The sequence below is a fragment of the Schistocerca gregaria genome, chromosome 5 (assembly GCF_023897955.1).
Source record: "Schistocerca gregaria isolate iqSchGreg1 chromosome 5, iqSchGreg1.2, whole genome shotgun sequence".
Classification (NCBI taxonomy): domain Eukaryota; kingdom Metazoa; phylum Arthropoda; class Insecta; order Orthoptera; family Acrididae; genus Schistocerca; species Schistocerca gregaria.
The window spans coordinates 119037513-119577192 of NC_064924.1; the positions used below are offsets into that span (position 1 = coordinate 119037513).

Sequence of the window (539680 nt, forward strand, 5' to 3'; positions counted from 1 at the left end):
GTTGTTTTCCGCATTCGTGAGGCGAGTGGCAGTTGACGTTTGCTCGGGCTACCTGCTGAGACGCCGCGAGGTATGAGGTGGAAGCAACCAGGTATATGCGGAGTTGGTTGTACGCGGTCTGCCAGTTCAGGATGGAGGATATGTGTTGGCTCCCTGCCTGTCTGCTCTCCTGACTTTGCTCGCTGTGCCTTGCGACCGCCTAGCTTGGGTAGCTGCCCGGTGTATCCTACACGAGCCATACTGGACGTCCAGCAGACTTCAAGCAGCCTTGTGTGTGTTTTAAAGAAAAGGAGCGAATGCATAACACTTTTTGTAACCAGTTTTGGTGGCCTCTTAAGGTTGGACTTAGCGTTTACACTGCCTTTGCGGAGAGCGAATTCTTTTAAATTTATATAGTTGGGGTACCCTGTCGTTTATAATCTTTTGGGGGTTCTATTTGAATTTTCTCTTTGGGTTTCCTTCCTTAAGGTTGGTTAAATGTTTACTTGTATAGCGGTAAGTGACACCTGGTTAAAACTCGGAGAAGGTGTTTAATATTACTGCCGCCTCCGGCATTCGTCTTTTCAGTGAAGTGTTGTCATCCCGTCGACAACCCGGGTGTCACTCCTTGTCAATTAATGCTGGTTTATGTGTACTTAATTTTGAATTTGCCATTTGAATTAATATTTTGGAGCGCAGTATAGCACTAAGGCAACCTAATTGTATACCACCTTGTGCCCCGGTCTAGTACGAATGTACCGTGAATATCAGAAATCCGGAAAAACATCAAATCTCCTATATAGCTGCGGCCGGAAAAAGATCCTTCAAGAACGGGGCCAAAAACGACTGAAGAGCATCGTTCAACATGACAGAAGTGCAACGCTTCCGCAAATGACCGTGGGTTTCAATGCTGGGCCATCAACAAGTGTCAGCGATCGAAGCATTCAACGAAACATCATCGACATGGGCTTCGGAAGCCGTGCATCCTTGATGACTGCAACAGCTCTAAGCCCTACGTTTCACCTGGCCCCGTCAACACCGTCATTGGACTGTTGATGACTAGAAACATGTTGCCTGGTCGGACGAGTCTCGTTTCAAATTGTATCGAGCGGATGGACGTATAACGGTATGGAGACAACCTCACAAATCTGTTTATCCTGAATATCAGCAGAGGACTGTTTAAGCTGGTGGATGCCCTATAAACGTGTGGGGCGTGTACCGTCGGAGTGTTATGGGACCCCTGATACATGTAGATACGACTCTGAGAGGTGAGACGTACGTACGTATCCTGTCCGACCACCTGCATCCACTCATGTCCATTGTTCATTACGACGATTTTGGCAACACAAGCAGGACAATGCGACACCCCACACGTTCAGAATTGCTACAGAGTGGCTCCAGAAACATTCTTCTGAATTGAAACACTTCCGCCGGCCACCAAACACACCAGACATGAACATTATTGACCATATCTGTGGTGCCTTACAACGGGCTTTTCACAAGAGCAGCATTACTTCAGACATTAGTTGAGTCCACGCCACGTCGTGCTGCGCTCAGGAGACTGCAGGATATTAATTGTACGAGAGGAGGCAAAAAGTGGAGAAGCAACATGGAGAACAAGAATACCAAAATGACAACAGTCAGCTCCAGAATACCACTCACGATTAATGTAATTATATCCTCAGGTGTTACAGATTACAGCAATGGAATGAAATGTATCACGGAAAACCTTTGTATCACTGTACTTCAAATATCTTTAAAAATGAATGTTTTAAGTACAAAATTCGTCACTCAAATACGCGTACTGTAGCGCTAAACTGTGCGTCGTGTTGTAAGATAATCTCTGTGGAAGTGTCGTAGTTGTCGTCCTCCAAAAGCTAAGTTCTGCAGAAGTCAATGTACTTACCTCATCATAAACAAAAGTGAAATGCTTTGCATATAGATATCGTAGTTACTACGCTTATTGCCGTGATAACGTAAGTGCTGTACTGTAACGTATTGTTGTACTACAGAAAGGGCTGTCTCATTGTAGCTATGCCACAAAGTTCCTACTGAAACATGTTTTCCGTTCCAGAAGAATTCAGAAAAACTGTGCAGATATAAAATAGATACACCGCATAAGCACAATGTAAATTGTGTCACATATTAGTAGCGTCGTGATATAATCGTGTAGCTATCAAAGAAACCAAATGCTAAGTCATCTTTAATCTCACAGAAAGTACTTCAAATAAGGAATGTCTTTTCAACTAAACCAAAATGTTGCATTAAATACTCATTAACAGTACATGTTCTAAGTATGTAAGCCTTATAGTCGTTATGTAATCGTGCAACTAACAAGCAACAATGTACAAATAACAACACTGTGTCACCAGTTCACTATAACAATGCATTCGTAATTTCTGTTTAAAAATGTTCCCTAGGTTCTAGACTGGATAGTTAACTTCAAAACATTGTTGCATGTTAACAGTTTCTCAGTGTGACAAAGCATACTAGAAATGTGAAGTGAAATGTTTTATGGCAAAGACAAAGTTAAAAAGCAGATTATATTTCAATAAACGGTTTTGCATGTGAAATGTGGTGTAAACCTTTACTCTTCCTAGTACGCAGACTTTCAACTTCAACGCAATTATCATGTGGTATACGTCGGTAAAGAATACTAGAATTTTTCTCAAGGTTAGCGTCTATGTTATTTTTCTCTGAGCCAGCCCGCGCACGCGGCTGCCTGCGGTGTGAGTCATTGTCTGTCTCTTTGTTGGCGCGCGTCGTTATTGGGATTAGGAGACCTAACTTCTACAAATTCACCTTGCCGAGAAGGCCCTGCCCTGTTTGAAGCTCGCCAGTTCTGATGCAATTCAGGTCTGTCGTTACGATCATATCGTCTGTCGTCATGTCGGTAATTTCTGTAATTAATTTCTTGTCTGTCACGTGGTGGAGAATTTCTCCCTGAATTATCACTGCACGGTAGACCGTTGCGTCTGAAGTTATTCTGTCTCCCGTAATAATAATTTTTTTGGTTCCCATATTGTCTGTTTCTATGGCAGTCTCTGTGATAGTCTTTACCGCGGAGAGGTACTCTGCCAACGGTTGTCATACGGTTGGTGTCTGTTATGGTCACGATTTACGTTGTACGAATAGCCTTGTCGTGTATTATTTCTGTCATCACGGAATTGTGACAGGTGTGACCTGTAATTGTTGTGCTCCTGTTTTCGCGTTCCGCGATTGTCAGTGTCAATTTCCAGTTCTTGTAACAGTCCCTGAAAAGCTTCAATGTCGTCTTTGCATCGTCCTGCTAAAATAAACTGTCCTAAATGTTCAGGTAATTTGATTAAGCAAATGCAGATGAGTTCCGAGGGGCTGTATGGGTTTGAAAGATACTGATTCTTATGTAACATTTCTTAGAAATATTTGACAAGACTGGAAAACTCAGATTGTTCGAAACGTTTCATCTTTATGATGCTACGTTTTACTCGGCCTTGTGTGGCTTGAGACCAATACGCTGAGAGGAAGACATAATAAAATTCTTCGTCACTGTGACAACCGTGAATGACCGAACGCATTCTTACAGCTGGTTCATTCTCCAAGTAGCCACACAAATTCTAATCTGTGCTCTTATGGCCAGTTAGGAGGAAAACAATGAGAGAATTGTGGACCAACGCTTGTGGATGAATGTTGTCAGAATTCTTAAATGTTTTGAATTTACGTGCAGTAATGAGCAGCTTATAGTCAAAATCATCGTGTCGGCGAGTAGCGTATCGGTCATTGTTACGTCGTGTCGGCGGTTCCATCTCAAAATTCTGTGTACCTTGCCAATTTCTTTCATGATTTCCGAAATGTCCTGTGTTATTATTTTGTGGTTGCTCTGTATTTCTATGTCCCTCTTCCCGTACTGGGGCGCAAGTGACCTCTGAAACATGTAATTCTTGTATTACTTGAGCCAACTGATCTTGTACTTTCCACATTTCTCTTTTGTACTGTGTGTTGATTTGATTTTGATTCTGTTTGAATTTTCTAATTTGTTCATACTCTTCAGTGTCAGTGAAGGCTACAGGTTTTGTGTCATTCAGATCATCATCTACCTTTGTTGCAAGGTGTCATGATTTTCATGAACAATAGTTTGCACCTCTTTTATGGCTACTTCGTGATTCAGTAATGCATTTTCATGCCGAGAAAAAATAGGTTGAAAATGCTGACGAATTTGTGTTTTACGTCGTTAGAGACTTTTTGACATTTCGATTCAGTGTTATGTAACTCATTAGTTAAATCTTCACGTGTTTCTTCAAGCGTGGTGTCTAATTTCCGAAGATTTCGCTCCATTGTGTCTAACTTTTGAAGATTTTGCTGTGTTTGTCTCTGATTTTGTTTCATTTGTTACATTAATTGCAATAATAATGTATTAGTGTATGGAATCTGTTGCTGTATGCTTTTCGGTAGTGCATTTGCACCGGCAACATTCACATTTTGACAAGCAAAAAATGTGTCTTGACTTATTTGAGAAAACGGTGAGGACGCAAAACCTGAATGTACAGTATTTCCTAGATTGTGTCCTGTCATTTCGGATTCCTGAAACGAGCTGTTGCCGACCGATCGATCGATAATGCTTCCCTGTTCACTAATTGTTTCACTGCCTACACCATTATTTGAAGCCCGCTCCATTTCTCTATGCACTATTACCAAATTACTACTTTGAACATTAGTTAATTCATTACATGGTGGCGCTAACACACTGCTTTCGTCTTCACTATCATTTCTCAATTTACTTTGGAGCCTAGTGTTACGTTTTTCACACGCCATTATAGTCACAATATTTCACACGATAACACAGAAAGGCACAATTTGAAGAGCAAAAATAAGAGAAATACTTGGTGCAAATCTACATGCATGCCACAACTGTTTTACTGTACAAGAATGAAAGACTATAACTACAAAGGAAATTCTCACTACAATTACGCGCTAGCAATAAACAAAATCTACACTAATTACATAAACTACAAGAAAAAAATCAGAAGATTCCAGTAAGGTATCCTAGCAGGGTCGCCATATGAAACGTCTCCTTATAACAATTATACAACACTGTGTGCTTAAACTGACACACAATATTTTTAGCGCAACGCAATCTGACTTTCAAGAATCCCTACAAAAGAATGTCCCTGACTAACATTAACCTATACCTTTCACAAATCACTTACCTCACCAAAAATCTTCGTTACTCGAACTACTGCAATACAGCGAGCACCACTACTGCCAGCTAAATAAAAGATTTAAACTACGGAAGGCACTAATGCTGATAGGAACAGTTAGCAAATGAAAGATTTTAATAGAGAACAAACAATGTATTTACCTTAATAGTCATAATATATATAGCAGTTCACGACATCCAGTCTTACAAATTTCAAAACTCCGCCATCTCTCTCCCCACATCCACCATCGCTGGCGGCTCACCTCCAACTGCGCAATGCTACGCGCTGTTAACAGCCAACTGCCCAACGCTACAATGGCCAGTATTACAACAATGCCAACCAGCCACAGACTGCACATAGCACAGCCCGTGATTTTCATACAGAGCGCTAAGTGGCGGCGGCGTTACCAATATAAGAACCTAAACAGCCTTCTTACACTGCTACAAGGCTGTTGAGTATTTCGGGGGAATTTTTAGCCGCGACCCAACTCATCGAAACCAAACGAATCACGTCGGTTGGCAGAGACTTCCTGTCAGAGGCAACATGCTGGTGGGGCGTGACGATCGGTTTCTGCCGGACATTCAGTGCGCTCCCTTCTCAATTCCTATATCGTTTCTGGGGCAGTGCCTAACAGCATTATCGGAAGCTCGGGTTTACAACAGGATCCCGGTACCACGTGAAAATTGGAATACTTCGGGAACTTCTCCTTGCAGAAGTGAGTGCTACACGGTATCTGGGCCTGAAACAACTGGTTCACGTACTACATCACAGAGTCCCTGACTGATCACACCACCAGTTAATGGTTGCACCTTTCAGAGGGACCGATTAGGCTATGGAACTGCTAACGGACATGGAAGGATGTCAGACGGTTCATAACGTAGCAAAAAGCCAGTCTTACTGCAAGTCCACAGTGGCAGCAGAGGCAGGACAAAAGCGACAGTGAACCGCAGCGTGCGCGCTCAGCAAAAACTTAAGCCCCTTGCACACGGCGCCAGCGCTCCCGGGATGTGGCGTGCCCTGGCTAGAGCTATTAAGTCACGTTATCGATACAGTGCTGTGTGGATGTTGTTAATAACCCCTAGGGAAGTCTGATCTGGCGAGATGAAGTAAGGTAGGGTCGGTTGTAGACGGTTTGCTAATAGTCTGGTGTATATCTTCATGTCGCAGTTGACGAGCGTTAGCGGACGGTAATCTTGTATTCGAGCCCCACCTTTAGGTTTGTGAACCGGTATAATTATTCCTTCTACGAAGGTCACAGGGAGTGGCACCGCGGGGGACATAAGCTCCCGAGAGACGTCTGTCAACTTGGGAGCCAGTAAATACTGGAAAGTTCTATAAAACTCCACAGGGAGCCCGTCGGGGCCAGGAGACTTATTCGCCGCTCCTTTACCGATGGCATCGATAACTTCGTCTTCCGTAATGTCGTTCAATAATTCAGTTTGTAAATCACGTGGGACAATGCCATAAACCGGTTGTGCGACTTCTGTCACCATCGTCGGGTCGGAACATTGAGCAGAATAAAGTCGTGCGTAATGGTCGAAGAAGGCTGCAGCAATATCGCGTTGTGTGGTGTGATGACGGCCGTCCTCAGTGGTGATGGCATGTATCAGCGCCCGTCTTCGCAGTGTACGTTCTCGGATGGCGTGTATACATGATGGGTCGTTCCGTTGCGAGTTTGTCTTGTGTTCGCGCTCGGACGATTGTCCCTTCGAGGTGTCGGCGCATATGAGCTACGATCTGTGCTTTCGCACGCTGAACTGTCAACTGTCGTTCCGGTGTGGGTGGCAAGGAGGCGCGTCACTCACCGTTGCTGCGAGAGAACGGGAGACGTAAATCCTATCGATGCGACTAGACGAGTGACTCGTGAAACGGGTGTATCCCGGTCTATTTCCTCGGGCATGTTCCCATGTATCTACCAGCTGGAGATCGCCGATGAGTGTCACAAGTTCGGGACACGGTGAAAGACGTGGCAGCTGATCTTTAGGTGCTTGGGTGCAATTGAAATCGCCCCCTAATATCAAGTCATCGTGCCTGCCCTGAAAAAGCGGTGCTATTCCTTCTGCGAAGAAGAGCGATCGGTCACGACGGCGATTCTTTCCGGAAGGGGCGTACACATTGATAAATCTGACGCCTTGCACCGTTACGGTCATTCCTCTAGCGTCGGGGAGATATCGGACTTCGTCCGCCTCGAGGCCGAGGAGAATTGCGACTCCACTGTTAGTTGGCGAGGCGTGGGACACATGAGCCGTATAACCATACATACCCGGGAAATCGGCAACGAAGACTTCTTGGAGAAAGACAATGTCAACGTCTGCTGCATTGAGAATGACTTGGAGCAGCGACAACTTCGTACGTGTCCGAATGGTGTTAATGTTGATGGTCGTTAAGCGATAGGTCTGTAGATCGTCTCCTGTGGTGGGGGCCGCCGTCATTGTCGCCGTAAAAGGTGGGGCCCGTAATCTGCAGGCCTCGTCCGCGCCGTCATCTGTTGCTACTCGGGAGGGGCCGAGGTGTGGGAGGAGAGACCCCTCTCCTCATCCACCACAGCGGACGTAGAATCGTCTTCAATGTCATCCGCCGAAGGTCCGTAAGTTAACGGTGGCTGCGGTAGAACACTTGTGAGCTGAGTGACTAAGGGTGAATTCTCAGTTGTTTCCGGTTGTGTACCAACGGCGGGCGCTGTTCTGGCCATCCGTTTGCCCAAGAGAGCGAAATCGGGTTTGTCAAAATCAGACAAAGTGACAGGTGAAGGCGATCTTCTGTCATCCATTTTCCTCGTCGTTTCGTCGGGCGTCCGGTCGTCAACTGGAGAAGACGTCCGCTGGAGGCAATCGTCCGAGGGTGTGCGACGTCGCTTTTTATGTTTTCTCGATGACCTTTGTTTGCGGACGTGGGTTTCTGTGTCCGAAAGAGTTTGTGGTTACCGTATAGCAGCCCCTCAGGTAGAAAGGCAGAGGTCGGTACAATCGTAGCGTCGAGTTCCATTCTCTTGTCCGAATCTTCATGTGGAGTCGATGTGCGGCGTTCTTCAACCTCTGCAGACTCCGTAATGGTGTTGGTCAATCCAGGACCGGCGACAGGTGCGCATTCTAACGCTTCCTGTCTTCCCTGTCTTCCGGGAAGGGGGGGGGGGGGGGTTGTCGTCAGTCATGACGGTCGATCGTTCACCTCTGCGTAATTGAGGGGGAGGGCCGTGAGCGTAGGAGGTGGTGTCGTGTCATGTAATGGAAGTTGTGTGACCCGACGTTGAATACACACCGAGCGCACATGACCCTCCTGGCCGCAACCAGAACAAGTACGAGGTTCTCCGTCGTACATTACTATTGCTCGACAGCCACCTATGACTAAGTAGGACGGCACATGTTTCTTTAATTCAATTTTCACTTGTCGGACGCCGTTGAGGACCTGGTACGTCTCGAAGGTGTTCCATTTTTCGGCCACGTGGCTAATTACCGTCCCATAAGGGCGGAAAGCTGAGGTAACGACGTCCGGTGGTACTTCGAAAGGGAGATCGAAGACTCTTAGTGTGCGTAATCCTAGTCCAGCATGGTCAACAGTAACCTCTCCGATGTGACCATCGGAGTGTTTGAACTTGAGGGTGTTCGCGCGTCTCTTCACAACTGCGTGATATAACTCGTCATCGACCATCTTGAAGTAAACGACGCTACTTGTGATGGATAGGTGGATACCGATGATGTGCTGTGTTGGTATTTGAACTTCGTCACGGATGAATCGTTGGACTTCAAAAGCTCATGGTCGTGTGTAGTCGGGCTGGAAGCTGATCTTGATGGTAGCTTTTCTGTACGAATGAGCCATGGCGACTTAGTGTTAACGGACGCGAGTATTAGTTGCGGCGAAGAAGTAAACAAACTACGCGCGCTCGCGACGGGACGTAAACAAGACGTCCTCGCCGCTCACCGACCGAAAGCAGACTGACCTCTCGATCAACAGCTGCTCACGCTAACCACGGGACCACGGCGTTCCTGAGCACATTCTTTCCTTGATGTTACCTATCTTGCACATGGACTATTCAGTATTTATATTTTGCTTATTTTTTCATAGTTCCACACAACTTCTTCCTGTTTTCTCGATAGCTCTGTGTTCCGTTTTTCAAGGCCTATCCACTGTGCCAACTTATAACTAAATCTGAGGGGGGTGCGACGGGGAGGTTCCCTTGTAAGACCACTGACGTGGGACGTGTATACAGGCAACAGTCCAATGAATATCACGTGAACAAACTCGTTGCGCTAGCGCTGACATCTCGTGGTGATTGCGAGAACTTTCCAAACCATCCTCGTAGTAAGTTGTGATGTGGTCTCTCTCTTCACTCGTTTCCTTTTGTAAGGTGGTCATATTATTTTGGCTTTTGTACGTTATAGATGTGCGTGTCAAAGAGAGAGCAAGCTACGTTATTGTTAAACCATCTTTGGTCTCATCGTGGCACAGTCTTTGTCTCTGCACAGTCTGATACATTCTTGGTAGTGTGGTAGTGCTATGTTGACTTGTGATGGTGTGTATTAGATGAAGAAAGACTAATTGTAAAGGACATCAAGGACGAATGTGACGTATGTATTGGAATGCGAAAGGAATATAAGACTTGAATCATGTCATTATCTTTGAAGAGAAGGTGAGTGAGGTAAGACTGCAGCACTGCGCCCCTAATTTGTAACAATAATTATTGTTAACTAGTTAACTTGCTCGGAGCTGGGAGAAAGACCACTCCACTTCCCTGAGTCATGCGTTAACACTTTAATTGATTAATAATTTTTATAGAAATTCTCTTTTAATAATGTACCCTTTTTAAGTCGCTGTTTACTTTGTTAACCATAGTACTGTTCAGTCCTATGTCGTGTGTGTGTGTGAAGATCACTCGAAAGTTTTACTCTCTTTTTTAATCCATACTTCATTCTAAAATCGTTTTCTTGGCATATCGTTTCAATGGAATAGTTATTCTCCCCAACCCACTGTTGAGCATTGCGCATTACCACATTGTACCATGTGGTATGAAACAATTTGAGTATAGTTTGGAAATTTTATACAGTAATAGAAATCTAACTTAGCCGCTGCCTGTTTGCTGTTGTGCTATCGAGAAATCTGCAACAATGTTGTGAAGAAGCGAGGAAAGTGAAAATTTTTTATTAGGGCCAGATAACTGTTTTACTTTAGTTGCGCATTTAATATAAAGACAAGCCTCATTTAGATCAGTTACAGTTCAGCTTAATCAGAGGTATAAACGTAAATATCGTGTGACTCGGGCCTCCCGTCGGGTAGACCGTTCGCCGGGTGCAAATCTTTCAATTTGACGCCACTTCGGCGATTAACGCGTCGAAGTCAGAGGTTAGGATACGTGTTTAAGCTTTATAATAGTTCGTGAGTACATTGTTTTGGTAATACGTCGATTTTTACAGAGTGGAAGGTTAAACGAGGCTAAATTTGAGACAGAAAGGAATATAATTGCGAGGTTACATCCTGTCTGATTCGTTACGGTTCATTGAGGTTGTGCTTCGTGCTGAATTGACCAATCTGTTTCGAAATATGTTCACTTTCACTTACCCTTTTTTCAATGACCAGCACTACGGGCAGACAGATGAAGTTACGATGGAGAGTCCGTTGTCACCTATCATTGCCAGCCTTCTTATTGAACATTTCAAAGAACGTGCCTTGTGGTTGGCGGTCTTCAAATTTGCGTGGTTTTTTTCAATATGTAGAAGATACTTTACTTGTTCGGCCTCATGGCAGCTAGAATTTGAACGACTTTTTAGATCTCCTGAATACGAGACACCTGAATATTCGATTCACGATGGAGGTGGGAAAGGATGGCCGTTTTACCGTCCTTGCTGTGTTGATCAGGAGGAAGGTTGGTTGTATCTTGGGATCTGCCGTTTATAGGAAGTCTACTCACACTGACATATCTGCAGTCTGATAGTTATCACCTTTGGCTCAGCTAGCGGTACCGAACAGCTGTGCACCGTGGTGACAAGAAAATATTCGCAAGGAGAATTTCGAACAGGATTGGTCATATTTTGCGTAAATGTTATGTGAAGTGAGTCTCTTGACTACCTTCTATGATCAGGGTGCTTCTAGGTTCCGTAAAGGATGATCTCAGTTTGCGAAAGTTGGGTGTCGACCGTATTCCACGCAATTATGTCATGTCATATATTGGTCACATTATGAGGATTGCAGAAGGGCGATGTAATGAGCAGAAGTGACACACACGCTTACAACAGCAGTGCAAATCTACCATTACAGAATATTGTCTTGACACCAGTCATCCTAGCGAATGTAACAACACGTTGATTCTGACATGCACTTCGGCTATTGGACTAGTGTTTTTGGCGCTGTCGAAATTAGTTTAGCAAGCAACCTTATAAATAGAGATATTGGTGTTTGTTGTAATTCTGTGTGAATCCTGCTGTGTCACTTACCAACAAATAGAGCAACTGCGTTTATGCTACATCACCTGCTGATTACTAATTTCACTATCGACAACTTATAAGGTCGATCATCTTCGGTTTGTGATGACTTTAGGTGTTTATAGCGTGTGTGTTTGTGTGTGTGTGTGTGTGTGTGTGTGTGTGTGTGTGTGTGTGTGTGTGTGTGTTATCGTTATGGAGTTGCTCTGAAAGCCGAGATTTTAAATTCTCTTGCTGCAGATTTGACTTGAAAATGGCAGGGTGTGCTCCTGTCTAAATATCAGTGTTTTCTACGATGTCACTCGGCTTCATTCCCGTTAAGTTATTTCACTATACAGGAGTTGGGATGAGAAGTTATTCCTCATTTACCTCATTCAACTGACCTTGTGCCCTCAGATTCTCACCTTTTCCACTCTCTATGCAACAGCTTTCAAGGAACCTCCTTTCCGGATGAAAATGCGCTACGAAAATAGCTCGACGAGTTCTGCGTCTCAAAACGTAGTGATTTTTCCTGTCGCGGAATCGGACAGCGACCATAGCGATGGAAAACTATTGTAAACATTGAAGGAGACTATATTATTGATAACTAATGTCTGTATTATGTGTATCTGTTGCATTTATTAAACGCGCAGAAAAACACCACGAACTTAGGCACCATCTGAGAGCTTCGCTGTTGAAACAATTTTGTAAAAATGTTTGTGTATTTTCGTTCTAATTTTTTGCACAGTGAAGAATTATCATTGCCCCGGTATAGTAAAACTTAAATACTTTATTGCTTTCAAATAGATCGCCTCTCAAGGAGACGTAAGACACCTGGCCCTCGAGGAACTTTCACAAAGCGTCACAAGAACAAAGGAAGCAACAAAATGTGGAGTAAAAAGACAAAAAATCCATTTTTATGATAGGGGTGAGTTTGGAGATAGCAGAAAAACTTCCTGTGTTAGCAGACGCCTACGCAAGCTCCTGGTTCTGTGTATAAGCAAGCCGGCAACACGCTCATGTATCTAGAACGTCACAGTCGGCAGTTAGCTCATCACTGACGTCACTCATTCACTCGCGACACAGTTGGCGGCCGATTTTCACGCAAGAGCTTGACTTCCATCCACAACTAGCAGTCAGCTTTGGCCAGAGATTCGCTCTTGCGAAAAGGCCTTGTCACTCTGTGTAGGTCAATTGAAGAAAAGATCCGTAATGACTATTAGTAGCTTGATCGTAATCACAATGTCTAAGCATGAACATAGGAGGGGAGCCGACAACTAGGTAGCAGTTGGACATCTTTCTTTATTTAACTAAGGCGTTTGATTGTGTTGATCACAAAATTTCGCTCCAGAAGTAGGATCATTATGGAATACAGGGATAGCTCACAATTGGTTCACCTCTTACTTTAATAACTGTTTGCTCATGATACCAGCTTGCAGTTGTGTGCAACGTTTGCACTGTTTCCAATACTGCACTTCAAGGCATAAATTCATGGCGTGTAGAAAATAAGCTAACGATATGTCACAGTTAGACTCAGTTTTTACAATTCGTTACAGACAATTCAACAAAATCCGACGTTTTAATTTGGCAGAATGGGTATATACTTAATGAAACTGAACAGTTCAAATTTATACGTGTTGTGCTAAACAGTAAACTGTCACGGAAAGCCCACGTTTTGGGACCGGCCGAAGGGGCCGAGCGGTTCTAGGCGCTACAATCCGGAACCTCGCGACCGCTACGGTCGCAGGTTCGAATCCTGCCTCGGGCATGGATGTGTGTGATGTCCTTAGGTAAGTTAGGTTTAAGTAGTTCTAAGTTCTAGGGAACGGATGACGTCAGGAGGTAAGTCCCATAGTGCTCAGAGCCATTTGAACCATTTGAACCCACGTTCTGGTCCTTGTTCAAAGATTTAATGCAACCATTTTTAATTTTCGAACAGTATCCGAAGTTACCGTTAGACGCGAAAAGTAGTCTGCTTTCCTTAACTTCATTCGCTCATGGAATATGGTATTATATTTTGCGATAACTTTTCCCACTCTCACTGGGTATTTTTGGCTAAGAAACGGGCGGTTCCGGCAATAAGTGGTGTAAGTTCGCGAACGTCTTGTCGACCTCTGTTAAAAGCTGGCTACACTGGGTCGCAGCACCAGAGATTGCGCCAAAGAGTATCATTCAGCCGCCTCCACTGGCAGTTGCAGCTGAGAAGTTGCTGAGGGCAGTAGTAGTTCTGAGGTAGCCGTAGTTAGAGTACTAATTGTGACCATGTAGTGTGCAGTTGTTCTGTTGGGCAAGACACCAGATGTTGTTGTATTGGGGATGTTGTAATGATCAGAGTGTATTTTTTGTCAAAATATATGAAGGTAAAGAAATTTTTTTATTTCAAATGTCTTATGCCTCTTGTTCACAGGTTCATTCAACAAAGCATCTGGCTCGTGGTCTTGTGTTAGACTGTAATTCTGGTTTCTATATGCCATTATAGTATTTGTAGTTGTTTAATTACTTCAGTGTAAATGGTGTTTAAAATATCTTGTCTTATTGTGGACGAACCGTGCCAGATGTGTACGTTGAATCAGACTTCCACACACAGAACAGTTACATTTGTACTTTGTTGTTTCGTAGCTTTTATAGTCGCTGGGGACTTAATTAACTAATTTTGTTAACGGAAATTTCCTTTCATTCTTTGTTGTTATTCTATGCAGTCAGATTGCGTACTAATATTATTCAGGGTCAAACGGTTACGAGACTGCGTAACCGGACAAACAACGACTAAAACTAAAATTATTTGCATTGTATTTAATTCAGCCCCCATGCACGTGGCGACCGCTGCTTCGGATCGTCCCTTGGCATTCTTTTGATAGTAAAAAAATAGCAGACAGTAGTGGTGTTGTAGTAATTTGTAGTTTTGTGATTGTAGTCTATATTGCCCCCCCTCCCCCCCCCCCCCATGAACCATGGACCTTTTCGTTGGTGGGGAGGCTTGCGTGCCTCAGCGATACAGATAGCCGTACCGTAGGTACAACCACAACGGAGGGGTATCTGTTGAGAGGCCATACAAACGTGTGGTTCCTGAAGAGGGGCAGCAGCCTTTTCAGTAGTTGCAGGGGAAACAGTCTGGATGACTGACTGATCTGGCCTTGTAACAATAACCAAAACGGCCTTGCTGTGCTGGTACTGCAAACGGCTGAAAACTAGGGGATACTACGGCCGTAATTTTTCCCGAGGGCATGCAGCTTTACTGTATGATTAAATGATGATGGCGTCCTCTTGGGTAAAATATTCCAAAGGTAAAATAGTCCCCCATCAGGATCTCCGGGCGGGAACTACTCAAAAGGATGCCGTTATCAGGAGAAAGAAAACTGGCGTTCTACGGATCGGAGCGTGGAATGTCAGATCCCTTAATCGGGCAGATAGGTTAGAAAATTTAAAAAGGGAAATGGATAGGTTAAAGTTAGATATAGTGGTAATTAGTGAAGTTCGGTGGCAGGAGGAACAAGACTTCTGGTCAGGTGACTACAGGGTTATAAAAACAAAATCAAATAGGGGTAATGCAGGAGTAGGTTTAATAATGAATAGGAAAATCGGAATGCGGGTAAGCTACTACAAACAGCATAGTAAACGCATTATTGTGGCTAAGATAGATACGAAGCCCACACCTACTACAGTAGCACAAGTTTATATGCCAACTAGCTCTGCAGATGACGAAGAAATTGAAGAAATGCATGATGAAATAAAAGAAATTATTCAGATAGTGAAGGGAGACGAAAATTTAGTAGTCATGGGTGATTGGAATTCGAGTGTAGGAAAAGGGAGAGAAGGAAACGTAGTAGGGGAATATGGGTTAGGGCAAAGAAATGAAAGAGGAAGCCGCCTGGTAGAATTTTGCACAGAGCACAACTTTATCATAGCTAACACTTGGTTTCAGAATCATGAAAGGAGGTTGTATACATGGAAGAACCGTGGAGATACTAAAAGGTATCAGATAGATTATATAATGGTAAGACAGAGATTTAGGAACCAGTTCTAAATTGTAAGACATTTCCAGGGGCAGATGTGGACTCTGACCACAATCTATTGGTTATGAAATGTAGATTAAAACTGAAGAAACTGCAAAAAGGAGGAAATTTAATGAGATGGGACGTGGATAAACTGAAAGGACCAGAGGTTGTACAGAGTGTCAGGGAGAGCATAAGGGAATAATTGACAGTAGTGGGGGAAAGAAGTACAGTAGAAGAAGAATGGTTAGCTCTGAGGGATGAAGTAGTGAAGGCAGCAGATGATCAAGTAGGTAAAAAGACGAGGGCTAGTAGAAATCCTTGGGTAACAGAAGAAATATTGAATTTAATTGATGAAATGAGAAAATATAAAAATGCAGTAAATGAAGCAGGCAAAAAGAAATGAGATCGACAGTAAGTGAAAAATGGCTAAGCAGGGATGGCTAGAGGACAAATGTAAGGATGTAGAGGCCTATCTCACTAGGGGTAAGATAGATACTGCCTACAGGAAAATTAAAGAGACCTGATAGAACTAACTGTTGATGTTGGAGAAAAAAATTAGAAGATGGAAAATTGTTGACTGGACAGGGTCGGTTAACTAAAACTGAAATATAAAACTTGCAGGTATACTATGGGCAGCCAATGAGGAGAAATACAGAAAATCTGGACGCAATGAAGAGAGATGTTTGGGACATATTCTTCCATAAGTCCTCTACTGATGATAAGCCACATCATGGATTGTGTCGAGCTGGAGAAAATTCGTGGTGCAAACACAATAGGGCTCAGGCAACTGGAGTATCTTATTCTCACCAGTATTCTCTTCCTGATTTTGTTATTGCAGCAATTAAATCTATTTTTAGAGACTTGGTTCATCCTGACCTTCTAAGGAAATGACTGCATTGGCAGACACAGAACCCAAATGAATATGTCAACAGCATAATTTGGAACCGCCTTCCTAGAACTGTTTTTGTAGGCATGCATACAATAAAACTAGGAGTTTATGGTGCTGTTATTACATTCAATTGTGGTAATATTGGAAACTGTTGGGTACTGAAAAAGCTGGGAATTAATTCTGGTGAAAATATGATCACTGGGATGCAGCATTGTGATAAAATGAGGATAGCCGATGCAGACAGGTCTCCATCTAAAATGGCCAAGAAAGCAAGAAAAACTGCAAGTAAAAAATTTCAAATGTTTTTTCTTGAAAGTCAATTTACTGCAGACTAAATTTTTCAGTACATATGCCTCATTATATTAGAAAGTATCATAGATAAATGATTGAAATTTGAGAGACTCTGCATAACATAAAAAGCCACCTCTGATACTACATTCATTAATATTCCCCCATTAGGAAGTACACAGAAAATATTTTCTGAAGTATATTTTAATATTTTTTTGATAAATTTAAAAAGTATTTCTTGAAAACTATAAAATGGATAAAGTAGTTTTTATTACAGTTCGCTATTAGCATCATGTAACATACAGTAAAAATTTAAGGTGCTGCATCAAATAGTTTTTTTCAGAAATGGGTCAAATACTTGCCTAAATTGACATGGGTTAGATAGGCAGAGTGGGGTCCGCTAGTAGCTAAAGTCAAATGACGAGGTGCCTTCTTTCAAAGACGGCCACCAGTTTCCTTCCCCACCCTTTCCCTGTTACAGCTTCTGATCTATCTCTAGTGTTCTCGTCGTCGACGGGCGTTAAACACTAATCTCTCATTTATCTTGCCGCACATGTCACTAAACGCTAAAAAACTGTTATGCAGAAGCTAGACTCGCAGCGCGCCATCTGAGACTCCTTGTGGACTCTACACGGCAGAAATGCGAGCGCCCTTGCCGTAGGCCATTGGCACCTTGAGGCCGTCAGCGTTCCCAGGTTTCGCAGCTGAGGCAACTCCATCTGCCTGAGCTACAGGATATCCCTCAGGTGGCGCGGCCATTCGAAATCTGCGTCTTTGTAACCCGACTGCTTGCTACCTCTGGGTCATTAATCCAGCACCTCCTGCCACAGATGACACAAGACAGAGGTGAACACACACGTGTAATAACACGAGCTCCAGCGCACACGTTCAAGAGGAGCGTTGCTGGCTTGACGAGATGATCTGTAATGGTTTAAGCAGTACCAGAACTACTTCTCGCTTCTGCCTCAACCATTCGCTTAAACACCGTCTTTACGGTTTTACTACAACCACTATGTTGCCATCGTTCTGGGCTTCCACGTATTTACCCCAGTGATGCGGTGCGTTTTGTTCAAGTATACATGCTAATGCGTATATTAACGAATTCTACACTTAGCTGGCTTAGAGTTTCCGTCTAAGAAGGATTATTTTCTGGGAAGGGAGAGGATGTTTCAGTAACAAACTACCTTAACGTGTTTAGCTCACAAATTTACATAAAAACTGAATGTTTAATTTCAAAAGGAATTTCCTACGACAGTCCCTGGCTTCCACTCAGAATGCCAACAGTGTCTCATAAAGTGACAAACAGAGTCCCAAATGAGAAATAGACTGCGAAAATGACTGTAAGGGATATTCTTTCAGAGCCTGAAATGACAATGAAGAGCCATGGTCGATGAAAATGCAGTCACATATCACTTATAAACACGATTAGTCGACCAACTTTCTTACCCAAATTTCGTTTGACTGCTTAAAATTATTAAATAGGATCGTGAGGAAAACCATGTATTGTATGGTTCTGTATGTTAACCGGGGACCTAGAAACGACGGAGAGGCTCCGTCCCCGCCGCTGCCGTAGTGGTCCACAACCCCACGACGACTACCGCAGTGGCCTTTGTGGCCGAGCGGTTCTAGGCGCTTCAGTCCGGAACCGCGGTACTGCTACGGTCGCAGGTTCGAATCCTCCCTCAGGCATGGATGTGTGTGACGTCCTTAGGTTTAAGTTGTTCTAAGTTCTAGGAGACTGATGACCTCAGAGCCATTTCAACTTTTTTTTTTTTTTTTTTTTTTTTTTTTTCCGCAGTCCACTTCACATCTCCGCCGCTCCACACCGAACCATTCTTCAAGGGCTATTGGGCGGTTCGGCCCCCGGTGAACCCCTCCAGGGAACGTCTCACACCAGACGAATGTAACCCCCATGTTTACGTGGTAGAGTAATGGCGGTGTAAGCGTACGCGGAGAACTTGTTTGCGCAGCAGTCGCCGACATAGTGTAGCTGAGGCGGAGTAAGGGGAACCAGCCCTCATTCGCCGAGGTAGATGGAAGACCGCCTAAAAACCGTCCACCCGTAGGACGGATTCATGCCGGGGACCGGGCGCTCCTTCTCACTCCAGCACTCCGGAAAACCGTGCGTTAGACGGCACGGCTAAACGGGTGGGCCAAAACCAGGTAAGTAACTTTTTTTCGGAATTGAGTTATTACTACAGTTATTACTGTTCCGACTCATCACACGCAGTTGCAGAAAGCCTAAAACTGGAAAAGAAACCAAATGACTGCAGGGATATTACCATTTAAAACTTCGCTATAAGGGGAAAAGACCAGTTGAGTCGGTTTTCCAGGGAAAAGAAGTGGTCAAGTCAGTGGTGACTCATATGAAAACGAGAGGACAGAACAAACAGAATTCCGCTGCAGTCTCTTGCCATAGTAAACTGGAGACAAGGAAACTCAAAAGAAAGAGATGTATGCATAGACTTTGCAAAACATGTCACCCTGCCAAATGTAGCAGCCAATGACGTTCACTTCAAGACTCAGCTTTTCGTGTATTTCTTCAATATCCATATTCTTTTTCGTGTTTATCCTGAATGCATTGCAAAAAGGGGTACAAATGCCGTGACGTCGTTCCTATTTCATTTCCTTATGCTTTGGGCGAGTGAGCTGCCACTCACGGAAGAGACGGTTTTTGGCGGTTATAGTCTCCAAAATGTGCGGCGGAAGCTGCAGGGACATCTCGCGTGGCCGCCTCAGCTGATGGGGAGACGCAGCGGCAGCTGCGCTTAGAGTATGCCGCGTAAAAAAGGCCAGCGCATCGGCTCCCTCCAGGGCAGGATCTGGGGCACCGACGAAGCGACCGAGAAGTTCTTCCCGAAATCGGGCCTCTTCAATGCCGCGGAAGGTGCGGCGGTCAGGCGGAAGGGAGGCGCCGACGATGTCCATGTCGTAGACAACCGGAAGGTGGTCGGAGGACAGGCCACAGCGGACGGTAGCCGACGTAAAGTGCCCGACGCCCTACAGGACGGCGACGTCGAGCACGTCGGACTGGCCTCTGTTGGAGAAGAAAGTGTGGTCAAATGGACCCAGGACGACAGCGCCATGACGTTGAGTGATGCGAAGAAGGCGCCGCCCACTGACGTTGGTGACTCGAGAGTTCCATTTCGGGCTCTTGGCGTTCAAGTCACCCGCAATGAACAGTTTCCCACGCAACGTCAGCAGGGCATCAAGGTCGGCCTCCAGGAGATGGCCCCTCGGCGGCCTGTAGACGGCAATGAACGTGATGACTCCCGCCGTGGTGGTGACAGCCACCCCAGTGGCTTCCACCGCAGCAAGAGGCGGCATCAGGACTTCATGGTGCTTCAGCGAAGTCTTCACATAGATAGCGCTGCCTCCGTCATGGGTGGGCCGGTCGGTGAGATGGCAGTGATAGTTCGCCACCCCGACGGGTACACCAGGTTTCAGAAACGTCTCGCAGACGAGACAAACGTCGATCGCCTCATCGCGGAGGAATTGGCGGAATTCCTCTTGTTGGGGACCAAGCTGCGTGCGTTGAAACCGCACACCGTGAGTCCATGTACATGCTCATTATCCATGGCGGTCAGCAGGAACAACGCCGGCCTGGAGGGCGGACGTGACGGCAGTGACGAGCACTGGTAGCTGCTCGAGCAGCCGACTCAACGAACGCAGGAGCGGCCTCCAAGGCAGGAACAGCAGGCGGCGGTGAAACCGCAGGAGGCGGTGGCTGCGGGGGCACAGCCCGAGGGTCAGGCCGCCGCCGCCCCAGTGGGGCATCAGTGGCCGGACGTTTCGTCGCGGGGGCGTTACGCCGCGGCCGTCGGCGGCGCCGGCGGGGGGCGGCAGCTCGTGCGGCACGCAAGGGTGCAGGGGCAGCAGCCGCTGCGGATGAGGCAGACCGCTGCGGCGCAGCACCATCGGAGGCAGCAGGCCGCTGAGGGGAAGGGGCGGGCGCCCCCCCCCCCCCCCCCCAGCTTGGCGGCATCGAAGCTGGTGCCAGGCTATACCTTGCGGGAAGGGGCATCCCGACCACGGTGCTGATGGCGGCCACGCTGGATGGCCGGACATCCACGGTAGCTCGCGACGTGTGCGCCACTACAGTTGCAGCGCGTCGATGTATCCTCTCGTTTGAGCGAGCATTCCTTGCTCTGACGCTGGGCCCCGCACTTGACGCAGCGGGGCGGCATCGAACAGTAGCGAGGCACATGGTCGAGCCGTTGGCAAGAGAAGCATTGGGCCCTCCTGCCTTTTGCCCGCAGTGGCTCCACTTTGACATCGACATGCCCAACCCGCCGCACCTGAAAGATCTTGCGATTTTCCAGGTTGTCGACAATAACGACCTGGTACAGCGGCATGGGGCGCTGGGTGCGTGGGGAGTTCATCAGCCCCGTGTGGCGGATACCGAAGCCCATGTCCTCCAGTTCTTCACGTAGGTAATCTGCCCGAAACTGTAGTGGGAGGCGGCGGTACACCACCTTCAACAGCTTGAGCGGCTCTGACAGGTGTGTGTAGCAATGGAGGCCATGTTTGCAGATGACATCCATGACTGCATGGTAGTCCTCGACACTGGTCATGGAGAGCCGGTAAAGATCATTGCCGGCACTCCTGACACTGGCAGTGGGCGCCGCCTGAGCGATCTTCTGCTCGAACGGCTTACAAGGGCCGTCCCATTGGACCACAGTCGTTGGGGGGCGCGGCGCCGCTTTCCGGGGCGGAACCCCAGCGTCATCCGCGATGTCAGCAGACGCGTCCTGGAAGGCGCTGGCGGTCGGCAGTGGCTGCGCAGTGTGCCGCCCGGCAGGGGTGATGAACCCGTCCTCATCAGGGTGGCGCACGGCAGGAGGCCCCGTGGAAGGCTGCTGCTCCCTCGTGCGCATCGTCGTCGCGACCGTCTGGGCCGCGGAGGCAGCGGCGGTTCGGGAGGCCTTAGGGGCCTTCTTCCGCGGCCCAGCAGTGTCGGAGGCTTGGGAGCGGACATCGGAGTCGTCAGCCGCGTCTGCACGGCGCTTTCGGAGCGCACGAGCATCGTCAGCGTCACGTCTGTCTGCGTCAGCAATGGCCTCCGCAAGATTTGCGTCTGGCAATTCGTCGTCGCCGGCAATCACGGCGGCCTCTTGAGATGGCTTTGCACCCGCCCAGACCGCCGTAGTGCCCTTCGCGCAGGGCGAGGCAGTAACTGGCGTGGCTACGGGTTCTTGCTGTTGGAGGGCCGTAGGAGCAGCCACGAGAGAACCGACCTCTTGCATGGCCGGGCCCCGTGGCGCACCCAATGAGACCGCCGTCGCCAGGGGCGCAGACGATGCGCCTGGCGAGGCCCCCACCGGCTCACCTGCCTCCTATCGCCCCGTGCCCGGCAGTGCAGCAGCCTTCCGGATCCTGCAGCTACGTCGTTCTCAAGACCGGACCTCCCCAGCAGAGCGCACGCGCTGCCGTTAAATCCGCAACGCCAAAGATGAGCAGAAGACAAATAAGCATCGAAGTCGATTCAGCGATCAAAATGACGATCGAAGGAAACTGGTGTCAGAAACGCACCAGCTCGCAGGTGCTCTCTTGGGTTTCTTCAGTATGTATACGGTAATTTTTTGGGACAGAGTAGCTGATCAGAATGTATCAAAATCAATTATGTGGTCCGCAGCTCGTGGTCTTGCGGTAGCGTTCTCGCTTCCTGCGCATGGGGTCCCGGGTTCGATTCCTGGCGGGGTCAGGGATTTTCACTGCTTCGTGATGACTGACTGGGTGTTGTGATTCTATCATCATTGACTCGCAAGTCGCCGAAGTGGCGTCAACCAAAAAGGACTTACAAGACGGCGGCCGAACTTCCCCGCATGAGGCCTCCCGGCCAACTATACCATATGATATTTCCATTTCAATAATATTTCTCTTTTGTGGATCTAACAATAAAGTGCAGTGTAAAAGCGTACTGAATGTGACACTGCTTCCGCTGTGGTTGCCACCGATTCATTGACGGACCGGGCGAGAGTCACCGTTCTGTTCCTACCACGGTGGGCGTAACAGTACGTATTGCTTGTCTCGGCCTAGCTAGTTTTTGCGGAGAATGATGTGAACATACGGGTGTATTACAATAGAAACCAGTAAATAAAAGCCAGCAAGTTGAGTGTTCATGTGGCGGAAAGCAATTGAATAGCACACAATACGACAAGCGTTTCCATTGTTTTGACAGGAATGCGCTCCAAATGGAAAACATTGTCCGTTTAATGAGGACGGCGAGTCACTCTTGCGTGGACGTGTCGTTTACATCGTGAGACTCAAGCAGTGCACCTGGAGACCATGATATGTCTCATGGACATATGACGAGGTCTGTTCATTCATACTCGCACAGTTTCAGTATTACTTTCTTTGAGTTTCACAACGTTGTTGCAGACTGATGTCTGTGTTCGATTAACGGAGCCCCTCATCGACCGTTATGCTTAACCAAAGTAATCATTATTATTCACTGCCATATTGGCCGGAATTTGAGCCCACAAATACTGTGCAATTAGAATGTCACTGATGCAGTGTCCGTGTGATTTCAGTACCTGTCTTTCTTCTCTTATAGTTATGGAAATATGGTTCTGTCTAGAGCAAACAGAAATGTTAAAATACCCAAATAAGAACAGTGAAGTTCCACCATCGTCCGTGGGTTCAATTATTTTCTGTCAAATAACAGATAAAGAAATTTTGCACGATAATACCCAAAGTTTTCAGATGCGGCAGTCATTATTATCATAAGAAATATATGACTTAATATCATAAACTGATGATTATGTGGCTGTCTGGCATCTTCCGTACAACTGATATGTTGTTCTTATTGGTCGTTTCCAACTGATAAGGATTTTTCAGTATCATTCTATGTACATTTCACAAAATGTACCCCTAAAATGAAACTATTCGATTTCCCTGATTCAGTAACGTTACCTTATAGTACTGTCAATATCTCACATTATGTTGTCAAGAGGATTTCTTGTTTTATTCTTTAACAGTTGTTTGTTCGTTCAAAGTCATCGTTTTAGAATGTTTTGTGGCAATACATTAATTATGAATGAGCTTTCTAAATTGGTGAATAGGGTGGAGAGGCTACAGGGTATATAAACTGTGCTTTCTAACAAGCCCTGTGTATCTTGTAAGTAGGCTGCTTAGGTATTTATATTGGTAACGCCACATAGCGCTCTGTATGAAAATCACTGGCTGTGCTGTGTGCAGTGTGTGACTGGTTGGCATTGTTGGAATATTCGCTATTGTAGTGTTGGGCAGCTGCATGTGAACAGCGCCTATCGTTGCGCAGTTGGAGGTGAGCCGCCAGCAGTGGTGGATGTGGAGAGAGAGATGGCAGAGTTTTGAGAGCGGGCGATCTGGACGTGTGTCCGTCAGAGAGAGTAAATTTGTAAGACTGGATGTCATGAACTGATCTATTTTATGACTTTTTGAACACTATTAAGGTAAATGCATTGTTTGTTCTCTATAAAAATCTTTCATTTGCTAGTTATGCCTATCAGTAGTTAGTGCCTTCAGTAGTTAGAATCATTTATTTAGCTGGCAGTATTGGCACTCCCTATATTGCAGTAGTTTCAGTAACGAAGATTTTTATGAGGTAAGTCATTCATGAAAGGTATAGGTTATTGTTAATCAGGGCCATTCTTTTGTAGAGATTATTGAAAGTCAGATTGCGTCGCGCTAAAAATATTGTGCGACAGTTTAGTGATGATCAGAATAAGTAAAAAGGGAATGTCAGAGTACGTTCAGTTTTGCTCAGCTGTTTGAAAATCAAATAACGTAAGGGGTTTGCTAGCACAGTAATTCATTAATTTTTCAAAGGGGACGATTCACTCTGTTTATACGATAATCAGCTGTTCTGTAATCTTTTTTTATGTGTCCTTGGCGAAAATTTCGAATTTTGTAATGCCAGCAATTACAATACCTTCTACTGTACCACAGGTGTGCTCCAGGGTTCTGTCCTTTCTCCTATATCTGCTGTACACTGCTGATATGCCCAAACCACCTCCACCCGTCCATCTCCTTCCATATGCTGATGACACCGGCTTCCTTGCTCTCTTGGTGCAAGCAGTGGCTCCTTTGAATCTATTCCTCAAAACCCTGGCAATCATTATAGGACATACCAGCCCCTCCTTCTGGCTTCATGATTTCTTCCTCACCATCTGTGACCACCCTGTCCCAATTACCCCCACATGAAATACCTTGCCCTCACCCTTGACCACCACCTCACATGGATGCCCTATCTCCTTACCATCCAGTGCATAACCCACAGTACACTCCACATCCTGAATCTCCTGTCCAGACGTACATGGGGATTGTACCTTCCACCATCCTTCATATCTACAAATCCTTTATCCATCCCATCCTTTGTTACAGCAGTGTTGCATGGATCTGCGCCCCTCCTAAATTCTATAAAGCCCTCCAAATCCTTGAACGCCTTGTGCTCCCCCTCATTTTCTGTACCTATCTCCTGTCCCCCATGAGGATCGTCTACGACGTCATCCCCTTCCCACATTTCCTCCTTTTCCTTGAACACATCTGTATCGTCTACACCTCTCAAAAACTGGTGTCTTCATCCTTCTACACTCCCCACCTGCTCCTGCATCTTTACTCTGTGTCCCTCCATTGTTCCAACTCCATTCCCTCCACCACCTATCCCAAAGGAACTTCCAACATCTCCCTGTAGGATACAGGCTTCGCCCTGATATTGGTCCTTCCTTCGTACTCTAACCCTCCTCTTCCCATTCCCCTCCTCCCTTGGGTTTCCTCTCTTTCTCTCCGCCCTTTGGTGTTTCCTCCCTTCTCACCCTTCTCCTCCTCAAATCTTCTTTCCCAGTCCTTACGCTCCCTCCACATCTCCTACGCCGTGGTGTGCTACTGATTCCACCACTTTCCCCCCTTCCTTCCCCTGCCTCCTCCTTCAACTCCCCCCACCCCCCATTTCTCTTTCCTCTCTCTCTCTCACTTCTCCAACCTCCCCTCCCTTGATAGGCCTTTCAAATTTTACTTCAGTTACTTTCTCATTTTTTCGTGCTGGTTGTACATGTAACGTCAGTGCAGAGTGTGTTCATTGTCTTTGTCCCATACCGTGAACGCCAGTTTTAACTGTGCTATTCGTGCCGCCAGTGTGTTGGTGCTCCGTCTTCATCGAGTGCCATTTTAACTATGTGGAATCCATGTAAATGTGCCATGTCCTACTACCCCTTTTTTATATAACTCCAATTGCTTCCTCCTTCTGATGTGTACATTTTACTTTTTGTCCCCATATTCGTATATGTAATGTTTCCCAGTGGTATTTTATGTAATCTCTTTGCTGAAGAGCGGACAATTGTGTCGCTGCCAGCCCAAACCTGTCGCATGGGGAATGACGCGACGCCCGTGAAACAAAGAAACAATATTCATCACCTTTTCGATTCATCACATGCATGCATGTGATGGAATTCACAGATGATGAAACATCTGTTAGACAATTAATATGTAACATAAAGCCAAACATGTCTAATAAATCCATCAAAAACCTTAAACAACCAGAGTTGTTATTGACTTGACAAAGTTACCAGTAATAAAGGAAAATGAATTAACAGTTAAATTTACAGGAAGAGAATTATGAAACAGAAAAGTATATAGCCGACAAAGACAATCAGAAAAAAAATATTCCCTCTACGATAAATCACAAACTAAACAACACCAACGCAATTCTGATAAGAGCAATAAATACATAGAGCGCACGAGAAAAGCTTTAAAAATAGTCACACTACACAAACAGACAATGAAAAAAATCAAATATCATCATGAGACCAAGAACACTAACGCTGTAAGTACAACCTAAGATACACTTAATGGTGAACTGCATCAATAGCCTAAATTTGCTAAAAGCAAAAATTTCAACACATTACTGACGATAATATACACGCACAATAAAAAATTCGGAATAAACTAATGTAGAACATTTGTTTTGTAAATAAAACTGCCCTTTAGTGCTGCTAATTAATTTATTTATCCCATATTCATAGCGCCTTATCTTGTTCTAAGGAATCGTCAGTGGGATCTATAACGATACAGTTTTGTTAGTTTTAGATTATTAAAGAGTTCACGTCACGATTTTTTGCAAAAAAGGAATTACTTACGATTTGCTGATCTGCGTATCCTCACATCTGATTTCGTGTTCGCACTACCACTTTTATTACTGACATATAAGCACAACTTTGCGTTTTGACCTTCTTCACTCTGTTCACCATGTTTCACATTTTTTTGTGGTGTATTATTGTTCTTTTGCCACTCGATATAACTATTTCGCTGGATATTGCTTTCCACAACGTAAATTGGCGACTCCATTGGTGTTTCCTCCTCTTTGGCATGTTTACCTACTTGTTGCCAACCTAACGAAGTACCAAGTATATGTTCAAGACGAACTTCTGTGTGTGTGTGTGTGTGTGTGTGTGTGTGTGTGTGTGTGTGTGTGTGTAGGTGTGTATGAGAGAGAGAGACAGGGAGAGAGAGAGAGAGACAGAGAGAGAGAGGACGAAGGCTTTGTTTGTGTGTAGTTTTGTATATAATTGTCTGTTGTGTATGCAATGTTTATTCCCCGTCTTTTGAAAAACCGACAAAAAACAGACATATACCAGAAAGCAGGTATATATCAAGCACAGTGTAACCCTTGTAAAGGCAAATACATGGACAAACAGGTAGAACATTTGATGTCCGGTACAAAGAACGCATGAGAACCTGGAAGTATGGGAGAAACCACTCCATAATTGCACAACACCTAAGAGAACATGACCATAAACTAACCACTACAGAAGATAAAAAACACCTCCTAACGCTGCAAGAAAATTAGCACATACAGAAAACCAAAGCAGAAAGAAAAAACCCTGTTGAATGATCAAATATAGATGCCAAGCAATTCATTATTCACGTTAATAGATAAAATAACAGAATGTCGCTACCAGAGAGGACTAATATACTACTACTGTCCTATATAATAATAATATTACCATCCAGCGTATTTAAACTCACTTATCCAGGAACCCCTCCATACAATATTTAAACGAAAAGTCAAATCAGCTGCCACCAAGGCTTTCAAACACTCGCTAACAGCTTAACAGCTAGTACAACCCCATAGAATTCAAACTACCAACCTCCCCCCCCCCCCCCCCAAAGAAGAGCCTTCGTCGGCTCTCTCTCTCTCTCTCTCTCTCTCTCTCTCTCTCTCATACACACACACACACACACACACGACATAAACATCATGAATAGAAATCAGTCTTGAACATATACTTCGTTAGGTTGGCATCAGGTAGGTAAACGTGCCAAAGAGGAGGAAACACGTAATGGAGTCGCAATATTTACGTTGTGAAAAGCAGTGTCCGACGGAATAATTATGTCTGGTGGCAAAAAAACAATAATCCACCACAAAAAAGAATGAGAAACATGGTGAACGGTGGGAAGAAGGTCAGAACTCAAAGTTGTGCTTATATGGCAGTAATGAAAGTGGTAGTGCGACCTCCAGATCAGATGAGAGGAAACGCAGATCAGCAAATCGTAAGTAATTCCTTTTTGCAAAAAATCGCGAGGTGAACTGTTTAATAATCTAAATCTAACAAAACTGTATCGTTATAGATCCCACTGATGATGCCTTGGAACATGATAAGGCGAAACGCGTATGGGCTAAATAAATTAAGTAGCAACATGAAAAGGCAGTTTTATTAACAGAACAAGTATTTATATCCTTGCTGTGGAGGATGGCCACATAAACAAATCTTTTAATGTAGAAAATTCGCAAATACCACAAAAAACCGCAAAATTCGTTCTTTTTTATATCACAAATTTATAAACAAACCTCCTAAAATACAAAAAAAGGTTAGCGCAGGAATTTGCAATGCAATAGCTCTCCTCAAACAAATTCTGTCCCAAAACTATTACGAACTTATGCTCAGTTCAGTGGTGTGGCGATGGGCGACAGCATTAGTTGGCACAATTGCAGACATCTTCCTTAATACACTGTAAGAAAAAGTTTTCAATTCTCAATCGTCACTCTTAAGCAAAATCATATACTATTGTAAATACGTCGACAACTAGCTAGACCTCCAACTGATCCTTCAAGCACTGAATAACTTGCAGTCAAAAATGGCATTTTCCCAGGGAAACAGAAACAAATAAGCAAATAGATTTATAAACTTCCTAGACTTGAAAATTAACAACAGTAGCAACAAAGAGACGTTTCAAATTTATAGAAAACCAACCACAACAGACACCATAATCAGCGGCAACGCTCGTAATCCAAAATCCCAAAAAATACACCTACTTCCACTCAATGCTTAATAGGATTGCAAATTTCCCGTTGGAAAAACCAACCTTACAGAAAGAAATAACTGTACTTCAGTCCATAGCCTAGAACAACAATGGAACCCAAACACAGTGTAAAAATTACATAAAGTAAAAGCAGAACAACTAATATACGGTATTGTAGCACTAATAAGACAAACCCCAAGCAAACAAGAAATCACATACGAACTAGGAGTCTATACAGGAAAATTGTAAAGGAAAGTGAAAAATATACTAAAAAATAGCTGTAAAACTAGCATTCAGGACTAGCTACAACCTAAAGACGAAACTTCACTGTGAAAGAACCGAAACATCAGAAAACATTAATCCAGGCATACGCAAAATTACATGTGACGAGCCCGCATCTCGTGGCCGTGCGGTAGAGTTCTCGCTTCTTATGCCCGGGTTCCTGGGTTCTATTCCCGGCGGGGTCAGGCATTTTTTCTGCCTTGTGATGGCTGGGTGTTGTGTGATGTCCTTAGGTTAGTTAGGCTTAAGTAGTTCTAAGTTCTAGGGGACTGATGACCATAGATGTTAAGTCCCATAGTGCTCAGAGCCATTTTTTGAACATGTGACGAAATTTTAACTTCATATTTAGAGAACACGACATAGACAGTGATAGCAATCGATCGAGTCTTTTAATGCATTTAAAAACCAAGACCATAAAGTCGACAATCTCGACACTGCACTTCAAATCTTACATAGAATAGGAATAGGACTTGCCATGAACGTACCGGAGGAAATGGAAATTTATACGTGATATGTTACATGAATTGACCGACTTCAAATAGAAGTATTACATAGAGAATTTTATTGCCATTCTGTGACATGACGACAGATAAAATATAAACAGTGACAGATTACGCAAACATTTCAATTATCTACAAAATAAACAATACCGCTGACTATCTATAACCGCTTTGTAAACACACAGCATCATTCAAAACTGTCAACTAGCTGTCAGTTTACTACGTGATTTTATTTTACCATCATAAAAACACCGACAGTTGACAAAAGGATTCATCAGTGATGTATTATGCAAATCCCGGACAGCTAGACGTAAGTGTTTACGTGCAAGTAACACCATATACAAGTATCGTAAAAATAAATGAAATTTACCAACTCTAATATTCGCAGGTGTACTTGACAATGGCAGTACATCCGAAACAGACCTATTGTACGAAATATAATAAAGTTATTAGCAGCTAACTTTGAAGGTTGAATTTAAATCTCACTTTCTGTTATTACATCTTCAACTGTCCTGTGTGAATCTTGTGTGTTGGCATTGTACATAGGTCCTCTCTCGAGCAGGTTTAGTTGTTTTTGAATGAATGTGTGCAAGTAAAGTTGGTTAATAATTTAGGGACGTTTGTTTGCTACTGTTTCTATCAGTAACTAGTTTGTCTCTTTCCAAACGACTGCATAGTTTTTTGTTTTTGTTTTTGCTGTTTCTCCCCATTTTTTTCGCTTAGTTTTGTATGTTGTTATACATCATTCTCAGTTTCCTGTATCCAGTATACCAAAAACCCCCATTATGCAGACTGCCATCCGTTAGCTGTCTGCCTCCCATGGCACGCCTTCCCCAATCTTCTCGTTCACGTTCTTCGACTTCTGCTAATTCATGTTGCTGTTATTGCCGTATAGCTGTCAACTGTTTTTGTTTGCCTTGGTTCCTATACGGAGGAGCGTTAATATGTCTCTTACGTCTTTGACTTTAGCATCTTTGTGTAAGTGGCTACAAAATGCTGCTCAACTCTGCTTATTCTTCAAAACATACTTGTAAAGGGACTGGTTTGCACGATATGATCTTAATTCGTTTTTTCTTGCCCCAAATGCTGCTGAACATTCTACACCACGCTAGCTGATAGGATTTATCTTTGGTTTCTTCAGTATTACAGGATTTGTCTTCGGTTTCTTCAGTATGCCAGGATTTGTCTTTGGTTTCTTCAGTATCATCTTCACGGAGATTGTTTAGAGCACACTTTTGATTATTAGTTTCATAAACCGTATCTAACCATTCTTTGCGTTGTGACATATTCGTATGTCAGAAAGTGGATGCTTAGTCTATGTCACTTCTTCTAACTGTACTTCTCTAATCTTCCATTTCTCCCTTACCTCTGCTTCACTGTCTGACAGTGCAGTTACACCTACATTAATTTCAAACTGGAAGGTGATACATGTTTCTTTGGTATGAGTCAAATGCCTTTCGGAAGTCAGAAAATGCTGCATCTTCTTGATTCTATAGATTCATGGCTTCCAGGATGTCATGCGACAGAAGCGCAAACATTTTCGGAATCAGTGCTGGCTGATACGGAGCAGAAATATCTTTAAAATATTTTCTCCTACTCAACTAAAGATCGATGTCAATAAGACTGTATGGTAGATTTGTGCTTTATTTCCGCTTTACTTTCTTTACACAGCTGTGACCTGCGCTTATTTCCTATAACTGGGCACAGATTTTGTTCCTTCGATCTGCGATGTATTGTGGTTAAAACGGGAGGTAACTCAGCTGCACATATCTTATATAATGTAACAGGGATCACACTGGGATAAGATTGTGAAGTTACATGTCATTATGTGCAAAACTCGCCGTGTGAATTTCGAATTGAACAATTTGTTCGAGTTCAATATATAATACTGAGATTATTTATTTGCAATATAGGGGAGTTAGCTGTATAATCGTAAAAATCGAAACCAAAAACGTAAACTAATGGTTTAAAAATGGCTCCGATACGGTAGCTAATTTACACAAAAATAGAAGACTGAATACCTCTAGTGAGATTTGCATGTAGCCAAAAGACAATAATGGAAAGAGTATTTCAGCAACGAAAGAGATAGATGTCTTTATATCTCCATAAGTTCAGTATTAGTATTCGTCCTATTACGCAACTTACGTTCGAATTATAGCTTCGAGAAAATGTTCGGTAACAAAAATGTGGTGTGTAAAAACTAAATCGTTGTAAAGGTGGACACCATGAAACATACCATCAAAAATTCATGCAGAAAACCATAATAAATCACAACTATAAAGTGTAGGTTAAGTCTGACTTACCCTTTCCAGTGAGAAGATACAAATTTACATAAGCACTGCGTCTGCATAAATCTGCTTTCCCCTTAGTCATTGCATACTTTTCACTTTACATATGCGTACGTTTCTCCCTTCATGGCACTGAAGTTGCGTTTCGGTATTCAGAAAGGATTTACACACCTCCCTCGGCGGCCCATCACCGGCAACGGCGAGGCCGTGGCCCATAATTCATGCCGCCTGGCCGTTTCGCCGAGAGCAGGAGCACGAGCAGAGCAGGAGATCACAGGTGTACTGCGTCTGGTGCATGATTCATCATCATCACACGCAAACACACACACACACACACACACACACAGCCAGAAATTTTAACTTGTGTACTTTTTAGTATACGGCCTTTTGGTTGCCGAAAACTAATACAAGAGGTTACAGAATATATTCACTCTCGCACTTAGTGCTTGCGATTACTCAAGCAAATATATTAAGAAAAAACAGAAGGAAAAAAAATTAATTGTAATTAGTTGACAGGTCTGACTGTTCTGCTCCAAAATAAAAAACCTGCGATGCACTACAGTAAGAAGCTAGTAGCCCCACAACATATGTACTACTGTGTAGTGCGACATTATGTGGCTTGAAGATGTAGAACAACAGCTTGAAAGCTGTGGGGACGTTTGGACTAATGCGGCGACACAGAAACATTATATTTTAATATGAGAAGCACACATCAGGGAGCATCAGTTCCATATAGATGAACTGTAGGCCTGATTTGTTCAGTTAGCTACAGTAGACTTCTCGCTGATGCCAATAAAACTGTGAGTCCTACTAGCAAATATTGAACCGTAAAACTATAATATTTTGATGTAACTGATTGCCAGGCTTACCATTATCTACTATAGTTTTCACGATAACAATTAGGTTTGTCTTTACAAATGATTATCGTGGCCTAGAGACGTTTTGCAGTGTTATAGAACACCAGCACTGTATCTTCTCATTGATTAATATGAACAGATTTTGCCAAGTAACGACAAAAGACTCCACATACCTGCAATTATAAATATCAGAGCTGATAAATGCAACAGAATCAACTGCGGGGACTATAATAATACAGTAATTACAAATCCGTCCAATTACTCGAACACTGAGCTATTCTGTGCAATCATCGCCGATAGGTAACGTCTGTGGAAAGTTCAAGAAACATGTGGAATGGTTTTCCGTATCGTAATAAACGACCTGACTCCCTGTTTTAGCATTAAATTCCTGCACACCAGAGTCACTCTAATCACTTAAATAATAGTTCTGTGCATAGTCCCTAATATCGTGTTAATCATGATTACATTAGATTTATCTTTTTTTTCACCTACGTTCTCTCTCCTCTATACATCCCTTCAATTTGCTTCAATATTGTTCCTTCACATTATTTTCCTGTCTTACTGATACTCTTTCACAGCATCATACGTCTTTGGCGATTCAGATATAAACTTATCTACAGTACTGGCCATTAAAATTGCTACACCAAGAAGAAATGCAGATGTTGTTGTTGTTGTGGTTTTCAGTCCTGAGACTGGTTTGATGCAGCTCACCATGCTACTCTATCCTGTGCAAGCTTCTTCATCTCCCAGTACCTACTGCAACCTACGTCCTTCTGAATCTGCTTACTGTATTCATCTCTTGGTCTCCCTCTACGATTTTTACCCTCCACGGTGCCCTCCAATACTAAATTGGTGATCCCTTGATGCCTCAGAACATGTCCTACCAACCGATCCCTTCTTCTAGACAAGTTGTGCCACAAATTTCTCTTCTCCCCAATCCTATTCAATACTTCCTCATTAGTTATGTGATCTACCCATTTAATCTTCAGCATTCTTCTGTAGCACCACATTTCGAAAGCTTCTATTCTCTTCTTGTCCAAACTATTTATCGTCCATGTTTCACTTCCATACGTGGCTACACTCCATACAAATACTTTCAGAAATGACTTCCTGACACTTAAATTCTATACTCGATGTTAACAAATTTCTCTTCTTCAGAAACGCCTTCCTTGCCATTCTGCCTCTCTACTTCGACCATCATCAGTTATTTTGCTCCCCAAATAGCCAAACTCCTTTACTACTTTAAGTGTCTCATTTTTCTAATCTAATACCCTAAAAATCACCCGACTTAATTCGACTACATTCCATTATCCTCGTTTCGCTTTTGTTGATGTTCATTTTATATCCTCCTTTCAAGACACTATCCATTCCGTTCAACTACTCTTCCCAGTCCTTTGCTGTCTCTGACAGAATTACGATGTCATCGGCGAACCTAAAAGTTTTTATTTCTTCTCCATGGATTTTAATACCTACTCCAAATTTTTCCTTTGTTTCCTTTACTGCTTGCTCAATATACAGATTGAATAACATCGGGGAGAGACTACAACCCTGTCTCACTCCCTTCCCAACCACTGCTTCCCTTTCATGCCCCTTGACTCTTATAACTACCATCTGGTTTTTGTACCAATTGTAAATAGCCTTTCGCTCCCTGTATTTTACCCCTGCCACCTTCAGAATTTGAAAGAGAGTATTCCAGTCAACATTGTCAAAAGCTTTCTCTAAGTCTACAAATGTTAGAAACGTAGGTTTGCCTTTCCTTAATCTTTCTTCTTACATAAGTCGTAAGGTCAGTATTGCCTCACGTGTTCCAACATTTCTACGAAAGCCAAACTGATTCTCCCCGAGGTCAGCTTCTACTAGTTTCTCCATTCGTCTGTAAAGAATTCGTGTTAGTATTTTGCAGCTGTGACTTATTAAACTGATAGTTCAGTAATTTTCACATCTGTCAACACCTGTTTTCTTTGGGACTGGAATTATTATATTCTTCTTGAAGTCTGAGGGTATTTCACCTGTCTCATACATCTTGCTCACCAGATGGTAGAGTTTTGTCAGGACTGGCTCTCCCAAGGCCGTCAGTAGTTCCAATGGAATGTTGTTGACTACGGGGGCCTTGTTTCCACTCAGGTCTTTCAGTGCTCTGTCAAACTCTACACGCAGTATCGTATCTCCCATTTCATCTTCATCTACATCCTCTTCCAATTCCATAATATTGTCCTCGAGTATATCGCCCTTATATAGACCCTCTATATACTCCTTCCACCTTTCTGCTTTATCTTCTTTGCTTAGAACTGGGTTTCAATGGGAGCTCTTGATGTTCATAAAAGTGGTTCTCCTATCTCCAAAGGTCTCTTTAATTTTCCTGTAGACAGTATCTATCTTACCCCTAGTGAGATAAGCCTCTACATCCTTAAATTTGTCATCTAGCCATCCCTGCTTAGCCATTTTGCACTTTCTGTCGATCTCATTTTTGAGACGTCTGTATTCCTTTTTGCCTGCTTCATTTACTGCATTTTTATATTTTCTCTAGCCCTCGTCTTTTTACCTACTTGATCCTCTGCTGCCTTCACTACTTCATCCCTCAAAGCTACCCATTCCTCTTCTACTGTATTTCTTTCCCCCATTCCTGTCAATTGCTCCCCATAGTATACCTGCAAGTTTTCTATTTCAGTTTTAGTTAACCGACCCTGTCCAGTCAACAATTTTCCATCTTCTAATTTTTTCCTCCAATATCAACAGTTAGTTTTATCAGGTCTCTTTAATTTTCCTGTAGGCAGTATGTATCTTACCCCTAGTGAGATAAGCCTCTACATCCTTACATTTGTCCTCTAGCCATACCTGCTTAGCCATTTTTCACTTCCTGTCGATCTCATTTGTGAGACGTTTGTATTCCTTTTTGCCTGCTTCATTTACTGGATTTTTATATTTTCTCCTTTCATCAATTAAATTCAATATTTCCTCTGTTACCCAAGGATTTCTACTAGCCCTCGTCTTTTTACCTACTTGATCTTCTGCTGCCTTCACTACTTCATCCCTCAGAGCTAACCATTCTTCTTCTACTGTACTTCTTTCCCCCACTACTGTCAATAGTTCCCTTATGCTCTCCCTGAAACTCTGTACAACCTCAGGTTCTTTCAGTTTATCCAGGACCCATTTCCTTAAATTCCCACCTTTTTGCAGTTTCTTCAGTTTTAATCTACAGGTCATAACCAATAGATTGTGGTCAGAGTCCAAATCTGCCTCTGGAAATGACTTACAATTTAAAACCTGGTTCCTAAATCTCTGTCTTACCATTATATAATCTATCTCATACCTTTTAGTATCTCCAGGGTTCTTCCATGTATACAGCCTTCTTTTATGATTCTTGAACCAAGTGTTACCTATGATTAAGTTGTGCTATGTGCAAAATTCTACCAGACGGCTTCCTCTTTCATTTCTTTGCCGCAGTCCATATTCACCTACTACGTTTCCTTCTCTCCCTTTCCCTACTACCGAATTCCAGTCACCAATGACTATTAAATTTTCATCTCCCTTCACTATCTGAATAATTTCTTTTATTTGGTCATACATTTCTTCAATTTCTTCGTCATCTGCAGAGCTAGTTGGCATATAAACTTGTACTACTGTAGTAGGCGTGGGTTTCGTATCTATCTTTGCCACAATAATGCGTTCACTATGCTGTTTGTAGTAGCTTACCCGCATTCCTATTTTCCTATTCATTATTGAAGCTACTCCTGCATTACCCCTATTTGAGTTTGTGTTTATAACCCTGTAGTCACCTGACCAGAAGTCTTGTTCCTCCTGCCACCGCACTTCACTAATTCCCACTATATCTAACTTTAACCTATCCATTTCCCTTTTTAAATTTTCTAACCTACCTGCCCGATTAAGGAACCTGACATTACACGCTCCGATCCGTAGAACTCCAGTTTTCTTTCTGCTGATAACGACATCCTCTTGAGTAGTCCCAGCCCGGAGATCCTAATGGGGGACTATCTTACCTCCGGAATATTTTACCCAAGATTACGCCATCATCATTTAATCATACAGTAAAGCTGCATGCCCCCGGGAAAGATTACGGCCGTAGTTTCCCCTTGATTTCAACCGTTCGCAGTACCAGCCAGCAAGGCCGTTTTGGTTAGTGTTACAAGGCCAGGCAGTCAATCATCCAGACTTTTTCCCCTGCAACTACTGAAAAGGCTGCTGCCCGTCTTCAGGAACCACACGTTTGTCTGGCCTCTCAAAAGATACCCCTCAGTTGTGGTTGTACCTACGGTACGGCTATCTGTATCGCTGAGGCACGCATGCCTCCCCACCAACGGCAAGGTCCATGGTTCATGGGGGCAGGAAATGCAGATGATGAATATATTTGTCCACGGAATATCCTTTTAAATGCAGATGATAAAACGATATTCCGTGGACAAATATATTATACTAGAACTGACATGTGAATACATTTGACGCAATTTGGGTGTATAGATCCCGAGAATCAGTACCCAGAACAACCACCTCTGGCCTTAATAACGGCCTTGATACGACTGACCATTGAGTCAGACGGAGCTTGGATGGCGTGTACAGGTACAGCTGCCCATGCAGCTTCAACACGATACCACAGTTAATCAAGAGTAGTCATCGGCGTATTGTGACGAGCCAGTAGCTCGGCCACCATTGACCAGACGTTTTCAATTGGTGAAAGATCTGGAGAATGTGCTGGCCAGGGCAGCAGTCGAACATTTTCTGTATCCAGAAAGGCTCGTACGGAACCTGCAACATGCTAAAATACAGGGTTTCGCAGGGATCGAATGAAGGGTAGAGCCACGGATTGTAACACATCTGAAATCCAACGTCCCCTGTTCAAAGTGCCATCGATGCGAACACGAGGTGACCGAGACATGTAACCAATGGCACCCCATACCATCACGCCGGGTGATACGCCAGTATGGCGATGACGAATACACGCCAAACACGGACGCTACCATCATGATGCTGTAAAAAGAATCTGGATTCATCCGAAAAAATTACGTTTTGCCATTCGTGCACCCAGGTTTGACGTTGAGTATACCATCAGAGGCGCTCCTGTGTGTGATGCTGCGTAAAGGGTAACCGCAGCCATAGTCTCCTAGCTGATATTCCATGCTGCTGCAAACGTCGTTGAACTGTCCGTGCAGATGGTTGTTGTCTTGCAAACGTCCCCATGTGTTGACTCAGAGATCGAGACGTGGCTACACGATCCGTTACAGCCATGCGGATAAGATGCCTGTCATCTCAACTGCTAGCGATACGAGGCCGTTGGGATCCAGCACGGCGTTCCGTATTACCCTCCTGAACCCACCAATTCCATATTCTGCTAACAGTCACTGGATCTCGACCAACGCGAGTAGCAATGTCGGAATACGATAAACCGCAATCGCGATAGGCTACTATGCGACCTTTATCAAAGTCGGAAACGTGATGGTACGCATTTCTCCTCCTTACAAGAGGAATCACAACAACGTTTCACCAGGAAACGCCGGTCAAGTGCTGTTTGTGTTTGAGAAATCGGTTGGTAACTTTCCTCATGTGAACACGTTGTAGGTGATGCCACCGGCACCAACCTTGTGTGAATGCTGTAAAGCTAATCATTTGCATATAGCAACATCTTCTTCCTGTTGATTCAATTTCACGCCTGTAGCACGTCACCTTCGTGGTGTAGCAATTTTAATGGCCAGTAGTGTATTTCCACCTCCCCATTAACTTTGTTATTAATTTATGCATTCTACCTTCACCTCTTCTGTTCGTACATCACATTTCTATCCTAAAGGATGTACTTCTTAATTTGGATGTGCTTGTATCTTCTCACACGTGGGACCAGACGTTTCATTTCTGGAAATCGATATGGACACCGAGTGTATGAGCCGATGCGTTGCTTAGGACGGAGCCGATAGCGCCGGCCTCGGGGTTTCAAGTAGGTCCCGCCCTCGCATCAAGAGGGCAGAGTGGCATGGTAGACACTTCCACACCGATATTGTTGCTCGGACTGTTCCCCTTATAACGAACAATTTACCTTTTTTAACATTACTTTCACGCTGTTGTGACTGCTGAAGATGGTGCCACTTATGACGTCTTGCGACACCAATGGACTATCTCACTGCTCTGTACCTCACCGTGGCAGTATCCACATAACTTTGTATACAAGCTGGGAACATTGAGTCTGCCTTTATTTTGTGCCTCATGATAGGAACTACAGTAATTATTAAACAACTATTTCCACTGTCAGATAACCTCACTGATAAAGTATCTCATTTTTTATTTCCTAGGTCTCGCCTCCTTGATGTTTATCGATGTGTAATAACGAAAGACCTCCTCCCTACCCCTCCTGTCTGTTCTACCTATCCCATACGTTTGTTCGCTGTTTCCTTGTCGGAGCCTTTTATTCTACAATTACAGCTCATACTATTAACATAACATCTATCTACTTCTCCTACCTTTTCAATAATTCTTCGAATCCTTAACTATTCTGTAAAATACGCCACGTTTTTCAGCCATTTATGTTCCATATCTTCCAACCTATATCAGTCTGGTCGTAAGTGTTTTAATTTCTTTGTTGGCTCCATACAATCACGCTACATATTTCAGTGAGGGCTTACCAACATGAGCTGCAACATTCATCACATCAGACTGCCTTGTTTCTGAGGACTAGGTCTTCAATAACCATCAACTACATACCAGATTATTCCTCTACATTACCTCCTGGCAACACACAGGCTGTATCATCGTTCTTTCATTTGTTTCTCTGTCAATTAGTCCACCAAACCTATTCATCAATCCCTTAGTGAAAGGCGGACTTCCTTCCGAGGCAATACTCAGACTATTTAAATTATTTGCTCTGACTTCTGTTTTCTACTCTCTTACTATAACCTTATATTTGTGTTTCGTGTTTGCTACGTCTCTGCTACATAGTTTTCTCACAATCGTGTATTATGTGACTCTAATATTACGGTGGTCCTTCAGTAAGTAATGCAACACATCAGTTTCTTGGCCATTTTCGGATGAAAACAATATGCAGTTTGTTATTGGATATCGTAGAACATTCGTGCTTCAACCCCCATAGTTTCATGTAGTTCCGATAGCTGGTGGCGCTACATGTAGCATTAAAAAGCCGTCTGTGACGGTGTTGCGTTCGAAGCAGAGATTTGTCATTGAGTTTCTCTTTCCGGAAGACAAAAGTGTCGCAGATATTCGTAGGCGTTTGCAGAATTTGTATACAGATTATGTAAAAGTGAATGAAATGATGTACAAAGTGGCCATTCAACTGGAAGCAGACATATGGTCATTAACGGAAAAAAGCCGCCCATTCTGTCGCAGGCCAGCACCCAGCAGTATGCTAGAAATAGTGATGTAACTTCCTGAAAACCATCTGAAGATGAACCTGAAAAGTTTCGAAAACCGGTTCATGGAATAATAGGAAACTATTCGAAAAGTGACCGCTGGCAGTTTTATGTACTTACATTGAGATAACATTCACAGGCTTTAAAATGTCCGTAATGGATAAGCATAACAGGCATGGAATATCGTCCCAGAAAGGGTGTCCAGCATCTGCACAACACAATGCATGCACATTTGCATGCTTGTATTCAACAGTCTGCCGTCTGATTAATGTACCAGCATTTCGCATTTGCAGTGAAATGTATTTTTCTTTTCTTTTTGAGTCCAGCCTTCGGATTGGATTGATGCAGCCTGCCACGAACTTCTCTCGTGCACCAGCCTCTTCATTTCAGAGTAGCACTTGGAACCTCTATAGTTTTTGCCCTCTACAGCTCCCTCTAGTAACATGGAAGTCAGTCCCTGATGTCTTAACAGATGTCCTATCATTCTGTCCCTTTTCCTTGCAGGCGTATTCCACATATTCCTTTCATCTCCGATTATTCACAGAGCCTCCTCTTTCCTCACCTTATCACCCCATTTAATTTTCAACACTCGTCTGTAGCACCTCTTCTCAGACGCTTCGATTCTCTTCTGTTCCGATTTTCCCACAGTCCATGTTTCACTACCATACAGTGCTAGTAGTGGGGCAAGGCATTTCTGCCCCAAAGTACCGTTATCCAAGATGGCGGAAGGGTCGCGTCACACCAGGGGCGGCGTCATCTCAGGGCTGGTGCCTACCCAAAGTACCGTTATCCAAGATGGCGACCGTTACATCAGCTGATGACGCAATTGACGTCATTCAAGATGGCTGCTGTGACATCAGCTGATGACGCCAATACCGTCATCCAAGATGGCGGGAAAGAGCCACGCACCACTTCTGGGATGTTTGGATTCTGTACGGAAGATAGGTCAATTGGGCAATCTCTACTAACATAAGAAAATGGCGTTAAAGAAAGGCCAGTTGGGGTGCCTCCACTAACCTTAGTCACCCGACTGCCACTTCCTCCTAGGAACTGGTGGGAAAGGGACTGGCTAAATAAATTGTTCAAAAAGTAGGTAAAGTACACTCCCTCCTCACTCCAGCAGCCCAGAATAGGCTGATTACTTTTTCACACCAATTTCCCTCCCCTCCAGACTGCCGACGGAGTGAGTGTTTTCTATCAGCGTAATAAATAAATAAACATCTGTCCCTAAACAAATTGTTAAAGACATAAATAAAGTACACTTATTCCTCTCTCCAGCATCCCAGATCACTCTGATTCCATTTGCTGGCAGCTTTCCCCCTCCAGACAGCCGCGGGGATGAGGAGGCTGGGGGGGGGGGGGACATGCCGCTATGGAAAACACCTGATGTCATCATGCTCCTATGAAGTGAGCTGCACAATCACATGACCTATCGAGGCACCCTGTAGCGGTGAACTCATGAACTATGTGAGTCCTTTGGTCTGGTGGATTGGAGGTTGTTGACTCTTGTGTGGTGAGACTTTATACGTAGGTTTTACAAATGACTGACATTCCAGCAGAGACATTTTAATTCCACTCATCAACCTTTCTTTTATTTCCATCATTGCTTCTTCGACGAAGATATTGAGAAGCAGAGGGGAAAGACTACATACATGTCTTACATCCTTTTAAATGCATTTCGTTCTTGGTCGTCCACTCTTATATTTCTCTCTTGGTTCTTGTACATATTGCATATGACCCGTCTGTCCCTATAACTTTCCCGTACTGTTCTCAGAATTTCGAACATCTTGCACCATTTTACATTGTCAAACACTTTTTCTATGTCGACAAAACCCATGAACGTCTTTTCTTTAGTCTTGCTTCCATTATCAGCCGCAAGGTCAGAATTGCCTCTCGAGTGCCTTTACCTTTCCTAAAACCAAACTTATCGTTTTCGTCATCTAACACATCCTCAATTTTCTTTTTCCATTCTTCTGTATATCATTCTTGTCAGCAACTTGGACGCATGAGCTGTTAAACTGATTGTGCGATAATTCTCGCACTTGTCAGCTCTTAAAGTCTTCAGAATTGTGTGGATGATATTTTTCTGAAAGTTAGACATACATTCTATACACCATTGTGAACAGTCGTTTTGTTGCAACTTCCCCTAATGATTTTAGAAATTCTGATGGAATTTTATCGATCCCTTCTTCTTTATTTGCTCTTAAGCCCTCCAAAGCTCTCTTAAATTCTGATTCTAATACTGGATCCCAAATCACTTCTAAATCGTCTCCTGTTTCTTCTTCTATCACATCAGACAAATTTTCCCCCTCATAGAGGCCTTCAATGTACTCTTTCCACCTATTCGCTCTCTCCTTTGCATTTAACATTGGAATTCCGGTAGCACTCTTAATGTTAGAACCGTTGCTTTTAATTTCACCGAAGGTTCTTTTGACTTCCCTATATACTGAGTCAGTCCTTCAGACTATTATTTCTTTTTCTATTTCTTCACATTTTTCATGCAGCCATTTCGTCTTAGCTTCCCTGCACTTCCTATTTATTTGATTCCTCAGCGACTTGTATTTCTGAATTTCTGAATTTCAATCAACATTTTTGTACTTCCCCCTTTCACCGATCACCTAAGTTTTCCTTCTGTTCTCCATGGTTTCTTTGCAGTTACCTGCTTTGAAGCTATTTTTTTTTCTTTCTATCTTCTGTGACTGCTCTTTCTAGAGATGTCCACTCGTCTTCAACTGTACTGCCAACTGGGCTATTCTTTTCTTTATCGCTCTATCTACCGCCCTAGAGTACTTCAAGTGCATCTCGTCATTCCTTAGTACTTCTATATCCCACTTCTTTTCGTATCGACTCTTGCGGACTATTCTCTTAATCTTCAGTCTATTCTTCATCACTACTACATTATGATCTGAGTCTATATCCGCTCCTCGGTAAGCCTTGCATTCCAGCATCTGATTTCCGTCTGACCATGATGTAATGTAACTGAAATCTTCCCCTATCACCTGGCCTTTTCCAAGTATACCTCCTCCTCTTGGGACTCTTGAACAAAGTATTCAGTGTTAATAGCTGAAATTTATCACAGAACTGAATTAGTCTTTCTCCTCTCTCATTCCTTGTGCCAAGCCCATTTTCTCCTGTAACCTTTTCTTCTAATCCTTTCCTTACAACTGTTATCCAGTCCCCCATGACTATTAGATTTTCATCTCCCTTTGCCTACTATGTTACCCTTTCATTATTGTCGTATACTTTCTCTACCTCTTCATCTTCAGCCTGCAGCGTCGGCATGTATACCTGACCTATCGTTGTCGGTGTTGATTTGCTGTCGATTTGCTGTCGATTCAGATAAGAATACCCCTATCACTGAACTGTTACAGTAACGCGCTTTCTGCCCTATCTTCCTATTCATAACGAATCCTACTCCCGTTATATCATGTTCTGCTGCTGTGATATTACTCTATACGTATCTGACCAGAAATTCTTTCCATTTCATTTCAATGACCCCTACTATATAGAATGAACCTTTGCATTTGCCTTTTCAGATTTCTTAGCTTCCCTACCACATTCAAGGTTCTGAGATTCCAATCCCCGACTCAAAGAATATTATCCTTTCGTTGATTATTTAGTCTTTTTCTCATGGTCACCTCCCCCTTGGCAGTCCCCTCCCGGAGATCCGAAAGGGGGTGTATTCAGGAATATTTTGCCAATGGGTATATCATTATGGCCCTTGTCAATTATAGGCCACTTGTCCTGTGAATACATGTTATGTTCTTTAATGTAGTGACTTCCATTGCCTTCTGCATCCTCATGCCATTAATCATTGCTGAATCTTCTGCCTTTAGGGGCTGTTTCCAACCCCTAGGACAAGACACTGCCCTGAATCTCTGTCCGCTCCTCCACTCTCTTTGAAAAGGCCGTTGGCAGAATGAAGGTGACATCTTCGTTTTAAGCTAGTCTTAACCTCTCAACGTTGTAAGGAGTTGCCAGAGACATCACATGGTTCGGATGCCACGTCATGGGTAAACAGTAGTGTCCCTTTTCACGTTTGGATAACTGATGGACGTGGCAATAGAAAGAACTAGAACATGTCGCTGAACCACACGAAGCTGTTATTGTTGTCCATATACGAGAGTCGTCCACAGTTCCGTTTCTATTTCTATCCGCTGTAGCGCTACGATCGCAGTTCCGAGCATGCACAGCAGTTACTCTGACTCAAGGAGAAGTCATATACGCCATTTTCAGATCGCTGCTGCCGACGTGTGCTTTGTAGTGCTTCATTATAATGTTAGCCGTAATTGCAAATGCCACCGTGTGTGAAATCAGATCTGTAATACATAAACCAAAGGAAATTCACCGTCATATCTGCGAGGTTTACGGACAAAATGCTATGAGTGGTGCCGTAATTGCAAATGCCGCCGTGTGTGAAATCAGATCTGTGATACATAAACCAAAGGAATTCATCGTCATATCTGCGAGGTTTACGGACAAAATGCTATGAGTGGTGCGAAGACAGGTCGAAGGACATGATCAAGTGCACGTCTGTGGTTACCGATGAAGTGGTTCACACAATTGAAGAGAAGATTAAGCACAACCGCAAGTTTACACTTAGTGCCCTTGCTGTGGAAGTTCCACAAATCTCACAATCACTAATTCACGAAATTGTTACTGAAAAACTGAAATTTCGAAAACTTTGCTGACGTTGTGTACCCAAAATTCTTACTGAAGAACACACAAAACTACGGATGGGTAGCTTGACACGCTACAGTGAAGAAGGTGGTGGTTTTCTTTCTCGGATAGTCACGGGGGATGAAACTTGGATATCGTACGACACCCCTGAAAGAAAATGGAAGTCAGTGGAATGGAGGCACGCTTCATTCCCTACGATGGTTAAGCCTAAGCAAATTTTGACACCTCGAAAACTCATGTGCACCGTTTTTGGGACTGAAAAGGCATTTGGCTGATTGATTTCTTACCACGAGGCCAAGCAATCACTGCACATGGTTACGGCGAGACCATTAAGAAATTTCGCCGCAATTACTGTCAAAAGCTGCTGTTTTTTCCAACGATAATACCTGACATTACACGGCGAATGTGGTCAAACAACTCTTACGAGAATTTCACTGGGACGCGTTTGATCACCCTCCGTACAGCCCGGACCCGCTCCTAGCGACTTTTATCTCTCCTTACACCTAAAATCTGTCCTTGGCGGTCAACGCTTCAACGATGACGACGAGCTGAAATAACATGTTACCACAGGGTTGAATAGATAGACGGCCACCTTCTATGAAGAAGGCATACAAAAGGTTGTGCCACGCTATGACAAGTGCCTACAAAATTTCGGAACCTATGCACAAAAGTTGTTTAGCAGTTGCAGATTTTTGTATAATAAATATTTTTTCTGTATCTGTACACGTTAGTTTTATATAACCAAACGGAACTTAAACGGAACTTAATCCGTTGGAATTCGATTACTCGATAAATAGTACAATTCTCAAGGCTGTCAATTCAACTAAGTACCTGGGTGTTAAAATTACGAACAACTTCAGTTGGAAGGACCAAATAGATAATATTGTCGGGAAGGCGAGCCAAAGGTTGTGTTTCATTGGCAGGACACTTAGAAGATGCAACAAGTCCACTAAAGAGACAGCTTACGCTACACTCGTTCGTCCTCTGTTAGAATATTGCTGCGCGGTGTGGGATCCTTACCAGGTGGGATTGACGGAGGATATCGAAAGGGTGCAAAAAAGGGCAGCTCGTTTTGTATTATCGCGTTATAGGGGAGAGAGTGTGGCAGATATGATACACTAGTTGCGATGGAAGTCATTACAGCATAGACGTTTTTCGTCGCGGCGAGACCTTTTTACGAAATTTCAGTCACCAACTTTCTCTTCCGAATGCGAAAATATTTTGTTGAGCTCAACCTACATAGGTAGGAATGATCATCAAAATAAAATAAGAGAAATCAGAGCTCGAACAGAAAGGTTTAGGTGTTCGTTTTTCCCGCTCGCTGTTCGGGAGTGGAATAGTAGAGAGATAGTATGATTGTGGTTCGATGAACCCTCTGCCAAGCACTTAAATGTGAATTGCAGAGTAGTCATGTAGACTTCACACTCGTCCTCTTTTTAAACTGTAACCAGTGACTACTGTAGATGTTTCATTTTTCAATGAGACCTTTCCTTTATTTTACAGTTACATGTAAGGTCACCCGTTTGCAGTTATTCTCTCCAGCACCATTACTGAATTGACAGATAACGACGTATAGCCTTTGATTAGTTCAATATCTTCTACTGATGGGTCGTATGTCCCATGTAATCAATAGAAACACAAAAATGTCCATAATGTGTTCTAAACGAATTTAAAAATGAAATCTAGATGTATGAACATCGTTTACAAAGATTCTACACAACATCTAATTGCCTTTTATCTAAGAAACAGCATTAACAATGGACAAGGAAAAGGGGAAAGAAGCGGATAAATGTAAATACCATTAATGTGATGTTAGCTGCCGTGGTAGGAAAGGTCAGTCAGATGACTTGAGAGACTCTGGTGAGCATAAATTTAATGTGAAAACAGGGGATAAGGTCGTTTAATATGAAACAGGAAAGCATTCAACATCAACAATGGCTCTTTCTATACAGAATTTAAATGTCATTCCTGACCGCTTGACAGACCACCACAAAGTGTTTTGAAGGACCATCTGTACGGAATTGCTTGCGAATGACAATTTTTTGACGAAATCGTCAGGAGCGACGAAACATTGGTTCATCACATTGAACAGGAAACAAAACCATAATCAATGGAGTGAAGTCAAACCACATCTCCTCAGAAGAAAAAGTTCAAAACCGCACCTTCTTGCGATGAAATCGCGGCGACGTTCTTCTGAGAGTCTGAAAGCGTTATTCTGTTTGATGTCGTCTGTCGTGGTGCGATGATTAACTCTAAAGTATATTACGTTGCCCACAGGAAACTGAAGAAACGACATCAGCATGTTCGTCGCCACAAAAAGGAAAACGAACTTCTCCTACTCAATGTCAATGCAAGGTCTCATACAAGCCTGCACATCCGAGAGGATCTCTCTTTGGTACGGAGAAAAGAAGATGACACATTAGGTCACGCAGTATACCGTAAACCAACACACACCGACTTATACTTACAGTCCACCAGTTGTCACCATCCTTCGCAACGAAGTGGCGTACTGAGGACTTTGGTTCACAGAGCACGAGCCATATAAGACTCCGACAGCTTATCTGCTTATCTAATGAGCTACTACATCAGCGTACCACTTTCCAACAAAATGGATATTCCCAACGGGATATTCGCCGTGACCTACATCCGAAGCGGGTTACTCAATGTGAGGAACTGGAAGAAGGCTAAGAACAAAGGGGAATGGTCATCTTGTCATACATCAGCGGTGTCTCTTCAAAAATAGAAAGATTGTTGAAGAGGCATAAAGTTAAATTCGTCCGCCGTCTAAACTCAGAGCTCTCTTGGGCTCATCGAAGGACAGCCTTGGCCTAAGAAGACCGGTGTTTGTGAGATTCCTTGTAGATGCGGTATGTCGTACATAGGACAAACCTGTCGCACTGTAGAAGAGAGATGCACTGAACACCGACGCTACACTCGTCTGAAGCAACTAGAAAAGTCCGCAGTGGCCGAGTTTTGTCTCAGTACAGGCCATTCTATGAATTATCAAAATTCTCGCGTTGACGAGTTCGTACTGGGACAGTGTTATTAAGGAAGCAGTGGAAATACGTAGCTCGACGAACCTTGTAAACAGAGACACGGGCATTCAGCTCAGTTCAGCTTGGGATCCAGCAGTGGCCATACTGAACTCGCATCGAGCAGAGAGGAGTACATACGACGGATGAAGATTCGCCATCAACATAAATATTCTGTTGACAACGGGAGGATAGTCACCAGCCTACACGGACGCGCACCTTTGCTTGCGGCTTCCGACAGAGGTCGCTGGGGCGGCCGATGGCAGCGCACAGCAGAGGCGGCAGCCTCCGCGCGTGCGCCGAAGTCTTTGGTTCTTCATCTTTTAGGTGGCGTAGCTGACCTTCCATCTATCGGTTGATATCGTCGCTATTGGGCATTGCATTTGGCGTCTTCCACGCATGCGCACTTCCTGCCTAAGATTGACATAAATAGGGGGCTCTAGTCATGCCTCAGCATCCGCCTCGCCTTCCGTATACGCCTCCCGTCCCCCACACGGATCCTCTATGACCTCATCCCTTTCCCCTAGCTGCTCCTATTCCTCGAACATATCCGCATCCTATACACCTCCCGCCGCCTTGAACCCCCTCACCCCCTGGTTGCTCCTCTCCTCTCCCATCCCCGCCCCCTGCCACGTCTTCACTGTTGTATCCCCCCTACCTTCCATCTCTACACCCTACATCTCCTTTTCCAAGGTGGCTTCCATCAACTCCCCCTCCCAGATGATGCCCTCTCTCCCTCCATTTATCCCTCATATCAACTCTGACCCTCACCCCCTCCTTTCCTCCGTCCTTTCCCTGTGCCCCCTCTTCCTCCCCCCTTTCATCCTGTGTTTTCTCCCCGCCTAATCTCTTCCTATCTCCTTTCACCCCCCCCCCCCCCCCCTGCCCGAGTCCTTTTGTATTCCTATCCTATGCCTTCCCCACTCCCTGGCACGTCTGCTCAGCACCCCCCACCCCTCTTACAGATCTTCATCTTCCATTAGCTTCTTTCCCCCTTCCCCCTTTCACTTTTCCTCTTCTTCCTCCCCTTTTTTCCCGTCATCTGTCCAGTTTGCCCCCACCTGCCCTCGGCTGTGGTATGTCATATTTGTGTCAACTTTTTTGTGCAGTGTTTAAGTGAGTGTTCAGTGTTGTATGTCTTACCACAGTGTTGCGAACAGAAATCATGCTGTCGCTAGGTGCGCATTTTATATCTCTTCCAAACAGAAACCAGAATGTCGCTGTGTTTTTTAATTGTCTGTCTATTATTTTTCTACTTCCTGTGTATTTTATTAACATCATCAACCCTGTGTTTTATGCTTTAAGTTCCAGAATTTTTTGCATTGTACCTTTAAGTCGCCGATTTCATCGCCAACTGTTATTTTTTATTATCTTCATCTTTTTAAAACAAAATCTGTAGGCTGAAGAGCGGCGTAATAAGCTGCTGCCAGCCCGCCCCCCTTCAGGGGGAATCGAAATTCAATAAAGGAAAAAAAAGCATGCCTTAGCAGTGTGTTCGTCGAACCTGAAGCAGTCGGCCAGTTGCGCTGATCAAATATTGTGGGGGTTTTCACTATGACATCCGACGTCTCACCCGAGAACCATGTGTGCAACATGTCCTTCGGGAAAGCCTCAAGCAATACAACTTCAAACTTTTACGAATTTTTTTCTCGCTGACAACCCCTACAAAATGGTAAACGACTTTTCCGCCGTTCATGCAGTAAAAGAACCTCATGAGTCATTACGTTATAGTTTATTACTTCTTTACTACTAACTGTATTCCGGGCATCTTTTACAGACAGTAGGCAAATATTGCACTGAATGTAAATGCAAGATTATATCATCGCACAGCACATAGTTCCGGAGATATGACGTCATAATACAATGAGACATATTGACTCTACTTGCAACAAATTTCGCAGACAGCATCCACATGTGTTCCTCAATATACCTACCCAAATAAAGATTCTCATCTCGCTTTAAGGTGTATGTGTACCAGATTTGGTTCAAATCGGTCCAGTGGTTTAGGGAGGGACGTGGAACGTACAGACATACACACACGCATATATACATACACTCATTTTTATAATATATATGGATTCTGAAGTTACGTTAATATCTATTGCGAAATCAACGATCGTACACGCCCCAATAGGCAATGAGTGATACAGGAGAATTTGATGCCATATTCCTCACCTCTGGAAGATGTCGTGTACAACTGCACAATGCCGTCTCATGAAGAAACCACGAGTGTACAGAATAAAGTACTTGTTTTGTGATTGGACTGAAGAGTTACAAAGGAACGGAAAACATGATATCATTGTTAAAGGAGATGATCTTTCGACGTAGCTTCAGGTACACCTCAAGAGAGTTTTGTAGAAACGTCAGTATTCTCAATATACACTCCTGGAAATTGAAATAAGAACACTGTGAATTCATTGTCCCAGGAAGGGGAAACTTTATTGACACATTCCTGGGGTTAGATACATCACATGATCACACTGACAGAACCACAGGCACATAGACACAGGCAACAGAGCATGCACAATGTCGGCACTAGTACAGTGTATATCCACCTTTTGCAGCAATGCAGGCTGCCATTCTCACATGGAGACGATCGTAGAGATGCTGGATGTAGTCCTGTGGAACGGTTTGCCATGCCATTTCCACCTGGCGCCTCAGCTGGACCAGCGTTCGTGCTGGACGTGCAGACCGCGTGAGACGACGCTTCATCCAGTCCCAAACATGCTCAATGGGGACAGATCCGGAGATCTTGCTGGCCAGGGTAGTTGACTTACACTTTCTAGAGCACGTTGGGTGGCACGGGATACACGCGGACGTGCATTTTCCTGTTGGAACAGCAAGTTCCCTTGCCGGTCTAGGAATGGTAGAACGATGGTTTCTATGACAGTTTGGATGTACCGTGCACTATTCAGTGTCCCATCGACGATCACCAGAGGTGTACGGCCAGTGTAGGAGATCGCTCCCCAAACCATGATGCCGGGTGTTGGCCCTGTCTGCCTCGGTCGTATGCAGTCCTGATTGTGGCGCTCACCTGCTCGGCGCCAAACACGCATACGACTGTTATTGGCACCAAGGCAGAAGCGACTCTCATCGCTGAAGACGACACGTCTCAATTCGTCGCTCCATTCACGCCTGTCGCGACACCACTGGAGGCGGGCTGCACGATGTTGGTGCGTGAGCGGTAGACGGCCTAACGGTGTGCGGGACCGTAGCCCAGCTTCATGGAGACGGTTGCGAATGGTCCTCGCCGATACCCCAGGAGCAACAGTGTCCCTAATTTGCTGGGAAGTGGCGGTGCGGTCCCTTACGGCACTGCGTAGGATCATACGGTCTTGGCGTGCATCCGTGCGTCGCTGCGGTCCGGTCCCAGGTCGACGGGCACGTGCATCTTCCGCCGACCACTGGCGACAACATCGATGTACTGTGGAGACCTCACGCCCCTCGTGTTGAGCAATTCGGCGGTACCTCCACCCGGCCTCCCGCATGCCCAATATACGCCCTCGCTCAAAGTCCGTCAACTGCACATACGGTTCACGTCCACGCTGTCGCGGCATGCTACCAGTGTTAAAGACTGCGATGGAGCTCCGTATGCCACGGCAAACTGGCTGACACTGACGGCGACGGTGCACAAATGCTGCGCAGCTAGAGCCATTCGATGGCCAACACCGCGGTTCCTGGTGTATCCGCTGTGCCGTGCGTGTGATCATTGCTTGTACAGTCCTCTCGCAGTGTCCGGAGAAAGTATGGTGGGTCTGACACACCGATGTCAATGTGTTATTTTTTCCATTTCCAGGAGTGTATATTAGCGGATGGATATATAACTTCGAAAGGCTGTTCGCAATTGTAAACAGAAAGTTTACTAACGTAGGAAAATTGTAGGGAAATGCAGAAACAGCTGTAGAGAATCGACACTTGATGTAGGTATTGGCTGTTGCCTTTCACCATATACAAATGTGACGTATTGCACATAAATATGGTTTTTATTACAATACCGACGAACAATCACAGGAAACAGTAACACCCGTTAGATATCGGGGACTTCGCGTATGGAGTAGAGATGGGTGGTTCCCGAACTAACGGGTCCAAAGGAACGGTTCACCAACATGAACGAATTCTAAGGAACGGCCTTTCATAGTTCATTTCGGTCGAAGCTTTCTACTTATATCTCCCGGGAACGGGGAACGGTCGGCCTCGATCCCGCAACGGCACGTCGGTCGGCCTCGCTCAGCTTCGGTCCCGTTCCCGTCTGTCTCGGTCTCGGTCTCACTCGGGCGGACTCGTCCTTCTTCGCGTGGCCACTCGTCGCAGTTCCACTGCCAACGCTCATAGTTCACACTGTGGTTCAGTATCGAGTTGTTCGTTTCCTTCACTTCACACGCCAGTTCTAGATCTCTTTCAAACCTTTCTTGAACTCTGAACTTTTGGTTCTTTTCGTATTCTATTCAGCGTCCACGACCGGTAATAAAAACGTATTTTATAATTACGAAAATTACGTGGTACGTAATACATACATCTTTTCAGATAACAAAACAGCACATCAGCATACTTCACTATTTAGAAAAACAGCAGAAGAAATACTTGTAAATAGGTAACATTTTTTGTTATCACACATGCAAAGGACGTCGGCACGGCACACACAAATGGCCATTTTCCGTCTTTTTTAGTATCCAAGGTAAAAGAGCATGTTCATTGTTATGGAAGCCAGACCGACTTACAACTGAATGAAGCCCGCGCTTCGCATTCGATTCTATGGTGTCACATTTTGTGAAGAAAATATGATGACTCCTACAATATAATTTTAGTGGTACACGGTGGCGCACGATAAATCGGTCCCGATTACTAGACTGTTCATTGTAGCTTACCAGTCGCAATCTATTGTTTCGAAGTTGTTTGCATTAGCTTATTTGTTATTTCTTCACTGCCTAATTATTACATGTTTATCTATTCTGTTTGTCGCGGTTGATAAATCGTGGGTAACTGGCGATGAGTCTGTACTTCGGGGCCGGTTTTTCTTTCGCCACCTTATATTATTGCACTGCGACCAGCCACATAACGCTACAGTTGGCTAAACGAGATGTTTTGCAGAATCACGAAAATTACAAGTGTGTGAGAATTCTGTTATGAATAAAAACTCTGTACTCAAGAGGGAGGTATGTGCTCCCTTTTGGCGCCTTCCATCTTCTGTCACCTACGCTACTAATTTTCAGTTTTTTAAAGAACCATATACCAAGCACAATGAACGGTGAACGAGTAAAAATGAACGGTTCCCAAAAAACAGCGATCACCAGTGAACTAGTTCCCAACGATGAACGACTTTGCCCATCTCTAGTATGGAGTAGATAACAGTCGAACGGCCGCATTTACTGGAAGATTAACTCGAAGAATCTTCTGGAAGTTTGGTTCAGTCCACGATGAAGACAAATTATTGAAGTGACTAGTTTTTGAGTGTTGCTTCTCAGGTTAGGACCATTACCAGGCAGATACGGGAATGAAGGAAAAGAGAAATGAGAGCAACATTTTTCATCACGAGTAAGAGTAGTAACAGGGAAAATGTCCCGAAGATGGTCCTGCACCGCAAGCGGAAGACGCAACAACGAAGACATTGTGAGCCATGAGACGTTTCCTGTTATACTTCCGAAATGCTACGTTTATCTCGCGATAAGACCATACGGTTAGATCAAAGAGCTTTGAGCTCGCTCCAGGGTTTATGACGAGTCGACCTTTTTGCACTCCATTCGCAACTGGATCAGGAACTGGCAGAAGTAATCGTGCACCGTGTGGAACCGTGAGGTGCGTTGCGGACCATAGCTGTAGATTTATTTCAGTGTTATATTTTATATTACCCCTGGAGTGAAACACTAGGTAAATACTTGTTGTAGTCTATACCACATACTGAATATATTCTCCGCCCAAATATATTTATATTCTACAATTCTCGTACCACAAGAAATGTGATATTTTTTGCGTAGGAATGTGCGACAAATATTTCCAAAGTACTTTAAAGTAATATTTCAATCTACATTCGGAATGACAAATTCCAAAATACATGTATATACTCTATAAAACTCCATTTGCTATTTAAATAAGATAACTGATTCAAGGAACATTTCTTGCTTTGACATTCTAAATGCAAATTTTATTTAGAAAAAAAAATAGACATTACAAGCAAATATGTATCAACAGCCATTGCTACTTCCGTTCTAACAACAGCGTATTTTCATTATTGCATTGTTACACTTTTTGTGTGTACACATTTCGCGCGCTTTGTTACATCTTTTAGAAATTAAGTTTTAGTTCGGGGTGACAATACTTACGACGATTTCATAAGAGATGAACCACGATATGTGATCGGACAAAGATGTTGCAGGAAATCGATCGTGTCCTTTCCACGGAAAACGCCCTATCATTTCTCTCAACGAAAATCATGGTAAAGATACAGCTTAACTGCCGGATACAGTGCGAGTCCAGTGCCTTAACTGCTGTACCACTGGTCGGTGTTAATTTCAGTGCCCCTACCATTCCCTCGGCGATTAGTTCTGACTTGCTGTTTAGCTGCCAACAACTCTGTTAGGAAGAGATGCGTGTACGCAGTCCGGTTTGCGCCAATGACTGGTTGGTCAGTTGATCAGCTGAGCTCTCTGTACTACTAACCGCCTAACGGTCACGGCTAACATCAACAAAAATGTAATCATTGACAGAATTTCAAAAGTTAAAATTCTGTTGTAACCTACTCATAAACAGGTATAGTTTACTACAAACGTCTAACACAGTAAGGCATCTGTTACAGTCAGAAATTATGTATGTGCTTGAGGGAGCGTGAAAATCACACATACGATGTTTATTCAATATTTCAATATGAGAGGAGTTACCAAAAACTATGTCCATGATTTCAAGCCTTTCAGAAACTCGCTAACACCCCGTACAGAATAATGAAAGGAAAATAGGCTTTAAAGCTTAATACATGTTCGCAGTTTACACAGTGAAAGTTCAGCATCAGGAATGACGGTTTAATTTATTATTTCTTTACTACTAACTTTCTTCACAACTGTTTTTTTGGAAGTATCCACTGAATGGAACTACAATATTATACAACTGTACGACACGTAATTGATAAATTATGACACAATAAACACTGATATGTGTGAGAAACTAGCTTTCCGTAAAACGGAGCGCAATTCTTTGAACTGTCGGGTTTTAAGTTACTGCTAGCTATTGAAGTCTACCTCCTCTCCCTAATTACTGTTTCGCTGGTGAAAAAGTATTCGTTTCGGTGTCTTTTAATCTACAGAGTTTCGATTTGTAAGAGTTAATTGTAACTACCTTTACTGCAGTAACGAGAGACACTATTAATATTGGTACATGCTGCAAACGTAATCATCAAGCTGCGTAAAAACTCAATGCATACATTTTCTGCTCTGTATGAAACAATGGTTCATTGTTTCTTCTGATGGCAAACTATATCTACAGTCTCAGTGAAAGGAAAATGGAATTATTGTACTACAGCTCTAACAATCTGATGATATATTACCAAATAAAAATTAAATAACGACAATAAGTCTTTAGTTTCAGAAATCCATTTTTAGTATGAACATGACAACACATTTATGCGTTACTCATATATGAAGATTAATATGACGAGAACGTATTAGTGAATTTACAGACATTAGCACTGTTGACTGAATAGCTCTGAAGATTATATATCACTGAAGTTTATGTTTCCGTCATCGTAAAGAAAATCTTTGCTTGACCTGGAACAGTAAATACTCTTCCTCACACCGAAAGAAGCGGGAATAAAAGCGTTGTTTAGCGTTACGTTAGTGTCATTACTGATAAATTCGTCGTAGGAAATCATCTGTGTTTTAACAATGGCCTCCGAGGTATGTATTATTTTATTAGAGTTCTAATATAGACATTTAACGAGCGAATAATCCGTCATAGTTAAAAATACTCTTTAAAAAGGTATTCGTTGTTCTACTTATCTGTATGTCATTTTACCACACAATGTGCGAAGGCATGTTATATTGTTATTTATCCAATGTTTGCTTCGCTGACTGTTGAATTTATTGTGAGATTTATTAGGGCAGACAAGCTACGAATAAGCAGCTACCTCTGTACTAGTCCATAAGGAGTTAGTAATAATCGGAAAAACGAAATGCATCTCAAGAATTCGCTTTCGTAAAATGGTTTTACTTTAAAGCAGTTAACATGGAAGTAGAATAGAGAGTAATTCCAGATTAATGCCCGTAAATACAATTCTGAAACACACGGCATGGTGTCTAGCGTAACCCACATTATATTTAACCGTTAGTTTTGTTACGCAGTGATGTTTTTATTGCTTTCTCTGACAGTTGTCCTCAATATAAATATTGAATGAAGAGTATACTACACGGTTGCTTGCTTCCGAATAATTTTCGAAGCAGCAGGTGTAACAGACAGCCCGCGAGTGCTAGTTAGTGGAAGTTTTCAACTAACCCATCTTCCTCAGAAGGATAGGAAACAAACTTCACATCAGCAATCAGTCAGTGAAGCTATCTCCACATGAAATGTGTAGGCAACGTTCTGCGCTTTCGTATGTAAAGTTAATGCCCGCAGAATCAAGGGCTTGTCACATCAGTAAAAGCAATCTCATAAAACACCAGACCACATTAAGAGCTACATGCCGACTCATATGGATGCCGTACATTTCATGTGGAGCTAGTTTAACTACTGATTGCTAATGTGAAGTTTGTTTCTTGTCCTCTGAGGAAGACGGATTTAAATCTCTTGAAACCATGGAAAAGGTTAATTGAAAACCACCATTCATTGCCACTGGTTGGTTGTCTATTACACCTGCTGTTATGCAATCGTTGTTGTAGTGCAGCCATGTTCAACGTATTATTTTCAAAGCTGTAATTTCCTACACTTCGCATAACAGTCACCTTTGTGACAGCTACTTCCTATGTGTTTTAAACTGATTTCTGACGTATTAGCCAGAAATTAATGTGCTACAATGCCAATATTGCTACCGGATAAAACAGTATCTTCCATTACAGTTGGTAAGAGTCTTGTTTGACTAAATGTCAAAAATATGGGAATAATAAAACTGAAGTTGTTTTGTTCTTTTGTAACAGTCCTTGGTGGGTAAGGATGATCGATATTGTAAGGGGAGTTGTTAAACAAAATTTCGGCTGCTTGTTAATATTCTACTCAAAGTTTAGATTTTATGCTAATCAACATCATTAATTTTGAACTGTTTAAAACAATATATTCTTTTTACACCACCTTCGCCTTACAGATTATTCACGTTTAATCTCACTAGAGGTCAAGTACACCGAAATATTGTCATACACCTTTCTGGTGATTCATACACTTGGTCCACACGGTAATCCATTGTTCCACGAGGTTTACATAAACACTGGTAATTTCCATTATGTATTACGATATTTACATTTAGTGAAAGAAACTGTATTTCCCACTACTCAGCACAATTATAGAGAAATGCGGCGATAGCGGCACACATTGCCGCTACTTCGATCATACACACTCGTTTACTTACGCAATTTCCATTACGGCTACCTTCTTATTGCGTAACAGTGTCACTCACCCAACAAACTCGACCCTCCAACCTCGCTAATCAATTTTAATACCTACACGTGTCAGTGCGTAACGAATAACACTGTCTCAGGGATCGAAGATGTCCTACAAATTCAATTTCTGTGCCCTTCTTCTTCCATAACTTAAGCCTAAAAATCTATTATAAAAATGATCCCAACTGATATTTCTTCTCATCTTAGAAACATTAGACTCAATATTATTAGCACTATATTAGCCGTTTGGAAGGTTTCCAAATCGAAATCCATCACACATTTTATAATTACTAAGCTGGAGCTGTATGAAAACTATGCTGGGATTAGGAACTTAGAGAAAGCTGCAAAATGTAACACTTACATCAACTGACGTCGGAGTGAATTGTAGTAAGTGGTAGAAATAATTACTTTTCACAAATATTGTGAGTACGAGTCAACGATTAACGAAATATAAATTTTGTAATTTTTTGTAGTGTCATAAAGTAGGCCCAACTTCGTAGTACAAGTTATTGAAAATATAATTATACAGGGTGAAAAGTATTAAACCGACAAACTCTTGGAGTTTGTAGGGGACATCAAAACAAATATTTTTCCCTAATGTCATTTTTTCGTATGAGGATTATTTAAACTGGTGGAGGCCGTATTACGCTCTTCAGTTGTTAGAGGGTGTATTACGATCTTCATTTGTAGGCAAGTGCTGTCCACCAGTGTAGTAGTGCATTGTCTCTGTTTACTAATGGAGCGATACACCTGGAGGGAGTACACTGATATGGTTGGTGCGTAATACGTAGCGCACCACAACGGACGAGCTGCACAGCGGGTTTATCAACAATATCCTAATTGCTGCTGTGTACCAAAGTCTGCGTGTGACCGGGTCATTTAGCAGATTACCTGGACAGGGACGCCGTTGCACGGTAGCAGGTGGAGCGGGATGCTTCAACCAGCACTCGTGCAATAGCACGTAACTTGGGGACGAATCAGACGAATGTATGAACAGCCCTTCGAGAGCAATTGTTGCTTCCATTTGACTGGCAGCGTGTGTAAAACCTGAAACCAGTTTATTGTCCACCCAGAGCAGGGTAAAATGCATCCTACATTTCCATCCTCTGTGTTGTTTACCGATGAAGCAACGTTCGGGCTTGATGGAGTCTTCAACATGCACAATTCGCATGTTTGGAGTGTGGATAGCCCATATGCCACAGTTACCAGTGATCATCAAGTGCGGTTCTTCGTTAATTTGTGGGTCGGTGTCATTGGGGACTGTTTATTTGGACCGTATCTGCTACCTAGGCCATTAAATGGCAGGCACTATTACAATTTTCTCGCCAGAGCATTGCCAGAATTGCTGGGAGACGTCCCGCTCCCTACAAGACAACGCATGTCGTTCCAACATGACGGGGCGCTGCCACATTTCAGTCGTCGTGTGCGTCGATTGCTGGACCGAAGGTTCCCAGAAACGTGGATTGGCAGTGGTGGTCCTGTACCATGGCCTGCCAGATCCCCAGATATGTACCCTCTGGACTTTTTTGTGTGGGGAGAGATGTGCACCCTTGTTCACGCAACTCCTGTTTTATCCGAAGAGGATGTGGTTGCCCGTATAGTAGCAGCAGCAGGAACAATTCAGAATACACCTGGGGTTTCTGCCGGTCTCAGACAGAACATGATCCGACGGTGTAAACTTTGTTTACGTATCAGTGGAGGCATTTTTGAAAATCTACTGTAACTGAAATTTGGTTGTGTTAATGTGTTGTCTCTTGGTCATAAAAAAATTGAAAAGTGTTTGTTGGTGTAATTAATTTTCCACCAAAGAAATCTTCATCTACTGGTTTAAATACTCCTCGTAGGAAAAAATGACATTAGGGAAAAATATTTGTTTTGATGTCTCCTACATCCTCCCAGAGTTTGTCGGTTTAAGTACTTTTCATCCTGTGTAGCTAACAGTGTGCCATTAGATCTTTTCAGGTTATGGACACTACTTATAAACAAGTGCCTCTTGAAAGGTATGTTTTGAGTGGAAGTCAACAACAATTAAATGATTTATTATTGCTGTAGTTAGTAGTACCTCAAATTGGACGGTTCTGTGTATTCACTGCACCCTGTAGTGTAAAATACGCCTCGTCACTCCATAGAATATAGCCCGTCTACATGTCACCAACTTCTATCCGTGCCAGAAACCGAAGAGCAAATTTGGAACGTTGTTGCATATCATAAGGTCTCCGTTGCTGCACCGTCTGGATATTTACAGATAACTGTGGAAAAAAGGACAATACTTTCTGTACTATTGACCATGGAATAGACAATTTTTGCGACATTGCACGAGCTTCAACACTACCTGGGGCACGTTTTGCATGGTCAGTTACAGCAACATTCTGTTCCAGGTGCCACACCAAGCTCATCCGTGTTTTCGAATATCATTATGATATTCTATAAACTACTTCGTTGATCTCTGGGGAGGCGGGGGGTGGGGGGGGGGGGGTGACAGCTGAAAGACTTCACATTCTCATTGTCGTAACAACTTGCAGAGCTGCAACAGATCGAGTCTCCTTCATCGTAAAATAAATTCATACTGTATCAGTAAATACATCATAGCTTCGTGCATTGAGTTGAACATTTGCAAACAACTATTACTTATGAAAGACAAAAGTCATGCAAAGATAAAAGTATATGATGGCAAGACAGAATGTAGAGAGACGCAGAACGAAGAACAGGGAAGGCGGAGGAAGAAAAAACAAAAGAAACAGAGTAGAGTTTTCTTGTTTGGGAAAGCAAATAAAAGTGTTATTAATGAATATCTTCATAGTTAGCTCCTAACAATCACCGCGGGACACAAAGATATTGAGCATCTTTGGTCGGAATTTAAAGGTATTGTCCACCATGTGCTAGAGAAGTATGTGTCTAGCAAAAATATAGGGGAGGGATGGGATCCACCTTGGTACAACAAACATATTAGTAAGTTACTGAAAAAGCAGTGAATTTTGCACAGTCGTTTTAAACGTAGTCACTGCCCAGCTGACAAACAGAAATTATGGGAAGTGAAAGCAGCTGTCAGAACTACAATGAGAGATTCTTTTCACGAATATGAAAGCAATATTTTGTCTGTAGATTCTAAAAAAACCAACAAATTTTGGTCGTACGTAAAATCTATGAGCGCTACAAATAATTCAATACCTTCTCTTGGTCGGCCGCGGTGGTCTCGCGGTTCTAAGCGCGCAGTCCGAAACCGTGGGACTGCTACGGTCGCAGGTTCGAATCCTGCCTCGGGCATGGATGTGTGTGACGTCCTTAGGTTAGTTAGGTATCAGTAGTTCTAAGTTCTAGGGGACTGATGACCACAGCAGTTGAGTCCCATAGTGCTCAGAGCCATTTGAACCATTTTTGAACCTTCTCTTGCTGAGAGTAGTGGTAACGTAACTGATGATGAAAACAGAAGGCCGAAATTCTGAACCTAGCTTTCAAAAACTCGTTTACGGTAGAGGACTGCAGCACCATTCCCCCTTTCAATTATAGAACAAACGAAAGGATGGCTGATATAGTGTTTAGTGGATCCGAGATTGTAAAGCAGTTAAGATTCTTAGACTCCAGGAAGGTATCTGGCCCACACGGTATCCCCGATGTTGACTATGCAACAAATATAGCACCATTCTTATCCATCATCTATCAGACATCATTGGAACAGCGAAAAGTTCCACGGGACTGGAAGAAGACCCAGGTCATAGCCATATATAAAAAAGGGTAGGAAATCGGTTACGCATCATTACCGGCCAATTTCACTGACATCGATTTGTTGTAGAATCATGGAACATATTTTTTGTTCAGACATAATGACCTTTCAAGACTCTGAGAAGCTCATCTGCAGAAACCAGCACGGTTTTAGGAAACAGCGGTCATGCGAGACGCAGTTGGCCCTCTTTGTGCATGATATACAACAGGCCCTAGATACCGGCTCCTAGGTTGATGCCATATTTCTCGACTTTCGAAAGGCGTTCGACTCAGTTCCGCACTGTCGCTTGCTGCAAAAAGTGCGCGCTTACAGTCTATCCGATGACATATGCGGTTGGATAGAAAGTTTTCTAACAGATCTGGTTGATGGTATTGACAGCGGCCTTAGATTGTTTGCCGATGATGCTGTAGTCTACAGGAAAGTAGTATCACACGAAAGTTGTGAACAAATGAATGAGGATTTGCATAAAATAAATGCGTGGTGTAATGACTGGCCGTTATCTCTCAATATTAGTAAGTGTAACCTTTTGCGTATAACGAGAAGAAGATCCCCATGAATGTTCGAGTACAAAATAAATGCCCAGTCTTTGGAAGCGGTAACATCAATCAAGTATCTGGGTGTGACTATTCAAAGTGATCTCAAATGGAATGATCAGATTACGGAAGTAACGGGTTAGGCGAACTCTAAATTGCGTTTATTGGTAGAATCCTGAGGCCATGGCGTCCTTCAACAAATGAAATAGCTTATAATACGTTAGTTCTTCCAGTCTTGGAGTATTGTTCGTCTGTATGGGATCTTTACCAGTTGGGTGTGATTCAAGAGATGAAGAGGGTCCAAAGAATAGCGGCATGATTCGTGACTGGTACGTTCAGCCATCGCCAGAGCATTACAAATCTCATAGAAAGTTTGAAGTGGGACACACTTGCAGATAGGCGGCGAGCTAAACAGAAGGGGCTGCACACTAAATTCCGAAATCCGATCTTCACCGAGGATGTAGAGTATATATTATTACCACCAACTTTCAAATCGCGCAATGATCGCCATTCAAAGATAAGGAAAATAAGAGCTTGTACTGAGACATTCAGATCCGTGCGTGGAACAGAGGGGGGGGGGGATATGATTTTGGAGCGAATTGTGCCCTCCGCCACACGCCGCTGGGTGGCTGGCGGAGTATACACTGCTTGTTCGACTGCGCAGATGAATTCGGTGATAGGCACATTTTTGACAGCGATATCTCGATTTCGCCTCTTTCCATCACTGGCGGCGGGGTATGTCTACTGCGCTAGAGGGCGTTACGGCACCTTCTCGCGCACGCGTTGTGGGTCTTCTGCGGCCTATATAGGGGCCGCCGCTTGCGCTGGGAAGTCACCACTCTCATCTGAAGATGGCAACCAGTTGGACCGCGGAAATATTGTGTCATGAAGACGTTATGATCCGGCTGCATACCCGAGAAGAATATTATCAATTATTACGCCGGGAAAGCCTTCGTAGTCACATCAGAAACCTCTACGGGGAGGAGATGGTGGAACTTTTGAGGAAGTTTGATAAACTTCGTAAGAAATAAGGCAGGTTTCTGAGTGCCTCGACTTTTTGCTGAGATGCCGTGATGGAAGAGTAATACCTAAGTTTGCTAGATTTGTGCATTTTATTGATACGAAAACGGCCAACAACATCAAGAAGCGTGCCAGTTTCACCTTGGTCAAGGAGCGCATTCGCTTCACTCGAAGACAACTGGATCTCACATCCAAGGATTTGCTTTTCTTGCACTTGGAGTTATCGTCGCTGCTGTCGGATGCATCTTGGGAATGGGTGGATAGTTCTTCTTGGGCACTATCAGATTGGACGCATAGGAGCACCGTCAAGAAACAGTCTTCGAAGTTTCAACGGCTTTGTTCTCAACCCATGATATCTGATGACGACACCCGTCGACGGACAGTGATTAACCTCACGAGTAAAGAATTGGACGACGCCACGCTGTCAGTGTTGGAGAAAGTCCTGAATTTTGCCCCTACACCGGGGAATGTGCCCATCACTGAATTCATCTGCGCAGTCGAACAAGCAGTGTCCAGCTTTTCGCAGGATCAAGCTGAAGAGATTAGGCAAGAGGTCTCACATACATTGCGGCGGGCGCCGCCTCCACGGAGTAACATCTCCTCTGTCGAAAGGGCAGCCGTCCGGTCCATTAGAGAAGACGAAGATCTGATAGTTCTACCAGCGGACAAAGGCAACGCAACTGTTCTTCTGTCACGTGATGACTATCTGGGAAAGATGGATCTCTTACTTGAAGACTCAGCATACACAACATTGCAGGACGACCCAACTGAACGGATAAAACGGAAGACGCTTTCACTGTTGAAGAAGAGTTCTTTACCTGACGACGTTCTCAAAAAACTTCGTCCTGGTGCTGCCGTGCCACCGAGATTTTACGGTCTACCCAAGGTTCATAAGTAAGGGGTCCCGCTTCGTCCAATCGTGAGTAATTTGGGTGCTCCTACCTACAATCTAGCCAAGTATTTGGCATCTGTTCTTGGCCCTCACGTCGGTAAATGCGAACATCACATTTCCAATTCTATGGTGTTTATTCAGAGATTTAAGTCCTTGTCTCTTAGTCCCTGGGATTTGCTTGTGAGCTTTGATGTCGTGTCGCTTTTTACCCGGGTTCCTCTGGAAGAATCCTTGCAATTAATTGGTGAGAAACTGGATGAGGAAACAACCAGGCTTTGTCGCCACGTGTTAACGTCGACGTACTTTTTATTCAATGACAAATATTTTGAACAGACTGACGGAGTGGCTATGGGGAGCCCTTTGTCCCCAATAGTCGCCAATCTTTTTATGGAAGATTTTGAGGACATGGCGCTGAAGACGGCGTCCTTAAAACCAACCTGTTTTTGGAGGTACGTTGACGATACGTTTATGGTGTGGCCTCATGGGAAAGAAGCTCTGGACCGCCTCCTAGATCATTTCAATTCCCTGCATCCTAGCATCAAATTTACCATGGAGGTGAAAATGATGGAAAGCTTCCGTTTCTGGATGTTCTGGTGTACAGAAAGGATGATGGGACACTGGGACACAGCGTTTATCGAAAGCCTACGCACACGGACCGTTACTTACGTGCTTCTAGCTGTCATCCATCGTTCCAGCGTACGGGGGTCCTGCGGACGTTGGCGAGAAGAGCTTATACCATTTCAGATGGAGAAAGCTTGACACAAGAATTGGACCATCTTAAGATTGTGTTCAAGCAAAATGGCTATACAGATAAAGAGATCCGTCGTGCTTTCCAATTTGGACCTTCGCCTGAACCACCAGAAGATACCTGCAAATCAGTAGCTTTTCTGCCTTTTGCTGGGAGCATTTCCTCGAAGATAGGAAGGATTCTGAAAAGATATCACATCAAAAGTATTTTTCGTCCACCAGCCAAGATTAGAGCGCTCCTTGGCTCTGTTAAGGATGACTTGGGTTTGAGGAAGCCCGGTGTGTACAAGATCCCTTGCCACTGTGGAAAGACTTATATTGGTCAGACAATCCGGACCATTCAGGAGCGATGTGTTGAGCATCAGCGGCACACAAGGCTGCTTCAACCTGAGAAGTCTGCAGTGGCGGTACACTGTCTCACCGAGGGACACAGAATACTATATGACGAGACACAAATGGTTGCCCCTGCATCTCGCTATTGGGACTGTATTTTAAAAGAATCCATAGAGATTCGGTTATCTGACAATCTTATTAAGAGAGACAAGGGTTTTCTTTTAAGTAAGACTTGGGACCCAGTGTTATCTGACATTAAGAAACAACGGTCTGTGGTTCTATCGTCGGAATAAAATTTTTATTTATTTTTATTTTTTAATTTTTGACAGCGATATCTCGATATCGCCTCTTTCCATCACTGGCGGCGGGGTATGTCTACTGCGCTAGAGGGCGGTTACGGCACCTTCTCGCGCACGCGTTGTGGGTCTTCTGCGGCCTATATAGGGGCCGCCGCTTGCGCTGTGAAGTCAGTTCCGGCGAGATCGTGCACCAGCACTCTCACCTGAAGATGGCGGCCAGTTGGACGGCGGAAATATTGTGTCATGAAGACGTTATAATCCGGCTGCATACCCGAGAAGAATATTATCAGATTGTCTGTACCTTTATTAGGCAATCAGAATTTCCGCTTTGAGAAAAGAGCAAAATTTCACTCAGTTGCTATTGTCGAGTAATAAACTGCAGGGCAGTGTCACTGCCAACCACATCAGGGTCTGGGGCGTCGACCAAGAGAGAGAGAGAGAGAGAGAGAGGACCTCCGTTTGGTAAAGTTCACTGTCCAGGCGTTTAAAGTTCGGGTGACGTGGCGGAAGAGCAGCACCAACAATGTCCACATCGTAGATCACTGTCACTTGATCTGGCGACAGTGCACAACTTTTGAGGGTAGAGATGTGCTGCCTGATACCCTTAATGAGGGCAATGTCCCACACATCAGATAAGTGGTGCACAGAAAAGATCGTGTGATAAAATGGTCCAAGTGCAATGACGCCATTTCTCTGAACAGCCCGGAGTAGGCGTCGGCTCGTCTCTGCTCCATGTCATGTGACCGCGACGGCACCGACCGGCTTCTAGTCACAGGTGTCACAGCGCTTTGGCCCGCCAGTGAGTGCGCTTTCGAGACCAACAGCGAAGATTGTGGTTCTCAAAGTAACTAGATGAGCTTCGTATTTCATCGTGAAAGCCAAGTCATCTGTCATCACTTGTAGTACTTGTTCTGAAATTGATACCTCTAGTCTTGGGCATTTAGGCGTCAAACTACAGTGATTTTATAATGATGAAAGTTTAAATTATACTAAGGTATTCACGTTACCCTGCGATCATTGCAGCAGTATGATCACGATGTGGCCAGTGCGGACTACTCGCTCTCCGTACCACTTCTTACTTCGATTTTCATTATGTTGTGAATGACAGTTAACAACCCGTTGAGATTCATTTCACAGTAGAACCTACTTCTCTGCACTTTTTCACCCACGTCAAAATTGTATTTCGGGTTGGAAAACAGCCTTCTCGATTCACGTTGAAGTGCCGCGGGAATAGTCGTTGAGCAGCAACTTAGGAATCATGGGTTCTGAAATAAGTTTCTAGACAGATGCACGACGGAATTGCTTAGCTAATACTGCTTTACTATGGAGCAAAGAATATGATGTGTAATATGTAGGGTACTGTAAATTAAAAACTATCTAACTCGCAGTCGTTCATAATATCAACTGCATTATATTTTAGCAGCAGCTGTGGTACTGTGTAATGCGACGAGTTCAATTCAAGTAATAGAGTCCAACACAGTCAACGTATGTGAAGAAATGTGTGAAACAGTATAACAAGCTATCCTGAACGTTTTACAGGACGCATAACACAACGTGGATATTACCAAACAGAATCTTTAAGCAGGCCTTTACACAACAGGGCCATTAGCAGATAACATTTCGAAACAGGTGGCTATCGTTAAGTAAGATAAAATGGAAAACATTTAACGCAAAACTCTGTGGAACGATTGTGAAAATAAGTATTTTATTTTCGATCAAGTCAGATTTTATTTCACTGCAGTAATCCAATTTCCTGCTAAGATTCATTGTAACAATCGCATTCTGTACAATGAACGTAGATATAAGGTCTGTTATTGTTTTTTTCGGATAAAAATTTGTTATTGGCTATCTAAACTGAGAATCGAATCGATGAACATAGTGATCATCATCTAGTCTTTTCAGTGTTGTTACAGGCTATTCAATAGATAATGTCGCTACATATTTTAACACAACCCGGTTTTTATCTTGCCCGATAGCAAATAGGTAGTGGCAGTTTTTACGGTTCATCCAAATTACATCCTAACAGTACTGTGATTCTTCCTTTAGTAATTCGCTCCATCCCCACCCCAACGAACGAAATTATTCCTTTAATGTTTTGTTGGGTATTACTACAAAAATGTATGTAAGAATCAATGCATGTTATACATATTCTCATAAGTCGCTGGAGCGATTTCAACCAAACTTGTACACCTATCACTTTATGTCTGGAAAGAGTTGCTGTGGGGGTAAGAATCATGTACCTAGCAAAGGGATGGGGTAAAAAAACAGTGTAACGCATGACGCGCAGCAACCCCTATTTTATATAGGAAGTTTCTCAGAATGACATTACATAATGACTTTCAATAAACTTTACACATTATTTCAAAATTTTATGAAACTTTCTCTCGCTGACAACCCCTACAAAATGGTGAAAGTAGAATAGTTTGTCGCTTACTACATTTTCGCTCTTCGTGTTCTAATTTGTTCATGTTTTTATTTATTACTTCCTTACTACTAACTGTGTTCGGGACACATGTTGCAGACAGTATTCACATATATCACCGACAGTACCAACAAAGTTGTGTCATTGTGCGACACACTTCAGGAGATATGACGTCCTAGACACTGAGAAGAGCAAGAAACTGCCACTTCATGACTGACCTTTTAATTTACTGCTAACCCTATTTGCAAGACATTTCGCATACTGTATCCGCGTATGTCACTGAATGACCAGCCAAAGTTAATATCGTTGTACGGCACATATTTCAGGAGGTAGGACCTCATAAACGTTGCGCTCCGTGAAAATTAAACTGCAGGGCTAAATCCGCTAGAGATACAACTGAAATATATGCAAAAATACGCGTGAAATATGTTAAATATACGGGCAAAAAGGTTATCCTAACCAGCTGGAACGATTAAATGGTCGAAATTTGATACACACAATAGTTACCAACCGCAAAGAAATAGTGTTGGGGTAAGAACCACCAGCCTCCAAATGAGCTTTTGGGCGATAACTTGAAAGAGAGTGTGAGGAAGAGGTGGACAGACTGAGAGGGGGAGAAGGACATGGATGGAGAGGGGGAGGGGAAATGGACAGAGTAAAGAAAGGGGAGGAGATGGACAGAGAGAGGGGCGTGAGGAGATGAACAGAGAGGGTTAGAGGAGGTGGACAGGAGGGGTTGAAAGAGGAGATGAATAGGGTTAGAGGAAAGGAGGACTAATAGAACACTGGAATAAACAAATACCTGTGAAACGGCGTAGACGTAGCTAGTCAGCGATACACTAAGCCAGATTCGTAGCTTCGAACTGTTCATGTTAAGAAGGCAAAGTAGCAGATTCTTCAGATAACTCAGTACCTACTTGTACTGTTTTTGAGTTATTTCCCACAAGCTAAGTCTTTATATGGCAGCATTCTGAGGTCTACCTTGTCTGAAATAACAAAAAAGCTCTTTTTTGGCGTTTCTTATACGTTTCCTCTGTGTCTGCAGCCTTCTATCATATTGTCATAATTTGATCTCTGTTTTCAGTTACCGTTGGCACTTTGGCGTTACGAATGGCTAACTCTTTGCAGATTTTAATTTTTGTTCTCTATATTCTACTAACTACGTGCAATTTCACATGCGTTATAAAAGGAATGATGTTTTATTTTCGTCTTTTCGTCCCTATTTCTTTGTCATTTGAAGTAAGAATGTATGTTACATTACCTTCATTTATGAATTAAACATAGGAAACGATTGGAAGATTGGACAGACGAAATAGACGTAGGCAGAATATGATACGGGAATTAATAGACTTTTATGATGGATTCGATACATCTAGCTGAAAATCGTTTGAGAAGAGCCACTGGAGAATAAGAATACGGAATTTGCATCATTTAAGATATACTACTAACACAGCAGCTGAAAATTACATGCTGTGCCGCGCGTTGTGGCCGCACGGTTAGAGGCGCAATGTCAGAGATTGAGCGGCCTCTCTCACTGGAGGTTCAAGTCGTTCCTCAGGCACGAGTGTATGAGTTGTTCTTAGTATAAGTTTAGTAGTAAGTAGTGGTTTAGTAGTAAGTAGTGTGTAAGTCTGGGGAGCGATGACTTTAGCAGTTTGGTCCCTTTGGAATTCACACACATTTGAACATTTTACATGCTGTATAGCTAGCAAAGTCCATGGTTCAGCACTCTCATATCACAATTTTATTTGGTGTGGTTTCACAGCCTCGTAGAATTGTTTTAAGAGTTTTCATGTTCGCCATTGGCCGCACGTTTATTAAAATTCCACAACGGCAATTTCTACCTTTCGGTCATTTTCAGGTGGGCAACGTCCGCAGGCAATACATACACAAGGCTAAATATTCCACTAACATCAGTAGTGTGCAAATTAATTGGGACAATACGATTATACTTTAACAGTGCATGGTTATTATCAGTATGTGTGTAATACAGTTAGTAACTTACCGAATATTAATACGTGATGTGTTCTTTCGTTTCAATGAGCTTCTGAACATGTGGCATAGATTCAACCATTTCAGAGCAAAAGTGTTTGGTAGTTCAACGTCACGAAATATTACTTTTACCACATGTGTTAACATTCATTCTTTCATTGAACAGTGCATTTTACCAAGACGACTTATGACACTACCACACAAATTCTTCGTGGGATTTAAGTATGGCGAATTACCGGGCTTCTGAAGTACATTAATGTTGTTTTGTTCTACGAAAATCTCAACTGCTTGAGAAGTGTGAAACGGAGCCACATCAGGTTGAAATGTTCCTCCACCATCTCCTAAGATGTGTCGGCATGGCACAAACCTGCACCTAAGGATTTACATGTATTTGGGTGAATTCAACATGCTGTTAACTGGAACTAGCGCCCCACGGCCACTTGTAGTGGAGATATCCCAAAACGATTTTGGGAGGGTGTTTTACTGTCTGTTTAAGATGCACAGCTTTCATTGCCTGATGGGTGCTTCGACTTACATCTCTTGACCTGTAACTCTGAACAATAAAATGTAGTTCATCAATGAATATTACGAATTTCTTGTTATTGGTGGTTCAAGATTCAGAAAATAGGGCTTCTACGTCATTTCTTACAGCATTTCTTACAGCATTGCCAGTTTTCTATAGTGATAATTTCAAAAGTTGGCAAAAATTTAAAAAACTATATTGGACAACTCTATTTTTAGTATAGAATACTATGGAGTACTTTCCAAAATACATTTCTCACCAGCTGCTAGGAAAAAAGATGAAAACTAGCGTTACAAGAAATTTTGGAGGAAAACAATGTTTTACTTCAACCTGTTGTAACAGAATCACTAATGTAATTGGACTGAAGAAAATTGTTGACGACCTCAAAGCTTACAGATACATATGCTGCGTCTTTTATTTCAGAAACGTAAGAGTATTCTGAGATAAGAAATAAAATATTATAAGAGGTGTGAAACTTTGCCGACTGCGTAGCGAAAAATGAAGTTGCTGATGAACTTTCGTTCTGTAGGACTGCGAAGAAACTTCCCGCGAAAAAGTTGTTACGAAAACTACAAAATTGTTTTTGGTGACATTTCAGACATCATTATTGTATCGTATCCCGTACTGAGGCAAATTACTTCCGCGATATTCCGTGCGCAGCAGCGCGCGAGTCGTTGTAGGCCGTCGCCAAGAGTTTTGTTCGGACGGCACGCCTTAACATGGCCGAGAATATTCCCCGTAAATATTTTACTGGCTTTACATATTCTTTGTCATTGCATCCACCACTCAAAACACCAATACATTCTAAGCAAAAGTAATTGTAGTTATGTTGGTTTCAATATTTTCACTGAAGTCGAGCAAAATATTTGTTCGTAAGGTTTTGTGAAACGCAAGTTTTATCTAAATTTGCTGTAAGCCTATTACTCTCAGCACGCAATACGTACTTGGTACAAAAAAAACCTCGGTCTTACTACAGCAGCGTTCCTGTCTTGTGTTACAAATTTCGTCCATGATTACAGTTTCTGAATTAAAAATCAAGTGGAGAAGACAGTGCACTGAAGTAACTGGCCAGAATAATCAGTTTTATCATGGACACTACCCTGTATTTCTCTAGCCATCGGATACTGTCCTCTGCCGTACTGAAGTAATACAATTCTACGTTCTAGCTTTTTGTATAACTCGTCAATAATCATGGATTTCAATGCTCTTTTCAGAGAATCAGAAGAGGTGCTGGGACTATTCTGATGTTACTGCACTGTTTATATATACAGTCGCTACAGAAGCACCACAATGTTTTGTCATTTTATGAACTGCATTACCCTTACTACGAAACAGCCAGTAAATCCTTCCACGAAAAAAGGAGTTAAATTTAGAATGTACAAGTAAACCCAATGTAGTAATATTATATCCGAATGTAAAGACATTCGATACAGGGTCTTAGGAAAAACTGTTGTAAATTAATGCAGAACTGACAGTTTTACTTTAATTGACAATTACGCTCAAGTAAACTAATCGCCACCACTTGCGATAAATTTATCACACATCTACTGTAAGGGAAAAACGTTCGCAGTATGTCCTCTATAACTGAAATGAATAGACAAACATTTAAATCAAGTCAGCTTTTTACATAGACGGCACTTACCTAAACTAAAGGATGTTCCGGCTCCATGTTTTCAGATTTACTCTCGCTTGTTTCAGCCAGGTGTATGATAACAGATTCCACTATAGTGTCTCGTAAATCCTTCTTCAAGAAATCAGTTTCTGGCAATGCTTGTGCGTGCTTTACGTACCTCTCCCAGTCCTGCTGAGTAAAACTGTCAAGAGCTTCGTGTGTTAGCTTCTCAACATCAGCAAGTTTGCAAGTAGTATTTTTTTTTTTCGCTACTTCTCGCTTTACTTGGTCCCATATCAATTCAGTGGGATTATTACTGCCAGTCATACAGTGGTAGACGTACCATTTGGTGTCCCTTTTCGTTTGCCATTTGATCTAATTCCTAAGTGTTTTTCACACCCACGATTTCATCCTTAGAGAGGATTTCAGCCCTCGTTTCATCGACTGAAAATGAAACATTCTTTCTCTTTAACCATTCCATGATATCTGCCTTGCGCCAATTTGTCCATGGCAGCTTTTCTATCTGAGTGGAGTGGTAGCTGGCGTTATCCATCATGATAATTGACCCTTCTTCCAGTGCAGACAACAGTCAAATAAACCAATTGTTAAAAACTTCTTTATTCATTTCTGAGTGGTAATTGGATTGGCAAGAACTTTTCCAACCACGAAAAACAAGTTTGTCGTCTGGTATGAAGCCTATCGTTAATTATCCAGAGTGGGGAATGGTTAATCGGGCACCTTGAATGAGGACAAGTTACTCTCTCACCTATTTTTCGTATACAGAAAATTATTAAATATTTTGTTAGAACCTTACGCACCTTGACCAAGACTCTAGGAAGTTACTGACCTGCGCAGACGTTGATGGAGCCTGGTAGGGCGCTAAAAGCATGAGGTATTTTTATGGTTCTTAGCTCGCAGAAACGGCATGTTGGAAGTCGAAAGCAATTGGCGGCGAGCTCATCCCTCAGTAAATCTTTCCGGAGAGGCCGACAGCCATACAGGGCAGACAGAGCAGTACCTAGTAGAGACATGTCTCCAGAAGAACAGTGCTGAGCCACCTGCAGTGGCAACAGCAGAAGGCTGGACTGGAGGCGACGGACTGAAGGCATACATTTACACAGTGGAGTCGTAAACCGGGCATTGTGTGCACAGCCGCACGTAATAAAAATTCTCAAGTTTTCGTGTTCGCCAACACTGCAAATAGGCCAGTGACCCACTTCCATCGGCCACCTTGGTTGTATAAGAAACTCTGGAGCCTGAGAAATGTTTAGAGATAGAATCTTTATCACACCTCATAGCTAGGACTCTCCAGCTCCAAGGCACAGGCGATTCAGATAAAGATTTTTAAGATTGTATCTGTTCGCTTGTTGCCATGGGAAGTGACGCGACTTCAGAGGAAAACATCTTCCACCTCTATGAAAAATTAAAAAAAGGCAGTAATCGGTAGTTCATGTTTTTTCCAGAGACGTAGGTTTCTTAACTCTTGCACTGGTCTGACATGAGTTTGTGTTGTCGTGCAGGAGGGGAGATTTAGCGCCTCTAAAGCCCTGTCATTGGCTCAAGACGGCGTGAAGGCACAGTCGTTCATACACTTTGCAGGAGAGGTGCGAAGTACTCGGGCTCTGGACTACGGTTTGGAAGCATCTTCTAGTCGAAGCTCTGGCATGTGTAGTTGATACTTGGGACCTGTCCTGAGACTGATTTCACTTTCAAGTAAGCTAGTCTGGAGAGACTGTGGTGAAGTTCTTACTGTACCAACAGTGCCATTTCAAGTGTTTCAGACTACTCGTTTGCCGAGGGCACAGTTATTCGTTTTTGGTTTACCAGTCTCGACGTTTGGTATCTTTGTGCGTTCTGTCGTATAAGTGAGCCAAATTGGTACTTTGTACGACCAGCGAACGGGTGTGTCACACACTGAAATCTACCATGATTTCAGGGCTCTCGTAGACAGTGAATTGCGATCTGTATGCCTGATGGCTAGACTGTGAGATTTTTGCATTTTTTTCGTGGCCGCGGTCGATTCACAGTTGCTGCCTCCTCGTCGCGACACCGCCGCGCACTTCTCCTCTGCTGCAATTTACATGGCTGCACGAAGCAAACAGGGTAACATACTGCTGCACCGGCCTTGTCAGGGCGTACAGATCTCAATCGGCTGCATCTACAGTGAGATGTAGATTACCAATCAAAGTCTGCTCAGCGTCAGATCAATTCAGACTGCGTTATCCACATTTTTGGGGCCAGAGTACTTGACCCACCTCTGCCACCCAGGATCCCTTGTCCATTGTTCTCTTAACCATACTGTTAGTTGTTTACAGTATTCAATCAATAACTATAATTTATGACTGTTTTTTCTTTTTAAAAAATAAATTTTCTTAGTAAATTTTATTACATCTTCCATCATTTTATATAGTCAGCATCACGGGTAAATTTCATTGTGGCGTCTCATGCCAGGATAACTTTCATTGTGGCGTCCCATGCCAAGATAACTTTCAACCTCTGTCAGTAGGCACTTTCAAACCGCCGTTTCAAATGGTTCAAATGGCTCTGAGCACTATGGGACTTAACTGCTGTGGTCATCAGTCCCCTACAACTTAGAACTACGTAAATCCAACTAACCTAAGGACATCACAAACATTTATGCCCGAGACTGGATTCGAACCTGCGACAGCAGCGGTCGCACGGTTCCAGACTGTAGTGCCTAGAAGCGCTCGGCCGCTCCGCCGGCCCGCCGTTTCATTTGGAGTCGTGCTATATGCACTAATTGATGTGGTTCAGTGAAACGCAAGTTTCATCCACGTACACTACAGGCCTGGTGTCTTCAGCATGCAAGAAGTGCTTTGTACGCAAAAACTATGCTCTTGCTGCTGCAATGTCTCTGTGTTCCATTAATAAATTTCCGTTCGTCATTACACTTCTTGAAACAGAAACCAAGGGAGCGGAGAAGACGAAGAACTGAGGTCTCTGACCCGGAGTAATTAATTTTTTCACGGAGGTCAGCCTGCATTTATTTAGCCGTTTAATATTCTCCCTGTCGTAATATCCAAGTACAGTTCTGCGCACGAGCTCTATGTTAAAATCGTGAAAATCGGTTAATTTCCGTTCACGTTCGTATTCCTTTCTTGGAGAATCGAAACACTCATTCATGTCTGGAGAGTCTGCCAATGACACAGATTTGCTAATATGGCCGAAGGTGACTTGGAGACACCACACGCTTTAGTAGTAATTTTATGAATTTGGGCAAAATTTAAATTATTCCTCGCTTCTTCGTTGTAGACCGGATCAGTAAGAAAAACTGAGTATATTTAATACGATAATTTTCGATTGTTTACGAATGTCTTTCCGCCCTTCACGCACACCGACCGGAGGAATACTGCAAGTAGGCCGTTGCTCCTGCATTGTATGAGACAGGCGAAATATCCTCAGACTTCAAGAAGAATATAATAATTCCAATCCCAAAGAAAGCAGGTGCTGACAGATGTGAAAATTACCGAACTATCAGTTTAATAAGTCACAGCTGCAAAATACTAACGCGAATTCTTTACAGACGAATGGAAAAACTGGTAGAAGCGGACCTCGGGGAGGATCAGTTTGGATTCCGTAGATATGTTGGAACACGTGAGGCAATACTGACCTTACGACTAATCTTAGAAGAAAGACTAAGAAAAGGCAAACCTACGTTTCTAGCATTTGTAGACTTGGAGAAAGCTTTTGACAATGTTGAATGGAATACTCTCTTTCAAATTCTGAAGGAAAATTCTCAAGAGTATAATGTACATCTCACGTTCTATGCAATACCTCGATTTCACGAGTTACCGTCTCTTTACCACAGCTCAAAACAACACCAGATACAGGGTCCTCCTAATGTTTCATCATAGTGGAAAAATGTCTAATATGTTCTATCGGAATGGCTCATTCCAAAATTTTTACATAGGCGCTTCCTCCTATAACAATTTTTATGACATTTACACTGATAAGCCCAAACATAATGAACAATGTGCACTGCGACGTTGGATGCCGCCTGGTGTTGTTAATGGTACGTAACGCGTTAACAGAAGAATGTAAGCGGAGCAGACACGAACGTGGTATCACCCGTGCGAAGATACCTAATACAAATGGTGAAATCCATTGAGATAAAAGACTTTGACAAAGGGCAGATCATTATTACGCAGAGCCTGTAAATGAGTATTTCGAAAATGGCGAAGAGGGTGGAATATTCCTCTGCTCTGTCGTGAGCATCTACGAAAAGAGGTAGATGGACAGTGATGCTACCACTTGGCGCTGAGTGGTTGGACACCACGGCTCTCCACAGAATGTCGTGTTCGAAGGCTTCTCTGCTCTGTAAAGTAGGATACATGGTCACATGTGACATCTCTGCCGAAAGAGCACAATTCTGACACACGCAGAAGTGTTTGGGGCAAACCGTTCATCGTACGTTGCTGAACATGGAGATCCGCAGCATACCGCTTCCACCTATTCATATGTTTACACAACGGCAATTATGAGTGCAGTGGGCACGAGGCCATCGGGATTCGATCGTTAGTCAATGGAAACGTGTCGGCTGTTCGGGTGAATGACTTGTTTGCTACACTAGATCGATGGTCGTCGCCACAAACTCTGTCATCGAGGTGAGCAGTGGCTCGAAAAACATGCAGCGCGCCAAGAACGCAGGCTGGTGGGAGCGGTATTATGCTAAGGGAGACATTCTCCTGCGCTTGCATCGGACCTTTGGTAGTAATCGAGGATACTCTGACAGCTGCGAACCACCTGCATCCCTTCATGTTTAATGTCTTCCACGACGGTGGTCTCATCTTTCAGCAGTATAATTGTCCGTGACTCCGAGCCAGAACCGTCCTACAGTGATTTGAATAGCATTATAGAGAACTCATGTTGATGTCTCAGCGACCGATTTCGCCTGATGAATATCCTATGTAACCCATCTTGGTCGCTATCGCGTGGCATCACCACATACGGAAATTAGCGTCCCGTTATTTACCCGGATTACATGACTTGTACGTTGATATCTCATGCACATACCTGCACAAAGTCACCAACAAACTGTTGGATACCTGATGCGTGATATTTTCGTTCTAAAAACGAACTAACAAGGTACTAAGCTGGGAGTAATAATTCTTTGCCTCGTCAGTGTATATTTTCATCTTGAATAGTAACCGCTTAGCAGCTCTTGTGAATAATTTACACTGACATGAAGATACTCATAGGAGAGCATTATATACATTTATAGATGGCGGTAGTATCTCGTACACAAGGTATGAAAGGATAGAGCATTGGCGGAAGTGTCAGCTGTACTCAGGTGATTCATGTGGAAAGATTTCCGACGTAATTATAGCCGCACTACGGGAATCAACAGACGGCGAACGCCAAATGACGGTTGGAGCTAGACGCATGGGACATTGCACTTCGGAAATTGTTAGTGAAATCAATACTCCGACATCCACAGCCTTAAGAATACGCCGGAATACGAAATTTCAGGTGTTACCTCTCACCACGGACAACGCAGTGGCAGACGATCGAGAGCAGCGGCGCCTGCGTAGAGTAATCTCTGATAACAAAAAGTAACACTGCGTAAAATTACGCTGAAATCAATGAAAGACGTGTGACAAACGTATCCGATAGGACAGAGTTACGAAATTTGGCGGTAATGGGCTGTGGCAGTAGACGACCGACGTGGGTGGTTTTGCTAACAGCACGACATCACGTTCAGTGCCTCTCCTGGGCTCGTGACCGTATCGGTAGGATCCTAGACAACTGGAACTCCGTGGGCTAGTTGGATGAGTTGTGCTTACAGCAGATAGGAGCTGACTGTAGCGTTCGAGTCTGGCACAGACCCCAAGAAACCATGGACCCAAGTTATCGACAAGGCACTGTGCAAAGTGGTCCTGACGTGGGCTGTGTTTAAGTGGAATTTACTGGGTCTTCTGTTCAGATTGAACCGCTCACCGTCTGGAAATGGCTATTTTCGGCTATTGGAAACCATCTGCAGCCCATGTTCCAAGACAACGATGGATTTTTTTATGGATGACAGTGTGCCATGTCATCGGCCGAAATGGTTCGCGATAGGTTAGAACACGATTCTGGACAGTTCGAGAGAATGATTTGGCCACACAGATGGTCCGACATGAATCCCATCGAATGTTTATGGGACATAATCGAGAGGCGAGTTCGCTCACAAAATCCTGCACCGGCAACACTTTCGCGGTTTCTGATGGTTCTGGAGGCAGCATGGCTCAGTATTTCGGCAGGAGACTTCCAACGACTTGTTGAATCCATGCCACACCGAGTTGCTGCAAGAGACGGGCAAATCGAGGTGTGACACGATATTAGGAGGTACCCCATGACTTGTGTTACCTAAGTGTATTTAATGACCGGTTTCGTCACCTAGGAGTCACATAATCAGATCAGATCAGTTACATAAGAAAAAGCGTTCGCTAGAATTATGATCCAGTTATAGTTACAATCAATAAATGCAACATGGGGCAGAATAATCCTTGTCTACGAATAAATGACGTATGTTGTGGGTAGTCAGGTAAGTGGAAAGTATGGTTACATGATTCCTCAAGCGTATCCAAAAAACATTTATTAAAAGCTTTTAAAAATTGGAATAAAGTTCAAGAAATACTTTTCCAAGTTAATGCGATAAAAGACCAATAACTGGTTAGAACACACAGTAAAAAAGTAAAAATTAAAGACACCAACTATGAATCCAGACGGATGACAGATGACCGAACGAAACTGATTAACCATCAGATATAGGGGCAAAATCCATCCATGGTACCAAAAATTTAGAGAAAATCTGGGAAGAACTGACTTAGTGATAAAATACTATAACGGCGACAATTGATGTGGAAATTTTCGTGTATATGACATACCATAAATACCGGCGGGCTGCTATGAACTGAGCGATAAGCTGTGTCGGTGTCGGAAATCGGGTGTACGCATACGCACTGGTACAGTGTGACCTATAGAAATTCGCGTGGCGTGCTCACATTCGTAGACAAAAAATTTTGGGTTCTATACCTTATAGAACAGTACAACACTTACAAGTGTCAAATAATCATGAGCGCAAAATAATACAATTTGTCATTTGTTAATTAGGCACCTTCTTAGAACAGGACTGGTAGAAATCGTTATCAGAATATAAACGTATAAATTACTATTTTAGGCGAGCGTACTTGAGCATAATGTAAGAAATAAATGATAAGTAAACAAAGCATGTTACTGAACGTTTCACTGAACAGCGCTAACATAGTGCTTAAATAGTACAGACATGGCTAAATCTACTTTTATTTGTTCAAATGGCTCTGAGCACTATGGGACTCAACTGCTGTGGTCATTAGTCCCCTAGAACTTAGAACTACTTAAACCTAACTAACCTAAGGACATCACACACATCCATGCCTGAGGCAGGATTCGAACCTGCGACCGTAGCAGTCGCACGGTTCCGGACTGCGCGCCTAGAACCGCGAGACCACCGCGGCCGGCCTTTTATTTGTGTTATAAATTCTATGTATACGGAAATTCGAACCAAGAGCAATAACGAAAGGTAAGGTGAAGCCGTAAAAATAGGGAGTCATAGGTCCATTACTAAAGAAACCGTCAAGTATAGGTAAAGACAATCTTAAATGACATTTTTATTTTAAAAAAAAATCAAAGTTATCTAGAATGCTACGATGATTTAGCTCCAATTGTCCGTTTAGTGTCTCCTCGAGGTCGGGAAACTGCTTAATGGGGAAACTGCTTAATGGCCTTCATAATCTCCATTCACCCAAGGATGTTAAGTGTGTTCCTATTGTTTTCTCGATATAAAATGGACAAGTTTATTAGTCCGACCTTTACTGGTACTTCAATGGCGTAAAAGCTTCTCCGAGCTTCACTGGCACATTTGAAACCGCTCATCCACATCTCACAGAAATTATTCAAGTCGTGTTACGGAAAAGGTTGACGTTGTTGATTAGAAAAGGAATAAAACAATAGTGCTCCGTTGCACCCTTTTCCCAACCATTCATCATATGCTAGACTATCAGCGGAAACAACATCTGTGAGACTTTCAGCAGGAGATAACATAGTATGAAACTACAAATAATATGAAAAGTAGTACAAACAGAACCCTTTCATTATTTTGTGGTTGTGTGGTTGCACTACACAACATTACAGGCTTTTTCTACTATGCTTGTGTATGACGAAGCGGAGACTAGCGGATTTTTGTTTTTATGTGGTACTTTTGATCTGTCACCTTCTTAACAACATTTCTAGATGATTTCGGTCCACGTACGAGAGAAAGAAGTGGCCGTGATGGTCCAGTGTGTAGAGCGCTAGGTTCCGACACTGCATGTGTCGCCTTCACTGCCCCGTGGGAGCGTGGGTTTTTCCTTGTGTCAATCCTTCCCGCATGGCCCAGCTCCCTTCGGCCTGCTATGAAACTAAGTCACGTGGAAAAGGCGGACGGGTGATGGACTCGTCAGCCTCCCACTCCTAGTGCCGCAGTGAACGAAAGGTCCCATTCTTCCCACAGTAAGTCCAGAAGATGCCTCACAGGTTGAGCGCCACAGATTTCTTATGGCATAAAATACGTCTGGGAAGCCGACTAGCTGTTGACTCGAACTAAGCTTGCATCACAAACTCTGCTATAACTCTGTGCAGAAGCTGACCAGTCGCGGTAGCTGATGAGTGGCAGTGCGCCATTCTCTCCGCACTGAATTGAAGCTTGTTATGAGTTAGCTGGAGAGCTGGAGAACATGTTGCTTTTGGCGCACCGCCTGTACTGAGGCAGGTCGAGACGACACGGGCAGCAAGCAGTATTGTGTTATCTCACTGAAAAGTAACATTACGTGTACCTTGAATGTAGGGCGCAAACACCGACCGTAACACATTATAAACGTTACGCCTGCTGTCCAAATTATTGACTACGCGAAGCAGAGGTGATGGCATTGTGTATCCAAAGGCACCCCTGCTCAGGGTACAGGATGATAAGGAAACCTGTCGGGCAACGTTCGCTCTCCTCGAAACTTCCACTCAAGATCACGTCCAGCGTGATGTTGTACAAGGAACTGGAACTTCTCTGAGTATATCATGTGGTGCCTGACACGGAGATAGGAGGGGGAGGGTGCCAGGCCCATCACCCGTCCGCCTTCTGCACTTGACTTAGTTTCATAGCAGAACGAAATGGAGCTGAGCCATATTAGGACTCCCACGTGGCAGGAGCCTAGCGCTCTACACACTGGACCACCACGGCTCCTTGTTGCTCCATACGGCGTACTAAATTTCTGCATCCATCGTTGTCGTTGGGCTCACCACTCTTAACGTTGCCCTTTCTCTAGGCCCATCAATAGAGGTCTTAATAGAGTTGGTCGTCATGACTCTCCATGGTGCTCCAGACGTCGTCCTACTATTCATATCGATTTTTCTCTTGCAGCAAACGAGCCTATTTCTTGACTCAAGGTAGGGACATAGTGTATGATCCCGCAAAACTAAGTGAACAGCATGTCTGTTCTCTTCGGCTCTAAATCCGTAGGGCGAGTGAGATCCAATATGGCGTGGAGTATGGATGTCCTGAACTCGTCCATTCCGTGTTCACATCACAGTCGTAGGATCCCAAACAGCGCGAGCAGCAGCATCGCAAAACGATAACTGCTCTCTGCTAGCCAGAAACCAGCCGCTGTCGAAGTCTGACGGGTGCTGACAGACGTTTCTCCTTTTTACACGTGGCATAAAACGACATTTTCAGAAATACACATCATTCAAATACGATTTCTGAATGGGAAACTCGGTAAGTCATTCTTCTTTCTGCACAAAATGTGGAAGCGTCAGTTATGGTACCAGGCTGCGCTCAAATTCTACTCAATTGTTTGACCAACAATATAGCAGATCTCACGTCAGTGTGACTTGTTAAATGTCGACGTCATTTGTCAAGGCCAACAATGAAGACCGATATACTATCTGGAAATTTTCTTCCTTCCACTTAATAAAAACCAACGTACTGCATTTTTCTCCAATCTTATCCATTACTACCGACATTTGCTGTTATCTGCCGTTGATTGCTATGCATTATTTGGCAAAAATGGTTCAAATGACTCTGAACACTATGGGACTTATCTTCTGAGGTCATCAGTCCCCTAGAACTTAGAACTACTTAAACCTAACTAACCTAAGGAGATCACACACATCCATACCCGAGGCAGGATTCGAACCTGCGACCGTAGCGGTCACGCGGTTCTCGACTGTAGCGCCTAGAACCGCTCGGCCACCCCGGCCGGCTACATTACTTGACTGCCGAGCACTTTTACTCCCTCGGTTGTTAATATCAAGCAATAGAATACCTGATTTACTCCACAACATTTATGTGAGATAGTGAGTGAAATTTATCGAATTGAATCATATAGAACATGTGTCGTGACCATCAGTTCCCTTCTGTACGAGACGATAAGATTTGTTATGAAAATTATTTACGGAATTAACGTAATGAGTGTAATAAGCAACGAATTACGGTAGTAAGCAGCCAACTGCTAGCAAGACGTAACCCCACACAGTGAACAGTTTAGCTCGTGTCTCCAACCGGTTCGTCTTGTCAGCGACTACAGCATCGTCTTGGGGACTTCCACAAGACAGACAATACTACAAGTACTTTCAGAGCAGAACTCATTTTGCACGTCGACAGCAGATTAAATGAAATAAAAATTAGCGTCACTGACTGAGTCATATTCAGCCACAAGTGGAGTACTTTCTAACGTAGCAGTCTGTTATAACAATTATTGTTTGATAATTTTCATATCAAGTTTCTGATAACCTAGAGGCCTCACCAGTACTTAACAGTCAGGAACTAAATGTAACTTAAACATCGCCAATTCCGAAGTGCTGCTTAGAAACTTCATTCCGCGCTCGGCTTGATGGACCTCTTACTGATGTTATAATTTCTCTCTAGGTTGATACAGCCATTTATCAGGCCCAGTTCGTTTGCACTGACAAAGAAAAATCAGAGATTACATATCGTCATAACGAGTAAATGATACTATTTGTTATTTTCATTATTGCAGACTGAAAGGCTGTTTCGCTTCTTTACGACCCATTTCAGGCAATACACCCAAGACTCTCAGCGTTTTCTGTTCCTTTTTATATGGCTGATTACAGCTGTTTCTCCCTTCATGACAGCGGAGGTAGGAATCGAATTTGCGTTGCACACAGTCGCTGGGTCTATTTCTTTGCGACTTTTTGAGTCAACTGCACTTTCTGAATTCGGTACATTATGTCATTAATACCTTTCTGGGTAGTTCCATTGAAAGTATTCGTAATAAAAATTGTTCTTAAGTTCATAATGGTAAAGAGAATAAAAGGTATTATCTACTCCTAAAGTTTACAGTATAACCAGAGATGATGCTGGAAAAAAAAGTGAACCGTGACTGGCAACTGAGTTTACCATTTTCACAGAAAAAACAGTCATGGCGGCTACCGAAGATGAGGGCTATCCAAATAACTCCTCCTGATAGTGACCGGGCAAATATCTCACGAAATAAGCATCAAACGAAAAAACTACAATGAACGAAACTCGTGTAGCTTGAAGGGGAAAACCAGACGGCACTATGGTTGGCCCGATAGATGGGGCTGCCACAGGTCAACGGATATCAACTGCGTTTTTTTAAAAATAGGAACCCCTATTTTTTTTACATATTCGTGTAGTACGTTAAGAAATGACCACTTTTTTCGCTTTGTGATAGATGGCGCTGTAATGGTCACAAACATATGGCTCACAATTTTAGACGAACAGTTGGTAACAGGTAGGTTTTTTAAATTAAAATACAGAACGTAGGTACGTTTGAACATTTTATTTCGGTTGTTCCAATGTGATACATGTACCTTTGTGAACTTACCATTTCTGAGAACGCATGCTGTTACACCGTGATTACAGCGTGTTACAGCGCTTCGTCGACGTCGAGGTCCTTGGAGACAGACGTTATCAACCTTATTTATATACAGGATGAACCAGAACGCCAGCGACTTAATTCAGAAGTGGTGATCTGACCCCGAAGAAGGAAAAAAATTAGTCAGCATGGTCTCTGAAATGCACACCTGAAGAGCTATGAGCACTTGTCGATCGTCGCTATTGTGAAACGCGTCTCTTCTACTGAACATTACTGGCCATTATTTCTCAAGATGGTTCATACTAGCTCCTCCCAGAAAGCAAACAGATTGCATGAGAAGATATTTGTCTCACAATAGTGAACATGTTCAAGTACCTATAGCATTTAATGCATTCATTTTGGAGCCCACTATTACTCGACAGTTTTTTTTCTTGATTAGAACCCTACTACCACCTATGAAAGTTTGTCAGTGGAGTTGTGATTCGTCTTGTACATATTGTAAACGGTAACGGTGCATATGTTGTTGGTGGACTCCCTAAAATTCTTTTCAATCTGTGGATTTAATTTCATTAAAAGCGAGGTGTTGAGTTCTGTCTGCAAGGAAGTTCCGAATACGGTCACAAATCTGGTCAGATACTTGGTAAAACAGAATTTTGTTCACTGAACGACATTGTGGAACTACAATGAAGAGCGAAAGAAACTGATAGATCTACCTAATATCGTGTAGAGCCCCCACGAGGACGAAGAGCTGTCGCAACACGACGTTGCATGGAATCGACTAATGTTTCAAGTAGTGCTGGCGGAAATTGATACCATGAATCCAGCATGGCTGTCCACAAATCCGTAATAGTACGAAGGTGTGGAGATATCTTTTGGACAGGACATTACAAGGCATGCCAGATATGCTCAATAATGTTCTTGTGTGGCGAGTTGGTGGCCAGCGGAAGTGTTTAAACTCAGAAGAGTGTTCCTGGAGCCACTATGTAGCAGTTATGAACGTCTGGGCTGTAGCATTGTCTTGCTGTAATTGTCCAAGTTCGTCAGAATGCTCAATGGACATAAATGGCTGCTGGTGATCAGACAGGATGCTTACGAACGAGACACTTGCCAGAGTCGTATCTAGAAATGTCAGGAGGCCCATATCACTCCAACTACACACACCGCACACCATTACAGAGCCTCCACCAGCTTGAACAGTCCTCTGCTGACATGCAGGGTCCATGGATTCATGAGGTTGTCTCCACACCCGTACACGTCCATCCACTCGATACAATTTGTAACGAGACTCTTCTGACAAGACAAATGTTTCCAGTCATCAACTGTCCAATGTCGGTACTGATGGGACCAGATGAGGCATAAAGCTTTGTGTCGTGAAGTCATGAAGGGTACACAAGTGGGCCTTCGGCTGCCAACGCCGATATCGATGCTGTTTCGTTGAATGGTTTGCATGCTGACACTTGTTGATGGCCTAGCACTGAAATCTGCAGTATTTTGCGGAAGGGTTGCACTTCTGTCACGTTGAACGATTCTCTTCAGTCGTCGTTGATCCCGTTCTTGCAGGATCTTTTTCCGGCCGCAGCGATGTCGTAGGTTTGATGTTTTACCGGATTCCTGCTATATACGGTACATTCGTGAAATTGTGGTAAGGGAAAATCCCCACTTAGTTGCTACCTCGGAGATGCTGTGTCCCATCGCTCGTGCGCCGACGTTCGAACACAGTTAAATCTTGATAACTTGTCATTGCAGCAGCAGGAATCGAACTAACAACTGCTCCAGATACGTGTTGTCTTATATAGGCGCTACCGATCGCAGCGCGCATTATACCATTTTACATATCTCTGTATTTGAATATGCATATATATACCAGTTTCTTTGGCTCTTCGGTGTATGTCAGGGTACACTACTGGCCATTAAAATTGCTACACCACGAACATGACGTGCTACAGCCGCGAAATATAACCGACAGGAAGAAGATGCTGTGATATGCAGATGATTAGCTTTTCAGAGCATTCGCGCATGGTTGGCGCCGGTGTGGACACTTATAACGTGCTGACATGAGGAAAGTTTCCAACCGATTTCTCATACACAAACAGCATTTGACCGGCGTTGCCTGGTGAAACGTTGTTCTAATGCCTCGTGTAAGAAGTAAAATTGTGTAACATCACGTTTCCGACTCTGATAAAGGTCGGATTGTAGCCTGTCGCGATTGCGGTTTTTTGTATCGCGACATTGCGGCTCGCGTTGGTCGAGATCCAATGACTGTTAGCAGAATATGGAATCGGTGGGATCAGGAAGGTAATATGGAACGCCGCGCTGGATCCAAACTGCTCAGAGCCATTTGAACCAGTTGAGATGACAGGCATCTTATCCGCATGGCTGTAAGGGATCGTACAGCGACGTCTCGATCCCTGAGTCAACAGATGGGGATGTTTGCAAGACAACAACCATCTGCACGAACAGTTCGACGACGTTTGCAGCAGCATAGACCATCAGGTCGGAGACCATGGCTACGGTTACCCTCGACGCTGCATCACAGACAGGAGCGCCTGCGATGGTGTACTCGACGACGACGAACCTGGGTGCGCGAATGGCAAAACCTCATCATGAGGATGGTCGCATCCGTGTTTGGCGACATCGCAGTGAACACACATTGGAAGCGTGTATTCGTCATCGCCATACTGGCGTATCACCCGGCGTGATGGTATGGGGTGCCATTGGTTACACGTCTCGGTCACCTCCTGTTCGCATTGACGGAACTTTGAATGGTGGACGTTACATTTCAGATGTGTTACGACCCGCGGCTCTACCCTTCATTCGATCCCTGCAAAACCCTACATTTCAGCAGGATAACGCACGACCGCTTGTTGCAGGTCCTTTACGGGCCTTTCTGGATACAGAAAATGTTCGACTGCTGCCCTGGCCAGCACATTCTCCAGTTCTCTCACCAATTGAAAAAGTGTGGTCAATGGTGGCCAAGCAACTAGCTCGTCACAATACGCCAGTCACTACTCTTGATGAACGGTGTTATCTTGTTGAAGCTGCATGGGCAGCTGTACCTGTACACGCTATCCAAGCTCTGTTTGACTCAATACCCAGGCGTATCAAGCCGTTATTACGGCCGGAGCTGGTTGTTCTGGGTACCGATTTCTTAAGAACTATGCGCCCAAATAGCGTGAATAGTAAACACATGTCAGTTCTAGTATAATATATTTGTCCAATGAGTACCCGTTTATCATCTGCATTTCTTCTTGGTGTACCAATTTTAATGGCCTATAGCGTCATAGGACAGTGTGGGCCTTAGCCGGCCTCAGTGGTCTAGCGGTTGTAGGCGCTCAGTCCGGAACGGCGCGACTGCTACGGCCGCAGGTTCGAATCCTGCCTCGGGCATGGATGCGTGTGATGTCATTAGGTTAGTTAGGTTTAAGTAGTTCTAAGTGATAGGGGACTGACGACCACAGATGTTAAGTCCCATAGTGCTCAGAGCCATTTGAACCATTTGATCAGTGTGGGCCTCTCGGGCACTTAGAGCTGTGAGAGCTTCGCCAGAGCGCTCTTTGCAGCACCTGTGACGGGGGCGTGGACGGTGGTCTGTGTGCGCAGGACTCGGAGCCGCGGCGGGTGCTGTCTGGAGAGTCGGTGGAGAGCTGGGACATGAAGCGGCACGCGTCGAGCGCGTTCAAGCAGCAGCGGCTGCCCGCCTGGAGCCCCGTGCTGTCGCCGGCCACCGTGCTGCCCGTCTTCCTCGTCACCGGCGCCATCCTCATACCTGCCGGCGTCGCGCTGCTCTTCCTCAGCGAGACGGTCAGCTACGCAGCAGGCAGCAAATTATTTGCTTGCCACACTGTCCACCGTTTCTTAACTGGTTCAGTGCCATGTATTCCCTTCCATAAAGCGACAACAGTCTATCCTTTCAAATGAAATTTTCTCTCGCGGCCGTGTAACCCTCCCACTGGCATGTCGACGTCTCATTAATCATCTTCTCTTCCCCTGTTCTGGCCGTATCTTGTATCCAGGGCGTGTTTTTTTTAAATAAGTACCTTTTCGAAATAAAAAAAAGACGTGCTTAGATATCTCAATAATTCTAAATAAGTTATACAAAACTGCAACCAGTCACTTGGTTTATTCCATGCACCGGTTTTCCAACCTTTTTAGGTTCATCTTCAGATGGTTTCAGCTAGCATAATGCTGAACGCGTGACTATTCCGCTCGGCCAATAATTTTTGAGGTAATCAAGGAGAACGGAGGTTGGACGAAGGGCTAATCTTTGGCAGTGAAATACTAGTGACTGTTGGGAACAAACGAAATATGTTTTATCAAGGGTCTCTTATAGTCTTTTGTTTGGCTTGCTAGGAGCAAGAACTGTTTTGACAACGGTTATTAAAACCAAAAGAGACTGTAATGATATATGTTAGGTTCTAAGTTATTCTAGACGGTGTTCCCACAGTCCCCACCATGACTCAACTGGTTCAGTGCCATGTATTCCCTTCCATAAAGCGACAACAGCCTATCCTTTCAAATGAAGTTTTTTCTCACGGCCGTGTAACCCTCCCACTGCCATGACGACGTCACATTAATCCTCTTGTCTTCTCCTTTTCTGACCGTATCTTGTATACGAGGCGTGTTTTTTAAGCAACTACCGTTTCGAAATTTAAAAAAAATCGTGCTAAGACATCTCAGTAATTGTAAACGAGTTATACAAAACTGCAACCAGTCACTTTTTTTGAATAATTACGGTTTATTCCATGAACCGGTTTTCCAACCTTTTCAGGTTCATCTTCAGGTGGTTTCAGGAAGTTACATCATTATTGCTAGCATAATGCTGGGTGCTGGCCCTATGACAAAAAGGTGGAACGCACTTTAACTTATCGCCATGACTATAGTTTATCTGTCGATGTGGATCTAAATTTAGTTTCTTTAGTTTTTTAGTGTTATGAAAGGAGGGTATAAGATGAACATCAACAAAAGCAAAACGAAGATAATGGAATGTAGCCGAACTAAATCGGGTGATGCTGAGGGAATTAGTTTAGGAAATGATACACTTAAAGTAGTAAAGGAGTTTTCCTATTTGGGGAGCAAAATAACGGATGATGGTCGAAGTAGAGAGGATAACAAATGTAGACTGGCAATGGTAAGAAAAGCGTTTCTGAAGAAGATAAATTTGTTAACATCGAGTATAGATTTAAGTATCAGGAAGTCGTATCAGAAAGTATGTGTATGGAGTGTAGCCACGTAAGGAAGTGAAACAAACACGATGAATAGTTTAGACAAGAAGAGAATAGAAGCTTTCGAAATGTAGTGCTGCAGAAGAATGCTGAAGATTAGATGGGTAGATCACATAACTAATGAGGAAGTATTGAATAGGATTGGGAAGAAGAGAAGTTTGTGGCACAACTTGACTAGAAGAAGGGATCGGTTGGTAGGACATGTTCTGAGGCATCAAGGGATCACCAATTTAATATTGGAGGGCAGCGTGGAGGGCAAAAATCGTAGAGGGAGACCAAGAGATGAATACACTAAACTGATTCAGAAGGATGTAGGTTGCAGTAGCTACTGGGAGATAAAGAAGCTTGCACAGGAGAGAGTAGCATGGAGAGCTGCATCAAACCAGTCTCAGGACTGAAGACCACAACAACAACTAACTGCGACAGTGTAGGCTGCTTTTTTCGGTTAGCGTCCATCTGTCTGCCTCCATTTTGATGTCCAGTTGTTGTATCACCGCACACACTTCCACACAAATTATATTAATTACACTCTGACAGCGAGACTTTTCCAGCATCCAGCATGTGCTTTACAACTGTTTCTTGTAACAAAGATCTTGACAGAAAGATGTGACATAGACTTACTTTGCACAGAGATGTAATTTGTTCTTCTTTACATGTATTAAGGTCGATATAAGGGCAAATATTTTAATCAGGCTGGCGATAACATGGGAGTACAAAATAAAATAATAAATAAATAATAAATAAACTACTACAAGAACAAACTTCAGGTGATCTGATATCTTATTTCTATTTGTATATTACGTATAATACAGGCAGTCTACAACATTTTTTTTATCTGATTGGCATTAACATGGATATCTATGAATCAATGTTACAGAGTTATTGTATCTGCAGTGAGATGCAGTTGTCTGTTAGACTAGGATATTTATATTTAAATTTAAATAATAACTAACCTTCAGATGAACTGTTGACTTATTTCTGTTGTTATTTTAACGTAATCTGGAGTATTAACAAGAGTAGTTTCTGTTTATTGTAGCTACAGGTATATGTATAAAAGGTATAGTGATTCTAATAGACTAAAGCTGTTTGTATGGCTGTACACTTTATATTTAAGAACCATGAACAAAAGTTCTTTAACTGTTGACTTATTTTTATTCTAACATTAAAGTGATCTGGAATGTTGGTAAAGGCAGCTTCTCAATAATTTTATTTTCACATGAAAGCCTGTACCTTAATCTACTTTTCTACATAATTTCCGTCAATACTCAGGCACTTGTCATAACATTGTACCTGTTTTTGAATACCCTCCTCATAGAAGTATGCCGCCTGACTTGTTAACCACTGCATCACCACTGTTTTGGTTTCGTCATCGTCTTGAAGACGCTGACCGCCCAGGTGTTTACTCAAGTGCAGGAACAAATGGTAGTCACTGGTGCAAGATCGGGGCTGTACGGAGGATGATCCAGAGTTTCCTGTCGAAAAGGTGTGATGCGGACGGGCATTGTCTTGCAGCAAAACGAACCCCTTGCTCAACTTCCATGGAGTGTTGCTTTGATTCTGGTGTGGCGTAGGCCACTCATGTTTCATCGCCCGTAACAATTTGGCTGAAGAAATCATCACCGTCGATGTGGTACCGCTCAAGGAAAGTCAATGCACTGCCTGAACGTATGGTCTTCTGCACATTGGTCATCATTTTCGGTGCCCAATGTGCGCACAATTTTCGGTAATTCACTAACTTTCACTAAAGACAAAAGGACGTCCACTCCGTTGTTCATTATACACATTTGTGCGGCCATCCTTAAATGCTCTCACACACTTTTTTAAATGTTTTCTCCGTAAATTGCACAGACCTCACGATGAATATCGAATACTTCTAGGCCTTTAGCACTAATAAATCTTATAACAGCCCGTACTTTATAGTCGGCGGGACTCACTATTATCGGAGGCATCTTAAACATCAGTGCACTACGTAAACAAGGAAGAATCAGACTGTAATGGCGTCAGTGCGCAGATTAAGGTACAGGCTTTCTTTTTTTGGACATCAGTCTTCTGACTGGTTTCATGCGGCCCGCCCCGAATTCCTTTCCTGTGCTAACGTCTTCATCTCAGAGTAGCACTTACAACCTACATCCTCAATTATTTGCTTGACGTTTTCCTCTACAGTTTTTGCCTTCTACAGCTCCCTCTAGTACCATGGAAATCATTCCCTCATGTCTTAGCAGATGTCCTATCATCCTGTCCCTTCTCCTTATCAGTGTTTTCCACATATTCCTTGCCTCTCCGATTCTGCGTAGAACCTCCTCATTCCTTGCCTTATCAGTCCACCTAATTTTCAACATTCGTCTATAGCACCACATCTCAAATGCTTCGATTCTCTTCTGTTCCGGTTTTCCCACAGTCCATGTTTCACTACCATACAATGCTGTACTCCAGACGTACATCCTCAGAAATTTCTTCCTCAAATGAAGGCCGGTATTTGATATTAGTAGACTTCTCTTGGCCAAAAATGACCTTTTGCCCATAGCGAGTCTGCTTTTGATCGCCTCCTTGCTCCGTCCGTCATTGGTTATTTTACTGCCTAGGTAGCAGAATTCCTTAACTTCATTGACTTCGTGACCATCAATCCTGATGTTAAGTTTCTCGCTGTTCTCATTTCTACTACTTCTCATTACCTTCGTCCTTCTCCGATTTACTCTCAAACCATACTGTGTACTCACTAGACTGTTCATTCCGTTCAGCAGATCATTTAATTCTTCTTCACTTTCACTCAGGATAGCAATGTCATCAGCGAATCGTATCATTGATATCCTTTCACCTTGTATTTTAATTCCACTCCTGAACCTTTCTTTTATTTCCGCCATTGCTTCCTCTTGCAGATTGAATAGTAGGGGCGAAAGGCTACAGCCTTGCCTTACACCGTTCTTAATACGAGCACTTCGTTCTTGATCGTCCACTCTTATTATTCCCTCTTGGTTGTTGTACATATTGTATATGACCCGTCTCTCCCTATAGCTGACCCCTACTTTTTTCAGAATCTCGAACAGCTTGCACCATTTTATATTGTCGAGCGCTTTTTCCAGGTCAACAAATCCTATGAACGTGTCTTGATTTTTCTTCAGTAACGTCAGAATTGCCTCTTTCGTGCCTTTACATTTCTAAAGCCAAACTGATCGTCACCTAGCACATTCTCAATTTTCTTTTCCATTCTTCTGTATATTATTCTTGTAAGCAGCTTCGATGCATGAGCTGTTAAGCTGATTGTGCGATAATTCTCGCACTTGTCAGCTCTTGCCGTCTTCGGAATTGCGTGGATGATGCTTTTCCGAAAGTTAGATGGTATGTCGCCAGACTCATATATTCTAAACACCAACGTGAATAGTCGTTTTGTTGCCACTTCCCCTAATGATTTTAGAAATTCTGATGGAATGTTATCTATCCCTTCTGCCTTATTTGACCGTAAGTCCTCCAAAGCTCTTTTACATTCCGATTCTAATACTGGATCCCCTATCTCTTCTAAATCGACTGATTCTTCTTCTATCACATTAGACAAATCTTCACCCTCATAGAGGCTTTCAGTGTATTCTTTCCACCTATCTGCTCTCTCCTTTGCATTTAACAGTGGAATTCCCGTTGCACTCTTAATGTTACAACCGTTGCTTTTAATGTCACCAAAGGTTGTTTTGACTTTCCTGTATGCTGAATCTGTCCTTCCGACAACATATCTTTTTCGCTGTCTTCACATTTTTCCTGCAGCCATTTCGTCTTAGCTTCCTTGCACTTCCTATTTATTTCATTCCTCAGCGACTTGTATTTCTGTATTCCTGATTTTCTCGGAACATGTTTGTACTTCCTCCTTTCATCAATCAACTGAAGTATTTCTTCTGTTACCCATGGTTTCTTTGCAGCTAGCTTCTTTGTACCTATGTTCTCCTTCCGAACTTCTGTGATGGCCCTTTTTATAGATGTCCATTCCTCTTCAACTGTGTTGCCTATTGCGCTATTCCTTATAGCTGTATCTATAGCGTCAGAGAACTTCAAACGTATCTCGTCATTCCTTAGAACTCCCATATCCCACTTCTTAGCGTATTGATTATTCATGTCTAATGTCTTGAACTTCAGCCTACTCTTCATCACTACTATATTGTGGTCTGAGTCTATATCTGCTCTTGGGTACGCCTTACAATCCAGTATCTGATTTCGGAATCTCTGTCTGACCATGATGTAATCTAATTGAAATCTTCCCGTATCTCCCGGCCATTTCCAAGTATACCTCCTCCTCTTGTGATTCTTGAACAGAGTATTCACTATTACTAGCTGAAACTTGTCACAGAACTCAATTAGTCTTTCTCATCTTTCATTCCTTGTCCCAAGCCCATATTCTCCTGTAACATTTTCTTCTACACCTTCCCCTACAACGGCATTCCAGTCGCCCATGACTATTAGATTTTCGTCCCCCTTTACTGCATTACCCTTTCAATATCCTCATACACTTTCTCTATCTGTTCATCTTCAGATTGCGACGTCGGCATGTATACCTGAACTATCATTGTCGGTGTTGCTCTGCTGTCGATTCTGATTAGAACAACCCGGTCACTGAACTGTTCACAATAACACACCCTTTGCCCTACCTTCCTATTCATAACGAATCCTACACCTGTTATACCATTTTCTGCTGCTGTTGATATTACCCGATACTCATCTGACCAGAAATCCTTGTCTTCCTTCCACTTCGCTTCACTGACCCCTACTGTATCTAGATTGAGCCTTTGCATTTCCCTTTTCAGATTTTCTAGTTTCCCTACTACGTTCAAGCTTATGACATTCCCTGCCCCGACTCGTGGAACATTTTCCTTTCGTTGATTATTAAATTTTTTTCTCGTGGTAACCTCCCCCTTGGCAGTCCCTTCCCGGAGATCCGAATGGGGGACTATTCCGGAATCTTTTTGCCAATGGAGAGATCATCATGACACTTCTTCAACTACAGGCCACATGTCCTGCGGATACACGTTACGTGTCTTTAATGCAGTGGTTTCCATTGCCTTCTGCATCCTCATGTCGTTGATCATTGCTGATTCTTCCGCCTTTAGGGACAATTTCCCACCCCTGGGGCAAGAGAGTGCCCTGAACCTCTATCCGCTCCTCCGCGCTCTTTGACAAGGCCGTTGGCAGAATGAGGCTGACTTCTTATGCCGGAAGTCTTCGGCGGCCAATGCTGATAATTTATCAAAATTAGGCAGTGGCGGGGATCGAACCCGGGACCGAATACGTTATGATTACGAATCAAAGACGCTACCCCCTTTTTTTTCACCAGGAACAGGGTAAATGAACAAAAGTTCTTTATTGGTACAAACTTAAATACAAGAAAAATGCCATCCTTCCGGCGAAAATAACACAAGACATGATACTCGTATAAGGTGAGCAAGTTTTTTTTTTTTTAGTATGAACAAGATGTAGGAAAAAAAACTAATAATACTGTTGGAAGCTAAGAGGTGTAAAGCAATTTACAGTGGAGTGAGGGAAAAACCAGTGTTTATCTAGTGTAGTGCATAAAAGGAAGGAGGCGTGTGTCCATGCGCCTACTCCACTATGGGTTACAATGTAGAAAGCAGCGCGAGGGGTCTCAGATGTCAGCAGGGGGGGCGGGAGTGCTGTCGGCGTGTGGTACCATCCAACTGAGCGGCGGTGACGTAAAGATCGCGTGTAGGTAATTTGCGAAGAAGGCGCGGTAGCGCGGTCGCTGTTCGACTTCGCTGTGGGCGGTTTGTAAGTACTGCCAGAAATCAAGGCGTGATTTGTCGCCATCATTATACATGTAGGTGATGGTCCATCCCTTGACCCATACAATCGCATGATTTTTGGTGGCGGGGAAATAAGTATTCTCAGGATGGATAAAAGTCCATGGGTCAATCGAGTCCGGCGGAACACGGAGGTAACAGGCAACGAACTGTCGGGCAAGTTTCCAGACGTCACTGGTGGCAGCACAAGTCAGTTGATGGACATCGTCATCCATGAGGTGGCACATGGAGCAGAGTGGAGAGTCCTTTAGTCCTATGGCGTGAAGACGATGATTTGTGGCGAATTTTTCATTTGCGACCTGGTACCATGTTGTCCGGACTTTGGAGGGAAGAAAAGGCTGGTGGATGTGACGCCAAACCGTGGGCCACCGCGTGGACGGATGTCGCAGTTCGATATTGTTGCTGGATATGGAACGAAGGAGTGGGGTGTAAAAATCTTTAGGTCGAGGAGAACGCGTGGTCGGTAAGTGTGTGTGATCATAACTGAAGTCGACGATGAAATCAGAAATGTGCGTCAGATGGTGCTTGATGTGTCCGACTGGTACTGGTGGTGTTATGGTCGCGGGCACAAGAATTTCCAGCAAGCTGCGCGTAAGGGAGGTGCCCCCGTGCCACTGCTTGTGCATGGTGAACATGTACAAGGACGCCGCGCGGAGTCGCACATTGACAAGACCGAGGCCACCCGCTCGCGGGGGAAGGGTGAGCGTGTCGTAGCGGACCTTAAAGAGCGTACCAGCCGTAAGGAAGTATCCGAATGCAGCCTGGAGGCTACGTCCAATAGTTGATGGCAGCGGGAGGACCTGTGCAATGTGGACCATTCTGGACGCCACATGTTGATTGAGGTATTGGACACGTTGTAAAGAATCGAGTCGTCGGAGAAGATTTTGTCGCACCGTCGTGCGGATGGTTTGAAGAGCACGCCGAAAATTGATGGCAGCGGAGCGGCGCACGGTGGAGGTGAAAATGATACCAAGGTATCGTAGTTTCTGTACACACGAGAGAGGTGCTAAGTCGTCGTGTGAGAGGCCGCGTCCAATGGGCATCGCCGCGGATTTAGTCACATTCATGTTACTGCCCGCTGCACTGCCGTACGTTGATATCAAATCAAGTACCGTGCGTGTTTCACTCCGTGAGCGGATCAAGAGGAGGAGGTCGTCCGCATACGCACGACATCGAAAACTGTACTGTCGCAAAGTGAGACCAGAAAGGTGGCTCGTCAGACTCCCGATGAGTGGCTCCAAGCTGATGGCATAGAGTAGGGTCGAAAGTGGGCAGCCTTGCCGTACGGAACGTCGGATCGCCACTGGTCCCGCCACACGGCCATTAACCTGAATCAGCGATTCGGCGGTGCCGTACAGGCGCCGGATTACGTCGATAAAGGCTGGTGGAAAACCCATGCGGTTCATCACGGAGAACAGAAAAGGATGCCGCACTTTGTCGAATGCGCTGTCAAAATCAATGGCAACCACTGCGGCGCGGAGTCTGCACGCCGCTGCCAGTGCGATTAAATCGCGACATTCTCCTGTGGCCGTTTGTATATTAACTGAGCCGCCCGGAGTTGTCTGTTCCGGGGATAGAATGCTAGGCAGGACCTTGCGGCATCGCGTTGCCAGGAGGCGTGTAAAAATTTTACAGTCTGCGTTAAGCAGAGTCAGGGGACGGTAATGTGCTGTCGTCACACCTGGTGTCGGTTTGTGGATGGGTATAATAATTCCCGTGACGAAGGACGGCGGTACGGCGTTCCCCATCGTCAGCAGTTCATGAAACATCGTTGTCCACCGTGACGCCATTAGTGTGAAGAAAGCACGATAAAATTCAATCGGCAATCCGTCGACACCAGGTGACTTATTCAGAGCACCTTTTTTGATTGCATCGTGGATTTCGTCACGCGTAATGGGTTCCATCAGCTCATCCGCTTCGTTGCTGGTGAGGGTGCGAGTTACGTGTGGTAACACAGACTCCTCAGCGTGGTTGTCGGTAGTCTCCTCCTGGTACATTGTGCGGTAGTGGTCGACAAAGGCACTGACGATTTCGGCCTGGCAAGTGACGTGCTTGCCGCGACAGGTTGTGATCTCGGTGATGAGTTGTTGTCGCCGATGTTTCCTATCGGAGGCGATATGATGCATGGTCGGATGTTCCTGTTCCGCCGAATCTTGATATCGGGTTCGCACCATAGCCCCCTGCAGTCGACGGCGTGTCAAAGTTACAATTTGGGCCTTAATCCTGCTGCGTTCCCTCTGGGTGTCGGGTGTGGGCGGTTGGGCGTCCAGGTCGCGGAGAACGGCGTAGAAATAGTCGGTAGTGTGCCGGCGCCACATAGAAACTTCTTTTCCATACTGAATCAAAGTACGTCGAATGGCAGGTTTGGCACGTTCCAGCCACCAGGTCAAGGTCGTGCAGTATTTAGGTAAGCGACGTTCACAGGTGGTCCATGTCTCGGTAACACGTTGAAGACATTCGGGATCATGAAGATGGGAGGTGTTTAGCTTCCACGGTGCACGACTACGCCAGACCACTTGCTTGGGGAAGAGAATGTTGCAGATGTAGGCACAGTGGTCCGAAAAGGCCAAGGACCAAAGTTCTGCACCTTGGACTGCAGGTGTGAGTTCCCGAGAGACGTAAATTCTGTCCAGGCGGCTCGCGGAGTGACTCGTCTGGTAAGTATGTCCAGGGGCGTCGCCGTGCTGAACTTTCCAAGTGTCGCGGAGCAACAGATCTCGGACGACAAGACGCAGTTCTTGAAAGGTGTTGTAGTGGGGCACTTGATCTTTAGGGTGCAAGACACAATTAAAATCACCCCCAAACAAGTAATGGTCGCAGCGTCCAAGAAACAAAGGAGCGATTTCTTCTGAATAGAAGAGGGCCCTGTCGCGTCTGCGGGTGGAGCCTGACGGAGCGTAAATGTTGACGATACGCGTCCCCATGATGGTGACGGCCATGCCTCTGGCAGATGGAAGGTATGTGATATCGGTCACTGGAATGCCTTCTCTGGCGTAGATGGCTACGCCGCGTCCCAGGTGGTCACCAGGAGAAGGATAAGTGTTATATCCCGCGACGTCTGGAAGTGTGGCCAAGTGTACTTCCTGTAGTAGTGCTATATCGACGTCCGACGCCCATATCATCTCTCGCAGCAGTTGAAGTTTCACGGGTGAGCTGATGGTGTTAGTGTTTATCGTTGCTATGCGGTAGGTTTGGAGCCGTCCCCCGCCATGAAGGGAAACTCCATCGGCGGAGGATGAAGAGGGGCGAGGCAACGGCGAGTCGTGCCGTGCGCCACCTGACGGCGTTATCAGCGGCGTAACGATGCTTCCGTCTGGGGTAACTCTGTCCCCAGCGTGTGGTCCGGGTCCTCATCGACGTCCTCACTCCACACCATTGAGGGCGCTGTCGTTGTGATGGTCGTACGTTCCACTTCGGTCGTAGGGGCGGAGGACGTCTCGGCGGCAGTCGCATCGGTGGAGTCCATTGGTTCAGGAGCACCTGAGCGAGCCCGTAGAGTTGTTGGCATCGAAACATCCACAGTCGGCGTGATGTTGTCGTCATTCGTATCGTCGTGTAGGTTCTCTGAGGCCTCGTCGTGTCGGGCGGCCTCTGGAGCATCAGGGGGAGGTGATCCGTCTCGTTCCGAGACCGTACGACGCCTCCTCTTGCGCCTCTTAGGTGAACGTTGTTTGCGGGTTCGTCCCTCTGTGTAGGAAGACGGAAGGGAGTCGCGTCGCTCTGAGAGGAAGGCCGTCGCGCGAACGTCAAATGAAGGGGTGTCGATATGTTCAGGCTGGTGGGTGTCGGAAGTCGTCGCTGTTGGTAGTGGCGCCGTAGTAGCGTCTGGCTTTGAGCGCGACGTGTCGGCCCCGGCGGTATCCATAGCAGCTGGAAGGGTCACCGGTACGTGGTCCGATGAGCGGCGGCCGGTGGGAGGAGAAGAGAGTGCCGATGCGTAGGTGATCGGTAAAATGGTCGTCGGAGCCGTAGGTGCCACGGTAGCGCCTGGCAATTGGGTGATCCGTCGCTGAAGACACTCAGATCTGAGGTGGCCTTCTTTTCCGCACCCGGAACAGGTCTAGGGTTGGCCGTCGTATATGACAACCGCTCGGCACCCGCTAATTTGCATGTAAGATGGCACGTGGCGATGGAGGTCGATAGTGATCTGCCGTACACCGTTAAGAACGGGGTACGTTTGGAATTGCGCCCAGCGTTCGGCAGTGTGGCCATGTACAGTGCCATTGGGGCGGAAAGCCGCCATAACGTCTTCCGCCGGTAGCTCGAACGGGAGTTCGAAAACTCGTATGGTGCGCATTCCTAAGCCGGCATGGTCGACAGTGACCGCTCCGACATTGCCGTCGGCGTGGCAAAGGCGTAATCCATGGTTGGTGTCACGAAGTATTCTTTCACACACCGCGTCGTTGACAACTTTCACGTACACAGTACTGCTTAATATGGACAAATGGATGCCCAAGATGTCGGAAGATGGGATCTTAGCAACGTCGCGTAGGAAGCGTTCCACTTCCAAGGCCTTTGGTCGTGCGTATTCGTTGCAGAAGTTGAATCGTAAAGCTGATTTTCGAAAACGATTGGCCATTGCTCTATTGCACGTAAGCGTCACGTAAGTGACGGCCGCTGAAATGTAAACAACAGCGAGCGCGCGCGCTCCGCAGGCGGAAACAAACAACACGTCCGCACTGCACGGCGGCGAAAGCCGGACTTGTGACTGATATAGATTTGTAATGTTGCTTTCCAGCTGTTAACTTTAAATCATTATTGTAAGTGATGCTGGGCGATATGCTATTGAATTTAGCAAGTTTACTGTACAACATTTTCGTTAAACATTCGAGCATTGATATTAACTGACACAATCAAAGAACATTTCCAACAAACTGTGTTCCGTTACGGAATAATCGAATGCATGATTGATACCCAGCTATGCCTGTACGGTCTGCTTCCAAGGAGCGACTGTCAGTTCTGCTTGAACGGTACTGCCTCCAAGATCGGTCGCTCCACAACGGTTATAACTGTATTATGTGTTGCTCGCGCACAGTCGATCCAGAATTCGTATATGAAGGGTATTGTATCCTTTCACACGGTCTCGTCATGCTGTTGCTTTGGCACAGCATTCATCATAGGACATTTTAAACATAAAGAAGGAAAGATAACAGCTAAAGAAATATAGGTGTCCTACTGTACAATGTTCAAATTCAAAACGAAATTAGAAGTCTAATGTCCTTTCTACGTCGTCGGATTCAGAAGCACACCTACTGGTTAGTGAAGGAACGGAGTGACTGTTGTGTACATAGTTCCGCATAGTCAACGCGTACACAACTTACCCACTAGAGCGCGCCCTACTAAGCACAACAGCGCAGGCGCAGAGCTCGTCCATCTCCGCACTACGAGGTGGTGCTGCCATAGAGACGGACCAAATTCTGCTTCTGCAGATTCGCGTATTAATATGTAATGAAGCCAATGAGATTGTTGCTAACGTAGAACCTTTTCTCCTCGCGGATCACACTCGCGCAGTGATACATGAACACGCAGGGTATTATAACGAGTGTACTGACTACCGATTAGTCAGTCTGCATTTGTCTGCACCAGTCTTTACCAGTCAGCATTAGTCTGTACCAGTATATAGTCAAGTTTCAGTCTGCACCTAATACGATTACCATATTCTTGTACATAGCCATGAAGATAAATGTATAGGCACTTTTGTCAAGTATAAGAGATATATGTGAGAATAGGATTAACGTACCAATACCAAAGGAACTTTAGATTGTCAAATGTAAATAGCATCCAGAACCAAAGTGAACTAATTTTTAATGCTTGATATTATTTTAATAAAATGTGTGTGGAAATTAATCGAGTTCTGTTTAAAAGTTGGTCACCCTCAATCTGCTACTCTAAGTGTGCTAGTGGCATTTCTATTGTCTGACCTAACGGCAGAAGATAAACACGCCACGATAAGACCACGAGACTTATTGCTGATACTCGCCTTCTCCGTTAGAGCGACAAGTCAAATAATCTGATGGTGTGTGTACTGAAGGTCTTACAGTACGCACACCACAGTGACAATATTTTTTGTTTGTGTGGCAGAATCACCATGCGTTTAATTTGAATTTGTTTATGTACCGAACCAACACCAGTTTCAAAGACGCTCTGCTACAAAGTGAATCCAGGGCCTTGATGTCAGCGGCACCCATTGCGGTTCCTGTTACTGAGTTGCTAACAAGCACATCATAAACTTCTCTTTTCCTCTGGTTTTAGTTGGTGACTCTTAAAATATTTGGCCCTTTGTTGCGCATATATATTTCTTACTTTGTGGTTAACAACAGCTATTTCTTTTCTACATAGGTTGGAGAGCACCGGATAGCCTACACTTACTGTCCTCAGTACTTTCAAGAAAACAGGACTTTCGGCGAAAGGAACTGTGCTGTAGTCATAGCAGAAACCAACGAGACATGCCACTGCGCTTATAACTTCAGTCTGAAACGATCATACAAAGGTAAGTGAAGAATAAATAACCTAAGAGCCAGCTCCGTCCGATGAACCTTCTCGTGCACCAACAACGTCATCGTCATATAATAATGTCAAATATTTAAAGAAAACACTGGTAGCTACTAAGGTGATTCACTTAATGCTGCTGTCAGTTTCGGTTGCATAGACCACCCACTGACGCAGACTAAATCATCTTAGAGTCTGAGTACATCAGTGGTCATGTTATCGGAAATTACAGTTCACTTTCGGATTAGTTACTACTAGGTCAAACCTGGATTCAGTATTTTTATCCTCAATAACAAATATTATTTCTCAAAGCCTTACGACACATCGAACGCCAGCTCACATCATAAACGCATCCAGTCCCAATGGCAAATCTGCACACTAACATGAAACCCAGCCAGAACCCACCTTTGTGCTTGCTGCGTCGTGAAGGACTGGAGGTCGCTAGTTCTGCCATTATGACTCCAGTACTGGCTGAGGTACGCTCTGGTGGCCAGGGGTAGGTGGGGGAGGGGGGAGGGAAGTCCGTTGATGTCCAGTGCCCAGCTCCAACAACAAAATGTTTAAATGTGTGTGAAATCTTATGGGACTCAACTGCTAAGGTCATCAGTCCATAAGCTTACACACTACATAACCTAAATTATCCTAAGGACAAGCACACACCTCCATGCTCGAGGGAGGACTCGAACCTCCACCGGGACCAGCCGCACACTCCATGACTGCAGCAGCTTAGCTGTAGATTCCCTTATGAAAGTTTTGTCTACTCAGACATGGTCTAGCTCACACTCCCTCTTCCTCCAGCCTGGAACTTTCCATTATCTCTTTTTTCTCACCATCAACTCACCTTGAGCATGCCTGGTTTCAAGTTTTGATTTGTCAAAACACAGTCCAATTTGTTTTCAGTCCACTGATTTAATCCTGGAGCAGGCCCAACCCCACTTACATTAATAAGTATTTCTTCATCACAATTCTTCTGATCTATAATTTTCAATACGATAGGGTCCACAGTTTTTTTCCAAAAAATCATACGTAAAACACTTGCAAATGGCCTCAGGCCCAAATTGTGTAATCGTACAGGAAATAATGAAAATGGCAGCTGAAAGCTTCAAGGAATCATTCAAAAAATTCTTTTGATCATCACACTACAAGTTTAATTCTTTCACTTTTTTTTGGTCACCAGTCTACTGACTGGTTCGATGCGGCCCGCCACGAATTCCTTTCCTCTGCTAACCTCTTCATCTCAGAGTAGCACTTGCAACCTACGTCCTTAATTATTTTCTTGACGTATTCCAATCTCTGTCTTCCTCTACAGTTTTTGCCCTCTACAGCTCCCCTAGTACAATGGAAGTCATTCCCTCATGTCTTAGCAGATGTCCTATCATCCTGTCCCTTCTCCTTATCAGTGTTTTCCACATATTCCTTTCCTCTCCGATTCTACGTAGAACCTCCTCATTCCTTACCTTATCAGTCCACCTAATTTTCAACAATCGTCTATAGCACCATATCTCAAATGCTTCGATTCTCTTCTGTTCCGGTTTTCCCACAGTCCATGTTTCACTACCATACAATGCTGTACTCCACACGTACATCCTCAGAAATTTCTTCCTCAGATTAACGCCGGTATTTGATATTAGTAGACTTCACTTGGCCAGAAATGCCTTTTTTGCCATAGCGAGTCTGCTTTTGCTCCGTCCGTCATTGGTTATTTTACTGCCTAGGTAGCAGAATTCCTTATCTTCATTGACTTCGTGACCATCAATTCTGATGTTAAGCTTCTCGCTGTTCTCATCTCTACTACTTCTCATTACCTTCGTCTTTGTTCGATTTACTCTCAAACCATACTGTGTTCTCATTAGACTGTTCATTCCGTTCAGCAGATCATTTAATTCTTCTTCACTTTCACTCAGGATAGCAATGTCATCAGCGAATCGTATCATTGATATCCTTTCACCTTGTATTTTAATTCCACTCCTGAACCTTTCTTTTATTTCCACCATTGCTTCCTCGATGTACAGATTGAAGAGTAGGGGAGAAAGGCTACAGCCTTGTCTTACTCCCTTCTTAATACGAGCACTTCGTTCTTGATCGTCCAGTCTTATTATTCCCTCTTGGTTGTTGTACATATTGTATATGACCCGTCTCTCCGTATAGCTTACCCCTACTTTTTTCAGAATCTTGAACAGCTTGCACCATTTTATATTGTCGAACGGTTTTTCTAGGTCGACATAACCTATGAACGTGTTTTGATTTTTCTTCGGCCTTGCTTCCATTATTAGCCGTAACGTCAGAATTGCCTCTCTCGTGCCTTTACTTTTCCTAAAGCCAAACTGATCGTCGCCTAGCGCATTCTCAATTTTCTTTTCCATTCTTCTGTACATTATTCTTCTAAGCAGCTTCGATGCATGAGCTGTTAAGCTGATTGTGCGATAATTCTCGCACTTGTCAGCTCTTGCCGTCTTCGGAATTGTGTGGATGATGTTTTTCCGAAAGTCAGATGGTATGTCGCCAGACTCATATATTCTACACACCAACGTGAATAGTCGTTTTGTTGCCACTTCCCTTATGATTTTAGAAATTCCGATGGAATGTTATCTCTCCCTTCTGCCTTATTTGACGAGTAAGTCCTCCAAAGCTCTTTTAAATTCCGATTCTAATACTGGATCCCCTATCTCTTCTAAATCGACTCCTGTTTCTTCTTCTATCACATCAGACAAATCTTCACCCTCATAGAGGCTTCTAATGTATTCTTTCCACCTATCTGCTCTCTCCTCTGCATTTAACAGCGCAATTCCCGTTGCACTCTTAATGTTAATTTCGTCTTAGCTTCCCTGCACTTCCTATTTACACTCCTGGAAATTGAAATAAGAACACCGTGAATTCATTGTCCCAGGAAGGGGAAACTTTATTGACACATTCCTGGGGTCACATACATCACATGATCACACTGACAGAACCACAGGCACATAGACACAGGCAACAGAGCATGCACAATGTCGGCACTAGTACAGTGTATATCCACCTTTCGCAGCAATGCAGGCTGCTATTCTCCCATGGAGACGATCGTAGAGATGCTGGATGTAGTCCTGTGGATCGGCTTGCCATGCCATTTCCACCTGGCGCCTCAGTTGGACCAGCGTTCGTGCAGGACGTGCAGACCGCGTGAGACGACGCTTCATCCAGTCCCAAACATGCTCAATGTGGGACAGATCCGGAGATCTTGCTGGCCAGGGTAGTTGACTTACACCTTCTAGAGCACGTTGGGTGGCACAGGATACATGCGGACGTGCATTGTCCTGTTGGAACAGCAAGTTCCCTTGCCGGTCTAGGAATGGTAGAACGATGGGTTCGATGACGGTTTGGATGTACCGTGCACTATTCAGTGTCCCCTCGACGATCACCAGAGATGTACAGCCAGTGTAGGTGATCGCTCCCCACACAATGATGCCGGGTGTTGGCCCTGTGTGCCTCGGTCGTATGCAGTCCTGAGTGTGGCGCTCACCTGCACGACGCCAAACACGCATACGACCATCATTGGCACCAAGGCAGAAGCGACTCTCATCGCTGAAGACGACACGTCTCCATTCGTCCCTCCATTCACGCCTGTCGCGACACCACTGGAGGCGGGCTGCACGATGTTGGGGCGTGAGCGGAAGACGGCCTAACGGTGTGCGGGACCGTAGCCCAACTTCATGGAGACGGTTGCGAATGGTCCTCGCCGTTACCCCAGGAGCAACAGTGTCCCTAATTTGCTGGGAAGTGGTGGTGCGGTCCCCTACGGCACTGCGTAGGATCCTACGGTCTTGGCGTGCATCCGTGCGTCGCTGCGGTCCGGTCCCAGGTCGACAGGCACGTGCACCTTCCGCCGACCACTGGCGACAACATCGATGTACTGTGGAGACCTCACGCCCTACGTGTTGAGCAATTCGGCGGTACGTCCACCCGGCCTCCCGCATTCCCACTATACGCCCTCGCTGAAAGTCCGTCAACAGCACATACGGTTCACGTCCACGCTGTCGCAGCATGCTACCAGTGTTAAAGACTGCGATGGAGCTCCGTATGCCACGGCAAACTGGCTGACACTGACGGCGGCGGTGCACAAATGCTGCGCAGCTAGCGCCATTCAACGGCCAACACCGCGGTTCCTGGTGTGTCCGCTGTGCCGTGCGTGTGATCATTGCTTGTACAGCCCTCTCGCAGTGTCCGGTCTGACACACCGGTGTCAATGTGTTCTTTTTCCATTTCCAGGAGTGTATTTCATTCCTTAGCGACTTGTATTTCTGTATTCCTGATTTTCCCGGAACATGTTTGTGCTTCCTCCTTTCATCAATCAACTGAAGTATTTCTTCTGTTACCCATGGTTTCATCGCAGCTAGCTTCTTTGTACCTATGTTTTCCTTCCTAACTTCTGTGATGGCCCTTTTTAGAGTCGTCCATTCCTCTTCAACTGTGTTGCCTACTGCGCTATTCCTTATTGCTGTATCTATAGCGTTAGAGAACTTCAAACGTATCTCATCATTCCTTAGAACTTCCGTATCCCACTTCTTAGCGTATTGATTCTTCCTGACCAATGTCTTGAACTTCAGCCTACTCTTCATCACTACTATATTGTGGTCTGAGTCTATATCTGCTCCTGGGTACGCCTTACAATCCAGTATCTGATTTCGGAATCTCTGTCTGACCATGATGTAATCTAATTGAAATCTTCCCGTATCTCTCTGCCCTTTCCAAGTATACCTCCTCCTCTTATGATTCTTGAACAGGGTATTCGCTATTACTAGCTGAAACTTGTTACAGAACTCAATTAGTCTTTCTCCTCTTTCTTTCCTTGTCCCAAGCCCATATTCTCCTGTAACCTTTTCTTCTACTCCTTCCCCTACAACTGCATTCCAGTCGCCCATGACTATTAGATTTTCTTCCCCCTTTACATACTGCATTACCCTTTCAATATCCTCATACACTTTCTCTATCTGTTCATCTTCAGCTTGCGACGTCGGCATGTATACCTGAGTAATTTAACATCAACTACATCCAATAACTCTTGGTTGACCTGTACCATGTGGCCATCAGGTAAAGGCATATTCTCCTTCTGAACAGCTGTGACCTCTAATTCACAAGCACAGCCTTTCACTATACCATCTGAGCTTTGTCAGCACTTTCGGTGAGGTCTACAGCAGTAACAAGTCCAACTTCTGGAATAACCACGTTCGCCTTATAAAGCCTCAGACTTCGAAGTATAGCTAAGCTGTGGGTTAAACCTTAGTTCAGGTTCGTTGTTGGTGTACGAGAGGGAGAAAAATGTGCATTTATAATGCAGGGAATGCCGGCGGAATACAAAAAAACTCTTCGTATTCTCGTTTAACGTCATTTCTCTCTCTGTACTTAAGCAGTCCTCTTGCTGGCATCGAGAGAGCTGTTTGGTTACCAGAGAGACTCCCCATCGTACCACCCTCAGATTTAGTGGTAGAGTGGCCCACTGGATAGCCCGCCAAAAACTGAGCACAGACCAAGCATAAAAACAGGAAGAAGGATGTACTGAACTGTGAAACAAGCAGAAACAGTGAGCGGCCCAAGCTCAGGACGTGCAAGATCGAGCGACTTCCACGAACCTTGGCGTCGTGGTTGTGCGGTCACGGTGTTGAGCTTTAAAGTGGGGGATCTGTGTTCAGACATCCCTCAAGCCCCATTTTTACCAAATTTGTGGACTCTCTGTCTGGTCATTGACGAGTCTGTACTACTTCTGTGGTCCTTGTAATTGTCCTACTGTACGTTGGATATACAGGATAGGCAAAATAATGGGATCAGAGGTCAGCAACACAGGTTAGCACGTGTCGTGTTGGACTGTCCGTGTTCAGTTCAGACTAGACATCAGAGCAGGTTGTTTACGAGTAGTGCACACTTCGCATTTGCATTCAGAGGCCGAGGTCGACGTGCAATTAAAGACCTAACAGAGTTCCAAAGAGGGCAGATTTGGCGGGTCCGATTAGCTACAGTATCAGTAATCAAGAAAGCCATCTTATCGAAACTGTTTCAACAGTCACGACAGCCTACACAAAACATGGAAAGACATCATCGTGTAAACGTAATAGTGGGTGCAAATCAAAACTAAATGACAGAGATCGTCGTACGATAGCATGAATTATGTGAAAACAATACAAATCTACGGCGACTAAAGTGAATGCAGAGCTCAATAGCCATCTTAGAATCCCTGTATCTATCGACACTGTCCGCCGAGAACGGCATAAAGCGAATATTCATGGACGAGCTACTACACTGAAATCATTAGTGACGATAACCAACGCTAATATGCCTAAAACATTGTGTCACGAGGATAAAACCTGGACGGTTGATCAGTGGAAACACATCATATGGCCCGAAGAGTCAACGTTTTCGCTATTTCCAACATCGGGCCTGGTCTACGTCTGGGGAACGCCAAAAGAACCATTCGATCCTGACTGCTTGATTCCAACGGTTAATCATGGAGGTGGAAGTGTGATGGTGTGGACAGCCATATCATAGTATTCTGCTGGTCCCATCATTGCTCTCAAACCCCGTGTTACACCCAACGATGATGTGAACATTTTAGGTGACCAGCTGCATCCCATGATTGAAATGTTGTTCCCCAACAATGGTGCCATATTTTAAGACGATACATGCATCCATTCACACCGCCAGGACAGTACAATCGTATGAGGTGCATGCAACTGCACTGCAGCGTTTTCCCTGTCCAGCACAGTCCCTGGACTTAAATATTATCAAACCCTTGTAGGTGGTACTGGAGAGCGGACTCCGGAACAGATCCGCCTCCTTCGTCACTACAGGAGGTGGAAGAAATTGTGATCGAAGAGAAGCATGCCATTCCTCTGGAGACTATATAGTCATTATATGCAAGTATTCCAAGAAGAATCGCAAGCTCTATTGCGGGCAAATGAGGTCAGACCCCTTATTGATAAACCATTCCCTAGTAAGTACTGGTGTTCACATTAATTTGCGTATACACTGTAGAATATGTCGCGTGGTAAGAAGATATTACCGTCGTACGTAAATGTGATGCATAGTGAAAGCAGGCGAGATATCGCATTAACCTTTCACAGAAATAAAAAAAAAAGAAATAAGCGGATGTCAACCACGTTACAACAAAAGAAGTCAAAAGTCAAAACTTTCACAACGCTAGAGTCATAATGTGTGACACTTGTGTAGAACAAATAGGCCCCTTTCTTTCACGTCGCTGTTGCCAACCAACGTTACACCACGACACAGGCACAAATATGAATATAGAGAACAGACACCTCAATAACCGAACGGACAGTTCACAATTTTGTGAAAAACAAATTAGGGCACATTCGCAACCCATCTGCGTGACCACGTATCCACTACGCCGTAGCTACCCGACTACGCTCGGTGCTACACATCTTGAGATTGGACCGCTGACTGTTTTTATTTTTTGTATTTTGCTTCTTTTTTCCACAGTTCACTACACTTTCTTCCTATGTGCATTCTTGAGCTGTGTTCAGTATTTGACGAGCTCTCCACCGAGCCATCTTACGACTATACCCGACGGTAGCGCCATGGGAAGTTTTCCTTGACAGTAATTTCTATCCTATCAATTCCCTTGTGACTTTCTATACAAGAATTCAGCATTCATCAGTTTAATCTGGAAAGGAAATTTATTTTAATATCGTACCTAACTTAAAAGCTCAGAAAATGATCAATAATTCTCTTCGTCACACTGCACACTGCACTGCGGTCAGATGGCAGCAGCTAGACCTCGTACAACCTGTTATTTAAGGACAGCATCAACATTGAATAAGTTCAGAACGTTTCATATAAAGAGTCAGGTACACAGTAACAAATCGACCCGCCTCCATCAGTGGCCAGACACTCGCGGTCCATTTCCCTTAAGCGACGCGACACTCCTTGTCCCCGCACTCTCGTAACATGTAACGAAAACGTCAATGCGCTTAATCGGTTTGACGCAAAACCAACAACATAAAAAACAAATTCTCTACTCGTCCGCAAAATCCACTCTTAACTTTGATACTATGGAAAACAATAACACAGGGTTCCAATATCAGTTTTGGTTCACTGCAACCTCAGAGTGCCCCAGCATTCGGGTTACTACTTTCTGAACAACTGTGACCTATCTCCTACACCAGTCTGTTCTGATTAACAAACAGTAGTTTTCTGTTCTTTGACTTCTTTTGATCTAGTTTCTAGTACTTCCCAATTATCTTATTAAACTAGCTTTTCTGTTTGTACTGACGATACAGTACCATAGCCATTTTCAATCAAACTGAAAAGAACAATTTTAAACAAACTGTTACCGAGGGAAACCTTAGAGGGATGAGCAATAAACGTTTCATCATACTTAGTGGTAGTCATCTTTACACACTAAAGTAACGATTATCTATCATTCTTACCACAGCATCCAAGTCCACTTAACGTATTTTACAGTTGGTTTTTCTGAAACTGATTAGTTCCGAATTGTGCGAGAAGATAGCTGAATGCTGTCTGTGACAGAATGATGATCTTCAAATGCTGTGATGGGAATATTCGAGACGTTTCCCTTTCTCATGATGGTCTTGGCATAAGAATATTCGAATGTTTGAGCTTAACGTGTCTCTCACACTTGACTTTCAACAGAAATTCAAATTAATCACTTGAAACAAAACTGTGAAAATTGACTGGAGCAGACGAATATTGTTGTCGGCGGATGCATCATTGTTAGTGGCTAACTTACTGCTAGAAAAATGGCATAAAATTTAGAAATACCACCATCACTTTTGCGGGGCCTGTACCTGTTATTTAGCCGGCCGCTGTGGCCGAGCGGTCCTAGCCGCTTCAGTCCGGAACCGAACCGTTGCAACGGCCGCAGGTTCGAATCCTGCCTCGGGCATGGATGTGTGTGATGTCCTTAGGTTAGTTATGGTTCAGTAGTTCTAAGTGTAGGGGATTGATGACCTCAGATGTTAAGTCACATAGTGCTTAGAGCCATTTGAATCATTTGAATCTGTTATTTTATGGCGAAACGGAATCATATCTTTGAGACCATGGCCAGATGATTTAAGGTTCCGCGCTTGCATTCAAGTTTGCAAACCGCTTCGTGGTAATCAGCAATTAATCTCAGGGACGCTGTAGGCCAGTTGCAAATGAAGAAATAGCAGAATACTAATTGTATGCGACCATTGCGTCCCCACGTCACGACCCCTAAAGCTCCATTAGTCGTTGGCTGTAACAATATAGCTCTAAAATATTTCATTTATCTATTAGGAGAACTATTAAAGAGAGACTTAACTAATTTTGACTAACTTAATAGCAAATAGTTCTAAGGCTAATAAAAGACACTTACATCACATTTGTCTACACAAAAGTATTAATTAATAATGCGCAAGGAATGAAGCTATAGTGCCTTCTATATGTATCAAGACTAACAGGCGAGAAAGGGAGAGAGAGAGAAAGAGGGAGAGATCCGAGCTCTCACTTTCTAAAACAAAAAACCGTATTACAATCGATCGCAATCAGCCACAGTCTGACTGCCGCTATAACTTTGAAATATTATTTATGAAATAATAATGGCATTTCACAAATTTAATTTACATATATTATTTAGGTTTGAAGTTATTTACAGCAATGCTTGAAGGTTTGAAGCTATCTCATTTATAAGTTGCCTTCATGCCTGCGGCAAATAACTTAAGAAATGTGTACATTCTTTTTATCACATTTAAAAGTGACATTACTTTGTTGTAGAGTTGTTTATACAATATATCTGAGCATTTAAAATTGTTTGAACACATAAACTATTGCTTCAGTACATTCACATTACGTTAGTTAAAAAAATATTTACGTAAGCGCATATACAGGTAAGTAAAACATTGTATAAGTTGTATAACTCGGAATGCAGTAAATCAGAGTACACACAATATATGGCAGAATGATAAAGGTCTTATATAAACTGATATACTTCATAGATTTTCGTTGTTTGATTATAATCTCTTTTTTGTTTATTTCTGTATTTTCCGATGATTTTGATTTTATAGGGTGTTACGTAGACTCGTTGTCCTCATGGGATGGATTTACAAAGTTATGGTGATGTCTTGAACATCGATGGTTGTAGATGTGGAGCTGCAGAATTTCGACGATATGAATTTATACAATGCTATGTAGACTCTTTCTGATGATAGGTAGAATTACATAGGTTAGTTTTGGTCTTCATGTTCGGCTGTTGTAGATGTGGAGCAGTAGAATTTCAACGACATGAATTTGTACAACACTACACAGACACGTTATTCTGCTGGGAGATTAAATTACAAAGGGTTGTAGTTGTCTTGACGTTCGGCGGTTGTAGGTGCGAAACAACAGAATTTCGACATTATCAATGTATATAATGCTATAGGGATTTCGTTGTTATGTTTGGCGCTCCGCGTTTACGTCTGTATCTCGGCAGCACGTGACTGGTTAGGCTGTCAGCTTTCTGTGACATCTCATATCGCGACAGCATAGGCGAGAAACTAACAGGTCAGTGTCGCCAAATCATTCACCAGCGTTTTAGATTGTTTATGATAAATAATCAGCATTGGTGGCCGAAGATTTCTGGCATAAGAAGTCAGCCTCATTCTGCCAACAGCCTTGTCAAAGAGGCCGTAGGAGCGGATAGAGGTTCAGGGGTGGTAAATTGCACCTAAAGGCGGAAGAATCAGCAATCATCAACGACATGAGGATGCAGAAGGCAATGGAAACCACTGCATTAAAGACACGTAATGTGTATCCACAGGACATGTGGCCTGTAGTTGAAGAAGTGTCATGATGATCTCTCCATTGGCAAAAGATTCCGGAATAGTCCCCCATTCGGATCTCCGGGAAGGGACTGCCAAGGGGGAGGTTACCATGAGAAAAAGATTGAATAATCAACGAAAGGATAATGTTCTACGAGACGGGGCGTGGAATTGCAGAAGCTTGAACGTGGTAGGGAAACTAGAAAATCTGAAAAGGGGAATGCAAAGGCTCAATCTAGATATAGTAGGGGTCAGTGAAGTGAAGTGGAAGGAAGACAAGTATTTCTGGTCAGATGAGTATCGGGTAATATCAACAGCAGCAGAAAATGGTATAACAGGTGTAGGATTCGTTATGAATAGGAAGGTAGGGCAGAGGGTGTGTTACTGTGAACAGTTCAGTGACCGGGTTGTTCTAATCAGAATCGACGGCAGACCAACACCGACAACGATAGTTCAGGTATACATGCCGACGTCGCAAGCTGAATATGAACAGATAGAGAAAGTGTATGAGGATATTGAAAGGGTAATGCACTAAAGGGGGACGAAAATCTAATAGTCATGGGCGACTGGAATGCAGTTGTAGGGGAAGGTGTAGAAGAAAAGGTTACAGGAGAATATGGGCTTGGGACAAGGAATGAAAGAGGAGAAAGCTTAATTGAATTCTGTGACAAGTTTCAGCTAGTAATAGCGAATACCCTGTTCAAGAATCACAAGAGGAAGAGGTATACTTGGAAAAGGCCGGGAGATACGGGAAGATTTCAATTACAGTACATCATGGTCAGACAGAGATTCCGAAATCAGATACTGGATTGTAAGGCGTACCCAGGAGCAGATATAGACTCAGGTCACAATATAGTAGTGATGAAGAGTAGGCTGAAGTTCAAGACATTAGACATGAAGAATCAATACGCTAAGAAGTGGGATATGGGAGTTCTAAGGAATGACGAGATACGTTTGAAGTTCTCTGACGCTATAGATGCAGCTATAAGGAATAGCGCAGTAGGCAACACAGTTGAAGAGGAATGAACATCTCTAAAAAGGGCCATCACAGAAGTTGGGAAGGAAAACATAGGTACAAAGAAAGTAGTTGCGAAGAAACCATGGGTAACAGAAGAAATACTTCAGTTGATTGATGAAAGGAGGAAGTACAAACATGTTCCGGGAAAATCAGGAATACAGAAATACAAGTCGCTTAGGAATGAAATAAATGGGAAGTGCAGGGAAGCTAAGACGAAATGGCTGCAGGAAAAATGGGAAGACATCGAAAAAGATATGATTGTCGGAAGGACAGAGTCAGCATACAGGAAAGTCAAAACAACCTTTGGTGACATTAAAAGCAACGGTGGTAACATTAAGAGTGCAGCGGGAAATCCACTGTTAAATGCAAAGGAGAGTGCAGATAGGTGGAAACAATACATTGAAAGCCTCTATGAGGGTGAAGATTTAACTGATGTGATAGAAGAAGAAGCAGGAGTCGATTTAGAAGAGATAGGGGATCCAGTATTAGAATCGGAATGTAAAAGAGCTTTGGAGGACTTACTCGTCAAATAAGGCAGAAGGGAGAGATAACATTCCATCAGAATTTCTAAAATCATTAGGGAAGTGGCAACAAAACGACTATTCACGTTGGTGTGTAGAATATATGAGTCTGGCGACATACCATCTGACTTTCGGAAAAGCATCATCTACACAATTCCGAAGACGGCAAGAGCTGACAAGTGCGAGAATTATCGCACAATCAGCTTAACAGCTTATCCATCGAAGCTGCTTACAAGAATAATATACAGAAGAATGGAAAAGAAAATTGAGAACGCGCTAGGTGACGATCAGTTTGGGTTTAGGAAAAGTAAAGGCACGAGAGAGGCAATTCTGACGTTACGTCTAATAATGGAAGCAAGGCTAAAGGAAAATCAAGGCACGTTCATAGGATTTGTCGACCTGGAAAAAGCGCTCGACAATATAAAATGGTGTAAGCTGTTCAAGATTCTGAAAAAAGTAGGGGTAAGCTATAGGGAGAGACGGGTCATATACAGTATGTATAACAAACAAGAGGGAATAATAAGAGTGGACGATCAAGAACGAAGTGCTCGTATTAAGAAGGGTGTAATACAAGGCTGTAGCCTTTCGCCCCTACTCTTCAATCTGTACATCGAGGAAGCAATGATGGAAATAAAAGAAAGGTTCAGGAGTGGAATCAAAATACAAGGTGAAAGGATATCAATGATACGATTCGCTGACATTGCTATCCTGAATGAAAGTGAAGAAGAATTAAATGATCTGCTGAACGGAATGAACAGTCTAATGAGTACACAGTATGGTTTGAGAGTAAATTGGAGAAAGACGAAGGTAATGAGAAGTAGTAGAAATGAGAACAGCGATAAACTTAACATCAGGATTGATGGTCACGAAGTCAATGAAGTTAAGGAATTCTGCTACCTAGGCTGTAAAATAACCAATGACGGACGGAGCAAGGAAAACATCAAAAGCAGACTCGCTATGGCAAAAAAGGCACTTCTGGCCAAGAGAAGTCTACTAATATCAAATACCGGCCTTAATTTGAGGAAGAAATTGCGGAGGATGTACGTCTGGAGTACAGTATTGTATGGTAGTGAAACATGGACTGTGGGAAAACCGGAACAGAAGAGAATCGAAGCATTTGAGATGTGGTGCTATAGACGAATGTTGAAAATTAGGTGGACTGATAAGGTGAGGAATGAGGAGGTTCTACGCAGAATCGGAGAGGAAAGGAATATGTGGAAAACACGGATACGGAGAAGGGACAGGATGATAGGACATCTGCTAAGACATGAGGGAATGACTTCCATGGTATTAGAGAGAGCTGTAGAGGGCAAAAACTGTAGAGGAAGACAGAGATTGGAATACGTCAAGCAAATAATTGAGGACGTAGGTTGCAAGTGGTACTCTGAGATGAAGAGGTTAGCACAGGAAAGGTATTCGTGGCGGGCCGCATCAAACCAGTCAGTAGACTGATGATCCAAAAAAAAAAAAAAATGTGCCGTGGTAAAAATTGATGTTTTGAAGAGCGCGCCGCAGCACGTAGTGTGAAGCAGTTGCCCTCCGCTTGTGGCGGTGGCGCCGCTGTGGCAATCACAGCTTTGGTATCTCCCTCTGGTGGGAAAGGGGAAAGGTTGCCTGTTCACGTGCATTTAAGGGGCGCTATGAGTTCGCCATAGAGTCAGTCTAGGGTCAGTCTCTCGTCCGCATTTGTAAGGCAGTTAGTGCCTGTCTGTCGTTCAGAGTGCCAGTATGTCTATCTTCGGATCAACCTTTAAAGCCGGTTGGATCGATCGGTTGGACGGTCGCGTACTGAGACACAAGATAACTAGTCCGTTCTGAGTGTCGGCGCATGTGAGGTCGCCACGTGAATCCAGCGGGCCGCGCCGTATAGCGAGGGGTAGTGACTTCGCGGTCGATACGAAAGAAACAGAAGTCAACCAACTGCACCGGACTGACCGGTGCGAGCTGCGACGCCGTGAGGCGGGAGATCGGCGCGCCTTACTGCGTCCGTTGAAGCGGCTGGCAGCGGACGGTTCGGGAGAGCGATTTGGGGGTGCTGCGCCAGGTCTTCTCGAGAAATCGCAGTTTATTAGAAGTTAAGTGATTGGTGGTATGTTGTTTGATTTATTCTTGTTAAATTGAAGGTGGTTGTTTATAAATTGGGTGGTCCGTTTTTCCCTTGAGGAGTAGGAGCGGGTTAGAGCAACCTGCGGTTCGGATTGTTCGGTAATCTCCCTATCAATCTACCGTACGTTAGTTGCTGCCTCTATCATGTGTGTCAGGTTTGATGTATAAGCGAATTTTTGCTTGGAGTGTAACGGCCTAATATCTGAAATGTGTTTTAATATTTGTAAACTTTGATATTATTGCCTATGATCTTGAGAGGCGTTATCTGTGTACTGTAGAGCATCTTAACTATTGTTTGGCCAACCTTGTAGAATTTTATATAAGATTGCATTTCATGGGCTTTTATTTGAATGATCATTTTAGTACATAACGTTGCCACACTTTCACCGTGAGACTTTTCTTAGAAGTTAAAATCAAGTTTCTCCTTCGGTGGCAAGGTTAATATTTTAATTATTATTGTTTTGTACCATTTCCATCCCTAGTACAGGGGGTGCATAGTTTGTGTGCTTGTGTAAATGGTTAAAACTCTTAGTTTAAAGTAATCTGGTGCGTTGCAGATCTACACCAGCGTAGCCTTCCAGAGGCGGTTGTTATCGCTCGTAACTACAGCCGTGTCAAAAGGGAACAGCAAGGTTCTCTGCTCAAAAGCTCATACAGTCAAAACTTGTTTCTTTCTGCCTCTGAATAAATTTTAACTTTGATATTTATAGGGTGCTTTCTGATTACAATTTTAAATCTCTTTCTTTTAAAAAATGCTTTTAGGCACTATCAAAGGGAATACAATTCTCATTTTTTAAAAGGAATTTGGTTATGATTTCATCAGTTACTCCCTGGCAACTACTTTCATTTTCATCAGTTACTGCCTGGCAACTACTTCCATGCTTACATAGTGTGATTAAATGTGTTAATGTTCTTGATGAATCGCTAGTAAATAAAATGAATTCTTAAGAATATTCTTTGAAAATAAATAACGGTTCATTACGGAATAGATAAAATACAGTATCCGGACACCTGGCTGAAAATGATAAGTTCGTGGCGCCCTCCATCGGTCGTGCTGGAATTCAACATGGTGTTGGCCCACCCTTAGCCTTTATAATAGCTTCCACTCTCGCAGGCATACGTTCAGTCGGGTGCTGGAAGGTTTGTTGAGGAATGGCAGCCCATTCTTCAAGGAGTGCTCCACCGGGGAGAGGTATTGATGTTAGTCGGTGAGGCCTGGCACAACGTCGGCATTCCAAAACATCCAAAAGGTGTTCTGTAGGATTCAGGTCAGGACTTTGTGCTGGCCAGTCCATTACAGGGATGTTTTTGTTGTGTAACCATTCCGCCACAGGCAGTGCATAATGAATAGGTACTCTATCGTATTGGGAGATGTAATCGCCATCTCCCAATTGCTCTTCAACAGTGGGAAGCAAGAAGGTGCTTAAAACATCAATGCAAGCCTGTGCTGTGTTACTGCCACGCAAAACAATAAAGGGGTGCAAACTCACTCCAAGAAAAACACAACCACACTATAACACCTCCGCCTCCGAAATATACTGTTGGCACTACACATGCTGGCAGATGACGTTCACTGGGCATTCGCCATACCCACACCCTACCATCGGATCGCTACGTTGTGTACCGTGATTCGTCACTCCACAAAACGTTTTTCCATTGTTCGATCGGCCAACATTTACGATTCTTACACCAAGCGAGGCGTTATTTCGCATTTACCGACGTGATGTGTGGTTTATGAGCAGCCGCACGTCTTAGCAATCCAATTTTTCTCACCTCCCGCTTAACTGCCATAGTACCTGCAGTGGGTCCTGGTGCAGTGTGGTATTCCTGTGTGATGGTCTGGATAGATGTCTGCCAATTACACATTACGACCGTCTTCAACTGTCGGCGATCTCTGTCAGTCAACAGACGAGGCCGGCCTGTGCACTTTTGTGTTGTATGTGTCCCTTCACCTTCCCACTTCACTATCACATCGGGATGTTTAGCTGTGTGGAAATTTCGCGTACAGATGTATGGCACGAGTGACACCCAATCACCTGACCACGTTCGAAGCCGTGAGTTCCGCAGGCACCCATTCTGCTCTCTCACAATATCTAATGACTACTGAGCTCGCTGGTATGGAGTACCTGGCAGCACAATGCACCTAATATGAAAAGCCTATGCTTTTGGGAGTGTCCGGATACTGTTGATCACATAGTGTAGCTGTTTTAGTTGTCTGATAGTTGCTGCAAAACGCTAAGCTGCACAAACTGTAATTGCTGACTTACTGTTTAGCTGCTTCAAGTACATTTGAAGTTAGTTTATGCATCACTATTCAGAAGTTTGTATAAACTTCCGTTGTTCAGTTGTCTAAAGTTGGTGAAGCATGTGAGCGTGACCAGTTAGACCACATAGCACGAACCAACGTTTCTTAGCTCACTGCCGTAGCAGTTTGTTTTTTACAATTCATACATTGCACTCCCCTCCCCCATGCACCACTTGCCACTGGTGAGGAGGCTTGCATGCCTCAGCTATACAGCAATACAGATAGCCGCGTAGGTGCAACCACAACGGATTTGTATCTGTTGAGAGGCTAGACAAACATGTGGTTTCTGAAGGGAGGCAGCACCCTTTTCAGTAGTTGCAGGGGCAACAGTCTGGATGACTGACTGATCTAGACTTTTAACATTAATCGAAACAGCCTTGCTGTGCTGGCACTGCGAACGGCTGAAAGAAAGGGGAAACTACAGCCATAATTTTTCCCGAGGACATGCAGCTTTACTTGTAGGGTGTCAGGCAAATCCAACACCTTCCATGAAAACCCTGACATGATATGCAAATCCAGTAGTATGTCACATAGCTCCGAATAAATCGTGACATTAAATTAACCAAAGTAATATGAGTAACGAGTGAGCAAATGGAATACCACAGACTAACACAAGAATGCCTAAATGCATGTCATACCTTCCCACCGTGAGACAGACGTAGTTCCGAGTGGAGGAACGAGAACAGAATCCGAGAGCAGAACCATGTTAAGCTAGAAGGCCCTAGGATAAGGGACGGACTGGACACCCACGTCGGCTGCTAACCACTAGGACAACGCCAGCTGCAATTTTTAGCGTGAGATTTTTTCGCGTCTTTGTTACGTCAAGGACCACCCCCCAGCCAATATTAAAAGTTAGAGCCCTCCAGAAAAGCAGTATAGATCTTACGATAACACAAAAAGGGCCACACCACCCGCAAGTTTTAGCGTGAGACTTTTTCGCGTCTCTGTTACGTTAGGACCACCCCTCAGCTCATGTTAAAAGATAGAGCCCTCCAGAAGAACACTATAGATCTTACGATAACGCTAAAAGGACCACACCAGCTTCAAGTTTTAGCGTGAGACTTTTTCACGTCTCTGTTACGTTGCGAACTTTAAATAAAAACATTGCCCCACCACGAAAAGTATAACGTTTCTCATTGGATAGACAGAATTTTTGTAGGCGGAGCTTAAGGTTAACATTGAGACCCTGATCGGTCAGATGAAAACACAGCCAGATAGTTTTTTTTTTTTTAAACCAGTCAGTAGCGATGAATTTTGTCTCAATTCCCAACGTTTCGTCTCCGACTGCGGGAGACATCTTCAAGGGGGTCCGTAGGTCGATAGAAGGTCCAACACTGACTGTCAGTAGCGAGCCAGTGGGTGTGTTGGGCCTTCTATCGACCTACGGACCCCCTTGAAGATGTCTCCCGCAGTCGGAGACGAAACGTTGGGAATTGAGACAAAATTCATCAACCGACCACGGCATAACAGCCCGGACAAGTATAATGGACATGATATTTCCGACCGTGAAAGTCTACATTTTAGTATCAACTTCGGTAAACTGTAGTAAGGAGAAGTCAGAAGTTAGTTAGTTCCGAGACGGCGAGCTGGATGGCTGCTGCGCCGGCCTCTGCCCCCTTGAAGCTGCCTAACCAACGACAAGGTAATGAACGCACGCGATGCCGCTTAACAGCGCATAAAGCTTCACTCAGAACTGCAGAAGTCTCATCTGTTACACCCCCTTTTTGCCTAATACTAGTGTCGATCGTCAATTAAAGCTCATGGTGTTCACATTTGCCACTTGAAGTAAAAATCTGAAACGCGATGATTTCTCTGTTATATAATTATTGAGAAGCCACATCAGCCACTGTAATTTACGACAAGTTAGATAAGTAATTAAAGATAATTGAGGGTTACTTTAGACTATTTTGATAGTTTTCTCTCTTGTGAAACTTAATTTAAATCTAGATTATAGATGTGAAATGGCATACGACATCCTTCGATCCATTGTACAACTTGGAAACCCATTCAGGGAGTATTCGTTCACATTTTTGTTGAACGCAGTTGGTTTTTACCATCCTGTATTACAACAGTTCCTTTTATCAATAGTGCAATTTATAAACAATGCTTTGTGAGTAGAATAAAATTTCCAATGGTAAACGTAACTGCTTTTTCGACGTTATTTTACCAGCTAACTAAAAATAGGAAAGCCTTGAATCCCTTCCCCTAAATTTAGTTAGTAGTAAGATTCTTGTACAGGGAGTGCTGTGGAACTGACGCTGAAATCATTAAGTATTTGGTTATATCATTGCTAGTCTCACTGAACTCTTCTGAATTCTACATGTCATGTGTGGTCTGGCGTCTCCTTACCAGCAACAGGTCCCATGTTCAAACTAGTCAATTCCCTAAAAAAACACGCTCAGAACGTCGTTGCGCGAAAGTGATAGGGAGACACGATACAGAACAATCAGACACCACCATGAATGTTAGATACTGTATGGTTAATGATGATGGCGTCCTCTTGGGAGGAGGAAACATAGTGCCACATTCAGATCTGGAGGTGGGGGCTAATCAGTGGGATGCCGTTATCAGGAGAAAGAAAAACTACAGATTGAACTGTAGAATGTCAGCTCCCTTAATTGGGCAGGTAGGTTAAAATTTTAAAGCGAACTTGCATACGTTAAAGTTAGATATAGTGGGAATTAGTGAAGTTCGGTGGCAGGAGGAACAAGAGTTCTGGTCAGGTAAATACACGGTTATAAATACTGAATCAAATAGGAGTTATGCAGGAGTAGGTTTAGTAATGAATAAAAAGATAGGAGCGCTGGTAAGCTACTACAAACAGAATAGTGAACGCATTATTGTGGCCAAGATAGACACGAAGCCCACGCCTACCACATTAGTACAAGTTTATATGCCAAATAGCTCCTCATACGACGAAGAGATTGAAGAAATGTATGATGAGACAAAAGAAATTATTCAGATAGTGAAGGGAGACGAAACTTTAATAGTCATGTGGGACTAGAATTTGATAGTAGCATAAGGAAGAGAAGGAAAAGTTGTTGGCGAATAAGTAATTGGGGGGAATGAAAGAGGAAGCTGCCTGGTAGAATTTTGCGCAGAGCAAAACTTAGTCATAGCTAACACTTGGTTTAAAAATCATGAAAGAAGGTTGTATACGTGAAAGAGGCCTGGAGATGCTGGAAGGTTCGATATGGTAAGACAGTGATTTAGGAACGAGGTTTTAAATTGTAAGACATTTCCAGGGGCAGATAGCTCTGACCACAATTTATTGATTATGATCTATAGATTAAAACTGTAGAAGTTGTGAAAAGGTGGAAATTTAAGAAGATGGGATCTGGATAAACTGAAAGAAGCAGAGGTTGTACACAGTTTCAGAGAGAGAATTAGGGAATAATTGTCACGGATGGGGAAAAGAAATAAAGTAGAAGAAGAATGGGTAGCTCTGAGGGATGAAGTAGTGAAGACAGCAGAGGATCAAGTAGGTAAAAAGACGAGGGCTAGTAGAAATCCTTGGGTAAGAGAAGAAATTGAATTTAACTGATGAAAGGAGAAAATATAAAAATGCAGTAAATAGAGCAGAAAAAAGGAATACAAACGTCTCAAAAATAGGAGCGACAGGAAGTGCAAAATGGCTTAGCAGGTGGCTAGAGGACAAATGTAAGGATGTAGAGGCTTATCTCACTAGGGGTAAGACAGATACTGTCTATAGGAAAACAATTAAAGAGACCTTTGGAGAAAAGAGAACCACTTGCATGAATATCAAGAGCTCAGATGGAAACCCAGTTCTAAGCCAAGAAGGGGAAGCAGAAAGATGGAAGGAGTATATAGAGAGTCTATACAAGGGCGATGTACTTGAGAGCGATATTATTGAAATCGAAGAGGACATAGATGAAGAAGAAATGGGGGATACGACACTGGGTAAAGAATTAGACAGAACACTGCTACACCTATGTGGCAAAAATGCTCCAGGAGCAGACAATTTTCCATTACAGCTACTGAAAACCTTGGGAGAGCCAGCCCTGACAAAAGTCTATCATCTGGTGAGGAAGGTGTATGAGACAGGCGAAATACCCTGAGACTTCAAGAAGAATATAATAATTTCAGTACCAAGAAAGCAGGTGTTGACAGATGGGAAAATTATAGAAGTATCAGTTTAATAAGTCACGGGAAGCAGTGGTTAGGAAGGGAGTGAGACAGGGTTGTAGCCTATCCCCAATGTCATTCAATCTGTATATTAAGCAAGCAGTAAAGAAAACAAAAGAAAAATTTGTAATAGGAATTAAAATCCAGGAGAAGAAATAAAAACTTTCATATTTGCCGATGACATTGTAACTCTGTCAGAGACAGCAAAGGACCTAAAGGAGTAGATGAACAGAATAGACAGTGTCTTGAAAGGAGGATATGAGATGAACATCAATAAAATCAAAAGGAAGATAATGGAATGTAGTCTAATTAAATCAGGTGATGCTGAGGGAATTAGATTAGGAAATGAGACACTTAAAGCAATAGATGACTTTTGCTATTTGGGGAGTAAAATAACTGATGATGGTCGAAGTATAGAGGATATAAAATGTAGACTGGCAATGGAAAGGAAAGCGTGTTTGAAGAAGAGAAATTTGTTAACATCGAGTATGGATTCAAGTGTCAGTAAGTCTTTTCTGAAAGTATTTGTATGGAGTGTAGCCACGTATCGAAGTGAAACTTGGATGATAGCTGGTGTAGACAATAGCAGAATAGAAGCCTTCGAAATGTGGTGATACAGAAGAATGCTGAAAGGTAGATCACATAACTAATGAGGAGGTACTGAATAGAACTGAGGAGAAGAGAAATTTGTGGTACAACTTGACTGGAAGAAGCGATCGGTTGGTAGGACCTGTTCTGAGGCATCAGGGGATCCCCAAAATAGTGTTTTAGGGCAGCGTGGACGGTAAAAATCGGAAAGGGACACCTCGAGATGAATACACTAAGTAGATTCAGAAGCATGTGGGTTGCAGTAGGTACTGGGTGATGAAGAGGCTTGCACACGATAGAGTAGCATGGAGAGCTGCATCAAACCAGTCTCAGGACAGAAGACCACAACACACAACGCACACTTTGCACTAACCTAATATTTACACTGCGCACACGAGTGTCTTGTTATGTGTTCATTGAGTCACTCGCAGACGGTAATGGTTTTACATTCAAAACACGAACGCAACAACGCACGCTATCAATTAGTCCCTGCAGCAATCCACAGTGTTGTCGGCGGCAAATTGACCGGCGAACTTTAACGGAAGCACTACTTTTGCATACGTACTAGTGTTTTATGAATTGTGTCCGTGTTTTCTAGCATTCCGTCGATACCACGACACTATGTTTAGTGTTTCCTCATGTCTCTCTTCGCGTCAGAGCTTCACGAAGTTGAGTAATGCACTGTTTGCACCATCGTCGTTTGTTTTACTTCGATAACAGATAGGCACATTCAAGTGTCTATGACAGTCTGTTTTTGTCCCGAAGGTGCCATTTTATCGGTTATCTGGTCCTTGCGGTTTCACTTTCTACAGTTGTTTGCAGAGAATTTGTTCTCGTCTTTCCATTACTTGGTGTCGTGAAAGTTCGGTATTTAGAATTTACAAAACTAACAATTTGTTTTTCTCTTTCTGACATATTGATGTACTCCTCTGTATGATCTAACGGTCAGGTCCTTTTCTTGCCCCCATATCTTACACACTTAGCTATACTGTCTCTCACGAACGGCCCGGGCAAAGTGCTCGTCGCGCGGCGCGTTTGCCGGCTGCTGCCACTGCGCCTGCCGATTGTCGCGATGCGTAGTCCTCGGACACCACAACTTTGCGCTTGTCCACTACTCTGTGCGAGTGTGTACTGGTGTTTTCTTTTGGGTTCTTTTTGTCAAATTTTATAGCTTCAAATACTGTTGCTAGACGTTATTATTGCAACAGCACCGCATCAGTGCCTTTCCCCGCCCGTATGTCTCTGGGTCCAGTTCTCAGACAGAAACACAATGCGCCTGTCTTCTACACTACTGCCCATTAAAATTGCTACACCAAGAAGAGATGCAGATGATAAACGGGTATTCATTGGACAAATACACTCCTGGAAATGGAAAAAAGAACACATTGACACCGGTGTGTCAGACCCACCATACTTGCTCCGGACACTGCGAGAGGGCTGTACAAGCAATGATCACACGCACGGCACAGCGGACACACCAGGAACCGCGGTGTTGGCCGTCGAATGGCGCTAACTGCACAGCATTTGTGCACCGCCGCCGTCAGTGTCAGCCAGTTTGCCGTGGCATACGGAGCTCTATCGCAGTCTTTAACACTGGTAGCATGCCGCGACAACGTGGATGTGAACCGTATGTGCAGTTGACGGACTTTGAGAGAGGGCGTATAGTGGGCATGCGGGAGGCCGGGTGGACGTACCGCCGAATTGCTCAACACGTGGGGCGTGAGGTCTCCACAGTACATCGATGTTGTCGCCAGTGGTCGGCGGAAGGTGCACGTGCCCGTCGACCTGGGACCGGACCGCAGCGACGCACGGATGCACGCCAAGACCGTAGGATCCTACGCAGTGCCGTAGGGGACCGCACCGCCACTTCCCAGCAAATTAGGGACACTGTTGCTCCTGGGGTATCGGCGAGGACCATTCGCAACCGTCTCCATGAAGCTGGGCTACGGTCCCGCACACCGTTAGGCCGTCTTCCGCTCACGCCCCAACATCGTGCAGCCCGCCTCCAGTGGTGTCGCGACAGGCGTGAATGGAGGGACGAATGGAGACGTGCCGTCTTCAGCGATGAGAGTCGCTTCTTCCTTGGTGCCAATGATGGTCGTATGCGTGTTTGGCGCCGTGCAGGTGGGCGCCACAATCAGGACTGTATACGACCGAGGCACACAGGGCCAACACCCGGCATCATGGTGTGGGGAGCGATCTCCTACACTGGCCGTACACCTCTGGTGATCGTCGAGGGGACACTGAATAGTGCACGGTACATCCAAACCGTTATCGAACCTATCGTTCTACCATTCCTAGACCGGCAAGGGAACTTGCTATTACAACAGGAGAATGCACGTCCGCATGTATCCCGTGCCACCCAACGTGCTCTAGAAGGTGTAAGTCAACTACCCTGGCCAGCAAGATCTCCGGATCTGTCCCCCATTGAGCATGTTTGGGACTGGATGAAGCGTCGTCTCACGCGGTCTGCACGTCCAGCACGAACGCTGGTCCAGCTGAGGCGCCAGGTGGAAATGGCATGGCAAGCCGTTCCACAGGACTACATCCAGCATCTCTACGATCGTCTCCATGGGAGAATAGCAGCCTGCATTGCTGCGAAAGGTGGATATACACTGTACTAGTGCCGACATTGTGCATGCTCTGTTGCCTGTGTCTATGTGCCTGTGGTTCTGTCAGTGTGATCATGTGATGTATCTGACCTCAGGAATGTGTCAATAAAGTTTCCCCTTCCTGGGACAATGAATTCACGGTGTTCTGATTTCAATTTCCAGGAGTGTATATTATACTAGAAGTGACATGTGATTACATTTTCACGCAATTTGGGTGCATAGATCCTGAGAAATCAGTACCCAGAACAACAACCTCTGGGCATTGAATCAAACAGAGCTTGGCTGGCGTGTACAGGTACAGCTGCCCATGTAGCGTCAACATGATACCACAGTTAAGAGTAGTGACTGGCGTATTGTGACCAGCCAGTTGCTCAGCCACCATTGACCAAACGTCTTCAGTTGGTGAGAGATCTGGAGAATGTGTTGGCCAGGGGAGCAGTTGAACATTTTCTGTATCCAGAATAGCCCGTACAGGACCTGCAACACGCGGTCTTGCATTATCCTGCTGAAATGTAGGGTTTCGTATGGATCGAATGAAGGGTAGAGCCGCGGGTAATAACACATCTAAAATGGAATGTACACTGTTCAAAGTGCCGTCAATGCGAACAAGAGGTGACCGAGACATTTAACCAATGGCACGCCATACCATCACGCCTCGTGGTACTCCAGTATGACGATGACGAATACACGCCTCCAATGTGTGTTCACCGCGATGTCGCCAAACACAGATGCGACCATCATGATACTGTAGAGAGAACCTGGATTCATCCGAAAAATGACGTTTTGCCATTCGTGCGCCCAGGCGCTCCATTCTGTGATGCAGCGTCAAGGGTAACCGCAGCCATGGTCTCCGAGCTGATAGTCCATGCTGCTGCAAACGTCGTCGAATTGTTCGTACAGATGGTTGCTGTCTTGCAAACGTCCCTATCTGTTGGCCCAGGGATCGAGACGTGGCTGCACGATCCGTTACTGCGATGCGGATAAGATGCCTGTCATCTCGACTGCTAGTGATACGAGGCAGTTGAGATCGAGCACGGCGTTTCGTATTACCCTCTTGAACCCACCGATTCCACATTCTGCTAACAATCACTGGATCTCGACAAACGCGAGCAGCTATGTCGCGATACGATAAACTGCCATCGCGGTAGGCTACAATCCGACATTTATCAAATTCGGAAACGTGGTGGTACGTATTTCTCCTCCTTACACGAGGCATCACAACAATGTTTCACCAATAAACGCCTGTCAACTGCTGTTTGTGTATGAGAAATCGGTTTGAAACTTTCCTCTTTCCAGCACGTTGTAGGTGTCACCACCGGCACCAACATTGTGTGAATGCTCTGAAAAGCTAATCATTTGCATATCACAGCATCTTCCTCCTGTCGATTACATTTGGCATCTGTAGCAGGTTATCTTTGCGGCGCAGCAATTTTAATGGCCAGTAGTGTATACTGTGCGATTGAGTTTTAGGGTCTTTTGTTTTTACTTTCCCTTCGAGTTTCTATTCGATGTTGTATAAACGAAGGACTAACGTGTCTTTCTTGTGTTGAAGTATGCAAAAACAAAATCGTACGTCGAATGTCGGCTTTTTTTCATACGAAAAATCTCTGGTGTTCATGAACCCAATGATTCGACGATACGCAGATTAGTGAAGAAATATTAAGATAATGGAGATGCGTTACACAAACGAAGACGTAGGGAACCTAGCTTTTTAACCGAAAATAAATGAGATGAGATAGGGGAGGCCATGGAAAGAGGTCCGACAAACTCTCCTCGCCGTTTGGAGCCTCTGACTGGTGTGTCAAGACCATCTGCTTACAGAGCTGTGCACAAACTGTAATTGAAACCATATAATATATTGATAATGCACCAACTGACCAACTCAGAGTCTTTTACTGGACGTCATTGTTGCAACTGGCTGCAATAGTCTGCGCTCGATGGTGGAGTTGGTGGAGTTGAGATGCTTTTCTTCCTGATGAAGTATGGCTGCTTTTGTCAGGGTACGCGAATTCTCAGAACAGTCATCGCAGGAGCTCCTAAAATCCTCATGAATTACAGCAACAACCTGTGCATGATATGAAAACAGCAGTGTGGCGCGTAATTAGTGCAATACGAATCACTGGACCAGTCTTTTACCTCAAAATAATGTTTTGGTTCAAATGGCTCTGAGCACTATGGGACTTAACGGCTGAGGTCATCAGTCCCCTACAACTTACAACTACTAAACCCTAACTAACCTAAGGACATCAAACACATCCATGCCCGAGGCAGAATTCGAACCTGCGACAGTAGCGTTCGCGAGGTTCGAGACTGTAGCGCCTAGAAACGCTCGGTCACTCCGGCTGGCAATATGTTTTGACAGGTACGTGAATAATAGAGTGAATCTTTTCATTTTTTCGAGAACTAACACCTAACGAACAGATGCACGGTTATTTCATGCAGATCAGTGCAAGATCACGCATCACCAGTGCTTCTATGACAGCAATAGGAAGTGATGTAGATAATGGAGTAATTGACTGGCCTCCTGATTCTCCATATCTAAATCCGCGTGATTTTTATCTTTGGGAAATGTTAAAAGACAAGTGTATGCGAACAGTCCCCACAGGATTGAAGTGTTGCAAGAGAGGGTTCGGTTAGTGACTTCCCAGATTTCGGCAGCGAAAACTCGTCGAGTGTTTGCTAATGTGTTGAGGAGTTGTCAGGCTATTCTTACCACAGAGAGACATCATTTTGAGCACCTGCTACAAATAAGGGCAGACTTCAGTTTATCACATGACAACGTTGTTTATGCTTAACTCAGGGGAGGCGACTACTGGCAGATCAGTGACCGATAGCTGGGCGCGGCGGTGATCGGCGGATGCGGTGGCGGTGCAGGCGGCCGTGCGTTCAAGCCCCGGACCCCACCCGGGTGTCTTGCGTGAGACATCCTGTAGTTCGAGAGCAAAAGACTAAGTCCCAGCTTTGTGCAGTGCGCGACAAAACGCACCTAATTTAATTTTACAAGACGGATATTTAAGCGATAAAGCGTCAGCAAAATGCGAATGACACAAACGGTCGTGGCAAAAAGTCAAATCCTAATCTTGAAAGTCTCTTCGTGTTTGCTGCCCGATCCTAAAATCAAATTTACAAAAAACAGATGGTAGTTTGGGACACAATGGCCACCGAACGCCAACACCCACAGATTTGTATCGGCAGAGTTGTCATCCGCTACACCAACACAGTGGCGTCCTTAGGACTTTGGTACGGAGAGCATATGCCATTTCCGACGCAGATAGCTTAACCCAAAAACTTGAGCATTTGATGGCTGTTTTTAAGGAAAATGGATACACCGAGCAGCAGATTCGCTGGACTATGGAGTCTGTACCATTTCCGGAAGTGTATGAAGAGGAACATAGATCTGTGTCCTTTCTTCCTTATGCTGGAGGCTTATCGTTTGCGATTGGACGAATTTTAAGGAATTTCAACATTAGAGTGTGTTCCGTCCACCTTCTAAGATTAGGGCTCTGCTCGGCTCTGTGAAAGATGATTTGGGGCTTAGGCAACCCGGTGTGTACAAATTCCGTGTCAGTGTGGGAAAGCTTATATTGGCCTTTCGATTCGCACAGTGCATGGCAGGTGTGTGGAACATCGCCGTCATACGAGGCTACAACAGTCGGAAAAATGGGCAGTAGCAGAATACTGCCTAAATGAGGGACACAGTATGAAATTTTATGAAACTGTGGTAGTTGCCAACATTTCCGGTTTTTGGAACAGTGTCTATAAATAGGCGATTGAAATTAGGTTGGCTGATGATTTAATCAACAGAGACAATGGGTTTCCTCTTAACAAGACGTGGAATCCTGTATTATCTCGCATCAAAACCGAACGTTCTTCGGTGCGGCCTTGATTGCGACTTATCGGTGCCAGCAGTGTTTCACTAAGGGCGGCGCCACCTCCCTGTCATGGAAGGCAGAAACTGAGATGGGCGACGCATGCACCATGTACTGAACGGTGGCCTATGTTGGACGTGTGTCAGTTCTCAGCGGGACTCATCAGAAGAAGCAGCATTTTCCTGAAGGTGGCGACCAGTTGCATCGCCGACATATCGAGTCAAGTTGATTTTAGGATCCGGCAGCAAACCCGAAGAGACGTTCAAGACTTATTACTCCGGGAAAGCCTACGTAATCACATCAAATCCTAATCGCTATTTCATCCTTCACGTAAATAAGGCTTGGCTCATTCCTATGTAAATACCGTGGCATACATACACATAAGAAAAAATGCAATAAGTGCACAAAGAAAAATACGATGACATCTTATTTATAACACAAATCATAAAAGTCGGAAACAAGTAATAGATTTTGTATTCTAAACATAATATTTGCTTGCTACCTTCTAAAGCTAACCGCGGAATTACAAGCATTCTTTGCGCTTTCATGTAAACATGCTGTTATTTGGAATCTGCTTTATACAGAAGTTTTTGGCTTTGTTTCGTGCATAGCAATCGTTTTTGTGCACTGACAGAATTGTCAGTATTTGACATGTACAGGGTTTCTCCCGTTAATACCAGTTTGTTTGAAACTCTTTCATCTGATAAGAATAAGACACTTACATCTATGTAATTGTTGATGACACGAATAAATTCCTTTGTCGTGATACTTCATACTCAAGATTTTCAGATTTCTGCTAAGGAGATACATGTCGTGAATGTGGCATAGCCTTGCAATCTCTTACACAATACAAATAATATTATCTTGTTAATTTATCACAACACGAAATAGTGTAAGACAAAAAAACAATGAAATATGCACACATCTACATACACGAGAATATAATTATAAAATACCACATTACTGACAAAGTTTCCAAAATGCATAAACATATGTAGATCTTTTGAGATCGCGGTGATGGTACAATCCTTTGATCTGGTTTGTGTGTGCACGTGCCAGCAAATATGATCCTTCACGAGGTATTTTGGCAATTTTAAATAGACCGTTATACATTGTATGCCATTTCTCGTTTTTGCGTTTAAGCAAAGATGGTTTTGTGTGGCTTCTGTAATATCCCAGGCAATTATCTTTTGTATTTCCCATTTAATTGCTTCCCTCTTCGGCCAAGGAATGGCATAAGTTTGACGTAAAAATGTTCCATTTCGAACAACATTCATCTTGTAACCATATCCTTTTACGACTCCAGGTTTACAAGAAAGCACGTTTACAAAAGATGATAACAAATCAGACAGCTCATGTTTCTGCTATTCGCTAAAGTATTCTGATTTGCGTACAGTAGGGAATATCATGTTAGCATCAGATAATTCGTCATTTACGTGATTAGATATGGTCTTGCCATGCTCATAGTCTACAAGATGATTGTCTGCCCTCAATATCTTGTTGCCTATAATCTTCAATTAAGATTTTAGCAAAATGCTTTACAAATACTAAGCTGGTATCTGTTTTTTCGGACATGTAGGTGACCATGCACCTCGTTAGAGTGAAATTACAATGAAATTAAAACCCTTAGCTGCTTACAGGCGTTGACATACATCAAAGGGGACAGATGAAAATGTATGCCTCAACCGGGACTCGAACCTGCGATCCCCTTCTTACGTGGTTAGACGCTCTATCCATCAATTCTTTCATATTTTATAAAAACATTCATTAAAAAAAAACATTGTTACACATTACAAATACATACTAAGTTCATGTACTTAGCATATACACATGCTATACATGAAGTGATTTAAACAAAAACAGTTTGATCATTTCAGTTATGCTGACGTTAAAGAAAGGCAAGAGAAGATTATGTTACTGACTAAATTACCAGAAGTAAGTAAGTGAAACATCAACAAAAGTTTTTTTTAACACTTTCGAACTTCAACATGAAGAAATAAAAATTTGCACTTTGAATTATATGTGATCCAATAATTACAGAAGCATAAATAGCTCTTTATCAAGGATATAAGCAAGTTGGTGGGATAGTTTTAAATTTAAAATAATTTAATAATCGTTTTAGACAATTTCAGAAAACTTGAGAATGGCGGAAAGCAGATAATATAAAATTGGCTAGCCTTCGAACTACAGTTTTTGGACATTAATTGAATGTTAGTATTTGAAGTGATCAGACTATATAATAAGTTTTTCACTGCAAAACTAACTTACACATCACAGTGCAAAAATGAACAGTGCAATGTGCCAGCCATTGAATATTACATTATATCAGATAGAAACTTATGGTTTTAAGCAATCGATAAGGACATTTCCACAAAAACTGTCAGTTTCCAGATTTCTAATATAAGCCAATAACACATCTTTAATGTTTTGTGTTTTGACACTATTAGACACACAATCTCAATGTCACATAAGTTCTGTACATTAGCTTACAAATTTCAGAACTACTCTCTGAAGTAGAAAAAGCACACATCATAAATATACTGTAAAATCTTAAATAATATCCTTAAAGTAACTACAATACATCACTGTCCACACAGTCTTCTTCTTTATATTAACCAATGCCAATTCTTTCAAATACAACTTTTAACATATTACAGAATTTTCCTTGTGATTCGAATACCTTCTAATTTTGTGGAATTCACACAGCATGTGTAACTTGAACTCTGTGATGCTATCGGTTCCTAATTTGTTAAGGACATAATTAACAAAATTTCCCAGCAACCAGTACACAGCGCTATTTTTTGCTTCTGGGAAATAGCGTGCTTCAGGCCCGTGTATCAATGACAGCGATACGTACTCAGGAGATGTTCTTGTAATCAGAGCTATTTGCTCCTGGATCCACTTGCAACTCTTCATGTGATATTGCGTTGTTGACATAAATATGTTTCACAGAGTCCCATTGTGTGCAGTCATTCATTGGTGCTAACTATGTCGTTAACCGTCGTGTACCATGACGTTGTTCTATTAGACGTGAGCACTTTAGTACAAGTGTTTTTACAAATCTCAGCCCACTCAATGTTTGGAAACTGTCGCTTTTCTTTCGTTCCCGCGTTATGGTTCTTGATGCTAAGTGTCGTGACTGCCTCAATTCGTCACTTCATAACTAAACTCAACATCGAAAATCCTCACATGCTGTAAACGACTGTTGATATTCTGGGAAAGCAGGCTTGGAGGTTTAATGATTTCGAAACGTTGACTGGTTATGTCTTCTCGCGAGTCTCTTATTAAATTAACTTGCCTTTTGATAAAAAGAGGAGAGTCTATCCATTATATCAGTTAATCCTAGTCCACCATTTTTAGGATCTAAAGTGGCTACTTCAGCAGGTACTCTGAACACTTCACCTCTCCGCAAAAAGCTGGTGATTTAGGACATTGTTCTCCTCGCTATCATTCTCGGTATTGGAAACAGCTGGGCAGTATAATAAGCTTTAGCAAGGATGCATGAGTTGATATCCTGTGTTCTTTGATCTTGCTGCATATATCGAGTTAAATCCTGTATAATAGCTGCTTGCACTTTATCCTCTGCAACTTTTCAATTTAAAGCCGTCATTTTCATGGGGCATGCTGTCAGGGTGACCCTAAGTGTTTTATATCGTCGGACTAATTTTGCCCACGTGACGTTGACATTATGAAAACCTCTGAGATTTAACATCTTACTTTTTTTGCGTTTGCATTGGCTCCAGATGCTCTACAATACGAATCAGTCACTGTTGCTAGCGTGGTTGCCTCGTCATTATTCATTATAATGACCCCTATATCGTCAGCATAGGCTCTTGTAACTGTTTTATTTCCTGATAATGTTAAGCCTTTTAATCTAGCATGGAAATGTCGGAGGAAAGGTTCCAGCGAAATGGCGGAGAGCGACATGGACAGAGGACTGCCTTGAGGAACACTTCATTCTATTTGTATCGGCCTGGATTGCCCACAATTCACCGCTATTTTAGCATTTATTCCAGTTGCTATGTTCTTAATCAACTGTATGACCGTATCGCTGAATCCTATTTCCTTCAATGTCTGTAGCAGATATTCATGATTTACTACATCAAACGCTTTATAAAAATCTAAAAACAATAAAGCACACAATATGTTTGTTATAGAAATTATTGCAATGCTATCCCTGAATTCTGCTAGATTTTGAAAAATGGTTCTGCCTTGGGCGCAGTTCTGATGTTGACTAATATTTTATCTGCTAGGCATGAAATTCTCTTGTTTACTATTTTAGCTATTAATTTATAATCAGAATTCAGCAGTAAAATTGGACGAAAATTATTTAAATCTTTGTTTCCATTACTTTTTTGCACCAGAACAATTTTACTCTCCTGAAACTCAGCGGGAATCATTTTACCTTGAATAATCTCATTTACAATGTACGTGATTTTCGGCCAATAACGGATGTAAAACTCTGTTGGCAGACCATCCAGTCTACTTTGATGTACAGAATATAGCTCTCAATGATAGCGATAAATATCGTCCATGATGCCCTGCTGGGTTCTGAGAATCGTATCGTCATTTGTTGGAATTTCATCAATAAAAGTCCTTCTCTCGTTTTTCGTATGCTTCACTAAATGATATAGGGAAGTAGTTTCGTCTTCTGACTCCGAATTTTCCTGAGATTTATTTTTCAACCCTTCCATTTGACTTCTCTTCGTATTAAGTAACTTGACTTCGACATTTTTGATGTCTGCTATCCGAAGTGAGGAACCCGCTGAGACTTGACCATATAGATCTCTCAAAACGGAATAGTAATATTCTATAGTGCATTTCATTTCTCTTGCGCTCTGGGCATTGTATTGAAAAAGAACCTTCCTCAACTTTGGCTTTGCCATTTTAACCCACCAGTCAATAGCAGTGGCATATCTACTACGAGCACGCCGCAGGCATATTGCCCGTGTTTCTTTTACCAGGTTTTCTAAATTATGATTTATTAACAAGGTTAACAAGGAAGTTTTTAAATTCCACTGGCTCTTGAATTGGCGCACCGGCCTTCTTGTTAGATTTGTGCAAACTAAGACACTTGAATGGTCTGAAAAATACGGAGGAATGGTTCCTACCTTTGTCACGAAAGTTTCAAGATTTTAGAAATATATAATCTATCAATCCTGCTACGTGGGTAACGGCCTTGACACAGTGGATACACCGGTTCCCGTGAGATCACCGACGATACGCACTGTCTGGCGTGGTCGGCACTTGGATGAGTGACCATCCGGGCCGCCACGCGCTGTTGCCATTTTACGGGTGCACTCAGCCTCGTCATAACAATTGAGGAGCTACTCGACCGAATAGTAGCGGTTTCGGTCAAGAATACCATCATAACGACTGGGAGAGCGGTGTGCTGACCCCACGCCCCTCCACTGTGGATGACGCGGCGGTCGGATGGTCCGGGTAGGCCAGTCGTGGTCTGAAGACGGAATACTAAAATCCTGGTACGTGATGTCGTGACTTAAGTGAACTCAGAAATGGAGGCAGTTTTGATTTCCCATATATCCTTTAATTCTAAGCCAGTAACTGTTTCTTTCACTTGTTAATTAAAATTAGGTAGCTAATCTTTTCGATTTAGAACACAATTAAAATCACCTCCAAGTAATAACTGTCTTGGAGTTTTCCTTTACAAGTATATCAGGTCATCTTTGAAGAAACGTGCCCTGTCAGCTCGCTGAGAACTTCTTGAAGGGGCGTACAATTGATGATACTCACATCATCGATATTTAGTCCTGTTCCCCTTCCGGATTCCAGTCGTTCCACCTCGCTTACTGTAGTCCCTTTCCTCACCAAAAGACCTGTTCCAACGCTTGCTTTGGGAGACTGACAAAACGAGGAATTGCTGAATCCGATATTAGAACTTACTGTTACAGGGCAATATCAGTTGCGGATTCGTACAAAAATTCGTTAAGGCAGATAATTTCAAACCGGTCGTAATTTTATCTATGTATATAGTGGTGACACAATAACATTGTCTCGTTGTGCTGTCACTATGTAGTTGTTTTGATGAACTAATTTAGTTTCCTGTGGTTCAGGGTTAAGTTAAGCTGTAACAGTTTTCTCAGAAGGCTGAACATGGAATAGCACTTCAATCGGTTTATTAGTTACTGTACCGTTTTTTCCTACTTCTGATGTTTTCTCTTGTACTGCAAGCAGACTGATTTCCTGGTGAATTTCATAATTTTTCCTCCAGTGATTCGTGTAGGACCGTTTCGGACCGAACATTCTTGGGGCTTGGGTCGGCCCTACCGGATTTTCCCTTCCCTTGGTTACGAGCTACATTCTCATTTGGTTGCGTCAGTATTTTACTTCGCGGCTTATCTGGAGCAGCAGCAGACGCTTTCGCAGTTTCCGTTTCCTGCGCCTGCCCTGAGGTGTTGGCCGAGATTTCTGTTTGGCCACCACTTCCTCGTTCTTTCTTAATTTCACTTACTTCCTGTGCGAGGGAAACAAATGGAGACTGCAGTTTTGCAACCTCTCCCTGAATTAGTTTATTAACAGATAGCTGCTGATCTTTACAATCGGCTATTGCACCTGTTGTTTCTTGCAAATTAATGCTCATTACACTTCTTCATTTTCTGGTACCGTATGTGTACTACCTTTCTGTTCATCAGTTTCCATTCGCATTTTGCCTTCCGGTTCCTCTGCCTCCTCTTCGCACTGTTTTTACTTGCGAAGTGGGGGTGGGACAGCTCGTCCTCTGAACAACTATAAGTTGTTTCCAGAGGTTCTTTTTTCGGTTGCATTTCAGTTCCACGAGTAGTGGTAACAGGATTTCCCTTTTTTGTTAATCGTGAAGGGAGACATTAGCTTGGCCCGCTGTGTTAACATCCTCAACCAGTTGATCCGGGCTATTCTTTGGTAACAGATCACTTAAGGTAAGCTTCTGACGCTGTATCAAATCACTTTTAAGAACAACAGTTCGCCGCGGACATTCCTGTCTGAAGTGGCCAGTTTCGTTACATATATGACATGTAACTTCCTGACCTGTATAAGCAATTTGTGCCTTATACCCACAGTTATATGAGAGGGAACATTTGTCTTAACGTCCATCTCTACACAGCGAACCCAATTGAAACACTGCAGTTTAAAGCGAGGCGACCATCTTTCATTTGCAATAGATTTAACGTGCCCGTAGTTTGAAAGATCTTCCTTAATCTTATCATTTTCAATTTCAATGGGAATATTAAAGACACGAACGGTTTTGTAAGGAATGTCCGCTCTATAGATGGAAACCTTACTTTTAGAACCATTTCTATGCACAAAATCGACTTCGTAGCTCCACTTTCGTAACACATTATCAACAATCGCAAGCACTGATTAACTTGACAAAAACACGGTATTTTTCCTGATCCATTTGCCAGGTATGGACTGTTTCAGAATTGAGACCAATTACCTATGTAATCCAGTCATCTATTTCCAGGGATGTCTGCTGAACCAGACGGGATTCCTTGTCAAAAGCAAATACCAGAGTATTCTTCCTGAGGTTTGTAGCCATGGTTAATCTAGCGACGCAGTTTCGATTAAACAACCGAAATTCCAATTAACAGCAGCAAGACCAGAAATAGCGATCAGATCACAAGGAACAGGAACGAACACGGAGGTAAACGGACGGACAGCACTCGGCGAAACACAAGTACAGCGATGGGAACACCGAAGTGCCGCGCAGCAGCCTCTCGCTAGCCCGGCTGAAACTTAACTGACCCCTCAGCTGTATGCTAAGATGGTATCTGTTCTTTCGGACATGTCTGCCCGAGAGACAACTTATTATACCCCCCCTTCCTAGTGAGGTTCGCGACTTAAGTTTCTAATTCGGATTCTTAGTGTTTCATTTTTTGTTACATCATCTGTTAATTTATTGCCGATACTGAATATCTCGCTGTACTCTCAAACTTGAAATTTCTGTTTTACTTCCTCCAATGTCGTAGTGGTTCGTGTATTTATATCTCCCACTACGACATCGAATTTTGTATCAAATCTTATGCACTGAAGTTACGTGATGGCGGTATTTTACTGTTTTAAATTTTCAGATTCTTCTCTGAATTTATTTTCAATGATTTCAGATTGATTCGTGCAATGAAATCGTCCATGGGGAAGCTGACTCTACTGGAGGCATGACGGTTTCCCAAATTTACGACTTTATATCCACATCCTCAAACAAGGCATTTCAGTTTTCTACTCCAGATTCTGATATTTTTGTATCAGAATCTCCTTCTGCTCAGTCGGCTCAACTGCACTGTTGTCATCGACTGGAATCTGGCTCTGTCTTTAGTGGTTTGCATCCATACTTTCAGGCTCTCCGGTTTTTATCATACTCTCTCACTATAAACCACAGAAGTTAAAATTATTTACACAAATCGAAATAATTACACACTTATAGGAACAACGATCAAATACATAAGCACAGCGCAAAAATAGTTTAGAACTGCGTAACACAAATGGATGCCCAATTGTAGAGAAAGAACAATGCTTATCTCTCCATCTTGCCGACACACTGTGCAAAAGCACCCATTTTGGCAACGTGTGATATAACAGTCCTTTGTAAGGAAATCTTGTCCATGAACGGTAATGAAAGTAATTCTTTACGCGACTTATATTTAATGAGAAAGAAGTTGCCGAAATGCAAAGGAGGGCTAGCATTACTGGCGTCCCTTACCGTTTTTACCGCACGTGGTGTGAGGACTGGAATGATTTTCTGGTATCTCGGATATACCCTGGTTAGCATTCAACTTCCATCCGTACGCTGTATCTCCACATTTATAGATTAGTTGTCCTCCCACAGACTGGACACATGAAAAAGAGAACAAACATATTTAATTCATGTACAACGGTTTTTCAGCGCCCCACGTTGGGGGCCAAACTCACTCGTATGCTTACGCAAGATTACGAAAAGTATGATAATTTGAATTCAAACAGAAATTCAAATTAATCACTGGAACCAAAACTGTTAAAATTAACTGGAGCAGACGACCATCGTTGATGGTCGATGCATCTTTCTTAGTGTCCAAGTTGACTTTAAGAAATATTTATTTATTTATTTATTTAACCTGGCAAGATTAGGGCCATCAGGCCCTCTCTTACATCTAACCAGGCATTCTACTTATTTTACAGTCATATGTTTTAGTAGGCATGTTAAACTACATCTAATACAAAAAGTGAGATAAACAATTAGAAAGGTACACCTCGAAAAATACATTATTGAAGAGAAAGATTTTAGATAGGAGTGCTGGCAGCAGGGAGTATGAGGGAGACTCATGGTGAAGGGAGGAGAAGAATAGAGAGACATGATGAAACATAAAGTAGGGCATAAAGTTTTCAAATACCACCATCAGATTCGCGGGGCCTGTATCTGTTATTTCCGGGCGAAATGGAATAATAGCTTGGAAATTGTGGCATATCATTTAAGGCACCGTGCTTGCATTCAAGTTTGCAAAACGCTTCGTGATGTTCGGCAGTTAATCTCAGGCACGTTATAGCCCGTTTCAAATGACCTGACGGCAAAATACTAATTGTATTCGTCCATTGTGCCTCCATGCCACAATACATCAAACTCTGTTGGTAATTGTCTGTAACAATAAACCTTTAAAACGTTGGATGTATCACAATTCTATTAGATACACATTACGAGAACTGTTAAAATGATAATTAAGTAATTTACATTATTTTAATTGCAAACAGTTCTAAAGCTAATACGAGAAAGTTACATCATATTTTTCCACACATAAGGGTTAATTAATAATGCGCAACGAAGTAGCTATAGTGCGGCCTATCGGTATGAAGACTAACAGGCACGAGAAAGAGAAAAATAGAGAGAGAGAGAGAGATCCGAGCACTTAGTTTCTAAAACAAATAAACGTATTACAATCGGTCGCAATCAGCCACAGGCTAACTGCCGCTACACCTTTGAAATATTACTTATGAAATAATAATGACATTTCACGAAATTAGTTTATATAAGTTATTTACAGTAAGGCTTGAAGCTATTTCATTTATAAATTGCCTTCAAGGCTTCGGCACATAAATTCAGAAATGTTTATATTCTTTTTAGTTCAGTTAAACTCACATATTTTTGCCTGTGCAGTTGTTTATACAACATGTTTGATATTTAAAATCGTTTGTACACAAAAACTACCGTTTCAGAGCATTCACATAACGTCAATTAAAAAATATTTATACAAGCACAAACATAGGTAAATAAAACATTATATTAGTTACACGAATCGAAAAAAATACCGTTATATCCCCGTACGTTCAAGTCTTGAGTAATATCTCCGAACGATGGTCTAATGCACATGTTTCCTGTACAGAACGGGTTGCGGCATCCGAAAGTCGAATTGCAGAAGTGCATTCCGTCATATATTACAGTTTGCAGATATCGTGCTGTTGTAATGTATGACGATTAGCGTAGAACGTGTGCCACGTGTAACGCTCCTAGGAGTGCGAGCTGGCGCCTCCGCCATTTTGTTTCACAGAGCGTTCTGCGGTGCTATAGGATTTGCGCCAAGGCACTTCAGCACGAAGTTATGGGTGGTTGTGCCACCATAAACTGTTCTAACCATTCTAGAAGTGGATGTAGAATGGTTCGTTTGGAATTTTTTTGAAATTTGTGGTAAGATCTTATGGGACCAAACTGCTGGGGTCATCGATCCATAAGCTTACACACTACTTAGTCTAACTTAAACTATCTTACACACACACCCATGCCCGAGGGAGAGCTTACACCTCCGACGGAGGAAGCCGCGCGGACCGTTACAAGGCGCTCGAGACCGCGCGGTTACCACGCGCGGCTCCGGTTCGTTACCCAGAAGATTCGGACAGAAGGAGAAGAATGGGTTGTTAACTGTCGTCACGAAAACTGGGAACCCGGAAGGAGCGCATAGTTATGTACTATTAGTAAATAATATTTATTATGACTTGAAACAATATTTAACAGTAAAAATCGTACGTGATATTCGAATGTAGTTTTTGTGTAGCTGTTTTGAGAGTACTGCCCCTTATCAGGAGTTATAGAAACTGAAAAAAAATGTGTAGAGCAACGTATGGCAGCATGTGTGTGAGCGTAAGCTAAATAATGGTACATTTGTCATTGATCTCGGTAATAGTCCCCACTGGGAAATTATCAGCTATTTCTAAAAAAAAAATTGGATTCTTTGTCAGATAGAGGGAAGCAAATTGTTTGTGGAGATTTCAATGTAGATTTTTTGAAAGAGTCTCATAGAAACAATGACTTTGACTTATTACTTGGTTCTTTCTGCTTCATTTTCCTACGCAGGTAGTACAGGACAGCATCATACTGATAGATAATGTTTTCATAGACCAAGATAAATTTAATCAACTAAAAACTTTTTCTCGTAAGAATGGTCTTTGTGATCACGATGCACAGCTAGTTACAGTATATTACGTAGCTCCATACAGTAATGCAAAACAGTCCTCCAAAATAGTGCATTCAATTAATGATTTAACAGTTGCAAGTTTTAGGGAAAATTTGCAAGTTAGCCTGGGATGAGGTGCACAGGGAACATAACGCTAATTTAAAATTTAACCTGTTTCGTAATAGCTTTGTGAGTATATTTGAAAACAGTTTCCGTAAGAAAACAGTGAAACACAATTATAAGAAAGCATCTAACAAGTCTTGGCTTACTAAATCAATGATAATATCTTTCCAAGAGAAAAGGGAAACTCATCTTTTTGCTGGGAGGAGTAATCATCCAGAAACAGTCAAACATTGTAAAAGCTACTACACTGTATTAAGAAAAGTTATTAAAAAATCGAGAAGTATGTGCATTGTGCCTGAGATACGCAACTACATAAAAAAATTAAAACACTCTGGAATATTGTTAAAAGGGAACCAGAGCAACCGAGAGCACAGGAAGACTATGTTTCTGTCAAACTCAATGAAAAGTTTGGTAACGACATTTTTAAAAATCATTTTTAACTGTCGTAGAGAAAATAGGATCCAGCTATGCATTATAAAATGCAAGGCTATATTTGGAGGAGGCAGTACCTACGCAGTTTGATAAAACTGAAATTCAACCGAACTCTCCTAATGAAATTAGGAAAATAATAAATTCACTCCAAAGTAAAAGCTTACATGTAATTGATGGCATTTCTAACAGAGTACTAAAAGTTTGTTCAAAGGAGATGTAGTATTCTCAGCCACATATGTGGTAGCTCACAGAAACAGGGCATTTTTTCAGAATATGCTACTGTTAAATCATTGCATGAAAATTGGGATATGTCTGATGCTTCCAACTACCATCCAATCACACTTCTAACATCTTTATCCAAAATTCTTAAAAAAAAACAACAATGTATTCAAGAGTAGCTTCGTATATTTGCAAAAATGAACTACTAACAAAATGTCAGTTTGGTTTTCAAAAAAGCTTCTCAAGAGCAAATACTATATATGGTTTCACTGATCAAATGTTAAATGCTCTGAATAACCGAACACCACCCACTGGGATTTTTTGTGATCTCTCAAAAGCTTTTAACTGCGTAAATCATGAAATTCTTCCAGATAAACTTAAGTACTGTGGTACGAGTAGGGCAGTGCACAAATTGTTTACTTCATGTTTAACTAGAAAGGCCGGCCGGTGTGGCCGTGCGGTTCTAGGCACTTCAGTCTGGAATCGCGTGACCGCTACAGTCGCAGGCTCGAATCCTGTCTCGGGCATTGATGTGTGTGATGTCCTACGGTTAGTTAGGTTTAAGTAGTTCTAAGTTCTAAGGGACTGATGACTTCAGGAGTGCTCAGAGCCATTTGAACCATTTTTAACTATAAAAATGCAGAAGGTTGAAATTAACACTACAGTAGTGAGCCCTTTGTCAACCTTAGCCATTTTCCATATTTACACATAACTTGTGCTTTGCCTTGAAGAAGGAATTGTGTAGTGTTAAGTATGTTTTTGTGTGTTCTGGAAATGTAACGAAGCAAGCCTTCATTCTATTAGAAGTGCCGTGTTTGGTGAGTTTCGTATGTATACTTGGTTACTCCGCTAATATGCACTTTAGATGCAGCTGCGCCAACTCATACTAACAGGAGCCTGGTACATGATTTAATAAACGTCAGTATTCATTACTTAATTTGAATTCCGTGAAGAAAATAAAACATAAACATAGTACTCCATTCTGTCACAGAAATATACATGTTTGTGGCACCTTTCTTCTTCGTTTGGACAGAAAATAAAAGCAGGAATTAGCAAAAGAAACGCGAGATTTTTGTGTCTAATCCACATATCTATGTAAACATGAGCGAAATGAACGCTGAAAATAGTACTGTTTAAGGCTCTATGCATGATACTTCTAAAATATTTCAGAAAACTTGAACGAAACAACACAGTTCTCATAAGCTACGTGCTGTGTTGAGCATTCGTTGAGAAACAAAATGGCGGATGCGCCAGGCTATATTTTTAGGAGCTCCAGCCGCATGCAGCTCGACAGGTCAGCAGCAGAAAGAGAGTATGGTTGTGTTGCGTATCGTACCATACTCTAAAGTTTCACCTCAGCCCCCATCGCTGTGATACATACGTGGTTCTTACCCAAAAGAAACATTTTCTGTACTGTAAGTAACATGTGTCCCAAATTTGGTTGAAATCAGTCCCGTTATTTAGTGAAAGATGTGGAACATACATAAATACGTTAATATGCACATCCATCCATTTTCATGATATGTATGGATTAGACATGCTGCCTATCTTTTTTTCTATGTTTTGAAGCTAAATGTTGAACTGTTTATCTGGAATAATCACATCTGTCTGTAAGAAATAATGTTGTCTGTATTGCTTGTTTCTCAGCAGCTGACATTAATCACACGGCCTTTAATCGCATTTCTGGTATTGTCTCAAATGAAATTATCTGCTAAAGCAAGTTAGCCTGGCAGGGCCGATATACCTACAACAGTAAACGTTTGCGCACCGGACACACTATTGTCTCACAAGGGAATGGTGGAATCTGACATGTCGAAACCAACCATGAAATTTTTTATGCAGACAGAATGCAACGAAGGAAATATAGTTTCAAAATTTTAGCTGCTAAGGTGCACTATAAGTTTTTTTTAAACCTGTTGGACGTATTTCTTTTCGTCACACGAAGAACCGCGAACGACAGCGACTTGTACAGCCCTTCCTGCCTAGTGCGCTAACGGTCATTGGAAGAGATCAAACACCATTAGTGCTAACTCCGGAGTGAGACGAGCGAAAGTGAAACACCAAGGCCACACAAAAAGTCACGTTTCATTGTTGGTTTGAATAAGAGGCAGCTCTCATCGACAGATAAACTGTTGCATACGAAGTTCTTACAAGTATGATTAGCGGAAGGAAGTAAATTAGGCCAGTTTCTGATATTACATGACTTTAATTTATTGAAATGAAATATTTCTTACAAACAGGTAATTTCGTAACAATTTCTGTAGCATATTTCCTATGATAAGTTTTGAATAATCTATATTTTAGTGACAATGAAACGATTCTTTGTTTACTCTCCATAGTCGTCACAGTAAAGCAAACTGTCGTTTGAATGACGAATATAACCATTATCCTTATATCAGGCACACCTCATGAAAGATAAGTTAATGCTTTCAGGCACGTCAGACTAATTACTAGTTTTATTTACACAGAATTACACTGGATTTAGAAATGTTCCTCGTCATTGCTCTACTAATTTTGCTGCATATCGAGCATACTTAGGCAATTCATAAAATTTGCCGATGTAAACTGGTAATGCACAAAATGACTGCATTATAATAATACACTACTGGCCATTGAAATTGCTACACCACGAAGATGACGTGTTACAGACGCGGAATTTAAACGACAGAAAGAAGATGCTGTGATATGCAAATGATTAGCTTTTCAGAGCATTCACACTATGTTGGCGCCGGTTACGACACCTACAACGTGCTAACATGAGGGAAGTTTCCAACCGATTTCTCATACACAAACAGTAATTGACCGGCGTTGTCTGGTGAAACGTTATTGTGATGCCTCGTGTAAGGGATAAACGCGAAGCAACACGTTTCCGACTTTGATAAAGGTCGGATTGTATAGCAATTGCGACTTATCGTACCGCAACATTGCTGCTCGCGTTGGTCGAGATCCAGTGACTGTTAGGAGAGTATGGAATCGGTGGGTTCAGGAGGGTAATACGGAACGCCGTGCTGGATCCCAACGGCCTCGTATCACTAGCAGTCGAGATGATAGACATCTTATCCTCATAGCTGTAACGGATTGTGCAGCCACCAGTCAACAGATGGGGCCGAATGCAAGACAACAACCATCTGCACGAACAGTTCGATGACGTTTGCAACAGCATGGACTATCAGCTCGGACCACCATGTCTGCGGTTCCCCTTGACGCTGCATCATAGACAGGAGCGACTGCGATGGTGTACTCAACGACGAACCTTGGTGCACGAATGGCAAAACGTCATTTTTTCGGATTAATCCAGGTTCTGTTTACAGCATCATGATGGTCGCATCCGTGTTTGGCGACATTGCGATGAACGCACATTGGCTCAAAATGGTTCACTGTAGGACTTAAATTCTGAGGTCCTCAGTCCCCTAGAACGTAGAGCTACTGAAACGTAACTAACCTAAGGATATCACACACATCCATGCCCGAGGCAGGAATCGAACCACCGACTGGAGCGGTAGCGCGGTTCCAGACTGTAGCGCCTAGAACCGCTCGTCCACTCTAGCCGGCCAACAGATGGCGTCTGAGTAATGTTTATATCTGGATATTTGCTGTGCTGGCGTGACACTATCTATAACACCATCGTACGACAGTGTAGCACTCTTGGTGAGATCTGGAGGTCGGCTGGCAACGCACATTGGAAACGTGTATTCGTCATCGCCATACTGGCGTATCACCCGGTGTGATGGTATGGGGTGCCATTGGCTACACGTCTCAGTCACCTCTTTTTCGCAATGACGGCACTTTGAACAGTGGACGTTACATTACGATGTGTTACGATCCGTGGCTCTACCCTTCATTCGATCCCTGTGAAACCCTACATTTCAGCAGGATAATGCACTACCGCATGTTGCAGGTCCTGTACGGGCCTTTCTGGATACAGAAAATGTTCTACTGCTGCCCTGGCCAGCACGTTCTCCAGATCTCTCACCAACTGAAAACGTCTGGTCAGTGGTGGCCGAGCAACTGGCTCGTCACAATACGCCAGTCACTACTCTTGATGAACTGTGGTATCGTGTTGAAGCTGCATGGGCAGCTGTACCGGTACACACCATCCAATCTCTGTTTGACTCAATGCCCAGGCGTATCAAGGCCGTTATTACGGCCAGATGTGGTTGTTCTGGGTACTGATTTCTCAGAATCTATGCACCCAAATTGCATGAAAATGTAATCACATGTCAGTTTTAGTAAAATATATTTGTCCAATGATAACCCGTGTATCATCTGCATTTCTTCTTGGTGTAGCAATTTTAATGGCCAGTAGTGTACTATTTTCCTAATAAACCTCAAGTGACACACACCTGTCGGAATTTATACTGTCCGAGAACTTCCTTAAAAATATTGATAACTTTAATACAAATTATTAGCGTTTCACAATACTCTGGAAAATTAATACTTTGTATTCAAGTTATGACTATGTTCCTCCAAGTATCGACAGAATATTACATAAATATTATCCTTAATTGCACAATCGAAAAAATTCTGTTTCGGGAGTCACACCGGTTCTTCCAGGTGGAATCGAAAATGTCGGCCATTCTTTCGTCGTCATCCTGAACGACAGAGGTGTAGTTATGTCCTCGCCAAGGCTCCAAGAAAAGCAGTGCATAAATCCCGGCTTGTGGTTAGAAATCGTTTCGAATTATTCTTCACTATATTTCCAGATTTTGATAGGTAGATTACAAATTTTTTCCCACTAAATACTCCTTTATTTTTTTTGATCCTAATGTGCATCGAGGTCCCTGAAGTCAGATATGAAGCTGTGGAAACGGTAATCCACTCATGATTACACTGTCATTGATGTAGATGTATGTGTCGTAGCAGTAATCGATTGCACAGCATGATCTGTATTTTTTGGGCACGAAATGATGAATTGCGATTTGCTAGCATTGCTTTCACTGATCAACATTAGACAACAGATGCGAGGATAACTGCAAGCTTCATCTTCACGTCAGCTACGAATTAGTGACACCTCCTGTACACTTTTACGTGGAGTAAACTTCGTAATTTCGTGACTTTCTTTACTGTCTGATTTCTTGGATATGCTTAACAATGTCTAAGAAGAGTTGAAATCAAGAATGTTCGTCTCAGATTCGATTCGGAGGGCCTAGTCTTGTAGATATTCACCGGTAGGGGTGCATTGCCTCTCACGAGCAGCTCTACATGGTTCATATCTCCAGAAAAGTCCTCTAAAGAACTATTGTTTATATTATTTATTCACGTTTATGAGTTTATGTTTGTTATTTATGGGGTTTAATGGGACATTGAGGCCACCCTGTACAGTAAATCTTCCAGGTAGTTTTATTTTCACAGTTTTGCGGGTTTCGTTGTGACGTGTATTTATTACTTAACGAAAGAGTCTCTTCCATTTATGCAGTTCATGGTCATTTTACGAAGCGAAACCGGGTTTGCACGCTACTTAACATCAATTAAACACAACGAATATTAATTCATTTGTATATGCATCGTTAACACTTAGGCTAACACAACAGAAACTGGTAATTATTGTGGACATTAAATGAGTTCCAAATACGAGTGAACAATAACTTTGGCCGATTGTTTCAGAGAAATTTTCAACGAAATCTGAAATTCGCTTTACTACTTACGATCTCTCAGATTCGTACTATCTGTTTACCGAGGCACTGTCTTTCTCCAGCTGGCAATTTTGAACATTTTAAAAATACTTCGAGTGCGGCTTAGGCGCTAAAATTGTGACAGAGTCTTTCTTTCTGTTTATTTACCCTGTATAAAAAATTTCGGAACACATTTTGACATTTTGACATTTTGGAATTGCCCGTCCCCTTGCAAGCTGTGAGCACAGCAACACCTATTATTTTTCATCACATTTTGCGAAAGGACTTTTATTTTAGCTGTGTGTCATAACTGAAGCCATATTTGCGACGTATGTTTTGGTTTTCTCGAATCGCAATGGGAAAAAGCGGCCAATCTGCAACTCGATATATGTTCTGGCCGAATTGAACGTTCTTGCTTCCCATATTCCTTCTTTATATTCTCTTATGCCCTTTGTCAGTGTGTTTCTCAACGCCTTTTTAAAAAATTACAATTATTATAAGAGTTTATGAGGTAAGACTTGGTCATGCAGTGCGTGCTTTTGGGGTCTGGCAAATGTGTACGCTCACATTGTGGCTGAAACCGCCACTTGTTATGGTGTATTCTTCTCAATATATATGTACTGGAAGTGGTAGTTAATGACGTCAGCACTGTGGTGCCTTAGGAATTCACACACATTTGAACATTTGAAGCGGTAGTTACTGATGACACGCACCCTCCGGACAGTCTTCTGTAACCTTCGTCCTGCCTTTCCAGTGGTCACAAATTTTTGTTTCTTTGTAAAGACTGAGATATGTTCCACTCACTCCTAGGAACACAAATATTTTAAATTTCAACGTAATGATGTCGGGTGTCAGTCCTGAGAAATCCCGTTACGCGTAATTGTGGACATTTGGTTCATGTCACGGCATTTATCAGTAAGATCGATTGTTAGCCCATATTAGCTATGGCTCTCACCCACTGGTACAGATACTGTCTGTTTTCAGGAAGATGAACTGATAAATATCCGTAAGAAACTAAGCGTAGGCGCGTGCAACTGTGACTGTGACTGTGACTGTAATTATTTTGCCACAGCCAGACACTCTTTAGCGACGCAACGCCATGTTGAATACACACAGACCAATAAGATGTGTAAAGACTAAAAGTAGTGCCAACTGCGTTAAAAGGTAGCCAACACCTGGCGGTTACGTTACAGTCCTAACGAATGGTAGCAAAGTGACGTGCGGAGCAGCGTGGACCAGTGTTACTAAAGAATGGGAAATTCAGAAGAATTCCTGTGTTCAGCTGTTCACAATGACCTCCTACATGGCAAAGTGAACTAAATAGTGATAATTAAGTTCAGTCGTAAAAATGTCCATCCTTGTGATTGGAGGTCTAGGGGACAACGGCCATTCATTTATCTAAGAAAATAAAACACCTGCTGCCGTCCTTACGATGTCCTTTATTGTATGGCTATCAGTTTCGGCGCTTCAGTGCACCATCTTCAGGCCTTTTCTAATGCTGAAGGGCTTAACAAAATCCGTATACACGATGTATCAGTGGTCAACATAACTAGTTTACACAGACGAGCTGTAACTGTGATGTTGTTTCTCCAATCATCAACTGTCAACTCATACGCGGTGCATCACTGGCCAACCTACACTACTGGCCATTAAAGTTGCTACACCAAGAAGAAATGCAGATGATAAACTGGTATTCATTGGACAAATATATTATACTAGAACTGACATGTGATTACATTTTCACGCAATTTGGGTGCATAGATCCTGAGAAATCAGTACCCAGAACCACCTCCTCTGGCGGTAATAACGACCTTGATACGCCTGGGAATTGAACCAAACAGGGCTTGGGTGGCGAGTACAGGTACAGCCGCCCATGCAGCTTCAACACGATACCACAGTTCATCAAGAGAAGTTACTGGCGTATTGTGACGAGCCAGTTGCTCGGCCACAGACGTTTTCAATTGGTGAGAGATCTGGAGAATGTGCTGGGCAGAGCAGCAGCCGAATATTTTCTGTATCCAGAAAGGCCAGTACAGGACCTGCAACATTATCCTGCAGAGATGTAGGGTTTCTCAGGGATCGAATGGAGGGTAGAGCCTCGGGTCGTAAGACATTTTAAATGTAACGTCCACTGTTCAAAGTGGTGTCAATGCGACCAAGAGGAGACCGAAACGTGTAAACAATGGCACCCCATACCATCACGCCGAGTGCCACGCCAGTATGGCGATGAGGAATAAACGCTTCCAATGTGCGTTCACTACGACGTCGTCAAACACGGATGCTATTAGTGCACCCAGGTTCGTCGTTGAGTACACCATCGCAGGAGCTTCTGTCTGTGATGCAGCGTCAAGGGTAACCGCAGCCATGGTGGTCTCGCGGTTCTAGGCGCTCAGTCCGGAACCGCGCGACTGCTACGGTGGCAGGTTCGAAACCTGCCTCGGGCATGGAAGTGTGTGAAGTCCTTAGGTTAGTTACGTTTAAGTAGTTCTAAGTTGTAGGGGACTGATGACCTAAGATGTTAAGTCCCATAGTGCTTAGAGCCATTTGAACTGTTCGTGCAGATGGTTGTTGTCTTGCAAACGTCCCCATCTGATGACTCAGGGATCGACACGTGGCTGCACGATTCGTTACAACCATGCGGACAAGATAAGATGTCTGTCATCTCGACTGCTAGTGATTCGAGGCCGTTGGGATCCATCACGGTGTTCCGTATTATCCTCCTGAACCCACCGATTCCATATTCTGCTAACAGTCATTGGATCTCGACCAACGCGAGCAGCAATGGCGCGATGCGATAAACCGCAAACGCGATAGGCTACAATCCGACCTTTATCAAAGTCGGAAACGTGATGGTACGCATTTCTCCTCCTTACACGAGGCATCACAACAACGTTTCATCAGGCAACGCCGGTCAACTGCTGTTTGTGTATGAGAAACTTTCCTCATGTCAGCATGTTGTAGGTGTCGCCACCGGCGCGAACCTTGTGCAAACGCTCTGAAAGCTTATCATTTGCATATCACAGAATCTTCTTCCTGTCGGTTAATTTTCGCGTCTGTAGCACGTCATCTTCGTGGTGTAGCAATTTTAATGGCCAGTAGTGTAAGTCGTATACGCAGACTACGTGTAAAAAGCTGTGATGTAGGTCTCAAACTATCAACTGCATACCGACGACGTTCACCCCTTCAGTGTCAGGTAAGGCGTGAAGATGCTGTATAGAAGCGCCGAAACTGGTAGCCATAAAATAAATGAGATCGTAAGGACGGCTATAGGCGTTTCATTTTATTAGGAAAAAGAACTGGGGTCGGAATCTTTTCTCTGTATTAAGCTGCATATTAAAATTCACTTAACATGCCTACCTGCACAGGGAGTGGGCATACTTTGTCTGTTTAAATCGAAGTTTAGCCTCACCACTCTCAACATTACGTAAAAACGTAAACAGCTGACGGATCCATTGCGTTCAGGGGAAACGCTTGAGGTAAGCACTTCGGCTGAACATAACTTTCGCCTGCCGAGTCATTGCTCTGAGGCGGAAATAATCTGTGCCCTTGTGACAATTTCAACAACTTTTTTTTATTTATTTGAGTCATTTCGAGGCATCTTTCAGGACTTTGTATGAGAATAGTTTTCATGGACTCTAGGTACAATAATTTGTCTAGATAGTTACATTTTTCCCCATTTTCTCCGCGTATCTACGTGGACCTTGGCGTCCTGTCAAACTAACTTGTGTAAGTAGGCTGTTTAGGTTTTTATATTGGTAACGCCACGTAGCGCTCTGTATGAAAATCAATGGCTGTACTGTGTGCAGTCTGTGGCTGCTTGGCATTGTTCTAATATTCGCTATTGTAGTGCCGCCAGCAGTGGTAGTAGTAGTAGAGGGGTTTTGGGCGCACGACAGCAAGGTCTTCAGCGCCCGTTCAGTAACGTAGTGAGACGGGTGTCAAGAAAAATCCCAGAACAGGAATATAAAACGAAACAGAAAACATGGGTAATAATCGATGAAAAACATGTGCTCACCGACACCAAAGCGTCGGGTGAAGCAGAGCGTCAGCAGTAAAACATGGACAACACAGGAAGGAAATGATAGATGGAGCTAAAACAATGTAGCAGATGGAAGTGGCTGGCTGACCGCAAGGAAAAAACGGGAGGAGTCAGCCACTCTGCAATACACTAAAACCTCCAGCCTAAAAGTTTAGGCCAGAGTCCAGACACATCACAAAACTTAAAAACCCTAGACACACACGTCTCATCATTAGCGAAAACAGAAGGCAGATCCCCACCAACTTGGGCTTCTGCCCGTGCATCACGGTATAAAATGCAGTCTGTTAAAATGTGCCGGACCAAAATGGGCACACCACAAGCATCACAAAACGGAGGATCCTCCCGCCGTAATAAAAAGATTTGTGTGAGAGGACAGTGCCCGATCCGAAGACGTGTGAGGGCCACCTCCTCCCGCCTGAGCAACCGGCAGGAGGTACGCCACGGCCGGGTGGTTGACTTTATCAAACGCAGTTTATTGGCCGTCACCGCCAGACATTCGTCCTCCCACAACTCCATGCACTTCCTGTGGAGTGCAGCGATGACTGACGACAAGGGAATAGGACACTGGACCACATCCTGCTCTCTGCAGGCCTCCTTGGCAGCCCGATCGGCCTGTTCATTGCCCCATATGCCGACATGACCAGGCACCCAGCAGAAGGGTATTTCTGTACCCCGCCGTTGGAGCAAGTACAGTTGGTTGTGTATCAGCTGGACCATCTCCTCAGTAGGGTACAGGTTCTGCAGTGATTGTAAGGCACTAAGAGAATGGGAGCAGAGAAGAAATCGATCGCCCCGAACACGATTCATCTGCTCCAGTGTCTTCAGGATCGCGTGGAGCTCCGCTGCAGAGAGACCAATCCGGGTAACTTGATCAGGGAACACTAGAACAGCCAAGGAAGGATGTGGGGAGAGAGATGGTGGAGTTTTGAGAGCAGAAGATCTGGACGTGTGTCCATCAGCGACAGTAAATTTGTATGACTTTTGAATACTATTAAGGTAAATACATTGTTTTTTCTCTATAAAAATCTTTCATTTGCTAACTATGCCTATCAGTAGTTAGTGCCTTCAGAATTTTGCATCTTTTATTTAGCTGGCAGTATTGGTGCTCGCTCTATTGCAGTAGTTCGAGTAATGAAGATTTTTGTGAGGCAAGTGATTCATGAAAGGTATAAGTTATTGTAAGTCAGGGCCATTGTTTTGTAGGGATTATTAAAAGTCAGATTGCGTTGAGCTAACAATATTGTGTGTCAATTTAGTGATGATCAGAATAAGTACAGAGAGAAATGTCTGAGTACGTTCAGTTGTGCTCAGCTGTTTGAAAATCTAATAATGTAAGAGGTTTACCAGCACAGTAATTCATTAATTTTTTCTAAGAGGACGTTTCATATTTGCTATGCAGATTAATGTTACCTGGCTGTTGTTGTTTTGCGGATGAATTTCAGGGCGTAATCATTAGTTTCAGGCTCGCCCGTAAGTGCACATAAACCGACCTCAGTTCAAGATGTGCGCTTCCCACCTTATTTCCTCGTTTCCTCTTGTTGCAGCTCCCGTATTCATCTACTACCAGCTGAGTAACTACTACCAGAACCACCGGCGCTACGTGAACTCGCGTGACGACTACCAGCTGCGGGGAAAACTCTACGACCGCGTTAACAGCTACTGTGCGCCCTATGACTACGACGATGAGGGCCGACCTATAGGTGAGTGAGCGCGAGCGTCAAGGGGAGGGAGGCAGGCTACTATAAAACATCGGGCGGATCCGTTTTGTTTTGTTTTCCTTTCCCCCCAGACACTGTGTGAAACTGAATTCTGTTGACACTATTTTGCGGTGTTGGAATTTGTTAACTATACACTTCGATCTCGACAGTCTTCTGTCATCTCATTTTAATGATTTCTTGAAAAGCAAATATTGTGGACGTTTGTTAGGGATATCAACTCATGACTCTTCCGTCTGAGAGCAGCGATCTTACAGCCACAGAGTAGCATGAACAAAGTTTACAATGAAATATAAGAGTGATAAAAGGATGAAATTCACCCAATCAGTCAACGGAGATCAGCCTAATGCAGTAACTAAATAGCCAAACACCACCATGAATAATCCGTACGAGAAGTTTGTTGCTATAGTTCGCTTCCCCTTTTATACAACGCTAAGGATTCAAAATGCAGTCGCTGTTGTCAAAATCCCATGTTATATATTACCTTCTAAGTTGCCAGTATCACAAAATTTTAACTACCTTTATTTCATTTAACGTTTACCATACACCACTTACCACATTTTCAGGCCTAATCACGCTGCATGAAGTCGAATGTTGCATTTTTAGGGTGATGTACCAATCGAAACAAAACCACAATATCCATCTTTCTACAATGAGCCGCTCCTTACATGCTCAGAGTTTGTCGAAGCCTAAGGCGCAAGTTAACAGTAGGCGATTTTCTTAGACCCATTGGAGAAAATTGCCGTGGCTTTATTACTGATACCTTCTTTCATTACTGGACGCCTATAATTCGTACACATTATTACTCAGAGTCGAGAGGCATGAAAGAGAAGCAATGGTTGGGAAGGGAGTGAGACAGGGTTATAACCTCTCCCCGATGTTATTCAATTTGTATATTGAGCAAGCTGTAAAGGAAACAAAAGAAAAATTCGGGGTAGGTATTAAAATCCATGGAGAAGATATAAAAACTTTGAGGTTCGCCGTCGACATTGTGATTTTGTCAGAGACAGCAAAGGACTTGGAAGAGCAGTTGAACGGAATGGACAGTGTGTTGAAAGGAGGATATGAGATGAACATCAACAGAAGGAAAACAAGAATAATGGAATGTAGTCGAATTAAGTCTGGTGATGCTGAGGGAATTAGATTAGGAAATGAGACGCATAAAGTAGTAGTTTTGCTATTTGGGGACCAAATAACTGATGATGGTCGAAGTAGAGAAGATATAAAATGTAGGCTGGCAATGGCAAGGAAAGCGTTTCTGAAGAAGAGAAATTTGTTAACATCGAGTATAGATTTAAGTATCAGGAAGTCGTTTCTGAAAGTATTTGTATGGAGTGTAGCCATGTATGGAAGTGAAACGTGGACGATAAATAGTTTGGACAAGTAGACAACAGAAGCTTTCAAAATGTGGTGCTACAGAAGAATGCTGAAGATTAGATGAGTAGATCACATAACTAATGATGAGGTATTGAATATGATTGGGGAGAAGAGGAGTTTGTGGCACAACTTGAGAAGAAGAAGAGATCGGTTGGAAGAACGTCTTGTGAGGCATCAAGGGATCACCAATTTAGCGTTGGAGGGCAGCGTGGAGGGTAAAAATCGTAGAGGGAGACCAAGAGATGAATACACTAAGCAGATTCAGAAGGATGTAGGTTGCAGTAGGTACTGGGAAATGAAGAAGCTTGCACAGGATAGAGCAGCATGAAGAGCTGCATGAAACCAGTCCCAGGACTGAAGACCGCAACAATAACAACAAATCCCTCTGCTTACATGGTGTTCAGAGAGGCACAGAATATATATCATTTCAGAATTTTACTCATCTTCTAGACATGCAAGAAGCTCATCTGTCTGATTTTTCACTCACCTAATGTTCTGGTGAAATAAACTACTTCTACTAAGAGGGCCGCTTGCTTCTTCGAAGTCAGTGCTTCCGGAATGTCTTCGAATAATTACTCAGTAATTTTTTTCCAGCTATTTTCCTACAATAATATAATGAGCTACTGGGACTATGCTGACCAAGGCATTTTACACATAAGATCACACTATTAAGGTGACATCCAACTTGAAACGATTACTTTATACCCAGCGATAAGTTTTCTAGTCCCTACTCTGAGGATGGCCGGACAGTACGCGGCCGAAATGTCGGAAGGAATTTTATTTGCCTGGCTACATTTCCAAAATTTATTGGACTGTTCATTACGCCGCGAAAAGTTGAAAATGCACGATAAGTTTTCAGTTCATCCCTTCAATTGTTATGGGTATAAAGCGTGGAAATGAAAGCACGAAAAAGTGAAATGGATTGTAACACCAACCACCCGAATAGAAATGCACTCGTAAGCACTGCAGCGGCATACTTGTATTGTAATTAGACGCACTTGGCACGAACTTCCCAGTCAGAGAGAAGGTAACTGCTATGTGTTGTACCTGAACATGAGACGGATAAGGCACATATTTTTAAGGTGTCCTTAATGTCGTTCTGTGGTTATAGGATACAGACGCGAATGTTGGTCGCATTCCCACATGTACGTAATAGTCGATTTTTAATCTAATGCTTGGGAATGAATAGGCAGCAACATGTGACTTCACTGTAACTAGGACATTCATATACTAACTTATTCTTTCTGTGTGGGTTAAATACAGAGGCAGATTTGACGATCTGGGAACGATATTGCGTGTCAGGCCGCGACTCGAGTTCTGACCTTTGCCGGTTGTAGGTAAAAAACACCAACTGAACCATCTGACCCCTCATTAGACCGAGAGTCTCTTAAATTAATTTCATTGCGGAGTAGCGGTATTGACACGTCTGGGTGAACTGGTGGAGAATTGCTCATCTGATGACACGGTTTGTGCGTAGATTTAATGAAATCCATTCACAGTCACGCCTCTGATAAGAAGAGCTTGTATCGCAATAGACTCATTACGAATAGTCTGGAGACGTAAGTCAGTCTTATCGTATTCGACAAGCCTCCACATAATGCCTCATCATATATTTAACATTAGCCGTGTATCATGAACACCACCGTCATGTGGAAAGTATTGTCGTTTGGAAATCGACAGCACAGCTAAACACTTGAAAAATTGCCTTATCTCCGTTGAATTTACTTATTGGCATACCGAAGAACGCTCAAATCAGTGAAAATAAATATTACTATCCCAAAAATTTGTTGTATGTCGTTCCTCATCTAGATCAAGGTTTTACTTTAAGGTCAGTATGCCTTTTTACTTAGAGTGTAAATTTCTTCCAATTTTAGGACGATAACTCCACTACTGGACATTAAAATTGCTACATCACGAATATGACTTGCTACAAACGCAAAATTTAACCGACAAAAAAAAGATCCTCTGATATGCAAATGATTAGCTTTTCAGAGCATTCACAGGAGGTTGGCGCCGGTGGCGACACCGACAACGTGCTGACATGAGGAAAGTTTCTCATACACAAACAGCAGTTGACCGGCGTTGCCTGATGAAACATTGTTGTGATGCCTCGTGTAAGGAGGAGAAATGCGTACCATCACGTTTCCGACTTTGATAAAGGACGGATTCTAGCCTACCGCGTTTGCGGTTTACCGTATCGCGCCATTGCTCCTCGCGTTGGTCGAGATCCAATGCCTGTTAGCGAAATATGGAATTGGTGGGTTCAGGAGGGTAATACGGAACGCCGTGCTGGATCCCAATGGCCTCGAATCACTAGCAGTCCAGATGACAGGCATCTTATCTTGTCCGCATGGCTGTGACTGATCGTGCAACCACGTCTCGATCCCTGAGTCAATAAGATGTGGACGTTTGCAAGACAAAAAAACATTTGTACGAACAATTCGATGACATTTGCAGCAGCATATACTATCAGCTTGGAGGCCATGGCTGCGGTTACCCTTGACGCTGCATCACAGACGGAAACGCCTGTGATGTTGTACTCAACGTCGAACATGGGTGCACGAATGCCAAAACGTCATTTTTTCGGATGAATCTAGGTTCTCTTTACAGCATCATGATAGTTGCATCCGTGTTTGAAGACAGCGCGGTGAACGCAAGTTGGAAGCGTGTATTCGTCATCACCATAATGGCGTATCACCTGGCGTGACGATATAGGGTGCCAATGGTTACACGTCTCAGTCATCTCTTGTTCGTATTGACGGCACTTTGAACAGTGGACGTTACATTTCAGATGCGTTACGACCCGTGTCTCTTCCCGTCATTCGATCCCTGCGAAACCCTACTTTTCAGCAGGTTAATGCACGACCGCATGTTGCAGATCCTGTACTGGCCTTTCTGGATACAGAAAATGTTCGATTGTGGCCCTGGCCAGTATATTCTCCAGATCTCTCTCGAATTGAAAAGTCTGGTCAATGGTGGGCGAGCAACTGGCTCGTCACAATACGCCAGTCACTACTCTTGATGAACTGTGATATCGTGTTGAAGCTGAATGGGCAGCTGTACCTGTACACGTCATCTAAGCTCTATTTGACTCAATGCCCAGGCGTATCAAGGCCGTTATTACGGCCAGAGGTGGTTGTTCTGGGTACTGATTTCTCAGGATCTATGCACCCAAATTGCGTGAAAATGTAATCACATATCAGTTCTAGTGTGGTTTCTGCGCCAGACACCACACTTGCTAGGTGGTAGCCTTTAAACCGGCCGCGGTCCGTTAGTATACGTCGGACCCGCGTGTCGCCACTATCAGTGATTGCAGAACGAGCGCCGCCACACGTCAGGTCTAGTCTGTAGAGACTCCCTGGCACTCGGCCCAGTTGTACAGCCGACTTTGCTAGCGATGGTTCACTGACTTATACACTCTCATTTGCCGAGACGACAGTTTGCACAGTCTTCAGCTACGTCAATCGCTACGACCTAGCAAGGCGCCGTATTCAGTTACTATCATTATTAATGTAGTCTGAACAGATGATATTGTGACTCATGTACTGTCAAGAGCAACGTTCACCATTAATGGATTAAAGTTAAGTACCACACTAATTACGTCCGCTTTCTGAATTCTGATTCTTTGTCATGTTCCGGACCTCACGTCAGTATAGTCCTTCCCTCCTCACGCCAGCCTGCGTGAGCTAAAGCACGTGCATTTCGGCCCCCACTAGAAACACTATGTTGGCTCTTCTGCCAACCCAACATCTAGTAAAATATATTTGTCCAATGAATACCCGTTTATCATCTGCATTTTTTCTTTGTGTAGCAATTTTAATGGCCAGTAGTGCCAGTATTGCAGTTTCTTGCATGTAGAGATCATAAAGACTTGGAGACTCTAATAAAAATTTTATCATCTGCTGAGGGACAGTGTGTTTTTCGGCTGTAATATATTGCAGTAACGTTGCTTATTTGTAACTTACACAAACATTTCAGTCACAACAAGGAAACCTTCACATGTTTTATTTTGCCTTCTCCACATTACTCTTCGTTGAGCTCAACAACAGTCCGTCCAGAAAATATGTATTTTTAAATGTGAATATTTCGATAGAATGAATGAAGGGAAAATTCTGTAAGTCATTGGTCTCGGCTTGGACTTTAACAAGTGCCCGTGTATTCCACCCACATTACTCGACAAAGACAGAGGACGCTTTTACTCTGAATAACTGGTGCATTCCATTAAAACCGAGCTCGTTTCGTAGAGCCGGAGGGCACATTTGTGACATAAATTACTTTTCTCTCAGGAAGAAATATTTCTTTACTTGAAGAGGCGTAGCGCCACGAGCTTCATATCGCGGAGAGAGGGCTGTTGTTAATCAGCGGATCAAGAGCTCAAGGAGTGTTTGGTTGTCTTATTTCAGTCGACCTTAATAACTGCATGAAGCAGACTGCTGTCCACTTCAGTAAATGTAATTTCACAAGAATAATATCGGGGCCAAGGAAATTGCTTTCAGTAGTAAAATGAGACGACCAAAGGAAAAAAATAAGTGCTGCTCCTGCCACAGCGTAATTAAATGAAAATACACAAATAAAGGTAGCAACAGTGGAGGACGGGTGAAAGGCAATTACGACCAATAGACTTCTTTAGTTCGCCGAGCGCAAATAGATCAACTTAAATTATAAATTACAAATTAAATGACACGAAAAACCTTTGGAACTATCAGTAACGTGTTCTACAAATTGTACACTCTACTGCGTACAGTTTCGCGACAAGCATTATGATTCCAACAGCAAGTGTGTGGGTTTATATATCCGTGTTTGCGTGTGTGTCCGAATCTTTGGCACTTCGTTCTGCTAGGGGGCTGGTTCACTGAATTAGTTTTCGAGCCCATACAGTCTCATGGCACATGGGTTTTGGGGCTAGTTGGCCATGATCAAAGGGCAGATAGCTTTTATTAATTTGAGTACAACTGCACTTGACTATACCACCTGAAAATTAGTAAGAAATACGAAATGTAGGGGAGATGCTACCATTTTCGCCCAAGCGTTATTCCAAGACCTTTGCCGGCTCTGACAGTTTTACAGTATCATCACAAAACCACAAAATTTTCTTCCCTCTAAACAATAGTTCTTTTTACAGATTTTTCTTTTGTTTGTATCACACTTTGCCAAGGGTACAGTCACCAACTTGACGGATAAGCTATATCCGTGTCTCGGCCCTTCTCAACTACTGCTTTCCGTTCACGTCCTCCGAATGTTTCTTTACAAGTTGGATATAACCTTTCGCTTCCTTTATTTTATCCTTTCTACCGCCGGATTTAAAATATTTGGCTCCAGTCGACACTGTAAAGAAAGCTTTCTCTAGATCTACAAAAGCTGTAAACATGGAGTCGCGTTTCCTTAAGCTATCTTCTAAGATAAATGTACGTTCCCTAATGTTCTGGCTATGGCTATATTTCTCCGCAATCCGCTGATCTTCCTAGAGGTTGGCCTCTACCAGTATTTCCATTCATCTGTAAATCATTCGTGCCAGTATTTAGCAACCATGACTTATTAAAACTACAGTTCTGTAATATTCAGTCCTATAAGTACTTGCCTGCTTTTGAAATGGAATTACTACATTCCGATTATGGATGAAGTTGCTTCGGCTCTCTATATATTTGGTCGTGGCTCAAAGTCCCAAGGATCTCAGGGGCCTTTTTTTTTTCAACTCAGATTTTTTAGCGTTTTGTCAAAACCCACGCACATTTCCATGAGTCCCTGCTCATTTTAATCTACTTCCTCTTGCCTTCTATAATACTGCCTGCAAGTTCATTTCCCTTTACAGCCATTCAATATATTAAATTTGCCTTTCAGCTTTCCTTCATTTCCTTATAATTGGCTTGCCATTTGAGCTACCGGTATTCACATAACCGCATCTCTGCTTTCCGAAATTCTGTTTAATTTTGTTATAGGCATCAGACTTTACCCTGAAATTTCCTGGCGGATTAAAACTGTGTGCCGGACCTAGACTCGAACTTGGGACCTTTGCCTTTCGCGGGCAAGTAGCACGCGAAAGGCAAAGTTCGCGAGTTCGAGTCTCGGTCCGGTACACAGTTTTAATTTGCGAGGAAGTTTCATATCAGCACACACTCCGCTACAGAGTGAAAATCTCACTCTGTAAACATCCCCAAGTGTATAGCTAAGCCATGTCCAGGAGTACTAGTTCTGCAAGGTTCACAGAACAGCTTCTGTGAAGTTTGGAAAGTAGGGGACGAGGTACTAGCTGAACTGAAGCTATGAGGACGGGTCGTGAGTCGTGCTAGGGTAGCTCAGATGGTAGACCACTTGCCCGCCCGAGGCAAAGGTCCCGAGTTCGAGTCTAGGTCCGGCACACAATTTTAATCTGCCAGGAAGTTTCATATCATCGCACACTCCGCAGCAGAGTGAAAATCTCATTCAGGCTTTAGCCTAGCCAAGCATGTTTCTGCATATGCATTTACGGTGAATCTCATCACCTACACAACTGTAGTTTTCCTGACATTATCTCTAGCTCTGTATTCCTTCTTTGCGTCCTTCGTTTGCTGCATTTTTGTATTTCTTACTTACGTTAGTTAGAATCAGTGTCTCGTTTGTCATCAAAGTATTTCTACTGAGCCTGGTCCTTTCCTTGTTTGATCCTCTGCCGCATACGCTACTTTATCTTTCAGTTCTACTGCTATTCGTTTTCTGTTGAGTTCCTTTCCCCTGTTTCAGTCAATCGTTGTCTAGTGGTATGACTGAAAATGCAAGCCGCGCGTGATTAGCTGTGCGGTCTGGGGCGCTGCAGTCAAGGTCTGTGCGGCTGGTCCCGGCGGAGGTTCTAGTCCTCGCTCGGCATGGGTGTGTGTGTTTGCCCTTAGGATAATTTAGTTTAAGTAGTGTGTAAGCTTAGGGACTGATGATCTTAGCAGTTAAGTCCCATAAGATTTCACAACCATTTTTTTTTAAATGCCGCAAAGTGAGTGGTTCCTTCAGTTTATTCTGAAATTTCCTACGTTGCTGCAATGTTTTTGGTTTTAATTTGCCGTTGCTTAGCAATAAATTATGGTCAGAGACTACATCCGCTCAGGGAATGTTTTGCAGTATGATATCTCGTTTCGCAATGTCATGTTGATGAAAAGGAGGCAAACGTCATAGCGGGCAGGTGGAGTACGCTGGCAGTAGCAGACGCGGCGGTCTCGGCCGGCGACTGACTGCACACACTATTCGGCTGTAGCTACAGCTGCTGCTGTGGCGCTGTGCTGTTAGGGGTGCAGGATAATCCACAGGGGCCGGGCGCATGAGGCGACCACCCAAGAGGAGGCCACAGGGCGCGCGTGTGACGTCACGCAAAGGGGGCCAGTGCTGGCGGCTCCATGCGCTGACTCGATCGAGGCAGTCGTGAGCACAGGATATTACAGAATGCAGTCGGGAAAAAATTTGATTTCTAGTTTCTTGCAGCTTTTTATGACAGCTTCGTCGTGAAGTGCCTATCATATCGTTAATGACCATATTTATCGTGATGTTTATTAGATAATAGACCAAGAGCCAAATAAACTGGTACTCCTGCCTAACATCATGTAGGGCACCCGCGAGCACACAGAAGTGCCGCAACACGACGTGGCATGGGCTCAACTGATGTCTGAAGTAGTGCTGGAGGGAACTGACACCATGAGTCCTGCAAGGCTGTCCATTAACCTGTAAGAGTACCAGAGGGTGGAGATCTCTTCCGAGCAGGACGTTGCAAGACATCCCAGACATGCTCAGTAATGTTCACGTCTGTGCAGTTTTGTGGCCAGCGGAAGTATTTAAGCTCAGAAGAGTGTTCTTGGAGCCACTCTTTAGCAGTTCTGCTCGTGTGGAGTGTTGCATTGTGAGGCTGGAATTGCCCAATGCCTTCGGAATGCACAATGGAAATGAATGGATGCAGGTGATCAGGTAAGGTGCTTACGTACGCCTGTCAGAGTCGTATCTAGACGTATCAGGAATCTCGTATCACTCCAACTGCACTGACCAACAGCATTACAGAGCTACCACCAGTTTGGACAGTCCTCTGCTGACATGCAGGGTCCTTGGATTCATGAGGTCGTCTCCATACCCGTACACGTCCATCCACTCGGTACAATTTGAAACGAGACTCGTACGACCAGGTAACATGCTTCCAGTCACCAACAGTCCAATTTCGGCGTTGACGGGGCCAGACGAGGCGTAACGTTTTGGCTCGTGCAGTCAATAATGGAACACGAGTGGGCCTTCGGCTCCGAAAGCCCATATCGATGATGTTTAGTTGAATGTTTCGCACGCGCTGACACTTGTTGGTGCACCAGCATTGAAATCTGCAGGAATTTCCTGAAGGGTTGCACTTTTGTCACGGTGGACGAATCTCTTCAGTCGTCGTCGGTCCCGTTCTTTCAGGGTCTTTTTCCTGTCGCAGCGATGTCGGAGATATGATTTTCTACCGGATTCCTGATATTTACGGTACACTCGAGAGTCGGTCGAAGTGAAAAATCCCCACTTCATCGCTACCTCGTAGATGCAGTGTCCCATCGCTCGTGATCTGACTATAACAACAGGTTCAAACTCACTTTAATTTTGATAACCTACCATTGTAGTAGCAGTAACCGATCTAACAATTGCTCCAGACACTTGGAGTCTTATATGTGTGTCGTCTACCACAGCGCCGTATTCGGGACGACAATGGTTAAAACCTGCGTCCGGCAATCCTGATTTCGGTTTTCCGTGATTTCCCTAAATCGCCCAAGGCACAGGCCAGGACGGTCCCTTTCAAAGGACGTGGCCGATTTGCTTCCACGTCCTTGACACAATCCAAACTTGTGCTCCACCTCTAATGACCTCGATGTCGACCAGATATTAAACTGCAATCTTCATTACATAAAATGGACTTTATGTAGCACTTTCTCTCCCATGGAACATGCACAAAAATGAAAGATACATAACATCCCTCATATCCTCATGAACCATACACTTTGCCGTAGGAGGGAGGCTTTCGGGTCTCAGCGATACAGACAGCTGTACACTCACAGCAATCCCGTGCTTCGTAGTTGTGGTGTTAATTACGGTTTAAGCATGTTGTATTGTATGCTAGAAGATAGCGCAAACTCAATCGGTGTTTTGGCTGATACTCTATCTACATACAACGTTTGGTACCGATCTGTGTGTCTGACATCTGGAGGTTTTGGTGTAAGTGACGTGTACCATCGTTTTGCGGCGTGTTTCAATTTTTCCATTAGTGAAGACTTCCCAGAAGAGGGCAGTTTGTCGTTGTATGCGTCGTTTTCGCTTCTCAGCTATCGTCCGCTGATACGTAGCGCTATGTGACGTCTTTGTGAAACTAATCCATACAGATAATTTCCGCCAGTTGGAAAAAGTACTCAATTATTACTTCCCAGTGGTTGTTATCACTGCATCACTTGTAGTTGTGATGGACACCGTACCCATCAGCTTCTCTACTCTTGCGTCAAATGCATCAGCACCATCTTGGAGTGACGGTGACATCGCGCTTCGCGTGTCACGTTCTTCAGTTTTCCGGATGCCGCGATTCCAAGGGTCTGGGAACTCGCAGCACCTGAGGTTTACCTTCGGCCCCCTACATGAAGTGAACAGCCAACCCGGAGCGGGGATCGACAGTTTGTACATCGTTACTGAAGGCTGCGTGTTCTCATTAAGCAATACGACTGTTACTTTCCTTTCTAGAGTTGCGCTTTTGTCTGAGAGGTCTGTATGATTACATGTTGTTTTGGGGCGATTGAGGTGTGTGTTCATCGATACTGATGTGAGCGTAAGTTACGGGCAGTCGTCACCAGGAAAACCTGTGTAGAGCCACGACACAAGACTCATTGAGGTACCAAAAGCGGCATGCGTAGTTATGTTAACTTCCATGGGGGCCATAGCTGATAAACATTGTGACATAAATGGTACTTCATCCTGAAGAGGGAGTTGCGAATAAGGAGGACCATCGATGTGGATTTAAAATCACTGCTGGTTCTCCTTATTGGGGTGCCAAAAAGTATTATAGTTGCGTATGCCTTTGTGCCGAAGGTAGACTGACTCGAGCGTAGTGGAAATTATAGTTCCTTCCAGTACCATATATATGAATCTCATTATTACTCGAATTTTTGAAGTTAATTGTTGGATTCTGTTGCAACACTCAGAGAAGAGGTATCTCCAGGTGATGAGCGCCTCTTATGGCCTGTAAAGCTGTACGAGGGCTGTTCGGAAAGCAAGGTCCGATCGATCACGAAATGAAAACCACAGCGAAAATCAAAAATCTTCTATTCGCAGCCTTCCAGCTATCTCTCTAAATTGTCGCCGCTCCGACTTAATTTGTCGTGGCGTCGCACAAACTTTCCAGTACCCTAGTCACAGAAAGCATCCGCCTGTGCTTTCCATCAATTCTCTACACTGGTCTGTCTTTCGCTGTTTGTGCCAAAATATTGTCTTCGTAGCCAGCGGTTCATGTGAGCAGATATGAACAATGGAGGGAGCCAATGAAGAGCTGTATTGTGAGTGATCGAACACTTCCAATCGAAAACGCTGCTGAAGCGTCTTCATTGCCCTGGCAGAATGCTGCTGAAAATTGCCTTGAAGAAAGAAACGCATGACATTTATGTTATGTGGGCTGCATAGCTTCAGGTGAAATCTCTCACCAGATACACCTACTTGACGGGTACAGTGTTGTTTTGGGTATTTCTTCGTGATCACTCTGCGCTCTGAACTGAAAAAAGCGACGTGAAGCGAACGAAAGGCACGCTAAAGACACTGCTCAACACATCTGTGCAAAGTTCCGTCAGATTTTCAAGGTGGTTTTCATTTCGCGAATAATCGTACCTCACTTTACGAATATCCCTCGTACTTTGATGAGTTACTACATACCGTGCTACTATTTGTGTGACCCTACGATTAAAAATATATCCCATGTGCGAAGATAATTCGAATTGTTAGATTTGTAAGTGCGAGTATTACATATCAGATGGTTACGAATTTTTTTTCACGCTGTGATGACAGTTTTCCATTTTGAGAGGTCTGAGAATTCGCTGACGAATTCATTGCGAGAGAAATAATTTCATCGCATTTTCTGTGACTCTCTTCTTTGGCTTCCTTTTCAGGCTTGTCTTTGTGAATCTGAGCGGTTTTAAAATTTAATTACTGAAAGTTCCTCTCGATCAGAATGTACACAGCAGTACATGTAGGTGTTTATAAATTTCCCGGTATAAAATGCTATACATTTGATGACAAGAAGGTGTGGAATCGTGTGGGGCGAGTTGGTGACGCGATAGTGGTTGGGAGGGATGACGTTGACGGAGGGGGGGGGGGGGGGGGCGTGTGGTGCTGCTAGCGAAACGAGGGTGGCGTCAGTCCCTCGCACGAGGGACCTGGAGTTATTTTTGTGCGTGCAAGATAATCTTACGCCCTGTACCTTGTACTCAGATGGGTATGCAGTTTGCGACGAGATGCTGGGGGTTGACCAGCTCACCCGCCACCTAGTTGTGATTACCAAGTGGAGTCGGGGTGACGTGAAGGAACTACCCGCTAGCATCACCTTCGACAAGCACATTACAGAGTAGGCAAAAAGGCTATCATATATGCCTCATGTGTTGTATCCTTGACTGTGCACTGTGGGCACAATCTGGAGTACGTACACCTGAAAGCGTCTTCTAACGAGACCTGAAAATGTTCTTGGATAAGGAGCTGGGATTTCACGTTCCGCAGCATTGCGCTGCACGAAAGCGCGAAACTCAGTTTTTAGATTTCTGCGTGAAAGGCTGAACATGGGAGACGGTGTAATAGTTTATGTCGTTTGAAGTTTAGGACCATGTTTCGTTTGGTTTTTACTATATCTTACGTCCTACGGATATAAGCTGTTTCGGAGCACCAGAACAATGGGTATCTCTTGAAAACGCGTCTCTTTTGGCACGATTTGCTGTAATGAATTGATCTGAAACGTCATATTGTTGTAGGCTATAGTCTTTCATATGTTGTTGGTGAAATACTTTCCTTATTTCGTTGCCCTTTTTCATCTGCTGTAAATATTTTTGTACCGGCCAGAACCAATAATCTAATATGAATGGCCTTAGGATTTCATTAAAATGTGACAACGATTGCATATTTTCTATCTAACGTGGAATACTAGAGTAACATTTTATCGTGGAATGTGTATGGTAGTTTTAAAAGGTCATGTCCATGTTGAATGACCATCGAACGTTCGATTCTTAATCGCGTTATATTGATTGAGACTGAAGTTTTTTTGTTTATGTCTTCCACAGACAAAAAAAATGGCAAGCATGTGGACACAGGGAGGAATGTACGTTTTAGCAGAACTAAACCATTTATTCCTAATTTGGAGCCCCCCCCCCCCTGCACCAGCGGCAGGTTAACTTGTATTTTCGTGAAGATAACATTCACTTTGTGATGAGCCTCACGTAAAATAACTCACTCCACACCTTGGAAGGAAGAGCGATAAGTGAAGAACGAAGTGCTACTCACTGAGATTATTTGCAACTATCATTGTGTTGTTTGAGTAATAAATGCGTTATAATAAGGAAAGAAATGTACTTATTTATTGCTTACTGACTGTAATTTATAAGCCGGCCGGAGTGGCCGTGCGATTCTAGGCGCTTCAGTCTGGAACCGCGTGACCGCTACGGTCGCAGGTTCGAATCCTACCTCGGGCATGGATGTGTGTGATGTCCGTAGGTTAGTTAGGTTTAAGTAGCTCCAAGCTCTAGGAGACTGATGACCACAGATGTTAAGTCCCATAGTGCTCAGAGCCATATGAACCATTTTTTCTAAGTTATAAACTAATTTATTAGAGCTAAACAAATCTTAATCTTTAAACTAAACAAAATAGTATCCTGTACAATTTGGCGTAAATTCTGTGGTGTCTTGTTTGACGGTGCTGTAGGTAAATATCGCGAAAGGTAGTATCTCATCCCAGTTACTCTGCTCAACACTGACGAACATTCATAGCATGTCAGTTTGCGGATGGTAGGCAGTCGTCATGCGTCTCTGTCACAAGATTCGATTGGAAAACTTTCCCTCGATCCATAATTAACGACCTTGCGGCACCGTGATTTAATACTATGTTTTCCACGATGAATTTTGCTACCTCGAATGCTTCGGCTGTTTTCACGCCTTTTGTAATGGCATAGCGTGTCAGATAATCAGTGTAAACAATTAACTATCTATTGCCATTAGCAGACGTTGGAAATAGTCCGAGGGCAAACCCAACACGCTGGAAAGGCGTTTCGGCTGGTGGAATCGGTATTAGTCGGCCAGGTGGTTTCTGAGGAACTGCCTTTCTCCTCTGGCAGTCTGGACAGTGCGACACATAGTGACGGACACTCCTAAATAAACCTGGCCAGAAAAATCTCATGCGGATCCTATCGTATGTCTTAATAAACCCTAAATGTCCAGCCTCAGGTGTGTCATAAAATTTCAGTAGATCATCTAAGCGCATGTGTTTAGGAATCACTGGTAGCCACCTCTTTCCAAACGGATCAAAGTTCTTCTTGCAAAGTAATCCATTAACTACCTTAAATTGTCCTTTCACATCCTCTGACCGCATAATTTGACAGATCTTGGCGTCCTTCTTCTGCTCAGCAGAGAGATCCAGGAGTGCAGCGAGTCAGTCACTATCTTCATCAAAGTCTTGATAGTCTTGCACAAGATTTCTTGAGAGACAGTCGGCATCTTGGTGTTTTCTTGCAACTTTGTACACTATGGTAATGTCATGCTCTTGAAGACGTAGTGCTCACCTGGCGAGTCGTCCGGTTGGATCCATAAGACCTGTCAACCAACAAAGTGAAATAGTCAGTAACAACTATGAATGGCCTTCCATAGAGATTCTGTCGAAATCTGCACATAGCCCAGATCGCAGCAAGGAATTCTCTGTAGTTGAGTAGTTTCTCTAGGCTTCTGTAAGCGTCCTAGAAGCATATGCTATAGCCATCTATTTTCCATCCGAAATTTGCACCAGCACAGCACCGATCCCATACCCGCTGGCCTCTTTGTGTAGTTCTCTAGGTGTTCTCTCATCATACAGACCAAGTACAGGGTCAGTCGTCAGAGCTTTTCGGAGCACATCGAAAGAATCTTGTTGAGCACCACCCCAGAAAAATTTAGCATCCGCTTTTTACAACTCTTGGAGTGGCCTGGCTTTGATACTAAAGTCTTTGATAAAACTGCGGTAATAAGAACATAATCCGAGGAAGCTTCTCACATCTCTAATACTCTTAGGAATAGGAAATTCTGTTATAGATCTCACCTTTTCTGGGTCTGGCCACACACCTTCGTTTGACACAAGGTGCCCAAATATTTTGATTTTTTTCTTTTTTGCTCCAAAGAGACCTCTTCTTGTATTAAGTTTCAGTCCGCCTTGTTGGAGACACTTAAGTACGGCCCTCAATCTTTTTATGTGTTCATAAAGTGTCTCTGACAACACTATAGTGCCATCTAAATAACAAAGGTACATCGTCCACTTCAGGTGACTTAGAAGATTATCCATCATCCGTTCAAAAGTTACTGGTGCATTACACAAACCAAGCGGCATTACCTTAAATTCTTACGGGCCCTCATGGGTGATGAATGCAGTTTTCTCACTATCAGCCTCATCTACTTCGATTTGCCAGTATCCCGTGTACATGTCCAAGGTTGAGAAAAACGTAGCCCCCTTCAGACAAACTAGTGTATCGTCATTTCGTGGAAGAGGGTAAAAGTCCTTTCTAGTTATCTTATTAAGCTCCCTATCGTCAAAACAAAATCACCAACTGCCATCCTTCTTCCTGATGTGAACCACTGAAAACGACTATGGGTTCTGTGAAAGCTGAATGATGTCATTCTTCATCATTTTCTCTACCTCATCGCGAATCATTCGCCGTTCCGTGGCTGACGCAAGGCATACTCTCTGGATTATTTGTTGATGGTTTCCAGTGCTAATCCGCTGCTTCACCGTCGATTTGTCTAATTTCCTTTTCACCTGTGGATTGAAGCATTCAGAGAACTCTTGAAGAATAGCACGTAGCTTCTTCTGTTGTTCCTTAGTGAGATCTGGTGATAGGCGAGCTAGAAGATCTTGTCTCGTAGTGATAGCGCTAATTTCGCTCACAGACTCGGCGTGGGAGGTTTCTATGACGTTCAGCGGGTCTGCAATTAACGGCTCAGCGTTTGCTACGCACATGCGTCTTGGAAGGATCTGCGGCTCTCAGCGACAGATGACTATCGAAAATTTATCGAATCCGTTCCTAAACGAGAGGGCAGAGGCTGGGATGACCAAGTTATTCTTCCGTGGTGTGCTTCTCTTACATTCCACTACAAGATCCATGGCATGACGCATGACAGTTACCTTTCTAGCGCTGACTGCAGGAATGATCACTCGATTCAGCACAAATAGTCTCCACACTCTCGGATATGTATTTCCTGTCCACAGTATCTCATCTCGTCTAGCATAATCTTCGAGTGACCACAATATAATTGCCTGAGAAGCTTTCAAAAAGTCCCATCCCAGAATGACGTCATGACTACAATTTTGTAAGACGATGAATGCTGATGGCTTTGCATGTCCACTTGTAACCACACGAATGACACACCTTCCTGTAGGTTTTAAATATTTCCCATTAGCCACCTTCAGCAGAGATGTTTTGCTGTCGACGAATACGGTTTTCTGCAACTGGCGACGGTACTTCTCCGAAATGACTGAACATGATGCTCCGGAGTCCACAAGAGCTTGGGCTGGTCGGCCATCCATGAGGATATAGGCGTAGTTTCCTGTCATTTTTGTAGTGAACGACGGCGGAGGATGTTTCTCTTCGGGGGCTTCACCTCCAAGGGAGGTCGCAGGTGATCGGCTGGAGCTTCTTTACGGCGATGGAGACCTTGATCGGCGTGTTGGCGAGCGTCCTCTCCAGCGCCTAGTTTGCGGCGATGGTGACCGACGTCGTCCTCTACCCACATCTTCTTGTTCATCTTCGTCGTCCCGGAGTTGGCGTCGACTATGATCGGTCTGCTGTCTTCTGACGCGGGCGTCATCAGGTATCCACCACCTTTCTCTATAATAGCGCACCACATAATCCAGTCGACCGCAGTGGAACATACTGGTTGGCTGTCTGAGCCCCCAGACGTCAGTCTTCCTTGCTGCCCAAACAGGTTCCTCGTGCGGCATTGTAGGAACGTAACTTCGTTTGGATCTCGACCTTTTCACCGATATAAATGGAAATGACGGACGAAAGGTAGGATTCAATGTCTGTTCCAGTTCCTCCCTCATGACCTCTTGAAGCGTCTTGGTTTTTTGCTTGCCTTGCTTCCAAGTACCTTCTGAACGTCCTCTCTCCCTGTCTGACGAAGAACACTAGTCGCCGAAATAATTGCCCTGTTCCACCCGGAATACTTCCCAGCTTGTGAACTTCTCCTCGTTGTTCTCATACCATTGCTTGGCAGTGAGCTCAAGTAGAAAAATATGTTAGCTAAACACACGGTGTCGTCCTATTTGTTAAATTTGGCTATACGCTCATACTCCTTCAGCCATTTGTTTGGATCTTGGCCACCGTCACCAGGGAACCCGGAAGGATGTCTCATGTGGTGGCCCACAGTTGCTGTCACCGTAGCGCCCTCTTCCTTTTCTGTCTCCGATAGATGCGATCTGTTAAACATGGCTCGAACTCGGGTTTCTCGCCGCGTAAACGGCGGCTCTGTAGTGTCCTGATGGGAGCCACTCTGTCGTCGATAATGAGCGCTATAACTAGTTCCATTACCCAGCGCCTCCACCAGAATAATGTCACGTAGAAGGAGATGTAATTAAATGAATGACGAACACTAACTTCACTTAACGCAGGTTTTTCGACACTTATACATACAAGAGCGCGGAGCGAACTGCCTCCGGCTAGAACGCATAGGGTTTGTATACAGGCACAGAATATTCCAGTATAATGATTCTTGGCATTTGTGGATACTTCTAGAATGTACTAGAACCGATTATAGAAATTAAAATTTTACAAGTAAGGTCAGTTTTGAATTCATAACTCTCCATATCATAACCACTACACCACGGTTTCTGCGAGAACATTGGTGCGACTCTTGAAACTTTCCGGTCTGTAGGTACAGATTTTTTTGTCGGACAACAGGTTTTATGTGCTTGCAACTTAAGGATCTATTGTATCATCATATAACATCCCCCAAAGACAAAAATCACACGGATTTAGATCTGAAGAAGGACGAGGACAGTTAACTACTGTTACATCAAAAACACTTCCTACTTCTGTTATAGAAGCATTGGTGATATGTGGTCTTGCATTGTCCTACATTAAATAACCGTACATCTTTTCGTTAGGCGTTAGTTCTCGACAATGAAAAGGATGCAGTTTATTATTCACGTACCTGTCGAAATGTTTCTTTTGTGGAAAAAGGTGTTCCCAATGAGTCGTCTTTCCGTAATTGGCCACCATACTCCTGTTTTCACATCATGTAGATGTTATTATAACTTATGAGTATTTTCGTAGCGCCAACGTCGAATGTTCTGAGAATTTACGTGCTCTGAGAAATGCAGCCGTGCTTCATCAGAAAAGAAAGCATCTCTGGATCAACTCTTCCATCGTGCACAGACTGTAACAGGCGGTTGCAATAACCACGTTGAGCAACAGTATCTGAGTTTCTCAGTTGATACAGTACCATTATTTTGTATGGTTTGAGTTTCAGTTGTGAGTATCTCTGTAAGCGGATGATCTTTACACACCAGTTTGTAGTGCCAAACGGCGCAGAGATTTTCTCCGACTTCTTACCGAGACCTTCCCTATCCCATACAATATATTTTCGGTTAAGACGTTGGGTTTTATAGGCCGTTGTTTGTGTAACACAGATCCAGTCTCTTGAAGTTTCTTCACTAATCTGCGTACCGTCGAATTATTGGAAACATGAACACCGGAAGCTTCCGAATGAATTCAAGCCGACATTTCGCATACATTTCTGCTTTTGCGTTGCTGAACACTAGAAACACTCGTTGATCCTTCGTGTATACCATGCCAAATGGAAACTAGACAGGAAATTCAAACCAAGACACCCGAACACTCAGCCGCACACTATAGAACACAGGAGCCAGATGTATCTGTCTGAGGACCGGGCACAGCGACATACGGGCAAGGAGAGCCTCTCAATAAATTCGTCTAGCAACAGTATTTGAAGCGATCAAATTTGACAAAATAACTGCCAGGTACATGCTGTCGCACAGTGTAGCGTGAGTGCGCAAAGTATTGTTTCCCGTTAACTAAGCATAGCGACAGTCGGTAGATTCAGCTCCAGCAGCCGGCAAACGCTCCATGCGATCCGCGGACCCCTCAGGCTCCTTTCACGAGGCACCTGTTCTTTTAAGTTACTCATGTTGGCAGCTGTTCTTGGTCCGAATTCTGGAATATTTGCTTACTCCTGTTTCGTTAAGAAATTTCAAAATTGTGTTGCTAAAGCCACTTCAGTGGCACTGTACCGGAAACATTGCCATCTCTGTAACACGGTGAGGGTATTGATTTCCTCTCGCCTCTTGTGTGCTTTACACAGATCATAATCTCCCTTGATTTTCTGCCAGATTTAGATACAAAGTTTCGTTGTGAAAACTACTAAAATCATCTGACATTGATGCCTGCACTAAATTTCGAGCTTCAGTGAAACGTTGCCGACCTTGGAGATTTTGCGCCCTATTAAATTTGGCATGCTTTTTTCGTTGCTTTAGAAACAGTGTGCTGTCCTGTCCGTGTACCATGGGAGCCGAGTACCGCCTTTTATTAATTTATTGCGTATACATCCCTCAATTGCCATCGATACTATTTCTGTGAATATAAACCACATCTTGTCGACTCTTACACGCTTAGGACGGAAGACGTGGACATTGTCTCTCAGGAAGGCGTCATGGGAAATTCTATCTGCTTTTTTAAATAGATGTGTTTTGCGTTTATTTTTGGTGGATTTGGATGTTACAGTTTCAGTCTTGCTGCAACGACTTTGTGGTCACTAATCTTTGTATACTTCTTGATGCCCAGAGTTGCTAAGAGTTCAATTGGGTTTTCGCAAACATTTATGCTCAGAGTGGGCTTCTGAACTAAACGTTCAAAATAATGTTCGGAGAGAGCATTCAGTGGGATTTCTGACGACGCTTTAAGCTTACCATCGGCTTTAAACACGTATTTTCGCCATTGTATCGAGGGTAGAGTGACCTCACTACCATATGTAACTGAATTCTGTGGGTTTCTTATTTGAAACAATACTCAAGTTTTCGTTGGACTATTCAGTAACTGTATCGGTAAAAGGAACCAATCAATAGTTTGTTCCGTTTTCCGAGCGTATCTTGTACCCTTACTAATTCACAGGAATTGTCTAGTTCAATTTCACTGTAGGGTAACCTACTTCTAACAGCAATAGACACTCCACCACCAACAATATTTTATCTATTCTTCTAGACACCGTTACGTCCTTTGTAAAAGTTTCGGTTGAACTTATTCCGGATTTAGCCAGATTTCACTACCTATTACGATTTCAGTTTCAGTGTTTTCTATTGGCACTCGAAGCTCTCGTTCGTTCCCAAAACATAGCTATGACTGTCTGAGACTACAGTACCGATTATTGCTAGGTCTATCCTCGTCCTGTGTCCGCCCTACACCCTTTGAAGCTCTCTAAGCGAAAAGCACATTGTGCAAGTATGAACAGGTGTACGAGCAATTTGTCAGATCACTACAACAGCAGAGAAGACTGTTTGGCTGCAAGTGTATAGGCAAATGTATGAACTATATCTAAGTCAGGTGCTTGCTTGTACGTGCCACAGCAGGATAAGCGGTATGTGGGAGCCCTTTTCTTTATGGCGTGACCTTAGTTTACAGCGCTGCTATCTTGTTGCTGCTAGACAAAAGTCCACACGTATTGTATCACTGATATCACCTTTGAATGCTTTTTGCAAGGAAACAGAAAAAATATGTTTCCGTTTAAAGCTTCGGTGACGAAACTCTTATAAAAAAAATTATTTACTTACATCGGAAAATTTGTAAAATCGCTCAGTATAATTTACCGGAAACCTCTTACCCGCCCCACGCTGTAGGATGCATGTTCAAGCTTGTGTAGTCTCCAGGTCTCTAATATCTGTACACTGAAGGTTTAAAAATTCTATGTGGCTTTACTATGAAGAAATTTTCGGTTCCTTAATTTTCGGGGTGACTTGGATATCCAGAGTGACATGTTATCGTGTTTGTGTTCCATCTGCCTTCCTATATTTGCTCTACGGCCTTCATGTGTTGGTGGAGGTGTGCACCCTGTTCTTCACTACAAATTGAGTGAAAACCATTTGAGTGGCTTTTGCCCTTAGATGTTCTATCAACAGTAATTCAGTTACTGCTTCATAATTGTCTATCCTTATGTTAACAAGGAATTCATTTATAACGACAAAGAAACTATGCCGAGCATCAAATTTTTGTTAGATTAGAAGCCATATTTAAGGGGGAGTAAACTTACCACCTCTCATAGTCTCATATGCTATCGATGGAAATAACGAGCACATATATTTGTATTAAGAACCAACTTTATTCCGAGAAAGAGCAGCAGTACAGCTGTTGTGTTTTGCAATTTATAATATTACTTAATTCAGGTGTTTTTTTTTCTCGTCATCAACTTGACATGTCTCCACGGCAAGGGAGTTACTTCTTTCCCAACGTCCTTTTTTTGCATCTGGCATACAGATGCACCTAACTTGTATGTACTGTGTACTTTCTTGTATATCCTCAAACGGTCGAGTAAGTATGACTAATTTCATTGTGTAGAATAGTATCGTTGTTTCTTGCATTTTGTTCGTTTCCGAAGATTAACCTAGAGGAAACTATGCTAACGTCTTTCCATTACTTAACGACGTATGCTTTAACCTTACATTATAACTGTCACTGAGTAACTTCTATATCAACACCAGCCACTCACATCCCACAGCACGAGCGTCTTCTTGTAAATCTATTCAGTGCGTAAGTTCTTCATACATATTAAAATATTTTACGTGCCCATTCTATAGGTATTTGTCGATACTTGATTTTCATTCTTCTTCTTTGGCCGGCCGCGGTGGTCTCGCGGTTCTAGGCGCTCAGTCCGGAACCGCGTGACTGCTACGGTCGCAGGTTCGAATCCTGCCTCGGGCATGGATGTGTGTGATGTCCTTAGGTTAGTTAGGTTTAAGTAGTTCTAAGTTCTAGGGGACTGATGACCATACATGTTAAGTCCCATAGTGCTCAGAGCCATTTGAACCATCTTCTCCTTTGGCCTGGATCTGGGTAGGCCTGATGATGCTTCAGGAAGTTTCACATGGCGTACAGATTTATATAACTCGTCTGGATAAATAGCTTTCACAGGATGCTTTCATTAAACACCACAGTCATGTTTTTATCTCTGTTTCTGCTAACATTCTAATTTCCGCATTAGAACTGAATTGAAAACGTGTGCAATGAAACAATAGGACCATCACCATTTTGTGGGGCACGTCTTAAGGCGCACAGCAAGAAATCAGCCGAAACATTCCCCCTATAAATTTTACCAAGGCTCGGCGTTGAAATAGTCTGTAGCATTGGACAACCAGAACTCTCTGCCCCTTAGACCACAATCCAAGCTTTGTAACAAATGTTCAAAACACATTTGCAGTGCCCAGTAATTATCACACCGTTTAAGCATAAAGTTTACACAATAAGGTTTGCATGTAAGGTACAACGTATGTGGCCTTCTTTCGGTGTAGCGAAACAGTCACACTCATTTGTAAGTTTTATACTTTGGACCAATGACCGGTTTTTTACCAAAAGGGCCTCTAACATATAAAATTCTTGTGCATTTTAGCAGTATCTTTTTGAAGGTCAAAAGGAGCAACCTCTGTCGTTCATGTCTGTTCTGTTTTCAATACATTTTGCACCTGAACATAAGTAGTTTCTGGTTGTTTTTCTTGTTCTTGGAGCATTATGTGATAATTTTAAAAGAAGCATCTACCATTTTCATTGATACCATGGGACACCGCTATGACATGATGTTGGGACACTATTCTCAAAACTAAACGGAATGAAATGAATTGTATGCATGGAAAATGCGGGTAAATGGTCTGAAACCCTTATGCAATGTTGATACCAGGATATTTAAATTTTACCTCATACACACTGATGAACAATACACTAATCAGATGTTATTTAAGGCACTCCCGACAGGAAGAAATCTTGAAATTTACATTTCTAGTTTTTTTCACTGAAAATAATATACGAAATTTCCCCTTTCCTATGATATGTGATTCATATATATGATTGCCAAATTTCTTGTTTATTTATTCGTTTAAATTAACACTGTGCGGCTGTGACCATATACATTTGACACTCCTCAGAGTGAAAATTGATTTACGTCAATCCTCCGCCTCCGTGGGCAATTATATAGGAGATGGGGATTCAAAATCTGTCAAAGAAAGCAGATACTATCACCAATCAGAAGTGCTTAGGTTATGTACAAAAGCGAATAGGTACAGGGACGTGACAACTGAAAACTGCCTACTAGGAAAAGAAATTGGAGGATGGCAGAGGATTATATGGTAAGAATAGACTCTCAGATTCTGTCATAGAAGGATTAACAAATAATTACGGCATGTCCATCAGACAGAATATTAGTAGCATAGGAGATATGAGAAAAGTTTTGTTTCAACTCTCTTCAAGTGGCGACAAACCGCCTTCATAGCCCATGTCCTTCAAAAATGATTCGTAGTGCTAATACAACATCAGCACAGCGAAATTCTGGGACACTTGTTCACAAATCAGTTATTCCTTTTGCAAGTGGAGGTCGTGAAAGAAACTTTCAGAGATTTCAAAATGGTTCAAATGGCTGTGAACACTGTGGGACTTAACATCTATGGTCATCAGTGTCCTAGAACGTAGAACTACTTAAACCTAAGTAACCTAAGGACATCATACAACACCCAGTCATCACGAGGCAGAGAAAATCCTTGACCCCGCCGGGAATCGAACTCGGGAACCCGGGCGCGGGAAGCGAGAACACTACCGCGCGACCACGAGCTGCGAATTTCAGAGATTTGTCAGATGTAAGACTATTGAGGAAATGTCTTTATGGCTGCATCCAGGATTATAATGATTCCATCGGCAGCAGCATCTGGGAAAGGATTCCCAAGACAGTGTTTCGGGGTAATTAGTAAACTGCATTTTGGTGTCTTTGATGCAGTGGCAATGTTCAATGAAGGGAATTTTGCAAGGTATAAAGTCCTGAAAAGACTGTTACAAACTGTTGGTCTTTTCAAAGTAACTCAAATGTTAAATTTAGATAACGGAAACCTTATGGAATCAGAGAGAGCTGTTTGAGACATTGAGACAAGTTCAAGACACTACAGACAATAAGAAAAAATGATATTGCAAGAAGAGATGGAAGAGGATGCAGATTACACATCATATGGGACACTGACAAGTTTAATGGCTGTTTCCCCTAAGTCGTATTTTTTAAGAATAAAGTGTACTTTTTCTCAGCTTCTACTACTCATAATTTGTTCAGAATTACAGGGTATAGTCAATGGAGTATTGTGCGTCCTTTAGCCCAAGGTTTTTTTGATTTTGTAAATCTTAAGAAAGTTAGAGCCTTACACACATAGAAAGCTGTAGACATATTTTAAAATTATTATGTCCACCTTTTACACAAATAATTATTGTCTTAAAACCAGTCACTACTCTGAAACATCCCTCAATTAAGGTGGTTAAAAACGTCTAATCTACAAGTCATATTTTCTTCCAATTTTTATTCCCTTTAATTTGAGGAAAGGTACCGTTTATATGAAGAAATAATACATTGATTAAGATAAGGATTTTCCAAACTGTCTAGAGCCCCTTAAGCGAGACATAAATAATAATTAAAATTGCATTTCGTGAAACAAAGAGATCGTTATTAGTTCAAAATTGTGCTTGACAATCGAGCCATGAAATGTCAATTTGTACTGTAATTCACAATAAAGCAAAATACATTACTTATCCCTCTGCAACCAGTAAAGATCATGTGTTAGTTCACTGTCAACGAAGCTCAAGTAGATCTGTTAAACCTCAAAACCTGAAATGTCGGACTGCACAAGTAACTTGAAATATGTGTGAAACGCTGTAAAATTCTCATATTTTAGAATTACGTTTATTGTAGGGAAATTATCTGTGCCACATTTCAGTTACACCTGTGGCACATATGCAAAGTATTGTAGCCCTCCATAATGGCGAATAGCGAACTTCTTCTTGTTGTACAGTTGTCAGTGGTATATGTAGTCAGGTGACAGAGACTTTGATAAAGAGTTTCATATACTTATAGTAGAAAGAGCAGGAAACAGAGTACAGTATTAAAGGTGAATGCAGGAAATAGAAGCAGCAACAGCACACACTCGTGCATGGTTCGTGGAGGTTTTGCCATGAACCTTGGTTGACACAGCTGTCAGCTATGTACACAAAGACGTATGTTTTTGGCTGAAACAAAGTCTCTAATCTCTGTTCCGCTGAAATAAAGTCTCAAATCTCTGTTCTGATTGTTGCTGCAGTTGGTAGGAGGGGATACACAAATCATTGCCTGCACCTAAATAACAGGGAAGGGGACAGATTGGCTGACTATCTTGCAGAAAATTTAAGAGCGGGGTATCTTGCAGAAAATTTAAGAGCGGGGTATCTTGCAGAAAATTTAAGAGCGAGGTATCTTGCAGAAAATTTAAGATCGGGGGCGGGAGGGGGTGATGTCGTAACAACACAGGGAAACATTCCTGCTATTGCAGAAGTCTGAAGGACTCGTTTCTTAGGCTAATGTCAGGTTGTAGACAGGCAATCTTGAAATAAGTGAGGGCAGGACACGACCATAAAATATGTAACACTTTCTAGAAAATTAAAACTAATTTGTTTCTTCACACCATTACGAGGCTGATAAACAAGATAGACTGGCTTAGTTTTATGTGTAGATATGCCGTTCTTAACACAGTGTATTCACAGATATAAAGAAGTTTAATATGAGGAACAAGGGGGTAGAATAACATCATTTTTGTGTAGAGTTAACATGCAAATGTGATTAGTTGTGATATTTGTAAAAGTTGGACAAAAAGTAAAAACAAAGTGTAGATCGGAGCCTGGAATCACGAGATTGTGAATTACAACAGTCTACAGATCACCTTTAGGAATCTTTCAGCTCCTTATGACATATCTAGACCCATTATTGAGCTATCTGTGTGACAAGAAAGAATAGTTGGCAGTTTGCGGGGATTTTAGTGTAGATTTCATAAAAGATTATGACACGAAAAATGAACGGGAATTATTATTTGGATGTTTCAGTTTAATTTCAGTAGCTAATTTCCCAACTCATGTGAAACATGATTGCAGGTTACTAACATCATTTTTATGGATAGTGCTTTGGCTGACATAATTACTGGGCACCAATTGTTAATGGAGTAGTTATTGCTGGTTAGAATACATAATAAATGGAAATAAACAATGTAACGCCATATAGGTCTGAGCCAGTTTCATTTTCATACAAAACAGTAACAGGTATTAATGAGAATTGGGCACAATGCTTTAAGGTAATTTTGTGTTAGTATAGAAAAGTAGCTTCCCTGAAAAGTAGTCTCACTAGTGCATTTAAAAAAGGAATATATTTCTCTTTTGTTTTATTCTTATTTATTTTCATTTTCTTCAATTCTTTTTTATACAATTCGTGGTTAAGTACCCCGTGAATTGTGATTGTAATTTTCTCGTATGTTGCATTCGTTTATTTGCGAATATCATCCGTTGCTTTCAAAACTTGCCTCTATGTAGCACCCTTGCCATGGAGATGGTCCATGCCTCTTGTATGACGTCATTGCTCAAAGCTGACGAGTGGAATCGGACACTAGAATTTATCCCAAAATCGGATATCACTATTGCAATAAATTTAACATGGGGCTGACATGCCACAATTTCAGTACAAGGTATGGAGAATCAGTTAAAATATTCGATCTACATTTTCAACCACTTGAATAATTTGTGGTGATAAGTTTATATGGAACCAAACTGCAGAGATCATCAGTTCCTAGCCTTACACACAACTTAACCGAACTTAAGCTAACTTACGTTAAGGACAGCAGAAACACCCAGAGCCGAGAGAGGACTCGAACTTCCGATGCTGGGAGACGCTCGAACTGTAGCAAGGTACCTCAGATCGAACGGCTGCCCCCCGCGGCTTGAAGTATTATAAACAAAACGCATAATGCCTAAAAGTTCAGTAATGAACGTACTTGAAGAGATAGAAATCTACACACACACACAGTACAACGCCCTGCTGACATTTTGAATGAAGAACGAACGGATTTAAAATACAAAAACCCCAAACAATTTTTATGAGAATTCGTGACTAAAGACGGCGGATAGACACAAATAACTATCCACAGACACATCGATTACAAAGCTCATACATACTGCCCAACAACCACACTTCATAGCTGCTGTAACCATATTGTACCTTTGGCCAGCTGTTACAACTGTCTATCAGTCAGCCTGGTCGTAGAACTTCAAATCTTAAAAACTACAAGAAAAAACGATTAATAACAGCATCTAAGCACAAAACAGCTTGTGACATAAGAGTCCTAATGCTATACCACATTGTAGTTGAATATAGAGTGCTAGTGATCACTGATTTTATGTGGACCTAAGTACAAAATTTATATATCTGAAAATACGATAACCAACGTTATGATAAAACAAAACAAAAATATTATATAACTTTCGCAGATGTTCTGAAGATGGGAATCTAGCCGAAATGGATCCATCACAATAAAAACACTAAACCAATCTGGGTTTTATTACATAATGTCTCTAAGAGACATCTTCAACGCTGCTGGCCCATTGGATCATAAAAGCTTTTCACATAATTATTTAGTGATTCTCTGAAAATGGAATCTCCCTTAGTTTTGAGAAAACGTGCGAGTTCAGTTTTGTACAACAAATCCAGTTACATCAACAACTGATGTAGCACATCAGCAGAAGTTATTAAATACGGTAGAATGGACAAACTTTTTGCGTGCATCCATTGATGACAACTTGGAACTGGAAGAAGCATGTTACTGAGCTTCTGAAACAATTAAGTTCAGAAACTTCTGTTTATGATATAATTGCTAGTCTCGTAAACAGGAGACTCAGCCTCCTGACAGATTTTGAAAATTTCCACTCAACATTGTCTTATGGAATAACTGCTTGGAGTAATTCGTCACTTAAAAAGCAACTGATGGGTAGGGCAATAAGAATAACGTATGATATACACGCGTGGTGAAGTTGTAGATGGGTGTTCAAGAAAATCGGAATTTAAATTGCGTCATCACAATACTTACTATATTTGCTAATGAAATTCGTCATAAATATAGATCACAATTTGAGAAGTATAGTGCTGTCCATAACTACAACGTTACTGGAGAAATGACGTTTGTTACCATCATTAAAGTGCCAGTGGCTCCGAGAGGAAGTCAGTTTGCAGCAACAAAAATCTTTGGTCAATTGCGCAACATCATATGTCTGACAGACAGTAAGGTAAAATTTAAACTTAACGTCGTTTCTACTGGACGACTCCTTCCATTCAAAGTGGGGGGAGGGGGCGAGGGGGGGGGGGGGAATTCGTATTTAAAAAGTTGGAGCCTGGAAAAGAATGTCGCTCTTAGTTTTAAAGTGTAGTTACGTAAGTAGTTACATATGTTTTCCTTAAGATTAACGCTAATCATGAATACATATCCTGTAAACTGAATCGTTCCAAAACACCTCGATAAAAGAATCGTCTAAATCATCTTCGGAACTTGTAATCAACTAACTAAATATTGAATTTGTTGCTGGCACCACAGAAACATATTTTTTCCAATTCGTGGAATCAGTATGCTTGAAGCTACCGGATACGACAACAAGACTGATTCGGTAGTTGCTGACGGAAGCATAAATACAGTTGACACCAAAAGTTCGTTGAGAAACGTGCAGATCTTTGACTGACCTGCCCAGTCCCTGATCTGTTACGCGTAGTGCTTGTCTGCTTTGCGATGGGAAGATGAAGAGGTTGACCCAAGGACAGAGGTGGAAAATGTGATAAGTACTTCCTCAAGATGATATTGGAAGGCTGTTAGCTCCATGCCACGACGACTGTGAGAGTGAATTTCTTATCTTGGAGTTCACGTCTCATAACCACGTTGACGATTGACATCATTTTCAAATGCAATGAAGCTTTAATCATTTTACACCCGCTAAGCGATGAACAACTCCACAAAGTTAGATAAATATTGGACTAAAGAATGGTTCAAATGGCTCTGAGCACTATGGGACTTAACATCTGAGGTCATCAGTCCCCTCGAACTTAGGACTACTTAAACCTAAATAACCCAAAACATCACACACATCCATGCCCGAGGCAGGAGTCGAACCTGCGACCGTAGCGGTCGCGCGGTTCCAGACTGAAGCGCCTAGACCGCTCAGCCACTCCGGCCGGCGCTAGACACGTAATTTTGACAATTGATGTACGCATTTTTGTGACACCAACCCCTGGCTACAAGGAATACTTGTCCTTTCTCGTAGTCACTGTATATTCGCAATAGCCATCGATTTACAGACTGGACGCAAGTACTAGTATTCTTTATGATGTTGGTGTCTAACATACACGAGATTAGGATGATCTGAGACTTTGGAGGAGAGCACGAAAGGAAAAGACCCAATCGTGTCGGCTGCCAAGACGGTTTACCGTGTTCATCTCTCTCATTCACCGCAGCAGCTTCAAGGTGAGCTGCTGCAAACCCCCACACCTGACATCCCCGCCCCCCCCCTCCTCCCTCACACCCACTGGTTGCCGGGGCAGTCTCAACAGGCAGCCACCAGCGCCGACTTTTACGTGTGTCGCAAATCCGCCCACCTACACCGCGACAATCTAGCGGAAGACGAACATATATGGATCTATGTTAAAAGTCAACGTAGACACTGTCTCAGAAAAAAACGTCATGATTAATATGTAATAGAATGTTACCGTTTCGTATTGAGTTTAACAAATTTGCGTTGACGGGAAAGAATTTCCTTGTGGTCACTAGAAGAGGACATAAGAAATAACCGAAATGTTTCGTGCCTAGTGCACATGATACTGAAACGTTGACAAATCTAAGACACGAGGAGGGATATTTAGAAACTACTGCAATATCTGTCTCGAGGAAGATAGAAAATGTCATCTAGAAAGTCGAGGAAGTTTGTGAGAATGTTTCACAAAATGTGATTTGCGAAGGTGTTTTTGCAGACAGTAGAGAAGCGATATAGCTGGGTAGTCGAAGGAAACAGAGTAATAAATGATATTCCAGAAGGAATTGTCACGCACACAATGTAAAAGTATAAAGAGGATACCACCTGATAGAAGTTGACAGTATACATTTTTCTGACTGCGAAAAAAAAGAAATAAAAGAAAGGGATAAACAAAGAAAAACTGCTAAAAATGCTGTGTAAGGATTCCCCTCATAAGGCGAAGCAAATAATGATGATGATGGTAAATGATGATTCCATCTAAAACGAATGTCTCACAGTTCTCGTAGGAAAGAAGAAGTTACGCGGACTTGTAATTGTACCATGGACCTGAGTACTCTGTAAAACACGTGTAGGTGCTCATGCTCAGAGTCTGATCGATGCGGCGGTGACAGCTAGGCTCTATAAGGATAATCAGAGAAGATGAGTCGGAATTTCTCATTAGGGCACCATTGAGCCAGTCGACCTCTTAGTTATGCCTGACTGGGTCCTTTTGAGACGACTAACGGATCACTGCCTCGGATAATTATGAAATCTGCGTATCGTAACATCTCCTAAATAGCCGACTGACATAATTACAGGGTTGCTCCCACAATTAGCAATTCATTTGACTTGACAGTAACCCTACAGTAAGCAATGTAACAAGGCACAAACGGTCTCTATTGGAAATCTTGGCAATATTTTGCCTGCTTCCACACATATCATACAATAGTAACATCAAAATGTTCGACACATAAACAATGTCCCAAAGTATTATCAGATATAGAGCATAAATAAATTAACTAATATTTGCTGATAAAGAACAGTAACTAATATTATTTATGTGTTACCATAATAACTATGCTTCAAGGTAAGTGCAATAATTTCTAATTTTTCTCGTCTTTCATCAGTGATATAAACGTTTCGTTGAATATTATGTGTGGTAGCAATTTCAGTCTATTACGTTTGAGAAGTTACGTCCCAGCGCTGCCAGATGAGCAAGTTTATTTCTTCTTCTGAGTGAAAGTGTTACTTGAATGTGATTTCCGTTTGGAGCTAACTGAAGGTGCACAACATTGGAAGACAGTGTGTGGTTCATCTATGAATGTTTGTAACTTAATCACAGAAAAATTTTTGAACTACAGTTTAAATTAATGGCTTATAGGGTGCTTTGTCCAGCACATAACAGTAGTGGTACAAACTTCGTTCTGGTGCAGTTTTGACACCAAATTGATAAGCTAATTAACTAAATTGCTCAATTAAACCACTCTCCCCTTCCCCTCCCCTTAACATAGTGTTATGCTATTTGATTTATAATGCATCCTTCTGAGATACCGCTAACTCGTCCCCCTGCCATCATTGTCTCTCACCCATTTCGGAGAAGGGACAATAGTGAACTGGGGGGGGGGGAATCTCACCCCTTCTCAGTTTAGTTCTGAGCCTCATTATCTTCTCCTGGGAAATCCCCCCATCCTCTCCTCCCTCACTTCCTTCCTCTCCTCTCCCATCTGGAAATAGGTGGGAAAAGACTAGTCGGTGCTGCAGAGGATGTATCTCAAGATACGAAATTATAATAAGTGTCAATAATACACTCCTAGAAATGGAAAAAAGAACACATTGACACCGGTGTGTCAGACCCACCATACTTGCTCCGGACACTGCGAGAGGGCTGTACAAGTAATGATCACACGCACGGCACAGCGGACACACCAGGAACCGCGGTGTTGGCCGCCGAATGGCGCTAGCTCCGCAGCATTTGTGCACCGCCGCCGTCAGTGTCAGGCAGTTTGCCGTGGCGTACGGAGCTTCATCGCAGTCTCTAACACTGGTAGCATGCCGCGACAGCGTGGACGTGAACCGTATGTGCAGTTGACGGACTTTGAGCGAGGGCGTATAGTGGGCATGCGGGAGGCTGGGTGGACGTACCGTCGAATTGCTCAACACGTGGGGCGTGAGGTCTCCACAGTACATCGATGTTGTCGCCAGTGGTCGGCGGAAGGTGCACGTGCCCGTCGACCTGGGACCGGACCACAGCGACGCACGGATGCACGCCAAGACCGTAGGACCCTACGCAGTGCCGTAGGGGACCGCACCGCCACTTCCCAGCAAATTAGGGACACTGTTGCTCCTGGGGTATCGGCGAGGACCATTCGCAACCGTCTCCATCAAGCTGGGCTACGGTCCCGCACACCGTTAGGCCGTCTTCCGCTCACGCCCCAACATCGTGCAGCCCGCCTCCAGTGGTGTCGCGACAGGCGTGAATGGAGGGACGAATGGAGACGTGTCGTCTTCAGCGATGAGAGTCGCTTCTGCCTTGGTGCCAATGATGGTCGTATGCGTGTTTGGCGCCGTGCAGGTGAGCGCCACAATCAGGACTGCATATGACCGAGGCACACAGGGCCAACACCCGGCATCATGGTGTGGGGAGCGATCTCCTACACTGGCCGTACACCTCTGGTGATCGTCGAGGGGACACTGAATAGTGCACAGTACATCCAAACCGTCATCGAACCCATCGTTCTACCATTCCTAGACCGGCAAGGGAACTTGCTGTTCCAACAGAACAATGCACGTCCGCATGTATCCCGTGCCACCCAACGTGCTCTAGAAGGTGTAAGTCAACTACCCTGGCCAGCAAGATCTCCGGATCTGTCCCCCATTGAGCATGTTTGGGACTGGATGAAGCGTCGTGTCACGCGGTCTGTACATCCAGCACGAACGCTGGTCCAGCTGAGGCGCCAGGTGGAAATGGCATGGCAAGCCGTTCCACAGGACTACATACAGCATCTCTACGATCGTCTCCAAGGGAGAATAGCAGCCTGCATTGCTGCGAAAGGTGGATATACACTGTAATAGTGCCGACATTGTGCATGCTCTGTTGCCTGTGTCTATGTGCCTGTGGATCTGTCAGTGTGATCATGTGATGTATCTGACCCCAGGAATGTGTCAATAAAGTTTCCCCTTCCTGGTACAATGAATACACGGTGTTCTTATTTCAATTTCCAGGAGTGTATATTGTTCAACTCTATTTGCATATTCTTTATCTAATCAGTTTGAAAGAGACACGGCTCCTCCCACTTGGGTAGACCTCATGTCTATAACCCTTGGCTCCACTTCCTACGACATAATAACCATAAGAACCGAGGAATGGAACGTACTATGGTATATTAACCGCCAATTTGGATCTTCGGCGCCTGTGTCTGTAATACAGGTGCCATCAGCACCGGGCAGAGCACCAAGCACTGACAGCTCTGATCAAAAGCACTGTCACTACACTGCTTTGGGACCGCTGGCAGCAGAAGAGACTGCGCCTCTGCCATGGGCTGTCCATAACCCAAGCAACACACGCGATCGCGAAGGCAGACCAATTCATTCTGAGTAGTATTTCACAAAATTGCCACAGAGGGCTCTTGGAAGAGGTTATCCCCCACCACTTCCTTCTTGTACCAGGAGGAACACAGTATTCCTCCCTTCCCTTCGTCTGATATTGGCGAGGGACCAATAGCAATGCAGTATCTGGTCATGTGTCCGTGACATTGGGGATATAAGGCGGATGTGCTCTCAGTGCAGTTAGTCAATGGAAGGAGCATGAAGCAGCAACAGCAACTGAGATCTGTCTCCTCTTACACTGTGCAGAGGAAGTGTAAAAGTAAGTACATGTGGTTTATTTCAATGTCGTTTTTCATTTCCATATCTTTGTTTAATTCGAAATCTATATTTGAGGGTTCTTATTGTTTCTTCTTTTGCGTTCAGCGACGTCCAGCATGTCCAGACTGGCAGCAGTCTCCAGCGTGTCGGGGTGAACAGCAGCCACCGCCAATTCATCAGGACTTGCAGCGATCTTTAAGTTGTTGGGGCAGCAGTGGCACAAGCACTGTGGTACCCTGTATTGTACCTGATCAGCATCTTGCAGCAGGAAAACGAACTGCTTTTATCCATCCCACTCGTCGATGAAGACATCCAGCCAGCCCTTGACTCCCAGAAGAGCTGTTCTGAGGGCTCTGCACCATATGGTGCAGGTCACTGCTGGTCTCCAGCATACGCTCCATCCCAGAACATTCTGGTGTTACAGAAAGGGCAGAGTGTTGACGAGGTGAATGATAAGCTGCCGATTCCTCCCACTACTCTACAGCTGCTCACTTGAACTTACAATTAACAGCTAGCTATTCAAAGTGCTTAAATATTGATACAGAAGCATCAACGGGCAGTGACTGACATGGTGTGTGAGAGACTGAAAATGCATGAAGAAGTGTTCAAATGCGGTTTACGGAGTTGAAATGCTATAAACGATATAATGCAAAACCCTACATCAATCAACAGATGGCCTCCAAGTATTGTGTATCTTTGGTTATTTGCTGTGGCCTGACACTATCGTAACATCATAGTATGACAGTGTAGCACTCTTGGTGAGATCTAGAGGTCGAAACATTTGTCTGCAACGCTCCACGATCACAAACTTTTTTGGTCTACTGATGATGCTATCTCTTGGATTGGAAAGACAGAACCACAGGCTGCCGCGTGTTCAGACTGCCTTTAAAGACATTGTGAGCTATCTCTGTATGTACTGTGTCCATGCAGACTATTTAGAACACTGCATCAGTATGGAGTCAAAAGAAGAAGTTAAAGAAACACCTATCAGTTTCAGAAAAAATACGCTCTTAAATCTGGATGTACTAGTATGCTTTATTTCCTAAATACTGTACTGTGGTAAAGGTTTAACCAGTGAATTTTTGCTGATGTATACCATTGCTGATTATTTAAAAAATATTATTGCAAAATCTTTGTTGTTTTTCTTATTTAAGTATCCTGTCATTATGTAATGTACGGTGTTGCCATTGTAGCTCAGTCAGTGAGATGATTGCGCTATAGTGGCTACACCTATCACTGTACTGTATTGTATTTAGTGTATGTTAGCTGGGGGTCTAGAAACGACAGAGGGGCTCCTTCCCTGCCGCAGCAGCAGCGGTCCACAACCACACGACGACTACCGCAGCCCATTTCACCTCTCCGCCGCCCCACACAGAAACCAGGGTTATTGTGGGGTTCGGCCCCCGGTGGACACCCCAGGGAACGTCTCATACCAGACTAGTGTAACCCCTATGTTTGCGTGGTAGAGTAATGGAGGTGTACGCGTACACGAGAAAGGTGTTTCCGCAGTAACCGCCGACAGTGTAGCTCAGGTGGAATGAAGGGAAAACCGCCGAAAACCATCCACAGACTGGCCAGCTCACCGGACCTCGACGAAGTCCGCAGGGCGGATTCATGCCGGGAACCAGGCGCTCCTTTCCGCCCGGAAAGCCGTGCGTTAGACCGCACGGCCAACCAGGCGGGCTGCACATATCATTATTATTGTTATTATCATCATTAGAAGTGTTGATATTTCTATAAAAGCACATTGCACGACAGAACCAGAGGTTATCATGGCAGGGTGGGTGAAATATCAGGCCTTTGTTTTAAGTGAGTGATCCTGTGATGGTGCAGAAGATCAGAAGAAGAAGAGGAATGGGATATTCCTACTCAATAATATACGAGTGATAACTGTGGGTCTACCCAACTGTGGCAAGACAAATGTTCTCATGTCATTGCTCACACACCAAGATGGAGTCCGCTTTGAGCGTGTATGTGCATTTTCGAAAATGCCGTTTTCAGCCCAAGTACTAATTACTGCAAAGAATACTTACTGCAAGGGTGTAGGTCGTATAACACACACGGTATTCAGTCCAATTGTAAAGTCCTTCCATCACAAGAAGTAAAGTCAAATACGATGTTCATATTTGACGTCGTTTGCTGTGGAAAACATGGATGAAATTGTATGATGTTTCTGTCTGGTCATCATATGCCTGTCGACATATTTTATTTGGGTCAAACATACTCCAGAATCCCGACAAAGTTGCTGAGGGATAATGCGGATCTCATTATAGCTTTAAAATAAATCAACTTGAAATTAAAACACATATACCAGGCGAATGTAGGAACCGACATATCATTCAATGATTTTGTGAAGATATGCACAGAGTGCTAGAATCACACATAGCACGGGTTACTCATTATTGACAAATAAAGAAAACTGAATGATAGTAGGTATAGATGGTACTCGCAGAAGTTTCTTTATATACAGATATGAAAGAAACTAAGTGTATGTTAGTTTACAACACACCATGGACAACGTCACATGTATGTCAGGCACTCAGCGTGAGAGGATAGATGTCCACCGGCAGAGAATACGTCTATAGATAGATGGAAAATTTCAACACATCGAAAGTAAAGTTAAGTACATAGAGACGTATTCCCATACCTTTCTGAGACTGACCAACAACTTAGATGCTACGGTTAAGGAATTGGTATTATACATACAGATCATTCTGCAAAAGAAAATAGGTGACTTAGCTGTACAGATTGGTGGCATTGAGAAGAAAGTTCATCACTTAACTGGAAAGGTTGATAGAATTGGATGGAATGTATATAAGGTACAGATAGGCGACAGAGAATTTCAAAGAACAACTGACATAATGAACCTCATTTTCCTAAATCCCACAAAAACTGTAAATTATTCACCCAGAGATCTGGAGATGTATGTTTTTTTATTTATTCTCGTGTCAGAAACATACATAGGTGCACAGTTAACATGTCGTGTAGTCTTTGACCAAAATTTGGCTACTTCCAGTCTGTCGCTTGGTGGAGGTGTTCTGCAGTAGAGGAGGCGGAACGCAGTCGGCACTGAAGCGTCTGCTGCACAGTCTGGACTTCTCCACACATTTAATATTGTTTCCTGAACTGTAGCCCTATCTTGTCAGATTATACCTCGATCTATCCACTCTTGATCTCGGCCTATTCAAATATTTCCAAGTGATCCAGTCCTCGTCAAGTCCTGTTAGCAAGCTTCAGCAACTTTTTTCCAGCCAGTGGTAGGAGGAGTGTTAGGCTTCCAAGTTGCACTCAGGGATTTTCGGCAGTGGTAGTAAGTACCTTTGATGTTCTTTCTTGATTTCAGTTGCTGAAAATGTGGTTTATATACATACAGTAGATGGGTTTGTTCTTGTTCCATTTTCTGTCGTTCCTTATTCGCTGCCATTTCTCTTCGAATGGGAGGTGGTTCTATCTCTGCAAGGTGGTAAATCTATTCGACAGGAGAAGATTTCAAGCAACCTGTTATAATTATGCAGGTGTCGCTGAGAGCTTCATCTATCTATTTGGCAAGTGATGGGTTATACCATACAGGACAAGCGTACTCTGTCGCAGAATACTGCACGTGCAGAGCTTCGGATGCTTTCCGTTTGACTGCCCCACTGTGATCTGCATAGTTTTCTTAACAGATTTTTCCTGATGGAAAATTTCAACATGCTCACTTGAAAGAAAGAGATCTGTCCAGCGTCACTCCTACGTATTTTGGAGCCTAGAAATGTTGTAACTCAACTCCTGACGATACTATCATCAGTTTACGAGTAGTTCCCTATTTCTTAAATGAAAATCACTCACTTGAGTCTTTGAGGTGTTTAGTTTAATCTGATTTGTGCCATAGTATCTTGATAAATCTTAAAGGCCATTCGTTAGGGGGTTCTCCACCGATTCAAAGTCTGAGTTCTGAGTGGCATGAGCAAGGTCATCATCATACGAGGTGCGACAGTAAAGTAATGAGGCTGATTTTCTTTGCAAGATTTGACAACACTGCAGGCTTGCGTAGGCACAATATCTTTGACCTTCGTCTATAAGCTACTTCTAGTGCAAGTGGCACATCGATACAACTGCTCAGTCGTGAGTTGTGCTGCAATAAGATAACACGTATTTATGTCTGTCGTCACGGATATGGAACTGCGTAATATTCAGCAACGGTATGCCATTTTTTTGCGTTAAATTGGGTGAAAACGCAACGACAACGTAATGTAAGCGTCAGAAGGCTTTTGGAGAGGAGCTCAAGTTTTTCGTTGGCATAAAATGTTTAGTGACGGACGAACGAATGTTGAAGATGAAGACCACAGTGGACCACCATAAACCACACGGATGAATGTCATCTTTTCCAGGGTGCGTGAACTCGTACGATCTGACAGATTCTCCATGAAAATGATTGCAGGAGAACTGAATATTAATCGAGAAACTGTTCGTCTAATAATAACTGAAGATCTTGGTATGAGAAAGATTTGTGCAAAAATGATCCCCAAAAATCTCACACCACAACAGCGAGAAACACGGAAAAACGCAACAGCCGATCTGTTAGAGCAAACGGAAATCAATCCAGAATTGTTGAGTCGTGTTATCACTGGTGATGAAAGTTGATTTTTTCAGTACAATCCATAGACAAAACGCCAAAGTTCGAAATGGTGCTCGAAGGGATCACCTAGTCCAAAAAAAAATCGCGTGTCAAAGTCAAAAGTGAAATGCATGCTTGTGTGTTTCTTTGATTCCAAGCGAATTGTTCATAAAGAGTGGGTACCTCCTGGACCAACAGTTAACCAATATTACTACAAAGACATTTTAGAAAGACTTTGTAAAAGAGTTCTTCGTGTCCGTGCCAGTATTTCTGGTAATTCGATTCTGCATCACGATAATGCGCCATCCCATAATGCACTGTTAGCACAGCAATTTTTAACCTCAATACAGATTTCTGTACTACAACAGCTACCTTATTCACCAGATATCGCTCTGTGCGACTTTTTTCTATTTCCAAGAGTCAAAACTGCAGTCAAGGGACACCATTTTCAAACAACACAAGATTTCCAAAAAGCTGTGACGAGGGTTTTGGAGGATATTACAGAAGATGAGTTCCAGAAATGTTACTATCGATGGCAGAAGCGCTGGAAAAAGTGTGTGCAATCAGAAGGGAACTACTTTGAAGGAGACAACACTAAACATGACTAAAACGGTAAGCAAATTTTTTTTTCACATCAGTCTCATTACTTTTTTGTCGCACCTCGTACAAGAAACTCTTGGTGTTAGAGGCCAGAGGTTTGTCGTTTATATACATGCTAAATAGGATTTGAGCCAACAGGCTTCCTTGGGGAACACAGTCCTTCTGTAATCCCCATTGACTGCGCTACCCTTGAAAGCCAGTGAAGAATCTACAGTTTTACAGAATTGCTGCGATGAACCCAGCTAGGCTAAAATCCTTGGTCATATTGTATACCTCGAGTAGTAGTAGCTTGTGGCCAACAGTGTCATAGGCCGCTGAAAAGTCAACAAATACCACCTAAGTCACTTTACGAGCTTGAAACCCATCTTCTATGAACTGCGTAAGATTTAGCCGTTGTCCAGTGCAGCTTTTACCAGGACGAAATCCAGCTTATTGAGATATTTTAGCAGGCGGTCAACTACAGGAACGAGATTTAAAATCATACTTTCCAGCAGTTTGCGTAGATGACAGAGGAATGAGACTGATCTAAAATTCTTTGGATTGTTCACTTCTTTACCAGGTTTCAGTAAAGCAGTCATTCGGCTCTTCTGCCACATCTTTCGAATTTACCATCTGCTCACACAATCATTAAAGAATTGTAGAACCCGTTTCTTTGTTGTTATGCCAAAGTGCTTAATTTTCTCAGTTCGTATATCATGTAAGCCAGCTAATTTCCCATTCTTACTTTGTTTAATAGCATTATATAATTCTTCCTTGCCGAATGATGATGTAAGCAGAGAGTTCGCCTCTTGCTCTTCTCTTTCCAAATTTGGCTTTTTGAGTTTGTTGCTTGCCTTCCCGTTCAGCAGTAACTCATGTGCAATTTTATTGGCTGTGATGTTATGGTGTGCAGCGCACGCAGATGTATCATTAGTTAGATGTTTCAGGGTTCTCCACGTTTTATGACTGACTGTTTTTAGACACAAGTTTTCTGTTGTATCAACACATTGATCCCTTTTTATCTTTCTTATAGAAGTAATGAGTTTGTTCCCTGCTTGTACAGCTGCTTTACTGGAACAATCTTCTTCTAATAAATTCCTGTGTTCTGTACGTAGGGTGGCTTGATCTGTTGTAATACCAGGCATGTCATATGCTCGACGACCACGAGGAACTGACATTTTGGAACAGCTCTTTACAGCAGCGGCGAAGGTGTCGTTATGTTCTGGTGATGGTTGTATAAAAGTCACTTCGACGTCGAGCAATTCTGCAAATCTCGAGCAATCTGCTTTTATAAAATTAAACCTCCATCGAAAAGGTACTTTTAGAGATATAACAGCAGAAAATATTTCACAAATTAATGTGTTATGCTATGAGCTGGGTATTGGGGACCAAGAGATTTTACGCATTGTTGGCTGATACTGTAGGTACTGAAGATGAATCAGGATTATATCCTCGCTTCTACCTAACGCTGTTGACTAATACTGGTAATTTAGCATCGTGGATTAAACGCAACCTATTTACTTCTGCCTATTCATGTACTACTGCCCCTTTCTCATCTTCAAGATCATAGCTCCAAACATTACCATGACTATTGAAACCACCACCCAGAAACTTCACCCTTTTATTATGAAAATAGGATGGTTTATTAATCGTAAATTCAGCATAGAGTTGTTTGTAAAGGGATGAAAAGGTACAGTTGGCTGTTTCTAGAATGATACACTCCTGGAAATTGAAATAAGAACACTGTGAATTCATTGTCCCAGGAAGGGGGAACTTTATTGACACATTCCTGGGGACAGATACATCACATGATCACACTGACAGAACCACAGGCACATAGGCACAGGCAACAGAGCATGCACAATGTCGGCACTAGTACAGTGTATATCCACCTTTCGCAGCAATGCAGGCTGCTATTCTCCCATGGAGACGATCGTAGAGATGCTGGATGTAGTCCTGTGGAACGGCTTGCCATGCCATTTCCACCTGGCGCCTCAGTTGGACCAGCGTTCGTGCTGGACGTGCAGACCGCGTGAGACGACGCTTCATCCAGTCCCAAACATGCTCAATGGGGGACAGATCCGGAGATCTTGCTGGCCAGGGTAGTTGACTTACACCTTCTAGAGCACGTTGGGTGACACGGGATACATGCGGACGTGCATTGTCCTGTAGGAACAGCAAGTTCCCTTGGCGGTCTAGGAATGGTAGAACGATGGGTTCGATGACGGTTTGAATGTACCGTGCATTATTCAGTGTCCCCTCGACGATCACCAGAGGTGTACGGCCAGTGTAGGAGATCGCTCCCCACACCATGATGCCGGGTGTTGGCCCTGTGTGCCTCGGTCGTATACAGTCCTGATTGTGGTGCTCACCTGCACGGCGCCAAACACGCATACCACCATCATTGGCACCAAGGCAGAAGCGACTCTCTTCGCTGAAGACGACACGTCTTCATTCGTCCCTCCATTCACGCCTGTCGCGACGCCACTGGAGGCGGGCTGCACGATGTTGGGGCGTGAGCGGAAGACGGCCTAACGGTGTGCGGGACCGTAGCCCAGCTTCATGGAGACGGTTGCGAATGGTCCTCGCCGATACCCCAGGAGCAACAGTGTCCCTAATTTGCTGGGAAGTGGCGGTGCGGTCCCCTACGGCACTGTGTAGGATCCTACGGTCTTGGCGTGCATCCGTGCGTCGCTGCGGTCCGGTCCCAGGTCGACGGGAACGTGCACCTTCCGCCGACCACTGGCGACAACATCGATGTACTGTGGAGACCTCACGCCCCAATTGTTGAGCAATTCGGCGGTACGTCCACCTGGCCTCCCGCATGCCCACTATACGCCCTCGCTCAAAGTCCGTCAACTGCACATACGGTTCACGTCCACGCTGTCGCGGCATGCTACCAGTGTTAAAGACTGCGATGGAGCTCCGTATGCCGCGGCAAACTGGCTGACACTGACGGCGGCGGTGCACAAATGCTGCGCAGCTAGCGCCATTCGACGGCCAACACCGCGGTTCCTGGTGTGTCCGCTGTGCCGTGCGTGTGATCATTGCTTGTAGAGCTCTCTCGCAGTGTCCGGAGCAAGTATGGTGGGTCTCACACACCGGTGTCAATGTGTTCTTTTTTCCATTTCCAGGAGTGTAATTTCGATACCATTTTACTCGGTAAATGCTGTGGTTAGGATCTCATTGTCTGGAAGAACAAAAATAGCACTTCAATATTTATTATGCTATCTTTCAATAGCGAGGCGCATTCCGTCTACTTTTGGTCTGCGCATGTCGCAACTTCTGTGTGTCTACTGTAGACATAGTATTGGCACTGGTGTTGACTACATAGAACACGTAGCAGCTCTTCTTCCGCTGCTGTTATGCATTATCTATCAACAGCTAAAGCCAGAAACATCCATGTCTTAGATGATTGGTGGAATACTGCAAATGACTAGTGTACATAGGAAAACAGAAAACTGGCGCAGTGCGAAATGCAAAATAGTTAAAAATACTATATTTGATGGTTGGTGAATAATTGGTGATGGTATTGATGTCCAACATAAAAAAAAGTCAGCAATGACCCCCGCAGTATGTATAAGACGACGATCCCAGCGAGATAACAGATCAAATGCGACTGCTTGTGGCATCAGCTGCTGCTGGTTATACCGTTCAATCGAACGAGGTTGTTTCAATAATCTGTAAGTTTAGAGGGAAAAGTATGATCGAGTAACTATAGAGACAGTATTTTGAGTACTACACAAACCAGCACACAGAACATACAATCATATGCATATTATGGTTAAAGATTTGGATGACTTATTGCAAGCTGGTCTTGTTTGTTGCAACAGGGACGAATCGAAGCCTGGACAACCTCCAAACTGATCACAGCGGCGAGTTTTCCAATACGTATTTCAACACCATGATGCAGCGATTTGGAATACATCACTACTCGACATTCACCCGGCCGAAGGCGAGTATCGTGGGATGTCTGAACAGAACAATTAGAGATAAAATGTTTATACGTTTTAATGATCGTGGTTCACACAAAGAGACAGATATACTCCCAAAAATAATTGCGTAATATAATCGTACCAACCATAGCACAAGAAAAATGAGACCCATCGATGTTGTGATAATGGGTTCATTGGCAGGGTATACTATCGTATTAAAATGCTGGATCCACGTAAACAGAAATTTAATGTAGGTGATTTGGTATTTACCTCAAAACTCAAAACAGCATTTGAGAAGCCGTACCTCCAAAACTGGTCTAGTTATACTCACAGTTTCCAAACCGCAAAAAATAAATCCCAGAACTTACAAGCTAAAGGAAAGCAGTGACACTAAAATTTCAGGATGCTTTTACACAGAGGGATTACCGGAGAGCTCAGAACCACATATGTTTCTCATTGAGCATGTCATAAGACATCAGGGGAGCGGAGCACTAGTTAAATGGCTCGTTCTCCAGTAACGCACAACAACTGGGTTATTGCTGACAGTTTATTATACCTGCATAATGGGGTGCACAGAGCACAACTAGCACAGCTGCATATCACGCACTATGGGAGACACATTATAGGAGATGGCGGTATTCTCGCCAAATTTCCAGTCAAATTGCACATTCTGGATTATAAGTACCTGGTACAAAGTTTCAGAAACGTTTGGCTCATGGTGATAGTGGGATTAACCTACCTGATGAGATGCACTTGGAACACGACACTGCATAAGCAGAACATAAAACTCCCACATGTTGACCTATGCTGTGAATTTCAAGCAAGCTATTAACACTACACGCCTTGAAATGAAGAAGCTAGGGCAGCTGTGTTAAAAAACCTATTCTGACAGCCAGCCATATATGCAGCTAAAAGCGCCCTGAAGCATAAAGGACCAGTTAAGCGCCCCGGGCTCTACCAATACCCAAGACATCAGGAGGAATTATCCCATTCCTCATTCCTGTCATCACAGGTGCCTCAGCTTTGGTTTCACTGTCTGCGGCAGCTGCTATTGTCAGAACAGTCAAGAACACACAAGAAGCCCAGGGGCTAGAGGAAGCAAGAAGACGTAACTACTTGATGAAAAAAGCAGCCATCGGAAAAGAACTGTATCAGAAACCATAGAAGAAAGGGCTAGGCCTATTCATAGTTTCCGTGGTGTATTTATGCAAGATACTGGATATCACCGAAGACTATGTGGAAATCCGGAGGAAATGTAATGGTGAATTTAGATGTTGCTGGAGGACTGATAAGCCACTGAGTGGCGCAGGGCAAGAAAAATGCAAATAATATCTACAGTTTCTACTCATTTGGAGACCTGCAGCCACAAGAAGGGTTACAACGATAGTTCGCTGACAAAAGATGTGTGTTATACAGTTTTCATCGCTACCAGGGCTTTAATAGTTAGTTACGTGAGCATTGTGCATCATGTTCTTCCTAACGTTTACGAAGAGAGATATACAAGGAGGCGCATGAAAAATTCACTCAGCAGCTGAGGTAAAGATGCAATGTCACATAAGCTGACTTTAAAAGAACGATCGTCAGTATTGCAAGCGAATTACTTCCCGTCGATTGATTTAAGCAACAGAGAGCGGAGTAGGGCATTTTCTGGACCGGAGACATACAAGGTCATTATGAATAGTACAGAAGCTGCCAAAACGCTTTATGTGCATATTAATGACGGAAAAGAAATGGTGGGAATACAGTATGGTACATACGATGGTGACGATGTTCATGGAAGGTCGTCGAGTTCCCGGTGCTACCGACTGCAAACAGACAGACTGGGTCTGTTAAAACCTCTGCTCTACTAGGGACAACCAGGTTCCTTATACTTGCATTTTAGACCAATAGAAGGGGCAATATATCAAATTATGCCACCAAATTTGACAAATTCAGATTAACTAATGCCAAAGTGGAATGAAAATATATATAGTGTAGCATATGGAATGTATGCAAGGTTCCATGCTTTACACTCTGAAGAGGAAGGATGTTCTGCTCATACCACGGAAATTCAAGGAGCTGGAGCTAATGATCGTCCTAGACTGCTCGAAACAGATCGAGGTAGTTAAATCTGGACCTAAAGATGTATGACCTGAATTTAAATCCTAAGGCAAATTTCCCAGAACATACTGCAGCATATGCTCTAGTTCTACATGATCGTCTAATTAACTATTGCCCACTCACCAGTGTTGTGAAATGAGCTGTGTACATTAACAGGTGCCGAGCCATACCCAGAGCATTCCACAACGGCACCTCAAGGTGTGAACATCTTTGCAGACGCTCTGGGTTTTAGTGGCAATGAGTATAGACAGTTCATATTTAAGGATGATGCAATTCATTGCATACAGAGAAGATTCCGGTATAACAGAAAATTTTTTCGCAAACATTACATCACCGAGGGCTTTCAAGGGTATGAAGGGTGCTACAAAACAGAGGAGTGTCACATGGTTAACACGTTTCTACCATGAAATTCACTGGGGTGATCCTTCTTCTTCCATTGTCACTACTTCCAAGGGTGGGACTTGGCCTCCTCGATAATTTTCCGCCTTTCCTCTCTGGACTTCGCTGTAGGCCTCCAATTATGGCAACCAACTGGGGCAGCGTCTCCTCCAACCTCATCACTCCATTTCAACCTCGGTTGTCCTCTTGCTCTTCTTCCTCTAGGTCCACTGCAACAGGCTTTACTTGCAGGATCTGTCTCATTGATCGAGTCGTATTACATATCCGTCCCATCTCAGTCTACACAACTTCATGAATTGACTATGTCATCCTCCTTATTGCAGCCAAAAAGCTCGTTATTCCTTCGCCTTCTCCAACTCCCATTTTCATACACAGGCCAAAAGAAAATTCTCATTGTACTTCTCTCATGTGATATCAATCTGCTTTCACGCTGCTTTGTAATCTTTCATGTTTTTGAGCCATACGTAAGTACTGGGCGTATCAGAGTTAATCTCCAGTGATAGTATTCCAAAATAACATCGATTAGAAGCACTTTTGCAGACCATAATTTCAGTCGAAGCGCTGTCATTTGCTTCTGTCTGTGCGTCCAGATAAGTCAAAAATTTCCCTTTCCCCAAAAGTCATTCCATCAATGGTTATTCTGAGCTGCAAGGGTTGATTTGTGCTGTTATACATGTGCTTGTTCTTTCCTTTATTAATTTTCAAGTCCATCTTCTCTGCACTCCGTTTCAGAGCTGAGAACACACTTTGTAGAACTCTGAATGTTTTTCTCATTAGCTCCAAATCAGCTGCGTATTCCAATAGTTATACGGACAGTGGATAGTCCCTCTTGTCTGGATACCTGATTCACTCACCACTTTTTCGAGTGCCTATTTGGAGAGTATGCAGGAAAGCCCATCCCCTTGTCTTATCCCAGTTTGTGTGAGAAACTGGGGTAATAGCCTGGACTGCACTCACACAGTACACTGTGGTGCCTTAGGATGACTTCTATCAAACGCAGCAACATTCCCTTTTCTTCTTCCGATGCAATTTCTTCTCTTCTTTCCCTGTAACTTGAGGGTTTCTTACCGCTAAATATGTATACGATTTCTCAAGCATTTTCCTATAAGCCAGGTTTTTCTTACGACGTCTTTTCTTACCACCTTCATCAAACCAGCAGTTCCTTGGTCGTTTTCTTTCTTTCTTTCTCTAGAAGTTCTTCTGCTGCCTTAATGACTCGAAATTTTAATTTCAGGCGACCCTGTGATGACAACGCCTCTCGTATATGTCCAGAACAGAAACTGGCCAGGTATATGCAAGATCGTTCGTGATTAATAAACGAGTTTGGGACGAATCGCACTGCTCTTCTCTGGATGTTCTCTGTTTTGTGCATCAGTCCGACCTGTCAAAGTTCCCAGACTGATGAACGATTCTCAAGAATCCGTCTAACCCTGAACCTCAAGTTTTAAATCATTGACGCAGGAGGATCGAAGAAACATACTATCATTGGACCGTCGCAAAGAGTTGCGTACGGAGAATATAGTAATTTGCGCTCCTGGAGCTGAGAAGTAACGGAAAGAGTCGGAAAGGAATAAGTCGCCAGGTCCGGATGGAATGCCGTTTTAGAGAAAATACTCTACGGATATGGCCACTGATTTAGCCTGCATTTATCGCTAATCTTTCGCGAAGTGCAAAGTCCCAAGCTAATGGGAAAATGTGAGCTGACTCCTGTATATAACAAGGGTAAGACAAAGGACTCGCAAAATTACAGACCAAATTCCGTAACATTTGTTTGGTGTTGTGTTCTTGAAAATTTTCTCGGTTTGAATATAACAAATATCCTTAATACGGATAAGGTTCGGTTCATAAATTAGCACGGATTTAGAAATCGTCGCTAGCGAAAAACTCAGCACTTTCCTTGCATGATTCCATATTCTTAGGTTCCCGGATGCGTATGACACAGCGCCCCATTGCAGTGTATTAACGAAGGTCAGAGTACACGCATGATAACAGGCTCGAAGACGCCTTAACTAACACGACACTGTGCTGTAACTGCGACCGGGACGATCGCAGGTTTGAAATAACGGAAAGCACGGCGGGACAAGGGGACAGGTCCGCGAACAACAACACAACGGGAGAGGACGGATACGACCAACAACAAGATCGAACAACGGAGTCACAAGGAAACCTAACAAACACGTCCATTCGTACACAGAACAAGAAAGTAAGTAAGCCGTCTAACGCGAGGCGATGTGTCCACAGACGTACGCGAGATTGACTGGCTGGCTGAGCGAGAGACAGGCCCTTTAGTACTCTATCGAGGGCGCCGCTATTGGCCGATGGAGCCAAGTGTTCCACTGTGGCACCCTCACGCTAAATGCTGGCCAGGAGGCGCGCGCCGCCACAGCTTACGACGCGATGGTGCAGAGACCTCTAGGGGTCTTTGACGTCCATGACTTCTGGCGCGGATTGAAATTCTGCGGCGCGCCATACCAGACCCGGTTGGCGAATGTTCATCGACGACTAGGGTATGGTCTGGAGTGCTACGAAAAGTGTGATATGGCCGCTCTTACTCTCTATATAAATAAATTATCTGACGAACCACGGTGAGCAGCTATCTGCAGCTATTTGCTGAAAACGTTGTGGTGTACGGGAATGTGTCTTCGTTGAGTGCTTGTAGGTGGATACAAGATGACTTAGAGAGACTTTTTGGTTGGTTTGATGAATGCCAGCTTTCTTTAAATGTATAAAAATTAAGACTATGCAGATAAATAGGAAGTACCGCCCTCCACGTTAGAATGCAGCATTACTAGTGTGGTGCCTGAAGAGACACGTTGATTAAACTTCTACACGTAACATTGCAAAATCATATGAAATAGAATGAACGCGAGAGGTTAGTAATACAGAGGCAAACTGGTCGACTTCTTTTTATTGGTAGAATTCTGGGAATGTGGAGTTCATCTATGAAGGAAATGGCATGTATTACTACAGTGCGATGTATTCTTGGGAACTGCGTGAGTGTTTGGGATCCCCACCAGATACAAGGCACAAACCAATTCAGAGGCGGGCCTCTAGATCTGTTACCGATAGGTTCCATCTGTTGTTGTGGTCTTCAGTCCAGAGACTGGTTTGATGCAGTAAAGCTTCATGCCCTCGAGAAAAATTACGACTGTAGTTTCCCCATTGTTTTCAGCTGTTCACAGTACCAGCACAGAAAGGCAATTTTGGTTAGTGTTACAAGGCCAGATCAGTCAATCATCCAGACTGTTGCTCCTGAAACTACTGAAAAGGCTGCTGCCCCTCTTCAAGTACCACACGTTTATCTGGCCTCTCAACAGATATCCCTCCGTTGTGGTTGCACCTATAGTATTGCTATCTCCATCGCTGAGGCATGCAAGCCTCCCCACCAACGGCAAGGTCTATGACTCATAGGGGAGGGGGGAGGGGGAAGGTTAAATTTACACGGAAATATTACGGAGACGTAGGCTATCGTGAGATGAAATGGATATTACTGGAGGGTAGACGACGTTCTTTTCTCGAGAATATTAAGAAAACTTAGGAAACCGTCAATTGATCATGATTGCAGACCAATTCTACTACCGCTCGGTTCATTTTCCGTAAGGACAACGAATGTAAGAGAAATGGGTGCCCATACGAAGGCATAGACACTGCAGAGCCAAAGAAACCGGTACAGCAGCCATGTATCGACTACGGCGAACACGCGAAAGTACTGCAAATGACGTGTCATGGACTCGCCTAATGTCTGAAGTAGTGCTGCAGGGAACTGACACCATGAATCCTGCAGGGCTGTCCATGAATCCGTAAGAGTACGACGGGGTGGAGATCTCTTCTGAACAGCACGTTGCAAGGCATCCCAGATATGCTCAATAACGTTCATGTCTGGGCAGTTTGGTGGCCAGTGGAAGTGTTCAAACTCAGAACAGTGTTCCTGGAGCCAGTCTGTAGCAAGGATGAACGTGTGGGGTCTTGCATTGTCCTGCAGTAATTGCCCAGGTCCGTCGTAGTGCACAATGGGCATCAATGACCACAGGTGATCAGACAGAATGCTTACGTAAGTGTCACCTAGCAGAGTCATATATAGACTACCTGGGCTCCCATATCACTCCAACTGCACACGCTTCACACCCCTGCAGTGTCTCCACCAGCTTCAACCGTCCCCTGCTGACATGCAGGGCCCATAGATTCATGACGTTGTCTCCATACCCGTACACGTCCATCCGTTCGATACAATCAGAAATGAGACTCGAGCGACCAGATAACATGTTTCCAGTCATCAACATTCGAATATCGGTGTTGGTGGGCCCAGGCGAGGCATAAAGCTTTGTGTCTTTCAGTCATCCACGGACACGAGTGGGCCTTCGCCACCGAAAGTCCATTACTATGGTGTTTTGTTGAATGGGTCAGACGCTGTCACTTGTTGATTGCCCAGAACTGAAATCTGCGGCAATTTGCGGAAGGGTTCCACTTCTGTCACGCTGAACAGTCCTCGTTGGTCCCGTTCTTGCAGGCTCTTTTTCCGGCAGCAACGATGTCGGAGATTTGATGTTTTACCGGATTCCTGATATTCAGGGTACACTCGTGAAATGATCGTATGAGAGAATCCCCACTTCATCGCTACCTCAGACATACAGTGTCACATTGCTCCTGCGCAGTGTATGACATCACGTTGAAAATTACTTAAATTTTTATAACCTGCCATTCTATCAGCATTAACTGGTCTAGCAACTATACCAGATACATGTTGTCTTACATATGCGTTGCCAACGGGAGCGCCATATTCTGCCTGTTTACATATATCTCTGTATTTAAATACGCATCCCTCTACCAAATCTAGATGTAACGAGAGTTTTGTAAGCTAAGCGCTTCGTGCGTTGACAACACTACCTGAAGACATTTGCCGTAGTAAACGTTTTCTCAGATTGGTGAGATTCCATCTACTTGCTATGTACGATAACTGATAACATAAACATATTTAATCGAAACAGCATTATTTCTACGGAGTCTGACTTGGATATATCTATATTCAATCAAGATCGTTCGTAATGCTTTTGAACACTCGGAGTATACTTTTTCTGTACTTTTCTCCGTACCGTTGTCAAAGTCGCAAATGTGTTCTTCCACAATATGTTAAGTTCTGTACATTGTACATATACAGGTAATTAATATATTTTCTTGCAGTCTATAAGGAACGTTCGTCTACTCCGCAGACAGTTTACGTTGAGAATTATATCACAGATCAAAACGTGCAAGTCATTGCATATGACAGCAAATGTCAAAGCCATTAAGTACCTTCAGGCAATTCAATACATTCATTCCTTTCAGGACATAATGTTTACTTGTTACAGTTAAGATTTAACTGGATAATATATACAGATCTGAGAGAATGAGGTGACACAGTTGTTAGCACATTGGACTCGCATTCGGGAGGATGACGGCTCAAACCTTCGACCGGCCATCCAGATTTAGTCTTCCGAGATTTCCCAAAAATCGCTTCGGGCAAATACCCGGATGGTTCCTTTGAAAGACCACGGCCCACTTCCTTCTTCTTCATCCTCGACAAAATCCGAGCTTATGCACCGTACCTAATGACCTTGATGTTGACGACACCTCCAACCTAAACCTCCTTTCTGTTCTTATACATATTTGATTATTCTCATATTACAGTTGAAAGGAAAAAGGAGCTTAGAATTACTTGCAATGGGTAACTTTCACTACATTAGATTTCAGAACGTAGTTTTCGTAGATGGGAGTCAGTCGTTTTGCACATGGGAAGGGTTCTCTAACAGAGAAGGTATGGTTGATTGCGTCCCAGAAGGTGTATCTGGCGCTGGAAGACAGAGGACCAGAAATTACTGCGGACCATATTTGTGACCAGTCGTTTTGCAGAGGTCTCCTACTGGTGGGAGAACGGACGGCCGCGGGACACTCGCCCTACGCTGCTGTTCAGCGGGAAACACAACATGTATTCTCCATACAAAATAACCCCAGAGTAATACTGAAAGACAAAGTAGAATTAAATGTCTTCTCTAGCGATGAAAATACCGTGAGAGAGGTTACAATTCCTATGTGTGTGGAACAGCTCCTTCGGAACTGAGGCTTGTGGGCGCGAGAGCATGTAGGACAATACTTATGTGGCTGTACGAGGTGTGTGAGAAAGGTAACGAGACTGGCAACTCTGAGAGCCTTCTCAGTCAGAATTTCAACTCCGTAAAACCATCTTGTGATTTTTTAGGGCGCCATCAGTTAAATTCAATTTTTTGTGTGTTACTAAAATGCAACAGCGGAATTTAGAGCAACGTTATGCAATCACGCTTTGTGTATCTAATGGTCTTCCAGGGAACGATCAAAGCGGAGACAGTTTGAGACATTACTCCCACGGAGTCTTCCTGAAATCGATCAAAGCGTAGACATTTTGAGACATTACTCCCATGGAGAAGAGTCCGCATGGTGCCTGTTGTATTCAATCCCGACGCAATTTCTGTGTTTCATCAACACTCTGAAGGTCCACAGATTACACAATGCCTCCAGATGTGCTTCGGAAACTAATACTGGTCAGAGAACACGTTCAACATGAACTCCGCTCAGGGAGACCTTCAACCTCAAAAACCGACGAAAACTTCGAACTTGTCCGTGCTTTTGTGACACCAGACCGAAAAAAAGCTGCACGGTGACCTACTAAACTTAAAAATTTTCACAATATTTCAGATTCTGTACGAAAATTTGCACAAGCAAAAGTTTGTGCCAAAATGCTGCCGAAAAATATCACATCAGAGCAGAAGGTCAATAAAAGAAACGTGTGCATTCACCTTCTTGAGAGGATTGCCAATAACTACGAATGATTCAGCTGTGTGATCATAGGTGATGTATGTGATGTATCAGGGCTGTTTGAGTACGAACCTGGGACAAAATGGCAAAGTGAGGAACGGAATTATGAGAGACTTCCTTCACTGGAAAAATCTCGGATGAAGAGACTAAGAATTTGTTTGTCGAGGACAAACTGCCAAATGAGTGTTTTACAAAGATGTCCCTGAAAGGCTCAGGAAAGGGATGAATCAAGTGAGACCGGATATTGCAGACAACTGGATGTTGCATTATAAGAACGTCCCATATCACAGGGCCAGCTCCGTTACGGTATCTTTGACCTCAGAAGGCACCCCTGTTATTTCACAGCATCACTAATCACCTAATCTGGATCCTTGTGGCTTTTTCCTTTTCCCGAAATTGAAAAATGTCTTAAGAGGACGTCATTTTGGGACTCTGGAGAAGATTCAAAAGACTGTATCCGACATGTTAAAGTTCGTTAGTGCAGCGTACAGTGACCGCTATAAAACTTCGAGAAACTTCAGAATGAAGCATAGGGAACTTTAAACTGTACTCAATCCCGTTGTACAAAGCAGCCAAATGCAAAACTGCCATCGAAAGTGGGGAATTTGCTTTCTACGCCAAAGGTACAGATGACAAGTTGAAGCCTTTTAGCGTTGCTGCCAAGACTAGGAACAACGACTCCGCTGGTATTTAGCAGCCGGCTGAAACTACATTGTAGAGGGAGATATTGTTATTAAAAAAATAAAGACTTTACTATATTAAAAAATCTGTGTGATTATTTCACTTCCCATATAATGGTACTGAAGATATGTCTGACGCATACCTAAGCCATCACTGAATCAGTGTATGGCCATGATAAAGAGGGAGGGGGGCGGCCCTTTAAAAAAGCCGAGACGGACCATCAGGCTGCCGGTGAAATCCCTTTTCCCACTCTGGGTGGAATAGATTACACTGCCGCTACGTCCTGAATTTTCAGAAAACTACACTCCTGGAAATTGAAATAAGAACACCGTGAATTCATTGTCCCAGGAAGGGGAAACTTTATTGACACATTCCTGGGGTCAGATACATCACATGATAACACTGACAGAACCACAGGCACACAGACACAGGCAACAGAGCATGCACAATGTCGGCACTAGTACAGTCTATATCCACCTTTCGCAGCAATGCAGGCTGCTATTCTCCCATGGAGACGATCGTAGAGATGCTGGATGTAGTCCTGTGGAACGGCTTGCCATGCCATTTCCACCTGGCGCCTCAGTTGGAGCAGCGTTCGTGCTGGACGTGCAGACCGCGTGAGACGACGCTTCATCCAGTCCCAAACATGCTCAATGGGGGACAGATCCGGAGATCTTGCTGGCCAGGGTAGTTGACTAACATCTTCTAGAGCACGTTGGGTGGCACGGGATACATGCGGACGTGCATTGTCCTGTTGGAACAGCAAGTTCCCTTGCCGGTCTAGGAATGGTAGAACGATGGGTTCGATGACGGTTTGGATGTACCGTGCACTATTCAGTGTCCCCTCGACGATCACCAGAGGTGTACGGCCAGTGTAGGAGATCGCTCCCCACACCATGATGCCGGGTGTTGGCCCTGTTTGCCTCGGTCGTATGCAATCCTGATTGTGGCGCTCACCTGCACGGCACCAAACACGCATACGACCATCATTGGCACCAAGGCAGAAGCGACTCTCATCGCTGAAGACGACACGTCTCCATTCGTCCCTCCATTCACGCCTGTCGCGACACCACTGGAGGCGGGCTGCACGATGTTGGGGCGTGAGAGGAAGACGGCCTAACGGTGTGCGGGACCGTAGCCCAGCTTCATGGAGACGGTTGCGAATGGTCCTCGCCGATATCCCAGGAGCAACAGTGTCCCTAATTTGCTGGGAAATGGCGGTGCGGTCCCCTACGGCACTGCGTAGGATCCTACGGTCTTGGCGTGCATCCGTGCGTCGTTGCGGTCCGGTCCCAAGTCGACGGGCACGTGCACCTTCCGCCGATCACTGGCGACAACATCGATGTACTGTGGAGACCTCACGCCCCACGTGTTGAGTAATTCGGCGGTACGTCCACCCGGCCTCCCGCATGCCCACTATATGCCCTCGCTCAAAGTCTGTCAACTGCACATACTGTTCACGTCCACGCTGTCGCGGCATGCTACCAGTGTTAAAGACTGCGATGGAGCTCCGTATGCCACGGCAAACTGGATGACACTGACGGCGGCGGTGCGCAAATGCTGCGCAGCTAGCGCCATTCGACGGCCAACACCGCGGTTCCTTGTGTGTCCGCTGTGCCGTGCGTGTGATCATTGCTTGTACAGCCCTCTCGCAGTGTCCGGAGCAAGTATGGTAGGTCTGACACACCGGTGTCAATATGTTCTTTTTCCATTTCCAGGAGTGTATAAACTTTGATAAAAGCAGCTTTTCTTATCCGATCTGTGTTTCGGAGTCGGTTTTCTCATACCGGTGTCCACATGATAGGCAATTTCGTGGTCCGATTTCAGCTGGCACTGCAAGGAAACAGAATCATTACAAGTGGTTTGGATGACACAGAATTATGAACATTAAACGTGTGGCAGTTTTTAGACGTTGGGTGGCTGACAAGTCTACATCATTCCCAAACGCCACACAAATATCGTCAGCATTTGCGTGTGTTGCGATCTTAATACGTTCTATTCGTAAGCGTTGATGGAAGTGCGAAACGTTCGTATAAAGGGATTTCCACCTCCGGCCAGAGCATAGACAGAAGACGGTAGTGGTGAACGCTAGTGGCGAAATCTGCTTGATATCGCTTTCCAAGGTAAACTCGCCCCGTCGGTGACCTCTTGATTTGGATAAGTATGTGCGTATCCTTTTGAGCTGTACGAACGAGTTTCCCTACTGTTTATTCTATCTTATACAGGGTCCGATTTCCCAGTATATAGCAACATTTCTTCTGTTATTTACATATATGGGCGGTTGCCCCCCGTGACGGCACAGTCGTCAAGGTAAGATAGAGAAGCTGTGTGCACCACTCGCCTTTGAGTCGCATAAACTTTGTCCTCTGCCTAACCCTATTATACTGTTCGTGTATGGGATCTAGGAGGCGGAAGGTGGCTACCAGCCCAAAATTTACTTATATGAGTGTGGAAGACCGTCTATAAAAAACACTCAGGCTGTCCATTGTACCAGCCCACGGTCGTTAGTTTCCAGCATGGATTCGATCGGATGTAGCTGACCTATTTGGGCAGCAGGTCATTAGTGCTGCGTACAGTAACCGCTGCAAAATAGCGAGAAAATTCAAAATTAATCATAGGCAACTTTAAACTGTACTCACTCCCGTTGTACACAGCGGCCAAGTGCAAAACTGCCATCGGAAGTGGCGAATTTGCTTTCCACGTCGAAGGTACAGGTGGCCAGTATTGAAATAATGGAAAAAACGAAATTCGTTACCAACTACGAGGCGCACAAACTTTATTCAACATGTAAATATCACTACAGATATTCGGTCTAAGGCGCTGTAGTCATGGACTGTGCTTCTGGTCCCGGCTGAGGTTCGAGTCTTCCCACGGGCATGGATGTGTGTGTTTGTCCTTAGGATAATTTAGGTTAAGTAGTGTGTAAGCTTGGATACTGATGACCTCAGCAGTTAAGTCCCATAACATTTCACACACATTTGAACATATTCGGATTTAGGTTATGACATATCCGACATACATGCCATCATTGGCGGTGATGTGGTGCAGACGAATAGTGAAGTTCTCCATGACTCCCTGAAGTGTCGGAACATCCATGCTGTCGAAGACCTCCTGAACGTCTAGTTTCAGCTCAGGAATGATTTTGGAGTTATTGCTACACACCTTGCCTTTAAGATAGCCCCATAGAAAGGATTCGTATGTGTTCAGATCAGGAGAATATGGCGGCCAATCGACGTCCAACCAATGGCCTCTGGGTGTCTCAGAGGCAGAATGCGGTCCCCAAAATGCTCTTCCATGACATCACACTCTCTCCTGCTTCGATGGGGTCGAGCTCTGTCTTGAATAGATCACATCTTGCCGAAATCAGAGTCCCTTTGAATAATGGGGATAAATCATCTTCCGAAACCTCCACGTACCATTCGGTAGTCACGATGCCATCAAGGAACACCTCCGCGATTATTCCATGACTGGACTTGGCACAGCACACAGTCACCTGTTGAGGGTGAAGAGACTTCTCGATCACGAAATTCGAATTCTCAGTCCCCCAAATACACCAATTTTGCTTATTGACGAATCCGTCCAAATGAAAGTGGGTATCGCCGCTAAACCAAACCATGTAGCGAATACTAATTCCCATCATGACTCACACACAACCGAGCAGTTTCTAAGTTGTAACGCAAACTGTTCAGAAGTTATGACGATTTTTTTTTCTCGTAGTTCAGTAACTGTCACCCTGTACTTCGTGCCGGTATTTTGCTAAAACTGTTGAGCAGTGTTAAACACCGCTGAATTGGCATAATTGCCTAGAGTGTTGGCAAATTTCCGTTATTTATAGTTCTTTTTCTGCCGAAAATATACTTGATACGAAATTTTTTAAGATACTAATTTGTGTTGCTGATAGTCAAGGAGTCCTGCTGTAAAGACCGAATGAACCGTTCTTCTTCGCCCTGCAGGATAGAAATAGGCCATGAAAGAATTGAGCAGACCGTTTGCTTTCAACCGATATGACTGATCAAGCTTTCGTTTCAAAGACAGACTACCGATGCTTGTAAACTGCTTTAATTACCCATTGGTTTATAATATTCCGTTTTCTTACTTGGTTGTGAGAGGAACCATACGACTTAACATATCCATGCGTTTCAACATAGTAATTTTCAGGAAACATTGCATCCCGCTTTCAGCTCATAACCTCCTCAATCCCGTGCTCATATTAAAAGAAAAAGTGGGCCACTAGTGTGTTCATTGCTTTGCGCCATTCCTAGTTAACAATTACCGTCAAACGAATTTTTGAAAGTACGGTGGATTTTTTGTGGATGGTATCATATACAAGTATGATACATCATGATTTAAGCAGGACAATTGTACACACAACTTTGCAGCTTTATGTTGCTTTACTGTATTTACCTTTGTACAATACATTTGTTCCTCATATTTGCTATATATTTCAGGGTGATCAAAATGTATACTTGGTATCAAAACTTTCAACAATACTGAGTAAATAGCTCAAAAAGCGTAAATTACTTACTTAGTTTATTATACTGGCCACACAAACCGCAGCCCATCTTTGGCCTCACTCACTCCAGCCTCCCAAACTTTCCTGTCAACTGCTTCTTCATCTTCCAGACCCTGTATCTGCATGTCTCCCATGGTATTATCCTTCCATCTCATTCTCGGCCGTCCCAGTGGTCTCTTTTCTTCAGCTTCTCCACCCATTACATGTTTAAAATAAATTATTATAACAAAATTGTTCAAAGCATTTTTGATTTTCCTGATTTACTCACGGATAAGTATTACGTTGACATCACTTGTTCTAATGTAATTTATTTTTTTGTGGAATGTGTAAAATAATTTGTGTCAGTAGTGAAGCAAAGGAACACTTTTCACTGATCACACTGTACAAACGTGAGGCCTCAACATCGTTCAGCCCGGCATGTTAACCTGCTATTCTGTCCATAACAGTCAATCGATGTAAACAACCGAAAGAAATATAGCCTATAAAGTTGGGATTGAGTCCCGAGTTACCCTATATGATACCCAACACTTTAATTTATTAAAGTTAATAAATAAAACGTTAATTTATTGCTAACTAATAACTGAGGAATGTCTGTGAAACTACAATAAGTTATTGTAGCAAGTTAAAACACTTGTAATTAGAAAATGATACGCCTTTATCTATATTTCGTCGTGACGTGCTGCGCAGTTGCAGAACCCGAAGTTCGCAGTCAATGCTGCCACCTCGTAGTGCTCAGCAGAGCGACTAACAAGTGAGCTGGGCCAAGAGAGTGCGATGTGTATCGTACATCATAACACAGGACACAGAAGGTTCAGCTGCGTACGCGCCCGAGACAATATTAAACCTGGAGGTACCATATAACGCGATATCTTGAAACTGAAGAAGATAATATAGTAACTTTAGTACAAATACCGTGTGCTGTATTTCTTACTGAATGCAGTCGAAGTTAATATTTCCTGATACTTCTGGATAAAGCATGTTACTAGCGGTTATAATTACATTCCTTCAGTAGTTATAACCGTTCATTATTTCTGAGAAACGGTTGGAAACTTGCTTTTTATGCATTTCGTTATTACGCCAAACACCACACCATGGTGTTTAATTTAGCATGAGCCATTCCATTCGAACAGCTCATAACTAGGTAGCTAGTACAGCACGTATGGCTTTGTTGACTCTGAACGCAAATGTTTTAAAATGTGATATACTTCTACCGAAGACTGTATGATGTACAATCGTATTTAACATGCAAAACCACGGGTGGTATCATTGCCTGGCTGACCCAGTAGCCCACGGCAAAGAAGGAAGTTAGTCTTTAGTGAGTTGTTGCAAGAAACGGTTATATCTGAGCTGACTACTAAGGCCTCAGTATCGTGTTTCTACCGTCATTAATATGGGCATATGTAATCTAAACCCACATCATTTCAGACACAAAACGTAGCATGCTATAAATTGTTGAAAAAGTATTTTCGGCCTCTGAAATTTAAATTCTTTGGTTTCTTTGGTAACTACTATAAGATGTTAGGGAACGTAATAAGAACGCAGAACGTGTATCTGACATTTAACGCAATTAAATTTATTCCTTTAATAATAAATGTAGCTTTCTAACATTAATGCGTACCATAAGCTATCACAAACGAAGGCGAAACTTGGTATCTGAAATGGCGGTAAGGAACTTTTTGCTGTTTTTCGGCGAACAGCGAGACATGTTAGAAGGTGAGAGAGACTAATCTTTCGCACTACAAGCTGCTGTGCACGGTTACGTTATCTCTGACAAGGTTCAAAGGCAACTCGAAATACTAACTTTTCGCTTCATGTATTGCCAAATCTGGTTGTTCTTACTAATTCAGACATTAATCTGGGTGAAAAAACGCTCCTATAGTAGGCAACTGTAATCCTACGGAGGATTTTTCCGCTGTAATATATTTATACAATATCTGAAATGATCTGACCTTCATACTAAATGTGAAGCAGCTGTCTCCAAAAGTTGAATGTAAGTCCAGTGAGAGAGCGCAAAACATAGGCTATATATTATTTTGTCACTGGATGATATTTCATTTGCATAACAAATAAAGGGAGATGTTAAACAACACTGCGTATACATAAATTACTACGCACCTGCGCGTTAATATATCACAGACAGCTAATCTGACGCGTGCAAAGACACCCAGAGACAAGTAAACAAACAGCGCATAAAACGGGTTTAGATTACTACTGGCGATTCAGACAGGACTCAGTTTTGCAACGGAAGTGCACAGGACGCGAATTTCGTTTCTGTAAACAATACCAGAAGAAAACGTCTGCGAGGAGGACTATCTTCGCAGAAACAGAAAACGTGAAATATTCCATTGTGCTACTATTTATTTGCAGTAATAACAATGTAGTTTCAGCGTTGCTTCGCAAATTCATATTTGAGCATACTACAATGAAACACTCTAATATAACTTAGACTGTTGCTCTAGAAATTTATTTGTCCCGAAGAAACAACCTTCAGCTGCTGAAATGATATAGGGGTGTGTCACGCCTGTGCGTATCGACATGGACGATGTAGTACATAATTGCTTGTAGTCGCAGGTTTTTTTCGAATGTTCCCTCAAATACTTGAGATCTGAAAACAGAAACTAGTCAACAGGAACCCTGAACCGAAAATGAAAGGAGCTTGATATGAGCAACAACGAATACTGTCGATAGGCTATCGAACATGAATTGACGCGGTTATTCATTTTGTGACATTTGGCGTAGTGGCTGAACTTCCACGTCCCGTGAATACAGGCGTTGTGAATGCATACGTTGTCAACACATATGTTGTTAGAACAAAAGTATAAAATATAACACTTTCACGTTGCAGGTCTACATAGAAGGAAATGTTCAAATGTATGTGAAATCTTATGGGACTTAACTGCTAAGGTCGCCAGTCCCTAAGCTTACACTCTACTTAATCTAAATTATCCTAAGGACAAACGCACACACCCATGCCCGAGGGAGGACTCGAACTTCCGCCAGGACGAACCGCACAGTCCATGACTGCAGCGCCACTGACCGTTCGGCTAATCCCGCGCGGCCTACATAGAAGGCTCTCATATGTCACTCACAGCAATACAGTTTATGGTACGTTCATTTGTTCAGCAGCATTGCAGTCAGTTTAAACGATATAAGTGCTGCTCGCTGAACAGCGCTGATGACACAATGTAAGACGTCGTCTCAGAGGGCTAACTAAACACTCGGTACGTGTTCTCCGTTATCACATCTTGCTATCGATTCCACACTCTCTGAAATTATTTCGTTCTGATGTGGAAGAATGGGAATATGTCGAGTACAATACGTGCTGAAGCAAGTAGCAGACAGAAAATAAATTTACGATAGTGGAAAATATCGATAAAGCATTTAGAAGCCACAGAGTCTGATACATTACTCAGGTACCCAAATAGACTACGTCTCACCCGTCTTGGGAAAATCTAATGAAACGTAGATATCTGTAGACTAAATTTCTGTAAAGTGTTTTTTATCTTACTGATACATATTCCTACATTGGCATCATTTGCACGATTTTTCTTGAAAACGAACAAGAAATAAATAATAAATTACTTTAAAATAGGTAAGTCTCAAAAACTGAATACTGCTAATACTTTCTTTTACACATATATTATCTTCCCATTCCGCTGTAAGTTTAATGTAATATGTATTATCTCTGTTTTGCTGTAAGCGTTGCAGCAAGTGGGCTGAATGACGTAGGGTGTCAAAGCACGTGGGGTACGGCTAAGCCGGCCGCTGTGGTCTAGCGGTTCTAGGCGCGCGGTCCGGAACCATGCGACTGCTACGGTCGCAGGTTCGAATCCTGCCTCGGGCATGGATGTGTGTGATGTCCTTAGGTTAGTTAGGTTTAAGTAGTTCTAAGTTCTAGGGGACTGATGACCACAGCAGTTGAGTCCCATTGTGCTCAGAGCCATTTGAACCAGCCATTTTGGCACGGCTAACTCTAAACAGAAAATATACATGGCCGAGATTTTCGATTTTGGAGTATGCTTTTAAGTCAATTGGAAGCCTATGTACTGGTAGCTGGGGTCTCAGGCATTTCCTATGTCGACCATGAAAGTTGTGATTTCCCAGTAGCTGATTTTACCATTCAACAAAATCAATTGGTTCAGTATTATAAAGCCTCCAAAGGCCTTACCGCAGTGGTAACACCTGTTCCTGTCAGATGACTGAAGCAAAGCATTTTCACGCTTGGTTAGCACTTGGGTGGGTACCCGTCCGGTTTGCAGAGAGTGGTTCGCAAGCGAGGTTCATATAGCCCTTGTGAGGCCACTCGAGTAGGTACTTGACTGAGAAATAGCGCCTTTGGTCACGAAAACTGGCAACGGTCAGGAGTGCAATTTACTGACCACATGCCCCTCCTTATCCGCATCCAGTGACGCCTATGCGCAGATGATGACACGGCGGTCGGTTGGTACTGTTGGGCCTTACAAGGTCTGTTCGGATGGAGTATAGTTTTAGGTTTATAAATAATTATTCTTCTCACACTACTGATGAAAAGCCGGCCGCTGTGGCCGATCTGTTCTACGCGCTTCAGTCCTGAACCGCGCCGCTGCTATGGTCGCAGGTTCGAATACTGCCTCGGGCATGGATGTGTGTGATCTCCTTAGGTTAGTTAGGTTTAAGTAGTTCTAAGTCTTGGGGACCGGTGACCTAAGATGTTCAGTCCCATAGAGCTATAGCCATTTGAACTGATAAAAAGAGAGCAGCCAAAAGGAGAGCAGAAAACAAAATTTAACTCCGTGGGTTGAGATGCTATGTTATGTTGTTTCAATGATTACAAACACAACCCAAGTTTCCAAAGAACCTGCCATGGCCAGTAATCAGTATGAGCTGCACCATTCTGAATGCATATGTTGGTCCAGTTAAAAAGGATGTCGTAACGAGGTATCCTATCCTGAGACAGCCTGGCTCACAACTATTGTTGTGCACCTGCGCTTATTGTCAGACGAGGTGTCAAGAGAAATTTGTGACTGGATTGAGGACACAATATGTTACCTAGGATGGAGAGTCATCGTCAGATGTAGAAGTAACTTTGGGTGTGCCACAGGGAAGTGTTTTGGGGCTCTTGCTGCTGGTATTGTGTATTAATGACTTTGCACACAATATTAATGGTAAAATCATCCTTTTGCAGAGGATGCAGTTATAATGGAGTGTTATCCGAAAGAAGCTGAATAGATATTCAATCAGATCTTGATAAGATTTCAACGTGATTCAGAGATTGGCAACTTGTTCTAAATGTTCAGAATGTAAAATTATGCTCTCACAAAACGAGAAAACTTGTTATTCTGTGACTATAATATCAATGAGTCACTGTTGGAATCAGCCAACTCATACAAATACCTGGGTGTAGCGTTTTGTAGGGATATGAAATGGAATGATCGCATAGGCTCAGTCATGGGCAAAGCAAGTGGAAGACTTTGGTTTGCTGGCAGAATAATGGAAAGTGCAATCAGTCTACAAAGGAGATTGCTTACGAATCACTCGGGTGACAGGTTGTAGAATATTGCTCAAGTGTGTGGGGCCCATACCACATAGGAGTAAAAGGGGATATTGAATGAATACAGGGAAGAGCAGCACAAATGGTCACAGGTTTGTTTATTTCGTGGAAGAGTGTCACAGAAATACTGAAGGAACTGAACTGGAAGATTCTTGAAAATAGACGTTAACTGTCACGAGAAAGTCTATTAAATTTTTTCAACAACCTGATTCAAATGATTACTCTAGGAGTATACAGCAATCCCCTACATATTGCTCACATAGGGATGTTGAGAATAAGATTCGAATAGTTACTACACGCGCAGAGGCATTCAAACAATCAATCCTCCCACGCTCCATAATTGAATGGAACCGGAAGAAACGCTAATAACTGGTGAAATGGGATGTACCCTCTGCAATGCATCTGACAGTGATTTACAGAGTATAGATGTAGATGTATACGTAGATTGCAGCTGTCCGTGATTTCATGTTACCTCCATGGCCAGCAAGATCACCATATCTCTCCCCAGTAGAAGATGTGTGAGACTAGGTTGAATATCATCACCGTCCCAATGTCATTATCCAATTATATCCGACTTCATCCCATACGTGTTCTACTGGGGACAGATCTGGAGATATTGATGGTCATGGGAGTACCTCAGCGTCACGATGACATTGTATAGATATACGTCCCTTACGTCGACGAGGATTAGTCTATTGAAAAATGGGATCACGATAGTGTCATTTGAAAACTATCACAGAGTTGCGTCAGCACTCCCGCCCATGACATAAAGTCAAGCATGATCGCTTCCTACACCAGAACGCCAGGAGTAACACCATTGTGCTTTTCTAAAACATTGGAATAAGGAGAAATTCCACTGGTCAACGCCATAGTCGATGACGATGGCCATTGGGAGTGATGCAGAACCGAGATCCACCGCAGAACACAATATGATACCATTCATGAGGAGCCCATGATTCCCGACCACTGCACCACCACAAACGCATCTGTCTGTACTGTGCTGTTTGTGACAGCCTATACAAGGGTTAGTAGTTTCATAGTTCAACTCTACCTGTTGGTTTGGTGGCTAGTTGGTTGATTTGGGGGAGGTAACCAACCAGCAAGGTCGTCGGCCCAGTCGAATTAGGGAAGGAGGGGCAACGAAATCGGGCTTGCCATTTCAGAGGAACCATCTTGGTATTTGCCTGAAACGATGTAATGAAATCACGGCACATCTGAATTAGGATGGCCAGACGCGGGTTTAAATAGTCGTTCTCCCGAATGCGAGTCCAGTGTGCTAACCACTGCGCCACCTCGCTCAATTTGTACTTGTTCGCAGATGGCAGGCGCACGCGTGGAGTGGGCTATAAAGTGCTTGGTGCACGATACGGCGATCTCCTCTGGTGGCAGTGTCACGCGGTGCCCTTGCCGACGAGTACGTTTGCCCTCACGTTTCAATACAGTTCAACATAAGGGCACTATCACATCCGAATGCTCCGCAAATATCGATACTACACGAATCGACCGGCCTGCCAAAAGGAGACCCACAATGAGGCCTCTTTCAAATTCTGTCAGGGTCTGATAACGTTGTCTCACTCGAGAAAGCGGCAGCTTCATCTTCGTATCCTTAACGGTGATCACTCAGCGTCTGGCTCTGTCCAAAAGCCACATGAGCCCACACGAACAACATGAACACCACTAACACACTCTGCTGGCCGTTCTGTCAGTCGCAGAGTATTACATACCCATCAATAGTGCGTCCGCGTACGAAGCCACATTAACGTACGGGCCTTCTCTCTTTGTCGAGCACTGTATTTCAACGAGTAATCTACTAGGGAAAAACTGAATATCATTCTCGTATACCGACGTCGTAGCCTGTGTGGAGTGTAAATCCCCAAGGCAAGAGGTTCAAAGAACAGTGGAGTAAGCCATTCCAGTAACAGCTCCAATAATTGCTGATTTTTGTTTGAGTATGAAAAATCTAAATGTAAGTAACGCATGTATATTCTGCGTTGCATTTATTTCAAGGTACGTCCACATACCTAAACAATAAACGACACAGTTCGATTTAAGCGTTTTTCATAATTATTTTTCACCAGAACGGAGGAATAACTGAGTATACTAAACGATGAGATAGTAATAATTAGGCTTCACATTATGAACACAGTAATGAACCTTTCAAAATGAAGAACAAGCCTCTAACGATACCACCCATTCGTCGTCCCACAGTTATCATCATCAACTGTTTCAGATGAACTCCTTGTCTTCTTATTGCTTGTCACTGAAGAAGTGAAATTAAAGTTCAAACCAATAACTCTGCGTTCCTTAGAACCCAAATAGGCCTTAACATGTTGCATAATGGAGACAGCACAATAGCCGAGAACTGACATGGGCACGCATTCGCATCTAGTTAAACATCAGTTTATCGTTAGAATCAACCGCATTGCAAAACACGTGTCTATATGCGGAGCATCAAAAAGCTTATTGTCGATATCGTGAACTGATTTCGAAATTTTGGAAATACACGCGATACATCAGACACGTTATTTGAGTCCACTGACTGCGTTGGTGAAAATTCGTACAACTCGAAAAACTAACAGTTCTACAAAATTACTTTTCGATGCGATCACATGGCCATTTAAAAAATCTCTTACCGATGTGAAACGTCCATGCTATTACCTCAAAGATAATTTGTTTCAAAGATATGAATCAAGAAGAAATTACATATAAAAAACATTGAAGCAATGCGTAAATCTTTGAAACAATACATGAGCAAACAGTCTTCAAGACGTTAAATCTACCTCGTTTGGATTTATTTTATTTTTTATTTGTTTATTTACATAAACTGATCTGATTAGAGCCGTCGGTCTTTCTCTTACATTGGATCGGGGCTTCACACATACATCAAATTTTTTACATCATAGTTACTTACGAAATAACAATTTTAGTATGACAGATGGTATTAAAATAATCTGAGTGTCTGTAGTGACAATGTGAGTAAATAATACTGACGGTGTACTAATAATAATAGTACTCACAGTACTTCTCTTATTACTGCTGTCACTAATAACGATACTACTAATAATAATAATATAAAAAAACTAATAATAATAAAAATAATGGCAATAATAACATTAATGGTAGTCAGAGATATAAAAAGAATTTATGGGTATACAGATGGCAATTATAGAAATGGAAGAGGACGTACATGAAGATGGGATACAAGATATGATAGTGCGAGAAAAATTTGACAGAGCACTAAAAGACCTAAGTCTAAACATGGCCTCGGGAGTAGACAACATTCCATTAGAACTACTGATAGACTTGGGAGAGCCAGCCATTTCAGAACTGTTTCATCTGATGAGCAAGATGTATGGGAGAGGTGAAATACCGTCAGACTTTAAGAAGAATATACTAATTCCAATCCCAAAGAAAACAGGTGTTGACAGATGACTAAATTACCGATCTATCAGTTTAATAAGTCATGGTTTCAAAATACTAACAAGAATTCATTACAAACGAATGGAAAATCTGGTAGAAGATAAGTTTGGATTCCGTGGAAACGTTGGAACACACGAGGAAACACTTACCCTAGGGCTTAGCTTAGAAGATAGGTCAAGGAAAGACAAACCTAAGTTTCTAGTATTTGTAGTCTTAGAAAAAGCTTTTGACAACGTTGACTGAAATTCTCCGTTTCAAATTCTGATGGTGGCAGGTGTAAAATACAGGGATTTACAGGCTATTTACAATATGTACAGAAACCAGATGGCAGTTATAAGAGTGGAGGGGCATGAAAGGGAAGTGTTGTTAAGAAGGAAGGGAGACCGGGTTGTAGCCTGTCCCAGATGTCATTCAGTCTGTACGATGGGCAAGAGTAAAGGGAATTCAAAAAAAAAAAATTGCAGTAGGAATTAAAGTTCAGGGAGGATACTTAAAAGCTTTGATGTGTGCCGATGATACTGTAATTCTGTGGAGACAGCGAAGGTCTTGGAAGAGCAGTTCAACGGAATGGACAATGTCTTGAAAGGAGGATATACGACGATTATCAAAAAATGGAAAACAAGGACAGCTTAATGTAATCGAATTAAATCAGGTAATGCTTAGGCAATTGGATTTGGAAACGAGACGCTTACAATAGAAGATTATTTTTTCTATTTAGACAGACAAATAACTGATGATAACAAAACTAGAGAGGAAATAAAACCGGACTTGAAGAAGGAATCAGTTGATAGGACATATTCTGAAGCAAAAATGTATCACAAATTCAGTGGTGGGAGGAACCGTGAGTCTTAAAATCGTGTAGGGAGACCAAGAGATGAATATAGTATGCAGATTCCAAGTAATGGAAGTCGCATTAGTTAATTGCAGATGAAGCAGCTTCCTCGGGATAGCGTAGCGTGGAGAGTTGTATCAACGCAATCTTCAGACTGAAAATCACAACAACAACAAGGTGTACAAGAGAGATGTTTTCTAATATAGAGAGTGCTGGGAAATGGTAATTTAAGGTAACACTTAAAGACTACTGGGAAATGAGAAAAATCTGTTGGAAAGATGGATGTGTAGGGGTACCGAGTTCGTACATGGAAAGTGGTAGTCATTACTGTTACTTCAGTGGACATGTTGTTAACTGTCCTCTGAAGTTGGAGATGTTATTTAGTTCCCTAACATTATTCGGGAGGTTCTTCCAGAGTCGGGTTTCTGCTACTGAGAAGGACTTCGAGAAACTGGCTAAACGATGGAGTGTGACAGAAAGGATTTTGCGCTGATGAGAACGGGTGTTTCTGCGATGTTGTTTGGACAAGAGTGTTAAGATCAAGGAGAGTTGTGTGGGATAATGTACGCTGATAAGACAGTAGAGAAGCCAGAGGACAGCTAGACTAGCCGTACATATAATGGTGAAATATTATCAAAGAGTCCAACATTACGCATAAAACGAACACTAGCGTTCATAACCAATTCCAGGCGCTGTGAGCTTTCCTGAGAAAGAATTTACAAGATAAAATCGCTGTAACCAGTAGGTGGAAGAATGTGTTTGTTAAGTTTATTTTTCAAGTCAAGAGAGAAGAGCTTTTGATATATTTGTAGCGCACGGAGAGATGCTGACGCCTTCTTGAACACTGCAGTTACTTACTCAGTCCACTTTAGATTTTCATCTCTTGTGGCTCCTAGGCTCTTTGCTAAGAGAGACAGGTTCATATATGTCACATTTAGGATTAAAGATACTAGAGATTCCCGATGTTTTGGGGTAATGAGACTAAAATGACTACCCAGAAAAGCTTTGGTTGAAGTTGGATTGAACTTTAACCCTATATTCTGTGCCCATTTTGATAGTGGACACTGGGTGTTACTGAGATTCTAGACAGCTGTCTTCAGATTTATTGGTTTTGCACGTAGGTACACCTCGAGGTCGTAAGTATATATATGATTTTTGCAATAGGACAAAAGTGATGACACATCATTGACATACAATGAAAAGAGTATAGGACTTAATATCGAAACGTGGGGGACACCTGATATTACCCTCCTCCATTATGATTTTATAGTGCCATACAAGTCGCATTGCTTTCGAGACGTTAGGTATGGGCGAAACCATTGCACCGCAGTTGGCGAGAAATTTAGGTTGCTTAGTGTAAAATATCGAATTTGACAGTATCAAGGGCTCTGCTGAAGTCCAGGAAGCACATAATAGTCGCCTCTTGTGCGTCCTTGCAACATTCAGGTCGTCTCGCACCTTCATTATGGTAGAAGTTTAGCTGCCATGTTTATGGAAACCTGATAGGTATTTGTCTGGTAGATTGTTTGTAGTTAGGTAATTTGCTAGCTCTTCGGGGACTATAAGCTATAAGGCCTTGAACAGTGTAGGAATAAAGCAAACAGGTCGGTAATCAGAGTTCAGTCAAACTTTAGATATACCTCACAAAAGATAGCCGACAAAAGTTACGTTGATTAAATTTTCTGCAGTTAAAAAGCTTTGAAACCCTGGAACTTTTTCAGTTTTTTAAAGGATCTCAGTTTTGTTCTCCTAGTGCTGTAATCTTCATTTCCGTTTTAAAAGAGCACAAAAACAATTATCAATAGTGATTAATACATATTTTTCTGTACCCAGTACCAAGAAGGCTAGATTTTGTCAAAAAGTATCAGTTTTTCAAATATTGTGCAAAATTGCCAAAACCTTTTGTTTTAGCACTTTTATTTCCGTTTCTTTTCATATAGTAGAAATACATTACAAATGACATTGTTTATTGGAAATGGACTTGTAGCTCTGCGATACTCAATTATATTGTGTGCAGTCGTGTGACTCCTGGGCATTCATCTATTGATATTCGTATATCACTCTTCGAAATTAAGCTCCAGGACATTTCAACCCTGACCATGCACATTTATAAAAATAAATCATCTACTAATTGTGTTCTACATCTATAAGTTCATCTACATCTACATATCTTCATACATACTCCACAAACAACTGTACGGTGCGTGGCTGAGGATACACATTACCACAACTAACACTTTCCTTTCCCGTTCTACTCGCAGATGGAGTGACGGGAAGACGACCATCTATATCACCCAGTATGAGCTGTAATTTCTTGTATCTTCGTGTTCCCTATGAGAAATGTGTGTTGGTGGCAGTAGGATCGTTCTGCAGTCAGCTTCAAATGCCGGCTATCTAAACTTTCGCAGTAGTGTTCTTCGAAATGAATGTCTCGTTCCCTGCCACTGAGTCTCACTTGAGATCCCGAAGCAGGTCCTTAACACTTGCATGCTGACCGAACATACCGGTAATAAATATAGCAGCTCGCCTATGAACTGCTTCGATGTCTTCTTCCAATGCGACCTGGTGCGGATCCCAAACACTCTAGCGGCATTCAAGAACAGGTCGCTCTAGCGTCCTATATGCGTTCTCTTTTATAGATAAACCACACTTTCCTGAAATTCTCACAATAAAGCGCAGTCGACCATTCGACTCCCATATCACAGTCCTCATATGTTCGTTCTGTTTCATATCGCTTCGCAGCGTCACGCCCATATAGTTAAACGACGTGCCTGTGTCAAGTAGGACACTACTAATTCTGTATACGAACATTACTGGTTTGTTTTTCCTGCTCATCCACATTAACTTAACATCTTTCTACATTAAGAGCCAGCTGCCATTCATCATACCAACTTGAAATCTTGTCTACATCATCTTGTATCAACCTACAGTCTTTTACCTTCGACATCTTTCTACACACCACAGCATCATCAGCGAACAACTGAAGATTTCTGCCCACCCTGTCTGCCAGATCATTTATGTATATAGAAAATTGCAACGGTCCTACAACACTTGCCTGTGGCGCTCCTGATCTTACCACTGTCTCCAATGAAAACTCGCCATCGACGGCAGCATACTGGGGCTATTAAGAAGTTTTCGAGTTAGCCACATATCTGGAAGCCTATTCCGTATATACGTAACTTCGTTGACAGACTGTAGTGGAGTACCATGTCGAATGCTTTTCGGAAATCCATAAATGTGACATCTGCCTGTTTCAATTCCTCCATAATTCGCAGTATATTATGTGAGAAAAGAGCAAGCTGGGTTTCGCACGCCTGATGCTTTCTAAAGCCGTACTGATTCTTGGACATTAGCTTTTCGATCTCTCGGAAATTTATAATTTTCGTACTCAGGATATGTTCTTCAATTCTGCAGGAAATTTATGTTAAGTATGGTGGCTTGTAATTTTGGGCGTTCGTTTTTTTACCCTTGTTATATACAGGAATCACGTGCGCAGTTTTCTAGTCGCTTGGTACTTGCCCTGGTGGAGAGGTTTTGCGATAAATGAAAACTAAGTAATGGACCAATGACGTAGATTACTCTTTGGAAAACCGAATTGGGATTTCATTCGGACCTGGCGACATATTTGTTTTCATCTCTTTCAGCGGTTTCTCTAAGTCAGTGATGTTTAGAACTATGTCATCCCTATGGGCCACTACGCCATGGTCAAACGAAGGTACGTTTGTACGATTGTCTTGCGTACTATCTATGGGAGATGCTGACAACTGCGCTTTCTAGCAGAAACACTCTCTTAGCCTTCTTGACTGATTTATTAGCTTTCATAACCATAGTCGCTATGATGACATCATGATCACTAATCCCCGTCTCTATATTGACGCCATCGATAAGGTCCGGCCTGTTTGTGGCTACAAGGTCCAAGATACTTTCCTTGCGTGTGGGCTGCCGAACTAGCTACTCAAGATAGTTCTCGGAAAATGTGTTCGTAAGTTCTGCGCAAGACTGTCTGTCCGTACCCCTGCAATGAAACCATACACGTCGCAGTCTATACTAGGTAGGTTGAAGTCACCACCAACTAATACTGCATGACCTGCGTACTGATGCACAACTGACGATAGACTTTCTCTGAATAACTCTAAAACTTTCAGAGCGGAGTCGGTGGTCGGTAGAAACATCCCACAATAAATTTGCTTTCACGTAGACCTGCAATCGAATGACTCAATTATCACAGTCAATTTCAACCTCAGTAGAGACAGTATTTTTGTCGACTGCAGTGAACACTCCCTCTCCTATGGAGTCTAGTCTGTCTTTCCGATAAACAATCCAAGATTTGCTAAATATATCAGAGCTTTTTACTTCTAGTTTTAGCCAGACCTGAGTCCCAAGAGTAATTGTAGGTTGAGAACTTTACTGGAGGGCAATAAATTCGGGAAATATTTAACGAATACTCAGACAGTTTACTGATAAAATTTTAGAATGCTGTCTGATTTCCCTATATGCTTATAGGCTGGCAAGTGTTTATGAGAGTACCTCAAACTACCACCTAACCTAAAAAAAAAGCCATCAAGTATTCAGCTACCCGAGTAGCTGCTTCCTTTGTGTAGTGTACCTCTGACCTATCAAGTGGAATCCTACTAATCCCACCCGATAACCCAGGTTTAAAAATCTGCAGACTAGAGTGTCACAGAGACGACGAAGCCCCTGGTCGAGACGTTCACGCGGCTCAAAACCGAAGGTCCCAATCAACTCTGGGAACGACGCTGCAAATTGCGAGCTCTACTTGCGCTCTTCATGCGAGGTCAGCAGTCCTCACCACCCGCCGCCTGTAAGACTGTGGATGGCCTCGGAATCCATGGGACAGGCATCGTTGATGCCGAGGTGAGCCACAGACGACTGCGTCCTGCACGCCCGATAGCCGCAGGCAAGGCCGTATCCATATCTACAATGTGGCCCACGGCAGACATACCGAGTGCGCACTTGTTTTCTTTCCATCCCTGAACGGTATCTTCCTAAAATCATCCATAACGCCCCTAACATTGGAGTTCCCAATAACTAGCAAACCCCTGCCCAAACGTTACTTCTCGTACGCTGCTGAAGGAACGATCATCAGTTCACTCACAGGGTAAACAGGCGAAGCCATACAGCCAGCCTCCACACCGGCCCTCCGTCTCAAGCGACGCGAACGCGTTACCACCCGCCACTCACCCTCTGAGTCCATCTTGTTGGATACACTAGAAGATGTCTCGGCAGTAGAGAGAGCCCTTAGGCGAAACAAGCGACACCTGAGATGTCCTATGCGACGATCCAAAATCTCCTCTCTGAGGCGGTAGCCTGAATGAGACTGACCCCAGGAATTTCAGTAGAAAGGGCGAGGACGTGAAATTGAATGACATTTGGATCCCCATGTTGAAGACGATGTGTACCATCTGTCACCATGGGGCGATAGCAACATCAGACGACGGCAGTCGACAACGGCCAGTTGCGTTCGGGTGTTAGAAATATGTCTCGTCACGTTACTCCGAGGAAGCAGACATAAATGGTATTTCGATGGAGTCAGTAGTGAGGCAGGGTATGAACCAAACACTGTAAGGAGCTACGATCCTCCTTGAAAATATCCTTCGAAGATGGAGACGCAATATTGGGTTTAAGAGTGAAATCTATTCGGGCACGTCATAATAGCTCGGAACATTTTATTAATTGTTTGAAATGTCTTTTAATACCTCCTTCAGTTTCTAAACTTTACAGATATTGTTCTAAGTTTTCTATTACTTCGTCGTTTGATATATTGGTAGCCAGTTCAGTGTGTTCTAAGTTGTTGTTTCCTTAGATTAGAGAGCCATGGGTTTCTCTTTGAGAATATGCTTCGGTAGGCTAAGTTTACGTTCCTGGTGCACTACATCACAAGAACATGTACGTGTAACAACGTAGTAAATGTCACAGACGAGTATTCACGTAAATGGCAACTAGAATAAAATTGGTTAGTGGAAACAATCTTTGGTAAGGTCACTGTCCAGTACGTATGCATACTGTATTAGAAACTGACCGAGCCGTTTAAATTACAGCAATTTGTGTTAACGGACTGAACTGTGATTATTGCAGCGATTACGATTAATATGAAGAAGGTAGTAGTAAATAATTAACACCAGGTAGATCATTGATGCCTGGGGTTGTATATAACTGCTGAGCAGGATGCGTTATAATTGCAAACGGAGGTGTGGAAAATGTTACTTATTTTCTCGAGGTGACAAAACAATATCCGTAGGTGACGAAATAATCAGTGTATCTTCTTTCATATCGATTCCAGCAGAAAAATTACAGTAGGCCACACGACGTTGGCAAGAGAGATTTGAGAATCATAGGTATCCTGCTGCACAACGAAAGCTTTTGTTTATAAGTTTTGTATCAGACGTCTGAGTTTTTTGCTTGCTGTGGTACGGGTTTAGCTGATGACAGACCCTATAGGAGCATAATCTCGTTGCATAGTTGTCCTATGAATTCTGTACTTTCGCAATTTATTGGCTAAATATTTGCTACTACAACAAAGTATAAAGTTCTCTTTGAAAGTAACTCTATTGTTTCGTTATATGAGCAACTTGGTTGAGTACCACGCTAAAACAGTTTACAGCCAAAGATTCTTACACCTTCGTCCTCAAAGTTAATATTTAGTTATATTACAAATAACTTTGAAATCTTTCTAAATCAGAGGTCCAAGGAAGAGTAACTATACTTCGCCGAGCCAATAGACGAGATGCATGCTAGTGGACGTTAGCTCCCCCCTAGAAATTTAAACCCCAAAGAATGATAAAACTTATTTCGTATTATTAGAAGAAATGAAATACGTGCGAAACTAGTTAGCTACACGAAGTATACGTACCGAAGACAGTGTTCTCTCAACCTGATGTAGTAAACGCGTGAACTTATATGATGTGCCACTGAATGGAGCTTGTTCTCCTAAATGCTTAGGTGTGCAAGACTGGGTTGGTACCACTTTCCAAGCTATTTAGTCCTGTGCAAGTTTCCTCAGCTCTGCATAACTGACCACCCTATATCAATGTGGCCCCAGTTTTGGTCTTCCTGTACAGTTTTTATTTAACCGTCTTCCCTCCCTCCCTCCTCCCAATCCACATTGCCCTGCATCACTAAACTGACTACTCCATTAGGACTTTCTCTTCGTTTCGATTCATCCTCATCTCATTTGTTATGCGATGTGGCCATCTAATCTCCTACGTTAATGTATACTACTTCATTTAACACGTTCCTGTTCCCTGTGCACTGTTTATCGCCTATTTTTAACTTACTTTCATAGAAAACTTACTAAACGAAAAATTTTGCCTACCACTGGGGGCACTGTATTAGAAGACGAAACACTTCATCTCGTCTGGTGTGATTCTACTACTTTTCAGAACTTTGTTTTACTGTTTGTAGGTGTTAATCACAAATAAACTTTTCAATACCAACAATTCGGTTCAATTAATCATCTAAGTCCGTCAATGTCTCTGATCTCATTACAATGTCATCGACAAATTATAAAAGTTTAATCTGTTCTACCAGGTTTTATTTTGATGCCCAAGTAGTAAATCTCATCTACTACTTTTAGTGCCTCATTTACTAACGTGATTCCAGTGGGATGACTGTTTTGCTTCGACTACATTACAATACCCTTGTTTTGCTTTTGTTGATGTTAATCTTATAATCTATTCGAGAAACAACATCCATTCCACCGAACTGTCCTCCCAGATCTCCGACCAAAGTCGAATTCCATCAGCAAATCACAAAGATTTTATTTCCTCTCCCTGAACTCTATTTCCCTCATCGAATTCCTCCTTCGATTACTTTACTCCTTGCTCTATGTGCAGGTCGAATAACTCCCATCTCAACTACCACCATTATTTAATGTCCGTTGATTCTCATAACTGCAGCCTGGTTGCGTACAAGTTGAAGATAGCAGTTCATTACCAGTTCTTTATCCGTGCTACCTTCAGATTTCAGTCTACTTACTCAAAAGCACTGTCTAAATTTGCGAGTACTAAACACGTCGGTTTGCCTTTCTTCAAACTATCGTGTTAAAATAAGCCATTTGGTTTGTTCCTACATTTCACAGGAACTGAAATTAACATTTCCGCAAATTGGCTTCCACCAATCTTTCCATTCTCCTGTAAATAATCTGCTGTGGGATTTTGGGGCCATGATTCCTTAAACGGTAATATTCACACCTCTCAGCACGTCCCTTTTTTTTTTAGATTGGAACGGTAACAGTGTTCTTGGAGTCTGATGGTATTTCGCCTCTCTTGTACGTCTTGATGATATAATACTCCATTACAGGCAGTAGGACTACAGGTGTAAAGGTCTCAACTAGTCAGTCACAATGACTCCGACCTCAGAAAGTAGAATTCTGTACGTTGTTGTAAACTAAGGAATATCTTTTGACATGGAATTTAGGCAATCTGGAACGTAAAGACACTGTTCTCGAAATCCGTTCTAGATTACAGCCACTAACTGTTCGCGCTATCAAACAGTCGACAAAGGATCTGTTTTCGTAAAACGCACTTTTAGTTGGAGACTAATAAATGATACTGGTTCTTGCAGACGTGGACGATACCCTGTTTCGAAGGTTGTGTTGGTATGGCCCGTTCATTTGTTGTTCAACCGATTGCAAATAATTTAGGTATATCAGCTATATCTTGTAAGCGAGACAGTAACATAAAAAAAATATTTAACAAGGATCTAATCACGCTGATCTGTGAAAAAAATGAAATTATGTTTTGTATGGTTTTATTCATGTATGTTTCTTTTCGTTTCACGTGCAGGCAGTAGACATCAATTTCGACTGATTGGTGTTGCCACCTTTTTGTGTACGTTATAACTAAGTGGCTGTATTAAAATGGGAAGTCTTTTATTATCTTCTTACTTTTTGCACTTTTCACAAAAGTTCCTCTTTCTGGACCAGTAAATATATTTATTTTCATTACAAGAAATTTTTCCCTAATGATATCGGATACAGATATTAACAGGAATTCGTCTATATCAACTTTTTCAGTGTGCCTTCTACACTTTGCACAGACGTGTCAATAAAGTACCACCCATATCACAAAAGTCGCTGGATCCTTGGAACTATGCAGGGACACTCGATCAGGAAACCCTTTTGCTTATACATACTTTTACATTTTAGTTTAAGTTCAGGGGAAAGCTTTCAGAGTCTTAGAGGTCAAACATGGAGCTAGACAGGAAGACGGACTCTCCACTTTCTTCCGAAACTGTGTCCATTCATCTGTGAAACAAGAAAAAATGAATATCGTTGACCGTCTGATTCTCACAGACGATATTGTGATATTGTCGGGATCATTAGAAGCAACCAGGCTAAACAAACCATGCGACTATAGAGACAAGCTGCTAAAGCAAGGCTACAGATCTCTGTCGTGAAGACACAGAATGTGACGAATATATAGACCGCTCCTAGACGGATAACAATAGAAGAAGGGAATATGCAAAAGGTGAAGAGATTGAAACACCTAGAATAAAGGATAGAATTGGTGCGATAGGAAAAAGAAGCAATGCTATCACGAACAAACAAGATGAATGTACCATTCAAACTAATTATGAAATCTTCAATAAGAAGAATCTTTCGTTTAATGCAAAATTCAGGCTTTACCTGACGGTGATCCAACCTGAGGCACTATGCCCAGCTGAAACTCTGAAGTTCGTAAGAACAGGATCACTTAAGAAGCTAGAACTTATGGAACGACGAGTTCTTAGGAGAGTAGCGACACCTCAGGAGATTGACTCATCAGATGATACACCCATTCTGAATAGGAGAACAAACGTCGGCTACTGCAGGAGATACAGATGGGTCCGGAACAACTGGAACACTGAACACAGCGAAATACAACAGGGTGATTTTGAAATGAAATATTCAGGTTGACGTAGATTTGATGGACGGAACTAGGACTAGAGCAAATTAATCATCAACAGGAGAAATGGCTCTGAGCACTAAGGGACTTAACATCTGAGGTCATCAGTCCCCTAGAACTTAGAACTACTTAAACGTAACTAACCTAAGGACATCACACACATCCATGCCGGAGGCAGGATTCGAACCTGCGACCGTAGCCGTCGCCCGGTTCCAGACTGAAGCGCCTAGAACCGCTCGGCCACCAGCGGCCGGCTCAACAGGAGAGATGAAGACCGGCAGAAACTAAATTGACTAGAGCTAAATTGGTTCTCTGGCGGTCCAAAACGAAAAGAAGAAACAAAGAAAGAACATTTGGTCGAAATAAATTATATGCTTATGTTTTGGTAAGTATACGTAATTTAAAATCAGTATCTGACGCACAACATTCATTAGATTACCAGCATTGAAGACGACTACAAGAAAAATGAAACGGAATGAGAAATAACGTTTAGAAAAATTTCTCATTTCACTCTAACGCTTTAGATGGTGTTAATACTATTTTCCCCTGAGATATGCTTTCAGAACGCGTCAGGCAACACAAATCCCACGTATAGCCGGTTATCCTGTATGAAGCATCTGCAGTTGTGGTTCCTGCCAAGTTGGTGCAGCGATAGCACGACGGACTCATATTACGGACGACGGCCGTTGAAAGAACCGTCCGGCCATCCAGAGATTTCGCTAAGCTGCATAAAGCAGCTGCCGCTAACGTTCCTTTCAGAGGACACGGCACATTTATTTATCATATCCGAATTTTGCTCCGTCTGCAACATCCTCCCCGTCGACGGGACATAGAACTCTAATCTGGTTTCCTTCCTTTCTTCCTTCCTTCCTTTGATACAGTGGTGGCAGTGGAATCGGAATGGACCTGCCATAATTTCAGTGAGTCACTGTATCAGATTATCTGCCAGAATTCTTTGACTGACCGAGTGGACTACGTAAAGAGACGAAGGATCAGTCTTCCTTATCAAATAACGAAGAGCAGGCACAAGAAAGTGCGATACCTTATAAGACCAAGATCCGATATTTTAATCGACAGATGTCATAAACAAGAATGTGTAGATGTGTGTGTGTGTTCCACAGCTCCTCGTAAACCTATAAACCGATTTCAATCAAGCTTCGTACAAAAATATACCTTACTGCTAGACGACAACTGCTGTAGGCATAAGAACCACCTATCTATGATAGTTCGGTAGATGTGACGTCATAAACAACGAGAGAAGAGAAAAACTTCGTCGTCATGCATGAAGTTTAAATTTATTACTTCTGTGCTACTAACGCTATAGGAAATAAATTTCTTAGACAATATCCACAGACATCACTAAATGCAGCTATAATATTATATCATGGTGCCACACGTAGATCAGGATATATGGCGTCGTAACACCGAGACGTGTGAAAACCTGGCGCATGATTACTTCCTTGCTATTATGTCTATTTGCAACGTATTACGCAGACAGTATTTACAAATCCCGCTCAATGTACCTACACAATGATAACACACCACAAATAGTTCAAGAGAGACGACGTCATAAACAGTGAGGTGCTTCATAAAATGCGGCATAATGATTGAAGTAAATATATATTTTACCGCTAGAACACCCCTACAGTCGAAAGCCCAGACACCGATCAGTGAATGTGACAGCTTTCAACTGCAAAGGGCGAACGGCTTTAGGAGATAACAATAGCCGTCCATAGAGTTATGACGAGGTGTTGCTATAGGCACACTTACAAAGTCGTTTTGTAGAGAAGTGAAGCAACTGAAACCAGCATACAGAAATTGTGCATTAGATACATAGTCCCTTTTTGTTTTCGTTTCTACTGGAAAATGGGAAAACGAAAACTCGGGCATTGCCGGGTTTGCGAGCTACTTATAAAACCACAAGGACTCTTACCGAGCGAGATGGCGCAGCCGTTAGCACACAGGGCTCGCATTGGGGAATACAACTTCTTAAACCCGAGTCCGGCCATACAGATTTAGGTTGTCTGTGCGCTTCAGGGAAATGCCGAGATTGTTACTTTGAAATGGCACGGGCGACTTCATTAATCCGATGGGACCGATGACTTCGCTGCTTCATCACCTCACCCCAAACCAACCAGAAGAACTCTTATGTTTCGGAGTACGTAATTGTAAATAAAATTAGACAGATGGAAGAACTTGAAAAGAAAGAAACGAAATTATCAGGAGAATTTTCGGACCTTAGAAGACTACTGATAGGATTTGGAAGAATGTGAAAAACGTGGAGCTCTACATGTCCATCGAAAAGTTAACGAACGGGATTTAAAGTAGAACGGTATTGGCGTGAATCACAAGCTAAGTCAGCTTGGGCGGTGGATACAGATCATCGTGACGTTTCATAACACAACAAATTTACAGCTCCCTCTGTTACTGCCTCCACAAGTTCACTAGTTAGCTCTGACAGCGACTGAAATCTATATCTAAGTCTGTACACAGTATGAATGCCTTTTGTGTGTACGTACTGACAGACTTTTGTCCATCTCTACCCTTTGAGTTTGACAGAGCACTGAACGACCTAAGTCGAAACAAGGCCCCGGGAGTAGACAACATTCCATTAGAACTACTGACGGCCTTGGGAGAGCCAGTCCTGACAAAACTCTACCATCTGCTGAGCAAGGTGTATGAGACAGGCGAAAAACTCGCAGACTTCAAGAAGAATATAATAATTCCAGTCCCAAAGAAATCAGGTGTTGACAGATGTGAAAATTACCGAACTATCAGTTTAATAGGTCACAGCTGCAAAATACTAACGCGAATTCTTTATAGACGAATGGAAAAACTGGTAGAAGCCGACCTCGGCGAGATCAGTTTGGATTCCGTAGGAATATTGGAACGCGTGAGGCAATACTGACTCTACTACTTACCTTAGAAGAAAGATTAACGAAAGGCAAACCTACGTTTCTAGCATTTGTAGACTTAGAGAACGCTTTTGACAATGGTGACCGGAATACTCTCTTTCAAATTCTACAGGTGGCAGTGGTAAAATACAGGGAGCGAAAGGCCATTTACAATTTGTATGGAAACCAGATGGCAGTTATAAGAGACGAAGGGCATGAAAGGGAAGCAGTGGTTGGGAAGGGAGTGAGACAGGGCTGTAGTCTCTCCCCGATGTTATTCAATCTGTATATTGAGCAAGCAGCAAAGGAAACAAAACAAAAATTCGGAGTAAGTATTAAAATCCATGGAGAAGAAATAAAAACTTTGAGGTTCTCCGATGACATTGTAATTCTGTCAGAGACAGCAAAGGACATGGACGAGCAGTTGAACGGAATGGAATACACAAGCAGATTCAGAAGGAAGTAGGTTGCAGTAAGTACTGGGAGATGAAGGAGCTTGCACAGGATAGAGTAGCATGGAGAGCTCCATCAAACCAGTCTCATGACTGAAGACAACAACAACAATGTTGACTGGTTGTGTTGGTAGATAGCCCTTGGCCTCATGCTATTAATAAGGGGGTTTGGTCACGATGCGCGGCAGTGGCTGACTGTGGCGGGCCAAAACGCGCGAAATACGAAGCAGTAAACAATCTTAGGAAAAGTTGTGTACTCTGTGACATACGAACTTTACCGTACATTTGAAAGTGTGTTTACTGTTTCTTCGTCCAGTAATGCGATGCTTGCGCGATTTCGTCAGTCAGACTTTAATAACAACGTATAATATCAAACATATCATTATTTAATCTCTCAGCTCGTTTTCGCCAGTCGCACTTTACTGACGATCGTAAGACACACACAAAAAAATTCAGATAGGACAACGGCATTAAAAATATGCTCAATGAGACACACATCTGTATGCATCTCCTATGTAGAATGGTACTCAGGCCTTCTCCCGTGCCTTATATTCTAGCCCAGGCAAATACGGGTTTCTCAGCTTGTACTTGTGATGTCGTCAGTCATACGACCACACCGCCGCCAGAGAGTTCGATCAGCCGGATGCGATTCTCTCGATAAACGGAACAGAAGAACGGCTGTGCTATCCAAAGAGTACACAGTCAGTCGCTGTACTTACGCTCGCCGCGAGGCGCCGCTACGCCACTTTATGTGCAGCAGGAGAGTAGTGCAGTTGTGCCTGTCTACAGTTCGTAGCCTCACTCAGTGGTCAGTCAGCGCCGATGTTAGTCATCGTCTGCAGCTCAGTCACTGCTGCCATCAAGTCTTTGTAGCTCCGTTCCAAGTTAGTCTTCAAATTCACCGGATTCGACAATCAAGATTACTAGAGATTAATTCGTCCCTGCAAGATTTGTGACTTGTAAATTATATCATTCTACAGACGCTTAGTCTAGTCGCGTCTTCTATAATTGTCATCAACTGATCATGGACTACAGCAAAGTTAAGTAATAAATATTTTTCTTATTTTGTACTCCTGCTAATTAATTGTGTTTTCCGGTTGTAGCAAACAAGCAATTTTGCCATAGTAGAACCCACGTTTCCACTTCCTTGGCTACCTCATATTTGCTGCCTCATGTTGATGGACTCGATTATGGTGGAAGATTGAGAGCCGTCACTACTCGATAAAATTAAACGACTTTTATTCCTGCTCATTTTACATATAGGTTTTGTTTTCCTTAAAAACATAACACTGCACAACATTCGCCCGCTAATTTACAGTTATTGAATGAAAATTAGCACCAAATGTTACTATAACAGTTGGGATTAAGTGTACAGGGTGTGTGTGTGTGTGTGTGTGTGTGTGTGTGTGTGTGTGTGTAAATGGAACATTTATTTTGATGTGGAGTGAGGTTGAATAATTCTCTTTTCATTACAGTTTTTTGTTTTGCTTCTTTACTGTCTACTGTCTTCGAAGCATCATATCGTATTAGACGATGATCTGTTACATACCTGAATATTGGGCTGAAATGAGGTGCCTTCAGCGTTATGTAGTGGTTAGCGTCAGTAGCTGACATGCTGCAGGTCGCCAGATCAAATCCAAGCACATTCTATTTTCTAGTATTTATCATTTCTAGAAGGTTATTGACAAAATGTATAGTTATAATGATTATATATATATATATATATATATATATATATATATATATATATATATATATATATATATATATATATATTGAAATATCCGCTGTTTGTATAAATACCAGTGTCATGGAATATTCGATGTTTGTACACAGAAGAGCCAAAAAAATTGGTACACCTGCCGTATATCGTGTATGGCCCCCTCGAGCACGTGGAAGTGTCCCAACACGACGTGGCATGGACTCGACTAATGTCTGAAGTAGTGCTGGAGGGAATTGACACCATTAATCCTGAAGGGCTGTCAATAAATCCTGAAGAGTACGAGAGGGTGGAGATCTCTTCTGAACAGCATGTTGTAAGAGATCCAGATATGTTCAATAATGTTCGTTCATGTCTCAGGAGTTTGGTGGCCAGTGGAAATGTTTATACTGAGAAGAGTATTCCTAAAGCCACTTTGTGGCAAATGTTGCACTGCTGAAACCGCCCAAGCCCGTCGGCATGCAGAATGGACGTGAATGGCTGCAGGTGACCAGACAGGATGCTTACGTACGTGTCACCCGTCACACTCGTGCCTAAACGTACGAGCGACCCCATATCACTCCAACTATAGAGGCCACACACCATTACAGAGCGGACAGCTTTAACAGTTTGTTGCTGACATGCAGGGTCCATGGATCGATGAGGTTGTCTCCGTACTAGAACACGTCCATTTGCTCGATACAATTTTAAACGACACTCGTCTGACCAGGCAATATGTTTCGTCATCAACAGTCCAAAGTCGGTGTTGACGGGTCTAGGCGAAGTGTAAAGCTTTCTGTCGTGCACTCATGAAGGGTACACGAGTGGGCCTTCGGCTCCGAAAGCCCATATGATGTTTCGTTGGTTGGGTAGCACGCTGACACTTGTTGAGGGTCCAGAATTGAAATCTGCAGCAATTTGCGGAAGGGTTGGACATCTGTCACGTTAAACGATTATCTTCAGTGATCGTTGGTCCTGTTGTTGCAGAGTCCTTAGCCTCTCGCAGTGATGTTGGGGATTTGCTGTTTTACCGGATCCATGATATTCAAGGCAAACTCGTGAAATGGCCGTAAGGGAAAATCCCCACTTCGTCTCTGCCCCCGAGATGCTGTGTCCCGTGGCTTGTGCTCCGACTATAACACTACGTTCAAACTCAAACCTTGATAACCTGTCGTTGTAGCAGCAGTAACCGATCTAACAAGTGCGCCAGGCACTTGTTGTCTTATATAAACGTTGCCGACTGCAGCGTCGCATCCTGCCTGTTTACATATCTCTTTGTTTAAATACAAATGCCTATACCAGTTTCTTTGGCGCATCAGTGTATTAATAGCTGCACTGCCCACCAAGGAAGTTCTCGCTGGGCTCTGGTGTCAGTAACAAAGGAGCTTTCAGTGCCAGGCGCTATACATCATTGATGACAAATGCCTTCGAAATTGCAATTGACTGTGATTTCGATATTAAAATATCATTAGGCTGTTTGAAAAATGTTAGGATTTAGTGCCAACAGGTCAAATAAAAATTTCTGTGTTATACTCCTGCAGCCCGTTTCAGTCCGTACGCCATCATTAGGCATCGTAAAATATGTGTGATAACATACAACGCAGTACAAAATCAATGACGTCGAATGATATCATTCGCCCTACTCTCAAAGTCAGCTTACAAAGTTACTATATGAAGCGCTGAACATACTGACGAGAAAAATTATCCGTTTTGGCCTGTCCACCACAGGGCCGTGACGTCACGTCGCCCATATTAGCGTTAGTTTGGCTTGCATTTGCGTAATTTGAGAATCGGTACCCTCTGAGTTTGCTGATGTCTCATATGGCTGCTGTTTTTTCCCACTACTTCAAATCGAGAACAAATGCGTTTCGTGTTTCAGAGCCTCTCCGCGTCAAACATCAGTATTTTCAAGAATGTACTCCGTCATTGCAACGTCAGCTCTTGGACTCGAACACTCTGATTGCTAGTGTGTGTGTGTAATCAAAACCGACACAAGCTACGCATGTATAGTCTTGTTTATATTACTGTATTACAGATACTGGCCGTAAAAGTGTTCCTAAGTTTCCATGTGCAATTTAATCTAAGGATTTCAGTTGTAGCTTATCCCGGCGTAGGGATCCATGTGTAATCTAGTTCTGCCATTGTAAATTGTTATTGCAACTCGTTTGTAGTTAACTAACTACACCACTTTTAGATGTTGAATCTGTATTACAGGAAATGTCTACTTATTTCTGTGCTCTTGTAAGGTGTCAGGCAAATCCAACACCTTACATGAAAACCCTGACATGATAAGCAATTCCAGTAGTATGTCACATAGCTCCGAATAAATCGTGACATTAAATTAACCAAAGTAATACGAGTAACGAGTGAGCAAATGGAATACCACAGACTAACACAAGAATGCCTAAATGCATGTCGTACCTTCCCACCGTGAGACAGATGCAGTTCCGAGGGGAGAAACGAGGGCAGATGCCGAGAGCAGAACCGTGTTAAGCTAGAAGGCCCCACGATAAGGGACGGACACCCACGTCTCTAGCTAACCACTAGGGCTCACCACCCGCACGTTTTAGCGTGAGACTGTTTCGCGTCTCAGGTATGTCAAGGACCACCCCCAGCCCATGTTAAATGCTAGAGCCCTCCAGAAAAGCAGTATAGATCTTACGATAACACAAAAAGGGCCACTACCACCCGCAAGTTTTAGTGTGAGCGTTTTCGTGTGTCTGTTACATTAGGATCACTCCCCAGCCCATGTTAAAAGCTAGAGCCCTCCAGAAAAACAGTATAGGTCTTACGATAACGCTAAAAGGACCACACCAGCTGCAGGTTTTAGCGTGAGACTTTTTAGCGTCTCTGTTACGTTGCAAACTTTAAAAACATTGCCCCACCACGAGAAGTATAACGTTTCTCATTGGATTGACAGAATTTTTGTAGGCGGAGCTTAAGGTTAACATTGAGACCCTGATTGGTCAGGTGAAAACACAGCCAGATAGTTTTTCTAAATCTACTTCGGTAAATTGTAGTAAGGAGAAGTTAGGAGAGTTGGTTCCGAGACGGCGAGCTGGATGGCTGCTGCGCCGGCCGCTGTCGCCCTGACGCTGCCTAAACACCGACAAGGTAATGAACGCACGCGATGCCGCATTTTTGAGCGCATAAGGCTTCACTCAGAACTGCAGAAGTCTCATCTGTTACACCCCTTTTTGCGTAATACTGGTGTCGATCGTTAATTAAAACTCATGGTGTTCACATTTGCCACTTGAAGTAAAGATCTGAAACGCGATGATTTTTCTATTTTATAGTTATTGAAAAGCCACATCAGCCACTGTGATATACGACAGGTTAGATAAGTAATTAAAGATAATTGAGGGTCACTGTACACCATTTTTATAGTTTTCTCTTTTGTGAAACTTAAATTAAACCTAGATTATAGATGTGATATGGCATAGGTCATCCTTCGATCGATTGTAGAACTTGGAAACCCATTCAGGGAATATTCGTTCACATTTTTGTTGAACGCATTTGGTTTTTAGCATCCTGTATTAAAACATTTCCTTTTATCAATAGTGCAATTTATAAATGATGTTTTGTGAGTAGAATAAAGTTACCAATGGTAAACTTAACTGATTTTTCGATGTTATTTTACCAGCTAACTAAAAATAGGAAAGCCTTGAACCCTTTCCAATAAATATAGTTAGTATTAAGATTCTTTTACAGGGAGTGCAGTGGAGCTGACGCTGAGATCATTAAGCATTTGATTATATCATCGCTAGTCACACTGAACTCTTCTGAATTCTACATGTCATGTGTGGTCTGGCGTCTCCTTACCAGCAACAGGTCCCAGGTTCAAACTAGTTAATTCCCTAAAAAAACACACTCAGAGCGTCGTTGCGCAAAAGTGGTAGGGAGACACGATATAGTACAAACAGACACCACCATGAATGTTCAGACTCTGTAAACCTCAATTTATATTTTTGTACTTATTTGTGCAACGGTTTTACTTTCGTGCGATCAGATCAGATTTAAGTCAGATCAGACTTAAATGATAAATGTTTGTTTGAGAATTTGTGACAAGTAATATTTATTCCCGAGCACTGAATCTCTTAGTCGTGATGTAAAAAAAGTTGTGTCATGATCTACTTATAATCCTTAAAGACATTGTTTGTGGAGCATATGAGTTACGTGCTCCGTTTTATGTGCAAGTTGCCTGAAACCCCTGGTTAGGTGACTCGCTCTTCTGACGGTGACGGGAAGATTATTAAATTGAAGGACGAACACACAAATAGTTGTTCTCAGTCGTAAATTGTTATTGTCAGCTTTGCTTTTTCGGCAAGAACCGTTAACATATAAAACTAGCGCCGACTGATGAAAGACATTTTCATTTATATATACAGGGCGCCAACGACGGGGATTGCACTGTTTGAACTTTAAAAATTTGAACTGAAATAACAAAAACGGTTAATTTTAGAGTCATATTTATGTTTTACTGTTGACGATGTTCAAAATATCTTCCATTGGGAGCAATATAGTGCCCGCAACCTGCAGAATAGATCGGCACATGTGTATTATGGCTGCCATTGGAACCACCTCTGTCATGTCATCCCGCGTAGCTATTTGACGTAGACGGCGTTCCCCAACGAAATAAATCTGAGTGGATTCTCAACATTTCCTTGTCGGCCTATTCATCTTTCAACGAATGTTTCATCTTCATTTCGGCACAGTTCGTTAACAGCTGGTACAATCAGGTCCAGCAACATGGTGAAGCACTTTACTTCCGTTACTATTCCTTCAAAAACATATGGCCCTACAGATACTGTAATAGACACAACACGCCATATTGACAACCCAGGAAGATGAATACCTTGTTCTTCTGTAAAACGAGAATTATCTCTTGCCCTACACACACAGCTATGGGACTGATGGTTCCGACCGGTTTAAACGTCGCCCCATAAGGCCCAACAACGACATCAATCAACACGTCACTATCGCAAAATCATTCACAAAATACGAGGCACCTATTCGGATAATCCTCATTCATCGGGTAAAGGAATTTGGGACAGTATGGTTACTACTCTGCTTATTTTAAAATGCGGCGAACACTTAGTTGGCATGCACCAGATTCACGCGCAGCGCTCCGTGTCGACTTCTTTACGAGACTAGAGAAAACTTTTACCTCTGCGTCCGTTCCTCTTTCGTCCGCTACTGACTTCTTCCTGCCACATCGTCCCTTCTTCAGATCACGCACATTTCCTTCTCTCTCAGATTCGTCGCGTAATTTCGTTGTTGGTATACGTTACTGTAGCGCAATATTAAACGCTGCCCACCACCGTCTCGGCGTATCTTTCATTTATATACATTTATGATAGCACTTTAAAATAGACTCCCCTTGCCCAAGGACAAGTTTCCAGCCATCTTGTTATTTATGTGTTCTTACGAGCAACTGAATACAAACAAAATATGTTTTTTTTTTTTAATTTATTTGGCTGATATCGACCACATGCTCCTCATCAGCATCATTATTGATGATACATAAAGGTGAAACACAATAAATACTATAGGCTATATATTATGGATATTTGAATGTGTCAGTAACTACGTTTGTTTGTGTTGGACAGTCCAGTATACACTTATATTTTAGTTTAAGTCTTCATAGAATTTTTTCAGTTGTTCTGTTAATTTTATATAGTTTATAGCACATTCTCATATTACTATGAATGAGCCAAATCGTAATTTCAAATATCAGCAATGTATTTTGCTGTCAAAGGTGCCAAAGGGTTCGATGTTATCGCCTGTTGTTTATTTGATGATGTGTGTGATCTCTTATATCTTTCGCCGCTTGATAACAGAAGAAATTCTAAATATAACAGTTAAATCGCAAATGTTAGTATTATGAACTCTGTTCAATTTCGTTTGTAAGATTGCATCAACTTTGGACGAGAATATTTATAAAATTAGCGGTAACTACTACTCCTACTACTCGGATTTTTTTTCCGTGTAAGTTATAATTATTACTTCCTCCAGAATATTTACCCATTTGCCTTTATCAGTACTATTTGTAAGTGACAGTATTGTTCTACGTCTGTCGTTTCGTGATCTTGCTCTCTCAATTGTGTACTGAAAGCTGATGGAATGTTTGCAGTTTTGTTCCCGTGTTTTCCAAATCTCGTTTAAAAATTTCTCCTTTTTGACCAATGTATACATTCTCATAGTCTTTCCATTTACATTATAAACTCCTGATCGAGATAATGTTATTGGTTGCTGTATAGAGTAGTATGTTTGTGTTCTCACCATGTTAATTGATCTGAATCCAAATCTTAGATTCGTTTTTTCAGAACATGATGAATTCTGTCTGCTATTTGACCGAAATATTGTAGAACAATTTATATGGCTCTCATATATATAGGGAGGCAAATAATCTCTTCCGTGTGGCTGCACACCAAACTCTTTCAGGAATTGTCGAAATGCAGTGGGTAATGAGGATAGTGGGCAAGAGGCACTACGTTAGTAGTAGTGTGTGAATAAGTTGATGATTGGCGTCTGACGGAAGGTGTACTAGAGTAGTCCGTGCAGTTGCGATGACCAGTGTGTTTGGATGGCCTAGTGGTCAGTGCATGCGTAGTAACCAGGAAAACCGGGTTTGAAATTTTCAAATTTCCCCATTGAATTAGATTAATGCCCATTCGCAGCTAATGTATGTAATTCATCTGTATCTTAAAGAAGGTATATATTTCAAAATATAGTGCTTAACGAATCAAATAATTCTAAAATGTGTTCAAGTCACCATCTAGTCAACCTCACGTGTAAGAAGACAACTAAAAACTGAAAATCTAAAACTTAGTGTTTGACATTATGGTGAATATTATGGGTATATTTATCAAAAATAGACATAAGACTATTAGACATCGTAATGGGAAGAGGTACCCCATCAAAATGAGTCTAAATTTCATTTCTACAAGAAACTGACAAACGTTACTAAGATTATGTTTAATGACAGTGAACAGAAGCCAGTTGTAGTGTTAAATCCATGTTCTACAAAAATTGTCAAGCCTGACCCACATTACCTTTAATGGCAACGAAATTTGTTAAAAAAAGCTTAAGTTATAGCACTGAATGAAAACCATCCCATAGCAGTGCCGCAGAAACGACTGGACACAAAAAAATGCAGTAGATGCAGCAAAACTTAGAGTTGGAGGACAGAAGAATGTAGTTAGTAAAACACTGGAAATAAAAAATTTAACAATAAAGAATGCAATAATAGTGAGGTGCCCACAGAAACGCAAACGACAGATGCTATTAATGACCAAATAAAGAATAATGACGCTATGCTTCTAAAAGAAGACAGTGGAAACAGTACAGTAATAATACATTAAAATTTTTTAGTGATCACGATATAAGAAACATTGACAAAAACCGAGTACATAATTTCGAGGCATTTATTAAAAAATTATTAAATTATAAAGATAACTTCATCTACAGAACTGAAAAATGGTGCTGTGTAGGGACGTTTCCATGAGCTTGGAAATTACGAGCACAAGCAAAAATACACAAAGAAAATATACTGATCAGGCTGTAGTTAACTGAATGAATTGTGCACTCACATAAAAAATGTTACTATAATCGAAAACGCAAAAAAAAACATTTCATCGAAAATTTTATCAATATTCTAGCATTCGCGGAGTTAGAGAAAGCTTTTGATAATGTTGGCTGGAATACTCTCTTTCAAATTCTGTAGGTGGCAGGGGTAAAATACAGGGAGCGTAAAGCTATTTACAATTTGTAAAGAAACCAGATGACAGTTATAAGAGTCGAAGGGCACGAAAGGGAAGCAGTGGTTGGGAAGGTAGTGAGACTGGGTTGTAGCCTATGGCCGATGTTATTTAATCTGTATATTGAGCAAGCAGTAAAGGAAACAAAAGAAAAGTTCGGAGTTAGAATTAAAATCTACGGAGAAAAAATAACAACTTTGAGGTTCACCGATGACACTGTAATTCTGTCAGAGAGAACAAAGGACTTGGAAGAGCAGTTGAACAGAATGGAGAGTGTCTTGAAAGGAGGATATAAGATGAACATCAACAAAAGCAAAACGAGGATAATGGAATGTAGTCGAATTAAGTCGGGTGACGCTGAGGGAATTAGATTACGAAATGAGACACTTAAAGTATTAAAGGAGTTTTGCTATTTGGGGAGCAAAATAACTGAAAATGGTCGAAGTAGAGAGGATATAAAATGTAGACTGGCAATGGCAAGGAAAGCGTTTCTGAAGAAGAGAAATTTGTTAACATCGATAATAGGTTTAAGTGTAAGGAAGTCGTTTCTGAAAGCATTTGTATGGAGTGTAGCCATGTATGGATGTGAACGTGGACGATAAATAGTTTGGATAAGAAGAGAATAGAAGCTTTCGAAATGTGGTGCTATAGAGGAATGCTGAAGATTAGATGGGTAGATCACATAATTAATGAGGAGGTATTGAATAGAATTGGGGAGAAGAGGAGTTTGTGGCACAACTTGACGAGAAGAAGGCACCGGTTAGTAGGACATGTTCTGAGGCATCAAGGGATCACAAATTTAAAATTGGAGGGCAGCGTGGAGGGTAAAAATCGTAGAGGGAGACCACGAGATGAATACACTAAGCAGATTCAGAAGGATGTAGGTTGCAGTAGGTACTGGGAGATGAAGCAGCTTGCACAGGATAGAGTAGCACGGAGAGCTGCATCAAACCAGTCTCATGACTGAAGACCACATAACTACAAAATTTTTATATATTTATAAGCAATGAATGAATGAAAGATAGGTGAAGCACACATCACCAAAACTAAAAAGAAAGTGGAGAATAAGAGATAAGTTTCTACGAGGCCTACAGTTTAATCTTCTTGTTTTTTGCAGCACCTTCCTGACTTTCTCGTCCGCAGTTCGTGGTCTAGTGGCTAGCGTTGCTGCCTCTGGATCACGGGGTACCTGGCCCGATTCACGGCCGGGTTGGAATTTTCTCTGCCCGGCGACAAGGTGTTGGTGCAGTCCTCATCACGACGTCGTCACCATCATTTGTGGCGGTGGCTAGATTGGACTGTGTAAAAAATGGGACTATTGGGAGTTTGTACGGGCGCTAATGACCGCGCAGTTGAGCCCCCTGCAAACCAAACGTCATCTGACATCAACGTACAGACTGGAACCCTCGCACCACGGTATTGTACCATCCCACTGGAGGACAGAAGCCGGCCCTGTGTCCAGTTTGTCAACGGGCCACGAAATTTTGTATTTCGTCCTATAGCCGCGAGCTGCGAAACTCTGGCGTGGGGATTTCAGTGCTAAGAAGAGCTTCAGACAGGAACCGGAATAGAAACGGGAAACTAATTGAGTAACTTGACGTTTTTCAGGCGACAATTAGAACTTCGTGGCTAGGTGTGGTGTTAAAAGTGCCCCCTGTCGTGCCGGCAGCGCCGTGCGGGGCCATCGCCGACTCGCTGTTCAACGACTCGCTGCGCCTGGAGCTGCGCTGGATGGGGCACCCCGACAACGAGACCGAGGAGCAGGAGGAGCAGGTGGGGGGCCGCGCGGCGCCGCCCCTGGACGTGCCGCTGCCCGTGGACGTCCCCGTGCTGCGCACCGGAATCGCCTGGCCCTCCGACAAGCGGCGCCGATACGCCAACCCGCCGGGCAACCTGACCGCCGCCCTGGCGGGGTTCGCCAAGCCGCGCAGCTGGCGGCGCCACGTGTACGAGCTGGACCCGGACAACGACGACAACAACGGCTTCGTGGTACTGTACTGCCGCCCCTCCTACATTACGAGGTCGTCCGTAAATGAAAGTCTCCAATGTTTTTTCACATACACCACTGGCCATTAAAATTGCTACACCACAAGATGACGTGCTGCAAACGCGAAATTTAACCGACAGGAAGAAGATGCTGTGATATACAAATGATTATCTTTTCAGAGCATTCACATGAGGTTGGCGCCGGTGGCGACACCTACAACGTGCTGAAACGAGGAAAGTTTCCAACCAATTTCTTATACACAAGCAGCAGTTGACCGGCGTTCCCTCGTAATACGTTGTTGTGATGCCTCGTTTTGGAGGACTTTGATAAAGGTTGGATTGTAGCCTATCGGGATTGCTGTTTATCGTATCGTGACATCGCTGCTCGCGTTGGTCGAGAGCTAATGACTGTTAGCAGAATATGGAATCGGTGGGGTCAGGAGAGTAATACGGAACGCTGTGCTGGATCCCAACGGCCTCATATCACTAGCAATCGAGATGACAGGCATCTTATCCGCATGGCTGTAACGGATCGTGCTGCCGCGTCTCGATCCCTGAGTCAACAGATGGGAACGTTTGCAAGACAACAACCATCTGCACGAACAGTTCGACGACGTTTGCAGCAGCATGGACTATCAGCTCGGAGACCATGGCTGCGATTACCCTTGACGCTGCATCACAGACAGGAGCGCCTGCGAGGGTGTACTCAACGACGAACCTGGGTGCACGAATGGCAAAACGTCATTTTTTTCGGATGAATCCAGGTTCTGTTTACAGCATCATGATGGTCGCATCCGTGTTTTGCGACATCGCGGTGAACGCACATTGGAAGCGTCTACCAGTCATCGCCATACTGGCGTATCACCAAGCGTCATGGTATGGGGTGCCATTGGTTATCCGTCTCGGTCACCTCTTGTTCGGACTGACGTCACTTTGAAAAGTGGACGTTACATTTCAGATGTGTTACGATCCATGGCTCTACCCTTCATTCGATCCCTGCGAAACACTACATTTCAGCAGGATATGCACGACCGCATGTTGCAGGTCCTGTACGGGCCTTTCTGGATATAGAAAATGTTCGACTGCTGCCCTGCCCAGCACATTCTCCACATCTCTCACCAATTGAAAACGTCTGGTCAATGGTGGCCGAGCAACTGGCTCGTTACAATACGCCAGTCACTACTCTTAATGAACTGTGGTCTCGTGCTGAAGGTGCATGGGCAGCTGTACCTGTACACGCCATCCAAGCTATGTTTGACTCAATGTCCAGCCGTATCAAGGTCGTTATTATGGCCAGAGATGGTTATTCTGGGTACTGATTTCTCAGGATCTATGTACCGAAATTGCGTGAAAATGTAATCACAAGTCAGTTCTAGTATAATATATTTATCCAATGAAAAGCCGTTTATCATCTGCATTTCTTCTTGGTGTACCAATTTTAATGGCCAGGAGGCTAGTAAACATCATTGTATAGCAAAGATTCTGTAGCTTGGACCTTTAGCTACTTTTCAACGTAGTTCCCGTCACGATCGATGCATTTTTGGAGAATATTCAGAAGTTTTTTCATACGCGCGTTGTACTACTCTGCTGACGACTCGTGCAGGAAGTAATGGACTACTGCCTTCACCTCTTCGTCGTTTGAGAATTTCATTCCCACCAAGTGTTGTTTCAAGTTGGGGAACAAATAGTAGTCACTGGGAGCCTAATCAGGGCTATATGTGGGATAGTCAATGATTTCTCACCCGAATTTGGCGATGAGATCTGTCGTGGTGCTGGCGACCTGTGGGCGGGCGTTGTAATGCTGCAAACCAACCTCCTTTGTCAGCCGACCCCTCCTGTTGTTCTGTATAGCCCGGGGTAGCTTTGTTAGTGTCTCGCAGTACCTTGCCGCGTTGATTATTGTACCTCGTTCTAGGTAGTGGACCAGACGAACGCCTTTTCTATCCCAGAATACCGAAGCCATCACCTTCCCCGCTGACGGCGTTTGGTTGAACTTCTTGACATTTGGAGAACCGGAAAGTCACCATTGTTTCGATTGTTCCTTGGTCTCTGACGTGAAGTAGTGGACGCAATTCTCGTCCCTGGCTACAGTTGGATCGAGAAATCCCTCACCCTCTTCCCGGTAAGAGTGCACAAACTTGCGGGCACTTTCAATGCGCTTCTTTTTGCGTTCATCAGTGGGCATCTGCGGTACCCAACCAGCACACACCTTCTGATACTTCAGTTCAAAATTTCCGTCAAAATCTTGTCCACGGTAGTCTTACAGATGCCCCTTTCACTTCGGCAATCTCTCGTACAGTCACACGCCGATCCGCACGCAAAGTTCCTTCGACTTTCCTCACTGTCTCGTTCGAAACTAATGGACGACCGCGGCCGACCTCGTCGTGCACGTCTCCCTACCCCACTGACGCACATTTTTTTACGTCCACACTCTTTTCTCCACACATACCGGTCAACTGGCGTAGATTTGAATAAGGGATGACCCCTTAAACCACAGAAATCTAATCAGCAGTGTTATGGTTGGCAGGAGAGCCAACACCGTGTTATTAGAGGAGGCCTAAAGGGACGCGTTTTAGCTCACGCAGGCTGGCGTGAGGTCTGGAACAGGACAAGGAAATTAGAATTTAGAAACAACGGACGTAGCTGGTGGAAAACTTAACTTAAATCCATTAATGATGAACGTCGCTCTTGACGCTACATAGTTAACTATATCAATAGTTACTGATAATGGCGCCTTGCCAGGTCGCAGCAAATAACGCAGCTAAAGGCCATGCTAAGTATCGTCTTCGGCAAAGGAGAGCGTATCCAGTCAGTGAAGTGAGCCATTGCTAGCAAAGTCGGCTGTACAACTGGGGCGAGTGCTAGGAAGTCTCTCTAGACCTGCCGTGTGGCGGCGCTCGGTCTGCAATCACTGATAGTGGCGACACGCGGATCTGACGTATACTACCGGACCGCGGCCGATTTAAAGGCTACCACCTAGCAAGTGTGGTGACTGGCGATGACACCACAAGCAGAACGCAATTCACATTTTTCGGGAGCGTCGGTTTTTCCCTACGGCTGCTACACCATGAATGAGCGTCGCAGAAAGGCGGGTCAGACAAGAATGGTGTGGGAAGAAAGGAACACGGCGCTGTTATTAGATTTAAGCTAGAGCGCACCTTCCCGAGGAGAGCTCGTTGGAAAACTTCACGCACAACCATCGTACATAATTCTCAGGTATCTGCTCTTATCGTCAGTCTAACAAAGGGACCTTACAGACTTCTCTGTCCTCTGAGATTTTATTCATACCTGTAGCATTTCGAGGTCATAACCGAGAAAAATTTTCTGAAACAGAACAACGCATTTTGACTACACAGTATTTCCCAGCGTATTAACTGACGATTTTCTTCTCCGGTTGCAACTGGACCATACAGTCTTCGGAACGCGATAATTCAGAGACCTATCTGGGGGCCATCTTCAGCCGAGAATGGTGATTTCGCGAGATTTGCCTACGCCGTTTTCACTCGGAGATGGTGGCCAGATGGAGCGTCGAAATATTGTGTTCAGATGATTGTCTGAACCAAATGTAGGTCATAGAAGAAAGTCGTCTGTATACACATTCCTAAAAAAAAATGCCTTTGGAGATAAGAAGATTTGCAAGCACCATTAGGCACCAACAACTTTTAATTTGTTGAAATAGTCGTCGGTAACAGAATGAGTAGCGTAAAATACTTGTAAGTGCAACATGTGTGGTTGGAATCTGGCTAAGTAGTAAAAATTTTTTTCTACTGTTATTTCAATATCCATGTGTGAGGGATACACGGGATACACTGGTAAAAACGGGAATGTCAGTCTGACAAGAAAAATGAAGTTACTCGACCAATATATATCTTATTTTTAGCAGAATAGTGTAATAATACTCCAACTAAATATAGAGAAACGCCACTGAAATAGAACAAGTTGCAGAAAACAAGCCAAATGAATGGTGAATGTCACCGCAGAATAATCAAAAAACGGAAAGTGTAGTTTCGTATGTGACAGCACTGTTTGACAGACGCCGAGTTAACAGTCACTTGTTTCATCTTGCCGACTGTTAGTTGTTCATGACGGTGGTTTATTGCTTATTGCTTATTTTGCACAAGATTACCATATCTTAGAAGAGAATGGTAATGCAAGTCTGGCATCAACCAGGAAGAAATCTTAACATAGTTTCGTGAAAAAGGAGCAGACTGTCATTGCAGTAAAACGCAGTGTTTTACAAACATTTCTGACAACAACAGGAAAAGGCCCCTTCATGACATTAATCTGCTCAGTACTAGCTCTCTGTGTAGGTCGCTGTCAACACAATATTTTCGCATTCAGAGGAGAAAGTTGTAATGTGAACTTCGTGAGAATATCCGTCGCAACGAAAACCGCCTTTGTATTATTGATGTCCAGCCCAAATCGTTTATCATTTCAGTTACACCCTCTCCCATATTTTTCGATAATACCAAACGTGCTGCCTTTCATTGAACTTTTTTGATGTACTCCGTCAGTCCTATATAGTAAGGACCCCATACCGTGCAGCAGTATTCCAAAAAGAGGACGGAAAAGCATAGTGTAGGCAGTCTCCTTAGTAGATCAGTTAAATTTTATAAGTGTCCTGCCAATTAAACGCAGTCTTTGGTTAGCCTTCCTCACAACATTTTCTATGTGTTCCTTCCAATTTAAGTTTTTGTAATTGTAATTCCTAGGTATTTACTAGAATTTACGTCCTTTAAATTTCACTGATTTATCGTGTAACCGAAGTTAAACGAATTCCTTTCAGCACTCATGTGTATGATCTCATAGCTTTCGTTATTTAGGGCCAACTGCCAATTTTCGCAGCATTCAAATATCTTTTCTAAATCGTTTTGGATTAGTTTTTATCTTCTTATGACTTTACTAGTCGATAAACGATAGCCTCTGTTGCAAACAACCTAAGACGGCTAATCAGATTGTCTCCCAAATCGTTTATATAGATAAGAAACAGCAAAGGGCCCATAACACTACCTCGGGGAACGCCAGAAATCACTTCTGGCTTACTCGATGACGTTCCGTCAGTTACTACGAACTGTGACCTCTCTGACAGGAAATCACAAATCCAGTCACATAACTGAGACGGTATTCCATAACCACGCAATTTCACTACAAGCCGCTTGTGTGGTACAGTGTCAAAGCCTTCCGGAAATCCAGAAATACGGAATCAATCTGAAATCCCTTATCAGCAGCACTCAACACATTGTGTGTGTTTCATAAGAATGATGTTTTCTAAGCCCCGGTTGACTGTGTGTCAATATACCGTTGTCTTCGAGGTAATTCATAATGTTCGAACACAATATATGTTCTAAAATCCTGCTGCATATCGGCGTTAATGATATGGGCCTGTAATTTAGCGGATTACTCCTACTGCCTTTCTTGAATATTGGTGTGAGATGTGCAACTCTCCAGTCTTTGGGTACGGATCTTTCTTTGAGCGAACGGTTGTACATGATTGTTTAGTGTGGAGCTAATGCATCAGCATATTCCGAAAGGAATTTAGTTGGTACACAGTCTGGACCAGAAGACTTGCTTTTATTAAGTGATTTAAGTTGCTTCACTACGCCGAGGATATTTACTTCTACGGTACTCATGTTGGGAGCTGTTCTTGATTTGAATTCTAGAATATTTACTTCGTCTTTTTTTGTGAAGACAATTCGGAAGGCTGTGTTTAGTAACTCTGCATTGGCAGTACTGTCTTTGATAGCATCTCTGTTGCTATCGCGCAGAGAAGGCACTGATTTTCTCTTCCCTTAACATACTTCAAATACGACCAGAATCTCTTTGGATTTTCTGCCAGGTTTCGAGACAAAGTTTCGTTGTGGAAACTGTTATAAGTGTGGTGTCACCGCCAGACACCACACTTGCTAGGTGGTAGCCTTTAAATCGGCCGCCCTATTGCATATTTCTCGACGACACGCTTCGACTCTTCTGCTAGTGAATATCTATGATACTGCCGCAGGAATTTGGCTACAGTCAAAGTGTGGAAACTCTTCTGGGTGTCTAGAAACTTTTACCCCAGCCACAGCTGCTACCTTACTGTAACATTCCCACCCTCAGATTGACGATGGGACACAAATATTGCCTCATGATCACACTACTTAAGGCTTTTTGTAGACGCTTGACCACGATAGTAACGCCGCCTCACCATCAGACATATGCTGCTCTGTTGCGTAGGTCTCGATGACACTGTTGGAGTCACATTGCTAGTGTATATCTATCATACTAGCACAGGCGTTTACCTGCGGTCTCAGCATGGAATCTATTCCGGGTGTCTAGTAGCTTGTAACCGAGGCACAGCTACCATCTTACTGTAAAGTTCCAAACCTAAGATTGAAGATTGGACACAGACATTTTTCCCCGTCGACCTACTATAGGCTTTCCTCACACGCCACACCTGCTGATCAGGAAATGCCGCACCATCAGATGGGTGCTGCTGACCTATTGCACAGGTCTCGATGACACTGTTGGAGTGATTCTGCAATGGTATATCTATGATTCGGCAGCAGGAATTATGCTATTGTCTGAACATAGAATCTGTTCTTAGTGCCCAGTAGCTTGTAACGGTGCACAGCAGCCTGCTTACTGTCACCTTTCCAACGTCAGATTGACGATGGGATGCAGAAATTGCTTCCCCGTCGAACTACTAAACTCTTTGTGCAGACGCCTCACCATGGCAGTAATGGTGCCCATTAGGAATTGCCTCACCATCAGACGGGTGCTACTTCACTGCATACGTCTCAATGACACTGTTGGAGTCATTCTGTTAGTGTATATCTGTGACACTGCCGCAGGCAATTCGCAATGGTCCAGCACTGAACCTCTTCTATGTGCGCAGGAGCTTGTAACGGAGGCACAGCTGCTGGCGTACTGTAACACTCCCACCCTCACATTGACGGTGGGACACAGTAATTGCTTCGCTCTCACACTACTAAAGATTTTTTGCAGATGCCTAACCATGAGAGTAATGCTACCTATCAGGATTTGCTTCTCCATCAGTTGGGTGCTGTCCTATTGCATAGGTGTCATTCTGCTAGTGTATACCTATGATATAATATAGCTACGGTCTCACCATGGAATCTCTTCTGGGTATCCAGTATCTTGTAACAGTGGCGGGCTGACTGTAAACCTCCCACCCTCCGGGCCACGATGTCTCCAAAAACTTTCTTCGCTATTACAGTACAGGCTTCCTGCAGACCACTCACCATGACAGTAGTGCTGTACTTCTGGTATTGCCTCTCCATCTGCCTGGTGCCGCTCCATTGCATACGACACAGTTAGACAGTTCGGGTCATTCTCCTAGTGTACGTATATGATACTGCCAAAATCGTTTGTCTACAGTGTCAGAATGTAATCTCTTCTTGGTGTCCAGTAACTTTTAACTGAGGTACAGATGCTGGCTAACTGAAACCCTCTTATTGACAGTGGGACACGGAAATTGCATCGTTATCACATTACTACAGGGTTTCTACAGTCGCCTCCCCATGACAGTAAAGCTGGCCATCAGGAATTGCCTCACCATCAGACGGGTGCTGCTCTATTGCAATGGTCTCGATGACACTGATGAAGTCATTCTGTTGGTGTATGTCTTTGGTACTGCCGCATGCATTTAGCTATGGTTGCAACATGGTATATGTTCTCGGTGTCCAGTAGCTTGTAACTGAGGCACAGCAGTTGGCTTACTGTAACCCTCCCATCCTCAGATTGACGATGGGATGCAGAAATTCTTTCGCTGTCCCACTATTACAAATGTTCTGCAGACGCTTTACCATGACAGTAAAGCTGGCCATCAGGAATTGCCTCACCATCAGACGGGTGCTGCTCTATTGCAATGGTCTCGATGACACTGATGAAGTCATTCTGTTGGTGTATGTCTTTGGTACTGCCGCATGCATTTAGCTATGGTTTCAATATGGTATATGTTCTCGGTGTCCAGTAGCTTGTAACTGAGGCACAGCAGTTGGCTTACTGTAACCCTCCCATCCTCAGATTGACGATGGGATGCAGAAATTCTTTCGCTGTCCCACTATTACAAATGTTCTGCAGACGCTTTACCATGACAGTAAAGCTGGCCATCAGGAATTGCCTCACCATCAGACGGGTGCTGCTCTATTGCAATGGTCTCGATGACACTGATGAAGTCATTCTGTTGGTGTATGTCTTTGGTACTGCAGCATTCATTTAGCTATGGTTGCAACATGGTATATGTTCTCGGTGTCCAGTAGCTTGTAACTGAGGCACAGCAGTTGGCTTACTGTAACCCTCCCATCCTCAGATTGACGATGGGATGCAGAAATTCTTTCGCTGTCCCACTATTACAAATGTTCTGCAGACGCTTTACCATGACAGTAAAGCTGGCCATCAGGAATTGCCTCACCATCAGACGGGTGCTGCTCTATTGCAATGGTCTCGATGACACTGATGAAGTCATTCTGTTGGTGTATGTCTTTGGTACTGCCGCATGCATTTAGCTATGGTTTCAACATGGTATATGTTCTCGGTGTCCAGTAGCTTGTAACTGAGGCACAGCAGTTGGCTTACTGTAACCCTCCCATCCTCAGATTGACGATGGGATGCAGAAATTCTTTCGCTGTCCCACTATTACAAATGTTCTGAAGACGCTTTACCATGACAGTAACGCTGCCCATCAGGAATTGCCTCACCATCAGACGGGTGCTGCTCTATTGCAATGGTCTCGATGACACTGATGAAGTCATTCTGTTGGTGTATGTCTTTGGTACTGCCGCATGCATTTAGCTATGGTTGCAACATGGTATATGTTCTCGGTGTCCAGTAGCTTGTAACTGAGGCACAGCAGTTGGCTTACTGTAACCCTCCCATCCTCAGATTGACGATGGGATGCAGAAATTCTTTCGCTGTCCCACTATTACAAATGTTCTGAAGACGCTTTACCATGACAGTAAAGCTGGCCATCAGGAATTGCCTCACCATCATACGGGTGCTGCTCTATTGCAATGGTCTCGATGACACTGATGAAGTCATTCTGTTGGTGTATGTCTTTGGTACTGCCGCATGCATTTAGCTATGGTTTCAACATGGTATATGTTCTCGGTGTCCAGTAGCTTGTAACTGAGGCACAGCAGTTGGCTTACTGTAACCCTCCCATCCTCAGATTGACGATGGGATGCAGAAATTCTTTCGCTGTCCCACTATTACAAATGTTCTGCAGACGCTTTACCATGACAGTAAAGCTGCCCATCAGGAATTGCCTCACCATCAGACGGGTGCTGCTCTATTGCAATGGTCTCGATGACACTGATGAAGTCATTCTGTTGGTGTATGTCTTTGGTACTGCCGCATGCATTTAGCTATGGTGTCAACATGGTATATGTTCTCGGTGTCCAGTAGCTTGTAACTGAGGCACAGCAGTTGGCTTACTGTAACCCTCCCATCCTCAGATTGACGATGGGATGCAGAAATTCTTTCGCTGTCCCACTATTACAAATGTTCTGCAGACGCTTTACCATGACAGTAAAGCTGGCCATCAGGAATTGCCTCACCATCAGACGGGTGCTGCTCTATTGCAATGGTCTCGATGACACTGATGAAGTCATTCTGTTGGTGTATGTCTTTGGTACTGCCGCATGCATTTAGCTATGGTTTCAACATGGTATATGTTCTCGGTGTCCAGTAGCTTGTAACTGAGGCACAGCAGTTGGCTTACTGTAACCCTCCCATCCTCAGATTGACGATGGGATGCAGAAATTCTTTCGCTGTCCCACTATTACAAATGTTCTGAAGACGCTTTACCATGACAGTAACGCTGCCCATCAGGAATTGCCTCACCATCAGACGGGTGCTGCTCTATTGCAATGGTCTCGATGACACTGATGAAGTCATTCTGTTGGTGTATGTCTTTGGTACTGCCGCATGCATTTAGCTATGGTTTCAACATGGTATATGTTCTCGGTGTCCAGTAGCTTGTAACTGAGGCACAGCAGTTGGCTTACTGTAACCCTCCCATCCTCAGATTGACGATGGGATGCAGAAATTCTTTCGCTGTCCCACTATTACAAATGTTCTGCAGACGCTTTACCATGACAGTAAAGCTGGCCATCAGGAATTGCATCACCATCAGACGGGTGCTGCTCTATTGCAATGGTCTCCATGACACTGATGAAGTCATTCTGTTGGTGTATGTCTTTGGTACTGCCGCATGCATTTAGCTATGGTTTCAACATGGTATATGTTCTCGGTGTCCAGTAGCTTGTAACTGAGGCACAGCAGTTGGCTTACTGTAACCCTCCCATCCTCAGATTGACGATGGGATGCAGAAATTCTTTCGCTGTCCCACTATTACAAATGTTCTGCAGACGCTTTACCATGACAGTAACGTTGCCCATCAGGAATTGCCTCACCATCAGACGGGTGCTGCTCTATTGCAATGGTCTCGATGACACTGATGAAGTCATTTTGTTGGTGTATGTCTTTGGTACTGCCGCATGCATTTAGCTATGGTTTCAACATGGTATATGTTCTCGGTGTCCAGTAGCTTGTAACTGAGGCACAGCAGTTGGCTTACTGTAACCCTCCCATCCTCAGATTGACGATGGGATGCAGAAATTCTTTCGCTGTCCCACTATTACAAATGTTCTGCAGACGCTTTACCATGACAGTAAAGCTGGCCATCAGGAATTGCCTCACCATCAGACGGGTGCTGCTCTATTGCAATGGTCTCGATGACACTGATGAAGTCATTCTGTTGGTGTATGTCTTTGGTACTGCCGCATGCATTTAGCTATGGTTTCAACATGGTATATGTTCTCGGTGTCCAGTAGCTTGTAACTGAGGCACAGCAGTTGGCTTACTGTGTAACCCTCCCATCCTCAGATTGACGATGGGATGCAGAAATTCTTTCGCTGTCCCACTATTACAAATGTTCTGAAGACGCTTTACCATGACAGTAACGCTGCCCATCAGGAATTGCCTCACCATCAGACGGGTGCTGCTCTATTGCAATGGTCTCGATGACACTGATGAAGTCATTCTGTTGGTGTATGTCTTTGGTACTGCCGCATGCATTTAGCTATGGTTTCAACATGGTATATGTTCTCGGTGTCCAGTAGCTTGTAACTGAGGCACAGCAGTTGGCATACTGTAACCCTCCCATCCTCAGATTGACGATGGGATGCAGAAATTCTTTCGCTGTCCCACTATTACAAATGTTCTGAAGACGCTTTACCATGACAGTAACGCTGCCCATCAGGAATTGCCTCACCATCAGACGGGTGCTGCTCTATTGCAATGGTCTCGATGACACTGATGAAGTCATTCTGTTGGTGTATATCTTTGGTACTGCCGCATGCATTTAGCTATGGTTTCAACATGGTATATGTTCTCGGTGTCCAGTAGCTTGTAACTGAGGCACAGCAGTTGGCTTACTGTAACCCTCCCATCCTCAGATTGACGATGGGATGCAGAAATTCTTTCGCTGTCCCACTATTACAAATGTTCTGCAGACGCTTTACCATGACAGTAACGCTGCCCATCAGGAATTGCCTCACCATCAGACGGGTGCTGCTCTATTGCAATGGTCTCGATGACACTGATGAAGTCATTCTGTTGGTGTATGTCTTTGGTACTGCCGCATGCATTTAGCTATGGTTTCAACATGGTATATGTTCTCGGTGTCCAGTAGCTTGTAACTGAGGCACAGCAGTTGGCTTACTGTAACCCTCCCATCCTCAGATTGACGATGGGATGCAGAAATTCTTTCGCTGTCCCACTATTACAAATGTTCTGAAGACGCTTTACCATGACAGTAACGCTGCCCATCAGGAATTGCCTCACCATCAGACGGGTGCTGCTCTATTGCAATGGTCTCGATGACACTGATGAAGTCATTTTGTTGGTGTATGTCTTTGGTACTGCCGCATGCATTTAGCTATGGTTTCAACATGGTATATGTTCTCGGTGTCCAGTAGCTTGTAACTGAGGCACAGCAGTTGGCTTACTGTAACCCTCCCATCCTCAGATTGACGATGGGATGCAGAAATTCTTTCGCTGTCCCACTATTACAAATGTTCTGCAGACGCTTTACCATGACAGTAAAGCTGGCCATCAGGAATTGCCTCACCATCAGACGGGTGCTGCTCTATTGCAATGGTCTCGATGACACTGATGAAGTCATTCTGTTGGTGTATGTCTTTGGTACTGCCGCATGCATTTAGCTATGGTTTCAACATGGTATATGTTCTCGGTGTCCAGTAGCTTGTAACTGAGGCACAGCAGTTGGCTTACTGTGTAACCCTCCCATCCTCAGATTGACGATGGGATGCAGAAATTCTTTCGCTGTCCCACTATTACAAATGTTCTGAAGACGCTTTACCATGACAGTAACGCTGCCCATCAGGAATTGCCTCACCATCAGACGGGTGCTGCTCTATTGCAATGGTCTCGATGACACTGATGAAGTCATTCTGTTGGTGTATGTCTTTGGTACTGCCGCATGCATTTAGCTATGGTTTCAACATGGTATATGTTCTCGGTGTCCAGTAGCTTGTAACTGAGGCACAGCAGTTGGCATACTGTAACCCTCCCATCCTCAGATTGACGATGGGATGCAGAAATTCTTTCGCTGTCCCACTATTACAAATGTTCTGAAGACGCTTTACCATGACAGTAACGCTGCCCATCAGGAATTGCCTCACCATCAGACGGGTGCTGCTCTATTGCAATGGTCTCGATGACACTGATGAAGTCATTCTGTTGGTGTATATCTTTGGTACTGCCGCATGCATTTAGCTATGGTTTCAACATGGTATATGTTCTCGGTGTCCAGTAGCTTGTAACTGAGGCACAGCAGTTGGCTTACTGTAACCCTCCCATCCTCAGATTGACGATGGGATGCAGAAATTCTTTCGCTGTCCCACTATTACAAATGTTCTGCAGACGCTTTACCATGACAGTAACGCTGCCCATCAGGAATTGCCTCACCATCAGACGGGTGCTGCTCTATTGCAATGGTCTCGATGACACTGATGAAGTCATTCTGTTGGTGTATGTCTTTGGTACTGCCGCATGCATTTAGCTATGGTTTCAACATGGTATATGTTCTCGGTGTCCAGTAGCTTGTAACTGAGGCACAGCAGTTGGCTTACTGTAACCCTCCCATCCTCAGATTGACGATGGGATGCAGAAATTCTTTCGCTGTCCCACTATTACAAATGTTCTGAAGACGCTTTACCATGACAGTAACGCTGCCCATCAGGAATTGCCTCACCATCAGACGGGTGCTGCTCTATTGCAATGGTCTCGATGACACTGATGAAGTCATTCTGTTGGTGTATATCTTTGGTACTGCCGCATGCATTTAGCTATGGTTTCAACATGGTATATGTTCTCGGTGTCCAGTAACTTGTAACTGAGGCACAGCAGTTGGCTTACTGTAACCCTCCCATCCTCAGATTGACGATGGGATGCAGAAATTCTTTCGCTGTCCCACTATTACAAATGTTCTGAAGACGCTTTACCATGACAGTAACGCTGCCCATCAGGAATTGCCTCACAATCAGACGGGTGCTGCTCTATTGCAATGGTCTCGATGACACTGATGAAGTCATTCTGTTGGTGTATATCTTTGGTACTGCCGCATGCATTTAGCTATGGTTTCAACATGGTATATGTTCTCGGTGTCCAGTAGCTTGTAACTGAGGCACAGCAGTTGGCTTACTGTAACCCTCCCATCCTCAGATTGACGATGGGATGCAGAAATTCTTTCGCTGTCCCACTATTACAAATGTTCTGAAGACGCTTTACCATGACAGTAACGCTGCCCATCAGGAATTGCCTCACCATCAGACGGGTGCTGCTCTATTGCAATGGTCTCGATGACACTGATGAAGTCATTCTGTTGGTGTATGTCTTTGGTACTGCCGCATGCATTTAGCTATGGTTTCAACATGGTATATGTTCTCGGTGTCCAGTAGCTTGTAACTGAGGCACAGCAGTTGGCTTACTGTAACCCTCCCATCCTCAGATTGACGATGGGATGCAGAAATTCTTTCGCTGTCCCACTATTACAAATGTTCTGAAGACGCTTTACCATGACAGTAACGCTGCCCATCAGGAATTGCCTCACCATCAGACGGGTGCTGCTCTATTGCAATGGTCTCGATGACACTGATGAAGTCATTCTGTTGGTGTATATCTTTGGTACTGCCGCATGCATTTAGCTATGGTTTCAACATGGTATATGTTCTCGGTGTCCAGTAGCTTGTAACTGAGGCACAGCAGTTGGCTTACTGTAACCCTCCCATCCTCAGATTGACGATGGGATGCAGAAATTCTTTCGCTGTCCCACTATTACAAATGTTCTGAAGACGCTTTACCATGACAGTAACGCTGCCCATCAGGAATTGCCTCACCATCAGACGGGTGCTGCTCTATTGCAATGGTCTCGATGACACTGATGAAGTCATTCTGTTGGTGTATATCTTTGGTACTGCCGCATGCATTTAGCTATGGTTTCAACATGGTATATGTTCTCGGTGTCCAGTAGCTTGTAACTGAGGCACAGCAGTTGGCTTACTGTAACCCTCCCATCCTCAGATTGACGATGGGATGCAGAAATTCTTTCGCTGTCCCACTATTACAAATGTTCTGAAGACGCTTTACCATGACAGTAACGCTGCCCATCAGGAATTGCCTCACCATCAGACGGGTGCTGCTCTATTGCAATGGTCTCGATGACACTGATGAAGTCATTCTGTTGGTGTATGTCTTTGGTACTGCCGCATGCATTTAGCTATGGTTTCAACATGGTATATGTTCTCGGTGTCCAGTAGCTTGTAACTGAGGCACAGCAGTTGGCTTACTGTAACCCTCCCATCCTCAGATTGACGATGGGATGCAGAAATTCTTTCGCTGTCCCACTATTACAAATGTTCTGAAGACGCTTTACCATGACAGTAACGCTGCCCATCAGGAATTGCCTCACCATCAGACGGGTGCTGCTCTATTGCAATGGTCTCGATGACACTGATGAAGTCATTCTGTTGGTGTATATCTTTGGTACTGCCGCATGCATTTAGCTATGGTTTCAACATGGTATATGTTCTCGGTGTCCAGTAGCTTGTAACTGAGGCTCAGCAGTTGGCTTACTGTAACCCTCCCATCCTCAGATTGACGATGGGATGCAGAAATTCTTTCGCTGTCCCACTATTACAAATGTTCTGAAGACGCTTTACCATGACAGTAACGCTGCCCATCAGGAATTGCCTCACCATCAGACGGGTGCTGCTCTATTGCAATGGTCTCGATGACACTGATGAAGTCATTCTGTTGGTGTATATCTTTGGTACTGCCGCATGCATTTAGCTATGGTTTCAACATGGTATATGTTCTCGGTGTCCAGTAGCTTGTAACTGAGGCACAGCAGTTGGCTTACTGTAACCCTCCCATCCTCAGATTGACGATGGGATGCAGAAATTCTTTCGCTGTCCCACTATTACAAATGTTCTGAAGACGCTTTACCATGACAGTAACGCTGCCCATCAGGAATTGCCTCACCATCAGACGGGTGCTGCTCTATTGCAATGGTCTCGATGACACTGATGAAGTCATTCTGTTGGTGTATGTCTTTGGTACTGCCGCATGCATTTAGCTATGGTTTCAACATGGTATATGTTCTCGGTGTCCAGTAGCTTGTAACTGAGGCACAGCAGTTGGCTTACTGTAACCCTCCCATCCTCAGATTGACGATGGGATGCAGAAATTCTTTCGCTGTCCCACTATTACAAATGTTCTGAAGACGCTTTACCATGACAGTAACGCTGCCCATCAGGAATTGCCTCACCATCAGACGGGTGCTGCTCTATTGCAATGGTCTCGATGACACTGATGAAGTCATTCTGTTGGTGTATGTCTTTGGTACTGCCGCATGCATTTAGCTATGGTTTCAACATGGTATATGTTCTCGGTGTCCAGTAGCTTGTAACTGAGGCACAGCAGTTGGCTTACTGTAACCCTCCCATCCTCAGATTGACGATGGGATGCAGAAATTCTTTCGCTGTCCCACTATTACAAATGTTCTGAAGACGCTTTACCATGACAGTAACGCTGCCCATCAGGAATTGCCTCACCATCAGACGGGTGCTGCTCTATTGCAATGGTCTCGATGACACTGATGAAGTCATTCTGTTGGTGTATGTCTTTGGTACTGCCGCATGCATTTAGCTATGGTTTCAACATGGTATATGTTCTCGGTGTCCAGTAGCTTGTAACTGAGGCACAGCAGTTGGCTTACTGTAACCCTCCCATCCTCAGATTGACGATGGGATGCAGAAATTCTTTCGCTGTCCCACTATTACAAATGTTCTGAAGACGCTTTACCATGACAGTAACGCTGCCCATCAGGAATTGCCTCACCATCAGACGGGTGCTGCTCTATTGCAATGGTCTCGATGACACTGATGAAGTCATTCTGTTGGTGTATGTCTTTGGTACTGCCGCATGCATTTAGCTATGGTTTCAACATGGTATATGTTCTCGGTGTCCAGTAGCTTGTAACTGAGGCACAGCAGTTGGCTTACTGTAACCCTCCCATCCTCAGATTGACGATGGGATGCAGAAATTCTTTCGCTGTCCCACTATTACAAATGTTCTGAAGACGCTTTACCATGACAGTAACGCTGCCCATCAGGAATTGCCTCACCATCAGACGGGTGCTGCTCTATTGCAATGGTCTCGATGACACTGATGAAGTCATTCTGTTGGTGTATGTCTTTGGTACTGCCGCATGCATTTAGCTATGGTTTCAACATGGTATATGTTCTCGGTGTCCAGTAGCTTGTAACTGAGGCACAGCAGTTGGCTTACTGTAACCCTCCCATCCTCAGATTGACGATGGGATGCAGAAATTCTTTCGCTGTCCCACTATTACAAATGTTCTGAAGACGCTTTACCATGACAGTAACGCTGCCCATCAGGAATTGCCTCACCATCAGACGGGTGCTGCTCTATTGCAATGGTCTCGATGACACTGATGAAGTCATTCTGTTGGTGTATGTCTTTGGTACTGCCGCATGCATTTAGCTATGGTTTCAACATGGTATATGTTCTCGGTGTCCAGTAGCTTGTAACTGAGGCACAGCAGTTGGCTTACTGTAACCCTCCCATCCTCAGATTGACGATGGGATGCAGAAATTCTTTCGCTGTCCCACTATTACAAATGTTCTGCAGACGCTTTACCATGACAGTAACGCTGCCCATCAGGAATTGCCTCACCATCAGACAGGTGCTGGCTATTGCAATGGTCTCGATGAAATGCTGCACACATTTGGCAATGGTCAGAATTTAGTCTCTTCTTGGTGTACAAGAACCTGTAACTGCCAGCTGACAGTAACCCTCCCACCTTCAGATCTACGATCGGATATAGAAATTTCTTTGCCGCCGCACTGCGAGAGTACTTCTGTCCACGCCCCACCGTCACAGTAATGCTGCCCATCAGGAATTGCCTCACCATCACATGGGTGTGGCCCTATTGCATTGGTGTCGATGTGGCTGTGGCTAAGCCATGTCTCCGCAGTATCCTTTGTTTCAGGAGTGCTAGTTCTGCAAAGTTCGCAGGAGAGCTTCTGTAAAGTTTGGAAGGTAGGAGACGAGATACTGGCAGAAGTAAAGCTGTGAGGACCGGGCGTGAGTCGTGCTTCGGTAGCTCAGATGGTAGAGCACTTGCCCGCGAAAGGCAAAGATCCCGAGTTCGAGTCTCGGTCGGGCACACAGTTTTAATCTGCCAGGAAGTTTCGATGACACTGTTGGCGTTATTATGCGGTGTGTATCTATGATACTGATGCAGGCTCTTGGTTATGGTCTCAGAATGGGATCTCTTTTGTGTGTCCAGTGGCTTGTTAATGTCGCATATCTGCCGGCTTACTGTAACGCTGTCACCCTCAGATTGAAGATGGGACAGAGAAATCGCTTTGCCGACACACTACTAGAGCCATTTTGTAGACGACTCAACAGCTGCCCATCAAAAATTGTCTTGCCATTATACAGTTGATGCCGTATTGCACAGGTCTCGATGACCTAGTTGGAGTCATTCTTCTAGTGTATATCTATCGTACTGACGCAGGCTATTTGGCTATGGTCTCAACATGGGTATCCTGTAGCTTGTAACCGAGGGAGAGCTGCCTGCTTACTGTAACCCTTCCACCCTCAGTATGGGTCACAGAAATAGCTTCGCTGTGACACTACTAAAGGGTTTCTGCAGATGACTCAACGTGATAATAATGCTGCCCATAAGCAGTTGCCTCATCATAGGTAGGCTGTACCATATTGCATAGGCTTGTATGACGCTGTTAGATTCGTTCTGCTAGTGAATATCTATTACTGCCATAGCCATTTGGCTACGGCTTCAGCATGGAATCTCTTGTGGGTGTCGACTAACTTGTAACCGTAACCGAGGGAAAGATGCCAGCTTACTGTAACCCTCCAACCCTCAGATTGACGATGAGACACAGAACCTGCGTCACTGTCGCACTACTACTGGATTACTGCAGATGCGTCACCATGTCAGTAAAGCTGCCCATTAGGAATTGCCTCGCCTTCAGACAGGTGTTACCCAATTGCACAGGTCTCAATGCAACACTGGAGTCGTTCTGTTAGTGTATATCTATGATACAGCCTCAGGTATTTGGATATGGCTCCAACATGGAATCTCTCCCGGGCTCACAGTAGCTTGTAACCGAGCTACAGCTGACAGCTTACCATAACCCTCCCACCCTCAGGTTGAAGATGGGACACAGAAATTGCTTGCCGTCGCACTACTGTGGCCCTTCTGAACACGCCTAACCATGAGAGTCGTGCTGCCATCAGGAATTGCCTATCATCAGACAGGTGCTGCCCCACTGCATAGATCTCGATCACACTGTTGGCGCCACTCTGCTAGTGTGAGTCTGATACTGCGGCAGGCCTTTGGCTACAATCTCAACATGGAATCTTTTCTGGTTGTCCAGTCAACTGTAACAGAGCTACAGCTACCGCGTTACTGTAACCCTCCCACCCTCAGATTGACGAAGGGACACAGAAATTGCTTCGCCGTTGCACTACTTCAGGCTTTCTGAACACGCCTCACCATGAGAGTAGTGCTGCCCATCAGAAATTGCCGCACCATCAGACGGGTTCTGCCCTATTGCATAGCCCTCGATGACGCTGTTGGAGTCATTCTGCTTGTGTATATCCATGATACCGGTACCGCCGCAGGCATTTGGCAACGGTCTCGACATGGAATCTTTTCTGGGTGCCCAGTAGCTTGTAACCGAGAGACAGCTGCCATCTTACTGTGCCCCTTGCTTCGTTACATTGACGCTGTGACACCAAAGTTGCTTCGGCATCAGACTGCTACAGGCATTCTTCATACGCCTTATCGTAACACTATGGCTGACCTTCATGAATCGTCTCTCCATGTCACCTTTGCTGTCCTTCAGCAAGTGTGTCTATGACACTGCTCGAGTTATTCTGCATGTGTGTTTCTCCGAGACTGCGGCTGGCATCCTGCTTGCGTTTCACCATGGAATGTCGTCTGGGAGTCCAGCAGTAATTTTGGGATATAAAGCCAATGGCTTGCTGTAACTCTCCCCCTATCGCATTTCTGCAGGCTCACAGTAATTATATCGCCCTTCCATTACATTAGTCATTCTGCAGACGCCTCAGTATAACACTCCCGCTGCCGTTGTGTTATGACCTAACGTTGACACGGCTGCTGGTATTTATAAGGGTCTCCGCGACGCTGTTAGAGTATTTCTGTAAGTAACTCGTGTGCTAATGCTGCTGGCATTTAGTAAGGTTCTTACCATGAAATCTCTTCCGGTTCTCCAATAATCTCACTTCACCATCACAATAATGTTGCCTCTCAGGAATTGGCACTCCATTACACGGGCACTGCCCTACTGTATATGTCTCAGTGACAGAGATGGAATCATTCTGCTAGCCTACATCTATGATACTGCCACTGGCATATGGCTACGGTCCCACCACGCAAGCTCTCCTGGGTGTCCAGTACTTTTCCTGCAACTCAAAGCTGACGCCATTCTGTAATTGTCTCACCATCGCATTGCACGTGGAACATGGTTATAGCTTCTCCATTGCAAAACAAATGCCATTCTTCACAGGCCTTAACATGACTACTGGTGCTGGTGTTCAGTTGTACATCTCCATAACACGGCTCCTGGCCTACTGCAAGTGTCTTGCCAACTTTGTTGGAGTATTTCAGCGAATACCTTTCTAACAGACTGCTGCTGGAATTCATCTCTCGTCTCACCATGGAACCTAGTGGTCCATAAATCTGTCTCCGAGGCACAGTTGCTAACTTATCGTAAATCACCAGCCATTTTGCTCTTGCTGGGACATTAAAATTGCTTCACCTTTGCACTACTATAGACATTTTGAACACGCCTCACCATGACACTAATGCTCTCTGTGATTTCGATAGCTATGATGCCACGGCGTAGGTACAAGTTCTTAGGTTGGCACTACGACACCGACACCGATGACAACGCCCTCTAGCCGGCGCTGTGCAGCTCTAGGAGCGCCGCTCCAGATTCTGCCCATTTCTTCTCTAGCTGACGACCAACCAATATTGTTTCATTTTCATAGTGGGCGAGCCACTACAGATTTTGCCTCAGTTAGCTTTGACATATCCGCCTTTGCACCTACGTGCTCATCTTTACCAAAAGTATATGCCATTGACTAATATTCTCTATTAAACGTACTTTTAGTTTAAAAACGGTACCGATATTTTTACCTCACCTGCTCCCACTCGCTTCCTACATTCGGCCTACCCTTCAGTTTACAGCAGCAGACCCACACGCCGATTTCCAGGCGGGATACAAAACTCCCTCTCAGGAACTGCCTCCCCATCACACGGAGCTGGGCTACTCCAAGAGTCTCTATCACACTGCTGGAGTCATTCTGCATTTCCGTTATGCTGCTGCCAGCATCAGGCTTGGATAACACCAAGGAATCTCTTCTGAGTGTCCAGCAGTACGGCTGTATCATAGATATACACTAACAGAACGACTCCAGAACTGCATTGAGATCTATGGAATTGGGCAACACCCGTCTGAAGGCGAGGCAATTCCTGATGGGCAGCTTTACTGTCATTATGAGGCGTCTGCATAATCCTGTAGTAGTGCGACAGCGAAGCAGTTTCGGTGTCTCATCGTCAGTCTAAGGGTTGGAGGGTTACAGTGAGTTGACAGCTGTCCCTCGGTTCTGCAACTCGAAGGCGATGGCGTTCTGCAATGCGTTCCTCATCACATTACACCTGGGACACATTAATCGCTTCGCCTTTACAATCCAATACGCATTCTGCAGACGCCTTAACATTACACTTGTGCTTGCGCTCAGTTATGCCTCTCCATAACAAGGCTGGTGCACAACTGCTAGTGTCTCATCGACATTGTTGGAGTATTTCTGCGACTGCCTTTCTGTGAGAATGCTGCTGGAATTGAGCACTGGTCTCAACGCGTAATCTCATCTTGGAGTTCTATAATCTGTCTCCGAGACACAGTATCTAACGTTGTGTAACTCCTGTGCCGTCTTATTGTTGCTGGGATACAGAAATTTCCCTGCCATTGCAATACTACAGGCTTCCTACAGACGCCTCGCCAGGACACTAATGCTGCTCGTCAGGAATTACCTCTCCATCAGACGGGTCCTGGGCTACGGCCTGTCTCTCTACCACACTGCACGAGTCATTCTGTATACGAACCTCTGTTATACTGCTACTGACATGAGGCTAGGGTGCCACCATTGAAACTCTTCTGGGTGTTCAGTACTCTTACTACGAAACAAAAGTGGCTGCTTTCGGTAATTCTCTCCCCATCGCATTGCTACTGGGACACAGTAATCGCTTCGACATTGAAATACAATAGGCACACTGCAGACGCGTCAATATGACACTCGTGCTGGCTCGCAGCTATGCCTCTCCTTTAAGATGTCTGCAAGTGTCTCGTCGACATTGTTAGAGTATTTGTGCGAGTATATTTCTATGAGAATGCTGCTCGAATTTAGCAATGGTCACACCTTGGAACCTTATCTGCGTATCCAATAATCTCCCTCCGTTGCAAAGTTACTAACGTCCTGTGCCTCTCATTCAGTTTTATTGTTACTGGGATACTAAAATCTTCTCATCTTTGCACTACTATAGGCATTCCGCAGACGCCTCACCGTGACAGTAATGCTGACCCTCAGAAATTTCCTCCCCGTCAGCCTGGTGCTGCCCTTTGCATATATCTTTACTGCGTGTCCTGCACTCATTCTGCGAAAGAGAGCTGACGTGTGTCTGTAATTCCTACCCCGTCACACTGCTTCTGGGACACAGTAATCAGTTTGTCATTGCATTACAACAGGCACCCTGTAGACTTGTTAATATGACATTCATCCTGGCTCTTACTTATGCCTCTCCACAACACAGGTACTGGTCTACTGCAAGTGTCTTGTCAACATTGTTGGAGTATTTCTGCGAGTACCTTCCTATGAGAATGCTGCTGGAAATTAGCACTGGTCTCACCATGCAACCTCTTCTAGGTGTCCAATGATCTATGTCCGAGGCACAGTTGCTAACTTATCGTAACTCTCGTGCCATCTTATTGTTGCACGGTAGCTTCGCCTGTGCACTAATATATACAGTCTTCAGACGCCTCACCATGCTGCTCCTCAGGATGGCCTGTCCACCACACATCCACTGTCTCGATGACACTGTTGGCGTCATTTTGCTGATGTGTATCTATGATACTGCTGCTGGAATTCGGCTAGGGGCACACGACGGAACCTCTTCTGGGTGTCCAGTAGATTGTAACCAAATCGTAACTGCGGGCGTCCGGTAACCCTCGTTCCCCCAGATTGACGGTGCGGTACAGAAATTCTTTCGAAATCACACTACTACAGTCTTTCCGCAAACACCTCACCATATCACTCATGCTGTACCTCAGAAAATGTCTCTCCATGAGGCTGGTGCTAGGATACTACAAGAGTTTCTATCACACTGCTGAAGTCACTCACCAGGTATAGTTCTGTTGCCATTAGGCTAGTATCACACCATGGAACCTCATCTGCATGTCTAGTAATCTTCTTCCGCCAGAGAGCTGACGGGTATCTGTAATTCTCACCCCGTCACATTGCTCCTGGACACAGTAATCCGTTCGCCATTGCAATACAATACGCATTCTGCAGACGCGTTAATGACATACGTGCTGGCCCCGGCCGGAGTGGCCGAGCGGTTCTAGGCGCTACAGTCTGGAACTGTGCGACCGCTACGGTCGCGGGTTCGAATTCTGCCTGGGACATGGAAGTGTGTGATGTCCTTAGGTTAGTTAGGTTTAAGTAGTTCTAAGTTCTAGGGGACTGATGACCTCAGATGTTAAGTCCCAGAGTGCTGAGAGCCATTTGAACCATTTTTGAACACGTGCTGGCAGAGACTTGTGCCTCACCCTAACACGGCTGCGGGCCTATTGCAGGTGTCTTGTCAACATTGTTGAAGTATTTCTGCGTGTGCCTTTCTTATCGAAACAATTTAGCACAGATCTCACCATTGAACCTCTTCTGGGTGTCGAACAATCTGTCTGCAAGGCACAGTTGCTAACTTACTGTAACTCTTGTCCCGTCTCCTTTTTGCTGGGAGATTAAAATGCCATCGCTTTTGTACTACTGTAGTCATTCTGCAAACGACTCGCCATTAAACTAGTGTTCCTTTCAGGAATTGCCTCTCCATCAGACGGGTGTTGCCCTATTGCATATGTTTCTATAACACTGCAGGAGAAATTCTGGAACGCCTTGTAGGTGTCCAGGTCACAGGCCAACTCATAGGATTCCCTGAATTTTAAGTGTTTTCCGCAATTTCTCTGGGCTCTGAGCACTGTGGGACTTAACATTAGAGCTACTTAAACCTAACTAACATAAAGACATCACACACTCCAATGCCCGAGGCACAGCTACAATTCGTCAAAAAGTTATGTCCAAATGTGAGAGCCATTTAATGGCAGCAGGGCTGACCTACACGAAGTCTCTCCAGTCACCACAGAATCTTCGCAGTGGGCAATCTTGCACTGGATGTTGTAATGTTTGTTCATCAGTTTCACAGTCACACATTGGGTTATCATTGGCGCCCCATTTGTACAGCATGGATTTAGTTCTCGCGTTTCCAGTTCTCACACTGTTAAGCTGGCACCAGATTTTACGAGGAAAGTGCATTCCTGGGAGTTGTTGTCTGGGGTCTTCTATATTGTGTCGGTTAATGTCACTATTGCCTTATCTGCATGATTAATTTTTTTGCCATTCCTGAATTGTTGCCTGCTGTCTACGGATTTCCGGCAGAGTGGTATTTGAGAGGATATGAAGCCATTGTGGAGGTTTTGACTTTAGTGTCCCTGTTATTGTCCTCATGGATTCATTGATCTGGGCGTCAATCTTCTTTACATGGACGCTCTTACTCGACACAGGGGCACACTACTCTGCCACGGAATACACGTCTGATATTGCTGCAACACGAGGTGTATTTGCATCCGCTCCGCATGTGGTACCTGCTAATCTCTGGATTATGTTATTTCGGGTTCTCAATTTCTGGCTAGTTAGTTCCATGTGTTTCTTGAAGGTAAGTGACCTGACAAGAGTTAAGCGTAAATATTTGGAAAATTTGTTATGTTTAATTCGTTTTCCGAAGAAAGTAATATTTAGTTCTCTGTCTGATAGTCTGTTATTTAAATGGAAGGCCCAGGTCTCTGTTTTATTTGGGTTTGGGCACAGTCTCCATTGTTTGTAGTACTGGTTTAGTACTTCTAGGTCAGCAGTTAGAGTTCTTTCACCATCTTCTAGCCATTTGCTTTGAGTAGCTATAGCCATGTCATCAGCGTAGCCATGTCCACATAGTTTGATGTGTGTGTCATTTGTAGCCTGCAGCTCCAGTATGGCGTCCTGAATCTCCGCATCAGTTCCTGTTTCTGAAAGTGTGCTCGCCTCTAAGTCGGTGTCTTTTAGAAAATAGTGGTCAGGCGTCTTGTACAGTATGTGCAATCTACAGCTGGCGTGAGTAGCATGCACCAGACTTGTTTGACCAAGTCGTCTCTATCACTGCTGCAATTTTTTGTGTAACATCCCGCAGAACCTATTTAAATGACGTGCCTGGCTTCTGGGTGACTGAATGCCTCGGAACATGTGTGTTCTCAATTTCCAAAGGACACAGGTCGGTTCTTGTATCTAGAATTTCTAGCATCGGCAGGTGGGAGTGTGTCTGGTACAAGCAACTGGCGTATGCCACTACCGTTAGCTGCATGTATACTGGTGTCTATTTGTGATGTCAGTGTCGTGTATTTCTATGAGTGCTTGGTGCCTTTCATCAAATAGTTACCGTAGAAAGGAATTTAGAATTGATGATGATGATGATGATGATGATATTTGGTTTGTAAGGCGCTCAACCACGTGGTTCTCAGCGCCCGTACACATTGTCGATCTTTTCATTGTCTAGTCTCACCACTTTTCCGAATTATGATGAAATGGCGAGGAGAACACAAATATCCAGTTCCCGGGCGGAGAAAATCCCCGACCTGACCGGAAATCGAAACCGAACCCCGTGATCCAAAGGCAGCGGACTACGAGCTGTAGATAAATTCGGAATTGGTGCTGTGATTTATTGGAACTCCTTCCATAATGGGGTAGTCGTTGTTACAGAAATGCAAAAATTGTCTCTGCTATTTGTAACATGAATTACCCACGTGTTTTCATTCACAATTGCCAGGACACTTGGGCTACGGAGGGCGCAGTTGTAGGCGAACTGGACAGGAGCAGAAATGATTAGTAAACGAATTATCACAGTGAATAGAAGATTTACTTAACTTGTGTTTCTCCAACCTTAGGAAGAGATATTACAAATAATGCCGGAAGATATAGAGTCCAGTTGTGACAGTGTCAGCTAGGGTGAGACTTGCCGTATTAAGCATGCACGTTGGTATTGTAGTCAAGAGGCTCCAAATGCGAGTGAGTTAAATGGCTGCCGCCGGCCGCGCTATATCACGGCGAGAGAGGGCGCTCATGGTATGCAGCCACTAGGGATTCATACCATTGAGTCCATCAGACTCTGCGAGACGACTATCGGCGTCTATGGGAAACTTACAATTGGTATAAACGGCTCTGAGCGCTATAGGACTTAACATCTGAGGTCAACAGATGACTTAGAACTACTTAAACCTAACTAACCTAAGGACATCACACACATACATACCCGAGACAGGATTCGAACCTGAGATCGAAGCAGCAGCGCGGTTCCGGACACAAGCGCCTAGAACCGCTGTATTATTTGGTTTAGCCACGAAGTCTACTTTCATTTGGACGGGTTCGTCAGTAAGCAAACCTGGCGCATTTGGGAGACGGAGAACCCAATTTTCACGATCGAGAAGTCTTTTCACCCTCAACAGGTGAGTGTGTGGTGTGCAGTGTCCAGTCACGGGATAATCGCTGCGACATTCCTTGACAGAAAGATGACTACCGAATGGTACGTGAAGGGTTTGGAAGATGATTTCATCCCCATTATCTAAAGTGACCCTGATTTCGACAAGATGTGGTTCATGCAAGACGGAGCTCAGCCTAATCCAAGCAAGAGAGTGTTTTATGTCGTGGAGGAGCACTTTGGGGACCGCATAGTGGCTCTGGGCTAGAGGTCACCGGCGTGGGCCTCGATTGGCTGCCGTATTCTCCGTAATTAAACACAAGCGACTCCTTTTTGTGGGTCTATATTAAAGACAAGACGTACAGAGGTAACTCCAAAATCACTGTTGAGAAAAAAAAAAAACATTCAGGAGGTCGTCGACAGCATCGATATTCCGACACCTCAGCGAGTCATGCAGAATTTCGCTATTCGTCTGCGCCACATCATCGCCAATGATGGGAGGCATATCTAACATGTCATAACTTAAGTCCGAATATGTGTAGTGACGTTTACGTGCTGAATGACGTGTGTGCCCGCCGTAGTTTGGAACTAATCTCCTTTTTCTTTCTGACATAGTTCGATAATTGTCTCCCTGTACGTACATACCTAGTACACACACACATACATACACACCACTCCTTCCATTAACAGACTGATAATAGCTTATGCGTCTGAATGTGTACTGTCAGCCGATCTCTTCTTTTAATAAAGTTGTGCCCTTTTTTCAGTTCGATTCTCGCTCCTCTTCATTACTTACTCGATCTATCCATCTCACCTTCAGCATTATTGTGTAATAGCAAATTTCAAAAGCAGTTTTTCTCTTCTTGTCTAATGTTCTTACCGTCCACGTTCACTTCGTACAAAATACCTTAAGAAACGACATTAAAACATTTAAATTTATATTTCATGTTAGCGAATTACTCTTTTTCAGAAAAAATAGAACCAATCTGCATTTTATAGTGTCTCTACTTCGTACACTGTCAGATACCCTGCTGCACATGTACCAAAACTCCTCGACAATTCTTAGTGTTTCGTTTCTTTGTCTCATTTTATCAGCATCAGATGATTTTATACGACTACACTCTACTACTGTTGGCTCGCTTTTGTTCAACTTTTCGTTATAACCTCGTTTCAATAGAGTGTCTATTCTAGTCAGTCGCCCCTTTGCCGTCTCTGATAGTATTACAATGTCGTCTCAAACCTCAAAGTGTTTATTTCTTCTCTCCGAACTTTAATTTCCTCGCTAACTCTCTCGTTGCTTCCCTGCATTACTTCCTCATTTTACAGATTTTCGGTGCTGTATACAAATGTATGTATGTGGATGAAGATGAAATGAGAGATACGATACTGCGTGAAGAGTTTGACAGAGCACTGAAAGACCTGAGTCGAAACAAGGCACCGGTAGTAGACAACATTCCATTAGAACTACTGACGGCCTTGGGAGAGCCAGTCCTGACAAAACTCTAGCATCTGGTGAGGAAGATGTGTGATACTGGCGAAATACCCTCATGCTTCAAGAAGACTATAATAATTCTAATCCCAAAGAAAGCAGGTGTTGACAGATGTGAAAATTGCCGAACTATCAGTTTAATAAGTCACAGCTGCAAAATGCTAACACGAATTTTTTACAAAGGAATGGAAAAACTAGTAGAAGCTGACATCGGCGAAGATCAGTCTGGATTCCGTAAAAATATTGGAACACGTGAGGCAATACTGACCTTACGACTTATCTTAGAAGAAAGATTAAGGAAAGGCAAACCTACGTTTCTAGCATTTGTAGACTTAGAGAAAGGTTTTGGCAATATTGACTGGAAAACTCTCTTTCAAATTCTATAGTTTGCAGAGTTAAAATACAGAGAGCGAAAGGCTATTTACAATTTGAACAGAAACCAGATGGCAGTTATAGGAGTTGAGGGCCATGAAACGGAAGCAGTAGTTGGGAAGGGAGTGATACAGGGTTGTCGTCTCTCTCAGATGTTATTCAATCTGTATATTGAGCAAGCAGTGAAGGAAACAAAAGAAAAATTCGGAGTAGGTATTAAAATCCATGGAGAAGAAGTAAAAACTTTGAGGTTCGCCGATGACATTGTAATTCTGTCAGAGACAGCAAAGCACTTTGAAGAGCAGTTGAATGGAATGGACAGTGTCTTGAAAGGAAGATATAAGATGAACATCAACAAAAGCAAAACGAGGATAATGGAATGCAGTCGAATTAAGTCGGCTGATGCTGAGGGAATTAGATCAGGAAATGAGACACTTAAAGTAGTAAAGGACGTTTTGCTATTTGGGGAGCAAAATAACTGATGATGGTCGAAGTAGAGAGGATATAAAATGTAGACTGGCAATGGCAACGAAAGCGTTCCTCAAGAAGAGAAATTTATTAACATCGAGTATAGATTTAAGTGTCAGGAAGTCGTTTCTGAAAGCGTTTGCATGGAGTGTAGCCATGTAGGGAAGTGAAAAATGAACGATAAATAGTTTGGACAGGAAGATAATAGAAGCTTTCGAAATATGGTACTACAGAAAAATGCTGGAGATTAGATGGGTAGATCACATAACTAATGAGGAAGTATTGATTGGGATTGGGGAGAAGAGAAGTTTGTGGCACATCTTGACAAAAAGAAGGGATCGGTTGGTAGGACATCTTCTGAGGCATCAAGGGATCACCTGTTTCGTGTTGGAGGGCAGCGTGGAGGGTAAAAATCGTAGAGGGAGACCAAGAGATGACTACACTAAGCAGATTCAGAAGGATGTAGGTTGCAGTAGGTACTGGGAGACGAAGAAATTTGCACAGGATAGGGTAGCATGGAGAGCTGCATCGAACCAGTCTCAGGACTGAAGACCACAACAACAACATACCATTAGTAAAGTGTTGTATTTACTGGTGAAGGGGGCTGGTATCCCTAAATTGCAGCAAGGAAGATGGTAGAGTTGCTGTGTTGCAGAGACGGGAGTCAGTAGTGAACGTTCCAGGATATCCAGCTGAGTATTCTTTGCCTAACCCAGAGATCGCAGCGCCGCGTAACGGGAGCCCGCCGCCACCACTGTTGCAGAACGAGGACCTCATAGTGTGGATGCGCACCTCCGCCCTACCCAAGTTCCGCAAACTGTACCGCCGTGTCGACCACAGCCGGGAGCCGTTCGCGGACGGTCTGCCCGCCGGCAACTACACGCTCTACGTCGTGTACAACTACCCGGTGAGTGAGCGCAGCGAACTGCAGCTGCGCCCCAGCCTGCTACTCAACGATGTGCGCTGTTTGGCTTCGAGCCAGCATTTCATTAGCCTGTCGATGGGAAGGTAAACAGTGTGACACTTATTAAGTAAAAGATATTTCTAGATGCTGCTTATATGCTGGCCACTTTACTGGTTTATACAGATTAGGAAGTTGATGAATTTTAATAACATTTATTAACCATAAACAATAATAGTTAGAACAAAATAAGTATAAAATAAATTGATAAGGTGCAAACGCTTAAATATTGTAATTAAACCACGATAATTGTTATATCCGGAGATAAAATATTCCCCCATTCTAATCTCTGGTCAGAAGTTACTCAACAGGATGTCATCATCAAGAGAAACAAAAGCGATGCTCTACGGATCGGAGCGTGGAACGTTAGATCCCTTAATCGGGCATGTAGGTTAGAAAATGTAAAAAGGGAAACGGAAGTGCTCAAGTTATATGTAGTGAAAGTTAGTGAAATTCGGTGGCAAGAGGAACGGGACTTCTGGTCAAGTGAATACAGGGTTATAAATAAAAAATAAAATATAGGTACTGCAGGAATAGGTTTAATAATTAATAAGAAAATAACATCGCTTTTAAACTACTACGGACAGCATAGTGACCGGATTATTGTAGCCAAGATAGACTCGAAGCCTACACCCATCACAGTAGTACACATTTACATGACAAGTATAGATTTCAGTGTTAGGAAGTCTTTTCTAAACTTATATTTTTGCAGTGCTGTCATGTACATGTGAAACATGGACGATAAACGGTTTAGACAAGAAGAGAATGGAGCTTTTGAAATGTTGTACTACGGAAAAATGCTGAAGATTAGTGGAGTAGGTCACGTAACTAATGAGGACGTACTGGACTGAATTTGGAGAAACGAAAACTGTGGCACGACCTGACTAAAAGAAGGGATCATTTGACAGGACACGTTCTGAGACATACAGGGATCATCACGTTAGTATTCGAGGGATGTTAGGGGTAGCGGGCGTAAAAATAATATAGTGAGGCGAGGAGATGAATGCAGTAAGCAGTTTGAGGAGGATGTACTCTGGGGTAGTTATCCGGCAATGAAGAGGCTTGCAGAGGATAGAGCAGCATGGAGACCTGGACTGATGACCACAACAACAATCATTGTTTTTATTTTCTGACAATGATTTAGTCTTCATACAGTTATTTAATAAGTTATTTCGAACCAGTAAAAAATTTTTTTCGCCCCTACATTACAAAAAAAGAAAATATTAATAAAGCCAATGTAGTGATGAAATTCTCTGTTCGTTTTGCTAGGTGTACGTTATTACTGTGAGAAAAGTAAAATATAGCACGACGGGCAGTTATAGAACTGCTATTTTGGGTATAATTAGGGGCAACTGCATGCCATATGAAATGACATTAGAAGACTCATGCATACACGTGTGGCAGCATTTTGAGGTGGTGAGCATACCCCTTCCGCATAGACACACACACACACACACACACACACACACACACACACACATACACACATCCCTGTCTTGCATTACAAGAAATATAGCGTATGACATTTCTCTTTATGCCCTTGAAAACGTGCTATACTTATATAGCTCTACTAAGATCAGATGTACCGATAAACAAAAAGACAGAGAGAGAGAATAGCAATTAGCTGAACTGTACCTATGGGAAGTACGAAGAAAGCTAATTTCTGTGGAATTTCAGAAAGCATTCTTGAGCACAACGATCGGTATAAAAGCTAAACATCATATAAAAACAGTCTCGACCTTGTTTCCTGAATTTTTATTTGACAGCAACCAGTTTCGGCCCTTTCCTCAGACGACCTTCAGGCTTTTGATTGCCATTATGGCTGCTGATGGAGGCAAGCGTCATCAAGATCCTCAAAAGTTACCAGTGACAACCTTCATTGTAAATATCTTGCTCCGTCTGCCGCCACCAGCATCCATAATGGCGATCAAAAGCCTGAAGATGGTCTGAGGAGAGAGCCAAAACTGGTTGGCAACAAATACAAAATCTGAAAACGCTGTTTTTATCTGATTTTTAATTTCTGTGACTTAACAATGTACTATTCTCATGCTGCGAAATCTAGTTCATTCCCGAGGTTTTTGGTGAATGTGTGAATTATTTTAATGTACGAATTCTGACCACGTTATCTACTGATATACCGCAGAACAAAAGCCAACAGTCTCCGCATGGGTACAAGAGAGAACTGACTTTTTGGAGCATTGATTCAAAAGTGGGAGATGAGTACACGGCAAAATCTGGGAATCTTACAACAGCCTCATACAAAAATTTTTCGACTGAAATGATGATGCCATACGTGTAGGGTGAGAATTCTGTTAACTGAATCGTATGGAAGACAATAATCCACAATTATACAAGGAGATATTTCAAGATGAATAAGGTTTGCCGTTATGTACTATTAATGTGATTCCCCCCCAAATTCAGTCCGCTAGAGCAGGCCTGCGACCTCTGACTTTATCATCAGGTAAAGAATTTGTTCCAAGTTCTTTTAAACTGCTCTTGTCTCTTCGAGAGGGTAAAGCATATCACTTCCCGAGAAGAACGATCAAAATGCAATCCGCTGTACGTCACCAGCTATCCTCGCCAACATTTGACAAAATAATGCTTTGCGCATGGTCTGAACCCAAGCTGTGCAGTGAGAGCGAACCTCCTATGAATGTAAACCAAAATTTTTTCCCATAGAAACTTTAAAATAACCATAGAATTTAAGAAAGCGGCGTTTATAAAGTGAGCAAGATATTGAGAAAATTACCGCCTCCTCTGTTTTCACGACGAATGTCACAACAGCACGTGTAAATCATCAACTGTATAATAATAAAAGAATCGAATTTCATGAACAAAGTACTCCTGTCCGCCCTATAATCCCTTCCTGAAAATTTATTTCCTATCCCAAATTGATCTCTTATGAAAATATTAATAAATACTATATATTAAACGTTATTTCGGTTTATTTGCAGTGCAAGATACGTAAAAATTTAAAAAATCCCGCAAAAGGGCTCGAGCCCTTGATACTCGGATTACCATTATGAAGCCTTTCGACACCCCAATAGCTGCCAAAAAATCTCTGTACATTCCATAAATTTGGACGAAATCGCTGATGACGAATACGCGCTGTTTCATTGCTAAAGTTTGGCGTAGTGAGTTTATACATATCTCAAATTACGTTTCTCAGAGCGCATGATCCACTGAAGTGGACGGTCTTCTCTATTATGTAGAGTAGTAAAAAATTTTTAGTGAGGAGTTGTTTGGCTGGCACCATAAAAAACTTTCTTCTTAACCGCTGTGATTTTTGCACGGTAATGCTTCGAGAGTCGGCTCATATTCCGGAGATATGGTTGCTTTTAACATTAATTGCTTCTGTAACTTCGTGAATATGAAAACAGGAACAGTTACCGGCCAATCTATGAAGATCAAGAGCAACTCCAGTAAAAGTGTATATGTTTTAGTATTTCCGAAAGTTTGGAGGCCGATTTGCCATTTGTTTAGACCTTCTGCTATTTGGAGGGTAAGGATTAAGCAAGCCGATTTAACAGAGCCGGAAGGAAAGGTGGCACTGACTTTTATCTGACAGCTGCATTAGTTACATATTGGGAGTTGTTTATAGATATGAACCCAGGAGCCCTGTAATATTGCACACATGTAAGGCTGTAGATGATCAATTAGGCTAACGTTTTCCTAAGAAAGGTATGTCTGGTAACTTTTGGTTCCTATTCCACAGATGAAACATAATTGTCTCGCTTGTTTATCTTCTGAACTAATAATAACGGCTCCTGCGTATGCTCTACATGAGGCACGGTAAAAACACTGCACAAGATTGTATTCGTGCATTCGGTACTAATGCACTCGATCAATAATATATTTTCTACGGTCTGTCCATTTTTCCGCGCTCGTAACTGGTGCAACAAGTTCATCTTTTCATTTTATACCGATGTCGAAACCTTGACCCTCGTACAACTCCACAAGAAAATGTCTAACAAATCGTATATGGCAGCTTCACGGCCAGTAAAGTGTTCCATCTCAACCTGCCCCCACCTGCTGAATGCAGGTTTTCTGTGAAGGGAACTGCAAAATGTGGTACAACGCCATCGTGTTGAAACAGTCTGTTCCTACGCATGTTCAGAAGCATGTCTTTCTATATCGCAATTCGTGGTTCTCGCAGGAAATCTATGTGCGCCACAACGGTTAGATACGGTCGTTCCTACCGTGGAGGAATCACATCTGAAGAACTCTTATATCTGTGCCATTGTAGACGTTGTACTATCGGCAATCATAGTTCCACAGATACGCCAAAAGAGACACTTTCACGGGTATTAATGTTCAAATATTAATATATCTTACAGGTGAATTACATAACAAGTAAAGTGAAATTAGTGTTCGAATTTTGTGTAGGGACGAGTGCACCAAGGTATTTTTGGCGGCGTAGTTGTACGGCAGTCGTCTTTCTGAATTACTCTACAGACATGGGAATGACGAAGTGTCCTAAGCCTTTTACAACGAACTGCAAACAAATTACCGGGGATGTAGGCTGAATGGGTGTACGAAACATGGCGTCTTAATTTAGAAACCCAAGCAGCAAAGGTGATTCTTTTGTTCACCCTACAAACGGTTAACTTGCTTGATGTGTGACGCTGTTAGTGTACGAAATTGTCATATATGTCTTGCGAGGAGAGGTCACAAGAAGCAGCACAACTTTTTGAAACCATCTGTGCGATGATGTACGTTAGAGTTCTAGGTATCACAGTCTGCAGCCATTCACCGTGATGTACCCTCATTTACGAGTAAACGATGAAAAACATTTCAGTAAAATTTTGGGAGAAATGACAATTCTTCACAGTGAGGCACTGTGACGTAGTGGTACAGGTACATCCGTATATGTATATGGTTATGCGACCGAATCTGATCAGGAGCTACTATTTTTTTATATTTTTAAATTTTTATTGAAATGACTTTGATCATTAATTTTATTCAGTTAACTGGTTTAAATGAAATCCTTTTCATTTATTATCCTTTGTCACGTCATTTTAATCAAAATATTCATTATTTCATTTGCTCTTTTTTTTCAATCATTCTGTTTTTCTCTGGAATCTTTCAGCATGTGATTTTAGTTACTTTTATATATTAACTTCGACTCCATATCTTCCGTTTTATCATCCTATATTTTCATTCATGTCACTGCCTGATAGAAATGGAAATACTATTGATGACGCTGTTGCTGAAGCGGAGTTACTAAACACAGCCTTCCGAATTCCTTCACCAAAGAAGACGAAGTAAATATTCCAGAATTCGAATCAAGAATGACTGCCAACTTAGAAGTAGGTATCCTCGGAGCAGTGAAGCAGCTTAAATCACTTGATAAAAGCAAGTTTTCAGGCCAAGACTGTATACCAATTAGATTCCTTTGAGTGTGTGCTGATGTAGTAGCTCCATACTCAACAATCGTATACAACCGCTCACGCGGCGAAAGATCCGTACCCAAAGACTGGAAAGTTGCGCAGGTCGCACCAATATTTAAGAAAGACAATAGGAGAAATTCCCTAAATTGCAGGCCCATGTCATTAACGTCAATATGCAACAGGATTTGGGAACATATATTCGAACAGTATGAATGACCTCGAAGACTACGGTCTACTGACACACACTCAACAACGATTTAGAAAACATCGTTCTTGTGAAACACAACTAATTCTTTACTCATACGAAATACTGAGTCTTTTGACAAGGGATTTAAGAATGCGTGAAATCTTATCGGACTTAACTGCTAAGGTCATCATTCCCTAAGCTTAGACACTACTTAACCTGAATTATCCTAAGGACAAACACACACACCCATGCCTGATGGAGGATTAGAACCTCCGCCGGGACTAGCCAAGGGATTTAAAATTGATCCCATGTTTCTAGATTTTCGGAAGGCTTTTGACACTGTACTTCACAAGCGGCTTGCAATCAAATTGCGTGCGTATGGAATATCGTCCCAGTTATGTGACTCGATTAGTGATTTCCTGTCGGAGAGGTCACAATTCGTAGTAATTGACGGAAAGTAAAGTCGTCAGGAGAGCAAAATAAATAGCAAAATGCTTTAGAAAAGATATCTGTATGATGCGGAAATTGGCAACTGAGCCTAAATGACGAAAGGTGTGACGTCATCCACGTGAGTGCTGAAAGTAATCTGTTAAATTTCGGTTACACGATGAATCAGTCAAATTTCATTACCACAAATTCAACTAAATATCTAGGAATTACAATTACGGACAACTTAAATGGGACAGAACACATAGAAAATGTTGCGCCGAAGGCGAACCAAAGGCTGCGTTTTATGGCAGAACACTTACAAGATGCAACAGATCTACTAATGAGACTGCTTACGCTACGAATGTCAGCCCTCTTTCAGAGTACTGCTGCGCGTTGTGTGATCATTACCATATAGAATTAACGGAGGACATCAAGAATGTTCAAAGAAGGGCAACACGTTTTGTACTATCCAGAAACAGGGGAGAGAGTGTCACGGAAATGATACAGGATTTCGGGTGGACAACATCAAAACAAAGACATTTCTCGTTGGGGCGGAATCCTCCCACGAAATTTCAGTTACTGACTTTCTCGACCGAATACGAAAACATTTTGTTGGAGCCGACCTACGTATGGAGAAATTATCCTAATATCAAAATAACGGAAATCACGGAAGGATAAAGGTGTTCGTTTATTTTACGTGCGTTGGTCGATATTGGAGTAATAGAGAATTATTGTGACGGTGGTTCAATGAAACCTGTGCCAGGCACTTAAGTATGATTGTCAGAGCGTCTCTGTAGTTCTACTTGTAGATACATTTTCTTAAACTTCGTTTTATTTGTAATCCCTTCATTCATTGAAATTTTATCTGCGTTATTTTATTCATAGTGCAACAGGAGTTTATGCTGTAAGTGTTCAACAACTATAGTAAAAAGGAATGTACATGTCGATGTCGCAAGACGCAGAAAGTGAGGATTTTCAACGGGTATTCAGTACGAAAAGGAATATGACAGTCTAGTAGTCATGGGAGATTGTAATGCGGTTGTAGGGAAATATTGTAGAAGAAAGGATTACGGGGTAATGTGGGCTTGGTACCAGCGATCAGAGAGGAGAAACGTTACTTGAGTTCTACAATAAATTTCTGATAGTAGTAGCGAACACACTGTTCGAGAATCGCAAGAGAAGGTTGTGTACTGGGAAAAGTCTGGGAGATACAGGATGATTTGAGTTACATTTCAGCGTGGTCAGGCAAAGATTCCGAAATCAGACACTACATTGTAAGGCGCACCAAGGAGCAGATATAGATTAAGATCACAATTTAGTAGTGATGAAGAGTAGGCTGTAGTTTAAGAGAGCATTCAGGAAGAATCAATGCCCAAAGAAGTAGGATTCGGAGGTACTAAGGAATGAAGAGTATCACTTGAAGTTCTGTAGTAGATACTGCGATAAGGAATAGCTCATTAGGAAGTTCAGTTGAGGAGTACTGGACGTCTCTAAAACTAGCAGACACAGAACCTGGAAAGAAAAACATAGGTACAAAGAATGTAACTGCGAAGAACCCACGGGAATAGAAGAATTGCATCAGTCGATCAATCAAGGAAGGAAGTACAAACATTGTTGAGGGAAATATAGAACTACAAGTCACTCAGAAATGAAATAAATAGAAAAGCGAATTGGCTCCATGAAATATGTGAAGAATTCGGAAAAGAAATGATCGTCGAAAGGACTGACTGTACAAATAGATAATTTAAACCAACCTTCGGTCAAGTTAAAAACAAGACTGGAAACGTTAAGAGTGCAATGAGAATTGCACTGCTAAATGCAGAGGAGAGAGCGGATAGATGGATAGAGTACATTGATGGCCTCTATGAGGGGAAATTTTGTCTGATGACGTAATAGACGAAGACACAGGGGTCGATATAGAAGAAATAGGCGATCTAATATTGGAATCAATTTAAAAGACTTTTGGAAAGCTTAAGACCGAAAAGCGCAGAAACGATTGATAACACTCCATCGGAATTTCTAAAATCATTGTAGGAAGTGGCAAAAGACCGACTACTCACATTCATTTGCATAATGTGTGAATCTCGCATATACCATCTGACTTTCCGAAAACCGCCATCCGCACAATTCCGAAGATTACAAGAGCCGACAAGCGCGAGAATTATCGCACAATCAGCTTAACAGCCCATTCATCTAAGTTCCTGACAGGAATAATACACAGAAGAGTGGAAAAGAAAATCGAGGTTGTGGTAGAAGACGCTCAGTTTGGCTTTAGGAAAGGTAAAGGCACCAGAGAGCCAACTCTGAAGTTGCGGTTGAAAATGGAAGCAAGGCTGCAGAAAAATCAAGACACATTCATAGGAAACATAGAGCTTGTAAAAGCCTTGACAGTATCAAATGGTGCAAAATGTTCGATCTTCTGAGAAACATATGGTTAAGATGTATGGAAAGGCGTGTAATATACAGTACGTGTCAAGAGCCAAGTGGGAAAAATAAGAGTAGATGACCAAGTATGAAATGAGCGGATTAAAAAGAGGGTAAGACAGGGACGTAGTCTTTCGTCACTGCTGTTCAATCTATACATCGAACAAGCAATGACTGAATTAAAATCCAAGGTGGAAGGATATCAGTGATAAGTTTCGCTGATGACATTGCTAGCTTCAGTGAAAGCAAAGAAGAATTCCAGGCTCTTCTGAATAGAATGAACAGTCTAATGAGTGCAGAATATGGACTGAGAGTAAATCGAAGAAAGACGAAGGTAATGAGAAGTAGCTGAAATAAGAAAAGGTGACGAGCGCTGGCAAAAGGGTCATTCCTGGCCAAGAGAAGTCTACTAGTATCAATTATAGATCTTAATTTGAGGAAGAAATATCTGTCATATACTTTGGAACACATCATTGTATGGTAGTGAAATACTGACTTTGGGAAAACCTGTAAAGAAGATCATCGAAGCATTTGAGTTGTGGTGCTATAGAAGAATGCTGAAGATTAGGTGGACTGGTAGGATAAAGAATGAGGGGATTCTACAGAGAATCGGAGCGGAAAGGAATATACGGAAAACAATGACCAGAAGAAGTTACAGCACAGTTGAACAATGTTGATATCAGGAAATACCTTCGATGATACTAGATGGAGCTGTAGAGGGTAAAAGCTGTAGAAGAAAACAGATTGTAATCCCTCCAACAAATAATTATCGACATGGGTTACAGATGCTACTCTGACAAGGGGATTCCGCCAATTGTGAGATTCAGATTCGATTCATACTGCGCATAATAAAAGCTCATGGCCAGAGGTGTAATGTGGCAAAGCACCAAGATGCACTTCTAAGCCGTTGTCGAGAAAATCGACAGTTAAAAGAAACCTTTGTGGTGAAATACCGTCTACAGTTAATAGTTTTCTGCAGCGTCGTGGCCCAGCTCAGTCGGCTCGCAGCCGTGCTAGCGTGCGGAGCTGCTCCGCGCGCCCTCCGTCGCTCCGCTCTCGGCGGTGTTTACTTCCGCGTCGCGGTGTTTGTGTCAATCGAGTCCAGTACTAACGTACACCATGGCGCACTCGTATCGCCGTGCAACGATCAAAGTAACGTTTCAGGCCGACCATCCACGACCCAGAGCTTTCGACGTCGAACAGTTCATACGTGAGGATCTACGTTTGAACCCCCAGGACGTAATCGGCATACATTTCTCCATCACTGGAAGTATTGTCTACATCAAGATGTCGACGGAGGAAATTTGCAATGAGATAATTCACCGTCATGCCACCGGACTGAAATTAAACACTCTGATGGACATATTGGTGCTGTGACAGTCGCCCATGGTGGATTCGGTCTCCGGACATTGCGGGTGTTTGAGCTCCCGTTGGAGGTGCCTCAGGATGTGGTCATTGCCGCTTTCCAACCATATGGCACCGTCTTGGGTCACGTCGCGGAGAAGTGGCAAACATTTACGACCTAGCCCGTATTAAATGGCGTCCGGCAAATAAAACTTGAGCTGACGAAACATGTCCCATCGTACCTGCTGATTGGCAGTGTGAGGGCCATCGTCATGTACGATGGACAGCCACGAACGTGCGCAGGATGTGCCCAGGAGGGACATGTACGTTCCGAATGTTTACACCGCCGTTTAATACAGACGCCGTTACGTGAAGAAACCCAGATTTCGACGGTCACGTCCTTACCCATCACCTACGCCAAGGTTGCACAGGACCCCGTCGTACCAATCTCGATTGCGCCAGCAGCATCGTCAACGCCACCCGCCGCAGCACAACGCGCCGACGACACCAGCACGGCGTCGCCTCCAGTGCTCGCTTCGGGACCGTCCGGGTTGCAGACCGAAACCGATGTTCCTGTTGGAACCATGGACGTCGACCTCGGTATCGTGCCGACGTCTGCCTTTGTCCAGAAGGGTTCGGCTTCAGACGACGGGCGACCACATTCTGATTCAGAAGGCCACATCAGAAAACAGCGGTCGCCTCGCAAACACAGGAAACGACGAAGAACGCCTTCCGTTGACGCCCTTTCTCAGACGGCCCCGCGAGATGTCGACCCGATGTCTGACGGTGATCTCCCACATTGTGGCCAGTCACGCGATGTGGCAGCAACAGGCGCCCCTCCTGTGACGCCTACTCTCCCAGCCAAGGACGTGTCCTCGCCGTTGTCAACGAATGATGGCGGCGGTCCCCCTGCCACTCATGTTGCGGAATCCACAACACCCGTTCCACGTCGTCAGCTTCCTGGGCCGTTGACGTTGAAGAAGAAGTGGAACAGACTGCCAGCGTGTCTGCATAGGAGTCCACCCCGGCGACTCTGGGGCTGGCCCCCCGCCAGTAATTATCACCACTGCGGGACCACCGGTGGGTCTCCACCTGCCGGCTACTTCTATCGCACGTTCTTCAAATACTGAGGATGGCCGTACACTGCAATATCGTATCACCACGATGAATCTTGCCACCATTCGTGCCCCCCATAAACTGGCCATGTTCAGAGACACTATTTACTCAGCGGAAGTGGATATAGCACTCTTACAGGAGGTGTTTGTGGCTGACTTCCTAGTTCCCACCGGATACAACGCCCATGTTTCCCCCGCATCCGACACCGATAGTGGCGTCGCCATCCTGCTACGCGACGGACTCCCTGCAGAGGACGTCTTCTACCTCCCCACTGCGCGAGATATGGCCCTCACACTGTTCGGCGTGCGTATTATTACTATCTACGCTCCGTCCGGCACTGGCCGCCGTCATGACCGACAAATTTTTTTTGCCGAAAGCGTCACACCCCTCTTCACCGGTCCGCAGGACGATTTGGTACTCGGTGGGGATTTTAACTCGACACAAGAGCCTGCGCACCAACTCCCGCGACATTGCCCTTGTGCATCTCTCTCAGTGGTCATCGACCATCTACGACTTGTTGACACGTGGAAGAAGCTCCACAGAATTCAACCGGGGTATACATTCTACACCTCTCACTCGTCAAGCCACATAGATCACATCTACGTTACCCGCTCCCATGCTGATGGCACACGTCATGCGGAAGTCTGGCCCTTGGCCTTTTCAGACCATGATGCGTACATCTGTGACGTCACCCTCGCCCGACAGCAAGTGTGGCATAGTCGTGGTCTGTGGAAACTCAATGTCGCTCACCTGACCTCGTCAGACTGTCGCCGTATGGTCGAAGCAGCGTGGGAACGCTGCCGCCATCGTCGAGAAGCCTATGACTCCACCTTATCATGGTGGCTCTCCTGTGCAAAGCCGACCCTCAGGAAGACTGATGAGTTATGGAAAGGAATTAAAGGCATGGCAAACTATTACCCTGCACTTCTACTACACCATTCTACGTGACTGTACGACGATGCCTTTCTCGCCAGCCCGGCAGTCGATGGTCCATCGGACGAAGGCACAGATGTCCTTGATCATGCGATGTAACTTGTAAGGCACAGTAGTCCGTTCTCGAGCTTCTAATCGCATCCCTCAAGAACGTCCGTTGATGTACCACCTCCTTCAGGAACGACAACGACGACGACGAGCTCTGATCCAAGTCCTCACTGACGTGGAAGGGCGCCGGCACGACACCCAACAAAGCATCGGTCGTGCTCTCCATGCTCATTTTGCCGGGCTATACGCAGCCGTACCGCATTCTGCAGCACTGATCACAGAGGTCGCTCAGCTTACTACGAACTCTCTTCCGGAGGATGCAGTGCATGACCTCCAAGACGACGTAACCACTGATAAAGTGGTAGATGCTATTAAGGCGGGTTCCGATAACATATCTCCTGGACCTGACGGTATACCCATCGAATTTTATAAAAGTTTTCACTATTTGTTGGCTTCCACGTGGACTGCTGTCGCACAAGAGCTGATGTCACCGATGACAGTGGTCCCGAGCGCCTTTCTAGAAGCATTATTATCCCTGTACATAAACCGCGCGGGTTATCGAGGGTTCAGGACTATCGACCAATTACTTTGCTCAACAGCGACATGAAAATATTCACACGGCTACTGACATCGCGACTCAAGAAGGTCGCACGTTACGTCACATCCTGCGACCAGACTTCCCTAGGAGACGATAACAACATCCGTACGGCCATTTGCCGTTACAGAGACATGGTAGCATTGGCGCATCATCAACGTCTCCCTGGCGCCTTGGCTTCACTGGACTTTTGCCAGGCTTTCGACCGTGTTGACCACTTCTATTTACGGACAGTTCTTCAGCATATGGGTTTTCCTGGCGGTATTGTCACAGTGGTTATGCGCCTGTTGAGTAGTGCAACCTCTAAAATCATGTACAACGGTCGCCTCACCCCGCCCCTGGTCATCGCACGGTCTGTACGACAAGGCTGCCCTCTTTCCACGATTTTGTACGCTCTCGCCTTGGCACCCCTGCTCCAGGGCATGCGCCAACGTTTGGAAGGTATGGCTGTGCACGGCCACCGTTTTTGTTGTACAGCTTACGCAGACGACATAGTACTCTATCTGAGCAGTGAAGATGAAGCACTGACATGGGTAGCGACTTACGGCGAAGCGCCGGGGAGCTGCCTCAACGTGTCAAAATCCAAGGTCCTGCTCATTGGTGAGGGCTTGCCGGAGAGATGCGCTGCCCCCCTTAGTGTCGCCACCACCATACGGTATCTTGGACTTGATTTCACAGCAGACCGGCGCCGCTCAGCGACTATCAGTGGTAGACGCTTGCTACAGACAATCAGAGCAAATTTCGCAGATCACCGGCTACGAGCTCTCGACGTTATCCAACGCGCGCAATACGTGGACATGTATCATGCTTCCCGTATACCACACGTGGCACAAGTACTACCAGTCCCAAATCTCCTGGCGAGACGACTGTTGATGGCTCTCGGCTCCTTCGTCAGCTCGGGGATGTTATTCAAGGTGCAGTATGAATCCCTTGCACTGCCACGAGATCGTGGCGGGGTGGGACTCATCCACGTGCCGACTCGTGTCAAGGCACTAAACGTCAGCTCCCAACTAAAACTTTGGCACCGTTGCCCGCTGAGCCTTTCTAGCCTCCTGCTTCACAACTTTGCACCGACCTCCTTGTCCGCCCCAGTACTGGTATCGACCATTCCAACCCTTTTTTATTACATCCAACGATTTTTCCTGGAGTTCAGTTATATCTACCGGTCCTTACCACTTCTACGTTTGTACCTCACGAAAACAGTCTCCGAATTGTTACAACAGTGCCACCCGACCAACTCCATCGAACGTAAGTATCCACAGTACGTGTGGCGACACATATGGAAGGCGATCCATGCGCTTTTTCTTGAATCAGACGTGCAGTCAGCGTGGTACATCACCGTGAATGGCAAACAAGTTAACCGAGATCGTCTGCACCGCATCCATCTCGCCGATTCATCCCTCTGCACCCACTGTGGAGTGGATGACACGAATATCCACCGGTTCCACTGTGGCACAGCGTTCGACGTCTGGACACTTGCGCGGCGAATTTTGGCGTTTCTTACTCGCCAGACACCCACTCAGATCGACGTCCCAATGCTTTTGTACCCCGATAAGACTGTCTACCTCTCCGCCAAAACTCACTCGGTGAATTGGATCTGTGGCCACACGATCCGCTACCTTTTTACTTCTGGCGACAAGTCTACGCTAGGATATTGGACTTACCTCAACGAACGACACTGCGTCCTGATACGCAACCCACGCTATAAACAATATTTTTCCAATTTCATACGGAGCACTTTCGATGACCCACCTAGTAGCTGGAACGTCCAAGCCCTGAGAAGCTGAAAACTGTATAAACCCAGCCGAACTGAATAGATCTGCTACCCAGAACCCATGCCTACGCCGTGAGAAGACACGTTTGGACGAGCTGGTATGCTGTAGGCTGATACACTTCAGGAGCTCCTGAAAGAACTGGACTTTAACTACAAGTCGCACGACGACTTTACGTAAAAAAAAAAATCTTTTCCTTATTTGTTCCTCATAATTTGTTCTTAAAGGAAAAAGAAATTTGAGTTTGGCTTTGGAAAAAAAGCTTTTCCTTATTTATTCCTCGTAATTTGTTCTTAAAGGAAAAAGAAATTTGAGTTTGGCTTTGGAAAAAAATGGATAGATTGTTTGTCATGTAATAAATAAATAAAAAAGCGGTAAGTGCTCGGGTTCGTAATCCAAAGGTCGCCGGATCGAATCTGGCGCCATACAACTTTTTTATTATTTATTTTTTTCTAATTCAACTGTACACACACACATATATATATATATACCAAAAACAGTAAAAGACCTTGGAATAATCTTGGATGAACACCAAAACTGGGAAGAACAAACAGTCACAGCTTGCCGGAATTCGCTCTTCTCCGTACATGCAATTCAAAAATTTAGAAAAATATTTCCAACCCATGTTAAACAAAAATTAGTCGAAACGCTAGTCTTGCCTAATCTTTACTATTGCGATGTAGTTCAACACGGCACAAATAGTGAAAATTCTAGATGCCTCGAGCTAGTGATGAATGCTTGCGTTAGATACGTGTGCAATATTCGGTTGTATGATCATATGAGTCCTTCATATTCGGAGCTAGGTTGGATACGCCCACATAAGGTACGCGATCTCCACACGATGTGCTTACTTCATCGATTTCTTAGCCACTGGTGCCCCCAATACTTATCTTCTCACATTAAACACCTATCATCATTCCACAATCGCAATACCAGATCGGAAACGTCTGTCATCTTGGCTGTACCTTTACATAACACAAAATCTTTCTCCGTGTCAGTCTCCATCTCAGCCATACGACTATGGAACGCGCTCCCCTGTGATCTGCGTCTTATCCAGAACTACTCAACATTCAAGAGGGAACTCAAAACTTACATATTAGGGACGGTATAGCCACCATTGTTGTGCCCCTCCCATCTCTCTCTTTCTCCTCTCTATCACAGCTTCGAATTTTACCATTCTATTTCTCTTCCTCTAACCTATCTACCTATTATATATCTCTTTCACGCCATTCTATCGTCTTATGTCTCTGTTTGATGAGAATAACTCACAAGCTGCAAGAACATAACGAGAAAATTCCCAACTAACAATAGGACTGACATTCACAAAAGAAAAGTACGTTTACTTTCATATACATAGTCATTGCTATTATTATTATTATTATCATTATTTCTCTTGATTGTTATAAGTATTTTTGATTGTTATAATTATCATTGCACTACTGTTATAATCTCTATTTGGTTCTTTAACATCAATACTGTATAATACGTTATATGACCTTAATGTTCTGTAGAAACTGCAACTCGTTCAATCTGAGTATGCCCGGTTATATAAAACAGCACGACATCGAGCACATCTGATAAACAACGCCTTTTTACAAGAACATTTGTTTTTTAAATTATCTGTTGGGAAACACGTCTGATTGACATTGTGAAAAATTGTTCTATCGTTCGTCAGGTTTGATGCATACTACGCGTATCGTATCATATCAGCAATAATCGGAGAAGGCAATTGGTGGTGGACGATGAATTTGATTGGATTTATTTCAAGAATATATATATATATATATATATATATATATATATATATATATATATATATATATATATATATATATGTGTGTGTGTGTGTGTGTGTGTGTGTGTGTGTGTACATTTGAATTACAAAAAACAAATAATAAAAAAGTTGCATGGCGCGAGATTCGATTCGGAGACCTTTGGATTACGAACCCGAGCCCTTACCGCTGCGTCACGACGCTGTAGAAGATTATTGAGAGTAGAGAGTATTTCACCGCAACGGTTTCTTTTAACTATCGATATTCTCGACAACGGCTGAGAAGTGCATCTTGGTGCTTTGCCACATTACACCTCTGGCCATGAGCTTTTATTATGCGCAGTATGAATCGAATCTGAATTTCACAATTGGCGGCCTCCCCTTGTGAGATGAAAATCAAACCAGTCAGAAGACTGATGAAAAAAAAAAGATACAAACCTAAAGGCTGTAAAATCAGTTAAACATTCAGGGACTACAATCACGAATAACTTAAATTAGAACGATTACATACATAGTGCAAACCAAAGACCGCGATTTATTGGAAGAACTGACAGAACGCTTAGAGCTATATAAATTTTCAGTTGCATGCAGATTCACTTGAAAAAACAATTGCTCCTAACAACGAATGTTAACACCAAGTTATAGTGACAAGTCAGTTATTTGCATCATTAGACCAGATATCTCTGTGGATAGCGCTATTAATGACAAATTACTCAAACCGTTTTCAACCATTCAGCTAGTAAATCATAAAGTGAAAGCGCAGCATTTAAAGCTTAAAATATAAGTGCAATACTATCTTATTTCGCATTAAATCACAAATATACAGGAACTTGCAATGTGTAAGCATAGCTAGTTATTGTGCAGCCGTTTTCCTCTCTTTTTGCACAAACCATACAGAAAAATTTAAAAGAGTACATTGGTGTATTACATTAAATGAGACACAGTGACACATGAATCTAACTGCGGTTAACAGTGTTTTGTGCATTGGTTCTTTATTGTAGGGTCATCAGATGATCAAAAGCAATTGCAAAACGATTTATACAACATATCTGTATGGTGCGAAAATAGGCAGTCGATTTAAAATAAGGAAAACTGTGAAGTCATCCACATGAGTACTAAAAGGAATCCGCTAAATTTCGGTTGCACGATAAACCACACAAGCTTAAAGGCTGTAAATTCAGCTAAACATTTAGGGACTGCAGTTACGAGTAACTTAAATTAGAACGATCACATAGATAATGTTGTGAGGAAAGCAAACCAAAGACCGCGATTTATTGTCAGAATTGACAGATCACTGAAAATTCAACAGGTTTGTTAAAGAGACTGTTTACACTACACTTATTGAGGATCGATGGAGGACGTCGAGGAAGTTCAAAGAAGTGTGTGCTACGGACTGATATACGAAATGAGGTGCCAATCATTAAAACAAAGGCGTTTTTCTTACAGCACGATCTTATCATGAAATTCCAATCAAAAACTTTCTCCTGTGAATGGGATAATATTTTGCTGGCGCCCATCTTCATAAGGTGAAAAGACCATCATAATAAAATAAGAAAAATCAAAGCTCGCACGGAAAGAGTTGTGTGTTCGTTTTTGTCACGTGCTGTTAGACACTGGAACGGTAGAGACATACACTATGTGATCAAAACTATCCGGACAGCCTCAAAAACATGCGTATATCAGATAGGATGCATTGCGCTGCCACCTACTGCCAGGTACTCCATATCAGCGACCTCAGTGGTCATTTTACATCGTGAGAGATCAGCATCGGGCGCACCGCGGAGCTTACAGACTTCGAAGGTGGTCAGTTTACTGGGTGTCGCTTGTGTCGTAAGTCCGTACGCGACATTTCCACACTCCTAAGCATCCCTAGGTCCACTGCTTCCGATGCGATAGTGAAGCGGTAACGTGAAGTGACACGTGGAGCAAAAAAGCGTGCAGGCCGACCTCGTATGTTGACTGACAGAGACCGCAGATAGTTAAAGAGGGTCGTCATGTGTAAGAGGCAGACATATATCTAGAACATCACACAGGAATTCCAAACTGCATCAGGACCCACTGCAAATGCTGTGACAGTTAGGTGGGAGGTGAGAAAATTTTGGATTTTATGGTAGAGCAGTTGCTCATAAGCCACACATCACGCCAGTAAACACCAAACATCCACTGACCATAGAAAATAGTCTGTGTATTTGACAAAAGAGAATCATTGCCTTCATTATTATTATTATTGTTATTATTATTATTATTATACTGACTGCGAACTTAATAAGTTTATTATGGAATATGAAAACGAAATAATCATTGGTTTAATCTAACACTGTGAGACAAAATGTTCCTACCCTACAGTAACCAAACCAACATGCACATTAGTTGAGACCCTCATCCATCTCTACACGATTACTTTACAATTTACAATTATCTGTCTGGCTGAATGTTAATGGGACCACCTTACAGCTACACTGTGTGATCAAATGTATCCGGACACAAAGCTGAAAATTACTTTCAAGTTCGTGTCACCCTCCATCTGGAGTGCTGGAATTCAGTGTGGTGATGGCCCACCCTTAGCCCTGATGACAGCTTCCACTCTCGCAGGCATACGTTCAATCAGGTGCTGGAAAGTTTCTTGGGGAATGGCAGCCCATTCTTCACTGTGCGCTACACTGAGGAGAGGTATCGATGTCGGTCTTATATGTCCGTAATCTTGGTTCTGTACATTTGACCATTTACAAATCACAGGAAGTCTTGAGTTGATGGCGGCGGCCAGAGATTCTGGCCCTCTTGTCGAATCCACAAACACATAAACTTTTCATCGAGAAATTGATGGACATTTGGGGACCAATGAGGTGGCGCCGCATGCTGCTTCATTGTCAGGTCGCAGGTGGCATTGAAGGGTATTGCAGCGAGCCCAAGTATATAACACTGTTAAAAGCGGACTCCCTGAAGGAAAGTTTACCAATTTCTTTATATATTCGCTGATTTTTAAGCTAGTCTTCAGTCACTAGTGTTGTTTACTTGGTTGTGTTACAATGATTTGCTGTACCACAAATAATGTAATTGCTCTGAACTACGCATCACAAATCACGGTCGTTAACAGATTCCAGTTTGCCGTGCATATGAAAAGTAAAGTTGTAACAGAAACAAAACTTCACTACAACCTAATTTCTTTCACCAGTCTTGGCTAGCACGCCTAAGGCAAACGAGTGGCAGACAGATTTGTCTGGCCACTTCAGTGACTGTAATGGTGGCACATTGTCAGCATAAAGGTATAACCTGTAACGGCGGAACTCGTGCACAGCTAGAGGCGGAATTACCAACTCTGTGTCTGCCGTACCCTCAGATTTTGATGGACTCTTTGCATACGCCTCCCTCACCTTATCCACGTTGGCGTTTCAAACAGATGGATGAGCTGCTTTCCTGTTTAGGGGAAGCTACCACGTTAATCGATGGTGTGGTACAAACTTTAGGTCTAGTCCGGTACCGGACTTAGTCTCTAGCAAACAGGTTACACACTCCGCATTCTACTTTAGTTTTCACATTTTTCGTCAAGTTTGTGACACCCTGAGGGAAAGAAAGAAAGAAAAGACTCTTTCAGTTACCTTGTCACAAGCTGAAATCCAGATGCTATTGCCTACGATACATTTAAATTAGTTGTTTAGGTTTTAAGTCAACCCCGTGCGAGCCCCTTCACCTCCACGTAGCTACTGCAGTCTACATCCATTTGAAGCTGCTTACTGTGTTCGAGCCTTGATCTACGTATACAGTTTTTTCCTCCCGCATTCTTCCCTTCATAACTAAACGGACGGCTCCCTGATGTCTCAGGTTGTGTCCTGTCTAGCGGTTTCTCCTTTTCCTCGGATTGCGTCGGAAGTTTTTTGTTTCGCAGTTGGCTTTAGTACCTCCTCATTAATTATTCGATGTAATGTTCGTCATTATATCGTAGTACAACATTTCAAAAGCTTCTGTCCTCTTTCCACTTCAACCTCCAAATTTCGCTTCCGTACAAGCTTACACTCAGAATCTCCAAATACCTCCAGAAAACACTTCTTAAATATTTAAATTCAGTTTCGATGTTAACGAATTTCTATATTTCTTAAAAGCATTTTACACCCTTTATCCTACAGCTAGGATGTTTATTATGCTGCCGAAATAATAGAGCTTATCTCCTACCTTCAGTGTCTCATTTCCTAATCCAAGGCTCTGAGTATCGTCTATTTAAATTCAACTAGACACCATTGGCCTTCTTTTGCATTTATTAATGTCCGCCTTATAACCTCTTCTCAAGAAGCTTAGCATTCCATTCTACTATTCTTCAAAGTTCATTGACGTCTGTGTTTGAACTGCCGTTTCATCAGCAAACGTCAAAGATTTTTGTCTTTTATTTCTTCCTCATGAATTTTAATTTCCTAGCGAAATTTGTCTTCGGCTTCCTTCACAACTAGCTCAATGGCAGGTTCAGGAGCATTGGGGATAGTCTGCGACCGTCTGTGTATGAGAATGTGTGTGAAATCTTTATGAGACTTAACTGCTAAGGTCATCAGTCCCTAAGCTTACACACTACTTAACCTAAATTATCCGAAGGACAAACACACACACCCTAGCCCGAGGGAGGACTCAAACCTCCTCCGGGACCAGCCGCACAGTCCATGACGCTCGGCTAATCCCGCGCGACCGACCGTCTGTCACTCGCTTCTTAATTAGTGCTTTCCTATGATATGTGTTGACTCTTATAATACATTTCTCCTTTATGTAGTAGTTGTCTATCGACTCTCCTTGCCTCTACTTCAAATCTGTCGAACTGTAAAATGATAAAGATAATTCATTGCACAGCCTTCAGGGGAGAGTTTGATAACTGTGCGCAGTGGTTAACCAAAACCTACGTTCCAATACGCATGACGACTTCCGACTGCTGCAGTCCTTTTCTGATTACTGTAAGGATCTGTGGAGAAAAATGCAGAGACAAAGTACTGAGTTTGAGGTGTGTGCGCTGCTCTACGTGCATTTTCTCTACATATACTGGAGAAGATACGCCAAGGCTATGTTTGTGATTACTTGTTTTTTCAAGGAATTACCATTCTAAACGCATTGAAATGTGAAAATGAAAGTGCTTACGCAGTCCATGCTACTGTTTAAATACACTCCGGGAAATTGAAATAAGAACACCGTGAATTCATTCTCCCAGGAAGGAGAAACTTTATTGACACATTCCTGGGGTCAGATACATCACATGATCACACTGACAGAACCACAGGCACATAGACACAGGCAATAGAGCATGCACAATGTCGGCACTAGTACAGTGTATATCCACCTTTCGCAGCAATGCAGGCTGCTATTCTCCCATGGAGACGATCGTAGAGATTCTGGATGTAGTCCTGTGGAACGGCTTGCCATGCCATTTCCACCTGGCGCCTCAGTTCGACCAGCGTTCGTGCTGGACGTGCAGACCGCGTGAGACGACGCTTCATCCAGTCCCAAACATGCTCAATGGGGGACAGATCCGGAGATCTTCCTGGACAAGGTAGTTGACTTACACCTTCTAGAGCACGTTGGGTGGCACGGGATACATGCGGACGTGCATTGTCCTGTTGGAACAGCAAGTTCCTTTGCCGGTCTAGGAATGGTAGAACGATGGGTTCGATGACGGTTTGGATGTACCATGCACTATTCAGTGTCCCCTCGACGATCACCAGAGGTGTACGGCCAGTGTAGGAGATCGCTCCCCACACCATGATACCGGGTGTTGGCCCTGTGTGCCTCGGTCGTATGCAGTCCTGATTGTCGCGCTCACCTGCACGGCGCCAAACACGCATACGACCATCATTGGCACCAAGGCAGAAGCGACTCTCATCGCTGAAGACGACACGTCTCCATTCGTCCCTCCATTCACGCCTGTCGCGACACCACTGGAGGCGGGCTGCACGATGTTGGGGCGTGAGCGGAAGACGGCCTAACGGTGTGCGGGACCGTAGCCCAGCTTTATGGAGACGGTTGCGAATGGTCCTCGCCGATACCCCAGGAGCAACAGTGTCCCTAATTTGCTGGGAAGTGGCGGTGCGGTCCCCTACAGCACTGCGTAGGATCCTACTGTCTTGGCGTGCATCCGTGCGTCGCTGCGGTCCGGTCCCAGGTCGACGGGCACGTCCACCTTCCGCCGACCACTGGCGACAACATCGATGTACTGTGGAGACCTCACGCCCCACGTGTTGAGCAATTCGGCGGTATGTCCACCCGGCCTCCCGCATGCCCACTATACGCCCTCGCTCAAAGTCCGTCAACTGCACATACGGTTCACGTCCACGCTGTCGCGGCATGCTACCAGTGTTAAAGACTGCGATGGAGCTCCTTATGCCACGGCAAACTGGCTGACACTGACGGCGGCGGTGCACAAATGCTGCGCAGCTAGCGCCATTCGACGGCCAACACCGCGGTTCCTGATGTGTCCGCTGTGCCGTGCGTGTGATCATTGCTGGTACAGCCCTCTCGCAGTGTCCGGAGCAAGTATGGTGGGTCTGACACACCGGTGTCAATGTGTTCTTTTTCCATTTCCAGGAGTGTATATTTCAGTATTCTAATTTCCATGCAGAAGCTGGCAGATAATACACAATTGTTGTAACTCCCGTATGTTTAATATAATCTTCCAATCTGAAGAACACAGTTCACCAACCACTGTGTCTAATTACCCAATAGATTGCGAAATGGCTTCTTTCTGATATCTATGTTAAAGTTCATTTTCCGTTCTGGCGTTCAAACTAAGTCAGTGCACCCGAGAAAGAACAGCAAACTCACATACAGTTCGAAACTTCCTGGCAGATTAAAACTGTGTGCCCGACCGAGACTCGAACTCGGGACCTTTGCCTTTCGCGGGCAAGTGCTCTACCAACTGAGCTACCGAAGCACGACTCACGCCCGGTACTCACAGCTTTACTTCTGCCAGTATCCGTCTCCTACCTTCCAAACTTTACAAAAGCTCTTCTGCGAAACTTGCAGAACTAGCACTTCTGAAAGAAAGGATATTGCGGAGACATGGCTTAGCCACAGCCTGGGGGATGTTTCCAGAATGAGATTTTCACTCTGCAGCGGAGTGTGCGCTGATATGAAACTTCCTGGCAGATTAAAACTGTTTTAATCTGCCAGGAAGTTTCATATCAGCGCACACTCCGCTGCAGAGTGAAAATCTCATTCTGGTCACATACAGTTCGTTTTAGGTTACTTACTACCACAGTTGTAAGACCACAGTAGGCTACCGTCGAGTATCATAAATAAGATTGGATGCAGTGGTTTTCCTAGAAGCTTCGGTCAGTTAAGTTTGTACTCACCACTTACCTGTACGTTACGTGTGTGCATAGTTATCGGGCGTTACTTCATAAAGATTGCTTTCTTTGCGTATACTATCAGTGTCTTACTAGATTCCACTACAATCCGGAGGCGGTGAAACTTCTAGAAACTGTGAGGATATATACAGGACCCAGTAAAATTCGGAATTTTTTTTTTCTAAATAGTTATCCTCCTGCCAATTACTTAAAAATAATGATTGATGGCAAAATGAAAATTGTCAGTGTTTAATTCAAGTTTTATTCGTAAATTGTTGATTTTTAACATGAACCAGAGGGACAGTCTAGTGAAAATAAGGAAAAAATATATATTTGTCATATAGCGCTAAAAAGCTCCATTTCCTCAACAAAAGGGTAAAATAAAAAGCGTATAAAACATGTTTCTGTTATCCATATACAACTTTCACAATTATCAATAATAGTAGGAAAATCTTGCCATCGATCACGATTAAGAACGTTGTATTGAGCACAAAATAACAAAAATATTTTATACATTTTAATGCCTGCGCTTGTAAACTGCACCTGCATCAAAGGTAATTGCTTTTGTTACACCAAAGCGCGGACGTTACGCGATCATTTACATTTGACTACTTATAAAATGCAGTTTATAATGTGTGAAGATATAAAATACAGAATGGACTATCACCGAATGATGTGCTCTAACTGTGTGCAAAACAAGCAACAAAACAAACAAAAAAATCTAAGCGAAGTAGTCGGCCTCCGGTTCCTAGCTTACGCATTCATTTGTGTTCCTTTCCTCATCAGTGCTACTGGTAAACTTACAATTTATTATGTCATTTGTGTAGGGTAGCAAAACTACCAAAACGTACTTATGGTTGAGCGGTTTGTATTCCGGGAGGAGAAGGTACGCTGGTCTACGTATGAACCCACCCGCCGGATTAAGGACGATGGTCGGTGAGCCGACCAGCCTAGATATAGTTTTTAGGAGGTTTCCCACATTCCACAACGTGAATAACAGGCTGGTACCCAACTCCCACCTCACCTGCACGATTCGCATGCATTTAGAAACTTCCACTCACGTCCACATGATTAACACACCACGTTTACAGGTTGTGGTAGACATTCTCCGTTCTGGGGAACGGGGAGGGGGGGGGGGGAGGGAAGGAGGTGGAGAGAGTAGGGTAGTAACGGGATGACGACAGATGACGGGCATTCGTCCACCCCTCAAGCTAACAACGAGAAATCCGTTGATAAGTGCGCCGGAACTTTGCCGATGCGGGACAAAGAATGTGTCGAAGGAACAACATTTGCTTCAATGCGCAGTACTCCCCCAGGTTTCCCTTACGTCAAAGTACTGGGTGATCAAAAAGTCAGTTTAAATTTGAAAACTGAATAAATCACGGAATTATGTAGATAGAGAAGTACAAATTGACACATATGCTTGGAATGACGTGGGGTTTTATTAGAACCAAAACATACAAAAGTTGAAACAATGTCCGACAGATGGCGCTTCATGTGATCAGAATAGCAATAATTAGCATAACAAAGTAAGACAAAGTAAAGATGATGTTCCATACAGGAAATGCTCAATATATCCACCATCATTCCTCAACAATAGCTGTAGTAAAGGAATAATGTTGTGAACAGCACTGTAAAGCATGTCCGGAGTTATGGTGAGGCATTGGCGTCGGATGTTCTCTTTCAGCATTCCTAGAGATGTCGGTCGATCACGATACACTTGCGACTTCAGGCAACCCCGAAGCCAATAGTCGCATGGACTGAGGTCTGGGGACCTGGGAGGCCAAACATGACGCAAGTGGCGGCTCAGCACACGATCATCACTAAACGACGCGCGCAAGAGACCTTTCACTCGTCTAACAATATGGAGTGGAGCGCCATCCTGCATAAACATCGTACGTTGCAGCAGGTGTTTATCAGCCAGGTTGGGGATGATGCGATTCTGTAACATATCGGCGTACCTCTCACCCGTCACGTTAGCAGTTGCTGTTCAGCGTCATCTGTCGGTCATTTTGTGAACTTTGTCTTTTTTTTTTTTGTTCTAATAAAACCCTATGTCATTCCAAGAATGTGTGTTAATTTTTACGTCTCTCTGTACATTATTCCGTGGTTTGGTTATTACAGAGGGCGGCTAACCCTCTGACCGAACACGCTGAGCTTGGGTGCCGGCAGTGTGCTATCCACTGCGGCACCTCGCTCGGGAACGCCGGTAGGTACTGACGTGACTAGCTGCCTCTCTCTCCCTCACGAGCGCCTCCCCCGCCTGTGCGCAGGTGGCGTCGTTCAGGGGCAGCAAGGTGTTCATCGTGACGTCGACGACGGCGGTGGGCGCGGGCAACCAGTTCCTGGGGGCGGCCTACGTCACGTGCGGCTGCGTCTGCATGCTGCTGGGCGCCATGTTCGTCGCGCTGCACCTGCGCTACCGGCAGGCGGCCGCCTTCATGGTCACCGTCGACAGGGAGACGCCCTACCTCTGAACGGCCGCCACCACCTGCTTCACGTACCAGTCGTGTGAGCGCGTCTTAGCCAATCGCCTCGCCAGACGAGAGGCTGTGTTCCAAACCGCAGCGTTTTTCGTACGAAGAGAAAAATGTTTCTGGGACATTCCATCCCTTTTAAAGTATCGAGTATCTCATTCACAAGGTGCAATATTTTTTGTGATCGTGCTTCAGATTGACACTGCCGGTTTATTTACATTGTTCACGACATGAGGCCACATCTTTTGTTTTCGGGAAGTAACCATTTTCTGGATGAACTGCAATATCCCGCTAGTTTTCTTTCAGAATTTCTTTCTTGCCACATCTTCTTGCATTCGCGCAGCATACCTGCACTTTATCAACAGCGATATTCCTTTAATGCATCATGTGCCGTGTTCGCAAAAGAAGATGGACTGGTGGTGATTGAGTTCCATTTACATGTGAAAAAATGTAATTAGTATTCCTACCTTATTTCCGTCTTGCGTAAATACAATACAGTTCAATTTTCGTCCATCCTGTTCGAATTTAGTGGCCTCTTTACTTCCTGTTTAGCTAACTAGACGTTCAAGATCAACTCTGCTCAGAGCGAGGTCACTCGTTCCTTTGCCTTATATTCCGATGGTGGCCGAAAACGTCACTAATGAGGTGCCATCCTCATTCGCTTCATTAAAACACCAATGTAGCCCACGGTAGTAAACTATCCTTCTGCTGGACTATTTCTGTTTCGGTGATGATTTTTTTCCAGGAAGTAGCCCTCTTAGGTGGAAAACGTAAGTAGAAATGCGTTGCATGAATGAATGTATTACCGTTGACTGAGGTTACAAATGGCACTACACCCAGACAACGCAGAAAGGAACTATTCTAAATTAACGGATAAAATCTCGGTTGTTGTTAGAACGACGTAGAAACGTTAACGTTACCGAGAAGTGACTGATGTGAATGGGTGTCCCTTTGACATTCCAGTTACGACGCAGGCAGCTACGCTCATATGAAACAACAAGACTGTGTGAAATTCCTCACAGTTACATATAGAAGAGATGTGAGGACTGTACGCAGTGCTCGTTCTAACATGCGCCAAAAACAACTGATCACGGTTCTAAATACAGAAGGTCATAAATGAAGACGTATTTCATTAATGTTATATTTACGAAGTTAATCGATAATCCTGCGTTTGATATCAGTATTGTTCCTGTGAATCATTGCGCACATGTCAACTGTAAGATTTTTTTCGGTGTTGACCCAATAAACCAGCAATCTGTAGTTGGTTCCTCTACATTAAATTAATTCTTGAACGTTTAATTGTCAATCTTACATGCTTCACATTTGTAATATGTACAATATGCAAACAATGATTTTGTTAATTGAATCTTCTTGCCATTAACTTAAATAACCGTCGGATTTTAAAGAAACATTGGACGTATTGTGCTGTTCCCGCCAGACTATTTTTTCTCAATTGTGCGATTCAGTGACAAATTTATGACAAACAGCCATATGTTCGTCATTGAATCGTACACTGATACACTTATATCCCGACGATCGAAGATGTCAATTTTATTGAAATAAATTAAACACATGACATCTACAAAAGGGGTACAATAAATGAAACATCGTATACGATATAAAATGTACTTGTAGAGCACACATTGTGCATTCCCTATATACAGCGACCAAAGCCACCGACGTTGACACAAGCTTGTACTCGTTTACAATTGTAATCGTCGTAAGGAATGTTGAATGAAATTGGTCTATACTGGTGCCTTCCTGTGCAAAAAACGCTCCCTGGCTGCATGGTGGAATGCAAAAGCAAGTAAAACAGGCAATAGTTGAAATATCGCTGGAGCAACAAAGGCCACCCAGCGACTGGGAAACAGTGCAGACATTCCCTCACAGTTAAAGTGCTGTATCGTTGACGTCAATCTGCAGTAGAAATATAGCACATTTTATATGCACTGAAGTGACTAAAAGCTTGGTATAGAGGCATGCACATATACAGATGGTGGTAGTAAGGCATACACAACGTACAAAAGGCGGAACTGTCATTTGTATCCAGGTTATTCATGGGAAAAGGTTTCTGACGCGATTACGGCGACACGAATGGAATTAACATACTTTGAACGCGGAATGTTACATAAAGTTAGACGCATCGGACATTCGATTTAAGATGACGTTAGGTTCAAATGGTTGAAATGGCTGTGAGCACTATCCGACATAACTTCTGGGTTCATCAGTCGCCTAGGACTTAGAACTAGTTAAACCTAACCAACATAAGGACATCACACACATCCATGCCCAAGGCAGGATTCGAACCTGCGACCGTAGCGGTCTCGCGGTTCCAGACTGAAACGCCTAGAAACGCACGGCCACACCGTCCGGCTACCGTTAGAGAATTTAATATTCCGAGATCCGCCTGTCAAGAGTGTGCACGGAACACCACATTTCAGGCATTAGTTACCACGGACAACGCAGAGGTCGACGGTTCACTTAACGACTGAGAGCAGCGACGTTTACGTGGAGTTATCACTGCTTACAATCAAGCAACACTGCTTGAAATAACCGCAGAAATAAATGTGGATCATACGACGAACGTATTCGTTAGGACACTGGGGGAAAACTGTGCAGCAGACGACTGTCGCGAATGACTTTGCTAACAGCATGACATCGCCTGCCACTCCTCTCCTGGAGCTGTGTCCATATCGAGTGGACCCTAGAAGACCGGGAAACCGTGGCCTGGCCAGATAAGCTCCGATTTCAATTGGTTAGAGCTGTGGTGGGGTTTGAGTGTGGCGCAGAACCTGTGGAGCTATGGACCCAAGTGGTCAATAAGGCGCTGTGCAAACAGGCGGTGGCTCAATAACGGTGTGGACTGTGTTTACATGGAATGAACTGAGCCTTCTGGCCCAATTGAACCGATCGTTTATTGCAAAAGATTACGTTCGGCTACTTGTAGACTATTTGCAGCCATTCATGGACTTCCGTGTACCCAAACAACGATGGAGTTTTTATGACGACAATGCGCCATATGACCAGGCCACAGTTGTTCGCGACTGGTTTGAAGAACATTTTGACAACTCGAGCGAATAATTTAGCCATCCGGATACCCTGGCATGAATCTCATCGAATATTTATGGGACATAATCGAGAGGTCAGTTCGTGTACCAAAGCCTGCACCTGCATCAATGTCGTAATTATGGACGAGAATAGTGGCAGTATGGCTCAGTATTTCTGTAGGGGAGTTCCAACAATTTTTTTGAGTGCATGCCACGTCCAGTTGCTGCACTAAACCGGACGGCAGAAGGATCGACACGATATTAGAAGTCTTTTGTCACGTTAGTGTATAATATATGTTTATTCAAACCGCTACACAAAACTTGATTTGTGTGTAAAGCGGCCGTCAGGTAAAATCATCAGTAAAAAAACACACACACAAACAGTACAAATAGACTGGAAACACCAAGGCTCCCTTTTGAAACGGTATACGTTTTATAGGGACGTAGATGCTTTAAATTTAATCGTGTTTATATTTCATAATTTATACATTATACATTTTAGCAATGCATTTCGCTGAGTATTTAGGGCATCAGACGACCATCCAGAGCATGCGTTACACTTCTACGTTAAGATTCTAAAATCCACGACGTATGTATTTCGTATTAGCACTTGGATGAAGTGATGTGTTTGTTGTCCACTGTTGTTGGTGGCTTCAGCGAGTAGTGAGACGGAAGTAACAAGACATTTTCACAGTAATTCTCTACCTTGGAACAGACCGACACATGGACACGAGGTCAGTTCTACGCCAGGCTACGTTCCAGTTGACGCCTAGTCCACAGCAGGCAGCGAGAAGAGCATCTTGTCCGCCGATAATGTAAGTTAAACACAACCAGTTAGAGTCTGCAATTCCTTGGATATCTAAGTGAACTTTGCCTTTGAACATTGCTGCCAGAAAGAGTTTCTACTGAACGAACAGTGCTACCATGTAGTTTCTATGGAACAGAGCTTCCTGTTGTATTTCTAACGCCCGTCTATTTCCTCACAGCTGTTAGACCTGTTGTACCAATATGTGAATGTAGCGACACTCTGACTCACAGCCACAGCCACAGTGTTCATTTTGGCTGTAAATGTGTTTCAATTCTCACATTTTACACGTGCACTAATCATCTCATTTATCACCTGTTAACAAACCTATTCATTTGTAACAACCCGTCACCATAGTAACAGTATTCACAAATTATGAATTAATACTCGTTTTAGGATGGTATCCGGATTGCAGTAACTCATTTTTCATTATACAGTCAGTGACATTGCACAGCCAAACATTGAGCAATTGATGCGACTGTAGGATTTCCCGGCGTATAGACCCTACTGATGGTGAGGGTTTCTCGGGTCTTCAGCTTGGTGATGGCGTTGATATATCGCGATGTTTCAGGAAGTGTCACACTACCCATCTTCTTACCCGAGAAACGTTCATTGAGCAACTGAGTTACTCGCCAGACGCCCACCCGATCTCCGAGTCCACAACCTGGAGTTCAGCAAAGAACTTTTCTCTCCGTCTGTCTTCCATTAGCATGTCTGCACATTCCACCTACATGAATTTTACTTTCAGATCAGTCATAATTGTGTCTGCGGCTTCCTTCTGACTCGTATTTGCTTATTTTCCTAGTACTCCTCGTTGTTTTCAACGTCTGACCATTGGCTGTTGGATAAACCTCAGTTTGTGAAAAGCTTTACAATATGTTGTAAGGATCAGCCAGATAGTAGCCCGATATTAGGGGATTTTGTTTTACTTTTTATCCGTTTTCAAAAGGTAACTTTATTTTTTCTCGTTACGGCTAAGCCTCAGCCGACAGCGTCGGCCGCCTGTAATTTTTCTGTCCCACGGTCTGGCAACAGCAAGTCAGCGCCAAGAAAGACTACCTCGATCACGCGCCTCCATCGTGTAACGCCACCCAGGCGTCGCTGCCCAAGCCGTGGTCTGGAAAGTTCCATTGACGCCCCCACTGGCTTCTAGGTCCCGACCAATGAGGGCGGAAGAAGCCGAGTGGCGCGTTGGATGTCCCCAGCCGCCCGTCGCCTGGCCCGCTCTCTTGGACGCGCGCCCTGTAGCACTGAAGATCATCCGCTGCTCCCGGCGCTGCATCATTGTGGACTTAGTTTCGCAGCCGGCATGCCTCTCGAATTGGCAGACACCGACTTTCGTTAGCTTCGCGAACTTTGATTTGCCAAATTCCACACTCTGGCTCACCCTCGCCTCCCTAGGCCCCCTAGGTATGTGACCCCTTTTTAACATGCTTTCGCCAATAAATGGCTTTTGTTTGAATATTATCCTGATGATTTCATTACGCCCATCGCCACCCGCACTTACCCGAGCCATCCTGTAGAATGTGTTTCAATGTCACAAGGTAACATTGTTAGCAATGTGCATGTCAGGATGTGGCTGAGGTGGAAGTGGGGTCTAAAAAAGAACAAGTGTTAATTTTTCAAATCCGGTCGGCGACCTGCCTCCCGTTTATTGAGAAAACATTTGCTGATGACCTAGCCGGGGTACATTATGTGAGTTTAGCGGACCTAAGGTGCAAACAGATTGAGCCAGGGCTCGAAACGTGCACGGAGACAACCGGCCAATGCGTCTGATCTCGTCGGGGGCCTGTCAGTAAAAGAGCAGTGATCCACACGCCTCGTTCGCGCAGCTCGCCGCGGTGGGTGCTCACGCGTGATCCTATGAACCTGTCTGATTGGCTGCTGTAGGAGCTCTGCCTAGGCAAGCGACGCTTCCCTAAGCGTGACCCCGTCAGCAGAAAGGTTGTTTGTTCGTCGAGCACGTGAACAAGCCGTGGGATAGCGGCACATACTGGAAAAATCTGATGTGTCGCCAGCCCAGGGCTCGTGCACAGCATTGTGAAGATCCATTGCCATCCATAGCTTACGCATAAAAAAAAAAATCCCTTAAACATCTAAAATATTTAGCAGCTCCCCGCATGATTGTCACATCACGTGGTATTACAGTCGAAAATTTGTTTCTCAGTATCCTTTGTTCAACCGGAAATCGTTATGTACAACTACCAGTCTAATGCAGGAAAAAGGAAACCACCATTCTCGGTGCAGTCACATGTGTCGATGGGTCATTTCAAGATTAGTCCGTCCTCGTTGTATCATGCCATGGAAAGAAAGGTTGTCAGCTCAGGAAGGTACCCAGTTATGTGGCGAGCACCACGCGGACATCCCCAAAAATTCAGCAACCATTGTACGAAACAAAACACGTATGGGCTGCTCCACAGCAGTCGTGTGCCTTGCCTGGGCTGACTCATGTTTCCAGCTGGTGTCATGTATGGACGTCGGACTCCTCCCATCGCTCCCGAGTCTAACTTGCAGGCTGTGAAATGTTGGGAGACGATCGAGCAACATATGGAACAACCCTACAGCCGACACACCAGTGATAGGTTCGTCTTCCAAGGAGACATCGCAAGAGGACACGGAACTGGATTGGTGTTCGCATTTCTCCTGGGGGCACGAGTCAACAGAATGGAATGAGCTGTGTGTATACGCCTATGTCACTGAAATCATGTGCCCCTGTGGGCACTCGGCACTCAGTGTGTGCTGTCACAAGAAACCTCGTCACACCGTGGACGCGGTATCAGCAGAGCCATCTTGACTGAGAGCGCCATACATGAGCAGCGACGTGGAGAGGATGGAGGCGTACAGCAGTGAACACTGTGCAGCAGCACCGTACTGAATGTTACCCGGCAAGCTTGTAAGAGGTCCATGATTAAAGAATTTGTTGCTAGCGCACTCGGGGAGATGTAATTTCGATGTATTGCTCATGCGCTGCCTGCGACATGTAAGCTATAAGAGAATCTGAGACCAAAGAGCAGTGTTGACTGCAGTAGGAACTGTGTGGCAGTAGGAGTAAGTTGTTCCTAGAGAGCAGTCTGGAGTGTGAAGTTGGCTGGCCGGTCGTGTGGAGCGATGGCGGAGCGTGAGCGTTGTAGTATAAGGTAAAAGCAGCCTCGCGCGTATGTAGTATTGTTATATCAAGTCCCATGTAAGTGTTTAAAAAAATCTCTTAATTATAATCTTTCTCATAAAAAGTAACTTTTGACAATCATTCATTTCAATTTAAAGAATTTACTAATTTCTCCAATCCTTGGTCATCTTGATTATTGGAAGGAAAAATCAGTTGTTTCTTTTTATACATGCCAAATCTATCGGACAGCATTGGACAGAGCTGCGCCAGAAAAATTTCTTACAGGAGCAGGTATATAAGCGTTATCCGGCGACCTAATTGAGGTAAGATTTTTCAATTTATTCAGAATGAATTTTCAGGGCCATGACGCAGCACTGCTGACGTCCTAAATTTACCAATTTCAATTCACTGTCGTTATTGAAAGGTTATAAGTGAGTGACAATTTTATTGAGAGGTTAGTCACATTGTACTATTGGTAGGTTACGGAATTTATATGTTGGTACGTTACGCTAATTGCCAATGTTATGGACGTTTCAAAAATGACCGGTATATTTGAAACGGCAATAAAAACTAAACGAGCAGCGATAGAAATACACCGTTTGTTGCAATATGCTTGGGACAACAGTACATTTCCAGGCGGACAAACTTTCGAAATTACAGTAGTTACAATTTTCAACAGCAGATGGCGCTGCAAGTGATGTGAAAGATATACACTCCTGGAAATTGAAATAAGAACACCGTGAATTCATTGTCCCAGGAAGGGGAAACTTTATTGACACATTCCTGGGGTCAGATACATCACATGATCACACTGACAGAACCACAGACACATAGACACAGGCAACAGAGCATTCACAATGTCGGCACTAGTACACTGTATATCCACCTTTCGCAGCAATGCAGGCTGCTTTTCTCCCATGGAGACGATCGTAGAGATGCTGGATATAGTCCTGTGGAACGGCTTGCCATGGCATTTCCACCTGGCGCCTCAGTTGGACCAGCGTTCGTGCTGGACGTGCAGACCGCGTGAGACGACGCTTCATCCAGTCCCAAACATGCTCAATGGGGGACAGATCCGGAGATCTTGCTGGCCAGGGTAGTTCACTTACACCTTCTAGAGCACGTTGGGTGGCACGGGATACATGCGGACGTGCATTGTCCTGTTGGAACAGCAAGTTCCCTTGCCGGTCTAGGAATGGTAGAACGATGGGTTCGATGACGGTTTGGATGTACCGCGCACTATTCAGTGTCCCCTCGACGATCACCAGAAGTGTACGGCCAGTGTAGGAGATCGCTCCCCACACCATGATACCGGGTGTTGGCCCTGTGTGCCTCGGTCGTATGCAGTCCTGATTGTGGCGCTCACCTGCACGGCGCCAAACACGCATACGACCATCATTGGCACCAAGGCAGAAGCGACTCTCATCGCTGAAGACGACACGTCTCCATTCGTCCCTCCATTCACGCCTGTCGCGACACCACTGGAGGCGGGCTGCACGATGTTGGGGCGTGAGCGGAAGACGGCCTAACGGTGTGCGGGACCGTAGCCCAGCTTCATGGAGACGGTTGCGAATGGTCCTCGCCGATACCCCAGGAGCAACAGTGTCCCTAATTTGCTGGGAAGTGGCGCTACGGTCCCCTACGGCACTGCGTAGGCTCCTACGGTCTTGGCGTGCATCCGTGCATCGCACCTTCCGCCGACCACCGGCGACAACATCGATGTACTGTGGAGACCTCACGCCCCACGTGTTGAGCAATTCGGCGGTACGTCCACCCGGCCTCCCGCATGCCCACTATACGCCCTCGCTCAAAGTCCGTCAACTGCACATACGGTTCACGTCCACGCTGTCTTGGCATGCTACCAGTGTTAAAGACTGCGATGGAGCTCCGTATGCCACGGCAAACTGGCTGACACTGACGGCGGCGGTGCACAAATGCTGCGCAGCTAGCGCCATTCGACGGCCAACACAGCGGTTCCTGGTGTGTCCGCTGTGCCGTGCGTGTGATCATTGCTTGTACAGCCCTCTCGCAGTGTCCGGAGCAAGTATCGTGGGTCTGACACACCGGTGTCAATGTGTTCTTTTTTCCATTTCCAGGAGTGTAGAAGACAACGCAGTCTGTGGGTGCGCCATTCTGTACGTCGTCTTTCTGCTGTAAGCTGTTCACAACGTGCTAGTGTGCTGTGGACAACATGATTTATTCCTTAGAACAGAGGATTTTTCTGGTGTAGGAATTCCACCGCCTAGAACACAGTGTTGTTGCAACAAGACGAAGTTTTCAACGGAGGTTTAATGTAACCAAAGGACCGAAAAGCGATACAATAAATAATCTGTTTGAAAAATTTCAACGGATGAATGTGCTGGAAAGGTAGGGCGACCGCGTACGGCAACCACAGAGGGAAGGCGCAGCTAGTGCAGCAGGTGATCCAACTGCGGCCTCGGGTTTCCGTTCGCCGTGTTGCAGCTGCGGTCCAAATGACGTCAACGTCCACGTATCGTCTCATGCGCCAGATTTTACACCTCTATCCATACAAAATTCAGACGCGGCAACCCCTCAGCGCCGCTACCATTGCTGCACGAGAGACATTCGCTAACGATACAGTGCACAGGATTGATGACGGCGATATGCATGTGGGCAGCATTTGGTTTACTGACGAAGTTTATTTTTACCTGGACAGCTTCGTCAATAAACAGAACTGGCGTATATGGGGAACCGAAAAGCCCCATGTTGCAGTCCCATCGTCCCTGGTCTGGGCCGCCATTTCTTCCAAAGGAATCATCGGCCCATTTTTCAGATCCGAAACGATTACTGCATCACGCTATCTGGATATTCTTCGTGAATTTGTGGCGGTACAAACTGCCTTAGACGACAGTGCTAACACCTCGTGGTTTATGCGAGATATTGCCCGGCCACATCGCACGGCCGACGTCTTTAGTTTCCTGAATGAATATTTCGATGATCGTGTGATTGCTTTGGGCTATCCGAAACATACAGGAGGCGGCGTGGATTGGCCTCCCTATTCGCCAGACATGAACCCCTGTGACTTCATTCTGTGGGGACACTTGAAAGACCAGGTGTACCGCCAGAATCCAGAAACAAATGGTTCAAATGGCTCTGAGCACTATGGGACTCAACTGCTGTGGTCATCAGTCCCCTAGAACTTAGAACTACTTAAACCTAACTAACCTACGGACATCACACACATCCATGCCCGAGGCAGGATTCGAACCTGCGACCGTAGCAGTCGCACGGTTCTGGACTGCGCGCCTAGGACCGCGAGACCACCGCGGCCGGCAATCCAGAAACAATTGAACAGCTGAAGCAGTACATCTCATCTGAATGTGAAACCATTCCGCCAGACACGTTGTTAAAGGTTTCGGGTAATTTCATTCAGAGACAACGCCATATTATTGCTACGCATGGTGGATATGTGAAAAATATCTTACTATAGAGTTTCCCAGACCGCAGCGACATCTGTTGTTGACAATTGTAACTACTGTAATTTCGAAAGTTTGTCTGCCTGAAAATGTAGTGTTGTCCCAAGCATATTGCAACGAACGGTTTATTTCTATCGCTGCTCGTTTAGTTTGTATTGCCGTTTCAAATATACAGGTCATTTTTGAAACACCCTGTATTTTACTGTTGAGAGGTTACGGAACTCTTCTGTTGGGGAGGTTACACTTGTCGACAACCGGCCAGGATCGTATTTTCTTTGCGAATTTCTGAGAAGTAGTCAGTTATGTATATCTGCTCTTATTTACTTAATTTTAAATGTAGTTTACATCTGGCGCAACGCATTTACTAAATTGTCACTCTTTCTTTCACGGATCATCGGCAATTTGTTGCTCTTTATTGTTATGGTATTTGTTTCATTTTTGCGTCGTCCTTGTTTGATTTTGTGCTTAATTTTGATTTGTGAAAATGCCGCGAAAAACTGCTAACAGTACCTCGCGATGTGCAATGAGTGAAAAAGCCGACTCGAATAATTTGAGCGGTAATACTAGCGACACTCAGTGTAATAGTGTTAATCCTCTAATTACTGTGCGTGCCGATACTAGTAATGATTCTGATCCTAATGATGAACAAACAAATTTAATTATGTCCACAGTAAATGTAAGAATTGATGACGCGGCACGTTCCGTTACAACGAACGTTGTCCATTCTGACACGCTTGATTTGCAAAATTTACGTAGCGAACAGATAATTGTTTCTACGGAAGGTGACCAATATACACAAAACACGTCAGATTTATTTGATTCCGATGTAGTGCACATCCGATTAGCGAATCTTACCTTGAATCAGACAATGACCCAATGGTTATTCAAAACGTGTCACATGCAGATACACCATCACACACCATAGAAAATAGAGTCGCTACTTTTGGCATGGATCATGTTATGGCAGTATTGCTACAACTTGATGAAAAACTCATACAGTCGAATGAAAAACAAGACAACAATTACAAACAACTTAATGAAAAACTAGACAATTCCAAACAGTCGGATGAAAAACAAGACAACAATTACAAACAACTTAATGAAAATCTCAAACAGATTAATGAAAAACTTGACACCTCTACTGAACATCTTACTGAACAGATTACAGCCGTTGCCGAGCAGTGTAACCAAACTAAAAAACAGTTACGTGCGGAAATTAAGGCTAGTGCTAGGAATAGTAGTGAAGAAATTAGATCCGTTGCACAAGAAATATGTAATACACATGCAACCACAACCAAATTAGTTAGAGATGAAATTAGTGCAGTCACTAAACAATGTTCTGAAAACGCAACACAGTTACGCGACGAGTTTAAATTAATGTCATCAGAAATTTCACGCACACTGGATGCGAAACTAGACACGAAATTCGAACAACAAAACAGCCAAATTGACAAACGTTTTAATCACCACCTACACAACAGTGAAACACGTTACCGTAAATTTATACAGGAACAGAATAGAATAAAGAAACAAGTCATGGAAACAATTACGGCACACAGACAGGAAGATAAGCGTTAAGTTATTTACGAAAGCAAAAACATACGTAGGCAACAACATTGCTACAGTATCAGACGAAATCAAACAGTTCAACACCGAATTGCATGATGAAGTCTCCGATCTTAAAACAAAAAGAGATACACACACAGTAGACTTTCAGACAGTGGGAAACAGACTTGAACAATTTGAATTAATGCAGGATCCCGATGCTATTAAAGCAGACGTTCAGAAATTAAACAAAACCACACGTAAAATCAAAAAACAAATTAATGCTTTTGATTCTAAAAATGATGATCAGGTTAAAGCATTGACTGAAAAATTTGTTGAATTGGCCAGTCGTACTGGTGTTATCGAAAATAACAATGACACCAAATCAGACGATACGTCATCAATTTCGTTCAATCAGACATCCGAATTCCAAAATTTACAGCAGAAAATCAGTGAGATGAATTCGTCCCATAATACATTGCGTAGAAAAGTGTCGTCTTTACAGCAAGAAGTGACAGAGATGAAAAATGTTTCAGCCTCTAACACGGCACAGCATACGCCACATTCCGAACATTTCTCACACTCACACAACCAGTATAATTTAGGTAATTTACAGAGAGTACGTGACTTAGATTCCGAACAGTCACAGACAAACAGATTAGCATATAATCCTGAACCTGTTCAGACATTCCGAGACGATAATTTTGATTATAAGCACTTTCTATCCGTGAGAAAATTTAAGGTATTTAAGAAAGACAGAATTCAGATTCACCTCTTGGACTGGATACAACAATTTAGCTTTGCTTTTCCAACAGCTTGGCCCGTAACACACACACTTGAATTTATTTGCAGTTCTACATCTACATCTACATCTACATCCATACTCCGCAAGCCACCTGACGGTGTGTGGCGGAGGGTACCCTGAGTACCTCTATCGGTTCTCCCTTCTATTCCAGTCTCGTATTGTACGTGGAAAGAAGGATTGTCGGTATGCTTCTGTGTGGGCTCTAATCTCTCTGATTTTATCCTCATGGTCTCTTCGCGAGATATACGTAGGAGGGAGCAATATACTGCTTGACTCTTCGGTGAAGGTATGTTCTCGAAACTTTAACAAAAGCCCGTACCGAGTTACTGAGCGTCTCACCTGCAGAGTCTTCCACTGGAGTTTATCTATCATCTCCGTAACGCTTTCGCAATTACTAAATGATCCTGTAACGAAGCGCGCTGCTCTCCGTTGGATCTTCTCTATCTCTTCTATCAACCCTACCTGGTGCGGATCCCACTCTGCTGAGCAGTATTCAAGCATTGGACGAACAAGCGTACTGTAACCTACTTCCTTTGTTGTCGGATTGCATTTCCTTAAGATTCTTCCAATGAATCTCAGTCTGGCATCTGCTTTACCGACGATCAACTTTATATGGTCATTCCATTTTAAATCACTCCTAATGAGTACTCCCAGATAATTTATGGAATTAACTACTTCCAGTTGCTGACCTGCTATTTTGTAGCTAAATGATAAGGGACCTATCTTTCTATGTACTCGCATCACATTACACTTGTCTACATTGAGATTCAATTGCCATTCCCTGCACCATGCGTCAATTCGCTGCAGATCCTCCTGCATTTCAGTACAATTTTCCATTGTTGCAACCTCTCGATACACCACAGCATCATCTGCAAAAAGCCTCAGTTAACTTCCGATGTCATCCACCAGGTCATTTATGTATATTGTGAATAGCAACGGTCCTATGACACTCCACTGCGGCACACCTGAAATCACTCTTACTTCGGAAGACTTCTCTCCATTGAGAATGACATGCTGAGTTCTGTTATCTAGGAACTCCTCAATCCAATCACACAATTGATCTGATAGTCCGTATGCTCTTACTTTGTTCATTAAACGACTGTGGGGAACTGTGTCAAACGCCTTGCGGAAGTCAAGAAACACGGCATCTACCTGTGAACCCGTGTCTAAGGCCCTGTGAGTCTCGTGGACGAATAGCGAGAGCTGGGTTTCACACGACCGTCTTTTTCGAAACCCATGCTGATTTCTACAGAGTAGATTTCTAGCCTCCAGAAAAGACATTATACTCGAACATAATACGTGTTCCAAAATTCTACAACTGATCGACGTTAGAGATATAGGTCTATAGTTCTGCACATCTGTTTGACGTCCCTTCTTGAAAACGGGGATGACCTGTGCCCTTTTCCAATCCTTTGGAACGCTTCGCTCTTCTAGAGACCTACGGTACACCGCTGCAAGAAGGGGGGCAAGTTTCTTCGCGTACTCTGTGTAAATTCGAACTGGTATTCCATCAGGACCAGCGGCCTTTCCTCTTTTGAGCGATTTTAATTGTTTCTCTATCCCTCTGTCGTCTATTTCGATATCTACCATTTTGTCAACTGTGCGACAATCTAGAGAAGGAACTACAGTGCAGTCTTCCTCTGTGAAACAGCTTTGGAAGAAGACATTTAGTAATTCGGCCTTTAGTCTGTCATCCTCTGTTTCAGTACCATTTTGGTCACAGAGTGTCTGGACATTTTGTTTTGATCCACCTACCGCTTTGACATAGGACCAAAATTTCTTAGGATTTTCTGCCAAGTCAGTACATAGAACTTTACTTTCGAATTCATTGAAAGCCTCTCGCATAGCCCTCCTCACACTGCACTTCGCTTCGCGTAATTTTTGTTTGTCTGCAAGGCTTTGGCTATGTTTATGTTTGCTGTGAAGTTCCCTTTGCTTCCGCAGCAGTTTTCTAACTCGGTTGTTGTACCACGGTGGCTCTTTCCCATCTCTTACAATCCTGCTTGGCACATACTCATCTAACGCATATTGTACCATGGTTTTGAACTTTGTCCACTGATCCTCAACACTGTCTGTACTTGAGACAAAACTTTTGTGTTGAGCCACCAAGTACTCTGAAATCTGCTTTTTGTCACTTTTGCTAAACAGAAAAATCTTCCTACCTTTTTTAATATTTCAATTTACGGCTGAAATCATCGATGCAGTAACCGCTTTATGATCGCTGATTCCCTGTTCTGCATTAACTGATTCAAATAGTTCGGGTCTGTTTGTCACCAGAAGGTCTAATATGTTATCGCCACGTGTCGGTTTTCTGTTTAACTGCTCAAGGTAGTTTTCAGATAAAGCACTTAAAAATATTTCACTAGATTCTTTGTCCCTGCCACCCGTTATGAACGTCTGAGTCTCCCAGTCTATATCCGGCAAATTAAAATCTCCACCCAGAACTATAACATGGTGGGGAAATCTACTCGAAATATTTTCCAAATTATTCTTCAGGTGCTGAGCCACAACAGCTGCTGAGCCCGGGGGCCTATAGAGACATCCAATTACCATGTCAAGGCAAACCGGCAACTCGTATGAGACCGATTGCGAGACAATGCTAATTGGTAGAAGAATTTCAGAATGCTTTTCTGTCAGCGTATTGGTCGAAGACGACACAGCGCGGAATCAAGGATCAATTAATTAGCTTACCGAATTATGAGAACTCAAATTTTCCCACTGTCACGCAATTTTTTGAATACATGGTCCAACAAAACCAATACTTAAGTAAGCCATATAGTGAATCAGCATTTATCCAATTGTGTATTTCTAAATTACCTCGATCGTTAAGAGTATCACTTTTAACAGGACAGCAGAAAGAAAATATTTCGGCATTTAGAGATCTGTTACAACTTTTGGAAGTTCAGCAATCAGATTATTCTTTCATAAACAAAAATTTTTCACATCATAACCAAGGCCAACCAACATACAGTAATTACGATCAGCCACGCTATTTCAATAGCAAAGGTGATAGACAGTCCAGGAATGACAACCACCAGAATCGTAATAACAGACAAAATTTTAATTATCAGTATCCTCATGGTTATCAGCAACAGCAAAGACAGTTTGGCAACAATAGAGGCTTTTCACCACAACATCAACAAAAGCAGTCGGTTAGCATACCTAACCAACAATGTAGTCTGCAAGGTCAACCAAGTCTTAATGTTTCGCCGTCTACACATATAGTGTCGGCTCCGCCAAATAGTAACGCACAGCAACAAGGAAATCACTACGTACAGAAAACACACCATTTCAACTCATATCGCAACGCGCCGTATAGCAATGATTATCATGACGGACGTAAGAGTAATGAGCACAGTTTTCAGCGTAACAGTCGGTCTTACGAGCATCATAATCATCCGCAACAACAAATTATCATGAAGGAACCAGACAGTCGATATCATACCGAACCTAATACGTCAGGAAGAAATAACAGAACAGTACAAATAGTTGAAATGCCGCAGCATCCTCCCGCATATAACAGCACGTCAGAAAGAATTTGACTAGATACAGTACAGGTTGCATCTTCCAGCAACGCAAGCAATACTTTTGACACAGAGAATCTTGTTCCCGAAAATGTTATTACTTTTGACGACATCCGAGACACTCTTTTGCAAGAAAAGCCAGTTATTCAAAAAACCATTTCCCACCCTGTCATTGAAGTAAAGATTGGATCATCCAAATTTTCAGCAGTAATCGATTCTGGATCACCTATGACAGTCGTAAATGAAGAACAAAGAGAATATTTATCCTACGTTACCATTAGGCAGAACTAAATTAAAAGGAGCAGTATCTAGTAAAGGAGTAGATGTAAAGTTACAGACACACTTATCATTTTGTATTGCAGATCATACGTTTCACTCAAGTTTTAGGATTTTTCCCTTATTGACAACAGACGTTATTTTAGGTACGAATTTTCTGGTACAACACGACGCAATTATTGACTTTCAAAATTCCTGTTTAATGTTAAAGGATGAAAATGTACAACTGGCATTAGAATTTCAGCACTCTTTATCTGCAGAAGAACAAACAATTAATCGGACAGAGGTCATTTCTGCATCACGTAACATAAACTGTTATTCCACATTGTTCACAGATACGTATCTTCACAACTACAATACACCAGACGAAGCCGACTATGAAGTTAGGCAAATGATTTCAGATAAAGCAAAACAAAGCAGTGGTGGTGGTGGTGGTGGTGGTGGTTAGTGTTTAACGTCCCGTCGACAACGAGGTCATTAGAGACGGAGCGCAAGCTCGGGTTATTGAAGGATTGGGAACGAAATTGGCCGTGTCCTTTCAAAGGAACCATCCCGGCATTTGCCTGAAACGATTTAGGGAAATCACGGAAAACCTAAATCAGGATGGCCGGAGACGGGATTGAACCGTCGTCCTCCCGAATGCGAGTCCAGTGTGCTAACCACTGCGCCACCTCGCAGAGCAAATACAGACGATGAACGTACTCAACTACGCAATATTCTTTGACAGCAAGCTCCAGTTTTTGACAACATCCCTGGTACTATGTCTGGTTTCATGTATGAATTTCAAGTTAAACAGCACAACTCGTTTAAAGCCAAACATTATCCCATTCCATATATTCACAGTGAACAAGTTACGAAAGAATTGCAAGCTATGCTTGACCAAGGTATTATTGAACCGGCAGTTAGTCTGTAGATAAACCCGCTCCATATTGTTAAGAAAAAGGATGGCTCACTTCGCCTCGTACTTGATTCACGTCACATCAACGACATTATTATTAATGAAACAGATCGCCCACAAACACTATAAGAACTTCTACAGAAATTTCATGGTACTGCTGTTTATTCCACATTAGATTTGTAATCGGGATTTTGGCAATTTCAGCTCAATCCTAACTGCAGAAAGTACACAGCATTTCTCTGTTTTGGTGACTGTTAGCAATTTTGCACATTACCGTTCGGTTTAACAATTTCCTCAGCAGCATTTATTTGCGGTTTGAATGCTATACTTCCGACAGAACTTAAAGACAGAATCACAACGTATGTAGACGACATTCTTATTGCAGAAGCTAACTGGTCTGAACACAATTTGATTCTGGAACAACTGTTGCAAACTTTTCGTGCACAAGGACTCACAGTTAATCTTAGCAAATTACACTTTGGTAAAACTTCTATAAAATTTCTTGGGCATGTAATTTCAGCAGAAGGCATTGTGCCTGACCCGGAAAAACTTCAAGCTTTACGTGACATTACTGTTCCAACGACGAAGAAACAACTACGCAGCTTTCTGGGTTTAATCAACGTTTTCCGTAAATTTATTCATTACTCTGCTTTAGACACCCCTAGATTATGCCAACCGACGGGTAAGAACACTATTTGGTCCTGGGATAGGCAAGCGCAGTCAGAATCTGTCAATCTGAAACAAGCTTTGTTGAACGCACCACTTTTATCACACCCAGATCTCACTACAAATTTTTCCATTGCCACCGACAGTTCTAACACAGCTTTAGGCGTACACATTTTTCAGAAAATTGAAGAAGACGGTACTACAGTAATTAAAAACTTTATCTTTGCAAGTCGCATTCTGTCGCCTGCTGAACACAATGATTCTGTTACAGAACTTGAAACATTATGTGTTGTGTGGGCATTTACCAGATTTAGGCATTTTCTTTATGGACGACATACTACCGTTTACACAGACCATAGAGCTATCCAGTTTTTACTTTCCGCTAAATTTACACATGACAGATTAAGCAGATCGAAACTTTATTTACGGGAATTTAATTTTACAATTGTTCACATTCCCCGTACACGAAATATTGTAGCAGACGCACTATCCCGTTCTCTCTGCAACAATCACCAAGACATCGCAACCAACTTCTGCCAAGAAAATTTTTGCGTCATGTACATTCAACAAGTTGCATTCGAAAATTTCATTTCGTCGTCATTACGAGATATAGCACAAGAGCGAGTAAAGACTGCGTATGGAAAGAAATTAAACACCTTTGGTAAGAATAATGTTACCATCAGAAACCATTACAATGAACGCAATAACATTATGTTTCGCCGCTCTCACCCTGACAGCAACAACTGGTTATTATGCATTCCTGACGAACTTGTTAACAAATTAATTTGATATACTCATTTGAGTTACGCGCATTATGGAGCCAGAAAATGTTTTTTTATAGTGAGACAGAACTGTTATTTTGCAAACATGGAGAAACGTATTCGACGAGTTTTAGCGTCATGTAAAATCTGTCAGAAAGCTAAATCAGACACGTCTTCACATATTCCTCCGTTACATCCCATTGTACCTGTTAAATTGAGACACATGGCCGCTGTAGACATTTTTGGACCGATTACCAGAACTAATAGAGGTTTTTGCTACATCTCTATCGCTGTTGGACTCACTTCGAAATTTATTATCTTTACTCCGTTGCGCAAAGCTACTGCTAAATCTATTTCGAATGCATTTGCGAAACAGTTTTGATTTCATGTAGGGCATGTATCGAAAGTAATTTCCGACAATGGACCACAATTTCGATCTGCGATATGGACACGTATGTTACGAGCTAGAAACATTTCTCCTATCCGAATATCAAAGCATCACGCTTCTTCCAACCCTTGTCAACGACTGATGAAAGAAATTGGTAAACTGTGTAGAATATACTGCCATAAAAGACATATTGATTGGGATACACAGATACTCTCATTCCAGGATGTAATTAACTCCATACCAAATGAATCTACTATGCTATCTCCGACTGTTATATTGAAAAATGTTCAACCACCTAACAAAATTAAAGAATTAGTATCTTTTCCTACATCTCGTCGACTTCGTCACAATGAAATAATTGACATTGCGCTCAACAACATCAAACGTGCCGCAGAGCGCCGGAGACGACAGCAGAAAGGGGTTTGTACACGCCGTGGCTTTCACACTGGACATAAGATATTAGTACGCACCCATTATTTATCCAACAGAGGAAAGAGTAGATGCTGTAAATTTGAGCTTCTATACGCAGGTCCATATAGAATACGAAGCATTCCTCACCCCAATGTAGTACATGTCGAAACTTTGAGAACCAGGAAAAGCAAGGGCAATCACCATGTCTCCAATATGAAACCCTTTATTGAATGAACATACTTATGATTTATCACACTGTAATGCCATTTGCTGATATTTACATGGCCACTTATGCAATTATATTTATGTGACTACTTACTAATAATGTTCGTATTTTTTCTTGGCAAGTGCCCGGCAAGGTAAGGTTAGCAGGTCGCTTTTCTTGTCGTTATATATCAGACCGTGCACATTTTCTATTTTTTGTTTTCCTATCAAAAGTAGAATTTTCGTCTGTATGTACTATGAAATCTTTAAGTTTTAACAAACACCAGTTGACATTGACATTTCGTCTTATGATATCTCAACATCGTGACTATTTTACATTTTTTGCTACTATATTATGATACTGTGTGTACATTTTTTGCACTTGAAAACTGTCTATGTTTTTGACATAATACGTTTCCTGTCATGCTATGCTGTATGCTTAGTTATATCACTAGAAACAAGTTTTCATTTACTGGGTACATGATTTAAATGCAAGATATGAATCCTTATTCATCATTTTCAGAAAGAAATACCATGTAAAAGAAATGAATTATGCAACCACAATGGTTTACTATGAAATGGATATTTCACCATCGGAATGAATGAAAGAAAATGCAGTACCTTGTCATGAAGAGTAACTGGATCAGAATTAGCAAGCATTAACAAGAATACACTATACACAATCTAAGATAGCAGTCTTGATTAATTAGTTTTCTTTCAGAATACGAGGCGATTTATGAAAGCTGTCAGACAGAACTACACATTTTAATTTTAGTGATGGAATATGCTAGAAATAAGAAACTCTATACTATGAATAGTTGTATGAAGTAAATGGTAATATGAATGTGAATAATGAAGTGTTTATTTTTTGCAGATGGTAATGAATGATGATGAATAGTTATATGAAGAATATGCTAATAAGAATGATGAAGTTTTTCTTTGCATGTGATGATAGTGATGAAGTTATGGTAATATGAATAATGAAGTTTTTCTTTTCAGATAATGATAATGATGACGTTTATATATTTACTGTTAGTTAAGAAATGATATGTAGTTATTTAAGTATTTGTAGCAGTTCCTTTTGACAGCATGTCTTATGTCACATAGTATAATGACTGAATGTTTTGGAAAAGTCAGCTGGAGTACATACATATTGAGTACACATTTCATTACCTGTTAATTCGAAGTTCACTACTTTTCAGCATAATATGCATTTCTTCTTTCAGCTCAATAATCCATTTTGTATTTTTTCCAGGAGAAGCTTTTCATTATATTAATATGCTATAAACATCTAGTTATGAAACCTGTTCTAATACTTGTTTTTTTTACCCATTTGTGTGTATCATTCATGAATGTGATCACATATACTCTACTTGTTTCATAACCTTGCTACAGCTGACTCATGACTAATGACGTTATTAATCCTTATTTCCAGCAATAAGTCAATAGCAAATAATTTTCATGCCCCAGAAATTAATTATCGATCCGAACGCAATGCATTGCTTAAAAAAATTATAATAAGTCCCAACTATTACCGGTATACAACTAAATAATGCTACAAGTTGAAGATATATTTCTAGTCCTAAATATAATGCAAATGTATTGAATCCATTATATCTATGTATTATTGGACTACAGACCTTGAGTAATAGTTCCAGTGTGTTACATTTTAAATATGTCCTATGTCATTTGAATGAAGAGTTCTTAGTAATACTGAATGATGTTCTGTAATAACGCATAAATTCTATGCCAATGATTACTATAATATGATGACTTGTGCATAAATGCTATTAACTCTTGTTTTGAATTATGACTTCTGAATAACGCAAAAAAGATGCTTTGTAAGTGACAATGAATGCCACTGATTACTGTAATGAGATGACTTATACATAAATGCTATGCCAATAATTACTACAATAAGATTGGCTATAAATAGTGTTTGGTAATAATCAATACTTGCTACATGTTTAGTAACTGGCAAATGAATACATCGAAATTACATCTGCTCGAGTGCACTAGCAACAAATTCTTTAATCATGGACCTCTTACAAGCTATTCTGATTTTACAGAGGTGGAGAAAAGTCTATACCATCGATCCAGGAGCCTGCATTTTGTTCCATCACATTTCCGGCGAAATGCCGGAGGTCTGTAGCCTCTGATGTCAACTGCTGAGTTATTACGGCTTTCGTACGTGTTGTTAGGCTGTGTTATGGACGTTAAAACGAGGCCAAGAACAACTAATTAGTCCATACTTCAAGAAACTTTTACGCCATACCATGGGTAGTATAGCTGTCATTACTATCAGCAACACCCAATTCTTACAGCTAACAGACTACGAACTATATAACTAGAATTGTATAAGCATGATCCATTAATTCAAAATATATTTTTTGAATAATCATTGTGTTAAACATGAAAGCCCGCAGGGGTGGCCGAGCGGTTCTAGGCGCTACAGTCTGGAACCGCGCGACCGCTATGGTCCCGGGTTCGAATCCTGCCTCGGGCATGGATGTGTGTGATGTCCTTAGGTTAGTTAGGTTTAGGTAGTTCTTAGTTCTAGGGGACTGATGAACTCACTAGTTAAGTCCCATAGTTCTCCGAGCCACTTAAATCATTTAAAAATGAAATTTGGTTCTCCTAGTTCTTTCACTGCTAATCATTCAACTTCGTAGGGTCCTTTCCTGGTGTTTGATTATTCCGAATAAACCTGATTATTCCGAATAAACCTGTTACAAAAATGTTAAGTGCTTTTATTCAGTATCTACAAGCCCTAATTTTCATTTTGGAATAAATGTCTGAAAGTAATTGTTGTGTAGTAGCTTTTAAAGTGCAACTAAAGGTACTGTATTTTTTACGTAGCGAAAGTGCTACAGTGAAATTTTAATCAAGTACTGAAGCAGATGTTTTCAGTCAAATATAACGATTTGAATATTCTTACCATCTTTGTGCTAATAATTAACGTGGATGTGTGTAAATAAGTTTTGCTAAAAAGACTAACTTGTCATCAGTAAGTTTTCAGTAAAGTGGAGTCAATATTATTTCATTTACAAATGACATTCAATAAACGTATGTTGGAATCGTAGGTTGAGGGAAATGTTTCACAGGTAAAGAAAGTAATTATAAAGTAAATGGAGAAGATTTGTCTCAGGTGACAATAACAGATCAAGAAGTTGAGAAAATTCTAGAAGAAAAAGTAGAAAATTGCGAAGAGAGGTGTTGTAGTAATATTTCCAGTATACAGGAGTTGGTGACACAGAAAGAAAAGTTTAACAGTACTTATGTTGTACATGCAACAGCAAATGACAAGCTACTTGAGAGGAAAGATAAATTCAACTCAACACTGTGGATTATCCCCTGCGGACTTTATTAAGAACAACGAAAGGTTCTTTCCTGAAAATCTTACAGACAAGGAAAAAATAAACATTGTGATTGGTGGTTTAGCAGGAGATGCTAAATGAAGGTGGATTAGCCAGAACACTGAAGCAATGACTTTCGGTGAACGAGGACAAAAGTTCTTGGACAATTATTGCTCCGAGCATACACAGAACAGTCTTTAGCGTCAATTTATAATGGTTAGAAAGTTCGAAGGTAAAAACCGAATGACTGAAAGAATTTTGCGAGTCATGGTTAAGAAAGCTAGCTCATTTAAAGAATTGTAGGAGTGGTTCCGAAATTATTTGGGAACTCTGGAGGAAATTATCAGAAGATTTCAAGAGGTTGTGAGAGGTAACCAACGAACTTTATTTTTAGAAAAAATAACTGACAAGTACCACTGGCGAGAAAATCACACTTTCCGTCAGAATGACAACAGTAGGAACAGCCATAGTAACAACAATGGCGAACATATTGATAACCAATGTCACGATAATACTGTTCACAGGGGAAGAGGTAAAGGAAGATTTTCCTATATCCATCGCGGAAGTGGTAACGATTCACCTCGGACGACGACGTCTAGCTGTATGTGAGGAACTGATTAACATCGCAACACCTGGAATTTTATGAGGCATCCATACACCACCTTGTGTCACAATGGGACAAGTGTCTCAACAGCCAGGGTCAATACTTCTAACATACAGGTACTGGTTTCTGTAAATATGCCTCCAACTTTTTGAACACCCCTTATAGAACACCGGATATAGGGAGATGTCTTAAATGGTCCACATGTCACGCCACAAAGGTTCTGAGTTCAAGCAATATGATCATCGGTTGTCAGTAGCAGTGTTGCTCCCAAACAAGCATTCAGTGACAAGTAAGGGAGAGAGCTAGATGTTGAGCGGTCTTGAAATAATTAGCATTAGACAGAGATGCAAATGCAGAGGATGTTGCTTTTTGGAAATATTGTTTTGTAAAGACTGATTTGAGAAGCGTGAAGTTATTTAGGTTATGTTGTCACTGCATTGCCTGCCCGCTCGGAATTTATGAGTTCGGGACGGGCAAGTTTTTAGCAGGGTTTTTGTTTACAGGTTCGGGGCAGTTAGTATGACTGTCGAGACGAGATTAAGCAAATTTATCTGCTCACATGCTTCACATTCACAGTTATGGATTCACCCCTCCTTTACCATTTCAGTAACAATGTAAATGTCAGAATTATTTTTTTTATAGGAAATGTATTTCGTAAAGATTGTTGTAATTCTTACGGAATTAATTTCATAATTCACAATACAGTTTTTTGTATGCTAGTCTCTTCAATATCATTCAATAAATTCAGTTTTTACCACCGATTCCTCACGAAAGTTATATTTTCAAAGGGTTTTGCCGCGTTACACGTAGCGAAACACAGTTCCTGGAAACATGAAGCATCATTTGCTTAGCATAGCTGTTTTTCTTGCAGTAACTTGGGCAAACCTTTTTTCTTTCGTTTACCTGGTCTGCTGCTTTGCTGCACTTTAATTTTCATCACTTTCGAGCAGAATCGAGCTACCGTTGCCACGAGGAAAGTCAGGAAAATTTGATAGGGCCAGTTTAACATTACATCCAGGACACAGGAAGATCATATACAGTTAAGCTTTCCGTTTCAAATTATTGTCAGCTTCAGTTCAATAAAGTTTAGTTCCGATTTCAGTTACTTTTCCTGAAAGTTTAATTCCTATAGTGCAGTGTCACATTTGGGTGGGTATCGTTTAATGTTTGGAATTTTATTTAGTCAGTTTACGTATATGAATTACGAAACTCAGCTTGTAATTTTATGGGGAATTATTATTCTCGTTGTTTCATGTGCTGCAATTGCTAGACACGTACTTTGACGCCAATACTGTAGCAGTGTTCACTGCATAGCACAATGGGGTAAGTCCGGTAGTCTTGGACCACTGGGTGTGGCGGACCAACAGCGTGTTTCACATGTGCGCTGCTCGAGAGCAGCTCCCGCTTCTTGCCCACACCATACTACCCATTTCTTTTTTGCTCATGATATGGCTATTACTAATAAGTTAAGAGTTTTGACGTAGTTGAAGGAAAACTAGAAAACTCATTAACAGCATGTCCAAACAGTGCCAAGAGAACTCCTTCAAAAGAAACCACGTAACGACACACAACAGCGCTTTCCACCTTTGCTCAAACAGGAAGCCGAACGTCATCTAGAATGGTGGCAACCTGGAACTGACATTTTTGGCATCTGCAGATCTGCACCATACGGGCCATGCATATCCCGCTGTGGAAATCAAAGTGCTGGGGCAGTTGTTCTTAATAAAGTTGGTCTGATTCCATTTACAATTCACTAGTTTCTTAGAGATGATTATTCTGGTGGCAACTTTTTGGTGGGTCATCTGACAGTGATATTCGTAAGCAAGTTATTTTTCCGACACAACACACAGGTATGTCTGTCTGTCTGTGACTCTTTTCTGAACAAACATGGTGCAGAAGTGTTACCATCATTTTTGTGTCAGTTCTGGAGAAAAATGACATTCTCTATTCTGGTAAGCCAAAAAGTTTCATCGTATAGTTTCATAACCCTAGTATTAAGTCTTAGTTTCCGCAATGTTGATGCTTTTTCTTTACTACTAAGAGTCTGGCAAATGTGTAGGCATCAGACCAACCGAAAATGGCCACCGTATTCGCTAGCTGCAGATAAAGTCTCAGTGATCCACCCCTCCAAGACAACTGAGAGAGATGGACCAGTGTTATTTGGTAGAGATGGATCACTTGTTTTAATGTGAGAGAGATGGAGCACGATTAAATTTATCTTCAAGGCATGGGCAATAATCGCTACGCTACGCAGATGTCCGCAGTCTCAGACTACACTTACTTGTCGGAAGACATGTCTGTGCCAAAAAATTGAAGAGCAGAATTTCACACAAAGGCCAACCAACCAGTTCAAAGCCCATCAGAAAACCTACTGATCCAAAGCACATTAAAAGAGCCGAATTATCTGCATAAGTCAAATACCTCCGCTGACACAAATACAGACAGCACTGCTACAAAACCTAAAACTCTCAAGATAGCCGGTCGCTGATGACGAGCTGTTGTAGGCACTTTAGTTTGGAACCACGTGACCGCTACGGTCTCAGGTTCGAATCCTGCCTTGGGCATTGATGTGTGTGATGTCCGTAGGTTAGTTAAGTTTAAGTAGTCCTACGTTATCGGGGCTGATGACCTCCGAAGTTAAGTCTCATAGCTCTTAGAGCCACTTGAACCATTGGAGCTCTCAAGATAACCACCGCAGAACTGACTAATCCTAAGCCAACAGTGACAAAACTTTTCAAAGGAATATCACGTGTTTCTTATACTGACAAAATTTAATAGGAAGACAGCAACTGTATCCAAAAGGCTACAATAAGATGAAAATACTGAACCTCTAAAGAAGAAGAGGGATAAGGAAAGAAAGTAAACCGAAAAAGGCACAAAAAGATCACCAAAGTAAAATACTAATGTAGCGTGATGACTGGGTGTTGTATGATGCCCTTAGGTTAGTTAGGTTTAAGTAGTTCTAAGTTCTAGGGGACTGATGACCATAGATGTTAAGTCCCATAGTGCTCAGAGCCATTTGAACCATTTTACTAATGTAGAGAAAAACAGACTGAAAAAGCTCAACACACTGCAAATAGCTGTGCGTGTTCATCAGATGTAGACGTTGTAGAAGATTACGAAAATAAATTTGATAAATGAAATGGAAACTAACGTGTTGGCTGTGGTGAAGTCTATTGCCTGTTCAAGATGATCAACGTCTGGTCGTAAGTGTAATTGCTGTGGTGAGAGGAAGACGGTCAGTGCCCGAACAAAACCAACAGCTCATTACAAAAGCCATTGAGATTTATAATAAACTGATAAAAGTGTTTTGGACTAACGTTTCTAAAAGTATAATTCTCTGTTCACTTTAAAAAATTCCAAACTAAAATATGAAATTTTAATTGACTCCATTTTTATATATAGACTCCTGGAAATTGAAATAAGAACACCGTGAATTCACTGTCCCAGGAAGGGGAAACTTTATTGACACATTCCTGGGGTCAGATACATCACATGATCACACTGACAGAACCACAGGCACATGGACACAGGCAACAGAGCATGCACAATGTCGGCACTAGTACAGTGTATATCCACCTTTCGCAGCAATGCAGGCTGCTATTCTCCCATGGAGACGATCGTAGAGATGCTGGATGTAGTCCTGTGGAACGGCTTGCCATGCCATTTCCACCTGGCGCCTCAGTTGGACCAGCGTTCGTGCTGGACGTGCAGACCGCGTGAGACGACGCTTCATCCAGTCCCAAACATGCTCAATGGGGGACAGATCCGGAGATCTTGCTGGCCAGGGTAGTTGACTTACACCTTCTAGAGCACGTTGGGTGGCAAGGAATACATGCGGACGTGCATTGTCCTGTTAGAACAGCAAGTTCCCTTGCCGGTCTAGGAATGGTAGAACGATGGGTTCGATGACGGTTTGGATGTACCGCGCACTATTCAGTGTCCCCTCGACGATCACCAGAGGTGTACGGCCAGTGTAGGAGATCGCTCCCCACACCACGATGCCGGGTGCTGGCCCTGTGTGCCTCGGTCGTATGCAGTCCTGATTGTGGCGCTCACGTGCACGGCGCCAAACACGCATACGACCACCATTGGCACCAAGGCAGAAGCGACTCTCATCGCTGAAGACGACACGTCTCCATTCGTCCCTCCATTCACGCCTGTCGCGACACCACTGGAGGCGGGCTGCACGATGTTGGGGCGTGAGCGGAAGACGGCCTAACGGTGTGCGGGACCGTAGCCCAGCTTCATGGAGACGATTGCGAATGGTCCTCGCCGATACCCCAGGACCAGCAGTGTTCCTAATTTGCTGGGAAGTGGCGGTGCGGTCCCCTACGGCACTGCGTAGGATCCTACGCTCTTGGCGTGCATCAGTGCGTCGCTGCGGTCCGGTCCCAGGTCGACGGGCACGTGCATCTTCCGCCGACCACTGGCGACAACATCGATGTACTGTGGAGACCTCACGCCCCACGTGTTGAGCAATTCGGCGGTACGTCCACCCGGCCTCCCGCATGCCCACTATACGCCCTCGCTCAAAGTCCGTCAACTGCACATACGGTTCACGTCCACGCTGTCTTGGCATGCTACCAGTGTTAAAGACTGCGATGGAGCTCCGTATGCCACGGCAAACTGGCTGACACTGACGGCGGCGGTGCACAAATGCTGCGCAGCTAGCGCCATTCGACGGCCAACACTGCGGTTCCTGGTGTGTCCGCTGTGCCGTGCGTGTGATCATTGCTTGTACAACCCTCTCGCAGTGTCCGGAGCAAGTATGGTGGGTCTGACACACCGGTGTCAACGTGTTCTTTTTTCCATTTCCAGGAGTGTATTTCTCCCATACACTGGTCCGTCTCACCCATAGGTGTATGGGTGTATGTATATTTTCAGTTCATGACGTCTTTGTATTTTAATTTTCAGTGCCTCAATAATATATTGTCCTTATATTTATATGACAGTCTATACGAACATGCTGCCAGAAGCCAGAAAGTTGCTGAATAAAAAAAATGGTCCTTCTCTGCAGAACTTACCTTACAGGATTTCATAGCCAAGTTATTTAGTACTGTATACAGTTTACGTTTTCTAATTGTTTTTGGTAGAATTTAGCTGCACTACAGTTACTGATACAACTCATTTATGTACACCACTTATGTTGTACAGGTTTGCGTTACAAAACCGACACACACGAAGGTAGAGAATAAGATCTTATGTACAAAAAATAAACAAAGCAGTTACATTGGTGAACTCAATGAATGACAAACTGTGAAAGATACACACCATCGAGAATGTAAATGATATACTATAATCATAAAATAAAATATTTAATTACATGTAATTAAATATCTTATTATATAATAATTTCCTACTCTAAAAAACATACGTAGGTGTATTAATGAACAGTATTTTTCAACAACGTTCCGACTACACCATAACTGCACCGTAGTGCTAAACATTGTAACGGTCCAGTTACATATTTTTTTCCGTTTTCTGCTAAAATATTAAACTGAGTCATAAAGGCAGGAAAGTATAAATTTAAAACTGTTAGTGGTAGATCAGAGACTGGCGACAACCGGGACTATTCCATTCATTAATAGTTTGGGAATGAAAAATTTACTTTAAGCTGAGAATCACGGAGATGCCATACAGCTTCGAGTATGTGGAAGACTTGTGAATGCAGTCTAGGCACGGTACCGTAGTCTTAGGGGGACCTAATCCATAGAGCGCCTCGCCCATGTATCGCAGAAAATAGACAACTAATCAGTGTGTGCACTGTACTCCCCCTAGACTGACGTGTTTATAGTTGTACCGGCCTAGAGCTACTGCAGTTATCTTTGTTAATTTTAAAGACAGTTAGACAGTTATACACTGCTAGGTGCAAGGCCTATAACGTTATTAAGAAAATACACTCATGCTCATAAATTAAGGATAATTGCAGAATGTGGTGCCACACAACGTGTCACTACATAAACTGGCGCTAATAGCATAGGTACATAGGGAACACACACGACACAGACCTGCAAGTCCATGGTTTTGGTAATAAGTTGAGAAATCGGTCCCAAAACACATGTGCTACAAAACGCTACTCTTTCCTGAGCATGTAGCCAGACATCAATAGGGGATATGATCACCATGCACATGTACACAGGGCGTACAACGGATTGGCATACTCTGGATCAGGTGGTCGAACAGCTGCTGGGGTACAGCCTCCCATTCTTGCACCAGTGCCAGTCGGAGTTACTGAAGTGTAGTAGGGGTTTGAAGGCGTGCAGCGATACGTCGACCGAGAGCATCCCAGACGTGCTCGATTGGGTTTAGGTCTGGAGAATAGGCAGGCTACTCCATTCGCCTGATATCTTCTGCTTCAAGGTAGTCCTCCACGACGGCAGGTCGGTGGGGCCGTGCGTTATCATCCATCAGGAGGAAGGTGGGACCCACTGCACCTCTGAAAAGGCGGACATACTGGTGCAAAATGACGTCCCGACACACCTGACCTGTTATAGCGCCTCTTTGAAACACATGCAGGGGTGTACGTGCACCAATCATAATCCCACCACACACCATCAAACCACGACCTCCATACAGGTCACTTTAAAGGACATTAAGGGGTTGGCATCTGGTTCCTCGTTCACACCAGATGAAAACCCGGCGAGAATCACTGTTCAGACTATACCTGGACTCGTCCGTGAACATAACCTGGGACCACGGTTTCAATGAACATGTACTGTGTTCTTGACACCAGGCTTTACGGGCTCTCCTGTGAGCGAGGGTCAGTGGAATGCACTTTTCAGGTCCCCAGGCGAATAAACCATGTCTGTTCAGTCGTTTGCAAACAGTGTGTCTCGAGACAACTGTTCCAGTGGCTGCGGTAAGGTCCGGAGCAAGGCAAACTGCAGTACTCTGTGGTCACTGATGGTGACATATAGGTCTTCTTGTGGTGCTTTACACTGTGGACGTCTCGTACTGTAGCGCCTGGATACGTTTCCTGTCTGCTGGAGTCGTTGCCATAATCTTGAGAGCACACTTTGTGGCACACTGAGGGCCCGTGCTACCACCTGCTGTGTTTGATCAGCCTAGTATTCTACCCCTCATAACGTCATCAATATGTGTTCTTTGAGCCATTTCCAACACACAGTCACCATTAGCACGTCTGAAAACGCCTGCACACTTACTCGCTGCGCCGTGCTGTGACATGCGCCCACACCCATCTGCGTATGTAGACTACTGCCAGCGTCACAGTGCGACGACCGCAGGTCAAATGCACGGCATGGTCATACCCCTAGGTGATTTAAACCCTCAAACTGCCCACCAGTGCATTGTTTCACCATGTATCAGCATTATCCTTACTTAATGAGTGTTTGTTCTATTTTGTTCCACGTCATCCGTAATTTTCTTTACAAAAAACTTATGTAAAAGCGACGATATTTTGTTTTAAATCAGTTGAATGCAGTGCACGGTTTTTTAAATTGCTAGGCAAAGTTGCGGCAATTATTTACTCTTTGTCTTGCCATTTAGCGTTCTCTAGCGATTAGCGGTGACTAAAACGTCGAACATTACTGAAGGCACTTAGATACGGATTCTTGAGTCCCAGTAATGAAGCTGCCACTCGCAAATGATTTTCCATGGGACCTTTTTTTTTTTGACGACTTACAACGGCGGTTCAGCAGCGACGACGTATTATAATTTTCATTGATATTGAATTTTAGCTCTTGGAATCTGAGGAATTTAATTAACTTTTAAGTAAATTCCAACGAAAGGGACCCTCCACAACGCCGATTACGGGAAGCATTGAAAGTAGGCAGCCTGGCCAGAATAATGCAGCACCGAGAAGAGTGGCCGGATGTCTGTGCAACTTCGTGCATGTTGACGCCGTCGGTAGATGTTGCAGCTCTCTGTTAGAGGTAGAAAGGCCACCCGAGTTCATTATGAAATTAGTATTATATACTAATACCCTCAGTCGCTGATGTGCGTTGATATATATCAACGGCGACAGGTGAAAATTTGTGTCTCAACCACGACTCGAGCCATCTGAGCCACTGAGGGCACAGAGGAGAGTGCGACTGCAGGGACTTATCCCCTGCACGCTCCCCGTGAGACCCACATTGTCACCTGATCTGTCCACACAATACATATGTAGTGTCCCTACCCAGTACACTCATTGCTCATGGAAGACATTCTTACCAAGTCCCGTAAGAGTTTGGATAATATGTGTGCATCTACACAAAAGAAGAAGGTCATGTCCTGTATTGTCAGAACTATATACTTATATGGATATGGTGCCTGTTCTTTCGGACGTGTCCGTAAGAACAGACACCATACCCATATAATGAGTTTGTTACTCTGTCTCGCGTTTTCACTTTACAAACGTCGTAGTAGTTATAAAGGGGCGTGAGCTGTGTCAGGAGACAGAGCCGTCATGTACTGTCCCATTCTACACTTTTGGTCAGAGACTGACAACAACCGGGCTAGCGAACTACTGTCCCATGAATTGGTAGCGATTAACCCAACGACACAAACGATTGCTTCGGGAATTACCTTGACTGGGAATCGTGGGCTTCCTCTAGATGGTGTCGCATTGTGTTTGGAGATTATCCAGCGCCATCCAGATGGCCCTCCTCGGAGAGCGAGGCGGCGTCTTGGGGAGAGGGCACGTTCTTCAGAGGCTCAGATGTGTCATTCCTGTCCTCACGGGAATGTAAGCCATCTGGTATGATTTTATTTCACGGCTGATAGTGACTGCGGAAACTCCGACTGACAAGTGCTATGTCACGCATATCCTCTGTCCTCATATGTTGCATCCCGTGCACGAGTATTGTGGTGCCATTTTTTGAGAGGACACTGCTTGACCACACATGGCACCGCCTCTGTGAACCGTCTCCCTGATGTCACGGTAGATCCGTGTTCGACAAGATCCCCAAATCTTTATCCGATAGGACTCGTGTGTGACTGGCTCGGACGTTAACTTCATCGTAAAACCGGTACCTGTCTAAGATACCAAGGACCGTTTTAACAGGTGCGGGCCAGCTTCCCTCGGGAGAGAATACAACGTTCTTTTGTCACCCCTCCCACTCGAATCAGTGCATCGTGTGGCGTGCTGTATCGTGGTTTGACTGCAAGTTGTACAATTTCTGCAAGATTACAATAAAACTAGTTCCTTATTATTAATGTAACATAAGGGTTTTAAGTAATCACTGCTTTTCCCGGCTAATGATCTTTATTTTGTTAAAGAAATCTCCACCTGGGAACGTGTAGCTATGTTGTCTGTCAATCAGTGCAAGTGGCAGTAAGTTCGTGCACAAAAGTAATCATATATAACCAGAAAACAAGCTAAATGTATAATAAGTAATCTGAATTGAGCACGATTAATGGTTTTTAGTAATTTTCAGTTCTGTTGCGTAATAGTCTCTTTACTAGCTGCTGATCGTTTATTGAATTTGACACTACTGTTATTAGGCGTGGCAACACTTTTCTTTGAGCAAAATTAACAGTTTTCTCACACAGTACCACACGCACACAACACTAATGTATTTTTTCATGTCAAAAAGTTGTTACGAAATAACTAGGCTTCGTACATCAGCATATAAGAATTTGTATCACGTAAAAAGCTGTTTGCATTCATAGGAGTTCACTGTATTTAGAGATTATTCACAGCCTAACTGGATTTTATCATCACTGAGTAGGTGCTGGGCCACCAATACACAATTTTTATCGCAATTATGTCTGTATGTAAAATCAATTTAAAACTCCCAATGCGATATTTCACTATGATGGCGGCTAACATAAGACAATCACTTATCGATTCTCCTTCAGCCAGTAATAATACATATTGAATCATTTTGTACCATCACTATATGCATTAACATTTGAAAATATTTCTGAATGTTAATCGCTTATTACTCAGCATTTACGAATAAAACGCGGTGCAGATCAATAGTGCTAATGACTCCGCTCATTTGTAGCTGATCAAAAAGGTTAACATTTATATAGGTCGAGAATCACAATGAAATAAATCTCCAAACAAAGTAGATTCATTTCACTGACACATAAACTTTATTTTTCAAATATTAAATTATCAACATAATACACTTTTCTACAGACCTCTGTGTTACGAGACATCAGTCACAACCTATCAGTAGAACAGTTGGAAGAAGAAGGAGGATTATTCCAGAAGAATCATAGATAACAAAAGATTGAGATTTTCGTTATCTCCTCCGTGGGTATTGTCTGTGATATAATTATTTTACACAATACTAAATAATGTCATTGACAATAATTATTTCAAAAATGGTTCAAATGGCTCTGAACACTATGGGACTTAACTGCTCAGGTCATCAGTCCAACAATTATATATTATTTTACTAACGATGAAGTCCTTTTTATTAATATCACGCGAACGTTCATTTATATTTCACACACTGTGCGGTCGTGAATGTTATTCTGAATAAGAAACAGGCGTGGATATTACATTGCCCCTTGGTCTGAGGAAAAAAAAACTAGTTTATGCATTTATTTATTTTTTTCTGCAAACCAAATCCACGTTGCTTATGTTTCACTTTCACTTCCTTCAGACACTCTTCTCATCATGAAACTGTTCAGATGTAACATTGAGTAACTCATGACACAATTAGCGTTTGTGTGATTGTGCAAATGACTTCAGTAACTGTAAAATCTTGCCAATGCGGTGGAGACTTCGCTGATAAACTTATCCCCCTCTCCGAAAATGGGTTCACTGGATCCGGAAATCCGGGAACAAAACCGTCCAAATGGCTTCAAGAAAATAGAGTTACCTACTCCCATGCGTCAGGCTTGGCATGATTATAACAGATAATATTTTGAACACGAGTATTTATGCTTGCGTTTAATTGTATAAGAGGTCAAGAGTGTGTTTCACGGAGGTTTAACATGAAAATTAAAAGTTCATGTAATTCAAAATAACAAAAGTTCTTATGACGATACCCCCGTGTAGAGCTCGTGGGTCGAAAGCAGGTGGAAACCTCCGCTGGAACGCCCCCGACCGCGACTGCCGTCTTCCGCACCCTAATCTGGATCTGTTACTGTCTGGACGTATTGCTGCAGCTGGTCCTGCTTCGCTCTTTCCACGTCTCTCTCGTACAAGGTGGCTACATGAAACTTCGAAAAGAGGTATCAGTAACAAGGTAATTTTTATATTCTTCCTGTAGAAGAAGCTTCAGTTTCAAATTTCATTCACACAGATTCATATACTTTGTTGTCGGATGATGTCCTGCGTCTTAACTCTGTTTATTGAATATAGTGATTCATTGTCAGCTTTAGTTAGCTATGCACATGTACGACACTGCACCGTTTTTATTTTGGTGTTCATCGTGTGCTCTGTTTATTTGTTGCGGTAAGCAAACATTTCCGCCATGCGCTACGTAGCCAGCGTTGCATTATATTGTGACCCGCGGCTGGCTATACAGTCTGTCTCATAACGTTTGGCACGCGAAGTTGACTCGTAACATCTTTATTTGAGATCTGAAATTTTATATCAATTTTTATACGGTTCACAGTTTTTCAACGTCCATGTCGTTGCTGCTAACATTAACACTGTATGAGCGTTCATATGTGTAACGATCACAGCTTAATCACTGTTCATCGCTTTCCTAAAAAGAAGATACAGTTCTTCACGCGTACACTAGACTTTCAGAGTTGTTTAGTTGCTGTGAGGCCCGATTCACTGTTCTAATTGCTGCTAGTGTTTCATAAACCGCACAACAGACAATCCTCTATACAACTGTCACTTTACAAAGTAATGATTTTTGTTCATGTGCACATTGTTCCATATTGTAATAACATGATAACCAACATCATATACTGTCAAAAATAAAATAATGACAAGATGACCGTTAGAAACCTCTGCATTGTTCTGACCATAGGATCATCAATGAACTGTGTAGATACCAGGACATTTCAAGATTTGATGACGTTTTATTTATGTTCATTTGTACTCATTCATTCATATTCTTGTTAGAATTATCATCAGATTATGGGACAGATGTCCATGTTCGATTCATCTAACAAGATAAAAGCTCATGAGAGCAAACGGCAAAGATAACCGGGTAAGGAAAAGCGTACCCAAACGGTACACAATAGGAAAATGTTCCATAAAGAGCGAATGCAGATACAGACAAACACGCGAACTCACACGCAATTAACATTCGTCACCAGTGTGCGTCGACATAGGTGAGGTTCATAGAAACATTCATGATTCATTTACCATCGTACATGAATAAACACCATATATATATTGAAAATTTCTGTACCCTACATAGAAAAGACAAGAAAATTATATTTACTGAGATACCATTGACACTGACTTCTATTGAGAATGCCCTTTTCGTAATAATTAAAATTTTTATCGCAAGAAACATTATTCTCTCCCTTTGGGATATTTACTTCATGAACACTACAATGTAACTACTGACATGTGAGCTTATAGACTAGAACATATAAATTCATGAAATTACTTATGTTAACATTTTCACTATAACTGTTGTTGTTGTTGTGGTCTTCAGTCCTGAGACTCGTTTGATGCAGCTCTCCACGCTATTCTAACCTGTACAAGCTTCTTCATCTCCCAGTTCCTACAGCAGCCTACATCCCTCTGAATCTGTTTAGTGTATTCATCTCTTGGTCTCCCTCTACGGTTTTTACCCCCCACGCTGCCCTCCAATACTAATTTGGTGATCCCTTAATGCCTCAGAACATGTCCTACCAACCGATCCCTTCTTCTAGGCAAGTTGTGCCACAAACTCCTCTTCTTCCCAATCCTATTCAATACTTCCTCATTACTTATGTGATCTATCCATCTAATCTACAGCATTCTTCTGTACCACCACATTTCGAAAGTTTCCTTTCTCTTGTTGTCCAAACTAGCTATCGTCCATGTTTCACATCCATCCATGGCTACACGCCATACATATACTTTCAGAAACGACATCTTGACACTTAGATCTATACTCCATGTTAACAAATTTCTGTTCTACAGAAACGCTTTCCTTACCATTGCCAGTCTACATTTTATATCCTCTCTACTTCAATTATCATCAGTTATTTTGCTCCCCAGCAAGTGTCTCATTTCCTAATCTAATTCTCTCAGCGTCACCCGACTTAATTCGACTACATTCCATTATCCTCGTTTTGCTTTTGTTATTCTTCATCTTATATCCTCCTTTCCAGACACTGTAAATTCCGTTCAACTGCTCTTCCAAGTCCTTTGCTGTCTCTGACAGAATTACAATGTCATCGGTGAACCTTAAAGTTTTTATTTCTTCTCCATGGATTTTAATACCTACTCCAAATTTTTCTTTTGTTTCCTTTACTGCTTGCTCAATATACAGATTGAACAACATCAGGGAGATGCTACAACCCTGTCTCTCTCCCTTCCCAACCACTGCTTCCCTTTCATGTCCCTCAACTCTTATAACTGCCATCTGGCTTCTGTACAAATTGTAAATAGCCTTTCGGTCCCTGTATTTTACCCCTGCCACCTTCAGAATTTGAAAGAGAGTATTCCAGTTAACATTGTCAAAAGCTTTCTCTAAGTCTACAAATGCTAGGAACGTAGGTTTGCGTTTTCTTAATCTAGCTTCTAAAATAAGTCGTAGGGGCAGTATCGCCTCACATGTACCCATATTTCTACGGAATCCAAACTGATCTTCCCCAAGGTCGGCTTCTACCACTTTTTCCATTCGTCTGTAAAGAATTCACGTTAGTATTTTGCAGCCGTGACTTATTAAAATTACATTTCGGTAATTTTCCCATCTGTCAACGCCTGCTTTCTTTGGGATTGGAATTATTATATTCTTCTGGAAGTCTGAGGGTATTTCGCCTGTCTCGTACATCTTGCTCACCAGATGGTAGAGTTTTGTCAGGACTGGCTCTCCCAAGGCTGTCAGTAGTTCTAATGGAAAGTTCTCCACTTCAGGGGCCTTGTTTCGACTTATGTCTTTCAGGGCTCTATCAAACTCTTCACGCAGTATCATATCTCCCATTTCATCTTCAAGTACATTCTTTTCCGTGTCTATAACATTGCCCTCAAGTACAACTCTCTTCTATAGACCCTCTTTATACTCCTTCCACCTTTCTGGTTTCCCTTCTTTGCTTAGAACTGGGTTTCCATCTGAGCTCTTGATATTCATCCAAGTTGTTCTCTTTTCTCCAAAGGTCTTTTAATTTTCCTGTAGGCAGTATCTATCTTACCCCTACTGAGATAAGCCTCTACATCCTTACATTTGTCCTCTAGCCATCCCTGCTTAGCCATTTTGCACTTCCTGTCGATCTCATTTTTGAGACGTTTGTATTCCTTTTTGCCTGCTTCATTTTCTGCATTTTTATATTTTCTCCTTTCGTCAATTAAATTCAATATTTCTTCTGTCACCCAACGATTTCTACTAGCCCTCGTCTTTATACCTACTTGATCCTCTGCTACCTTCGCTACTTCATCCCTCAAAGCTACCCATTCTTCTTCTGCTGTATTTCTTTCCCCCATTCTTGTCAATTGTTCCCTTATGCTCTCCCTGAAACTCTGGTTTAGTCAGTTTATCAAGGTCCCATGTCCTTAAATTCCCACCTTTTTGCAGTTTCTTCAGTTTTAATCTACAATTAACAACCAATAGATTTTGGTCAGATTCCACATGTGCCCCTGGAAATGTCTTACAATTTAAAACCTGGTTCCTAAATCTCTGTCTTACCATTATATAATCTATGTGAAACCTGCCAGTATCTCCAGGCTACTTTCCATGTACACATCCTTCTTTTATGATTCTTGAACCAAGTGTTAGCTATGATTGAGTTGTGCTCTGTGCAAAATTCCACCAGGCGGCTTCCTCTTTCATTTCTTACCCCCAATCCATTTTCACCTACGTTTTCTTCTCTCCCTTTTCCTACTACAGAATTCCAGTCATGCATGACTATTACATTTTCGTCTCCCTTCACTATCTGAATATTTTCTTTTATTTCATCATATATACTTTAACTACTATTTACATATTTATATTTGTGTTATTGTGCATTTGCATTGGACATACTATTTCTCTTTACAGAGACAGAAAGGTGGTTTCCTGCTGCAAATATTTCTTAATGTCTATGACAATACAATCCTTCTAGGTTCCCTGTAGTGACATCTTATTGTATATAACATCCGTCATGTGAGTTTGAGATTATTTTAAAGGGTCGTTCATACAATATTAGCCATTTGCTATTCTTCCTCTTGATTAGCGGTGTCTTGGGATACGTTCTGAGCAATACCAATTCATCGATTCTGTATTTCTGTTTGTTAGTAAGTTTTTTATCAGATTTCGCCTTGCAGAGTTGGCGACTTATATTCTGTAACGTCATATTTAGTTTCTGCTGATGTGTTTTTTTTTTTCTTCTTGGATCTTTGGTATGGGTTTAGCCCATTCATTTACTTTGTTCTTTTGTTCGTTCACTGGCTCACACGGTGTAACACCATTTGATATGTACAGTAAATTATTGTAGATTTCCATAAAACTATTTAGGTATTCTACCCATTTAGTGAGCTTATTGAAGGTGTAACTTCAGATGAGCTGGTTTAGCTCTCTAAAAATTCTCTCTACAGGATTACTGCTAGGAGAAAACAGTGAAATCAAGACATGTTTGATGTTATGTTGTTCCATAAGATCCCTCCACCTCTCTCCAGTCAAATATGTAGCATTATCAGTTAACACTGTAGATGGGCAACCAACAAATGTGATATAATCATTAGTTAACCTTACGACAAGGAAGGAAGAATGTATTGATCGTTGGTGTTAATAACGATGATCCTCCTTTACCTCCTCTGCATTACTGCAGATGACGTGTCACTGAGCACATTTGTTCTGTGCATGCAGTACACGTGAGGCGCCTAGTTGTTTCCACTGCACTGTGTGGAATACGAAGGTTCTGTTATAGTTCACTAACCTGTTGTCTTCTGGTTGATGTCCCCAGCGCAGAAAACAGCACGCAGATCGTAGGGTCCTTATCATGAGGCTGAAACTGACTTTTAGCGAGGTTCTGTTCTGAAATAATGTATCACTTCTTAGGAACGCCACTCGCGTATTTTAATATAGCCACACGAGAAGGCTACACGATCTTAATACAACACCTTCTGATACAGCAAAGTACATGAGCAAACACAATGTTTACAAAAATGTATCTTCACAGTATTTGTGCACGTATCCGTGTAATTTCGTCAGTCTTTTGTTTTTTATTTAAATTGTTTTTTCAATTATTCTACAATGACTGATTGATAGCCAGCTGTTGAGAGATATTTATATTAAGAAGTGAAGTCTTTCCTATGAGTAGTTTAACTAATAATAATAACTATAGTTTAACGTTTTGGCGCCCTTGCTCCGAACACAGCAACAAATCACAGAGCAGTAGCATTATGCAGGCGGTATTTCTCGCGGGAATGGTACCAAATCTAACATCTGTCAAAAGTACCTCACACCACATTGCGTCATCTATATACTTCTTGCATATCCACTGCTCTGGGAACAGCTTTTTGGAGCCTAAAATGATGGCTGACTAAGGGAGAAATATTACAGCCTTTTCCCAATACTGCTGGCAGTTCACGTTCCGAATGGATACATTTTTATATATTTAGTAAACAAATCATAAACTGCTAGGATACATTTCAGCCCCCCTCTAGCAGTTGGGAGGGGTCCTGCAATGTCGATGGCTGCGATCTCTCCCAGGTGTCGTGCAATAATGGGATGTAATTCTAAGCAGATTCAGAAGGATGTAGCTTGCAGTAGGTACTGGGAGATGAAGAAGCTTGCACTGGATAGAGTAGCATGGAGAGCTGCATCAAACCAGTCTCAGGACTGAAGACCGCAACAACAACAACAATTCAGTGTCCCTGCATGTATTGCTCGGTTTCACTTTACGGCATATTTTACATATTCTTATAAGTCCTTGCATTTTTTATGAAATTCGGGTAGTAACAATACTGATTAATCTTCATTGTGCATTTAATAATGCCGAAATGCCCTCATGCTCGATGTGTTAACCAGATTAGGTCCACAAGCTCGGCTGATGGAATACACACTCGCCATTTACTATTAGGATTATCTAATTTGAAAAACAGAATATCATTGCTATACTTATAATACTGGTGAATAGCACTGTCACTTTGAAACGTCTCCTTAGAAAAATTATACGTGACTGTGCTTAAACTGACACAATATTTTTAGCGCAACGTAATCTGACTTTCAATAATCCCTACAAAAGAAAGGCCCTGACTAACTAACTTTCATGATCACTTCCCTTACAAAAATCTTCGTTACTCGAACTACTGCAATACAGCGAGCGCCACTTCTGCCAGCTAAATAAAAGATTCAAACTACTGAAGGCACTAACTACTGATAGGCATAGTTAGCAAAAGAAAGATTTTGATAGAGAAAAAACAATGTATTTACCTTAATAGTGTTCAAAAGTCATTATATATATATATATATATATATATATATATATATATATATATATATATATATATATATCAGTCCATGATATCCAATATAACTAATTTACTCTTTCTGATGGACACACTTCCGGATCACCGAGCGAGGTGGCGCAGTGGTAAGGCACTGGACTCGCATTCGGGAGGACGACGGTTCAATCCCGCGACCGGCCATCCTGATTTAGGTTTTCCGTGATTTCCCTAAATCACTGCAGGCAAATGCCGGGATGGCTCCTCCGAAAGGGCACGGCCGACTTCCTTCCCCATCCTACCGTACACCGATGAGACCGATGACCACGCTGTCTGGTCTCCTTCCCCAACCAACCAACCAACCACGTCCGGATCTTCCGCAGTTTTGGGCAGTGGCCAATACAGATTTGTAAAAATTTTTCATAATTACAGTAACAAAGAAATCAAATGCACACACTTATTGATACAATGTTGGTGAAAAGCTAAAAATTTTTCACAGTCCATAAAGACAGTCCTGATCATTCATCACAGTAAAATTGCAGTGGTTTTTTTTCCAAACTCTGAGCAGTAAAAGAGAATGCACACAGAAGTAGTGGATTTCCATGCAGTCTTGAAGAAATTGTGTTGTCCTTCCAACGGAAAGACAGTGCTAACTCTTGACATGCAGACAGGTAATGGGCCACAACAAAGCAAACAAACAGCAGAGTCAGTCGAAGTTGAAGAATATTGGTAGGTAGGTCATCACAGAGCAGACCACTCTAGTCTTGTTTGAGATTACGGTATTGGTGTCCTGCAGTCCTCGTAGAAATAATGGTATTGGTGGGCCATCAAAGATGCAGACCCACTGTAGTCCTTGCAGAAATAATGGTAATGGTGGGCCATCAAAGATGCAGGCCCACTTTAGTCCTTGTAGAGATGGTCAGCAGCCATCTGTTGCGACTGTGCAGGTGCCCAATCACCATTGAAGAGTCTTGCGGACAATATAGTAAGTCAATAAACCACCACTTGTGCACTCACAAAGTTTTAGGAATTGTCCTTAGAACCAGCAATGCTGTTAAACAGTCCCTTGCTGAATTATCAACATACGTGCAAGCATTAACAGTCCCAATTTCTCACATACTGTGCATATATTATGACCAACACAAACGTGTGCAGTGAAATGTAAATTAATTTGAAGACCTGGTGTCTATTAAAATTTTATAACACGCAAATACAATTACAAAGGTACAAAATACATCATTAAAGAGCATAACAGTAGAGATAACATTTGTAGTAACACAGGCTTTACAAAAGAATAGAAATAAACATATACATCAGTGTTACAGGAATTATGACGTAAGTAAATATATATTAATTAATGAGAATAGTTTTCGAAACATTAATTTCACACTTGAGCATTGAAACAGAACAGAATTAATAATGTCTAAACAAATGCAATCGTAAATACTGTCTAAATATGTTCCCTAGGTTCTAGACTGGATAGTTAACTTCAAAATAGTGTTGCATGTTAACAGTTTCGCAGTGTGACAAATTGAACTAGTAGCGTGAAGTGAAAAATTTTATGGCAAAGACTAAGTTAAAAAGCAGATTATCTCTCAATAAACGGTTTTACATGTGAAATGTGGTGCAATACTTTACTCTTCCTAGTACGTAGAGTTTCAACTTCAACGCAATTATCATCTGGTATACGTCGGATTCTGAAAGGTCCATTGTAAATCAGAAAGAATTTGTGACTCGTGTTTCTTCTTATGTGACAATAAATGAGCTTTAATGAGAACATTCTGACCAATATATAATTTCTTTGCATTTGCTTTACCGTGCAGTTTTCTCCTTTTGTCTGCTGCAGATTTCATATTTTTAATAGCCAAATCAATTATGTCTTTGTGTCGAAGTTTACGTGTATTCGGGAAAGGTACAAGTTCTCTGATTCTGTTCTGTGGTTCTTCATTCTTCAGTACAAGAATAGGTGGTAAAGCAGTGGAGTTGTGAGGCATTTCATTCAGCACGTTTTTAAATAAGTGTAAATATCTGTCCCAATGCTGATGCTTTCTGTGACAATCAGATTTCTTTCATAATCAGTTCAGACGGGTTACAATGTGGTGAGTACAATCAAATAAAAACAGGTTTGATTTTATGATTGCGAAGCATGTGTGACCAAACAGCAGACCTGAATTGAGGTCCGTCATCTGAAATGACTTTATTGACGTGTCCAACTTCACGTAAGAAACTTTTAACAAAGGCGTTGGACACAGACCGCCCAGTGGCTTTACGTAACGGTGTGAGAGAAACAAATTTTGAAGTAAGTTCAACAGCGACTAGAACGTACGAAAATCAATTAGATTTTCTGACAAGGGGTCCCAAGAGATCCACAGCAGCAAATTCTTTTAATTTAGAAGGAATGATAGGAAACATCGGAGCACGATGTGAGACAGTAGATCGTTTAGCCTTTTGACAAAGTTTACAAATAGACAAGACTCTTCGAATTATCCTTTTCATATTGTTAAAATAACAAGTCGTTCGATGAATCTGATAACATTTTCGTGGACCAAAATGTGCGTAGCTGAAATGAATGTACCAAATGAGCTTATTAACAAAATCGTCTGGAATACAGACTACCCATAGCTTGCCATCAACGGTACAGCTTTTAAAGAGCATGTCGTTTCTAACCAGATAGTAATACCGAATCTGAGTGTGTCTTTTTATGCCATTTACTTTTGATGTCTTTCCAAATCGGATCTTTATCTTGTTCATGAGCAATGTCCTTTAAATGTGTGGTGATGAAGTTTTCAAAGGCGACTTTCTGAATGTAAAGAATACTGAAATTTTTCTCGAGGTTGCCTTCTGTGTTATTTTTCTTAAGCCCAGCCGGTGCGCGTGACAGTGCGTCCGCAACAATGTTCTCCTTCCCGGAATGTAGACTATTGTGTAGTAAAATTCTTGCAGAAACAATGCCCCACGTTTTAACCTGTCATGATTTAATTTTGAAGACATAAGAAATTGTATTGCATGATGATCACTGTATACTTTTACGTGCTTACCAGAAAGAAAGAAAAGAAATTTGTTAAATGCCCAAACAATAGTTAAGGCTTCTAATTCAGAAACGGAATAATTTTTTTCAGTCTTTGTTAGCACTCGGCTAGCAAAAGCATTAGTTTTCTGAACAGTAGTGTGTGTCATTTTCTATGGCTTTTTGAAATAAATGGGCACCAAGACCGACTTGAGAAGATTCTGTGTTAAGGCAGAAATCTTGTGACAGATCTATATGAGCTAGTGTTGACGCGTTAAGTTGCGATTCTTTCAAAGAATTGAATTCCAACTGTGCTTGTTCGTCGCAGTTCCAAATAATATTTTTTGCACTGAGAGAACAAAGTTTTGGTGTAACTAAAATTGGCATATTCAGAAAACGACGGTAGAAATTTACGAGACCTAGAAAACTGTGGACCTGTCTTTTCGTTGATGGAACTGGAATGGTTCTGATTGCTTCTAACGTTTCAGGATCCGGCTGAATGCCTTCAGAAGAAATAATATGTCTCAAAAACCTCACCTTTGACCTACCGAATTCAGACTTTTCCAAGTTAACTGTAATTCCAGATTCTTCAAAAATACGTAACAAACTGTTGAGGAGGCGATTATGTTGTTCCCATGAGGCTTCTGCTATTAGAATATCATCCACAAATAAGGTGATATGACGTTTTAAGAAATCATGTAATATGGAATTTAGCCCGCGAATGAATGCTGCCGAGGAAATGTTCAAACCAAAAGGAAGTTTCCGAAACTGATAACAAACGCCGAAACAAAGAAAAGCTGTGTATTGTCTACATTCTGGATGAAGTTCGATCTGATAAAAGCTGGATCTGAGATCAATAGAAGACAACACTTTCACACCATTAAAATTTTGAAGGCGTTCTTCCAATGTTTGCGGCCTGTCTGTTTCAGGAATGATGATAGTATTGATTTGCCCCGAATCTGAGACAAGCCTGATCGATTCATCTTTCTTCTCAACAACATGTAATGGATTGTTGTATGAGCTAACTGCAGGCTCAATAATGCCCTCGTCAACCATACATTGTATTTCTGTTCTAACACGGTCCTTATAATGTGCCGGAATTACGAATGGTCTAACACAAAATTTAGTATGCTCACGAACACGAAATTGATATTGAAATCCCTTGATTGTTCTTGTTTTGTGAGTAAAAACTGTGGAATGTGCTTGCAAAATCTCAAAAAGGTCCTGCCTATCAGTGTCATTACAATTCTCAATTGTTTGAATTTTATTCTGAATTAACTCATTAGTATCAAATGCTCCGTCGATATCACCCCTGTCAGCACTTGCAGTCTAGTTCCGTCGAAAATTCCGAACTGTTGTCTAACAGAAGGTACAGCCGAGTAATTTCCTCGTCATGGTTTAAGAGCCAATCTCCAAATTTCAAAGCTATTGACTTACCTTCTTTCTCTAAATATATTTCAGCATCGTGAAAGTTTAAGATTGCTTTCTATTTATTCAAAAAGTCTACTCCCAATATAATTTCCGTCGACAATAATGGAACAATAAGAAAGTTCATAGAGAAGCTGTGGCTTTGACAAAAGAATTCTAAGTTTATTTGTTGGCGTACATCTACAAATCTTCCAACGATTGCAGCTTGTAATTTAATCTTACGTAACGAAAGTGTGGGGCAATCGTTCGATTTGTTACATTTACTAAAGGCTGTTTCACTAATTACCGAAATGGGAATGCGAGAGTCAAGTACTGCCGTAAATTTTACGTCATTTACTGTAATTTGAATCACAGGATATTCGTTGTTATGTTTTACGTCGTGTTCCTGGAGTAAGATGTCCATAATGTCTTCCATTTTTATGTAATTACTAGCCACGGCAGCCACGTCGTCAGCTTCATGCATACGTTTTGTGGCTACCAGCGGTATGAGTCATTGCCTATTGTCTCTTTGTTGGAGCACGTCGTTATTGGGATTTGGAGATCTAACTTCTACAAATTCACCATGTCGAGAGGGCCCTGCTCTGTTTGAACCCCGCCAGTTCTGATGAAATTCAGGTCTCTCGTTTTGTCGGTAGTTTACATAGATTCTTTTTTGTCGGTCATTTGGTGGAGAATTTCTCCCGGAATCGTCACTGCGCGGTGGACCATTGCGTCTGACGTTATTCTGTCTCCCTTGATAATAATTATTTTGGTTTCCATATTGTCTGTTTCTCTGATTGCCTCTGTGATAGTCATTACCGCGGAGAGGTGATCTTTCCCTGTAGTTATTAGTACTCTGCCAACTGTTGTCATACGGGTGGTGTCTGCTTTCGTCATGATTTGCGTTGTAAGAATAGCCTTGTCGTGTCCATTTATTATTTCTTTCATCGCAGAATTGTGACGGATGTGACCTGTAATTGTTGTGTTCATGTTTTCGCGTCCCGCGATTGCCAGTGTCAATTTCCAATTCTTGTAACAGTTCCTGAAAAGCTACACTGTCGTCTTTGCACCGTCCTGCCAAAGTAATATTCGTAAATGTTCAGGCAATTTGATCAAGCAAATGCGGATGAGTTCTGAGTGGCTGTATGGGTTTGAAAGATACTGATTCTTATGAAACATGTCTTCAAAATATTTCACAAGGCTGGAAAAATCAGATTGTTCGAAATGCTTCATCATGATGCTATGTTTTACTCGGTCTTGTGTAGCTTGAGACCAAGATGCTGAGAGGAAGGCATGATAAAATTCTCCTTCACTGTGACAATCGTGAATACCGGTCGCATTCTTTCAGCTGGTTCATTCTCTAAGTAGCCACACATAAATTCTAACCTGTGGTCGAGACAATTGGGAGCAAAACAATGAGAGAATTGATGAAGCCACGCTTGTGGATGAATGCCATCGCCGGAATTCTTAAATGTTTTGAATTTACGTGTAGTGTAACTAGGCTGTTTAGGTTTTCTCATTGGTAACGCCACGTAGCGCTCTGCATGAAAAATCACTGCCAGTGCTGTGTGCAGTCTGTGGCTAGTTTGCATTTTTGTCTGCCATTGTAGTGTTGGGAAGATGGATGTGAACAGCGTGTTGTGTTGCGCAGTTGGAGGTGAGCCCCAGAAGTGGTGAATGTGGGAGAGAGATGGTGGAGTTTTGAAATTTGTAAGACTGGATGTCATGAACTGCTACATGCATTATGACTTTTGAACACTATTGAGGTAAATACATTGTTTGTTCTCTATCAAAATCTTTCATTTGCTAACTATGCCTATCAGTAGTTAGTGACTTCCGTAGTTTGAATCATTTATTTAGCTGGCAGTAGTGGCGCTCGCTGTATTGCAGTAGTTCGAGTAACGAAGATTTTTGGTGAGGTAAGTGATCTGTGAAACGTGTAGGTTAGTGGTTGTCAGGGGCATTCTTTTGTAGGGATTTTTGAAAGTCAGATTGCGTTGCGCTAAAAATATTGTGTGTCAGCTTAAGCACAGTCATGTTTAATATTTCTAAGGGGACGTTTCAGTAGTAATAAACAGCTTATAGTCAAAATCATCATTTCGGCAAGTCGCATATCGGTCATTGTTACTTCGTTTCGGCGGTTCCATCACAAAATTCGGTGTACCTTGCCAATTTCTAACATAATTTCCGAACTGCCTCGTGTTATTATTTTGGGGCTGTTTTTTTTATATTTCTATGCCCTCTTCCCGTATTGGAGCGCAAGTGTCCTCTGAAATATGTAATTCTTGTATTACATGCATCAACTGATCTTTTACTTCTCGGATTTCTCTTTTGTACTGTGTATTGATTTGATTTTGATTTTGTTTGAATTTTCTAATTTGTTAATACTCTTCTGTGTCAGTGAAGGCTACGGGTTTGTGTCATTCAGATCGTCATCTACCTTTGTAGATAAGTTAGTGAACTGATCCGAAAGTTCGGCTACTTTCTCTGATAGTGAACAGATTTTCTCAGTGTGTTTTTCTGGACCAAGTTTCAGACTGTCCATTCGTGTTGAAATAGTATCTACTGTGTAATTTAAGTTTTCCTGAGTTTTTGCAAGTTTCGTAACCGAATCGGTAGATGTAACTGAGTCCATTTTAGCTTGCAAGGTGTCGTTATTTTCATGAACAATAGTTTGCAGTTCTTTTATGGCTGCTTCGTGATTCTGTAATGCATTTTCATGACATGAAAGAATGGGTTGAAAATGGTCACAAATTTGTGTTTTTACGTCATTACCGACTTTTTGACATTTCGATTCGATTTTAAGTAACTCAGCAGTTAATCCTTCACATTTTTGTTCAAGCGTTTGTTCCAATTAGTCTAACTTTTGAAGCCGTTGCTGTGTTTGTCTCTGATTTGGTTCCATCGTGTCTAACATTTGAAGATTTTGTCCCATTTCTTTCTGATTTTCTTCAAGCATTGTGTCTAATTTTTGTAGCCTTTGTCCCATTTGTTGCATTAACTGTAATAACAATGCACTGATGTCTGAAATATGTTCCTCAGTGCTATTCGGCAGTGCATTTGAACTGCCAATATTCGCATTTTGAAAAGCAGAAAATGTGTCTTGACTTATTTGAGAAAATGGCGACGACCCAAAACCTGAATATAAAGCACTTGCAAGAATGTGTCTTGTCATTTCGGATTCCTGAGGTGAGCTGTGGCCAATCGATCGATAATGCTTCCCTGTTCACTAATTGTTTCACTGTCCACACCATTATTTGCCACCCGCTCCATTTCGCTACGCACACTTACCAAATTACTACTTTGAACATTAGTTAATTCATTGCACGGTGGCGCACTGTCATTTCTTAGTTTACTTTGGAGCCTAGTATTACGTTCCTGACACGCCATTATTGTCACAATATTTCACACGATAGCACCAAAAAGCACAATTTGAAGAGCAAAATTAAAAAACACATTAACAAAGCACTGAAAATAATATCTAGGTAATCACAAGAGCAGCTGCGAAATACTTGGTGCAAATCTACATGCATGCTACAACTGTTTTACTGTACAACTATGAAAAACTACTACTACAAAGAAGATTCTCTAACAATTATGCGCTAGCAGTAAACAATAGCTACACTAATTACACAAACTACAAGAAAATATCAGAAGATTCCAGTGTGGTATCCTGGCAGGGTCGCCACATGAAACGTCCCCTTAGGAAAATTATACTGATAGGCATAGGTAGCAAAAGAAAGACTTTGATAGAGAACAAACAATGTATTTACCTTAATAGTGTTCAAAAGTCATTATATATATATATATATATATATATATATATATATATATATATATATATATAAGTCCATGATATCCAATATTACAAATTTACTCTTTCTGATGGACACACATCCAGATCGTCCACTCTCAAAATTCCGCCATCTCTCTCCCCACATCCACCACTGCTGGCGGTTCACCTCCAACTTCGCAACGCTACGCGCTGTTAACAGCCAATTGCCCAACACTACAATAGCGAATGTTACAACAATGCTTACCAGCCACAGACTGCACACACCACAGCCAGTGATTTTCATACAGAGCGCTATGTGGCGTAACCAATATAAAAACCTAAACAGCCTACTTACAACTTCGCTGACGCAATGTGTCTTTAATGTTCTTCCACATCGAATTACTTTCTTGACATTGCTTCAGTTTTTTCCACAACGCTAGATACCTTTTACTATAGTATTTGTCCTTTACTGGCAAGATGTTATATGCTGTGGAGTTTTCAACTATGGCTGCAAACTCTGGTAAACCTTGCGGTAGCCTGGATAATGTGCGGTCAACTACATTGTCAGGTCCATGAACATGCCTGATTTCAAGGTCATATTGTTGTAGAACTAGAGTCCACCAAGCTAAACGACGATGCAGTAACTTGCAAGTTAACATGAAGCTCAAAGCCTGATGATCACACAGGACATGGTCTACTCGGGTCCACCATTGTGGAAACCGGCTATTCCGCATGGGTATAGCCTGTATGTAATTTACTAGCTGAAATGGATTCATAAAATTTTGTTGCGGCTGCCAGTGACTTGGCTCTGTTTGTTGCCAATATTCGTTGTCACCACACATGTTTTTTGGTTTATCTTTGTACAGACTGTCCAATTTATTTTCATTTCGTCTTTTACGATTACAATTACTATTATTATTACTGGCATTTTCATTACTATATTTCCTCTGATTAGCATTCATATGCTGGTAGTCATTAGTTTCCTCGTAATTACGAGGGCTATTCAGAAAGTAGGGAACGTTTCAGTCTGACGCCGCTTGGAGAGCGCCGATCGCGTATATTTTGCTATGTGCATGCTCGGCAGCTCATTCGGCATCCATCCGTGAAAGAGGAAACGTCTCTGTGCAAGCAGCCAATGTAAACTGCCTGCGTGTGCGGAAGTTTGGAACAGTTTATTATGAATGACTGCTTCCACCATAGCTGCAGTTGTCGGCGGGTAGCAAAACTCCGTTGCTCCGAACTACCTCTTGCAACACTTCAGATGCCATATATACACTCCTGGAAATGGAAAAAAGAACACATTGACACCGGTGTGTCAGACCCACCATACTTGCTCCGGACACTGCGAGAGGGCTGTACAAGCAATGATCACACGCACGGCACAGCGGACACACCAGGAATCGCGGTGTTGGCCGTCGAATGGCGCTAGCTGCGCAGCATTTGTGCACCACCGCCGTCAGTGTCAGCCAGTTTGCCGTGGCATACGGAGCTCCATCGCAGTCTTTAACACTGGTAGCATGCCGCGACAGCGTGGACGTGAACCGTATGTGCAGTTGACGGACTTTGAGCGAGGGCGTATAGTGGGCATGCGGGAGGCCGGGTGGACGTACCGCCGAATTGCTCAACATGTGGGGCGTGAGGTCTCCACAGTACATCGATGTTGTCGCTAGTGGTCGGCGGAAGGTGCACGTGCCCGTCGAACTGGGACCGGACCGCAGCGACGCACGGATGCACGCCAAGACCGTAGGATCCTACGCAGTGCCGTAGGGGACCGCACCGCCACTTCCCAGCAAATTAGGGACACTGTTGCTCCTGGGGTATCGGCAAGGACCATTGGCAACCGTCTCCATAAAGCTGGGCTACGGTCCCGCACACCGTTAGGCCGTCTTCCGCTCACGCCCCAACATCGTGCAGCCCGCCTCCAGTGGTGTTGCGACAGGCGTGAATGGAGGGACGAATGGAGACGTGTCGTCTTCAGCGATGAGAGTCGCTTCTGCCTTGGTGCCAATGATGGTCGTATGCGTGTTTGGCGCCGTGCAGGTGAGCGCCACAATCAGGACTGCATACGACCGAGGCACACAGGGCCAACACCTTGCATCATGGTGTGGGGAGCGATCTCCTACACTGGCCGTACACCTCTGGTGATCGTCGAGGGGACACTGAATAGTGCACGGTACATCCAAACCGTCATCGAACCCATCGTTCTACCATTCCTAGACCGGCAAGGGAACTTGCTGATCCAACAGGACAATGCACGTCCGCATGTATCCCGTGCCACCCAACGTGCTCTAGAAGGTGAACGTCAACTACCCTGGCCAGCAAGATCTCCGGATCTGTCCCCCATTGAGCATGTTTGGGACTGGATGAAGCGTCGTCTCACGCGGTGTGCACGTCCAGCACGAACGCTGGTCCAACTGAGGCGCCAGGTAGAAATGGCATGGCAAGCCGTTCCACAGGACTACATCCAGCATCTCTACGATCGTCTCCATGGGAGAATAGCAGCCTGCATTGCTGCGAAAGGTGGATATACACTGTACTAGTGCCGACATTGTGCATGCTCTGTTGCCTGTGTCTATGTGCCTGTGGTTCTGTCAGTGTGATCATGTGATGTATCTGACCCCAGGAATGTGTCAATAAAGTTTCCCCTTCCTGGGACAATGAATTCACGGTGTTCTTATTTCAATTTCCAGGAGTGTATATGCATGCAGATATCTCTCTCGTGTCTGATTCCTACATGAAAAGATAATAACATTCGTGTTATATCTTATTATGGTACACTGCACCTGTGAACAATTACAGTGCATATTGTGTATTGTGGCCCCACGTTGGACGCCAATGTGTCGTTCCGTATCGTGGTTTGATTGTGTGTTACTTATTATTAACATAACATGAGGTTTTATTTAATCAGAGCTTTTCCTGGCTAATGATTGTTATTTTGAAAAGAAATCTCCTCCTTGGAACGTGTAACAATGTTGTCTCTCAAGCAGTATAAATGGCATTAAGTTCCTCCATAAAAGTAATCATGTATAACCAGCAAAAAAGATAAATGTATGATAATTAATTTGAACTAAGTAAGGTTAATGATTGTTAGTAACTTCCAGTGCTGTTGCATGACAGTCTCTTTACTAGTGGTAGATCGTATATTCAATTTAGCGCTACTTTTATTCGAGGTGGCAACACTTTTCTTTAAGCAAAATGAACAGTTTTGTCACACAATACCACCCGCACACAACACTAATATATTTTTTCCTGTCGTAACATAAAAGTTGTTACGAAATAACGAGGCTCCCATACATCAACATATAAGAATCTATATCATATAAGATGCTGTTTGCCTTCATAAGGGTTCATTATTTTTAAAGCATTATTCACAGCCTAACTCGAATCTATTACCTCAGAGTGGGTTCTGGGCCACCAATACACAATTATTATCACAATTATGAGCATCAACATTTATGTCTGTAAAGAAAATCAATTTAAAGCTGCCTCTGCAATATTTCTTTAAGATTGCGGCTAACATAAGATAATCACTTATCGATTCTCCTTCAGTCACTGTTTTACTACTAACAAATAATAAATATTAAATCTTTTTGTACCTGTACTATATGTATCAACATTTGAAAATGCTGAAAAACAGCTGCCGACATGAGTAACATAGAAGTAAGTATCCTCGGAGTAGTCAAGCAACTTAAATCACTTAATAAAAGCAACTCTATTTGTCAAGACTATATCCCAATTAGGTTCCCCTTCGGAGTATGCTGATGCATTAGCTCCATACTTAACAATCATATACAAGCGTTCACTCGACGAAAGATCCGTATCCAAAGACTGGAAAGTTCCACAGGTCACAACAATATTCAAGAAAGGTAGTAGGATTAATCCAATAAATTACAGGCCAATATCATTAACGTCGATATGCAGCAGGATTTTGGAACATATATTGTATTCGAACATTATGAATTTCCTCGAAGAAAACGGTCTATTGACACACAGTCAATATGGGTTTATAAAACATCGTTCCTGTGAAACACAATTAGCTCTTTATTCATATGAAGTGCTGAGTGCTATTGATAAGATATTTTAGATGGACTCCTTATTTCTGGATTTCCGGAAGGCTTTTGACACTGTACCACACAAGCGGCTTATAGTGAAGTTGCATGGTTATGCAATATCGTCTCGGTTATGTGACTGGATTTGTGATTTCCTGTCAGAGAGGTCATAATTCGTTGTAACTGAGGGAAAGTCATCGAGTATAACAGAACTGATTTCTGGCGTTTCCCAAGGTAGTGTTATAGATCCTTTGTTATTCCTTATCTATATGAACTATTTTGATGACAATCTGAGCAGCCGTCTTTGGTAGTCTGCAGATGGTTCTAAGAACTATGGGACTTAACATCTGAGATCATCAGTCCTCTGTTTGCAGATGACGCTGTCGTTTATCGCCTAATAAAGTCATCAGAAGATCAAAACAAACTGCCAAACGATTTATAAAAGATATCTGAATGGCGCGAAAAGTGGCAGTTGACTCTAAATAACGAAATGTGTCAGGTCATCCACATGAGTGCTAAAAAGAAATCGTTAAACTACGGTTACACGATAAATCAATCTAATCTAAAAGCCGTAAATTCAACTAAATACCTAGGTGTCACAATTACGAACAACTTAAATTGGAAGGAACACATAAAAATTCTGTGGGGAAGGCTAACCAAAGACTTCGTTTTATTGGCAGAATGCTTCGAAAAACAAACAGACCTACTAAGGAGACTTCCTATACCATGCTTGTCCATCCAATTTTAGAATACAGCTGCGTGGTGTGGGATCCCTTCCAGATGGGACTGACAGAGTACATGGAAAAAGTTCAAAGAAAGGCAGCACAGTTTGTATTGTGGGAGAGCGTGTCACAGAAGTAATACAGGATTTGGGGTGGATATCGTTAAAAGAAAGGCGTTTTTCGTTGCTTCGGAAGCTTCCAAAATGTTCACACAAAAAAATGGTTCAAATGGCACTGAGGACTATGGGCCTTAACATCTATGGTCAACAGTCCCCTAGAACTTAGAACTACTTAAACCTAACTAACCTAAGGACATCACACAACACCCAGTCATCACGAGGCAGGAAGCTTCCCACGAAATGCCAAACACCAACTTTTTCCTCCGAATGCGAAAATATTTTTTTGACACCGACCTACATTGGGAGGAACGATCACTACGATAAAATAAGGGAAATCAGAGCTCGTACAGACAGATATAGGTGTGTAAGGTGTCAGGCAAATCCAACACCTTCCATGAAAACCCTAACATGATAAGCAAATCCAGTAGTATGTCACATAGCTCCGAATAAATCGTGACATTAAATTAACCAAAGTAATACGAATAACGAGTGAGCAAATGGAATACCACAGACTAACACAAGAATGCCTAAATGCATGTCATACCTTCCCACTGTGAGACCGACGCAGTTCCGAGGGTAGAAACGAGAACAGAAGCCGAGAGTAGAACTGTGTTAAGCTAGAAGGCCCTACGATAAGGGCGAATTCAATGAGGATAATGCATAGTTGACAGAAGTTGAAAATAAGTTACAAGTGGGCACACAACCCCACGTATATAATGAAGGGAGTTATGAAGCGATAATTAATGCATATAGATGCGGTTATGTGGAAGGAGCGACGAAGAAGTAGAAGACAGACGAGGATGAGGAAAAAGTAGAGGATGTAGAAGATGGCGTAAATGAAGGATGAAATAGAGAAGAGGAAATAAAAGAGAGAGAAGCAGCAGTCGAAGCTTATCCTGTAGGAAGTTCGAATTCACAAAGGAAATTCCTAAAAAGACTCATGTATGATTCAGTAGAGGAATCGTTGTTGCAAGAGGAAGAAGAACAGAACCAACCCTTTCAAATTCAACCAATTGTGAAGGCCACAGTAAAGCATATCCCAGTCAATATTGTAATTGATAGCGGAAGTGAACTGACTGCGATCCCAGAAAATTTGTTCATGCAGTGTAATGCCAATGAGGAGTTACCAGTTCTAAAAACACGTAAGATTAAAGTAACAGGCCCTATTAGAAACAATGCTGCGGAAGTTACAAGACAAACAAGGTTAACTCTTTCGTGCCAAGGTCAAAAGATCGAAGTCTACTTTGTGATTATACCTAAACTAACTGTAGATTTGATTATAGGTGCAGATTTTTTAAATGAGAGACGAGTGAAAATAGATATGGGGAAAGGTAGGGTAACATTCGGGAATGTCACACTTCTCTTTGAGCAAAAGCTAAAATTAGAAGAAATACCAGTTATAAACAAACAATTAAGAATGACGCGAGATAAATGGTATGCACAAAAGGGGGAATCGCCTCAACTCATGTTAGAAGTCCACAAAGAAATCGACGAAAAATTGCAAGAAGTTCAAGGTATTTCGGAACATAGTAAAAGAGAATTAGAGGGTATTTTACGAGATAAAGCAGATGTATTTTTACCTAAGGCTGGCAGTATTAAACACTTTCAGTACAAGTTTGAAGATTAATTTTATTACTGGTAAATAATCAGCACAATAATTCAAGATTATGTTGCAGCTAAGATCGTCAGGAGAAAGAAGAATGAAGACAGAGGAAGGTGGGAAAAAGAAAGTAGTTTCAATAATAACACCAATAGTTCCATAGATTAAGGTGAAGGGATAAAGCGTAGATAGTCGAACAGCATGAAATACTAAAATGCTATACACCACGACACTACACAAAAATAAAAAACGAATTTGAGGATTCTTGAGTAGATGTTAAGACTCCAAATATCTGTAACATGGAAAGGGCGCCGAAACTTGTAAAGCTTTTTAAGAACGCGTAAAACAAGTATGTTAAGTAAAACGTTTTGTAAGAACCATTGTAAAACCTCCAGCAAGGAAGAGATGCAACGACCCACAAGTTGCAATGCGAGAAGTATCAAGAAAGAAAAGGACGTAATTATCAAGACACGATTCTTACAAGACACAATCGTCGAGAGAAGGGCGACCAGCCAAGGGCCCTTGTAAATCTTTTGGTGAAGGGACCGGTGCAGGGAAGGACCAGAGAACACCGGACTTTCACCGCTCGTAAACCAAGGGACGCCCCCCACTCAGCGGAGCGAACAAAAAACGGCCCGACGAGAAGACCGCTTGGGCAAGCCACCGCTGGCAAAAAATATGTGTAAAAGTCACACTACTGCTACTAAAGAGCACGCTGATGCACGAAACTGAAGAAAACTTCCACAAAGTAAAAATGACACGCCCAAACAATTTATCAAACTGTTACTGGGAGGAGAATTTCAAAGCGACTAGTTATCAATAAATATTTCTATATCCTGCCCAGAGAAGAACCAAGAAGCAAGTAAGAAGCAGAGAAAAAGCAGGACGAAGTTGAAGATTTGCAAGATTGAGACCAAGGAAGAAGAAGGGTGAAGAATAGTTGACTTACCTTCCCAAATCCCTATCCTATTGTAAACTAGTCGTCTGCGAAGTATTACAACGAAAAACGACCGCATTCAGCGACACATAACGATGACTTTCACGCATACAAAGCCAGTAAACCACGAGATTCTGCACTCACAGCTCCATTCCATTATGGGACCTCCACAACAGCAACACACACTTGCAAAGCTGACAAGGAACGACGAACGAAGCTGTACATCAAATACTTGCCCACAACCATCTCGCCCAAGTCCATCACCTTCGTGCGAAAACATTCGCCAACCTCATGCTTAAACAATCATAGGATTGTGTGAACATGTGAATTCAAATTATGTGATGTAGGAATTGAGCAAAAGAAACGTGTGAAAAAACTAAATAAGTTAAGCACACCAGACAGCTAATAAACTACAAAATAACAGTCATTGACTATGGACTTAAGCAAAAAGTAGACTATCGATAAAAATAAGTCATTAGTTCTGAAATGGACAGTATATAATGAAACTATATACCACTTATTTTCTCCTCATAAAAATAAAAGAATAACTATATTTTACTTATTTTCTCCTTATAAAAACAAAGAATAAAAAATTACCATGTTCGATGTTTTCCCTTTCTTTAACATTTGTACCATTTATTAGAATAATACCTCAATACTTGTGTATGTATATTTCCTTGTCAAAGCAATTTTTTTGATTTGTACCATTTGTTAGGATAATATCTCTATACTTGTGTATGTATATTTCTTTGTCAAAGCAATTCTTGGAAATAATTCTTATTTGTTAGTGTAACAATGTTGAAATGAGTGTCTAGAAACAAAAACATTTTTACTTGCACATGATATTTAGAAAATGTGATAGAAATAGATTTTACTTATTACTACATTTATAAAAACAATATTTCTAAGAAAATCGATGTGAAAGACTCCTCACTTTCCATAACAAACTTCTTAAAAAACAAACATCACACTTAAATTAAGGAAGAAAATAATTAAAAATTAATAATAGTATAAAAATATCCCCCCCCCCCCATGAACCATGGACCTTGCCACTGGTGGGGAGGATTGCTCGCCTCAGCGATACAGACAGCCATACCGTATGTGCAACCACAATGGAGGGGTATCTGTTGAGAGGCCAGACAAACGTGTGGTTCCTGAAGAGGGACAGCAGCCTTTTCAGTAGTTGCAGGGGCAACAGTCTGGATGATTTACTGATGTGGCCTTGTAACAAATACCAAAATAGCCTTGCTGTGCTGGTACTGTGAACGGCTGAAAGCAAGGGGAAACTACAGCCGTAATTTTTCCCGAGGGAATGCAGCTTTACTGTATGATTAAATGATGATGGCATCCTATTGGGTAAAATATTCCAGAGGTAAAATAGTCCCCCATTCGGATCTCCGGGCGGGGACTACTGAAGAGGATGTCGTTATCAGGAGAAAGAAAACTGGCGTTCTACGGGTCGGAGCGTGGAATGTCAGATCCCTTAATCGGGCAGGTAGGTTAGAAAATTTAAAAATGGAAATGGATAGGTTAATGTTAGATATAGTGGGAATTTGTGAAGTTCGGTAGCAGGAGGAACAAGACTTCTGGTCAGGCGACTACAGGCTTATAAACACAAAATCAAATAGGGGTAATGCAGGAGTAGGTTTAATAATGAATATGAAAATAGGAATGCGGGTAAGCTACTACAAACAACATGCTGAACGCATTGTTGTGGCCAAGATAGATACGAAGCCCACACATACTACAGTAGTACTAGTTTATATGCCAATTAGCTCTTCATATGACGAAGAAATTGAAGATATGTTTGATCAAATAAAAGAAATTATTCAGATAGTGAAGGGTGACGAAAATTTAATAGTCATGGGTGACTGGAATTCGATAGTAGGAAAAGGGAGAGAAGGAAACGTAGTAGGTGAATATGGACTGGGGCTAAGAAATGAAAGAGGAAGCCACCTGGTAGAATTTTGCACAGAGCACTACTTAATGATAGCTAACACTTGGTTCAAGAATCATAAAAGAAGGTTGTGTACAAGTCTGGAGATACTGACAGGTTTCAGATAGATTATATAATGGTAAGATAGAGAATTAGGAACCAGGTTTTAAATTCTAAGACATTTCCAGGGACGCATGTGGACTCTGACCACGATCTATTGGTTATGAACTGTAGATTAAAACTGAAGGAAACTGCAAAAAGGTAGGAATTTAAGGAGATGGGACCTTGATAAACTGACTAAACCAGAGGTTATACAGAGTTTCAAGGAGAGCATAAGGGAAAAATTGACAGGAATGGGGAAAGAAATACAATAGAAGAAGAATGGTTAGCTTTGAGGGATGAAGTAGTGAAGGCAGCAGAGGATCAAGTAGGTAAAAAGGACGAGGGCTAGTAGAAAAACTTGGGTAACAGAAGAAATATTGAATTTAATTGATGAATGGAGAAAATATAAAAATGCAGTAAATGAAGCAGGCAAAAAGGAATACAAAAGTCTCAAAAATGACATTGACAGGAAGTGCAAAATGGCTAAGCAGGGATGGCTAGAGGACAAATGTAAGGATGTAGAGGCTTATCTCACTAGGGGTGAGATAGATACTACCTACAGGAAAATTATGGAGACCTTTGGAGAAAATAGGACCACTTGTATGAATATTAAGAGCTCAGAAGGAAACCCAGTTCTAACCAAAGAAGGGAAAGCAGAAAGGTGGAAGGAGTATATAGAGGGTCTATACAAAGGTGATGTACTTGAGGACAATATTATGGAAATGGAAGAGGATGTAGATGAAGATGAAATGGGAGATACGATACTGCGTGAAGAGTTTGACAGAGCACTGAAAGACATGAGTCGAAACAAGGCCCCCGGAGTCGACAATATTCCATTGGAACTACTGACGGCCTTGGGAGAGCCAGTCCTCACAAAACTCTACCATCTGGTGAGCAACATGTATGAGACAGGTGAAATACCCTCAGACTTCAAGAAGAATATAATAATTCCAATCCCAAAGAAATCAGGAGTTGACAGATGTGAAAATTACCGAACTATCAGTTTAATAAGTCACAGCTGCAAAATACTAACGTGAGTTCTTTACAGACGAATGGAAAAACTAGTAGAAGCCGACCTCGGAGAAGATCAGTTTGGATTCCGTAGAAATGTTGGAACACGTGAGGCGATACTGACCCTACGACTTATCTTAGAAGCTAGATTAAGGAAGCAGTGGTGCGGAAGGGAGTGAGACAGGGCTGTAGTCTATCCCCGATGTTATTCAATCTGTATATTGAGCAAGCAGTAAAGGAAACAAAAGAAAAATTCGGAGTAGGTATTAAAGTCCATTGAGAAGACATAAAAACTTTGAGGTTCGCCGATGACATCGTAATTCTGTCAGAGACAGCAAAGGACTTGGAAGAGCAGTTGAACGGAATGGATAGTGTCTTGAAAGGAGGATATAAGATGACCATCAACAAAAGTAAAATGAGGATAATGGAATGTAGTCGATTTAAGTCGGGTGATGCTGAGGGAATTAGATTAGGAAGTGAGACGCTTAAAGTAGTAAAGGAGTTTTGCTATTTGGGGAGAAAAATAACTGAGGATGGTCGAAGTAGAGAGGATATAAAATGTAGACTGGCAATGGCAAGAAAAGCGTTTCTGAAGAAGACAAGTTTTTAACATCGAGTATAGATTTACGTGTCAGGAAGTCATTTCTGAAAGTATTTGTATGGAGTGTAGCCATGTATGGAAGTGAATCATGGACGATAAATAGTTTGGAAAAGAAGAGAATAGAAGCTTTCGAAATGTGGTGGTACAGAAGAATGCTAAAGATTAGATGGGTAGATCACATAACTAATGAGGAAGTATTGAATCGGATTGGGGAGAAGTTTGTGGCACAACTTGACCAGAAGAAGGGATCGGTTGGTAGGACATGTTCTGAGCCATCAAGGGATCATCAATTTAGTATTGAAGGGCAGCATGGAGGGTAAAAATCGTAGAGGAAGCCCAAGAGATGACTACACTAAGCAGATTCAGAAGGATGTGGGTTGCAGTGGGTACTGGGAGATGAAGAAGCATGCACAGGATAGAGTAGCATTGAGAGCTGCATCAAACCAGTTTCAGGACTGAAGACCACAACAACAACAACAACAACATAAATATATTCTTCTGTTATCATTTTTAATTATAATGTGGAAGAATACAAAAATATAAATTAGTAATACAAACTAGCATAGAACAGAATAATGTGGCTGAACCGTACGCAACAAAATTTAGATGAATTAGAAAATTTTTGTCTCACTTAGACAACGATTCAATCATTCCCTAAATTAAGTGCAAAAATTAAGTTCGAAGGGTGGTGATGGATAAGGTGTCAGGCAAATCACCAACTTTTTCCTCCGAATGCGAAAATATTTTTTTGACACCGACGTACATTGGGAGGAACGATCACTACGATAAAATAAGGGAAATCAGAGCTCGTACAGACAGATATAGGTGTGTAAGGTGTCAGGCAAATCCAACACCTTCCATGAAAACCCTGACATTACAAACAAATCCAGTAGTATGTCACATAGCTCCGAATAAATTATGACATTAAATTAACCAAAGTAATACGAGTAACGAGTGAGCAAATGGAATACCACAGACTAACACAAGAATGCCTAAATGCATGTCGTACCTACCCACTGTGAGACCGACGTAGTTCCGAGGGGAGAAACGAGAACAGAAGCCGAGAGCAGAACCGTGTTAAGCTAGAAGGCCCTACGATAAGGGACGGACTAGACACCCACGTCGCCAGCTAACCAGTAATGCCACACAACCCGCACATTTAAGCGTAAGACTGTCTCTGTTACGTCAAGGACCACCCCCCAGCCCATGTTAAAAGCTAGAGCCCTCCAGAAAAACAGTATAGATCTTACGACAACACAAAAAGGGCCACTACCACCCGTAAGTTTTAGCGTGAGACTTTTGCGCGTGTCTGTTACATTAGGGCCAACCGCCAGCCCATGTTAAAAGATAGAGCAGTCCAGAAGAACAGTATAGATCTTACGATAACGCTAAAAGGACCACACCAGCTGCAGGTTTTAGCGTGAGACTTTTTAGCGTCGCTGTTACGTTGCAAACTTTAAAAACATTGCCCCACCACGAAAAATATAACGTTTCTCATTGGATAGACAGAATCTTTGTAGGCGGAGCTTAAGGTTAACATTGACACCCTGATTGGTCAGGTGAAAACACAGCCAGAAATTTTTTTTAACCAACTTCGGTAAATTGTTGTAAGGAGAAGTTAGAGAGAGTTGTTTCCGAGATGGCGAGGTGAGCGGAGCTGTGCGCCGGCCGCTGCCCCCCTGAAGCTGCCTAAACACCGACAAGGTAATGAACGCACGCGTGCTGCATTTTTGAGCGCATAAGGCTTCACTCAGAACTGCAGAAGTCTCATCAGTGACACCCCCTTTTTGTGTAATACTAGTTTCGATCGTTAATTAAAACTCATGGTGTTCACATTTGCCACTTGAAGTAAAAATCTGAAACGTGATAATTGTTCTGTTATATAGTTACTGAGAAGCCACATCAGCCACTGTAATTTACAAGTTAGATAAGTAATTAAAGATAATTGAGGGTCGCTGTAGACCATTTTGATAGTTTTCTCTTTTGTGAAACTTAAACCTAGATTATAGATGTGATATGGCATAGGTCATCCTTCGATCGATTGTAGAACTTGGAAACCCATTCAGAGAATATTCGTTCACATTTTTGTTGAACGCAGTTGGTTTTTACCATACTGTATGAAAACATCTTCTTTTATCAATAGTGCAATTTATAAACAATCTTTTGTGAGTAGAATAAAATTTCCAATGGTAAACTTAACTGCTTTTCCGACGTTATTTTACCAGCTAACTAAAAATAGGAAAGCCTTGAACCCCTTCCACTAGATTTAGTTAGTATTAGGATTCTTTTACAGGGAGTGCAGTGGAGCTGACGCTGAAATCATTAAGTATTTGGTTATGTCATCGCTAGTCTCACTGAACTCTTTTGAATTCTACATGTCATGTGTGGTCTGGCGTCTCCTTACCAGCAACAGGTCCCAGGTTCAAACTAGTCAATTCCCTAAGAAACACGCTCAGAGCGTCGTTGCGCGAAAGTGGTGGGAGACACGATATAGAACAAACAGACTCCACCATGAATGTTTAGAGGTGTTCATTGTTTCCGCGCTCTTTACGAGATTGGAATAATGGAGAATTGTGAATGTGGCTCGATGAACCCTCTGCCAGGCACTTAAATGTGATTTTCTGAGTACCCATGTAGATGTAGATGTAGGTGTAGAAAGTATTTCTCAATGTCAATCGCTTGTTATTCAGCATTTAACAATAAACAGCGCTGCATATCAATAGAGCTAATGGCTCCGCTTTTTTGTAGCTCATCAGAAAACTTAACATCTATATAGGTTGAGAATCAAAATGAAATAAAACTCTAAACATAGTAGATAATTTCAATGACACATAAACTCTATACTTTAAATATTAAATTAGGAACATAATACAGTTTTTCACCGACGTCTGTGTTGTGAAACATCAAGCACATCCTACCAGCACAACAGTTCGAACAAGAAGAAGGATTATGCTAGAAGAATCCTAGATAACAGAAGATTGAGATTTTCGTTATCTTTTGGCTATTATCTGAGACATATTTTTTTTTCAAGATATTAGATTATGTCATTGACAATAATTATTTATTATTTTATTAACGATGAAGTCCTTTTTATTATCTTTGTAAGCTTGACTCGATATTGTAATCACTGCAGTAACATGAGATACCCTCTCAACCTGTGAAGTTTTATATAGTATCCTCTACTTATTATTTTAGGAATGAAGAGCCACATGGTATTGAATGATCTAGAACTGGAAATGAGATAAAGATTGTTACATACTCCTGATTAGATAGGAAGAACTTATAAACTAATGAAAGTAAATAAAAATAATGGCGCATTAAAGGACGAGAAAATAGGGAAATTACTTTACTTTTCCGTGTCCAGATCAAAGTTTATTTTTCCAATAGTTAGCCACCGCTACGGCTTTGTCGTTGGCTTGTAGCTGGTCACTAAAACTGCAGGGCTCCGGCAGTAGTCGGCACATGAGCAGATGTGCCTCGTCTTGTACCTCTCCGCATCCGCAGAGAACGTCGTCATCGTTAGTCAGCAGTCCCCACTTGCACAGATTAGTTTTGCATCTGCGTACACCAGCCCTCAGCCTATTTAGTGTTCTCCACACTGTATAAGAAAGTTTGTTTCCTGGTGCCATTTGCTCTTTTGGTATTATCTGCAGTGCGGTTTGTTCATTCTCCAAGGATGTTGCTTCTTGCAATAAAGCTATTTCTAGACTTAAGCCTCCTAGCCTGAGTGACGTGCCCATTCAGTGGGTGTCGAGAATCTGTTTCTTTCTTTGTTCTCTCAGCGTCTGCTGCCACCTGCCTTCTGATCTTGGATGTGGCAATTCCAGCAAGCAGGTACAAATTACCCGTTGGTGTGGGTCTGAGACAGCCTGTAACAATTCGCATTGTCTCATTTACACTTACACCAACCTGTTTAGCATGTGCAGATGCTTCCCATACTGGCGCTGCATAGTCTGCTGCAGAAACACACAGAGCAAGTGCTGATGTTCTCAGTACTGATGGTTGGGTTCCCCATTCATAGTTAGTCAGCCTGCGGATGATGTTATTCCTGGGGCAGACTTTAGCTTTGGTGTTTTGGCAATGCTGCTTGAAGGAAAGCGTTCTGTCAAGTACAACCCCAAGGTATTTAGGTGTTGGACCGTGCTTTAGCTTCTTACTTTGCCATGTAACGTCGAGCTCAACTCCAGCATCTCTATTGCGCAGATGGAAAGCACATACTTGGGTTTTGTTAGGGTTTGGCTTGAGGTGGTTGCCGTCGTAGTACTGAGCCAGTGCTTCAAGTGCTCTAGAGAGATTTCCGGATGTTGCATCAAAATTGGACCCCTGGAGCAACACAGCTGTGTCATCAGCATATACGAACAGTCTTGCATCTTGAGGTATGGGTTGGTCATTAGTGTACACATTATAAATGATGGGAGAAAGTACACGCCCTTGTGGTAAGGCATTCTTCTGCAGTCGCCATCTACTGTTCTTACCATTTAGGGAGACAAAATCTTCGATTCTGCAGAAGACTACCAATACCCATCGTCAACCTACAGTCCCCTGTGAGGTGATATAATTTGCGCAATAGCTTTCTGTGTCGTATGCAACAGTAAGATCTATGAAAGCTGCAGCAGTTATTAATATTTTTTTCAAACCCATCTTCTATATGTTGCGTCAGATTAAGTATTTGCCCACAACAGGATCTTCCTGGTCTGAAACCGGCTTGTTCCTTTATGAGCTTTCCATCTATAGTTTCTGGCACTCGGTTGAGAATCATCTGCTCCAGTTTCTTATAGAGATGGCATAGAAGTGACACTGGTCTGTAACTTTTGGGGTCCTTTATCTCCTTGCCAGGTCTTAGTAAAGGCACCACTCTCGCCTGCCGCCATAGTTTTGAAATATTCAGCTCTTTAGTACAGGTGTTCATCATTTGTAGTAACCAGTTTCGAGCTTTGGGCCCAAACTGTTTTATCTGCTCCGTTCTAAGGTAATCATTTCCAACGGCCTTATTCAGTTTCATACTCTGAATGGCGTCTTCCAGTTCGGTTGCTGTGAATGAACATTGAGGAGTCCGTAATCTTTTTGTTCTTGGGGTATAACTCTTTCCCTTTCTCTTTTCCCTTTGGTTTTCCCATTCTTCAGAAGTTGGCTAGCAATCTGATTTGCTGTTACCCCGTTGTTCTTCTGCTGGTGGTCAGTTGGGTCCCCACTTAAGTTTTTCAGTAATTTCCATGCACGTCTGCTGTTTTGTTTCATGTCAAGATTCTCGACTAGTTTGCACCACTGTGATCACTTATCCTCAGCAATAGCTTGCATTAGTTCCTCCCCAGCCTCCATCGTATCTTCGCTGAAGGTATCCTGAGTGAACAGCTTTTGGTACGTGTCAAGTAAGACCTTGCTGCTGCCGGTCAGACCGTCGATGTACTGGGTACGGCAACCCCTTGGAATGTTTTTCCTTGAGATCCCATTTACAAGATCGATAAATCTACCACACTCATCTGGTCGAATAGGGATTTTCTCAACCTCTTCATCCAATTGCTCTTTAAATTTCTGCCAGTCTGCCTTTTTGAAATTAAACCGTCTTCGGAAAGGCACCTCCTCAGGTTTAACCATGGCATTCACAACACAAATGACGGGTCTGTGTTGTGTTCTTTGGATAGGTTCTTCAACAAGCTTCATGCACTGTGCTGCCAACTTCCTACTCACAAAGATGATGTCAGGATTATATCCCCTTCTCCATTTTCTGCTGTTGAACGATGCTTGCTGTTTTTGGTCATGAATGAGTTGTAGGTCATTAGTGTCAGCCCAGGATTCAAGCTGTACACCATTCTCATCAATCTCATTATATCGCCATGCTTCACCATGGCAGTTGAAATCACCCATGACAAAATTATTATGGTCATATGTAAAATTGTTTGGTTCATGAAAAACAAAGTCCACATCTGGTGGTTTGTACACAGACGTCACAGAGAACTTCTGGGAGCGAATGGTAAGTACTTACATGTTATTTACTTCTGTCATTGCGGCTGAGGTACAAAGAAGGAGCCTCCTAGAAGACTGTGGGCCTAAAGTCTGAAGGCAGGCACAATCGGGCGTACCCTGGAAACGGTGAAAGATTTCACCGGCCAATCCTTCTAACACCAGATCAAGTTAAAGTCCAAAACCAAATTAACATCAAGATGCACCGGCCTTTATCAAGACCACCCCTTGTGATGATCTCGATAAATATTGAGGGATTCTCTAGTCATACGAGTGTTTTATTAGCAGACATGTGCCATAAGCTTAAATGTGACGTATTGTTGGTGCAGGAAACACACCTGGGAGCCACCAGACACAGACCTAAAATTGCAGGAATAGGGAAATGAGAGAGGGCTAGGTTCTGGATAAATGAAAACATATATAAAGATCATATTGAACATGAACACAGAAGACATTATGTAAGCAGTAAAATGACACAGAGTAATTAGAGAAACATAAGTGAAAATAACTGTTGAAAATTTAATATTCAGTAAGTATCGGAGGAGCATGTCAGTACCATAGGAGTGCATGAAAAGATATCGGTAAACACGATTTCAGCTCAGTTGTGATAAAATCACCGTAAATGGTGTTGTCATGAATGAATATATGAATATGTCATATATATGTTTGGATATCTTATTTAGAACACTGGAAGTAGTTCAGTGGTTCGTTGGAAAATATCTTCTCAACATAACAAAATCTTAAAATGGAATCATGGAATGAGATTGTTCGGTGGCGATGCTGTGGACAGTATTTACACTTGATCTAATGAATGTCAACTCTTATTATATACTGATAAATGTAATAGAGGGAATCAGATAATACATTTTACAAAATGAGAGGTTAACTTTCCAAGCGTGTTAAATAATATAAGTTGTCAGGGTGAATACTCAGAACCAAATTGACTAAGACGATATGGTAAAATGAGTATTAGGAAGGGTCTATGGAAGGCACAAATACGTTGGAGGACGTCTTCGAGTATAATTTAGTGCATATCCAAAGAACGTCACATCAAGATGCTACTGCTGTCACTTGTAAATTTTTTTTTAAGTTTTTCCCATGTATTTGAAATATTCAATCTGATACTGACGAATAGGCCGATTAATTCCAGCAAACTCTACTCTTAATTTCTAACGTTTACGAATCTCTATCTCCAGGATCCCCCCCCCCCCTCCCTAAAAACGGCGAAAGGAGAAAATGTATACCGCATACTACATTTTTGCCGTCCCTGCAGCAAAACGTTCGGATCTGTCCTGATGTTTTAAATTATTTCTTGTCTACAACTAATTCTATTCACTAGAATTTTGCAGAGACTTTCCACAATACATTTGGATACTGTCATGAACAAACGTATCCCAACGACCTGAATCACAATACGCCTGGTTTATATGCAACACACATGACGTAACTGTCTTGCAGGTCCGCTAACCTCTTTTCGGTACAGTCTTTTGAAAGTAGGGCTACTAAATTGTAACTGCAAGGGACACCACTCTGTATGAAAATCACTCTAGATGAATACGGATACCGCGGTAATGAGAATGCCAGTGAACATATTCTCATCACTACTGTAACTGTTACCTAAGCATGAAAGATTATAAGTTCAGCGTGGCTCACAAATAATAAGGTAACCGGATCTTAAAATCTAAAGCCGGCCCGGTGGCCAAGCAGTTGTAGGTCCTACAGTCCGGAACCACGCGACCGCTACGGTCGCAGGTTCGAATCCTGCCCCGGGCATGGATGTGTGTGATGTCCTTATGTTAGTTAGGTTTAAGTAGTTCTAAGTTCTAGAGGACTGATGACCTCAGAAGTTAAGTCCCAGAGCCATTTTTAAAATTTGAAATGATGTTGCGCAAAGTTTTGAACTGAAGGAAAATTAGAATCGAGCGCCCAATCGGATACCTAATTAAACACCATCGATATCAGATATCGGAAATTTACACCATTTGCGCGATTATTGAAAGAAACGGCGTGGCAAAAAAGTTTTCCCTCGCCAGGATTTGAAAGCAGAATCTACTACCGTGGTTTTCTAACCACAAGTAGACGTTAAATATTGGTTTCTTTGACCAGTAAGGAGTTGTGCATGTGTTTTAACTGGAATTAATGTGACTGACGGTTCTGTGACTGTGGAGCGAACCCAGTACGATTAACGGCTGTTGTCCTCATGCGAAAAGCTGTTAACTATTGAATTCTTTTTTACAAGTATAGCTAGTAGTGGCATGTCTGAACCCGAAATTTTACCATGAAAAACTCTCTGTCTCTCTGGTTATCGAAACAGGCACCAGTCGTTATTGCTAACAACAAACGAAAGGTGTTGAAATCATAATCATGTTTCACGTGTAATGCGCTGCGTGGACCTTACAGCTTGAAATGACGTAATGAGCACTTTTTTTGCCACTCCAGGACTAACTGAGACACATCTTTCATGGAGATGGTGAGGAGCGCAAACTCAAGTACTCATATGGGTACCAAACGTTGTTTGTCGGTAGGGTCTCGACCAAAACTCCGATGTACTTCGTACTATGCGCTGCCGTCCAGCAGAACAGGCGTAAATCAAAGTAACACGAGATGTTATGGACAGAGGAAAGCATACCTGTGAGTAGCGGGTAGGGTATATCCAGTGGGAAGTCTGCTTTCAGCGGCCTTCGCGTGTGGATCACTGTTGCGAGCTGCGGCCATTTCGCTCGCCTCCATTAAGTCTTTGAGCCTACTGCAGCTTTCCGCTGTAGTGTTCGCTTATTTGAGAATATCGGAAGATGCAAGCATGAGTCAACTTATAGAGCAGACACTTCACAGTTCACCTTCGATCGGAACTTTGTTAAATCGAACTTTTATTAATTTCAGTCTTTTCTTGAAGAATCTTAGAAGAGAGGCTGTGGTGATTTAGTTGGTGTCTATTTCTCGATCGTGAACACTGTTCTGTATGTAAAACTGTTTACTCTCGATCTTTGTGGTAAAAAAATACTGTCGAATCTAGTGGAGGAGCCTTTAGACTGAAGCATTTTGACGGAAACGTCGCTGAAGTTAGTTTTACCCACGCAGGTTTCGGTATAAGAACTATAAGGATTTTTGAACTACCATTCGAAGTTGGGGGCGAGAAAAAAAACCAGTAGTCTCGGATTATGGGAAAGTACTCAGTAATATTCAAGAAAAATGGAAGAACTCACGAAACTTTCCGGTGCTGAATAACATCAGACAAAGTGGAACTACAGAAACATATCCCACCTTATATTATTAATGTTTGTGGCTACCGAGCTGTCGTCATGTATGAAGGGCGGCCTATAGCGTGCACAGGATGTGGCTCAAAGGGGCACGTGAGGGAGGAATGTATAAAACGGTGCGTGGCCCAATTTTGCCGGTCGGCGAAGCTCTTAGAGCTACGACTGTGTCCTCTATGCCGATAACGCATGTGGCGGCCGTCACTGGGCTCCCAAGCAATGGCCCCCTTCTGGCCTGAAACTGATGATGCGACTGCTACCGGTACCCAAACGGAAGTCATTGAAGTAGGAAGGGCATTTTGGGCGCACCGCAACCGACCGGACATTCCAAGGAAGAACTATACGACCCAGTTTCGAATAGTACACCGAAATCTGCTGAGAGAACTATGCACCTGAAAATTGTGCAAGCTCACCGAAAAGCCGCTCCCCTAGAAAAAAAATAAGAAACGAAGGATTGACCATCAAAGTGCTGAGCAAATTGTTCCGCTGATGCGCGAAAAAGTCAAACAAGTAGTTCGGAAGTTAAATGAAAGTTCGGAGGGAAGTTCTAATCGTACTCAGCCTGAACCTGTTCACACGGCAGCTGCGGAAGCAAAACAAGACACAAGTGCAGCTTCCCACAAAGGTCACTCAGAAATCTGCTGTACAACCACGATTGACATGTCCCGATCTCCTTTCGCGAAGAACTGTGCGGACGACACCGCGGAAGATAAGGAAATGAGAGAATCTCCTTTAACCAGCAGGGAAGCACTGTCAACCTCCGCTCACAAATGGTTACCTCACGCAGACAAAGTAACAGGAGGCGGACACGTCTCCGACACTTACTAACAGCTTTCATACTGACTGCGTGTGATGAAAGAGTTGAATTGACAAAACTTAATACATTATGAACCCACCTTAAATCTACAAGATGGCAACTTTGAACATCAACAGCATGCGCAGTTCTTTAAAATTAAGTAGCTTAAATGAGTTTCTGTAAGCGGCATACAGTGATATTATTCTACTTCTTGAAGTAACGAACATTGCCCTACACGATATTTTTAGATATAGCACTATGATTAATGCTGGAACTGAAAGTGAATTGGAAGCAGCAATACTCTCCAAAGAGGGTATAATGGAAAATGACGCTGAAAAACTCACAAGTAATAGAGGTCTCACTTGTATTATCCAGAACACCCGGGTGATTAATATATGTGCTCCATCTGGTAGCAGCAAATGATGCAACCGGAGAGAGGTTTTTAAATCTGAAATTGTTCCCCTTTTTGGAGTTCATTATAATAATATCATTGTAACTGTGTCCTGCGTCGCAAAGATCAAGCCCCTAATTTTAACTCGTCTGATGAAGTAGAATACGTAATTAGCGAGTTCCATTTAACTGACACGTGGGAGTACAAAAATAGTGACTCGCCCGGTTTTTCGTTAATTAATAATAGCTCTTCAAGTCCCTTGGATAGGATGTACGTACCTACCAACTTAAAGGCTAATAACCTGCACCCAAAAGTATTGGCCACTAGCTTCACTGAACAACACCCCATTTATATTAACAATTGACATGAAAAAACAGGGCGCCTACCGCACTAGAAGTTATTGGAAGCTAGATGTTCCACACTTGCAAGATGCTGAATGCCGCGAGCGTTTTCATAAAACTTGACGGGAATGCGAAAGTAAGTTCATATCCTAAAATTCTTCCCTGACTTAGCGGCTAAAATGCGCGAAACCGCTAATAAGAAAAATGTTGATCGACTATTCGCGGGAAGAAAGTTTCTGGCACAGGAAAACGGTCGAGTTTTATTTCCAGTGTCTGCAAGACCTGTACAAACCGGACCCATCTGTCACTGGAAATTATGTTGCAATGAAACGAACCAAATAAAAAATTTCGACTCTGGGACGAAAGCAGTTAGAAGCGTCCCGAATACGTGCGAGAACGCAAGGTGCTATCTGCGATGAAGAAACGTCTACATTTCACGTCATACGCGACCAGAAGCGAGGACGTAGAAAAAATATCACCGAACTTAAAAGGAGAATAGAAATAAAAAGGAAATCTATGGCCATCTCGCTGATCTAATGTCGGGCAGTGCGGTTAACTGCGAAGTACAAGAAGAACTGATACAAAAGGTACAAGGCACGCCACTGTGGCATCTCGGAGTCCCATAGAAGAGACTGACGAGGATGATCTCGTAACCGCGACTACGCAGTGTCCCAAGAACAAAGCACGGAGACCCGACGGCCTTCCAGTGGAGTTTCACCAGGTTTTCCAGGCGTAAATGAAATTTAAATTGCTCTTAGTATGTAATGTAATGAATTAATCAATTCTGACAGGGAAATGTCAGAGGAATTTTTGGAAGAAATTATGGTGCTAGTTCTGAAACACTCAAACAAAGTGTCAATAAAAAACCTAAGATCAGTTTCTCTCCTGAACAGTGATCACAAATTATGGTGCGCGTTCTTGCCCGCAGACTAAGGATGGTAAGGCATGAGGTAAGCGGCTCTTATCAACCTAGTGTGGGTAAAGACAAATCCATTATCCAAAATGTTTGCGAATATAGGGATATCTAAGACAGATGTTCCCAGGCTTCCGTTCACTATAATGTCGCTTGATTTCGAGAAGGCTTTCGGCAGGATGAGCCATCAGTACCTCCACAAAACCATGACTGCACTGGCTTTTCCCTAATGTTTTCTCAACACCGTTGGTAGAATTTTGAAGACAGAACTTTGAAAACCATGGTTAATGGTCAGCTAACCAGACAACGTGTGTTCACGAGTTCGTTGCAACAAGGTGAACCGATGTCGACGGTCTTGTAGCCGTTGCCGGTGAGTCCCTGCTAGCCACTCTGCAGAAAGAACCACGGGGGCTGCACATAAACGGAAAAATATCGTGTGAAGGGCATATGCAGATGATGTGGTTTCTGTGATCATCGGTGACAGAGAGCTGGAGAAGGCATTGCAGGTCATCGGCAAATACGAACTTGCAATAGGTGCGAAGCTAAGCCAAATTAAATCACGCATCATGAATGTAGGGCATGAAATATCTTTGCAAAACACGGGAGGTCTAAATGTGGTCACCCATATGCAAATTCTGCGTGTCAACTACGGGTCTAATACAATGCATACTATAGATGCAAAATCTAGGAAGATCCCTGCCAGTGTGCGAACCAGCGTTAACAAAGCGTTGGAAAACTAGTCGACATCCAAGAGGCAGGCCTTTGCGAATATGTGCATGGTCTCTAACGTCAACTATGTCTCACAGGTTTTACTCGTACCACCTGAAAGAGCAGCAAGAATTCTCTCAGATTCAGGTTGTGAGAACATGGGACTGATCAATGAAGCACATTGTTTAGTACTTGGAAGAGTAACTGATTTTCAGAGTTGGATATCTATTCTTTGTTTTGGTTATAACTGTAACTTCCGACTGTAAGACTACTACATAAAAGTCTCGGCGCATAAATGAGTTTCATTTCTGACCTACATAACTGGTGACCCCGACTGTGTGGGAACAAGAGACCAACCAGTGAAGTGCATTCTTTACTCCTTGGAAGAGTAACTAATTGTGAGGGTTGGGTGTTTAATCTTTGTTTTCGTCATAGCTGTTGTTCACGACTGTAAGCCTACTAAATAAAAGTCTCGAAGTATATGTGGGTTTCATTTCTAACCTACAGGATCGTTTTGTAACTCTTGGTAACGTTTTCGAAGTGAAGTTTGATATGTTGCCCCTCTCAGCCGAAAACGGGGGATTACATCTCACCGACGTTGGGAGAAAATCACAAGCTTTATTCGTGTGTTCCACACATACAAGCCGTGAAAAAAGACACCCATCAGCCTCACAGCCCACTTACTGGACGAAATTACTCCCACTGTTTTGAATTCACCACTAGATGTACGGCACGTGACAAATAGTTTCTATCATTTTCAACCAATTTTATTAAAACGCAGTTATATTCAGACCAGAGTCCGCCCGTCGAATATGGAAAAAGTAAGGAACATATATGTGAAATTAAAGGAAACCAAAAGCAGAAATATCACTGAACAAAAATATCCGCACTACAAGTGAAATGTAATTTGGAAAAGTATCTCCACTCCTCATTTACCACTAAATGTAAAAACTTATTGGTACTGAGCAGTAAAGAGAAAGGTAGCAACCAAAGTGAAACTTTCCTGCGATTCATCTGGGAAATTCACCAACATGTGAGAATTGCAACCAAATAGACACCGAAGAATATTGGTTTATGTGCAGTCAAGTGACGGACACCTGGCGTGTTATCTGACAAATGTTAGCCACAATAACAAGAACACCACCAGCCTACATCTTGCCTGCCGATTTTTTAAATTCTAGTGATGTGCCAAATCCATATACAAAAATAAATTCTGTAAACTGGCTGTAAGGCCAGACAATACATTACTTTGTGAATGAAGAAAATAAAACGAAAGACGATTTTCGCATACATATTTTCATTGAACATCAACGCTTAATGTAGACGAAACGCTGTAAGAAAAACTTCAAAAATTGCAAAAATTGTAGTAGATATAACTATGTATAACATCGTGTGCAAATGAATAGAACAAGACTTAAACTCCAAATCACAGTAACGAATTCTAGTTAACTCTTTTTCTCTCTCATGAGCTGTTTTTTGCTTATGTCTTTATTTCTTTTTTTTTTAAGGAAGCAGAAATCCACTCTTACTTACACTACTGAGAAGCAAGCTATTACTTTCTGAAATAATATCGGAGGTTTATCCTCACAATACAAGACGTCGTGCTTTTTATTATATTTTATTTTATTCCTTTTATCAAAATTCCCTTTAACGAGAAGAAGTCATTGTCCTAATTTCTTCTATTCTGAGTTACATTCATCGCTACCGAAGCATCCAAAGCGGCAGCACGGAGCTTCTGACGCGTGGGATCCTCGGAGTTAAGAGATGGCCAACTTGGCAAATGAACTTCGGGAAACTGATGCATTGGACGAGTTACAAGAAATTGCGAAATAAATCGCAAAACAAACCTTTGGGAAGACGAAGTTCGAGGCCGTCGTTCAGCTGAGATACTTCCTGTGCAGACAGGGTCTTCTGGACCCGTTCACGAAAATAAAGGTGACCAATATGGGGGAGGCATCGTGGCCAGACCGCGGTGTCAGAAGAGAAACATAAAGAAACAACTGCATTACACGTTCTAGAATAATGATAATAATAATAATAATAATAACAATAATAATAATAGTAATAATAATACTAATAATAATAATAATAATAATAGCAGTAATAATAAAATTAGTAGCACAGATACATAAAAATCTGTTTGGGTACCCTGGTGCCGTTCTTAATACGTTCTTGTCTGCCCTGTTGATTTCTTTAGATGATTCTTCCCATTTCCCTGATTTAGCTATTTTATTTCTTCTTGAAAACTTTTTATTGCCTCTTTTGTGAAAGTGAGTCTATCGCTGTTATATTTAATCAATTTTTGCTCTCTTTTTTGGTTGTTATTTGGTAGAAGTTTGAGTTTAATTTTATCAGGCAATCATCCGAGTCGAATTCTCTGTTTCAGGTTACTTTTACATTCATGATTTATTTAATATTGCTTTGAGGAATAGCCATGTGATTTATCTGGAATGCCCATAGTATTATATTTCTGGATATCGATGTTTCTGCTTTTCTTGGCAGTGTTAGAAGGAAGTTGACATTAACTTCAACTGAAATGTTTTACAAAACTTAATTAGTCTGGTGCCATTTTTGTTGTAGTGGACTTTATATTCTCCTAGTATATCTCGAAAAATTTTTCCCTCAATATTTGTACATTAAAATCCCCCAATAGCATCACAACATTTGCTTTTGGAATTTTTGATATTTTGTCTTGCAAAAGTTCACAGAATGATTCTACTTGCTTGGGTTCTTTAATTGTCATCATTAACTGGACAAAAGCAATAAACAGAGGTAAACTGTTGATTTTTGCATTTCACTGGGAGAAAAGAGAGTCTTTCCGAACTGGATTCGAATTCTGTAACGTTATTTGGTAGATTTTATGAATACAGAAAGTGGTACCAAGTATTGGCATACCTTCCATAATTTTTATTGCTGATTTAGTGTTAAAAATTCTGTAGTTTTCGATTTATGTGACATTTTCGTACTAAATTCTTGTTTCTTGTACTGAAAAAATTTGTATTTCATGCTTATCTAAGAGAATTTCGAGTTCGTTCACTTTAGCAGTTTTTAGTAAGGAGCTCACATTCAAAGTGGCTGCGAACAAGTTCCTTGAGTCTGGAAGGATGCCAAGGATGCTCTGACTCATCCCTACGGGAGATGTTGGGACTCCTCAGAACCCTCAGTCCTGGTGCATTACATAAAGCGGTGGTGGATTCCGCTTTCGAGTTACCTCCTGCGGTTGTTGTTGTCGTGCTCTTCAGTCCAGAGACTCGTTTGATGCAGCTCTCCATACTGCTCTCTCCTATGCAAGCTTCTTCAGTTCCAAGTACCTGCTACAACCTATATCCTTGTGAATATGCTTAGTGTATTTATCTCTTGGTATCTGTCTACGATTTTTACCCTCCATGTTGCCGTCTACTACTAAATTGGTGGTCCCTTGATGGCTTAGTCGGCCGAGCGGCTCTAGTCGCTTCAGTCTGGAACCGCGCGACCGCTACGATCACAGGTTCGAATCCTGCCTCGAGCATGGATGTGTGTGATGTCCTTAGGTTAGTTAGGTTTAAGTGGTTCTAAGTTCTAGGGGACTGATGACCTCAGTTGGTAAATCCCATAGTGCTCAGAGCCATATGAACAATTTTTTTGACGGCTTAGAATATGTCCTAGCAACTGATCCCTTCTTCTAGTCTAGTTGTGCCATAAATTCCTCATCTCCCCAATTCTAGTCAGTACCTCTCTTTAGTTATGTGATCTAGCCATCCAATCTTCAGCATTCTTCTGTACCACCACATTTCGGAAGCTTATACTCTCTTCTTATCTATACCACTTAACGTCCATGTTTCACTTCCATACATGGCTGCACTCCATACAAATACTTTCAGAAAAGACTTCAAATGGTTGAAATGGCTCTAAGGTCTATGGGACTTAACATTTAAGGTCATTAGGCCCCTAGAGCACGCTCATCAAAGAATTGCGCCAGGCGGGCGCGCCCGCGCCCCGCGGGCGCAAGGCAGTGTAGTTCAGCACCCTGTCCGCGACCGTGTGTCGCTAGTGTCGACGTAGGAGCGAGCAAGAGAGAGAGAGGGAGAGAGGGAGGGAGGGAGAGAGAGAGAGAGAGAGAGAGCGGGAGCTGCGGAACGAGTGTGAGAGCGAACAGCACTGCTCTGCGCTGGACTGTTCCGCGGTCAGATATAACGTAAACAAAATATTCTGTTTTAGATTTAATTTTATGTAAGGGATATAGAGTCTCATTCTCACTATTAGTAGTTACAAGTAAGTATTTTTCGTTATACTTTGTGCTACAATTTTTTGTATCCCTTTTCTGAGTTTAGAAATCGGGTCCCTAGTTTGCTGTTTTGTACGTAATAATTTTAACTGACCAAGTTTGAAGACTTATTAAAATAGAATTACGGTTACAGTCAACATTATTAAAGAAGACCATTAACATTTTACACGTTTTTCTTTTTCAAGGAAAGGATTTTGTCTAGGCTTGGTACAATATTCCGTGAGACTGCTAACCTCAAAGAATTGGTCAAATTTTTATCGCCAAGGAATAAATGGTTCTTAGTTTTAGGAAGCTTTAAAAGGGAGGAAAAGAGCTCACCAATATACGTGGAACCAAATATTGAGAGAACTTTGTCCGCGTGCTTGTGCAAAAGAGGCTGTTTCTCTCGTGGCAGACAGCTGTAAAAGTCATCCAAAGTTTTACACAAAAGAAAGCGGCCCTTCAGGCGGATATGGCACTGTAGGTCAATGAGCTCTAATCGAAGCACTTGTGAGACGTCCTCTGCCCGAAGGGAAAACGGGCGAACAAATATATCTGCCGGCTGGCGTTCGGGCGGTCCGCGCGGCGATCTAAGCGGCACGGGTCGGCCACTCCGACAACATACGAATTCGCCCGGGGCGCTGGCCGCAGGCGATCGCGGGCGCAGTTTGGACGAGCCTGCCCTAAACTAAGAACTACTTAAACCTGATTAACCTAAGGACATCACACACATCCGTGACCAAGGCAGGATTCGAACCTGCGACCGTAGCAGCAGCGCAGTTCTGGACTGAAGCGCCTAGAACCGCTCGGCCACAGCAGCCGGCGAAAAACTTCCTCACACTCAAAGCTATACTCGATGTTAACAAACTCCTTTTCTTCATAAACGCTTTCCTTCCCATTGCTGTCTACATTTTATATCTTCTCTACTTCAACCATGATCAGTTATTTTTCTCCCCAAATAGCAAAACTCATCTACTACTTGAAGTGTCTCACTTCCTAATTTAATTCCCTTGGCATCGCCTGATTTAATTCCATTAAATTCCATTATCTCCGTTTTGCATTTGTGACATTCATCTTATATCCTCATTTCAAGACTGTGTATTCCATTCAACTGCTCTTCCAGGTCCTTGCTGTCTCTGACAGAGTTACAATGTCATCGACCAACCTCAAAGTTGTAGTTCCTTCTCCATGGATTTAAGTTCCTACTCCAAATTTTTCTTTTGTTTCCTTTACTGCTTGGTCAATATACAGATTGAACAACATTGGGAATAGACTACAACCCTGCCTTACACCTGGGGTAATGTTTCCTTTCCAATCTGCAATTCAAATTGTACGTTGTACATGGCAGGAAATAAATTCCAACAAGATTAAATTGTTCGTCAAAAATAATTATTTTTATTCGATTTCTCCATTAGGATTTTCTACTGACTCTGTCGTTAGAAGCTAAGCTTCCTCTTGAACCTTTGGGACCGTTGACTAGGTTTAAAGAAGTCAATATTTTTTAGTATTATATGTATAGGTAAGTTGTAGGACACTTTTATTGAACTAACTGGTGCAGATCTTTAGTATTCCACGAAGTAGCACTCTCGTGCGTCGACACAAAGTGTATAACGATATTTCCAATGCACGTACATTTTCTGAAACTCACTTTAGTGATCCTGTTTACAGGCGCCGTCGCAGTGTTTGGACGTGTTCTGCAGAGCCGAATCGCTGTCCCTTGAGGTCCTAGTGGATCTGGAGAGAGAAGAGGGAGTCTGACGGATCTGGAGTGTAGGGAGGATGAGGCAACGTGGCAACCCTGTGCTTGACCACCCGCAGCACGCAGGGGGACTGCGCGTTGTCACGTCACGGTGCAGCTCCGAACAAGCAGCGATGTCTTTCTGCACTTGGAGGACACGTTTGCGCAACGTTTCAAGCACTTCCACGAAAAATTTAACATTCACAGTTTGTACAGGGGACACAAAACCCGGGTGAACCACACTACGACGGTCAAAAAAAAGCAGATGAGCGTGCTTTTGACCCTTGACTTTCTTATTGCTGGTATGGCACTCAAGGCTCTGGTATTTGGTTTTCGGGTCGTATTCAGAACACCACGATTCGTCACCAGTAATCATATTGTGAAGAAAATTTGGGTTTTCTTGGACGCACTTCAGAATTTCCCTGGAAATTGGCATACGATTCAGTTTTTTTTCATCACTCAGGATCTTGGGCACATACTTGGCACACACCTTTCGCATGGCCAAGTCCTCAGTAACCATTTTTTCGATGGTACAATATGAAAACCCCAACTCATCAACAGTGAGACGAATGTTTAAACGCCGTCGGAGTCAAGGAACGCTTTCACTTAGGTCACATTGTAAGTAGGCTGTTTAGGTTTTTTTTATTGGTAACGCCGCCGCCACGTAGCGCTCTGTATGAAAATCACTGGCTGTGCTGTGTGCCGTCTGTGGCTGGTTTGCATTGTTGTCTGCCATTGTAGTGTTGGGCAGCGGCAGCTGGATGTGAACAGCGCATAGCGTTGCGCAGTTGGAGGTGAGCCGCCAGCAGTGGTGGACGTGGGCAGAGAGATGGCGGAGTTTTGAAATTTGTAAGAACGGATATCATGAACTGCTATATATATTATGACTATTAAGGAAATACTTTGTTTGTTCTCTATTAAAATCTTTCATTTGCTAACTATACCTATCAGTAGTTAGTGCCTTCCGTAGTAAGAATCTTTTATTTAGCTGGCAGTAGTGGTGCTCCTGTATTGCAGTAGTTCGAGTAACCAAGATTTTTGTGAGGTAAGTGATTTGTGAAACGTATAGGTTAATGTTAGTCAGGGCCATTCTTTTGTAGGGATTTTTAAAATCAGATTGCGTTGCGCTAAAAAATATTGTGTGTCAGTTTAAGCACAGTTTTGTACAATTTTTCTAAGGGGACGTTTCAACATTTTCATCAATGCTTGAAGCTGATGGGCGACTGGCGCGCTGGTCGTCTTCAACTTCCTCCCGTCACCCCTGGAACAGCTTGTGCCACTCGAACAATGTTTAGTGGCTCAGGGCAGCATCCCCGTAGGCGCCCTTAACAATTCCGGCGGCCTCAGTCACGGTTTTCACGAGTTTCACGCAGAATTTTATGGCGTAACGCTGCTCGAGGTTTTTCTCCATCTAGAAACGCGACAGCAGTACTGAACGGGGGACCACAAAAATCGACGTGCTCACTCTCCGCTTATCTGCAGACTACCGGAAAAAATACCGGTCTGTCCAGAAGGATCCCCATTATTCCACTCAGGTGGTATGACACCCCTACTTCGGTCCGTTCGCGCTACAGTAATTCAGTGCCACTACTTTAACATAAAGTAATATAATATAATTTAAAGAAATTCATATGATTACTTTTCAAGCTTATCATTTAATAACACTCTCCAAGTATTGTCTCATGAATGATCATTTCCAGTTCTTTATAGAAGTCCATTTGATACCCCTTGTTCATTTTACATATTTTACGGAGGTCATGCACTATATCATGGAATGGGTAGCATGTGTTTTTATGTGGGTGTCTATAGCTCATTTATTGAACTGAAGATATCCATTCATGGGACAGTATATGGACAGATATTACTAAATGACATTCTTGAATGTAAAAATAATAACTTCTTTAAGAACTTCACCTATATTGAACGCCTACTTCATTGAAAATAAACACTACTAAGTCATAGTTTCACCAATGTTGAATGCCTACTTCATTGAAAATAGAAACTACTATTATTCTTGAAAGTAAAAATATTAACTTCTTTAAAAACTTCACCAATGTTGAATGCCTACGTGATTGAAAATAAATCTTTACCAGCTACTCGCTTAATATTTGACAAGACATAAACACACTTAGATATAAATGTTTTATCTTCACTCTATACTACCGTTTTAGCAATATAAGTTAGTTTATCTTCGATATCAAGACTCTTTCTATTGATATAAACAAATGATTGCGAACGTGTTAGTTAAGTCATGAAGTAGATGTTGCAGCGATCTTTGCGTCAGATAAGAAGTTACTAACAGGAATGTAAGTAAAAGCACTAAAAATAACTAACCATGCTCATCACTTTATGTACACACTTATACATTTTTATCTTTCTGAACAGGTGCCTTTTTCGACACATAATCTCACTGGAACATATAATGAGAGAGACTAACCTCACTTAATATTAATTACAATGTAAACGTAACTCTAAATGCATGTGATAACTGCAGCATGCTGCCGAACTGCGTTTTGCTAGTAGAATATTAGTAGCAAGCGGCTGTTTCAGTTTAAGATTGGTCCATTGATAGTGACAGGGGCCAAATATCGCATGAAATTAGCATCAAACGAAAAAATAAGAAGAAAAATCTGTTCGACCGTAATGGGGGAAAGCACATGGGGCGATGGATGGCCCGCGAGATGACGCTGCCATCGGTCAAATTGATTCAAACTACCTACTTTAAAAAAATTCAGTTTCTATCAATATGACCTTTAGCAGTGGTATCTAGTGGGCCATCCATAGCGCCATATTTCTGTCATTATGCTCCAACAAATTTGTTCTTCTTATTTCTTCATTTGATGTTAATTGCATGAGATATTTGGCCCAGTCAATATCAGTGGACCACCCTGTATATTATTTCATATACTTTTTACTATAGAGTGGCAGCCCTCAAATAACATCCATATAACATGGATAAATTTAAGTAAGAATGTATACTGGTGATAGAGTTTCTACCTGCCATAAGTTTCTTCTCTACACCAGCTATCCTGTAGTCGATAACAACACTCCTCTAGCGCCATCCTCAAGGGTTTGATACCCTCGATTCCAAGTCCGACGATTACACTTCCTGGGCTACACTCATGGTGGATTCAAGCATCTGGAATGCACCCTGCCTCTTCTGCTGCCACCGACTGCGTGCCGGCCATCGTTACCATTCCTTTGTTCCCCGCCACCGCCGCCAGGCAGCCGTTCTTCCGTCGACCCTTTCGTCAGCCGCCACCGCCGCCGCCGCCACCTCCAGCCGACAAAACTGGGCCACCCCTGTTGCTGTCATTGTCCAGCTGCTGCCCAGAGGGATTCGCCGGGCCACGTTTCACCACCTGCCAGAGAGACTGCCGCCCCACCCACGTCGAGTCGCTGCCGTCCTCCCGCCTCCCCTCCCCCTCGCTGAGGGCTCCCTTGTCGCCGCCGCCACAGGTGCTGCTGCCGCCATTGTTATAGTCCTTCACCACCACCACTGTCCTCACTGCCGCCGCCGTCTGTCGTCCCTCTAGCCATCACTGTCACCGTCACCATTGCTGTTGCCATCACCACAGTCACCACTGTAACAATCATCACCAGTTTCACCCCCACTTGCTGACCACCACCATGTCCCACCATACCACCTCCATTATTTTCACCTCCCCCTTAGCTGCTCCAACCACCATCGCATGGAGCACATCTGCAGAAACCATCCCGATTCTCCCTTCCTCCCTGTCTGCCCCACCGCCATTTTCAGCTGTCAGTTCCCCTGACTCTCTCTCACCCTTAACTGTCACCACTTCCGACTTCTCACACTCACTGCACCACCTATGACAGGCTCCCAGCCAGCGCAGACCTCGGCCCACTACACCACAGTCTCTGCCACACCTAGGCACTCACCGCATCACCTGTCCCTCAAGGAGAACATGCTCCATGAAACTTCCCCCTCCAACCCATCCCTCAGCCCCCTTCCCAGACTGTCAAGAACCTCCTTATGGATGGAGCACTCATCTATAATAGACATCTCGTAGCGGACCCCTCCTGTTTCCCCCCTCCAATCCTACCACTGCCAATGCTGCCTTAAGTATAACGACTATGTCACTGCCACTTGCCAGAGCCGCCCTACATGTTTCCATTGCAAAGATGCCCACTTCCTGAAGAATTGCCCCAACCTCGCCTCTCCTGCCTCCTCTAAATGTAAAGCAAAACCTCCTCCCATCACCCCAGAGCTCACCATCCCCATATGCCCCTTTGATGAACCCATGCACCCCAGCAACTTACTTTGCCCTCCTCCTACAGCAGAGGACATCATCTGCTTTGTCGCTCCAAAACACCTACCCCTTCCAACACTCCCACACCATTTCCCAAATCGCCAATGTCCCCCATTCCACCTTCCACCTCACCACCTATGCCACCTACTCCCACAACCAGCCCCACTTCCCCTCACCCCTCTCACCGCCATCATCTAAATCTCCTCCATCTATTGTACAGCAACATTACAGTATCCTTTACCATAATATCCACACCCTGCCCCTCTACATCCTCAACTAATACTGTGTGGATGCCCTCATTCTAAATGAAACCTGCCTCCAGTCGCGTCACTCCATTGCCACAGCTCCACCACTCTGATAACCTGTACTCTCTTGCATTTGGAAGGGTTGCTGTTGGCCACCTTAAACAACTCCCTGTGAGGCCCCAAACTCTCATCAACAATCGTGCCAAGCATCTCATTTTCAGCCTCTTCCTCCCCACCCTTAATGTCACAAGTGCCAACATCTATATCTGTCCTCATCATCCCATTCCATGCAATTTCCTGGCCCACATTGACCGCACTTTCTCCACCTACATGATTGCCACAGACCTCAATATCCATAGACATGCTCCTGCCAATCTCCATCAGTGGCATCAGTTTCTCACCACCCCACACGGAGACCTGGTTCCCCTCCCCCATCATACCCAACCCATCTCTACATCTACATCTACATCCATATTCCGCAAGCCACCTAACGGTGTGTGGCGGAGGGTACCTTGAGTACCTCTATCAGTTCTCCCTTCTATTCCAGTCTCGTATTGTTCGTGGAAAGAAGGATTGTCGGTACGCTTCTGTGTGGGCTCTAATCTCTCTGATTTTATCATCATGGTCTCTTCACGAGATTTACGTTGGTGGGAGCAATATACTGCTTGACTCTTAGGTGAAGGGATGTTCTCAAAACATCAACAAAAGCCCGTACCGAGCTACTGAGCGCCTGTGCTGCAGGGTCTTCCACTGGAGTTTATCTATCATCTGCGTAACGCTTTCACGATTACTAAATGATCCTGTAACGTAGCGTGCTGGTCTCCATAGGATCTTCTCTATCTCTTCTATCAACCCTATCAGCTACGGATCCCACACTGCTGAGCAGTATTCCAGCAGTGGGCGAACAAGCGTACTGTAACCTATTTCCTTTGTTTTGGGATTGCATTTCCTTAGGATTCTTCCAATGAATCTCTGTCTGACATCTGCTTTACCAATGATCAACTTTATATAATCATTCCATTTTAAATCACTCCTAATGCGTACTCCCAGAAAAATTTATGGAATTTACTGCTTCCAGTTGATGACCTGCTATATTGTAGCTAAATGATAATGGATCTTTCTTTCTATGTATTCGCAGCACATTACACTTGTCTACATTGAGATTCAATTGCCATTTCCTGCACCATGTGTCAATTCGCTGCTGATCCTCCTGCATTTCAGTACAATTTTCCAATATTACAACCTCTCGATATACCACAGCATCACCCGTAAAAGCCTCAGTGAACTTCCGACGTCATCCACAAGGTCATTTATGTATATTGTGAATAGCAACGGTCCCACGACACTTCCCTGCGGCACTCCTGAAATCACTCTTACTTCGGAAGACTTCTCCCCATTGAGAATGACATGTTGTTATCTAGGAACTCTTCAATCCAATCACACAATTGGTCTGATAGTCCATATGCTCTTATGTTGTTCATTAACCGTCTGTGGGGAACTGCTGGTGTGCCCCAGGACTCTTTCCTCTCCCATCTCCTCTACCTCCTGTACACAGTAGATATGCCCCCCCCCCCCCCCCTCCAGTCCACCTCATGCAGAATGGCGATGACACCGCCTTCCTTGCCCTCACTCCTACCCTTCAACGGTCCCAACACTTTCTCCAGAATCACCTTCACCTTTTTGCCGCATGGTTCTACAAAACTTAACTAACGGTAATCCGACTGCTGCAGAAATTGTGGTAGTGTGCAGCTGATGGCTTGTTTATATTTTATCCTCGTGGTTCAGGGTGAGACTGGTGAGTCTTTTGTAACGTATTTCGTTACTGCGAATGAGACTGGATTTGATCCAAGAACCAGGTGAAATTTTTCCTATAACGACGTAGTTTCATAGTGTAGTGAGATCACAGGCTGCATCTCACCAGACTGCTGTGACGACAGCAGTAGGTAGCAGACACTCCCAACCACGACCTTGAGTTACCATAGTAAATGTCTAAAATTTGAAAGTGGGAATAATTACAGAAAATATGAATTAGAACTGACCTCGAAAGGTTTCATTTATTTAATCAAACTCACATCATCTAAAACCATTGCCTTACCAATCTTCCAATTTTTAAAGTTATTCCACCTCGACATCAAAAGTGATGTGTATATTCTCCATGTCAGTTTGTCATTCTGGTTTTACTGTATTTATGAGACACAGCTTTATGTAGTTAAGGAAGATTTGATGATCAATAATCTGAGGAAACATGTTAATGAGCCTTTTCAATAACCTCGACGACGAAAGGAAATTACAGTTAGCGTTGCCTACGGAGTCAGATTCGCCCACAGGTACAGTTTCATTTAAAGTAGCCGTCTGTTCTAACTATAACACTTAAATAAATATCATAAGTCTGTGAATGTTCTGACCGTCTGGAGGAACTGTCAGCATGAAAGAATCAGCCAATCAAATATGACGAACATGTGGCGACTGCAAGGAGATGCATATGAATTCCTTCCCGTACTCATCTACATGAAGGTCTTCTTGTTACTTCGGTTTACCCCTGTCTTAAGATGTGTGAAAATTGAAAAGCTCCTTCATCAGATGCTTCTGTAGTTTACTGACAAAGCTCCACTAGGGGTTGTAATGGTTACCACTAGACAATACTCTCCGTTCGTTTGGAAGACTTTACTGACCGCGTTCTGTGTTCCTGGTTCCATACACTCATCATAACTGCATTTATATTGTCAGAAGCTGGATGCACTGCATTCATTCAGTTGTTTTATTCACTCCGTTTTGAGTAATATTCTTTGGTTATTACACAAAATTTCCTCTCACAGTTTGCTTTTCTGATTTGAAACTGTATATTATTCGTAGTTAATGTAATTTCTTTGTGCCTGTTTGAATTCTGTAATCAGTGTTGCTTTGTATTTTCATTTCGGTGTTAATCAAATCATTCCTACGGAAAACAGTGCATAAAATTAATGTGAGGGTTATTTAATCAAAATGTTGACAGCATATGGCAAAGCAAAAACGCGAACTAATTCCGCTGAATGAGCGTTATAGTTTGCAGTACGCTTCTGATAGAAGAACAAACCTTGCTGCAACTACTGAGTAAGAGAACTACGCAAATACTTCCCCCTGTTCGTTATTAATGATGTTCAAGCTGCTCTCGGTGCATATAGAAATAATTTGTAACTTCGTTTTAGACACAAATCACAGTTACAGAAATATTAACAGAACTCAATCAAAGCTGCGGCAGATGGTGCTGCCGCACCTTCAGAACATGACCTCCCCAGGTGCTGGCGAGCTCACTATACACAATTATAGAGCAAACATAGTCTTCATGTTGCTGTTATAATGGAGAACCGGCAGATTTGAGGAATATTTTAGGCAACAGTGTGACCACCGACTCACTCCGTCGAGTGGATCAAAATTATACTGCTAAACTCACTAGCTATTTTGTTGTAATTCCAACATATAATCTTAACGATTAGCATTGAATGTGTAACAGTATGTTCAAAAATTTATGTTTTGATTCCCGGAAGGACTTTCCGTCTTAATCTACAAAACATTTCACCTTTAATTTTGTGAATTATTTGTGTTACTATTCACTGTGGTATGAGATGGTGCTGGAAACGTTAGCAGCTCGCTAGCTATGTGTTAATGCTGCCGTGTTATGAAGGGAAAGATGCATTAGCTCTTTGTTCCAATCTTGCTGAAGAGCTGCGCAATTTGCCAACTTTTTATCTCTTCTCCAACCGAACTACATGCTTCCACGTCGAAAATCAGTAGGTAAAGCTAAATTTCTAGCACACAATCCCGATTTAGCGTCCGTTACATCTAAGGATAAGAATTTAAGATACTGTAAAATTTCATCCCTGTTGAAACTCACATTTTTTATTTGTACCGACAACATTTTTAGATTATTGTGAATACGTATACATTTTGGTTGATTTGTGTGTGACAATGAATAATTTGGTAACTGTGTTTCTTTCTCGATCTAGCAGCAACATTTGTTGTAGTTTTCTTTATCCATTTTCTTATATGCAGACCACAAAACGTCTCAGTTGTTGGGAAGAGATGCGAGCTGCATTGGTACACTGAGATGCAGATTGTAACACAAAACAACTTCCTAGTGCCGCCAGATGCATAACATTACATTTTCGGACTTAGATTGACCTGCACGTACATATATATTTTTAATGCCAACCAGTATTTTCTTTTTAAAAAGATAACACGCTGTCAATCATATCCCCGTAAGGCCATACCGATTTAACTTTTCACTTATTGCTGTAAATCTGTTACGATTCCAAAAGTACCTTCTGCTTACATTCTAATGATTTCGTCATGGACTTATTTCTCACCAATCACTTCCTTCCACTTTCGACCGAACATTATTCTCTGAATACAAGTGTCTCAAGGAGGTTAAATGGTTGCAGGGTGGTACATTTGTCAATAACTGAGTGGATCACACGGATATACCATAAAAACTTCCTTCATTAAATCCCGTTGGTCTTCTTGAAAGTGGTAAACAATTGCTGTGGAAACTGCGATATTTGAAACGCGAATACAATTTTCTGGGGTGATTTCTTCGATGCGCTTATCCAATAAACGGCACGAAGTCTTCTAGTTGCTTGAGCTGGGCGCAAGTCTTTATTAGATCCACAGTGAACAAAATGTTACAAGTTTTAGTCTTGCTTTCTGTGCCAACCTCTGTTCTGTAACGCTCAAACGTCTCTCATAACGTTCACCTACGCCACATTCAACACGTCACAGTAACAAACAATCCACAATCTCAAATAACAAATGTCAATTAATAAATATACTTACGACACACTGCATGTCAACACGCTAAAGAAAATCTCCGTGAACTAGTACCCGAGTCCATGTTTATCAGGAATAAGTTGCCTGCAACTTCAGTAGTCTTCACGCCATTAGTCGCGTCAGCAGCGGTCACAACGCAGTTCCCTGCGTTATTATATCAGACGATATGCTGATTACTAAGTAAACAAATGAATGTGCTCCGTATTTTGGTTTTGCGTTAATGCTTCGCCGCATTGACGGCTAAATCGTAAATACATGAAACACAACATCAGCTCAAGTGGAAAGCAGCTCTGCTTCTAGAACTTTCCACATCCCGCGGTGTTGTTACCTCATCCAAATGTCCATTATCTATTTCAGTGATTAGTCGATGGCATGCTCAAAGTGAAGTAATGTAAGGTAGCATCGCATGAATGTTCGGGAAACCCGAGAGGGCAGGTTCAGCCCCCTGACTGGAAAGGTTCTTCTCATTCTACACGCCCACAGGCCCCTTTCCTTCGCGAAGCATGGAAACTGTGTGGGTAAAAGGATCCGTTATGTGAAGATGCATGTAATGGTGTGTTTGTAGTACGGTGTCACGTACGAGGGACGATGAGAGATGACAGAGGGCGAATCCTGGCGCCAGCACGTAGCCTGCTCCTCTCGAACACCACTGAGGGTCCAGCCAAGACTTAGTTCCAAAACCGATGGGCAGATTGGCATGAACACTGTTACATGCCTCCACTTCATGAGACACTACTGAGAAGTTTGGAATTTAATCCAGGACATTCCCACAAAGACTGGTCATCGGGAACTTTAAGCCACCACCCTTCCTGTCCTCTCTGCCGTAAAGGTGATTCTAAAATAGTCAACAGCACGCTGCTTACTCGGAAGGTGACCCATCCAAGAACTGGCCACGCCCGACGATGCTTAAGGGGAGATGGAAGGCAATTTTCATCCGAATTCTGCCAATGCTGTTTTACACTTTGAATAGGTACACTTTTCAAAAGAACTATAAGTGATAACAACGAAAGTTTTACTGCATACATATAACATTTATGCACAATTTACATGCATAAAGAACATAATACGTCTTATGGTTTTGAAGTAAAAAAATTGTTGTTTCACTAGTAAAATTTAACATCTTTTGTACATTAATTATTGTAAAACAGTTTGTGATTGTTTGGTGGTTCTCAATTTTGCTTCTAATAATTCATTACCATCTGCAGTACGAATTGACCAAATTTCATGTTTCTAACCCCATTTATCAAATAATGGTACCTGCAAGTAAAAAAAATGTAGTTTTGAGAAAAATCCATTTAAAGTTTAATATTGCAATTCTAGTGTAGTTATTGATGAGAATTTCTTACCACTAATATTTTCCTGCACCATACTGAGCATAATCTGAATCATACTGATCTTCTTTTCTTCCCTTGGTCTTTCTTCTTTTCTGTCTGGCTTCTTTTGTGCATTTTAAATTAGCAATATGTGCTTTGCGGATTCTCTCTTTATACATTTGCACCAAGGATTTTGCAGTATTTCCACTAGGTTTTATGCCCAATAATTCCAAAACATCCAGTTTTCTAATTACACCATCACTGAAGCATAAAATAGCATCATAAACAACAAATATGAGGGTTGTAAGCTGAACAAATACAGTTTTCGGTAACCGGTTCCAAATGACAGAATTCAGACATTCATTTAAATTTTGCGTTTTCCCATGAAGACATTTCTTCAACAAGGTATTGTTTTATAGCTTCAATGTCTCCTACCCTTAGTCTACTATCGATATTCGTTTTTCCGCTCATGTTTGTTACTGTTTTCGAGCGTTGGTTGTGCTTAGTGAACTGTGTTATTGTTTGCAAACGACTGTTCATCTCCACAAGCTGAATGGGAGGAAATACCTTGAAGACACTGCAGACACAACACCATATCTCACAAAAAAATCGTCGTATTTGTATAAAACAAAACCTGTTTCACGCAGGAAAGACTAGGCATTTCAGATATGCTAAAATCTAAAAATCGAATTTTTGAAGCCCACTTGCCTTCCGTCTCACGGTAAGTTCGGTAATCTGACGGAGACCCTCGTAATCCGCCTCTACACGGTCTTTTTTTCGTATCACTGAAATGAGTTGTGGATAAACTTCTAGCGAGTTGTAATTCTCATCCAGTTTGGAACACGACGATATCACGAGCCCCTCGTACGTGTATTTCGATGGTCCATTGCAAATGATTCTAGGTTTGTGTGCTAAAGATCTGGTTCTGATTCTCGCTGCAAGCAATCATTTGTAAGAATCACAAACTGATCCTCTTCAGCTCTCTTAACCGAACAACTTAGACTGCCAAGTTCACACTAACTATGATGTCGCTTCGGTAGCGACTGGAGGAGTGTCGACACAGGAAGAAAAATGATAGAGACGAAAGCCGTGGCAAGTAGGTACTCTGTCACCAGTAAACATTACTACGCCACAAATTTTGTTTCATTCACGAAATAATGATCATGTATTGTCACAGAGGACTTATTTCTCATCGTATTTGAATGTGTGATGTTGAAAACATTGGTGGTGGTGGAGAATCCGCAAAGCAGATATTGCTAATTTAAAATGCGCAAAAGAAGCCAGACAGAAAAGAAGCAGGACCAAGGGAAGAAAAGAAGATCAGTATGATTCAGATGATGCTCAGTTTCGTGCAGGAAAATATTAGTGGTAAGTAATTCTCATCAATAACTACACTAGAATTCTGAACTCCAATTTCGTAACTCTTGACGCTTTCAGGACAATACAGTTTCATTGTTTCGTAGCTTCCCCAAAGATTCTAAGGTCCTCAGTGTCTCCACACAAGACGTGTGTCTCAGTTACAATCCCGGTGCGTCAAAAAAGTTTTCATTGCGTCACTTCAGGCTGTAAGGTAGACACAGTGAATTACGTGTGAAATGTAATTACGAATTTAAATGCCTTTCTTGTGTTGTCAACAAAAACGACTGCTGCTTGTTTCAACACCCAGGGAGACAGAGAACTTTTCATGATATTACTTCGGGTTCAGACATGCAACTGCTTACTGGTGAAAAGGAATTCAATAGTTAATTTCTTCTCAAGTGAGGTCAACAACGGTTAAGGGTAGGCGAGGGTCGCTCCACAGTCAGTTCAGAATCATTCGTCGCATTACTTCGAGATTGAACGAATACACATCTTGTTTACAGAAGAACAACACGGCAACAGATGCTGGTTTCGTATGCCTGTGAAGCAAAGTTTTTTCGTCTCTCAATAAAGTCACAGCTGGTAATAATTTTCGATATCTAATAAACGATGGCGCTTATTTAATTGTCCGATTAGGTGCTGGTTTCGAATGCCGATCGATTTCTAAATTTAACGGCACATCGCTTCGAGTTTAAAGATGCGTATACTTTGATGTTTGTGATTGACAATATTTATGAGATTTCGGGGTTTATTGCTATAAATTTTAGTTTACAAGCGGTGAAGACAGTGCAATAAGATGTTACCTGGTATTTTCATTATAGCAGTATTAATTTGCAACTTGAGTGATTGCCGTGCAATGTAACCGTTTGATTTTCAGGCGACTGTATCGGAAAGATACCAGAGGACCTGCAAGGAACTTACCTTATGTGGCTAGCATGCAAATCTGGTGGATCACAATGTAGATCATTCGGATACTTTTGAGTATGGTAGTACCTCGAAAATTACATTATTCGGCAACAAATAGTTCAAGAGATATGACGTCATAAACATTGAGATGCGTGTAAACTAACTTTTTGGATTACCTTTGATTCTGTAAGGGACCAGAGTAAGGTGTTGCTAGCCAGTCACATGGTACGTTCTGAAACATGTAGACAGTTGTATCTGTCTCGCTCTGTACGATAGTGGGATGGAGAGGGAAACTGATAATAGTGGTACGATGTATTTCCTGGGTGCACATGTCAACAGGTTTGCGAAGTATACAGGATTTTTCAGATTCCCGTTACAGACTTCTAGCACTCGTAGAGCGAAGTGAGTAGGTATTATTTAGAATTCGAGGAGGAGGAGGAGATTAGTGTTTAACGTCCGGTCGACAACGAGGTCATTAGAGACGGAGCGCAAGCTCGGGTGAGGGAAGGATGAGGAAGGAAATCGGCCGTGCCCTTTCAAAGGAAGCATCCCGGCATTTGCCTAAGGCGCTTTAGGGAAATCACGGAAAACCTAAATCAGGATGGCCGGAGACGGTGTTGAACCGTCGTCCTCTCGAATGCGAGTCCAGTGCGCTAACCACTGCGCCACCTCGCTCGGTTTAGAATTCGAACCCACGTCCGAAAACGTATAGTTTCCGTGGTACAACCACTTGAAAACATTTTGGTAACGCGACCACGTTTGCAAGTAACTGATTAGGCATGATCCAGTACATCACTTGTTTTTCAGTTCCACTTATTATTAGACAAACCAATCGCAAGTGTACTTGTGGACGAGTTCTCTTCAACGTAATGCAGTACGGCCTCTTCCAGTTGGGTGCAAGGCGTCTCCTTGGCGCATGACAGTCGGTCCTGCTGACGGTTAAGGTACTCGTTCCTCGAAGCCGTTGTTTAATCGTGGCGAACTGGATATGCGATGGAACTGGACGTTCTGGAGATAAAGGCAACGACCAGCTCTTCCATTACCGCGGAGTCCGCCGTTCAGATGGGTAATGTCGGTGTGTTCTACAAACTTGTACTCAACCATGTTTCTCTAACACTAACAGAAGAATGAATGAGGCTGGTATTAGATCAAAGACCTCGGATAGATGTCAAATGACATCAGCCGATCCGGTGTTACCACTCCCAGCCATGACTACCGTATTTACATAGAAAACACGTTTTCAAACTGCTGTAGCACGAAACGGTACGTTTCCGGACGTGGATTCCGATTCATATTATTACGCAGTCACTCTCCTCTACAAGTTCTAGAAGTTTTCAGCGAGAATTTCCAAACACCCTATATATGCAGTCCGCCTCGGTGGCTGTGAGGTCAGCGCGGCGGATAGCTGACAAGGAAATCCCCCCGTCGTACCCCCCTCAAATTTAGTGGTAAGATGACCTAGTGGACAGCCCGTCAAAAACTGAATATAGATCAGTCATGTAAAGAAGAATTTGGTGTAATGACAAATGAAAAAAGTAAGAGAAATAGGAAAGTGAACGGTTCAAGTTAAGATAGGTAACAATGAGCTAAGTCGAATTGCCACGGCGTCGTTGTTAGGCGGTTACGGTGTTCGATCGTCAAGCGACAGATCCGTATACAAATCTCCATGGTGCCCCACTTTGCAGCGCGGGATTAGCCGAGCGGTCTAGCCACTGCAGTAATGGACTGTGCGGCTGGTCCCGGAGGAGGTTCGAGTCCTCCCTCGGGCATGGGTGTGGGTTTTCCTTAGGATAATTTAAATTAACTAGTGTGTAAGCTTAGGGACTGATGACCTTACCAGTTCAGTCCCATAAGGTTTCACACACATTTGAACATTTTCTTTTCCCACTTTTTTCCAGAAAATACTGAACCGTCCATCCACTCATTGTTGTGTCTGCTTGAGATGTTCAAATTTGTGTCTGTGTCATGATGTAAAGTCTGTTTGCAACACCAAGGTCTAAGGAAGGGAACTACAGATCTATAAACCTCCTTTTTGTTCTACGTAAGTACCTCCTTTTATGATTCTTGTGTCCCCTTTTGGAAGTTTTGACTCTTGAATTCCTTTGTTGTAACGTAGTTCACACCAGTTTCTTTGTTTTCATTTCTGTTAGAGGTCTATGCAGTATCTCACCTGCTCTCACTTTTTATCACATTTACTTGTGATGGTGATATATTCTTACCATGCAACTCATATTCTATAACCAGTGTGTAGTATGACAGCTGCTAAGACTACAGAAGGCGAACAGACACGTCAATAACCGGGCGGAAACTTCATGAGAGAAGTTTGGAGACGGATCTTCGGCTTTTTAGGTAACACCGTCACCGCACAACCACAATGCTATAGCTGTTCAATTTCGCGCAATGTTGCTTACATTGAGCCTGGCCGTTTACTGCTTCTGTTTTGCTTCTTTTTTCACAGCCCTTCCCGCTTTCATGCTTGTTCAGTGTTTGATGCGCTATCCATTGGGCCAATTCACTACAAAATCAGACGGGGAGGCGATGGGGAGTTTCCCTCTTACGTGAAGAGCTCACGGTACGATTTCCTCTCGGGTTGGAGATTTTCTGCGCTCGGGGACTTGGTTTTGTGTTGTCCAAGTGTTCTGATTGTCATAATTGGCATTACTCTATTGAGATGACTGAATAGGCACGGCTAGAGAGGCAATAAATTGAGGAAAAATATATGTGCAGATACAGATGTGAAGAGCGCGCAGCGGCGTCACGGATGATAAACATCGTCCAGATAATGGCACAGTCACAGGCAGGCCTCTTTGTGAGGTCGCATCGTCTTCACCTGCGACCTGGGGCAAACCGCTCGTCTGTTGCCGTGGCTCACCCACTCTCCTGCCCTTTGTTGGCCGCCATATCAACATCTCCATAATATGTACTCCGCCAGCCACTGCACAGTGCATGGCTGAGGGTACTTCGTACCAACTTTCCTGCCTCTCTGTCGCATTGCATTGGACGTAAGAGAAATGAGTATCCATGCGTCTGTGTCTTACTCCCTAATCGCTATGTGCGATAGGCAAGCCGGCCGGAGTGGCCGTGCGGTTGTAGGCGCTACAGTCTGGAACCGAGCGACCGCTACGGTCGTAGGTTCGAATCCTGCCTTGGACATGGATGTGTGTGATGTCCTTAGGTTAGTTAGGTTTAATTAGCTCTAAGTTCTATGCGACTGATGATCTCAGAAGTTAAGTCGCGTAGTGCTCAGAGCCATTTGAACCAATTCTTTTTACGATAGGCAGCAGAAGCCCTCCTCCAATGCAGTTTCTATAAATGTGTCCAGCAGGGTTGGGAGTGAAATAAGAAGCCTTTCTTTCAAAACTCCTGAATCATCTCTGTTACACTGGGATGTGGGTTATAAGCATTTTTTAAGATCTTAATAACGTGTATCAGAATTCCATCGATCATTCTAGTCATGAGTCGTTGTTAAGAGGTCGGAGACCTGAAAAACTCTCGATTTAGTCCTACCAACGCCTTGCACGCTATCTCCTGTACAGGTGAAATGCTCTATCTCAGATTCCTTCCTACAACTCGGCGTCTTACTTTCGCCAGTTGCGAACGTTCTTCCTACATTTTATAGCCTGCTCGTGCCCTTTTAAATTACCCAGTTCATGGACGTCGTTGACATAAGGATTGTTAAATCAGTCGTAATATTTACATATCATACAGTATTCATTTCCTGCAATTTTTGCTGAATAACTATAACCACAGACTATAATTTTCTCGTTTGATGTTATTGTTTGCTAGATAGAGTGTTTGAATAGAGCAATTTGTGTTCTCTTCTAGTCATTTTTCCTGTTTCCATGTTCACTAACTAATGCAAAGTCCTTTTTCTCCAAGAACATCATAACGTCCAATCTCAGAATATAATCTAAGATGCTGCAACAACTGCATGTCAGCTATATTGGATCTAATTTCACTCATAATTGTCTATTAATTGTTATGACAGTGCTAAGTGGATATGTTGCACACCCTTTTTAATAAACTAGGTATATTAATTTAATTTTAATACAAATTAATTAAATTAATTTTATCTTATTTATAATTAAAATATACATAAATAAACCTCCCCCCATGAACCATGGACCTTGCCGTTGGTGGGGAGGCTTGCGTGCCTCACCGATACAGATAGCCATACCGTAGGTGCAACCACAATGGAGGGGTATCTGTTGAGAGGCCAGACAAACGTGTGGTTCCTGAAGAGGGGCAGCAGCCTTTTCAGTAGTTGCAGGGGCAACAGTCTGGATGATTGACTGATCTGGCCTTGTAACACTAACCAAAACGGCCTTGCTGTGCTGGTACTGCGAACGGCTGAAAGCAAGGGGAAACTACGGCCGTAATCTTTCCCGAGGGCATGCAGATTTACTGTATGATTAAATGATGATGGCGTCCTCTTGGGTAAAATATTCCGGAGGTAAAATAGTCCCCCATTCGGATCTCCGGGCGGGGACTACTCAAGAGGATGTCGTTATCAGGAGAAAGAAAACTGGCGTTCTACGGATTGGAGCATGGAATGTCAGATCCCTTAATCGGGCAGGTAGGTTAGAAAATTTAAAAAGGGAAATGGACAGGTTAAAATTAGATATAGTGGGAATTAGTGAAGTTCGGTGACAGGAGGAACAAGACTTCTGGTCAGGTGACTACAGGGTTATAAACACAAAATCAAATAGGGGTAATGCAGGAGTAGCTTTAATAATGAATAGGAAAATAGGAATGCGGGTAAGCTACTACAAACGCATTATTGTGGCAAAGATAGATACGAAGCCCACACCTACTACAGTAGTACAAGTTTATGTGCCAACTAGCTCTGCAGATGACGAAGAAATTGAAGAAATGTATGATCAAATAAAAGAAATTATTCAGATAGTGAAGGGAGATGAAAATTTAATAGTCATGGGTGACTGGAATTCGAGTGTAGGAAAAGGGAGAGAAGGAAACGTAGTAGGTGGATATGGATTGGGGCAAAGAAATGAAAGAGGAAGCCGTCTGGTAGAATTTTGCACAAGAGCACAACTTAATCATAGGTAACACTTGGTTCAAGAATCATAAAAGAAGGCTGTATACATGGAAGAACCCTGGAGATACTAAAAGGTATCAGATAGATTATATAACGGTAAGACAGAGATTTAGGAACCAGGTTTTAAATTGTAAGACATTTGCAGGGGCAGATGTGGACTCTGACCACAATCTATTGGTTATGACCTGTAGGTTAAAACTGAAGAAACTGCAAAAAGGTGTGAATTTAAGGAGATGGGACCTGGATAAGCTGAAAGAACCAGAGGTTGTACAGAGTTTCAGGGAGAGCATAAGGGAGCAATTGACAGGAATGGGGGAAAGAAATACAGTAGAAGAAGAATGGGTAGCTCTGAGGGATGAAGTCGTGAAGGCAGCAGAGGATCAAGTAGGTAAAAAGACGAGGGCTAGTAGAAATCCTTGGGTGACAGAAGAAATATTGAATTTAATTGATGAAAAGAGAAAATATAAAAATGCAGTAAATGAAGCAGGCAAAAAGGAATACAGACGTCTCAAAAATGAGATCGACAGGAAGTGCAAAATGGCTAAGCAGGGATGGCTAGAGGACAAATGTAAGGATGTAGAGGCTTATCTCACTAGGGGTAAGATAGATACTGCATACAGGAAAATTAAAGAGAGCTTTGGAGATAGGAGAACCACTTGTATGAACATCAAGAGCTCGGACGGAAACCCAGTTCTAAGCAAAGAAGATAAAGCAGAAAGATGGAAGGAGTATATAGAGGGTCTATACAAGGGCGAGATACTTGAGGACAATATTATGGAATTGGAAGAGGATGTAGATGAAGACGAAATGGGAGATACGATACTGCGTATAGAGTTTGACAGAGCACTGAAAGACCTGAGTCGAAACAAGGCCCCCAGAGTAGACAACATTCCATTGGAACTACTGACGGCCTCGGGAGAGCCAGTCCTTACTAAACTCTACCATCTGCTGAGCAAGATGTATGAGACAGGCGAAATACCCTCAGACTTCAAGAAGAATATAATAATTCCAATCCCAAAAAAAGCAGGTGTTGACAGATGTGAAAATTACCGAACTATCAGTTTAATAAGTCACAGCTGCAAAATACTAACACGAATTCTTTACAGACGAATGGAAAAACTAGTAGAAGCTGACCTCGGGGAAGATCAGTTTGGCTTCTGTAGAAATGTTGGAACACGTGAGGCAATACTGACCCTACGACTTATCTTAGAAGAAAGGTTAAGGAAAGGCAAACCTACGTTTCTAGCATTTGTAGACTTAGAGAAAGCTTTTGATAATGTTGACTGGAATACTCTCCTTCAAATTCTGAAGGTGGCAGGGGTAAAATACAGGGAGCGAAAGGCTATTTACAATTTGTACAGAAACCAGATGACAGTTATAAGAGTCAAGGGGCATGAAAGGGAAGCAGTGGTTGGGAAGGGAGTGAGACAGGGTTGTAGTCTCTCCCCGATGTTATTCAATCTGTATATTGAGCAAGCAGTAAAGGAAACAAAAGAAAAATTTGGAGTAGGTATTAAAATCCATGGAGAAGAAATAAAAACTTTGAGGTTCGCCGATGACATCGTAATTCTGTCAGAGACAGCAAAGGACTTGGAAGAGCAGTTGAACGGAATGGACAGTGTCTTGAAAGGAGGATATAAAATGATCATCAACAAAAGCAAAACGAGGATAATGGAATGTACTCGAATGAAGTCGGGTGATGTTGAGGGTATTAGATTAGGAAATGAGACACTTAAAGTAGTAAAGGAGTTTTGCTTTTTGGGGAGCAAAATAACTGATGATGGTCGAAGTAGAGAGGATATAAAATGTAGACTGGCAATGGCAAGGAAAGCGTTTCTGAAGAAGAGAAATTTGTTTACATCGAGTATAGATTTAAGTGTCAGGAAGTCATTTCTGAAAGTATTTGTATGGAGTGTAGCCATGTATGGAAGTGAAACATGGACGATAAATAGTTTGGACAAGAAGAGAATAGAAGCTTTCGAAATGTGGTGCTACAGAAGAATGCTGAAGATTAGATGGGTAGATCACATAACTAATGAGGAAGTATTGAATAGGATTGGGGAGAAGAGAAGTTTGTGGCACAACTTGACCAGAAGGAGGGATCAGTTGGTAGGACATGTTCTGAGGCATCAAGGGATCACCAATTTAGTATTGGAGGGCACCGTGGAGGGTAAAAATCGTAGAGGGAGACCAAGAGATGAATACAGTAAGCAGATTCAGAAGGACGTAGGTTGCAGTAAGTACTGGGAGATGAAGAAGCTTGCACAGGATAGAGTACCATGGAGAGCTGCATCAAACCAGTCTCAGGACTGAAAACCACAACAACAACATAAATAAAATTTAATAAAAATAAAAATAATTTAATTAATTCATATTAAATTGAAAGCAATTTAATTAAGTCACCAAAAAAGGGTATGCAATAAAATTTGCCAATCGTGCTCAATGTATCCCGTTACTACACCTAGTATATAAAAATCCACATCAGTTTTGAGTGAACTAGAATTAATTCACAAAAAATAATTTGTGACTCAAAATTAAAGCACAGGTTAAGGAAGCACATAACTTCTTGAAAACAATTAAATTTTATGCATTGTTTCATCTATAATTTTCACCACAATGTGGAATTCGTTAACATTCTTCTCAAGCTCTCACAAAATACAATAAAAACAATAAGAAAATATGTACAGCAAAATCTGAAAATAGTTTAAAGGAAAAATGTGCGTATTGTAAAATTCATTATCATAATTTTTAAGTTTCTTTAATCTTTTATATTTCTATTTAATATATCCTCCTTTAAATAAATGAAAATTCCTACCACCAATTAATTTAAAATACTTCTCTGGCAAAATAATTTTAAATTCATTATCTAGTTCTAAACATATTTTATCTGAATGTTCAGTATTCAAATATTCACAACTGATAATGTTATATAAAACATTTACTTGTATCCCACTAATATTTTTAAACAATTTAGTATTGTTTGTGTTGTAGGCTACTTCAGTAAAGCTTCCATTTATATAGAATAAATATTTTTTACTAAAATTTAGAGTCCATATGGTACTGTATCGTAATTTCCAGAACTATTATCTTATCATACTCAAATGAGAATTCCTTCTTAACAGTTTGTTTATTAAATTTGTAGTATTTTTAATCTCCTGTTCTTTGGATGTACACTAATTCTTTCTTTTCTTTCATTTCACCCTCAGTTAATCTTACTGTAGATTCCCCATTCAGCTTTTGAATATTCTTATGGTTTAAAGTGAATTCCACTAATTTTAATTTCTGTATTTTTATCATTTTCTCAAAATAATAACTTCTCGGTCCAATTGAAATCCAACCTCTAATCCAGTTATTTCTTAATTTATCAGTTCATTGACATAGTGTAAACCTGTTCTCTCAGTATTTTCACCATTATCAATACATACTATACTGTCTGTATCAAAATACACAACAGCTTTTCCTAGCTTAACTAATGTATTACATAATCAGAGTCTTGCAGTTGATGTATTGACTGTTGCTATAAACATTTGTAGCAGTGGTATTTTCCACATAAAAATCCTTTAAACTGCACTTTATCTGAACTATATTGTCATTAACAAAATTATCTAATCGCTCATTCATTAGTTTGTCATAAGAGTTTTGTAAATCTTTACCATACTCAGTTTTACTCATGTTTTGACACTGTCCCAATTTTCCCTGTAATGAATTCAGATGTAACAACAGATTGTTTTCTCCTCAGATCTATTTCAATACCTATTTTTTCCTTTTTGTATTTTATATACACTTTAGTAGTTTCAGAATTGTTGGGGCTAGTTTCTAATTTTATTTTAATAAAGTCTTTCACATAATTTTTAAACAACATGTTGCCTTTATTTCTGAAATTTCACACTTCACATTGCAAAAATTGTTTTAAAATAAATGATTAACAGCAAAAATTTGTGGATGATTTATATCGATATGTATTAACAACAGGTACAGAAATACAAAATTCATTATTTAATTTAGTAGATATGTGGCAATGTAATTGGATTAACTCTGAAATGTATAAAATACTCAATAAATTAAAATGTTTGCTAGAAGTTGTTGAACCTCTGAATCCAAGAGATGCTTTTTAGGGTAGTCATAAATATACAACAAAATTAAGAGCTAAGGCATAATGGGTAATTGAATATAAGTAATTGTAACAGATTAAGTAAAGGCAAATTGATTAATTAAGTTGTATCACTTAACTTACCTATCTGTGCAAGGACTCCATATATTATGACTGCAGTTCAACTCAAAATTATAGGTGTTCAATTATTTTACCAGATTTTCTGCTTGATCAAGAATTACTCCAAAAACTAAAGCAAAAACAAAATGTGTATCTAATATAAAATATTTTTACAGATTTCATTATGATGTCTTGAAAAATCTCGCCCACTAAGATTAGAAAAATAATGAGATTTGTTCAAATTGATCTATTCAGTAGTAAACTATTTTGAGCACGAGAAAGAAGACAAAACGCCTAGAAAGTACTTATTTGGGTTTAGTGAAATATGAATCAAATTTAAGAAAAATTTTAAACATAGTTTCTTGACTATAAAATTGTCTGCAACGATGATAATATTAGCAAATTGTATACTGTTAGTTAGAAAACAGACATATTGCACTCTTGTCTGAATTATTTTCTTAGGAGCGTATTGCACATGCAGAGTGATTATTTTGAGGCCTACATCCAAATAGGTGATTTATCACAGGTACTGTGGCAGAGCAGAGCAGATCTGTCATTGCAAATGTCGATTTCAGGGCCATGACTAATAAGTCTGATGTGTTTAGGGAGCAGCAATAATTTTTTTCTCTGTGTAATTCCGAAGTTATTTCGATAGCTACACGTGGATTTAACCTTAAACAGTCTGTTTTGTTGTAGGGCAAGCTGTTGAGTGGCGTTTTTTACAAGCAGTTACTTCTCCAGCTCAGATTATTGATTATTGAATCCTGGGATCGGATTACAAACTACCATTCCAGATTAACGTAATACAGATTGATAGCGTAGTGAAAGATATGCCGAGTAGTTTAGTACTAGTTTCAGTGTACGAATCTCACGTATTGCACCTGCACAGCAGCAATAAGTATTCAGTTTTCCAGTGAGCAAATCACATTTACTAAGTTTTCATTCACAATTCTCAGGTCACTTTATATACGATATTCAGAGGACTGTATTCTGAAAGTACAGTACTAATCCATGTTCAGTAAATACAGAGCTGTATTCCACGTAGAAAGTTGTAATATAGGCCATTTCACAGAAGTTAGAGTCTAAAGAATATATTACTATCATAATTAGGACATTACACATAAACTTCACATATTCTGAAGCATAAACGTAAATGTTACTGTGTGAAAGGCTGGAAGATGTATTTTCTCGTCGTACTAATATTTATGAGTAGGACCCTATCGGGAAATTCTTAGTGGGGTATCAGTAGTCGATAATCGTTTACTGACAAAAATTCAAATATTTTCTCAGACTTACGATACAGCTCAGTCAGTCAGACAGCACCGTCGTCGAGAAAGTTAAAACTGTGCTCGCAAATCAAGCAACTATTGTGACTTTCTCTTAGACCTTATTTTTGTGCACTAAAACTATCAGAGTTTTCGGCAGAGTTTATTCGCACACTGATGTCAGAACTGGCGGTATGGTGCATTGTTTCTATCATATTTTAGAACTGAACCTACTAACCCAGTCCATCGGTACCATAACTACACTTATGCGCCAAGACAAGAACGCAAGTATCACAACGCAACAGTTTGTGGTATGTGAGCGAACTGATCATATGACTTTCGTGGTCTCTAGTAATAAGCAAGTTAATAACTTCACAGCACCTGGATTACCAACTACTACAAAATACTACTACGTCGTAATTAAATCTACAGGAGGAAGTCATATTTCAAGACGACGCGGGTGCAGTAACATCAACTGCCTACTTTTCATGAGCGTTCCGTTTTTGTCAGCTACACACAGACACTACATTACCGGCGGCAAGCATCAAATTCCCCTGAAATACCTACTGCCTTATAAATATTTAATCGAGATGGTTTCTTTCTTCGTCGGTAAGGCGCCAACTCAAGAGCGTTCTTAAAACTTCTCAACTTCTGGTTACACCTTCCCTGGTGCTGGGCACCGTTTGTTTCACATTCTGACATTTTCTCTGTTACCGTACACAGAAATACGCGTAACACAGAACGATCAGTCGCATCTACATCAAAAACGGAAAGCGCATTGTTGCAACTTTGGATGCATTGGAGAAAATCCGTGTGTTTAAGTGTGGTTCAAAGTTTCTTTTCGTGATTTACCACAAACTATTAGCGTATACTGGACGAAACAACAACGGCGGTGCAGTGCTGCTGAAACTCAAGTAAGGCGGACATTCATGCTATGCGGAAAGTATATACTGGCATAGGGAAACAAATTTATTAGAAAAATCTTAAATGTAAACCGTAGTAGCAGTTCACGGCAATAATCGCCATTCCGGATTGACCAAGTGCTCGACAGATCGACGAAGGCAAGTGAGTAGGGAGGCAAGTCACATTACTCCAGTTCGTGACGAAGTGGAAGTCACGTGGTACCACCTGTCCGTTTCAGCGTGGATATTCAAAAGCGTCTGCTGCAAGAACTCTACTGTTCGTCGCCCGAAATCGGCGAAAGAACGCCGTACATAACTATGACGCCTGTAGTTAGGAGCTCACGTCTTGACGATGGCCGAAGTGGTCACTCGTCTCTAGTCAACAAAAATCTGGAACAGGAAACTGCTCAAATAAGTCACCGAAAGCGGTGCTTCGGCAGTTCTAAGTACTGAGATAGCTCTCTGCAGATTTCTTGTAGCGTTTTCTGGAGATCGTTACAAAATACACACATCAAAAAAGTGTTGCATCACCTCGGTTCCGGGAGTTCCGGAACCTGTCCAAGAAATTAGAATAGAGATCAACACAAACATCATTTCGGCCCTTTTTATTGCTCATGAAAACCACACATTGCATGAGGTAACACCATACAGCGGGACCTTCAGAGATGGTGGTCCAGATTTCCGTGCACGTCCTCTTGCATTGATGCATGCCTCTATTCGTCGTGGCATACTATCCACAAGTTCATCAAGGCACTGTTGGTCCAGATTGTCGCACTCCTCAACGGCGATTCGGCGTAGATCGCTCAGAGTTGTTGGTGGGTAACGTCGTCCACAAACAGCCCTTTTCAATCTATTCCAGGCACGTTCGATAGGGTTCATGTCTGGAGAAAATACTGGCCACTCTAGTCGAGAGATGTCGTTATCCTGAAGGAAGACATTCACAAGATGTGCACGTTGGGGGCGCGAATTGTCCTCCATGGAAAAATGGCTCTGATCACTATGGGACTTAACTGCTGAGGTCATCAGTCCCCTAGAACTTAGAACTAATTAAACCTAACTAACCTAAGGACATCACACTCATCCATGCCCGAGGCAGGATTCGAACCTGCGACCGCAGCGATCGCGCGGTTCCAGACTGCAGCGCCTATAACCGCTCGGCCACCCTGGCCGGCAATGTATCGTTCATGAAGACGAATGCCTCGCCAATATGCTGCCGATATGGTAGCACTACGGATCGGAGGATGGCATTCAAGTATCGACAGCCGTTACGGCGCCTTCCGCGAACACCAGCGGCGTACGTCGACCCCACATAATGCCACTCCAAAATAGCAGGGAATCGCCATCTTGCTGCACTCGGTCTACAGCGTGTCTATGGCGTTCAGCCCGACCGGATCAAATGGTTTAAATGGCTCTGAGCACTATAAATATGTGAGGTCATCAGTGCCCTAGACTTAGAACTACATAAACCTAACTAACCTATGGACATCACAGACATTCATGCCCCAGGCAAGATTCGACCGTAGAAGAAGCGCGGTTCCGGACTGTAGCGGCTAGAATCGCTCAGCCACAACGGCTGCCCGACCGGGTTTCCTCCAAACACGTCGCCGGCGATTGTCTGGTTGAAGGCGCATGCGAGGCTCACAAGTGAAGAGAAAGTTATGTCAGTCCTGAGCGGTCCATTTGGCATGATGTTGGGTCCATTTGTACCGTACTGCATGGTGTCCTGGTTGCAAAGATGGACCTCGCCATGGTTGTCGGGAGTAAGCTGCGCATCATGCAGCCTACTGCGTACAGTTTGAGTCGTAACACGACGTCCTGTATCTGCATGAAAAGCATTATTCAACACGTTGGTGTTGTTGTCAGGTTTCCTCCGAGGCATAATCCGTAGGTAGCAGTAGCAGTAGCATCCCTTGGGCGACCTGAGAGAGGCATGTCATCGACAGTTCCTGTCTCTCTGTATCTCCTCCATGTCTGGTTCACTCCGATAGGCCTGGAAACTCACTGCCCTTGTTGAGAGCCCTTCCTGGCGGAAAGAAACAATACGGACGCGATCGAACCACGGTATTGACCATCTAGGCATGGTTGAACTACAGACAACACGAGCCGTGTACCTCCTTCGTGGTGGAATGAGTGGAACTCATCGGCTGTCTGACCCCCTTCGTCTAATAGGCGTTGCTCATGCATCGTTGTTTACATCTTTAGGTTTAGTAACATCTCTGAACAGTCAAAGGGACTGTGTCTGTGATACAATATCCACAGCAAACATCTTGAGGAGTTCGTGGAACCGGGGCGATGCAAAACTTTTTTTGATGTCTGTAGTTACGCTACCATAACAAAACGTTCAGTGGTTCCCAATTCTCCATACCTCATTTATGAGACGCACAAAATTCAAAGAATGACTGCTAATCTGGACTTTAGTTTTCGTTACAGATCACAAAAAGAATACATATTGAGCAGAATCGTTAACTGTGACGTGATATAGATTTCATATGCTAACATGGAGACAACAAACTGCCATTTGTACGGGAATTATACAGGTCCTCGAAACAAACCAAAATAATGTTTCCAAACTCTGCCACTGAGAAAAATTATGCCTAACCTCTTTTTTGTTGGAGAGTGTGGAGGGGGCGGTGAAAGAATCTTCTTTGTGGATTTTATGTAACATGAAAGGAAAATAACTTCTGAAACACACTCTGAGATAATAAGTAAACTTAGTTTTTATTTATTCGACTTGGCCGAGAAAAGTAATTAGACTGGCTGTATAGTTATTGTTAATCTATTTATTATGTTGTTAAAATATCCTATTGTTCAAAAGTGTTCAAAAGCGAGTGAAATCTTATGGGACTTAACTGCTAAGGTCATCAGTCCCTAAGCTTACACATTACTTAAACTAAATTATCCTAAGGACAAACACACACACCCATGCCCGAGGGAGAAGTCGAACCTCCGCCGTGACCAGCCACTCAGTCCATGACTGCAGCGCCTAAAACAGCTCGGCTAATCCCGCGCTGCAAAATATCTTATTATACTCTTGTTTTAGTGCTTAGCCGTGAAGGCTATCTAATGCGGTATTTTAATTAAATCATTTGCATGAGATTGGGTTTGATCTTCGCTAGAGCAAGCAAGTTCATAACTAAGTAAGGAATCTTCCTTTTGAAACGTCTATACGTTTTTGTGAATCGATATAAATTTTTAAATCAGAGTGTATAATGAAATGTTCTGCACGTTACTGTGTAGTTCATCGGATAATCGTTCAACTTAGCATTTATCTTATTGATCTTTCGCTGAGAACGCAATTTTAACGCTAATAGATTAATTACTTACTGCCGGTACGAGTGGCCGAGCGGTTCTAGGCGCTACAGTCTGGAACCGCGCGACCGCAACGGTCCCAGGTTCGAACCTGCCTCAGGCACGGATGTGTGTGATGTCCTTAGGTTAGTTAGGTTTAATTAGTTCTAAGTTCTAGGGGACTGATGACCTCAGAAGGTAAGTCCCATAGTGCCCAGAGCCATTTGAACCAATTACTTACTGTCTTTAATTTCGTACGAAGTCATAGAAAGTTCCACCCATTCAGCATTCCCTTAGCTTTTGATTTTAGCACAGGAGCGGAATCGTTTTGCTAAAGAACTATTGTTCTACTTCTGTAACACTGTTTTTTTTTAATGGTTAAAGTGAAGTGCCTATCTCTACCTTCAATATCAGTGCTCCGATTTATATATGTTTGAAATTCGTCTCGTGAAATGTTTTGCTTGCTTTTTATTGGCTTAATTGACTTCACTAGCTTAATGAATTCCGGATAACATCAAAAGAGTGATGTTGCTGCAGTTGCTCCCTAGGAAATATACGACACTCACTTTGTTCCTCTTCTGTTTTGGAAAAAAGTCAAAATCGGTAAATGTACTGTGAAACTGGGAACGAGATCACTCGTGTCGTTGGTAGTAATGTCGGGGCCTATTTCATCAGCAGACGGAAACTTCGTTCCCGACAGTAAACGAATTAGCTCTCTAGCTGCGTTGCCAGCAAATTACCAGGTCCACGAGCGCACGTGAGACATGTTTTCTTCTTTTATTCAAAACTCATTTGTATCTCCGTGTAGGATTTGTACCACTGTCAAAACGCCGCTGTATTTGCAGCTCTATTACCAGATCGTACGCTGTCACTCACAGTGCATTGCATTCCCGCTTTTCACACTAATTCATCGTCAAGTCCTATCAAACAAATTAAGAAGAAATTGGCCAAGTGCGTTCAGTGCTCGCGCCCTGAGTGTTCGTTGCGAACTTAATTACGTTCAATAAACAGACAGTTCATCCTTCCCGGAAACGGAGACTCTCGATGAATTTTATTTTTTAGCGATGTCGCCACTGACAAGATGTAGGTCCCGGGGATTCTTCAATATTTTCGGGAATGTTTAAATTTTAAGTGGAAACTTTCAGTGTATTTTCGCATTTGCAATTATATTTCTTCAGAAACCGTAGATCTCAATATGTGGCATGAATTTGAACAAATGAAAAAATATGTTGTTCTGGTGAAATAATTGTAAACTAACTATTTTCAGATTTTTTCCTTTATTTGTACTGTGAAACCTTACTGCTTGCCAAATTTCACGATTCTAAGTCAGCGGGAAGTGCCTCATAGGTTTTGATTAGCCAGTTTGCGAGTGTAAAAATATATGAAGTAAATGGCCGTAGGTTTTGACTTCACTGACTTAGAAACTTAAATTTTCAGAATGAAATTTTCACTCTGTAGCGACGTGTGCGCTGATATGAAACTTACTGGCAGATTCAAACTTTTTCCAGGAGTGCTCGTTCTGCAATGTTCGCAGGAGAGCGTCTGTGAAGTTTGGAAAGTAGGAGATACTGGAGGAAGTAAAGCTGTGAGGACGACTCGTTTATCGTGTTTGAGTAGGCCAGTCGGCAGAGGAATTCCCCAGAAAGGACAAAGATCCCGAGTTAGAATCTCTTTCTGGCACACAGTTTTAAACTGCGAGGAAGTTTCACTTAATTTTTTTTTACACCGCCGAGAGACGGTAGATCTTAGCATGTCACATAAATATTAAGTTGATAAGTCCAGACAGATAGACGGACAGACAGACGGACGGAAAACAAAGTGATCATCCAAGAGTTCCGTTTCTACCGATTCACTTAACTAAACAGAAACAATGACACAAGAATCTAACAGTAAGGCCATTAACTCCTCCGGTCATACTCTAACGTCCATGTGTATTCATCTGACACAAGTATACGTTCGTGAGTGTGACTATGCCCAGATATAACTTGAACAATATCTAAGGACAGGCCTGGAACGTTATACGTGTACATTGGTTATCGTCGATGGAGGACCCTAGCGATGAATTATCAGATAGGTGTCCAGTACCAGAAACTCCGTACTTTATAATAATTAAAGAAGGTCATTGATCGTAGCCATGATCAATCTCTCCACACTAGTCTCAACTGCAGATATGGCACGAGTGCCCCCCCCCCCCCTCCGTCCATCCCCCCCCCCCCCCCCGCTGCTCCCCCCTCCCCCAGCTCCAAGAGTTTCAAAGCGAGGTCGAATTGGTGCAACTTGATAATGATGTCCGCAGACATTTTGGATCTTTGGCAGTGAAATTAATTAAATTGCGTAGCGCCCCATTCTGAAGTGGAGAAATATAGCTTGACAATGTTGATCGCTGATACGTTATGACGTATTGCTCTCTTGTGGTTTCCAGGTCGGCGATCTGCTTGCTTTAGTTGTTCACTATTTGCTTTATCTGTTTAACGGTTTGCTCTTTTGATAACGTTCTTTGCTTTACTTTTGAGAAAATGTTTACTTTTTCATTCTTTAAAACTAGAACCATGTGTGAGGATACAAATCCAAACAGAGTACACTTGTAGGAGCTTATAGCAGCAGTACAGGTTGTTTCAAAATCAATATACGGGATCTAAGGCGCTGTGGTATTTATTACATTCAACTTACAGTTATAAATGATACATTAAATGAAGGAACAAATCAAACCGTTTGTATACCTGCACGCAAAGGGAAGAGTATGCAGCTGCCGAGGGTGACCGAAGAAGTTCTTTTACGCGTAGCCGCAAAAAATCAGTTGGGAAGGCTAGTCGTGAAGTAGCAATTCCAGTGATGTGTACTTGGAGACTTTTAAGGACACGTTTACAACTCCGTCCTCGTTGTCTGCAGCTGTGACAAACTCTAAAGCCTACAAACAATGGTTTACATGGCAGCTTTGCAAACTGAATGTCGCTGCATGACGATGAAGATTTTCTGAATCGTTTCGTCTTCAGTGATGACTCGACATTTGAACTAAGTGGAAATGTGTGAACATTACGTGCACATCTGTGGGTCTGCAAATCCGCACCAGATTGTACAGTTGCAAGAGACTCCCCTAAATAGAACGTTTTTTGTGTTAAATCTCGGCCTTTCTTTTTAGGTGAAGCAATTTTAACTGGAGTTGACGCGCCAGAATTGTACCACAGAACCTTATTTGCCATCAAGAAGGAACGCGGCGGTACTGGCATAAATTAGTAGGCCGTCGTGGATAAACGCCGTTGTACCCGAGCGTTGGATTGGGCACAAGGGGCCGGATGACAGAGATTATTCTGCATGGCCTCCACATTCACACAAGATCTGACGCCATGCGATTTTTACCTTTGGGGGTTCGTAAGGGATTATGTATCTGTACCTCCGCTACCAGTTGCTCTACACAACTTTAGAAACAGCCTCCTTGCAACAATTACTCCAGAGTCATTGATCGAGGTTTAGCAAGAACTCGCCCATCGACTCGATCTGTGATAAATGGTCGTCAAATTCAACACGTGCAACAAAAACGGTTTTAGTTGCTCTTTCATTTAACGTATTATTTATGGTTGAAATTTGAATGCAGTCAATGCTACAAAGCCTTCAGTCCCCAATATTCATTTTGAAACACCCTGTATTTGTCCTTGTGGACACTCATCGCCCTGGTCATCGGAAAGGAGTAGTAACGGCCGCCCGCGGTGGCCGAGCGGTTCTAGGCGCTACAGTCTGGAGCCGCGCCACCGCTACGGTCGCAGGTTCGAATCCTGCCTCGGGCATGGATGTGTGTGATGTCCTTAGGTTAGGTAGGTTTAAGCAGTTCTAAGTTCTCGGGGCTGATGACCATAGAAGTTAAGTCCCATAGTGCTCAGAGCCATTTGAACTACTTTTTTGAGTGGTATCGGAAGGCGAAACGGCCACTGAGCGACCGGATTAAGACGGCAGCTGACCACTCAGTTCGAATTCATACCACCTGTACTAAGCAGCGTAAGTGTACAGATACTATTAATGTTGCACACATTGAGACAGCAAAAATTAGCACAGCGAAGCAGCTCCCGTCAGTTCCACGTACGTTAGATAATTCTCATCTACTTTGTCTAACGCACTGTTATTCGACGCACTCGAAATCGGTTCTCGTGGCGTAACTGGTGTCCAAAATTAAAAATATAAATCGCTATTTCCCCGTCCTCTGTCTAATTCACTATATAATCATACACAATGTCAACAGATGTCCGTTCGATAGCGTTCTGTTCGGAAGCTGGCATTCCGGTCAACGGACAACCGTACAAGGATGAGGTCAGAGCTCCTATCAAACGATGTAGTGTTTGCCGTGCAGTACCACATCCACAGTCGCTGTGTACAGTCACAGATGGTGCTATATGGCACAGGGAAGACGCTTACCAGCTTTCTGAGATGGACTGTCATAGAAGGAATGGAAGCAAGACAGTCGCAACTTGATGTGGAGCGATAGCTTAATGTGAATCGTGCAGATGTTTCTCGCATGTGGCAACAGTTTAGAGAGACCGAAACTTCATTCCGAAGACCAGGGCAGAGCCAACCACGTATGGCTTCAGAAAGAGACTATCAGACCAATTGTGTGATTGGATTGAAGAGTTCCTAGAGAACAGAACGCAGCACGTCATTCTCAATGGAGAGAAGTATCCCGAAGTAGCAGATGTGCCGCAGGGGAGTGTCGTAGGACCGTTGCTATTCACAATATACTTAAATGACCTTGTGGATAACATCGGAAGCTCACTGAGGCTTTCTGCAGATGATGTTGTAGTAAAAAATGGTTCAAATGGCTCTGAGCACTATGGGACTCAACTGCTGTGGTCATCAGTTCCATAGAACTTAGAGAACTACTTAAACCTAACTAACCTAAGGACATCACACACAACCATTCCCGAGGCAGGATTCGAACCTGCGACCGTAGCAGTCGCACGGTTCCGGACTGCGCGCCTAGAACCGCGAGACCACCGCGGCCGGCGATGTTGTAGTATATCTAGAGGTTGTAACAATGGAAAATTGTATTGAAATGCAGGAGGATCTGCAACGCATTGACGCATGGTGCAGGCAATGCCAATTGAATCTCAATGTAGACTAGTGTAATGTGCTGCGAATACATAGAAAGATCCTGTATCATTTAGCTACTATATAGCAGGTCAGCAACTGGAAGCAGTTAATTCCATACATTATCTGGGAGTACGAATTAGGAGTGATTTAAAATGGAATGATCATATAAAGTTGATCGTTGTTAAAGCAGATGCCAGATTGAAATTTATTAGAAGAATCCTTAGGAAATGCAATCCTAAAACAAAGGAACTAGGTTACAGTACACTTGTTCGCCCACTGCTTGAATACTGCTCACCAGTGTGGGATCCGTAGCAGATAGGGTTGATAGAAGAGATAGAGAAGATCCAACGGAGAGCAGCGCACTTAGTTGCAGGATCATTTAGTAACCAAGAAAACGTTACGGAGATGGTAGATAAACTCCAGTGGAAGACTCTGCAGGAGAGACGCTCAGTAGCTCGGTACGGGCTTTTGTTGAAGTCTCGAGAACATACCTTCACCGATGCGTCAAGCAGTATATTGCTCCATCCTACGTATATTTTGCGAAGAGACCAAGAGGATAAAATGAGAGAGATTGGAGCTCACACAGAGGCATACCGACAATCTTTCTTTTCACGAACAATACGAGACTGGAATAGAAGGGAGAACCGATAGAGGTACTCAAGGTACCCTCCGCCACAGACCGTCAGGTGGCTTGCAGAGTATGGATGTAGATGTAGATGAAGAGAGGACCGTTGACTGTAAGTGCACGACGGTATCGCCTTAGTACTACACGGCAGCTGGAATCTGACCACCCAGCATCCACGGGATGTGTTGTAGCGAGGTAAACGGTGTACCGAAGGCTTCGGGAGAATGACTTCTACTGTCGGAAACGTGTTAAGTGAGCAACTGTGAAGCGTCTTCACAGAAGGGAATATGTAGAGTTGAGTCGTTGACATGCCAGCTGGACAGTCGAACAGTGGGTCAATGTCCTCTTCAGAGATGAGTCCCGATTTGGTCCGGAGAGTGATTGTCGACGGATTCGCATCTTGAGGGAATGTGGAACACGATTTAGAAACTCAAACATTCTACATCTACATGGATACTCTTCAAATCACATTTAAGTGCCTGGCAGAGATTTTATAGAACCACCGTCACACTTCTCTATTATTCCAATCTCGTATACAAAGCGGAAAAAATGAACACCCGTATCTTTCAGTGAGAGCTCCGATTTCCCTTATTTTACTATTGAGATCGTTTCTGCCTTAGTAGGTCGGAGTCAGCAAAGTATTTTCGCATTCGGAAGAGAAATTTGGTTATTGAAATTTCGTGAGGAGATTCCGCCACGACGAAAGACGCCTTTTAATAATTTCCACCACAAATCCTGCATCATGTCCGTGACACTCTATCACCTATTTCGTGATAATACAAAACGCGCTGCCCTTCTTTGAGCATTTTCGATGTACTCCATCAATTCTATCTGATATGGATCCCACACCGAGCAGCAGTGTTCTAAAAGAGGACGGGCAAGCGTAGTGTAGGCAGTCTTTTTAGTAGATCTGTTACATTTTCTAAGTGTCCTGCCAATAAAAAGCAGTCTTTGGGTAGCCTTCCCATATTATTTGCTATACGTATTTTCCAAATTAAGTTGTTCGTAAATGTAATTTCTAAGTATTTATTTGAATTTACGGCATTTAGATTTGATTGATTTATCGTATAACCGAACTTCAACGGATTCGTTTTAGCACTCTTGTGGATGACCTCAGACATTCCGTTATTAATGATCAATTGCTAATTTCCTCACCATACAGATATCTTTTCTTAATCGTTTTCCAATTTGTTTTGATCTTCTGATGACTTTATTAGTCGATAAACGACACCGTCATTTGCAAACAACATAAGACGGCTGCGCAGATTGTCTGCAAAATAATTTATATAGATAACGAACAGAACAGCAAAGGGCCTATAACACAACCTTGGGGAACGCCAGAAATCACTTCTATTTTACTCGACGACTTTCCGTCAGTTACTGCGAACTGTGACCTCTCTGGTAGGAAATCACGAATCCAGTCACATAACAGACGATATTCCATATGAAAGCAATTTCACTACAACTCGCTTCCGTGGTACAGTTTCGAAAGCCTTCCGGAAATCCGGAAGTACGGAATCAATTGGAAATCCATTGTCAGTAGCACTCAACATTTCGGTCGAGTAAAGAACTAACTGTGTTTCATAAGAACGATGTTTTCTAAATCCGCGTTGACTGCGTGTCAATAAACCGTTTCCTTCGAGATAATTCATAATACTCGAACACAACATATATTCGAAAATGCTGCTGCATATCAACGTTATTGATATGAATCTGTAAATTAATGGATTCCTTCTACTATTTTTCTTGGATATTGGCGTGACCTATGATACTTTCCAGTCTTTGGGTACAAATCTTTCTTCGAGCGAAGTCCGGAAGACTTACTTTTGTTAAGAAAGTTGCTTCACTATTCCAAGGATATCTATTTCTACGTTACTAATGTTGGCAGCTGTTCTTGATTCGAATTCTGGAATATTACTTCGTCTTCTTTGATGAAGAAGTTTCGGAAGCCTGGGTTTAGTCACTATGCTTTGGCGGCACTGTCTTTGATAGTATATCCATTGCAATTGCGTAGACAAAGAATTGATTGTGTCTTGCTGCTAGTGTGCTCCACATACGACTAGAATCTCTTTGTATTTTCTGCCACATTTCGCGAGAAAGTTTCGTCGTGGAAGCTGTTACAAGAGTCTCGCATTGAAGTCAACGCTAAATTTCGAGCTTCTGTACAGGATCGCCAATCTTGGATATTTTGCGTCCTTTTAAATTTGGCATGTTTTTTTCGTCGGTTCTGCAGCAGTGCTCTGACCGTTTTGTGTACCAAGGAGGATCAGCTCCTTTGATTGTTAATTTTCTTTGTACAAATCTCTTAATTGCTGCCGATACTATTTCTTTGAATTCAACACTTACGATGTTAATTTGGAAGGGATGGAGATTATCTCGCAGGAAGGTGTCAAGTGAATTTTTATCTGCTTTTTTGAATAGGTATAAGTTTCGTTTATTTTTGGAGGATTTGGCGGTTACAATATTCAGTCTCGCTACGACAACCCTGTTACCACTATTCCCAGTATTCGTTTTGATGCTCGTTATTAGCTCAGGATTATTTGTTGCTAAGAGGTCAAGAGTTTTCCACAGCTGTATACTGTTGGAGTGGGCTCATGAACCAACTGCTCGAAATAATTTCCAGAAAAAGGGTTTAGCATAATTTCGGATGATGTTTCATGCGTACCTCCGGAATTAAACATGTATTTTCGCCAAAATATCATGGGTACATTAAGAACACCACCGACTATAATTGTATTAGTCGGATACATGTTTCAAATCAAACTCAGATTTTCTTTAAACCTTTCAGAAATTCTATCTTCTGAATTGAGAAGTCAATAAAGGATCCAATTATTATTTTATTCTGGTTACCAAGGATGACCTCTGTTCAGACTAACTCACAGGAACTATCTACTTCAATTTCGTGACAAGGCAAACTACTTCTAACAGCAACAAACGCGCCACCGCCAACTGTATTTAGCCTATCCCTTCGGAACACCGTTAGGTTCTTCGCAAAAATATCTGCTGAACTTATCTCTGGCTTTGACCAACTTTCAGTACCTATAACGATTTGAGCACCAGAGCTTTCTATTTAGCACAGGAGCTCTAGTATTTTCCCAACACAGCTACGACAATTTGCAACAGTTATACCGACGGTTCCTGCATCTACATTTTTCCTGTGTTCGCCCTGCACCCTTTGTGACTGAAGCCCTTTCTGTGTTTTTTCGAGCGCCCAGTTCATTCCACACAGCCCCTGCTACCCGTGTAGCCTCCTCCTGCGTGTTGTGGACTCCTGACGTATACAGCGGAACACGAAACCCAACCAGCCTATGGCGCAAGTAGAGGAATTTGCAGCCTACACGGTTACAGAACCGTCTGAGCCTCTGACTCAGACCCTCCACTCGACTGTGCCGCAAATGGTGAGCTCTGCTTTCAGCTCGCAAGCAAGACTGGCAGCCTTTACCAATTTTGTTACCTTTTGAATAGGCTGGCTGGTTCTGAGCACTACGGGACTTAACATCTATGGTCATCAGTCCCCTAGAACTTAGAACTACTTAAACCTAACTAACCTAAGGACATTACACACAACACCCAGCCATCACGAGGCAGAGAAAATCCCTGACCCCGGCGGGAATCGAACCCGGGAATCCGGGCGTGGGAAGCGAGAACGCTACCGCACGACCATGAGATGCGGGCACCTTTTGAATACATTGTGGGAATGAACAGTGATCAAAGTGTTAGAAATATTTACAATCAAAAACAGGCTTGATCCCAATCTATTTATTACGGTGACCGGTTTCAACCACTACTGTGGTCATCTTCAGACCAATGAGTAAGGACCTCCTTCTGCTGGAAAATCACTACTAGTGATTCTCCAGCAGACCAGCAGAAGGAGGTCCTTATCATTGGTCTGAAGACGACTACAGTAGTGGTCGAAACTGGTAACCATAATAAATAGTTTATGATCAAGACTGTTTTTGGCAGTAAATACTTGTTACCCACTCTGTTGGAACTTTGACCGGAACGGTCGCGAGTATGACGTGATGGAAAGCGCGATGGAAACCACGGAGCGGCCCGCGAACAACACAACGGGAGAGGACAAACACGACAAACAAAGGACCTCAAGGACAATAACAAGATCGAAACAACAGGGTGACAACAAAAACCTAACTAGACAAGTACGTCCATTCGAATACCCAACAAGAAAGTAAATACGCTGTCTATGGCGAGGCTATATGTCCAGATATGCACGCAAGATTAGACTGACCGGCTGAGCTTTTCCTTTTTTTTTCTTTAATCTTATTTTTCACCTCATACAAAGGTGGGCTGGCAGCGGATAAATCTACTCCGCTTTTCAGCCACAAGCATTACAATAAAAGAGAAAATGAAGACAGAAAAGTAACAGATTGGTGGTTAAAAAATAGTAGGTGCAAAAATTAAAAACACGAAGCCGTTCACACTCGACGAAAAAACACGAAAAACTGTCGGCACTGCACACAAACACTGATGACTTAGACGGTACAAGTGAACGAAGGAGCGTGGTGGCGAAAAACACTAAATCACAAACACAACGGCACACACACGAGAAACTGATGGCGATGTTCTCTGGCACGCTAATATCCACTCAACGTGTGTGAGTCTGGGGACCTGCCAAGAGGGGAAGAAGGGGGTGGGGGAGGGAGAGGAGAGAGCAAAGACGCCAATGGCAGAGGAGATGGTGGGAGGAACGAAGGTATGGGGGTAGGGTAAGCCTGGGGGAGGAGGGGGGAAAGGGTGGAGGGAGGGAAGGGGGAGAGAAAGGAGAGAGGGCGCCCATAGGAACAAACTCAGGAAGAGGGAGGGGAGTATCAAAGTTGGTAGGAGTGGTAGATGGAGGGGAGGAGGGCATCATCAGGGAATGCACATTGGCTTTCTTCGCTCTCTCGGCTGCCATGTCCCTAAGGGGCGCCATAACGTCTGATCTCCCAACAACCCCACCCTCTGTGATTACCCAGATCTTGCAGGCTGGGAGGTTTCCCGTGAAACAGGACAGGCGACTGCATCTGGCTGAGTGACAGTGTCAGTCACAGACAGCACCAGGTACCTGTTTGTCAAACAAGGGAAGCCTTACGTGCAGCCCCCTGGGAAGTCTTTCACCACCTGCCACGACCCAGGGCGAACTCACACTCCACCACAGATGAGGGGTCAACCACAGGGCGAGCAGTAACTGGGCTGCCACCAGTGAGAACCGATCAGAGGACTAGGTCGTGCTGGACATCCTTTGGATCCCCACTGCTGGCCGGCAACAATGGTCCCCTCCCACTGCAGCTTCAAGCTGTGTAAAGGAACTCATTATAGTCTGGAGCTGAGACCCGGATCACATACGAGAAACATTGTGTAAAAAGACCATATAACGAGGAAGGGCACATCGTCTTGAAACTGTACGGGTGAAACGGCAAGGTATAATTGATGTCAGGTATCGTGGCAAGATCTTGGGTCCTCATGTGAGGTTACTGCGATGTGCTCTGGGCCCAGACCTCATATTAGTGGACGATAGTGCTCGACCTCATTGAGCATGGGCGGTTGACGTTTTCATTGAAACAAAAGCTATTGCGCACATGGCATGACCTGCTCGTTCTCCCAATTTGAATTCCATAGAGCACGTTTAGGGTGCACTTACTAGATGAGTTCCACCACGTCACCATAAACCAACCACTCTCAACGACTTGCGAAAAGTTCTGTGGGACGAATGGGCGGTATTACCTCAACATGACATTGGTGACATCATTCACAGCATGCCATATCGTTGTGAGGCCTATACTGCTGCCAGAGGTGGTCAGAACCTCACACTGAGCACATTAACAATCTGTGTGCAATTGGTTAAGTTCGAAAAAAGGAAAATAATTTTTGTGTTCTATCATGGGAGTTGCAATTGTATACGTTATGTATCCTTTACATTGGTTACAGTTTATTATCACCGGTTTGTACTGTTTTGTGGCAAAATAAACATAGATGACCGCCTTAGACATTATGCCAATATTGATGGATGTCTTACTTTTTTTATCTCTATTCCGCAAAAGAAACGTTTTTGATATGGACAACTGGGAAAAGTTCACCGGAAAAATTTGAAGGCTTCATCATCTATTAACCATTGTTTGAGCACGCTGACTGGAAACTAGCTGCAGTGGGTAATTCAGTAAATTGGATCAGCAAATTAAGGTCGAACATTTTGATCCCCGCCGAGCGGTCTAAGGTTCAAATGGTTCAAATGGCTCTGAACACTATGGGACTCAACTGCTGTGGTCATTAGTCCCCTGGAACTTAGAACTACTTAAACCTAACTAACCTAAGGACATCACACACATCCATGCCGAGGCAGGATTCGAACCTGCGACCGTAGCAGTCGCACGGTTCCGGACTGCGCGCCTAGAACCGCGAGACCATCGCGGCCGGCGAGCGGTCTAAGGCACTGCAGTCATGGACTGTACGGTTGATCCCGGCGAAGGTTCGAGTCCTCCCTCGGGCATAGGTGTGTGTGTTTGTCCTTAGGATAATTTACGTTAAATAGTGTGTAAGCTTAGGGACTGATGACCTTAGCTGTTAAGTCCCATAAGATTTCACACACACATTTTAATCCCCTGGAGTATAAATAGCATGATTTTGCTCCAGGGGGAACCACATATGGTTTCTTGTTTCGGAACATGTCTAACATGGAAATTATACTGCTCACCCTAAAACACCAAAATGTCAAACGCACAGAAACAACAAGGGCCTACTGATTAATATGAGACAAACAAAAATGAAGAAGAAGGACACTTAACAACAGGTGCTTCCATTATACAAAATCATTCCAGAAGTAATTTTTATTTTTTATTTTGAACCATTGTGTTCAGAAAGACCATGTGAGAGGAAATGGAAATGTCACAGAACAGTAAGCTCCCCTAGGAAACAAATTTTTGTTGTATGTCTGTATCTTTTTTCTTCGCGTACTTCGTCAGTTCATATATGTCCTTTTACCAAGAGGGGATGACATGATGAGAGGGCAGTGATTTTTACCAGACGATCCCATGAAAGGTTTAGTGGTTGGATACTGGGTCTCGGAATCAGAGATTGTAATAAAATTTAGCTAAAATGACAGCATCAGATATAAAGAAGCATGTTTCTTACGCAACGGCGTATGTGCGTGGGACTGGCTGGAAGAAATGTAATTTTGTTGTAATTAGCAGTTGTGCCATTGCCTGTTTAACAAAGGGATGCAGTGACCGTGTTATTTGCAACTGAAATAATGACTGAATAAATTGAAGGCATCGGACTATGAAATCCCCGAGCCAAACGTTCGAGAAAGCAAGGTTCTGAGATACTTTGGCCGTGCCCGTTACACTAACGGCTTTGATGATTTCTGCTGGCGAAATGCATCCCTTTGTTATCGGCATATGCCGACTGTCCCACCGACAGTCTAAAGCTGTAACGAGAAACATGGCTGATCATTTAATATAATGATGATTAAGGTTAATGAAATTACTCGAACAACTGACTGAATTAACTGAAAAGTATTTTACGATATTTAAAAACCGGTTAACGCACCTGTAATGAAAAAGGCGTCTAGTCGTAACTATGGGTAAAACAGAAGTGTGACTCCTTCGCGGCAACGAGCGAGTACGAAAGCAATCACTCATTTATTTAAACAGAGCACATCACAGAGATTAGTTACAGATTCTCAAACCCGCTCATTGCTGCTTTATCGGTATTGGGGTGTTACAGTTGATAAGGAAACACAGAGGTGGTAACAAGAGCATTTAAAGCTCCAAATTCAAAGTTTGAAACATAGTAGAGTACAATACTCAATATGTTACGAGATGTACTTTGAATTTTACTCAGAAGAATGATTAGGACGTTGCAAACCTCATTCTTAGCGATTAATTTATGTGCGATTTTCCGTACTGAAAACTAGTGGTGTTTAGCAGTACTGTCGGCTAAAACAACAATCGTCCCATTATAAGCCGAAACAATAAGAAATTCATGGCAGTGTTTTATTAAATAATGTACTGCCTTTTAATTTCAAAGGAAAATATTCTATTCAGTTTTTCTCAATACTGATTATTGGTCAAGGCCATCCTCCCGTGGCGATGGGACACTTCTGCAGCAGTTTTAAAAATGGAGACTAGTTTTTGTTACTGTAAAATAAAAATTTATACGCTTAGATACAATGCAACACAAAATCAAATTCCTTAGCAACTAATAACCGTGAACTAGGTTCCCTTGTTCCGTATCTTACGCAAATGCCTGTCTGCAACTGTTTGGCGCTTGAACTTTGGAAAACCGTCAGTTCTTTTTGCACAGGAAGGGGCAAATTACTGCAATCAGATTTACCTGTTGACTGCTGTGAGAGACTCATCTATCGAGTTCTACGTATTACGTTATTAGCATATTAAATATGGCGCAGAGCGAGCTGCTGTATGGTTCTTGCTTGTCGGAGATATCGCTATAACCCACGTTATGTTGGGAAGAAGTTCAGTCACAGAACTGAGTTGTAATTGCAATTCTCTTGGGGGGAGGGGGTGTATTTCAGATAACGATTCATAAGCATTAACAGTCATTCACTATATTAGCGTACAGCTCATCCTTTGTCTGATACTTGTATTTTGTATCATAATGGAGATTCAGCCAATTAAATCAAGATTCCAGCTCAGTGTTCACACTGTATCTCCTCAGTCCATAAGCGTAAGTACACTGCGCAACACAATTAAAGGATCATTTTTTCGAAATCACGTAATTGTCTAGAATCGAAACGTAGAAGTTTGAAATTTGGCCTACAACCTTCCTCCGAAATGGTGCATAAAGATGGGTCTCTGCCACGTCACCCTCGGACTCGGCGATGCTATAAACAGCAAGGTGTCGACATATACAGAGGAAAGGCCAGAATTCAGAAGTTCGTGGGAGATGTAAGGTTGATTGATTACGTCACATTGGCACCAAATTTCGTCACAATTGTGCCGGACGCCACCGTGGATGTGTCACACTCCCTCTTACCAACATTTCACTTTTTCTTTTTGTCATGGCCTGACATAGGTGGGAGAGGGAGAAAAGAGGTTACTGGTCAGTCTGCGCTACCGACTGGTACAGAGCAGAAGGCAGAAGGACAATTCACAGTGAACGCTTTTGATTGTTTTCTTCTAGCTGACTCAACACTGGTACAGGCATTTACTATAAATACAGGTGGTGAGTCTCGGTAGGGAACTCGTTGTGGAGCCTCTTGTACAAAAAGTGATTTGAAATAGTTGTTTATTACAGACAGGAATAACTAATACACTGGAGGCTAGCTAGTTCTAGGGTTAGAAAAAGCACGAATAACACTGTTACAACAGAAGTCTGTACACAAGTCCCAGTAGTGGATGCTAACCACAGTAGCATACACTAGCAGCGTCTTAAGGCAACAATTTAGTCGCAAAACAAAACATACTGAATGTGACGCTGTTCACTGAGGCACTCCAAGTGAGAGAGCAGACTTAACGCGGAGCTGGGCCGAGGCTGGAGTCGACGGACGCGAATTCGGCGCCCAGATCGTCTGACTGAGAAGTCCGCCAAATTGCGGAATCTAGTGGTTTTAAAGAGTCCCGTGGGAGCACTGTTTTTCCCACTTAAAACCACCCAGCCAATCCCGCAGGTTTCTTACAAGCACCTGCCAACCACTGTGTATTTCTGTTCCCTCTACTGCTCCTAAGGCGGAGATGTTAATGCAGTTGTACTAACTAAGTCCGTATTTGGTATCAACATTGTTCAGCTGAAAGCTAAACGTAACTGCTCTGCCAAATAAGGCTTGCAACATTATTGTTATACGTTATTTAAACCCGCCCCTCGGGCTCCCTGGAGTACGAACTGCTAGGTCAACAGCTTTTTGGCGTTATCGCTCTCCTTCTAACCCTTGTGAGCCTACTGACGTTGCTGTTCTCAGGGCTGGTATCAAGCTGTTCTACGGTGACAACCTACTACAGCGTCTAGACGACATACGAAGTTACATGTTAATTCCTTGAAGAGTAACTAACCCCCTGGGACCGCGTCTGGGGGCGTCTGCATTCTCGCAAGGCTCTCCCATTACGGTTTACTTGGTGTAAAAATATCTCTCCTAGTTTCGTCTGCCCTCAGCATCGTCTCTGCTTCAGCGCCTTGGAGCGCCTGTCCTCCTTTCTCACAGTTTCAAGATAACACTACAGTAGCAAGGTATAATCAATATCAGTATTTTAAACATAGCTGCACAACAGCAACGGTTGCACGTAATAAAATTATAAACAGCCGACCAGTTGCAATGGATAAAGAATTCATTACCTAGGTTTCGACAAATATAAATTTCTCTTCTTCAGAAGGTGGGAATTTTATATTAGTAAAGACTAATGTATCATCGACGTTGTTACAAATATCGGCATAGATCCATTTGTCAAAATGAAATATAGCCCTAGAATCCTGCAGGATCTATGTACTAATTTATATTTACGTGACAAACCCTAATTCTAGGGCTATATTTAATTTTGACACACGGATCTATGCCGATATTTGTAAAAACGGCGATGGTACATTAGTCCTTACTAATGTAAAATTTCCACCTTCTGAAGAAGACAAATTTATAGTTGTCGAAACCTAGGTAAAGAATTCTTTATCCATTGCAACTGTTCGGCTGTTTATAATTCTATTAATAATCAATATGTTACATTTTGACGCCTCTGCGATGGAGATCAGGATCTACATCTTCATCTACATCGATCCACAATCCGCCATACCACTACCAGTCATTTCGTTCCCTGCTCCACTCGGAAACAGACCGAGGGAAAAAACAACTATCTATATGCCTCAACGTGGGTCCTAATTTCTCAATACTTCTCTTCGTGGTCATTATGCGCAATGATTGTTGAAGCAACAGAATCGTTCTGCAGTCATCTTCAAATGCTGGCTCTGTAAATTTTCTTAATATTTCTGCTCGAAAAGAACACTGCATTTCCTACAGGGATTCCAATTTAGTTCCCGATCCATGAGTCTTATTCGAAGCTACCAGTAAGAAATCTAGGATCCTACCTCTGAACTGCTTCATGTCTTCCTTTAAATAGACCTGTTACGGATCCCAAACACTCGAGTAGCACTGAAGAAAAGGTCGTACTTGCGTTCTGTATGTGGTCTCCTTTACAGAGGAACCACTCTTTCTTAGAATTTCCTCGGTAACCCAAAGGCGACCATTCGCCTTTCCTACCACAATCCTCATATGTTCACTTTCGTATCACCCTGCAGTGTTAAGCCCAGATACTTTAACGGCGTGACTGTGTCAAGCAGTTCGGACGTCCAGCGATGAAACCGAGTGGGAGGCCGAGGAAAACATTTTAGACACACCGCTGCTCGGTATCAACACAAGGCCTCACGGGGTGGGTTAAAAGGGCATTAGTTAAACTATCCCTTCCTTAACCCGCCCGCTTGGCCGTGCGGTCTAAGGCACGGCTTTCGGGGCGGGAAGGAGCGCCTGGTCCCCAGCACGAATCCGCCCGGCGGATTTGTGTCGAGGTCCGGTGAACCGACCAGTCTGTGAATAGTTTATAGGCGGTTTTCGATCTGCCTTAGTGAATGCGGGCTGGTTCCCCTTATTCCGCCTCAGTTACACTATGTCGGCGATTGCTGCGCAAACAAGTTCTCCACGTACGCGTACACCACCATTACTCTACTACGCAAACATAGGGGTTTCGCCTGGTTTGAGACGTTCCCTGGGGGGGTCCACCGGGGGCCGAACCGCACAATAACCCTGGGTTCGGTGTGGGGCGGCGGTGGGGTGAGGTGGACTGCAGCAGTCGTCGTGGGGTTGTGGACCACTGCGGCTGCGGCGGGGACGGAGCCTCTCCGTCGTTTCTAGGTCCCCGGTGAACATACAATACAATACCTCTTGCTTTGGGGCGTTGATACCCAAACATTCCGCGGTCTAGAACGACAGTTCGCACTGAGATGAGTAACAAGACGCAGTTCTTGACGTCCTTTGACTCTGCTGATAGTCCTGAAAGATTCAACACCTCCTGGGCTAGCAACCCTAGTGAACGTGATCGCACCGCTATGGAGTGCAGTACACCTCCTGGTCTAGCAACGCTACTGAATGTGACCGAGCCGCTATAGAGTGCAGTACAAACGCAATATTTGCTCTGGCGTGCAGCGTGGCGCCAACGAAACCCCTAGAGATTTTCAAGACCACACGATCGGAAGTAGGGGAAGGGGTCTGCGTGCTGCGGGCGACATTGACACGTGCGTGAATTAAGACGGCAAATGGCAAAGCGTGGATAAGTAGACAAATGGTCTCCCGAAGAGAAATTGTTCGCGCTTGGCAGCTGGCCAGCGTGGCTTTGTGGAGGGAGGGATGGGGAGAGACTTCACCTCATTAAGCTGCTCTAGACCACGAGTAGACGGAGATGACGAGACTAAGCACATCGGCTGTCTTGTCAGTTGCTAGACGCGCGACCCTCGCCAAGCCGCCTCGGCATCCACACGCCTCGCCAACACCACGCCATCTAATTACGTTGTAAACACACTGCCGGGTCCGTCACGTTACAAACCGTGAGTGAAATTAATTTATCTCCCCTCCCCCAATTTGCTGAATTACTGAATTATGTCTGTGATCAATAAAATCGTCTCTGAGAACGATCTCTTAAACGAAGAGTTTGTCCAATCACCACTGGGGATCTAGCTGTCGTTCAATTGCCTTAGGTAGTGTTACAATGAGAGAGTATTCGGCTTTGGCAAAATCAGACAATCCCGTATATAATGACCTTCTCAATCAGTGCTTACATTGGAAAACAACTACATCACTACCCTTTTCTCCTGTTGATTGAAACAATGGTCGGAAGGTACCCCATTGTCGAGATATAAACCCCATTCCCAAACAAGCTAGACACGAGCGCATTCGGCTTCCCCCAACCACTCAACCATAAGCAAATCACGATTCACATCTGGAATCGACTTCAGTGTTACTCTGTCAGTTGTAGAAGCAGCAGCAGCAGTTACGAATCATTCACGATAGATCAGGAAATAGCAATAACGGCTATAGATGCCCTTGTTTGGATGGTGACAAGGCTGCAGGTAACGTACCTGAAACACGTTATTTGTGTATGTAACTGTGTTCACGTGGAGTCATGATCTAGTGATTTTTAATGTTACGGTTTGCATCACACCGTCATCATTGACTGGGGACGAAACACTGGACCTCTTGTAAGTAGGATGTTTAGGTTAGGGCCATTCATTCGTAGGGATTTTTGGAAGTCAGATTGCGTTGCGCTAAAAATATTGTGTGTCAGTCTAAGCACAGGCGTGTACAATTGTTCAAAGAGGACGTTTCACATAGACCAGTCGTGTGTAATTTTTCAAAGGGGACGTTTCACTCTTAATAGCCTGGAGCTAAGTGGCTGGTTCTGGATGACTGAACCTGCATCGCTGCCAACTGAATACTGCAATCATAAGTGCGTATCTACATATATCTGTGTGTGAATAATTTTTTGTAGAATGATTCTCTGACAGAATGTTTTGCTTGCCCTGTAGAAATTCTGAACAGTGTTCATCAAATGGGGATGGATAAGCACGTTACAGCCTGGTCCAATAGTCTGACTCTGTGCTCACCTTACAAAGATATCGTGACCAGTACGCTGAATATGGATGTGGTTAGCTCCCAGAATGCCGATCCTAGACGAGACCAGTGTGCCCTGATCGTATTATTGCTCTCTGTATACGTATCTGTGTGTGTATTTATCTATTTATGCTAACTCATGCTTTCTCTGGACTTTTGAGTCAATTCATTTTCATTGGAAATGCATATGGCTGAGTCCCATTAGCATACGCCTATCCCATATAAAGATAGTCTGGCGGCTGCACATCAACATATACATAAGTTATGTGATCCTCTCTAACCACCTTTGTGTGTGTGTGTGTGTGTGTGTGTGTGTGTGTGTGTGTGTTAATTTCTGAACTCTTTTCGTTAGGTCGTTCAAACTCAATAGTTAGTCGCTGGGCATGCTGGGAATTAGTATGTGAATATCGTTTGGTTTAGCGACGAAGGCCACTTTCATTTGGATGGGTTCATCAATGAGTAAAGTTGGGGTATTGGGGGTGCTGAGAATCTACATTTTGCAATCGAGGAGCCTCGTCACCCTCAACGGGTGATTGTTTGGTGTGCAATACCCAGTCACGGAATACTCCTTGATGGCACGGTGACTATGGAACGGTATGTGGTTTTGGAATATGATTTAATTCCTATTATTCAAAGCGACTCTGATTTCGACAAGATGTGGTACATGCAAGACGGAGCTCGACCCAATCAAAGCAGGAGAGTGTTTGATGTCCTGCATGAGAACTCTGGTGGGGACCGCATTCTGGCTCTGGGATACCCAGACTTGCCTGCATGCGCCTGGATTGGCTGCCATATGCTGCAGATTTGAACATATGCGACTCCTTTTTGTGGGACTATATTAAAGACAAAGTGTACAATAATAACCCTAAAACCACCGTCAAGCAGAAAACAGCTAATTACAATGTCATTGAAAGCATCGATGTTCCGACACTTCATGGCGACATGCAGAATTTCGGTATTCGTCTGTGCAACATCATCGTCGATGGTGGCAGGCATATGGAATCCGAATAACTATAGTGATGTTTACATATTGAATAAGGGGTGTTGCATGCCGTAATTTGTAACTAATTTACGTATCTTTCATATAGTTAAATAATTGTCACCCGGTATGTTATAATTCACATGTGAGTGTTTCCACGATAATTTACTTTCGCGTAAATTTCTTATCAGATGTTGGTTTTTCGTTTATAGTGATATTGCCACCTTTAAATGCAGTGCGGTTTAGTGCTGCAAATTCAAGTAGCTCCTCCCCAAACACAGAAAGGTGATGGTGAAAAATATACGTTTATTTATATTTGGGTGCAAACAGGTGTGATAACGAAGGGCGCCTCAGCTGATGTGTGGTTCCAATATATCATGTCCTAAATGCAGGAAAGACGGTCCAGTGAGGCATTCGGCTGGATACTTCGCCTGATTATCACTCACATGTGTTTAAACCATTACATGGGGGTACTACTGGATCGAACGTCCTGTGGATATAGCTGCTAAACAGGGCAATAATGATCTGAAAAAGAAATAAGCAAATTTTTCTTTGATTGGTCTTTTCTGGATTGCGAAAGATATTATGAGATATCGCACTGTTTATGACTCAGTATGGGAAGGATGATGTTTGTGGGCTATACAACTCTGAAAGCATCAGTTTCTGTTTCAAACTTCAGGACATATCTAAATTTGAGAGTTGTAATTCCCTATATCAGTTCACATTCCTGGTGAATAGAGCAGGTCAGATGACAGCGTTGTTAAACACAAAGTCTTCGAAGCCCTTCATTTTTCTGATTGCTCTGGTCAGTGCGACAAACGTGTAGATTGTTGTTCTTCCAGCAGGAGAATCAACAGAACATCTGTGTAAAGAACATGCCCTGCATTTTCTATTTCAAATTTTCAAAATGTAAAGGTGTATACCATATTTGTCCCATATGTCTCAGCTCATTTTCTAGGGTGGCAGCTCGAATGAATGTCAGTTTCACACCTTACATGAGATGTTATACAAGAATATGGACGTGTCACCTGACATACTTCGGCGATGTAAAAGTGTATACCATATTTGTCCCATATGTCTCAGCTCATTTTCTAGGGTGGCAGCTCGAATGAATGTCAGTTTCAGACCTTACATGAGATGTTATACAAGAATATGGATGTGTCACCTGACATACTTCGGCGATGTAAAAGTGTATACCATATTTGTCCCATATGTCTCAGCTCATTTTATAGGGTGGCAGCTCGAATGAATGTCAGTTTCACACCTTACATGAGATTTTATACAAGAATACGGATGTGTCACTTGACATACTTCGGTGATGACCAGATTTGCCTATCAAAATGTACAGTATGTAATGCAAAGGGATGACACTCAATTCGACGGTATTAACACACCGAACTCAAATCCTGCATATTCATGAGCAAAAGGTTAAAAAAAAAAGCTGCTGGAAGAAACGGTGTAGTTCGGCGGCAGACGCGAGTTACGCCGTCATGGCTTCTAAAAGGGTTGGTGACTGCGGCGAGAGAGACAACGAACGCGCTGGACGATACATCGAGGGGAGCAGTTAGCGGCCCAGCTTCTTTAGAAAACTGCATTGGGGAATTTCCAGATGTTCATAAACAGACCAGCGATGCAGTTGATCATGTGGAAGACTCGTGATATGCTCGGGCTGTACTAGTGTAACTTTTAGGCGTCAGAAGTGGGTACAAAATATCCGGTTGGCTGAAATAAACTCGGAAGGAGAGAAAGGGGCGTTGCTGCGACGCAATTTAAAGGTACGTCCTTTGCGACTGGCAGGGGTAGTTCCCACAAGATGAAAGGAATGCTCCCATTGGTCTGAAGAAGTCGTGACGTGAAGCACAAAAGGACACAGGTGGGGGACAGTTAGCTGCGAAAGACACAATACCGAAAACCTTATGGACTCTCCTCTGAACCAGTTGCACTTGTAGAACAGGGCGCATCACAATCTGTACGACGCCAAAAGAGGAATTTTTGTGTGAACTCTGCTTTCACAATGGCTGGCATTCAACTAGAAATAAGCTCAAGAGTCGTTGAGCTCCGATAGTGGAGAAACGAAACATGCACGTTGTTAATTGTTCTCGCAAGAACTGAGAGGGCAGTGTGTTCACATTGCTCCATCTATGCACATGTATATCGTAATATTTTCCAGACTAGCTATGAGTGCATGTTTTCTCGCCTAACGAGAAATGTAGGACAGTTTCAACTGATAGAATCAGTGAAGATTCTGATTAGATTTTTATAGGATTTGCAGAGGGTGAGAGCAGCCATGCAGCCGATAGCACGTCGCAGCTAAAGGTAAATGCCACTGAAAGAGGCGCAAAATTGTCGGGTCACCACCTTGTGTCCACGGTGGATTCGAGCAGCCTTGAGTAATCTTTTGCTCATCTTGTCACAAAAACTAACCATCTTCCGTAGACTTGATAGTCATCTTAAATAGTACCGAACTTAGAACCGGCATCGGGTGATTTGTCGTAATATTGGCAAACGTCACTGCCTAGAAGTTAGAAAAATCTTGTAGAGAACCTTCTATTTGAATTTTGAGATTGTTGTGTTCAGTGTTATTTCTGCTAAACAGGACTTAAAGTCTTATATTGACAATTATCCTGAAATTTTCATGTCACAATCTACGTAAACGTTGACAATAATAGAGACATTAAACCACTTTTACAGCTAAACACCTATGTGCTCTGTCATACAATTAGGGTCCACCCTAACACCTGTCATTTAATCTAGTGACGCTAACACACTCACAGGATATTTCTGCTGATGTCTGAAAGGCGTGAAAAAGAGTGCAGTATCACAGTTTGCTAAAAGCGAGCTGTTAGTAAAACATATGGTGGATTACACAGGAACCGGTACATGCGGAAATGCGGCTGAAAATGCCCACTGAGGCAAACAAGTTTTTAAAAATGTCTGCATCGTGAACCGCTGTCCCTTGGTACCACATGCTGTCTCCTTGCTCTTCACGCACACTTAGAGAATGACCGCACTGCCTCACATATTGTCTTCACTGAACAACAGCTACCATTCTTGGCAGTGTACTAGGTTCTATGTGTACCGTGTATGACTCGATTAGCAATCATTTACACTCGTAGACTGAGCATTTCCTAGAGGTCGTTTAGTCTCCAATTTTGAACAACTTGCCAGAGAAGTTCATGTGATTTATGCCTGTAACATTTCTATGAAAAGTCACAGGAAAATGATGAGTTACACAAGATGACAGTTAACCGTTATATTTGCGGACTTCCATAAAATAAAGAAGCAGGAAGTCCACACAGGTGTCATTACCATCTAACTAGGAAGTTATATGTTCCAACACACACAACCTGAACTACCAACAGCCGTGACACATAACCATTTTCTTCCTCAACTTGAGTGGCTATTAAGCTCAGTTGACCATTGAAGACTTGTCTATTTTGGTTTGCGCGGCGATGAGGTTACTTTATTCCTGATAGCAACCAAAAGTACATCTCACTTTACATGCGAAACACAATGCACAGTCGGCCGGTGTGGCCGTGCGATTCTAAGCGTTTCAGTTTGGAACCGCGTGACCGCTACGGTCGCAGGTTCGAAATGGTTCAAATGGCTCTGAGCACTATGGGACTTAACATCTGTGGTCATCAGTCCCCTAGAACTTAGAACTACTTAAACCTAACTAACCTAAGGACATCACACACATCCAAGCCCGAGGCAGGATTCGAACCTGCGACCGTAGCAGTCGCGCGGTTCCGGACTGCGCGCCTAGAACCGCTAGACCGCAGGTTCGAATCCTGCCTCGGGCATGGATGTGTGTGATGTTCTTAGGTTAGTTAGGTTTAAGTAGTTCTAAGTTCTAGGAGACTGATGACCTCAGAAGTTAAGTCCCATAGTGCTCAGAGCCATTTGAACCATTTGAACTACAATGGAAATTATGGTGCATTTCCTTCAATTTTATGAGCACACTGATTCAGAAACTTGCTGAAGCCACGCATCAGGAGGCCATACACATAATTCGAGGTGCACATCCTGAGGATTTTAAGTTTCAACTTGTGATCAAGAAAGGGGTCTTTCTATTCGAATATCAGTATCTGATGGAGAAATACAATTAAACCACACTGCCCAACCTTACAGGCAGCGGAACATATACTTAATTGAATATATTTTCAAGAAATTCCGGATTGTATACATGTACGCAGAGACCCTGCATCTTGCCTTCTAACACGCTGCACCAGTGTTTTCATGGAACGCAATGTTGAAAAAGGCATTTGTCAACATCGAACTTTTGACTAATATCGAGAAATTGCTATTTTTTGAACGCGGGATTCGCAGGGGTTTCTCAATGTATCCATAGGCATTCCAAGGCAACTGATCCTCTAATACAGGAATCTCCAAACTTTTTAATCTGCGTGCCACATTGACTCCTCCACGAAGTCACAAGGGCCAAGATCTAACTAGTGGGATTAAAGCACCCTAGCACTCCATGGTCACGGTAATGTAAGGCTAAAGGAAAGATCAAGTCGCAAAAATCTAAGGTTTTGGGAATAGCTAGCACTGAAACGAACTACGATATTTATGTAATTACACAATTTTGATTGGTGGAAGTACCTGACCGAAATTCTGACGTATTTTATTTTGGCGAATTTCACCGACAAAAAAGGATGTCACTGCACATTCTACACGAAAGCGCCCTACAACGTTAACGAAATCTCAAAATCATTGTTAGCAACACTATTACTGCAAGACGTACAAAGGTAGAGTATGTCAACGCATTGCTATTTCAAGCGGTGCAACAATAAGTTTAATTATCTAGTCTTGCAGCGAGTAGCAGAGTCAGAGCATATATTTGATAGTTAGTTCTGTTGCGTGATTGTGTCTATGTTGCGAGTGTCTCACGAGTTTTTTAGTGCTTTATGCTCGTCCATTTGAAAGACTTGCATCAGACTCGTGAGTAGAACAAAATGCAAGGAATTTTTTTACTTAAAATGTTTTCGCCAAACTAGTCTGTTAACCGTTCTTTTTTTTCACTTTCGCATGGAGAATGGTCTGTCTGTTTATTGTGGATAGCCGCAAGTTTAATCATGACGCTTTGTAAAAATAGAGCTCCGACAACGTCGCGGTGTATTGGTCGCGATGGGCCTCGAAACTCAATTGTTGGCAGTATAGGTACCACCTCAAATATTAGGCGGGCCTGATACCGGGGATGTTTGGAGACCCCTGCTCTAATACACGATTGATTCAATACATATCATAATTTGAATTACCTCCTGTACCAAATAGGCAAGTAATGTAGGTAGACCATGCAAGAGTCCCTACTAACTGGAGGGTTTCGATGGCTCTTTGATGAAGAAATTGATTAGGTAATTTCAGTAATGTAGGGGCGGGCTCTGGTGTAGGACATGTCGCCCAGGCAGACTTGAAATATCCAAATAGTTTGCATGATTCGGACAGCGAATTGCGGCTGTGTCCAGTGTGCGTAGTTGCACGAAACGGTGTCCGGCTGCTTGGCTGGGCGGTAACGCACTTGCCTCCCATGCACTGGGCAAGGATTCGATTTCCGGCCGGGTTGGAGATTTTCTCCGCTCGTGGACTGCGTGTTGTGTTGTCCTCATCATCGTTTCACCCTCATCACCAGCCGCAAGTCACCCAATGTGGCGCCGAATGAAATACGACTTGCATTTGGCGGCCGAACCCGACTGTGCCCTCTCGGCCAACAATGTCACACGATTATTTCATTTTCTTTTCTCTTTTTTTCTTTCACCAAATGGATTCCTCTCCAACCTGTTGGAAGGCAAACACAAATACATAATTCATTATAGCGACCTCCAGGAATGCATTAAGTTTGATATGAGATTGGCAAGTCACCCACACTATTACTTTCAAGCAGCGTCCTGTTTGAAGGAATACAGTGATGTAATTATCGTAAACATAGCTTGCACAATGTACGACTTTGCAAACGATTTTTTTAAACTTATGAATAACACAGGCTTCGGCAAAACAATGAAGAATGTTAGAAATTACTGCTAAATCCACACGACCACGAAATGAGAGAAGCGTTATGGGGCAAAAAATTATATTGTCAGCCAAATCTTAAATGGCCCACAATCTTCAATAAAGAATTTGTCAGTCTGGAGTTGGCAGATAGCTATGTTGTAATTCGCATGTTGACGTAGGTATGTGTATATTGGACCTATCCAACTACACCTTTCCAAACACCACAAGTTGGTTTAAATGGCTCTGAGTACTATGGGACGCAACTGGCGTGGTCATCAGTCCCCTAGAACGTAGAACTACTTAGACCTAACTAACCTAAGGACATCACACACATCCATGCCCGAGGCAGGATTCGAACCTGCGACCGTAGCAGTCGCACGGTTCCGGACTGCGCGCCTAGAACCGCGGCCGGCAGACACCACAAGTATCAGTATCATTATGTGTGTGTGAAAATTCATTTTTCAGACACAATGTTACTTTATGTGGAAAGAGAAAGCTTCATCTATTACATGTGGGTGTGTGATCCACTTGAAACAGTAAGGTGTCACCACAATGCATGCAACGCGTCTGAATATGCGACTGATAATTCTTATGACGTTAAAACTGGAAAGAATACAGTTATTGGACTAATGAAAGGCAAGCCAAATGGGTGGAGGATTGTGGAGTTTGTAAGCCACGGATCAAAAATATACACATGCGGCAGAATGACCAGTGTCATCAAAATGCAGGTGAAAGGTTGTAACGTGTGGCCTCAACGGTTCATACAGCTGATGATTGCCTGGAGTGCTCGTGTTAGGGTGTGGATTCTTCGCCGATTATGGTGTGCCAAGTTATCATTCATTCGCAGGGCCACGGGGTACGTACTACATCACAACTTAAGGTCAGCCTGTCAAACCATGATAATAAATGTGACATGTATTGAAACCCTGCCATACTCACCCTGTCCAATAGAATGAGAGAGAGCACTGGATGTATTTATTTGTATATAAATGTGTGAGTGTACATGGAATGCTGTGGGCGATTTGCAATAGTCTGTACAGGTGCGAAAGAGTCTCTGAGATGTTTCCTGCTGGTCGATCAAGGCAGCATTATTACTTTAAAGTATTTATTCCTCACGTAAGAAAGTCTCCATAATATAGACATGATGTATCAAGGAAAACATAATATTGCATTATCTGTATTATAAAAACAAAACAACAATGATGTCTGTAACGAACTGTAACAATAATTAATAACTTTAAGGTTCAACAGCGGCATTGTAAATTCGCAGTACCATTCCAACTTTGCAATCATGTTTGAAAACAGTACTGTGGAGTGTACCACATTGATTTTCTTACTGTGTATACTAACTTGTAGTCATTACTATTATTAGTGTAAGAAGCATCAACAATTTATCTCTGAAGATATAGTGGAAAAATTTGTTACGAAAGGAAAAAAAAATGTGAATAAATGAAAAAGAAATAAGTAAATATAGTTTATTTTTCGTTTATTCACAATTTTTTTCTTTAGTGGAGGAGGTGAGGTGGAAAAGAAGCATGGCCAAAGACACGTGAATTCGCAAAATTCTTTCTCTCAGTATTCGAGAATTAGAGTACTGAGCGACTTGCGACAAACTTTACGCATAACTTCAAAACTTCAAGAAATTTTTTCTCACCGAAACCGCCTACAAAACGATGAAAGGAAACATGTTCACAGCTTACCACTTTTCCGCTGTTCATGCAGTAAACGCACCGCATGAGACATAACTTTATAATTTATTACCTCTTTACTGCTACCAGTACTGGGACACATGTAACAGACAATATGCACATATAGCACTGAATTTAACTGCAAAATGTCACCATTCTACGGCATGTAGTTCAGGATATATTACGTCATAAACAATGACGTGCGTGAAAAATTGCCGCATCGTGCATGACTTTTAACTTTATTTCTTTCGCAGTATATTTCACAAACAGTATCCACATATACCGCTGAATTAAGCTACGCGAGTGTATCATTGTACGACATATATTTCACGAGACATGACCTCATAGCCGGTCAGAGAAAAATGAAGAGGTGCAGCCATAGAGACTTTTGCAAAATGGCGTTGCAAATACGAGAAGCAGTTATCCAGTTTGCTGAAACTATAATGTCTGAAGTAATTTCACGAATAAATGGAAACGAAATTTTCCAATATTACACTGGAAACACAGTTCAGCTTTTGTATTCATTTCTAATGGAAAACTGTTATAATGGATATCTAGGCAGTGCTCGATTTGTCAGGCAGTGAGTAAGTGACGAAAATTAGTTGCCCTAATTATCTTTCCTCTTGTTTATAATAAACCTGTACCTTTGTTCCCACGTCCGTTCTCTCTCTCTCTGTCTCTCTGTCTCTCTCTCTCTCTCTCTCTCTCTCTCTCTCTCTCTCTCTCTCACACACACACACACACACACACACACACACACACACACACATACACGTGTGTTTGTGTTCCCATGTTGAAAGCAGTTTCTATGAAAGGAGCAATAGAAAGGCGATGAAAGTGCAGTTTGCAGATAAGAAGCATAGCTCAGCTCACAAAAGAGTTGCATGGCCGTTTGCCTATAATGCTGCACATGTATTTCTATGGCCGTGACACATGACCACTGCCAGTCTCATTGCTGTATAGAAAACGTGAAATGTACTGGATCAGTAGCATAGGCTATTAATGTGGAGGAAAGGGCACAAATACTAAGAATAAATTTCCTCCGACAGTATACACTGAAGTGCCAAGGTAACTGGTATAGCCATACAATGAAAACGGGCAGAATACGGCGTTGAGGTCAGAAACGCCTGTATAAGACAACAAGTGTCTGGCGTAGTTGTTGGATTGGTTACTGCTGCTACAATGACAGGTTATCAATATTTAAGTGAACCTGGATGTAGTGTTATAGTCGGCTCACTGGCAATGGGACACAGCATCTGTGAGGTGCGATGAAGTGGTGATTTTCCCGTACAACTATTTCACGAGGGTACCGTAAATATAAGGAGCCCCATAAAACATCAAATCTCGACACCGTTGCGGACGGAAAATTATCCTGGAAGAACGGGACCAACGACCACTGAAGAGAATCGTTCCATGTGACAGAAGTGCAACCCTTCCGCGAGTTGCTGTAGATCTCAATGCTGGGCTATCAACAACTGTCAGCGTGCGAAGCATTCAATGAAACATCACCGATATGGGCATTCGGAGGTGAAGGCCCAAGCGTGTGCCCTTGATATCTGCACGACAAAAAGGTTTCCGCCTTGATGACTGGAAACATATTGCCTAGGCGGTCGAGTATCGTTTCAAATTGTATCAAGCGGATGGGCGTGTACAGCTATGGAAACAACCTCATGAATCCGTGGACCCTGCATATCAGGAGGAGACTGTTCAAGCTGGTGAAGGTTCTGTAATGGTGTGGGTCGTGTGCAGTTGGAGTGATATGGGACCCCTGATACGTCTCGTCTACACACGACTCGGAAAGATGATAAGCATGTAAGCATTCTATCTGATTACCTGCACCCATTCATGTCTATTGAGCATTCCGACAGACTTCGGCAAATCCAGCAGGACAATGAGACACACCACACGCCCGGAAATACTACAGAGTGGCTCCAGGAACACTCTTCTGAGTTTATATACTTATATAGATACGATGTCTGTTCTTTCGGACATGCCCGAAAGAACAGACACCATTGATGACCTGCAGCCGTCTAGAACGAAATTAAAATTTTATTAATACCTTCAGCTGTTGACGGGCGTTGATATATATCAGCGGGGACAGGTGAAAATGTGTGCCCCAACCGGGGCTCGAAGCGGGGATCTGTTGCTTACAAGGCAGAAGCTCTATCCATCTGAGCCACTGAAGGCACAAAGGATACTGCGACTGCAAGGACTATCTCGTGCACGCCTGCCGCGAGACCCACATTCTCACCTTGTGTGTCCACACACTACATTTGTAGTGTCCCACCCCAACGCACTCATTACTCGTGGAAGTCATTATTATCAAGTCCCTTAAGAGTTCGGAGAATATGTCGGCATCCGCAGAGAAGAAGATGGTCATGGCCGGTATTGCCAGAACTATATACTTATATGGATATGGCGTCTGTTCTTTCGGACATGTCCGAAGTGTATAGTTCTAGCAAAAGTATATAGTTCTGCCAGTACTGGCCATGACCATCTTCTTCTGTGCGGGTGCACACATTTTCCCCGAATTCTTATGGGACTTGGTAAGAATGTCTTTCACGAGTAATGAGTGTGTTGGGGTGGGACACTACGAATATAGTGTGTGGACATACAAGGTGAGAATGTGAGTGGCTCGTATGGATAGAGCGTCTGCTATGTAAGCACGAGATCCGGAGTTGGAATCCCGGTCGGGACACACATTTTCACCTGTCCCCGTTGATATATAACATCGCCCGACAGCAGCTGAAGGTATTAATATAATTCTAATTTCCTTCTGAGTTTAAACATTTCCCCTTGATCATATCTGGAATGCCTTACAATGCGCTGTTCAGAAGAGATCTCCACCCCCTCTTACTCTTACTGATTTATGGACAGCCCTGCAGCATTGTTGGCGTCAGTCCCTTCCGCCACTAATTCAGAGATTAGTCGAGTCCATGCCACGTCGTGTTGCTGCACTTCTACGTGCTCGCCGGAGATCTACACGATATTACGCTGGTCTACCAGTGTCTTTGGCTCGTCAGTGTATAAATAATTACACTACTGACCATTACAATTGCTACACCACAACTTGCTACGGACACGAAATGTAACCGACAGGAAGAAGATGCTATGATATGCAAATGATTAGCTTTTCAGAGTATTCACAAAAGGCTGGCGCCGGTGGCGACACCTACAACGTGCTGACACGAGGAAAGATTCCAACCTACTTCTCATACACAAACAGCAGTTGACCGGCGTTGCCTGGTGAAAAGTTGTTGTGATGCCTCGTGTAAGGAGGAGAAATGTATACCATCATGTTTCCATCTTTGATAAAGGACGGGTTGTAGCCTATCGCCATAGCGGTTTATCGTACCGCGACATTGCTGCTCGCATTGGTCGAGATCCAATGACTGTTAGCAGAATATGGAATCGGTGGGTTCAGGAGGGTAATACGCAACGCCGTGCTGGATCCCAACGACCTCGTATTACTAGCAGTCGAGATGACAGGCATCTGATCCGCATGGCTGTAACGGATAGTGCAGCCACGTCTCGATCCCTGAGTCAAGAGATGGGGACGTTTGCGAGACAACGTTTGCAGCAGCATGGACTATCAGTTCGGAGACCATGGCTGCGGTTATCCTTGGCGCTGCATAGCAGACAGGAGCGCCGGCCGGGGTGGCCGAGCGGTTCTAAGAGCTAGAGTCTGGAACCGCGCGACCGCTACGGTCGCTGGCTCACATCCTGCCTCGGGTATGGATGTGTGTGATGTCCTTAGGTTAGTGAGGTTTAAGTAGTTCTAATTTCTAGGGGACTGATGACCTCAGAAGTTAAGTCCCATAGTGCTCAGAGCCATTTGAACCACTTGAACAGACAGGAGCACCTGCTATGGTGTACTCAACGATGAACCTGCGTGCACGAATGGCAAACGTAATTTTTTAGGATGAGTCCAGGTTCTGTTTACAGCTTCATGATGGTCGCATCCATGTTTGGCGACATCGCGGTGAACGCACATTGGAGGCGTGTATTCGTCATCACCTGGCGTGATGATATGGGGTGCCACTGGTTACACGTCTCGGTCACCTCTTGTTCGCATTGACCAGACTTTGAACAGTGGACGTTACATTTCAGATGTGTTACGACCCGTGGCTCTATCCTTTATTCGATCCCTGCGAAACCGTACATTTCAGCAGGATAATGCACGACAGGATGTAGCAGGTCGAGTACGGGCCTTTCCGGACACAGAAAATGTTCGATTGCTGCCCTGGACGTCACATTCTCCAGATCTTTCACCAACTGAAAACGTCTGGTCAATGGTGACCAAGCAACTGACTCGTCACAATATGCCAGTCACTACTCTTGATGAACTGTGGTGTCGTGTTGAAGCTGCATGGACAGCTGTACCTGTACACGCCATCGAAGCTCTGTTTGACTCAATGCCCAGGCGTATCAAGGCCGTTATTGCGTCCAGAGGTGGTTGTTCTGGGTACAGATTTCACAGGATCTATGCACCCATATTGCGTGAATATGTAATCTCACGTCAGTTCTAGTAGAATATATTTGTCCAATGAATACCCATTTATCATCTGCATTTTTTCTTGGTGTAGCAATTTTAATGACCAGTAGTGTACCATCACCTGTAATAGTAGAGGAGCATGTTCAAACCCCTGAGAGCCTGCTCGCTTAATCCAGCCAGTAGAGGGGGAGGGGAATGGGTGATGAGGGAGTTGAGACCAGCCATTCTACGAGCAGCTTTCTCAGACATGTCGGTAGATGAGTACGAGTAATTTGAAACTGGCTAGTGCAAGGTGATGAGGAGCTAGCTTAATTTGAAAGATGGAAGGATACTGAATAAAAATATGCGGTTTTGTAAAACATCGTTTATTTATCTGCCAACTTAAAAGTAATTTCTGCATATATCTGCTTGAGTTGCCACAGAGATGGACAACTGTATAATTCCGAATTCCGAACTGCACCGTGTTTGTAAATATTACGCATCCATGAAGTCTGCTCACTGCCTTGAACGTACAACATCGTGTCTACGTGGTCAGTAGTTCGAAGCATTGTCAGTCCATCTTTGTAAGGTATCCCAGGTCTGTCCCAGAGCTACTTCATGTAAATTACGCATTGAACGTAGTATATGTTTACGAGTCTTGGCTAACGTCACCTCACTGAATCGTTTCAATGGTACCACATTTACGGAGAATGTTTTATAACACGTCTAACATTTGCGAATGCATGATGGGGATATCCATAAATACAAACAATCCACATTCAACGTAGAAGTTTTCGGTGTTTGTGATGCTGTTCACACTTTGAGATGTCATTGTGAATTGCTTTAGATGTGATGCAGCAACTTTTAACGTATACAACTCCTTCCACAATTCCAGTAAACAGTGAGTAATTAATCACACAGCCGTGTAGTAATAGTGTATACGCTACAGTTGCTTCTGGGAACTTTTCTGGCGAGTCAATATCTGTACAGGTATCTATAGGCCACTATTTCACAGCTTCATTCAGCTATGAGCAATCTATCACAACATTGAGTGCTATTTCATTAAATTTCTGGAGGCTGAGGATGCATCAAAATTCATCATTACCCTCCCAGTAAGAAGGCTGAAACCTTGCATACATGTTAAACAGTAGTCTGTAAATGTTACAACACCAGTCCATCTGTAAATTGTCATACGGGTAAATGTCTAAGTTAAGATACACTTTAGAATTGGTTTCTTTTTCAAACTACTATACCGTTCTTGTTGGCTTGCAATTGAAGTACTAGTGGCCTTGAATAAAAAAGCATTATGTTTTCCTGTGAAAGTAGGTTGGTTTTAATCAGGATTCCAATACAACACACCATTTCCCACTCTTTGAACTACAAAACTCAAGATTTCAACATAATTTCCGTTCAACACGACGGCCTTATGCCATCTTACTGGGAGGGTCTGTATGCCCATATAGTGTCACTTTACTAGTAGGCTTCGGAGTCAACGTCTTGTTGCATCAGTGACCTCCTTATCACCCACATAATGCTTCAGACAGCTGAGCTTAACACATGGAAGTCAGAACGTGCAAGACACCACCTGTAGGGCGAATGAGGAAGAACGATTCCACGAAGTTTTGTGAGCACCTATCCGCCGCGCAGATTTGTGTGAACCCTTGCGTTGTAATGGAGAGGTTCGTTTGCGAGGTGTTTGATTGTGATCCGTTGTTCACATCAAATGAAAGTTTCCCGCAAGTTCCAACATTGCTAGATTCACATCTCTGTGAAGCCGGCCTACGTGCAGGAGAAGAGACAGGTTTGCGGTATCTTGTTACGATGATGACAGATAGCTTGCCCAACGACTGACCATGCTTTTGTTCACTGCCCGGTCTCAATAGATATTCTGCAAGCCCCTATGAATATCGGTGATGGGCTCGTTTTCCGCCAATAGAATCTCAGTGAGAGCAATCTGCTTGGAATACACTTCAGGGTTCCATATGGTGACGTCACCTATTGGAATTCCATGAGACTTGAAGCAGATATACTTCACCATGTTCTACAACAAATTCCACTTTTTTCAGTCGAAATTGCCCGAGAAAATAACTGTGTTGGATTACTTATTGAACATCCCTCCTGTAATGAATCTATGCATTTCTGATTCAACTGCTGTTTTAATGGCTCATATCTGTCTGGATAGGGCCGGTAGAACATCACATTCAGATAGTTCATATGAACGGAAAATTAACAGCAGATGTAAGCCAGACTTCAGTAAACTTAAAAATATCAAGTGCTTCTTGACATCTCAGAAATGTAAAGCACTTTTAATCCACTGCACTCTGTACCTTTATTATTTCTTGCTTCTCATTCATGAGGATGCATTTCATTTTTTGAAAGTATCCCATAAGCGTCTTGAGCAGTATACATAAGCTAAAGTGATCGTAGTAACTTACCACCCATATATGAAACATCATGAATTTTCTAAACGATGCAGGTCCGAAATTGGTGCAATGTTAATCTAGCATTTCTTGTATCGTTAATCTCGACTGCATTCATTTCGTATCTTATTCGTTGAAACAGAGAGGATTTCACCTGTTGCATGTAGGCTGCAATGTCTCTTTAGGGCGTCTATCCTTTTTCACAAATTTTACTTCCTATTACAGCAAACTGTTCTTGGAACTGTTCAAGCACGTTGATGTTGAACGAGAATCTTAAGCTCATCACGATTATTAAACAACACTGGCACAAAAGGTTTTTTGGGAGAAATACCCCTGGCATATGATTCGTGTTGAACTGGAGCATATGGACATCGAGTAATTCTCTCAACTATTCCACTGCTAAGCAGTGTATCAATGCTTCAGTGCATCGGTTTTACACCTTACACCCACGTGGAAGCTCCTGCTTCAAGTGCAGAAATTTCATGATTGCTTCCTGTTGAAACTCGAACAGATGCCCGTTTTAGTGTATAAAAAGTCAACGAGAGATTGTATAATCTCTGAACAGTCAACGGAAGGTATATGGTGTTGGTAGGCACCGCAACAAACTAACGGTTTGTGGCTATAAAATAACGGAACTATTGCTACAAAACAATTTATTTCAATAAATATTTATTTAGATACTGTCAGCCTCAACACCCACCTCCATGCCTACAGCTCTCCATTCGAATTTTCCATTGAAACAGGGCCGTAGGTCTTCCTCTGTGAGCTCCTTGATGACACGAGCCGCTTTTCCTTCCAGTGCTTCAACGGACTGAAATCTTGCTCCTTTAACGCAGATTTGACCGTAGTGAATATATAAAAGTCACATGGTATTAGAATAGGACGAAAAACGCAGGTGGCCCAACAGTGGGATGCTGTACTTCGCTAGAAACGTCATAAACACATTGCAGTATGAGCCGCAGCGTTGTCATGATACAGAACCCACGACATATTCTTCCACAATGCTGGTCTTTCTTTTTTTTTTTTTCTCACGGATTCAGCCAATCACTTCATGGCTGTAATGTTTATTAACAGTCTGAACTTCAGCAATCCAGCGAAGTTACACAACTACATGAATATCGAAAAAAAGTCTTATCTTTGAATCTTCATTTGTTCATTGGAGCGTGTTCCTCTGTCGGTGAAGCCGGCCCTTTCAGTGTTTGAACTGACGCTTAGTTTCTAGATTATAACTGAAAAACCAAGATTCATCACACGTCAACACTTTTTCGAAGAAATTAGAATCACTGCCAGTTCTATTCAACGCACCAGTACAAACATTTTTATGAGTCTCTTGTTGTTCCATCGGCAATGTTCCTCATACACTTTTCTCATGTTATATTGCTTATGTAAAGTTTGCCTTACATATTCTTTGTCAATTTTTACAGCTTCAGCAATTGGTCGCACACTCAGCAGACGGTCATATCGAATCAGAGTACCTGCTTTTCGAGATTTTCATTTGTACTTTGATCTTGAAGGGAGTCCCCGTTGTGAGTCATCTTCAACATCATCTCTTCCGCCTTGGAAACCATTCAAGACCTCGCGTGTGTGATAAACAGTTCTCTCCAGTCACTTCTTTTAACAAAAAATAGGTTTCAGTTGCAGTTTTTCCAAGTTTCAATGAAATTTCGCGACAGTTCGTTGCACTATTATTACACAGGTCATTTTTCCGGTATATTGTAAGTAGGCTGTTTAGGATTTTTTATTGGTAACGCCACGTAGCGCTCTGTATGAAGATCACTGGCTGTGCTGTGTGCAGTCTGTGGCTGGTTTTGCATTGTTGTCTGCCGTAGTAGTGTTGGGTAGCGGCAGCTGGATGCTAACAGCGCGTAGCGTTGCGCAGTTGGAGGTGAGCCGCCAGCGGTGGTGGACGTGGGGAGAGAGATAGGCGAAGTTTTGAAATTTGTAAGAATTGGTGTCATAAACTGATATATATATTATGACTATTAAGGTAAATACATTGTTTGTTCTCTATTAAAATCTTTCATTTGCTAATTACGCCTATCAGTAGTTAGTGCCTTCCGTAGCTTGAATCTTTTATTTAGCTGGCAGTAGTGGCGCTCGCTCTGTTGCAGTAGTTCGAGTAACCAAGGTTTTTGTGAGGTAAGTGATTTGTGAAACGTATAGGTTAATGTTAGTCAGGGCCATTCTCTTGTAGGAATTATTGAAAGTCAGATTGCGTTGCACTAAAAATGCTGTGTGGAAGTTTCAGCACAGTCATGTACAATTTTTCTAAGGGGACGTTTCATATGGCGACCCTTCCAGGATACCTCACTGGAATCTTCTGATTTTTTCTTGAAGTTTGTGCCATTAGTGCAGCCTTTGTTTATTCCTAGTGTGTAATGGTAGAGATAATTTCATTTGTAGTTGTAGTTTTTCATTCTTGTACAGTAAAACAGTTGTGGCATGTATGTAGATTTGCACCAAGTATTTTGTAGCTGCGCTTGCAATTAACTAGATATTATTTTCAGTGCTATGTTAATGTGTTCTCTTATTTTTGCTCTTCAAATTGTGTTTTTCTGTGTTGTCGTGTGAAATATTGTGACAATAATGGTGTGTGAAAAACGTAATACTAGGCTCCAAAGTAAACTAAGAAATGACAGTGAAGACGAAAGCAGTATGTTAGCGCCACAATGTAATGAATTAACTAATGTTCAAAGTAGTAATTTGGTAATATTGCATAGGGAAATGGAGCGGGCTGCAAATAATGGTGTAGACAGTGAAACAATTAGTGAACAGGGAAGCATTATCGATCGATCGGTCAGCAACAGCTCGCGTCAGGAATCCGAAACGACAGGACACAATCTAGGAAATACTGTACATTTAGGTTTTGCGTCCTCACCGTTTTCTCAAATAGGTCAAGACAGATTTTCTGCTAGCCAAAATGTGAATGTTGCCGGTGCAAATGCACTGCCGAAAAGCATAGAGGAACAGATTCCAGACACTACTACATTATTATTGCAATTAATGCAGGAAATGAAACAAAATCAGAGACAAACACAGCAACAGTTAGACACAATGGAACTAAATCTTCAAAAGTTAGACACCACACTTGACCAAACACGTGAAGATTTAACTAATGAGTTACATAACATCGAATCGAAATGTCAAAAAGTCTGTAATGACGTAAAAACACAAATTTGTGAGCATTTCCAACCTATTTTTTCGCGGCATGAAAATGCATTACAGAATCACGAAGCAGCCATAAAAGATCTGCAAACTATTGTTCATGAAAATCATGAGACCTTGCAAGCTAAAATTGACTCAGTTGCATCTACCGCTTCGGTTACGCAACTTGCAAAAACTCAAGTGAACTTAAAGGACACAGTAGATACTCTGAAAATTGGTTCAGAAAGAAACACAGAGGAAATAATTTCACTATCGGATAAAGCAGCCAAACTTTCAGATCAGTTCACTAACTTATCTACAAAGGTAGATGATGATCTGAATGACACAAAACCTGTAGCCTTCACTGACACTGAAGAGTATGAACAAATTAGAATCAAAATCAAATCAACACACAGTAGAAAAGAGAAATGCGTGAAGTACAAGATCAGTTGGCTCAAGTAATACAAGAATTACATATTTCAGAGGACACTCGCGCCCCAGTACGGGAAGAGGGACATAGCAATACAGAACAACCACAAAATAATAACACAGGGCATTTCGGAAATCATGAAAGAAATTGGCAAGGTACACTGAATTTTTAGATGGAACCGCCGAAACGATGTAACAATGACCGACATGCGAATCGCCGACATTATGATTTTGACTATAAGCTGTTCATTACTACACGTAAATTCAAAACAGTTAAGAATTCTGGCAACGACATGCATCCACAAGCGTGGCTTCATCAATTCTCTCATTGTTTTCCTCCCAACTGGTCATTAGAACACAGATTAGAATATATGTGTGGCTACTTGGAGGATGAACCAGCTGTAAGAATGCGATCGGTCATTCACGATTGCCACAGTGAAGGAGAATTTTATCATGCCTTCCTCTCAGCATATTGGTCTCAAGCTACACAAGACCGAGTAAAACATGGCATCATAATGATGAAACATTTCGAACAATCTGAATTTTCCAGTCTTGTGAAATATTTAGAAAACATGTTGCACAAGAATCAGTACCTTTCAAACCCATACAGCCACTCAGAACTCATCCGCATGTGCTTAATCAAATTGTCTGAACATTTACGACACATTATTTTCGTAGGACGTTGCAAAGACCACACTGAAGCTTTTCAGCGACTCTTACAAGAACTGGAAATTGACACTGACAACCGCGGAACGCAAAAACAGAAGCACAACAATTACAGTTCACGTCCGTCACAATTCCGTGAGGACAGAAACAATAACTGGACACGACAAGTCTATTCTTACAACGCAAATCGTGACCAAAACAGACACCACCCATATGACAACCACTGGCGGAGTAATAATAGTTACAGAGAAAGATCGCATTTCCGTAGTAGTGACTATCTCAGAGACAATCAGAGAAACAGACAATATGGAAGCCAAAATAATTATTATCAAGGGAGACGGAATAACTTTAGACGCAACGGTCCAGCCCGCAGTTACGATTCAGAGAGAAATTCTCCACCACGTGACCGACAAGAAAGAAACTATGGAATCTACCGACATGACGACAGACGATATGATCGTAACGACAGACCTGAATTGCAGCAGAACTGGTGGGATTCAAATAGAGCAGGGCCCTCTCGACAAGGTGAATTTGTAGAAAATAGGTCTCCAAATCCCAATAACGACGCGCGCCAAGAAAGACACAATACGCAATGACTCATACCGCTGGCAACCACGAAACGTACTTCTGAAACTGACGACGCTGCTGCCGTAGCTAGTAATTACGTAAAAATGGAAGACATTAGGGACATCTTACTCCAGGAACACGACGTAAAACATAACAACATTGCATATCCTGTGATTCACATTACAGTGAATGACGTAAAATTTACGGCAGTACTTGACTCTGGCAGTCCCATTTCAGTCATTAATGAAACAGCCTTTAGCAAATGCAACAAATATAACGATTGCCCCACACTTCCATTACGTAAGATTAAATTACAAGTTGCAATCTTTTGGAAAAGTGTAGATGTACGCCAACAAACCAACTTAGAATTCTCTTGTCAAAGCCACAGCTTCTCTATGAACTTTCTTAATGTTCCATTGTTGTCCACGGAAATTATATTGGGAGTAGACTTTTTCAATGAATACAAAGCAATCTTAAACTTTCACGATGCTGAAATAAGTTTAGAGAAAGAAGGTAAGTCAATAGCTTTGAAATTTCAAGATTGGCTCTCAAACCATGACGAGGAAATTAATCGGCTTTACCTTCTGTTAGACAACAGTTCGGAATTTTCTACGAAACTAGACACTAACAATCACTCTGCAAGTACTGACAGGGATGATATCGACGGCATATTTGAAACTAATGAGTTAATTCAGAATAAAATTCAAACAATTGAGAATTGTAATGACACTGATAGGCAGGACCTTTTTGAGATTTTACTCACAAAACAGGAACAATCAAGGGATTTCAGTACCAATTTCGTGTTCGTGAGCATACTAAATTTTGTGTTAGACCATACGTAATTCCAGCACATTATAGGGACCTTGTTAGAACAGAAATACAATCTATGCTTGACGAGGGCATTATTGAGCCTGCAGTAAGCTCAAGCAACAATCCATTACGTGTTGCTGAGAAGAAAAATGGATCGATCAGGCTTGTCTTAGATTCGAGACAAATCCATACTATCATTATTCCTGAAACAGACAGGCCGCAAACGTTGGAAGAACTTCTTCAAAATTTTAATGGTCTGAACATTTCTTCGGTAGCATTCAGTCGCGGGCTAAATTCCATATTACCTGAGCTCTTAAAACGTCACATCACCTTATATGTGGACGATATTCTGATAGCAGAAGCCTCATGGGAACACATAATCGCATCCTCAACAGCGTGTTACATATTTTTGCAGAATCTGGAATTACAGTTAACTTGGAAAAGTCTGAATTCGGTAGGACAAAGGTGAAGTTTTTGGGACATATTATTTCTTCTGAAAGCATTCAGCCGGATCCTGAAAAGTTAGAAGCAATCAGAGCCATTCCAGTTCCATCCACAAAAAAACAATTCTGCAGTTTTCTAGGTCTCGTAAATTTTTATCGTCGTTTTCTGAATAAGCAAATTCTAGTTACTCCAAAACTTTGTTCTCTCACTGGAAAAAATCCTATTTGGAACTGGGACGAACAAGCACAGTTGGAATTCAATTATTTGAAAGAATCGCTACTTAACGCACCAATACTAGCTCATCCAGATCTCTCACAAGATTTTTGCCTTAGCACAGATTCTTCTAAAGTCGGTCTTGGTGCCCACTTATTTCAAGAAACCATAGAACATGACACTACCGTTCAGAAAACCATTGCTTTTGCTAGCCGAGTGCTAACAAAAGCTGAAAAAAATTATATCGTTACTGAATTAGAAGCTTTAGCTATCGTTTGGGCATTTAACAAATTCCGTTTCTTTCTTTATGGTAAGTACGTAAAAGTAAACAGTGATCATCGTTCACTACTATTTCTTATGTCTTCAAAATTAAATCATGACAGGTTAAAACGTAGGGCATTGTTTCTGCAAGAATTCCACTTCACAATAGTCTACATTCCCGGCAAGGAGAACATTGTTGCGGACGCACTGTCACGCGCACCGGCTGGGCTTGAGAGAAGTAACACAGAAAGCAACCCCGAGAAAAATTTCAGTATTCTTCACATTCAGAAAGTCGCCTTTGAAAACTTCATCACCACATATTTAAAGGACATTGCTCATGAACAAGATAAAGATCCGATTTGGAAAGACGTCAGAAGTAAATGACATGAAAAGACACACTCATATTCGGCATTATTATCTGGTTAGAAACGACATGCTCTTTAAAAGCTGTACCGTTGATGGCAAGCTATGGGTACTCTGCATTCCAGACGATTTTGTTAATAAGCTCATTTGGTACATTCATTTCAGCTACGCACATTTTGGTCCACGAAAATGTTATCAGATTCTTCGGACGACTTGTTATTTTAACAATATGGAAAAGAGAATTCGAAGAGTCTTGTCTATTTGTAAACTTTGTCAAAAGGCGAAACCATCTACTGTCTCACATCGTGCTCCATTGTTTCCTATCACTCCTACTAAATTAAAAGAATTTGCTGCTGTTGATCTCTTGGGACCGCTTGTTAGAACATCTAATGGATTTTCGTACGTTCTAGTCGCTGTTGAACTTACTTCAAAATTTGTTTCTTTCACTCCGTTACGTAAAGCCACTGGACGGTCTGTATCCAACGCCTTTGTTAAAAATTTCTTACGTGAAGTGGGACACGTTACTAAAGTCATTTCAGATAACGGACCGCAATTCAGATCTGCTGTTTGGTCACGCATGCTTCGTAACCATAAAATTAAATCTGTTTTTATTTCATTGTACTCACCACATTTTAACCCGTCTGAAAGGATTATGAAAGAAATCAGAAAGCATCCGCACTGGGACAGATATTTACACTTATTTCAAAACGTGATGAATGAAATGCCTCGACTCCACTGCTTTACCACCTATTCTTGTACTGAGGAATGAAGAACCACAGAACAGAATCAGAGAACTTGTACCTTTCCCAAATACACGTAAACTTCGACACAAAGACATAATTGATTTGGCTACTAAAAATATAAATTCTGCTGCAGACAAAAGGAGAAAATAACACTGTAAAGCAAATGCAAAGAAAGTATATATTGGTCAGAAAGTTCTCATTAAAGCTCATTCATTGTCACATAAGAAGAAACACTTGAGTCACAAATTCTTTCTAGTTTACAATGGACCTTACAGAATCCGACGTATACCACATGATAATTGCGTTGAAGTTGAAACTCTGAGTACTAGGAAGAGTAAAGGTTTACACCACATTTCACATGTAAAACCGTTTATTGAAATATAATCTGCTTTTAACTTTGTCTTTGCCATAAAACATTTCACTTCACATTTCTAGTATGCTTTGTCACACTGAGAAACTGTTAACATGCAACAATGTTTTGAAGTTAACTATCCAGCCTAGAACCTAGGGAAAATTTTTAAACAGAAATTACGAATGCATTGTTATAGTGAACAGACGACACAGTGTTGTTATTTGTACATTCTTGCTTGTTAGTTGCACGATTACGTAACGACTATAAGGCTTACATGCTTAGAACATATACTGTTAATGAGGTTTTAATGCAACACTTTGGTTTAGTTGAAAAGACATTCTTTATTTGAAGTACTTTCTGTGAGATTAAAGATGACTTAGCATTTGGTTTCTTTGATAGCTACACGATTATATCACAACGCTACTAATGTGTGACACAATTTACATTGTGCTTTTGCGGTGTATCTTTTTTATATCTGCACAATATTTCTGAATTCTTCTGGAAAGGAAAACATGTTTTAGTAGTAACTTTGTGGTATAGCTACAATGAGACAGTCTTTTCTGTAGCACAACAATACGTTACAGTACAGTACTTACTTCATCACAGGAATAAGCGTAGTAACTACGATATCTATAAGCAAAGCATTTCACATTTGTTTATCATGAGGTAAGTACATTGACTTCTGCAGAACTTAGCTTTCGGAGGACGATAACTACGACACTTCCACAGGGATTATCTTACAACAAGACGCACAGTTGAGCGCTACAGGACACGTATTTGAGTGATTTATTTTGTACTTAAAACATTTATTCTTAAAGAATTTGAAGTACAATGATACAAAGGTTTTCCGTGATACATTTCATTCCATTGCTGTAATCTGTAACACCTGAGAATATAATTACATTAATCCTCAGGGGGGTACACGCTTACTTTGTGTACCATGTGTTTGGCAAGCACAAGGAGCCTTAGTTAATGTGGTATTTGCTTATACAACTTTACATATCGGTACCATATTTCTCTAACACATAAATTACACAGCTATCTGATCATTTAACTGAGAGAGGCAAATATTTATTTTACTACATCAGTGACAGATGTTTACGTAATTACACAGTTGGATAACTTTACATTTATGAAATTGTATTTTGTCTGTGCTGTATGAATCCTTCATATTTTTCGGAACCATTGTGATACTATGAGAGCTTTGAATGATGTATTTGGTATGGGATCACGATTTTTAAAGTACGTTTGAGGCAGATGACACTTTTGACATGATTAGAGAATTTTTTTTTAGGTTTTCAGATTATTGCAGAAAGCTATGACGTTTTTGAGATTTGACTGAGGTGTTATGATATTATTTATTTATTTACTTATTTATTTATTTATTTAACCTGATCAGATTAGGGCCATCAGGCCCTCTCTTACATCGGACCAGTGTTCCACACATGCAGCATTTCACACATCAGAGTTACATCATGACAATAGTTTAAATGAGAATGTTAGCTTACTCTAATGACAATATGAATAAAGAGTAGTGACTAAGACCTAATTAAGTAAATGCGGCAGTATTTTTACAACAGGTGCTATGCATACAGATGATGATAAAAGCAATAATAAAATGTAATGATAAACATGACTAAGACTTAATAAATTAAATGCTGGCAGTATTTTTACAGCAGGTGCTATACATACAGATTATGATAAAAGCAATAACAAGCAATAATAATAACAGTAAAAATAGTCAAATAATAATGACAAACATGAGAAGGATTGGCAATAGTAACGAAGGTTTGTGCAGATGAACATAATGTCTTGGTGTGTAAAGCAGATGTTTACTAGTTTAGCGTGTTTTGGGGAATGGGGATTTAAGGAGGGGCAAAGAGGGAAGTAATGATGTGAAGTGCATTAATGTACAGAGGAAGGCATTACTGTTGCTTAAGTAGATACGTCATTAACTGTTTTTGAAGCTGGACATGTTTTTAAGTTCTCTAACATAACGAGGGAGGTTATTCCAGAGTCGGGTTCCCGATACTGTAAAGGACTTGGAGAAGGTGACCGAGCGATGCAGTGGAACGGAGAGGATTTTATTATAATGGGAACGTGTGTTTCTGTCATGTTGTTCCGACATGAGCGTTAGGGATGAGGAGAGATATGAGGGAGAGTTTACATTTATCAGGCAGTAGATGAGACAGAGTGTATGGAAATCTCTGCGTTTGTCTGCACGCAGCCAGGACAATTTTGCATATGCTGGTGAAATATGATCAAAAAGTCGAACGTCACAGATATATCGGACGCAGGCATTCATGACCAGTTCTAGACGTCGGGAATTTTCCTGAGAGAGGCCTTGTAGAATAATATCGCTGTAGTCAATGATTGGGAGTATAAGCGATTGTACTAATTTCTTTTTAAGATCGAAAGGGAAGAGTTTTTTATATTTGTGTAGGACATGAAGGGATGCTGATGCTTTTTTGCACACTGCAGTTACGTGCTCTGTCCAATTTAGATTTTCATCTATTATTACTCCCAAACTGTTTGCTGAGGGAGAGAAGTTAATATTTGTTCCATTTAGGATAAGAGGTGGTAAGGATTCCCGATGTTTTGGGCTAATGAGCTTAGAGTGACCAACAAGTACCGCTTGTGTTTTAGATGGGTTTAGTTTTAGACCTATGTCCTGTGCCCATTTTGACAGTGCATCGAGGTCAGTATTGAAATTTTCAGTAGCTTTCTTGAGATTGCTTGGTTTCGCACTTAGATACAACTGAAGGTCATCAGCATACATATGGTATTTTCAATAGGTCAGAACCGATGACACATCGTTGACATACAGAGAGAAGAGTATAGGACCTAATACTGAGCCTTGGGGAACGCCTGACACTACCTGCCGCCATTGTAATTTTATATTCCCAGATAGGACGCGTTGCAGACAAAACGTCAGGTATGAGCGAAACCGTTGCACTGCACTTGATGAGAAATTTAGACCGCTAAGTTTGGCCAGTAAGATGTCGAAGTCGACAGTATCAAATGCTTTGCTGAAATCTAAGAAGCAAATGATAGTCGCTTCTTGTCTGTCCATGGCAAGTTTCAAGTCATCTGTCACCTTTATCAGAGCAGATGTTGTGCTTCGATGTTTACGGAAACCTGATTGGTATTCGTCTAGTAGGTTGTTAGTAGTGAGGTAGTTGGTGAACTGGTCATGAACTATATATTCTAAGGCCTTTGATAGTGCAGGAAGAAGGCAGATGGGGTGGTAGTCAGAGGGTGCTGTGGCTATGTCCTTTTTAGGCAGTGGCTTAATTTGTCCCAGTTTCCAGGCCTCAGGGAAAACACTTGTGATTAATGAATCGTTGAAAATGTCTGTTATAGAGGGTAGTAGTTGGTCAATAATAAGTTTTACCATCTGGATAGTGATACCATCATGTCCAGTAGATGCTCATCTAATCCGCATTATGGCATTCTTGACAGTACTGCAAGTGATGTGCTGTAGATAGAATTTTTCTTTGCTACAGTCGTTCAACCACATGAAGTAATCAATGATTCTCTGTTTTTTTGCGGTACAATTTTGGTTGTAGGTAACGCGAAGAATCGGTTTAGTTCTTGAACTGGGACCATGTCATTTTCTGCATCTTTTATTTTGCCTAAACCGGGACTACGAAGATTTTTCCACAGGATAGCTGGTCTACATCTATTGTCAGCTATGTACGGACATGTCTGAGCTTAACGTTTCTCACTGCTTGACTGACTTTGTTTCGTTTCTGCTTGTATACAGCATGATTTTTAGGTGTAGGGTGTATCTTGTAGGCTCGATGTGCTGAGATTTATGAGCTGTTTTAGTTAGTAAGTCAGCCAGGGTGCAGGTTGCCTTTTTACATTTCTGGTCTTTATTGGAGCATATTTGTCATAGAGTCGAGTAATTTTGTTAGTGAAATCCTGGAGTTTGTCGTTTATGTCCATGAGGGGAGTAGAGGTCATCCCCCAAACTATTTCTTGTGCCTCAGTTTCGAGTTCAGGCAAATTTATGCGTTTGAGGTCTCGGTATGTAGACAGTTTTTGTTTCTTTCTAGGACATTCTAGTGAATACGTCATGGAAATGATGTCATGGGCAGACATGCCAGGCGCAAATATTTGAGAGGTGCGGATTATTCTGTTCGGAGATTTCGTTGCGAATATATCAATGAAAGTGTGACTGGTAGTCGTGTGATGAGTAGTTGCCAGCTGAAGTAGCGTCATATTTGAGGAAGAAAGCATCCTCTTAAATTTCCCAGTGGAAGGACTATTGCACAGAAAATTAATGTTAGTGTCACCTGCTATAATTTCATGTTCATATGACGATTCGAGACTAGAGAGGGCAGTTTCGAAGCAGGCGAACCCACCTACTTTAGGAGGTTTGTAAAGGACACATATTAAGCACTTTCTGTTAAGCGATTTGATCTCTATGAACATATATTCCACTTGTTTATCTACATTGTTGTCGGATGTGTGTAGTACTGTAGGTGACAAATCAGAGCGTATGTACGCCCCTGCTCCGCCCCCTCGTCTGTTGTATCTGTCGTGCCTGAGAAAGATATAGCCATCTAGGTTTACGGAAGTTGTAGGAATACTTGGTTTGAGCTAAGTCTCTGACAAAAGTATTATGTGTATATCAGCAGATTGAAATATATATTTGAACTCGTCGAAGTGAGCTAGCAGAGACTGGACATTTGCATTTGCAATATGCAACTTGGTGTGTTCGGGTGCTGATTGCCCGAGGAGGCAGCCGAGCGATGTTTGTGGGTCGTGGTTAGTGGTGACAAGAGGGTCTGGCATGAGGAATGCGGAAGGCGTGTTGAAACGTCCCCTTAGAAAAATTTATACAAGACTGTGCTTAAACTGAAACACAATATTTTTTAGCGCAACGCAATCTGACTTTCAAAAATTCCTACGAAAGAATGGCCCAGACTAAGAATAACCTATACGTTTCACAAATCACTTACCTCACAAAAATCTTCGTTACTCAAGCTACTGCAATACAGCGAGCGCCACTACTGCCAGCTAAATAAAAGATTCAAACTACTGAAGGCACTAACTACTGATAGGCATAGTTAGCAAATGAAAGATTTTAATAGAGAACAAACAATGTATTTACCTCACTAGTCATAATATATACAGCAGTTCATGACACCAATTCTTACACATTTCAAAACTCCGCCATCTCTCTCCCCACGTCCACCACTGCTGGCGGCTCACCTCCAACTGCGCAACGCTACGCGCTGTTAGCATCCAGCTGTCTCTGCTCAACACTACAATGGCAGACAACAATGCAAACTAAACACACACTGCACACAGCACAGCCAGTGATTTTTCATACCGAGCGCTAAGCGGCGTTACCAACAAGAAAACCTAAACAGCCTACTTACATAGCCCCTATGCTCCCCACAAAAATATTTACAAATTGTTTTGGGCAATGGCCAATACAGATTTGAAATTTTTTTTTTCATAATTATGATTACAATAGCAAAGAAATCAAATGCACACACTTATTAATACAATGTTGGTCAAAAGCTAAAATTTTCTCACAGTCCAAATAGACAGACCTGATCATTCATCACAGTAAAATAGTAGTGTTTTTCTCAAAGACTGAGCAATAAAAGAAAATGCACACAGAAGTAGTGGATTTCCATGCAGTCTTGAAGAAGTAGTGTTGTCCTTCTAACGGAAAGACAGTGCTGACTCTTGACATGCAGACAGGTAATGGGCCACAACAGAGTCAGTCGACATTGAAGACTATCGGTAGGTAGGTCATCACAGAGCAGACCCACTGTAGTCCTGGTAGAGATTACGGTATTGGTGGGCCACCAGAGGTGCAGACTCATTGCAGTCCTTGTAGAAATAATGGTATTGGTGGGTCATCAAAGGTGTAGACGCACTGTAGTCCTTGTAGAGATGGCCAGCAGCCATCTGTTTGACTGTGCAGGCGCACAATCACCATTGAAAAGTCTTGCGGATAATATAGCAAGTCCATAACCACCACTTGTGCACTCAGAAAAATTGTTTTTGAAATGTCCTTAGAACCAGCAATGCAGTTATCCAGTCCCTTACTGAGTTATTAACACAAGTGCAAACACTATCACACCCTACTTCTCACATATTGTCCATATACTATGACCAACAGAAACGTGTGCAGTGAAATGTGATTTACAAGTTACTTAATTTGATGAACTGGTGTCAATTACAATTTTATAACATAAGAATACAATAACAAAGGTACAAAATATATCATTAAAGAACAAAACAATACAGATAACATTTGTAGTAGTACAGGCTTTACAAAATAATCGAAATAGGAAATACATCAGTGTTACAAAAAGTATGACATAAGTACATACATAAAAGATCAGAATAACTTTTGAAACATCAACTTCACACATGAGCATTAGAATAAAGCAGAATAAATAATGTGTAAACATCTTTATGAGGTAAATAACATCTTATTAATGCAAATTATATTTGAGGATAACAGTATTCCTCATCATAGTGAATGTAGCTTAGTATTAGAAGAGAAAAAATTCAATGAAACAGTACACAGAGACAGGAAGAAAACAAATACACAAGGGTACACAAACACATAGTGGGATAACACAAGGAAAGGACAGGGTTTGTTTTACTGCAGTATTTTGCATAGAGATCTCCCTTAGTTCATCATTATTCCCAAAAAGTCCTATCTAAACCTGCTTTCTGTATTCTGTTCACACCCTCCTTCAAAAATAGTTTTTCTCCACTGTACACTGCTTTTTTGGCCAAACCATTTCCTTATAGCTTCTCAATGCTTTTCTTCCAATTCATCATAGTTACTTTCTTATATAGTCTACCCCCTCTTAAGCTAACTTAAATCTACTGAGCTCAGATACTACACTAAGGGACGAGGCAATGCAGCAGCACAAAACAATTAACACAAACAGCAATGATAAAAAAATGGAAATTGGCAAAAAAAAGGCAGCAATATTACAACTAATATAAGGCAATGCGCAGCAAACAAGAAAAATAAATCCGTAGTAAAACTGGCCTAACAGTGTAATACAAAGTCAAATTCAGTAACATTATGCCTGGCACACAGCAGCAGCAAATGAAATAACTTATATCTAAACATGACAAAGCTCAATCAGAAAAAATGTTACACTAAAGACAACAATGCAGATAAGGACAATGTCTATTCACATCTTAATGTCTATGCAATTAAAGTGGTGCACCACAAAAATTTATTGTAAAAAAATATTACCATGTACTTGAAAAGACAATTCTGTATGCAATTTCTGTGAAGGGAAATGTCTTTTTGTGGTACTTCGTTTTTTTTTTTAAGTTCATCATAAAGTTATTATTTACTGGATCTGTAGGCATAAAATATTTATATTAGTACATTCATAAAATTTATTTTAACCAATGCTTCAGTGCAGTTAGAAACTAGATATTAAACAAAATGAGTATATAAATGCATAAAGCATTTCTCTCAACTAGCAGGACAGTAGCCATGAAATGTTTCTCGTTGTTTCATTAGGCATTTTAGTAAATATCATAAATTAAGAGCTCCACAGTGTAATCGTATGTTTTCAAGTTTGAGCGTGTCGTATTTGCGACGCTTTCTACAAAGAAATGTCAACAGCGAGGATAATGACACCCTTTTTTTTTTTACCTGTGCCTCTGAAAGCCACACACTAATGGCTTGTTTCCTGGTGGCTGTCGCCCAGCTGGGCGCCCACGACGCATTAAGTCCAGGTGGTCACTTAACTTTCTTACCGAAATATTTATGACACCAGTTTCCACTTCAGTGGCTGTCTCATATAAAAAATTTCACAGGTCAAGCATTTGCATTACAAATATGTAGAAAGAAAATCCTGTAAATATAACAGTGTCCAAAAATTTTTGGCGGCATTGTGATACATTCACGCGTATACACACATTTCATAACTCTTAAAGTACGACTCTTGGTTTCCAACATCCTTTTTCACAAACCAGAGTCCCTAACCACTACTCATTATTCCTTACCTTATTACACATACGTATATTCGTCGACACTTCTTCAATATGTCATCATAACATATACATAGCATAACCAAATAACTCATATAGCATCAGCATAAGCATACTTCAGCAGCATAATTCACATCGTCGTCGTAATAATAACATCACAACACCACAGTCAAATTCTCAAAATCTCCGTAGCTTCCTCCAATAATTTAAAAACCTAAAAAAAATTCTCTGCTCATGTCAAAAGTGTCATCTGCCTCGAACATACTTGAAAAATCATGATCCCATACCAAATACATCAGTCAAAGCTCTCATAGTATCACAATGGTTCTGAAAAAAAATATTAACAGTTCACAAAGTACAAACAAAATACAATTTCGTAAGTGTGAAGTTATCCAACTGTGTAATTACGTAAACATCTGTCACTGATGTAGTATAATAAATGTTTCTTTCTCTCAGTTAAATGATCAGATAGCTGTGTAATTTATGTGTTAAAGAAATATGGTACCGATGTGTAAAGTTGTATAAGCAAATACCATATTAGCTAGGGCTCCTTGTGCTTGCCATACACATGGTACACAAAGTAAGCGTGTACCCCCCTGAGGATTAATGCAATTGTATCCTCAGGTGTTGCAGGTTACAGCAATGGAATGAAATGTATAACAAAAAATTTTCTTTTTATTTCAACAATATTGATAAATAAATGGTTTAAGTACCAAATTAATCACTCAAATGCGTGCCCTGTAGTGCTAAATGTGCGTTTAGCTGTAAGATAATTCTGTGGAACTGTCGTAGTTATCGTCCTCTGTAAGCAAAGTTCTGCTGAAGCCAATGTACTTACCTCATCATAAACGAAGGTGAAATATTTTCCCTATAGATATGGTAGTTATTACGTACCTTACCGTGACCTAGAAAGTACTATAATGTAACGTATTGTTGTGCTACGATAAAGGCTGTCTCATTGTAGCTATACCACAAAAGTTACTACTAAAACATATTTTACTTTCCAGAATAATACAGAAAAACTGTGCAGATATAAAACAGATACAGTGCAAAAGCAACATTGTAAGTTGTCACTCATTAGTAGCGTCGTGATAAAATCGTGTAGCTGTCACATAAACTAACTACTGAGTCATCTGGTATCTCACAGAAAGTACTTTAAATCCAGAATTTATTTTCAAGTAAACGAAAATGTTGCATTAAAATCTCATTAGCAATACTGGTAAATGTTCTAAGTATGTGAGCCTTATAGTCGTTACGTAATCGTGCAACTAACAAGCAAGAATGTACACACGAAATAACACAGTGATGTCTGTTCACTATAACAATGCACTCGTAAATACTGTCTAAATATGTTCCGTAGGTTCTAGACTGGATAGTGAACTTCAAAACATTGTTGCATGTTAACAGTTTCTAAGTGTGACAAAGCAAACTAGAAATGTGAAGTGAAATGTTTTATGGCAAAGACAAAGTTAAAAAGCAGATTATATTTCAATAAACGGTTTTACATATGAAATGTGGTGTAAACCTTTACTCTTCCTAGTACGCAGACTGTCAACTGAAAAGCAATTATCATGTGGTTACGTCGGTAAGGAACACTGGAATTTTGCTCAAGGTTAGCTTATGTTATTTTTCTCTGAACAGCCGGCGCACGCGGCTGCCTGCGGTCCGAGTCATTGTCTGTTTCTTTGTTGGCACGCGTCGTTATTGGGATTAGGAGACCTAACTTCTACAAATTCACGTTGTCGAGAGGGCACTGCTCTGTTTGAATCCCGCTAGTTCTGATGCAATTCAGGTCTGTCGTTACGATCATATCGTCTGTCGTCATGTCGGTAATTTCTGTAATTAATTTCTTGTCGGTCACGTGGTGGGGAATTTCTCCCTGGATCGTAACTGCGCGCTGGACCGTTGCGTCTGAAGTTATTCCGTCTCCCTTGATAATAATTATTTTGGTTCCTGTATTGTCTGTTTCTCTGATTGTCTCTGTGATATTCATTACTACGGAAATGCGATCTTTCTCTGTAACTATTACTCTGCCAGTGGTTGTCATATGGGTGGTGTCTGTTTTGGTCACGATTTGCGTTGTAAGAATAGACTTGTCGTGTCCATTTATTGTTTCTGTCGTCACGGAATTGTGACGGATGTGAACTGTAGTGATTGTTTTCCTGTTTTCGCATCCCGCGACTGTATATGTGAATTTGTAATTCTTGTAAGAGTCCCTGAAAAGCTTCAGTGTCGTCTTTGCAACGCCCTGCCAAAATAATATGCCGTAAATGTTCAGGCAATTTGATTAAGCAAATGCGGATGAGTTCTGACGGGCTGTATGGGTTTGAAAGATACTGGTTCTTATGCACCATGTCTTCAAAATATTTGACAAGACTGGAAAATTCAGATTGTTCGAAATGTTTCATCATTATGATGCCATGTTATACTCGGTCTTGTGTAGCTTGAGACCAATATGCTGAGAGGAAGGCATGATAAAATTCTCCTTCACTGTGGCAATCGTGAATGACCGATCGCATTCTTACAGCTGGTTCATCCTCCAAGTAGCCACACATAAATTCTAATCTGTGTTCTAATGACCAGTTGGGAGGAAAACAATGAGAGAATTGATGAAGCCACGCTTGTGGATGAATGTCGTTGCCAGAATTCTTAAATGTTTTGAATTTACGTGTAGTAATGAACAGCTTATAGTCAAAATCATCGTCTCGGCGGGTAGCATATCGGCCATTGTTACGTCGTGTCGGCGGTTCCATCTCAGAATTCGGTGTACCTTGCCAATTTCTTTCATAATTTCCGAAGTGCCCTGTGTTATTATTTTGTGGCTGTTCCATATTTCTATGTCCCTCTTCCCGTATTGGAGCGCGAGTGTCCTCTGAAATACGTAATTGTTGTATTACGTGTGTCAGCTGATCTTGTACTTCCCGGATTTCCCTTTGGTATTGCGTACTAATTTGATTCAGACTTTGTCTGAATTTCCTAATTTGTTCGCACTCTTCTGTGTCATTAAAGACTACCGGTTTTGTGTCATTCAAATTATCATCTACCTTCGTAGATAAATTATTTAGCTGATCCGAAAGTTCAACTACTTTCTCTGATAATGAACTAATGTCCTCCATGTGTCTCTCTGAACCAATTTTCAGAGTATCTACTGTGTCCTTTAAGTTTTCTTCAGTTTTTGCAAGTTGCGTAACCGAATCGGTAGATGCAACTGAGTCAATTTTAGCTTGCAAGGTGTATTGATTTTCACGAACAACAGTTTGCAATTCTTTTATGCTGCTTCGTGATTCTGTAATGCGTTTTCATGCCGCGAAAAAATAGGTTGAAAATGCTCACAAATTTGTGTTTTTACGTCATTACAGACTTTTTGACATTTCGATTCGATTTTATGTAATTCAGTAGTTAAATCTTCACGTGTTTGTTCAAGCGTATGTTCCACTGAGTCTAACTTTTGAAGCTTTTGCTCCATTGCGTCTAACTTTTGCTCTGTTTGTCTCTGATTTTGTTCCACTGTGTCTAACTTTTGAAGATTTTGTTCCATTGTGTCTAAGTTTTGCTGTGTTTGTCTCTGATTTTGTTCCATTGTGTCTAACTTTTGAAAATTTTGTTCCATTGTGTCTAACTTTTGAAGATTTTGTTCCATTGTGTCTAACTTTTGAAGCTTTTGTCCCATTTGTTGCATTAACTGTAATAACAGTGCACTGGTGTCTGAAACATGTTCCTTAGTGCTATTCGGCAATGCATTTGAACCGACAATATTCGCAGTCTGAAAAACAGAAAATGTGTCTTGACTTATTTGAGAAAGGGGTGAGGACGCAAAACCTGAATCTACAGTATTTGCAAGAATGTGTCCTGTCATTTCGGAATCCTGAGGCGAGCTGTTGCTGACTGATCGATCGATAATTGTTCCCTGTTCACTACTTATTTCACTGTCTACACCATTGTTTGCATCCCGCTCCATTTCCCTATGTACAATTACCAGATTACTACTTTGAACATTAGTTAATTCATTACATGGTGGCGCTAACACACTGCTTTCGTCTTCACTGTCATTTCTCAGTTTACTTTGGAGCCTAGTATTACGTTTTTCCCACGCGATTATTGTCACAATATTTCACACGATAACACATGAAAGCACAATTTGAAGAGCAAAAATAAGAGAACACATTAACATAGCACTGAAAATAATATCTAGTTAATTGCAAACGAAGCTGCGAAATACTTGGTGCAAATCTACATGCATGCCACAACTGTTTTACTGTACAACAATGAAAGACTACAACTACAAAGGAGATTCTCTCTACAATTACGCGCTAGCAATAAACAAAATCTACATTAATTACCCAAACTACAAAAAAAAATCAGAAGATTCCAGTGAGATATCCTTGGCTAAGGGTCGACATATGAAACGTCCCCTTAGAAAAATTTATACAAGACTGTGCTTAAACTGAAACACAATATTTTTTAGCGCAATGCAATCTGACTTTCAAAAATTCCTACGAAAGAATGGCCCAGACTAACAATAACCTATACGTTTCACAAATCACTTACCTCACAAAAATCTTCGTTACTCAAGCTACTGCAATACAGCGAGCGCCTCTACTGCCAGCTAAATAAAAGATTCAAACTACTGAAGGCACTAACTACTGATAGGCATAGTTAGCACATGAAAGATTTTAATAGAGAACAAACAATGTATTTACCTCACTAGTCATAATATATATAGCAGTTCATGACACCAATTCTTACAAATTTCAAAACTCCGCCATCTCTCTCCCCACGTCCACCACTGCTGGCGGCCCACCTCCAACTGCGCAACGCTACGCGCTGTTAGCATCCAGCTGTCTCTGCTCAACACTACAATGGCAGACAACAATGCAAACTAAACACACTCTGCGCACAGCACAGCCAGTGATTTTTCATACCGAGCGCTAAGCGGCGTTACCAATAAGAAAACCTAAACAGCCTACTTACAGTGTGAAGGAGGGGGGTGAGGGAGTGTCCTCCCAGGTCTGTGCAGTGAAAGCGGTCGGGAAGGGGAGGGGGTAGGTCCCCGGGGAGGCAACGGGGTCTGCGGCCAGGGTCAGCAAGGTCTGCAACGGTTCTGGAAGCAGCCGTGGGCTGGCAGGGGAAGGAATTTCGCTAAACACAATGGGAGTAATCTGCACGTTACGACAGAGTGTGATATTAATTTCACTTATGAGGATTACAACTAAAGTATGATGGTGTGTTGCTAATTAAGCATGGAAGTGACACTACCTTATGTAATAATTAACAAAATTACATGAGAAAAACAATTAAAGAAGAAAATAGTTATGTGGAGAAACGAAAAGTTGATAATACAAATAATAACAAAAATTACACGAGAAAAAGTAATTAGAGATAAAAAAAATAGTTATGTAGAGAAACGAATAATTTGATAATACATTAGTTAAGATATAGTTGACAGTGTAAACAGGTTATGGTACTTATAGAAATAACAGAGCAATATTTAAGCTAAAAAAATGAAAAGAAAGAATAAAAATTAACTTATATTAGACAGATTACAATATGAGACTTTGTGTCTCGCGAGATTTCGCTCAGTCTTTCAGTTCCAACATGTTCGTCACCGTTTTCCTCCCTCCTTCCGTCTTGACTACGATCCTGCCATCCTGGGTCCATACATTTTGAAGGCCGAACTGTGTGATCACAGCGTTCAAAACTTTTAGTCTTTCGCTCGTCAGATCCTCCCTCAGGGTAACCCCACTCTAGGCGAGTTTTCTTTTCTGAGCAAACACTTCAGCTCTTTTCCGGTAAGACACAAATTTAATTATTATGGGCCTGGGTTTCATGGCACCTGGTATCCTGCGCCCAACACGGTGGCTTCTGTCAATATCGGCCACGTCGATCTGCACGCCAAGTTTCTCACGCACGAGGCTAATGGCCAGATCGTCGGTGTTTTCGCGATCGTTTTGAGCTACCCCGAACAAGCGCAAGCTGTTCCTTCGCTGATACTGCTCAATTTCATCGGTGGCAGCAGACAGTTTAGCCTGTAGGTCGGCGGCTTTTTTCTCTTGTGCGGCCAGGGACTTTCTAAGAGACTGGATTTCGGTGCTGTTGCGCCCGACAGACTCTTGCAGTTTGTCCACGACCGCGGCCGTCACAGAGTCCGTGATGGATTGGACGATGACGTTTAGCGTGTCTTTGCTGTGCAGCGCCGCACTCACCTGGGACCGGACGAGCTCCCCGATGTCGGGAAGCGGGGCCTCACCTGCTGCCGGAGACCGGGCGCCCGCGCTGCCTGCGCCCCTGTAGCCTCGCCTGCAGCCGCTTACTCGTGCTCTTCCCATTTTTCACTCACTTATCACTTATCACTTGTGGTAATCAATGGAGAACAATACACCACGGCAAGTAACACTTGTTTAGTCGGATGCACACGTTGTGGACTGCCGCACTTCTCTGTAACACCTTCAATGAGCGGAAAAACTCGCGAGCCGAAGAAACGCGCTTCACTCAGTGGCCGCCATTACGACGATGATGTGAATTATGCTGCTGAGGTATGTTTAAGCTGATGCTATATGAGTTATTTGGTTATGCTACTTATCTGTTATGATGAAATATTGAAGAAGTGTCGACGAATAAGGTAAGGAATAATGAGTAGTGGTTAGGTACTCTGGTTTGTGAAAAAAGTAGTTGGAAACCAAGAATCGTACTTCAAGAGTTATGAAATGTATGTAAATGCGTGAATGTATTACAATGCCAACGAAAATTTTTTGGACACTGTTTATTTATAGGATTTTATTTTCTACACATTTGTAACGAAAATTCTTGACCTGTGAAATTTTGTAGATGAGACTGCCACTGTAGTGGGAACTGGTGTCGTAAATATTCCGGTAAGAAAGTTAAATGACCACCTGCACGTTATGCGTCGTGGGCACCCAGCTGCGTGACAGCCACCTGGGAACAAGCCATTAGTGTGTGTCTTTCAGAGGCACAGGTGAAAAAAAAAGGAAGGCCATTATCCTCGCTATTGACATTTCTTTGTAGAAAGCATCCTAAATACGACACCCTCAAACTTGAAAACATGATTACACTGTAGAGTTCTTAATTTATGATATTTACTGAAATGAAATGATGAGAAACATTTCTTGTCTATTGTCTTGCTAGTTGGAAGATTGTTTACTGCATTATGAAATGCCTTATGGCTAGCGAATGACGTTTCACGCCTTGCTTTGCCTATTTTGTATAATATTTAGTTTCTAGATGCACTGCAGCATTAGTTACTATACAATTTAATGGATGTACTAATATAAATATTTTATGCCTACAGATCCAGTAAATAATAACTTTATGATGTACTTAAAAAAAAACGAAGGAGCTCAAAAAGACATTTCCCTTGGCAGGAATTGCATACAGAATTTTCTTTTCAGTACATGGTAATTTTTATGGTAGAATAACTTCTTTGGTGCACCACTTTAATGACATAGATATTAATATGTGAACAGAAATTTCCCTTTTCTGCATTGTTGTCTTTACTGTAATATTTCTTCTGCTTGAGCTTTGTCATGTTTAGTTATAAGCTATTGCATTTGCTGCTGCTGTGTGCCAGGCATAATATTACTGAATTTGACTTTGTAGTACTCTGTTAAGCCAGTTTTACTACGGATTTATTTTTCTTGTTTGCTGCACATTGCATTATATTAGTTTTAATATTGCTGCTTGCTTTGACAACTTTCATTTTTTTCATTGTTATTTGTATTAATTGTTTTGTGCTGCTGCATTGCCTCGTCCCTTAGTTTAGCATCTGAGCTCAGTAGCTTTAAGTTAGCTTAAGATGGGGTAAGCTATAAAAGAGAACGAGTTGTGATGAATTGGAAGAAATGCATTGAGAAGCTATAAGAAATGATTTGGCCAAAAAAAAACAAGTAGTGTACAGTCGATAAACTATTTTTGAAAGAGGATGTGAACAAAATACAGAAAGCGTGCTTGGATAGGATATTTTTGGTGGAAACAAATGTTGAGATATGACAAAAGATCTACAGAATTAAGTTTTGGGTTGGACTGCAGTACCAAATGTTACACAAAACAAACCCTGCCCTTTCCTCTTGTGTTATCCCACTATGTGTTTGTGTACCTTCTGTATTTGTTTTCTTCCTGTCTCTGTGTACTGCTTCATAGAATTTTTTCTCTTCTAATACTAAGCTACATTCACTATGATGAGGAATACTGTTATCCTCAAATATAATTTGCATTACTAACATGTTATTTACTTCATAAAGATGTTTACACATTATTTATTCTCTTTTGTTCTAATGCTCATGTGTGAAGTTAACGTTTCAAAAGTTATTCTGATCTTTGATGTATGTACTTATGTCATAATTTTTGTAACACTGATGTATTTGCTTTTTCGATTCTTTTGTAAAGCCTGTACTACTACAAATGTTATCTGTATTATTATGTTTTTTAATGATATATTTTGTACATTTGTTATTGTATTCTTATGTTATAAAATTGTAATTGACACCAGTTCATCAAATTAAGTAACTTGTAAATTACATTTCACTGCACACGTTTCTGTTGGTCATAGTATATGCACAATGTGTGAGAAGTAGGGACTGATAGTGTTTGCAAGTGTGTTGATAATTCATCAAGGGACTGGTTAACTGCATTGCTGGTTCTAAGGACAATTCCAAAAATTTCGTGAGTGGGCAATTGGTGGTTAATGGACTTGCTATATTCTCTGCAAGACTCTTCGATGGTGATTGTGCACCTGCACAGTCGCAACAGATGGCTGCTGGTCGTCTCTACAGGGACTGCACTGCGTCTGCACCTTTGATGACCCACCAATACCGTAATCTCTACCAGGGCTACAATGGGTCTACTCTGTGTTGAACTACCTACCAATATTCTTCAAAACTTCGACTGACTCTGCTGTGGGTTTGCTCTGTTGTAGCCCATTACCTGTCTGCATGTCAAGAGTCAGCACTGTCTTTCCGTCGGAAGGACAACACTACTTCTTCAAGACTGCTTAGAAATCCACTACTTCCAAGTGCATTTTCTTTTATTGCTCAGTCTTTGAGAAAAAAAATTATTTTACTGTGATGAATGATCAGGACTGTCTACATGGACTGTGAGAAAATTTTAGCTTTTCACCAACATTGTATCAATAAGTGTGTGCATTTGATTTCTTTGCTATTGTAATCATAATTATGAAAAAAAAGAATCAAATCTGTATTGGCCACTGCCCAAAACAATTTGTATATTTTTTGTGGGGAGCATGGAGGCTATGTAAGTAGGCTGTTTAGGTTTTCTTATTGGTAACGCCGCTTAGCGCTCGGTATGAAAAATCACTGGCTGTGATGTGTGCAGTCTGTGGCTGGTTAGCATTGTTGTAACATCACACTCTGTCGTAACGTGCAGATTACTCCCATTGTGTTTAGCGAAATTCCTTCCCCTGCCAGCCCACGGCTGCTTCCAGAACCGTTGCAGACCTTGCTGACCCTGGCCGCAGACCCCGTTGCCTCCCCGGGGACCTACCCCCTCCCCTTCCCGACCGCTTTCACTGCACAGACCTGGGAGGACACTCCCTCACCCCCCTCCTTCACACTGTAAGTAGGCTGTTTAGGTTTTTTTATTGGTAACGCCACGTAGTGCTCTGTATGAAGATCACTGGCTGTGCTGTGCGCAGTGTGTGTTTAGTTTGCATTGTTGTCTGCCATTGTAGTGTTGAGCAGAGACAGCTGGATGCTAACAGCGCGTAGCGTTGCGCAGTTGGAGGTGAGCCGCCAGCGGTGGTGGACGTGGGGAGAGAGATGGGCGGAGTTTTGAAATTTGTAAGAATTGGTGTCATAAACTGATATGTATATTATGACTATTAAGGTAAATACATTGTTTGTTCTCTATTAAAATCTTTCATTTGCTAACTGCCTATCTGTAGTTAGTGACTTCCGTAGTTTGAATCTTTTATTTAGCTGGCAGTAGTGACGCTGTATTGCAATAGTTCGAGTAACGAAGATTTTTGTGGGGTAAGTGTTTGTGAAACATATAGGTTAATGTTAGTCAGGGATTATTGAAAGTCAGATTGCGTTGCGCTAAAAAGTATTGTGAGTCAGTTTAAGCACAGTCGTGTATAATTTTTGTAAGGGGACGTTTCAATATTATACAAACTAAAATCACGCCCACAATGATACAGACACCGTAGATGTCACATTCGACTAAGAAGGCTTTACGCTTCACAGCTTTCGGTTGATTTTTGGCGCATGCGTAGCTACTCACACTCTATGGCAGCGTCAGACCTGTTATTTTATTGCCACATCTCCTATATATCCTGGGCCCACTGTATGAAAGAATTTGTAGATTATGTCAAACAGTCTCTCATTAAGCTACGAATTCGTTGCAGTATCGCAATAGAAGTGAATCTTGGCAGTTAGTAGTAAAGCCACTGATTGTGCCAACTGGTAAACTTTTCAGAATTTTTCTAACCAATTTGACTCCTTCAGAAACCTAGTAGTCATACTATTTAATCCCCGCAGTTAAAGTCTATGGCCAGTACTGCCACTATTTCATTCCTATTTTGAAAATATTAACATCTGCGTGTAACTCAGACCCGTCTACATATTGTTCGATACGTGCATTTCCATTTACACTACCGTATGCCCTGGAGATATTTCCGCAACTTACTTTCTAGATGTATGTTATTGTTCATCTTAGTGACACACTGTTGTCTGTTTGCATCCTAGTCAATGTAATATTTCATTACACCTTGCTTAAAAGAACTGGTGGAAAGTAATTAACAAGTGCAGCTGACAACCGTTCTTTTGAAGTCACAGCGTATGACATCACACGTAAATCTCAGCTGACACTCCAGTGTGTGTGCTTGCTGTTTTCGTGCAGTCATCAGAAGGAACATAAGGCAGCAATGTACAAACAGATACTATATAAATCTCGTGGTGTCCAGAACTGTAAAACACACAGTTGTTGGTAAAGTAACTGCACAGTTCTTGATGTGGTTGTTAGCCTCCAAATGAACCATAGTAGACACGATTGCAGATTCCTTCAATATATGCAGCCTAGGGATTCCCAGATCCTCCTGCAACATCTCTTAAGGGAGGTAGTGTGTTGGACTCATATCCACGTCCGGCCACCAGATTCCGTTTTTCTGTACTTTCCTTAATCACTCCAGTAAAATGCTCGGCATGTTCCTTTGAAAGGGTATGGCTCATTCACCTTCACATCCTGAAAACTGATCGAGCATGTGCTCTCATCTCGAACGACCTCGATATTGATGGAATATTAAAGTCAATCAGTCAGTCCTTCTTTTGTTCCTTCCCTTTCCTGCAACGTCTGGATTCATAATCATACATTTCTTTTTAGTTTTGCACATAACTTAAGGCATTGTATTCTGCAAAATCACTCCAACAATGTAATTTTTTTGGTTATTTTAAGCAGATCGGTAGTTTTAGATGGTCTATTCATGAAAAGTACAAGGCCTTCCGTGCATGGTTTAAATTTTGTTCTTTCCCAAAGCGACACACATTATCGTATTATTATGACTTTTCAGTTTCTACAGTTACGTTTGAGCGCTTTAGGTATTTTTCACTGTTCAGACAATGGCTAACGCTCCTCTGGATAATGATCCAATAGCTGAAAGTCCCACCAGCACAAGAATTTGGAATGGGACAATTTCACCCGATCTATTACGTAATGGTAGAAGCTAAGGTGCCTTAAGCCCACTTCTACTGCTTAATCACTTCTACTTTAAGACATATTTAGCAGCTGACAGAGATGATTGAAAGCAATTTTTTTACGTGTTTGGGTTTTCTTCTGCTTCTTAAGTGCGCAATGGGCAACGCCCACAAACTGTAGAAATATATCCAGTACCCAATTTAAGTTTGGAGCACATTGATTTTTAGCTGTGACTACTGCAACACGCAGTCCTATTACAGTGACACTCATTTGCATCTACGCTTGGCTTTATCAGCTAAAATTCGACCTGCAGCAAGATGCTCTGCTGGAACATTACTGGCAGCACATGTGGTATCATGCTCTTTACAAGTCTCATCCAGTAGATTAAGTCCCTTATCGCCACTTATTAGCTCCTTTTCCAGCTTTGTTCCTAGCCTACAGTAGTTTCACGAGGGTACGTATAATTCTACTGGCAGCTTGTTGAGATAACTGATATTACAATGCATGCTGTGCATCCTACAAGGTATATTGAGCTAATGCATAGTTGGAGAGTTTGTGCCCATTAATATGTACCACATCCTTAGCATTCACCGAGCATTTGTGGGAAGAATGGAAATCAAGCCATCCAACCGGGATCATATTCTCCTTCATATCATTGAACATTCTCTATGAATAATAACAAATATATAAGTGAAAGTTCTCTCTTAAATAATAAAAATAAGAGTGACATACTGTTTCTGATTGTAATCAGTAATGTCCTAATGAAAGTAAAGCTGCATTGCAATAACAATCAATTGACGTAATGAAAAGGGATGTACTATTTCATACTGTAAAAGTTGGAATCTGACAGCAAGAATTTGGAACACTATAAAATGCCTGAATAATGAACTTTGACATAAAGTTACAATAATTAGTTCTAGAAAAATTGATCACAAAAACTCTGAATGACATAAGTTGTCCCTGATGAAATAAATAAAAAACCAAAATACTTAGTCCATACCTCTATTCAGCGGAAATCTGGATAACGTGTTGCAGTACTGCACTGTCTTGAGCGCTGCTATGCTAAAGCTGCAGATTACTGTATCTACACAGAGACACACGAGAGGTGCAATGAGTTCTCTGTTAGTTACAAACCGAAGTATTTTCCAAACACACCAAGTTACGTGATCAATTAAAAATAGTGATAGAATGGTTGGTAAAAAATGAAATATGCTCATAAATGACAACACTAGGTGTTTTGTATATTGTGAGAAAGTGCTCATGGCTGACTTTAAATTGAATGAACGTCTTAACATCCAAAAAATACTCTTTCCTATCAAACAAATCTAGCAACTATCAGTACAATAACCAAGTTAGTCCGATGGCGCAGCAACAGTGAAAAAAGTAACATCATTATGATATTTACCTTTCACATTGCATTAGACTTCCTCCTTCACAAATCGGTTTCCGTTACAGTCTGGCTATTGTCATTAAACACATTCATAAATTGATACTTCACGTTTAAAAGATAACACTGCATTTTCTTCCACACTCTAACTCAACTAAACATTGTCTACTTCCGCACTCTAACACTGCTTAACACTGTCTTCTTCCTCATTAAGCAACAGTCCGGCGGAACAAAAGTTCACAGGCGAGGTGATGTCAGTGACATTGTTGAGATTGGGAAGTTTTACTTTACAAAAGCAATAATCTGATAAAAATATGTAGAAAGGTGAGTAAAAAAGTTTATAGATACAGTAGGTGTACACAGGTAATAATAAAACTATACATAACAGAAAATAAGTACAATTTATTGCTGAACGTAAACAGTTTCATAAGTAAAAATAAGTACAAATAATTGCTGGGCATAAACATATTGTTACAAGTATAGCATTTGCTAATTATTAGTGTAAACTCACATTAGTGCAAACTGCATTCTTGTGTAGATTTTTAGTTCAGAGAGCCGATAGAATACATATAGGCACTACACACCGTAGTGTCCTAATTACAAAGGAAACGTTTATCATCAGCCTAGGTTGCGACACAGATGTGTCCTCAGAACAGTATAACTTGTAAATAACTGCTAATGATTGCTGCTGTGACATTTATTGAGGCGAAGGCTGATTATGTGTTGTGCAAAATTAACATATTGCCGATTAGACTGTTGAAAATTGTCATTTTGCTGTTGGTAGTTATTAGGAAGATTTTGGTTTTGCTGAAAATGTCGTTGCTAATTACCATTAAAATACTGATTTTTGTTGTCAAAGTTTCTGTTACGTATTTCATTCCCAAAATAGTTACCCTTATTGTGATTTAAAAACGCACCAGAATGCCCACCATCGTGTTTACAATGATAATTGCGATTGTCGTTAGAAAAGTTATTATTATTCTTCTGATGAGAAAACGACTGATCAACTTCAAGCAATTGTAAAACGCCACGAAAAGCATGTTTGTTAGGTGTTTGTTGACCTGCTCTTAACGCACTTTTCAGATTTCCTGGAAATTTTAAGATGCGTAGGTGAACCAAACCTGACTGGTTGAATGGTTCAATTAAATGCTGGTTTTGTTGTACCGTGTATTCAAAATATTGAGTGAAGATTTCAAAATTCGAGTTGTTAAATTCGGTAATTTTATCAATTTGACTTTTACAGGATGCTGTGTCGTCTCAGAGCAGTACGCTGCGACGAAAGCGCTTTGGAAAATCTTCAACTGAAAACTGTTGGCGTGCAGCAGGTCGCATTTTCGTCTACGGTCCCTCTTCCAAAAAGCTACAACTGAATTCTAATTTATGAGAGACAGGTTAGTTTGGCGACAAAGAAAAGGGAAATTGCCGAATCCAGTTCAAGGGATGTATTCTGATCCGAACAGCGTGGCTAAATTATGTGAGCAGTGCTGAGAAATGGTATCGTTCTTATTGTGACATGCGAGCATTATGTTTGTTAAGTTCCTGTTTGATTTGGCGATTAATTTGCATCTAACCCTGTCGAAAGTTTTCAAGTGATTGAAGTTCTTCATTGTCAGTGAAGTGTACCGGTTGTGTACCTTCAGAGTGATTCTCATGATGTAATTTTAATTGCGCTTCTGTGTCGGCGAGCTCATCATATTCAGCTTTCAGATTATCGTATTGCTTGTGAATTTCGGTAGTATCAACTTTAAGTGTATGTAACAGTACAGCATGACTACGTGTTTTCTTTTGCAGAGTAGCAGCAATTTCACTGTGTACCTATTTTCTAATTTTAGCAATAAGTGGGGCTTTGTCTTGCCGCTGAGTTACAGGGATGGTATTAATTTGTTCTGCGGTGGCTACTTCTCTGTCTGACACACGTTGATTACGGTTGTCACAAGCTGTACCTAGTTCGCTTTGATTGAGGGTGTCACGAGCTGTAATTAGTTCGCTTAAACGAGATGTGACATTGGTAACCCCTGTTGTAGTATCATTCACGCTATGTGTTAAAGCTTTGTAACTATTTCTAACAGATTCAGAAGGATGTAGGTTGCAGTAGGTACTGGGAGATGATGCTGCTTGCACAGGATAGAGTAGCATGGAGAGCTGCATCAAACCAGTCTCAGGACTGAAGACAACAACAACAACAACAACAACTATTTTTTAATTCGTCAGAGTGTGCTTTGTGATTGTCACGGAGCGCATCTAAAGTTATTTATACTCTTCGAATTTGTGGTGAAGCTCTTCCAAATGAGTAGCCTGTGCATCAAAACGTTCTGTAAGAGATTCATGATTTTTAGAACATTTATCATTAAGTTCTTGTAATTGCTTTGTAAGAGTCTCGGTACTGTTTTTAATTACGTCAGCAGAACGAGTGGATCGTTCATCAAAACCTTTCGTAAGTGTCGTGTTGTTTTCTTTGAGTTCCACAGCAAAACAAGTGGATTGTTCCTCAAAACGTTCATTATTCTGTTTTGGCATTTCACCTAAGAACTGAACAAACGATCGAACGAAGCTTGCTGCAAGAAATTCATGTTGTGTGTATAAAATGAAGCTGTTACGTAACAGTTCTGTCGGAGAAAATCCGTAAAGACGGGGTGTCGGATCTTGCAAAGATACTGCATCGTCCATAGTTATGTGTGTGCTATTGCTATTCTCAGAAAGTTAAAGATCAGTATTACGACAAATATTATTATCGGAATGTTGAATTACGTCGGAATCAAGAGTGTCTACATATACGTACATTGACTATGCGGTTGCAATGACACAGCATCTTGCATTATTACGTCAGAACTATGGTTAGTATTAACAGAAGCAGAATGATCAACAAAGGTATTGTTGCGGTCGGTTGCGTTTTGTAAGTCAGATCTTTGCGAATTCATCGTAGTGCGTGATGTTACTGACAAATGTACTACGCGGAATGATAATAGAGAAATATAAAAACAAAACACAGGTGTGAAAGATAACGTCGAAACAATAAAACCAAAGCTGAAAAGAGATGTACAATGTTAGCAGGCAAACTCGTGTTGCACCAAAACTACAAAACTAAGTAAGACGGACCAGCACACAATTCCTGGCGGTTACTCAAAATTTTACTACGTCGCCCTTCCTGTACAAGGGCATCGACAAGTGTAAGTTCATCTTAAAGAATAAAAATATGGGTGAAAGTTCTCCTCTATATAACAAAAAGAAAGAGTGACATACTGCTTCGGATTGTAAGCTTTGAGCTGTAATATCAACTGAACTTGCATAATAAAGGCAAAGCAGTATTGTAGTAATAATTAATTGACGTAATGAAAAGAGAAGTATTTCATACTGCAAAAGTTGGCAATCTCACTGCAAGAATTTGGAACACTATAAACTACCTGAATAATGAACTTTGACATAAAACCTACAACAATTGGTTACAAAAACTCTTTCTGAATGACATAAGTTGGCACTGATGGAATAAATAAAAAATATAAAAATATTTAATCCTTACCTCTATTCTGCACAGATCTGGATTACGCGTTGCAGTACTGCTCTGTCTTATGCGCTGCTATGCTAAAATTGCAAATTACTGTGCCTACACAGAGACTCTCAAGAAGTGCAAAGAGTTCTCTGTTAGTTGCTTGGTTCTGTGATCAATTAAAACTAGTGAGAGAAAGGTTGGTAAAAATGAAATATGCGCATGAATGACGACACTAAGTTTTTTGTATATATGAATAAGTTCTGATGGCTCATTTTAAATTAAATGAACGTCTTAACATTCAAACAATACACTTTACTATCTCTCAAATCTAGCAACTTTCAGTACAATAACTAAGTTAGTCCGATGGTCCAGCAATAGTGAAATAGTAACATCATTATAATATTTACCTTTCACATTCCATTAGACCTACTCCTTCACAAATTAGTTTCCGTTACAATCTTGATACAATCACTAAACACAGTGATAAATTGAGACTTTACATTTAAAACATAACATTGCCATTGCTTAATCACTCTAACACAACCTAACATTGTCTGCTTCCACACTCTAACAGAGCTTAACATTATCTTTCTTCCCCACTCTAACACAACTTAACATTATCTGCTCCTGCTTCCTCACTCCAACACAGCTTAATATTATCTGCACCACTGCGCCCTCTCGCACATCAGAGCTACTCACCTAACTTCTGTGATACAGCTTTACAACATCGCTGCTCGCTCACAATCCATTGAGATACCAAAATTGTACATGAAACCCATCATTACCCCACCATCTGGGTGACCAAACTTTCACAGGCAAGGTGACATTGCTGATACTGGGAAATTTCACTTTACAAAAACAATATTCTGATAGAAATATGTAGAAGTTTAGTACAAAATTTAAAGATACTGTGGTGTCACCGCCAGACACCACACTTGCTAGGTGGTAGCCTTTGAATCGGCCGCGGTCCGGTAGTATACCTTGGATCCGCGTGTCGCAGACCGAGCGCCGCCACACGGCAGATCTAGAGCGACTTTCTAGCACTCGCCCCAGTTGTACAGCCGGCTTTGCTAGCGATGGTTCACTGACTTCTACACTCTCATTTGCCGAGACGATAATTAGCATAGCCTTCAGCTACGTTATTTGCTACGACCTAGCAAGGCGCCAGTATCCGTACTATTGATATTGTGAATCATGTACCATTAAGAGCGACGTGCATCGCTAATGGATTAAAGTTAATTATTTCACCAGCTACGTCCGTTTTTCTCAATTCTAATTCCCTTGTCATGTTCCAGACCTCACGTCAGCCTGCGTGAGCTAAAACGCGTGCATTTCGGCCTCCTTTAGTTATACGGTTGGCTCTCTTGCCAACCACAACAGATACAATAGGAATACACAGATAATAATAAAACTATACATGACAGAAAGTAAGTACAAATTATTTCTAGACATTAACAGTTGCATAACTGAAAATAAGTACAAATCATTGCTGGACATAAACATATTGTTACAAGTATAGCATTTGCTAAATATTACGATACACACAAAATACTGCAAACTGCATTACATGTGTAGATTTTTAGTACAGAGAGCCTACAGAACACACAAATGAACTATACAGAGTAGTGTCCTAAGTTTATCACCATTCTAGGTTGGGGCACAAAATGTCTTCAGAACAGTAAAACTTGTAAATAACGGTCAACCATAAGTGTGTAGGCAAACTATATGACACATTGAGGAAAATTCTTGTTGTTCCACAGACAATGAGAGTGTAAATATTATTTGAAACGCACAGTGAGACAACCTTGCAGATCCTCTGGCACTGTAATCAGAAATATTTGGTATAACTCACCAGTGCAGGACAACCCTGCAGTCCTACTGTCACCAACATCAGAAGTATTTGGTATAAATGACCAGTACAGGACAATCTTGCAGATCCACTGGAACCGACATCAGAAAAAGTTGGTATTGCCAGTAATGTGGAGGTAGCAAGCTCAGAGTGTGCTAAAAAAACAGTCTATCCACACTGTAGCAAGAACCTAACCACTCATTTCAAACGCGATATCGACAGTATGTATAACCTTCAATGCAGTACAGGCTTATCACAAGCCAGGGTACATGAGTCTACAGTCCCTGATGAAATAAGATATGAGAGCTAATAGTTGCTTCCAATGAAAATATTTCAATATCTAATGAATCACAACTGCTTCGTGTAAATGAAGAGGGTATGTCCAGGCAATGAAATACAATGGCGAACAAGTATATTTATTACATCGAGAAACAAAATAAGAAGGATATTATCTTAAAAAAAAGAAAGAAAGAAAGAAAAATACCAGAGTAGTATAGTTCACCTTAACACTGACGTAATGGCTTAAAACTACGCATATTAGAGTAATGTGCAGTCTTAGTTCCTTAACGACAAGAATTTTTGACTTAAGGAGCAAAAATATCAGAATACAGTACATTTTAACTCTAAAGAAGTGGCTTAAAACGAAGCAAATAATCAAGCTAGTAATATCAGCAAGAAAAGAATATACATGAAGTCCAATATATCATAGTACAGACAAATGGCATAGGAACACCCCCTTTCGTTCAGTGTAATGTACAAACTTAGTTGCACTATGACCAGTATCGTTGCATACAAAGCTGTAGTGGTGGCAGGTGAAAAATGGTTATCAGCAGCAGAGTAAGTCACATTCGGTAACATGAGTAACAATGTTCTATAATGTAGTTGTCGTATACATTCTGAGAACTGTGCGAAGATGGTTGTTTTATGATAAGACACTTTTCATATGATTGCCAGAACATCTCTATGTTAACATAAAAATATTTATTCTAATATCTAGGCTAACTATCTCTGCAGAGTAAACACTCGCAGGGGAAAATAGGAGCTCCACTAACTACAGCATCAAATAGGACGTAAGGCGAAAAATGAAGGTTTGTATAGTTTTATAATTTTGTATAGTTTTGCAAAATTCATCACAAAAACTGTCTCTAAATAACATAAGTTAGGCCTGATTGAATAAATAAAAAAATAAAAATATTTAGTCCTTACCTGTGTTTTGCGCAAATCTGGATAATGCATCGCAGTACTGCTCTGTCTTGAGCTGCAAATTGCTGTAGCTACACAGAGACACTCGGGATGTACAATGAGTTCATTGTTAGTTGCAAGTAGAAGTGTTTTCCGAACATATTTGGTTCCATGATCAATTAAAAATATTAAGAAGAAGGTTGGTAAAAAATTAAATATGTGCGTAAATGAAAACATCTTTTTTTGTATACTGTGAAAAAGTGCTCATGGCTGATATTAAATTTCATGAACGTCTTAACAGGCATAAAATACACTTTCCTGTCTCTCAAGTGTAGATACTCTCAGTACTATAACCAACTTAGTCCGATGGAGCAGCAATAGTCAAAAAGTTAATATCATTATAATATTTACCTTTCACATTCCATTAGACTTCCTCCTTCACAAATCAGTTTCCGTTACAATTTTGATATAATCTCTAAGCACATTGATGAATTGATACTTTACATTTGAAACATAACATTGCCATTGCTTCCAAACTCTAACACAACTTAACATAGTCTGCTTCCTCACTCTGACACTGCTTAACATTATCTTGCTTCCTCACTCGAATACAACTTAAGATTATCTGCTCGTGCTTTCTCACTCCAACACAGCTTAACATTGTCTGCACCTCGGCACCCTTGTGCACCTCCGAGACACCCACCTATCTTCTACGATACAGCTATACAACATAGATGTTCGCTCACAATCGAGTCAGATACCAGTATTATACATGACACCTATCAATATGACACTCTTCTGAGAGGCATGACTGGTTCACAGTTGCCTCTAATTCACCTGTGTAAAAGTAGCTGCTACTTGAATCCTTTAAAATGTAAGTACTATGGTTGGTGCATCATATTTTGTAAACTGTACATATCTTCGTTAACTGGTCCGGTAGGTATGACTTCTCGAACGTCATCTTGTAATTTGAAATTCATTCAAAACTCGCTTCATGAAATTTCACCTTACTTGGAGCTACCATTTTAATAAGCCTATAGATCATACAAACAATAGCATTATTATGAAAATCAATTGTGTTCATCATTATTGTTTGGTGTGTCGTTTAGTTATACTGCCCTATTAATTGTGGAAGTATATCCCTCCATTTGTATGGTTCATATGCTAACATCAAGACTTTTATCACTGTGTTCAAATATTTCAAGATATTTGCATTCTACTAGGGGAATGTTGAGCAGTGCTATATTCTATACTGATCCATAATGTCTTGAAATAACTGTTATAAAATTAATCGCCAAAATCAGGTTGAAGGTCTATGCAACATTGGTTTATTCCTGTCTGTAGCAACGGTTCAAACATGAAAACAACACCCTTTCAACACCTAGGCTACAACACCAAGAAAGCAGCATGGGCTGTGTTCCTAGACATCACAAAGATTTTGATTGTCCCTGGCACAATTGCCTCATTCATAAACTCTGCATTGTTGGTTTCCCTGATGGACTCGTATCCCTCATACAATCATGCCTCACCAACACATGCTACAACACTGATATTCTGGGCAAAAAATCAACATGACATGATGCAAAAAGACAGCATCATGAGGGCCCTCTTGCTTAACCTCTACGTTAATGATTTCCCAACTACACAAAATAAAATATTTGCCATGTACACTGGTGACACCGCCATCATAGCCGAAGATTGGAAACCATCAAACAATGGCTCATGATTGCAGATACCACTCAGAACTGTGGAGCTTTACTTGGGTGGTGTAAGAGGTCCATAACTAAAGAGTTTGTTGCTAGCGCACTTGACCAGTGTAAAAATATGCTTAAGACTTCTACAGTGCGTGTGCACTTTATTTTACTCCATGATATATTTAATTCATGTAAAAATACTAAAGACATTTACAGTGCCTGTGCACTTTGTTTCATTTGTTAATGTTTTCAATTCTTGTAAGAATAATGCTAAAGAGTTATACAGTAAGTGTGCAATTTATGATATTTGTTAATATATTTTGTATTCATTGCGTAATCATTTTGTCATTTCTTAATATATTCTGTACTCAGTGCGTGTGCACTCTATTTCATTTCTTAATATGTTCTGCACTTATCAATAATGTATATACTCTGTGACTGTAGACTTAGTAACTAAATATATTATAGAAAAATTTGTTGCTCATGGCAAGTCTCCCCCCCATGGAGGGTTATGTAAGAGATCCATGATTACAGAATTTGTTGCTAGCGCACTCGAGCAGTGTAATTTTGATGGATTGCTCACGCGCTGCCTGCGATATGTAATCTTAGACCAAAGCGAAGTGTTGACTGCAGTAAGAACTGTGTAGCAGTAGGAGTAAGTAGTTGCTAGCTAGCAGTCGTGTCTGTGGAATTGGCTGGGCCGGTCGTGGGAGCGATGTCGGTGCCTGAGCGGTATAATATAAGGTAACAGCAGCCTCGCGCATATGTAGTATTGTTATATCAAGTCCCACGTAAATGTTTAAAAACAATCTCTTAATAATAATCTTTCTCATAAAATGTAACTTTTGACAATCATTCATTTCAATTTAAAGATTTTACTAATTTCTCCAATCCTTGGTCATCCTGATTATTGTAAAGAAAAATCAGTTCTTTCTGTTTATACATGACAAATCGATCGGCCAGCATTGCACTGGGCTGTGCCAGAAAAGTTTAGTTTCATATAGGAGCAGTACAATGTGCAATGAGTGAAAAAGCCGACTCGAATAATTTGACCGATAATACTAGCGACACTCAGTGCAAGAGCGTTAATCCTCTAATTACTGATAATCAGTGCATGCCGATCACTAGTAATGATTTTGATCCTAATGATGAACAAACAAATTTAATTATGTCCACAGTAAAGTAACAATTGATGACGTGGCACATTCCGTTACAATGAACGCTGTCCAGTTTGACAAGCCTGATTTGCAAAACTTACGTAGCGAACAGATAATTGTTTCTAACGAAGGTGACCAATATACACAAAACACTTCAGATTTATTTGATTCCGATGTAGTGGCAAACAGTGCATATCCGATTAGCGAACCTTTTCGTGAATCAGACAATGACAAAATGGTTATTCAAAAAGTGTCACATGCAGATACACCATCACACATCATAGAACATAGAGTCGCTACTTTTGACATGGATCAAGTTATGGCAGTATTGCTACAACGTGATGAAAAACTCAGACAGTCGAATGAAGAACAAGACAACAATTCCAAACAGCTTAATGAAAAACTAGACAACAATTCCAAACAACTTAATGAACAGATTACAGCTGTCGCCGTGCAATGTCATGATACTAATGAACAATTACGTGAGGAAATTAAGGCTTGTGCTAGGAACAGTAGTGAAGAAATTAGATCTGTGGCACAAGAATTAAGTAATACACATGCAGCGACAACTGAATTACTTAGAGATGAAATTAGTGCAGTCGCTAAACAATGTTCTGAAAACGCCACACAGTTATGTGTCGAGTTTAAATTAATGTCATCAGAACTTTCACGCACATTGGATGCGAAAGTAGACACGAAATTTGACCAACAGAACAGCCAAATTGACGAACGTTTTAATCACCGCCTACAAAACAGTGAAACGCGTTACCGTAAATTTATACAGGAACATAATAAAGTAAAGAAACAAGTCATGGAAACAATTAACGGCACAGAGACAGGAAGACAAGCGTAAGTTATTAACGAAAGCAAAAACATACGTAGACACCAACACTGCGACAGTATCAGACGAAATTAATACTATCAAACAGTTGAACACTGAATTGCATGATGAAATCTCCACTCTTAAAACAAAAGGAGACACTCACACAGTAGACTTTGAGACAATGACCAGCAAACTTGAACAGTTGGAATTAATACAGGATCCCGATGCTATTAAAGTACACGTTAAGAAATTGAACAAAACCACCCGTAAAATCCAAAAACAAATTAATGTTTGTGACACTAAAAATAAAAATGAGATCAGGTAAAAGCACTGACTGAAAAATTTAATGAATTGGCCAGTCGTTTTGACGTTATCGAAAATAACAATGATATCAAATCAGACGATACGTCACCAATTTCTTTCAATAAAACACCAGAATTCCAAAATTTACAGCAGACAATCAGTGAGATAAGTTCGTCCAATAATACATTGTGTAGAAAATTGTAATCTTTACAGCAAGAAATGACTGAAATGAAAAATGTTACAGCATTTAACACGTCACAGCATATACCACTTTCCGAACATTTCTCACACTCTCACAGCCAGTATAATTTAGATAATTTACAGAGAGTACGTAACATAGAATCCGAACAGACACAGACAAACAGATTATCATACAATCCAGAACATGTTCAGACATACAGAGACTATAATTTTGATTATAAGCACTTTCTATCCATGAGAAAATTTAAGGTATTTTAGAATGACAGAACACCAATTCACCCCTTGGATTGGATACAAGAATTTAGTTTTGCTTTTCCACCAACTTGGCCCGTGACACACAAACTTGAATTTATTTGAAGTTTTTTGGAAGGCGAACCGGTAAGTCGTATGAGACCGATCGCGAGACAATGCTACTCGGTAGAAGAATTTTAGAATGCTTTTCTGGCAGCGTATTGGTCGAAAACGACACAGCGCAGAATCAAGGATCAATTAATTAGCTTACCGAATTATGAGAACTCAAATTTTCCCACTGTCACGCAATTTTTTGAACACATGGTACAACGAAACCAATATTTAAGTGAGCCATTCAGTGAATCAACACTTATCCAATTATGTATTTCCAAATTACCACGATGGTGAAGAGTATCACTTTTAACAGGACAGCAGAAAGAAAATATTTCGGCATTTAGAGATCTGCTACAGCTTTTGAAAGTTCAGCAATCAGACAATTCTTTCATACACAAAAATTTTTCACATCATAACCAAGGCCGACAAGCATACGACAATTATGATCAGCCACGCTATTTTAATAGCAAAGGTGATAGACGCTCCAGGAATGACAACCAACAAAATTTTAATAACAGACAAAATTTTAATCATCACTACAGTCAAAATTATCAGCAACAGCAACAATGTGGTTTGCAAGGTCAACCAAGCTTTAGTGTTTCGCCGCCTGCACGTATAGCGTCGGCCACACCAAATAGTAACGCACAGCACCAAGGAAATCACTACGTACAGAAGACACATCATTTCAACTCGTATCGCAACGCGTCGTATAGCAATGATTATTATGACAGACGTAAAAGTAATGAGCACAGTTTTCAGCGTAACAGTCTGTCTTACCAGCATCAGAATCATCCGCAACAACAGATTATCATGAATAAACCAGACAGTCGGTATCATCCCGAATCTAATACGTCAGGAAGAAATAACAGAACAGTACAAATAGTTGAAATGCCACAGCATCCTCCCGCAAATAACAGCACGTTAGAAAGAATTTGACTAGATACAGTACAGGTTGCATCTTCCAGCAACGCAAGCAATACATTTGACACAGAGAATCTTGTTCACGAAAATGTTATTTCTTTTGACGACATCCGAGACACTCTTTTGCAGGAAAAACCAGTTATTCAAAAAACCATTTCCCACCCTGTCATTGAAGTAAAGATTGGATCATCCAAATTTTCAGCAGTAATCGATTCTGGATCACCTATTTCAGTCATAAATGAAGAAACCTTTAATGAATGTAACAAAGAGAATATGTATCCTACGTTACCATTAGGCAGAACTAAAGTAAAAGGAGCAGTATCTAGTAAAGGAGTAGATGTAAAGTTACAGACAAACTTATCATTTTGTATTGCAGGTCATACGTGTCACTCAAATTTTTGGATTGTTCCCTTATTGACAACAGACGTTAATTTAGGTACGAATTTTCTGGCATAACACGACGCAATTATTGACTTTCAGAATTCCTATTTAATGTTAAAGGATGAAAATGTACAACTGGCATTAGAATTTCAGCACTCTTTATCTGCAGAAGAGCAAACAATTAATCGGACAGAGGTCATTTCTGCATCACGCAACATAAACTGTCATTCCACATTGTTCACAGATACGTATGTTCACACCAGAGGAAGCTGACTATGACGTTATGCACATGATTTGTGATAAAGTAAAACAAAGCAGTGCAATTACAGACGTCGAACGTACTCAACTACGCAATATTCTTTTACAGCAAGCTCCAGTTTTTGACGTCCCTGGTACTATGTCCGGTTCCATGTATGAATTTCAAGTTAAACAGCACGATACATTTAAAGCCAAACATTATCCCATTCCATACATTGACAGAGAACATGTTAAGAAAGAATTACAAGCTATGCTTGACTAAGGTATTATTGAACCGGCAGTTAGTCCGTACATAAACCCGCTCCATATTCTTAAGAAAAAGGATGGATCACTTCGCCTTGTACTTGATTCACGTCACATCAATGACATTATTATTAATGAAACAGATCGGCCACAGACACTAGAACAACTTTTACAGAAATTTCATGGTACTGCTATTTATTTCACATTAGATTTGAAATCGGGATTTTGGCAAATTAAGCTCCATCCGAACTGCAGAAAGTACACAGCATATCTCTGTTTTGTTGACTGTTATCAATTTTGCAAATTACTGTTCGGTTTAACAATTTCTTCAGCTGCATTTATTCCCGGTTTGAATACTATACTTCTGACAGAACTTAAAGACCGAATCAGAACATATGTAGACAACATCCTTATTGCAGAAGCTAACTGGTCTGAACACAATTTGATTCTGGAACAACTGTTGCAAACTTTCGTGCACAGGGTCTGACAGTTAATCTTAGCAAATCACACTTTGGCAAGACTTCTATAAAATTTCTTGGACATGTAATTTCAGCAGAAGGCATTGCGCCTGATCCGGAAAAACTTCAAGCTTTACATGACATTACTGTTCCAACGACAGAGAAACAATTACGCAGCTTTCTGGGATTAATTAACTTTTTCCGTAAATTTATTCATTACTCTGCTTTAGACACCGCTAGATTTTGCAAGTTGACATGTAAATACGCTATTTGGTCCTGGGATACCCAAGCACAGTCTGAATTTGTCAATCTAAAACAAGCTTTGTTTAACGCACCACTTTTACCACACCCTGATCCTACCAGAAATTTTTCCATTGCCACCGACAGTTCTAACACAGCTTTAGGCGTACACATTTTTCAGGAAATTGAAGAAGACGGTACTACAGTAATTAAAAATATCGGCTTTGCAAGTCGCATTCTGTAACCTTCTGAACGCAATTATTCTGTCACAGAACTTGAAACATTGTGTGTTGTATGGACATTTACGAGATTTAGGCATTTTCTTTATGGAAGACATACGACCGGTTACACAGATCATAGAGCTATACAGTTTTTCTTTCCGAAAAATTTGCACACGACAGGTTAAGCAGATGGAAGCTTTATTTACAGGAATTTAATTTTACAATTGTTCACATTCCCGGTACACAAAATGTAGCAGACGCACTATCCCGTTCTCTCAGCAACAATCAGCAAGACATGGCAACCAACTAATGCCAAGCTAATTCTAGGGTCATGTATATTCAACAAGTCGCATTTGAAAACTTCATTTCATCGTAATTACGAGACATAGTAGAAGAGCAGAGCAAAGACAACGTTTGCAAAGAAATCAAACGCCTTTGGCAAGATAAGAATAATGTTACCATTAGAAACCATTATACTGTACGCAATATTCTGTTTCGCTGCTCTCACCCTGACAGCAACAACTAGTTATTATGCATCCCTGACAAACTTGTTAACAACTTAATTTTGTATACTCATTTAAGTTACGCACGTTATGGACCCAGAAAATGTTTTCTTATACTGAGACAGAGCTGTTATTTTGCGAACATGGAGAAACGAATCCGACGAGTTTTAGCGTCATGTAAAATCTGCCAGAAAGCTAAATCAGACACGACTTCACATATTCCTCCGTTACATCCCATTGTACCCGTTAAATTGAGACACATGGCCGCTGTAGACATTTTTGGTCCGATTCACAGAACTAATAGAAGTTTTTGCTATTTCTTTGTCGCTGTTGAACTCACTTCGAAATTTGTTACCTTCACTCCGTTACGCAAAGCTACTGCTAAATCTGTTTTTCATGCATTTGTAAAACATTTTCTGTTGCATGTAGGGCATGTATTGAAAGTAATTTCCGACAATGGACCACTGTTTCGATCTGCGATATGGACACGTATGTTACGAGCTAGAAACATTTCTCCGCTCTATATATCCAAGTATCACGCTTCTTCGAACCCTTGTGAACGGCTAATGAAAGAAATTGGTAAACTATGTAGAATATACTGCCATAAAAAACATATTGATTGGGATACACACATACACTCATTCCAGGATGTAGTTAACCCCATACCAAATCAATCTACTATGCTATCTCCTACTGTTATATTGAAAAATGTCGAACCACTTAACAAAATTAAAGAATTAGTATCCTTTCCTACATCTCGTCGACTACGACACCATGAAATTCTTGACATTGCACTCAACAACATCAAACGTGCCGCAGAGGGCCGGAGAAGATAGCAATAACAGGTTTGTATGCGCCGTGACTTTCACATAGGGGACAGAAGATATTAGTACGTACACACTAGTTATCCAACAGAGGAAAGAGTAGATGCAGTAAATTTAAACTTCTATACGCAGGTCCATATAGAATACGAAGTATTCCTCACCCCAATGTAGTACATGTTGAAACTTTGAGAACCAGAAAAAGCAAAGGCAATCACCATGTCTCCAATATTAAACCCTTTATTGAATGAACACACTTTCTGATTTATCAGATTGTAATGCCTTTTCCAGTTATTGATATGAACACTTGCTGATGATTATCATATTTTCTCCTGGCAAGTGCCTGGCAGGGTAAGGTTAGCAGGTCGCTTTTCTTGTCGTTATATATCAGACCGTAATGCCTTTTCCAGTTATTGATATGAACACTCACTGATGATTATCATATTTCCTCCTGGAAAGTGCCCGGCAAGGTAAGGTTAGCAGGTCGCTTTTCTTGTCGTTATATATCAGACCGTACACAGTTTCGATTTTTTGTGTATGTATGATTTTTTTCCTACCGAAAGTAGAATTTTTGTCTGTATGCACTATCAAATGTTTAAGATGTAACAAACACCAGTTGGCATTGACATTTTGCCTTATGATGTCTCATCTATTCTACATTTTTTGCTACTACATTATGATAGTGTGTGTACATTTTATGCACTTGAAAACTGTCTATGTTTTTGACCTAATACGTTTTCTGTCATGCTATGCTGTATGCCTAGTTATATCACTAGAAATAAGTTTTTATTTAATGAGTATATGAATTAAATGCAAAATATTAATACATACAAATCATTTTCAGAAAGCAATACCATGTAAAGGAAATAAATTACACAACAACAGTGGTTTACTATGAAATGGAAATTTCATCTTCGGAAAGAACGAAAGAAATTGCAGTAACTTGTCATGGAGAGTAAATGGATCAGAATTAACAAGCATTAACCAGAAAATACTATACACATCGTATGATAGCAGTCTTGACTAATTATTTTTCTTTCAGAATACAAAGCGATTGTCAGACAGAACTTCACATGTTAATTTCAGTGATGAAATATGCTAGAAGTAAGAAACTCTATACTATAGGAAGTAATGAATGATAATGAATAGTTGTAGGAACTAAATGGTAATATGAATATGGATAATGAAGTGTCTATTTTTTGCAGATGATAATAAATGATGATGAATAGTTATATGAAGAATATGGTAATATGAATAATGAAGTTTTTCTTTGCAGGTGATGATGATGATGAAGTTATGATAATATGAATAATTAAGTTTTTCTTTGCAGATGAGAATAATGATGAAGTTTATATATTTAGTATTAGTTAAGAGAAGCTATGTAGATATTTAAGTATTTGATGCAGTTCCTTTTGACAGTATGTCTTATGTCACATAGTATAATGACTGAATGTTTTGGGAAAGACAGCTAGAGTACATACAGATTAAGTACACGTTTCATTACCTGTTAATTCGAAGTTCAGTACTTTTCAGCATAACATGCATTTCTTCTTTCAGCTCAATAATCCCCTTTGTGTTTTTTCCAGGAGAAGCTTTTTCTGATACTTACTAAACCTGTTACTTATTAAACCTGTTCTAGTACTTTCATTTTTTCACCCAGTTCTGTCTATCATTTATGAATGTGATCACATATACTGTACTTGTTTCATAATCTTGCTACAGCTGACTCATGACGAATGACGTTATTAATCCTTATTTCCAGCAATAAGTCAAAAGCAAATATTTTCATACCCCAGGAATTAATTATCCATCCCAACGCAATGCATTGCTGTCAAAAAAAAAAATTATTACCAGTCCCAACTATTACCGGTATACAACTAAATAATGCTACCAGTTGAAGATATATTTCTAGTCCTAAATATAATGCAAATTTCTCAGATGTATTGAATCCATTATATTTATGTATTATTGGACTAATGACCTTGAGTACTAGTTACAGTGTGTTACATTTTAAATATGTCCTATGTCACTTGAATGATTTGTTCTGAGCAATACTGAATGATGTTTTGTAATAATGCATAAATGCTATGCCAATGATTACTGTAAAATTTAATAAGATGTCTTATGATGCCAATGATTACTAAAATTAGATGACTTATGCATAAATGCTATGCCAATAGTTAAATAATTTTGAATGATGACTTATGAGTAATGCATAAAAAATACTTTGTAACTGGCCAATGACTGCCAATAATTACGGTATTGAGGTGTCTTATGAATAATGTTCTGTAATACTCTATACATACTACTTAAATGCTGTGTAAATAGCCAATGAATGCCAATAATTATTCAGATCGGTTGTTTCACTGGTGTAATTCTATAATGACTAGCATAAGACCTAATTACCTGCAATTACTGCAATATCCGTATAACCTGTCCATCTTCATGACCATGGAGCACTATGTTTGGTTTTTGCACTAACTCTACGTTGCTGTAAGAGTATGGATTCTACAAGAATGTGGTGTTGACATTTCAAGCTGTCCAACACCTTGAACAATGGAGTTGTTATTATGGTCCTACTGTTTGGTGTACCTAATGTACTACCAACATGATAACATTGTATATTAATACAACATTTCAGTGGTTTGGCTACACTGATAAATACTTCAGGGAAGACAACTTCAGATTGTCTCACTTGGTGTTGTGCTTCTGTAGAAAGATATGGACTTTCAGTGCAGCTACGTGCAACCTACTGTGCTACAACCATGATGCAATCCTTCCAGTTCCTTTCCTAGTACTTATAAAATGGTAAAGACTTATACAGTGCGTTTAAATTCTTGTAAAATGATAAAGACATATACAGTACGTGTGCACTTCATTTCATTTGTTAATAAGATCAGTTCTCCTAAATATGCTTAAGACTTCTACAGTGCATGTGCACTTTATTTCACTCTCTGATATATTTGATTCATGTAAAAATACTAAAGACCTTTACAGTGCGTGTGCACTTCATTTCATTTGTTGATATGATCAGTTGTCCTAAATATGCTAAAGACTTTTACAATGCGTGTGCACTTTATTTCATTTGTTAATGTTTTCAATTCTTGTAAAAAAAATGCTAAAGAGTTATACTGTGCGTGAGCACTTTATGATATTTGTTAATATATTTTGTACTCATTGCGTAATCATTTTGCCATTTCTTAATATATTCTGCACTCAGTGTGTGTGCGCTCTATTTCATTTCTTAATGTGTTCTGCACTTATCAATAATGTATATACTCTGTGACTGTAGACTTAGTAACTAAACATATTAAAGAAAAAATTTGTTGCTCATGGCAAGTCCAATTGACTCACCATCGCTGCCAAATTTTTGCCCCCCCCCCCCCCCCCCCAGTGGAGGGTTATGTAAGAGGTCCATGATTAAAGAATTTAATGCTAGTGTACTCGAGCAGTGTAATTTCGATGGACTGCTCACGCGCTGCCTGCGATATGTAATCTCAGACCAAAGAGCAGTGTTGACTGCAGTAGGAACTGTGTAGCAGTTGGAGTAAGTAGTTGCTAGCTAGCAGTCGTGTCTGGGGAGTTGGCTGGGCCGGTCGTGGGAGCGATGTCGGTGCCTGAGCGGTATAATATAAGGTAAAAGCAGCCTCGCGCATATGTAGTATTGTTATATCAAGTCCCATGTAAATGTTTAAAAACAATCTCTTAATAATAATCTTTCTCATAAAATGTAACTTTTGACAATCATTCATTTCAATTCAAAGATTTTACTAATTTCTCCAATCCTTGGTCATCCTGATTATTGTAAAGAAAAATCAGTTCTTTCTGTTTATACATGACAAATCGATCGGCCAGCATTGCACTGGGCTGTGCCAGAAAAGTTTAGTTTCATATACGAGCAGCTATATATGCGTTATCCGGCGACTAGACTGAGGTAAGAATTTTCAATTTCTTCAGTATGATCTTTCAGGGCCGTGACGCAGCACTGCTGACGTCCAAAATTTACCAGGTTAAATTGACAGTCAATTGTTGAAAGGTTATAAGTGAGTCACATTTTTTTATTATTGAGAGATTAGTCACATTTTATTATTGATAGGTTACGCAATTTTCCTGTTGGTAGGTTATACTGAATGTGATCGACATAATTATATTTTTTACTGTTGGGAGGTTTAGGAATTTTTCTGTTGGGAGGTTACATTAACTGTGAATATTATTCATATCGTTTTATTTTGTGGGGAGGTTACACTGGGACACATGGCATGTAAGGTAAACGTCGACATGTGCGAGGCAGAATCGTTCACTCGTACACCAAAAAATTGCGCAACCACCACCAACACTGAAGATATTTAACACTGCCCATATGCCCAGTGCGTTTCCGTGGGAACGTCAGGTACTTAGGTGTTTGGTTGGACCGGAAGATAATCTGATGGAACCACTCACACTACGTCACCAACCGAGTACATGAAAAGCTCAAACGACTTTACCCAATGAATAACAGGCAAAATAGACTGAACAGGAGGGTGTCAAGGTCCACATACATGACAGTGATTAGACCTCTGTTGATGTGTACAGCTCCTTTACGCAGCTCGTAAACGCGTGCTTCGGCTACAGGTAGTACACAACTTGATGCTACATATCATAAGCAGTGCACCATGAAACAAACACACCATGGACCTTCACAGTAAATACTGCCTTGAGGCTCTATCAAAGTTATTGAAACAACTAGCCACATGACTTTATAGGAACCCGAGACACTCGAACAACCCCTTCATCCGAACTCTGGCAAACTAAGATAGGTGGAAATTAGGGACACTCAACAACCAATGGCAAGATAATGTACGAAGGGCTTTCAGTAAGCAAACAACACATTTTTGTGAAAGCAGGCTGAATTTATTCAGGATTCCCATACACCATATTATTCTCACCTTTTTTGGCTACAAAAACCCTATTTCTCGGCATAATTTACGTTCAATGGGACAGCCGTATGCCATCTTACTGGGAGGATCTGTATGCCTACATGGTATCATTCTACTGGTCGATATTGGAGACAACGTCTTGCTGGATCACTAACCTCTCCATCACCCGCTTCCCTCAGAATGCATCCATCATTGGGGCAAACAGAAGGAAGTCGGAAGGTGCAGCATCTGGGCGGATGAGGAAGAACAGTTCTGTGAAGTTTTGTAACATCCTCTGGGGTGCACAGACTTGTGCGAGACTTCGCCTAATGTTGTCATGGATAAGGAAAACATCGTTTACATTTTTGTGGCGACGAAAAAAGCTGAAGTCCTTTATCGAATTTCCTGAGGGTAGCACAATAAACTTCCGAGTTGGTCATACGCACAATGAGGGACAACATCAAATAGAATAACCGCTTCAGAGTTCCAGAAGACTGTCCCCATGACTTTCCCGATTGAGGGAGAGGCTTTCAGCTTTTTCTTCACAGAAGAGGTGATATGGTACCACTCCATCGATTACCCTTTTGTTTCTGGTTCGATGTGATAAATCTTTTGTGGTTGGCAAGAGAGCCAACACCGTGTTACTAGAGGAGGCCGAAAGGAACGCGATTTAGTTCACGCAGGCTGGCGTGAGGTCTGGAACAGGACAAGGAAATTAGAATTTAGAAACAACGGACGTAGCTCGTGGAATACTTAACTCTAATCCATTAATGATGAACGTCGCTCTTGACGGTACATAGTTCACAATATCAATAGTAACTGATAATGGCGCCTTGCTAGGTCGTTGCAAATGACGTAGCTGAAGGCTATGCTAAACTATCTTCTTGGCAAATGAGAACGTGCTTAGGCAGTGAACCATCGCTAGCAAAGTGGGCTGTACAACTCGGCGAGTGTTAGGAAGTCTCTCTAGACCTGCCGTGTGGCGGCGCTCGGTCTGCAATCACTGATAGTGGTGACACGCGAGTCCTACGTATACTACCGTACCGCGGCCGATTTAAAGGCTACCACCTAACAAGTGTGGTCTCTGGCGGTGACACCACATTCCTCCCCCGCAAATAGGCGTACGGTTGTGGCATAAGGCTTCCGCCCACCGTGGGGAGGACCCCATGTTGACGAGGTGGGGAGCCTAACGACAGGCGAGGCTGTGCCATCCGCACCCTGCCATTCGGACCGCGGGGAGCTAGGAAACGCCTGAAAACCTGCTCCAGGGTGCACGCCAACATGCGGTGTATGTGCCCGTAGAGAGACAGGAGGGGCCGAAGGATCGACCTCCATCGGGCCGGGGCACCCGACGGGCGAAGACGACATATGGTCCAGAGCGGGCAGCAGTTCCATGTCGGAGGATAACTGGTCACGGGAAGCAATCGGCGGAGGGTGACCCAGGGATGCGCCCGGCGGCTGCAGCGACGCGTCCACTGCGGGCGTCGCCGGCGGGAGAAGAGCGGCGGCGGCGGTGGCGGCAGCGCGTCGCCATGGGGCAAAATGTAAGGCAGCGTCGGTAACACCTGGGGCTGAGGCGAGCCAGTAGATGAGTCCCCGGGGCGAAACCAATGTTTCATCGGCCTTGAAACGCGCAAGCAATTCTACAGACATTGTTTTTTGTTTCTATTTATGTTTTTCTGGTGGGTGGCAAGAAACCCCAACGGTCTCACACAACTGAAAAACTCAACTGCTGCGCGAGAGTGTCAGCACTACAAACAAAGAAGTCTAGTTGAGCATTTATTTTAGCTTATTTATTTATTCTTAGCAATTGCAGCCCGTTTTGTGAAAAGCACACTACTGGCTATTAAAAGTACTACAACAAGAAGTAATGCAGATGATAAACGGGCATTCATTGGACAAATATATTTTACTAGAACTGACATATGATTAAATTTTCACGCAATTTGGGTGCATAGATCCTGAGAAATCAGTACCCAGAACAACCACCTCTGGCCGTAATAACAGCTATGATACGCCTGGGCATTAAGTCAAACAGAGCTTGGATGGCGTGTACAGGTACAGCTGCCCATGCAGCTTCAACACGATACCACAGTTCATCAAGAGTAGTGACTGGCGTATTGTGACGAGCCAGTTGCTCAGCAAACATTGACCAGACGTTTTCAATTGGTGAGAGATCTGGAGAATGTGCCTGGCCAGGGCAGCAGTCGAAAATTTTCTGTATCCAGAAAGGCCCGTACAGGACCTTCAACATGCGGTCGTGCATTATCCTGCTCAAATGTAGGGTTTCGCAAGGATCTAATGAAGGGTAGAGCCACGGGTCGTAACACATCTTAAATGTAACGTTCACTGTTCAAAGTGCCGTCAATGCGAACAAGAGGTGACTGAGACGTGTAACCAATGGCTCCCCACACCATCACGCCAGGTGATACGCCAGAATGGCGATGACGAATACACGCTTCCAATGTGCGTTCACCGCGATGTCGCCAAACACGGATGCGACCATCATGATGTTGTAAACAGAACCTGCATTCAGCGGAAAAAATGACGTTTTGCCATTCGTGCACCCAAGTTCGTTAAGGATAAGATGCCTGTCATTTCGACTGCCAGTGATACGAAGCCGATGGGACCCAGCACGGCGTTTCGTATTACCCTCCTGAACCCACCGATACAATATTCTGCTAACAGTCATTGGATCTCGACCAACGTGAGCAACAATGTCGCGATACGATAAACCCCAGTCGTGATAGGCTACAATCTGTCCTTTATCAAAGTCGGAAACGTGAGGGTACGCATTTCGGCTCCTTACATGAGGCATCACAACAATGTTTAACCAGGCAACGTCGGTCAACTGCTGTTTGTGTATGAGAAATCGGTTGGAAACTTTCCTCATGTCAGCACGTTGTAGGTGTCGCCACCGGCGCCAACCTTGCGTGAATGCTCTGAAAAGCTAATCATTTACATATTGCAGCATCTTCTTCCTGTGTGCTAAAGTTCGCGTCTGTAGCATGTCACCTTCGTGGTGTAGCAATTTTAATGGCCAGTTGTGTAAAACAGGCCATACAAATCACATTTTCTTGCATAGTAATAAATTTATATACCAACTATTTATTCCTGGCAACTTTTTAAAATACTTATAATACAACTACCTTTACTACCACAAAACAACAATAAAACTCTTAACCAGTTACGAAACTCCAAGTACTACTGTAGACACTACAGAATCTTCTCTGTGTTCGTTCATTTATTTTGGCGCATTTTAGCTGTAGATGGTTATTTCTGCTACTGGATCTGTCTTCATACCTACTCGACCACCTGGCACTTTCTGCTGGGTTCTTGGTCGTTGGACAGCACGTCATCGATAGCGTTTCCAACATGACAAACATTCCCACTAACGATTGTTACATCTTAAAGTTCACATTTTCGTGATCACTTGCACCTACTCAATCTAGATTCTTGAGAAACTATTTCATTCGGTGGTCGCCGATCTCAGTTGTCTTCTCTCCATCTGCACCTAATCTTAGTTGCACACCTCATAGAACTCTTCTCACTCATGAGGCTGGCAGCACTAGCTGCAACATAATAGCCCTAACACTCGCACAATACCCTGTGACTGATGTTAATATTAATTGATGGTGTACTCTAATAGTATCCAAGGGAATCCATAATTGCCTATTTGAAATAGTTATAATTTTATTCATTACGCTTGTACCTTTTCTGCATGCTTTCTCTATGCGATGTGCAAAGTTATGACGTCCGTCCAGAAATATCCCTCGACATCTCGTTAATGCGTCGTATCATTTAATTTTATTTTAGATTTCTTGCTAGGTTCCCTTTCAGCAATGGCACGTCGTTTTGTGAGGTACTAGTGACAATTTAACAATTCGATACCAGTCATCAAGTTCGTGGAGGGCCACATTACATTTGTCTGAATTCATCACTTCAAACGAGCAGCACACGGCCACAAAATGCTGCAATTCCTCTCATGTTACCGCTGTCACGTAACTTCTGTAGTACGCTACATCCCCAAACTCTGGACTACACGCTGAACCCTGCCAAAAGACTTTTGTTATTGTCTTCGTTATTCTCTTTCCTGGACACTTTAAAGAAGCAGTAATCTCTCAGGCATTTGTACTGCGCTGATGGATACTCCAGCTAGCTACGGCGATCAAAGAAAGACGACCACCATATGTTATCGAAAGCTCCAGCAATATAGATCACCACCCTTACAGAGAACATAGAATGAGTATCTGTTATCATCGAAATCGCCTTATTAATTGCGTCTTCAGTTGAGTAGCATCTTCTAAACCCATGATGCGCGAACATTACGGAAGGCGAACTACTCGCTGTTGAGAGGAATGTCGTTACACGTATTGCCAAATGCACTGAGGTTGACGGTCATCATTATGAGCATTTATTGCATTAAAGTCGTATTTCCAGGTAATCACACTGTAACAGCATGCATTCTCAGAAATGATAAGTTCACAAAGGTCTATTTATCGCATTGGAACAGCCGAAATAAAATGATCAAACGTACCTACGTTCTGTATTTTATTTTAAAAAACCTACGTGTTACCACTGTTCGTCTAAAATTGTGAGCCATATGTTTGTGACTATTTCAGCGCCATCTACCACAAAGCGAAAAAAGTTGTAAGAGGTCCATGATTAAAGAATTTGTTGCTAGTGCAATCGAGCAGATGTAATTTCGATGGATTGCTCACGCGCTGCCTGCGATATGTAAGCTAGAAGAGAATCTGAGACCAAAGAGCAGCATTGACTGCAGTAGGAACTTGTGTAGCAGTAGGAGTAAGTTGTTACTAGCGAGCAGTCGTGTCTGGTGCATCGTGTTGGCTGGGCCGGTCGTGTGCAGCGATGGCGGAGCCTGAGCGTTGTAGGATAAGGTAAAAGCAGCCTCGCGCATATGTAGTATTGTTACATCAAGTCCCATGTAAATGTTTTAAAAAAATCTGTTAATAATAATCTTTCTCATAAACAGTAACTTTTGACATTCATCTCAATTTAAAGAATTCACTAATTTCTCCAATCCTTTGCCATCTCGATTATTGAAAAGAAAAATCAGTTCTTTCCTTTTATATAAGACAAATCTATCGGCCAGCATTGCACTTAGCTGCGCCAGGAAAATTTCTTATAGGAGCAGATATTTACGCGTTATCCGGTGATCTAATTAAGGTAAGATTTTTCAGTTTATTCAGAATGATGTATCAGGGCCATGACACAGCATTGCTGACGTCCAAAATTTACCAGGTTAAACTGACTGTCAATTATTGAAAGGTTATAAGTGACCCACATTTTTTTTTATTGAGAGATTAGTCACATTTTATTATTGATACGTTACGCAATTTTCCTGTTGGTAGGTTGTACTGAATGTGAACGACATAATTATACTTTTTTACTGTTGAGAGGTTTAGGAATTTTTCTGTTTTGACGTTACACTAAATGAGAATATTATTCATATTATTTTATTTTGTGGGGAGGTTACACTTGGTATTTTGTGGGGAGGTTACAAAGTGGTCCAACTAAAACATTCATACTTCTATACGTACTACACGAATACGTAATAAAAAATGGGGGTTCCTACTTACTACAAAACCCAGTTGATATCCGTTTGACCTATGGCAGCGCCATCTAGCGGGCCGACCACAGCTCCATCTGGTTTCCCGCTTCAAGCTAGACGAGTTTCGTGCTTTATAGTTTCTTCGTAGTTTCTTCGTGAGACATTTTTTGCACTTCTCGTGTAATTCGATGCTATACGAGCATGCGTCATCACAAACTGCTTGTACAACGTATCTAAGGAGAATTTCTGCTCGCAGAAATATGTTTCAATTACTTCTCTATTTTTCTACTTTTTCTACTTCTGTTAGCAGATTGCTATCTTTGAGCTAGATTCTATCTAAGAAATCAGGTACGGAAAAAGTAATATACTCCCCTTCTGGACATATATTCCTAACCAGATGGCTTAACGCTGTAGCAAGCGTCAACAGCTCTTCTAGTCTAGTGAATTGCATTATGTTCTCTGTGGTTTCGTAAATCTGTCACGGACCTGTTCCGGTTTGTATTGTACTGTTTACTTTTCTTTTCAGTAGGTGTCTTTTTCCCGTACGAACTGTCTCTAAGTCTCGTACAGTCTTTGTAGTAGATTAACATCCTGCATAAAGCGAATTTTGGTTTTCTCCTGTAGGCAGTGCAGTTTTTTCCTGAGGCTGTGTGCTGTCACATTTTACTTACAACTGCCCAGTTTGTCTGTATCATAAGTCGCTCCTACATCCGCCTGTGTTCTTGCATCTTGCTTCTCTATTATACCACACAGCTGTGAATGTTCGTCGGAAACTTCTTTCTTGCTTTTTCGTAGGTGCATAATGCTCTTCTTTCGTTTGTGTTACATACAGTCTTTTGTGATATTTACTGCTCACTCTTTCGGCATACCTTCTCCTCCTCTTTGATTTTTATTTATGTTTCTTACATAGACGGCACTTGGTGGCGTTATTAGAGTCCTCATTGCTCTCTACTGTTATGTTGCCTATCCGTTCTTACAATCTGCCTTGTTAGGACGCTTTGATACGTATGACAGTCATCTCTGTTCCATGAGCACTTCTACAGCCATAATTACATGGCACACTCACTGCCGCTTGTTTCGTTTTATTGCATTCTTTTCCGATATGACCCTTTTCCCCATAAGGTCCACAAATTACTACATGCTTATCACAAAGTTTTTCCAAATGACCAAGGTCCTGGCATTGGACGCATCGCCTCACTACTAGACAGTCTTTCGCTGAAACCTAGGGAACTACAAGACATAGTTTTTGTCGCCTCATGATAATTGTTATAACCTCAGAGCACATTTCAGTTTCAAGTTGGACCGTTTTTCTTCCCATTGGTCATCTCCTGGATCGTACTATACAGCGGCTTTTGAAGCCTTCTGTGGTCAGTTCATATAAAAGGTTCTGCATGTATATTGTGACTTTTAGTGTCTGTGCATCTTTATGCTCTGGAACGTTGTACAGTTTCATTTCCTTAGGCTGTTCAAAAATCTGTCTCTCTTGCATCTTTTTCTTGTTCATTGTTTTTTCTGTGTCGCTTCGGGTAGCAGGTTCCAGGATGAGTACTTTATTGGTCTGCCTGGTCTTCCTTATACAAATTTTCTCTTTGGTGGTGTTTATTAAAGTCGCTTGTTTTCGTTGCACTGCCATTGCCTTTGTTCTTGACTTTATGAACAAAGTGCGGGAAGTATAAAAAAGAATCATTCGATCTGGCACGTCTGCATTTGTGAAACTAATAAACATATACAATGAATTTTCTTTTTGATGAGCGGCAAAATCAAAAAATTATTTTCATACATTTCCATAGGTGTTCAATATGCCCTCCTTGAGATGGACGACATATGTTAACGCGGTATGCAAATTGTTCACATGCTGTGTAAGTAGGCTGTTTAGGTTCTTATATTGGTAACGACACCGCCACGTAGCGCTCTGTATGAAAATCACTGGCTGTGGCTATGTGCAGTCTGTGGCTGGGTGGCATTGTTGTAATATTCGCTATTGTAGTGTTGGGCAGTTGGCTGTTAACAGCGCATAGCGTTGCGAAGTTGTAGGTGAGCCGCCAGCAGTGGTGGATGTGGGGAAGTGAGATGGCGAATTTTGGAGAGCGGATGATCTGGACATGTGTCCATCACAGAGTAAATTTGTAACACTGGATGTCATGAACTTTTGAACACTATGAAGGTAAATACATTGTTTGTTCTCTATCAAAATCTTTCATTTGCTAACTATTCCTATCAGTAGTTAGTGCCTTCAGTAGTTTGAGTCTTTTATTTAGCTGGCAGTAATGCCGCTCGCTGTATTGCAGTAGTTCAAGTAAGGAAGATTTTTGTGAGGTAAGTGATTTGTGAAAGGTATAGGTTAATGTTAGCCAGGGCCATTCTTTTGTAGGGATTATTAAAAGTCAGACTGCGTTGCTCTAAAAATATTGTGTGTCAGTTTAGTGTTGATCAGAATAGGTAAACAGCGAAACGTCTGAGTACGTTCAGTTTTGCTAGGTGTTTGAAAATCAAATAATGTAAGAGATTTATCAGCACAGTAATTCAATGATTTTTTTCTAAGGGGACGTTTCAACTGCAGCGAGCATTGCTTGAGTTACAGCTTCTAGCTGCTGTTATGCGATGTCTTAGTTCATTCATTATTGTTGATAACGGACGCACATAGAGTCTTTCATAAACCCGCGCAAGACACAATAAGATAGAGTCAGACCTGGTGACCTTGGAGGCCAGTAACGTAAAGCTGAACCATCTGGTCCAGTGCGACTGATCTGTCGTACACTAATCCTATGATTAAAAAATTCCTGAAATTCCAGATGCCAGTTTGGCGGTGCCCCATCCTGCTCGTAAATGAAGTCGGACATAGGCAGCACGCTGAGCTGTCGAAATGCACCGCGAACGGATTTCTGCGGATTCCTTGTGAAACTGTGGTGGGAGCGTTCGACGTCTGTGTCTGTATCAAATAACTAAGGGAAGGCCCGGAGATTTGTCTTTACACAAACAACCTGTTTCTCGGAATTGCTCATGCAATCGTCTCATGCTCCCAGCTGTAGGAGGATCCGCACCATACGTAGTACGAAAGTAACGCTGAACAGTTATTACTGGCCCGGACTGCGCAAAACTTAGAACACAAAACGCTTTCTGTTGTCCCAACACCATTTTTACTAGAACTGAAGTGGGCGCGCACTGCTGATACGTAGCAGGAACCATGTAAAACTCGAGAGTTTGCTCTTTCCAACAGTACGTTGTTCACACATATATCTCAAATAACATAAATTTATAATTTTTTTTTAATCGGATGATTCTTTTTGACACACGGTGTATGTTGTCGCATTGTTCCATCTGCTACGATTTTAGCTGGAGGAGCTGCTCTGGTTGCAGCTCTACTGGTTGGTATCGGTAGCACCACAGTAACATAACATGTCTTCGCTGGTTTGTTGAGAATGTTGACTATAGCTGTCGTTTTCTTTTTGTGCTTGTCCAAAGCTATCAGTTAATAACGCCTGATCACCCACTGTGATATTATCTCATTTAACTGCACTTTTAATTCAGTTTTTTTCTCTTTTAACTGCACTTTTAATTCACTAGCACTAGCCTGTGTCATCTTCTAAACAGAAAATTCACTTTCAATAAATATTGTTAAATTATAATTTTTTTCCTTTACTGTGATTTAATTCCCCCGTCCCACATGGGCAGGGGAGGGCTGGAAGCGGCACAATCCGCCACTCTTCAGGCGAGGGACATGACAGTTTGTACAAGGAGAAAATTCTACATAAAAGGACGATAAAAAGGGTGAAATAAAAACAGAGTAAGGGGAGACAACGGAGGGACAAAATAAACTGACAATGAATTGTACGGGAAGGGGGGGGGGTGATGGGACAATTAAGAAAGTCTACATAAAGTTTTAAAAAAACACAGTTGGCCAATTGTAGAGGAAAAGAAAAATATACTAAAGTGACATGAACATGTTAAAAGTTGGCCACAGAATTAAAACACTCCAGAACAGACACCTTAAAACCACTTTAAGAGATGAAGCACACATGACAAAGAATAAAACCTGCCAGGAAGGACATGCCGCTGGAGAGGCCTGAGAGGGTGGAAAAAGAGAGAAGAGCAAGATACAGCAGGGGAAGGGGTGCCTGGTGGCGTTAGAGGGTGAGACAGGAGACGGGTGGGGTTGGAGATGAAGAGGGAAGACAAGGCAGGAGGGAGTGTAGAGACATTGAAGGGAAGCACAGCAGAGGGAGGGAGTGTAGGAGGGGGAAAGGCACTCAGGAGAAAGGAGGGGGAGGAGAGGGAGCCCTGGGGAGGAGGCAGGAGGAAGGTGGGGTTAGAGTTGGTAGGAGAGGTAGACGTCAGGTCGAAGTGCCACATCTGGGATGGGTAAGTACGTGCCCTTAGAGCTAGTATTTCACCCGGAACAAGTCCCACCCATTCACCCACCTCCACGCCTATCCACGGTGTAAGGTCCTCCTCTAAACAGCCGCCAGTTCCACAACCTGGCAGCTACATCAAAGCTGTTATCGTCTCAGTCCAACACATGTTACACTGTGATGAGATTCAGTAATGATAAAAAATTTAAGTTTTTCTGGATAGTAATGTAATATGAATGTGCATTATTAAAGAAATAAAAGTATTTATGGATTAGTGAAAGTATCACCAGCAATACAAAACAAAAAATAAAGTGATGTTATTTAAGGGTAATAAGGACAAATTTTCAATAACTAATTCACTTATTATAATACGTTTATTTGAGGGAAACAGCAGAGCAAACATACAGTGCGAAAACAATGGTCTTGAATCTGTCATTTCGGTAGTAAAGCAACAGATGCAGTCGACTAACTCTGTTGTCTAAAATCATCGTTATATAGAAATAAGTAAAAGTCTATTTGTTTATGTAGGCCCTCACAGTAGCTCACGAAAATTAAAGAATATAAGAATGCCTTAAAGTAGAGATGCCTACTGAAAGCAGTAAGATATTTGCTTATATGCCATATTTCGTTACTATTTGCATGGGTAATGGGTGAGTTTTAACTTGTAAATTCTTCCAGTGCCATACCTGCACATTATAAACGAGGTTATAAAGAATTGTGGTTGTTTCTGTGTGATTAGTGTCCTATATGCTGTTGCATACGTGTCAGAGAAATAATCTGTCGTTATAATTTGTCCTCTCTGTTTTTAACCAAAACGTTTATTAATTTCGTAAATGTCATTCAAACTATTTAAAAATAATAATAATTATCATGTGTATGTTTGTCTCAGAGCAGTTATCGATACCTGGCCAAAGTGGCCGAGCAGTTCTAGGCGCTGTAGTCTGAAACCGCGAGACCGCTATGGTCGCAGGTTCGAATCCTGCCTCGGGCATTAATGTGTGTGATGTCCTTAGGTTAGTTTGGTTTAACTAGTTCTAAGTTCTAGGGGACTAATGACCTCAGAAGTTGATTCCCATATTGCTCAGAGCCATTTTTTGAAGTTATCGAGGAAATAAATGCTGCAGTGTTTCACAGCTGTAAAACGTCCTTCATGGTGTGCTAGTTATTCTTCCACCACTAAAACTTTTAAGCAAAACTATTCAGTGAATAACACGCAAAAACAGCTTGGATCGACCTAGCAAGAACAAAGTAATTTTGATGCCATCTGGAAGTATAGTGAACATTGGTGCTTGTCAGGTTACCCTACATTCAGAGGCTGTTGCACGCAGCGACCGTTATTTTGATTTATAAATAATAGATTTCGGATATCAGTTGTCCATTCCAAAGGACGAATGATTGCTGAAATCTGTTACATACAAATTGGTGCCTTTTCACAAATACTGTCTGAGTTCTGAAACTTAAGTGTGAAGTATACCGTGGTTCCTCTTTCTCCAAGCAAATTAATCTTTGAGGGTAGGTTTTTCCTGTTGTAGCTTTGGGTGCTTTTTCCCACATAAAAGTATGTTTCTTCATAGGCTATTCACCTGAATACTGAGTTCTCGTATTTAAAGAATTCAGTGCTAAATTGTTTTCTCTTATGTTTGCTGTGGAAATACCTGGCACAGCTGAGGCCAATCGTGCACTTTTTTTGTAACATGTCTTTTAACTATCTGGTAAAATTTAAGACCCAGCAAGATATTAATTTAACATTCACTCCAAGTGCAGCCGAACGCGGTAAACCACGTGGGTCAACTGAAACGATACCCAGCCGCCGAACAGAGACCGGGAAGACAGGGGGTGAGTGGGCGGGACTTGTTTCGGGTGAAATCCAACGGTAAAGATTCCTGGGGTAGGTGCTGGAAGTTGTGTTGGGAAAGGATGTGGAGGGTGTGGAGATGGAGAGGGGATGGAACACAACGGTAAGGGGGCGCAATGGGCTGGGGGTGGAGAGGAAGGGGGAAACCAGGGGCTGGGGGGGGAGGGGGGGTGGGAGGAGGGGATCGAGTGTGTGTGTGTGTGTGGTTCGAGGTCTTCTGGCGCTAAACAGCGTGGTCAACAACACCCAAACGCATAGAAACACGAACACATGCGGTGAAGGGACGAAGACGGACAGCGAACAAGGACAACGGCTAATAGACACAGGCCTGACGCAGTTCCAAATCCTCACATACAGAGGCAAAGCAGGAGGAAAAGAAACGCACCAAAAAAGGAAAGGAAACACAAGGAAAAGAGAACAGAAATCGAGGTGAAACAAGTAGGTAATCGTGACGTGCGGACCTCTTACCTAAAACCTGGGTGACACAGTCACCCAGCAGCACATTAAAATCCTCTCCCTAAAATCCGAGGCAACAAATTGGACAGGACACAAAACCGTAAGACCTTAACCACAGCCGTTGCGTCGTCTTGCAAAATAGAGGGCAAATCCGGTGGCAAGGAAACCACCGCCTTCTGGTCAGAGAATAAAGGACAGTCAAGTAAAATGTGGCGGACAGCAATCTGGACGCCACAAGCACTGCAGATTGATGAGCCCCTGTGGGCAGGGTGGGTCGAGTCGGCGGGCCATATACAGGGTGGGGATGTGTTCAAAGGAAAGGAGAAGGTTGGGAAAGGGGACGAGGTCGTAGAGGATGCGTGTGGTGGACTGAAGGCGGATACGAAAGGCGAGGTGGAGTGCACGGCGCTCGAGGGTTTGAAGGGCGTAAATAGAACCTGGGAGGGGTGGAGATCCGAGCAGTCCTGGCATGACAAAGGATGGGGCGGATCAAGAATTTGTGGATGTTCGGCCGGACAGAAGTTCCCTCATTAAATCTCCATAGCGCTGTTGTATATTCACTGTTGCAGTTTTCCCTTCGGCATTATCATTTAAAGTAGCCGTGTCACTTACCACCGTTCCTTTCCGAGCAGCCAACCTGTCTACGTGTGCTTGAACACTTGGCGTCGAACACGCTGCAGTGCACGTCCTCCCCACAGTAAGCTGCGCCGCCGCTTATCGCTGTCACCAAAAGCAGCGCTGTACATTTGGGTGCCGGCCGTGGTTGGTGGGGACGGCAGAGCAGCGGGCAGCGGCAGCGGGGATCTGCGGGTGGCGCCCGACGCAGCGCTGTGGTCGGCGTGGTTCAAATGGCTCTGAGCACTATGCGTCTTAACTTCTGAGGTCATCAGTCCCCTAGAACTTAGAACTACCTAAACCTAACTAACCTAAGGACATCACACACACCTATGCCCGAGGCAGGATTCAGGATTCGAACCTCCGACCGTAGCAGGAGCTCGGTTCCAGACTGTAGCGCCTAGAACCGCTCGGCCACTCAAGTCGGCGTGGTCGGCGTGCCTCCGCTCAGCTGATGCAGCGCAGACACCGACGCGCACTCTGCGCCGACGGCACAGCGACGATGCCTCTACGCTGCTGGCGACCGATAGCTGTTACGAGGATCTTTCCGAAAGTAATGCGTCCGATTTTCATTCATGGAAATCATAGGAGATACATAAATCATTCGTTAAGCACTTTTGGCAACGATGAACCAGAGCCTTCATGCGGCCCTTGTACAAACCGGAACCAATTGCAGTTATACTTCCTGACAGCTTTGACGACAGCCTCCGAATACTGAAAATGTTCCGCACAGTGTCCATCTTTCAGAGACCCAAAGAGATGGAAGTCTGAAGGCGCCAGATCGGGACTGTACGGGGGATGTGGGGACATACACTCCTGGAAATTGAAATAAGAACACCGTGAATTCATTGTCCCAGGAAGGGGAAACTATATTGACACATTCCTGGGGTCAGATACATCACATGATCACACTGACAGAACCACAGGCACATAGACACAGGCAACAGAGCATGCACAATGTCGGCACTAGTACAGTGTATATCCACCTTTCGCAGCAATGCAGGCTGCTATTCTCCCATGGAGACGATCGTAGAGATGCTGGATGTAGTCCTGTGGAACGGCTTGCCATGCCATTTCCACCTGGCGCCTCAGTTGGACCAGCGTTTGTGCTGGACGTGCAGACCGCGTGAGACGACGCTTCATCCAGTCCCAAACATGCTCAATGGGGGACAGATCCGGAGATCTTGCTGGCCAGGGTAGTTGACTTACACCTTCTAGAGCACGTTGGGTGGCACGGGATACATGCGGACGTGCATTGTCCTGTTGGAATAGCAAGTTCCCTTGCCGGTCTAGGAATGGTAGAACGATGGGTTCGATGACGGTTTGGATGTACCGTGCACTATTCAGTGTCCCCTCGACGATCACCAGAGGTGTACGGCCAGTGTAGGAGATCGCTCCCCACACCATGATGCAGGATGTTGGCCCTGTGTGCCTCGGTCGTATGCAGTCCTGATTGTGGCGCTCACCTGCACGGCGCCAAACACGCATACGACCATCATTGGCACCAAGGCAGAAGCGACTCTCATCGCTGAAGACGACGCGTCTCCATTCGTCCCTCCATTCACGCCTGTCGAGACACCACTGGAGGCGGGCTGCACGATGTTGGGGCGTGAGCGGAAGACGGCCTAACGGTGTGCGGGACCGTAGCCCAGCTTCATGGACGGTTGCGAATGGTCCGCGCCGATACCCCAGGAGCAACAGTGTCCCTAATTTGCTGGGAAGTGGCGGTGCGGTCCCCTACGGCACTGCGTAGGATCCTACGGTCTTGGCGTGCAACCGTGCGTCGCTGCGGTCCGGTCCCAGGTCGACGGGCACGTGCACCTTCCGCCGACCACTGGCGACAACATCGATGTACTGTGGAGACCTCACGCCCCACTTGTTGAGCAATTCGGCGGTACGTCCACCCGGCCTCCCGCATGCCCACTATACGCCCTCGCTCAAAGTCCGTCAACTGCACATACGGTTCACGTCCACGCTGTCGCTGCATGCTACCAGTGTTAAAGACTGCGAATGAGCTCCGTATGCCACGGCAAACTGGCTGACACTGACGGCGGCGGTGCACAAATGCTGCGCAGCTAGCGCCATTCGACGGCCAACACCACGGTTTCTGGTGTGTCCGCTGTGCCATGCGTGTGATCATTGCTTGTACAGCCCTCTCGCAGTGTCCGGAGCAAGTATGGTGGGTCTGACACACCGGGGTCAATGTGTTCTTTTTTCCATTTCCAGGAGTGTAGTTCAGCCGAATTTTGCAGTGAGCTGCGTGGTGACAAAACTGATGTGTGCGGCCAGGTGTTATCATTCTACAGGTGAAACTGGTCTTCTTCCCCAGCCTTAGCTTGGAAATTCAGGCCTTCAGCTTAGTCACTGTCGCCTTGTAGCGTGCTGAATTGACAGTTGCTTCAGGCTCTAGGGCAGCCAAACGAACCACACCCTGGCTATCCCAGAAGACTGTGCACTTTGCCTGCAGACGGCAGTGTTTTGAATTTCTTCTTTGACGGAAAATTCGCATTCTGCCATTCCATGGCCTGTCTTTTGGATTGCGGCTCGTAGTGGTGATACCACGTTTGACGTCCGGTGACGATGCTACTCAAAAAATTGGCACCTCCAGCTTCATATTGGTCCAGCAGGTCCCGACAAATTTTCATTCGATGAGCTTTTTGTTCTTTTGTATGGGGAGCAAATGATTGGCAACTCCAAACATTTACTGGCCTGTAATGTCAGGACACACTCTTTTACATTCTGTAGTTAAAAACAAGAAAGAAATTTGTAAGTTCAACTAATTTCTTCTAACAGATCAATGCCGTACAGTATTCTTCAGAGCAAAAGACTTATCATATTGTTGGCATTGTGGACGTAACGTGCTGTTTCAGTATCTTCTGTACCTACGTTACATCACTTTACCTTTTGTATCCCTAATTAATTCGGTTCTCTCCGATACACACGACTGGACGCCTGAGGAGTTACTCAAGCATCAACTTTACGTTTCAAATTACTCTGGATATAAACCGTGAAACTGTTGCGGGCGCAGGTTCGAATCCTGCCTCGGGCATGGATGTGTGTGATGTCCTTAGGTTAGTTAGGTTTAATTAGTTCTAAGTTCTGGGGGACTGATGACCACAGCAGGTGAGTCCCATAGCGCTCAGAGCCATTTGAACCATTTTTTTACTCTGGATGTAATTAACATTTCACAATGTAAGAAACAGCATTGACAAAGTCTTTTTCTATTTTCAGTTGTGCTGAAAATGACACAGGTTTCCATTTTAAAAAAAACGTAAGTATGTGCTGAAAATAATAGTTGCGAGCATTTTGCAATGGTTTGTATTAACCAATTACACCATCCCCTCCCCTCACTTTCAGTCTGCAAAACAGGTTATTCCGCGTTGGTTGTGCTTTGGGAGGTGTTCCCAGTGGTAATGTTAGATGACCCACCCTGTATATATACTGCAGAGATCAATTTTCCAGTTTCTTTATGCTGAAAGTTAACGCCTTTGCTTGTGGTATATATATGACCTAACACTGGTTTCATTACATTTTTGTATTTCCAACAGTTCACAATTTTTACTCGTCCATGTGTGTAGGTCATACACAGTATTTCTGCATAACTTTCTATGTGTTTCATAAAATGCTTCTCGTGTTTTGATGGTTTTAACAATATTCGATCCGCTAAGCCAGGCTTTCTTTCAATTTCTCTATTACCAATATGTGTTACACGCTCAGTTACACTTTCAGGGTGCTTACCAAACATATATGATTGACACTGTATCATCTACATCTACATACATACTCCGCAATCCACCATGCGGTGCGTGGTGGAGGGTACCTCGTACCACAACTAGCATCTTCCCTCCCAGTTCCACTCCCAAACAAAACGAGGGAAAAAGGACTGCCTATAAACCTTTGTACGAGCCCTAATCTCTCTTATGTTATCTTTGTGGTCTTTCCGCGAAATGTAAGATGGCAGCAGTAAAATTGTAGTGCAGTCAGCCTCAAATGCTGGTTCTCTAAATTTCGACAGTAGCGATCCACGAAAGGAACGCCTCCTTTCCTCTAGAGACTCCAACCCGAGTTCCTGAAGCATTTCCGTGTCAATGACGTGATGATCAAACCTACCAGTAGCAAATCCAGCAGCCCGCCTCTGAATTGCTTCTATGTCCTTCCTCAATCCGACCTGATAAGGATCCCAAACGCTCGAGCAGTACTCAAAAATAGGTCGTATTAGTGTTTAATAAGCGGTCTCTTCTACAGATGAACCACATATTCCCTAAATTCTAACAATGAACCCCCTCCCCACAACTGCCATTACATGCTTGTCCCACTTCGTATCTCTCTGCAATGTTACGCCCAAATATGTAATCGACGTGACTGTGTCAAGCGCTACACTACTAATGGAGTATTCAAACATTACGGGATTCTTTTTCCTATTCATCTGCACTAATTTACATTTACCTATTTTTAGAGTTAGCTGCCATTCTTTACACCAATCACAAATCCAGTCCAAGTCATCTTGTATCGTCCTACAGTCACTCAACGACTACACCTTCCCGTACACCACAGCATCAGCAGCAAACATTCGCACATTGCTATCCACCCTATCCAAAAGATCATTTATGTAGACTGAAACTACCACACTTCCTTGGGGCACTCCAGATGATACCCTCACCTCTGGTGAAGACTCACCATCGAGAACAACGTACTGGGTTCTATTACTTAAGAAGTCTTCGAGCCACTCTCGTACTTGGGAACCAATCCCAAATGCTCGTATCTTAGTTAGGAGTCTGCAGTGGGGCACCGAGTCAAACGCTTTCCGGAAGTCATGAAATATGGCATTCGTCTGATACCCTTCATACACTGTTCGCAAGATATCATGTGAAAAAAGGGCGAGTTGCGTTTTGCAGGAGCGATGCTTTCTAAAGCCGTGCTGATGCATGGACAGCAACTTCTCTGTCTCAAGGAAATTCATTATATTTGAAATGAGAATACGTTCGAGAATCCTGCACCAAACCGATGTTAAGGATATTGATCTGTAATTTTGAGGTTTCGTCCTTCTATCCTTCTTATATACAGGCGTCACCTGCCCTTTGTTCCAGTCGCTCGGGACTTTACATTGGGCAAGAGATTCGCGATAAATGCAATAGAGTACTCTCTGTAAAACCGAATTGGAATCCCTTCAAGAACCTGGCGATTTATTTATTTTCAACCCATTGAGCTGCTTCACAACCACAGGTACGTCTATGACTATGTCCTCCATACGGGAATCTGTACGAGACTCAACGGCGGTATGTTTGTACGATACTCCTGCGTGAAAGATTTCTCAAATGCTAAATTTAAAATTTCAACTTTCGTTTTGCTGTCTTCCGTTCCCAGGCCGGACTGATCAGTGAGTGACTGGATGGAAGCCTTCGACCCGCTTACCGATTTTACGTAAGAGCAGAATTTCCTTGGGTTTTCAGCATGATCTATTGCTAAGGTATGACGGTGGTAGTGGTTGAATGCTTCGCGCATCACTCTTTTTACAGCAGCACGAATCTCTACTAACTTTTGCCTGTCCTCATTCTCCCGATCTCTCTTGTACCGCGAGTGCAACTGCCTTTGCTTCCTGAGCATTCTCCGAACTGCGCTCTTAAACCACGGTGGGTCTTTTCCGTCCATACCCCACTTTTTCGGCACATACTTGTCCAATGCGTGATTTACAATGTGTTTAAAATTTGCCCATAATTCTTCCACGTCCATCGTACAGCAAGTAAATAAAGTCGATTCATTTACTAAGTGGGATGCTAACAACTGCTTATCTGTACTTTCTAGTTAGAATGCTCTCCTAGCCTTCTTTACCGACTTTTTAACTTTCGTAACCATAGTCGTTATGACAACATCATGCTCACTAATCCCTGTCTCAACACTGACACCGTCGATGAGGTCTGGTCTGTTCGTGGCTACCCGGTCTCAAATATTTCCATTACGCATTGGCTGTCGCTTTAGGTGCTCAAGACAGTTTTCGGGTAATGTGTTCAAAAGTAATTCACACGACGGCTTGTCTGTACCACTTATAATGAATCCATAGACATCCCAGTCCATACTAGGTAGGTTGAAGTCGCCTCCGACTAATATAGCATGATCCGGGTACATCTGTGATACAGAATGTAGACTCCCTTTGAATGATTCTAGAACTGTCACGGTGGAACCTGGTGGCCGGTAATAACACCCCACAATTATCTTTATTTCCCCTGGCCCTGTTAAACGTGTCCAGATATCCTCACAATCACACTCTACTTCGACCTCAGTAGACACAATATTTTTGTCAACTGCAATGAAGACACAAGCTCCTACGGTGTCTAATCTGTCTTTCCGATACACGTTCCAACCCTCACCAAATACTTCAGAACTTCCTATCTCAGGGTTCAGCCAGGTCTCAGTCCCGAGAATAATTTGCGCGCCACACGTTTCCTGGAGGGCAGTAAATTCAGGAACTTTATTCCGAACACTGGAAAAATTTACTGCTAGTATCTTGATAGCTGAAGTGTCTCTACACTGAGCGCGTCCTGATTTCGCTGCCTGCACGTCGACTGGTGAGTGTTCACCAGGACACCTCGCACTACTGCCTAGCCTAAGAAACCGCCATGTACACGCCACAAGTACTCTGCTACCCGAGTAGCCGCTTCCTTTGTGTAGTGCACCCATGACCTATCTAGGGGCGTCCTACAATTCCTCCTCACTCAATAGCGCAAGTCTCGAAATCTGCATCTCTGTGATGGCTAATGAAGTTGCTAGTAGTTATGCTTCTATTTTTCTTCTTCTTTTCTGCCTCTATCCGCGTTGTCAGGAAAGTGCTGGAGCTGTAAGATTTTCAGTTACAGGTTTAAACGTATCTGCGAGAGAATGATCTTATTCCAACTGTCCTAATTTTGGCAGTCGTAACTTCCGTCAAATAGCCTCCAACATTTCTTTATCTATGCGTTTTGTCGACATTCTGTTGAATACTAAACGGTCTTTGAGGTAGTCCACATTTTACATTCTTTCAGACTAGAAGTGGTAATACGTTATTCTTTCTTATACATTTCTATTTCAACTCCATGTTGACGGATCCTTGCATTCACGTTTTCCATCAGTGATTAGTACACCTGAAGTTTCATAGTTATGCCCTTGTTAAAGCTGTTCAGTTTCGTTAACCTTGTGTTGAGACTTTCGTCGATTGCTTAAGTTTTTCCCATAATACGGTTCATGTCGGTGGAGTGTTTCCTGTCCCTTTCTGGGCTCATACACCTCAACTTTCAAAGCAGTTGCTAATAATTTTATGTTGAGACTTTCACTATTTGTTTCAATGTTTGTGTAAACTTGTAAACGGATATTTGGCCTGTGCGTCATTACCTCAGAATGAGTGCATGACACGCGTGCAAATTCGCCCATGGTGCAAAATATACTGAATCAGTTATGCATTAGTACTTTTTTTAAAAAAAATTATCTCCTGGAAGTTTCGTATTTTTCGTCCGTCACTCGAGTTTCTTGTTTTCTCAATAATCAGAAACCCATACTATGTGTGATTTCAACAATCTCTACACATGGTCATAAAGTCATTAAATGTTATATCAGTTTCTCTTTGTGTCTGATAAATGTGTTTTAAATTTATGCTTCAGAAACCTGCAATACGTGTTTGGCTCAAATAAAAGTCGTCAACCCTCATATGATATATCAACCTGGGTTTCAACAGCATCATCAAATATAAACACAGTGTCCAGGTTTACTATACCGTCAGTGCCGAAAATATCTCCTGCAATAGCTAGGCGGAAATAATGTTTTTGAAAATATGTACACGCGCTCCAATTGAATCTCACTGAAATATATTAGCAGCGATAAAATAACATTGATCTTGCCACAATCCTATGTGTCGAAAATTATCGCTTGTATACTATGGCGAAGGACTGAGCCATTCTTCTTCTTCTGGTATTCAATATCACTATAGGGTCAGTCAGTTACTACAAAGACTATGTGATGAGTGTGTTGTCCGTTTGGGCATGGTGATAACTATAAGTTTACATTTATAGAGAAAATAACGTAAATGTTACCCTTACACATATATTATTTATAACATGTAACATATATTTCGAGACATGGACGTGATTAATCCACCTGGTGCTACTAGGGTCGATATGACTCCTATGTGAATCGTTCGATTCTGTGTTTCTTGAACGTAAAGTTCGCAAAACTAGAATGATGAATGGAACGTTGTGCAGCTGTTTTATGAAACACTTGCAACAATCATATGTTATTTCCCACTTATTTTTGTACCAGTTGTTACGGTTTCTTGCAAGAGCTGTTGATGTACCCTTCCTATTACAATGGGGCCAATATGGCCCTATAAGCATATTGGGAAATCATATCACTTTGTTTTCAAAGTTACTTTTTTAAATAGCTATATGATTTTTCTGAGTCCATTACATCCAATGACGTTTCACTTAGTTTTATATTTACAACACATCATAATTTATCCATGGCTTTTTGTACTGAGTAAATTTCTTTTTCTTTCCTTTTAAAAACATTTATGAAAAAATAATCATCACAGTCACACTGAACAACTGTAATTCACGTTTTTCGTTAGTTAATTAATATCTCTGGTGTAAATTACTCGGTTTCCGTATTACCCCAGTCATACTCAGTGAAACAGAAAAATTCTGGTAATAATAGAGTTAAATAAATACATTGTCTTGTGCCTAAATCAGGCATACTTGCTTCATACATATTCCAACATACTGATGCACAATATGTGACGTGTCATTGAGCTACGATTTCTTCAGATGGACGTTGAAGTTGGTGCGCTAACGCCTTTAGATTCACCCATATATTCTCGTAGAGTCTCAATAGCGGCTTAGCCTCTTATCTAGAACGTGCCTGGCTGTGTAACTAGCCCACATTAAATTTTTAAATGTTTGCCCGTGCAGATGAGTGCACTGTCCCTCGTTAAAACGTTTAACTGCTCGTGGTAAGTACCCTGCGGAGACTGAACAATCACCTAGTATCAATAAGAGAGCTAAAGCACTTCTACAGGATATGACAGACATTTGCAATGAAGTATCACATAGGCAAATCCACCAATTCAGGAATAACTTTACTTTTGTATCACTACACTAAGTATTTTTGGAAGGCACCACTGGGTAGAACTCATAATCTGGTATCATTCCTACACTGACGCATTATTTTCACATCAGTCAGCTGTGACATCTCTGCTTCACCTGCAGGAGCGAAAATACTGAGTTACACATATATGTATGACTATATTCTGCTGGCACCATTATCGCTCCTAATACTTACCGGCTTCATGGAGGTGGAGAAGAGCTTCGTTGCACGTTTCAACGTGTTAACCCACTCTAAGTTCTTATGCTACTGTGAGAATGCTTCTTTAGCTGCTATTAATGTGTAACGTTGGTAGCAGTGTAGGCAACATTAAAACATGAAATAAATATGTATCGCCTATTTCAGATATAAGAGGAACACACAGTGGACTCTGCAGGCAGTTCATCACTATTGTTGGTGCCGCCACTATAGGTACGTTCGAAAAATGAATAACGTTATATACTCAATGCTGAATGTGACAAATACAGAATGAAAGTATTAGTTGTTAATGTAAGTGTACTACAAGTTCTGAATATCTAAGAATCATTCAGTACCTTGAACTCAACAACAAGTCGTTACTGGAAGAGGATGATGAGTGAAGGATGATAGTTGGTTGGTTGGCTGGTTTGGGGGAGGAGACCAAACAGCGAAGGCGTCGGTCCCACCGGATTAGGGAAACATGGGGAAGGAAATTGGCCTTGCCCTTTCCGAAGAACCATCCCAGCATTTGCCTGAAGTGATTTAGGGGAATGAGGTAAAACCTAGATCAGGTCAAACTCGGGTTTGAACAATCATCCTCCCGAATGCCAATCCAGTGTTCTAACCACTCCGCTACCTCGCTCGGTCAAGATGTTGGAGTTTCGAGGAATCTGTTAGCTCCAACCACTCTAAATCACTTTTTCCTGAATATGTAGTGATGCTGCAACTGGAATACTATGGATTCGATGAGCACGAAGAAGAGAATGTTAATATTTATTAAATGTTACAGTGGCTTAAACCCAAAAAACGTATACGGTGCTGCTTGAAATACATAAAGAACTTGTGGAAGGAAGCCATAATTCGACCACAATATATTATTATTTGTTTCCTAAGTAGTTGATTCACTTTCTATGCAATATTTGACATATAGTTCCTAAGCTACTTCAAGTGTTTCAGAGAGATGCGACAATTTCCAAGAATGGCTATTATGCGTTTTGAGTTGGATGGATAATGTCAAACTGATGAATGTCATCTTATTAAAGCGCACTCTAATAGTTATAAAGGGAACAAATCAAGTTAATTTTCGCAAAAAATACACAGGCTTTTATATTTGATATAAAAATGTAGTTATTGTAGCTTAACGAGTTTGGGTGTTATAGTAATGGGAATACCCTATTTATTTTAATATGAACGCCTTACTGACTGAGCTACAGTACTGTGCATGTTTACCTATTATGGAATGTCTACATTTGTTTAACACTGTAGCTGCACTGAAAGAGAGTTTATCGAGATAAACATACATTTTTCTTATTTATTATTAACGTTGTAGAGTGTGCAAATATATACAGCTTTGCTTGTATTTCTTTAGCAACATCAAGTAGTGATGATCTGATGGACAACATGCATGAAATTTACACTAGTACTTCTTCTGAAGTGTTCTGATTGGTAACCTTTGTAAATGCATGCCATACGTTTTTAAAAAGTCAGACCATGTACTCCCACACCCAAGTCGCTTATACGCACCACTCCATGTGGTAGAGCTAGCACGTATTAAGTTTCTGAATGACAATTCCAGAATGGTAGGCCGCTGTGTGATATTCTCGTTGTTGTGTAGTTCCACTGTCTCTGGGCAGTCCCCAATACGTATTGTATGAGAGTCTAATAAAACCACAGGAGTCTGACTGTTGAACATTGAAATTATCTTTGCAGAATTCCGGCACAATTTATACCATTCATAGTCTGAAAGTGGTACTTTCACCCCACTGATTTGAGGATTTTCAAAAATTACCACTACGTTCTTTCACACTCTGAGCACATGCCAACAACCACCTCGAGCCTACACGTTATGGAAAATAAAGTCACTTTAATAGGCGAACTACAGCATAGCAATTGCTCAGTAAACTGTGCCGACGAGGGTTGTAGTGAAAACTCAAAGTCTGGGTAGAATTTCTGTATGCCCTACTGATGCTACTTTTACAATACATTAGGTACGCAGTTGCTGTGCAGCTGTTGCAGAGCAAATGCCAGAAACAAGAATGTCTGCATGTTCTGATCCCATACATCAGACAGGCCAATTGATGCCGCCACAATAAGTACGGTTTAAAACATGAATAAGGTACTTTTTTGAAGCAGTTTTGGCTGTGCATCCAGTGTAACCTATCAGATGGGCAGAAACTTTCATGAGATCAGAGAGTGGCAAAAACGTAGATGGTTTACCTTTGTCCACTGGTATAGTCTGAAGAGATTCTAAGTCCAGGAATAGTTTCCATGTATCTAACACCACTTCAAGCATAGCTCTGGAATGCATAATGGAATTTCAACCAATCTCGATACATATATCTAACACCACTTCATCATCATCAAAACACACATACGCTCACAGTGAGTAACAATGGGCGCGAATGGTTAGTAATAATACTCGATTACAATGCAACAATGAGTGTTTTCTTTTTATTCTGTCTGGAGGTTGTGGCTGATCTCTGTCACTCCTGCTGCTGTTGCCTCATGTTGACCAACTGATATAACAGAGCATGAAGGACAATCACATTTCATAATAGCTGGTGTACGCACGTGAGTGGTGGAAAAAATGTCTTAAGTGGGCATATTAAACCTTGATATCGTTTTTGAGTCGTAAGCTGTAATAATCAAGATAATTAAGCCTGTCACACCGTTTGTACATCGCATAATTACACTAGAGGTGTGGGGAAGGTCGATGGGTACATGGAAGGGGAAGAAAGCCATTGTTTGAGTCATAAATTATAGTAATTTGGCCATAAATTAGACTTATATATACGAAACGTAAGACCAAAAGTGGTCAGTTTGCTTACATAAGAAGGACAATAAGCTCATGCTAGCAGAGTGTATTTTCTAGCATTAATTCGGAAAATCGACTGCAATTTCACCCAGATTTAGTACGTGTTTGATGTGGATGTGAAAGTGATGAAATATCAAAGTTGTCAAAAACTAACAGTATATTTATTGCGTCAACAGCTTTCTGTGATGCTGGGTTGATTGATGTCAGATCTCAAATAATTGTAAATGACGGTAGGAAGAGGAGACATGTGAAGCATAGCTCTGGAATGCATAATGGAAATTCAACCAATCTCGATACATATATCGAAAAACACAATACACAATCACTGTGAAGTCTTAGTTTAATACAAGATTTGGGGAAATGGGCAACTGAAACAAGGCTCGGTTTTGAACTTGTTATTACATGTTTTATGTTTAGGGAGCCGAAAAGTTTAATTAGTTGCAATGGCTACGCTAAAAACATGCTGTGAGTAGGGTCCAGGCTAGGTCTGATCGGACTACTAACGTCTCCTGGCAAAACACATATTACATGTGGTAAAAAAGGCGAAAAGAATAATTGAACTTGATGATTGTAATTGCATGGACAAGGATTGTGTGAACTTTGTGTTAAAAAGAGAATCCATTATGTGCCATGTTTTATACTAGTATAGAATTATGTACCAATTTTTTTTAAAGATAATATCTGTGTCGGCGAGTAGTGAAACCGCCACAGACGATACTTATTAAATATCAAACAAAGATGAGAATATGTCATAACGGGTATAAATAGTAGTGACCGAGCATTAATTTCTCTGTCGTCTTCTTGTAGTTACGTGAGTAGGAAGACAATGCTTATGCAGCATTCTTTTGTCAAGATTGAAAGAAGGACTCCATGAGCTACTGATTTGTAAAGGTTAATCTGTCTGAATGTTTTGAATAGAGTTACTTAGTAAAAACTTGCATTATGATTTGTAATAAGCTTGCCTGATATTTTATCCCATCCCTTTAAAGAAATTTTCAGCTATTTAAATTTTATTCGTGGTGCAGAGCTGCGCTACGAACGAACGAGCCACTGCCGCAGCGCATTCAAACTGCGTTAAATGAAACCAATCATACCGCAAAGAAGCGGAAAGGTAATAGTGAGCTAAAATTATTTCTTTCAGCATTCGGAAATGCAGGGCAGAGCAGCAGATTTTATGATGTGTTTCACAGGTGGACGCGGGCTGCAGATGACATATTATCAACAGTGCAAAAAGATAATTTACCTTCATAACATAAAAGAAATCTGGTTGTTCGTTGTTCTGGTCTGACAAACATTATAGTAAAAACATCTTTTCCTCAGACAAAAATCTCATGTTGTGTTAGTCGTTTACTTATTGGTGTTTCACTGTTAACAAAAATCCACGGCAAAATTTTGATGTTGAACAAACATTGCGCACTGCAACATCAGTATTGATAACGAAATAATTTTCGGTAACCTTTTCAATATCTGTAAAGTAAGGAAGATATGATGAACTTTATAGCGAGTACAGTAACGAAACAATCTTCCTTTAATAGAATGCCACATCCAGAATAATAAGAACCAAATATATTTTGTTTTGTTGAAAATTAATTACCCAAAGAAAGTCACAGCATAGCATCCCTAAAATGTATTCCAGGGCTACTTCGTAGCAACATATTTTATCTCATATATTAGTTTTTACGCGAGCAATAACAAAGCAGAAATAGAGACAGCGAAACTGTCGCCCAAAAGCGTGGGGCAGAATTTGTGGTGGCCCCGAAAATAATAACTGTTTTATGTGTTTTCTTTCATTATCCATTGTTATATATATACATACGTAAGTATTTAGTGATAAATGTATGCATGTGTCTCATGATTAATGCCGTGTATTAATGAATGTACAAAAATTCTGTCATGAAAAAACGCACCACTGCAAGCGAGTCGGAGGAAAATATCCTGATAGTACTCAGAAACTGTAACAACTACATAATCTGGGGTCAGCCGAACCTCGAAATCAGACAAACTAAAGGTAAGCCTACAGTGGAGTTGTCCTGTTCGTAGAAGCTTAATTCCAGTGAAGTGATTTCATATTGCTGGAGGTGTGCGTAGTTTGACGTTTGTATTTATGGCAGGGCAAAATTGAGTATAGGTAGTAGTTTTAGTGTGCAGTGTATTGTAGATAAATTACCATATTTTGTATGCTAGTGGCAAAACTGACAGATCCTGTGTTCGTTAGGTAATTTATGAATATGGTTAAATTGCGTAGTCAACGTTCGATCAATATGGATACTGAGGCACAGCCATTAGTTAGTGCAGGAAGTGTAGAAACGGGTGCATTGAGCAGTACTCTCTTTGAGGATATACCATGTGAAAATGTGGGGGTGGGGTTCTGGAAGTGGTGCCATCGCCCACCAGTGCACTGGGAGATGTAGATAAAGAGATTGCACCACCCCCAGAAAAGCAGGAACCAGAGAGTGGTAATCTGCCTGGTGGGTATTCACTTCAGGCAATATTAGAGCGCGTGCTGGATTACCAGTCAAAATTCAGAGCTTTCTCGCACAGCAAGCTGTACGAGATCGCCAGCTAACAGAAAATGCCCTTGCCCAGCAAGCTGAGCGAGATGCCAACTAGAGGAAAAGTTTCTTGCCCAGCGATCCCGCCAGCACGCTGAGCGTGACCAGAAACTTGTGCAATCGTTAGGAATTATGAAATGAAAGATTGCCTGTATAAAACAGAATTATGAGTCGATACCTAAGGCCGTGCAGGAGTTAGGAATTATGAAATGAGAGATTGCCTGTATAAAATAGAATTATGAGTCGATACCTAAGGCCGTGCAGGAGTTGACTATACAGGTCAACACCCTGCAAGTAGCAATCACTGACATTGTAGACGAGATGGGTGTTTTGGCCAACCGATTAGAACAGATTCTACACAGCTTGTAGAGCAGAAGTGGAACGAGCAAGTGACTAAAACTGAATCAGAATTCTACTCCTGCCAAGAAGCGAAGGAGAGCGGGAACGACAAAAATATTCATTCTAAGGTACAAGCAGCCATGACAGATAGAGATTCCCAATCGTTCAGTACCGCAGTAAATAAAAAAACGTGCAAACCATCAAACAAATACTCAATGACGATATTCCGCAGTGACCAGTAAACATCACCAAACGGATATCCGACTTGGAAAAGGGTTTAGCACAGAGCAGCAAACATCTTGGACATGAAACTATGTCGCCAACAGCCAATTTTTTGGTAATGCACAAACTTAGGCACGACGCAAGAATGGTGACTCTTTAGGCGATAATGCGAAGAGCTGTAGCTTCGGTTCGGAGCATACAGCTTATGTCCCAGGAGCGAACCAGTATAGTACAAAAATGTTGGTTGAAGAAAGTTTGATCAGAAACAGGCTGTTTCAAACCTTTACTACTAAACCGAAGTCAGTACACCCAGCAGTATTCACAAAATCATTAAAAATATCTTGCCTAGTGTGTGGAACGAAGCACAGAAAATCCAATACGTAATGTCATACATTCAGGGTGATACAGCGTTGTGTGCTACGGAAGTACCAGACAGCTGCTTCATGTGTGAACAGTTCGAACGGGCGTTTTTGTCGAAGTACTGGTTACCTTGTATACAAGAGTGGCTCAGAAAAGAAGTATACAATCCCGAACCGTATTCACCTCGTCTTGGGAATCTGAGACGGTATTTCGAGAAGTATATAAACAAGACGCGCTTCTGGGATGAGCCTATCTCACCAAGAGACATAATAAGACTCCTAAAATCACATTTACCCATTCATATCAAAGAGAAACTAATATATGTACCAGAGAACGACATGGAACATTTCCTGCCTGTTCTAGATTCAATAGACTTAATCCAGGAAGACGAAAAAGCTGCGTATGATCACTCACGCAACAATGGATCAGGGTATAAAAAGACAGGAATAATTGTGCACCAAACCACAACCATGGAAATGGTGGGGCAGTAAAAAACGGCAAGAGCTCTCGTAAAATGGTAATAATGGTAGAAGTCAGAACGGCTATGGGCAGCCGTCCCATAATAAAAAGCGTCGATTTGATGACCGGTACGATTCCGGACCGCCTGGGACCAACCGCTGGCAAAATGCGCGAGGTCAGTGGCATAGCAATTACAGCGACAGAATCGCAATTGGAATCAGAATCACCGACCAGGCCCATAACGGCAAGGTAATGACCAGTACGATAACAACAGACCACCTCTGCAAAACGCGCCTATTGCGCAGTCGTGGCGGCCTACAAATGAAAACGCACACATAGTAGAGGTCACGGACAATATCCGTCCAAGTACCGCGCAAGCAAGCCATGCAACAAACTAGAATCGGTCACGATATGCTCTCCGTCGCTGGCCGAGGGGTGGAGTGAGAGCAAGACGAATGACAACAATATTCCTGGAATACATATGTTGCGATACAACGACGGTATCAGTATGGAGAAAGATCTACTGACCGAACCCCATAAATGTAATAAAGATAGCAACGAAAATGTGCAAGCCATAATAGAAGCGAAAATCAATGATTTTGCGGTGAATATAACCATCGACACAGGTGCCGCAGTGAGTGTAATGAGTACAGAATCGTTTAAAGCGCTTGGGAAGGGGCGTAGCATACCGACTTTCCCGGTTAATAATTGCAAGGTGTCTGGAGCTATAAGTGCACAGAGCCAATTAGTTAAGCACCAGGTGCAGGTGGAGATTTGTAAGGAGGGCGAAGCCATAGTGAGCTCGTTCCTCATTGTTAAAGGGTTAAAGGTCGTCTGCATTCTGGGAGTAGATTTTCTCCGTGAAAGAGACGCAGTGATCGACTTCTCCTTGGGAAAACTAAGCATAGTTAATAAAGGTAGAAGGATTGAGCTGTCTATGATGAAATCGATGGAGGTACTTGTGCTATGTTGCAACCGAATTAATATCAAATGTAGGAATCCCTGGGTACTACACCTAGATGATTATTCACATGTGACAGATCTTTATTATCCTAGTATGAAAGATCGAAATTTTGAACCAAAGGCTGATGCATTTCAAACCAACGAACAGGAATCTGAAGGTTTAAGCAATGTACAACAGCAACAGTTAACGCAGCTGCTGTCGGAATATATCATGGTATTTACTGACCGACCAGAAATAATCAAGGGCTACCACTATCACATAGAGGTGATGCCCCATAAAACGTATTGTAGTGCATCTTACTCCATCCCTTGGTCGAGGAGGGAAGTAGTGGCAAAAAAGATTCGGAAGATGTTAGAGTCGAATAGTAAAATAATTTATTCAATTACCTGTTAGATGTAAATAGTAACAGTAAGAAGATTTCAATTGTGTTTTAAAGTATGTTAGCTTTAAGAAAGAATTTGTATGTATTGAAAATTTTTGACAAAGCAAAACATTTAATAAGTAAGCATAGCATGAAAGTAGAAAAACTGGGCAATAGCATGCAAATTGAAGATTTTGTTCACAGACAATTAGTGTCAGTAACATACTATAAGCTCATCAAGCAATGAACAGTTTTTTTGTTGACAAAGTAATGAATAATTTCTTGAATCATCTTTCGTTTGTAGTGAGTATGTACAATGAATAATGAGTTTTAATATAGTAATATAATAGATGTAATTGTGTTAGAATTAAGGAGCCCTGAGAGAGTCTCTACTGAACAAAAAATGGCTTTGTAATATGAAGTAGTTATGTGGTGGAATATTATTGCCAATAGTGATCTGAGAACGACACTGGAGCAGAATTCAAAGACAAACCCATTTCGTGTTACTTACACTTTGTATATAATGATGCTTCAATTTGAATCCTGTGTACTTGGTACACGTCCTTGAATATCAATTACGCGAATCAAGCTAATCTACGCGGAAACTACACTGTAGTTCCATAGGACAGATCATTAAGATAAATTCTCATACTAAATGAAGTATTTATTGAGAAATATGTCCAAGTTCAGCTGTCATGCACATGGTAAAATCTGTTTGCTAGATGGGTGATAACCTGGCACGCTACACCGAAAAAGGAAAGTAAAACTATGTAACAAACATCACTCACCTTTAAATAATTACAAAAAAGCCATATATTCCTAGTAACAATATTAAAAGTGTGTAATGAACATGGTAAACACAATGGATGAGAGTGATTGTGCAAAGAACAGCTGATATGCATTAAAAATAAACTGTGTGCATAAACAATCTAGGAAAGGACGGAATATTGTGTGTAGCAGGAACAGAAAATGAATGTTGGATCTGCACCAATATATACATCGGAATAAGTCAAGTGTTGAGTGACTGCCATAGTGAAGTGCTCAACGAACAATAAATTTACCGCGTATAAAAACGGTAGATAGTTATCCTTTCGGAGTCGATTAAAACAAACATCGCTCGACGGAAACATTTAGTGTGTGTGATCCGAAACATTTTTGCGTGTTGAGAGACACTCTGGCAGCGTATCGACCGTGAGAACAAATGAAAGTGTGTAGTACAACGTGCGAACCCTAAGTACCAGTGTCACAGTGCGATTCAGTTGTGAAGCCACAAGAAACCCGTTTTCACGCCAAAACATTCTGTGCAGACCAGCGAAACGACGGCCTACTGAACAATAAACGCTTTTAACCAAGTTGCATTTTCTTCCACAGCTAATAAACTGTACCCTTAAAGTCAGTACACCGTTGTGGAATATTTGTTTCATGCCTTTTAACGGGGAGCCATGCGAAGAAGCAGAGACGGTTGCCGTGTCGCCCGCCAGCCGGTTGCGGGAAGCAACTGCAACACGCCGACATTGGTGAATGGTTCGGCGCAGTTCGCGACTGCGCGGGCGCTACCCCAACACGCCGTCGCTGTTAACGGTGGACAGGAGGTCGACGCCAGCGGTCGTAGACACGCCACGTTCCAGACGGTGCTACGCAACAATTGCTTCGCGTCGCCCGCTACGCACATTGTTGACATTCAGCCGAACATAACTAACTACGCTGTTAATGTGCTAACACGAAAATGAGTTTTTGGACAGGAAATTGCGTGACAAACAGTTTTCCTTTAGTTTACTATGTATAAACTCAAAATATTAATTTGTTAGATGATATATGTTTTCATCACATTAGTGAAGCAAACTGACACGAATGCCATACCATGGTAGAACATTTGTAGTGAACAATTTGTAACCTTCCAACAGATAAATAATATTCACATTAAGTATAACTAGTGTAACCTCCCCAACAGATAATATATGTATAGCATTGACGTTTAGTGTAACTTCCCAACAGATAAATTAATATGTCTAATGACCTCCCAACAGTAAAAAAGATAAGTATATAATTCACATTCAGCGCTACCAACCAATAATACAATGTAACTAACTTCTCAATCATATTGTCGCTCACTTATAACCTTTCAATAATGACTGTGAATTTAAACTGGTGAATTTTGGACGTCAGCAGCGCTGCGTCATGGCTCTGAAAGATCATGCTGAATAAATTGAAAATTCTTACCTCAATAGGGTCGCCAGATAACGCGTATATATCTGCTCCTATCAGAGATTTTTCTGGCACAGCCCTGTGCAATGCTGGCCGATAGGTTTGTCATGTATAAAAAGAAATAACTGATATTGCTTTACAATAATCGGGATGACCATGGATTGGAGAAATGAGTAAAATCTTTAAATTGAAATGAATGATTGTCAAAAGTTAACTTTTCCAGGAAAGATTATTATTAAGAGATTTTTTTAAAAGCATTTACATGGCACTTGATATAACAATACTACATATGCGCAAGGCTGCTTTTTCCAAATACTACAACGCTCAGACTCCGCCATCGCACCCCACGACCGGCCCAGCCAACACGATACACCAGACTGCTCGCTAGCAACTACTTACTCCTACTGCTACTGACACTGCCCTTACTGCATACAACACTGCTCTGGTCTGAAATTCTGTTATAGCTTACGTATCGCAGGTAGCGCGTGTGCAATCCATCGAAATTGCATCTGCTCGAGTGCGCTAGCAACTAATTGCTTAATCATGGATCTCTTACAAATTGTAGTGACAAGTCATTATACTATTGTAAAACTATTTAATGATGACTTCCTGAGTGACACGGAGCACAAACTCAAATATTACCAGGGATGTAGAAGAGTGTAGAAGGTACATTTTCAATAAGGGACTAAAAGTTCAACATTTTGTCATAAATTTCGTGTATGACACTTTTACTATGAACATTTGACAAATGCCGACCTTAGTTGATGAACAATCAGACTGCGTTTTACTGCAAACCAGGCTAGGTGACCATGACTCCGGCGCTGTTGTTCCAGGATTCCTGACCTCACATAGCCAGAATGGGGGAGCCAAAACACTGTAATGACCCTGGCATTAGGTTTACGGTCACCTCGCAAAGTGTGAGAAAACCATAAACAATATAAATAAAACTATAGTGCAAAAAAGCAAACAAAACAAATAGTGAATATCGCAAATAAGGTGAGAAACAATGACGAAACCGACGTTAGTGGCAGCATATTGCCGAACATTCTTAATGTTAGTCAATTGCTGCCAGAGGGCATTGTAATGTCTCCTGGCAAAACACTTATTATATGTGGTAAAAAAAAAGAAAAGAATAATTGAACTGGATGACTGTAATTCCGTGGACAAAGGTTGTGTGAACTTTGTGTAATAAAGAGAATCCATTATGTCCCATGTTTTATACTTGTACAGAATTATGTACCATTTTTTTAAAAGATAATATGTGCGTCGGCGAGTACTGAAACCGCCACATACGATACTTATTAAATATCAAACAAAGATGAGAATATGTGACAACGAGTAAACATAGTAGTGACAGAGCATTAATTTCTCTGTCGTCTTCTTGTAGTTACGTGAGTAGGAAGAGCCTGTGACGCTATATGGTATGCTTGTGTACTATTTTTTTGTCAAGATTGAGAGAAGGACGCCATTAGGTACTGATTTGGGAAAGGGAATGACAAATAGTGAGTGATACAGGGCACCCCACGCCGTGGGTCGTACGGTGACTTGCGGAGTACCTATGTAGATGTGGATGTGGTTGTTGTGTTTAAGGTTGTAAGTAGGCTGTTTAGGTTTTTATGTTGGTGACACCACACAGCGCTCTGTATTACAATCGCTGATTGCGGTGTGTGCAGTCTATGGCTGGTTGGCCTCAATGTTGGATTATTCGCTAATGCAGTGTCGGACAGTTTGATGTGAACAGCGTGTAGCGCTAGGCAGTTGGAGGTGAGCCACGAGCAGTGGATGTGGGGGGAGAGATGCCAGAGATCTGAGAAGTTAATTATGGGCAGAAGATCTGGAAGTGTGTCCATCAGAAAAAGGAAAATTGTTTAACTGGATTCATGAACTTATATACACTCCTGGAAATGGAAAAAAGAACACATTGACACCGGTGTGTCAGACCCACTATACTTGCTCCGGACATTGCGAGAGGGCTGTACAAGCAATGATCACACGCACGGCACAGCTGACACACCAGGAACCGCGCTGTTGGCCGTCGAATGGCGCTAGCTGCGCAGCATTTGTGCACCGCCGCCGTCAGTGTCAGCCAGTTTGCCGTGCCATACGGAGCTCCATCGCAGTCTTTAACACTGGTAGCATGCCGCGACAGCGTGGACGTGAACCGTATGTGCAGTTGACGGACTTTGAGCGAGGGCGTATAGTGGGCATGCGGGAGGCCGGTGGACGTACCGCCGAATTGCTCAACACGTGGGGCGTGAGGTCTCCACAGCACATCGATGTTGTAGCCAATGGTCGGCGGAAGGTGCACGTGCCCGTCGACCTGGGACCGGACCGCAGCGACGCACGGATGCACGCCAAGACCGTAGGATCGTACGCAGTGCCGTAGGGGACCGCACCGCCACTTCCCAGCAAATTAGGGACACTGTTGCTCCTGGGGTATCGGCGAGGATCATTCGCAACCGTCTCCATGAAGCTGGGCCACGGTCCCGCACACCGTTAGGCCGTCTTCCGCTCACGCCCCAACATCGTGCAGCCCGCCTCCAGTGGTGTCGCGACAGGCGTGAATGGAGGGACGAATGGAGACGTGTCGTCTTCAGCGATGAGAGTCGCTTCTTCCTTGGTGCCAATGATGGTCGTATGCGTGTTTGGCGCCGTGCAGGGGAGCGCCACAATCAGGACTGCATACGACCGAGGCACACAGGGCCAACACCCGGCATCATGGTGTGGGGAGCGATCTCCTACACTGGCCGTACACCTCTGGTGATCGTCGAGGGGACACTGAATAGTGCACGGTACATCCAAACCGTCATCGAACCCATCGTTCTAACATTCCTAGACCGGCAAGGGAACTTGCTGTTCCAACAGGACAATGCACGTCCGCATGTATCCCGTGCCACCCAACGTGCTCTAGAAGGTGTAAGTCAACTACCCTGGCCAACAAGATCTCCGGATCTGTCCCCATTGAGCATGTTTGGGAATGAATGAAGCGTCGTCTCACGCGGTCTGCACGTCGAGCACGAACGCTGTTCCAACTGAGGCGCCAGGTGGAAATGGCATGGCAAGCCGTTCCACAGGACTACATCCAGCATCTCTACGATCGTCTCCATGGGAGAATAGCAGCCTGCATTGCTGCGAAAGGTGGATATACACTGTACTAGTGCTGACATTGTGCATGCTCTGTTGCCTGTGTCTATGTGCCTGTGGTTCTGTCAGTGTGATCATGTGATGTATCTGACCCGAGGAATGTGTCAATAAAGTTTCCCCTTCCTGGGACAATGAATTCACGGTGTTCTTATTTCAATTTCCAGGAGTGTATATAATGACTTTTGAACACTATTAAGGTAAATTGTTTGTTCTCTATCAAAATCTTTCATTTGCTAACTATATGTCTATCAGTATTTACTGCCTTCAGTAGTTAGAATCGTTTATTTAGCTGGCAGTACTGCCGCTCGCTGTATTGCAGTAGTTCGGGTAACGAAGATTTTTCTTAGGTAAGTGAATCATGAAGGGTCTGGGTTATTGTTAGTCAGGGCTCTTCTTTTGTAGGGATTACTGAAAGTCAGATTGCGTTGAGCTAAAAATATTGTGTCAGTTTAGTGATGATCAGAATAAGTAAAGAGAAAACTGAGTACGTTCAGTTTTACTTAGTTTCAACGACTCGTCGACGTTAGAGATGGAGCGCAATCTCTGATTAGGAAAGCATGGGGAAGAAAACCGGCCTTGCGCTTTGTAAGGAACCATACTGGGATTTACCTCATGCGATTTAGGAAAATAACGGATACTTAGTCAGGATGGCCAGACGTGGGTTTGAACCGTCGCGTTATCTAACGCGAGTCCAGTGTGGTAAGTACTACGCCACCTCGCTCGGTTTTTGGTTGGAGGAGGGTATCTAGGATATTGTTGACTACTTTATCTGCTGTGTACAGCGTTGTAGAGAGTGAAGGGCACTCACTGAATCGTGACAGACAAGGAATTTAGTACTCGAATGATATCTCATCTGGTCCAGTGCCCATGAGATCCTACATAATTCCGAGTTAAACGCAGTCGGACATCGAATAAAACAACAGAGCAACCAAAGGAGTCTCCGCGTTTGAACCCATCGGTAAAGACAGATGTAAAGTTGTGGTGTTCACTTAAAATGTCCTTAAACAGTGTATTAAAAACATACACAGAAGTGATGATATACCTCCTAATTTCGTGTCGGAACTCCTTTTGACATGGGTAGTACAAGGAATAGTCATTGGTAGTCCCCTGAAATAATAAGCCATTATGCCTCTATAGCCGTCCATATTTGCGAAAACGTTGCCGGTGCACGATTCTGTACATGAACTGTCGTCTCGATTGTGTCCAATAAATCTTCGGTGGCATTCACGTTGGGCTATCCGGGTGGCCAAACTATTCGACGAATGTCCATAAAAATTCCATCGTTGTTTGGTAATGTCTGCAAATAGTTTCCAAGTAGCCCAACATAACCGTTTCCATTCAATGATCGGCTCAGTTGGACCACAGGACCTCGTTCATTCCATGTAAACTTAACCCACACCATTATGGGTCCACCAGCAGTTTGCACAATGCCTTCCTGATAACTTGAGCCCATGGCTTTGTGGGATGTGCTCCATACTCGGATCCTGCCATCATCTCTTACCAACTGAAATCGGAACTCACCTTACCAGATCACATTTTTCCAGTCGTCTAGGTACCAACCGATAGTCATGAGCCCTAGAGGGGCGCTGCAGTCCATTTCCTACGTTTAGCAAAGGCACCCGCATTGGTCGTGTGCTACCTTAGCCCATTAACGCCAAATTTTGCCGCACTGTCTTAACAAATACGTTCGTCGTACGTCCTACATTGATATCTCCGGTTATTTCACGTAGTGTTGCTTCCTGTTAGCACTGATAACTCCATTCAAATGCCGCTGCTCTCGGGCGTTATATGAAAGCAATCCCCCACTGCTTTGTCCATGATGAGAGGTAACGTGTGAAATTAGATTTTCGGCACAATCTTGACACTGTGGCCCACGGAATACTGTATTCCTAACGATTTCAGAAATTGAATCGCCCATGCGTCTAGCTCCTATTACCATTCCGCTTTCAAAGTCGGTTAATTCCATTCGAGCAGCCGTAACATGTCGGATATCCTTTCACATGAATCACCCGGGCACAATAATACTTCCTCCAATGCCCTGCCCTTGTATACCTTGTGCTCGAAATACTTGTAAATATGAACTTGTAAACATGTATGTTGCTATCTCATGATTTTTGTCACCTTAGTGTATGAAGAGTGCAAACTCTCCTGTACTCCATTAAATCTAAAATTACTCTGGGCCTCTGCAGTAACCAGGGTGGCAGATTGTTAAAATCCTGGGGTTGTACTTGCTCCACACCAAGTGTCTCCAGCACGCACCACATACGGAACCAAAAAATGTTCAAATGTATGTCAAATCCTATGGGACTGAACTGCTACAGTCATCAGTCCCTAAGCTTACACACTACTTAACCTAAATTATCCTAAGGACAAACACACATACCCATGACCGAGGGAGGACTCCTAAACTCCACCAGGACCACCCGCACAATGCATCACTGCAGCGCCCTACACCGCTCGGCTAATCAAGCGCAGCTCACATACGGAACCGAAACGGTCTTGTTACTAATGGACGATTAGGGAAATGGCATTCCAGAGGTAAGCGAGCAACAGTATGGTATGCAGGTGAATTCGAAACTGTGACGAATGTGGATACGTGCCCTCTACGAGAAGTTCACGTCGAATTCTAAGTGGCGGTTCACTGGAATCAGAACAGAGACTGGATGTGGGGCTGATCCTATAAGCAACCATGGCCAACGTAAGCCCCTTACGTTGGAAAGTGTCAATGATCATCAGATAAGGAGGCCTCGCTGACCGGTAGACTGAGAACCTATAGTTTTAAAGGCACATCTACGGGAAGAGCGTAATTTACATACGATTTATTTGAAGCGGAATAAAAGACAAACGTGTGGTTCCTGAAGAGTGGCAGCAGCCTTTTCAGTAACTGCAAGGGCAACAGTCTGCATGATTGACTGATCTGGCCTTGTAACAATAACCAAAACGGCCTTGCTGTGCTGGTACTGCGAACGGCTGAAAGCAAGGGGAAACTACGGCCGTAATTATTCCCGAGGGCATGCAGCTTTACTATATGATTAAATGATGATGGCGTCCTCTTGGGTAAAATATTCCGGAGGTATAATAGTCCCCCATTCGGATCTCCGGGCGGGGACTACTCAAGAGGATGTCGTTATCAGGAGAATGAAAACTGGCGTTCTACGGATCGGAGCGAGGGATGTCGGATCCCTTAATCGGGCAGGTGGGTTAGAAAATTTAAAAAGGGTAATGGACAGGTTAAAGTTAGATATAGTGGGAATTAGTGAAGTTCGGTGGCAGGAGGAACAAGACCTCTGGTCAGGTGACTACAGGGTTATAAACACAAAATCAAGTAGGGGTAATGCAGGAGTAGGTTTAATAATGAATAGGAAAATAGGAATGCGGGTAAGCTACTACAAACAACATAGTGAACGCATTATTGTGGCCAAGATAGATACGAAGCCCACACCTACTACAGTAGTACAAGTTTATATCCCAACTAGCTCTGCAGATGACGAAGAAATTGAAGAAATGTATGATGAAATAAAAGAAATTATTCAGATAGTGAAGGGAGGTGAAAATTTAATAGTCATGGGTGACTGGAATTCGAGTGTAGGAAAAGGGAGAGAAGGAAACGTAGTAGGTGGATATGGATTGGGGCTAAGAAATGAAAGAGGAAGCCGCCTGGTAGAATTTTGCACAGAGCACAACTTAGTCATAGCTAACACTTGGTTTAAGAATCATGAAAGAAGGTTGTAAACAAGGAAGAACCCTGATGATACTAAAAGGTATCAGATAGATTATATAATGGTAAGAGAAAGATTTAGAAACCAGGTTTTAAATTGTAAGACATTTCCAGAGATAGATGTGGACTCTGACCACAATCTATTGGATATGACCCGCAGATTAAAACTGAAGAAACTGAAAAAAGGTGGGAATTTAAGGAGATGGGTTCGATCCCCGCCACTGCCTAAATTTTGATAAATAATCAGCATTAGCGGCCGAAGACTTCCGGCATAAGAAGTCAGCCTCATTCAGCCAACGGCCTTGTCAAAGAGGGCGGAGGAGCAGATAGAGGTTCAGGGCACTCTCTTGTCCTAGGGGTGGGAAATTGCACCTAAAGGCGGAAGAACCAGCAATGTTCAACGACATGAGGATGTAGAAGGCAATGGAAACCACTGCATTAAAGACACGTACCGTGTATCCACAGGACATGTGGCCTGTAGTTAAAGAAGTGTCATCATGATCTCTCCATTGGCAAAAGATTCCGGAATAGTCCCCCATTCGGATCTCCGGGAGGGGACTGCCAAGGGGGAAGTTACCATGAGAAAAAGATTGAATAATCAACGAAAGGATAATGTTCTACGAGTCGGGGCGTGGAATGTCAGAAGCTTAAACGTTGTAGGGAAACTAGAAAATCTGAAAAGGGACATGGAAAGGCTTAATCTAGATATAGTAGGAGTCAGTGAAGTGAAGTGGAAGGAAGACAAGGATTTCTGGTCAGATGAGTATCGGGTAATATCAACAGCAGCAGAAAATGGAATAACAGGTGCAGGATTCATTATGAATAGGAAGGTTGGGCAGAGGGTGTGTTACTGTGAACAGTTCAGTGACCGGGTTGTTCTAATCAGAATCGACAGCAGACCAACACCGACAACGATAGTTCAGGTATACATGCCGACGTCGGAAGCTGAAGATGAACAGATAGAGAAAGTGTATGAGGATATTGAAAGTGTAATGCAGTATGTAAAGGGGGATGAAAATCTAATAGTCATGGGCGACTGGAATGCAGTTGTAGGGGAAGGAGTAGAAGGAAAGGTTACAGGAGAATATGGGCTTGGGGCAAGGAATGAAAGAGGAGAAAGACTAATTGAGTTCTGTAACAAGTTTGAGCTAGTAATAGCGAATACCCTGTTCAAGAATCACAAGAGGATGAGGTATACTTGGAAAAGGCCGGAAGATACAGGAAGATTTCAATTAGATTACATCATGGTCAGACAGAGATTCCGAAATCAGATACTAGATTGTAAGGCGTACCCAGGAGCATATATAGTAGTGTAGTGATGAAGAGTACGCTGAAGTTCAAGACATTAGTCAGGAAGAATCAATACGCAAAGAAGTGGGATATGGAAGTTCTAAGGAATGACGAGATACGTTTGAAGTTCTCTAACGCTATAGACACAGCAATAAGGAATAGCGCAGTAGGCAGCACAGTTGAAGAGGAATGGACATCTCTAAAAAGGGCCATCACAGAAGTTGGGAAGGAAAACATAGGTACAAAGAAGGTAGCTGCAAAGAAATCATGGGTAACAGAGGAAATACTTCAGTTGATTGATGAAAGGAGGAAGTACAAACATGTTCCGGGAAAATCAGGAATACAGAAATACAAGTCGCTGAGGAATGAAATAAATACGAAGTGCAGGGAGCTAAGACGAAATGGTTGCAGGAAAAATGTGAAGACATCGAAAAAGATATGATTGTCGGAAGGACAGACTCAGCGTACAGGAAGTCAAAACAACCTTTGGTGACATTAAAAGCAACGGTGGTAACATTAAGAGTGCAACGGGAATTCCACTGTTAAATGCAGAGGAGAGAGCAGATAGGTGGAAAGAATACATTGAAAGCCTCTATGAGGGTGAAGATTTGTCTGATGTGATAGAAGAAGAAACAGGAGTCGATTTAGAAGAGATAGGGGATCCAGTATTAGAATCTGAATTTAAAAGAGCTTTGGAGGACTTACGGTCAAATAAGGCAGAAGGGATAGATAACATTCCATCAGAATTTCTAAAATCATTAGGGGAAGTGGCAACAAAACGACTATTCACGTTGATGTGTAGAATATATGAGTCTGGCGACGTACCATCTGACTTTCGGAAAAGCATCATCCACACAATTCCGAAGACGGCAAGAGCTGACAAGTGCGAGAATTATCGCACAATCAGATTAACAGCTCATGCATCGAATCTGCTTACAAGAATAATATACAGAAGAATGGAAAAGAAAATTGCGAATGTGCTACGTGGCGATCAGTTTGGCTTTAGGAAAAGTAAAGGCACGAGAGAGGCAATTCTGACGTTACGGCTAATAATGGAAGCAAGGCTAAAGAAAAATCAAGACAAGTTCATAGGATTTGTCGACGTGGCAAAAGCGTTCGACAATATAAAATAGTGCAAGCTGTTCGAGATTCTGAAAAAAGTAGGGGTAAGCTATAGGGAGAGACGGGTCATATACAATATGTACAACAACCAAGAGGGAATAATAAGAGTGGTCGATCAAGAACGAAGTGTTCGTATTAGGAAGGGTGTAAGACAAGGCTGTAGTCTTTCGCCCCTACTCTTCAATCTGTACATCGAGGAAGCAATGATGGAAATAAAAAAAAGGTTCAGGAGTGGAATTAAAATACAAGGTGAAAGGATATCAATGATACGATTCGCTGATGACATTGCTATTCTGAGTGAAAGTGAAGAAGAATTAAATGATCTGCTGAACGGAATGAACAGTCTAATGAGTACACAGTATGGTTTGAGAGTAAATCGGAGAAAGACAAAGGTAATGACAAGTAGTAGAAATGAGAACAGCGAGAAACTTAACATCAGGATTGATGGTCACGAAGTCAATGAAGTTAAGGAATTCTGCTACCTAGGCAGTAAAATAACCAATGACGGACGGAGCAAGGAGGACATCAAAAGCAGACTCGCTATGGCAAAAAAGGCATTTCTGGCCAAGAGAAGTCTACAAATATCAAATACCGGCCTTAATTTGAGGAAGAACATTCTGAGGATATACGTCTGGAGTACAGCATTGTATGGTAGTGAAACATGGACTGTGGGAAAACCGGAACAGAAAAGAATCGAAACATTTGAGATGTGGTGCTATAGACGAATGTTGAAAATTAGGTGGACTGATAAGGTAAGGAATAAGGAGGTTCCACGCATAATCGGAGAGGAAAGGAATATGTGTAAAACACTGATAAGGAGAAGGACAGGATGATAGCACATCTGCTAAGACATGAGGGAATGACTTCCATGGTACTAGAGAGCTGTAGAGGGCAAAAACTGTAGAGGAAGACAGAGATTGTAATACGTCAAGCAAATGATTGAGGACGTAGGTTGCAAGTGCTACTCTGAGATAAAGAGGTTAGCACAGGAAAGGAATTCGTGGCGGGCTGCATCAAACAAGTCAGTAGACTGATGACAAAAAAAAAAAAAACAAAAAAAAAAAAACCAGAAACCAGATGGCAGTTATAAGAGTCGAGGGGCATGAAAGGGAAGCAGTGGTTGGGAAGGGAGTGAGACAGGGTTGTAGCCTCTCCCCGATGTTATTCAATCTGTATATTGAGCAAGCAGTAAAGGAAACAAAAGAAAAATTCGGAGTAGGTATTAAAATTCATGGAGAAGAAATACAAACTTTGAGGTTTGCCGATGACATTGTGATTCTGTCAGAGACAGCAAGGCACTTGGAAGAGCAGTTGAATGAAATGGACAGTGTCTTGAGAGGACTATATAAGATGTACATCAACAAAAGCAAAACGAGGATAATGGAATGTAGTCGAATTAAGTCGGGTAATGCTGAAGGAATTAGATTAGGAAATGAGACACTTAAAGTAGTAAAGGAGTTTTGCTATTTGGGGAGCAAAATAACTGATGATGGTCGAAGTAGAGAGGATATAAAATGTAGACTGGCAATGGCAAGAAAGCGTTTCTGAAGAAGAGAAATTTGTTAACATCAAGTATAGATTTAAGTGTGAGGAAGACATTTCTGAAAGTATTTGAATGGAGTGTAGCCATGTATGGAAGTGAAACATGGACGATAAATAGTTTAGATAAGAAGAGAATAGAAGCTTTCGAAATGTGTTGCTACAGAAGAATGCTGAAGATTAGATGGGTAGATCACATATAACTAATGAGGAAGTATTGAATAGGATTGGGGAGAAGAGAAGTTTGTGGCACAACGTGACCAGAAGAAGGGATCGGTTGGTAGGACATGTTCTGAGGCATCAAGGGATCACCAATTTACTATTGGAGGGCAGCGTGGAGGGTATAAATCGTAGAGGGAGACCAAGAGATGAATACTCTAAGCAGATTCAGAAGGATGTAGGCTGCAGTAGGTACTGGGAGATGAAGAAGCTTGCACAGGATAGAGTAGCATGGAGAGCTGCATCAAAGCAGTCTCGGGACTGAAGACCACAACAACAACAACAACAATAAATGAATAAAGTATAAATTAAAAATTAAGTACCATGAACCGTTGTATCGACTATAGAATACAACCGCAGAAACAAAAGTAGAATTCCGTCCCCTCAGTTATTTTTGTGAAGGGGACGACACCTTTTTCTTCTAGAAGCGAGTCAGGACGGACGGTTTTCTCCGATTAAGGCAGATTTATACGGCACACGGCCATTATAATTTATATTCTGTAGAGGCGCAATCCTACTAGGCGCATTCGCATATTTTTGCTTACAGCAACTGTTTGAATGTAAGTCTCACTGCAAATTTGTTGTTTACGTGTGATAATTGAATATAGTGATGTTACTTAATATTCATTTCATTTTATGTTAAAAGTCAACCTCAGCTATACTGCGCCTTGACATAGCGAAAGGTTTCGTGTTCATTAAATGCACATAGTCCAGTACCAACCATTTGTTCGGTGAGTAAATGTTTTCGAAGTCCGATAAAATAAGTTTTCATTGGAAGAGGTATCCACAGTCGAGTAAAAGAATCAGACCGGACCTTACACAGAAAGGCATTGTCGAGCACGCCTAACAAAACTAGTTTATTTACAAACATTATTTACTTAAGAAATTACTTAACTATTAGGATCACTCCCTACCATTTACGCTGCACGATACCGTCAGAATTGATAACAGAAGAAAACATAAACTGACGACTTTGTGTCTGGACCAATTATTGTTCAAGCGCGTTCCATAATTGTAGTTTGCTTTGCAACTTCCATAAAAAAATTTCCGAAATTGTGGCAATCACTTTTGCGTACCGAATAGTCCACTGCTACAATAGACTTACACTATTTTACAAAATGGCCGAATTATGTCTTGTACAACGCAAAATGGCGAGCAGCCATTACAGCTAAATATTTTCCGATCAACTGCCATTCTTGCTTAGTAAAAACATTATTGTCGCTATACTGAATCAGATAAAATTATTTTCACGAACTTAATTTCTCACCAGCTTAAAGATTTTTTCCTTCCACAATACATTACTTATAGCACGGTAACAACACGCAAACAGTTTGCGAAGATGGCGCATGATAGACAGTAAACCCAAACAGAATCTGAATGGACACAACAGAATTTTTACAAGAACTCTAACGTTGACACTGACATTAATGAGCAATCAATAGTCGAAATGCCTAGTGTCGATACTTTTGTTAACGTGAGACCACTACTAGTCAATTATTAAAAGCCAGCTCTTAACCAATTCTTGTCCGTGACGTCATGTCAAATGGCGTGGCGGGAGCAAAGCAGTTTCAAAAGCAAACATTGCTGCTATACTTAATATTACAATCCAACAAATAAAAAAGTTGATGACACATGTATCACATTAATGCAAAATCATATGACCAAAAATATACACAATCGTATGACCGCACTGTGAGCAGACACACAAAAAGGTATGACAGTATTAAAAATAGGGACATGACAAGATTAAGACCGATATGATAGCACTAAAAACCAGTAACGACAGTTTATTCGAAAGGATAGACGAAATAAACCCAAGACTGAGCGGGCACGTGACTCAACTCGTTTAAAAAAATTCCGAACTAAATTTACAACAGAAAAAAACGCCAAGGACGTAATAAACAGAGTAATTTCAAACAGTTAAACGCCACGTGCGAAGCTGTTCAAGTCTGGTGAAGTTTTGCCCGACAGTACATAAATCAGTAATTACGTGGGTTATACAAACAGAAGACAAGGTGAAACACTTTGACAAAACAATTAACAGACAAGCTTCAGTTAGACACAGACAACTATGTGACAACGATAAACTATGAAATTCACAATTAGAATGACGAGAGGAAGAAATATTTCGATCAATGCCTAGATGCAAACTTACTGACAGTTGCGCATGAAGCTATAACAGAAATTGTTAAAAATAATAAACACATCGTAGCTGATGCAGCACAAAGTAGCGCAGCAGTGTATGAGCTGTACGGACGGTCACAGTCAGAATGTTCAATATGGAAATGAAAATCGATACAGCTATGACATGTACCCCACGTAAACGAAGTACACACCGCATTGTCAACAAAACTCACCAGCATACACATAGCCAAATCGCAATCGTGATGTCAATCGACAATGGAATCCCTTGCACACAGCAGGTGAACAATAAAATAATTACAGTGAATGAAACAAGTATTACAGTGCTAAAGAGGAAGAAAGCCTAATGCCGAGCGGTCTAAGGCGCTGCAGTCATGGACTGTATGGCTGGTCCAGGCGGAGGTTCGAATCCTCCATTTCCACGCCCGGGTTCCCGGGCTCGATTCCCGGCGGTGTCAGGGATTTTCTCTGCCTCGTGATGGCTGGGTTTTGTGTGATGTCCGTAGGTTAGTTAGGTGTAAGTAGTTCTAGGGGACTGATGACCATAGGTGTTAAGTCCCATAGTGCTCAGAGCTATTTGAACCATTTTGAATCCTCCCTCGGGCATGGGTGTGTGTTTTTGGTCTTAGGATAATTTAGGTTAAATAGTATGTAAGCTTAGGGACTGATGACCTTAGCAGTTAAGTCTCATACGATTTCACGCACATTTGAACATTTGAAGAAAGCCTAATCAAGCACCGCCAGTTTCAACAGTTTATTCCTGAAAATCGTAGTGTACATCCAGTGATTTTTTCCAAAGCATTCAGAAACGCTTTCCCCTCATCACGAAGTGACCGGGAAAGAATTTCGTACGTCGTAGGTTACGTCCAGGGAGACGCAGCTGTGTGGGTATACAATGAAGCAGACAGATGCGCAATTTACGAACAGTTCGATAAAGCTTTCTTCGCCAAATTTTGACCACAAACTGTTTAATAGCGTCTCAGAAAACAGATCATGGAACCAGAGCGTTTCAATGCTAAATATGGTAATTTACGAAGATATTTTGAGAAATACCTAATTATGACCCATTTTCTATACCAACCCGTCGCTAAGCATGATATATTCCACCCACTGAAAGCTAGACTATCATTCTATATCAAAGAGCAACTACTGCACATATCCGACAAAGATGCGGAATATTTTTTACAGTGCTGGATTCAGTTGATTTGCTGTATTAATTTCAACGGAGCGGGCGGTAGTACAGCCACCACCATTTTTCCATGAGTGGTATCCAGGGTACACAGGTTAGCCAACTTAATCCTCGGGCGCCATCTGCGTTAGGTTACGTAGCGCAGCAGAATCTACAGCCTGCTTCTGCTGACCAGTTTATTTATTAAAATCATTAGACACATTCTAACATGAATGGCAATCATAACATCACATACACGGCACGCGGTAACCCAAATTGCAACTTGAACACGAACATCGAGCATCAGCCAAGACACAAACAGCAGCAAAACTCTAACGCTATGGAAATGCGTACCAAAACACTATGCCACCACCACAATACAACAACAAGTGTCTGTGGCAAGTGCCTCCACATGGAATGTAAAAGCTAAACCTCACTTTGCCTACTAATCAGCAAGTAAGTCACACCCGCAAAAGAATAACACAATTACGATATTGTAACAAATTTTAAGCAACTACCACTACTGATCATACGCTATAATCACGATGAGAATTTATCCAGTGAACTATTGGTGAAAAACACACAATATCGTTCGTCAGCCAATGGGACAGTTTTAGCTGGCATTACTGGTATAGTAGGAGGTATTTCGACAAGCGTTGTCTTGCATACCGGAGCTGCCGTGAGTGTTCTAACGCACAATTTTTATAAGACAATGATAGAATTTGAACCAGTGGCTGAGTTTCCTGTACAAATATGTAAGATTTTGACTGCCGTAGGAAACAGTCAAGTAAAGTTACGAAATAAGTTTTTGTGGTCATTAAGGTGGTAATGGAACAGTACAATTGCCATTCCTCGTGGTCCAAAATCTAGTGGCTAATTGTATTATAGATCTCGATATGTTTTGTGACAAGGACAGTATGATTGACTTCTCGCGACGTAAATGTCTCTTGAGACAAGGGAGCAGTGAAGTCACCATTGATTTAGATACAAGGACGCTAAAATGAGACAAATATTGTACTAGATAAAATATCCAATTAATACAATAAGGCGACGAAACAAACACACAGACGAAGAGGGTACCGACTTAAGGACATGACCGTCGTAAATTAGAAGAAACAGCTTCTCTTACAGGTGATGAACATTCTGAACTACTATCTAAGTGTGTACAGATTTTTACAAAACGACAAGTGTCATTAAGACGAATATTTACAAAACTAAAGTCAGGCCTCATCAGATTTTCTTTCATAAGTCTTACAACGTACCTTTACCTTAGAGAGCTGCAGTGTGGCGTGACAGCCGGCCGCGGTGGCCGTGCGGTTCTGGCGCTGCAGTCCGGAACCGCGGGACTGTTACGGTCGCAGGTTCGAATCCTGCCTCGGGCATGGGTGTGTGTGATGTCCTTAGGTTAGTTAGGTTTAAGTAGTTCTAAGTTCTAGGTGACTTATGACCTAAGATGTTGAGTCCCATAGTGCTCAGAGCCATGTGAACCATTTCTTTTGTGTGTGTGTGTGTGTGTGTGTGTGTGTGTGTGTGTGTGTGTGTGTGGCGTGACAAACAGATGTAATGGAATATTATAGTCCTTTTACATCTCCTTGCATTAGAGTGTTACTCGTTGAAACGAGGCCTGACGAAAACAAACTGGTGTTAGGTGACCGAGTTATAAATGAGATTCTATTACGAGAGCGCACAAAGCCTGAAAACTTAGAGCAAGTGGTTCAAGTGGCTCTGAGCACTATGAGACTTAACATCTGAGGTGATTAGACCCCTAGAATTAGAACCACTTAAACCTAACCAACCTAAGGACTGCACACACATCCATTCCCGAGACGGGATTCGAACCTGCGACCGTAGCGGTCGCGCGGTTCCAGACTGAAGCGCCTGGAACCTCTCGGCCACTCATGCCGGTAAAACGTAGAGCAACAATCGCAGAAAATATTTAGAGGATATATACTTTTCCACCACTCAGATGACAAACTCGTTTTGGCAAGTCGCAATCCCTCCTGACTCCAGAAAAAATACTGCTTTTATATTCGGGGTCAACATATCAATTTTGCGTTCTGTCTTTCGGACTGAACTTCAATCCCGGTGTATTCATAACTGCCTTGGATA

At 42.5% G+C, this 539680-nt stretch overlaps 1 protein-coding gene and 1 non-coding gene across 2 annotated transcripts; one reads left to right on the top strand and one right to left on the bottom strand.

Moving 5' to 3' along the window:
* Positions 1–78195: 78195 nt before the first annotated feature.
* On the top strand, positions 78196–300424 carry LOC126273253 (cell cycle control protein 50A-like). Its single transcript, XM_049976798.1, has 7 exons — positions 78196–78212; positions 87099–87339; positions 100895–101045; positions 152356–152511; positions 244585–244904; positions 274431–274574; positions 300221–300424. Exons 1-7 carry the CDS (start codon positions 78196–78198, stop codon positions 300422–300424), a joined length of 1233 nt encoding a protein of 410 aa, XP_049832755.1.
* A 92389-nt stretch (positions 300425–392813) lies between these two features.
* Trnaa-cgc (transfer RNA alanine (anticodon CGC)) lies at positions 392814–392886 on the bottom strand. Its single transcript has one exon. It is a non-coding gene; the product is annotated as a tRNA-Ala (tRNA).
* Between the last annotated feature and the right edge of the window lie 146794 nt (positions 392887–539680).

Bases quoted from the DNA above. Each gene is read 5' to 3' on its own strand.
- LOC126273253 (XM_049976798.1), top strand. The intron at 101,046-152,355 runs GTAAGTGAAGAA...CTCTTGTTGCAG, and splicing joins TCTGAAACGATCATACAAAG to CTCCCGTATTCATCTACTAC. The intron at 244,905-274,430 runs GTACTGTACTGC...CCACTGTTGCAG, and splicing joins ACGACAACAACGGCTTCGTG to AACGAGGACCTCATAGTGTG.